The following is a 576,716-nucleotide window of genomic DNA, read 5'->3' as shown; positions in this document are numbered from 1 at the left end:
ATCAGGAGCTATTAGAGGGTAGGAAGATAACACAAACCAAATACCATATACAATTGAAAATGTTTGCAATTTTGTAATAACCACAAACGCAAGATGTTTTAAAAACCTTTATCTAATCATCATCTTCTTCATATGCCATTTGAATGAAATTCACACAGATCAAAACATCTATAACTAAAATCAAAAATATAGTGTAACTATGAATTAGAGTAAGAATCATTTATAAATCGAAGAACAAAGGAAAAGGGAAAATAAGGAACACGCTAATTTTGTCTAACAGACTTTTACAATGTTACTAAAGATGGGTAAGGAAAAAAGGAACATACTAATCAATGTTGACTTTTGAAATATACTAATGATTCAGAGGAAACAAAACTTATCAGGATGTGCTTATTTTCTATAGGAAGGGAGAAATTGGAACATGCTATATACGCAGACAGTTCAGTATTTGACTAAAGGTAGGGAGAAGATATGGAACATGCTAGTAAAAATACTTTACGTGAGAGTCAAATGACAGAGAGATTGACATGGGCAAGTTTGCTTTATTTAAGAAATGAGAGAGAGTTTTAGATAGACAAACACCCACACAGAATATATTTACCTAGAACAGGACGCAGACTAACCCTGGCCACGGGTCAGTTGGGAAACGCGGGAAAGGACCCTCAAGGACTTAGGATGCCAGTAGGCGAGCAGGTACAGCTCATGGACAGTCAAGACAGGATAACCCCAGGATTTGGATCAGGACTGGGCTCACCAAAGGGTACGGCCAACACCTGCAGCTTCGGATGCAACGCCTGCGCTATGCCCTCTCTGCAAGGAATCTGCCAATAACCCCGATTGGGTTCTTGAATCTCCCAGCAAAGTGCTTCGCCAGCACTTAAGGTTTTCTCCACCCCAGACTGAGTTTGTGGAAATTACGGACAGAGTGCTCCGCAGCTCTCTGTATAAATCACCTATAGAGTTCGTAGGGTCAGTGACAGGTCAGCTATTCGGACAAGTCGGACAAATTCTCTAGCTAAACCTAGGCCAGTTATACTGTTTTCGGGGCAGTGTACCACCCACCAATGTTGCCGTGTAAGGATCCCCAACTTTGGATTGGACAAGAGAGGTGGTTAGGTCATGACACCACCTATAATTTGCACTTTCCCAGACTAAATATTCAATTTTCGAACCCACCCCTTACATTCCAGTTCCCATGGCATAGAAATTCAGAATACAATAGAGCATACAGAAAAACATCGCAAATGTATCAAATGCAGGTACGAGTTGATTTCTTCTCGCTGGGCATGGGTCAGTTTCCCAGGAGCATCTTAGCTTCGGCAGCCAGCTGGCTGAGTTCCACTGCTGCAAGACTCTCTTTTCCCTCATCACGTGATTGGTACCGCACGGGCTTCCAAGATGGAGTGGCACCCCTTTCCCAGGCCCCCGGAGAGTGTATCATGAAAAGTAAGCGAAAACAATTAGAAACACAGAAAAAATGAATACACTGTAAACCATGATTGGCTATACTACATCCCTTACTTTATAATAACTAGCATTCGGAGTTAAGCAGAACAAAACGGCTGAGCAAAAGCAGCAGTGCAAGCGAAGAGCATGTGAGAAACAAAGCAGCCATCTTTAGCAGTACTGCGCATGAGCGCCAAGTTCCCTCCAGAACTGCAAGTGCGTCACATCACATGGGTATGACCGACGCATGCGCAGATTAGAATCCCCCAAAGCAGCGACCATTTTTATGCAAGCGTAGTTAGGATTAGTAAACACATAGGCAAGCATCACTGGGACACCCTGGTGTAGTGAAAAAGTGCAATAATATTAAGACAAACAGGTTGATTATGACGTTAACATTATTCGAGGTTCATGAATACAAGCAAGTCGCGTAATGTGCGAATCCTTGCTCCATCACAGGTTGCTCCCTTCTTTTCTGTCATCGAGTTCTGATGAAGACCTGCTGTTGAGGCTCTAACTGGCCACTCTCCCCTTTGTCTGGTCGAAACGTCAACATTTCACATTTTCCTGTACTGGATTACTTTTCCATAAAAGGGGCAACTATGATTGAAGCTATTACCCCTATACAATGAGATCACATTTATGATGTACAAATAAATGTAAAGAACATGCTTCTACATAATCACTATGTTATATGTATGACTTCCTCTTTTCATTCGTTAAGCAAATTTCCTACATGGGCACCCTTTTTGAGCACCTTCTCTCACTTATCAATTATATTATCATTCTATCTGGAACAACTGTATGTAAATAATGTAATTACACTGTCAAATTACATATAAAATACTCATGCATTTACTCCTTTGTATATGATAATTATTGGTATTATTGTATACTCTTTTTCTTATTGATGGTAGAAATTGTTAATAATAATAATAATAATAATAATAATAATAATAATAATAATAATAATAATAATAATAATAATAATCATATTAATAAAATAATAATAATAATAATCATAATCATGATAATAATAATAATAATAATAATAAAACGAATAAATAATAATAAATGACACATTTGTAACACGCAAAATTATCACCTCTAAGGGAATCCAGGTGCTGGGGGCAGTCAGGGAGATTAAGTGAGCTATTGCCCAGAGTCACATGATGTTGAGTTGAGGTGAGTTGCCGCACTCCGGAGTCAGCCGCTCTGGCTGCTGCATCACACCTCTCCCTCAAACTCTACCTTAAGACTGAGGAGGTGGAAATTAGGATAAACTAATTAATTGAGTCTTATCTTTTCTGTTGGTCTCTCTTATTGGACCACTGTTGTTGTGTTTTACACTTCACTCAGGTCCTTCGGGTAATTGTTGGGTTATCCCATTGATATGTAATGACAACTTAAACTTGAGACTTGACCTGTGAAAGTAACCCTTTTGACAGAGAAAAAAACCTTCCTTTTAAATAAATGTGGTACCCATGGCACCCTCCCGAGAACACTTTCCGGACCTGGAAAAGAAAATAAGGACTGCACATGTTTGAGACCTGTGAGGAGACCTGAACGGCTAGACCTGCTCCTACTTGTACCCAGAAAAAGAAGTGGACTACAAGGGTCAGTTGGCCGATTCCACTATGGCTACAGGGACACAACAAACCCCAAGAGGCTTATTTCCTGACTAGTTGCAACTGGACATGCACTGGACCCTGCTGGTGGTCTCTGCTAAATGAGACCTGACACCTAAGTACTAGCTGTTTTCCCATTATCTGATGGTGGTGTCACTACTTCAACATTGTATTCTGTTCACTTTTCTCAGTTAATTTTGAGAGGTAAATTCCTGGTTGTATTATGCCAAGGCATTTAAGGAATGTCATCGACCTTTTCCCATGTTTAATATGTCCTGTAGGAAAGGATAAGCCTTTCTAAACATGACAGTGCAGTGGGTATATGTACTGATGCCTGTTTTTTTGATACAGTGGGGCACATTGATGCACAGCTACTTTGGTCTGGTTGAGTGAACATGAGGAACAATTGTGGTAGTGGTCGAATCTGCAACATGGCACTGGTGAATAAATTGTAGGATCGTGTTATGTAGGTGTCGTCATTTATGTTCACAGATCTGCCCATTTGTTATGTACCCCAGAGGTCCTTTCATGCAGGAGAGGTTAGATCTAAGCAATTTTCACCCCCCCCCCCTTCATCAAACAAAATTATTTTGCAAACCACTGGCAGTTAACAAACTGTTGTGATTCTTTCTTCAATAGGTTTCTCCCTTTTTTCCAGAAGAAGACCGTTTTTGAGTTATTGGATAGGTCAAAACATCAACGAGCACCATTTTTGGATCACCTATTACTTTGTGTTTTTCTGATTTTGTTGTTATATTCATGCAATACTAAATATATCTGAGTGATTGCACAATAAATGAACAGTGGTTGTTTTGCCATAGAAGGTTAGGCTGAGAAACGCTTCTCCCAAGAGAGATGTATACCCAGGTTCCCAGCGATATTGAATTTGCCCCAAATTTGTAGTTTATGTCACCTAAGTACTGTTGCTTATGTCATGGAACCTTTGGCTACATCTAACTGGACTTCTCCTACAATCTCTGAAAAGCTTGGCCAATCTGGCCAAGACGCAATCTCACTGGGCTGAAGGAACAGGTTTCTCCCACTTGGAGCTTCTCTGCAGTATCAAATCTGTTTGCCCTCAGCAAAAATGTATCCAGCCTTGTGGAACTCATTGCTGGATACAGATTAAAGCCTTGCTCCGCCGAAGGTTTCTAAGCTCTGAAAAAGAAACTAAGGCGCCAACTTAACTTTCAGCGGGAGCCTGAAATCATGTCACGGTCTCAGTCACCTTTAAACACTGTCACCTTATTGGAGCTTTACTTTTTATTGGCGCTTTTTTACTTAAATCTTTTAAAATTCATATCTCCAGCTTCCCCTACTGGATCTTTGACATTTTGATGACATTTTGTTTATTGTCAGTCAGCCAGTCAAAATACTTTATTTTGATCTGACACATATCAACAAAGTAAAAAAAACAGACATAGTTTACAGAGTACGAAATAGATAAAAAAGGACAGTCCAGCTATTGTCGTAGAATGGATAAAATTATTAAAACATGATAAAAACAATTTGTGGACTTAACACTTATACAATTTACAAAACATTCCACTGTATTCGTCTCGGTTATAGCTGCTGAGAAAGTCCCTTACATATCCAATAGGCACTTGGAGTGCCTAATCCAGGTTGCCATAAGAAATTTTCCACCCCGAAGACATGCAGCCTGATTCATCAAGCCGAAATCGGCTCGCAAAGGGCCAGATTCTCAGAATCTGGCCCTTTGCGAGTGCGATTTTTGCATTTGGGATTCATCATCCCAAATGCAAAAATCGCTATTTAGAAACTCGCAAATTTGCGAGGAATAGCATTTAAGGAATCTCTTTTAGAGATTCCTTAAATGCTATTCTTGAAACATTTTAAAATTGCGAAATCGCAAATTTCGGCCGCTATTTACCGCGAGGTCAAACCTCGTGGTAAATAGCGAAAACTAAGAAAAATGCTTTTAAAAGCATTTTTCTAAGTTGCGTGTTACACACACACATGTCCTTAGGACATGTGTGTGCGCAACACCTGTTGAAATGTGCATTTAAGGGGTGCTACAGGGTGTCCTTTGGACACCCCTGGCACCCTTCAAATCGCTATCTTATTTGCGATTAGCAAATTGCTAATCGCAAATAAGGAATACTCCCCATTCATTCCTATGGGCCTTTTGGCCCATAGGAATGAATGGGGAGTTATTCCTTATTTGCGATTAGCAATTTGCTAATCGCAAATAAGGAATCTGTAGGAATCGCATTTAATTTTGCGATTCCTACATGAATCCCGTTTTGCGAGTCTGTAATAGCGATTCCTTATGAATCGCTATTTCAGACTCGCAAAACGGGTCTTTCATGAATCTGGCCGATAGTGCCTAACTGTGCTAGTACTTAAAATTCTAAAAGCAAACTGGTGTTTCTTGGTAACAAGATTCTTACACATGTGGAACTATCCATTTTGCACGCAACCTACTGTACTGGGGACAAAAAAACAATAGGTGTTCCAGTGTTCCCCCCCCCCACATGCAGGACTTTGTTCATCACTACCCTCATTCTCTACGGCCCAGTTAGAAATAAGAGATTTAACTGGAAGGATACGATATCTAAAGATATCGTTTGCGTGCAAAAGAGGGTTCAATTTCGTCAATGGATGTCCTAAAGCTTCTAAATGGTTTCAATTTAATAAAAGATAAAGTGAAACTACCTGTGCTACTCGTCACTATGTCCGTAGCAGCTGCTTCCCAATACAATTTTTTTATCTTTTCTCCAGATAACTGACACTATTGTTCGGGGAAAAGCCAATAATCATAAAGACTCAACCTCTGTAATACAGTTTTATCGCCTTCACCGCCGCTGCAATTCCGCCGAGGTGGGGGCGTTCTAATGGGTGGGCGGGGCTGCGACGGCCGTTGGCCGATCGCAGCACTGGGGAGGGAGTGCTCCCGACGAGAGCACGGAAGGGGTTAATAACATGGAACCAAGGGATTTTGATTATACCCGAGTAGGCCATCTAATCTCTGACACCTTCACGATAGGGTTCAAGAGTGGCTGAGGTCCATAAACGATACCAGAACGGTAACATTCGACATTAAATTGTGTGCAATATCTTCCTCTGGGCAAGATCTAAATACAGGGGGACAAAAGGTGTATTCACTGGGAGTAAAATAATAGACCTTGTTTTGTTTATTGAACTTTACTTTATTTTTCTAAATTGGAGTGTGTTTTTTATTATGTTTGTTTTTTACTTTTAACTGTTTTAGTGCTTCTAAATGCTTTGCTCATTTTCTCTCAGTTAAGCCTATCTGGTCTGTGCCAAAGCTACCAAGGGTTGAGCTCAGGTTTAAATCACTGAAGCTATATCCTGGACCTAGCATGTTAGTGACTGTTGTTACTTGTGGTGGACAACCCACCCCAGTTAATCATTTACTTTCTCACACTGCTCAATTGGTAGAATCCATCCAAAAGGTAGTTGGAAGGGTTATTATAAATCGAGTGGAGACTTGGTTAATGGATAATGATATTCTTACCCATTTTCAGGCTGGTTTTAGGTGGAATGTTGGTGCAATGGATCAAGTCTTCCGGTTTTGTGCGGTTTATTGGAAGTCAGTATCGATTATTAAGGGCTGTTTGTATCTGGCTTTCATTGATCTGAAAACGGAGTTTGATGTTATCCCATGTGCCAAGCTATGGGACATTCTACAAGCCATGGGGTTTCCTAGTCCCTTGCTACAACTGGTTATCAAATTGCATGAGGACAACTATGCAAGGATACGATTGGGGCGCCAGGGTCAAATGACAGAGAGGGTACCAGTCAGCAGGGGGGTACGGTTCTCCCTCTTTATAAATGGGGTGGTGGACCATTTGAGGGAGGACCCGGCAGATGCCCCCGTCCTTGACGGGGAGAAAACCCCGACACTCCTCTTCGCTGACGATACCCTCCTGATGTCCAAAACCCCTAAGGGTCTTCAAAAGCTGCTTGACCGCTTTTCCCTATTCTGTGATGATCGTGGGTTAACGGTCAACACTTTGAAGACAAAGCTAATGGTCCTAACTCCCAACAGAGAGGTCAGGAAGGTTCATCTTACTTTGTGTGGATCCCCTTTAGAGGTGGTGAATGAATTTGATTATCTTGGGGTGAGATTGTCCAACCGCATGAGCTGGGATTCCCACATTTCAAAAATGGTACTAAATCTAAAAAGGGTGTCCGGTGCAATAATAAAGAACCAGCATCTCTCTTCTAGTAGACCGGTCGCCCCTGCCTTGGTAGTCTATGAAGGGAAGGCTTTGTCCTCGGCAGTTTATGGCGCCGAATTATGGGGTGCAGAAAATACTAAGGCACTGGTAACCGCAGAAAATAAGTTCATCAGAGATTTAGTCTCACTTCCAGCTTCTACCCCTTTGTTACCCCTATTTTTCGATATAGGTAAAAAATCTATCTCGGATAAAGTTCAACTAAGGCCGCTGCCATTTTGGGTGCGCCTTAGAAGAACCGAGGAACTAGCCGGGTATGCTCGAGTGCTGGATGAGTTAATAACCCTAAATGGTTCTAACCAAATAAAATGGCTCAACAACTTTAAGAAATTAGTAGTATCAATAGGCCTGGGGGATTCCTGGGCGTCACAAGTCCCTCCTGCAAAGCAAATTGTAAAGAAATTATATTGGGACTGGGTTGAGGCCAAGATTAACAACAGTTCCAATCTGGGGATTTTAACGAACTTTCTTATTCACAAACCCTCTATGAAGTTGGAACCATTTTTTGATTTCATCCAAGTAGCTAGAGACAGAACCCTGTTCCTGAAATTAAGGTATGGCACCCTGCCCCTTAAAACATTTTTGGAAAGGTGGAAGACCAAGGGGGGAATTGATCTAAAATGTCCAGGTTGCCAATGTCCTGAGGAAACCCATGGCCATTTCTTATTTGCTTGTTCAGCATACAAATCTGTTAGGGCTAAATGGCTGAAACCGGTATGCAGGGAGTTGGGTGTAAGAGATCATAGGTCAGCCCTACGTATTATTACAACTAATACTGTTTCTATGCATATTATTTGTGGGGTGGCAAAATACCTGGGGGGTGCTTGGATAATACGCTCCAGACTGTTGGGTAATGCATAAAAACAAAAATCTTTTTAATAACCAAAACATTGTCTAAAACATTGTTTTTATCTTGTTGTTTTTTTAAACATTGCTATTCGCTGATTTGGATGTAATTGCAGTACTTTGGATTGATTGTCTTTTTTATATATTTGTATGTTTGTACTTTTATGATGAATTTCTATCGAATAAAGTATTACAACAACAGAATCCAGGCAGTTTATCTGAAAATCTATTTATCTCATGGTTTTACTCTCATCCACAATGATCCTACTGAGGAAGGGAGATTAGTTCAATAAATCACATCTGTAATTTCAGCAACCTAGGCCTCTTTCAGGATATATTTGATATAGTCCCCAGGTAAATCTTAAAATATAAATTATTCCAAGGGGTATCCATACGAGGATTTCTCCCAGGGTTACTTCCAATATATGTGACTCCTGGTCCCCACACTGTTTTTGCCTCAACTTGCAACTCTCTCCTCCACAGTCTCGTATTCCTAACTGCCTACCATTCTCCTCTTCTCAGCACCAACTTTCTACTCATGACATCACAGGTGCTTCAACTCGGGATAACTCAGAATTTTCTGCACAAAAGTACTCAGAGACATCAATCTTACAGCCGAATAACAAATACAACCTCTAATAATTCCCTGAGGCATGTAACTACTAATTTAAATAAAATCAATGTTGAAATAATGCTTGCATAGATTAAATGACACTAAAACCCTAGTTAGTGAACCAGCATTACACATGCTGTGAACAGTAACTCTTTTTCAGCCATTAGAATTGTCATCTGCATACATACCCTGTGCATTCATCTGCTTATCAGGGAGTTGGAACCCAACTTTACATATTCCAAAAACTAAATCATTGTAAATGACAAGGGCAGTTTCTGGAGCACAGCTCGCTCCCTGAACATAGTACCTATTTCACCACCGAGGTCAGTGGTCCTAACAATTGGTGATTCAGTACTCTTAATTCCTGGGTACACAGACAGCGGTGTGTTAGAAAACAATCATGTTACGTAGGTCCGTGTGAAAGTTCAGTATTCAATAAAGTTCGCAGGAGAGTTGTTCATTGTTCTTTTTCATTTAATTCACGTAGAAAGTAATCAGCACAAAAACAACCAGCCAACACGTGTTTCGTCTAGGAGAATACTCCCTTGACTTCTTCAGGGCTGAGATACTGGAAACAATAGCGGTGTGATCGAAATGCCGGTGAAAATTCCAACCCGGCAGCAACATACTGAAGGGTAAATGGAAATGTAAAGGTTCTATGACGTAGTCTGGTTTGAAGTGGTGTGCAAAATTTCAAAAGGCCACAGATGCATACACAGGTAAGTGTAAGGTCTTATGTGATTCAAATAGGCATCATAGAATAAATCCCCCAGTTTACGTAAATCCACGTGGCATGGGGATAGCAAGAGATGACACAAGTGTGTGTCTGCTATTGGTAATTCCTGAGTTGCGGGAAAAGACCTCCTTGGCTCGCGTCCAAAACGGTGTGTTGTGGCTCAGAATCTTCTACACAAAAGTACTCACAGACACCAATCTTACAGCTGAATAAAAAATACAACCTCTAATAATTCCCTGAGGCATGTAACTCCTATTTTATATAAAATCAATGTTAAAATGTTGATTGCATAGATTAAATGACACTAAAACCCTAATTAGTGAACCAGCATTACACATGCTGTGAACAGTTACTCTTTTTCAGCCATTAGAATTGTCATCTGCATGCATAACTTGTGCATTCATCTGCTTATCAGGGAGTTGGAACCCAACTTTACGTATTACAAAAACGAATCATTGTAAATGACAAGGGCAGTTTCTAGAACACAGCTCGCTCCCTGAACATAGTACCTATTTCACCACCGAGGTCAGTGGCCCTAACAATTGGTGATTCAGCATGCCTCCTCCTTTCTGTCTAATGTATCACTTGGCCTTGGTTTCAGGTCTAATCCCAAGTTCATCACCATGTATTCATGTGCCTTTGGGATGGTGTGAAGACCATATGGACTCGGGCATAGGCCTGTTTGTAGCAATACACTTGCGTATTGCTTGGTACAAACTCTAATGTTCATGCTACAGGAGAGGCCCATCCATGCTTGGAGACTTCCAAAGGAGATCTTTACCTGCAGTTCTTTCCCTGCCCCCACATGCTGTAGTGAAAAATGGACACAAATCCACAGGGCTGCAAATCTGGCAGCAGACCTGTAGTCTCTGATCTTAGCTTAGAAGACTAACTCAATCTATCAGAAATGTTCCAGTACATTCACATCTCTTTCACGAAGACTCTCTCTCCCCTGCAGACTCTCCCCCAATAGCGCACCTTCCAGCATTGTCTCTCTTTAAGATTTGGCTAATACAATACCTTTGAGCCCACCCTCATTTCTTGACAAATAGGATGTAACATGCCTCCCATCATCCACAGCAAACAAGCTGTGGCAGCCCTAGAAAGGGCTTGCAGGTGAACTACATTCCCTTGCAAACACCTTGCTTGAGCCCTTCTCTCCATGCTCACTCTGTGCATATCCTCACAAAAACAGCCTAGGGAAGAAGCCCTTCAGTGGAAAATGCGATGCACTCTCTGGTTAGATCTTCATGAATTGCTTGGATTGGACTAATGTGATTGTAATCCTACCGCCCATCAGAAGTAAATGAAAGTATCCTCCAATGATTCTTAAATCTCCAGCCACAGTATTTTTTTGGACAAAAGAAACTGGCTTGCTATTTGATACGCAAGTGCCTGAAAGCATTGTCTAAACCTCTGCTAGTGCTGCACCAAGCCCATCACTGTCTGGTGGGCGGTCCTTTGGCGTTACCACGGCGGTGCCTTTGAGAAAGGCACTGTAATGGAAATGCCAAAGCAAGTTCATGCATGGCATGGGTACCTGTTTTCTACTCATATTGGGCTGAGGAGGGGAGCAAGCGGACACACTTTCCCTCACTTGCTGCTGGGGCTCTGACGCTGCTCGTTCCCCCTGCCGCCGTTGTTTCCAGCTTCACGGCCGCAGTTTGGGGGAACTACAGCTCCCAGCAAGCCCTGGGACAACATTCTGCACCGCACACGCATCCCGAGGACTAGCGCGCCCGGAGGCGCTTAAATTGAGGAAGCTCCCACTAAAGAGCGGGGACCTGTTTTCTACTCATATCGGGCTGAGGAGGGGAGCAGGCGGACACACTTTCCCTCACTTGCTGCTGGGGCTCTGACGCTGCTCGTTCCCCCTGCCACCGTTGTTTCCAGCTTCACGGCCGCAGTTGGGGGTAACTACAGCTTCCAGCAAGCCCTGGGACAACATCCTGCACCGCCACGCATCCCGAGGACTAGCGCGTCCAGAGGCGCTTAAATTGAGGAGGCTCCCACTAAGGAGCGGGGACCTGTTTTCTACTCATATCAGGCTGAGGAGGGGAGCAGGCGGACACACTTTCCCTCACTTGCTGCTGGGGCTCTGACGCTGCTTGTTCCCCCTGCCGCCGTTGTTTCCAGCTTCACGGCCGCAGTTGGGGGGAACTACAGCTCCCAGCAAGCCCTGGGACAACATACTGCACCGCCAGCGCATTCCGAGGACTAGCGCGCCCGGAGGCGCTTAAATTGAGGAAGCTCTCACTAAGGAGCGGGGACCTGTTTTCTACTCATATCGGGCTGAGGAGGGGAGCAGGCGGACACACTTTCCCTCACTTGCTGCTGGGGCTCTGACGCTGCTCGTTCCCCCTGCCGCCGTTGTTTCCAGCTTCACGGCCGCAGTTGGGGGGGACTACAGCTCCCAGCAAGCCCTGGGACAACATCCTGCACTGCCCACGCATCCCGAGGACTAGCGCGCCCGGAGGCGCTTAAATTGAGGAAGCTCCCTCTGCGTCGCGGACGCGCGCTGACGCCGGGCGAAGGGCGGGCCGTCTGTGGCCGTCCGGGGACTACAGGGGACGGGACGGACCACCCCCCTTACCAGTGATATCCTAATTCATAAGGATTCGGTGTTTACTACAAAGGTACTGTCATCTGGACTTCTTTGCCTTCTAGCCATTGCTCACTGACTCAACGGGTTTCCATAGGATTGAGAGTGTTATATTTGTTTTGTGCGGGACTTGTGATTTTACCTAATTACGTATTCAATACTTAGCTGTCAATTAAGCTATCATCCCCTAGCAAAAATGAGCATTCAAGGCAAGAAATCTAAATTACCTGCATCTCGCCCAAACACTAGACTTCAGGCAGCATTGCCACAGCCCTTGCCAACATTGACGGCTATTGACAAAATGCTACAACAAACTATAGGGGTGGTGGCCAATGCAATTGAAAACACAGAAAGAAGATTATCCTTTCCACCCACAGCATGTTTTAAAGACCGTGGCGAGGATTGTTCAGTTATTGCGATCGACCCCACGATCTTGGACTCCTATTTAACATCTACATACGCTGAGTTGCCCTGTGCACAGATGCCGGCTGAGACCTCAGTAGATGTTGAATTAGCACAGGTTTTAGTAGAGTCCCCTACAAACAATGATGATCAACCCTGTACTCTGACTTCTCCCCCCCCTGTGGCAATTTCAAAACCTGGTAGGGTGGGCTCCAAGACGAAAAAGGATAGCTTCCCTAAAAATATGGGTAAAAAGAAGCAGGCCAACCATAATTTGGTGACCCCGTCTGATAACACCCTGCATTCATCTACAGGGATACCATGCTGGGTCACCAATATGGTGGCTGACCTTCAGACAAGTTTGGAGCAAACCATTGCCTCCCATATTAAACCTCTGGTGTCAAAACTGGACAGACTAACCTCCATCTTAAAAATTAGTATCGTAGGGACGACGAAGTCACCAAATCTCCAAGGTAATTTGGCACCGCCTACATCTGTTGGTGCTTCTACAAAGGCGCCCTCTCCTGAAGTAGCTACGTCCACTGTCCCAGTAGTATTGAATAAAAACCTAGGGCTAGCAACAACTACCGCCAAGCCCATAAACCCCGCACCTCCCCTCATATCAACGGCCAATACACCAGGTCACACCATTCTCCCCGTAGTGGACCCTACTGGTAAATCTAGACGACATCCTAAGGAGGGTAAAAATTCGGGAACAAATGGTACAGCACCATTATCGAGACCTCCTATGCCCAAGGCAGTTTCTAGCCAATTGCCGTCAATAAATCTGCCCCCAGAAGCACAACCATACGTGGTTGCCCTAGTGGGTGTCCCGGCCCTTAGTGAGGGGAAAAGAGAACATGAGGTAGATTTACATAATAAGTGTGTGCAGTGGCTGAGCTTAAATAGACCTTTACCTCCCAATATATCGGGTCAAATACTGGCAGTGAGAAGAATAGACTGGATTGGAAGGGGCCGTAAAACAGTGGCAGGGGATGTTGTTACAATTAATTTTAGGGACTCTTCTGCTGTGGACTACATCTGTAGAGCCCCTTCCCATAGAGATTCCCAAATATTTCCTTTGCACTTATCCTATTTCTATCCCACCCCTATTCACAAATTGACCTTCCATAGGAGGCCTCAGCATATTAGAAATCGCCTCACCCCTCCTAATAGGATTCACCACTGGCAGCCATTTGGGGAGGGTATCTTTCCACCTATTCCTACCTACCCGTTGCAAGCCCACTGGAACAGGTTTAGTGTCCTCAAGGAGGTTGATTGACTCACCCAGATAGGTACCTCTCCACTAGAACTTAACAACGGTAACCTAGAGGAGGGTTTTGTAACAAAGGAAAAGATTTTACCCTCGGTTAACGGAGAGGATTCCTGTCCTAATGAAATTACGAGGGTGGGGACTAGGGCAGAGCAGAGTTTGGACCAGGGACTCCCTAAAGAACAAGGGGATGTGCAAAGTATAGAAAAGATCATGGAAGGAAGTATAAAAATCCTTTCATGGAATGTAGCCGGGCTAAAGAGTAAGCTACTTGTACCGGAGTGGTCTTCTTTTATGGCCACACACGATATTTGTTTGATGCAATAAACTTGGTCCCTAGAGGAGAGTGCCAGTCCCGGTTTCACGACCTACGATATTCCTGCAGTCTCTGGGGGGAAGGGCCGCCCTTCGGGTGGTCTTTCCATATGGGTAGGCGTACACTTAGGTGTACAGGCTACCCATGTGGATACAAAATCCCCAGATATCCAATGTGTCTTACTAAAGCCCGTTGATAAATCTCGAGTGGCTATCATAAATATCTACTCTAGGCCCACTGCGAATGGAAAGGAATCGAGCACTATTAAAGCACTCAACCTTTTTTTTCAGACACTTGACCCCACAACTTTGATAATTCTCGGCGGCGATTTCAATTGCCAGTTCGAGCCCCTGGGTGGATCCGAGTTGTGTGACGAGGATGAGGTCAACTCGCTTTGGCATATCCCTGCCCCAAGGATTGCCCCGGCATGGACCTCGTTAGTATTACAAATCAAATCCTTGACCCTTGCAATGTCTCTGCGGGCATGCAACGGAAGGGCCAATAACGACAGTTCCGGCTTACACACATATAATAGGACAAATCGTACTTCCACCATTGACTACCTCATGTTGGAAGCCAAATATTGGGACAGGTTCAAAGACTTTAGGGTTGTTCCAAGGCACGACAGCGACCACAATGCGTTGGTCCTGACGCTTAAGTGTGGTGCATTTGGACTAACTAACCCTGACTCCAGCCCTAACTTGGTAGTGCCACCCTATATTATATCCATCAACAGGAGAAGGGTTAAATGACCTTCCTGTCTGGACTCCCCTACCCATCTTGCAGAAATCTACCTGATTGCTACCTCACTAATAAGTGATATGGGGAGCACCACCTCTCATGGGCAGATTATAGAGATTCACAGAAAGTTAGTTGTGGGTCTAGGGGATGTATTCTATCCAGTTAGTGAGACTAAGTTGCGTAGGATCAAAACACATCCCTGGCATGACCACGCCTGTAAAAAATCAAAGAAAGATCTTCTTACAGCAATTAAATCTAAGGACATCCTAAAAATTTGAGCATCAAGACTACTGTATAAGAAGGTACTCATCAGGGCCAAGAGTGAGTGGGAGGAATCCAGATGGGATGAGTTGAGACAGGAACTCCTCTTAAAAGATTCTAAGACCTTCTGGGCCATTGCTACCTCCTCGGCGGGAGGTGAGAGAGACACTGGGGTCTCGAATATCGCTCCCATAATGTGGGAGGCGCATTTTAAGTCACTTTACACAAGTCCTGAGATGGGGGGACCTGTGTGTCAAGGTCAGGACAAGTTGTCCAAAGTGGCTTTGGTCCCTCAGACCTGTATGGCCCAGGATCTCCGGCACGAGCATCGACTGCCGGGGGTCCTGGGTCCCGGGGCTTCCTCCTGTCAAAATCAGGACACCATGCGAGTTCCCGGGATTTCCACGGGCCAAGACCCCCCGCACAAGTATAGACTGCTGGAGGCCTTGGGCCCTGGATTCCAGATAGAGCAACTGGATGCCCACAAGAGGACCGCCACTAATAATTTAGACTCCATCTCCCTCAGGGAAGTTGAATCGGCAATTGAGAGACTGCTTCCGAATAAAGCCCCCGGTCTTGACAAGCTCCCGGGAGATCTTTTCCTTCCCAGCCAAAAATCTGGGCTCCATACCTGGTGGTCTTGTTTAATGCGGTCTTACAGGGTTCCGCATTACCTGAGACCTGGCTGGGAGCCGAGATTGTTCCGATTTTTGAAAAGGGCTGCCCGCTCGTCCCATCCATCTATAGACCAATCAGTTTACTTGACACCACCCAGAAGCTGCTGGGCCGAATCCTACTCAATAGATTATTGGGCTGGATGGAGGAGAATAAAACTTTGACCACACTCCAAGCCGGATTTAGATCAGGGGTCTCGACCATGGACCAGATCTTCCGGCTCCAGGTCCTATACTGGAAAACTGCAAGAGTAGAGGGTGGCAGCCTCTACCTTGTCTTTGTGGACCTGCGGGCCGCATTCGATCTGGTTCCTAGGGAGACGCTCTGGACGGTGTTGTGAGGAACTTGGTCTCCCTCCCTACTTATTAGATGCCCTAATCAGACTTCACACTGGGAATTATGCACAGGTGAGGTGTGGGAGGAACGGTGAATTATCAGCTCGCTTCCCCGTCACCCAGGGCGTACGCCAGGGTTGCGTACTGGCCCCCACTCTTTTCAGCCTGTATGTCAATGGTCTGATAGATGAACTTAATCGTGTTAGGGATAACGATGCTCCACGCCTGGCCACTGGTAGGGTGCCCGCTCTGATGTTCACGGACATCATCGGGCATCCAGCGGGTTCTGGACGGGTTTGTGTCCTTTTGTGCCTCGCGGGGATTGGAGGTCAACTTGGAGAAAACCAAGTTTATGATTTTCAATCCCCCGAGGCACACCCGCCCAAATCCCACACTGAATGGAACTCCACTAGAGCAAGTTAAGACTTTTATATACCTAGAGGTCACGTTAACTGAGCAATTTGCATGGGACCACCAAGTTTCTAAATCTTCCCTGAGACTTGTGCAGATTATGGTAGGCATGGGCAGATTTCACAGAGCCTCAACTTTTAAACCAGTTACCCCTGCCCTTGAGATATATAAAACACAGGTCAGGTCTGCAGCTTTGTACGCTGCAGAACTTTGGGGACACACAAGCGTATACAACTTACTGAAGGTTGAACAGGCCTTCATGCGACATCTGGTTGCCCTTCCCCAAAGCACGCCCCTCGTACCACTACGCTTGGATCTGTGCTTGGAACCCATTAACGAATTGGTAGCTGCACGACCTCTGCTCTACTGGAGAAGGCTCTGGTCTGTGCCGAAGCTCGTATCCTTTAGAGCAGAGTTCATTGCAATTTGGGGGCAGCTAAAGAATAAGAACATACCCTGGTTGGCACATGTAAAGGCTCTCCTCTACCAAATTGGTCTACCCCAACTATGGGACACATCAGAGGACAGCTGTACGAGGATGCAAAGGTCTGTATTAGTGGCGGCTGTAAGGTCATTCAACCTCAAAATACTATATTGCTCAACTTCCTTGGGCAGGCTGTCTACTGAGTTCCTACTGATGAAAGCCGAATCCAGGGCGGAGGTGTTGTTGTACTTAGTGCAGCCTCCAATTGCAAGAAAACTATACAGCCAACTGAGGCATGGCTCTATACAGATTGGGGCATTGACATCCAGATGGGCAAAATCGATGGAGGCCAACTGCCCTCCTTGTAATTACTGTAGAGAAGACATTGTACATATCTTCTTTTTCTGCCCGGCATATAGCGAAATTCGGAAATGCTGGATTATTCCATTGTGTAAAAACCTGGGCTTCAGACAATGTGTACAAGCTTGCAGAGTTTTAACCTACGATACCGCCCCTCCCATTGTTTTTGCTGTCTTCCGATTTTTACTCGGCATGGGGCGGAGAAGAACTGTTTTTATTAACAAGAAATAATGGTCCATTGCTTTTCATTTTTCTTATCTTTGATAACTAACGTTTAATAACTTTTTAAATGTCTCTGTACTTATGGTTTTATTTCTGTGCCTTTACATATTTTATTGCACTTTTATGGTCACTGACCGAAATAAAGTTATCAAATGAAATGAAAAACTTGGTTGTTCGCCCATTAAGAGTATCTCCTTTTCTTTTTCCTTCTGTCTTTCTGCTTAGAGGTGTCTACGCAAGCGCCATGAGACCTCCGGGTGAGATGTGAGCTCAATAAATATCCGTGACTTGACTTACCGCCATTTTTTCAAGGCTTTCCTTGGGTTAGTGAAACCTAACACCCCTCGGGAAGTATTTTGAGGCACTCTGTCAACAGTAATCCTGTGTTCACCTAAACATTAAAGCACTAAACTTCTTGTCACTCACAAAAGTTCAAAACACTTATGAGAGAGAACTGTATTTGACAATACAGTAGTGTTAGGCTGTTTGGCAAAATGGAAGTAGCAAGTTCCAGCAATAATAATATAGTTTAAACACACAGGATCTGATTCAGAAAGATTTTGATGTGAATTTTCTTGTTGAATCCAAAGGGTAAGCCAGAAGTATTGCTTTCTGAAACTTAAAATCATAAGCCAGAATTACTGCAAGGATGTCATACCTACTAAAGCCGACACATCAGTGAACTAGGCCCCGTATTTTAATTTCTGGTTTATAACTCCAGTTGCACAGTCTCATGACTCAGTACTTTTGCAATTTTTAAATTCCCTCTAGGAAGCCTTATCAGTTGCTTATTTGCCTAGGCAACTATCTTCCTTTGACAAAGGCAAAATCAGGGCTGGCGATGGGTCCAAAGGTTACTGGTTGTATAATTAGAGTGAAACTGGACAGTTTTTGTGGCAATTTAGGCGAGGAAAAGATTGCAGCTTTATGTGAACCCTTGCCAAGAGAGGCCCATCGCACAGGCCAGAATCACTGGGCCAGCGGGTGGCTTGACAACGTACGTTCTTCTTAGATACAAGCAGGTACTCTGGGCCAGAGTACCTGCAGTGCTAATTTAAAATCTTAGCACTGGGGATACCGGATAATACTAGTGGAGAATGGCCCAGGGCCATGGCATACCAGACTGTTCAGGTACTATTATACTACCCACATGTGCCTATGCTCCTCCTTTACCGTACTCCTGACGGTTAGGACAGTCAATTGTGGACCCGAAATGACATTATTGGTGGCATTTTGCCCACACCCAACCTAGCAGCTTCACACACGGACACAAGAGGGTCCTTACTTTGTGTTTGTTAATTTAAGGCCCAGGGCGAGGTGCACTGGTAATCTTCTGTTCCTTTCTACGGTATTTATTGAGTGGTTAACAGGTACTAAGGTGGGGGTACCTCTGGCAGTATTTTCATGCCTGAACGTAGATAGTGATGAAGTAATAGTGTCCCAAGTGGCGCAAACTTGATATACTTTTGTAGAGGGAGCTTGTTAAAAGCTTCATTTGGTCTAACAGTGCCAGGCTAAGGGGACGACTTGGACAAGAAACAAACTTGAGTGGTTACTCAACACTGGTGGTTAGAAGGGATGTTGTCAAGAGGAGAACTCAAACTAATTAACCTTAAACACATGATGGTGAGTAAATAGAACTTGCAGGTCCCGCTGAGTGCATGCCACCCGCAGGTAGTTGATGGTGGTCTCTAAGGGCTTAGTAGGGGTCATGGCAAAATAAACCTGGGCTGATACACTTCGGGGTGTGGTGGTCCCTACCTCATTTCACAGGATCACTCCCTGTTGGGTCTATCTAACGATCATCTCAAAGGGCTTTTAATTTTCAGCCTTTTTTGTCTCTGCCATACTGGGAGTAGGTTAGCCATGGACTTTAATTAGTGCTGCAATGGCCCTCAAATGCTATAGTACAGCAGCTGATTTACCGGTGCAATTTGGACCATCATTAGCACCAGCAGCAGCTCACAGGGGTAGCAGTAAAGCTTCCTTTTATTTTACCCGGGATTGGGGCTGGCAATGTCATTAAACTTTGCAGCCAGAAACTGAATAGGCAAAGACATACTTGGGATGGTGCAACGCGCACTCAGCAGTAGAGCTAGCTGAGTTTCAACATAATCCTGGTATGCCGTCAGTGAGAAACGTAGGTTCATGGGCTACACACTAATAGGCACTTTCTGTCATCTGGGGCATGAGAGTGCCATTCCCAAGAGAGTGCGGGTTGTCTTGATAGCACTGATATGGAGGGGATGGAGCACTAATACGGACAACTACGAGAGCACATTTTGCAGTCATAGTTAAGGTTAAATTGATTAAATTGATGGCATGTTACCAGTTGCTTCAGTTAAGCAAATTTTCCTTGGGAGTTGTCAGCGAAAATTCGGACTGCAATTTTGGTGGTTAGCCAGTTGGCAGGCCTTTAAGATGTGTGTTTCTAGCGCAGGCATGTCCAAGTATGGGTTAAGGTGCTTGTAGTCTGCCCTGGGATACATGTTCACAGGCATGTGGAGCGGCAGAACTGAAAGGGGTTTATGTTCGACCCCTGGTCACAGGTTCAGATCCTGGTAGGTCCACTTAGCATTTTATCCTTCTGAGGTCGATGAAACGGGTACCATTGAGTTGAGTGACAATAACATGTTAAAATTCTCTCGCCCTTTAGCCTTGGCTGGCAGCCATGCAGGTTGTGGAAGCTGTCATCCAACGAGTGTGCTATGGACTGAAATATTGGAGAAACCTCTGGGTTAGGCACACATGGGCTACAAAGTATTAAAGAACACTTGGCCTTCCCAGTATTCACACACAAAAAAGGGCAGGTATTTATAGGTATGGTTTCCCTCCGGTTCACACCATCCTGTCTGCTCCCTGGTATACTAGCAGAAGTTTGAGAGGGCAAGGCGTCACCTAGGGTGGTGACCGGCTGAATGCGATGGACATACTCCGACAAGTGCTATACACAGATAACTGGGTGAGAGGAAGCAAGGCGGGCTGGATAACTCTTACTTCCACCCGCATTGGCACATCTTGTCAGGAGCGGCTTGTCAAAGGTATTGCTCTTCAGGCAGGCAACGTTAACAGTGAACCAACACCAAACTAATTGTTTTAGGTCATCCTGGGCGCATATACAGGAAGGGCTGGGCGAGGCGGGTACCACGGATACTGGGTCCCCCTTTGAGTTGTAAACTCACTAGGACATGCTTACAGGTAGGGTGAAGGGAATCCCAAGGCATTTAAGGGACAGACGGCCGTAAGCCACCCTGGGAGGGGTGGTGTAAGTGTGCAGGCACTGGAACAGCTGCTGTGGAAGCAGTGGCCCCGGCAGGGGGGGTTGTCTCCCCTCTCATCACTGGGGTCTGATAGCGGGGAGGTAATGATTTGACTTTCCAGGGTAGGAGGGTCCTGTTGCCAGAATTGAATTCCCTCTAGTGTAAGTTATGTATCCACTGGTGGGCATGTGAGTTTGATGGTCAGAGATACCCAATGTAGTATGGGAGGGGCCCGGACCGGGGTTCCCGTGGTAACCTCCACCAGGAGAGTTAAGAGTGCCAGGTGTAGAGGCCCTGAACGAAAGGTTTTGGTTTTATCAGGCTAAGTCCACAGGGAGTTTAGAAAGGATGGGGGCACCTGTCCAGAAGGGGCATGCTAGCCTCCGGTACAGAATGGGCTTAGACTTGTTTTGAATGGATCTGGGAGAGGCCAGGGAATCAGCAGGATGTAGGTAAAGATGCCTACCTTGGTGGGGGGCCCTGGTTGTGACGGTGGCCATCCCCAGAGCTGTGGAGGAGTTACCGGGCGACCCACAGTCTGCAAGGTACAGAAGGGTACTATATGCAGCAGCACAACAAGGGTGCTAAGCCAAGGATACCCAGGGATGTCTTAGCGTTGTCCCCTGGAAGAGTGATGGTGCCCCGTCAGTCTTACGGGCGGTTGTGGGCCTGAGCAACCGGGGACAGCCTAGAACGCTCTGCCCCCTTTTGGGGGGCGTGAGTAAGTGCATGGGCTGGCGGTCCACTGATGGGAGGGGTGGCCCCTCCCGAAATTGGTAACCACCAATTGGAGACAGTCACAGTGTCATTTGGCTCATCAGGTGGGCGGGCGGCATAGGGGCTGGCAAGACCTTGGATCGCCCATAAAGGTAACCCACCATGTTGGCATATTTGTCATGCAAATAAACCTGCAGCAATTTTCTCCACTAACTAGGTGTCTTGTGGTTTATTTATGTATGTTGCTGTATGAGAACTGAGAAGTGTTGCCAATATTGGCACTATGTCAGGCTGCCCGGGGTACCCGTAGGGGACCCTCCTAACAGGGCGGCCGCCTTAGTGCCACAGGAAAACACACAAGATGATGGACGGAATGTTGCACAATGGCAAAACATTCACCCCCAGTCACAGATCTGGGTTTAATCCATCGCTATTTTGCTCACCAAGCCACCCCAGTTCAGACATGGCCATATGCAAATCAGCCTTGACCATGTACCTCATGGGAACAGTCCAGCCCGATCTGCCAAGCCATGTCTTCCCTGGACCGGAATCACGCATCTTAGGACCGGTTTCTGGCTATCAGCCGTCTTCAGCCAGGATAGCTTGACTCCAGTGGCGTGGTGAGCACGGGACCCACGCCTGGGCATACCCTTCCCACATAGGGTGAACAGCAGAACACACAAGATGATGGACGGAATGTTGCACAATGGCAAAACATTCACCCCCAGTCACAGATCTGGGTTTAATCAATCGTTATTTGGCTCACCACGCCACCCCAGTTAGTGCCACAGGAAGGCACATGAGTCAGTGTCTTGTGCCTCCAGTCTAGGGACCAGGGGGTCAGTCGGCCGCGTCACTTCCGGCTGTGGTGGGGGAAGACAAAGGGTACAAATACCTTCCCCCGCCCACGGTGCAGCCTCGTGTCTGATGCCCGTCTCGCTGTTTCCCACCCTACCGCTTACCCTGCAGGCAGACAGAGTGTGGTAAGGGGAGGGGAAGAATCTAACTTATTGTTTTGTGTTGCAGGAGAAGTTACATGGCGAATAAACCTGCAGCAATTTTCTCCACTAACAAGCTGTCTTGTGGTTTATTTATGTATGTTGCTGTATGAGAACTGAGAAGTGTTGCTGATATTGGCACTATGCAAGGATGTCATACCTACTGAAGCCCACCCATCAGTGAACTAGGCCCAGTATTTGAATTTCTGGTTTATAACTCCAGTGTGCTACGTAATTTAGGGGTATGATTGAACCACTTTATTTATAAGGATGCTCCAACGTCCTTTGTCGTGTGACCATGCAGTAGTAATTCATCAAGAGCTCTTCTGGTATGTGGACTTGGGAGAATTACATTGTGGGTCCATTGAAAACCACATTGAATTAGTGAGTTATTTGGATACCTCTACAATATAACCTTTTTGGAACATGAGGGAACATAAATTTGTCATATTTTTATTTAAAGTGACGTTTTGTGTTTTAAATGAGAATTATCATGTTTAATATTAAAAGCATTTCGTTGCTTTTTGGAAAGTCTCGAAACATCTAGTCAAATATACATGCACGAAGTACATAATTTCTCAGGAGTAGGCCTCAGCAGAAGGATGCCAGGCTTAAAAGTAATAAAAGAAGTATGCTTGGCGACACATAGCGCGCGTGACCTATTGGCTGAATTTCAAAGAGGTAATTGTGGTGACTCATAACCGGCGAACCATGGTGCGTGTGCCTTGGTGAACAGCAGAGGGCAGCTCCACCCCAAGAATGCTATTTATGACGTTCAGGCGGTTTGCATTGCTATTTGTGTACATCATGTTCTGTGTGAATTTCCAACGGTGCCCTGCTGCTCTTATTTCCTATGTTTGTTATATAAGCAATTAGGGAAAGAGTGTGCGTAAATACTCCCGGGGCTTCGATATTATGAGCAACCAGCATAATTATCAAGTGGCTTGAAACTGTTACCATAGTAACCTAGAACTTGACTGCAGATCAGCGCTTCCAGGCCCGTCCAAAATGCCCATATCCTGTTGTTTGTTGTTGTTCATTCTTTAAATGTAGAGCCTACATGAAGGAAACCTCAATGTATTCATCTATTCCTTGGGAAGACCTGCCAGACTGAGAACCATTTGCACCGTAGGACGAGAGGGGCGTGGCCTGATGGATAGGGGGCCGGGCTTTTGGAGAAACGGCACTGTCAGCCATATATTCAGTACACTTCACAACAAAGCCACTGGGGGCTGCCTTTCGTGCCCCAGAGAGGAGGCAAAATACGAAATGGACTTAGCGTAGAATACATTGGCAACTGGTGATCTTTGAAAGTGGTGAGGCGTATTAATTACCAGCTAACCCCATTTATTTTTCAAAATTTGCCTTACTCATACTGACTCCGTCTCACATTTACTCTCTCCCCCCTCACTCATTCTCCCTCAGACTCTCTCACTTACTCATTCTCACTCATATTCACTCCAACTCATTGTCATACACAAATATACTCATACCCACTGGTTCACATTCTCACTTACAAACACACACACTGCACCCACTGACTCTGGGCCTTGGTAAAACTGCAACTGCTGCACCAGTGATAGCTACACCCCTGACGCACTCACTTCCTCTCCCTTTCACAATCTCCAGTCACTCATTCCTTCTAGCACACTCATACACTCCCTCCCTCCTAATTACTTTAACTTATTCATGCACACTCTAAATCTCAGATTCTGACTCTCTGTCCCTCTCATTAACACTCACACATAAACTTTCATTCAATCCCTTTCGCTATCAATCACTTACAATCATACTCACAAACACATGCATACTAGCACAGAGAAACAACATGTTTTACTTACCTTCCTTCCTTTGCTGATACCTCGGGGGCTCTGGTAGCAGCAGAACAGGAATCTGTGCCTGGACATTTGTACCAGCAAGCCACGAGGAGGCGGCTGGAGCAGCAAGGGCTGGTATGAAAAGGAAAGACCCACCTCAAGCCCATACATGCCAAATGACCAGTGGCGTAGGAAGGGGGGCGCGGTGGGTGCGGGCCGCCCCGGGTGTCATTTTGTCAAGACGGGGTGACAAGGAATTGTTCGCACCGGGTACCACCTGACCGTGCTACGCCACTGCAAATGACCCAATTCAGACAGGAGACCCCAAATGTATTAAGCCAAAAAGGACTTTATTCTGGCTGTCACCTACCTGAAATTTCCTGTGCTTCAATAGAAGTCAACGGGGGAAATACATTCTTTCGATGATTTTTGTTTTAATCCCCCACTTTCCTCTTAAAAAAATGTTGGCATGTATGCAGTCCCTCTCCCAGTTTCTTGATAGGCCCGGCAGGCAGCCCTAAAAGAAGCTGGGACAGTCCCGGGGATTCTCCACCTGCTGCTGTGTGTGCCTTCTCTTAGGCACCAGGAATCCACTCGTGTGCACCCCGACAGCCACATTGTAGCAGATATACTGTGCTGCCTGAGGCATGAGCAATATGTCTGCTAAATAAAATGGATTGTGCATGTGTGATGGGATCATAGTTGATCTACGCCCCTCTGACATTCACAATCAAGACATCCACCTACAGTGTTGTGCAGTAACAGCAGTCTGTGACTGGATTATACCTCATCCCTCTCTGTCCCCTCATCCTCCTCCTGTCATCAAGAGCCTGAAACGAGGCCAAGAGATGGCAATTGGCTCTTCCAATAATTGCTGACCTGCAGTGCTGGAAGTGGAAAAACTGAACTCCGGGAACCCGTAAACCGGGGTTCAGGGTGTGGCAGTGGAAATGGGATGGAGTCACAACAAGCGAGTCAACTTATACCTGTCTGCTTTTAAAACTCTGTTGTAAAGAAAATGGTAACACGGACAAACATGACAGTAAATCTGCGGCTTATTAAATTGGTCACAAAAAAGTCTGCATTTAAATTTTTTTTACATGTTTAAGGCACCTGCTGCAGAGATCTTTGTGTGTCCAGAAATTTTGAGGGGTTAATTAAAGGGGTAACATAATGCTGGTCGTTAACGCACTTGCTGATGAGATCTATGTTTTGTCTAGTCGCAGTCTTGACTCATAAGTAGCATAGTGGGTTAAAGTGCCTGCTCCAAAGCACATTGTGTAACATAAAGATTACAGATTCCTCACGCTGCGGGTTGCAACCTAGCCTGTGTTTGTAAAAAAGTTGAAAACAACAGGGAACCTGGGTGCTTTTTCAGCTGAGTGTTCACATAACATCAGAAGGAATCCACGGGTTCTCAAGGGCCACCAATAAAAAATATTCCAATGCATTCCTGGTGTGCTTTCCTCTGATGGCAATCACCCGTAGCAAATAAAATGTCTGAAAAAAGGTTGCGTATCAGACAATTTTATAACGTAATATCCTATGAAAGTTGAATAAGTGCTGTATGCAACACAGGCAGTTCAGAAAATATAGTTATGAATGATAACATTGATGCATGGAGGGTGACTCATTTGTTGGCCATGACCACTGTAGTGCTGTTTTCCTATGGAGGTCAGAGTTATCAACCTGTTAATCTTCTTTGTTTGCACCTCTCTCATATTTGTGACTGTTTCTCTTGTCTCCTACTTATCTTCGTAAGTCCCCTGATGTAAAGCGCTCTAATACCCTCACAGGTCATGTCCGCGCTATAGAAAACGTAAAAAAAAAAATGCATACCACATCGTTTTTCAATTACAATCGATCCTGATTGCAAGCACTGCCCTGTAGATTATCAGTCATTTGGTATAGATGAGAATCTATATGGAAGGGACAATAAACAAATCAAAAGTACAACTCCTCTCACAATCTTAGGCTGAGATCACAAGTGAGTTACACCACCAACCTTATATGCCTAGAGACTTGTAGTGATAACATCGTAAAGGCATTTTCAGTATAGATGACAACATGACTACACCGAAGTCACGAAATATAATTGTACGTTTTCTCTTGTTCTAACTAACTAAAATCAGCAATACCTTTCCCAAATCAACATGGTTTATCATTGAATAATCAGCTTTAACTATATTTCATTTCAGTCATTTTGCACGAAACATTTGCTTACCACTTCACCTTGAAATATAGCAATTTCATTCGGGATAAATAAACTAAATTCTCCCAATTTGAAGACTGTCATTTAAAAAAATGATATTTGTCCTGAAAGGTCAGATTTTCATGTTTATTAAATGCATTTTTAGTCCATACATATACGTGTGTCATTTTGACCAAACACTAATAGACACTACTGCCACACATGCACATAATCTGCTTGTCATATCTACTTAACCTCAGCAAATACCAGAGATATCCATCACTCGGCATACACTCTCACAGCCATTATTCCAAGAACAACAGAATTATAATTATGTCAAGAATGGCAATCTATAGCATAATGATTGCTGGGTAGCTGAATGCAAGGGATAGCCATACCAGACATTTGCTAAGAATGATGATAAAAGAACATAAGTTGCTGTAATAGGGCCATGGACAGCTTGAATGTTGCCAAGAATGCCCAGTAGTATGTCACTGATGGTGAGCTATTTTTCAGGGGTAGCAAAAATGCCCTCACATATGATACATATGAGCCAAAATTATGCAGAGATAGCCAGAAGGTCAAAATGCCTTTTCGCCTGGCCCAAAGAAAGAGTGTAGTCAAAAATTAGCAGAACAATTAGCACCTTATGTACTATTTACACATATGTTTGTCCTGATTGGAGACTTTAACTATCACATCGACATAGCCACCGACCCCGACGTTCTTACGTTGGTGTCCGACCTTGAAATTCTAGAACTCCATCTTACTAAGACCAGTTCTACTTGTTCGGCAGGGCACACATTGGATCTCATTTTTTCCACCTTCAGGTCTTTTCAAGTTGACTTTCCACTTCCTTTATCTTGGACCGATCATTTTTTGATCAGTTTTCAGATCCCCACTATGACTACTTCTGCTAAATCTATAGTTCAGAAGCTCTTTAGATCAAGACCATAAAAACTGATTACTTTGGAATCCTTTCAATCCCTTTTCCTTGCCCAATCGTAGATAACTCACAGGACATGAAGTTAGTTCTAGCTCAGTTTCATGACACCTTCTCCCAAACCCCTTGACATTGTTGCCCCTCATAAGCAACTTCCCACCAAATTATGTAGACCTAATGCTCCATGGTACACTGCCGATATAAAAAACAACAAAGCAAGTTGCAAAAGATTAGCACGCAAATTAAAAGCATCTAAAACAAACACAGATAAACAAATATACAAAGCAGCACTACATGCCTACCACTGTAAAATAAGGTCAGCACGTAGACATTTAATTGTTAACAAGATAGAGCAAGCAGGCAATCCCTCAAAGGAATTTATTAAAATCCTAAATGACTTTGCCAAACCCCAAACCTGGTCCTCGCCCATTCCTGCTTCACAATTACTTTGTGACACTTTAGCTAACCACTTTCAAGCCAAAATAGACAATATCTACTGTAGTTTTCAATCAGTGGCAAATTCTTAAGCTTACCTCCAAACTATTGAATCACCTCAAAATACTGCTCTAGTACTACTGGAAAGATTTGAGCTTATTCTTTATCTCAGATGCTCAACCTGCTGGCTAAAGAAAAATCTGCATCTCCGTCGGAACTGTGTCCCCCACATATCATCGCCACTCTCTCCTCTCTTCTTGCACCAATTATCACATCTTTGTGCAACCAGTCTCTGACCCTAGCTTCTATCCCACTGCTTTGGAAAGCCGCACACGTCACACCGATCTTTGAAAAAAAACAAATGCAGACCCAGCTAACTATCACCCCTTATCTCTCTGCCCTCTGTTGGGCAAAGTTCTGGAGACCTATGTCAACCAACAGCTCCACTCTTATCTGGAGACCTACAGTTTGTTGGATGCCTCTTAATTGGGCTTCACAGTATGGAGACTGCCATTCTTGCAGTAGCTGATACTATCTTGATGCAGTAAATCCCGCCATGCTGGTTCTGCTCGACCTGTCAGCGGCATTTGATACTATATCTCATTCCATTTTGATACAAGGTTTCCATCAGATAGGTATCCAGGGTGTTGCCCTTGACTGGTTAAAGAACTTTTTACAGACAGGGGTGAGACTGTCTCCATCTGCACCTATCACTCCCAAACCATCCCTCTGGTCATGGGGGTCCCTCAGGGCTCATCCTTGAACCCCACGTTATTCAACATCTATGTGGCCTCCCTAGCCCAGTTGGTCAAGTCTTGTGGGTTTGAAATACTTTCCTATGCGGATGATGCCCAATTGGTTATCTTGTTTGGGTACAACATTGAGAACATCAAACAGCGATTTGTTGCATGCATGAGGAACATTGCCATCTGGATGTCCCACAGGTGTCTTCAATTGAAGTAAGGAAAACAAGCATTGGAAATGCAATAGGTCTCGCACCATTAGAGTTAGTGCTTTTAGAATTGTTTATGGTTTTTTTTGTAAATGTTTAGCATTTTTGTTTCCTGTAGCCAATGCTAAAGTATTACAAATAAAAAAGCCATAAACATTTCTAAAAGCTCTAACTGAAATGGTCTGAGAACTATTGCACTGTGTGAGGGTGAGGGTGAGTGAGGGTGAGGGTGAGTGAGGGTGAGGTGTTGAGGGTGAGTGAGGGTGAGGGGTTGAGGTTGAGGGTGAGGTGTTGAGGGTGAGGGAAGGTGAGTGAGGGTGAGGGTGAGTGAGGTGTTGAGGGTGAGTGAGGGTGAGGGTGAGTGAGGGTGAGGGGTTTTGGGTGAGTGAGGGGGAGTAGTTGAGGCTGAGTGAGGGTGAGTGAGAGTGAGGGTGAGTGAGGGGTTGATGGTGAGGGGTTGAGGGTGAGTGAGTGAGGGTGAGGGGTTGAGGGTGAGTGAGGGTGAGGGTGAGTGAGGGTGAGGGGTTGAGGGTGAGTGAGGGGTTGAGGGTGAGGGGTTGAGGGTGAGGGGTTGAGGGTGAGGGTGAGTGAGGGTGAGGGGTTGAGGGTGAGTGAGGGTGAGTGAGGGTGAGGGGTTGAGGGTGAGTGAGGATGAGTGAGAGTGAGGGTGAGTGAGGGGTTGAGGGTGAGTGAGGGGTTGAGGGTGAGTGATGGTCAGGGTGAGTGAGGGTGAGGGTGGGTGAGGGGTTGAGGGTGAGTGAGGGTGAGTGAGGGTGAGTTTGAGGGGTTGAGGGTGAGGGTGAGTGAGGGTGAGGGTGTGTGAGGGTGAGGGGGTGTGAGGGTGAGAGGGTTCAGAGCCTGCAGGCTTGACAATTTGAGCCTTTCCCATTCCCAAGTAGACAGCTCTTGCGCCTAAGCTACAAGTCATTTCAAAAGGAGGATGTGGCATAACAGTCAGAGCTACCCACTTTGGCCATAGGGAACCAAGTTCCAGTCTTGGTGTTAAGTGTTGGCTTAACAGCCTGTGATTCTGGGCAAATCATGTAATCTCCCCCTACCAAAAAATGTATGTACCCTTGTAACATGATGCCTCATTTCCAGTAGTTTAAGTAAGTGAATATATGACATTTGAAGGGTATGTGTGTATTTCAACCCCACGCAGGTACTACAAAGTTATCAGTCGGTTTTTCTTGCCGATTCTAGAGCATGGGCTCTAGACAAATTTCTCTATCAAGTGCACACATACGTACGATGAAAGCATTCAAATGCCGCAAATGAGCAGTCTGAAAACTTAGAAGGTATAGAAGGAACGTAGTATATATGGTGCCTTATCAGTAATGATGGCGGGACCAGAATGGTTATGACAGTCCCTAACGAAAAGAGATAAGGAGACCAGTTGGGGGAGGGCGGTAATGTGGTAAGTGCTCTCCAATCGAAAGAGATGGTATGGTAAACACCTGCCCGCTACTTACGCGGACTGCCGGTGACTCTAGTCTTGTGTCCATCGTCTGCAGTTGATCTTTTAACTGGTTTCATTTGTGCGTACTTGTAGTACTTCCGGGTCGCAAAATGTCTAATCGGACGGTTTAACATAGCCCGGGAGTGCGCGGTATAACATTTGAGTTGAAATGGGATTGGTTTATTGGAGATACTTTAACCAATCCTAGTGCGGCTTTCAAATTCGGAAGTGCTGATTGGCTTTGGAGAATTGCGTTTGTTCGTTTCAGCCTCTTACTGTCTCACAGAGTAACGCCCATCTGATAGGGAACGATGTTTAGTTAGTCGGTCGGAGTCTCGTCTCTAGCCTGAGGTGAGTTATCATCATGGGCCCGGGCGGCGACTACCTGTTTAGTGTCTGGCTGGTTAGAAAGATGCTGCTCGTCGTCCAGGATAAGAAATGGAGAGCGGGGAAGGGGAACTCAAGTTCGAGTCTCGGCTGAACACCCTGGTGCTGCGCAAATATCTTAAATTCCCCGGACCTATACATGAACGTGCCATTGTGTAATGTGGTCATTTACAGCCCTCCAATACTTTCGGGTTGAGTTTGCTTTATATAAAACTGTGGTGGTGGGGTGGGGGTGTTTGGAGATACCTAGTAACAAAGTCATGGACTCTGACTGGGATATAGTCCTAGTTCCACTATGCAAGTATGTAGTGACAGTCGAAAGTGAACTCCTTGAAGTGATGACCTGTTACTTGCGCTCCTCCTCATATGCTGAATAAACGTGTAGACGGAGGGAAGAGAGGGGAGGGGGGAGGAGAAATGCGACACGGCGGGAAGGGGAGGGGGCGGAGCGGGTAAAATAAACAAGACGGAGGGAAGAGAGGGGAGGGGGGAGGAGAAATGCGACACGGCGGGAAGGGGAGGGGGCGGAGCGGGTAAAATAAACAAGACGGAGGGAAGAGAGGGGAGGGGGGAGGAGAAATGCGACACGGCGGGAAGGGGAGGGGGCGGAGCGGGTAAAATAAACAAGACGGAGGGAAGAGAGGGGAGGGGGGAGGAGAAATGCGACACGGCGGGAAGGGGAGGGGGCGGAGCGGGTAAAACAAGACGGAGCTTAAAAGTCACGGGCACTGCAAGGAATCGCCACGATTCCTTGCAGTGGATAAAGAGTGGATAAGCCCCCATAGTCTCGCTTGCTCGATGCGCATGCGCATCGACAGGCGAGACCTAAACAGAGATTTGTCTGTTTGGTAAAGCCCTGCTTTATTGTCTGAATAACTGGTGGCTGGCTGAACGTGGCCCTGCCCCTGTTGTGCCCATCAGAACAGTAAGGCATCTGGATTTACATCTGGATGACACTATGTCCATGAAATACCAGATCACTTCCAGCTGCAGCACTTGCTTTGGCATACTTTGCCTTCTTAGGAAAATCTTTCAGTGGCTTCCTTTGAGTTCTCAGAAGACACCTTTCCAGGCATTAATCATGAGCCACTTGGATTACGGCAATGCCCTGTTCCTTGCTATAAATGTATCCCTTGTATCCAAAATGCAAGTAGTTCAAAATATGGTCATCAATTCAACTTCCCTCTACGGACACCATTAGCTCCCATGCTTAGAGCCCTCCACTGGTGCCATATTAACAAGAGAGCACTATTTAAACTCCTCTGCCTGACTTACAAATCTTTGTCAGGCCTAGGTCTAAAATATCTCCAGGACGGATCTACTCCGTACCTTCCTGATAAGAACCTAAGATCTGAAAATCGACTTCTGCTACATCCTCAGGCCATTCGTACATCAAACTATGGTGGCCTGGCATTTTCCAATCTCGCCTGCACCACTAGAATAAGCTCCCTCTGTTTATTTGTGCATGTCCCATTTATTTCTGTTTTTAGAAAGCATCTTAAAACATGGCTATTTTAACTAGTTGCCTGTCTCATCTCCTGCCTGTCAGAGCACTGATATGTCCCTTCGGGGTCGAGTTGTTGCACTAAATCAAGATTCAATTAACATAACATAGGTCCTAGAAATGCTGCCTCTCCTTGTCCGGACCCCCATACTTCGCACAAAAGACAAAGTCCTTCATATGGGGCACAATAAAGATCCAACCTCAACAACCTGTTTGCTAACAGAACCTTGCTTCTTTCTCATTTCTTGTTTCATCTTTTCTTTATATTCTTCAACCCGGCACCAGACCTTTTCATCCTTTTCATAATCAACATCAGTAAAGTCACTTCACTTACTTTGCTTCTTCTTCAACCACCATGGAACTAGCTTGGTACTGGGCTTGCGTCCCCTCAATAATTCAAAAGGATTGACTAAAGTCACTGAATTGGGAGAAGTTCTGTATGCTAATAGCATGGACTGTAAAGCATTTTTCTAATTTAAGCCACCCTTCACTGATAAATGAATAGCCTCCTTTATGATACGGTTAAACCTTTCAACTTGACTGTTTGCTTCTGGGTGGTAAACTGCAATTTTCTTATGCATAATTCCACATTTCTTTAAAAAAAAAACTCTATATTTTTGTCTAACAAACTGAGGACCATTGTCAGTGATGATTTCTTGTGGAATACCTTCCCTACAAAAAACGACATCTAAAAATGCTATTACTTTTTCGGAGGTGATATCCTTTACCATCTTGACCTCAGGCCACTTAAAAAAATAATCAATTAAAACAATCCTAAAAGCTTCTTGTCTAGGCAAAACAGAAAATAGTCTAATAATATCTAGACCCAACTTACGCCAAGGGGCATCCGGAAATTCCACAGGATGGGGCTCAGGACGTAGAGCAACAGCTGACTAGTCGCTAGAGGCACATTCGGAACAATTCCTTAAAAGATGTTCTACAGATAAATCAATGCCAGGCCACCAAAAAAATTCTCTGACACGTCTCCTCCTACATGATATTCCCAAATGTCCTTCATGGGCTAAAACTACAATATTCTTCCTCAAATTGTAAGGGGGGGGACAAATTTGTCACCTCTTAGAACAATGCCATTTTCAACGGCTAATTCCTCCTTAACTTTGAAATAACTCATCAATTCGACTGACAACTTCCTTTCTTCAGGCCAGCCCTGCGAAAAATGGTGGATAACCTTTTTCAATTCCTCATCTTTACTCATTTCACTTAACCACAAATCCTCTTGAACAATAGTTTGTTCACGACAAATTAAATTAACATCGTACAGAGTAGACGATACTTCACAATCTTCATTTTCATTTGCCTCCATGTCAGGTGTGAAGGGAGGAAACCTAGACATGCAATCAGCATGTACATTAGACTTACCTTGCACATATTCCAATTGGAACTGAAAACTCTGAAACCTAGATGTAATCCAGCCAATCTTGCAGACATAATGCAAGCAACACCATGAGCCATCATAAAAATGAGGGGCTTATGATCAGTTTTAATAATGAATTTAGTGCCCCATAAAAATGTTCTAAAGTGCTCAGTACCCCATACAGAAGCTAAGAGTTCCCTCTCTATTACAGAGTAATATTTCTCTGAATCATGTAGGGCTCTTGATGCATAGGCTACAATCCATTCCTTTGCCCCATCTCTTTGCATCAACACACCACCTAAACCAGAACTGCTGGCATCTACCATAATTATAAAAACATTTCCAAATCAAACGGTTTTAGACAATGTGCATTTACAACAAATCTCTTCAAAGTACTAAAAGCAGCAGACATTTCCTTTGTTCATTCAAACTTTGCATGTTTAGGTCTCGCCTACGCATCGCGCATGCGTTGTTTAGGAGAGAGACCTTTAGCCATCGGCACAGCTTTCCCTGCAAAGACGTGCACGCGTTGCATTGCTTGCAAAAGCAACGCGCGCACGTCTGGCGATTTCAATGCGGGAGCGTGAGGCGCCATCTGGTGGCGCCATATGGATGCACGCTCCCGCAAGGGAATCTCGCAGGCCCCTCCCGTGCTGCCGCGCTAGGCTCGTGCTTGTTATAGTGTTTGTACCACAGCTTTGTGTCCAGGCAAGTAAAATACCATGGGCATTTGAATTTGTATTTTCATATAAGGAAGGGAAGTGTCGTCTTAGTTCACTGCGTTGGCTAAAGTTATAAAAATACGAGATTCAAGGCGGGTCACCTTCCCCTTTTCTGTCCAAGCAACAAGGTGAACTATTCGAATTCTGTTTATTGTGGGTGTTGCAATCCACCACTCTTCGATCCCGATTTCACCATGCTTTTTGGAGGAGCCTCTTTTTTAAATGAAATAAATATTGAAGCGGTATATTTAAGACCTACAACACAAAAGACAGACAATTCAAATAGTAATATGATAAGTTTTGCTGTCTGCATGATGTTCATAGAATGTTGATATTGTTACCCTTGCATTCCCAATTAACCTTTTTGATTCGTTCAGTATTTGAATAGAGCACCACTCCATGATGGTGGCTTTTTTTTTGCTTTCTTTTATAGCGGGCTTCATGGGACTCTTTCAAGTGCTCGTGCTGAATGGCTAGTGGCATAAATACGATGCGTGTAGGTCTGCCAAGTTCCAAGTTACCTAACGTGTTAACGCTGAATCTGGGTGGGTTTGTGTCTGTTCTCTAAAAGCAGTTGTAGAGGACTATTTTTGTAATTAAATAAGTGGACAACTTATTGTTCACATGTTTTAATCACTTTGACGTATTTTACACAGGAGCTCTACTTTTAGGCGGAATTCTATGAGGAATAAAGCTGTTTGAGGCTAGGGATGGTGCCCCGCTTTCCTTCCTTAAGGTATTAAATTATTATGTAGCCAGTGGTCATAGTGGCACCTTTGTGCCCATATTTTTCGAATTTGAGAAAAGCAGTTCCTTTACTGCTTGTGGAAAGAGGACTGCGTACCGAGAGGATTTATTCAGAGAGTGAAATGCTTCAGTTGAAGAGTAAAGCTAAGAGTCTCCTGTGCTGTGAAACCGAGGCAGGAGCAGACAGCTAAACAAGTCTTCTTGCTAGGGGGCCTACTTGCGTGGAAAAAATTTGAATATGTACCACTGGTTATTCTCCAAATGTAAATGGTGACTCAGAAGCCGGGATTGGCTTTAATTGATGAAATCACTGTGTTACTTGTCTTTACTATTGTTGCAATCGCCGCACCGGCGCTTTAGTTTTAAACATCCTAAGCTAAAGCGCAAGTGCCGCAATGCTTCCAAAATAAAGCAATAGAAATAGAAAAACAAATTGTAGTGGAACAGGGTCTTGGCTCGGAAACTTGCTTTTATCTTAAAGAAGACATTAAAACTGCTTTTGTGTACAGCTTGAAAACCTGTTCTTTCATGTTCTTGACCTCTGATAAAATGCTCATTTTATCTGTCCCTTTCCCGATGGCTCCGTCTCGGCTCGGCTCTTTGCAGGGTCTCTGTACCGCTTCACACGCACTGCTGTAGCGCACAAAAACAATGGCTCTGCGTTTAGGAGCATTACAGGCAGTTGTCCGTCAGTGCAGCCAGAACTCCTTTCACAACAGAGGCGGGACTGAGCAGCGGGCACGGGGGTTATCAAACATTGCCTCCTCTAAAGGTAGGTAGAGCTAGTGCTGAGCCAGTTACGCTGTACAGGGCCTGAGGTGACTCATGTTTTTTCTCCAACCCTACTAGCCCATCTGATATAAACTGTCCCAAGGCCAGGCCTTCCCGAGCGAGCAAAGGCCGAGCACTGTGGTGTTTACCACCTGGTAAACAGGATCCCGCAACCCGCCTGAGGCCCATTACTTTCTTCTGTCGTAGTCCGGCCTGAATTGATGAAAGCTCAAGTGAAGCTTATTCCTTCAATGCTCACATTCAATCCTCTCCATCATTATTATGTAGCATCAGCATGAAGTGGCCAGGAATGACGGGGGCATCAGGTATGGCGGGGATGTCCTTGCACAGACATGCTGACTCACGAAAATCCAATCAACTTCTGTTGTGTCAGAGCACAGCTGAATAGCTGATGTGGAAATGCAAACAAGAGTGTCCCTGAAGCAATGCTGCGAGCGTACACTGCGCTCTCGCGGTTCTGTCCTAGTTGCATTTGGTCATTTGCAACAATGCCTGCATGTGCGCGAGTGAGTGGGCAGTGATGGGGTAAATAGGAGTAATATGAGGGCTTTTCCTGTCATAGACCCTGACCCTCTGCCATTGAACTGTTTTGATGCAAGGTGGATCTAGTATGACGATCTAAAAAGGGAATAGGTAAAATTATTGCAGTGGCATGTAAAGAGCGAGCGCATCTTTGGTGCTAGCCTACTCCCTAGAAGACAGATTTGAGATGTCAGCCCTCAGCTCCTCATTTCAATGTTGCCTGATGCAACATGGTGGCTCCCCATAATGGAACCTAAGAGTGCTGGGATCTCAAAGATAAGGGCGCAGCCATAGCCATTGAGGCCTGCCAATGTGCAGACCAGAATCTGTCCTAAATCATATGCTTTCCAAACTCCTGCCACCAGGTGACTGGAGGCGGAATGTTTTTAAAAAGACCAACAACCCAACCCCCCTTGGTGTCACCTCAGTGCTGTTCCTGTAATCACCCCCTTCAAGACATCAAACCAGGAACGTGAAGTGGGCTAACACCATATCTCTTTGGTTGTGTAACAAGCAGCTTTTTCTATTGGAAATCAGGCTTCTGTACTGGTGTTACAGGTAAGTAACGTTGCACCCACAAACACTTCAGACAGGGAGTGACATCTGTTCATGTAAGCGCTGTACCATGCGGGCCATGCTTCAGCAATCTGTTAAATTTGAAGATTGGAGCTGGTGACCTGGCACCGCCATTGATTGGAGGTACGTATTTCAGGGAAGTAAACCAGAATGACCTGATATTTACAGATTGCTTTAAAAAGAAAATTGTACACTCTGCCAAGTAGCAAAAAGCCAGTCCTCGCACATTATATACAATGTGTCTAAAGGCTTGTGTCCTCCCTGTTTTAGCAATCATATTCCTAAAACCGAAAAACACATAAGCTCCCCCTCACCTCGCATCCCTCCCCTAGCCCGATTGTTTATGGGTTTTCAAACGAGGAGTGAAATTAAATTACCTTTTCTTTGACAGGTTTTTTTAAGCTAACACACAGTCACATACATCTGCTCCATGGGCGGCACTGAACTATCCTGATAAAACAGGGGCTGTCATGCGTACACCCGTGATCAACTCCTGCAAATCCAGCGTAAAGGAAAGCCTGAAGTTAAAGGGCGTGAGACTGCCATATCTGTACCAAGTCAGAGAGAAATGTTGTGGTTCCACTGTGTTGCTGCGGCCAGGCATCGCAATACTATTTTTGTAAAGTATAACAACACAGGGTGAAGCCAGAATATAATCAGTAGCACTGACGGAGCAAAAAGGGGACTACGGGGGCTATTCCGCCCCTGGCGGCACGAGTTTTGGGGGCAGCAGTCCCGCCCCCTGCTCTTACATGAGTTTGCCGCCAGGGCAGCAAATGCAGGAAATTTCGCCAGCACCCACCCTCATGCCCCCGCTCTTCTGCCGGGCCACGGGTGCAGCAATGGCAGGGATCGGTGGACAAGTGCCTAGCTACGCCACTAATCAGTAGCTTTGGGAGCATCTTCACTCTGACAATGCTTTTTATAAGTGTCTCCTGCCGCCAGCATGTAACTACACCTTTCTCTAACTCTCACTCTCTATCTCATCCTCTCTCTGTCCACTCTACCTCTCACTTGAATACCCAAATAACTCTATCTCTATATACCATCTCGCTCTCCCATTCTATCACTTTCGCACTTGCACTCTTTCCCATAAGTGAAACACATTCCCATTACAACTCCAATAGCTGTAAAAAAATGCGAGACCTATTGCATTGCAAATGCTTGTTTTAAGTAAGCACCTAAATGGGTCAACTTTGGATGCATAGTTGGCAATTAATTTTGCATAGAATTCGGTGAGACAAAGAAAAGCTACATTTTGCTCTTTTGACGTGGGAGTTTCAGCATTAGTAATATTCTCAACGTGGTTACGTTTGGGTTTGATACCAAACCCACTGATAGTATGTCCTATATATTCCACCTGAGATGCTTTAAATCTGCACTGATCAGCACGAAGAGAGAGGCCTTTGCTTGACAATGCAGAGAGTACATTTAAATTTTAAACATGCTCTTCAGCGTTTTTACTGTACATAAGGATATCATCTTGAAAAGCTAGAGCTTCCTTCATTAATCTTTGGAAAACTGAAGCAGCACTGGCGAGGCCAAACGGCATGCAATAATACCTAAACAAACCCTCAGGAGTTATGAATGGTGTGAGATTTTCCAAAACCACCTGATGGTATGCACTGGCCAGGTCAATACAGGAAAAAACGTGCGCACCAGCTAACATAGAAATCATCTCATGTAGATTGGGAACGCGGTGAGCTTCTACCCAAATGGCACTGTTCAAGCTGCGTAAATCCACACATAATCTAAGTTCACCTGTGGGTTTAACCAATATAATAATCAGAGAAACCCATGGCGATGATTCAATGGGTTCAATTATCTTCTTAGTGCATAAATCTTTTAAAATATCTTTGAGCTTGGATCTGTAGGATAGGGGAACATCTCTTACTCTGTGACGAATTGGAATTCCATTGTCACTGAGCTTAATGCAATTTTTAAATCCTTGGTACTCTCCCAATGTGTTGCTAAAAACATTTGGAAATGTGTTTTTTAAATTTGAAATAAACTTAGAATTGTCATTATCTGGGGAATTTGGAAGCTTAATCACATAAACCGGTGGATTAGCTCTAGGGTCGAGTTTAATCCCCATTTGCTCTTAGTGTGGCCAACCCAAAAGTGATAATCCAGATTTTGCCACATGCATTTTTCCATATGTGTGGCATCCTGAAAATTCTAAGTTGGCCCAAAAATATCCCACCAAATTAATTTTATGTCCTGTATACCAACAGGGTGCAACATCAGGGGAAAGAATTTCTTGTTTGGCCATTTATCGTTAACAATATTTTGTGCAAAGATAGTATACCATGCACAAGAATCAACAAGAAGTTGTACTTCAACACCATCAACAGTAATAATACAAGAGGGAAACTTGCTGACTCCTTCGCTCCCATAAATATTAATGACAGTGTTGATATAATTTTAATGGTCATCACTAAAACTTTCACATTCATTGTAACCTTGGATCATATTTACTCTTTTGGCGATAGATCCACACACTTTATTGAAGTGTCCTTTCTTGCCACACCTAGAACAAATCTTGTCACTAGCGGGCATAATTTTGAATTACCTAAATGCCCAGGACTCCCCCATCTATAGCATGACAATACATACTTTCTGTAATCCACCCTTGTAATGTTATATCTCCTATCAGGTTTTTGAAAATTCTCATTTTTTTGCAAATTAGTTTTCTTGCTTTTGTCAGCATCTTTAGATATACTAAATACTTCACATTTTTTATTGCCTCTAATCTCCATGACACATTTTTCTGAATGCTCAATAGATTTGGCAATGTCAATAGCAGCATTTAAGGACATATCAGATGTGGTCCACAACCTTTCTTGACCTTTTTGTAATTTGTTCTCATAAGAATCTGATCTCTAATCACCTGTTCATACGAAATATGCTAAAAATCACAAGTTACTGCAAGAGACCTAAGCGTTGAAACAAAATCTTCCATAGTCTCCTCAGGTTGTTGTTTCCTAGAATAAAAAAATAATCCTTCCATGACCAAATTTTTGTTTTTTCCATATCTTAAATTGAGTTGCATAGATGCATACTGGTATACATTGACATTGCCAGGATTAATAAGAACAGATATGTTTTTTTAATTATTTTAAACCAATACTACCTAAACAATGTTTTAACAAGGCTAATTTTCTTTCTGGCTCACATTCTTCTCCTTCTACAAATTCAACATAAGCTACAAACACTGGTTCCCATATCGCCCAATTCATCGATGGTTCACCATGAGTGGACAGAAATGAAGGAGGAGGAAAAATACCAGCCATAATATCATGTAATAATGTTACAAGTAAAAAATAAATAAATAATAAGGTTATCTTGGAATGTAAATTGTGTGCATATCACAGATGTTTGCAGAAATCACCATGAGGTAAAGAATTATTGCATCAAAATGGCCGCAAAGAAATATTAGGGCAGACACCATAAGTGAGTGTGCCTTGTTTTCTTGCTTGTTTTCCCTGTTTACTTGCTTGGGAATCATGGATAGGTCAGGCAAATATAAATGGGACAAAATGGTCGCAGGAAGCAATCAGTCCGAATTTTAAGGGAGGTACACCTTGTTTTGTTGCCTGGTCGATAACAGGAAATGTCAGGCAAATCAGGCAAGCAGAGATTAAACATGCACACACATTATCTGTCACAAGCCTGCACACGTGAAAAGCTCTCCGTATACACTTACGGCTTGAAGATAAAAAAAACTGACGGTTTTAGTGTGACACACTATGATCCACAAATGTGGTTACCATGGAAACGTATCTCGAATGTGGAGAACCTAACGTTGATGTGCGCAGGTTATGGCGTTTCCTTGGGTACCGCAATGCCTGCACACGTGACAATGATTCCTTGAATACTCTTTAGAACGTCACCATATTCGGCGTAATGAAGAAGGCAAACACTGTATATCGGCAGTTGGAAGAGGCGCGCACAGAAGTGAAAGGTAAGGAAAATTACAGGCAGAAATCCTCAGGACAGCAATTTTTTTTTATTTTTTTTAAATCTTTTTATTTATATAAAAACAGAAAATTAGAAAGGCGTACCAAGTGCAATACAGTCAATTATGGACGTTAAATCAGACAATTGAAAAATCAGGATAGAAGCGGGACAACAAGCAGGACACTAAGACCCAACGCCTATAGTTAGTCAAAAATACAAGAACAAATGATATTCACGATATATCCTCAGCGTATAGCACTCAGGTCCCGCCCACCCATTAAAAAAAGTCAGGATATCAAAGCTTGCATAGCCCCCTCAATACTGAAGCTATAAACAGGATAAATCACGGACATCGACTTATATCGTAAACGAGTCAGAATAGTAGAACTTGTATTGCCACCCAATACTAGAATATAATCAGGCTAAATGATGGATATTCGTACTTGGGAAGGCCAAGAAAAGGAAAGGAAACAAAAAAGAAAAATAAACAGCGCAACAAGCGCAACTCCCCGCCCCCCACCCTGCACCCCTGCATATAGCTCACGCCCGACCCCAACTAGCAGTGTGCCTGTCGCCCCATCTAAACTACATTAACTAAAAATAGTAATTGGAGGAGGACCTTCGTTCAGGCTCCCGGCCTCTCCCCCCGCCATATTTAAGCCTCCCCTTTATTCACTGAATAACTAGCTAATAATCAAACAGACTGAGAGTAGGGGAATCGTCTTTCGCCTAGTTCACCCCTGTTACCAATGTCTTAAAAGTGAGTCCCACACATCCACCAAGCCGATAAATGTCTCCAAGAGGTCAGTTGTTCTCAGCCTTGGCCCGTTCGATCAGGCGCACGGATGTTTCCTAGCCGAACTGCCGCCATCTCAAGAGATTTGAGGGGCCAGAGATATTTGTCAAGCTGCACACGGAAGCAAGCCGGGAACAACTGGGCACATTCGATCACACTGTTCCTGAGTTCCGTCCGAACCGACAAGAACCCCCTGCTTTGTTTCCAGACCAGTCGTGTAGAATCCGGGAAGTAAGAAGGGGCCATGTAGTCAAACCACCTTTGAGTCTCAGTCCGATCAGTCAGAAGAATAGCGCCATGCAGATTTTCACCCACCAGAGCTGATATTGAATGCCAAGCTTCATCCGGGACCTCCGGTGCTCGGTAATTAGTAGATCTGTGGTCCAGAAACTCCTGCATTTCCCGTTTTCTGGGGTTTACGTCACTGGTTGGTTTGGCTGCTGTGGATATAATGGCTCTCGGTTTGTCAATCGGTGAGATGATAGTCGTTCTCATTAGCCCCAGTTCAGATGTTATAGCAACCAATTTGTTTTCCAAGGCTCGGGCTCGCTGGCCCAGGGAAGAATGTAAGTCACCGATAGCCGCCATGACAGCTCCAATCGACGGTCTAGCCCCGGCCAGTGCCAATTCTTCTCCCTCATTATCGACATCCTTACCATCTTTAGACAGGATATACTGACCCAATTGGTCCGTTCGATCTTTCCCGGTCACTTTGGAGGAGCGAGTCTGAATAGTGATTAGTTCGAAATCAGGCGCCATTTTGTTCTTCCCGATCGCGGTTTGAGCCCCGAGTCTATAAATATAGACCCCGCACTACTGTAAAGTCACAGTCCAGATATTAACCCATCGATTTGTTGGGACATTTCAGAGTTATTTCAGGATTATGCCTGTATCCAACGGGCCGAGTCCCAAATGATGCCCGAGTCGTTCATAGTCCGGGCTGCGTGAGTTGGGGCAGTCCAATTACTTCCGCCGTGCTATCATATCGCTCCACTTGTGCCACTAATCAGTTTGGATGTTTGCCGCTGGAATCGGGCAAAACTCCACCTCCATACCAGTTGACCGGTCCCTCCCAAACACTCATGGCCGATGTTGTTCAACTAATGGCCGGCTCCTCCATCCTCAAGGCCCCTGCTCCAAAGCTGATGTAGGCCGCAAACTTCAAGGCGACGTTTCTCCGTCATCAAAGCTGGTGGATCACTCGGGATCACTCGATCAGGCGCCGTTACGATTCATCTATACGGGGGTGTTGCATAGGCGCAGGATAAGTAACAGGATCTTGTGGCAGGATAAGAAAGTCTACGGAGCCAGGAGCCTAAGCGGCCATCTTGGTCGCCAGCTTGGCTCCTTCGAGGACAGCAATTCTTAAGTATACCTCGGTGTCCTCAATTTCCTAATCAGGAAAAACAGATCCACAAGCTTTGTAGAATCCACAAGCTGTATGCACTCCAGTAAAATGAGTAGCATCCAAGTTGCTTGAAATAATTTTTTTAAAGAAATACGTAAAACAGCACAGCTTTGTGCCCGCTCGTCGCCAGCGTAGGAAAATGTCCCAAAGACGAGATACCTCAGCATACAGCAAGAAATAATAGACACAGGATGCGTAGTAGAGGATCCACCTTTTATTGTGGCAGAAGTGTACTCTTCAAGTGCCAGTCCTAATGAATCTCACACTTGGTTTACCACCCTATATTCATCCCCCGACATTTCTAATCAAAACATTCTCCCCCACGAGAGCAGAACCATAACAAGAGCATTATAAAATGACCATGAGCGCAACACGCCATGTCACACTCGTGCTCACGAAGACACGCGAGATAAACAATGCTCGCGTGCACTCAGTGGCCTACATCATCTTCCAATCACCAGGAAATGGGAATGCTAGGTAGTAGGTTATTGGACACACACAGTGGGTCCACATCCCACTCATAGGTTCACCACACTCATTCTCCTCCAGCTCCCCCTCCTCGCCCTCCCATATAGGTCTGGTGTGTGCCTCATGCTTGGGGGCTGTCAAGCACATAGTTGATGCTGGTTACTGGTGAGCCCCTCCCCAGTTTCCTATAGGAGCTTGAACCCCCCTCTCCTGTCCACTATTGGGACCTTCCCCTCCATTGCTTGGTCATCTGGTTGGGGTGATGTCTCCTAGCCTGGTTGTACGATTCAGTGGCTCAATTCCCTTTTCTTAGCACCATCTCCAATTCTAGAGTCCCGCCCCTTCCTTCCACCCTTTTGCCTCTGCCCTGTTTGTCACAACCAAGCCTATTTACCAAAGGCTTACATTTTCAAACTATGTTTTCCAAGATATATTTGAATGTTTGTTCCGCTTGCTTTCTTAACAGGTCATGTATTTGGCTATTATTTATACCAATGTACACGGAGTGTGACCTCACAGCATGTTTATAATACAGAAAGCCTTCAACATGATGAAAAAGTCCTGCTTATATCCCTATTCTTGAAATATTTTATTGTAAAATCAGAAAATCAATAAACATGTGTCGAAAAAAACCGATGTATTTTAGTACAAAGCACCTTTACTCACGTAGCTCAATATCTTCCAATACATATTTGAAGTGTTGTGGTCTACTCTCATTTTCTTCTTAAAACTTCATATCACATATATGACAGTGACCAAGTATAATGTAACACACGTTACACTGTCGTTCATTTTACATTTTTATCATTTCCATTTCTGACAAATAAATTTCATGTGCAAGCCTTAAGGGCTAATGGACTTCTTTCATATTCTGTTCTCTTCCCAGTTTCTTAGCTGACGCCTGTAAATTTCATGTTGTGAGGATACTGTGTAAATGTAAGTTTCCTTCTGTGAATGTACATTCGTCTAAATGAACATTTTTTGGTGCAGATAGGTTCAAATGAAGGTACATTAGTAGATTGAATCTACATTAGTTTGCCTGAACGTACATTCATTCATTAAGGCAAATGTACATTTGATTAGACTCTGTTCCATGGATGGCAAATAGTCAACAAAGTGGACTTGGCACTAGCTTCTTGATGTATTGCCCATTTCATGTTCACTGGATAGTAGCTGAAGCCACCGAACTTGCTGTATACTTTTTCATGTCACACTCACACTACAGATAAGTCTTCAACATGTTTTTCTCAAATGACTGAGACAGTTTTTACCATGTTTAATGCACACTTGGGCTAAGTAGATTACGGATGCCTGTGCATGGAGAAAGACTGATGACAGGGGTGTTATGGGTTTGCCGGCAGCCACCGTGTCACAGGTCGCATTGCAGGGCGCAGTGGTTGTACTTGCTGCTCCTCCAGTTCTTTTCCCTGTGTGAAGTTCCAGTGTTTATTCTTGGTTCCTTGTCTTCAGGTAAATAAGGAACAAACCTGGCTCTTTTTGCTACCTCCATACTCTCAGGCCTTGTTGTTGTGACAATCTTGCTAGCATTGGGGATCGGTGGTATATCATGCCATGTGTACTTGGTGCTTCTACCTTTATCTAGGGAATCTAAGATGCATTATGGTGGCATGTATCTGCAACATCTACACCAGACCAGTTCAACTGCTTTTTGACTAGCTCCTGTGGCAACTACTTCCAAGCCACATACTTGGAAATTCCAGTGCTGCATCATAGCAAGTATTTTCTTTTGTGAGGTCTTAGTGCCACTCTGATTGCTGACAGCTTTTTTCATCACTCCATTTTCATTGCCTTCCTGTTCGAGCTTGTCTGCAGTACTTCCAGACTTATTGATGGGGCAGTCTTTGTGAAGTTTATCCAATAAAGAAAGAATGAGAAGGATAATGAAAATGAGAGAGAAAGTAAAGACAGGTAAAGAAATTAAAAGAAAAGAAAAGTCATTTGGAAAGAGGAATAAAAGGAATGGGGAGGAAAGGTTAATTAAGTAAGAGGCTTTCGAGGACCATTTAAGGATCTCTTTGGCACTACTATTCTGCCTTTCCCTGGAACAGGCTTCCTCTGGTCCGACGTAACACATTTGGCCTCTTCACCTTCAGGAAGATGCTCAGAACTTATACCTTCCCTCTTGGCTTCTGGGATCTAGTTTCAGCACACCATTAGTAACAATGAAATTTAAAAAATGTATCCCAACGTCATTATCAAGGGCTGATGGGAGAATGATGAATAGAGAGAAAAGACAGTTGGTGGAGAGTAAATAGGAGAAAGGTCTGAGGGGAGAAGTGAAAGGGTTGATGATGGAAGGATATGGACAATTAATGTATGAGCAGGGTTAAGTGGAGAAGTAAGAGGTAGGGTTGTGTGGCTGTGTATGGAGTAGTCAAAGTCAAAGATAGCTTTATTCGATTTCAAAAATTAAAAGCACATATCAATACATACATAAAATAATTAATCATGATAAAAAACTCTATTTCATTCATAATCTGGGGAAACTCTAAAAATACACTAAAGTGCAACGATGCCATGCTATAAATACAATCATTTCAAATTAAATCAGCTCAGTTAAGATATAGGACTAAAGCATAGTAGATCTACATCTAATAATGGACTTTAAAAACAGAGATACCACGCTTATCGACATTTCATCTTGTAGTTGTTGGATTTTGAACAAGGCTGGTCTACACTGTCTCAAGCCCCAAATTTTTAACAATGGTAACAAATACCTCTTCCTACTCCATGTTTAAAATTTACAAAATAAGATATAATGTATTAAAGATTGTGGAGAGGAGTCATCGCATGGACATTTAATTAAGGTTTTTGACCAATCATTCGTGGTTGGAAAGGTAATCAGCCTAAAAAAACTGCTGATTCTCAGTCGTGCTAATAACATCCTAGTGTAACAGGACTGATCGGGGGACAAATAAATGTGTATACCAGGACCCTGTATTAGAAAATGATGTTGAAAAACAGAAGCCTTCCTCCCCTCCACATTCCAACGTTGATCATCCAGAAAAGCTAAGCAGTTTTCCTTCAGGGTTTTTCCTGGAGATTGAAGACAATGTAGAAGGTATGCTAAAAAATTCTGGGTGGCCTAAGTTGGTTAAAAATCCTTAACATAACTAAGCCACTGGATGTTTTTTGACCCCACAAGTTTAATACAGGGCAGCACTGGGCTTATCCTGACTAGGTCTGAAATGTATACTAGTGCAAGTTCCCTATGACAAACATAGGTGGGGGTGGATTAGGGCACAGCTAGCAAATAACGCAGAAAGCCATTTTCACTTGTTTCTATAGCCTGGCAATCTGAGACCCCCCAAATACCGGCCCTGTAAACCGCAGTTGATACACATTTAGCTTTATAAATGTCTAGCAGAATACGGACTGGCCTTCCCCCCAGCTTATTAGCAAACTGTCTAACTGCGCCAATGGCGCGAGAAAAAGCTAGGTTCCTAGAAGTAATTGCCGTGGTCCAAGTGCCTCTTTTATTAAAAACAATCCCCAGGTATGAGAAAGTGCTAGTTAAACCTATCTTTGACCGTTCTAAAAAAGTGTTGCATGAGACCTTAGTTTTAGATGAGCAGCACATGGTAAAAGTTTTCCTAGTATTAATCTTAAGGCCCCTAGATCCCATGTAATCTGAGAAACTAGTTAATGCTTTCTGTAGGCCAACTTGGGTTCTCGCCATTATCACCGCATCATCTGCGTACAATAGAATTGGTACAGCAGCACTATCAATTTGGGGATAGTCCACCTCTAATTTTGCTAGGTGGTCGGCCACATTATTAATATACAAATTAAAAAGTAAGGGTGCCAGAATACAGCCCTGGCGGACACCTTTCTTTATTGGAAATTTAGTGGTGCATTCACCTCTCTTACCAAAACGCACCTTAGCCCCTGCCCCTCTATATAATTCTTTAAGAAAATTTAAAATATTGTGGTCAATACCAAAATCAGCTAAAATGCCCCACGAGACTTCATGACTTATACAGTCAAAGGCTGAGCTAAGATCTATGAACGTAATAAATAAATTCCCCTTTTTTGCCACCATATATTTACTTATTAACATGGCCAAATTTAAGCCTTGCTCAACCGTACCTATACCTGACTTAAACCCATACTGAAATTTGGAGAGAATGCCCTCATCATCCGCCCATGTTTGTAATCTATTTAGGATAATTCGACCCGCGACTTTCATCAGAGAGTCGAGTAAAGAGATTGGCCTGTAGCATTTGGGATCATTTCGATCACCCTTTTTAAATATTGGCACTACTACCGCCTCCTGCCAAGTCGATGGAAATCCTTTGATGTTACAGCTGTTAAGCACGTTCGTCAGGAGCGGGCCCATAGGGTAATATTATCCTTAAATATATCAATTGGAACACCGTCCGGACCAGGAGCCTTGCTGTATAAACTTTCACCAATTGCCTGTTCTACTTCTTTTAGGGAGAAGACTATCTCCAGGGGAAAGAGGTCCAAAGCGGCAGATTCCACAAGAGTCAAATGGCCAAGGCTCTCTGCTCTGACTAACTCGTCTTCCTTACATAACTCAGTAAAATAGTTAACCCACACAGACTCATCTATGGCTACCTCAACCCCGTCAAATTTCCTATCAACAAAGAACGGTGCATTAACCGCCTTCCAAAAGGCAGTGTTATCTTTCAGAGAGCACGCTTTAAATAATGCTTCCCAAGCGGCCTCCTTTAATTCCTTTTTACGATTTTTAAGGCAATTTTATAGAGTGCCCTGGCAGACCTAATGTCTGCCGTGTTTTTGGGTACTCTTTTTAAAGCTTGTATTAATGAAGTGAGCTTTGCTACACGCAGAATTAAACCAGCCCTCTGCCATATGTCTCTCCCCTTCCCGTATGGTGCCTATTAAGTTACTACTAATCTCTGCGCTGATCTTGTAAAACGCTGCTATGGCCAGGCTTGGGTCAAAATCTTCCGCAAGGCAAGTCATGAATTCTTCTAACTGACCCCTAACAAGATTTTGTAAAAAATTAGTCGGGTTCACCTTATTACATTTTATTGTATAACCATTAGTTCTGGACATGTTAATACCATGGTGGTATAAATTGTCTGCCACATTAGAGGTCTGTTTACGACTCAGCCCAATGTCAAAAGATGAGCTAATTGGAAAGTGGTCGCTTAGTGCGATGTCCTCTGTTTTGAACGATAAGACACTACTATGATAACTGACAGTGGCCAGAGTATAGTCTATGACATAGCATAGGCTCCGACCATTAAATGTTGGGTGAAAGCCAACCTGAGGATTGCAGAGCTCATTTACAAATCCTAGGTCCTACTCAGATAATATATTATTAAATAAATTTCCGAGCATAGAATGTTCAAAGTGGGTGCAGGGATCTCCCTTAAGATTAGCCATTCCACATATACGTAGACTGCTAAAGGGACAGAGGTGACAGTTAAAGTCGCCTGTTAATATTATGCACCTCGCCCTGAATTCTGGACCTGTTCCATTATGTAAAAAGTTATTTAAGTCTTCCACAACCTTTTTTAAGTCGCCCTTTGGAATATTGTTATAAAAATTATTAAGAATAAAAAACTGGTCACAACCCGCCTTAAGTGAGAGTGCCTTGTAAAAGCTATTTCCCCCAGTTGCTAAACGCTTAACAGTCAAATTAGCTGTGTTAGATATAAAAGTACACAGCCCTCCAGAGCGCCTTCCCCTGCTATTCTGCTGTGCAGCAGTAAAAAAAGTTCGGAACCCATTTATATGGGTCTTGACCATATCCCAGCATTCCTGAAGGCAGATGACATTAAAGTTATCTATAAATGTAAAAAAAGCAGGGTCCTTTATTTTGCTTGACAGACCCGCTATATTCCAAGATAACAGGGTTATTTTTCCCCTTGATTCAGCCTTTTGGTTCCCTCAGCCAGATTCCATAGGGTCGGCAATACCTATTGCCTGGGGTACAGGTTCTAATGTATCACCTACGCTCCTCTCTGCCACACTTAGGCTCCGTAACTGAACTAACGGGCTTTCTATAGTTCCTGCGTTACCTCTAGAATCTAAATTCATCAATCTATCACTCTCCTGTTCTATTTGATAGTTTAAAATGTGTGCAATAACATCATCATAGAGTAGTCAATTTGCAGGCAGAGGAATGAGGAGCTAAGGGGGAAGGGGAGATACAGAAGGGTAGTGAAAATGTTAAGCGGTTGTAGGATCCAGTTATATAGAGCAGATCGGCTGTCTGGACCACTCTCAGTCAGGGTTCAGACCTAGGTATAGTACCGAGACGGCTCTGCTTTCCGTCACGGATACCATACGTATGTCTCTGGACAAGGGTCTTTCTGTGGTGTTGGTGCTGTTGGACTTGTCCGCAGCATTCGACACCATATCCCATACCATTCTCCTAACAAGATTAAAGGAAATCGGCATAAAGAAATCTGCCCTGGCGTGGTTCACCAGCTTCCTTGCAGATCGCACCCAGCAGGTCAGCATGGGATCCTTCAGTTCCATCTCCACCAAAATCACCAGAGGAGTCCCGCAGGGCTCCTGTCTCAGCCCCACTTTATTTAACGTTTATGTCTCCTCCTTAGCAGATACTATGAGGTCTTTTGGGTTTTCACCCATTTCATACGCTGATGATACTCAGCTGTTGTTTACCTTTAAGACCTTTACCCCGGAGATAAGGCAAGCTTTCTCGAATGGCATGACTGCGGTCGCCGGTTGGATGGCCAGGAACTTTCTCCAGTGCAACGTGGGGAAGTCGGAAGTCATGCTGTTCGGGGAAGCAAAAATTCTGTGGACCCCTGACTGGTGGCCTACGAGTTTGGGAGTGGCACCTTCCCCCAAACAGGTGGTGAAAAATCTGGGGGTCCGTCTGGACCATGACCTCAATCTTGTACATCACGCCAACACCACGGTGGGGTCTTGTTTTCATATCATCAACCTCCTCCGGAAAGTGTTTCCTCTTCTCCCTGACAACACAAGGAAGACCTTGGTCCAGGCCCTCGTATTGAGTCGCCTCGACTATTGCAATGGTCTTCTTTTAGCGGCCAACGAAGGAGTGCTCAACAAACTTCAGGTGGTGCAGAACACCGCGGCACGCCTGGTGACAAATGCCCCCCCCAGAACACCATCTCTGCCCCTTCTCAAAAAGCTCCACTGGCTTCCTATCCGGAGACGGGTGGAATTTAAAACCTGCTGTGTGGTTCACAAAAGTCTCCATAACCTAGGGCCGCTCTATCTGGCCGAAAAATTTGTTCATCATCACCCCCCTCGTAATTTACGGTCCAGTAACCAGCTGTTACTACAGATTCCACGACATAATAAGACCAGAGAGGGAGGACGGGCTCTTTCTGTTATGGGTCCGCGCCTGTGGAACAACCTCCCCCTCTCCCTTAGACAGTGCTCTAGTCATCTAGCCTTCAGGAAAAGTCTTAAGACAACCCTATTTCAGTATTAGTGCCTGCTAGACCTGTTTCATCTCAGCACTGCGCGGAGATACACCTTCGGGTGTGATTCCGGCGCGTTATAAACCTACAAATAAATAAATAAATAAATAGGATGATGGAAAGACTGAGAGAAGGATGAGGAGTAAAAACCCAATGTGGTGGAGGATAATAGGATGATACACTTTGTTGGTGTAGGGTTGGGCACATTTGAACGACTTTCTTTCTATGCTGTTGTTCTGGACTGGCCAATACGTAGAGGAACTCCAAGAAGGAGCCCAGAAAGGAAATCATGTTATACTATTCAAGAGACACTAAGGGGCATGCATATCAGCAAGGAACGGCGATGAATAACACAAAGCGTGCTTAGCGTTTTGTTATTCATCGCCATCTATCTCTGGAATTTATCGCCCTGGTTGCGCGTTATCAACAACGCATTGCTCCAGGGCGATAAAAATTCCAGAGATAGTGGGGGAAATCGCCGTTTTGCAGGGAACATCGCTGGTTTTCCAGCGACATTCCCTGCAAAAGAGTGATAACCTTGCTGATACGACCCTGTGGTCGTAGCAGCATAATCCACCCCTTATGTTAGGGATGGGCAAGTCAGGATTTTAGCAGACATTAGTTTTTGGAGAAAGCAACGTGTGCTAAAATGCTGGGGAGGATCACTGACATAATATCGAATTCACAAATATAGAATTACCAAAATATCGAAAAAAAATATAGAATGTAAAAATATCGAATTCCTATCTACAAACAGGTAAGTACAAAAATATCGAATCAAAAATATAGTTTTAAAAAATATAGTTAGTCAAAATATCGAATTTTTTTAAATGTCTTAAAAGTAATTTAAAATTAATTAAATATTAAATATAACATTTACTATCACCACTCCAGTGAGTGCAACAGTAGGGAACGCGTTGGATGGCGTAGGGGTAAAAATTACTATTCCCACTCGAGAGAGTGCAACAGTAGGGGAAGCCTTGGATAGCGTAGGGGTAAAAATTACTATTCAATATTAAATTACTTACCTTCAATTCGATATTTTTCACCACTATATTCTGTCCATTCGATATTTTGTCCGTTCTATATTTTGCCTTCGATATTTTGGTAATTCTATATTTTGAATTTGATATTTTGTCTTGTTACCGCTAGGGCAGCCTTGTAAATATCGCGATGTGCACATCAGCGATATTTGCAAGGCTGTACTGCCCAGTGACGCCCACTTTGCATCTCATTAGAGATGCAGAGGGAGGCGTCGGGTAAAAGGGTGCTAACATGCGATTATGCATGTTAGCACCCTCTTGTAAATAGGGCGATAGTTTTATCACTTTTAAAGCCAAAAAAGCGTAGATAAAACCCTTGTTAATATGCGCCTAAATTGGGTCTGACAAATCCCCACAGATGTAGGAGACGGCCCAGCTACTCCACAGTGTCTAAAGCCAGGCCTCTTATGTGCCTCCCCCAAATAGTTACATTTCACAGCATGCCTAATGGAAAGTGTGAGGGAGACATGTTTTTCTCAGTGACAGAGGCCTTCAGGATTAGAGGTGTAATGCCTCTGGTTTAAGGACGAGGGGGAAAGGGGGCAGATTAGAAGGAGGGGCAATGTTTGCAATCAACAGTATTAAGTTCAGTTATTTTTTGACTCAGAATAGATGTTTCCTGCCAGGAAGAGGCAGTACTCTGCAACTTTGTTTTTTTTCTCACACATTCATTACTGTTGCGTATTATAAAGCTCTATTCTCATTTAGCCCCATTCACTTCTGTTTTTATTTCTCTGCTGGGAAGGGAGTAGAGATATTTCCTGCAGCCCACTGAAGGCCCCCTAACAAACACCCCCGCAGCCCCCCCCAGTGCGGGGGCCTCACTCTCTACAGTTAATGAAAAGGGCCCCAGGGGGCCCGGCCCCCTCAGCTCTTCTGAGGGTTGTGAGAGAGGCCTGCGCTGAAGCAAGCTTCTCTCCCTCTGTGTCTGAAGCAGGTGCAGCCTGCAGCCTGCTCCGTTCCCCTCGCCCCCTCCCTCTGACTAAAGAGAAACAAAGTATCAACATTGTTTCTCTTCAGTCAGAGCCGGAGGCAGGCCCGGGACAAGGACGGGGCCCAGAGACAGCAGTCCACTGCTCCTCTGAGGCAGCACAGAGCCAGGCCCCCACTCTCTCCTCTCAATAAACAAAGCCCACCCCACAAGAGAAGAGACAGGGACACGGAGGGGGTGGGGGGCCCACCCCACAGGTGAAGAGAAGAGACAAGGACAAGGATTGGGTGGGGGCCCGGCCCACCCCACAAGAAAAGAGACAGGGACAAGGATGGGGTGGGTGCCCCATCCCACAAGAGAAGAGACAGGGACAGGCCCCCACCGAGAAGAGACAGGGACAAGGATTGGGTGGGGGCCCCACCCCACAAGAGAAGAGACAGGGACAAGGATGGGGTGGGTGCCCCATCCCACAAGAGAAGAGACAGGGACAGGCCCCACCCGAGAAGAGACAGGGACCCCACAAGAGAAGAGAAGAGACAGGGACAAGGATGGGGTGGGGGCCCCATCCCACAAGAGAAGAGACAGGGACAGGCCCCACCCGAGAAGAGACAGGGACAAGGATGGGGTGGGAGCCCCATCCCACAAGAGAAGAGAAGAGACAGGGACAAGGATGGAGTGGGGGCCCCATCCCACAAGAGAAGAGACAGGGACAGGCCCCCACCGAGAAGAGACAGGGACAAGGATTGGGTGGGGGCCGCACCCCACAAGAGAAGAGAAGAGACAGGGACAAGGATGGGGTGGGTGCCCCATCCCACAAGAGAAGAGACAGGGACAGGCCCCACCCGAGAAGAGACAGGGACAAGGATGGGCTGGGGGCCCCATCCCACAAGAGAAGAGACAGGGACAGGCCCCCACCGAGAAGAGACAGGGACAAGGATTGGGTGGGGGCCCCACCCCACAAGAGAAGAGAAGAGACAGGGACAAGGATGGGGTGGGGGCCCCATCCCACAAGAGAAGAGACCGGGACAGGCCCCACCCGAGAAGAGACAGGGACAAGGATGGGGTGGGAGCCCCATCCCACAAGAGAAGAGAAGAGACAGGGACAAGGATGGGGTGGGGGCCCCATCCCACAAGAGAAGAGACAGGGACAGGACCCACCCGAGAAGAGACAGGGACAAGGATGGGCTGGGGGCCCCATCCCACAAGAGAAAAGAAGAGACAGGGACAAGGATGGGGTGGGGGCCCCATCCCACAAGAGAAGAGACAGGGACAGGACCCACCCGAGAAGAGACAGGGACAAGGATGGGCTGGGGGCCCCATCCCACAAGAGAAGAGAAGAGACAGGGACAAGGATGGGGTGGGGGCCCCATCCCACAAGAGAAGAGACAGGGACAGGACCCACCCGAGAAGAGACAGGGACAAGGATGGGGTGGGTGCCCCATCCCACAAGAGAAGAGACAGGGACAGGCCCCCACCGAGAAGAGACAGGGACAAGGATTGGGTGGGGGCCCCACCCCACAAGAGAAGAGAAGAGACAGGGACAAGGATGGGGTGGGGGCCCCATCCCACAAGAGAAGAGACAGGGACAGGCCCCCACCGAGAAGAGACAGGGACAAGGATTGGGTGGGGGCCCCACCCCACAAGAGAAGAGAAGAGACAGGGACAAGGATGGGGTGGGTGCCCCATCCCACAAGAGAAGAGACAGGGACAGGCCCCACCCGAGAAGAGACAGGGACAAGGATGGGGTGGGAGCCCCATCCCAGAAGAGAAGAGACAGGGACAAGGATGGGGTGGGGGCCCCATCCCACAAGAGAAGAGACAGGGACAGGACCCACCCGAGAAGAGACAGGGACAAGGATTGGGTGGGGGCCGCACCCCACAAGAGAAGAGAAGAGACAGGGACAAGGATGGGGTGGGTGCCCCATCCCACAAGAGAAGAGACAGGGACAGGCCCCACCCGAGAAGAGACAGGGACAAGGATGGGCTGGGGGCCCCATCCCACAAGAGAAGAGACAGGGACAGGCCCCCACCGAGAAGAGACAGGGACAAGGATTGGGTGGGGGCCCCACCCCACAAGAGAAGAAAAGAGACAGGGACAAGGATGGGGTGGGGGCCCCATCCCACAAGAGAAGAGACAGGGACAGGCCCCCACCGAGAAGAGACAGGGACAAGGATTGGGTGGGGGCCCCACCCCACAAGAGAAGAGAAGAGACAGGGACAAGGATTGGGTGGGGCCCCACCCCACAAGAGAAGAGAAGAGACAGGGACAAGGATGGGGTGGGTGCCCCATCCCACAAGAGAAGAGACAGGGACAGGCCCCACACGAGAAGAGACAGGGAAAAGGATGGGGTGGGAGCCCCATCCCAGAAGAGAAGAGACAGGGACAAGGATGGGGTGGGGGCCCCATCCCACAAGAGAAGAGACAGGGACAGGACCCACCCGAGAAGAGACAGGGACAGTGATGGGCTGGGGGCCCCATCCCACAAGAGAAGAGAAGAGACAGGGACAAGGATGGGGTGGGGGCCCCATCCCACAAGAGAAGAGACAGGGACAGGACCCACCCGAAAAGAGACAGGGACAAGGATGGGCTGGGGGCCCCATCCCACAAGAGAAGAGAAGAGACAGGGACAAGGATGGGGTGGGGGCCCCATCCCACAAGAGAAGAGAAGAGACAGGGACAAGGATGGGGTGGGGTGGGGGCCCCAGAGACAGCACTCTCCACTTCCCCTCTGAGGCAGCTCAGAGCCCGGCCCCAACGCTCTCCTCTCCATAAGCAAAGCCCACCCCACAAGAGAAGAGAAGAGACAGGGACAAGGATGGGGTGGGGGCCTCAGAGAGCAAGAGCAGGAGACAGCACAGAGCAGTGCTCGGGACCCTGACAAGGGTGGGAGGCAAAGCTCACATGAGAAGGGACGAGGCAGCAAAATGGTGCCCTCAGGTAAGCCCTCTTGTTAGAACACGCCATGGGCATCCGCAGGAGGGGAGGAGAGGGGCCGAGAAGGGTGCAAGGCAGAGGGGGAAAAGGGTGCAAGGCAGAGGGGGAGAGGGATGCAAGGTAGAGAAGGGTGCAAGGCGGAGGGGAGAAGGGTGTAAGGCATAGGGGAGAAGGGTGCAAGGCAGAGGGGAGAAGGGTGCAAGGTGGAGGGGAGAAGGGTGCAAGGCAGAGGGGTGAAGTGTGCAAGGCAGAGAAGAGAAGGGTGCAAGGCAAAGAGGAGAAGGGTGCAAGGAAGAGAGGAGAAGGGTGCAAGGTAGAGAAGGGTGCAAGGCGGAGGGGGAGAAGGGTGCAGGGTAGAGGGGAGAAGGGTGCAAGGCAGAGAAGAGAAGGGTGCAAGGCGGAGGGGAGAAGGGTGCAAGGCGGAGGGGAGAAGGGTGCAAGGCAGAGGGGAGAAGGGTGCAAGGCAGAGAGGAGAAGGGTGCAAAGAAGAGAGGAGAAGAGTGCAAGATAGAGAAGGGTGCAAGGTGGAGGGGGAGAAGGGTGCAAGGCAGAGGGGAGAAGGGTGCAAGGCAGAGGGGAGAAGGGTGCAAGGCAGAGAGGAGAAGGGTGCAAGGAAGAGAGGAGAAGGGTGCAAGGTAGAGAAGGGTGCAAGGCGGAGGGGGAGAAGAGTGCAAGGCAGAGGGGAGAAGGGTGCAAGGAAGAGAAGAGAAGGGTGCAAGGTAGAGAAGGGTGCAAGGCGGAGGGGGAGATGGGTGCAAGGCAGAGGGGAGACGGGTGCAAGGCAGAGGGGAGAAGGGTGCAAGGCAGAGGGGAGAAGGGTGCAAGGCAGAGAGGAGAAGGGTGCAATGAAGAGAGGAGAAGGGTGCAAGGTAGAGAAGGGTGCAAGGTAGAGGGGGAGAAGGGTGCAAGGCAAAGGGGAGAAAGGCAAAGGGGAGAAGGGTGCAAGGCAAAGGGGAGAAGGGTGCAAGGCGGAGGGGAGAAGGGTGCAAGGCGGAGGGGAGAAGGGTCCAAGGCGGAGGGGAGAAGGGTGCAAGGCAGAGGGGAGAAGGGTGCAAGGCAGAGGGGAGAAGGGTGCAAGGCAGAGAGGAGAAGGGTGCAATGAAGAGAGGAGAAGGGTGCAAGGTAGAGAAGGGTGCAAGGTAGAAGGGGAGAAGGGTGCATGGCAGAGGGGAGAAGGGTGCAAGGAAGAGAGGAGAAGGGTGCAAGGAAGAGAGGAGAAGGGTGCAAGGCGGAGGGGGAGAAGGGTGCAAGGCAGAGGGGAGAAGGGTGCAAGGCAGAGGGGAGAAGGGTGCAAGGCAGAGGGGAGAAGGGTGCAAGACAGAGGGGAGAAGGGTGCAAGGCAAAGGGGAGAAGGGTGCAAGACAAAGGGGAGAAGGGTGCAAGGCAGAGAGGAGAAGGGTGCAAGGCGGAGGGGGAGAAGGGTGCAAGGCAGAGAGGAAAAGGATGCAAGGTAGAGAAGGGTGCAAGGCGGAGGGGGAGAAGGGTGCAAGGCAAAGGGGAGAAGGGTGCAAGGCAAAGGGGAGAAGGGTGCAAGGCAAAGGGGAGAAGGGTGCAAGGCGGAGGGGAGAAGGGTGCAAGGCGGAGGGGAGAAGGGTGCAAGGCGGAGGGAAGAAGGGTGCAAGGCGGAGGGGAGAATGGTGCAAGGCAGAGGGGAGAAGGGTGCAAGGCAGAGGGGAGAAGGGTGCAAGGCAGAGAGGAGAAGGGTGCAAGGAAGAGAGGAGAAGGGTGCAAGGTAGAGAAGGGTGCAAGGTAGAGGGGGTGAAGGGTGCATGGCAGAGGGGAGAAGGGTGCAAGGAAGAGAGGAGAAGGGTGCAAGGCGGAGGGGGAGAGGGGTGCAAGGCAGAGGGGAGAAGGGTGCAAGGCAGAGGGGAGAAGGGTGTAAGGCAGAGGGGAGAAGGGTGCAAGACAGAGGGGAGAAGGGTGCAAGGCAAAGGGGAGAAGGGTGCAAGACAGAGGGGAGAAGGGTGCAAGGCAGAGAGGAGAAGGGTGCAAGGCGGAGGGGGAGAAGGGTGCAAGGCAGAGAGGAAAAGGATGCAAGGTAGAGAAGGGTGCAAGGCGGAGGGGGAGAAGGGTGCAAGGCAAAGGGGAGAAGGGTGCAAGGCAAAGGGGAGAAGGGTGCAAGGCGGAGGGGAGAAGGGTGCAAGGCGGAGGGGAGAAGGGTGCAAGGCAGAGGGGAGAAGGGTGAAAGGCGGAGGGGAGAATGGTGCAAGGCAGAGGGGAGAAGGGTGCAAGGCAGAGGGGAGAAGGGTGCAAGGCAGAGAGGAGAAGGGTGCAAGGAAGAGAGGAGAAGGGTGCAAGGTAGAGAAGGGTGCAAGGTAGAGGGGGTGAAGGGTGCATGGCAGAGGGGAGAAGGGTGCAAGGAAGAGAGGAGAAGGGTGCAAGGAAGAGAGGAGAAGGGTGCAAGGCGGAGGGGGAGAAGGGTGCAAGGCGGAGGGGAGAAGGGTGCAAGGCGGAGGGGAGAAGGGTGCAAGGCGGAGGGGAGAATGGTGCAAGGCAGAGAGGAGAAGGGTGCAAGGAAGAGAGGAGAAGGGTGCAAGGTAGAGAAGGGTCAAAGGTAGAGGGGGTGAAGGGTGCATGGCAGAGGGGAGAAGGGTGCAAGGAAGAGAGGAGAAGGGTGCAAGGAAGAGAGGAGAAGGGTGCAAGGCGGAGGGGGAGAAGGGTGCAAGGCAGAGGGGAGAAGGGTGCAAGGCAAAGGGGAGAAGGGTGCAAGGCAAAGGGGAGAAGGGTGCAAGGCAAAGGGGAGAAGGGTGCAAGACAGAGGGGAGAAGGGTGCAAGGCAGAGAGGAGAAGGGTGCAAGGCGGAGGGGGAGAAGGGTGCAAGGTGGAGGGGAGAAGGGTGCAAGGCAGAGGGGAGACGGGTGCAAGGCAGAGGGAGAATGGTGCAAGGTAGAAAAGGGTTCAAGGTGGAGGTGGACTAGGGTACATGGGGAGGGGGAGAAGGATACAAGGGGGAGGGGGGAAAGGTGCAAGAGGGAGGGCAAGAAGGGTGCAAGGCAGAGGAGAGAAGGGTGCAAGGGGGATGGTGATGAAGTTAAAAATGTGCCCCCCCCCCTGGAAACATTTCTGCGGACACCCATGGAACGCACACTACTTTGTGAGGGAGAGTGGGAGAGAGTGGAGAGAGAGAGAGTGGAGAGAAACAGTGGAGAGAGGGAGTGGCTAGAAAGAGAGAGAGAGAGTGGAGAGAGACAGTGGAGAGAGAGTAGACAGTGGAGAGAGAGTGGAGATAGACAGTGGAGAGAAAGAGAGTGGAGAGAGAGTGGAGAGAGCATGGAGAGACACTGGAGAGAGTGGAGAAAGAGAGAGTGGAGAGAGAGAGTGGAGAGAGAGAGAGAGTGGAGAGAGAGAGTGGAGAGAGAGAGAGTGGAGAGAAAGATAGAGTGGAGAGAAAGATAGAGTGGAGAGAGAGAGAGAGTGGAGAGAGAGACAGTGGAGAGAGACAGTGGAGAGAGCGAGTGGAGAGAGCGAGTGGAGAGAGCGAGTGGAGGGAGCGAGTGGAGAGAGCGAGTGGAGAGAGCGAGTGGAGAGAGCGAGTGGAGAGAGAGAGAGAGAGGGGCGAGAGAGAGTGGAGAGAGAGAGTGGAGAGAGATAGAGTGGAGAGTGGAGAGAGAGAGAGAGAGTGGAGAGAGACAGTGGGGAGAGAGAGACAGTGGAGAGAGACAGTGGAGAGAGAGAGACAGTGGAGGGAGACAGCAGAGAGAGAGTGGGTGGAGAGAGAGTGAGTGGAGAGAGAGTGAGTGGAGAGAGTGAGTGGAGAGAGTGAGTGGAGAGAGTGAGTGGAGAGAGTGGAGAGAGAGAGTGGAGAGAGAGTGGAGAGAAAGTAGAGAGAGAGAAGGGGGAGAGGGTGGAGAGAGAGGGAGTAGAGGGAGACAGTGGAAGGAGACAGTGGAGAGAGAGATAGTGAGAGAGTGGAGAGAGAAAGTGGAGAGAGAGACAGAGGAGAGACCGTGGAGAGAGAGACAGTAGAGATAGAGTGGACAGAGTTGAGAGAGAGAATGGAGAGAGAGTAGAGACTGACTGACTGAGAAACTGACTGAGAGAGAGAGTGACTGACTGACAGAGAGAGAGAGACTGATTGAGAGTGAGACTGACTGACTGACAGAGACTGACTAAGGTAGAGAGAAACTGACTGAGAAAGAGAGACTGAGAGAGAGAGGCAGAGACTGACTGACAGAGAGATAGACTGATTGACTGTGAGAGAGACTGACTGACAGAGAGACTGACAGAGAGAGACTGACTTGGAGAGAGACTGACTGAGAGAGAGACTGACTGAGAGAGAGACTGACTGAGTGAGAGAGTCTGACTGACAGAGACTGACTGACAGAGCGAGAGAGAGACTGACTGACTGGGGTAAAGAGAGAATGACTGACTGAGAGAGACTGACTGACTGGGAGAGAGAGAGACTGACTGGGAGAGAGAGAGACTGGCTGACTGAGAGAGAGATTGACTGACAGAGAGGGAGACTGACTGACAAAGACTGACAGAGAGAGAAAGAGACTGAGAGACTGACAGAGAAAGAGAGACTGACTAACAGAGAGAGAGACTGACTGACAGAGAGAGAGACTGACTGACAGAGAGAGAGACTGACTAAGAGAGAGAAACTGACAGACAGAGAGACTGATTGAGAGAGACTGACAGAGAGAGAGACTGACTGACAGAGAGAGAGACTGAGACTGACAGAGAGAGAGAGACTGACTGACAGAGAGAGAGACTGACTAGGAGAGACTGACTGAGAGAGACTGACTGAGAGAGACTGACAGAGAGACTGACTGAGAGAGACTGACAGAGAGAGACTGACAGAGAGACAGATAGAGAGCGAGAGACTGACTGACTGACTGAGAGAGACTGACTGAGAGAGACTGAATGACAGAGAGTGATAGACTGACTGACAGAGAGAGAGACTGACTGACAGAGAGGGACTGACTAACAGACTGACAGAGAGAGACAGAGAGAGAGAGAGAGAGAGAGACTGACTGACTGAGAGTGACTGACTAAGAGAGACTGAATGACAGAGAGAGATAGACTGACTGACTGAAAGAGAGATACTGACTGACAGAGAGAGAGAGACTGTGATGGAATTGGGGTCAAAGTGTGTATGAAGCTATGCAATGCCTCTTAAGATTGCTATTGTCTAATAAAAATAAAAATGTATTATCAAAATGTGCTCTTTGTAGTTATATCTGCTTTTGAAATACTGCATTGTCGCTTTGTCCAATGTTTTAAAACGGAAACGGGAAGGAGCAGTGAATGCACTTTTGTCAAAACTAAACGATGAGTGGGCCCAATGTTGTATATCATGACAGGAGTCTGCATCAGGAAACCCACCTAAAATTGGGCAAACTTCCCCGGCCTACTGATGGCAGGGACCCTGTAATGAATGGACCACCACCTATGACAGCCTGCTGGCAGACTAAGCCCAACCTTTAACTCCACCATTCAGTGTTACTATTAACGGCTGCATTGGTGACAGTGGCGTAACAATCGCCTGCATCCCCTGCAGTATGGCGGGTCGCTGGCCTGAGAGCTCTAGACAGGCATGGAGGATGGGAGGGGGGCCCCCTCCATGTAGTTTGCAGGGGGGCCCCCTCATGTTTCGTTACGCCACTGCGCAGAAGAAGTGGTGGAAGAATCATTGTTCATGTTGACAGGCGACATGCTCTGAGATGCTGTTCCCAGCGTGCTGCTGAACACCCCTGCTGCCAGGACCACCCTGGTGCCTCGGTGCTCATGGCCTCTATAGAGCACAGGCCGAAAATGGCAGCAGAGCTATAAAAAAAAGATGTCAATCCCAGACTTCTTGTTCACTTGGTAAGCAAATACATTGATTTCCAGAATGAAGTAGTGGTCAAGCATTACAGCTTGTCCTTTCAAAGAAGGTTGTCTACCCATCGGATGTTAGCTGAGGAGCTCAAGCCAAGATGAGTTTTTTTTTCTGTGATGTCAGTTCTTGTTAGAACCATACATGAGGATGCAATTTTAAATAAAGGATGCTTCACAATGCGTTTGCTCCGTTGTACTTTCATTGTGTCTTCGTCCCATTGCTCCCACTTTTCTCCCTGGATTTTGTTCCTAGCAGCTGGAAAATTCTACCCTGGTCTTCTTCTGGATTTGGCCTGATTCTTTTCTCTTTCCCATTTCCCAGGAGAAATTTGGTGCTTTCCTATTCTCTTCACTACTAATTGTCATCTTCAATCAAGAATCAAAAGATTTTTAGTCAGCCCTGTATGACGCTACCCAAGATTACCTCCACGATAATGTGGCTTGGTTACCTAGCACGGCTTTCTTTGGGGGCATGGAAGGAGACGATGAGAGGATTCATTAATAGTTACTGGGCAGCCACCCGTAGTCGCACTGATGATGAAGTGGGGGGTTCGAGGCCCATATCCTTTAGTTAGAACCATGGCTTCCTTGGACCCGGTGGTCCTCCGAGATTCACTACATATTGAAACCATTTTGCGTCAGACTCTGCTGGATGAGGCATTGGGGGCGAAGTCCAGTAAGAACCTCCACTGGCTGTACGCAGCCACACTCTCCAGTGATCCAATTTCCTGCGTTCCTAACTCTCAGGGTGTCAGGGTACCTAGCAACTGGCTGATTGCTGAAATGTTTGCAGATTATTATGGCTCGTTGTATGCTCACCAGGATGCTGAGTGTCACTCGGTGGTGGAAACCCTTGTCAGGGAATTCCCTGTTCGGTCCCTTCCATCACAAGATAGGGGGCCCTGGAGTTGGAGGTCCCGGCTGAAGAACTTGGGGCAGCATTGATGCAGTTGCATGCAGGTAGGTCCCTGAGCCCAGATGGCCTCTCTGTGGAATATTATAGGGCCACGTGGGCACTCACGGGCTTCCACCTCTTGGATGTTTTCCAAGAGGCACTGAAGGGGGATTGCTTGAGCTGATCCAGCGGGTTACCAACCTATGAAAACCTGACACCATATATTCATCCGGGCCCATACACACACTCTCTCAATATAGGCTAGTTAATACTGCTGGGGGTCAATTATTATAAAGTTTAAAATAAATCAGTTACCTATCATTTCTTTAATCTTTCACTGATCCTAAGCTTTGCCTTAGTCAATGGACCTATTTAGTTGTAATAGTAATTGATGATATGACATAGGTTCATTTACGTCTGATCTACCAAATAACCACAGACTCGCGAAGAGTTTAAATGTTTTATCTAAATATATCATATGAGCAGAACAAATGACAGTGTTAACTCCGTCTTAATCGAGGAAGTGAGATCATTATATTCAATTTAGTATTCTATTTAAATTAGATTTTCGCAACAACAAGTACCTCAGGACAAAGGAAAGAGAATAGCACATACACAGAGATATATTTACCTAGGATGTTGCAAAATCAGACCCCTCTGCCACAAGATTAATGGGTCCCCCGGAAAGAACAGGTGACAAGGACTTCAGGACAGGATTCAGTGCAGGATAGATCACCTCTTCTGGATTCGACGCCTGTGTCTCACCCCTCTCTGACAGTAACTTCCTCCTCAATTCTTCTGCGATCTTCTTCTAATTCTATAACCTCCTCGAATCTTCGGCAATCTTCTTCTAATTCTATTAGCTTTAAAACTTCTAAGTCTGCTTCTTCAGAAATTCGGACAGCATCTCGGTCTCTCAGCGTTTCTTGATGCAACTGCGGTAACTGTGCTAACTAACTACCTCAATTATACTTTTCTAATGGCATGTACCAAGCCTAAATGTTTCAACTTTATTAGGGTCAAATTTCTGATTGGACAGGCTGAGGGGATGATCATCACACCATGCTAAGTTTTAATCATTTTTCTTTAGTTCATTGTTTTAAGTTCCAGCCCATTAATTTGTTCTCCCAAGCTTTATTTCCCACCCATATTTTCAATTTTATCGACAACATTGTATACAATTTACAGTTGTCCATTGATTCTTCAGGATGTTCAGCTGGTTCCCAGGACATGTACTGAGTATGGCCTTGGACGAGTTTCAAGAATTGACATCACTGTTTCAGGTTTGTCATCTTTGCGCCTGTGTGAAGAACCACGTGTGGTGCAGACTTGAGAATCGTTCAGCGGCCCAAACACGAACTAATAGAGAGGTCAAAAGAAAAAGTATTAATTTCAAAATAAAATGATTTCTCTGTATACCACCTATCTCTACTCTAATCGCATATTTATAAAAACTCTTCAAGCGTTAGCATTTAGTATACAACTCATTTTAGTTTCAGTAAAGCAGATGCTTAGCATATGATTTTTTAACTGGCCATTTTAGATGCATTTGTGCAGAAGCAGAACATTTCCCTCCAAGTGTAAAGACGTCATTCTGCGTAGATGTAGGTTACGCATGAGCAATACATTTTCCGGTGTTAGCTGCCATTTTAAGTCACACTCAGGTTACTTGTTAGTAGAACACATAGGCAAGCTTCCCCTATTTATAAAATAAATGTAGGGGAGCCAGCCACAATGTGCACTAATAAGTTTGCCGTCCTGGAAGGAGAATCTGGGGAAGCCGCAGATGTAATCGCGCGGGCTATTAAAAGTGGTAGCAAAGCTACGGATGCTAGTACAGACCTAGAAGATGATTGTCTAAAATGTGGGTCTTTCCACAGGGCGATCCTAAAAAAATTAGAGAAACTAGAAAGGGACATAGTATTCATAAAGAAACTACTTAATCCACCAACTCAGAAGGGAAACATTGACATAACAAACACCACTCAGCAGCCTGAAACATCTGCAATACCTACGACAAAACCTAATTTAACCAAACGCACAACTCCTGGATTGCCCAACAAAAATGTTCCAACTAAAAAAGGGCGGCCGGTTAGTGGTGCGGGAGTGTTAAGTAGGACTGATGTGCAGCATAGCCGTAACACTAAATCATATGCGGAAATCACTATGTCAAAAGGCCCTGCACTAGATAACAAGACTGCGAATAATCAGGTATCTTTCCCAAACGGTATAAGGTTGGGAAGCCATGGGGACTCTAAGACAGGCCAAAACACAACACCCCAATCCAGTGTGATAAGGAACCCAGTTACAACAGTCTATATGACAGGTGTTCCCAAATTACACTTGAATTCTGAACAAGAAACAAGAGATTCAATTCATAACAAAGCTATCCATTGGATAAGACATGTGAGGGGCTGTAGATCTATCATAAGGGAGGATATAACTAGCATCAAAAGACTGTCCCTGTCGAGTTCGCACACCGACTGTATCGAAATCCAACTTTGTAACAAATTCCTGGCAGAGAATCTAGTGACGTTAGAGTTTCGAACTTGCCCCCCGAGACACTCTAATATACAGATTAGATCGTCCCCTTGGTGGTCAATCACTCAAGATGATAATTTTTCTGATCTAAATAGAGTAGATTGACTAAATAATGGTAATTATTATATCGATCCGGAAAGTACCCTCAATATGGGCATTACGGGAAATTTAACCACCCCAGTGAATGAACCTTCTGGCACTGATGTCACAATCCTCTCAAAGCAGAATAGAACTGGAAATAATATAGAAGTGGGGGACACCTCAGATACAATTCGTATCCTCTCCTGGAACATCGCTGGCCTCAAAAAACACCTGGTAATTCCAGAATGGAATGATTTTATTGAGAAACATGAGGTCTGCATGTTCCAGGAGACCTGGAGTACGACACCCCTGTACAAATCAGGTTACTCTACTTTCTTCGCTCCTGCTGTCAGCCAAGGTAGGGGCCGCCCATCAGGGGGCCTTATAATATGGGTCAAAGTAACAATGAATCTAGATATTACCTGCCATAATACAAATTCAGAAGATATCCTGCATCTATCTTTTAAGGGTCCGCTAAAGGGCAACAGAGTAGATCTGTTTAACGTCTATGCTAGAGGAGCGCCAGCTTGCAAAAAATCAGAAACTATATCCCTATTGGAAACGGCTCTAGAGGGTACCCCCCCAAGATCCAATATCATATTGGGAGGAGACCTCAATTGCACGTATGAACCTCTAACGGAGGATGACCTACTAGGGGTCACTGAGGAGGACATTAAACAGTCTATCCCCCCATTGAATCTAAAACCCATTAAGAGATGGTCGGTTAGAGCATTGCAGATGAATGCTCTGACACTGGAATATAATTTGCGTGCTTTAAATGGCAGAACAGCTTCAGACCCTAACGGGGCCATGACTTTCAGTAGCCCCAACGGCCAATCCCGTATTGACTACATTCTCCTGGATACAAGATTATGGGGGAATGTTGTCGACATGGATGTTAAGCAGATGCCAGACAGTGATCATAATCCTCTCTCCGCTGAAATTAGATGGGACTTAAAAAAGAAAACTCTTAATAATCACCTATACACCAAAGAAGTAGTTCCATTTAATTGCAATAGAAGGTTAAAATGGCACAAGGTGGCATCCGATGAGAAAACTCTGGATAGTATAGGCCTTTTAGTGGCATCTAAGGGACTGGAATTTAGTACGCTGAACACCTTGCAGGGTGGTGTCCTTAGTCCAGACCTGGGCAATATCTACAGTGATTTTATAGTAAGGCTGGGCTCCTATTTCAAAATTATAGGACCAAACAAGCGGACACACACTACTCCTAAAAATGGCAACCCTTGGTTTTCAACAGATTGTAGGAAAAAAAGGAAAGCCATTTCTCTAGCGATTCAAAAAAAAGACTCAGCAGCTTTAAGGGTAGCTAGGAAAGATTATAAAAAAACTGTAGAATTGTCAAAACGAACATGGGAGGAAGATCACTGGCAGGAACTCAGGAGTGCTGCTTCCATAAAAGACTCAACTCTTTTTTGGGATCTAATAAACAAATCATCAAGAAGGGGAGGGGATTCTGTTTTACACCATATAACCGAACAGCAATGGTACTCCCACTTCCTGAAACTCTACTCCTGCGAGGTTGACTCCGTACAACTGCAAGACCCACACCTTGAATCTGAACCAACAATCATGAATGTCAAACCAGTAGATCCCTTCACCTTTCTCGAGGTCCAAGCTGCTATTAAAAATATTGCTCCAGGGAAGGCTGCTGGCCCGGATGGCTTACCTGGAGATCTTTTATTACACGATTCGACCCTATGGGCCAATCTTATTTTTCCACTAATGAACCTTCTCACTCAGGGATACCCAGTCCCTGAGTCGTGGAAAGGGGCAGAAGTGGTTACGATATACAAAAAGGGCGCTAGAGAGGACCCTGCCAATTATAGACCAATCAGTCTAATTGATGTCATTCAGAAGGTGGTTGGCAGGGTCCTCATATCTAGAACTGTGAGTTGGCTAGAGGAGGGCGATATTTTAACACACCTACAAGCAGGTTTTAGGAAAAAGGTCGGTACGATAGACCAAGTCTTCCGATTCACTGCGATTTATTGGAAGACTGTTTCTGTCAGCAAAGGGTCATTATATCTAGCGTTCATAGACCTGAAAACCGCATTCGACCTTGTCCCACGCACCAAATTATGGCAGGTACTTCAGGCCATGGGTTACCCACGCTACCTCCTTGAGCTAGTTAAAAGACTGCATGAAGGCACGTATGCAAGGATTCGATGGGGGAGTGAGGGCCAACTAACTGATAAAATACCAGTGGACAGGGGGGTTCGCCAGGGTTGTGCGATGGCTCCCACTCTGTTCTCCCTCTTTATAAATGGGGTGGCAGACCATTTGAGGGAGGACCCTGCGGATGCTCCAACCCTGGCAGGTGAAAAAATACCGACCCTCCTTTTTGCGGACGACACCCTCCTCCTGTCCAAAACCCCCTCTGGTCTCCAAAAACTTTTGACCAAGTTTGACATCTTCTGTGAGGAACGTGGGTTAACAATTAATACCGCAAAAACCAAACTAATGGTTCTGTCCCAAACTAAGAGACCAAGGAAGATCAATGTTGCGCTTAACGGATGTACACTGGAGGAGGTTGATGCATTTGACTATTTGGGAGTAAGGGTGAACCGGAGAATGAAGTGGGACTCCCATCTAGCAAAAATGCACTTGAATTTGAAAAGGACTACGGGAGCCATTTCTAGAGAACACCGAGCCTCTGCAAGCAGGCCCATTGCCCCTGTCCTTGCCATCTATGAGGGGAAAGCATTGGCTGCAACAATATATGGGTCAGAACTATGGGGCTTTGATAACATCACAGAACTAACGAAAACTGAAAACAAATTCTTGAGAGACCTGGTGGGCCTCCCAGTTTCTACCCCCTTGAAACCACTGCTTCAAGACATGGGCCGCCGTGCAATCAAAGACATTGTAACCCTTCGACCGCTATTATATTGGGTACGACTAAGAAGGACACCGGAATTGGTACACTATGCTGCAGCTCTGGATGAACTTATTATGCTGAATAAGATGACTAAGATTGCATGGTTGGACAACCTAAGGGACATGCTCGCCAAATTGGGGCTAAGCGATACATGGTTGTCCCAATCACCACCCCCGAAAGAGACAATCAAAGAAATATACTGGGAATGGGTCCTAGCCAAGGAGCTTGAAAAATCAAACTGGGGGGTTTTAACTGACCAATTCCTAGAACACAAGCCGGTGAAGAAGTTTGAACCCTTCCTTGATGTCATTAAAGCACCTAGAGACAGAACCTTGTTTTTAAAGTTTAGATATGGAACACTTCCCTTGAACACTTTTACTAGGCGCTGGAACACATCTATGTCCAATCATTCTAGCTGCCCTGGATGCCCAAACCCTAATGAGTCTCTAGCTCACTTTCTATTTGCCTGTAGAGCATACAGCGGACCCAGGAGAAGGTGGTTAAAGCCAGTATGCAGAGAACTGGGAGTTAGGCACCATGCGATGGCACTCCGCATACTGGTAACTGACACAACATCCTTGACGATTTTTTGCGGAGTCGCCAAATTCCTGGGAAAGGCCTGGCAGATACGTTCTAGACTGATAAAATCGAGAATGGGGTAGGAAACTGTATATAACAATGCACCAGGTCATCCCCCGGTTGTTTGTCTCAGGACTTTTTTCTAATCTAGCCCCTAACCTCCTGCGCCTCCACTTGTTTCTGAAAAGATTTTACCTTTAACGTTTTTACTCTTTTTTTAAAAAAAATAATGAATTGCATGTACTTTTATGATAAAGTTTGTTTTTATCGAAATAAAGTATTATACATTTAAATTTAAAAAATAAAATATATGAAATGTGGTGCATATTAGTATAACAATACATTGTTAATACTATGTTAAGTGTGAGAGGATAGCATCCGAGCAAGTCACTTTCATACGAGTCCTTGCTCCATCACTGCTGCCTCTCCGGACAGCAGACCTTGTGGTGATTCTGAAACCACAACAACCTCCTGATTTATGCGGCTTGTACCACCTACTTACTCTGTTAAATATTGAGGTCAAGGTGGCGACTAAAGCTTGTGGACTAAAGCTTTGGCTAATCACATGGTTAAGGCCATCTCTACGTTGATTACCCAGACCAATTGGGTTTTCTGTTGCTCAGCACTGGCACTGCCATATGGAGGCGCAGTTTGTCTAAGTCACAGATGAGCACACACAGTTGTTTATTAAATAAATAAATATTTAAAAGGACTAATGCCTGATGCCTAAGCCATTCTCAAAGATTTGGGGGCCTGGAATAGTCTAAATTGTGTGATGGTTAGTAGTTGTGTGGTACTGTCATTGGCAGGGACAATGACTGGTGCACACTGCAGTGACCTCCTGAGGAGGACCCTGGCACTTCTTTTTTAACAAATTAATCACTGAGGGGGAGTTAGGAATTGCTAAACCATAGCCATACATTTGCCACGTCTAACAATTTGCTTCCTGTTTCTTCGAAGTGGGCAAATGAAAACGTGTTGCATCAAGACTGTTTTGAATCAGTGGCTCACAGTACAGGGTGACAAATGGCTTCACGCCATACTCCATGTTGGGGCATTAATATGACGTGAAGCAGATGTTCTTGTTAGCCATCAGCCAGCTCTTGGTTGACATTCAAAGCAGGGGCGGCCTTAGGCATGTGCAAGCTGTGCACCTGCACAGGGCAACCAAACCCCAGGGGCCACCACGCCAATATATATCCTTAATATAATAATCCTCTGAGGATGGATACATATTTGCGTGGTGGCCCCTGGCAGGGATTTGGCGTCCTCCGGCTCTGTTCCACTTTCAAACACCCTGACCCCCCACTACCTCTCTTCACTGGCCTCCACGCTCCACCCCGCCCGGACCCCCTCTTCTGGGGCCCCTTGCCTACGCTCCCTGCCCAGGGCCGCCATGAGCCAAGAGCCGCCCCTGTTCAAAGAGACAGTGAAACATTCACATCATCTGTTAATGTCAAATGCTCTGCTACAGATATCATTGGGTTTCGCTTTTCTTAAATTTAGACTAATGTTTACTTCAAATTCAGAACTACTAAACACCGGCGCACCAAGTTTTTCTCACATTTTGACAATACAAACAAAGAAGATTAATCGCAAATCAGTTCCACACAACTTTCAGCTTTGGACTATACAAAAAGAAATCGTCTTTGAATATAATATCTCAGGCCCTTGTTTTCAGTCAATGAATCAAACCATGTAACCACGATGTCGTAGACTTCGTTGTTTGTTTACTAGACAGACTGCCTGCATTTCTGCATCAGTCAGTCTGTGGCGGACCGGTTGACACATAGAACCTTTTCTGATGGAATGGTATTAGAGCTGTTTGCTGGTTTATTTTGAGATATGTGAACAGCCAATATATATATATATATATTTTTTTTTTTAGTATATTCGAAGATTTATTGAGCGACCTATAACTCAACGAGTTGATAGGCTCTCTACAAAAAAAGTAAAAGATTTGATTCCATCAATAAAGATAAAATAAATAATAAGAAAATAAAAATGTAAAATAAAATAAAATAACAAAGGAAAGAAAAGAGAAAACAGGAGCATTTAATTCTGCAACTACTGTGTTGATAAGAGTCTGTTGAGGAATTTTTTTTCTTCTTATTGTCTGATGAAAGACTTACCATTTTCGTTCTGGTATAATTAGAATAAAAACCAACAGACAGAGAACCACAATGTCATAACCTCCATAACATTATTTCCGCACATCCCTTCAAAGTATGATTTAATGTTTTTTTTATTACAAGATCTTGGCAGACAGCTAAGGAGCTCCGAAGATATTCTAGCAAGAATTATTACTATGCAAATCTTCTACTCTAGGGGTTTGTCAAAGGGGGTAACCTACACCTAAATCGTAATCTGTGAGATTGCATGTAACAAAACACCTGACTGCAGGCTTTAGAACGGTGCAAAAACAATCCACCCTTAAAAGCCTTTTGGTGTTAACATATGTGTTACAAAGTAAATAAATCAAATCTACTGTCTTTGTCCTAACGTTTCATAATAAACAGATCAGACTTACGGCATCTGAAATTGTAGGGTTTAGCGATGGACAGTGCTAAAGGAAGGGTTAGGAGTTAATGAAACAGTGGCCTCCCACCCCAAAACATTTATTTAATTAAATATTGCATTTAGGGTTTAAGGGGTGTTTAATGGTAAAGGGAGGTATGAGTAATTTTATAATTATGAGGTGTGTAGTGGTAAAGGAAAATTAGGAGTAAATTAAAAAAGGGGTTTAGAAAGGTTTCCCCAAAAAAGAGAAAAAATGAATATTAAAATAAAAAGATGGATAGACGGATATATAGATAGAGAGATAGAAAGATAAATAGATAGATAGATAGATAGATAGATAGATAGATAGATAGATAGATAGATAGATAGATAGATAGATAGATAGATAGATAGATATTTTACTTACTGTTTGGTAAAGATATTTGTGTGGTAAATGCATCTGTGTGGTAAAGGCAGTCTTGGTAAAGACATGCACTCTGTGTCATACATCCTTTTCAAGCTGTCGGTTAGGTACCAAAAACATACAACTGTGCTGCAGACACAGTAGAAAGGAATATAACCTGAGGCATTGCAGTGAAGCTGCTGAGCAGTAGGAGGCAGGGGATGTGCCTAAAATTAAGCACCCTGCAAACGCAATTAAAACTTGAATCACAAAAGTAGGAAAACCAAAAGGAACAATGAACAGGCATCCTTGTACCCTTGCAATTCTGCTCCATACATTGGAAACACAAAATGTTCATGCAGGTATGCCGTTCAAAAATATCATTAAGAACTCTGGCAGTTTGCCTAATGAACATGACACATTCTGGAGAAGAAAAAAACCTGCCCAATATTCACCCTATAAAGGCTTATTATCGTCTTCTCGCAAAATAGTTAAAAAAAAACTTGGAATAGGGATGCAGGATACCGCAAGATCAGTAATGGAGAAAGGACTCAGTTTTCCAGAAAGTGGAGTTCTTTTCAAGACCAAAGGATTTTTCCATTTGTATACATATAGGAGGCATATTAATCATGAGACAGACAGTGCAAGATGGTCAGAAGTGAAACTACATTTTTTCACAGGAAGAAACTTGATTGATCTTAAACTAGATAGAAGTAGTGGGTCATTTCATCTGGAATCTAGGAGTCCTAACTTTACTACTCCTAAACTGAGAAAAATCCTAACTTTAAGACTTTCAGTATTCACAGACGGCATTTAGGAGTCCTAAAGTTAGGAGTCCTAACTTTACTACTCCTAAAATGAGAAACATCCTAACTTTAAGACTTTCGGTATTCACAAAAGGCATTTAGGACTCCTAATTTCTGTGAATACCGAAATGAGTAAGTGCCTTCTGTGAATACCAAAATGAGTAAGTGCCTTTTTTGAATACCAAAATTGTAGTAAGTTTAGAAATGTTGTCTTAAGTAAGTTCTGTGAATCAGGCCCATTAATAGTAAATCTATTCTTCCCTCCGTGCCCAACCTTTTGATATTTTGTCCAAGATATTAGTGAGCCATGATATTCTTGTACAAAATATTCTATATTTAAGAGTGTAATCTAAAGGTATATCCTAGGAATACTCATTACTTAGAGCCACTGGAGAACATTTCTGTCTGTAATTTCTTCATTCAACAAATCAGTGTCCCACACTAGGATTGTCCCTGATTCAATCATGCGTAGGCCACCCCTAAATATACAATACATGGAGCTAGCTACAGTAAAGTAAGCCACTAGGATAACGGAACATGACCCTCAGCCACCAGATGATGAAGATTGCCCAATGACCTTTACATTTAGAGCAGAGTAGCTATACAACTACTATTGGAGTAGCCAAACAGGCAAATATTGCAAGTAGTGGTGTTGCATGAATATGAAATACCTTGAAAAAACAAGAGGCGTTTGGCAAAACAGGAACAGTTCATTTAATTAAACAGTGTAGCTGGGAGAACAGCCACAGACATATGGTCTGATGACTGTCTCAATTTAGAATCAGTCTCATATGGGTTTTTATACAGTTCATTGAATTAAATAAAATAGCTCAGGGATCCCTTTTTGGTAAGGAATGTGAACCTCTGTCTTTGGAGCCATAAATTAATGTATCGGATGAGTAAACCAGGTGGGTCTCTACCTCGCGTGGACACAGTGGATAACATGTCCAGATGTCTGGCTTGGGGAGCACTTGATCACTGCATCTGCTGTGTGTACTGTGTCCTGATGGCTATCTGTTCCTAACTTCATGTGACATTTGACTTTACAGTGTTTTGGGAGTATGCGCACCCATCCAGCCATGTGTGCTTTATTGGGGCCAATCTGCCTGGACCATTGTGGTGTCGCTGCGCCTATCTGTGGGGTTGATCTGGGATTTCCTGTTCACATGTTTGTCTGCCGGCTACATGCTACCTCACCTGTGACCTCAGGCCGGGGCTCAGAACCTGCCTGACTATGTATCTATGTATTTCGGAGTCGGGTTTGATGTGGAGTTCACTACGGGTACATTTGTCAATAAAGATGTAATTTCTTTTTTATAGATCAACATATTGCTATACATCGACTTTTCCAATATTAACAGAGGAATACACTGCATCCTCACGATTAGAGAATGTGGACTATTGAACACTCAATCACACACTAAATACATCCTATCACTTCATACGCTGAAAAAGAGTTATGTATTGGATAGCTACAACATATCCATCTAAAGGTCTTGCAGTACTTAAGGCCATAAAAATGAATGACAGTCCACCTAATGGTGTGGGTATAGCAGGCGGATTCAAAAGACATGTGAATTAGTTGTGCACTTCATTCAATAAGTAATGCTCCCATAGGAGTGGTGATCCCAAAGCTACCATGCCGAGGACATTTCAAGCACACATTGCAAAGAACCATAGATAAGATGACAACTAGGACGAATGGAGACAATTGTTCCCAATGACTTAAAAACTGAAAGACCATTTGTCATACAATGAGATGGAAGGAACTTCAAGTACCAGAATACAGCGAATCAGCAGAACTACAGTGGAAGGGGTACCACATACGAAACAATTACCATTATACTTTAGAAATAAGTGCAGATAAAATAACTGATCAAGGATTTCTGCTCTCGTAGATGTTCGTTGCCGTAGAGACACAGTGTGCGTGCAGACCATGAAAAGGGAAGAAAGGGCTTTGGAAAAGCGTTGCTGTCAATAGGTGACCAATTGCTATACTTAAAGGGCAAGGCCAGTGCGCTGACAGCCATCAGACTACTGCCACACCAGGTTTCTGGATTTGCTTCCAAATGGTGGGGGCATAGAATGCCAGACTGGGACTAAAGACTGGCACATAAGAGTGCGAGAAAGGAAACAGAAAACGAGAAGATAAAATACTTTATTATAAGGTAAACAATAACCAGAAAAGGAGGGAAAGTTCCAACGTAGATTCTTCTAAAAGTAAATTCTTAAGTGAATATATCTCAATAAGCGGCCAGTTGCAATCACAGTGTAAGATAAAACAAGCTTACCTTTACCACTGTACAGTGGGCATTAATGTATAGCACATAACGAAAGAATTAATCCACGGTTTATTGATTTCCCACCCACAAGCAATAACATCTATATTGGGAAATAACTTCAGTCACTGGTATACTACAGAATAATTTTTGTTAACAAACTTTATTGAGGAACCTTGGCATTGTGACAATGTAAAAATGATCACAAAAAGGTATTTTTCTTTTTGACCCTCATTTTGAGGCGTGCATAAACAGTACAGTGCATGAAACCATTATACAGTGTTAATGTTAATGTTAATGTTAATCTACACTTATAGAGCGCACTGACACCGTAGGTTATATAATGTACCTGGAGAGGAACTGTAATTACTTATAAATACAGATAACAGTTTCCGAGTACAACACTGCAGTAATATTCGAGCATCCATAACATAAAGCATAAATTTCCTCTTGAACTAAAATAAACAATCGTAAACTACACCCCCCGCCCTAACCCTCCCATCCCATGCTCCTGGTCTGTTGTATGGTAATGCCATTGGTATCTAAGGGGGGGCTGAACGGGGTTTACCTGGGGGGCCTATATGTCACAAAAATTACCGAGTGGGGGTCAGGGGTTCAGGGGCCTCTAAGCAGGTAGTCGAGAAGTAGTTCATGAAACTATGGTGTTGGGGTACCTTGTAGGGGCAGGGGGTCAAGTAGTTTGAATCATGTAGCATGACATGGGCCGCTTCCGGAGTCCTTTCTCTTCCTTCCTCCTAAGGGCTACACTCTCAGCTTTCCCCCACTGTATCATGTGTATACTACAGAATCATAAATGTAACTTGGCTTTTATTGATATTTTAATAAGATGTAATTAGTAAAGTTCCTAACTTGTGCTTTTAACTGATATATAATGAAAACGAGGATCCTGGTCCTGATGAAGGTCTCTAGCAATCTATGCCTCCCCATTATGTGTAGTCAAAACGCATTCACTGAAGAGTGAATGGACATTTAGTACATTGATGGCCAGATGTTACCCCACTAATACAGAATGGACTCTAGAAGTAGATAATTAGGTTCTGCTACCTCCCAATGAAGGCAAAATAACAGAGACTCTTTCACAAGTTGAGGGCACTGCTGTATAATACCCTCAGAAAGAATATAATAAATTCCTCCCACTCATGAGCAGAATTACCTATTGAATGGAAAATCGCAGCAGTGAAAGCCCTCCAGAAAAAACAACTTGCAGACTCTACTACTCTTTCTAATCTTCATCCTATCTCTCTGCTGCCATCCCTTAGTAAAATCACGGAAATGCTAGTCAATAGTCAACTTATGTCTTACCTAGAACAGGTGAATAGCTTACATCCCAATCAATCAGGTTTTAGGCCTCACCACTCAACAGAATCAGCTCTACTGTATGTTGTAGGAACCCATAAATCTGCTTTAGACCAGGGTAAAAATGCTGTGCTGATCTTAATAGATTTATCAGCCGCACTTGACACGGTCTCACATGACATCTTACTGGACCTTCTCAAATCATATGGCATTTCTCATCCAGCCTTGGCTTGGCTTAAATCATTTCTTCAAAACCATAGACAAGTTGTCACTCTTGGCCACTAGCAGTCAGCAGAAAAACACTGCATTCCGGGGTCCCACAGGGCTCCATTCTAAGCCCAGTGCTCTTCAATGCCTATATGGCCCCTCTCATTAGCCTGATATTGTCTTTCAACATTGAGACAATCTCATATGCTGATGATACATAGTTAATTTTGGTATTAGACAAACACTCCACCCATGCTGAAGTAAATCTACAACACTGTCTCACAGCAGTATTTCAATGGATGAAAGTAAATCACCTAAAGTGTAACTCGGAAAAACTGAGATTATGCCATTAGGGAAACCCAATGTCTTCTTAGTGTCAAGAAACCAATTGGTCTATGTGTGCCTTATAGGACATTTTAACATAACATAACATAACATTCTCACCCAGCCTATAGTGGCCCACAGACATCCCGCCCCCTTCAAACATAGTGAAGGTTGTAAAGAACCTGGGGGTGAAATTTGACTCATCACTTTCCTTTCACCAGCAGTCCCTAGGAGTGGCAGGGGCGTGTTTCCACTTAATAAAATCCCTCTAAAGGTTTTTCGTTCTTCTCCCCTGCATGGCTAGAAAGGCAGTGTCAGTGGCCCTAATCACCTCTAGACTCGATTACTGCAACAGCCTACATGGAAAGACAAATAAGTCTGTTTTGAACAAACTACAGATGGTACAACATGCAACCTCATGGTTAGTATTAAAACGGCCCAGTTGCTCCTCAGCCGCCCTAAAATTACTACACTGTCTGCCCATCCACAAAAGAGTCCTTTTTAAGATCCCGGTAATTACCCACAGAGCTTTAAAATCTTGAGGTCCCTACTATCTTCGAGTCTTCTAAAGCCCCCTGGTTTTAGGTGTTTCACAAAGTGTGAGAAATCAATTGCGGTGCTAGAGACCAAAGCCTGGAACCTGCTTCCTAATCATCTACAGTTCCTTCAAGCTGAGACTATCTTCAGGAAAGCCCTGAAAACCAGGATCTTTAATGCCCCCAACGCTCTCTGTAGATCACTCATCTGATTTCCTAGTTATGGCTGTGTGTGCATACTAGGGCTCCGCATAGTGCCATGATGCTCCCCGGAGTGAATTCTGCGCTTTACAAATAACTGTTTAACATAACATAATATTTAAATCTCAATAAATGTATTCTACAGTCATTCATTTTTATGCAATTGTGTGACAACAATATTCCAGAACTATTGTGGTAGAATTAAATCACCAGTGAAGAGTTTATCGTGAGATATGTAGGATCATGGAATCCAATTGTTTCCATATGAAGAAAATCAGTTACGTAGAACAATCTTTTTTTTTTTTGACAATCAATTTTATTGAGTTTTGAATTTGACAACAAACAGCACCATTTAGAGCAACCTCGCGCATTAGCTGGATAGGTGAAAACACATTGCAATGACATCAAGATCACATAAAGAACCAAGAAGAACATATCCACGTGCACCTGGGGAGCACACCATATCATCTCAATCATCGAGTACTCCAATCCATTTACCCCACATGCGATGAAATTTCTCGGGGCACCCCCTGGCTACGTATAGGGGCGCTCCTGCACAGCACACCAATCCACCCCCCAGCGACCAGCACCTTAAAGTGGGAGGGGCAGTGTCCAACCAGTGAGCGGCAATGTCCCTCTTGGCAACCACCAGTGCAGTATTGAGGAAGAGCTTCTCAGCCCTGGAGCCATCCAGTCCGTCGGTGATGCCCAGCAGAACACTTATGGGATCAAGGGGTACCTCCCAGCCCAGGACCCCTGTCGGGACTTGTGTTAACGATTCCCAATACCCCTGAATCGCAGTACGTAGCCACACCATATGATAAAAGTCAGTGTGGGGGTGGGAGCAGCGGGGCAGTTAGCATCGGGCCGAAGCCCAGCGTGGTGGAGACGCAGGGGTGTAAGATAGGCGGCGTGCAAAAAGTAAACTTGGACCAGGCGCAGTCTTGCCGATACCGCAATTGTCCTAGGGCGTCTCTCCAATCCTTGTCCTCCAGAGCCCCAAGCCAGCCCTCCCACTTCTCTCAGAGCAGGGAAAGTGAGTTATGGGTATTGTTGGTGAGTGAGCGGTAGATCCGAGAGACTTCACCCTTCCCCAGATCCCCAGTCAGGACTTGCGCCTCGGGTGGGCTATATTCGGGCAGGGAGTGCCATCAGGGCGTGGCTCAGCTGTAAGTAGCGAAATAATTAAGAGGGAGGGAGTGCCTAGCCTGTAAATCTTGGAAGGATCTAATATGTGTACCGCTCCAGACGTCACCCAACAATGTTATCTCGATGAGGTCCCATTGCCAGAACCCTGACAGGCGACTTCGTGAAGCATGGTGCCACACCACAGGGGAGTGTAGCGAGTCAGCCTGCCCACCCATTAAGTATGTTGTAATGATGAGAACAATCTTAAAGAGATCTGTTTAGATGTGGGTTTTTTTTAGCCCGAAAATGAACATGAAAAGACCGACCGCTGATGCCAGGACCTTGTCTTGATATGTTTTTTTATGTATATAAGTTAATTCGATATACAATATCATAAAAGTATAAAAGCAATTTAAAACAAGTTAAAAAGAGGATAGAGGAGAGAGACAGCCCTTTGTTATTACATTCGCACAATATGTAAATAAATATATAGCGTAATCAATCCTCAATATTTGATATATACAATTGATCACAATAAAAAATACTAGACATGAATTTAAAAAGTGGTTCATCATAAAAAACAGAGTACAGCCCGATGGAAGGTGACAATCTATGGATCCACGGCCTGGACCTGGGTCACCCTAGAAAGCTTCGCTCTTGTCAACCATGCGCAGCCCAGGTACTTAGCAGTCCCACAAATGACACTGGGGACCGAGGTCTCAGATGTTAGGATACACAGTCCCTATTGTTTTTACATCCCAAGTTGGAACAAACGGGTTTCAGCCATTTTCTCCTCGCATGACCATTCACTGGGCAGGCGAAGAGAAAATGAGCGACAGATTCCATAGGGGAGGCACAGCCCGGGCACCCCGTGTCACTCTCACTCGACTTCCTCCAGCCTGGGCAGGTGAAGAGAAAATGAGCGACAGATTCCATAGGGGAGGCACAGCCCGGGCACCCTGTGTCACTCTCCCTCGACTTCCTCCAGCCTGCTCTGAAATCATTCAGTGGGAGAGTACCAAACCTAAACTTCAGATAAAGTGCCCTATCTTTCGGGGACTCAATAAGATCCCGGAAGGATTCTAGTTTAGGTGCAGGATATTAAAAGAATAACACAAGTTTATGGCTAATTTGATGCTCTCTACTCTTTGGATTAAGTGATGAATGAAAGGGCCCTATCTGCCCATTCAAGGGGTGTCTACCCTAGTTTGGAGAAACCTCCCAATGCTTATTTCACTTGTACAAGTTCATCAAGTACGTCAGGGAGATCACTTTGGTTGTTTTTCACAAACGCCAGCTTTCTGAAAAATTAAAATAGGAATTAAAAAAATATATGATATTCATTCAATATTTTTTTCTGAGAAAAGCCCTTCTCGTCATATATAGAACTGGGAGTTTGGCGATTGGTCTCCCTCAGTGGACCGCCTGGCCTTGGTCTAAGCAGGCTCCTAAATCTATCACAAGTATTATTAATGACTTGTCATCTTGATTAACCCACGCAGCATTTTTGAGTTTTTAAGCTGGTGAAGTTTGGCGAGCCAGGCATTACAGTTAGTGCGTCGGATAAAGTCTTTCTGGCTACTTTGATATTGTTCATAAAAGAACAGTTTGTAACATAAGACAGATGAAAGATGCTCACCAACCTTTAAAAAATCATCTTCATGTGCTGTTTGTGTTCCTCTCTTGTCAATTCAATTATCGATCATGAATCCTTTCTGGCAGTGTGCTGATGGCGAGCCTTCATTCTATGCATATTTTTACATCATAAACATTGTTGCAAAAACACTTGCTTCTATTCTTTTAGACTTACTGTAAAGTCTTTTGTCTACAGATTTTTAATATTCTGTTATGGGTGTCACCCCAGGACCAGAATTCTCTTTTTCTGAGATATTCTTGCAAGTCTTTCTTTTCAGTTTCTGCCATTTTCTTTTATAAGAATGACCAGAAAACTTTGTAATTTTTGAACCAATAATTGTGATCAAGATACCGAGTTCTGACTCATGTGTAAGATGGGGACCTCATTTCTGGCCATTTATCAACAATTACAGACTGAGGGAAAGAAGCAAGTAAGTTATTGAGACTCTTGGGATCGTTATTACAACAACCCAGTGGCGCAGCTTATCATTCATTATTCAAGTGTCCTAATACCTTGGCCTATAATGCATTTTAATCAATGTAAAGAAACATTTTTTTCACAAAGATTCTAGAAAATGTCTAACATGTTCAAAAGTATCAGCAGTACTATTTGATATTTCAAGGTTGGAATCACCTCGACTTTAAACCCTCCAAATAATTTGAAGAAAGGTGATTAGTGCATAGACTGAATAACTGTTTTAGCAGTACTTTATAACATCTCTATATTTTATGTAACTCCCAATCAAAAGATTAAGCAAAAGATATGAGTTTAGGCATCACGTTCATAACAGTGGGGAAAGGAGATACTGAGGAATATCAGAGACAGGGAAGGGAGGGGAGGGGAGGGGAGAGGAGATGAGATGAGTGGCAGGGGGAGGGAGAGGAGGGACAGAGGGGTAGATAAAGGGTGAGGTAGAGGGAGGGGAGGGTGGACAGGAGGTGAAAGGGAGAAGAAGATAAGGGAAGAGGGGGAGGGGGAGGTGGAGGCTGAGGGGGAGGGGGCAGAGGAGGAGGGTGGGGGAGGTGAGTAGAGTAAAGTAGAGTGTCTGACAGGAAACAACCTTTACAACGCAGTCATTACATCGCACTACCTTTACATAGCAGTCATTACATCGTAACATCCTTTACATTGCATGTCATTACAACGCAGCCGTTACATTGCAAGTCACTACAATACATGTCATTACATCGCAAGTCATTACTACGCATACCAGTACAATGCATATTACCCCTACAGTATCTGACACTTACCCTACTGTTGCACTCACTGGAGTTAGAATAGTAATGTGTACCCGTACACTATCCAACACTTACCCTACTGTTGCACTCACTGGAGTTAAAATAGTAATTTTTACCCCTACACTATCCAACACTTACCCTACTGTTGCATTCACTGGAGTTAGAATAGTAATTATTACCCCTATACTATCCAACACTTACCTTACATGCAATGTAATGGTATGCATTGTAATGGAGTGCGTTGTAAAGGTATAATGAGATGTAATGGAATTGGTTGTAAAGGTAGTTTCTGAAAATGCATTGTAATGGCATGCTATATAAATGAATGCATTATAAAGGATGATGAGATGTAAACACTGCGTTGTAAAGGCATGCATTGTATATGTATGCATTATAACATGACAGAGGAGCCAGCTGCTGGAATTCAGGAGAATGTTCTGGTAACGTCTGTCATTACCAATATGGCTGCATCTGATCAAACAGTTATTTCAGCCCACCTCTAAAGTGTGTTGCTTAAGAATGTCCTGTAGGCCAATCAAATATTGGGTAGGAACTCTACACACTCCTCTCTGCATTCAGCTCAATTATTACATTGGCACTGAAAGGAGCCCTGATGATGATACCTAGTTTGGATTTGTTTCTGTGTTTGGAAGCATACCCATGTATATGTTTAAGTATGCAGTGGTGCACATTCTTTTGTAGAGAAAGTATGCACATGAGAGAAGTAAATACATGCTATTGTGTCTTTGGAAGGATACACATTCTAGGGTAGTGGAGGTAAAAACCCGGTAGTGCAGGAAGTGAGCACCTAGTTTTTTTAATGGGCTGAAATAGTATCCGTTTAAATCCTCTTAGGTATCCTTCACAATAATGATTATTGATCAAGTTTTCTGGATTGTTGTCCCTGCCTGTTGTGTGGCTGTGTTGAACAGTGTATATTTGGATTTTGTAGCGTTTTTGAATTGCATACTTGCCTAGCACTAATACTTAGCACTGAGCCGGGAGACAAATTCTTTGCATGAAGGAGACTGAAGACATGAAAGAGCAGGAAGAGCAAAGCTACAGCTGCACAAATCTTTCAAGAGGAAGGTCACACAGGCATGAGTTACATTGAGCCCCAAGGGCAAACGGTGCAAAATGTCACCAGAGTAATGCTGAGTTCTCTTTTTGAAATGTCTGCCTCGCCCCTGCTTTACAAAGCAAACACAAGAAGATGACACTTTTCAGACACTTACCCCCAGTGACAGATCTGGGTTGAATCCATCATCTTTAGCTCACTTTGCCACCTCAGTTCAGACACAGCTATATGCAAATCAGTCTTGGCCCTGTGCTCTCCATGCCACTGGAGTTAAGCTATCCTGGCTGACGAGGGCTGAAAGCCCGAAACCCGTCCTAGGATGCTTGTTTCCAGTCCAGGGAGGACCTGGCCTGGCAGTTCGGGCTGGACTGTTCCCATTGGACGCAGGGTCAAGACTGATTTGCATATGGCTGGGTCCAAACTGGAATGGCATGGTGAGCAGAAAAAGGATGGATTTAGGCCCAGATCTCTGTACTGGGGTGAATATATGACATTGCTCTGCATTCTGTCCATCAATTGTTCTTTTTCCATTTGTCCCCCGAGTGGGACGGGTATGCCTAGATGCTCTCCATTCTATTCTCGGTTAGACCATATCTTTGTGAGTCAATCCCTGCGCGGCGATCTTCAGGAGGGCAACATACTTCCCCTATCGGTATCGGACCACAGTCTTCTAGCGCTCTGTCTGACATGGTCCCCAGGAACGACGCTCCACCGCAGATGGTATTTCCCACCATCATTAACATAATGTAAAGAACTGCGTAAGGCAGTTTGTGAATTTTTTACCTCAATCGCGAGGGAGACACCTCTATCTTTACCTTATGGGACGCCTTCAAGGCCACCACACGTGGCAAGTGCATCGCCCTTAACTCCGCCCTTAACAAGTTACGACGAGCAAAAAGGGACGAACTAGAACGTGAACTCTCAACTCTCGAACAGGCGCATAAACAGAACCCCTCTAGGGTAACGTTGCGCCCCCTGACGGCTGTCAGGAGCAAACTTAGAGCCCACTACAATATTCGGGCAGAGTTTACCTTATTGAGGCTAAGGCGCCTTTCCTACTCCCAGGGGAACAAAGTCGGGAAGCATCTGGCCCGCCAACTCAGGGACAAGAGGGAGAAGGATTACATAGGAGGTATTCAGGACCCGACGGGCGTTATGACACACCAAGATGGGGCTAAAGCGGACCTCTTTGGGGACTTCTATGCCGCCCTCTACTCGGGCGAGACTCTGTCCTCCGAAGATCAGGAGGAGTACCTGCGGGCGCACCCGCTGCCCCAGGTCTCCGCAGAATGGAACGATCTTCTCGCGGCCCCCATAACGGATGAAGAGGGACGAGCGGCTATTAAGGCGCTGAAACCTCATAAGGCACCAGGGCCGGATGGGTTCACCGCGCTATTCTACCAAACCTTCGCCTCGGACATTAGTGGATCCTTGGTGCGGTTGTTCAATACCATGGGGGAGACAGGATTGACCTCAAGCTCCAGGGCAGAGGCTGTCATATCGGTCATCTCTAAGTTAGGGAAGGACCCTACCGTATGCTCCTCATATAGGCCCATTGCACTTCTTAATGTGGACGCCAAACTGTACTCTTCCATTCTAGCACATAGACTCCAGGACTTACGGCTGGCTCTTATACATCTTGATCAGTCCGGCTTCATTAAAGGCCGTCAAACACACGACAATACCAGGAGGGTGATCCACCTCATTGAGAAGGCCAACCGCTTTAAGATCCCAGCGGTCCTGCTAGGCCTCGATGCCGAGAAGGCCTTTGATCGAGTGGATTGGAACTTCATGTTCCGGACCCTGTCGGTGTTTGGCTTTTCAGCTAAGTTTCTCACGATGTTGAAGGCGAACTACAGTAGCCCCCGCTCTAGAGTCGCAGTGAACGGTCACTGCTCTGCCTTCTTTCCACACTCCCGCGGCACTCGGCAGGGCTGTCCCCTCTCACCCCTGCTCTTCGCCCTAAGCATTGAGCCACTTGCGGTGGAGGTGAGGGAGAATCCAGACATTCGGGGCCTGCCCTTCACGGGGGAACAACATAAGATCTCTCTCTTTGCAGATGATGTTCTGCTGTCCCTGGCGGACCCTACTCACTCCCTTCCCCATGTCCAGGACGTCCTATCGTGCTTTGAGAAAGTAGCGGGCTTTAAGGCCAACTACAATAAATCTTATATTCTTAACCTTACCCTCCCCTCGGCTGAAGTGGACCGCCTTCGCCCCCGTCACCCCTCCCATGGTCTCTCACCTCGATAGTGTATTTAGGGGTCCATCTGATCCCCACTATTGGGAAGCTGTTTGCTGCCAACTTTCCCCCGGTCCTGACGAGGATTCAGAGCGACCTGGCCCATTGGAAACCTATGTTTATCTCGTGGCTGGGACGGGTCCATGTGATTCAAATGACCCTCTTGCCTAAATTGCTGTACCTTTTCCAAACCTTACCCATTGTCCTTGAGAGCGATTTCTTTAGTCGTCTCAAGTCCATGATGCTCCGTTTCATTTGGCAGGGAGGTCGGGCTCGATTCTCCTTCGTCACCCTCCGGCACCCACAGAAGGAAGGGGGGTGGGCCTCCTGGATATGCTCTTATATTATAAGGCGGCACAGCTTCGGGTCCTAGTGGAGTGGTCCCAGCCCCTATCCGAGAAGCATTGGTTGCATATGGACCGATCAGTGGCCGGTAGGTCGATTTGGGACTTGGTGTGGAAGCCCAAAGGGGATAGACCCAAAAATGCGTACATCAGTACCCCCACAAGCACCACCTTGAAGGTTTGGGACTCGGTTTCCCATGATGAACGCTGGATGTCCTTCCCGTCCCCATATACACCATTCACTTCAACCCGGCCTTTCCTCCTGCAGAGCGGGAAGGTCCCTTTGACGCCTGGAGAGCCGGGGGCTGCTTCGCCCTTACACATCTGTTTCATGGATTTGCCCCACTCACATTTGCCAATTGTATGCGGGACTACTATGTCTCACAACTAGAGCAATTCTACCACACCCAGCTACTCCACTGGGCCCTGTCGCCAGCGGTTAGAGATGCAGCCACCAGGCCACCTCCTTTTGAGGCATTCCTTGCTAAAACTTCCACCATGCGAGGTACCATCTCCTTTCTGTATGGCCTCCTTCTCTCTACTGCTATTTCTCCTAGACCGCGTTACATGGGCCTCTGGGAGGAACTCCTTGGTCGTACCATACCAGACGTGGAATGGTCCCAACTGTGGCATGACATTGCGAAACACAACCACTCGCTAGACCTTAGGGAGGCCCATCTTAAGACCATGATGGATTGGTACTTGTACCCAGCTAAATTACGGAGAATTTTTCCGAATTCCTCAGACAGATGCTGGAGAGGCTGCGGACTGCTGGGTGATTTTCGCCATATTTGGTGGGATTGCCCGATCATCCGTCCCTACTGGGAGGAAATTTTGTCCCACATCAGGGAGATTTTGGGCTATCCTATCAAGGACACATTGGACCATGTTCTTCTAGGCCTTCGAGATCCCGACCTTGAGCATCAGACGCGAGCTGACAAAAAGATTCTTTGGCTATGTACGGGGCGGCCAAGCTGACATTAGCAGCGGCTTGGAAGAAAAAGGAGGCCCCAGCGCTCTCTCTGTGGCATGCGAGGTTGTGGAAGCTATTGAGTATAGAACGGATGGCAGACATTTTTAGGGGCGATTTTAAGAACTTTCCTTCCAGTGGGGCCCTCTGGTCCGCTTCCTCTCCAGTGGCTTGCCTTCTGCGGTTTATCCGCCCTCATTACGGGCCCTCCACCTATTCCAGACCTGATTGACTTTGCCTGATTGACTGTGTGTGTGCGTGTAGGTTACCACCACTGGGGTGCAGGGTGGGTACGGGGAGGGGAGCGGGGTGGGCAGGGGTGTTGTAGGGTTGGTTTTAGCGACACCCGCAGTGTAGTTTAGCGGGACGATGGAGGAGGCAGAATATGGATATCCTTGCAGACTAATTGGCGCCCTAGGAGGTACGCCGGCCCCGGACTGAAGTCCTTCGAAGGCCTTGCTTTCCTGCTACTAGCCTGGACTGCATTCCCCAACTTGTTGAATGGCATGAGGGCGTCCTCCGTCCAGGTACACATGTTCGCCGTGCTTGCTGCTATCTGTGTGCCTGATATCGTACCCCCCTGCGAGGGAAGTTGAGCGGGATTGTCGCTTTTCTTTTTGGTTTTTTCTCTATCAACTGTCAATAAAAACAACTTTTGCAAAAAAAAAGTAAGCAAATAGACAATCACTTAAGTACAAGTCAAAATACGTTTATATTACATTGAGACAATCGTGCACTTCACAGTTTTTTGGTATGCACCCAGCTTTGAGCAACTGTGCAGGTCTTTTTGTGGTATTTCATATGATAATAAACTATTTTTATGGTTACTGGACTGGGTTGTCCAGTCTGATATTTTGTTTACAACTCATGGTCCTGAGCAGGCATGTTTGGTGAGAGAAGTGGTCAGGAAGATCTGCTCGGATAGACTTTGTTACTAGCATCTCATATCCGAGTGCCATTGTGAAATGTAAAGCGGCAGGCATAGGTGAACTAAAGGGAGGATTTCTGTGATTAACCCTCTATAGGGAACACATTATGGGTGTTTCGGCAAGGGGAAATTAAAATATGGAATCTGACTTTGCTTATGGGGGATTCGCAGAGAGCTGCACTATCTGATGGAAGTCACAAAGGTCCTTTTCCCTGCAGCTTTCTAAAGAAGGCACTGTCGATACACTATCACACAGTTTATTTGTTATGCTTGCCTATTGCTACAAACACAATATACATCTCAAGCACAGCTCATGGCACTATGAGGCTCTCCCTAAAACCTTACACCTAAAACAAAACATGCAAACATTTACAATTACTAGTGTAACATTCAAGTAGCAGTTTGGTGTCTCTCAAAATGTCATATGCATGATGTATAGATCCCACGCATTAGCACACAGCAAATACAGAATAGTAACATGTAGGCAAGGGAGTAGTCAGAAAATGTAAATACTTCCCACTTTGAACAAAAGCTCTTTTGGCAACAAGAAAGCAAAGTAAGTCATCACAACGCTCCCGAGAAGAGCTCTCTTGTCCGAGGATCTAGCCATTCATCCTTCCATCAAACCCCTGATATCCACCATCTGAAATTTACATTCTGTCATTTATTAATTTTTTCGGCATCATTCAGTCTTTCACCATTCATTCTGTTCTTCCATCTGTGTGCCCATCCATATCCATACCTTTTCAACCATTTGCAAACCTATCCATCATCTATCCTTCCATCTATTGTTTTACTCATCCATCCCTTCATTCACCCTTTTACTCATCCACCCATCTTCAATCCACCCTTTCACCCAATCAATCCTTTCACGCATCCATCCACTCTTCCACCCATCCATCCATCCATTCACTCATCCATCCTACCATTTACCCTTTTACCCATCCAGCCATCCTCAATTACTCATCCTTCGACTCAGTCAACCTTTCAGTCATCCATCCACCCATCCTTTCTTCCAGCTCTCCACCTTCCCTTTCACTCATGTGTGCATTATTTCATTCATCCATCTTTACATTCTTCATTTGACTCATCCATGCACCCATTCGCCCATCCATTCTGCCCTTCATTTATCCATGCTTTCACTCATCTATCCATCCACCCATCATCCCTTTCTCTCTCCATTCCCCTTTCACGTAGCCACCCATCCTTCCATCCACCCTTCACCCATCCACCCACTCATCCATTTACTCATCCACTCATGAAACTATCCATTGACCCTATCACTCATCATCCCTTCACTCATCCATCCATCCTTTCTCTCATCCATCTACGCTGTCACTCATCTATCCATCCTTTGTCCATCTACCTTCCCTTTCACTCACTCGTTCATCCTTCATCCACCCTTTCATTCATCCATCTATTCATTCACCCTTTCACTTATCAATTCAGCAATCAATCCATCCTTCATTTCTCTCATCCATCCACCCATTCACTCGCCCTCATCCACCCTTTCACTCACCCATCCATCCTTTTAAATATCCATCCACCCTTTCACCCTTCCAGCTACCCTTCCACCCATACATCCATCTATTTATCCTCATCCATCTTTTCACTCACGCATCCATCCATCCTTTTTTTCATTATCCATCCATTCACCCTTTCACTTATCCATTCATCCTATCACTAATCCATACAGGCATTTACCCATTCCTTCACTTAATCACTAACCCACCTTTTCACATTAATTATGAGCTGAGCCTTTATCTTCAAAGTTGCAGACAGAAGAGGCCCATAAAGAACTTCACCCTCACTGTAGTTTCTAAAGCAACGGGTGGGGGGGGTGGGATGGGGAAGGCTTCTCGATGCCCCTGCACATAGGCAATCTGAAAACTTGGATGTCATGAGTCATGCAGAATGACAATGGGCAGGGTGAGGCTGCTCTTGTGCTCCAATGATGAGTGTGAGGCGGCCCCGGTGGCCCCATCAGAGAGCTCAAGGCCTTTCGCAGGGGAACAGCTCTGCTCCCTGCAAGGCCCAAAATTATGGACAAAAGGTGTCCGTAAAAGTGATCCTCACGGACAATGGACATGAGGTCCAAATTACAGATGGTCCGTGAAATTTACGGACGGTTGGTCACCCTACTATGGTGATGTATTGACTAGACTCTGAAATACAAAGCGAGGGAGTAGCAAAAACACATGTGCTGTGAAAGGCACGTTTTGCACCAGTATGCCTCTTTTGGCTTGAGTGTACCAGTTGCATAACGAAAAACGGCAACCCTCCCCTGCAGAGTGTGACGAGGAGCCCAGAATCTCCCATACCTCACAAATATTCATCAGTCATTGGCTAAATGGGGGCCCCCTCAAGAGTTGCCGACTCCACCGCACTCAGAGTATGTAGGTGCCTGCATTATGCCCCTATACCGCACTAAAAAAAAAACAAGCATTGGCATAGCAATAGGTCTCTGCTTTGGGACCTTATAAGTATTTAGTTATGCAGCACAATATCATTGGTACAACATCAACTGTTGCATGGCTAAACACTTACAAGGTCCCAAAGGCGAGACCTATAGGCTATGCCAATGCTTGTTCACTTTGTCACAAAACATTAGTATATTCATTTCTCTCTGTCCTTGTATAGTTGCACTCTAAAGAGTTCACTTAAAAAGCGGCTCCTCAGGCCAGTGGTCTCTCCCTCTATAAAGTCCCCAAGAGCAGCCGGAGAGAGGAGGGGTTGAGGCAGAGTTGCTCCATCTCTTCCAGGCCGCTGCGGCTGGGGGGCCTGTCTCCCTCTTGGACTGAGCACCTAAGGCATCTGCCTCCACAGGGGAGCGGGCAATACCGGCTGTAGGGCACCCACACTCTGCTGAGCCTGCCTCCCCAGGCACTCGCATGGCAGCCCTTCATGACTCCTCAGAGAGTGGGACTTGTGTCTGCCTGCGGGAAACCAGCCGAGAGACTGAACCCACCTGCCGGAGACAGGCTGGGAGCGTCTGCAAGATCTGAGCGTTCAGGAAGCCCAGTAGAAGTTGGAGGTCTAGTCGTTCTTTGCTGGCACTTATAAGCTGAATGTGTAGGATGCTAATTATTCAAATTCCCTAATAAAGGCGTGGAGGGGGCTGAGGATCAATTCCCAACAGCAGGGGTGGTTCAAGCCCCAGTAGCACCCGTAGTGTAGAAAATCTTACTTACCTGCCAAACGCATGTTTGCACTGGGTGTACAGTAGAGCACACAGAGCGGTGTTAGCGCTGCGTGTATCTGGAGAGCACAAAGAGACTGTTAGCGCTGAGTGTATCAGGAGAGCACGCAGAGGGGTATTAGTGCTCCGTGTTTTGGATAACACAGAGAGGATCAGCACTACGTGTATCTGGAGAGCACTGACAAGTACTGCTGTGTGTGTCGGGAGAGCCCACAGAGAGGCATTAGCTCTGCGTGTATCTGAAGAGAACAGACAAGTAGCGCTGTGTGTGTCGGGAGAGCACAGGCAGGTATTAACGTTGGCTGTATTGGGAAAGCACACAGAGATGCATCCGTGGGTATTTGGAAAGCACCAGGGCACAAGTCCTAAAAAAAGAAGTGGGGGGACGCTGTCACCGGAAGTGACGTCATGACAGGAAGTGACGTCACGAAAGATGCTGGAGGCCAGGGGTGATTGGCACATGTCCCCTGGGCTGGGATACAGTGAGGGGGCTTGTATAAGCGAGCAAAGGAGTGAGGGGGGACTGTGCAGGAGGTGACGAAGAGCTCCAATGAGGAGAGGGAGCTGTTCTGGGATACAGTGAGGGGGGCTTGTACAAGCGAGTGAAGGGATAGGGTGACGGGCACAGAGGGGGAGCATGAGGAAAAAGTGTTCTTCTGATCGGCATCATTTGTACCGAGACGCCATTGCTTTTTCATTGCCATCTCATGTCAAACACTTCCACACGACCCACCTGGTCGTTTCTGCTGATGCCTGAGGAAAATCTAACTAATACAACAACAGCCATCTTGCAGCCTGCATTTCTGCCCAGGAACTGTCGCACACCCAACTCCCCCTGTTCTTGCAGTTCAACAGAAAGCCATGAGACAGTCACACACTGTGTAAATGATTTGTTTTCCATCTCCTGCTCCCAGCTTGGTAAACATCCTTGACACCGTGATCAGGTTATCTGGACAATGGTCTGACTGCTGGGCCTTGATCAGGGTGATTAAACAATGACCTGAAAGACCGGGCTTTGATCAAGGTGATTAAATAATGACCTGAAAGACTGAGTCTTGATCAAGCTGAGTGAACAATGACTTGAGTACCAAGCCTTGACCAGGTCACCATCTACAAACGTAGATCTGTTTATCAACTGCAAACACTGCCCTGATTGAACAATGAACTAACAGCCAAAAAGACTGAGATGGAAAAGTATAAAAGGCTTGTAGACTACGAAGTAAAGCAGCAGCCTCCTCTATCTTGTCTCTGACGAGCTTGGGAATCTGTTCCATAGACCGGGCTATTTGAATAAATCTGGGTTCCTCCTGCAGACGAAGGCTCCTGTGTCTCTTTTTACTACGTATGAAGGGTATGGAAGGCTTTGGTGGTTCCCTCGCCGCCGAGACCCAGTAAGTGGGTAAATCCGGTTCTTCAAATGGCGCCTGAACTGGAACTCCACAAGCACAAAGGTCAGGCCTGGTAGATGTGAGGAGGTGCGCGGAGAGACTCCGACGGAGGTACCCTACCAAAGGGATTCTTGCAATCCGGTAAGCCGAATGACTCGCCCGCTGTTCCTCCCCACCCGGTCTGGGCCACATGACCGCGTTCTCGCTGGAGTCCCCTAGAAAATATATTTTGGAGCAGGACACAGCCCTACATCTGCAGAACAGAACTACCCCTGTAAGGTAAGGGTGGACTGATCACCCACCAAGTCTGTATAATTCTGTTATTGACTTTTGCAAAAGCCAAGCTGTTATTGACTTTTGCCAAAGCCAAGCAAGTGAGGTGGGTTTTTAAAACCCGCTGGTGTCTGTTCTGTATGATTCTGCTGTTATTGACTTTTGCAAAAGCCAAGCAAGCGAGGTGAGTTTTAAAACCCGCTGGTGTCTGTTATCTGTTTTCAAGCATGCCAGTCAGTAGTAAGTACAAGAGATTATGTTGTTGTATGTGTGCGCGGGACTCTCAGCTGGAGGCGGCTTGTCCGCTTCCTCCAGAAGGGACCCCTGGCCATACGATGTATGTTAAACATGGCCCTTTTGCCATAATGTTTTCCTCATTCTGGGTAAAATATACGAAACAAAGTAACGCGGAATTATAGTGGCCACTTTATGGCTCCTTTAATTCCCAAGTCCTCGCCAACCTAGAGGAACAATTAATGAAAAGAAAAACATGCCCGTCTATGTTTGAATCTGTCTGATTTTGGAGGCAAGAGATAGAGCAGAGAGCTAGAAAGCAGAAGGCTCAAGAAATAAAACAAGAACGTATGTCAATGCCTGACCACGCCAGAGAAAATTGACAAAATCAAATGACAAAATCAGTAGAAATAGCCGATAGGGAGCATGGGGCCCGGGTACAAAAATGTTATCCAGCTCGTGAAGAGAAAGGAAAGGGCCAGGGTCGTGGACCAGGGTCAGCGGACTCGATAATTCTCATCTCGGTGCCTACTCTAACCAGGGATCACACTCGGCAACTCGGGCATTAGCTTGCCTCATCTCCACAACGGCCCCCCACATACGCCGGGGATGCCTGTTTTCACCTTGGAGATACCAGTAGGGACCATCTCACAGGGAAAGCCAGGACGGGTTCCCCAGCGGTCTACTGCACAGAGATACTCCTTCGGGAGTCGATTCTAGCGCATTACAAACCCACAATTAATTAATTAATATGGAAGGGGGAGAAGAAGGTGATTCCTTGCTTGATACCATGCTAGAAAGCCCTCCTGCATATGCCTCAATGTACCCTGCCCTGACGCCTCACACCCCGCATGTCCCCCCGCCACCGCCCACTCCTGCCCCCACTGCCCCTCTTACTGTTCTCCCTGTCACACCATCCCTCCCGATTTTTCCTGTGACACCGACCACGCCCGCTAACCTGTCCTCGCTGCGGGAATGACAACAAGTCCCCATCCGCCCAACCCCTGCGGCTTTACCCCTACACGCCCTTTTCCTGCTTCCCCGTGGTCTACAGTTTAAGTAAGATTTAAATAAATTGTTGAATTCCCCCCCGACTGGCCTCCTTGCGCTCTGCAGTCAGCTTTTCGTCCCTTCGAGAAAATGACCTACAGAGGCAACAGTGTAAATGTTCGATAAATAACAGGAATATTTATGCCTTTAAAGAAATATGGTCCACCTTTTCCCAGTGGACGATTATGGAACAAACCACCTGGGTGGAATACATGTGTACCCTGGTCATGCAAAGATTTGCGAATGCGCTTATGCAGATACCCCCCTGATTAATGGACCTTAGGTCGCAAATAAAAAAAGGCGATGTTCAGGGAGAGGGGATGTTTGGCACTATGTCTGCTTTAATGGCTTACCGTGATATGATCGCTTTTCCCAACACCCCTCTAGAAACAGCTATGCCAATGAGAGAGGGGGCCCCTGTCTTGTTAACTTACCGATGTCCAAAATAATGGCTGAGGGGCTGTTGAGGCACACTGGCGCAGGCTTTGGGTTTATGTTCCTTGGAAAAGGTCAGAAGTAATGCAGTTTAAAGGACAATTACCAGATCCCCGGAAGAATCCGGCTGCCTCTTACAGAGAACTAGGTCAGATTATATCTGCAGGTACTCTCGTTCTTGAGGATATATATTTACTTTTTGGTACAGATGTCCCCACTAAAATTTAGGACACAATTCGACATACTGACCATGAAGTAGCGTTGGGAGGTAAATGGGCTGAACTAGAGGTTATGGAAGAAGCAAGGGTAGGAGGGACTAAACCAGAAGCTGCCATCCTGACTTTGCCCGGTAAAATAATAACGTTTATGAAAACACTTTTGCCGGAAACTGTCATTAACTGGGATAAAATAAACGCCTGTAGGCAGCGAAAAGATGAGAATGTGGCTGACTTCTTTACCCGTTTTGAGACAGAATACAAGGGACATAGTGGTTTGGATCCCCGGACCCCAGGTTCTGGCCCAGTATTTGTCAATAAGTTTGTCAGCAACTTGCTTCCTGAAATCTCCACCAGGCTTAAGAAAGTTGAAAGTACGTGGTCTGCCCAAACTATGACTGGTATCTTGGCTATGACACAATATCACGAGAATAGGGAGAATGAAGATAGAGACAAGGAAAGTAAGAAGGTTAGGGATCTTAAGACTAAGGCACTTATGCAGCAGGCTTACCCTCCCTGAGGTCCCGATGCCCGCGGGAATTTCAGACCTCAACCCCAACCCCCTCCGAGGGCTCGCAAGTCTACCCCCTCCAGCCCTCAACATACGGAAGAACTCCAAACAGATCATGCTCCCAGGGAGGGGAGGCCGACTAGGGACCATGGCCCGCCCCATCCACAGGATAAAGAACGCAGGCATCTGGCAGCGCCTGGCCAATAGGTTTGATGGGTACTTATTACAATAATGATTATGATGAAGTTGATGAGACAGGGTCCTACCAAGCATAGGACAGCCAGGAAATGGGTATTACCAGAGTGCAAATTCCAGTGGATCAAAGGGGCCCGTATGTTCAAATGTCAGTTGTGGGGAACGATCAGAATTTTCTTTTGGGTTTTGCAGGAACACCTGTGACCAGCCCTGTCTCTGAACCCCTTCCTCTCGATATTGGCCCTGCACATGTTGACGCTCCCTTGGTCCTTACTATAGGTTGCAGTGAAAACTTGTTAGGCATAGATTTACTGAAAGCTCTGTATGCGACCATATCATGTAGTCCCCAAGGTGTATACCCAACAATTTCCCCCACCGCAGCTTCATATATGTATCTATCAGGTCCCCTCCCACCAGAATTGCAGTCTTTACCTTCCTCCCTCTGGGCATCATCAGACACTGATGTAGGGTGGCTCAACATATCTCCTCATGTGGTACGCATCCAGCCAGGTGCATTTCTCCCCCGCCTCCGGCAGTATCGACTGCCCGCGGAAGGAGAAATGGCCCTTTTAACAATAATATCTGACTTAATGGACAAGGGCGTAGTGGAGGAGACACGTGGCAATTTCTGTAACAGTCCCATCATTCCCGTACTTAAAAAGTTCCAATGGAGATGCTCTCTCCCCTAAAATATACAGATTTGTGATTGACCTGAGAGCCCTTAACAAAAAAACAATCTTCCAATATCCTGTTGTCCCTGACATTACAGCCCTCTTAACTATGGTCCTTTCTGACGCCACACACTTTTCTGTCATAGACCTGAAGAATGCCTTTTTCAGCATTCCTATACATCCTGACAGCAGACATTTTTTGGTTTCTCCCTTGGTGGGCGGAGCTCTAGATTCTGCCACGCCCCTCAAGGTTTCACTGAGAGCCCCAGTATCTATAGCCAAGCCCTAAAAAGTCAACTAGATTCCTTGGAACTCCCTGATAATTCCACACCATTACAATATGTAGATGACCTCCTGATTGCTGCAAATTCTGCCCCAGCATGTAAAGAAGCTACTGTCTGTTTGTTACGCCACCCTGCCCTCCATAATCACGAAGTCTCTTTAAAAAAGCTTCTGTTTTGTCAAGAGAAGGTGACCTATTTAGGTCATCTCCTCTTGAAGGAGGGAAGGCAGCTCACCACTGATCGTGTAGCCATTATCAATGCTATGACGGCCCCACGAACACAAAAGCAGGTGCGAGCCTTCATAGTCCTAACCTCATACTGTAGACAGTGGATTTCCAATTTTTCGGCCATGGTCAAACCTCTTCTTGCCCTCACCACTAAAGATATATCAGACAGTTCCTTTCCGTGGACTAGAGAGCATGCGCAGGCCTTCCAAGATTTAAAGAGGGCTCTGTGTACTGCTCTAGTCCTCAGTAGTCCTGATTATAACAAACAATTTTTTCTTTTTGTACACGAGTCAGACGGCTGTGCATGCGCTGTCTTGACCCAGATGTTCGGAGGTCACCATCGGCCATGTGCCTATTTTTCAGCCACCTTAGATCCTGTGGCAGGGGCTCTTCCAGGATGCCTACAGGCGACCGCTGCGGCCGCCCTCATGGTCTGTCAGAGTGCGGGATCGTCATGAACTCCACCCTGACTCTGATGGTCCCCCATTCTGTAGTTACCCTCCTTAATAACACCAAGACACAGTACCTCACTAGCGCACCACTCACAGGATATTAACTGACACTCTTTGCCAGCCACATTATCATCAAAAGATGCACTGTACTAGACCCCACCACATTACTCCCACTGCATACTCAGGATGCCCGCTTAGACCCACATGACTGCATATTAAGGACAGAGGAGGAGACGAAGGGACGGGTTGACTTACAGGACACCCTGATAGCAGAACCAGAAGGTACACTTTATGTGGACGGATCATGTCTCAGAGGGCCAGATGGTAACACCTCAGCCACCTACGCCCTCACGACATTAGGGTGAGTAGCAGAAACAGCTCAGATTCCGCAGTGCTCTGCTCAAGCAGCAGAATAAGTAGCCCTCACTAGAGCTTGTGAGTTAAGCAAAGGGAAGACGGTAAAAATTTTACTGACAGCCAATATTCCTTTGGGGTGGCCCACAACTTCCGGAGGTTGTGGAAAGAAAGGAATTTCCTTACTTCCCATGGGACCAAGATTCAACATGGCCCCCTAATTCATCGACTGTTAGACTCCCTTACACACCCCAGAAAGGTAGCCATTATAAAATGTAAAGCCCATAAGAAAGTGACAGATGATATTGGGAAAGGCAATGCCCTGGCTGACCAGACGGTAAGACAAACAGCTCTTAAGAAAAGGGAAGGAATGTATGTAGGAGGTCCCGCTAGGTGGGTGGCAGACGAGGGCATGGTTGAAAACACAGTACAGAGTGTGATTGATATTCAGTCCCATACTACTCCTGAGGAACTAAGGGTGTGGAAGGAGCAATTAGCAAAGGAGGGAATTGATGGTTGTTGGGGCTGTACGACTATGGAAAGACAATGGATGTTACCTGCCAGTCACGTGCTACCAGTAGTTATGATGGCCCATGGTCCTGCTCACATCAGTGCAAAAGGGATATGTAAACGGTTGGAACCTACATGGTACAACTCTAAGATACCAGTATATGCTGACAAGCTGGTTAAAACATGCATGTTTTGCCTAATGTATAACCCAGGAAATGGCACAGTTACTCCTAAGGGAGGATTCTCTCCTCCTACCTTCCATTTTGAAGTTCTCCAAATGGATTACATCCTGATGGACCGATGTAACAATTTGAAATATAAAAACAACAGTTGATGGACAGAATGCAAAACAATGTCATACATTCACCCTAGTACAGAGATCTGGGCCTAAATCCATCGTTTTTTGCACTCCACACCACCCCAGTTCAGACATGGCCATATGCAAATCAGCCTTGACACTGTGCCTCATGGGAACAGTCCAGCCCGAACTCCCAAGCCATGTCTTCCCTAGACCGGAAGACGGCTGATAGCAAGAAACCGCTCCTAGAATGCTTGATTAGGGTGCAGGAAAGACATGGTTTGGCAGTTCGGGCTGGACTGTTCCCATGAGGCACAGGGTCAAGGCTGATTTGCATATGGCCATGTCTGAACTGGGGTGGTGTGGAGTGCAAAGAAACGATGGATTTAGGCCCATATCTCTGCATTGGGGTGAATGTATGACATTGTTCTGCATTCTGTCAATCAACTGTTGTTTTTGCATTGGTCACCCCGAGTGGGACTGGTATGCTCAGACGTGAGTCCCGTGCTCTCCACACCACTGGAGTTAAGCTATCCTGGCTGATGACGGCTGATAGCCAGAAACCGGTCCAAGGATGCTTGATTCCTGTCCAGGGAAGACATGGCTTGGCAGTTCAGGCTGGACTGTTCCCATGAGGCACAGGGCCAAGGCTGATTTGCATATCGCCATGTCGGAACTGGGGTGGTCTGGAGTGCAAAAAAACGATGGATTTAGGCTCATATCTCTGTACTGGGGTGAATGTATGACATTGTTCTGCATTCTGTCCATCAACTGTTGTTTTTGCATTTGTCTCCCCGAGTGGGACGGGTATGCTCAGACGTGAGTCCCATTCTCTCCACACCACTGGAGTTAAGCTATCCTGGCTGATGACGGCTGCTAGCCAGAAGCCGGTCCTAGGATGCTTGATTTCGGTCCAGGAAAGACATGGCTTGGCAGTTCGGGCTGGGCTGTTCCCATGAGGCACAGGGTCAAGGCTGATTTGCATATGGCCATGTCTAATCTGGGGTGGTGTGAAGTGCAAAAAAACGATGGATTTAGGCCCAGATCTCTGTACTGGGGTGAATATATGAAATTGTTCTGCATTCTGTCCATCAACTGTTGTTTTTGCATTTGTCACCCCGGGTGGGACGGGTATGCTCAGACATGAGTCCCTTGCTCTCCACACCACTGGAGTTAAGCTATCCTGGCTGATAACGGCTGATAGCCAGAAGCCGGTCCTAGGATGCGTGATTTCGGTCCAGGAAAGACATGGCTTGGCAGTTCGGGCTGGGCTGTTCCCATGAGGCACAGGGTCAAGGCTGATTTGCATATGGCCATGTCTGAACTGGGGTGGTATGGAGGGCAAAAAAACGATGGATTTAGGCTCAGATCTCTGTACTGTGGTGAATGTATGACATTGTTCTGCATTCTGTCCATCAACTGTTGTTTTTGCATTTGTCACCCCGGTGGAGGGGTATGCTCAGACGTGAGTCCCGTGCTCTCCACACCACTGGAGTTAAGCTATCCTGGCTGATGACAGCTGATAGCCAGAAACCGGTCCTAGGATGTTTGATTCCAGTCCAGGGATGACATGGCTTGGCAGTTCGGGCTGGACTGTTCCCATGAGGCACAGGGTCAAGGCTGATTTGCATATGGCCATGTCTGAACTGTGGTGGTGTGGAGTGCAAAAAAACGATGGATTTAGGCCCAGATCTCTGTACTGGGATGAATGTATGACATTGTTCTGCATTCTGTCCATCAACTGTTATTTTTGCATTTGTCCCTCCGAGTGGGACGGGTATGCTCAGACGTGAGTCCCGTGCTCTCTACACCACTGGAGTTAAGCTATCCTGGCTGATGACGGCTGATAGCCAGAAACCGGTCCTAGGATGCTTGATTCCGGTCCAGGGAAGACATGGCTTGGCAGTTCGGGATGGACTGTTCCCATGAGGCACAGGGTCAAGGCTGATTTGCATATGGCCATGTCTGAACTGGGGTGGTGTGGCGTGCAAAAAAACGATGGATTTAGGCCCAGATCTCTGTACTGGGGTGAATGTATGACATTGTTCTGCATTCTGTCCATCAACTGTTGTTTTTACAATTTGAAATATGTCCTAGTGGTGGTCTGCACCTTCAGCCGATGGGTGGAGGCCTACCCAGTCAAAGAGTGCACCTCTATCACTACCCCAAAGTGCTATTAAAAGAGCATCTCCCGCGATTCGGCTTGCCCCGCTTGGTCTGGAGTGACAACGGGACCCACTTTAGGGGTCAAATTATGGAATATGTCTGTACAGCAATTGGTATCCAACAAAACTTTCATGCAGCTAACCACCCCCAGTCAGCAGGTCTAGTGGAGGTGTTCAATGGCATCCTAAAAACTAAAATGGCCAAAATAGTAGCTGAGGCAGGTGTCACTTGGGTTGATGCTCTGCCCTTAACCCTACTGTCCACAAGAACAATGGCCCACACCAGAATAGGGCTATCCCCCCATGAAATTGTGTTCGGGAGGCCTGCCAATGTATGGGGTGTCCCACGGCCTAAGAAACTGTCTGATGTTGAATACCCTGTATTAACTGATTTTCTGTACAGTTTAACTAATACCTTTCGTACTCTTTATCACCAGGTGCATGAGGCCATATCTGACAAAAGCGAGGGCCCAGGACACGTCATCCAACCTGTTGAATATGTCTTGGTGAAAAATTTTCAATGGACTAAGAGCCTCGAGCCCCGCTGGACACAGCCCCGTCAGGTGTTGCTGGCCACCCACACCGCAGTGAAAGTAGAAGGTCAGAAGAATTGGGTACATTCGTCACACTGCAGGCGTGTACCTCTGCCCCTCCCCTATGATCAGTGGGTGAGGGAAGGACAAGGAGACTCAGAAACAGAAATAGTCCCGACGTTTGTCCCATTCAGCAATGCCAGACTACATTCTACATCTACGGAAGCAGAGAGTGACAGCATACTGAAAGGAAGAGTGGAACCCTCCCTTACTCTGCTCAACACCAAGAACAATTGTTTCTCGACCATACTGTCCCTACTTCTGACCGATATAACTTGCGCCCCCGAGGGAAGGCTTGCCCTTGACTTCGCCAAGTGCCTATAGGATGTACGGCTGTGATCTTCCCTGGCTGAGAGTAGTGCTGGTGTGTCCGACTAAGATACACCATAGCCTTGGCTCCTGCACCCAGTGAAGCAACAACCAATCACAGACAGCCACTAGATGTCCCTGGCTTAGCACAATGGCTGCCGTCCAAAACACCAGAATCCAGAAGCAATATGTTAGTCTCCAACATAGTAAATGCTTCATGGCCACCGTGGTAACACTGTTGTCTCCCTCATCCAGTCTATTCTTGGTTGGCTGTTACTGATTAACCACCCTGTTACCTCACCAACTCCTACCCCGACTCGTGCAGAACACCAGTATTTCACGCTACCAGCCCACGAATTACCTCGCCTTGCAGAATTCTTCAATAACATCTTCTTCCAAATGTTGCACCATCACCAGCTGATGATGAACACTTCCAACTGCTGGGTTTGTGGACTGATGCCGCATTCCATGATACACCCTGTCCCATTCTTTCCCTACCCCTTTTCCATCTCTGGGTCTTGTCTTGCATGGTGGATGTTGATGCAGGAGGTCTACACTGTCAATGGTACTGCCAATTCTGTCCTTGGAACATTTCGGGATGACTTCTGGCGGAACAGATCTGGCCATGTCAATGCTCCTTTTTGCCCGACAAGCTCATCCACATCGCTACTATAACCAGATGAACTCAGTGGGATGGTAGTATTCAACTCAACTAATCGACGAACATTTTCCAGATTCCGCACAAGAAGGATACTGCCTGATGAACGAGACACTGTGAATGTCATAAATGTGCAAGGCCGTGTCTGCATCCATGGCCTATGGACTAAGAAAGTTGGTACCAGTAAGTGTGATATTGTAGCAGGGTTTCCGTTCTCTCACAGAACTGTGCACAGAGATCTAGAACCTGGGTGAGTTAGGATGATCCAAAACTCACCTTTGTTTCAGAAATCCCCTTACCAAGCTAGCTACAGTGTCTCATCGGTAGTAATAACTTACCAATGACTTAGACAATCCAGAACATGAACTTAGGGTACCTCAGGTATCGTGGAACACATGAACACTCTTTCGTTATATAATCATTCCAAACCGAAACTGGGAGGCAAAGAATACACGTGCAAGTTTGAAATGTTTATTTTTCAATGCAGCATTCTCAAACGCAGTATCTTGTATAATATCAACATACATATTATAAAAATCAGAGTCAGCAGCATAGTCACTAATCCATAGTAAGCAAAAGGTGATAGCATGTTATGATGCAAAAATCTATAGAATTCTGTATCACCTATATTTCGCGCACCCTAATTAGCATATTATATTATATCTAAGAAGGTCTCATCTGGGTTCTAGCAGGGCGGACCCATACCTCTAATTCTCAGTAGGAGGAGATCACATCAACAGCTACCAGCTCTCTGCATGCGAAGCATCAAGTGTGTTGATTCATTCCCTGTAACTGTATCTTAAACCCGCGTAGAGCCCAATGTTGGCAGCAACATTATTTGTGTTATGTCTAACGTGGTGCGAGGATCAGGCCTTCAGCAACCTTGTGTTAGGTTATTCTTAGAGTGTGCAGTTCTCGGTGTACAGACAGTTGTACCAAGTGTACCAAGCACAACTGATACTAGAGCAATAACATATTATTCTCAAATAAATCACATCTTTCGTCTAGGTTGAAAGCTACAATAACAATTAGGTGTCGTGTGCAAACTCAAGCTGAAAGAAAATATTGCGTTTAAACATTTAATAAGCTCATGCTAACTTAACACAATATATAGAAACGTAGTAACCATATGACACCCCCCCAATGATCCGAGGACGGTTTAAAAAGGAGAAAACACAAGCTAATACCATATGAAAGGTAAAACATGAAAGCAGAGTTCAATGATATTGAGCCAAGCTAAATGTATGCAAATGTATATAAAATTTAAAAACAGAAATATGTATGAATGCCTATAGTGGCCACACAAAATATAAAAGTCGAACTTAAGGCCTACTCTCAGTTCATAGGCCCAGAACATATGAAAGTCGAATGTTCGTATTGTAAAAGGCACCATTCAGAATTACTAAAAAGTCACGTGCCATAATAATGAAAGTCTTCAAAGTCACTCATGGGTTGAATGAATATGCAAAATAGGTAGCTACAGCTTCCAACATGAAATCACTGTCATCATCCGAAAACAGTTCAGCCATCCAATTAAGCAATGGGAAAGAACATACGTGCTCCTCCAACACCGATTCCTCTAGCAACATCAGAGGACAACTCAGTGGGTTCTCGAGAACACTATGTGCCAGAAAGTCATGAGCCGCTGCGAATATGTCCCACTGACCCATTAGTCCATGCATCGCTGCCACAGCCATAACCCTATCGCCAGAACAGACCAACTCGTGAACCACTACGGGGTTCATCAGCTGATCAAAATCGACGTCAGGAGAAGTCGGTAAGCAGAGACACAAATCAATGGCCCAGTCGAAATCACAGCTCAGGCAATGAAACACGGGCTGAACACATGTGAAATAGGAAAATCGGAACGACAATCCAAAAGCCGTGCTTAAAGTCGCAAGCGGCAAGGAGCCATAGTAATCAAGCATCCGGTTGCGAAACTGCATCAGTAGGGGCTGAGCGTTTCCTTGCGCAGGATGGGCATCCATGTTTTATAAAGTAAAATATCACCAGAATGCCTGCAGCCAAAGCCAGCAAAACAGGAAATCCGCCAAACAGGCTTGCGAATATAGAATGAAAGAACGCAGGGATAATACCAAATACTTTTTCAAATGTAGTCACGAGACCACTGCTAACCAATTTAAAAAAATGAGACAGGCCTACTGTGGAGGAGGCATTGAAGATTTGATGAACCAGCTCGGAGAAATGAAACGGCAAATCAGTTTTTAAAAGTGCCTGCACCTCTGTGCATGTGTTAGCTATGTGAAGGACATAAGTTTCGCGGGCAGAGCTCAGGGCCACTTGCTTCTGAGACAATAGGGCTCTTATACGGCTTAAACCATTGAACTCGGCTTTCAAGGTTGGTATTCGTGGCCAAATTGAAACATCTGAATTCCCATGCGTGGGTGGATATAACACATTCTTGCAACAAACCACCCTCTCTGAAACGGTTACCACATAAGCGATACCGGCCTGTAACCCACAACACAGTTCGTTATTCAAAAGTAAATAACTACCGTTGGACAACAAAGTGAACGTGGGAACTATTGCAGGAACCGGTGTCCCTTTCAAAACACAGGCCAAATTAGGTTTGTCCTGATTACAAGAACCATGCAACTGGATGTGTCTGCATATTAGTGAGCGGTCAGGCGACTGTGTACATTCTTCACCATTCAGATTCACTTCATTTCCCTCTTTTAGGCATCTGTAAGTGTATGGTAAAGACCATGTCTCATGGAGGAAAGCACTGCCTAATGGTTCATATCGCCCTATAGCCATATATTTCATACAATTTGTAAATTTATACAGAGCAAAAGGTAAGGTAATAACACCATGGATAAGCCATGTAGCAGCAGTCACCTCTGCCACAGAAAAGGGCAAGGATTCTAATTTTTCAATGTGTAACATAGAAAATGATGCATCTCTCATTTATAGCATACGCTGTTTTTCAGTCAAATTAAATGGGGCAAATAGTTATGAGACGTTCATAAAATTCCAAGGCACTCGACCAGACTTCAGAGTCTGTAGTGTCCAAGCAAACTGCATCACAGAACGCAATTGATTTTGACCATGATATAACACGGACACTTCATCATGTACAATGTCAACAACAGAAGACACAATATTGTTCAACGTGTAAATTCGGGAAGAAAGCGTGTTAATACTGTTATCGACAACTGCAAGCACCTTTTCTAAATGTGCTTGATCAATAGCTCTCAGTCGTTTAGCAGCCTCAATTTGGGAAACTTTCCAAATTTCATTGTAAATCGCATACAGCCATCGTTTAGATCTACCTTTAGCTGGGCCTTTTATAAAATCGTTCAAATCCACATTATCATTTAATTGAGACAGATGTAGTTTAACTGCAGCTAGTGTGGAATGTTGTAACCAATTCTGACACAGCTTTCCCACAGAATAAGTCGTGACAGTATAATCAGTTTCAAAACGGGGATCAGGTCTGACATGTGTGAACCCTTCAGCCAAACCAAGAAAACGACGTTGGCAAGAATCAGCACTCCTATGCCACATCAGCCAACCCTTGGAATCCAAACTGGAAACGTTAAAGGATGAATTGTGCAAAAGAGCTTACAACTCATGAATGGACAAATCAGTAAAATTACCCCAACCTGAATATTCCTCTAAATCTGGGATGGTCGGTGTATTTAATTTTTTAGAAGTAGCCAATCCAAAGCATGTTGTTTGGAAAATGGATGAATTTAAAAACAACATGTGATTCGGGATGAGACATGCACGGTGCAAAGCCTCAGTGCCTTGTACCTGCCAATCTTTGGTACCCCAAACCGATTTAAGGTCAATTGTTCCTCTCCAAAACTCGTAGCCATCTACAGCCAACCTGTCTAGAAAGGACTTCGAATACAGCAATTTTGTATCGGTAAGTCTAACTTTGGACATGGACTTTTGTGTCATTTTAAAATAAAATGACTCGGGATTAGATTGATTAAAGTCTGTAAAATAAGTGTATTTTTTCAGAAACGTATTGGAGCTGCCAACTCATGGAGCAGGGCAATGTTCCCATTGTGTATAATTTACAGCAACCCTCCTGGAATTTGTCTTATGTAAAAAATTATCACCATAGTGTTGAAAACAAAACAAATCACCATAATTAGTAGAATCTGAATACAGATCCTCAGCATCGAAGGCAGCATAATACTTCAAATCAGAGAATAATGCTTCCACGGCCTGAATATCCCAATCATCAGAACGTATATTTTGTTTAATCACATCTCCCATGTTTACTCTAAGCACATTTGGAACATTAATCACTTCAGTGGGCCCATGTATCTGAAACCTAACCGCATCCCACACAATCCCATCAAGGACAGGCCAAGCAGTAATGTTGACTGTATTTAAGTTTCGTTTCAGTCTGTGCGCTGAATGTGAAGAGGAAAGAGGGGCCAATGTTCCATTTAGGTACCGAATTCCTGTTCTTTCTTTAACGTAGTGACCATCGATCAGGCGGAAAAAATAAAACACAAAACCAATTGACATAAAAAGGTAAAATGAAAATAGGATCAACCAAATGTATGTCCATGGGGGAATCAAAAAATGTTTTTTAAATAACTTGGCATATTTTGAAATATTTGAGGGTTTCTTTGAAAGTTCTGAAACAGAGTCAAAAGAGAATCTGGATTGGTCTGCCAAACGGGTCTGTAAATCAGGCATTGATAAATCAGCAGGATAAGTGTAGTTCAGCTCATCAATGTTAGTAACAGGAATAGTATTTAATAAAGGACTGAATATGGCAGGCATCTCGAGGGACACCTCCTGTTCTGCACCAGATCTTATTGCTAGCAGAGAGTGCCTCACCATGGAAGGACAGGATACAGCCGGTGTCATGCTATGAAGAATCGGCCACCCTGTGTGTCTTGACATTGTCAAAAGAAATAAATCTGTTTTCCTTACGACCAGGAAGTGGTGGTAAAATGACTGTTCTTGTGCCCTTCACTCCAAGAACTCGAACCGGTGCACGATATGATGGACCAAACTCTTTCTTGTTATCGATCTTCTCTCGAACCAGTTCTCCAACTTGGGGTAGCCAACCAACTACCGGGATCTGCAGCGCATCATCCGATGTGGAGGGCAAATGTTCCTTTGCAAGACTGTCTCTGGTCTTTTGTAGATTCTGTAAAACATTGCAATGTTCATCTACATCAAAGGCCGTGGCCTGGGCCTTGCAGTCCAGCCCATCGAGGTCAGGGACATACATCTTGATACCAAAGAGCATTTCGTATGGGGTCCGCCCACCCAGAGACCTTCTAGGGAGATTATTAAGCGCACGCTGCAAGCCCATGAGGTGGACAAACCAGTTTCTGCCAGTGCCGATAACTCGAGCTGTCAAAGATTGCTTTAAGTCGCGGTTCATTCGTTCAACTACACTGTTACCCTCAGGTCTGTAGGGACTCGAAAACTTGACTTGGACCCCCACCGAAACTATAGCATCCTTATACGCCTTAGAGGCGAAAGCCGGACCCTGATCCGAATGGAAGGTACCACAGGCAAAAATTCCCACAAAGACTCGCAAATCCTTAATGACAGTACGTGAATCAGCGCTCCGATGTGGCCATACCCACACAAAGCGTGTGCATGAATCAACTGCTACTAAGATGTACTTGTATGCAGTATCAGAAGAAAATGGACCGCAGTGATCCAAATAAACGCATCCAAGCGGTTTATTCGAGATGTACAACTGTGTCTGAGGCGGACGCGCAGCAGTTGAAGGCTTAATCTGCTGGCAAATGTCACATTGAAGAACATAATCGCGCGTCTGTTTGTACAGGCCCCACCACCAGAACCTTTGTTGTAGCTGAGTTACAGTGGCTGAGACGCCCGCATGCGCAGACGCCACACCTTCATGAGCCGCTGCAATCAAAGCAGCCCTGCGATCCGAGTTGGGAACTAGACGTTCGCCAACATCAGGGATTTTCACATAAGGAACCTTATCGGGACTTAAGTGGTATGTGTATTTAGAAGGGAACCCCGCAGGATATTTACTTCCCTTCTCCGTTGCAGCAACTGCTGACAAGATGTCATTATCTATTTTGCTTTTGGACCTCGTGACTGCTGCAACTAAGTATTTTGATACCGCTGACTTCGCTGCTTCATCAGCAAGCGAATTGCCAACAGCGTGGACCCCCACGCGCTGATGACCGAGAGTATGAATCACAAACACGAGTGGCAGCTTCTCTTTCAGTTCCGCCACTCGGACCCAGATCATTTTATGTTTTATTGTGCTACCTTTGGAGTCACGAAATTCATTTTGAATCCAAAAGAACAAGTTCTCATTGTAAGACTGGACACAGTAGTAAGAATCACTTACGATCAAAGTCGTCACACTAGGATCAGCGTACTCCAATGCAAGCATCAGTGCACGAAGCTCTGCTAATTGTGCGGTGCAGTCCCCAAGCGTCTGCGTGTGCACGACACTGGACTTGAACTCATCGTTCACCATGGTACCGACCACAATGGCGCAAGCGGAAACGTAGGCATGTTTAGAGCCATGCGCAACCTGCGCCGAACCATCAGTGTAAATGATGCAATGGAAATCCTCCAACGGCCGCATTGCTAATGGAGCAGGATGAACAAATTCATACTGTAAATACTCCTGCGACCGCAAAGTGGCATCAAAAATAAACGTGACATCCTGGGACGTCAAGGACGCAGCCCATTGAATCCACCGAGGGTGCAAAGCTTTGGAATTAGGTACACTGGCTTTCGTAACCGTCTCTAAGGCAGGACACGGGGTAACTACCAACATGCGTTTTCCTTGTGCCAGGGCACGTTCCTTAAGAATTGCCATCTGCACAGCCGTCAAAACTTTTTCCACAGTGGAAAATCGCAGTTCAGCCGAAGTGTACAAGTGTGACTTGTAAGCAATAGGTACTTTATCTCCTTCATTAAAAGTCAAGTACGTGAAACCCACCGCCCCAGGGATGATTCTTATCACCAGGTTGGTCTGGTTATCACGAGTCTGTAAGTATTCAGAAGCGAGCAAATCAGCCTGCAAAGACTGCAGAATGGCTGAATGCTCAGGCAGCCAGCATGATTTGGAAAAAGATGGTTGTATCAAAGCATACAAAGGCTTGATACGCTGGGCATATTCCGGAATGTATGTCCTTCCGAAATTCAAAAAGCCCAGTAGAGATTGTAATTTTTTCAGTGTTGTCGGAGAGCGCAACTGTGCACACTTCTCCAGGAAGTGGGGTGCTAAACCCTTCCCTTCGTTGTTAAGCTCGTAACCTAGAAACAACACTGTGTACTCTGCAATGTGCGACTTTGCAAAGTTAAACTTGTAACCTATGTCAGCAAAGTTACAAATTATGCTATTTACTCGACACAGATGCTCCCAAAGATCGTCGTCTGTGAGATAAATGTCATCCACATACGAACAAGCAACTGGGTCGATGCCCTCCAGAAGAGAGACAATGCGGGCGGAGAATACCCCAGGACTGTTCTTATAGCCCATTGGGAGACGCCGAAACATTTTTTGCACACCGCCGCATGTAAAACTGGTCCATTGGGAACTTAGACCGTCTAATCTATGGGCATAAATACCATTGGAAATGTCAAGCGTTGTTTTGAACCGTTTACGCTCAAGACTATTCACTAACGCAGAGCCATGAGTATTCTGTACTGCGCAGTTACGGCAATGCGAGTTCAAATGCCTATAATCCAAAACCAAACGATATGAGCCGTCCGGCTTGTTCACAGTAAAAAGGGGGTTATTCATCGGTGACACACACGTTTCAATTACACCTTGATATTCCAATTGTTCAAGGATAGCCGCGACTGAAGCTTTGGCTTCACGCCGTATGGGATATTGAGGTTGAGGCTGCGGCTGAGACCGTAAAGGAATCTCGTGGCTTGGTGACAATTTATCCCAGCCACACTGATTGTGGTACACAGCCGGCGCAAGCGCCAGAACCCACTCTTCTGCAAAATGCAGCGCTTTCTCTCTCGGCACTGTGTGCGCGAAACTGGGTAGGATTACCTCCTCTCCTCGCGGAGCTGCGAGAACAAAAGGTGAGGGCCAGTCAGCCTCCGAAAGCAAAATGTCATACGTAGACGAGAGATTTTCCCAAAATACCCCTTTTACAGTTTGCTGCATGTCACCTTCAATTAACAGGACAATTTCAAAAAGACGTTCAGGGGGAGCAACATGCGTATCAGCAGTTTCAATCACAACATAAGTATCAGTCGCTGTCACCTTCAACAGTGGACGGAGGGCCTCTCTCACTATGGTAATCTCTGCTGCGCTGTCAAGCAAGGTCAGAGCCCACGTCAGATTCCGAAGCCGCGTTCTCACTATCTGGGGCATAACGATGCGCTGTCAGGGCGGCGACTTTCTTCTTGGCAAACTGTGGTCTCTTGGGCGTAGAGCCTTCCTGCTGCTCTCCACTGTTTCGCGGGCGGGGCTGACCACGTCCTTGCTGGCCACCCCGGCCCCTGCCGCCCCCTCCACCACCGGTTGACGGAGCTGATGAGTCCTGAAAGGAACGAGGAGAGCGTTGGTCAGAAGCCTGAAACCTCTCAGGCGATTTCATATCAAATCATAAACTCGATCCGACTGCGCAGGCAACGGAGACGCAGGAGCAGAAACCTGTGTTTGTTGTTGTTGTTGCTTACCCTGATTCTGCTTTTTAGGCCAATTTTGTTTCTTGGACTTTTGTTGACCACTAGTTTCCGATGTCTGACTCTGGGGCTGCTTTTTCTCTTTATCAGGAAAAGCTTTAACCCCCATGGCATTGCGGCCAACCGTTTTATAAGCAGCCACAATTATCCTTGCCAACCGTCGGGGTCGTTCGGCCTCGGGAACCAACGCCAATGCGTTAGCAACCTGAAAGTTCACTGCATCCCCCTTGACATTCGCAAGGATCAGATCGCAAACTACATCAAAGGAGCCACACAGGCGCATACCCAATTCAACAGCCGACTCCGGTCCTTGTTCGTCTTGAACACGTTTAAGGACCCCACCTAGATTGGTCACAGATGGGGTGCCATAACACCTCGAATAGACCGCTGCAAAAGTCTTACCCCAGGTCTCACAGTCAACAAGTTCAGGTGCCAAATCCTTCGGTAAACTTAGTGTAAGAATCCGGTGTTTATCACCCGGACTCGTGTTGGGAAACACAGCTTCCAGCTGGCCGAATTTCTCAGCAAGCCAGAACGGAAAATCATCCTTGTCCTGGGGCTTTTTACCCATCACGGAATTCACCATGACTGGATTGATTTTCAGACCAGCATGTTCTGCACGAAGCTGTGCACCCCTAGGGGCCGCGTCCTGAACATTACGGCTTGTGTAATGAACAAGCGCTCTAATTACTGCCACCACGACTTCATGAAGCCGCCGCAGATCAGCCATGTTACAAGTGGCGCCTAGAGGGTGAGGAGTGAATCCAGCCAAATCGGGCCAAGGTGTGCCCGGAATGGACAAAGGACCTAGCCTCGAAGCAGATAAAAAGTGTGGTAGGGCGCCACCAAACCAAACTCCATGCTGCCAAGCATCAATAGGAACCTCCAGTGCTCTGTACGGAGCATACGCAGCCGGTACAGCTGAAGCAGTGTATGAATGGAACACTCCAGAATTAGCGTCCACTGGCGGAAATGCCACCCACGAATAAAACAGTTCGTACGGGTAAGCATGTTCCGCACTCACTACCAGAACGACAGCCAAGCCTTCCACAGGAACATCATAAGTCCGCAAATGGTCACGCACCGCAATGCGACTATGCTGCGGGATGTCCACGGGTTGTGCCATGTCAGCACAGGAAAGAGAAAACACAAAGATTACTTTGTAGCACAACTGGGTAGTAATTCAAAGAAACCGTTTACAGATAGATTCAAGCTTGAAAAAGACCTATTTCAAAAATAGGCAGGTTTTTCCGACACTGCCGTTTTCCGGAAACGGGAATGAAGGCGTTAAGGTTTGAATGATATACTACTCGAGTGTCATGATGTAAGGCCAATCAACGTATGGGCGCCATGTAGCAGGGTTTCCGTTCTCTCACGGAACTGTGCACAGAGATCTAGAACCTGGGTGAGTTAGGATGATCCAAAACTCACCTTTGTTTCAGAAATACCCTTACCAAGCTAGCTACAGTGTCTCATCGGTAGTAATAACTTACCAATGACTTAGACAATCCAGAACATGAACTTAGGGTACCTCAGGTATCGTGGAACACATGAACACTCTTTCGTTATATAATCATTCCAAACCGAAACTGGGAGGCAAAGAATACACGTGCAAGTTTGAAATGTTTATTTTTCAATGCAGCATTCTCAAACGCAGTATCTTGTATAATATCAACATACATATTATAAAAATCAGTCAGCAGCATAGTCACTAATCCATAGTAAGCAAAAGGTGATAGCATGTTATGATGCAAAAATCTATAGAATTCTGTATCACCTATATTTCGCGCACCCTAATTAGCATATTATATTATATCTAAGAAGGTCTCATCTGGGTTCTAGCAGGGCGGACCCATACCTCTAATTCTCAGTAGGAGGAGATCACATCAACAGCTACCAGCTCTCTGCATGCGAAGCATCAAGTGTGTTGATTCATTCCCTGTAACTGTATCTTAAACCCGCGTAGAGCCCAATGTTGGCAGCAACATTATTTGTGTTATGTCTAACGTGGTGCGAGGATCAGGCCTTCAGCAACCTTGTGTTAGGTTATTCTTAGAGTGTGCAGTTCTCGGTGTACAGACAGTTGTACCAAGTGTACCAAGCACGACTGATACTAGAGCAATAACATATTATTCTCAAATAAATCACATCTTTCGTCTAGGTTGAAAGCTACAATAACAATTAGGTGTCGTGTGCAAACTCAAGCTGAAAGAAAATATTGCGTTTAAACATTTAATAAGCTCATGCTAACTTAACACAATATATAGAAACGTAGTAACCATATGACAATATCACAAAAGCTTTAAACTCTACATCTCCTCTGAAGCTGGTGGCATCCCCCAACACCTATTTCATCTGTGGCACTGCCGCCTACACTTGGCTCCCCGTAACTGGTCTGGTACCTGCTATCTGGCCTTCCTCCTTCCACCAAAGTATTCTACCCATGGAGGTTATCACCTGTCAATGAAGGGCTCTCTGCGCCGCTCACGTAGGGGCGTCATATCAGCCAAGGATACTGCAGGCCAGGAAACCCGGTTTCCTTCCTTTCTGGGGCCCCATGGCCAACAGTCGGGCTGTACGATGACTGACCCGGGTCCTTGAAGCCACCATCACAGTAACAGCTGGTGCCCTCTCCAACATCACTGCAGAGCTACAGGTGGACCGCCTTATAATGCTTCAGAACCGCATGGTCCTAGACGTCATCCTTGCTGATCGTGGCGGTGTGTGTAAATTGATCGGCTCCAGCTGCTGCGTGTACATCCCAGACAACGCACCTACAGTGTACAATGCCATCCAACGTCTGCATCGCCTTTCTTCCGAAATTCATCTGGATGAAGGCAACTGGTCCCTCACAGGCTGGATCTGGGGCCTCCTTTCCCAGTGGGGGTGGAGGATCCTCATCTTCCTTGCCTTGGGAGTAACTGTCCTGGTCTCCTGCTGTTTGTGCTTATAGTGCCTGCCAGTGCTCTGTACAACGTGTGTCCAGACCATCAAGCCTCCACCCTCTAACATTCACAACACCAGTATGAAGATGATGCTCCAACAAGAAATGGATGGCCTTATGAACATTGACATTTCTTAAAGTATTTGCCACTCAATGGCAAAAGGAGGGTCTGAGGAAAAAGTGTTCTTCTGATCGGCATAATTTGTACCGAGACTCCATTGCTTTTTCATTGCCATCTCGTGTCAAACACTTCCACACGACCCACCTGGTCGTATCTGCTGATGCCTGAGGAAAATCTAACTGACACAACAACAGCCATCTTGCAGCCTGCATTTCTGCCCAGGAACTGTCGCACACCCAACCCCCCCTGTTGCTGCAGTTCAACAGAAAGCCATGAGACAGTCACACCCTGCGTAAAAGATTTGTTTTCCTTCTCCTGCTCCCAGCCTGGTAAACATCCTTGACACCGTGATCAGGTTATCTGGTCAATGGTCTGACTGCTGGGCCTTGATCAGGGTGATTAAACAATGACCTGAAAGACCGGGGTTTGATCAAGGTGGCTAAACAATGACCTGAAAGACTGAGCCTTGATCAAGCCGAGTGAACAATGATTTGTGTACCAAGCCTTGAACAGATCACCATCTACAAACGTTGTCTGGATCTGGTTATCAACTGCAAACACTGCCCTGATTGAACAATGAACGAACAGCCAAAAGACTGAGATGAAAAAGTATAAAAGGCTTGTAAGCTGTTTCTGACGAGCTTGGGACTCTGTTCCATAGCCCGGGCTATTTGAATAAATCTGGGTTCCTCCTGCAGACGAAGGCTCCTGTGTCTCCTTTTACTACATATGAAGGGTATGGAAGGCTTGGGCGTTTCCCCTGCCGCCAAGACCCAGTAAGTGGGTTAATCCGGATCTTCAAGCAGACGGGGGGTCGCAGGTTCCTTGCATGGGGGCATCTCGCAAAGACACAGTGCATCGTAAGACTGAGCTGCCCCTGTATCACACCTCCTCCCCACTCAAAAGCGAATGTGAGCAGCATGCTGTGAACTCCGATCTCGTCCCAGAGAGGCCAAAGAGTGAAGTCCAGCTGTTTAGCAGGGGGGGCGGCGTCCACCCGGTAAAATAAGTGGGGGGATGCCGTCCACCCACGTGGTACCCTGACTCGAGCCCTGGAAAGCACAGACAGGTAGCACTGTGTGCATCGGGAGAGCACACAAAGAGGCATTAGCGCCGCGTGCATCAGGAGAGCACATTGAGAGGCATTGGCGCTGCCTATATCCATAGAGCACAGCCCGGTATTAGCGATGCGTGTATCTGGAGAGCACGGAGCAGTGTTAGCGCTGCGTGTATCTGAGGAGATCGGAGCGGTGTTAGCGCTGCTTGTGTGTGGAGAGCACACAGAGAGGTATTCACCTGGCTCAGCACAGAATGACGAGAAATCTTGTGAGGGCACGAACCAGCCGGACTGCGAGCAGCACACCAGTGCTGTGCTGAATACCGAGAAGAGCGGGCACGGCGGTAGGAACCTGCAGAGCTACATGTGGCGCACAGTGCCCTGAGTGAGGGACTGGGAGAGAACACACCAAAGAGAGGGGTGCGGCAGGGGGACCTGGTGTAGGAGGGAACTGCTAACGTACCTGCCCACAGACTCAGCGCTGAGCGGAAACAAGTTGGCAGTCAGGACCATGGACTGCGGGGGCTGAAACTGCTCAGGCGAGATCTCCTAAGGAATTCCTCACAGCTGCAGCAGGATTGAAGCAGAAGATTCCCGCATCAGAGCGTGTAAAATCTGAACAAGCATTGTTGGGGCAGTGGAAAGATAGGGACTTTAAAAAAAAAACAATTACTACTTACAGACACCTTCGGCAAATCGTTGATCCCCCTTTCCATTAATAGTTAGCTCATAATGTGGCAGATCAAAAGTCCAACACAAGAAAGTCATCACAATCGCGATCACTGTCAAAGCAAAAGTGATCGCGATGACGCGCTGCTAAAGCACGCGAGGGATGCACACGCTTGTGCGCGCTTGTGCGCGTGAAAGTAAGCTGGTGGCCCCTTTAGTAGCACTTCTAAAAGCTGCTACTAAAGTTCTCTCCGAGCAGCGCATGCGCGCTGACTCAGAGACCTAAAAAACAGACATTGTATGATATGAGGTACAACACGAGAAGCGGAGCTGTGCACTGTCTGTCTTGCACCCTCACCCAGTGATTATTTGTGCTTCAATGTCCTTAATCACAAGGACTGATCATCCTTTCCCTGCAACAGTTCCAGCCTCCGCCGTAATAGATCATGCTAATATATTGTACTGTGACATGGGTTTTATTTCTTTGAAGCAGCAGTAGCCAGTGTAAATCATGAGCAATGTGTGGAGGCTGGAGAGTCACAGAACTGCAGACGATATTTTCCTACTCTGTTTCAGTGATTATAGCATGCATTTTGCTGGAAGACCGAGCATCCATCTCCTGAACAGCCTTTCCCTTTGTCTTAAGTGAAACAACTCCGTGTTTTTAAGCAGCAAGGAAGAATATGGGATATACTAATATTATGGGGGAGATCTCAAAGCATTTTTGACTGAGTGTAAGAAACTGGGCTATTGGTCAGGGGGGGCAAAAATCCTACTCTAGCAACAACCTCAATCTTTGTCAGGGTAAACCACAAAAGCCACTAAATTAACCTGTGCTTTACCCTCTAGTAGCTTGGCACAAAAACAGTCATGCTTACCTTAGAGGCACTGTGCTAAGGATTTATGAGGCACACAAGCAGTAATAAAGTGCATACACAACACTGGAAAAAATTCAAACCAAGTTAGAAAAATAGGATATATTTTAATAAGTTAATTAATACGAGAATGACAACAATCGAATCAGTAGAACCTGCGATTTGCAATTCCAAGGTTTTAGGTAGATTTAGTGCCTAAAAGCACAAAGCACCACTACTTGGGGTCATCTAGTCGTGCTTGACTGGGGAAAGTCACAAGTTCAGGCTGACTGTGATGGAGTGTGAGCAGGATACAGGAACCAGAGTAGTCCCGTTGAAAAAGTTACTTTTTCACAGTACGGCGCGAAGAGTCCAGTTCGCGGTGGGGGATTCCGTAAGGATCCCAGAATTCAGGATTGCACATTTCATTGTGGAGAAAAGCACTCCAATAACAGCCAAGGGGCCAAAACCTGGGGAAGCACATCTTGAGGACCATGGACTCACTTTAGTAGAGGCCAGCCTGGCTCAGGCAGGTCAAGTTGCAGGTGCAGGTGGGTCCAGTTGCAGCAGGTCAGCTGGGCAGTTGCAGGGAGGCCTATGGAGCTTTTTGTGTCCCTGTAGCTCAGAACATTAGGCCATTCAACTGACCCTTGCAGTCAGTCAAATTAGCCAGGGATAATTGGAGCTGGTCCAGTCCCCCTTCTCAGAGAGTAGGACAGGCCTCAAGCAGCAGGAAAGTCCTCTGGGAAACAGGGCAGACCTCAAGCAGCAGGGCAGTGTTCTGGTAGCAGCAGGGCGATCCTCTGGATAACAAGGCAGGCCACAAGCAGCAAGTCAGTCCTCTGGTGGCAGCAGGGCAGTCCTCTGGAAAACAAGGCAATCCTTCTTCTGTAATTATCCAAAAGTCTAAGAGTGTACTGAAGAGCTGTTCATGATGTCCAGTACACCTGGTGCCAGCCTTTATGTGGAGGGAATCTTCTAGGCTATCCCCCACATCTGCAACCTGGAAAGTGCCCTTCCTTCCTTGCCTGCCAGGCTCTAAGAAGTCTGGGGTGACAAAAGGCATGTGCCAGCTTCCTTTATGTGTGTGCTGGTGGCAGCCTTTTGAAATGTAAGTGGGACAGGGAATAGCTCCGCCTCCAACCATCTTGGCAGGATGGCACATCCTGCCAACATCTAGTCCCCCTTTGTCTCGCTTTGTGGGAGGAATACACAAAGCCCAACAGCTAATCTATTGACAGTCATGTGACCCAGGACACTGGCAGCAGGCAACAAATGGTTAGAGTAAGAAAATGCTAACTTTCTCAAAGTGGCATTTTCAAAATTGTGACTTAAAATACGGCATCACCATTAAAGAGGATTTTAAATGGACAATTCATTTGAGACCAAACATGATATGTGTACCTGTTACCAATCAAAATGTAGTACTTATTAAATGTGATAAGGTAACCCAATGTTATCCTATAGTAGAGGTAGGCCTTTACAGTAATGAAAAAATGAATTTAGGAGCATTTCCATAAGTACCATACACTAGGGACTTCTAAGTAAATTAAATGTACCAATCAGGTGTAGGCCACTTGTGCATTCTTTTTGGGAGAGAACACACACACTTTAGCACTGCTAAAGTGCACAGAGTCATAATGCCAACAAAAACATATTCAGAAAACAGGAGGGGTGAAGGCAAACAGTTTGGAGGTGACCTTATAGAGAGGGCTAAGTCCAACACTGAGGCTATTTAGTATCCTGGGTGTTAAATTAATGCAGGACTGACACAAAAACGTGTTATCCATTATTATGAAAGAAGGTTTATGGAGGTGGCAATTGTGACAAAAAGGTTTGTGCATATTTTCTGTGTGGCATTGTGTTTTTGTTGTGATATCCTCTGTTGTTTGTTTTGTACTGCTGTGTGTTTTGTGAGGCATTCTTGTAATATGATGCTGTTGTGTTGCACTGTGGTTGTTGTATTCTGTTCTCTTTGGAACATTGTGTTGTGTTGTGTCCTATTATGTTGCTTTGTGTATGCTTTTGTGTTATGTCCTGTATACTATTGATATGTCTACAAATGCTGATACATTTCCAGCCAAAAGAAGCACATGCCTTTATAGTTCTTGCTCCCCCAGCACTTAAACTTTTTAAGACTCCAGTCAGCCTAAAACCATGGCAGATAGTGTCTCTTAAATTCGAACATGCAGTGCTTAGTGTATGCGATAATGCACTGTATCACCAACTGTGTTACAAATCTCTTTTTTACATACCTGACTGGGCAGAGTCAACCTTACTTATGGAGTATTGGGTATCAAATAATATTGCAACCACTTTTATATCTTTAATTGTATGTATTGCATTTCATCAGGAGAAGTTGACACAATAATTAACTGCATTGTGAGGTATCTGCTTCCTGACAACTTTAAGAATATGTATAGAATTGAGATTTTCGTTATGAGGTTGCCTACATTTACTATAAGTATGTTGAAGAGCCTGTATCTCCCTTCCTCCAGTGTGTCAAACCCAGCTCACAGAATTGCAGCAATTCCCAAATCCATCTGGGGGAACTCCTCTACCTTGTCATGCTCCTCCAGTCAGCCTGGGGTCTCTCAAAATGGAACTAAGAATACTCCATGTATTATAACATTCACAGACACATGTACACCCAGCACATGCACATAACACACATGCACTGCACAGCACTACATACTAACCCAAAGTAGGGCAAGGGTGAGTTAAACTCACAGCAGTGGACCTTTACATGAGTGAGCTTGTAGGCCTCACTTCAGTGATGCAGCAAAAAAGGGCTGTTTACTTCTATTGATCACTACGCAGTATGCGCTCACCACTGCACTTGTGCTCCTTAACTTCTGGCAAAGGTAGTAGCCTTCCACTACCATGTAGGCAGTGCTTTGGGCTTTCATCCTACTCCAAAAAGGCTGCAATCCGTGAGATATGCCTATGTCACACGCATGATCCTTGTTCGCCCATGAAAACAAAAACCAGTTCCAGTGATCCATACATCATAGTAGTTGAAGGTATTCAAAGCAGGGGTATAAGACTGAATCCTGGTCATAACTGTGCAGATTCCATGTTTCAGTTTCATGCCCCCGCACTGGAAGCTTAAATGAACAGGACTCCAAATGGGACCTGCGGCAAGGTAAGTAAAAAATGCTTTAAAGCTTTTAAATGTTGTGTGCTATGCATATGGGCAAGAGTGTATGGATATGATGTGTCTATGAGGGAGAGTGTGTGTGTGTGTGGGAGAGTGTGTAGGAGTGTGTGTATGTGTGTGTGTGCGAGTGTGAGTGAAAATGAGAGAATCATTAACGGGAGTCATTCGGTGAGAAGGAGTGATTAGATGAGTGAGTATGAGGGAAAATGAATGATAGTGGGTGAGGTTGATGAGACAGTAACTGAGTGTTACTGTGTTTAAGACCAAGTGAGTCACAGACTGAGTGAATCAAAATGAGTGAGACAGAGTGAGTATCAGTGAGACTGATTTTGTCAGAATGAGTGAATGAGATGGACTGAGTAGGAATGAGTGAGAATGATTGAGACAGCGCGATTGAATGAATCAGAGCAAGATTGATTGGCTGAGAATGAGTGAAAATGAGTGGAGCTGAGTGAGACACAGACTGGATGGGTCAGAGAAAGAGTGAGGCTGATTGAGTCAGAGCATGGTTGAGGCAGAGTGAGTCAGAGAATAAGTGAGACAGAGTGAGCAACATCCCCATATCCACCAGCACTGTCCCAATGCAGCCCCGCTGTAGGAAAGAATTGAAGGCTCACCTATTTAAAGAACACTACAATACAATGCATTAGATGAACATAACCCAGCTTCCCCTTCTATTACTCGTTGACTTAAAGCTTTGATCATGTATAGTGCTACGCAGCCTTTTGGCTAGGTCCACACTATGGAAACACCATATACATACATATACATACATACATATATTTAGTTCACAGACTCTGTACCAACTTTTTATTGTTTTTAAACAACTTTGTGGAGGTCCTGTGGGGATCCTCCCGCATAGACCTGGGTGGTCAGAGTGTGTTCACCTTTTCCCTTCCGGCAGCCCCTCTCTGTAAGTTGCCAACACCCACAGCTCACAGCCTTTAGTGGAGACCCCAGCCCTGCTCTCACCCACTCCACGTATGTATCTACATGTGGCCATTGGACAAGCGCAGCAGTAGTGCTCTAATTTCGTTTTTTTCATTTATCTGTAGGATTAGCAAATCCTATACTGGATTTGCAAATCCTGAAGCTCCACTTTCTGAATCTATATTAAATTTGTGAATCCCACTATAAACTATATGTTTTTATCTTTATTGCATTACACAGGAATCTCTTTGGGCCTCACTACGTGGCCTGGAGGTCACAATATATTTACCCTCTTCCCTTATGCATGTTGCTTTTTCCCAGCATGATGCTCAGTGCACCATGTTGGGTAATGGCAACCAAAACAGTATTTTACTGTGACGGCCAGTCAATAGGAATGCAATGGATTTGCAAAATCCAGGCATCTGCCAAGAATGACGGGAGGAAAACTCTCTTCTCCAATGGGGTTCCATTATTATTTAGTTGGATTTGTGAATTCTCTGTGGATTTACAAATCTGCGGAGGATAAGGAAATTAACTGTTAAGATATCTTTAAAATGTAACCACTCCATGCCTAATTCAAGGAACATTTCAAAATTTCAAATACTAATTTCTAAAAAACTACTGAATGGATTTACACCAAATCAATATTTAATCCAAGATTAACTTAATATTGTAAAGTTACTACTTTCTTGACTTTATCAGCTGTCTTCCATGCCTGCTACCTCTGATGTAGGCGGCCTCGGACTGACTTTGTATTTAAACACCGCACCTTCCTTGAGGACGGCCCAGCGTTCACATGAATTGCAGTGTGGATTCCTTTTTTTACCCTATCAGCTGTCTTCAAAAGGCAGTCGGGCTACCTCTAGTGGACTGTTCTTTGATGCTTCATCTACGCCTCCACCAGTGTCCGAGTACTGATGTATAGGACCTGCTTACTTTATTCAGGAATGCCAGTTCTAGATTTGTCTTCCATCTGCGGTTCTATAAGGGGCTCACTTTGTCCCCACATTAGGGACCTTTCCATTTGTTGATTGCTCTCTCCATACACAGCCCAGGCACGTCCCACAGCCATTGCCGTTGATACATTTGCCCTGAGGAAGCAGAGACCCGTATTGGGGTCGACCACCGAAATGCACGTCGGCGCTGAAACTTCTTGGACCACAAATACCTAATACCAATTTTTCAGTCCTATTTGTTGATTTGGACTCTACTAATTATGTGATATATTGTTGTCCCTTGCATTGTTGTTTAATTCATTATTTTTTGTCAATTTAATGATTTATGTTTTTTATGTATTATTATTGATGTCAATGTCATATGGTAATGTTGGTCCATTTGTTAGTGTGTTTTGTATCGGTATTGTATGTATTGATGGACTCCTGAATATCAGAACGCAATAGAATGAGTGTGTATGAGTTTGGTTGTTTGTATGGTTGAGTGTGTGTGGGGTGGCATGTGCTTTTTTGTTATTTATTCTCCATTTAATTACCAATTATTATGAACTGTGTTAGAGCTTGGGGTCTCTAGTTGGCAATGGTCCAAATAGGGGCCCTTGCTTCTAGTCAGGGGAAGGGGGATGGATACACTACTAAAATAACCCCTGCTCACCCTCTTGGTAGCTTGGTATGAGCAGACAGGCTTATCTCAGAGGCAGTGTGTAAAGCATTTGTGAACCCATACAGTGATACAGTGACAACACTACAGATGGACACCACATAGGTTGTACTTATACAAATAGGTATTTTTATATAGACTTAACACAAGACTTAAACGACCAAAAATCCACAATACAGTGCTCACAATATGTTCAAAAATAGGTTATTCAGTTAAATTCAGTCTCTAGCAATAGAGTTAACACAATGTCGTGACAGGAGAAATCCCAAAGTACTGTGCCGACCTCAAGGTGCGCGGCGTCGGGCCCGGAGACACGCAGACCCCCAAAGAACAGTATCTTGAAAAAGTGATCAAAAACAAAGACCGCTCCTGACGTTGGGGATGTGCTGATTCGTTGGCGCTGGGCGTCGTCGGTTCCTTATGACCCAGGAGAGGTGTAGACTTGGTTCCTTACTGCAGCGCAGGGGAGGTGAGACTACGGTTCCTTACCGCGTCGGGGAGGTGACGTCACGATGGCGCCAAAACCACGGTTTCTTATGATGTCGGGTTGTTGATGGCTTCTTGGTCACTCACGTCGAGGATCGATTCTGCGTTGATGATGTCGGAGACGATGCGGCACAGCAGCAAGCGTCGCGCCCATGGCACAAGTTGGACAGTACAAAAGGGGGTGGTGATGGACGGAGCATCTGAATCAATCAAACACTCACACCCAGTCAAAAGATCTGGGTTTAATCCATCACCATTCTTTAGCCCACTCTGCCACCCCAGTTCAGGCATGGCTATATGCAAATCAGTCTGACCCTGTGCCTCATGGGAACAGTCCAGCCCGAACTGCCAAGCCATGTCTTCCCTGGACCGGAAACAAGCTTCCGAGGACCGGTTTCTGGCATTCCAGCCGTCTTCAGCCCGGCTTGCTTGAATCCAGTGGCAAAGTGAGCAAGGGACTCACGTCTGAGCATACCCTGCCACACCTATGGTGGCCAAAAGCAGTACAAAAGGGGGTGGTGATGGACGGAGCATCTGAATCAATGAAACACTCACACCCAGTCAAAAGATCTGGGTTTAATCCATCACATTCTTTAGCCCACTCTGCCACCCCAGTTCAGGCATGGCTATATGCAAATCAGTCTGACCATGTGCCTCATGGGAACAGTCCAGCCCGAACTGCCAAGCCATGTCTTCCCTGGACCGGAAACAAGCTTCCGAGGACCGGTTTCTGGCATTCCAGTCGTCTTCAGCCCGGCTTGCTTGAATCCAGTGGCAAAGTGAGCAAGGGACTCACGTCTGAGCATACCCTGCCACACTTATGGTGGCCAAAAGCAGTACAAAAGGGGGTGGTGATCAATGTTCCCTCTAATTTTTTTCCTCTGTGTGCGGCAGTGGAGGGTCTCTGTGCGCTGCAACCATGGCTATGTGCGCCAGGAACCAAACCGCGCGTGTCTGCGGCGCCAAATGTCACTCATTTCAGGTGCCCTTTTGCCCTCTGTCCCACTCGTTTTTGGTGCCCTTTTAATCTCTCTCCCACTAGTTTTTTTGCCATTCTGCCCTCTGTCCCACTCATTTTTGGTGCCCTTCTGCCCTCTGTCCCACTCGTTTTTGTGCCCTTCTGCCCTGTGTCCCACTCGTTTTGGTACCCTTCTGCCCTCTGTCCCACTCGTTTTTGGTGCCCTTTTGCCCTCTGTCCCACTAGTTTTTTTGCCTTTCTGCCCTCTGTCCCACTCGTTTTGGTGCCCTTCTGCCCTCTGTCCCACTTTGCTTTTCCATGTTTTCGTGCCCCTTTTGCCTCCTGGTCCGCTCGGTTCCCCAGCCACTCTAGCCTTTTGTTTAAGTATTGATGTTAATCAGAGCCCCTTCACAGGCTCCGATTAACAGTAATACTTAAGCAAAAGGCCAGAGTCTGCAAGTTGGGGTCATTTTGGGAACTGGGCCAGGAAATGTAGAAGAGATCAATGTATTGTTCTACTAAAGACCTCAGAAGTCATCTTACTGGATTTCCCAATTACGGATCAATTCCAGCTGTGTTCGGAAGCAAGTCCTGCAGCAGCTTCTGAAGGCCAAACAATGGTTGTATCCCACTGGGGAAAAGATAGACTGCAAACACAAGAGGCCTAACTACACAGAGAAGCCTTACCATAGCTAATCTCCTGTAACTCCTGTATTAATACCACCAACCATGTGCCTGAGCTCACCTCACCACTAAGGACAGCAACCATCCACTATTACTTTAGTACACCATAACAAACTGAAATGACTGCATGCAATGGTTTGCTTTGAGTGCACAAGACTAACCCTAATAACAAACAGTAACCAATAACACTGAACTAACCATTAACCACGGGTTCCGAGCAATGTGCTGCCCGGCATAAAGCGTTTCTCCGCCTCATCAGGGGTAGTAAGAAATATATAAAAGCAATAACAGTTAAGATTGAGAATTTGATCTGTTCTCTGGCAGAAGTGCAGGGGCGGGTGCTTAAACTCTCACCTTTATTCATCAAAATCAATTATTGTCCCAAAAGAAAAATGCGATCAGTGATGCAAGCCATGGGTTTACATACAGGAATGGTGTCAACTCCATCTAACAAGTTATTTATTGATGTTGCAATTGAGGAGGTGTGTTACCTTGTAACACAAGTGTATAATAAATGCACCTCAAGTTGTTTCACCACAAATAGTCTGTGGTTGTTCTTTTGCACCAGGTGAGTCATCGCTTATAACTTCTGCTCTGGGGAGGGGGTGGGCATATAATGCAACATCACCAACATCTACACTATGCATCGAATGAATCTCTCATAATGCAGTCTGCATACACAACTGTTAAGAACAGACCTATTTGCAGACTCTGCGATGCCCCCCTGTCCCCACATGCAGTGCACTTGTGCCTCAGATCCAAGACACTCCAAGTGCTCTCACAATGCATCTCTATCCTGACTAGTAACGTGCCCGGCACCTCAAGACTTAGAAAATCAATAAATACGTTTAGTAGATTATTTCAAATTCCATTTGAACTTCTTCTGTTATATGTATTACATTTATCCAAAGTATGGTAAAAAGACCTTTTTTTTTTACATAAATACTATTGCCAAATTGAAATTAATATTCATTTTACATACTTCAAAAGGATGTGAAGTCCTTGTGAGTATTTGAACCTGTGACCTATGGATCAATAACCATTCACTCGTCACGACAGCACACACTACCTGTTGAGCTTTCTTCACACATTGTGTATTTTTTCTACTCAGAACTCGCAGGCATGAACCTCCTAAAGAGAACTCCATAAGCAGCAGAGTCGTAGGGAAAAATACTGGCGGGAACAACTCGCCATTTCGTCCTTCTGAGGTTGATAAAATGAGTACCAATGAACTGGAGTATCACAGCCTCTTAATCACCTTAAGGTAAATTTGAATCAGCTGCACAAACTTGGTCCCTTTTATCTACGAACCCCACTGAGCTGGTTATGTGAATTATCTTATTGGCGCTAATTGGGAACGAGGAGTTATTTGCCAGCACCTGCGGATATAATGGTGTCCAATATATTATTCAAATGGTCAGTGCTTTTCTACAGCAGCTAAAATCAATATTCATATTTTTTTCAATATGGACTTTCTGGAAAACAGCACTGGCCCAAATGGAGTAAAATAGCACCCCTTAAATAATGAAATAATGTATTGCTGCAAAGTAGCGCCACGCGGACAGGTACTTACATAAAAAAACTATATAGCATTGGCCAAAAAGAAGCTATCAACCTTCAAGGGTCTGTGTGCGAGGCAAAAACGAACTGAACAAAAAGTTCAATGGGTTCAGCACATGCTGCACTGATTTCTCCATAACTTACAGGCCAAAGACTTTTGCAACAGAAACATGTGCGATGTGCAGCTCTTATGATTCACTCCAAGTGAGACAGCTCAGAGGGTTTGTGTCCCTACGGCAGAGATGGGGATGAAAAGTGCAGGTCTGATAGCCCGGACAGTTAATGCCACTGCTACCGAGATGTTCCAGAAGCCTTCATTCGCGTCACATTTCTATCTCAGCATGAAGGTTTGGCTGGCCTGCTGCAGGGACCTGTGCGCCTACGTCACACAAAGCAATCTGAAACCTTGGAAGCTATGAAACCATGTGGCCCTTTGTGAAAACATTTGCTAATTGCAGCCCCGTCATGCGCTGCAATTAACAAACATTTTCACAATGGTTCACAATCAGCCCCCAACCGCGATCCCTTAAGAGAAGACATTTAGCAAGTCCAAAAGCACGGACTTGCTAAATGTCTTCTCCCAAATCTACCGTGGAAAATCAGCTGTGATGCTGGATAGAGGCCTTTGCATCCTTGACTTTCACGAGCGCAATACCCGTGCTGTTCCTGTGACAAGGAGCTTCTTTCTCTTCATCTGCTGAACTGATCTTTCTCTGACCTTTTATACACACAGAGGAATGTGAACTCGCATGGAAGCCCTGCCCATTTGGCCCCGCCCACACACTCGCGGTTTGCACCGTCTTCCCGCCATTCATCCACTATGATGGACAGCTCACTCAAGGGACCCCTGCGCCCTTCGGGGCGATTGCATAGTAACACACACATGGTCGCTCGAACTAGATGATGCTCAAATTCAGTGACTCATTCATTAGCCCAAAAACAATCGTGAGCGTCGTCGAGGCTGGACAGGTGTGCCTTCTTCCCAAATCTACCGTGGAAAATCAGCTGTGATGCTGGATAGAGGCCTTTGCATCCTTGACTTTCACGAGCGCAATACCCGTGCTGTTCCTGTGACCAGGACCTTCTTTCTCTTCATCTGCTGAACTGATCTTTCTCTGACCTTTTATACACACAAGAGGCATGTGAACTCGCATGGAAGCCCCGCCCGTTTGGCCCCGCCCACACACTCGCGGTTTGCACCGTCTTCCCGCCATTCACCCACTATGATGGACAGCTCACTCAAGGGACCCATGCGCCCTTCGGGCGATTGCATAGTAACACACACATGGTCGCTCGAACTAGTTGATGCTCAAATTCAGTGACTTATTCATTAGCCCAAAAACAATCGTGAGCGTCGTCGAGGCTGGACAGGGGTGCCTTCTTCCCAAATCCACCGTGGAAAATCAGCTGTGATGCTGGATAGAGGCCTTTGCATCCTTGACTGAAACCATGTGGCCCTTTGTGAAAACATTTGTTAATTGCAGCCCCGTCATGCGCTGCAATTAAACATTTTCACAATGGTTCACAATCAGCCCCCAACCGCGCTCCCTTAAGAGAAGACATTTAGCAAGTCCAAAAGCACGGACTTGCTAAATGTCTTCTCTTAAGGGAGCGCGGTTGGGGGCTGATTGTAAACCATTGTGAAAATGTTTGTTAATTGCAGCGCATGACGGGGCTGCAATTAACAAATGTTTTCACAAAGGGCCACAAACAGCCCGCAGCCACAGCCGGAACTACCGTTTTCGCGCCACTCGCGTTTTAAAAGCGGCGGCGCGAAAGCACTCGCAGGATGTTTGCGCGCTTCCCTCTGGACTCTGCGCACTCGGGGTAATCAACGTGCGCGTGCGCGCGTTACAGGGAACACTGGTGGTGATGGACAGAGCATCTGAATCAATCAAACACTCACACCCCGTCAAAAGATCAGTGTTTAATCCATCACCGTTCTTTAGCCCACTCTGCCACCCCAGTTCAGGCATGGCTATATGCAAATCAGTCTTACCCTGTGCCTCATGGGAACAGTCCAGCCCGAACTGCCAAGCCATGTCTTCCCTGGACCGGAAACAAGCTTCCGAGGACCGGTTTCTGGCATTCCTGCCGTCTTCAGCCCGGCGTGCTTGAATCCAGTGGCAAAGTGAGCAAGGGACTCACGTCTGAGCATACCCTGCCACACTTATGGCGGCCAAAAGCAGAACAAAAGGGGTTGGTGATGGACAGAGCATCTGAATCAATCAAACACTCACACCCAGTCAAAAGATCTGGGTTTAATCCATCACCGTTCTTTAGCCCACTCTGCCACCCCAGTTCATGCATGACTATATGCAAATCAGTCTGACCCTGTGCCTCATGGGAACAGTCCTGCCCGAACTGCCAAGCCATGTCTTCCCTGGCCCGGAAACAAGCTTCCGAGGACCGGTTTCTGGCATTCCAGCCGTCTTCAGCCCGGCTTGCTTGAATCCAGTGGCAAAGTGAGCAAGGGACTCACGTCTGAGCATACCCTGCCACACTTATGGCGGCCAAAAGCAGTACAAAAGGGGGTGGTGATGGACGGAGCATCTGAATCAATCAAACACTCACACCCAGTCAAAAGATCTGTGTTTAATCCATCACCGTTCTTTAGCCCACTCTGCCACCCCAGTTCAGGCATGGCTATATGCAAATCAGTCTGACCCTGTGCCTCATGGGAACAGTCCAGCCCGAACTGCCAAGCCATGTCTTCCCTGGACCGGAAAGAAGCTTCCGAGGACCGGTTTCTGGCATTCCAGCCGTCTTCAGCCCAGCCATGGCACAAGTTGGAGCAGCGCTCACGGCTTCGGGCAGGTTAGGGTGTCACTCGCTGGTGGCGATGTCGCGCTTTCCTTCTGTAGCAATTAGAACTGCAGCTCTAGAGGAAGGCAGACAGAAAGGGTGAAATCTGATATCCCTTAGACTTCAGGAAGGAGGCAAGCTCAAGTTCAAAACCTTGGAGCTCTTTCTCAAGATGATGAAAAGCACACGCAGTCCTCTTCTCCTTTATTTGGCAATGAAGCAACCACCGCACGCCAACCCCAACAACACGCAGTATAGGGGTAGTTTCCTCCTTCAGTTCCACGGTTCTTGTCCTCAGCAAAGGGTCGTCTTGATTCCCAGAAGTGATCTAAAGTCCTGGGGTCTGGGCCCCAATATTTATACTACTATTCCCTTTGTTCTCTGAAAGCAGAGAGCATCTGTGCCTAGTCCAAACCAGTTCTGTGCAGTCCTGGAGCACTTTGTTTACAGGACTCCTTCTTTCCTTTGTCAGGGTGGGCAGGGTCCTCAGACGCACCACAGGAGGTGGAGCCAGCATTGTGGAAGGCAGGCACAGCCCTATTCAGACCAAGGTGCTACTCCTCCCACCTCTCTACCTGCAGATGGGTCTATTCAGCCCTGGGCTGACTCACCCTGTCTCCTGGAGTCCCCCATCCCCTGTCACTCACAAACCCAGACACACAATACACAAACTAGCTGAGGCAGGGTGGATGGTTAGGCAAGAAAATACCTACTTTGTAAAAGTGGTATTTTCAAACACAGAACGTTAAAACCAACTTCACTAAAATATGTAGTTTGTCACTCTGAGTTCAGGCATACTAAATTCGTTTTTTTACCATGTTTCCTGGGTCAGTTAGGATTATAAATTGTTATAATCAAACTGCCCATTCTGGCCTAAGGGTACCAGGAAGCCTTGCAGTAGTGAAAACACGGAAATGGCTGTAATTCCCTATCAGGACATGCCACACGCATCAGGGCATGTCCTACCTCTTACTTACAATGCACCCTGCCCGCAGGCCTGCTTTAGGGGTGACTAACATGTAGCAAAGGGAAGGTTGAGGACTGGTAAGTGGGTGCACTTAAGACGACATAGCAGTACATGACTGCACACAGGCTCTGCGATGGCAGGCCTGAGACACATTTTCTGCACTGCTTCTGTGGGTGGCACAAACAGTGCTGCAAGACCACCAGCAGCATTTGACTTACATGCCCTGGGTACACACGTCGTGTACTGTACTAGGACCTGACAGTAAATCAAATAAGCCAATCATGGAGTCACTAATCCATACATCAATTTATCCTAGGGAGCTCTTGCACTTTGGCACTGATTAGCAGTGGCAAAGTGCCCAAAGAGTCTAAACCAGCAAAAACATGTCAACAACAGAGGAGGCATAGCGAACAAATGGAAGGGAGACCTACACCAATGGTGCCAGGTCTAACAAACTGATTACAAATACATTTTGATATGTTTTGATATACCCCCTGTGGCATGTCACTGTCAGTTGGCCAGCTTCGTAGGTGTTTATGAAACTATGACGTACTGCAAATGATGATTCATACAGTTAGAGAACTTTTGTTTGAGTAGAGAAGGCAGTCATTAACCTAAATGAATTTTTAGGCTTGGTTTGATAGTGCAACTGCCACCTGACCTCTTAACTTACACCAATATTATTTTGCAGTTCTTTGCTTCCACACAAATACATATGCTATTTATTTGTAATCCTTCACATTACCATGCAATATTCCTTTAAAGCCAGATCTAATGACGTTGCTTGTTTTGATATAGAAGTGCTGCCACACTACCAAAATTAGTAGAGTTATTACCCCTGTGTGCTGCATGTTGTGTGTTGTACGTCAATACTGAGTAGAGTAGGACAAGAAACATGCACAATTGATGACATTCATGTAAGTTCCGGGATGCTTAGTATTATTGTTCTGAAGAAAGCCTTGGACCTCTATGGGGCATCAGCTGGGGCTGAAACATGTTGACAAGAAGTTACAGTGGAGCATCATTGTTTCTAATAGGCACGTGGACCTTTCTTTTGATCATACCACAGACACCCACTACCAAAAAAAGGGATACCCGGGTGGCCCAAGTTACTTTTCTATACATCCCCGGCAGGCAGAAAAATCTTAAAGTGCTCTCTGGAATACAGTCAAGCCCATTCTCATTTTTACGGACCAGGATGAGACCCGATGATTAAGTATACCACTAAGTTAGGGGATGAGGGTCTAACCATTGACATGGTACGTCAAGTGTGACCAATGACTCTATGTGATAGTACACACTGTGGTGTGATTTGATCCTGGATAGGGAGACAGTATCCGATAATCCAAATAATTCTCTATCCCCTCACTGCTCAGACACTTTTGAGTGTCTAATCAGGTTAGTGTGTATTGAATCTATTTTAAGTCCCCGTTTCCTTTTTTTCTATGGAGAAATCTTGCAGTACCAGTGATTTGCCATGTGTGGCGCTTTCTGTTCTTACTCCCTGTCTAAGCTGGAGTACATTTGCTATCTTTTTTTGGCTACAGTAACTTGAGAAGTGCAGCTTGTGATTAGTAATGGGTTTGTTCTTTTGTAGGTGTGTGCCTGTCCCTCTCATCAGAGATCCTTAGCGCAACCTAGACCACTCCTTACTCCTCCCTAAACCCCGTCCCATTTAGTAGTAAATATTCCCTTTTTTCTGTCACTTCTCCTGGCACGTTCCCCATTTGCTATTAGGAAGTAAACTTACGTGAGAGGATTTCCCTATAGAAAAGAAAGGAGTGGTGGAAGTGAAGATTTACACTCATAGCTATGTGAATTGCATTTTGAAGTAAGAAGTACTATTGTAGTACTTCGTTACATACTACGAAATGCACTTTGTGAATCAGGCCATAAGATTTTTATCCGATTTGTGGAAAATGATCCTATTTTTCTAATGACGAATCATAAAAAACACAACTTTATTAAGTTTGAAAGAAACTTCGGACATTGCTGAAGTGATGTTCTAGATAATCTCCAGTGCTGCACACAATATCTGCATTAACGTGCAGTGCTGTGAAACTCAAAGGATTAGATCAAATAGTAAATTAATAATAAAGTACACCCCTTATTAGTCACGGAACAACCACACAGCACCGAGCCCTCTTGCATGCACGTTGCTGCCTGACACTCATTGGACTTGGCAAGAGCGTGGCAGGACCACACCAGTGGCAGAGGGGCTTTAAAAATCATTTAACTAATTTTCACATGAAATCTGTCACCCCAAGGATCTTACCCCATTGAGCAGATAAAATATCGCCATTTAATCCAAAAAGGACTACTAAATACAGAGGTTGTTAACAATGCAGCTTCATTCCTGGAGGAGGGACTTCTTAATAGAAAAGGCAGCTGCTTGAGGCCAACACCTGGGTGTACGTGGGTTGGTTTAGAATCACAGAGCCGAATTTAAAAAGCAGACATATGAATCTTCATTAAGCCAGTGATCTATGAATCCATCCAATTTATGTCTCTCAAGGCAGAGACAGGTCAGTGGTGGAGCACCGAGAGCTGATGTAAGATTCAATAAGCAGCTCTCTCTCCCCAGCCTGCTCTCCGAGAGTCCTCCAGAAATTCCAAGCACATTTCAGATTCAGATCTAATTCACCATTTTTACCAATTAGCCTTCTCCACCCTGGCAAACCCGGAGCGATTTGTCTGGCCCTGCCTTGAAGTGTTGGCCACCTTTCGAAGAATCAGCATTTAACGAGCACTAACAAGGCAGAGTGTTATAAGGCTCTAGTATGGTAAGAAAGCGCACTAACTATAAATTAAACACAAGGGGCCACATTTACCACTTACCCATGCACCGCACCAGCTGCAAATGCTACGCCGCGGGAAAAGGATGGAGGAGGAGAGCACCACATTTACAGGAATATGTCTCTCTTTCCTCCCCTTTCCCTAGCGCCTGTGCTAAAATCAGCTGCTCCGTGCGCTATGGAGAGACCTTTGCGCCTTAGTGTAAGGGTGTCTTCGTAAGTCTAGCATAGGTTTTGTACCGTACAAAATACCATGTATAGATTGACTTCAGCCCTTTCCGTCTTTGTATGTGTGCTGTACACAGGGCCGGACTGTGAACCAAAACCGGCCCTGGCAAAGTGCTCGGCCGGCTCCCCCTCCCCACTCGGGGGGGTTGGAGGTGCCGCCGAGCGCTTTGCTAGGGCGATTTTGTTGCAAAAACGGCCCTGTAACAAAATCGGCCCCCAGGGGCTCATAACCGGCCCCCACCTTTGCGGCGCACCGGGGGATTGCCCAGTGCCCGCTATGGCCAGTCCGGGCCTGGCTGTACAGTGCAGCACACGTACAAAGTCAGAATAGAAAGGAGAAATTAAAGCATTTCTCCTTCCTTGCGCCTACTTCAAAAGGGCGCAGTTTACTGACGCTAAACTGTGTCCTCTTCATTTAGTAAATAGCATTTGGCGTCAGAAACCTTGGTTGGTTGCATGGTACGCCCCTTTGGTGCCAAGTAATGCAAAGTACCGCTGTATTACTTTCACGCTATTTCCAGTGCTAAGCAAGTTTAGCTCTGGAGTATAAATCGGAAAAAAGATTTTGCACCGATTTGTGTCCCTTTTGTGAAGCAAGCGCGTAAATCTTCCCCAACCTTGAGCATCTCAGACAGCTCTAGTAACATGAACAGTAAGAAAACAATAGGGAGGGGATTCGCAGCACCCTTTTCACATATTAATGTACGCAGAGTGATTTTATGAGGGGAAGATAGTCACAAAAGACGATACTGCACTCTTAAATGTATTTACTCGTGTGCATTATCACCCCCACCATTGTGTAGTGTTGCATTTGGGTAAATCCCCGCTCCAGCGGTAGGAAGAAGGTATTCCAGGGAGGTGATGAACAGGGTAGTCGAGAGTTGTTGGTATTCACAAACATTTATTTCTTGATCATTTCTACCCTGGAAAAAGTTGGAGTTGTTTTTTTTTTTGGTGTCAAGGGCTTGAGCGAGCAAATCCATTTCCAGTGTGGGAAGGAGTAGGGGACGCCCTCAAAATTGGGACTGGTGTTGAGGAAGGCATTTCTCAAAGGCACATATTTTCCACGTAGTGAAAATAAGTTAAAAAAAATGTCATTGCACAGAGGTTACGGCACAACTAATCAGCATTTCTTTTGCACCTGCTAGCCTGCCACCACAGCTTACATGTCAGAATATTATGGTCTTGCATAAACAGCGCCGTAAGTATCACACACAAAACATTGTCTTATTGGGAGTAGATTTTCCATCATTAACTCCAGTGGAGAATATTTTTGTAAACGATATTTATGATCCTGGCACCACACCACCACTCTATTGCCACAAATGCTAATTTCAATAGGCTTCATGCACAGCACCTGGAAACTTGATTTGGAAGTATACACAGGTTCATTGAGGTAATAGCGTGTATCAAGAGGGAGAGAGAGGACCAGATAGCTAGTCCAGATCCCCGGTTTATATGTTAAGTAATCAAAAGGAGACTAGCTATGAGTGGGGTTGGTATGATACTTATATTATAAAGATCATGGTGACTCAGTTAAGCTTTGTCAATGGGGGGTGGCACCTGTTGTGTGTATTTAGAAAGCCCTCACCCACCAACCTAGTTGGTGGCATGCTTCATCATCGGGCCCACCCAGTGACACCTAGCGTGTCCCGGGTGTGCTACGATGCCTGGTTACAGCGGAGCAGGTATGTCACTGTGTGTGCGGTGAAGGTGGTGAGATAGTGAGTTTAAAACGGCTTGGCGGGGGTCCCAGTCCTCGAGAAACTTTATTAATTGGGCCTCCGTCAGCGGTTAAAAATAAGGCTGTTGGACGTTGGGGGCAAGTTACGACCTCCCACGTCCTTTAAAGTGTCAACATGTTTCAGCCAGTGCCTTATCAATATGCTGGCTTTCTTCAGGACTAAAAATATGGTGTGAATTAAAAATTAAAACTAGTGGGTGTGTAGTGTGGACTATGTGTCTACACGCCCTAAAGTGTATCTAACTGTGAGAGGGAGGGGATTCCCTTCTCAAGATCACCTGTACAGTTAACATTAAGGACAAAGACAAAACATACAAAGGGAAAAAGAGTCACTAGGAGATATAGTCATATATATCTTTTATTCACACCATATTTTTAGTCCTGAAGAAAGCCAGCATATTGATAAGGCACTGGCTGAAACATGTTGACACTTTAAAGGACGTGGGAGGTCGTAACTTGCCCCCAACGTCCAACAGCCTTATTTTTAACCGCTGACGGAGGCCCAATTAATAAAGTTTCTCGAGGACTGGGACCCCCGCCAAGCCGTTTTAAACTCACTATCTCACCACCTTCACCGCACACACAGTGACATACCTGCTCCGCTGTAACCAGGCGTCGTAGCACACCCGGGACACGCTAGGTATCACTGGGTGGGCCCGATGATGAAGCATGCCACCAACTAGGTTGGTGGGTGAGGGCTTTCTAAAGACACCCAACAGGTGCCACCCCCTATTGACAAAGCTTAACTGAGTCACCATGATCTTTATAATATAAGTATCATACCAAACCCACTCATAGCTAGTCTCCTTTTGATTACTTATCATTGAGGTAATAAACAGGCATCCAAATGAATAATTAATCATGCAGGTGCATATTTCCAACTTTCGTTTGTTAATTGTGCCCCATGGTTCCAATTAGCAAATACATGTGCAAATTGTGTTATTTTTCGCTACACCTCGCTTTTTAGGTCTCACCTTTCAAACATTGGTGATAAATGTGCTTTTTTAAGTTAGCCTAATTTCCACCCTTTAGATTAAGCAAACGCTTACTTTATGCACCTGGTCAAAATTTACCTTAACTTGACTGAACGCTGTGCTTGTACCCAGCAGACGTTTGAAATCCCCTCAACTGTAGTGATAATTCCCTTTCCCTTATTATCATCCTCTTTCCACTCTTACTCATGCTAATCAGTGCACGTTCTGCCCACAGGATTGTAGCTTACATTGAGTACCTTGTCTTTTTTGTAAAGTCCTGTATTACTCCGGTTCCCTTGGACCTTTACCATTCTGGAACTCGTCCCATATAATTACATAAAAATGCACACAAGCATGCACACACACACGCACACACACGCGCACACACATACACAAACATACGTACACACACGTACGCACACACATGTACACACACGTTGCGGCCTCCCTGCTGAACATAGGTACACCACATGACTCAAAATAGTCCTCCTCTGCTAACTGTTTCGAAGGCTTCGCTACTTCTTTAGCCCTCACACCCACCCAGTACTTCACCCTCCTCCACTTGCTGTAGCATCCATGTGGTACCACCAACACTTCGCCACCACATTTTGTGGTCCCGCTTCAAAATTCCTGAAATAAACAGTCACAGACATCACGTTTTCAGTACAGTTCACTTCCTACAATGAACTGCCTACTGACCAGAAAATGTAATGGCCCTGATTATATCTGTGCTGCCCTCCCCGTTGGAGTCACGTGTTGATTACACCATGAATATTGACTGACTCTAGATGACCAACTAAAGAGTGCATTCCTCCTTGCTTCCTGTGCCTCAGTCGAGAGGGGGAAAGAGGAGTATTTAAAAGCTTGGTGTTACTTCCGAAAGTGACAATTGCCTGACTTTTGTGGTAACTTTTCCACAGTATGGGTACTGTGGTATTCTTGGTCACAAATCCTCATTTATTCTCTGGTTTAGTTGTCAGTCTGTTGTGGGACAGCAGAGGGGAAGATGCTGGTGTTTGGATTTTACTCACTCTCGCGGTGTATCATGTGTATGTGATTTTTGTGATTACAACTGTTTGGCATTTTTTACTGGAGTACTACTCTCCCTTTCATCCTTTTGTAAAGTGCTCTGATATCCCTCGGGGTCTGGTTAGCGCTATATAAAACTTTATAAAATGAAAAAAAAAACTTGTCTGAACTCCGTGCCCTCTTTGTGTTTTGTTGTGCCTTTGGTTCGCTGTGGTTTGTGCCCCATTACTCAGCTTTATCTGACTGACAGACTGAAGGTACTTATAGAGCGCACTTATGCCGAGGCGTCTTGGCGCTGGGTACAAGATCGAGGCACAGCTGACTCTAGTCTTGCAAGAAAAGCCTGGTCTTAATAGCTTTCCTAAAAATGGTCCGCGAAGGCTGGAGTCGAAGCGAGACGGGAAGAGCGTTCCACAACTTAGCTGCTAAGAAGGAGAACCGTTTCCCGCCCCATGTAACTCGCTTTATCAATGGAGGAAGAACCAGCCCATAATCCAGTGATCTTAGGTAGCGTGATGGAACATACCGGGGGAAGAGTCGTTGTATGTCTTCCGCCCCGCCTCCATAGAGTGCTTTGTGCACCAGGCATAATGCTTTAAAATCCACCCTGCATCTGACTGGCAGCCAATTCAGTTGTTTGACGCTGGCCAAGGTGGAGTGATGTTTGGGTAGACCATACAAGACCCTAGCAGCTGCATTTTGAAGTGACTGGAGCTTATTCATCTGTTTCACTCCAGCACCTAAATAGAGTGCATTGCAGTAATGTATCCTAGATAGAATGAGAGCGCCGACCACCGTTTTCCTAAGGGAAAATGGAATAAAAGGAAGGATTTTACGTAGTATGTTAAGCGTAAAAAAACTGGTGGAGACCACTTAGTTAATCTGGGAAGCACAGGTGAGACCTTTATCAATGAGAAAGCCGAGGTTTCTGGCTTTACCCACCGGTGATGGACAGGTGCCGGCTGCAGTGGGCCACCAAGATTGGCTCTAAAATGAGGGTTGCTTGCCAAATTCCAAGATCTCGGTTTTTTCAGTATTTAGTTTTAAGAAATTTGCCTTCATCCATGACATCACAGAGGAAAGAGCGTCACAGAACTTATCAGCAGACATAGGGTCATTTTGAGTAACCAACACCATCAATTGAGTGTCGTCAGTGTAGGTCACAAACCGCAGACCATGACTTTTCATTAATCTTGCCAGTGGTGTTACATAAATGTTGAATAAGGTGGGAGATAAGGCCGAGCCCTGAGGGATTCCATCGGGAAGGGTGAACTGCTCTGATATTAGGTCGTCCCAGTAAATTATTTGTTCTCTAGCGTCAAGGAAAGAGGAGAGAAGAGACAAAGCCTTACCGCTGACTCCCACGGTCTGCAGCCTATTAATTAACACTGTATGATTTTCAGTGTCAAACGCTGCCTTGAGGTCTAGCAGTGTTAGGTCCGTCCTACCACCCTCATCCAGTACCCTTCTAATCTCTTCAGTAGCCATGACTAGGGCCGACTCAGTGGAGTGGTGGGCTCTAAAACCATGCTGGGTGGAATCAAGTATGTCATTCTCTTCAAGATAGTCAGTTCCGAATTGATAGCTCTTTCAAGAACCTTAGAGGGCAAAGGTAAACAGGAAACGGTACAATAGTTTTTAGCCTCTAAAGGTTCAAGTGAGTTTTTTTTTAGAATGGGCCTAATGCAGGCCATTTTCCCACCTTCAGGAAAAGTTCCAGTGCTAAGGACTAGGTTGAGAAGAAGGGTCAACAGTGCCCCAAACTCATTAATAGATAGATGTAAAATGTGATGAGGACAGGGGTCAAGAGGAGATCCTGATTTAGTTAAGGAGAGTGTGTCTACCACTTAGTTCTCATCTAGACTAGTGAATTGAGATAAGCTGCCCTGAACATGCTGTATTTCCCATCTCTGGAATGGGTCTACGATGTTGGGCTCCACAGAGTTCAAAAGCTCTTCATATACTGTTGTTACCTTTGTTTGGAAGAAACCCGCAAGGTTGTCAGTAAAAGCTTGGTCAGGGGTAGAAACAGTGTCTCTTGGGCGACGGATCAGAGCTGTAACTGTTTTAAACAGCTCTTTGGGAGAGTTGGTGGCCTCTAAAATTTTAGAAGTAAAAGAAGGTGTTTTCGGTGAAAAAATCGCTTCCTTGTATTCTTTTAGTGCGAGGCCATCTTATGCACGAGTGGTCGAGGGATCCGTTCGTCTCGAGGAAGGCGGCAAGCTGTCTGTTGATGTCTTCTCGATCTCTAATAAAAGAGAGAGGGACCCCAAGACCAAAGGGATAGGGTTCCAAAGTTGACGCAAGTCAAAAAATAATTCCCTTTGGGCGAATTAGCATAAACACATAAGTACTTACAAACAAACGATAAACTCACCAATATAACAAGGTAACAAGGAAGCAATCAGAGTAGTGAAAAATTCAATACACGTGAAAACACTATGGTAAAATTAAGTCTTTGGACAATTTAATAACATACATTATATTTTGTTAAAAATTGGGAAACACATACAGGACGAAACAATAATAAATAAAATTAACATTCCAATAAAAAGGAGCTACAGGAAAAAGGACTAAACTCAAACAACACAATTATTTTGAATTTTCCTTGATTTCTTATTCCAAATTCACTCCTTAAGCATCGACGCGTTTCGGCGGTATAGTTAGCATAAACCCGCCTTCATCAGGACAATTGTACAAATGTTTCCCAATACTTCTGAAAATTTAAATAAAATCAGTCTTAGTTACACATAATAATCACAACAGATCATACTAAAGAAAGACATATTCAAATAGACATATTTAAGAAAAATATAATGTATACATCCTACTCCATTTCTAAACATACATAAACATTGCTTCCAGATTACAGGACAACATTCAGCAATTACATATAGTGGAAACCACATAAAGATCTGAATAGTAAGCCAACATTTCAATTCATTTAGTCATATGGATACATTGCTCATGTTGACTCTGTTTCTAATGACCTATATAATAGAACAACCGAGAAAGGCCAAAGTCATATAGCCCGGGTTTTAATCTCCCAAGGGGGAATTTTAAATGCCAGAAGCATCAATTTTATGATACAGAGGTGGCAATAAGGAGAGCCATGGTATATCACCTACCTTGGATAAAAATGTATTTCAAAGTATTATAAGGGGTGTATTTCCTCCTTATCCTTTGCAGGAGATACTCGTCCAGCGAATTATCTTCTTATCATGTACAATATTCCTATATATGATATAGATAGACATCTCATTTAACATTCACGGAGAACAACGTCTTCAGTTCAATAAAGGTTATTAACTTATATCTAACCCAAATAGCCTGTGTTTTACTTTTATACAGAGAGATTTGGATATAGTTGTATCAGGTATCACCTTAACCTGTATATTGATAAATCTATAGGAAAGCGTCAGAACTCCTAGATATCATAGCCTGGCTCTACCAATAACGAGTGTTCACCCTAATTATAAAATTACTCAACGATAACATATTATGCTCAGATAATTATATAAACAGATGCATGCAACACAAATGCGTTATCATGATTGGAAACAGGGCTCGTGTCTGTACCTTATGACTATTAAGGGCATTATCACATATTCGGTATTTGCCAAAAGCAATGCGTGATATGAAATTTGCCGAAAGCAATACGTGAATAAAGAGAGGGTTCGCAACTATTTCTTCTAACTATTTAGGGGCATATCACTAATACGATGTTTGCCAAGAAGCAATAAATGAAAAAACAGAGGACACTCTTCGCCTCCTACTTACTGAATAAAAAAGTAACAAGATCATATCACAGTTTCGAATTCGGCAAAATATCTAGCATGAGAGCTTTGATCTGTGGATAAATAAAATACTTTTAGGAACTGTCTAAAATAAAATATAAACAGTTAATCCTAAATTTAAGCTCTGAGTATACTTACAAAAAGTATATATAGAAAGTAAAATGGACCCAGCACGCGGTAGAGTAGTGAAGAAATACACGAAAGTGCGGTTTCCAAATGGATTCAGAAGTGGTAAACCGTTATGTGATCCCAGGATACGGGAGACACCGAAGACACGAGATTTAAGTCTCCGTGTCAAACCTGTAAGCCAAGCAAAGAGACATGGAGCGAGTCACGCGAGTACTTCAAAAGTTATGTTGCGCTTTCGAAAGAAACACCGCAAACCATTCCTTACCTTCTTATGATGACTTTGGCAGGAAAAGGGAGGAGCGAGATGCGGCGGAAGTTCTTGAGGTCGGTGGGGTCCGCTGTTGGTTTCTTCAGGGGGGGCGCTGAGCTTGGCGTGCTTCCAGCTTTCCGGGAAGGTGGCGGTGTTGAAGGAGGCGTTGATGATGTCCCGGAGATGGGGTGCGATGATGGAGTCGGCCTTGTTGAAGACGTGGTGGGGGCAGGGGTCGGTTGGAGATCCGGAGTGGATGGTGTTTATCGTGCGGGTGGTGTCTTCAGTGCTGACCGGGGTCCAGGCGCAGAGGGTGGTGGTGGGGGGCGTTGGTTCGGTGGTTGGGTGCGTGGTTGTTGCGCCGAAGCTGTTGTGTATTTCGGCGATCTTGCGGTGGAAGAACAAGGCGAGAGAGTCGCAGAGGTCTTGCGAGGGAGTGATGTCGTTGTTCCCGCCACTTATAGGGACTTTCAGCCAGCACTCTTCTTCTATTGTCCTGTTATTATGGTTTTCACACATTTCTGTTGCCCAGTACAGACTGGAGTAAGGGGTCATCCCACTTCAGCCATTTGCTGCCTTCAGTTTGAATGATGGAATTCTGGCCTTTCACAACTTTTCATAGGGACCACATCCACACAAATAAAAGTTCCCTTCTTCACCAGCGACTACTATGGCACTGTGTGCTATTTTTAACCAAAAATATTTTTGTTTTCAGCCAATAGTTTTTTGTATGCATAGACGCGGGCATCAGTGTTAATTCTACTAAGGCAATGGACAAAGAATTGGGTGGTATGGCAGACACATAGAGGATTGCTGTTGGTTGAGAGAAACTGGTCATTGTACAGCTAATAATGAAAGGAAATAATGAGTGGTGAAGACTAACGTAGTTAAGACACACATGAGCCTACAGAAAATGTATGAAAACATACATTGCCAGCCATTGTCAAGGAGTGTCACTGTTGGTGAAATGTTCTTTTGCTGTTGGTTAATGGAAAACATTAAACATAATTAAAATAAGTAATAAAAAACTGAATTTAAAAAAATGATATTTGTACCTGCAATATTCTGTCCCATGATATTCTTGTCATTGCAATGTTTTTTTCACAGTTTTGTTAGACAATATTTTGACACAGTATTAACGTTATGATCCAAAATAACACTCAATATACTTGCTACACTGCTGCAAAGTAAACTGGGACTATGTATATTTGCTCATGTATAGTATTGAATTTTGCATGTACTCTCTTTTATTACTGACCAGCTGTGAATTCCATATGCTATAAGAAATGAACAAACTCAATACAAATTATGTTTAAAAATAAAAATTAACCAAAATAACACCAGGGGGCCTTGATTTGCAGGAAGCCACTGTGAATTACATTCTTTTTGACATTTTGGTATATTTTAGGATCAACCTAACATAAATACCACTATTAAAAACACTGAGAGGCACATTGCTATAAATCTTGCCCTCATCTGACTTAACACAAAAATGTTTAGAGTTGTAAATGCATTAAGCATATGAAGCAGGTGAATACAAAAGCACATCACTTACGGAATTGTAACTGAATGATAACACAAAATAACTGAGCAGCGAGACAAGAAGGTATATGAAATTGTCAGGATCCCACAATACCCTGGACACTCACATTGAAACCCAAAAGGACAAATAAATGACTGGCACAAGGCCACAGACTGGCAAAGAGTCTTCCTAGGTGTTCATTATGAGAGAGGAGATACAGCACAAGGCATTATGTGCTGCTGTATGCACTCCAATCACCCATTGTGTCTAGCTTTGGACCTTGGTGGCTGCCACACATCATCCACCGGGCCACCTCCGCCATTGCATCAGAACTACGACGGACAATTAACTGCGCCCTCGAAACAGTCACGTTCCCCAATGACTGGAAACGCACCAAAGTCAAACGCCTCCTTAAGAAGCCCTCTGCAGCTGCCTGCAGCTCAACTCCAAGAAAACTGAAGTTCTCATCCTCTGATTTACCCACACCGTATAGGCTGATACCCCCACCGTCGGAGACCCTACCACCCCCGCGGTCCACGCCGACAACCTCGGTATCATACTCGACTCCTCACTCACCATGAACCACCAGATCAAAGCTGTCCCCTCCACATCCTTCAACACCCTCTGCATACTCCTCAAGACCTTTAAATGTATCCCCCCGACACCAGGAAGACCGCTACCCACGCACTCATCACCAGCAGGCTGGACTACGGAAATGCGCTCTGAGCCGGAATCAACAAAACTATCCTTCACAAGCTCCAGACCATCCAGAACGCAGCAGCCAGACTCGTCCTCAGCATCCCATGGCAAAATCACATCACCCAACACCTCCCTGACCTCCACTGGCTCCCTGTTGAAAAGAGAGTTACCTTCAAACTGCTCACACACGCCTACAAAGCACTCCACAACACTGGACCCCAATGCTTAAATGACAGCATCTTCTTCGACACTCCCAAGAGAATCCTCTGCTCCGTCTACCTAGCCCTTACCAAAGTCCCCCACATCACAGAGCCAGAATGGGGGCAGGTCCTTCTCCTACATCGGAGCCAAGACCTGTAACTCCTCCTCAGCATCAGACAAATCCCTACACAGCAAGTCTTCAGAAAGGACCCCAAGACCTGCGTTTTCAGATGACCTTGGAGCTGCTTAAACCCTCCCCTCAACCCCTTGAGACCCTTACGGGTGAGTGGTGCACTCTATAAATCCCTGAATGATTGATTGATTGATTACAACTACCAACATTGCACCTTCCTTCATGTTAGTCGCTTTTACTGTACCTGACATAAATTGTGCCATATTGTCTCCAAAAATGAACAAGGAGATCTCTACTGCACAAACCCAACAGTCTGGGCCCCAGTTGTAACTATGGTTTTAAATGCAATTGTATTCTTGAATGTCATGCCCAGTTCTTGGCGCAGGGCCACTACAGTACCCATGTAAAAAGGTAACCGAACTGTTCATTCAAACTTCAGCCAATCTCAATTTTTAACAGTGCTGACATCAAATTATCAGATCTATAAAACATGGCGAAACCTATTTGGATGATTTTCAACCAGATATCAGAAATACACTCTATATAAAGTTTTGTCTTGGCATCTGTCCTAGACGGGAATATTGGTCCAAATGTTATCCATCCAAATACCAGACTGGGACTTGTGACAGTGGCACTGGTTGCAAAGATACCATATTCAATTTTACGATTTTCTGGAGTACGTCTTTGTAAGTACATTATGTCTGCTGGTGCCTTTTATGTCTTTTAATATCTCTCAATGTAAACTTGGACTAGCCTTGTGCTACTGATTAGACATGCAAATGATCTATCAGGCAGTTGTCTTATATATATATCGGAAGCCTGAAGGCTAACCGCTTTTCAGCTATTATGTTTTATAATGTTTGTAGAATAAGTTAGCTGCTGTAGAATAAGTTAGCAGGGATAAAGTGCACAGAGTTCTACAGCCAGCAAAAAGACTCAAGGCAAAAGTCTTAGGGTACACCACGAAATTCCAACACCTTCCCTTCATGTACCCATCTGAAGAACCCAATCACAGCAAAACTAGTTTTGGGTTGCTTGTTTTACGTGTTCAGGGAGGACCTGGCAATCAGGTATGGGCAGTTCCTATTGGAGCAGGGTAAAGATTGAATTGCATATGGCTGGGTCTAAACTGAGGTGACATGGTGGGCAAAAGAACGCCAGAAAGTAATGCTACCCCTAGTACTGGCCAGTGGTTAGACTTATTACAAGTATTCCTCCAAACACCTTTTGTGTGCTTAATGTAATGTCCTAAGGGCCAAGGCTGTGTCCAGATGTGGGTCCTGTATTTACTCTGCCACTGGACCCAAGCTCCACCGAATGAACAGCCCCAAACAGGGCAAAAGCGGTCTTTGGTTGCTTGTGTTCCAGTTCAAAGAAGAATGGCCTGGCAGTTTGGGCTGAACTGTTCCCACTGGAGCAGGGTCTGGACTACTTTTCATATGGCGGGACCACAACAAGGTCTGGACTGATTATCATATGGCTGGACCACATCTGAGGCGACATGGTGGACAAAAGATTGATGGGGAGATTGATATCCCTAGTGATTGCCAGTGGTTAGATGTACTGCAAGCATCCTTCCCTTCACCATCGTTATGTTTAATGCATCACCCTAAGTAGCCAAGGGTATGCTGTGTTCACTGCGCCATTGGGACTGAGCTACAACAACTAGAGAGCCCCAATCAGGGCAAAACCGGGCTTTGAGTTGCTTGTGTGCCAGTTCATGGAGGATGTGGCCTGGCTGTTCGGGCTGGACTGTTTCTATTGGAGCAGGGTCAAGACTGATTTGCATATGGCTGGTTCAAAACTGAGGTGGCATGGCAGGCAAAAAAACAATGGGTTGGAGTGCTGCCTGAGCAATTGGCAGTGGTTAGATTTATTGCAAGCAACCTCCCATCACTTTTTGGCCGTTTGATAGCCCAGAGATCAGCGCAGAAGCCTGCGGCCTCTGCAACTGAATGTCCGGGCCGCTGAATACTGAGGATACTTCATATTTTTCTCTTTCTAGATCTGGGCCAGAATTTAGAAAATAAATGCTGGTCCCAAAAATGACTGTCTGTGGACCGCACCTGCAACTACCGGGTCAAATTAAGTACTGAGCATCACTAAAGGTCAATCTGGTTTTGAAGCTGTGTTGTGTATTCTACATTTTGTGCTTTCGCTCTTCCCTTACAGTTTGCAAGGGCCGCAGCACCACTCACACGGAGCACTGGTAGCCGACTGAGGCATCCTTTTCAACTCGTGACATTTCACATTATAAGAAAAAAATAGGCATTAATCACTTGCTTTGTTATTAGTGTGGCGCATGTTTCATGGATGGTCCTTTAAAAAAAAAGGGAGGTAGGCTACTAAACTTCCATAGGCACTTAAGGAACTTTGCAGCCTTTTATAGGCCGTCTAATGGTCATTACATCGCATAAATGAGGGTCATTTGTGTTATCTATCATATTATTTGGATATAGCTGTCTTGATCTATTTGCATTAAGGTTTCACGCTTAAGTGTCGAAAACAGAAATTGAAACATCACTCATAAATCCACTAAAAAGAAGGAAACGTCTCACGCAGGGTAATAGAAAATGAGGCACGTATTTATCACATTAGTATCACCTGCCTCTTCTAGCCTGGTGTTGTCGGGGGGAAATGTATATTGCGACCAGTACAACAAAGTAGGCAGTGTATCTGGAAGTATTTGCTTAAGTCCTGCGATGTACTCTTAAATAGAGAAAGAGGCTGCGAGTTCTTCGTGTAGAGATTAAACACTCCTTGGAACCCAGAACAATACACAATGCCTCCCTGCTGGCCTATCTGTCATTTGAAGTGGCAGATCGTACTGTTATTGGCTCGTTCTGTGCCATTTAATAAAAATAAGCTGTTGTTGCTTTGAGAAATGCACGAGGGATTTCCACTGGAAACATAATAAACAAGCCCGTGTTTGAGATGGAGCGCGAGACGGGTACTATGGTGCTTTGCTGCTTCCAAAGCGCGCTCCCGCTGGAGGAAAGTTCATTTTTCACAGTCGGTCTGTTTCGATAGCGCAGGCAATGATTTTCTTAGACATATGCGTGCTCCGCCTTGGTAAATAAATCTGGAGGTGCCACGTCTTGGAACAGGCCACAGTACCGCAGGCTTGTTTATCAAGTGCAGTTTGACAAGTGAAAACTGAAATATACCGTATTCTTTATCTACAGTTACTCCAGTCTTGTATGGTAACGCATGCAGTGGGTGCTAGATACCTTAATAATGAAAAATCTGTAGGTTTCTGGAGTAAACACTAAGGGCTCGCTTCACAAAGGCAATCTGAGACAAAAGTCTAACTTTACGACTTATGGTATTCACAGAGGTCGTTTACGAGTAGAATCTTTACATCCGCAGTCGGGTCGGAATCTCTGGCTTTGACTGTACTCTCCGCACCAAGGCTGTACTCTCCGGCTGGAGCCGTACTCTCTGGCTCAGGCCGTACTCTTCGGCTTGGGCCGGATAAAGTGTAATCAATGGGCCGAAATGCAAGTTTGACAAAAAGGAACATTAGGAACGTGTGATAATAGGAGAGAAGCTGGCGATTCCGGCCCAACAACTGATGTAAAGATACAACTTGTAAGTGGCCTCTGTGAATACCAAAAGCAGTAAAGTTAGACTTTTGTCTCAGATTGCCTTTGTGAATCAGGCCCTAAGGGTCTTATTATCAGTACGGCAGTCTTAATGTAGATTTTCGAGTCACTAAAGCTATAAAACTTATCATGTTAAGGGCAGCTCAGATGCTTTTACTGTGGCTATTTGAATTTTTTGTCTTCAATATCAGATACACCACACAGATCAATAAAAGATAATATTAAGGAGATAGCCAAGCGAATAGATAAATAGTTCTTACCAATAGCAGACTCATGGAAAGCACCAACTCAAAAAGGTAATAATTTAAAAAAAACTTCATATCACTATACGAGTTGCTAAACTTGAAGTTGGTGGTAATTTGAGGTTTCTTAAGGAGAAATCGCACAACTTCGGTGCTTTCAACATCGCATTTAAGGAATCGCAATTTGCGATTCCTTAAATGCATACGCAATATAGGGAATTGCAAATTTTGCGTTTCCCTATTTTGCAAGGGCCTTTTGGGATGATACACCCCAAAAGGCATTTTCCCGTTTGCAAATGGGACGATTCTGAGAATCCAGCCCGAACTGCCATGCCAGGTCTTCCCTGGACGGTGAAGAAGCTTCCGAGGACCGGTTTGTTTGAATCCAGTGGCAAAGTGAGCAAGGGACTCACGTCTGAGCATACCCTGCCACACTTATGGCGGCCAAAAGCGGTACACTGATTTGCATATAGCCATGTCTGAACTGGGGTGGCAGAGTGGGCTAAAGAACGGTGATGGATTAAACCCAGATCTTTTGACTGGGTGTGAGTGTTTGATTGGTTCAGATGCTCCATCCATTACCACCCCCTTTTGTACCGCTTTTGGCCGCCATAAGTGTGGCAGGGTATGCTCAGACGTGAGTCCCTTGCTCTCTTTGCCACTGGATTCAAACAAGCCGGGCTGAAGACGGCTGGAATGCCCGAAACCGGTCCTCGGAAGCTTGTTTCCGGTCCAGGGAAGGCATAGCTTGGCAGTTCGGGCTGGACTGTTCCCATGAGGCACAGGGTCAGACTGATTTGCATATAGCCAAGTCTGAACTGGGGTAGCAGAGTGGGCTAAAGAACGGTGATGGATTAAACCCAGATCTTTTGACTGGGTGTTAGTGTTTGATTGGTTCAGATGCTCCGTCCATTACCACCCCCTTTTGTACCGCAGTTGTGATCCACTATGCATTGACGGATCAATCAATCAATCAATCAATCAATCAGGGTACTTGTAGAGCGCGCTACTAACCAGTGAGGGTCCCAAGGCGCTGAGGGGGGGGGCGTGGGGGGGGGGTGCTGCTACAGCTCGAAGAGCCAGGTCTTGAGGAGTCTTCTTTAGGTGAGTAGGTCTTGGGTCTGCCGTATGTGAGTAGGGAGGGTGTTCCAGGTCTTGGCGGCAAGATAGGAGAAGGATCTGCCGCTGGAGGTCGTACGTTGGATGAGGGGGACAGAGGCGAGGGAGAGGTTGGCGGAGCAGAGCTGGCGAGTGGGGGTGTGGAAGCTGAGTCTGCTGTTCAGGTAGGCTGGTCCGGCGTTGTGGAGTGCTTTGTGTGCGTCGGTGAGGAGCTTGAAGGTGATCCTCTTGTTGACGGGGAGCCAGTGTAGGTCTCCCAGGTGGGGGTGATGGGGCTGCGGCGGGGGACGTTGACGATCAGTCGTGCGGAGGCGTTTTGGATGCGTTGTAGTCGTCGTAGGTATTTGGCTGCGATTCCTGCATAGAGTGCGTTGCCGTAGTCCAGTCTGCTGCTGACAAGGGCCTCTGTCACCGTTCTTCTTGTTTTGGTCGGGATCCACTTGTAGATCCTGCGGAGCATGCGGAGGGCGTTGTAGCAGGAGGTGGAGACGGCGTTGTACTGCTTAGACATGGAGAGGGAGGAGTCGAGGATGAATCCTAGATTGCGAGCATGGTCGGTGGCTGTTGGTGCTGTTCCCAGTATGGTCGGCCACCAGGAGTCGTCTCAGGCTGAGGGGGTGGATGAGGACCTCCGTCTTGTCCGAGTTCGGCTTCAGACGGCTGCTCCTCATCCAGTCGGCGACGGCCTTCATTCCCTCGTGGAGGTTGGTTTTGGCAGTGTGTGGGTCCTTGGTGAGGGAGAGGATGAGCTTGGTGTCGTCGGCGTAGGAGATGATGTTGAGGTTGTGATGGCGGGCCACTAGTGCTGGGGGCCATGTAGACTTTGAACAGCGTCGGGCTGAGGGATGAGCCGTGGGGGACACCGCAGATGGTGTCCATGGCTTTGGATCGGAAGGGTGGGAGGCAGACGCTCTGGGTTCGGCCAATGAGGAAGGACGTGGTCCAATCAAGGGCCTTCTCTTGGATTCTGGCTTCTAGGAGGCGTGTCTTTAGAGTGCGATGGCAGATCGTGTCGAAGGCGGCTGACAGGTTCAGGAGGATGAGGGCTGATGTTTCGCCGTTGTCTAGTTGACGTATGATGTCGTCTGTGGCGGCGATGAGGGCTGTTTCAGATCTGTGGTTTTGGTCTGAATCCGGACTGGGACGGGACCAAGATGTTGTTGTCTTACAGGTGGCGGGTCAGTTGCATGTTGACGATTTTCTCGATGACCTTTGCTGGGAACAGGAGCAGGGAGATGGGCCGGAAGTTCTTGAATTCCTTGGCGTCTGCTTTGGGTTTCTTGAGGAGGGCGTTGATTTCGGCGTGCTTCCAGCTTTCCGGGAATGTCGCTGTTTCAAAGGATATGTTGATGACCTTCCGTAGTTGGGGTGCGATGGCTGCGTCAGCTTTGTTGAATACGTGGTGTGGGCATGGGTCAGACGGAGATCCTGAGTGGATGAAGTTCATGACCTTGCGTGTCTTGTGTTCGTTGACATTGGACCAGGAGGCCAGGGGGTTGGCACTGGTGGTGTTCACAGGGGAGGTGGAGTCTGGCATAGTCGGGGCGGTCGTGGTGTTGAAGCTGTCGTGGATGTCAGCGATCTTGTGGTGGAAGAAGATGGCTAGTGAGTCGCACAGTTCTTGTGAGGGCGGGATATTGTTGGCGCTGGGGTTGGAGAGTTCCTTTACGATGCTGAAGAGCTCTTTGCTGTTGTGCGCGTTGTTGTCCAAGCAGTCTTTGAAGGAGGATCTCTTGGCTAGTCTGATGAGGTGGTGGTGTCTGCGGGTGGCGTCCTTGTGGGCTGCGTGGTTGTCCGGTGTGCGTTCGTGTAGCCATGTCTTCTCCAGTTTTCGGCATGCGCATTTGGAGGCCTGGAGCTCGTTGGTGTACCATGTGGCTCTCTTACTTGTGTGGCTGTTGGAGGGTTTCTTGACCGGGGCGAGGGTGTTGGTGCAGTCGTCAATCCACTGTCTGACGTTGCGGGCTGCGGCGTCAGAGTTGGTGGGGTTGGTGGGTGGGTTCTTGGCGAGGGAGGTGAGCAGCAGCGGCATGGCTGCTGTTGGGTGCCATGGTGCGTGGTTGGTTTCTTGAAGATGAAGTGGATGCAGCGGTGGTCGGTCCAGTGGAGTTCAGGGGTGTGATCGAAGGCTATGTTGGAGCCTGTGGAGAAGATGGGGTCAAGCGTGTGGCTGGCGGCATGGGTGGGTATGGTGACTAGTTGTCTGAGGTCGAGGTTGGCGAGGTTGTCGATCAGGGTGGCGGAGTAGGCGTCATTGTTGTTCTCGAGGTGGAAGTTCAGGTCCCCGAGGAGGATGTAGTCCGTGGAGGCGGATGCGTGGGTGCTGTGGAGGTCGGCGATGGAGTCGCTGAACTGAGCCCGGGGTCCAGGTGGTCTGTAGATGAGTGTTCCTTTGAGGGTGGTGTTGGGGTCGGTGTGTATCCGGAAGTGAAGGTGTTCGACGGTGTTGAGGGTGTCATCTGCGTGGGTGGCGACTTTGAGGGTTGACTTGTGGATGATGGCTATTCCTCCTCCGATTCCGTTGGCGTTATCCCTGCGGGTGATCTTGTAGCCGTCCGGGATGGCTATGGCGAAGTCGGGCGCTGAGGAGTCGTTCCACCAGGTCTCAGTCAGGAAGGCCACGTCTGGGGCGGAGGTGTCGAGCAGATCCCAGAGCTCGACGGCGTGTTTGCGTGCGAATCGGGTGTTGAGGAGTATGCAGCGGAGGTGGTTGGGTCCAGTCCTTGGAGGTTTGGTGTTTCTGTCGCAGGTGAAGAGTCCGTGATTGATTGATTGGGTCCGTTTTGGGTCGGCCTGGAAGCAGGTGTGGTTTTGGCCGGCGTTGAGTGCGTGGATGGTGCTGGTGTCATAGTGGATTCAGGTGTCTTGGCTTTCGCGGGGTCCAGGGTTTCTGGCGCTGTCCGCGTTCCAGTCGTGGATGGGCGCAGACAGGTTCGCCTTTGATGCGCCTTCGGCGCGCCAGGGGCACGCCCGCTGCGCGCAGCTGCTTCTCAGCCTGCATATGAGGAGGCTTGGGAGGGAGGAGCAGCGTGGAGGTGGGAGCGGGGACGTCAATTGGTGTGCTGGGGGTGGGGCCGCAGGGAGGCAGCGGCGGGAAGGCCGGGTCGGGAGCGGTGGGGGCGGGGGGAAACTGGCACGCAGGACGAGAGAAAGCCCAGGAACCAGGAGGCAGGCAGCAAGGGGCACAGGAACCAGGCAATCCGGCTATCAGGTGACGAGTGGCAGTGTGGGGGTGACCTGCCTGCAAGCAGGGTCAAAGGTCTGAGTTTTTCTGCCCTGGCATTCAGAGAAACTGCCAGATGTTGAACAACCATGATGGACCTGTTGTTCCATCCATGTCCAGAGACACAGGGCCTCTTGACAAAGGGTCCACGACCCCACCCCACTCTGTTGCAGTGCCAAATGGAGGTGGTGTTTCCCGTAACTAACTTTCCCTTGACAGAGAAAAGAAATGTTTTCAATGCCAACCCGATCGTCTGTAGCGGAGCCTGACTTCGCTGGAGACCAGTGTCCCCTGATCTCCACCTCACCCAGATGGCTGGCCTATCCCAGGAGTGAAGCATCTGTCACTACTGTTTGATCTGGTTGGGGAAAGGAGAGGGATCTGCCTCTGACTCAATCACGATTCCTTAGCCACCACTGCAGGTCTTTTGCGGTTCCCGCTGATATCTGGACCATCTTGGAGAGATTACCCTGATGCTGCATCCACTGGAATTTCAGGTCCTACTGCAGAGCCTGCATAATTCATGGTGTGTTTTGCCAACAGGATTGAGGAGGCCATGAGGCCCAGCAGCCTCAGAGTCAGTCTCACCAAAATCCAGGATAGAGGCTGAAACATCAGTATCATAACCTGCATATCTTTGACTCGCTGTTCGGGATAGTAAGCCCCAATATGCACTGTGTCCAGACCAGCTCCGATGAAATGGAGCGCCTGAGAAGGAGTCAGGTGTGACTTTGGCACATTTATAGAGAACCCCAGAAAATCCAGGAGGTCCCCTGTAGTCTGAAGGTGGGAGACTATGGCCCGGGTCGAGGACGCCTTTAACAGCCAGTCGTCAAGGTAGTTAAAAACTGAAATCCCTAACATGCACAAATGAGCTGCAACCACCATCTTGGTGAACACCTGAAGGGTGTTGGTGAGGCCAAAATGTAGCATGGTAAACTGAAAGTGCTAGTGGCCTACCTTGAACTGCAGGTAATGCGTGTGGCCCGACAGGATGGGGATGAGAAAATACGCATCCTGCAAGTTCAGTGCTACCAGTCATTCCTCTTGGTCTAGGGCAGACAAGACCTGAGCCAACGTTAGCATATTGAACTTCTCCTTTTTGAGGAAGGGATTGATGGTCCAAAGATCTAAAATGGGCCTTTACCATTTCTTTGTTCTTCTTCGGAATGAGAAAGTAGCAGGAATAGTAACCACTGCTTACTTCTGAAACCGGAACCCTCTCTGTAGCCCACTTGGTCAGGAGAACTGTAACTACCTCTTGGAGTAAAGTTAGATGATCCTCCGCCAGCCGTTCTTGAAGTGGCAGAATAGGAGAAGGAAAAGAAAGGAAAGGCAGAGAATGGACCTCTTGAATGATCTGCAAGACCCGCTTGTCCGATGTTATGGACCACCAGTGCAGGAGATGATGATGGATTCTGTCTCCAACTGGAGAAGCATGGTCTTTCAGAATCAGATTAGGATTGCTTAGAGGCTGCGGCTGCCAAGCGCTGGGTGGCAGACAACTTCTGGATTCCATTCCAAAGTCGGAATTAGCCACATCCTCGCACAACTTGAGAAGTCTGCGCAGGACGGTGGCAGGGATACGGTTCACGTGGCGGAAGACCCCTTCTGTTGCCATGAAAAGAGTGAAAGCTAGACTACCACCGTATGTTACTGAGAGGCCCAATGACCTGGCCGTAGCACAAGAATGATTGAAGCACTCCAAAGCCGAGTCGGCCTTCTCTCCAAAGAGACGAGATGCATCAAAGGGCATGTCCATCAAATTTGCCTGGACATCGCCCAAGAAGCCAGATGTTCTTAGCCAGGCGTGGCACCTTAAGACCACTGTTGATGAAACTGCTCTGCCCAGTGAGTCAGTCGTGCCAAGGCCACACCTAATGGTGAACTTTTCTGCACCTCTCCCGTCATTCGTCCAGGACCTATGGCAGCACTTGGACAACCGTCTCCCAGAGGGAGTGGGAAAAACAGCCCAATAAGCATGTGGTATTCACCGACCACAATGCCAGGCTGAAGAAAGAAAACATATTCTTACTAAATGAATCCAGCCTCTTGGATTCCCTATCCTGAGGAGCAGAAGTAAATGTACCCTGTGACGTAGAGGCCTGCACCACCAAACTTTACGGGGTTGGGTGCTAGATAAGGAACTTTGAGTCGCCTGAAGCCAGGCGATGGTGGAGTGCAATTGTCCTGTTCTCAGGAGCCCCTGTGCTAGGCTTGGACTGCATGCCTAGGAGGACATCAGTAAGTGCCTCATAAAAGTGGAATAGGCATTCGGAGGTGGGCACCCAGGCTGAAGCACTTTGGTCAGAAGATTAGTCCTGACCTGCACGTAGGGCAACGACAGTCCAAGGACCTCAACTGCCCTCCTTACCACCATGGCATAAGACACCCCCTCTTTCGTAGCCAGAGTTGGAGATGTGTCCAGTCCACTGGCCTCCCCTAATTTCTCATACCAGTCCATCCGTTCTGCAGATATATCCTGGTGTTCTAAAGGGTCTATAGACTCCTCCCAATCCTCTCACGTGCCTGAAACGTCCTGAAAATGATAAGGCCGAATACATAGAACCTCTGGGTTCTACCAACACTGGAGTCGGCATCGAGCAACGACGAGCCGACTCCAAGTCGAATAAGGAAGGGGCTGGCACTTCCAGTGGGCGCTGGTGGCACCGAAGAAACCGACTTCAGGTTCAATGCCACCAAAGGTCGTGCAGGCATGACTGGCATTTTTCTAGATTGGATTTATGAGGCCCAACCCGCACCGTGGCTGGGGCCGACAGCTTTGAATCCGATGGGGCTCATTCGGACCCCGCGGGCCCAAAGTCTCACAAGAGGGGTCGGCTTGCTCAAATATTTGGTGCATGACCCCATAAAATTATTTTATTTGACTGGGGGTCGCTCTGGCTCCCTGGAAATGGAGGGAGTCTACCCTGGCTCCGGCTCCATTGAACTGAGCCTAGAGCGTCAATGTTCCTTAACTCGTTCATCAATTGAAGTCTGCTTAGACTTATTACTTTTCTTGTACCTCTTCCCCCAGTGTCCCGAAGCAGCAAATGGGAGGAAGAGGACTTGGGGCTCCATGAGCGCTCCCTCGACCTCCTCTTCTTTGATCAAGACTGGGATCTCCATGGAGTTTTGCTGGCTGGTGTTGACTGCCGGGCTGCAAGGAGCTTCATAGCATGCTCCTGCAAGGCCTTCAGAGCCATGGACCGAGAGTCTGAGCACGACTTTTAGTCATGGTCGTGCTCAAGACACCAAAGACATATGAGGTGGGGGTCTGTTACTGTCATGACGCGGTGGCAGGCAACACACGGTTTAAACCCTGTCATCCTAGAAGACATCCATTGACACCGAAAAAAGTTTTGGTCGACAAAGTTGAAAAACCGTTCCAAAAAGCGACAGAGGGGTAGCTCTTCCTGGATCGGCACTTAACTGGCGCATAAAGAAAATAACTACTGTCCGAGTGCCTGGGTGGCGCCTACATAGGTGACCGCAATGTTATAACCAATGCTAACGATGCTGATGAGATCACACATAGCCAAATGGAGCTACCAGACTGCGCATACAAGGGGTACTGCTCACACAAAGGTTTCCGGATCCAGCCTGATGCCTGGGGAATTTGAAGGTAAGTCTGTCAGCGAAAAATAATATGATAATATACCAATATTATAATTTTTTTCTGTTGACTGACTCAGTGGGGTGAAACGCCTCCGCCATTATGGAGGGGCCGCTCCTGGCTGTCCTCCATTTCCACACGTGTGTCAGTAGTTTCTTCAGCCTCAATTGTTTCTCACACTTCCTGGGTGTGATCTGTTGTCTGCAGGATTGAAGGTGTCAATATCGGACTACCCCAACACACTTTCTGATTCCAGTATCCCCTTGATGAGTGTCTCCATGGAAGTGAGAGAGGAGTGTTTTGGGGGTACACGATCTGTGCCATGAACCTGCTGGACACCCTCTCCTTTGTGCGAGATATCAGGGCATACCAGCATTTGCGTATCTCTTTGATGGTCCTCTTCGTGACGCCTAGGGAGTTCACCGTCTCCAGATGATGTTCCATATCTAGTTTTTTATGCTCTCTAGAGTAGTGAAAAAGACCTTCCCAAATAGCTGGTCCATATGTGGCACACATTCCTCTATCAGGAGCTCCAGCTCCTTTTCAGAAACCTTAACCTTCCTCTTCCTGTTCAGGTATTCCCTTGCCAGTGGTGATACAGGTGCACTCCTCCCTTCCAGGACCTTGCTAGGCTTCTGGGTTTTGGCCATACCTTGTATTTTTTAACTTCCTGGTCTGACATCATTACTCTGGATCCAGAATGCACCTTTTCCTAATTTGAGATTTCCTGCTAGGAACGCAATTTCGGGATTTTCAAAATTGAAATTTTCCTAATTGCGATTGTAAATCCATAGGAATCACAATTAGTAGAATTGCAGTTACATACAACTTGTGTAATAGCGATTTCTACGGATTTGCTATTTAGAAATCGCAAATCCCAACTTTTGTACATATGGCCCCATTATTATTTCATATGGGCTTTGATTCCCAAGGGGGAGTGAGGTAAAGCAGATAAGCCTTTCTTTTGGAATGTGCTATATGTTCAGAAACATAGATACAGTTAAGGCTTGATTAATCATGCAAATACATTGAAATGCTCAGTAAGTGGAACAGGGAATTACTAAAGCTTTAGGAGTCAAGGTAGCACTGCAGGCAATGCTAGTTTAGGAACAGGGAATTACTAAAGCTTTAGGAGTCAAGGTAGCACTGCAGGCAGTACTAGTTCAAGGAAACCGGAAATATCGACAGCTCAGGAAACAAGGAGTCAAGAGAGCACTGCAAGCAGTGCAAATCAGGAACAAGAAATAGCTAAAGCCCGGGGACAGGAACAAAAAATAACTATGGCTCAGGTAATCAGGAAAAAAGGTAGCACTGCAGGCAGTGCTAATTCAGGTACAAGGAATAGCTATAGCTCAGGGACTCAGGACACAAGGTAGCACTGCAGGCAGTGCTAATTGAGACACAAGGAATAGCTATAGCTCAGGAATCAAGGAACAAGGATTAACTATAGCTCAGAAATCAAGGGACATCAAAAGTCAAGGAAACAAAGATCAGTCTCACCAGAAAACAGCTACATTGACCAACCTTGCCTGAACGGAGCTGGGGCTTAAAAGAGTTCACAGTAATCACATGCATCAGGTGTGAGCAGGCTAGCAGCAACCAGCCACAGGTGAGCTGAATTCCTCCACCCATCCTTGGCCTGCAAGGGAGGAGATGAAGCAGTGAGTAGGGGATTAATGGAGTTTCCAGCATGAGCAGACTGGCTTCCATGAAACCCAGCATGGATTGGGAATGGATGTCAATTCCTAAATGGTGTCCAAATGCCTGGAAGTCAGGATATGCATGCAGGGGAGTGTCTGGAAGCGTATTACAACTCTGGAAAGCCCTACAATTCGGCCTCCTGGTGGTGAGCACAGGGAATGAATTGTGACACTCACTGTCTTTTGGAAAAAAATCCACGTAGATCCAGTAGGAGCAGTGGTGTTACATTTGTCTTATTAGTATCACTAGGCAATCCTAGCTATAGGGCACTCATGGGCACCAACGTAAATCAGTTCCTAATCCCATGAAAACATACCACACAAAAACTACAGCAACCCATAGCAGATTATAAATGTAATTTAAGTACTGATGTACTTTTTATAGCATGGCTGACGAAAGGTGAAGCTGCCTTCTAGAAGCTGACACATATTTCTTAGATTTTTGTCTCGAAATCTACTCAATTCACATTTTAACTGATTCTTGACACACCATTGTACTGCAGTTTTGAAGTCTTTTTTTCTGGGTTGCAGTATTGTTCAGCAGTCTACCCTAATATGTATCAGAAGCTGCTTCACAAGCTTAAAGTAGTGCAGAACAGAGCTATTTACATTACTTTTGTCTTGCATGAGTTGATTGATTTCCAGATATCGTAATCATCTGAATAAATTGCAGGTGGCATTCCAGATTAAGATGGGGGTTACTCTTTCTGGGATGGAAAGCTTTGAAAGGGGTTCATTCCTCATAGAATGCCAAACTGACGATTTCTTTGTGCTGTTATACATGTTTTACAGACCTTGAATTTAGATGGCAATGCTGTGTTTTACAAATGAACACATGCATCATGCAACAATAGATCACTCAGGAAGTATTTCACAAGCATACTATTATTTCAAACATCACTTGTGTTAGATTCTCATTATAACTATACAATGAATGTCAAACCCGTAAAACAAAAGGTTATGCTGAAACTTTCTTGATAGTAATGGTTACACCGTTATTTTAGCTCAATTTCTTCTACATGTGTAAACACACACAGAAGCGTTTGGTGATCTTTAGATTACACAGAGAGAAACTAACAAAATTAAAAGAACATGTCTAGACAGATAAGGCAAAACACAAAAATGTGACAAAATGTTGTCATAGCAAAACAAACTGCTATACTTTTCTACAAGCCTATGGTGTCAAGGTTGTTTCAAACTGTGATGAAAAATGTACAGTAGCCGAGGTGTAAGTTATGGATGAATCTTCATTGATTTTTGTTGCAGGTACGAATATAGTGCAGTCCTTAAGGTAAACCCCACCAGGAGTAGCCTCCCTGCTGCTCAGCCCATACGCCAACTGACACTTCACATCTCAAAGGCACCCTAGTAATCCATTACATCACTATGCACTCCAACATTCCAAACAGCACATTCACACTGGCTGAGCAGCAAGGTCCAGAGCACCGGGGAAGATGCATAATACATTACACCAAATATAACACAAACATATGGCAAATATAAGGTCATCACCAGGAAAGAAATAGTCTTGAGCATGAGCAAGCCAAGTAATAAGTTGTACAATAATTTCTGATAAGGTTCAGGGTCATTAAAAAGGGCAACATTGATTTTTGGCTGGTTAGAGTCTAAGGAAAAAGAATAATGATGAAGCCATCAAAGCGTTGGAAAACAACTGAGTAACCATCAAAAGGCACAAAAGGTGATGGGAGGAATGCTTGCAATTTGTCTAAGCCCTTGCAAGCGCTCAGGATAGCAATTAAACCCATTGTTCTTTTGCCCACCATGCCACCTCAGTTTGGACTCAGGCATATGCAAATCAGTCTTGACTCTAGTCCAATAGAAACAGTCCAGCCTGAACTGCCAGGTCAGGTCCTCCCTCTCACTGTGCCACTGGAACCAAGATACAATCGGCTGATGAGCCCCCATTAGAACTAAAACAGTCTTGGGTTTCTTGTGTTGTATGTGGGATGTACATGCTAAAGAGACAGAAGAAATTAACTGGAAAATAAGGACTGTAAAAGAATGTGAATGATCATCATTTGTATCAAAGAATACTATGTGGTTTGTGCACGTACTAAGTGAAGTTTCAAGTGCTTGTATGGAACCACTACCTGCTCATGCATGTGCTGTTGTGCTGTCTGTTGCAGTCTCCATGAAGGCGGAGGGAGAACCTGCCCATCTTTGGCACTTGCACCCAGCCAGGACAGAAGGAGGGTGTCCTATCATGTAGGCCACTTCTGCTGCTTTGCCGCAATCAAATCACTGACATAATATCGAAACACACAATATTGACCTACAAAAATCACGATACAAAAATATTGTTAACATTAACATCGACATCCTATACTTATATCGATAACATACATATCGAAATACTAAAATATCGACCTCCATTAAAAAAGATACGCTCAGTAAAAAATATTGTAAACAAAATTATCGACAACATTAATATCGCACATTTAAAAATATCGACAATATACAATAAGTAAATAAAAATATAAAACTACAAAAATATTATTTTATTACTAAAACACCCCCAGAGTCCCTGGGGGCCCGAAATGGGCCCCAATGTCAAAGACTGCCTGCCTTCCCGTGGCAGCAACGGGCATGCCTAGTAATATGGATGGCGGTGTCTACCAGACACCGCCACCATATAAACTGCTTTTCCGCCCGGTCGGCAAACGGGCGGATTGCCTACCGGCGGAAAACTGGCGGACGGTCTTTCTGTCCACCAGGGTCCCCCCGCCATGGTAATGTGGCAGGTGGGAAATTAGTAGCGGGTGGAGGTTTTTGGCGGGCGAATTGCCACCGCCATACAGGCGGTGGCGATCCGCCCATTATCCTAATGTGTCCCTAACTACCCAGAAATATTTGAAAAAATACTAACTGAACATTAAAAATGCTGCAAGTTCGAATTAACCAATAATATACTAATTACAACTTCAAAAACACCAAATAAACTGTTAAACATCAAACACATTCCACACCCAAAAAAAGAAAACTACTGGAGAGAAAACGCTGAAGGACTTCAACAGTTAGAGGCGGCAGACCCGGAGGCAGAGGTCGGCCCGGGACCAGGGTTCAATTCCTGACGCGGCCGGGTGCAGGACCAATGTCAGCGGTTCCGATAAATCTCGCCTCGGTGCCACTCTAACCATGGGGTCCCACGCTGCAACTCTGGGCAATAGCTTACTTAATCTCCACTCCGGCCCCATCCCCGCAGGGATGCCTGGCTGCACCTTGGGGATGCCCAGTTAAAGGGACCATTTCACAGGGAAAGCCAGGACGGGTTCCCCAGTGGTACAGCGCTAGGACGCCCCAGGGTAACCACGTGCTCTATAAATCCAACATTCATTCATTCATTCATTCAACTACACATAGAAGAAAATCAACATATAACCAAGAATAAAGTAGATTAAAAGTAAGTAACTAAACTATACTAAATTATTCTAACAGCTAAAATGCTAAAAAATTACAAACATTATCTGAATAGTAATGAATATCTTCTTTTTATTTACTCTTCACACTACAGGAAAATCTACAGAAAACCAACAATCAACAGAAAACGCTAAAAAAGTATACAACTAACTTAGAGGCCACTGTCGGCTCGGCAGAGGCAATCCGTCCACCATCCTCACTGAAATGACCCCCCGCCACATTAGGATGGCCGGGGGTTCCGCGGCGGACGGGAAGACCATCCGCCTTTGCGACCAGCGGAAAAAGTGCTTACATATGGTGGCGGTGTCTGGGAGACACCCCCAACTATATTACGATGCCTGCGGTCCTATGCCTTTCCACGGCGGCATTGCCGGGGAAAGGCATACGGTCTTTGCTTTGGGGGCCTGTTGCGGGCCCCCAGGGTTAAGGGGGGTGGGGGGTGCACATGGGGGGTACCTATGGTACCCCCCTGCATTTCAAAGTACAACATGGCAGGCACCGCGCGGTTCCTGTCATGTTGTGCTTTGAAACGCACAACATGCATTTTTAGCATTGCGGCGGGCAGTGCTTTCAGCACCATTGCGGCGGGCAGTGCTTTTAGCACTGCCCGCCGCAATGTTAAAAATGCGGGATGCACCCGCCACTGTGGCGGGTGCATCCTAATTCGATGGACAGGACCTCCGCCCTTATGGCGGACGGCCCCTTCCCACACAAAGTCCGCCCGACATCCTAATCGGTCCCAAAGTAAGTAGTTACCAAACCATTACAAAAAATTGATTAAAGAACCCAAAGTTAAAACTAATAGCAAAAACCTTAATTGCCACCTATAAAAATATAGAAACAATTAATACAAACAAATGTACTTTTATTTTTCAGAGAAGGAAAATACAGAGGGAACTAACCACAACTGAAGAGTAAACACCATCAAACTCAAATACAGAATTATCAACAATGTAAATATATAATATAACAATGTTTTTATATTTAAATTAAAATGCATAGAACAAATTTTAAATAACTATAATATATATTTTTTATAGATTAACATACAGCAAAGTGACTGAAGGAGAAGGATTTATAACCAGCCTGAAAGGAAAAATGTTACTGTGCTATATGGGTTACACTTATACACAGGAAAAGCAATTTGGGTTAAAATTTAACTGGAAATGTTCTAAATACTACTCAAATAAATGTTACAGGAGGGCAACAACAAGGGAAACAATAGTACTTTATACTAGGGAACATAACCACCCACTGAACGTAACAGAAATTGAAGTAAGATCTGGATTAGAAAATATAAAAGAAGCTAGCACAAGTTCTCAAAAACCAACAAGTGTCATTTTAAAAGAACAGATTCCCAAATTCCCTAAAACGGCTACCACACAAATGCCAAGTGTAGCTTCACTAAAAAGAACTATTTCACGTAGCAAAAAAACTACTACCAATCCAATTCCCAGAACATATAGCGAAGTTATTCTAAGTCCTGAACAAAGTATAAGTTTAAACAAAGAACCATTTGTCATTTATGATAACCAAAACAATGACAAAAGACTAATCATATTTGGCGCTGCTAATAACCTCATAAAACTACAAGAAAGTCAATATTGGATGGTGGATGGGACTTTTACTATATGTCCCAAACCTTTTTTCCAACTATATACAATACATGGTCTATATCAGAATTGCAACATACCATTACTTTACGCACTACTACCAAATAAAAATAATTCCACATATATGGAATTATTAAGCACAATAAAACAAAAAACTAATGACTATTCCCCTGAAAAATGTTACTAGATTTTGAACAATCAATGCTTAGTACTATCTTAAAAATAGACCCCCATACCTGCATCCAAGGCTGTTATCATTTTAACCAATGCCTATGGAGAAATTTGCAAAAATCAGCACTAAGCATAGAATATGCAACAAATTCATCTTTTGCATATCAAATAAAAAAATTAACAGCACTTGCTTATGTCCTAGAGATAGACGTTGTAAAACACTACAACATCTTAATAGACCGTAACTTTTACAAACAAAATGAAACTAAACTAAGTCCACTATTGGACTATTTTGAGGACACATGGGTGGGCAGACTCCACAGATCCGGCTACAGGAGAAACCCTAAATTTTAATACCCTGGTGGATTGTATATAGAAGTACCTAAAACGTTGAATCCAAAATGAACAATGCAGTCGAAAGATGGCATAATGCCTTCCTTCAATCAACAGGCAGAACAAAACCAAGGGCCCCATTAGAATGGCGGGCGGATTGCCCCTGCCGGGCCGGCGGTGGTCACAGCCGGCCGGCGGGGGCAATCCACCCGCCATCCGTGTTGAAAAGACCCTCCCGCCATAATATTATGGCTGGGGGGTCTGCGGCGGACAGAAAGACCGGGGCGGAAAAGGCTGCAATATGGTGGCGGTGTCTTTCATACACCACCAGTCATATTACAATGTGCGCTTAGGAATGCCTTGCCACGACGGAAAGGCATGCAGAGTCTGCTAGGAGGGCCCGTTGCGGGACCCCAAGTACTCCGGGGGGTGGAGGGTGCACTGGGGGAACCTATGGCACCCCCCTGCAGTTCCATGCACAACAAGGCAGGCACCGCGCGGTGCCTGCCATGTTGTGCATGGAAGTGCACAACATGCCTCTCTAACATTGTGGCGGGTGGTGTTGAGTGCACTGCCTGCCACAATGTTAGGGATGCAGGATGCGCCCACCACTGTGGTGGGCGCATCCTAATGGCAGGCACGGGACAACCCACCCTTATGGCGGGCGGTCCCTGTGTACGACGGGATGGCGGGCGGACAAAGTCCGCCCACCATCCTAATGTGCCCCCAAGTCTTGAAAAATGTATGCAATGTATGCAATGCCTACAAAAGGAACAAAGCTATCAAGAGTTCCGAATGGAACAATCCATAACTCAATTAACTCCCAAAACATCTAAACAAACAAAACAAATGCATAAATATTTAGAACAAGTAAAATTGTACCCTAGTACAAAAGGCATGGAATACCTAAACTTAATAGCCAAAACTCTCCTTTAAATGACTATCACCAACAAATTACAAATAAAGAACTTTCAACAATAAAAAGCAAGTAAAAGTAATATATTTTATCACCAAAAAATTATTGTGTGCAATTTATTTTTACTGTTTTATAAAATATATATATATACACATTAATATTTATAAAAAAATAAAAATTAACAATAATAATAAAAACATTACCCACCCACAATGAATAAAAATAAATAAATTTACCATGCGTATTCCAAAGACTGTAAAATCCATTTTCTGCCAACATAATCCATAGATAAAAAAGGTGGCCCAAAATACAACTGTACCAAAAATGAATAAACCATGTAACGAGGGTCCTTGAGAAATCCATAAAAAACCTGAAAATTTATAAAAGAGTAAAAAAAAACGCTCCAGGAATACCGAATAATTTAAAGAAGTGTTAAAAATATATTAGTTAATAAAACAAACACTTCTTTAAAAAAAAAACTCCTTCCGATACAAAGAACTCCTGAAAGTACGAACACGCAAAACAAAATAACATACATTCCCACCCACATAAAACAACACATAAACACTTACTAACAATAATACTAACTTTAGATTTAATCAAAATAACCTTTAAGCACCGTAATCCTAACTCTCTAAACAGGCCTAGACAACGGTATCAATACGTAAAAACACCACACGTAATTACAACATAAAAACGCCAAATTCAACTAACTAACTTCTAACTACACTAAACAATATCAAACTAATATCAAAATTAACATTAAACCATATGAAACAAACCATACCTTTAGCGACGTGGTGTCTACCAAACGCCAGCTTCTCTTCAACCCAAATGACACAAAACGACCTAACCCAGTTACAAAATAGAAGACCCAAAACATAAAAAAAGCTAACATTAAAAATATGTCATTTAATGCATTTAAATATTACTTGACATGTAAAAAATGCAATACTATTTCAATAAAATCGTACCATTTTTTTTACTTTAATTAAAATATGTAACAATATATACCTATGTTGTAAAATTATAAAAATAAATATTATGAAAAAAATATTTATTATTATAATAAAAAACAAAGAAAATGTACAAGAAACTTTACTAATGTTTTTGCATAAATTATATAATTACATTTCTGTTAAAAATGTGTTTTCACTTAAAAATGTTAAAACAATTAATATTAATATTTTAAATATTAATATTAATTTCAAAACAATAATATGTACACAAAACACGCATTACAATGTTAAAAATGTACATTTTATGTCAAAAAAAGTGAACTTTCTTTTTATAACTGTATACATTACCTACCATATTCTACTGTATTACATATAATTTTTATAACTGTATACATTACCTACCATATTCTACTGTATTACATATTATTTGTTAAGAAATTATACAGTTTAGATTACAATAAAAACACTTTGTAAAAATGTTAAAACTGTTGTGAAATGTGCTTAACATATGCTCCAAAATATATGCATTAATATATTTCTATAAGATAAAAATATAATAAAAAAGTTTTCTGTTTCATTTTACTCTTATTATGAAAAAATAAAAAGTATAACAACTCTTAATACAAATTGTGTGAATTCTATTTATTTTACTTTCTTTACATTAGATACAATTTACATACATAAAAAGTACTTATTCTTACACACATTATAAGAAAAATGTATACTGAATATATTTACTCCTATTTAACAAATTCTAAATACAAAACTATCTTATTTTTTTTCTAACAATACATTTTAATATATTAAAAATAATATAAAATTGGCGTAGGTGCTGGACATTAATCAAAAATAATTTACTATTCCCACTCCAGTCTACATTAAATTGAGGTAGGTGCTGGACACTAATTAAAATGTATTTACTATTCCCACTCCAGTCTACATTAAATTGGGGTAAGTGCTGGACACTTACCACAATCCATTGCAAGGTGCTCCATTTCGAATCCGTGGATTGGGTTATTGGCGCGATTCGGAGTTGATATGCATTTCTTCCGGGTGCTGAGACGTGCTGTACGTGGCGACCCGTCCGGAACGTAGGAAGTACGCATCGTACTTGACCGGCTGGAAGTAGCAGTGTTTATGGTGCCGTGCACCACGAATTGTGTGTTTCCGGGTCAGGCTTGGACGGAAATTGTGGATGGAGTCGGAGCATGCATGTCGGTCGGGAATTAGGCACTTTTCCCCATTGTACTTACTCGCCCGGACGGTCTCGCTCCTGGTGCGGTTCGGCCATAAGGTAAGGCTACTGACATGTTTCGGAGGGCTGCCGACCGACATCGGAATCGATCCCTAAATTGGAGTATGTACTGGACACAAATTCAAAATAATTTACTATTCCCACTCCAGTCTGCATTAAATTGGGGTAGGTGCTGGACACTAATTAAACATTATTTAATATTCCCATTCCAGTCTACATTAAATTGGGGTAGGTGCTGGACACTGATTAAAATTAATTTACTATTCCCACTCCAGTCTACATTTAGGGGCCAATTCCGATCGGAAATCGTCCCGACCGACTCGTACCGGGACCGACACCTAGAGGCACGGTACGGCCCGTGCAGTTCAATGTAAAGCCTGTGATCTATAACCCAGCCGTACGGAAAACAAGCCATACGATCGAGCTGTACAAAATTCAGCTATCGGCCGGAAACTGGACACGAGCCGCACCGACACCGACACAAACCCGGAATGAACCATACCGATACGTACCCGCGACGTCCGAGACGCACAGTACAATGCAAAATGCATGAAACCCGACCGCTTCATACGGAGCCCAAGCCGCACGACCGACACTGCCCGAAAACGTACCTGAAGCGAGAGACCACTGCGATCAACTCGCATGCAGCACAGAACACAATCAGCACAGACACGGAGCAGCCCACACAAGCCAACATGAGCGTCCAATTTGCTCAGTAGAACGTCTCCTACATGCCCACAAAAAACAATAGTATAAAAGAGTAAAAAAAAACACTCCAGGAATACCGAAAATTTTAAACAAGTGTTAAAAATATATTAGTTAATAAAACAAACAAACACTTCTTTAAAAAAAAAAACTCCTTCCGATACGAAGAACTCCTGAAAGTACGAACACGCAAAACAAAATAACATACATTCCCACCCACATAAAACAACACATAAACACTTACTAACAATAATACTAACTTTAGATTTAATCAAAATATACTTTAAGCACCGTAATCCTAACTCTCTAAACAGGCCTAGACAACGGTATCAATACGTAAAAACACCACACGTAATTACAACATAAAAATGCCAAATTCAACTAACTAACTTCTAACTACACTAAACAGTATCAAACTAATATCAAAATTAACATAAAAGACACTTAAACCATATGAAACAAGCCATACCTTTAGCGACGTGGTGTCTCCCAAACGCCAGCTTCTCTTCAACCCAAATGACACAAACCGACCTAACCCAGTTACAAAATAGAAGACCCAAAACATAAAAAAAGGCTAACATTAAAAATATGTCATTTAATGCATTTAAATATTACTTGACATGTAAAAAATGCAATACTATTTCAATAAAATCGTACCATTTTTTTTACTTTTATTAAAATATGTAACAATATATACCTATGTTGTAAAATCATAAAAATAAATATTATGAAAAAAATATGTATTATTATAATAAAAAAACAAAGAAAATGTACAAGAAACTTTACTAATGTTTTTGCATAAATTATATAATTAAATTTCTGTTAAAAATGTGTTTTCACTTAAAAATGTTAAAAAAATTAATATTAATATTTTAAATATTAATATTAGTTTCAAAACAATAATATGTACACAAAACATGCATTACAATGTTAAAAATGTACATTTTATGTAATAGAAGTGAACTTTCTTTTTATAACTGTATACATTACCTACTACTGTATTACATATAATTTGTTAAGAAATTGTACAGTTTAGATTACAATAAAAACACTTTGTAAAAATGTTAAAATTGTTGTGAAATGTGCTTAACATATGCTCCAAAATATATGCATTAATATATTTCTATAAAATAAAAATATAATTAAAAAGTTTTCTGTTTCATTTTACTCTTATTATGAAAAAATAAAAAGTATAACAACTCTAATACAAATTGTGTGAATTCTATTTATTTTACTTTCTTTACATTAGATACAATTTACATACATAAAAAAGTACTTATTCTTACACACATTATAAGAAAAATGTATACTGAATATATTTACTCCTATTTAACAAATTCTAAATACAAAACTATCTTATTTTTTTTCTAACAATACATTTTAATATATTAAAAATAATATAAAATTGGCGTAGGTGCTGGACATTAATCAAAAATAATTTACTATTCCCACTCCAGTCTACATTAAATTGGGGTAGGTGCTGGACACTAATTAAAATGTATTTACTATTCCCACTCCAGTCTACATTAAATTGGGGTAAGTGCTGGACACTTACCACAATCCATTGCAAGGTGCTCCGTTTCGAATCCGTGGATTGGGTTATTGGCGCGATTCGGAGTTGATATGCATTTCTTCCGGGTGCTGTGACGTGCTATACGTGGCGACCCATCCGGACGTAGGAAGTACGCATCGTACTTGACCGGCTGGAGGTAGTAGTGTTTATGGTGCCGTGCACCACAAATTGTGTGTTTCCGGGTCAGGCTTGGACGGAAATTGTGGATGGAGTCGGAGCGTGCATGTCGGTCGGGAATTAGGCACTTTTCCGCATTGTACTTCCTCGCCCAGACGGATCCGCTCCTGGTGCGGTTCGGTCGTAAGGTAAGGCTACTGACATGTTTCGGAGGGCTGACCGACCGACATCGGTATCGACCTCTAAATTGGGGTATGTGCTGGACACAAATTCAAAATAATTTACTATTCCCACTCCAGTCTGCATTAAATTGGGGTAGGTGCTGGACACTAATCAAAAATAATTTACTATTCTCACTCCAGTCTACATTAAATTGGGGTAGGTGCTGGAAACTAATTAAAATGTATTTACTATTCCCACTCCAGTCTACATTAAATTGGGGTAAGTGCTGGACACTTACCACAATCCATTGCAAGGTGCTCCGTTTCGAATCTGTGGATTGGGTTATCGGCGCGATTCGGAGTTGATATGCATTTCTTCCGGGTGCTGTGACGTGCTGTACGTGGCGACCCGTCCGGAACGTAGGAAGTACACATCGTACTTGACCGGCTGGAAGCAGCAGTGTTTATGGTGCCGTGCACCACAAATTGTGTGTTTACGGGTCAGGCTTGGACGGAAATTGTGGATGGAGTCGTAGCGTGCATGTCGGTCGGGAATTAGACACTTTTCCGCATTGTACTTCCTCGCCCGGACGGATCCGCTCCTGGTGCGGTTCGGCCGTAAGGTAAGGCTACTGACATGTTTCGGAGGGCTGACCGACCGACATCGGAATCGACCCCTAAATTGGGGTATGTGCTGGACACAAATTCAAAATAATTTACTATTCCCACTCCAGTCTGCATTAAATTGGGGTAGGTGCTGGACACTAATTAAAAATAATTTAATATTCCCACTCCAGTCTACATTAAATTGGGGTAGGTGCTGGACACTGATTAAAATTAATTTACTATTCCCACTCCAGTCTACATTTAGGGGCCGATTCCGATCGGAAATCGTCCCGACCGACTCGTACCTGGACCGACACCTAGAGGCACCGTACGGCCCGTGCAGTTCGATGTAAAGCCTGTGATCTATAACCCAGCCGTACAGAAAACAAGCCATACGATCGAGCTGTACAAAATTCAGCTATCGGCCGGAAACTGGACACGAGCCGCACCGACACCGACACAAACCCGGAATGAACCATACCGATACGTACCCGCGACGTCCGAGACGCACAGTACAATGCAAAATGCATGAAACCCGACCGCTTCATACGGAGCCCAAGCGGCACAACCGACACTGCGATCAACTCGCATGCAGCACAGAACACAATCAGCGGGACAGAGACGGAGCAGCCCACACAAGCCAACATGAGCATCCAATTTGCTCAGAAGAACGTCTCCTACATGCCCACAAAAAACAATAGGAAAAGCTCAATAAATTAAAAAAACACACACACAGACACACTCACAATTCCACCTATAAAAAGGCAAAAAAACACTACCATGCTCCTTTGCAAATACAACAGAGCAGCCAGCACAGAACAACTTGAGACACCAACGACAGACATCTTTCAAACAACAGTGGTCCCATGCATTCAAAGATAAAGAGATAAGTAATGAATATAGAGAGAATCCGTTCTATATTTTGAGGGACATGTCCAGCCGGACAGAGGTCTATAATTACTGAGTATACACTTCAAATCCAACAAAATACCTTCTACTGATCACCTGTGTGGTACACAAGCCTGTGCCCAACACTAACAGGTCTTAATACAGAAGGTAGATATACAAACAAGGAAAAAGGCTTTTTAAGGCAAACAAACGTTTTCTGTATAATCAATGCAGTTGTACAGAGAAATCACAAGAACACCATTACATTACATAGTAATCACGTTTAGCATATGGTGTCACAGAGGTCGACGGCGTTTCGGTCCCCCCAGTTAGTTATGGGGACCATCATCAGGACTTAGAATAATGCCTTAACTTTGTTAGCCTCTAATTACCAGGGCAATGTAAAATGCCCGCGAGAGGAGGAGGCAACCGGATATAAATGCCGTAACCCGGGATGGGTGCTAGGCGAGTCGTGGTAAATACCAAATCCGACGACGCCAGGGATCTGCCGGTAGATTCGGAGAAATGGGTCTGCCTGGCAGCCATCCCGGGTTACGGCATTTCTATCCGGTTGCCTCCTCCTCTCGCGGGCATTTTACACTGCCCTGGTAATTAGAGGCTAACAAAGTTAAGGCATTATTCTAAGTCCTGATGATGGTCCCCATAACTAACTGGGGGGACCGAAACGCCGTCGACCTCTGTGACACCATATGCTAAACGTGATTACTATGTAATGTAATGGTGTTCTTGTGATTTCTCTGTACAACTGCATTGACTATACAGAAAACGTTTGTTTGCCTTAAAAAGCCTTTTTCCTTGTTTGTATATCTACCTTCTGTATTAAGACCGGTTAGTGTTGGGCACAGGCTTGTGTACCACACAGGTGATCAGTAGAAGGTATTTTGTTGGATTTGAAGTGTATACTCAGTAATTATAGACCTCTGTCCGGCTGGACATGTCCCTCAAAATATAGAACGGATTCTCTCTATATTCATTACTTGTCTCTTTATCTTTGAATGCATGGGACCACTGTTGTTTGAAAGATATAAGTTCCCCGAGGTCCCCTGTTGACTTAATTGGGGCCCCTTGTTGTTATAAATATAACCAACGACAGACACACACACAACTCACCCATCACACAACCTACACACCATCAGCACCCCTCCAAAAGCTCTCACACCTACACCTACCAAAACAGACGCCCACCCACCCTCATTTGCACCCACACATAATCACTCCTCACCACTATCCATCAACATGCCCCTAAGAAGAATCCACAGTTCACAGACACTGAGTTAGAAATATTGGTAGATGAGATCCTCAGAGTGGAGCCACATTTGTTTGGCACATTGGTACAAAGGACCCCCATGTCACAGAAAACCAAGATGTGGGAGAGGATTGTGGACAAGGTGAACGCACAAGCACCAGCGTATTGCTCGAAGACCGATATCCAGAACAGGTGGTATGACGTGCGCAGGAGGGTCAACAAGCTCCTCCAGAAGGAACCCGCCTTGAGCCAGCGCACTGGCAGTGGCCCTCCTGCCAAACCAGTCTACTTCAGGTCCTGGGCGGAGAAGGTGCGGGACCTCCTACTACCAGAGGGCGTCCATGGCCTACCAGACATACCAGAGCCTGGTGACTACACAACCAATATACTCAATATTTTGTCACAATACACACACATCACCATTAATGGGACAGTGAAACCATGCACTGATAGCAAAGGCATAGTAAACAAAAGTCAATCAGCCCAAGAAGAGTATGCTAGTCAGACAAACACAATACTGGCCACATCATAGTGATTTGTAACTGTGTCATGACATGTACAAACCTACCAACAAATAGAGTAAGGCAGTGTCAGCCATCTGGTCAGCACAGGCACACCCCTTCACAGGGAAGCAGAGTCCAAAGGAGGGAAGTGAGGGCATGCTGGCAAGGGGCGGTGTAGCCCAGAGCATGGTGGGACATGCAGTCACTCACAATCCTCAGCCACCTGCATGGCCCAGAAAGCTCACACTGTACCATGCTCACCTCACAGGGGTGGGAAATATACTGGCAAGAACTCTGGGACTGGGATCTCTTGTGTGGAGCACAAGGCCCTGCTGGGAACTGTGCACCAACAGACAAAAGGGCAACACTGTCAGCCATCTTGCCATTGCTGCCATACTCCCTCACAGGGAAGCAGAGTCCAAAGGAGGGAAGTGAGGGCATGCTGGGAAGGGTGTGTAGCCCAGAGCATGGTGGGACTTGCAGTCACTCACAATACTCAGCCACCAACATGGCCCAGCTAGCCCACACTAAACCATGCTCATCTCACAGGGGTGGGAAATTTATTGGCAACACCTCTGGGACTGGGCTCTGTTGTGGGGAGCACAAGGCCCTGCTGGGAATTGAACACCACCAAACACCAGAACCTCACAGTCAGCCATCTTATCAGCACAGGCACAACCCCTCACAGGGAAGCAGAGTCCAAAGGAGGGAAGTGAGGGCATGCTGGGAATGGGGGTGTAGCCCAGAGCATGGTGAGACTTACAGTCACTCACAATCCTCAGCCACCTACATGGCCCAGCAAGCCCACACTGAACCATGCTCACCTCACAGGGGTGGGAAATGTACTGGCAACAAATCTGGGACTGGGCTCTGTTGTGGGTAGCACAAGGCCCTGCTGGGAATTGAACACCACCAAACACCAGAACCCCACTGTCAGCCATCTTGTCAGCACGGGCACACCCCCTCACAGGGAAGCAGAGTAAAATGTTAACAGGGATTATACTCCTGTGTCAGCCACCTGATGGCCCTTGGGTACCAATGACCATGTACATCGAAATCCATACATGAGCTGGGTGTACGCACACATCTACATGCACATTGAAAGGCTTCATGTTGGCAGGACAATGTGCTACAACAATATCAATCTCCGCCTGGGACGACTGAAGACAATGCAGTGTTCAGGCATGCATCCTGACGTCCCGTTGCAAATGTCATGTATATCAAACATTTTTACAAAAATCAAGGAGGGGTGAATGGTCCACTCTTCCTGAGCAACCTGGTACATTACTTATTGTGTTGCCTCCATTGACAGCCTCACATATGTACATGTGCGTAGTGTGTGACATCACGCTTTTCCACATCAGTTTACTGTAGCAGCATCATCATTGGCTCCCCATTGTTGCAAATATGCTGTGCCTCACCCTGGAGGAAAAGTGGCTGGTTCCCTAGTAGTGCCCAGATATTAAAACTGAGTGTGTGTCTGTGCTCAAGTGCTGTGAGTGAAAAACACTCACAACACCCAAAGACAAATGAAAAATGGTGTACATTGTGATGTATTAAGTTACAAACAAAGGTGTTGCGTGTGTGGAACCAGCTACAGATCCACCGCACCAGGGTCGGTCACTGTTGGTCAACATGTTGCAACCCCATGTGATCCTAGAGCTATTTCATCCTCTGCACACTACTGGGAAAGCAGCCAGTCTACCTCCAGGTGGAGGCACATCATATTTGCTACAATGGTGACCCAAAGTAAATGCTGCTACAGTGCACTGAGGCAGCAATTCAAGAAGCACCACCCCATTCATGCATACGTATATGAGGGAATATACCAAGGAATTAAATCATGTAAATATAATGGCTGCACAGGATGAGTGATCGCTTGCCCCCTCCTTCGTTGTTAGTACTACCTATTGCAAGATGAATGTATCAGTACGTCTTCCTCCCTCCCTGTTGCAATATACATAGGTTAACCATTGATGTCTGTAGTAACACAACTGACAATGTCTGTCTCTTCCAAACACAGGTGCTACTGGGGAAACAGCAGCAAGTGAAGAGGAGTCCCTGGTCCAGACTCTGGTGGAGGATGTGCTCTCTGGTGTGGCTCTGGCTCTGTCCTCTTCAATGACATATTGACCTGTCTCCGCCAGATCAGCAGAAATATGTCCACACCTCCGTTTGCCCACAACATCTCTTGCAACTACATCAGCAAATGCCACAGGAGGGAGGATGAATCTGGTGGAAAGTCTGATGCACCGTCGATGCCTGCACCTGAGGATCCCCCCCCAAGAAGAAGAGGGGTCACCCGAAGAAGGACAAGTAAGCCAGAGTTGTCCATGCACATCCCCCAGGAACCCAGAACCTGGTTTGGATATTGGTCTTTGTGTGCAAAGCGTTCACCTTGTTGCACATGACACAACTCCCCCACATGACATGGAGGGTCCATGTTGTACTAATGTAGAAGATGAATGTGGACTTCACTCTGGATATTACATCTACCAATACTTCAAACTGTGGATTCTAAACCTCATATACAACACTATCTCCACACATGTGTGTAAATAAACTCACCATTACACTACACTTGCCTATGTTGTGATTAAAATGTTGTATGTTTCATGGAGATAATGAAATGCTGAAGTACAAAGTGCATGCAGACTACTACAGCAATGTCATTAACGTTATGTGACTCATGTTGATGTGACACACATGAGGGAGTCCCAACAATAGGGCAACACAACACATACTCACCATGGACATGTGACACATTGCCTACAAAGATGTTTGCCAAATATACGGTGGAATGCACAGACATGACACCTTTACACAGTCAATGCTAAAAAGCCCACCGATGAGGTAACCAAATGTCAGTCAGATGTGTGAAGAAAGACAACACACATAAGTCGGTGAAGCACAGGTTCATTACAAATCAGAAACAAGTTTATTACACAACAGTAGCAAGGTGAATCCACATGACAGTGGGCACACGGTCACCAAGTGTCAACAAATAGCGCTTCAGGGGTGTCTGGTACATCACATGATGGCATACTAGAAGTCCAACCCTGGCATTGGATTCTGGTTCTCGGTGGCAGACTTCACCAAGCAGCTGGCAAAGTACCTTGGGAAGGACAGAAATGAGGCACAGTCAGAAGCACACCAGAACAGGATGGAAGTGCAATAAACATGTCACAAGAAACAGTAACAAATTAGCATGTCAACACCATTGTGGACTACAGACCATCTGACAGGACACATCACAGCACGCATCCAGTCAAGTACCACACGGACAAACTCAAACAGCAAATGAGCTGCACAAACACATTACAGGCTAACACAGGACATTGACATGACAACCCTGTGAACTCACACTCAGCTAAAGAAGTTGTTGATGAGCTGTGTGCGGACTTCACCATCATCTATCACCACTGGCCTCGTGGCTCAGGCCAGGATCCTCCACAGGTGGTGGATGTTGGTCGTCATCGTCCTGTATGAGAGGCACCTTCTTCCGCACCGCCATGTTGTGGAGCATGCAGCAGACGATGATGATCTAGCACACCTTTGCAGGCTCATATGGGATAGCCCCTCCGGTCTTGTCCAGGCAGCGGAAGCGGCTTTTCAGGAGACCAAAAGGTACGCTCTATCATTCGCTTGGTTCTGCCATGATCTTCACTGTACTGCATCTCAGATGCTGTCACAGGGTTACTGAGGGGTGTCAGCAACCACAGCATGTTTGGGTATCCAGAGTCACCTACATACAACGAATAACACATTAGTTGAGTATTATAAGGGGTTGGGAGACAACATTGCCAAACACACACAATGGTAAACAGTACACACCAACAAGCCAGGCACGCTGGTTTGGCATCTATGACATCATCAACGGTATGCGACTCCTCCTCACGATGTAGGTATCGTGGGCAGAACCAGGGAAACGTACACACACATGTGATCACCATGTCCACCAAGCATACCACCAGAGCATTGATTGAGTGGAAATGTTTCCTGTTGAGGTATGTCTGTTCATGTGCCCGTGGTGGTATCAGGGCCACGTGTGCCATCGATTGATCCAATCACGTTTGGCATCCTCTCCATGCATCCTTAATGTCAGCGAGTTCACCCGGGCTAAGAAACTTGATGTAGGAGTCTAGGTAATTCAACATCCCCTCCAAGACTTCACGAAGCACATGGCTGAACATAGTTTGTGACATACCACCAGCACTAGCCACAGTGTGTTGGAAGGTACCGGTGGCAAAGAAGTGGAGGGATGCCATCACCTTCACCTTTGGTGTCAGTGCTGTCGGGTATGTCCGGCCAGGTAGCAGATGTGGTGCCAACTGCTCCGCCAACTCATCTATCAATCTCCTGGTGCAGCGGTACCGTCAGATGCTGTTGTGTTCCACCATGGCCTCAAAGTCAGGGAACGGTCTATGGACTGCTGGTGCCCTGCAGTACAGAGATGGATAAAGTAAGATTATACATCAGCTACCCATGTGGCACTAACCTTGAGAAATCATCACATGATACATCATAGCAATGCACAATTAACTGAGGTCTGTGCTATTGGTTATGACACATATGTCACCTTCATGCTCATCATCTCACATATGAATGATACATGTGTAGTTAGTTCCTTGGGGTGCAATGGCAAATCATTGGGCTGTGGCACAGTACCTATGGACTGCTGTCACATTCACAACACACAACACTATGAAAGTGAGGACTGATGTCTCACATGCATCAAAATTTCATGTCAGGGAGATAACCATGGTCCCCGTATTGCCACATGTGCACTGGACTGATATGTTATATCATGGACATCCCACAACCAACCATGAGTCCCATAGTTAGTGGCCCCTGTGGTCCCTGCAGGCCATACATGGATGTCCCTGAGACACACACAGCATAAATGTGGATGCACAAGGCACATGGTGGACACTGTCTCACATTGGGCACATGAAACCACAAACATCAGAGACACAACACAGACTGTGGGGGTACATCATGATTGTGGCCATGGGTCTTGCTGTGACGTACATGACATGCAACCCTGTACTCATGGTATATGTGACAGGTCATACACATCTTCAAACTGGTAGTGAGTCCATGACTCATGCCCATCAGTTGTACATTACCTTTGTGATGTGCACAACACAAAAACGAATCTGTCCCCATAAACCCGTGCCCAGCCTGGGAGTGGCTGCACCTAAATGCCACACAAGATTACAAATGTTTCCCCCCCTTACACACACAGGTGGTGCAGCCTTACATGTCATGTGATGCAGTGTGGGACATGTTGTGGTGTTGTACGTGTGGCCATGGCAATGAAATGTGTGTGTAAACTGTCTGCAAGTCACACTAATGTGAGCCGACGGGGGTGATTTGTATGCAGACGCGCCGTACCTGCATCGACTGAATGATGCGCACACCTTCTCCATTGACTGCATGATGAGTAGGCATAACAGTCACCCGCATCGGATCGCTTTGATGACAATGGGCAGGGCGGGCGTACGGCTTGGTTCCTGCATGAACGACGCATATGCAATGTGACCCGACGTGGGTGACTTCTACAGTGACGTGTCGTGCTGTTCTGGTCCAAGACATGCGCACGCATACCCCATAGAATTGTATTTAGACGGATGCGTTTGGTTTAAAAAATACGCGTCGTATAGTCAGTTTACTGAGCCGTGCGCACTCATTGGCAATGGGCTGTCATGGAGACGGACGCAATTTCAAAAATCGTTCAAGTCGTGCACTGGAAATTCAGTTGGTTGCGTACAACAATGTTGCAATCCTAGGGTGTCCTGAAGGTGAGAGTTTTTAACGATGCGGAAGACATGTAGGAGTCTTACATTTCCATGGATTGGCCAGATTCATAGAATGCAACCATGTCGGACCTATCAGTAAGGGGCAATGTCACAGAATCTGCCTCTGCAGCACTGATTTAAGGCTGGCAGGCCCCCAGGGAGATCACTTGCCTGCACTACATGCTACTGGACCACATTTCAGATTCACCTGCTGCTGTCTCTGCTTCCTCTGAATCCTGCAATGGCATGCACTCTGGAGAGGGTCCCAGCATTCACAGAGGAGGAGAACCAGGCCCTGCTGGATGGGGTCCTCCCAGAGTACAGCAAGCTGTATGGGAAACCAGAGGAGAAGGTGAGTGTGCAGTACACTGACTATCATTTTCAGCAAGTTGTCTGACTAAAAGTAATAGAACTTTGCACAGCAGTGGGAGGCATATGCACGGAGTACTATCTGCAAGCAGTTTTTGCGGGTACATGTGATGAACAGGTGTCCTGCTGCAGTACTGCAGCAGTGCTAGCCTTAAATTCCTAGCCAATATTACCATGTCAGACCTGCAGCACAAATGCATATTTCTATGGGTGCACTACCTGTGTACCTCTTGTAGCTTTGTGATGACTACATGTATTTTCAACTGTATGCAGCACAATTATGTGGCATGTGTGGTAATGTCATCTTCACTTTGTAAACCTCACAGGTTCATGCCCACCAGAAGCAAGAAATCTGGCTGACCATAGCCCGGGCTGTGAGATCATTGGGGGTCTACAAGCGCCGGATCCGCAATTGCCAGAAGAGGTGGCAGGAACTATGTGGCTGGACCGGGAGGATCGCAAGGGTCCAGCTGAAGCTGTGGCCTCCTCGCATTAGGGGCGGACACCGGACCCTGACCCCTCACATGCTCAGGATTCTGGCAGTGATCTTCCCGGACAACTGAAGGCCAGACAGCAGCAAGGAGGGGGTAAGTCCATGCCTGATCTGTGAACATGTATGACATGCTATTTGCAGACTTTTTGCCTGGTCATACTCCCACATTACCTTGGTGTTGGAGTCCAGGACTCATGTCCCTCAATTGTGTAATTCAAACCCCTCATCTGATACACAGTTGTGGCCCCTACAGTCTGTGACTTTTTTTCACTTGGGTACTGTGTTCCTTCAATCAGCTATGCTGAGGGTCATGCACAGCATTTGTTACTGGGACTCTGATGTGTGCATCGTGGGTGGATCTATTTTATGCACTATGACTGGTGTCTGACATGTGTTCTGTGTGTGCCTTCCATATGTGCTCAAATTGCTGGTCTGGCTCACAACATGTGTGTGGGGTTCTGAAAACATACCCATGCAGCAGGTGAGTCCATGTGGTGTCCTCAGGAGTATGTATAGGAAGTATGTCACACTAGCCCAGACACCTACCTACTGTCCAGGCCAATACACTGTTTCAGGTTTCAATACGGCCAGCGGTTTGCCGGTGGTGCCGACCCTCTTTCCTGCCCGCCTCACCCGCGGGAGGGGGGCAGAGTGAGTCATCCGGCCAGGGCACGGTCGGGTCTTGCTGGGATTTCAATACGGGGGCAGTCGGACAGTGTGCCGTTTCCAGCACGAGTGCTCAAAATGCGGGAGGCGTCACCCAGTGGTGCGCTGCTGGGGGTTCGGGGGCACGCCGGGGCAGCAGCACGCGTCAGGAGGAGCGCAGAACAGGGGGGCGCAGGGTGGCGGGTGGGGGGAAAGGTCGGGGGGCCGGAGCCTTGGGGAAAGGCTCATACGCCGGTTAGACTGGAGCGGATGGAGCCTTGGCTGGCAGCATATCCGCGGGCAGATAATGCTGCAGTGTTGCGTCGAGGTTTTCGGGAGGGATTTCGGCTGGGCTATGAGGGCCCGCGGATTGCGCACTGGGATGACAATCTGAAGTCAGTGAATGCTCATAAGGGAATTGTGCGAGAGAAGCTGTTCAAGGAGGTCAGGGAGGGTCGGATGGCGGGGCCCTTTGCAGAGCCACCACTGCCAGGTTGGATCTTCTCCCCGATCGGGGTGGTGCCCAAAAAGGAGCCGGAATATTTACAACAAGGGGTGGTGAGGGACAGAGTCTCTGAATTAAGCAGAAAGCTCTCACCCAGTCAAGAGATCAGGGCTAGATCCAACACCGTTTTTTAGCTCACTGCACCATCCCAGTTTCAGAACCTGGCTGTATGCAAATTAGTCTGTTCCTGTCCCAGTGCATGATGGGAACAGGGCAAACCAAACTACAAAAGCCAATTCTTACACTGGGAAGGAAACAAGCTCCCGGGGACCGGTTTCTGGCATTACAGCCGTCTTCGGCCCGGTTTGCTTGAATCCTGATGGTGCAATGAGCAAGGGACTCATGTCTGAGTATACCCTTCCACGCTTAGGGTGGACAAAAATATTTACAACAAGGGGTGGTGAGGGACAGAGTCTCTGAATTAAGCAGAAAGCTCTCACACAGTCAAGAGATCAGGGCTAGATCCAACACCGTTTTTTAGCTCACTGCACCATCCCAGTTTCAGAACCTGGCTGTATGCAAATTAGTCTGTTCCTGTCCCAGTGCATGATGGGAACAGGGCAAACCAAACTACAAAAGCCAATTCTTACACTGGGAAGGAAACAAGCTCCCGGGGACCGGTTTCTGGCATTACAGCCGTCTTCGGCCCGGTTTGCTTGAATCCTGATGGTGGAATGAGCAAGGGACTCATGTCTGAGTATACCCTTCCACGCTTAGGGTGGACAAAAATATTTACAACAAGGGGTGGTGAGGGACAGAGTCTCTGAATTAAGCAGAAAGCTCTCACCCAGTCAAGAGATCAGGGCTAGATCCAACACCGTTTTTTAGCTCACTGCACCATCCCAGTTTCAGAACCTGGCTGTATGCAAATTAGTCTGTTCCTGTCCCAGTGCATGATGGGAACAGGGCAAACCAAACTACAAAAGCCAATTTTTACACTGGGAAGGAAACAAGCTCCCGGGGACCGGTTTCTGGCATTACAGCCGTCTTCGGCCCGGTTTGCTTGAATCCTGATGGTGCAATGAGCAAGGGACTCATGTCTGAGTATACCCTTCCACGCTTAGGGTTGACAAAAATATTTACAACAAGGGGTGGTGAGGGACAGAGTCTCTGAATTAAGCAGAAAGCTCTCACCCAGTCAAGAGATCAGGGCTAGATCCAACACCGTTTTTTAGCTCACTGCACCATCCCAGTTTCAGAACCTGGCTGTATGCAAATTAGTCTGTTCCTGTCCCAGTGCATGATGGGAACAGGGCAAACCAAACTACAAAAGCCAATTCTTACACTGGGAAGGAAACAAGCTCCCGGGGACCGGTTTCTGGCATTACAGCCGTCTTCGGCCCGGTTTGCTTGAATCCTGATGGTGCAATGAGCAAGGGACTCATGTCTGAGTATACCCTTCCATGCTTTGGGTGGACAAAAATATTTACAACAAGGGGTGGTGAGGGACAGAGTCTCTGAATTAAGCAGAAAGCTCTCACCCAGTCAAGAGATCAGGGCTAGATCCAACACCGTTTTTTAGCTCACTGCACCATCCCAGTTTCAGAACCTGGCTGTATGCAAATTAGTCTGTTCCTGTCCCAGTGCATGATGGGAACAGGGCAAACCAAACTACAAAAGCCAATTCTTACACTAGGAAGGAAACAAGCTCCCGGGGACCGGTTTCTGGCATTACAGCCGTCTTCGGCCCGGTTTGCTTGAATCCTGATGGTGCAATGAGCAAGGGACTCATGTCTGAGTATACCCTTCCACGCTTAGGGTGGACAAAAATATTTACATCAAGGGGTGGTGAGGGACAGAGTCTCTGAATTAAGCAGAAAGCTCTCACCCAGTCAAGAGATCAGGGCTAGATCCAACACCGTTTTTTAGCTCACTGCACCATCCCAGTTTCAGAACCTGGCTGTATGCAAATTAGTCTGTTCCTGTCCCAGTGCATGATGGGAACAGGGCAAACCAAACTACAAAAGCCAATTCTTACACTGGGAAGGAAACAAGCTCCCGGGGACCGGTTTCTGGCATTACAGCCGTCTTCGGCCCGGTTTGCTTGAATCCTGATGGTGCAATGAGCAAGGGACTCATGTCTGAGTATACCCTTCCACGCTTAGGGTGGACAAAAATATTTACAACAAGGGGTGGTGAGGGACAGAGTCTCTGAATTAAGCAGAAAGCTCTCACCCAGTCGAGAGATCAGGGCTAGATCCAACACCGTTTTTTAGCTCACTGCACCATCCCAGTTTCAGAACCTGGCTGTATGCAAATTAGTCTGTTCCTGTCCCAGTGCATGATGGGAACAGGGCAAACCAAACTACAAAAGCCAATTCTTACACTGGGAAGGAAACAAGCTCCCGGCGACCGGTTTCTGGCATTACAGCCGTCTTCGGCCCGGTTTGCTTGAATCCTGATGGTGCAATGAGCAAGGGACTCATGTCTGAGTATACCCTTCCACGCTTAGGGTGGACAAAAATATTTACAACAAGGGGTGGTGAGGGACAGAGTCTCTGAATTAAGCAGAAAGCTCTCACCCAGTCGAGAGATCAGGGCTAGATCCAACACCGTTTTTTAGCTCACTGCACCATCCCAGTTTCAGAACCTGGCTGTATGCAAATTAGTCTGTTCCTGTCCCAGTGCATGATGGGAACAGGGCAAACCAAACTACAAAAGCCAATTCTTACACTGGGAAGGAAACAAGCTCCCGGGGACCGGTTTCTGGCATTACAGCCGTCTTCGGCCCGGTTTGCTTGAATCCTGATGGTGCAATGAGCAAGGGACTGATGTCTGAGTATACCCTTCCACGCTTAGGGTGGACAAAAATATTTACAACAAGGGGTGGTGAGGGACAGAGTCTCTGAATTAAGGAGAAAGCTCTCACCCAGTCAAGAGATCAGGGCTAGATCCATCACCGTTTTTTTAGCTCACTGCACCATCCCAGTTTCAGAACCTGGCTGTATGCAAATTAGTCTGTTCCTGTCCCAGTGCATGATGGGAACAGGGCAAACCAAACTACAAAAGCCAATTCTTACACTGGGAAGGAAACAAGCTCCCGGGGACTGGTTTCTGGCATTACAGCCGTCTTCGGCCCGGTTTGCTTGAATCCTGATGGTGCAATGAGCAAGGGACTCATGTCTGAGTATACCCTTCCACGCTTAGGGTGGACAAAAATATTTACAACAAGGGGTGGTGAGGGACAGAGTCTCTGAATTAAGCAGAAAGCTCTCACCCAGTCAAGAGATCAGGGCTAGATCCAACACCGTTTTTTAGCTCACTGCACCATCCCAGTTTCAGAACCTGGCTGTATGCAAATTAGTCTGTTCCTGTCCCAGTGCATGATGGGAACAGGGCAAACCAAACTACAAAAGCCAATTCTTACACTGGGAAGGAAACAAGCTCCCGGGGACCGGTTTCTGGCATTACAGCCGTCTTCGGCCCGGTTTGCTTGAATCCTGATGGTGCAATGAGCAAGGGGTCTCATGTCTGAGTATACCCTTCCACGCTTAGGGTGGACAAAAATATTTACAACAAGGGGTGGTGAGGGACAGAGTCTCTGAATTAAGCAGAAAGCTCTCACCCAGTCAAGAGATCAGGGCTAGATCCAACACCGTTTTTTAGCTCACTGCACCATCCCAGTTTCAGAACCTGGCTGTATGCAAATTAGTCTGTTCCTGTCCCAGTGCATGATGGGAACAGGGCAAACCAAACTACAAAAGCCAATTCTTACACTGGGAAGGAAACAAGCTCCCGGGGACCGGTTTCTGGCATTACAGCCGTCTTCGGCCCGGTTTGCTTGAATCCTGATGGTGCAATGAGCAAGGGACTCATGTCTGAGTATACCCTTCCACGCTTAGGGTGGACAAAAATATTTACAACAAGGGGTGGTGAGGGACAGAGTCTCTGAATTAAGCAGAAAGCTCTCACCCAGTCAAGAGATCAGGGCTAGATCCAACACCGTTTTTTAGCTCACTGCACCATCCCAGTTTCAGAACCTGGCTGTATGCAAATTAGTCTGTTCCTGTCCCAGTGCATGATGGGAACAGGGCAAACCAAACTACCACCCCCTTTTCTGAATCATTTTTGTCCACCATAAGTGTGGAAGGGTATACTCAGATGTGAGTCCCTAGCTCATTGCACCATCAGGATTCTAGCAAGCCGGGCCGAAGACGGCTGAAATGCCAGAAACCGGTCCCCGGTAGCTTGTTTCCTTCCCAGTATAAGAATTGGCTTGGTAGTTTGGTCTGCCCTGTTCCCATGATGCACTGGGCCAGGGTCAGACTAATTTGCATATAGCCAAGTTCTGAGCTGGGATGGTGCAGTGAGCTAAAAAACGGTGATGGATCAAGCCCTGATCTTTGGACTGGCAAAGAGTGGTCTGCTTAATTCAGACACTCTGTTCATCACCACCCCCTTTTCTGAATCAAAAAGGAGCCGGGCCAATTCAGGCTGATCCAGCACCTGTCATGGCCCGAGAGGGAGTCAGTGAACGATTACATCTCGGTGGACTTGGCGTCGGTGTCCTACTTGTCGGTGGATGTGGCGCGGAGGCTCGTGTCGGCGGTTGGGCAGGGCGCTCTGATGGCGAAGTGTGACATCAAGTCGGCATTCCGTTTACTCCCAGTCCACTCGGCGGATCACCAGTTGCTGGGGATTCAGTTTGACTGTAGCATTTTTGTGGACAAGGCGCTGCCTATGGGGTGCTCTATCTCGTGCGCGTTATTTGAGCGGTTCAGTTCCTTTCTGCAGTGGGTTTTTTCCAGGCGCACAGGCTCTGAGACAGTGATGCACTACCTGGATGACTTTTTCCTGGTGGGGCGGCCTGGTGCGACGGACTGCCAGCAGCAGCTGGACAGTTTGGCTGAGATGATGGGGGATTTTGGCGTTCCCCTGGTGCCAGAGAAGACGCACGGTCCCAGTACGGTGTTGTCCTTTCTCGGTATAGAGCTTGACTCAGCGGCCATGGAAGCACGCCAGCCGGAGGACAAGAGGTCAGCAATGTTGGCCTTGGTGGACGTAATGCTGGCAAAATGGAAGGTGTTGGTCGGGGAAGTTCGGGTCCTGTTGGGGCATCTTAACTTTGCGTGTCGCGTTGTGCGGGCGGGCCAGACTTTTTGTCGGAGGTTGGGTTTGGCATTGTCAGGTTTGACCCTGCCTCATCACCATGTGCGCCTATCAGTAGGGATGAAGGAGGATTTGTGCATGTGGCGGGCGTTCCTGGGACGCTTTCTTTGGGGAGCCCATGGCGCCGGCAGAAGACTGGGAGTGGGACGTCACGCTGTATTCTGATGCGGCGGGTGTTGGAGGCTTAGGTCTGTATTGTGCCGGGAAATGGTGCACGGAGCAGTGGCCACCGCAGTGGCAGGCGGGGGGGAGTAGTATTGCTTTCTTGGAATCATTCCCGTTGGTGGTGGCGGTCATGGTGTGGGCGGCCGAGCTGGCGCACAAGAAGGTCTTGTTCCGGGAAGACAACATGTCCGTCGTGCAGGTGGGGAACAGGCAGTCGGCTCGGGATCCGCAGGTGTTGAAGTTGATGAGGGTGTTTGTGCTGCGCTGCCTGGAGAATGACATTTTGTTTCATGCTCGCCACGTCCTGAGGGTGGACAATGACATCGCGGATGCTTTGTCTCGTTCACAGTGGTAGAGGTTCCATGGGGGAACCACGGAGGCGGAGAAGGTCAAGACGCCGGTCCCGATGGAGCTCTGGTCGGTGGGAGATGCCGGATCGTTCAGCTGGTAAGGGCATCAGAAGACGCGTCTACTTGGAATGCGTACGTGCAGGCCTGGGATGAGTTTCGACGGTCTGGTGCGGTGAAGCAGGGGGGATCGGTGGAAGCGCGAGGAGCAGGTGGTGAGGTTCATGTTGAAGTTGATGGAGAAAGGTTTGTCGTGGGTGACGATTGCGGGCAAGTTGTTGGCGGTGGCGTTCATGGGGAAGCTGTGGTGGGGGTACCCTCCGTCGGCGGGGGAGTTGGGAACTTGATTGCTGGAGGGGTGGGAGAAGGAGAGGGGTGCAAGGGTGCGTCAGAGTCGGCCGATTACGGTGGCATTACTTGGGGGGCTGATTGGTGCTTTGCCCTCGGTGTGCAGGGATGGCCGTGAGACGGTTTTGTTTTACACCCTAATGTCCTGGCTGTTCTTTGGCGCGTTTCGGGTATCGGAATTGGTGGATCCAAAAGGGGGGTGGGGGATCCTCTGGGAGAATGTGGAGATACGGGCCGGGAGGTGGGGTGCGCTTGCGACGCTCCAAGACGGATCAACGGGGAGTGGGGACATGGGTGGTGCTGGGCCCGGGAGGACGGGAGGGGGTGTCCCGAGGCGTGGAGAAGGCAGTTGGCGGCGGGTCGGTGTGCTTTAAATGAGGAGGTCTTTGGTCGACGACGCGGCGGCAGGGTGACGGTGGCTCAGGCTTTGTGGGTTCTGCGGTATGCCCTGCGGTATATGGGTGAGGACCCGAAGACTTTTGGGACGCATTCCTTTTGGATCGGGGCGGCGGCGGAAGCGGCGCGGAATGGGTGGGGGAAGGAAGAGATCAAACGGTTGGGGAGGTGGAAGTTGGATTGTTACTGGACATAAGTCAGGATGCGGGGGGTAGAAGGAGTGCTGTGAGTTTTTTTCTGTTTGCCCTCTTACATGTGTGTCTTTGGAGGTGCTGTGGCGGGGCCGGAGGCGGCAGTTTTGAATATTTACATTGTGGGCCACTCCTTTGTCAAGCGGGCAGAAAGGGCTGAGAGGGACAGGCACCGGAAACTCAACTTGGAATTGGATGACAGATTGTTTCGATGTCATTGGCGGGGAAAAGGGGGGATGCGTTGGCATGAGTTGATGCCTTTACTGAATAATGTGGTCAAGGGGGTGTGTGCCCGGATGTGGTGGTGATTCATTTGGGCGAAAATGACCTGGTACAGTGTAAGGGCTTAGCGCTGGTTAAACAGATGAAGAGGGACCTGTTAGAGATAAGGATGCAATGGGCAGGTTGTCACCTGATTTGGTCTGAGTTTATACCCAGGCGGTTTTGGAGGGGAGCTGAGCGCCCAGGGGCTATTGATAGGGCGTGGCGGAAGATTAACAGGGAGATGAAGGATTTCTGTGCCAGGGAGGGGATAGGTAGGATGGAGCATCCTGATCTTCGGTACGGGGCGGTGTACTTTTTTAGGGAGGATGGGGTTCACCTCTCTAGGTATGGGATGGAGTTATACATCGTTCAGTTGAAGGAGGCGCTGGATGTGGCTTTGGGGGTGCGCAGGTATCCAAGGGTGCTGGAGTCCTATGGGGGGGTCGAAAGTCGTTAAGTGGCTTTCGAGTGGCGCTTCTCCTAGCTAAGAAAGGGGGGTATTTTCAGGAGGCCTGGGCTGTTTCGGTAGGTGGTGGGGGACAATGAGGTCATTTACAGTTGGCCTGTGCCGAAGAAAACTATACCTCACTAAATAAACAAATGCCTGACAGCCCCCCGCCCCCACCCCTAAAATGGATATTTTAGGGGTGGGGGTGTGGGGCTGTCAGGCATTTGTTTATTTAGTGAGGTATAGTTTTCTTCGGCACAGGCCAAGGAGGGGAATCTGCAGGGTGCACCTGATTCCAATAAAGCGGCCTTTATCACACCATTCCTGTGTCTGTGGTCAGTGCTCCCCCCCCCACCCCCTACTGGTGGGCCCCAAAAAGTAACATAAACATAACATCCCACAAAAGAACCATTCTTTCCCCAAAAGAGTTTCTGTACTGCCCACACAAAGGAAGAATGTGATAGGAGGCGTTCTCAATGATAAGAAAGTACAGAGATGTAGTCTATAAATATAATGGGAACTGCAAAAATGTTAACGTGAAAAATAAACTTTATGAAAACAATAGTTCATTAGAGCGAGTACAATTTGAAGTGGCCTGTGTTAAGAGTCCTGATTCTGTAAGGAAATGTGCAGAAGTCAAAATGTAAAAAAGACCGCTGCCACTAAACATGCAAAAACAAATGCAACCATATAGTCCAATGTTTTACATAAATAAAAACATTGTAACTGCAACTTGCTCAAAGAAAAGTGTATTTAAACCTGTGAGAAGGATGGGCAGTGTAAAGCCCTACTTACAAATGTTAAGTGTAAAATGCACTTCAAATGAGTTATCAGCGTTGGTAGTAAGAGGTTTCAGTTCCTGACAGGAAAAACTTTTTACAACCCAAGTAGCCACTGCACCCTAGTGAATTTAGTCTCCAATATTTGCTTCCCAAACTTGGCTTCCGTTACAATCATTGCATCGTAAATATGTGTGCAGCAGAGCTATACATGCACTGGCTGGGGTGGGCGTGTTGACAGATAAAGGTGTCCACTCACCCCCTGAGTAGTTCAGCTGCATGTTGATGGACATGCTGAGAATTCAGCACCACAAGGCAGTGTGAGGGGCTGCCACTGGTGGGCAGTGAGGATATAATACAAGTGAATAATGCAGCGCGTGTACACAGTTTGGGAGAATTTGACACCAATAGCCAGTGTAAGAAGCAGGAGGTAAGTGGTCAGCGGTGCAAGGACAGTGCATTTGTGGGCAAAATTGCAGACGCTGACACTGGAGGGCATCAATTTGTGAAAGCCGGGCAAGGCATTTTGAGAAGCTCTCAGGGGGGGGTAATGTGAGTAGTGTGCATACCCTGGTTGTGTGATAAGTCTGCAGTGTGAGAAGTAAGCACTAGCCCTGCAGCATGATAACCTTTCACTGGTGGGCAGTGAGGAAAGCATGTAGTATAGGGTTCTGTGAGTAGTTCAAAAGTGTGTTAGTGTGGAAAGCTGACACAGGGGTGCTGTGATGAGCCGGCACTTACTGTAGCGTTAGAAACTTGTTCTAAAATGAAATTAAATGAAATTAGCATTTGTAAAGGACAAACAATCAGCTCAAGGGGCATCTCAGTGCTGAAATCAGTAAACGAGAAGCTTGTCAACCCTCACCCGAGGCTTGTTTCAGAGCAAAATGAAGCTCATTCCATGCCTTAGCCCCGAGAACAGATGTGGATCCGCCTCCCCCGGTTTGCATCTATTATTATTATTATTATTGCATTTTATTGAGCGCACAGCTACCCGGAGGTTTCCCGGCGCTTGCCTTGGGAACCCGTCCTGGCTTTTCCATGTGAGATAGCCCCTACAGGGCATCCCCAAGGTGAAAGCCAGGCATCCCGCTGCAGGGGGCCGTTGTGGAGATTAAGCAAGCTTAATGCACAGAGTTGCAGAGTGAGAACCCATGATTAGAGCAGGCACCGCAGCGAGAATTATCGAGTCCGTGGACATTTGAGCTCAAGACCCTGCCACGTCGGGAATTGAACCCTGGTCCCGGGTCTGACCTCAGCTTCCGGGTCTGCCTGCTCTACACCGTGAGCCACACTTCTCCACTAACTAATCTAACCATCTAAACTTGGGGATGAATAGTTTGTTGCTGGCAAAGCCTAACTCTGGGAGGAGAGCAAGGGACACATCGATCTGAGAGAAATTTGGGGCAACTTTAGTGAAAAGCCCCAAAATGGTTAATGTTGTAATTAAAATCTGTGTTTCAACGGGAGGCCAGTAGAGTTACTGTAAACTCTTGGGTTGTGGAACTTTTGCAAGGGAGTTTAATGGCCAATCTGACGGCCGCATTTTGAACCCCCTGCAGCATCTTGATCACATCTTCGGACAGGCCCAAGTAGAGAGTAATACAGCAGTCAAGCGTGGAGCTTATCAGGGCGTAGACAACCGTCTTTTTAGCTGATAAGGGAGGAAAGTCAAAGAACCTTTTGAGAACTTGATTATGGAAAAACAGACCCACAGAGATAGTGTTAACATGTTCACAGAAGGATAAGTCATTGCAGGGCCGGCTTTATGGTATGGTCAAGTCAAATAATGAGGTCTGCACACCATCAAAACACAACACTGGGTCTATCAATAAACCACCAAACAGATTGATGTGGGGTATCCTGATCAATCAGGGTTTATAGGGCAAATAGGGCTCATAGCAATACCAACAATGTCTTCCTTAATGGGACAACGACATCCACTTGTCCCCAGAGAATTGTGGTGCAGCTCCATACGAAACAACTGCAGCAGTCAGCGTTTCATTATATGAAGGAGCTTCCGATCCACCAATTATTCACTGTGTGTCTCTGGACAAAATCTGAACAAAGCTTTCAGGGTTTGTCCAGAGACCCCACAAAAAATACTATGAACAAGGAGGGGCAAGGGAAATATTTACCGACCTAGTATCCCAGCTAATTGGCCTACTTGACAAACCAATTAAGAACAGTATATAAAGCGGAAAGGGCAGTCCGTCGGTACCTCCACTTCCTCTTGGATGACTGCCAGAGGTACCGACGGACAGGTGAGTTATCCAGCCCCATTTCCCTGGTTTTATGCCTGATAAGAGTTTGTAAAGGGTGCAATACATGTTTGAGGATGTACAGATGTAGGGATTTTACCGAATGTACCTCAACTTTGGACTGGAACTCTGGAGATAGTTCTATTAGTCTTTAGCAGTGAGGCAACTTCAAATATGTAGGGTAACCTTCCATTTCTGAAAAATAAACCAACATAACCTTTACTCTGTACCTTTACACTAATTCATCACTGTTGATCTAATTAGGTGCATCATGACAGAGGTAACCCCTTGCTCTAAAGACAGGGTTTTAGATAGGTTTGCTACTGCCTATTCAGGTAGTATTTATACAACTAGTCAAACCTATGCTGTTTACCAGCATTTTTATGGTCCCTAACTTGGCTGGTCCTTTTTGTATGTGTGCTGTCCATTATTTTGAAATCTGTTAGTTATTTATGCATAGCCAGTGTGCTAGGCATATATATGATCAATAATATGCCCCCCCTTTTTTTCGCAAAATAGAGCGGGGCCTCCATTTCCCGAGAAGGTTGCCGGGCGAGGTGAGGTCTATCCCCACATAAAGCTGGGTGAGTACTTCAGCAGAGACCAATATCTCCTCTGGATACAACTCTGATTGTTGCCAGTTTGCTAAGTGAAATATCACTTATGCAAGTGTGTTTGTTTTTACAGTGTCTGTATGCAAAATGGCTGTATCTATATTTTCTTGTTATATGTTTTGTGTCACAACAGGAAAAGAAAAAGAAAGGAGTAACTCTCCAGGATACATTGGGGCTCCAAGATCCAAGGAGAATATTACTTTGTAAAGTATTTTAAAAAAAATTTCACTACACTTTAAATTTGCAGTAGCTTCAAAATCTATTGGTCCTGACGAAAGCCGGAAAGTAGTTCCATCCTGGCTGAAACATGTTGACCGACCTGCACAGCGCCACTTTATCGTTATAATTTTTCTATGTGGGCGTGGTTTTAATTTTGACACTTAGACAATTTTCATTAAACATATTTTTTGTGTAAGTAGTCAATTTTAGCTTCACTTTCACCTGAGCACTGCACATAACCATCTTTCCATCTCTTGAAGAGTATCTTGGCTAGAGAATTCACAGATCCATATCCGCACCATCTGGTGGATGGTTGGGGCGGTATCAGGATCATGTACCAACTCCCACATGACGATACTCCGCCAATAAGGGTGGTCGGATGGGAATTTCTCAGCCTGATATGATTCATTCTGTATAGCTGTTAGCCATCAGCCTTTGTATTTAACACACACTTTGGACCTGGTTTCCCTCTTTTGTAGTTTACGTTGTCCAGAGACCCGCCACAATTAATTTTGTAGGGGATGATTTTAATGTTGGTTACTGCCTCTGACAAACCTTCACTGAGAATATTTGCACTGTAATACTTCTTGGTAGAATCTTTTCTTAGCTGTCGGTCAGGATCTTTCCATCAATAAAAATTCTTAAATAATACATACATCCATATACATAAATAGATATACAGATAGATACAGAGAGGGCCTTTGGGTCAGCTATGTTCTGCCATTGGCCTGTCTGAGTGTCATTTACATCAGAACAGGCTGGGGCAATGGTTCAGTCCACATCAGTTAATGGCTCTTTTGTCTCTTGCCCTGTGAATGACAGCCTTTTCTGATTACATTTGCACATCTACGTAAAAAATTGCTTCATTGTAATGGCTGGCTGACCAGATCTTTAGTATTTAGTTTTCTCCTCTATTAGTTTGCCTTTCATTTCAGTGCTTCTTCTTTTTATTTTAATTCTTCTTAAGAGAATGCCTCCAGTTCTCCCAGCAGGGCGAATGGGTTGCTTGCTTGCCACTCATTGCACCTGCAGTATGCCACATCCCATGTGGGTACTTCCTCTAAATATATAGACCATTATAGAATGCTGTTGTCCATAGTGAATCATTGTTTTACCATTCCATTGGTTCAAAATGTGGCAGCTATGCTTAAACTTTAAAACAATGAACATTTACAATGAATTTGCAAGACGGACACTCGCTGCTATGTTTGGTTGGGTTATTGCAAGCATATGCCCACAGTGTTCAGAAGAGCATGTTTTCTTGTCTCTAATTGTATTCTTTTAATTGATCTTGCATATGTTTTTGAGTTTGTGTGTGTTTTATTGTGGTAGTGCCGATAGTTAATGCAAGAATGATTCACTGGATGATAAATGGATGCATGAGTGCAAAAATGAATGGCAGAGTGCATGCATGATGTCTTATTGAGTGCCTAAACCCATCAATGACATAAAGGGCACTTTCCATACGTACGACAGGCCTATTGGCATTGGCAATAACTGTTGGCTGTTTGTGGCCTGTTTAATGGTCTGGTGAGTCAATTATTACTGTTGATTTCCCTGATGTTAACATAATTATTGTGTGCAGCAGGTGCAAATACGTGCAGTCTCCCATACCGTGCAAATAACCTATACTACAAGTTAAAAGCTGGCCAGTTTGCAGAAAGTCAGACACGTTTTTAGCTATATGGTTTGCTAGTAGGCGCCATTTGTATTTTGCTGCTGGTCAATTTTATGTCTCAGTCCAATCCTACTATTCTCTTTCTATTTCATAGTTTCTAACCTGGTCTCTTAATAATTTATCTCCCTGAATCCATTTTCTCTCTCTATCTCTCTCTCTCTCTCTCTCTCTCTCTTTCATGACACTAGGTTTAACGTCCTCGGCTTCACCCTAATAATTCATTGTTATAAGGTTTGTTGGCTAGATAAGTGCAATGGGAAGAAATGGAGTATACAAACAAAAGGCAAAAGTAAAATTATGTGATTTTCCCTACATGAAAGGCGTGTAGTTGTGTGAAATTACACATTGTATGTAGTTTAACTGTGGGTGGTTATCTGTGTCATGAAACGTGTACGAACCTCTAGCAAGACACTGCCAGTGGCCTGGCTTAGTCACAGGGATGGGGCGGGGGACTCTCAAATTTCCCAACTAAAAAATCAGTGGGTCAAGGGGTGAGTGGGTGACCACACCTAGGTTCAGGATGGACTGTGCCCATAGGGAGGGGCCTTTGGGACTGATTTAGTGTAGGTGGACAGGTACCATGTTGCATGTACCTCAGGGCCACTCAAGGTTTGCCACACTATTTTGAGTTTTGCACACCTCTAGGTTTACGTAGACAGAGTAACATTTAATCCATCAAGATTAAAACTTCCTCTGATGGTCTAACAGAGTATGTAACATCAAAAGTAAGCCAGTCAGCTATCCATTCTTTATAGAGTGGACATTCAGATTGCTTTTTTTGTTGTGTTGCTCTCCATCAACACCAGGTATATCCTGGCAGTGAGGGACAGTAAAATAGAATAAAGCCTCCTACACCAATGGAGAAAACTCCCATGATGTGGGTTTACTTACTTCTAATTTTTCAGAAACAAACTCCTATTTTGAGAGTATGGTTTTGAACAAGTAAAAATCTTTGGAACAGTTTAACAGCCAGCCATCATGTTTGACCGAGCAGTCCAGCAAACCTTTCTTACATTGCTAGGAACCGCTATGACAGTGTTTTTTGCCAATGCATAGAGATGTCCGCAGGGCCAGCGAATGTCTCTAAATCAGGCTGGCTGAGTAAAGGCAGACTGGAAGATATAAAGTCCTTCACCACCCAGGCTGCCTTTACTCAAGCTGTCAAACCCTAAATCAGGCCTTCTGTTTGGAGTGACACCGTGAGTAACAAGCATTTACAATGCAATGGTTTTGCCTTTGTTAAAGTCAGAGCTATTGGCATTGCTCTTGACATTGTTTTTATTTGTTTTTTTTTAACATAAATAAATGGCATTGTCATTTACAATGCCACTAGCTTTATCTCTCGCAAATGACACACACAAACACACACAGAGCCCCCCACACACACAGCCACACAGAGCCCCCCACACACACAGCCACACAGAGCCCCCCACACACACAGCCACACAAAGCCCCCCACACACACAGCCACACAGAGCCCTCCACACACCCACACAGAGCCTTCCACACACACCCACACAGCACAAGCAGGCAACAGGGGCACACGGAGGCACAAGCAGGCAACAGGGGCACACGGAGGCACAAGCAGGCAACAGGGGCACATGGAGGCACAAGCAGGCAACAGTGGCACACGGAGGCACAAGCAGGCAACAGGGGCACACGGAGGCACAAGCAGGCAACAGGGGCACGAAAACGGAGGCACAAGCAGGCAACAGGGGCACACGGAGGCAAACTGCTGCTTTTTGCTAACAATTGCCAGACGTAATATTCTGATACATCGCCATGCCTTTACCCTCAATGTGCACCACACGTCTCAGTGGAGCAATTGCCTTTTGCCAACGTTTTCTGATATTATAGTTACAGCGCCCCTAAGTGTTCCATAAACTGGCTTAGATATCTGCATTTTCGTACACCCTCAGTTGTGTTGTTTTTGCATGTGTGTCGTTTCAAGAAGTGAATGTGAATCAGGTGCGTGCTATACAAAACACCGACTTGGGCAAGTAAACCTACCTAAGCATATATAAATGTACTAGATGCATACATAATACATTGATACAGTCTGAAGATTTAAGAAGATTTGCGTTTAAAATGTCTATTTATTCCTGTCATTTGATTGGGTACTTGAATTGTGACGCCATCCTACACGTGTACGTTTATTTATCCCCATCAATCTCCCCGCAAGAGCCGCTTTTTGACGACAAGGTACACGCAAGTAACACTGCGAGCTTCAATGACCCCAACACGATCACAAAGTGGGGTGTCCCATAACATGCCGAGCTCTTCAGCGTCCATGTATGAAACTTCCCGAGGGCCATCACGTGAAGCAAACGTAGGCGGTTACACGCATCTAGTATCCCAACTACCAAGTGCATTGTTACACTGTGCAAGCATTTGACAAATACATCACCGCAATGAGCAAAACAACACTTACTGTCCGAAAAAAAGGATGGCGTTCAACTGGGGCCGCGGCGGGACTTGCTCTTTCCCCGGGGCTCCTCCTTCGCTCGGGAGCCTCGGGACAGACGCAGGCTGCTTCCTGCTCTCCACTCCTCCTCCGGATGACGTGGCGGAGGCTCGGCCGGCTGGGCCAATCCCAGCGCGGCCCTGGCTGGAGGCACACGGCTGCTTCCCTATACAAAACACCGACTTGGGCAAGTAAACCTACCTAAGCATATATAAATGTACTAGATGCATATATAATACATTGATACAGTCTGAAGATTTAGTAAGATTTGCATTTAAAATGTCTATTTATCCCTGTCATTTGATTGGGTGCCAGAAAGCCTTACAACTACTTGAATTGTGACGCCATCCTACACGTGAACGTTTATTTATCCCCATCAATCTCCCCGCAAGAGCCGCTTTTTGACGACAAGGTACACGAAAGTAACACTGCGAGCTTCAATGACCCCAACACGATCACAAAGTGGGGTGTCCCATAACATGCCGAGCTCTTCAGCGTCCATGTATGAAACTTCCCGAGGGCCATCACGTGAAGCAAACGTAGGCGGTTACACGCATCTAGTATCCCAACTACCAAGTGCATTGTTACACTGTGCAAGCAGTTGACAAATACATCACCGCAATGAGCAAAACAACACTTTATTTTATTTATTTTGCGGGTTTGTAGAGCGCTTGAATAAACTCCGAAGGGAGTATTTCCGCGCTATCTGACTGCTGAACCTGCAGGAGATCGAATTCCCTGGCTCCAATCTAGTTCTTAAACTGTGTGGTTAGACCTGGAACAAGAACGTCTTCAGCTTTTTTCTGAAGGCCAGATGGTTATCAAGCTGCCTAAGCTGGAGAGGGAGACCATTCCATATCCTCGGTCCCCTCACAGACAGAGCCTTACCCCCTTGCCTTACCCGCTTGATCCTAGGAATCGTGAGAAGCATTTGGTCACTGGACCGTAGAGCACGAGAAGAAACATACGGCACAAACTTGTCTGCCAGATAGGAGGGACCCAAACCATGAAGTCCTTTGTGGACCGTACAACAGATCTTAAAAACAACTCTCTGACGGATAGAAAGCCAATGAAGCCTGGCAAGTAGAGGTTTTGAAGGTGTTCTCTGAGGGGCATTTAGAACCAACCTGGCTGCGGTGTTCTGCACAACCTGTAACCTATCCAGATCCTCCTCATTAGCTGACAGCAAGAGACCATTACAATAGTCGAGACGGCTGATAACCAACGCCTGGACCAGGGTCTTTCTGATGGTGTCTGGAAGCAATGGAAAAACTCTGCGCAGCAATCCAATGGTCCGAAAGCAAGATCCAACAATGTTGGTAACATGCTGCTTCAAGCTGAGTTCTTGTTCCAGACGTACCCCTAGGTTCTTGACTATCTGCTTAGGCTCGGGGACTGGGCCTAGATCTAAAGGCCACCAGTCAGGAGCCCAGCAGATATTAGCCTCACCGAAAAGCATAACCTCTGTCTTTGAAACATTGCACTGCAACATATTCAAAGACATCCACTGGGAAACTGCTCTCATCCCCTCAGAGAAAGAATGTAATACCTCTGGAGTAAGATGGTCAAAGGGAAAGAGCAGCTGGGTATCGTCAGCATATGACACTGGGCAAAAACCAAAGGCTCTCAGGATATTAGCCAGGGGGGCCACATAGATGTTGAATAATGTAGGGCTCAAACAGGAGCCCTGTGGCAGCCCCTTAGTAATCCTGGTCTCCTCGGATCGGAAATCGCCCATGGTGACACATTGGGTCCGATCCGAAAGAAAGCTCTTTAGCCAAGCCAGTGCCACGCCCCCTAGTCCACTCCCAGTCAGACGCTCGACCAAAATCTCATGTGAGATGGTGTCAAAAGCTGCCGATAAATCTAGCAGCACCAGAACAGCTGATGTTCCTTTGTCCTGGAGCATGCGTAGATCATCGGTAATCAACAGCAACGCTGTTTCCGTGCTGTATTTTGGTCTAAAGCCCGACTGAGATGGATCTAGGGCACCAGTATGTTCCAGGTGATTGGAAAAGTGCTTATTGACGTGCTTTTCTATGAGCTTTCCCATGAATGGTAACAGGGAAATGGGTCTCAGATTGGTCATGTCAGCCCATGCAGTGGCGGTGTTCTTGCGGATGGGTCGCACTTGGGCTCTCTTCCACTCCAGTGGGACACAGCCTGTGTCCAAGGAGAGGTTGACCAAACTTTGTATTTCTGGTGCTAATATACTCCTCACTGAAACCATCACTCTCGGTGGAAGCTGGTCCATAGGACTACCACTCTTTATAGTTGTAATGAGTCCCTCCACTTCAGCCAGGGTGATGTTAGAAAAGTTCGACAGAGTGGAAGCGATGATCTTTTTACTCGCTGGGACAACAGTGGGAAGAGTAACATGTCCAATGGAAGCAATGGAGGCATGAATCTTCTCATAGATGGTTTCAATCTTGTTCGTAAAGAAGCAGGAAATATCATTACAAAGTTGTTGAGATGAAGTGTCAACACTCTCACATGCTGCCGGCTTCAGGAAGGAGTTCAGTATTTGGTAAAGCATCCTCAGCGCATTTCCTACCGCCTCTAACTGTGAGGTAATATGATGTTTACGAGCTGTTCGAATGGCTTTGTGATATGATTTTAATGCCCTCTGATATTCCAATTTATCTGACTCCAGATGAGATCTACGTCAGGTTTTCTCTAATTTTCTTGTTCTACGCTTCATGGATCTCAGGTCCTCTGAAAACCACACCTCCTGATTTTTCGTCGGGCGGGTCTTAAAGGTTTTCATAGGAGCTATGTGCTCAATGGCAATAGTTACTGCCTTTTCATATCTCTCTAGCTCCGCATCAATGTTATTGGTTGTGGCATAATCTTGTATAGAGAAGGCATCCCTAAAGGATTCATTGGTTATGTAATGTAATGTAAAGCACATTTCTATAGCGCTCCTATCACTCCAGGGAGTATCTTGGCGCTTAACCAACCCAGATGGACGGGTAGGGGGCAAGATGATGAGTGACCTATTGCATCACACTACTAGATCAAGGCTCTGCAGGCGACATCGGTTAAAGAAAAGACCCAAGTTTTTAATGCTTTCCTGAAGTGGGTCTCCTGGGATAATGCTCTTAGGGAGGGTGGTAACTGATTCCAGGCCTTAGCGCCCAGAAAGAAGAGGGATCTGCCACCTCTTGTAGTCAGCTTAAAGCGAGGGATAGTAAGCAAGTTCTGGCTAGCAGATCTCAGACAGCGGGTGGGGTGATATTTCTTAAACCCGTTGCAGAGGTATTTAGGTCCTTGCTGTTGGAACGCCCTGAACGTGATGACAAGTATCTTAAATAAGATCCTTTTACTAATAGGCAGCCAATGTAGCGCCTTCAGGGCCGCTGAGGCTGAGGATCTACGTGGCCAGCGTAGTACTAGGCGCGCAGCGGCGTGTTGGACCATCTGCAATCGGTGCAGGACTGATTTGTTAGCTCCAGCATACAGGCCGTTGCAGTAGTCCAACCTGGAGTTAATTAAAGCCACAGCCACCGTTTTTCTGGCTGGCAGCGGGAGGAGATCGAAGAATTTCCTCAGTGCCTTTATAATCTGAAAGCAGGTCCCAGCTATAGTTACTGCTTGATTTTTAAAAGACAGTTGGTCGTCGAACTTGATACCCAAGTTCCGAGCTGATGTGATGTTATCTTGTGCCATTGTCTCCATTTCATAGGGATCTGAATAGATCTCTTGGGAGTTGGTCCTATCTCAGGGATATAAAATTCTATAGTAAAATGGTCCGTCCATAGATTTGCAATAGGGGCAGAACACTCAACTCCAAGGAGCCTGGACAAGATGAGGTCCAGAGTATGTCCGGCCCTATGGGTGGGTCCTTTATTACGTAGCAAAAATCCCAATGAAAAGAGATCATTTAGGAAATCCTGGGTCTCTTTTTCCTCCTTCAGCTCTGCGTGTATATTAAAATCACCCAATAATAAGAAGTCTTTCTCGACATTAACATGGGGGGCCAATAATTCCATGAAAGTGTTGGAAAAATTGTTCATAGGTCCAGGAGGCCGATAGACCAAAGCACCGTTCATAAAACATTTAGGCGAGGTACTGATTTTAAAAACCAACATCTCCATCTCTGCTGAGCAATATTGCTCGAGAGTGGAGACCATGATATTGTCTTTATGCACGATGGCAAGGCCACCTCCCTTTTTTATGGGTCTGTCCTGACAGATAATTTTGTATCCCACCGGTATTCCCAAGGTAATAGTAGGTGCAGTGTGGAGTTTTAACCAAGTTTCAGTAAAGAAACATAGGTCAGGTTCAGCCTCCGAGATAAGATCCCATATCTGCATGTGATGTTTAGGCAGTGATCTAATGTTACATAGAAGGCATTTATTACGGGAACCGGTGTTGATAGGGGCAGGGGAAGCGGGCGTAACTAATTGCTCCAGCCGGAGCGGTGCATTCATACTCTGAAAGCGGCAATTTTTACATGAGAAGGGGCCTTCTAGAAATTGAACTTGGTTGCACACACAGTCTCCACAAATGGATGTTTGTACATGGCGTAGCAGACTAGACCCAGGGCTCCCAGACACAACTACTAAGCCAGGAATGGATGTATTTCCTCTCCCTGCAGCCCACGAGCTATGCCCCTGGACTCCACTCACTTGCCTTTGCCCTGTGGCGCAATGCTTAGAGTAGTGTAAAACCTGTTGCTTTGAGCAAAATAACATTGTTCGTGAACAACTCTTTGTAAATACAACAGTCAACAATTTCTTTACCCTCGAGCAATGCAGCACAACCGATTTTTGTGCTGAATAATTTTAGCGAAGTCGAGGCCGAGGTGTTCTGTCTTAGTGTGACGTGTCATTCCCTACATACTATCTCATCCTTGCTTGTAACACCTGTACACATGTGTGCATCCCCCCTTACACACTGCATGCTGAGTGTGGAGAACTATGCTAAATTCTAGGTAACAGAGAGTACAAAAACCTGCTTGCTGGGTTTTGCAGCTTTTGAATGCACGTTTTTGGCACTAGCAGAGATGAGAATTAAGCCTCAATTAGCTACACATCCATAGTTTTGTAAAAAAAAAAACATTTTGTAATAACAAGTCTATTCGAATCCACGATAACATATCTGCAGTGTAATACGATCGTGCACCCTCCCTTTCATTGACTTTACAATGGAGAACAATATATTCTGAAGCACATCCGTGGGAGCGAGAAAGGCTCTGGCACCCAAGAAGTTAATTTCCTTATAATATGCTCACATGTTCTACTAACAAGGAGGTTCTGGAGCTCATCACCAGACAGGCTATTGCACATTACTGTCAGGAGAAGGAACGTGAGGCGCCAAGGAGGTATGAAATATGGCATCACGTAATCAATAGTCTAGAAAAATAGTTATCCTTAATAGAGGCTCATTCAAAACGCGCGTCAGCGCTCCCATAAACTAGGGCAGGCTCTAATTAGACTTCCCTCCTGCAAGAAACACTATTCACAGCCGCGCATTGTCATGACAACTGAGAAGAGAAAAGAGTGCTGAGCAAAACCCAAAACGTATGAAGGGAATTTGGAGCGGGAGGGAAACTGAGAGACAATCTTCACGTTTAAAATAGAAATGATAAAAGCGAAGTGATAAAAAGAGGAATATGCACCTATAGGTTGCCGTAGAAAGAGGGGAATGAGATGAGATCATTATCAAACGAGACTTAGGTGTGTGCATGGTTCGCGGGTTGGGAGTGTGGGCCTGAAGTTCACAGGTTTGAAGTCCTCAGGAACGCGGTCTCCTTTCAGAAACGAGCACCAAGGACCGTGTTACACAGACATCTGCGTTTCATTTTTGGACTCTGGAATTACAGCAGGCACCAGAGATGCTTGTGCAGTACCTTTAATAACACGGCTTGTGCAAGCACTAAATGTGTATGTGTGCACTCTCAAGGAGTGTGCCCTCGTTTGCACGAAGATGTGGCTTAACGAAAAAGTTACTTACCTTTGGTAACACATCATCTGGTAGAGACTCTTTTTAGCTGCAGATTCCTTACATTTGAATTTCCCAGGCGTCGGGCTGGATCGTAAAATTTTGCTGAGCAATACCCCTTCCGTGTGCCGTCTGGTGGCTCCAATCAGATCTGTGTGACGTCGGTGTCGTTAGCGTCAGTTATGACGTTGCGGTACCTATATAGGCGCCACCCAGATGCACGAATATCAGTACTTTTCGTTTTTTCCCTGCCAGAAGCGCAGAGCCAAGAAGTAACTGTTGTAGTCATGGATAAAACTAGGCCCCTGAAAAGGGGAGTAACCCTAGCCCTACAACATTAGTCAGCATAGCGTGGAGGCATGGGTGGGGCTGTAAGGAATCTGCAGCTAAATAGAGTCACTACTAGATAATGCGTTAGCAGGGGTAAGTAACTTGTTCATCTGATAGAGACTTCTAGCTGCAGATTCATTACCTTTGAATTAAATACCAAAGCCATACCATCCCGGCTGTGAGTTGCGGACCAATACCTCTAATTAGGAAGTCTGCAGGACCGAACTGGCAAAAATGCCCATCCATGTGGACCTGACTGTCCAGGTAGTAGTGTTTGGCAAAAGTGTGCAAAGATGCCCACGTTGCAGCCTGACTGATGTCCAGGACTGGGACACTGAGCCAAGGCTGTAGTCGCAGCCTTCCCCCTGGTGGAATGGGCCCTTGATCTCTCAGGGTGCTGCTTGTTTGCCAGGGCATAGCAGATCTTAATGCAGAGAACGACCCAACGCTTCTTATCTCCCATGTACTCTACAAAGAGTTGGTCCTCCACCCAGTACTCTTTTGTACGGTCATGGTAGAATGACAACGCTCTTTTTGGGTCTTGTCGGTGGAGACGCTCCTCCTCTTTAGTGGGAAGTGGGGGAGCAAAGAAGGTGGGCAACGTGATGGCTTGACCCAGATGGAATGCGATCACAACCTTTGGTAAAAAGGAAGCCCGGGTGCGAAAGCACCACTTTGTTTGGAGAAGACATCAGATAGGGAGGCATGCAATATAACGCCTGCAACTCACTCACCCTCCAGGCAGATGTAATCACCACTACAAATTATGTATTGATGGTCAACAGCCATAGGGGATAGTTATGTAAGAGCTCAAAGGGAGCATACATTAGGTAGGTGAGGTCCAAATGAAGGTCCCACTGTGGCATAACAAAGGGCGTGGGTGGAAAGAAGTGAGCCAGCCCTTTTAGAAACGTATGTATAATTGGAGACTTAAAGACAGAGGGCCGATCTGGCAGCTGCAAAAGAGCAGACAGAGCAGAAAGGTAACCCTTGAGAGTTCCCAAAGAAGAGTGGAAAGAGAAGCAGAAAGAGATTTCAATAGACCTTTCTGTACAATGTAATACAAATATCTGCCAGGCAGGCATATACCGTCTTAGTGGATGGCTGCCTGGCCACCAAAATAAGGTTACATACTTCGAGAGAAGGTCAAAAGCCATCAACTGCCACCGCTCAATGTCCACCCATGGAGGCGCAGAGTTGACAGGTTCGAGTGGAGAACCCGACCCTGCTGCTGTGACAGAAGATCTTCCCAAAGGGGTAGCCTGATTGGAGGATCGATGCTTATCTTCAGAAACTCTGGATACCAGACTATCCTCGCCCAGTCAAGAAGCACAAGAATGACTTGGGCACGGTATCTCCTGATCTTCTTCAGAACCCTGGACAGGAGTGGTATGGGCGGAAAGGCGTACATCAGGCCTGAGCTCCACTTGCGACGAGAAGCGTTGCTGAGCGATAGCTACCTTGGAAACTCCAGCACGCCGTATTGTTGACACCACAGGTTCTCTTCGGAAGCAAACAAATCTAACTAAGGTTCTCCCCGCTGCAGAAACAGACCTTGCGTCATCTACGACTGGAGACACCATTTGTGATCTGCTAGGCATCGACGGTTGAGCTAGTCTGCCCTTGTGTTCAGAGAACCTGCCAGGTGTTGAACCACCAGGGTTACGCCCTGCTGTTCCAGTCATGTTTAGAGATGCAGGGCCTCACGACAAATGGTACAAGATCCTACACAGCCCTGCTTCTTACAGTACCACATGGCGGTGCAGTTGTCCGTAAACACCTGCTCTAGCTTCCCCTTCACAGAGGGAAGAAATGCTTTCAATGCCAATCGAATAGCTCAGAGCTCCAACAAATTTATGTGGAGCCCCGACTCTGCCAGAGACCAGTGTCCCCTGATCTCCACCTCTACCAAATGGCCGCCCAATCCCAGAAGTGACACATCTGTCACAACTGTGAGATCTGGTTGGGGAAGGGAAAGAGGTCTGCTGTTGACCCAATCGCGGTTCATCGTCCACCACTGCAGATCTCTCGCAGTTCCTTCCGGGATCTGGACCATGTTGGTGAGATTTCCCTGATGCTCTGCCCACTGGAACTTCAAATCCCACTACAGAGCCCGCATACCCCACCTGGCATGTTTTACTAACATGATGCAGGAGGCCATGAGGCCCAACAGCCTCAGAGTCAGTCTCACCGAAATACAGGATAAAGGCCGAAACATCAGAATCATAACCTGAATATCCTGGACTCGCTGATGGGGAGGATAGACCCGAAACTGCACAGTGTCCAGACAGCTCAGATGAAAGGGAGCGTCTGAGAAGGAGTCAAGTGTGACTTTGGCATGTTTAAAGAGAACCCCAGCGAATGCAGGAAGTCTGTCATAGTCTGGAGGTGGGAGATGACAGCCTGGGTCGAGGACGCCTTCAACAGCCAGTCATTGTGGCAGGGGAAGACCGACACCCCCAACCTGCGCAGATGAGCTGCTGCCACCGCCATCACCTTGAGGGGCCCTGGTAAGGCCGAAGGGGAGCACAGTAAACTGAAAGTGATTGCGGCCTATCTTGAACTGCAGGTAATGACTGTGGCCCGGCAGAATGAGGATGGTCCAACGCTACCATCCAGTCTTCTTGGTCTAGGGTAGACAAGACCTGAGCTAGAGTGAGCATCTTGAATTTCCCCTTCTTGAGGAAGAGATTGACGGTCTGAAGACCTAAAATGGGCCACAACCCTTTGTTCTTTGGAATCAGAAAGTAGCAGGAATAATAGGCACTGCCTACTTCTGAGACCGAGACCCTTTCTATAGCTCCCATGGCCAAGACAGCTGTAACTTCCTCCTGGAACTATTTTAAATGATCCTCATCAGCCATTCCTGATTTGGCAGAATGGGAAGAGGAAAAGTAAGGAAAGGCAGGGAATAGCCCTCCTGAATAATCTGCAAGACCCACTTGTCTGATGTTATGGACCTCCAGTGGGGACGATGATGAATTCTCCTGCCAACTGGAGTGGTGTGGTCTTGCAGAGTAATACTAGGAGTGCTTGGAAGCTGCGATTGTCGAGGGCAGGGTGGCCAACGACTTTTGTGTTCCATTCCTAGGCCGGAATAAATCACGACCATGTCCCCATCCGGCTTGGGAACCCTGGGATAGGGCTGACGTGGCTGGAAACCCCGTCCATTGCCAAGAAAGGGCCAAAAGGTAGACTGGCCATGACGAGTAGAAGAGAGGCCCAAGGATCTGGCCGTAGCTCGAAAGTCCTTGAACCTCACTACGGCTGAATCTGCCTTTTCCCCAAAAAGGCGATTTCCATCAAAATGCATGTCCATCAGATTTGCCTGGACATAACCCGAGAAGCCAGTTGTCCTAAGCCAGACATGGCGTCTCAAGGCCACTGTCGTGGAAATCGATATGCCCAGTGAATCTGTCGAATCAAGGCCACACCTTATGGTGAATTTTTCTGCATCTCTACCATCCTTAACTATATGAAAGAGCATAGCCTGGGCCTCCTCCGGTACTTGTGGCTGCACTTGCACAACCGTCTCTCAAAGGGAGTGGGAGAAACGGCCCAATAAGCATGTGGTATTCACCGACCGCAATGCCAGGCGAAAGGTAGAAAACTCTTCTTCACAAATGAATCCAGCCTCTTGGATTTCCTTACCGGAGGAGCGGAAGGGAACATGCCCTGTGACATAGAGGCCAGCACCACCAAACTTTCTGGGGCGGGGTGTAGGCCGAGGAACTTTGGGTCGCCCGAAGATGGGCGATGGCGGCGTGCGATTGTTCCATTCACAGGAGCCCCTGTTCTAGGTTTGGACCACGTGCCTGTAGTTGTCTCAAGGTCTGTGAAGAGGACCAGTTTGTATAAGGGGAAAATGGGGTAAGGAGAGGGAGAAAAAGAGATGCTCCTGAAAGTTGGTTGATGGAAAACACAAACTGGCAGATTATGACACAAAGTCTTTAGAAATATTTAAAGGTTCATTATTTTTTACTTTGGGGAATTAGAGCAAAATCAGTGAAAGGAAGCGGATCAAAAGGATATAAATATAGATATGATGGAAAGAGGATCTGAACTTACCCTGTGCAGATTGCTGGCAGACTGTACTTAGGAAGGTGTTTGGAAGTGGAACAGAGCTGGAGGCCACTAAATCCCTGCCAGGGGCCGCCACGCAAATATGTATCCATCCTCAGAGGATTATTATATTAAGGATATATATTGGCGTGGTGTCCCCTGGGGTTTGGTGGCCCTGTGCAGGTGCCCAGCTTGCACATGCCTAAGGCCGCCCCTGTACCTGATTCCGGAAGTTGTTGCCCTTTCCATGCGCCCATTTATTTTATGTTGGCCAGTGCACCTTCTTCTCCATGTTTGAAGTTTTTGTAGTCTTTTCTGAATTCCCTTGTCTGATGACTTGGCACCTACGCAAGCACAACAATCGATCAACAGTTTTATTTCTTCAGCCACATATGTGGGGTTTTCCTTGATGTTTCAGAAGCTATTAACAACTGGAAAAATCATGCATTAGTTAGATACTTCTCAGATGCACCTTTTACCTTATTCTGTGAAAGGAACCACTTTATCGAGGGCCACAGTCACACAGTTTCCTAGCAGTATTAGAATATCATCTGAGGTGTGCCTACCAGTGCAAATACGGTGTGCTAAAGCTTGGATATGAGAATCAACTGTAATTCTCTTAACGTTTCTGTAGCATGCAGCAGCTGGATAGGTGTTGTTAAGAGCCTTCATGGAATTTAATTCAACAGTAATGAAGAATTTGATACCGAGATGATGGACAATCTGTAAAGCCAAGTAAGTGGCAAGGCAGTTGGTATTGTTTATTTTCTGGGTCCCACTTGCCGTTATGACTGTTTCAGACAATGGCATACATTTTATGGCTGAAGATCAATAAAGTATTGTTTTTTCAAATTGTGTTTATAATTGTATTGTATCTTAGTGGTCTTGATAGCTTAAGGTGGCTTGGATGTATTCCGACTCCAGCGAAACATCTGAAGGTTTTTCAATTAAATCCTAATGGCAATAAGTGGCCAATGTAAATTATTAAGTAGTGGTGTGATACATTTTCAGAAGCTGGTTTGAAAGGTGAAGCAATCAACCTAATGCTGGACGAGTTGCAAGTATACTTCTTGTGTGATGAGGTAGGCATTGTTTTGGTCTTTCTATTTTGAGACGCATAACAATTATTGACAGATATTTTTAGGCTGATTCACAAAAGCATTTATGAGTTCAGTAAGTCATATTATGAGTATCCTTTCATGCGCTGTTGGATGCCTTTGTGAATCAACCCTGTAATGCCCAAAACATAGAAGAGAAAGTAAACAGTCCTCTATGTACTAATTGCATATGAATATTCTATAAACATTCCCATGATATATATTTTGGGGTTGTTGGAAAGAAATGACAATAATTATTTTATGGTATTCCCCCAGATTTTTTACCTTCTGTTGCCTACCCGTTTTTGTTTGCTATGGGATTCTGCCCTTTATCCTTACTAACTAGCAGTAAAGTGCTTGCGCTCTTCTTTTCAAACATGGTTCAATGTGCATACATCTAACTAGCACATTTCTGGAGTTTATCATTGCGGATGGGTCTAGACTGGCAGCATGTCATATTAGTAACACTATGCATGAAACACAGCCATGCCCACCAAGTGTGAATAGGACATTTCTTGATGTTTCCATTCAGAGAGGATGGCCTTAGCCCATAAAATGAGTCATAGATCCAACAGCAGATCAAATTCATCCAACTGAGATAAAGCCACTCTTGATTGAATACCCATTGTTAGAAAATGGATTATTAGTTGAGGTGGGTAGTAGCCCAACACAAATAATAATTCCACTATTCTTGTTAGGGCTAGTCATTTAAACCTGAGCTCAAACCCTGGTACCTCCAGCACAGCGCAGGCAGGCTTAGCTTAAGAACATGTGTAACGCATTAAGAAGCAGCAAAACAGTTAAAACGTTGAAAACACAAAACAATTAAAATCCCACTACAATCTATAAAAATAGAGAACATTTTAATTAACAAACTTACCCTAAAGAACAAGGTATTTACCTTCGATAACAATATATCTGTAAGAAACATAGGTTAGTTATAGATTCCTTACCTTAGAATTACCCCCAGGCGTCAGACTGGATCCGGAAAGCTTTTCGTCAGCAGTACCCCTGCGCGTCGAAAGGTGGCATCGGTCGGCTCCACGTTCATTGGCGTTGTGGTTGCCAGGGTGATGTCGCGATAGTTACTTAGACATTGCCCTCACGCGCTGATGTCAGTTCTGTACACAACTTTCCACGCCAGAAGCGCAGAGCCATGCAAGATACTGATCACTGTTGCACAAAACTAGGGCCCTGAAAGGAAATCCTTAACTCTAGAAGTCAGTTCGCAGAACGGGGAGCATGGGTGGGGCGGTAAGGAATCTATAACTAACCTATGTTTCTTACAGATATATCGTTACCGAAGATAAGTAACTTGTTCATCTGAAAGAAACAGTTAGTTATAGATTCCTTACCTTAGAAAAGATACCCCCGCAATACCAACCCCGGAGGTGGGTCTGCCAACCAAGTTCACACAAGAAAATCCTGGAGAACAGAACGGCCAAAGAAACTGTCTCTCCACACTTGGCTGTCCAGGCAGTAGTGTTTTTTGAACATGTGCAGTGATACCCACGTAGCTGCCTGACCGATATCATTAAGGAGAACTCCACGTCCCAAAGCAGTGGTAGCTGCCGTCACCCTGGTGGAATGGGCACGCAACCCCACTGGTGGCTCCTTCTTTGCCAAGAAATAACAAACTTTGATGCACAAAACAACCCATCTAGAAATGGTCCGTTTGTGCACAGCCTGACCTATTTTGGTGCCCACCTAGCCAACTAAGAGCTGATCACCCATCTGGGATTGTTTTGTGCGATCCAAGTAAAAGGAAAGTGCACGCTTTGGATCTAGATGGTGAAGCCTCTCTTCTTCTTTGGAAGGATGTAGAGGTGGAAAGAAGGTGGGCAAAGTGATGGTCTGTCCAATATGGAAAGGAGTAACCACTTTAGGAAGAAAGGAAGGACAAGTTCTAAGGACAACCTTGTCTGGATGAACCGTCAGAAAAAGAGTTTTAGAAGAAAGAGCTTGGAGCTCACTCACCCTGTGAGCATAGGTGATGGCCACCAGAAAGGCAGTTTTCAAAGTCAAAAGCCTGAGAGGACAGTAATGTAACGGCTCAAAGGGAGCACCCATAAGATATGTAATAACCAAATTCAAGTCCCACTGGGGAATTATGCCAGGAACAGGAGGAAAAAGACGAGCAATGCCCTTAAGGAAGTGATTTACAATAGGAAGCCTAAGAAAGGCTGAGAAGGCCAAGAGGTAGCCTTTTAGAGTGCCCAGAGCAGAGCCCTGCTGGGCCAAAGAAAGAAGGAACAAGAGAACCTCAGAAAGAGGGGCAGAAAGGTGATCCACAGCCTTAGCTATGCACCATTCCACAGTAGCGGCCCGTGGAGGGAGTTCCGTGGGCGGTGAGGCGGGAAGGGGGAGGGGCAAGGTGGGGAGTAGTAAACACCTGAATATGGATAAATGGAGGTAAGTAAACAAATAAATTTAAAAAACAAATATTGTTCCACGCGCTACCTCGCTAAATGTGATGCAGCTCGTGCAACAAAATTTGTTTTATTTATTTAACTGTTTACTTTCCTCCGTTCATCCATATTCTGGTGTTTACTACCACCCACCTTGCCCCTCCCCCTTCCCACCTCACCGCCCCACGGAACTTCCTCCATTGGCCGCTACTGCCATGCCACAAATTTGTTCCATCTGCAGGCATGTACCGTCTTAGTGGAGGGATGCCTGGCTGCCAAGATAACATTAGAGACTTCGGGAGGAAGGTTGAAAGCGGTCAACTGTTACCACATAATCTCCACGTAAGGAGGTAGAGGCTGGACAGGTTCGGGTGGAGGACCGTCCCCTGCTGCTGCGACAGAAGATCCTCCCAAAGAGGCAGTCGGATCGGAGGATCGATGGCCATGTGCAATAGCTCAGGAAACCAGACTCCGGAACCACAAGAATTACTTGGGCCCGGTCGTGCCTGATCTTCTTCAGCACTCTGGGCAGAAGTGGTATAGGCAAAAAGGCGCATAGAAGACCACAACTCCACTCGCAACGAAAAGCGTCACCTAGCGAGTGCCACCTTGGAAATTCCAATGTGCAGAATTGCTGACATGGCGCGTTCTCTTTGGTGGTGAATAGATCTAACGAAGGCTCTCCCCACTGTTGAAAGAGACCTTGCACCACCTCCAAGTGAAGACGCCATTCGTGATCCATTGTGCACCTGCAGCTGAGTTCATCGGCCCTGGCGTTCAGCAAACCTGCCAGGTGTTGAACCACCAGCGATATGGCCTGATGTTCCAGCCATGTCCAGAGGCGGAGTGCCTTTTGACACCTGCACTATTCTTCCCCGGGCAGAGGAAAGGAATGCTTTGAGTGCAAGACGAATCGCCCGAAGCTCCAGAAGGTTGTTGAGAAGTCCAGACTCCGCCGGAGACCAGACGCCTCTGATCTCTGCCTCCCCCATGTGGCTGCCCCATCCCAAAAGTGATGCATCATCACCACTGTGAACTCTGGTTGGGGAAGGGAGAGGGATCTGCCGTCAATGCAATCCTGGTTTGTTAGCCACCCCTGCAATTAGTGTCTGCAGTGCCCTCCGAGATCTGTAAGCAATCGGACTGGTTCCTTTGAAGTGCCCACTAGAACTTAATGTCCCACTGCAGAGCCCGCATATGCTATCTGGCATGGTCCACCAGCAGGATGCAGGAGGCTACCAGGTCCAGTATCTGGAGGGTCATCCTGACCGAAAACCAGGGATAGAGGCTGAAAGATCAGTCTCATAGCCCGAATATCCTAGACTTGCTGTTCGGAAGGATAGACCCGAAACTGTGTCGTGTTCAGACCTGTCCCGATGAAGAAGAGCTTCTGAGAGGGAGTCAGGTACGACTTTGACACGTTGATGGAGAACCCCAGCAAATGCAGGAGGTCGGCCGTAGCCTGGAGGGGGGAGCCGACAGCCTGGGACAGCCAGTCGTCGAGATAGGGGAAGACTGGAACCCCTGACCTGTGTAGATGAGTTGCGACCACCGCTATCACTTTCGCGAACACCCGAGGGGCTCTGGTAAGGCCAAAGAGGAGCACAGTAAACTGAAAGTGCTTGTGGCCTACCATGAACCGTAGGTAACGCCGGTGAGCCAGCAGGACGGGGATGTGAAAATAGGCATACTGCAAGTCCAATGCTACCATCCAGTCTCCAGGGTCGAGGGCAGAGAGGACTTGGGCTAACGTCAACATTTTGAACTTCTCCTTCCGCAGGAAGCAGTTGACAATCCTGAGATCCATGATAGGACGCAGGCCTTTGTCCTTCTTGGACACTAGAAAGTAGTGGAAGTAGCAACACGACCTACTTCTGGGGCAGGAACTTGCTCGATGGCTCCCTTGGCCAAGAGAGTCATAACTTCCTGTTGCAGAAGGGCCAGATGATCCTCCGACATGCAATAGTACTGAGGTGGCATGGCGGGGGGTAGTCTCGAAGGGGAGGGAGTAGCCCCTTTGGACTATTTGCAAAACCCACCTGTCTGACGTGAAGGTGTGCCAGTGGGGGAGGTGATAGGACCTTCCAGGGCCACTGGCATTTGGTGGGCCTGGAAAGTCAGACAAGGAAGGTTTGGAGGCTGATGCAGAAGAGGCAGTGGTCAAGTCAAGTCAAGTCAGAGAATTTATATAGCGCACTACATACCCAGAGGGTCTCAAGGCGCTTGAGGAGGGGTGGGGAATTACTTGTCAAATATCCACGTTTTAAGTTGCTTTCTGAATGCTAGGTGGTTCTGTGTAAGGCGAAGGTAAGTGGGAAGGGAGTTCCAGGTTTTAGCTGCCAGGTAGGAGAAGGATCTACCTCCCATGGTGGTTTTGTTGATGCGAGGTACAGTGGCAAGGGCTTGGTTGGAAGATCGTAGCTGGCGGGAGGGGGTGTAGAAGGACAGTCGTGTGTTGAGGCATTCTGGTCCGATTTCATAGAGTGCTTTGTGTGCGTGGGTTAGGAGCCGGAAAGTGATCCTCTTATTGACGGGAAGCCAGTGGAGGCTTTTCAGGTGACCAGAGATATGGTCTTTACGCGGGATGTCTAATATGAGCCTGGCTGAGGCGTTTTGGATTTGTTGGAGTTTTTTCTGTAGTTTAGCGGTAGTACCGGCGTAGAGGGTGTTTCCATAGTCTAGTCGGCTCGTGACCAGAGCGTGGGTGACCGTTTTCCTAGTTTCGGTGGGGATCCAACGAAATGTTTTTTTGAGCATGCGAAGAATGTTGAAGCAGGATGAGGAGACGGCGTTGACTTGTCTGTTCATTGAAAGTGAGGAATCCAGGATGACACCCAGGTTCCGTGCGTGGTCTGTCGGGATGGGTGCTTTTCCGAGAGCTTCTGGCCACCAAGAGTCGTCCCATGCGGAGGGGGAGGTACCTAAGATGAGGACTTCTGTTTTATCTGAGTTCAGTTTCAGACGGCTGTGTTTCATCCATTCGGCTACTTCTTTCATTCCTTCGTGTAGGTTAGTTTTGGCGGTGCTAGGGTCATTGGTGAGTGATAGGATCAGTTGAGTGTCATCCGCGTAGGAGATGATGTTGAGGTTGTGTTGGCGGGCGATGGCCGCGAGGGGGCTCATGTATACGTTGAAAAGGGTGGGGCTGAGTGAAGATCCTTGTGGTACGCCGCAGATGACTTCAGTGGCCTCTGACTTGAATGGTGGAAGGCGGAGCTCGCTGGTCCCCAGAACCACGATGGTGGTTCTCACGTCCCCGGCCGTGCAGGGGATAAACAGCCTGCGCCGACCTGTGACCCTGGGTAGAACATGGTGGGGCACCCCTTCCATAGCCACGAAAGAGGCGAAAGGCAGACTGGGCAGGGCGAGTGGGGAAGAGGCACAAGGACTTGGCCGTAACCCGTGAGCCCTTGAAGTGCTTCAGTGCATTGTCTGCCTTGTCGCCGAACAGGCGACTGCCATCAAAGGGCATGTCCATAACGGTAGCTTGGACATCCCCAGAAAAGCCAGTCGATCTCCGGCAGGTGTAGCGTCGAAGGGCTACCGACGTGGAAATCGTCCTGCCTAGCGAGTCGGTGGTATCCAGTCCACAGCGAATGGTAAACTTTGCTACGTTTCTCCCCTCGGCAACCGCACGGGAGAGTACGGCCCAGGCCTCCTCTGGGCACTGGGTGTAAAGGCCCAACAGACATGCAGGGTTTACCGACCGCAGTCCCAAGCTGGAGGAAGAAAACATCTTCTTCCCAAGATGGTCCAGCTTTTTGTATTCCTGTCAGGTGGTGCATTAGGGAATGCGCCTTTGGATGTGGAAGCTTGAACCACCAAGCTATTAGGGGTGGGGTGTTCGGAGAGGAAAGTGGGGTCGCCCGGAGGCAGGCGGTGGCATCAGGCAGTCATTCTATCCACAGGAGCCCCTATGTTTGGCCTGGACCAGGTGCCCGAAGGGATATCAGTGAGGGCTTCATTAAACGGTAGCAGGGGCTCCAAATAGCTCACTGTCGGCTGAAGCACCTCTGTCAGGAGGTTTGTCCTGACTGCCACCATAGGAAGCTTGAGGTTGAGATCCTCGGCCGCCCTACGCAACACCATGGCGTAAGATGCTCCCTCCTCCGTAGCCAAGGTAGGAGGAGACAACATGCCAAGGTCTGGTGAGGTATCCAGACCACTGGCTTCCCTCAGTTCCTCTCTCCAGTCCGGTTCGCAACCTAGTTGTTCTTTTTTTACACTGGCGATCGTACACAACCGCGAGCTAAACCTAGAATGGAATCGAAGGCCGCGAACTACTGGCGTTTATAAAAAGTGAGTCCCCCGACCTGCCTAGCAGTGTTGCCACGCATGTTTCGGAGTACTTAAAAAGACGTACCTTTGATATACTCATTATTACGTTTCCTTTCCAGTTCATAGAACGGCATAGAAATCGACTCGATAAGACATGCGTGTATGCAACGCTTTCTTTTTTCTCTTTCACCAAAACACAAACCACTAACACGATTAGCATTATTTATTTGGGGACAGGCCCCAATGTTAGCTATAACCAAAGCATAAAAGTTTGAAATGCAATGCTGTTTGTTTGATATATGATTGAATACATAGAAGCTATATCCTTTATGTTCATGTTTTTGTAGATAAGCTCCCGGAAGAAGGGCATAGTAGCCCAAAATGCATCAGAGCTGGTTAAAATATGAATGTTTTGAATGTTAAGTATACAACTGAAAAGAAAAACATGGAATGAAACTAATTCCAAAGAAAAAACATTTCATGAAATAAAATAAGAATCTTTTTAAACAAAATTTGAGGAGTCATCTTTTGAGGAACCAAAGGAGTGCTCTAAATAGGGATGCTTTCAATTCATGGAAGCACAGCATAAACTGCTCCCGAATTCATGGTCCGGCAGTTGGAGCACAACTTGGGGTCGTGGTCGCACTCCAGGCAAAACAGGCACACGCGGTGCGGATCTGGTACCGACATCAGTCGGCTGCAGAAGCCGCAAGCCTTGAAACCGGGCATCACTACTTGCACCAGGAGTCAAAGACTCAAAATCGACGTTAACAAAAGTCTGCAAAAAGTGACTGGAGGTACCGCTCTCTCCGGATCTGCGCTGGCTGGTGCGAAAAAAGAAAGAACTGACATCAGCGTGTGAGGGCGGTATCTAAGTAGCTACCGCAACATCATCCCAGTGACCACGACTTCAATGACGAACTTTGAGCCGACCAATGCCACCTTTTGACGCGCAGGGGTACTGCTGATGAAAAACTTTCAGGATCCAGTCTGATGCCTGGAGGTAATTCTAAGGTAAGGAATCTATAACTAACTGTTTCTGTCATATATATTTTTTAAAGTAAATAACAGTAGTTCCTAAAAGCGAAAAGTGCCAACCCCTTGCCACTAGTCGTGCTAGACCAGGACAAAGGTCATTTTTAAAGGACATTTTTAAGGCTGACCTCGATGGAGCATGGGTTGGATACAAGAACCAGGTTGCTTGCGGTCAAAGATTTACCTTCGGAGTTAGAAATTATCTGAAAAAGTAGAGTCCTCATCGGGGGATGGCTGAAGGCTGAAACCGAAGAAGTGCTCAGCGACAGCAGGCTGGCAAAGGACGTGGCCTCGGTGGGGCCGTTGACGAGGGTGAGAAAAGCTCTCAGCAGCGAAAGTCCAGAGTTTGCGCCAAGGAATGAATCGATTTAGATCGGCTGCTGCTCAACGTTTGTTCTGGTGAAGATTTCTACCCTCAGAATTATACTCTTTTATAGATGGCAGATTTCCTCAGTGGGCAAGGCAGCAGGCTGCAGCCAAAGATGGTTCGACATCATCTGGTGCTGCTCAACATCGGGCCTGCAGAAACAGATTTGCTGCTGTGGAGAAGAATGTAGTAGGTGCTACAGCAAATTCTGGCCCACTGGTGATGCACCGTCTGCAGATTGGCTTGGCAGGTTGGTCCCAGTCTTCTGTCAGTTCTACAGGCAAAAAGGCTTGAAACTGTTTCTACCTCCCAGATTTTAGGTTTAGGGAGATGATGTGGTGCGTCAACCAGAGTTTTTAGAATGGGGGAATCAGGTTCAATCACCAGGGTTGGTTCAATATCCTGCGATTCTGGGTAAGTCGCATCATTTGCCAGTGCCTACAAAATGAATGTGTCCTTGTGTAAGGTAACAAGTGCTCATGCAAAGTCTTCCAATACCTTTCGGTCGAGGTCCCTCTATATAAAACTTTTTTTTGATAAAAGCTTACACCAGCCAAGTGTTTCAGAACCTCAGGAACAAGATTTGGTTGTCACTCTAGCGGAAGTCACCAGCAAGGATGGGCAGGTCCATTTGGAGTGCTCAAATGCACTCTTCCAGTAAAGTGGACTTCTTGCAGCTATTATGCCCCTATAGCTTAACAGGAGGTCAGCCAACTGCCACTTGGAGTTTTTCTTAGTCCTAGGTAAAAGTGGGAGTAGGTTCAGCCCTTAGGGTTCTCCTCACAGATCACAACATTAGGTGCTGTTCTTCCTCTGTCTTCCATAGGTCCAGTAGAGTTCTGAAGAGGGTGCCACATTTATGCCTGGCACTAGCCTGTGGTGGGAGTGATTCCTGGCCCCTCCCTAACCAATAGGGAAATATTGCTCAGGGGTAACACTACCCACCTGTGCAGCGGCTGCTGTGTGCCATACTGCAAACAATCCCACAATGCCCCTCTCTAACAAAAATCAATATGCCAGAACCTTTCTTCCGTTATGAGGAGCTCTTGTGCCCACCATAGAGGTGTGGCCAGAGAAGTGAGCAACCCCTACTTCGTGGTCACTCTAAACCGGTTCTGGGTGCAGCTCATCTCTCATTGGGACTGGTGCCTAGCCAACAATGAGGGCAAAGGAGAGGGCAGGTCCAGGTAGCTACATCTGCCTGTGACATGGCAGACCTCTTTGAAGTTTATTAAGTTCCAGGGCCTGATGGTCATTCTATCAGAAGGACAGAAGACCTCTCCACACCCAAGACCTCATGAAGGAGTTATTCAACTCCAGGGTGAGAGTTGGAAGCTCTTGCAAATGGGTTTCCAGAGGCTTAAGGCAGGTACAAGGTGACGTTTGAAAAAGTACCTTCTGTGAAATATTTAGTACAAATCCAACTTTACCTATAAACTGGACTTGTAATAAAAAAAATGTAAAGCCCAAGAATTATCATTTTTGCTAGTTTCGAGGTGGAGATAGCCTTATTTAATGCGCATATTATATCGAATGCTTTGTTATGGAACACCTAAACCCACTACAGTGAAAATAGCTTTGAGCCTTGTCACTGTAGGGACATGTTTTACAATAAACCTTTACGTGTTCGACTTTTAAATACCATACATCCTGCTTTATTGGACATTAAGTCCTACTAAGGGGAGACTTGATAATATTTAAGAGGAGGGTTTAGGCATGTCAAAAGGGGTTATTTTGAGAGGTTAAATTTAAAGTTTAATCCTGCACAGCCAGGTTACTAGCGGCAGGCCTGCAGTCATGTTTTGCTTTGTTTCTTTACTGGTGGCACAATATGTGTTGCAGTCCACTAGGGACATTTAACTTACCGGCCCTGGGTACACTTTATACCATTTACTAGGGCCCTACAGCTAATTTAAATATGCCAATTTGGAGTATAGCCACTTTTGACATGGTTTTAGAGGTCAGAGCACATGGACTGGGCATCATTGTCCCAGTGTGCAGAGCCCAACAAGAAATAGAATCTATCCACAAATATGGGTTACCACGCAAAAATTGTAATTTTTCTACACCCACATATGCAGGCATTGAGTCAGGGGCTACATTGATGTTGAACATTTTTGCTACTATATTTAGGAATTTTGGACCAGTCTACAATGGCACAGACTTTGAGAGCATATGTATGAGGTCACCTATAGTGGTCTGGCTGTTCCGTCATGTATTTGTAGAGAGAATACCTAAATTATAAAGTTTAGCTAAGATCCATTATGATCTTTGTAGGACTAGAAATCGTTTTTTGGCTTGCATGGGGTTATTTTGCACAGGAACGAATTCGGGATTTTCTGGCCAACTTTTTTGATCAGTGAACCATGAACTTATTTAATAGCATAATGTTCCCAATCCATTTGTATTTTCAAAGTCAATTTATGATAGGTATGGGAGAGCAGTTTAATTGAGATAATATGCCCTGTCTCCACGTTTTTCTCAACACTTCTGTGAATTTTGGATCAGAGAGTTATCCCAATTTCAATAAAGCCTCACTTAATTTCAAAAAGTTGTAAAATTTGACTTGAGCATCAAGTCGGGTTTAATACAAATATTCTCTGCCTTGAAGTATCATTTTTAGCATCCCATTCAGAAGTTAGCACTGCTAAGTTGTCACTGTACTTGACAATGGGGCTACCAGCCCTTCCACAGTAAAAATGACAATGCAGGGTTTTTACTGTCAGGACAAGTAAAGTTCAGTTCTACACGTCCAACTTGTCCACACCCAGATTGCGTCCACCGCCAGCCATGCTGGTGGTGTGATTAGCAATTCAGTTCTGCCCTATGCTTACTCCAAAAATGAATTACTAAGTATCAGCAAACAGTCTAACTCACCCTGCTGAAATACCAAATTTGATTTAGAAGCTCTGATGAGCTTGGCTCCTAATAAAGCCTGCCCCTCTTGTGGCTTCTTCTTGCATCTCGCAACAGGGCCGACAGTGCCTTTTTCTCATACTCACCAGGCAGAGCACCTTGGTTTCAGCAGCTCCTTTGAAGGAATCTCACTGTCAGCCGCTCTAATTAATTGCTGCTCCCTCCCTAAACATTTGTTGAAATTAGTGAGCTACTTACAGGAAATAGTTGTGATCTTCATTTCCTGACAGAAACATGGCTTTCTGACTCTTCCGCACCAGACTTATCTATCACGGCTAGCTTTCAAATTCAGCATATAGATAGAAGGGGGAAACATGGTGGAAGAGTGGCGATAATATATATAGAGTCCTATCAATGCTCTATATCACAACCTTCTAACATAGGGGCTATCTTTTGTAATCACCTCACCCCCTCCTTCACGGTGGCAGTGCTACTAGTCTATTAACCACCCATCGCGGCGTCGAAATAACTGAATTTGCTTACAGACCCAATTGGTCAACTTCCCAACACGTGTATCAATCTTGTTATGTTGGGCGACTTTAATTTACATATTGATGATCTGAATTGTTTGCTGGTGAAACAATTTCTGGAGGCGTTCAAGGGTTTTAACCTTATTCAGAACGTCACTGGGTCAACCCATAAGGTGGGTCACATGCTCGACCCTGTTTTCTCACACTCTTTGACTATGCAGATGGGCCCAAATCTCAAACTAATGTGGTCCGATCATTTTCGAATACCTTTTAAATTGGTTAGGATCTGCCCTAAGAAACAGCAACTCCACATGTAGAAAGGTTCTAGGCCATGGAAGTAAGTATTTGAACCTCTATTCTCAGATGCATTACATGCTATCCCACTTGAATGCTCAGGTACAATATGCTCAGATTTGACCAATGTCAATAATTAGTTAACTCTAGCCCTGGATAGCATAGCATATTTAAAAGCAGTATTGCAACAGAGATCATCTCCGTCAGATGCCTGGTCTACTGATGCATTACAAAAGTAGAGATCACATTGTAATCTTTTGGAATGCAGGTGAAGGAAATCTTAGGACACCGTTGCGAAACTAACTTACAGCAAAACGTTTAATACTTTACGAAGCGCAGTGCGTAAGGGACGTAGGGCCAGATGTACAACTGTATTTTGCGGTCGCTAAGGGGTTTTAGGCCTGTTTGCGACTACAAAAAACATGTGGCCAATGTGTCAACCCTATTTTGCGAGTCTCTAATCAATTAGCAGCTCGCAAAATAGGGTTAGCAACTCACTATTAGGAAGGGAAGTGCCAAGGACGTCCCTTCCTAATGGCGAGTCCAGAACCCATGTATGAATGTACTCATAGTTTACCACCCGTCTTAGAAGGGTGCTAAGGCACTCGCAAACAGGATAGGGGTGCCCAGTGGATCCCTTCCCCTTTGGGAATGCATGCACAAATATTTTTTAAGAACAGGCAGTGGTCCCAGGGACCACTGCCTGCACTCAAAAAAGGAAACTGAAAAGTTTAATTTTTATTTTTTAAATGCATCCCTTAAGCTTTAAGGAAAACGTGCTGCATGTAAAAAACAAAACTGCTTTATTGACAAAGCAGTGACAGACATGGTGGTCTGCTGACTCCAGCAGGCCATCATCTCTGGGAGTGCTAGCCATTCCCACTGGAGCCGCAAATTACGACAGCCTCATTAATATTCATGAGGCATGCAATTTGCGAACCCAGTGGGAATCGCAAATAGTGTCTCAGACACTGTTGTACATACCATTTTGCGATTCGCAATTTGCGAGTCGCCAAATGCTATGGTCGTACATCTGGTCCGTAAAGAGTTCATTTCATCCTCTATTAGCTCAGCCACACAATAAACCACGCAAACTTTTTAAAGTGGTGAACTCCTTTCTGTCCCCTAGCACTTCACAACACACTCTGATTCTATCGGTCATAATGTATAAACTCCATGTCATGTGAAAGAATCACTCAGCCTACTTTTTTCGCTCTTTATCATCCTTCCAAGGAGGAGGAGCTACTCCACCACCTACCTGTCTTAAACTCATTAGAAAACCTTAACAATATCTATTCGTTCCAGCCAGCATTTCCTTCTCACATAGCCCCCGCAAATGATCAAATCTACATCGATAATGTACCACAAATGAACTGGAGTGAATGCACGGAATGAACATGCAAAACTAACCCCAACAACTAATGGAATGACCACTAACTTTGCGTTCATGGGTAGTGTGCTACTCGCCGTAAAACGCTTCCACGCCTCGTCAGGGGTAGTAAGCTCTATATAAATGCAATTTAAACACTTAAATTTAAACTAAGACCTGAATGAGGATGGCTCGGCCCTCCTCTGGAAACATGGGAAGAAACTGTACAACCGAGTCCCAAAATGCATGGGAATATTGGCCCAAGAGGCATGCGGTGTTCGCCGACCGCAAGGGCAGGCTGGTGGAAGAGAAAATTAGTTTTCCAAAGGTGTCCAGCCTTTTCTGTTTCATGTCTGGTCGAGTGGAAGTTAACACATTTGGGTTGACCTTGGCCGTTGAGGCCTCTACAACCAGGCTCTCAAGGGAGGGATGCTGGGAGAGGAAAACTGGGTCTTCTGGGGTGGGATGATGGCAAAAAGCAGTGAAGCAGTGCACAGGGACCCCCCCCTGTGCAAGGTTTGGCCCAGGCCCCCAGGAGAACGTCAGTGAGGGCTTCATTAAAGGGGGGACAATGATTCAAACTAACCCGCTCCTGGTTGAAGCACCTCAGTCAAGAAGTTTGTCTTGACCTCAACTTTTGTCAGCTGTAGGTCAAAGACCGCCGCTGCTCATGGTGGTAAAGGATGTGCCGGTCTGGATCACCCAGGCTTATGCTTTACCTTTCATCAGGTGGAATTTACTTTGAGGTTACCAGATAATATGGAAACACACTGTGGGTGAGTATTCAGTCCCAGGACTCAGCAGAGAAACTTAGAGTCCAGCATGAATGAATCTTCGGGATTTAAGTGAAAAGGAAGCCAAACTGTGGAGAAATATCCAGTGTTACCAAATGTGCGTAATAGCCATCAAGCAGTGGAAAACATACTTATCAGTGTTTAAAAGTCTGTAATGCAAAGATGCGGATGTGCACACATGCACATCAGAAATTAATAGGCGAAAGGGAAGTGTTGCGTGAGCATGCATACTGTCCCCAGTGTCAGATTGATCTACAACTCCAAAATAGACAAAGAGCAACCTCACAAATAAAATAGGGATAATTATCTAGATGTGAGAAGAATTGTCTGTCATTTTTTGATATAAGGCAAAACGCCAAAAAATAATTAGAAGAACCACTACTCACTGGAAAAAATAAACAAAATGACGAACTCCATATGTAGTCCAAAAATTGGGCGAAGCAACTAAACAGGCTCCCAATGAAAAATGTAAAAAAGGAAAACCAGTCTCCTAAAATAAAATGGAGCAATCATAAGATATCAACAGATTCATCAGATATTTTCGATAAACCAAATAGAAAAATCTAAATTAAAGTAAATATTATACAATGAACATATGTACAAAAAATGTTTTGGAAAAGAAAACTCCCAATAAAAAGGCACTTTAAGGAGCCTAATCGAGAACTAAATAACGAGGAGCAGAAGAAAGTACAAGAAGGAAGGTCACAAAATCAAGGATTACATAAACCCTTTTGTCAGAAAATAAAAGGAGAAGGCTCATGGAGTGTGACAATTAATACATGAATTAACGTACTGTAAGGTGCACGATTAGTAAAATACACCAATATTGTCAGTTTAATCTTCTCCATTTCTCATTCCAATTAAGCCCTTGCAACGCTGATGTGATGGAATCCATAGATTTACATTCAGGCTTCTTCCTTTGGACATACCCATCCCCATGTGGGAAGCCTGGACGTCCCCCGAAGATCTAGTGGCATGCATTCAAGCTTGCATTGAATAACAAAACTGGTAGCAGTAGCTTGGGCAACATGCTCTGCAGTGTCCAGGCCGGACATCAAAATATGTTGGGTGCCTCCTGGCTACCCTAAAGAATTGGACGAAGGAAACTTCAATTAAAATTTCACTTGCCAAGATACTAAAGGCAGGAGTCAGGTGGGTCAGTGACCAACATCAGCTTGTGACACATGTGGTGTAGCTTAAAACCGGTCCTTTTAGGAGAGGACATCTCTTAACATCTAAAGAAAAGTTTGAAAAACGTTGAAAATAAAACAGAAACAGTAGGAGCAGAGCTTGAGATAATTGTTGAAGGGCACGAAAAAAATAGAAATTCAGAGGGCACGGTTGCAACGGAGGCTGAATGAAGCCACCTTCCAGTGTGCAGGAACTGTCACAAAGACTTTTATAGATCGATTCTGGGTCCCGGAGAGACCCAAAACGACAGAAGTCACGAGTTGTGGAATCTGTGCTTATAGTGTCCATAAAAAAGTTGTTCCTTGTTAGTAGCGCTTCTGGGTGGCAACTCTCTTTTCCAAGGAGGAGAATGGTGGTAAACACTTGGCATTCTGCTGTGCTTGGCTACCCCCTGCCCCCCCTCACCCCAACTCTCATGCCGGTCTCCTGTGCCGGATCTAAGACTGCTGGCCTTCCACGGTGGCCTCCTTCTGATGGAGGGGTTTTTCTTCTTCCTTTGTAGTTAGGGAGCAGACTGTTTAAATCACTCTAGGCTTGAACACTGTGCCTTGGGCTACAGCTTTGAGCATGCCCATTTGATGCCAGGCATGGGGGTCATCTTGTTCAAAATGTTGGACTTCCTTTCAAAAGCAGCTCTCCGGTAAATGAGTCCTATGTGAACAAGGATATGTCCACTGCAAGACAAGAGGAACCTGTGGTAATCAGTTCTTGAAAAGAAAATGCCCCATTTGAAAAAGGTTTCAAAAGCAATTACATTCATATTTAATGTCATGACTACGCTATATATATTAAAAATCAGCACAATATACCAACTTAAAATGATAACACATTGCTGGCAATGCAATATGCTTAATTTAGTGTTTATTCAGTTCATCATAAAAGTTAATGCGAAAAGTGAAAAAGCAGCACTTCGCCTTTCACACGATGTGACAGTGACTCAAGAAGTGTGGGAAATATGTATGGCCATACCAAGCTCTTGTTTGGAACAAAGGTTGGGAGATTGGGATTTCCTAGTTACATAGAGCGTTAGAATAAATTATTTATGGTCCATAAAATAAATTGTCGCCCCAGTTGATATTAATGAACGCCTATTTTTTTTTTATGTTAAAACAATGATGGCCACATAATTCTTCTACTATTTTTAAACTATTTAAAGTCATTTATTCTTCTTCATATATATGTGAGTTCAGAGAATCTAAATCTAAAACTAACGGATTTCTGGTATGTTTTACATGGCATACTACAGGAATTAATACGATATTTCAACAGTCAAACATATCTGGCAAACACTCGTCTCTATGCAAATAGTGACTTTCTGAACACAATTAAAGGCCTCGAAAAAATAAGGATGCACAAATCTTTATTATTTCAAAATAACAAAAAATATCTTTCTGCAAGTGCTTTTACTGCAAAAGCTGTACCTCACATATGGGAATGCGTCTGCAACGAAGTATGAATAACAGCAATATATTTAGTTCACATAAAAACTTAGACACAGACACAGATAATCTTAAAATCTTTACTGGAGCAGACTGAACCGATGTGAACAGGTCTGTTGACTGAATCGGAGCTCCTAAACAACAATTCTTTAAACCATATCTTTTCTTTAACTCCTCTGAACAGTTATGAAAGGTATGTACGCCCTTAGTACCTTTGAAGCATATCCGAGCCCTTAATTCTTAGAAGAGTAGATGCGTGAGGCTTTACGCTGACGTCGTACACACACTTTAGCGCCATGTCAACCATTTCGCACTATGTACCGCTTTAGCACGTGGCAACCCCATTTTTCAGATAGTGTCACCGACATTAAGCACATCCTTGTTTAAGACCATTTTACATTAAACTACGTAAACATCGCTCACTAAAAAAAGATTTTGAAAAGTTTGTTACTAGTCGTTGTTCTAGTGCCTTGACATCTCCAGGTTATGCATTTAATGAAACCTCTTGGCCAGTGAACTACAGAATTCAACAGTCGGAAGCCAGTGTTGGGAATTTAATGTGAGTGAAAAAACACACCAACTTTTTGCTTTCCTTTTTGTTAAAATTATATACCACAGGTTTGAAAATAGAAAAAACAGTAAACATGATGTTGTCTAAGAGGACCAGATTGCCATTCGACTCATTTCATATGAGTTGGTAAAAATACCAGACGTGTACAGATGTTACTTTTGAAATTTGCATTTTAGAAGCAGATTTCCAAACTGACTGGGGACGGAATAAGTGCTAGTAGAACGAGCAAACATGGCTGAATCATAAACTATGTACAAGCCAGGTTTAATTCTATAGAGGTGCAGAAAGTGTAGTGCAGAAAAGTGAGCTGTACAGAACAACTACTTCATCCTGTTCACATTTACCTCCTCTTAAGGGAAGTTGCCATACTGTACCTTCACAAGCCATGATCTACGTCCAAATAGGCATACAGAGGAATTAATGCATTACATATTTTAAAGTGAGAGCAGGACATGCAATCGCCCAGAGTACACATATAAAAAAACACAGAAATGGTACAATATTTTAACATTCAAAAGACATCTTCACTCACAGTCTTCCAGTATATAATAACTTAAATATTTGTGTCCTGCAAGTTTAAGAACGACACACCTAACTTATTTTATTCTGAGCTACTACAACAAGAAACTTCGCATCATAGTCTCAATGCCTCTTAATTCACATTGTCTAAAAACAGAAAGGAATACAAATGATATGTTTAATTAAATCAAGGGACCATTGCCGAAAACAGTGTCGTTCTGAATTTCGGATAGTAGGACCCTAGAAAGTGTGGGAAGCAGGTTCACGCAGAGGGAGATAAACATCTTTCCACAACAAAGGTCCATTACAAATGTCAGCAGAACCAGGAATTGTGTGTGGCTGTATTGACAACGCTGGAAGTAATCTGTGGTCAAAATATATTGACAAAAATAAATACATATGCCCTTTTAAACATACTCATGCCGAAAAGCAAAGCATCTTCAAACCGTTGAATAGTGAATTTTACTAAAGTTAATAATTTGCAGCAGACTTGGATTTCAGCTGATTTGCCCGCACAATATGAGCAAAGATTATTTTTTTTGTTTGAGGGTTCACGTTATACAGGTAAGGAAATATTCCTTCCATAAAACACTAGATGTAGATGCCCTACTTATCAACACGTACAGATCATATATGCCACTATGGAGTGAAACTGTATCTATTTTAGCAAAGAAAGACTAAGCAGTTGAGGTTATTGTCTCAATCTATAAGTAAGATGATAAAAACATCCTCACATCAGCCCGTCTCCACGTTTGTTGCACGGTTACGTCAAATTGCGTTTATGCTAAATAAGAGCACTATTGGTCAATACTTTATATTCTCTCTATTGACTTGTTAAGTAAACACATTAGCAACAATTTGCAGCCTTTCCTGCTTAGGAGGGTCCTCCTACTCCTCCAAAATGACCACCTGGTGGAGAGGACACGAGCTCTGGTGAGGGAAAGTGTAGATTACAGTAAACAATATAATTACTGGACTCCAAAAGAAACCCAGTGACACAATAGAAAGGCTTTCAACACAAGGAGAACAGTATCCGATTGAAACCGAGGGTGGACAACCACAAAAAAGTCAGCCTAGAAAGTGCACTATTGGCTACCACTGAACATGCAGGCTGACTACCAAGTCCTCTGCACTATACACAATGCCTACTGGAGTAGACGTGAGTGTATGTAAACATTGGCACATCACTAGTGCCCAGTCCATAACTCGGCATTATCAGATCTCAATAACTGACACATTTCATATGATTAACATTTGGAGGCATGAGTCTGAAAGAAATGTAAGGGGCAGTAATACATGCCAAGTCCACAGTCATTCAATAAATCCATCACATATTTAAATATATTTCAGTTGACTTTAGTTATCAATGTCCCTGTTAGTTATAAAAGAATTATACAGCTCCCATTGTTTTAGTGTACCATCTTGACTGACAGGACTGAAGCTAATTCGAGAAATAGCCTCTGTACGGGTCGGTAATGGTCAGTATTGTGTAAAAAAAACTACGAGTTAAATATTAATAATACCAAGTCAGGATGGGTAAAATATGCGTGAGAACAAACATTTGATGGAGGAGGAGTCCTTAATATATGCTTATTACTTTAACTATGTAGGAGTAGAGGTTATAGAGAAAAACACAAACGAAACAACGACACAGATAAGCTAAGACTAAAAAAGAAGCAAGAAGTGAGACATTATCTGTGGTTTGGTCATGAAATGATAAAGGCATACAGAGTACAAAAGTGTAACAGTAATAATAAGGTGTTCTGAGATGTAGGATATTCTCCTTGGTGTCCACTTAGTGTTCTGCTGAGTGACGGCGGCACCATCCATGCCTGAAATGAGATGGTTTGAACTGGCTTGAGAGGTTAAATGGTCATTAGACCACTGATACAATATGTTAAGGATTCATGACCAGCAATATTTTGGACTGAAACTCCCTTGCTGGAAAGGCGCAAGTCCTTTGTTCAACCATGCAAACGAGATAAAATAAGGGAAATTAGTTTGACTTGGCCATAAGTTCATCTTTCTTTCTGTTGCCTATACCATATGTCCATATATCTGTAGGCATATTTAATATACTCTCGGTGTTGAAAATCAACATCTACGATTAAATGTGATACATTCACTGTGGTCCCCTTCTGTGTTCCAAAACGCGTGACACATAATGAAATGTAGCCTGCACGTTTCAAAAAATACTATAACAAAATAAATCTTGCTAGACTCCCAGCACAAACTTTGAGGTAATATATTATGTTTTCTTTTGCTAAATATATTTCCCTTTACGAATCATGAAATCTGGTTATAACACTGAAAAGGCTAACTATTTCTTGTCCGTCCCTAACACTCTGTAATAGCCAGTTATGCTAATGCAAAGCAAACTTCATAGGAAACAATGGTAAAAAACATAAATAAGGAATATTCATAGAATTTGGTAACACACTTAATCAAGATGTTAGGACTTTGCATAAAAATACAAATACAAACTAGTTTTATTTAACCCCTTCCATGCGGCCGCGATTCCCCTGGTGTGCTGTAAACAGCACGAACAGGGGCGGGCCGTGACGAACCCCAGCCGTCATCAGCACACGAGCACCGTATTGCATGACGGCTGGGGTTCGTCATCAGCATGGAAGGGGTTAACATAAAGAATTACAGCATTATTTCATTAGAAAAGCTCTTTTTTGCAATACAATAAATAAAAATGATACATCTGAAAACTTACTTGGTTGTTAGTTTTGAGAATAAAATTGTAACCTGTGTGTTTCTGGTATGGTTTCATATATTCTTGTTTTTCTGTATCTATTCTCAGTGAATCATACAAGGACAATGGGCTTCCTTGTTAGTTACAAATAAGAAAGGGTTAAACATCAAGTATGTTATTCACAGAGGACGTGTGCATTATCAAAGAATATGAGATTTCAGCTGCAAAACCTCAAAACGAGAGTAGCCGGACAATAAAAAGTAAGACAGTTAGGCGGATCCAAACTCGGCCATCCATTTTTCATATTTCTCAAGGTCCAAGGCGGAAACAGATTTGGAGACTTTCTTCAGTGAAAGTTCAAAGTCCATCATAGTGACAGGCATCTGCAGTTCATCTTTCGATAGAGCACGAATCTCTTCTGGGGTCAAACCTTGAATTCGTCGTCGCATCGCCATCATGGAGGCATCCCTGGAAGCAAGAACAAATGGACCAAGTCATCTGTAGGTCAAGAGCACTGTTCGTTATGTAAGAATAATACTTAACAGACCAGCAATGGACCCCAAACTGTACGTGTAAACCTCAGTCCATGTAACCCATCATCAAAGGTATGATCTCACTAATTGTAATAGGTCTTTTAGTTACATGCATTTTAATGACATTTTCTCTACAGATCCTCATATGCATGCAAGACCTGTGGATTGAGAGTTATTACTTCAATGCTTTGTGCAAAGGCGAAGAGGGAATCAAAGCTGCGTTCATCATCATACTTATTGCAATCATGGATCCTTTTTTCTTACCCAGAGCTGGGATGATGGGTGGGTCGGTAAGGAATCTGTGGCTAGATAGAGTCTCTATAGATAAGGTGTCACAGACGGTAAGTCATTTGTTCATCTGATAGAGACTTCTAGCTGCAGATTCCCTATCTTAGAATGGATACCCAAGCAATACCTCCCCGGTGATGTGGCTGTGACATGGATTAAACTAGAAAGTCCTGTAGAACCAAACGGGAAAAATGCTGGATCACCGAACCGGACTGTCTAGGCAGTAGTGCTTCGTAACCGTGTGCAGGGAAGCCAACGATGCTGACTTGCAGATATCCAGAACAGGTTCTCCACGAGCTAACGCAGTGGTTGTAGCCTTGGCTCTTGTAGAATGAGATCGTAAACTTTCAGGACGTTGCTTTTTGGCCAATAACTTACAAACCTTAAGGAGGTTGCTTTTTGGCCAATAACTAACAGAATTTAATTCAGAGATCTATCCATCATGAGATGGTCCATTTCTGCACCAACTTTCCTTTTTTGGCTATGACGTAACCCACAAAGAGTTGATTACCCACCTGAAACTCTCTTGTGTGGTCAAGGTAGAATGACAACGCTTTTTTTGGGTCCAGCAAATAGAGCTTCTTCTCTTCATTAGAGGGGTGAGTTGGAATGTAAGAAGTAGGCAGGGTAATGGACTGGCCTACATGAGAGGGAGTTACCACTTTCGGTAGAATGGATGCTTTAGCATGAAGGACCAGTTTGTCTGGGTAAATGGTAAGGAACGGAGACTGAGATGACAGTGCCTGTCACTCACTTATCCTCCAGGCAGATGTTATCGCCACTAGAAAGGCCACTTTTATGGTGATGAGCCTGATAGGGCAGTTGTGTAACCGCTTGAATGGAGCATACATCAAAAATGTGAGGACTACATTGAGGTTCTACTATGGCATAATGAAAGAAGCTGGTGGAAATATATGTTAAAGACCTTTGAGAAACCTATTTACAATAAGGGATTTGAAAAGAGATGCCTGATCTGGCTCCCACACAAGTGATGATATGGCAGACAATTAACCTTTCAGTGTGCCTAACATAGAGCCCTGCTGGATAATAAATAAAGAACCTGGGAAAGGGGTGCAGATAGAGGGTCAACTTGCTTAACTGTACACAATGTCACAAACTTGTTCCAACGGCAGGCGTATACCATTTTGGTGGACGGACGCCTGGATTCAAAGATAATATTGCAGACTTCAGATGGAAAGTCTAAACCTGTCAACTGTCATCGCTCAATCTCCATGCATGAAGGAGACCCCTGCCCTTTTGCTGAATAGAAGATCCTCCCGCAGAGAGTACCCGATCAGAGTACCCGTGCTCATGCTCAACAGCTCGGGATAGCAGTCTCTCCGCGCCCAATGTGGAGATACCAGAAGGACTTGGGCCTGGTTGTTCCTGATCTGCTTTAAAACTCTGGGCAAGAGTGGTATTGGTGGAAAGACAATTCAGGAGGACAGGAGGCCTGAGCTCTACTCGATAAGAAAAGCATCTCTGTCAGAGCGGCCTTGGAACCTCCAGTGAGTAAAACTGCTAACATTGTGCATTCTCGACACAAGTGAACAGCTCCAACCAAGCCTCTCCTCATTCTTGAAAGAGAACTTGTGCCACCTCCAGATGGAGACGCCAATCGAAATCCACTCGGCATAGATGGCTGAGTGCATCCGCCCTGGAACTCAGAGAGCCTGCCAGGTGTGAAATCACAAGGGTTATGCCCTGTTGTTGCAGCCATGCAGTGGCAGAGTGCCTCTTGACAAAGGGTCCACCACCCCACCCGCTCCATTAGTTGCAATACAAAATAGCGGTGGGGTTGTCCATGAGCACCTGTACTAGCCTTCCCCTGATTGAAGGAAGACAGGCTTTCAATGACAGTTGGATCGCCTAGAGCTCCACAGGTTGTTGTGGAGTCTGGATTCCATCGGAGGCCAGAGTCCTTGGATCTACACCTCTCCCAGATGGCCGCCCCAGCCAGAAGTAACACACCTGTCACTATAGTAAGCTCTGGATGGGGTCTGCCACTGACTCAATCGTGGTTAATTAGCCACCACTGCAGGTCTTGGTTAATTCCCTCCAAGATCTGGACCAAGTCCGAGAGATTCACTTGAACCTGTGCACACTGGAACTTCACATACCATTGCAGAACCCTCAAATGTCAACAGGCATGTGTCACAAGAAGGATGCAGGAGGCCATGAGGCCCAACAGCCTCAGAATCAGGCTCACCGAAATCCAGGATAGAGGCCAAAACATAGGTATCATAGCCAGAAACTACACCATGACCAGAACAGCTCCAACAAAAGGGAGCATCTGACAAGGAGTCAGTTCGGATTTTGGTGAATTGATAGTGAACCCCAGCGAGTATAGATAGTGTGCTGTAGTCAGAAGGTGGGAGACGACTGACTGAGCCGAGCCCGCCTTCAACAACCAATCGAGGTACGGAAAGACTGGAATTTCTCTCCACAGATAAGCTGCACCCACCGCCATCACTTTCGTGAACACCCCAGGGGCGCTGCTAAGGCCGAAGAGAAGCACGGCAAACTGAAAGTGCTCTTGAAGGACTTTGAATGACAGGTAACGCCTGTGGGCAGGCAGGATGGGGATGTGAGACTAAGCGTCTTGTAAGTCCAGCGATACTATCCAGTCTCCTGGGTCCAGGGGAGGCAGGACTTGCATGAGCGTGAGCATTTTGAATTTGTCTTTCTTCAGGAAGAAATCGAGATGGCACAGATCTGAAATAGAAGGAAGGCCTCCCTCCTTCTTGTGCTCCAGAAAGTAGCAGGAATAGCAACCAGGGCCTACTTTTGATTCTGGCACCTTCTCTATAGCACCCTTTGCCAAGAGAGATCACACCTCCACAAGGAGTAAGAAGAGTTGGTCCTCCATCCCCTTATCATAAGCAGGTGGCTTGGGTAGGGGTTGTCACAAAGGGGAGGTGGTATCCCTTTTTGGGAGTTGCAAGCACAACGTCAGAAGTTACTGGCTCCAGCGGTGTAGATGAAGGCATATCCTGCACCCCAATTGATGCCTATGATGGTCGAATGGCATGCTAAAGTGGTTTGGAGACTGCGGCTGCCGGGGGTGGTGGACTGGCTCGACTTCTGGCTGCCTGTCCACCACAGAAACGGCGTCCTCAGATGCAAAAAGATTGTGTGGTTTGCTGGTCGGGGTGGCTGGGCATGTAAAGACGTAGTTGGAAGCTCCTCCCTGGGTCATGAAAGAGGCAAAGGGCAGACTGGTATTGAAGAAGGGCCATGGAAAGGCCCAAGGACTTGGCCATTGCTCTGCTGTCCTTGAAGTGCTCATGCGCTGAGCCCGCCTTCTCTTCGAAAAACTGAGAGCCATGTCCATTAGCAAGGCCTAGATATCGCCCGAAAAGTCATTGGTTTTCAGCCAGGCATGGTGGCTAAGGGCCACCGACTATGAAATTGCTCTGGCCAGCAAGTCAGTTGCATCCAACCCTTATCGTATGGTGAACTTGGCTTCGTTCCCACTCATCAGCAATTGCTTGAAAGAGTATGAGAGAGACCATAGGCAACACTTGCGCACCCGAGTCCCAGATGGTATGGGAGTATCAGCCCAAAAGGCACAAGAGAGCCTCCATCTTCCCGAAGGTACCCAGCCTTTTTTAGATTCCCTATGTGGTGGAATGGTAGGGAATGCTCCAGGATTAACTTTGGAGGTGGAGGCCTGGAACCACAAGCTCTCCAGGGTGGGGTGCTGGGTGAGGAAACTTAGGTCCACTGCGGTAGGGTGGTGGGGGCAGGCAATTGTCCTATGCACAGGAGCCTTTGTGCAGGGCTTGGACCAGAACAGAGTAGGGCATGAGTAAGGGCTTCATTGAATGGGAGTAACGGTTTGGTGGGGGCAACTCCCAGCTGAAGCACCTCATCAAGATGTTCGTTGGGACTGACAGCATCGTAAGGTCTAGGACCTCTGCACCACCATTATTTATTTATTTGTAGAGTTTTACATAACACAAACTTACACAAAGGTATCAAAACGCTTTACATAGTTGGGAACGTAGCAGTTGCACAAGTTTCATATGTGTAGATACAATTGCTTAGGATAGGAGAGAATACAAAACAACAACATTATTAATTTCATTCTGTATAGTTGTCCACTGCTCAGTCAGAAAAGTCTGTTCTGTTGAGAGGTATTAACAACACACCATATGGGTTTCTAGCAATATTGTACCTGTGTGTTTTGTTTTTAACCAAAATTGTTCTGAAAGGTTATAAAAGGCTGTGAAAACTTAAATGAAGAACCAACACATTTTATTTTATTTATTTTATTTTGAAAGTTTTATATAGCGCGAACAAGATCTTTGCAGATATCAGAGCGCTTTACAAAAACAAAAAAAGAGAGTGTTTAACATATTTTTGAGTATATGAAGGAGCATAGTCGATTAGACAAAACAAATAGTACAAGTAGCTGCAGAGTCTCAAATAGGTTTAAAGTACAAGTTCAGGTGAATTTAGCCATGAGGATAGCTTTCACTTATTTTTTGAAAAATGTAGTGGAGGAGATAAGTCTGGTTTCTGGAGGGAGGGCATTCCAGATCCTGGGTGCCATTCCTGAAAAGGAGCGTTTGTACGTTTTTTCCTTCCGGAATCTTCGAGGTTTCAGAAGAAGATTTTTTGTGCTTCTAGTGGCTCTTGAGCCACCTGATATTGTCAGCTTCTGAGTGAGGTAGCTGGGCGAGTTGTGATGTACAACCATGTGTGTCATGCAGGCGATTTTCAGATGGATTCTGGCTTCAAAAGGCAGCCAGTTCAGGGATTTTAAGTCAGGGGAAATATGTGAGCGTTTTTTTGAACCGGCGATAAGTCTCGCTGCAGCGTTCAAAGAGGCTCTTAGGGGTGCAGTTGTTGATAGGGGGAGTCCGCAGAGAGCGACGCTTCCGTAGTCTATGCGAGGAATGACTATGGCTTGTACTGCACTTTGGAAATCTTAAGCAGGGAGGAAGAGTTTAAGTTTACTCAAAGTATTGATTTGGAAATTAGCTCCCTTAGTTGCCATGCTGATATGCTGTTGCATATTGAGATTGGTGTCAAGGAATATGCCTAAGGATTTCGCGGAGTCCACGATGGTAGGTTGGACATTGATTGCAGTTAGGTGCTTAAGCCATGTTTGAGTGGTGGTGATTTTCGCGGGAGGTGAGATCAGCAGGAACTCAGTTTTCAGAGCATTGAGTTTGAGGTGATTTTCGGCCAGCCATGATTGGGTGTTTCTGAGTGTTGAGTTCAGATGTTTGATGTCTTCGGGGGATTGTGAATTTGAGATAGAGTTGGGTGTCGTCAGCGTATATGTGAAAGTGTACATTGGATGCTTGTAACAATGTGGCGAGTGGCTCCATGACCAGGTTGAACAATGTTGGGGATAGGGAAGTTCCTTCTGGGACGCCTAATGTTACAGGCACAGGTGGGGACATCAAGTTGTTGCTCTTGAATTTCTGAGACCGGTTATGCAGAAAGGAGTGAACCATTTGAGTACAGTCCCTGATAGGCCCATTCCGATATTTAACCACATCGCTGCTTGCAGGTTTCCCCTCCTGTGCTGGGCCATAATGTTAGTGGGTGTGGTCATGACGAGCTCAGCTCGTCATGAGCACACGAGCACTGTGCTGCATGACGAGCTGAGCTCGTCATGAGCATGGAAGGGGTTAACAGCTCGAGTAAGTTCTTGTGTTTGACGGTGTCAAATGCTGAGGAGAGGTCAAGTAGGATGAAGAGACAGGTATCGTTTTGATCTAGGATTTGGAGGGCGTCATCAATTATGTGTGTCATAGCTGTTTCCGTACTGTGTCCTGCTCAGAAGCCTGATTGAGGAGGGTTGAGGAGGTCAAACTGATCAATGTGATTTGTCAATTGGAGTTGTACGCATTTTTCCAACAGTTTGGCCAGGGTGGGGATATTGGTAATAGGACGATAATTGTTTAGGTCAGGAGGGTCAGCTGTTGGTTTCTTGAGAATAGGCGTGACTTGTCCCACTTTGAGGGAGTAGGGGATGAGTCCTTGTTGGAGTGAACTGTTAATAATTTTGGTCCAAAGTGGGAGGAGCAATCGGATGAAGTCCTTTACAGCGTTAGCAGGAAGGGGGTCTGTGAGGTGATTAGAGGGTTTCAGTGTGCCGAGCAGTTTGCCAATTGTTTCTTCTGAGTAGGTGTCAAAGGTCGGCCATGCAGCATTGTTTTTTGGTTCAGTGGGTGTTATGCTGTGGGGGCTGGAGTAAAGGTTTACGTCATTGACGAGGTCTCTCCTTATGTTATCAGTCTTTAGATTAAAGAAAGCAGAGAAGTCTTCACAGGATGGTATATTGCCCATTGTGTTATGTGATTTCTGGGGTTGTTCCTTGGATTGTGTTTTGATTAGTTCAAACAGTTTTCTTGGTCGGTTTTTTGCTTGGTCGAGCTGGAGGCTGAAGAAATCAGATTTTGAGCGCTTGATTTTTCTAAAGTAGGCGTTTCTCTTTTTCTTAAGAGCTTTAAGGTGTAATGCAGAAGGGGCTGATATCCAGGTGCGCTCTGCCATTCGCATGGCACGTCTATCTTCGTTGAGTCTACGATCGTACCATGGGTTAGAGTTCTTAGTGGAGACTCTTTTCAATTGCAAGGGGTCGGTCTCATTGATTATTGAGGTCATAGAGTTGAGGTAGTGGTCGGTCAGAGCTTGAACGTCTGAGGCGCGGGTAGGGGGAAGGAGGAGATTGCAGCTGTGGGAAGATAAAGAGTTGGGCTTGAGTTTCTTCAGGTCCCTTTTCCAGACCTTGGATTTAGTGGATTGAACCGGGTTACATTTAACTTTTTCGTTGATGAAGAATGTGATAATGTGGTGGTCTGACCAGTCACAGGGTTGGATTGACCCAAGTTGGGTAGAGCCCTCTTTGGAGATAAGGTCGAGGATAGAGCCTTTGTCATGGGTGGGGCTGTTGCAGATTTGGGTGAGGTCAAGAGCGATGAGGAAGCTTTTGAGACTATTAACCACCACGTCATTGTGATTGTTCCAATGGAGATTGAAATCACCAAGGAAAATTTGAGTGTTTTGCCGTCCGTAATTGGTTGTGATCGTGTCCATGAGTTGTTGGGTGAAGATGAGGTTGTCCCCAGGTGGGTGGTAGATGACGTGTAGAGAGAATACAGGTTTGCCCTCGCTTATGACATCGAGGCAGATGTATTCACAGGAGGTAAGAGAGGGGGAAGTGACTCTAGTAACTGAGAGGTTGTTCCTATAAATGCATGCAATTCCACCGCCTGTCTTGCCGGTCCTATCCAGTCTAATGATGTGGTAGTTGGGGGGAACTAGAATGTCCATGATTGGTGTAGAAGATTCAGTTAACCAGGTTTCAGTGAGAATGGTTAGGTCAAGGTCCAGTGTTTTGATGAGATCAGCAATGTCGGAAGAGTGTCTAGGGGCCGATCTGCAGTTGAGTAGTGTGCACTTGAGCAGAGGGGTGAAAAGGGTGGTAGAGGGTTCTAAAGTGAGGGGGACTGTTTTAAGGTTGTTAGGGACGGTGCCTCTGTTGCTTTGTGTGGAGGGCCTAAGGGGGTTTGTGTGAATCGTGGGGATGGAAAGGTGCGTGGTGGCTATGTGTTTTTGGGGAGCTAGGTCATATGAGCGGAGGAGGATGCGTATGTCGTGGTTTGAAAGTGGATTGACGGTACGTCGGGTGCGGTTGGTGGGATTGCGAGCGGGGATTGAGGTCCAGTGAGGGGAGTTTTTTGAGCGAGGGTGGGTGGGATGGGTGGATGACTTGTTAGGAGTGGAAGTAGTGGTGGGTAGGGGGTGTCTGGGGTGTATGAAGAGTAACTCTTTGAAGGTGTGAAGATCCTCTTTGATTTGGAGGAGGGTGGACATAATCTTGTCCAGCGTGGGATTAGGAAAGGTGTTGGGGATGGGCACTGAGGGTGAGTAAGTGTCCAGGGTAATGGAGTGGGGGGGGAGGGGTGTGGTGGTGTTAGTGCAGGGGTTGGTGGTATTAGTGAGTGGGTTGGTATTCGGAGGGGGAGGTAAATTGGGGGGAGGGGTGTGGTTGGATTAGGGAGGAGGTTGGTGGTATAAGTGAGGGGGTTGGTGGTAGGAGGGGTAGGAAAGTTGGGGGGAGGGGTGTCATTGGATTAATGCGGGGGTCGGTGTTATTGTGGCGGGCGTCAGTGGTAGGAGGGGAAGGGAAGTTGAGGGATGAGTGTAGTCTAGGAGTGGCTGGGGTGCAGGTGAGGTAGTGGGGTCTGAGAATGGGGGGGAGATGGGATGGAAGATGGTCCTGTTGTGGGGAGGGGGAGTGGAATTAAAGGAGGTCGGGTAATCTGAGAGTCCAGTTGGTAGTGGGAGGGGAGGGTTATGGTGGAGGGCGGGGGGAGTGAGGGTGGGAAGGGTGTAAGAAGAGGGGTGAACTACGCCTGGGATTGAGGGGTATGAGGTTACTGTAGCGGGTGGGTGATTGACTAGAATACTAGGGGGAGGGAGGAGGGGTGTGTCGTTCTGATGCTGTGCTAGGTTAGAAGGGGGGAGGATAGGCGATTAGTGGTAGGAGGCGCTGTGGAGTCAAGAGTGTTAGGATTGGAGGTCAGATGGGTTGGAGTCGGAGGGTTGGAGATACATTCTTTGAAAGTGGGGAACAAGTTGTCGAATAGGTCAAGGTTCCTGTCTGTGGATTGAGTTAAGATAATACCGTTGTTGTAGATAGTGATGATTCAGAAAAGGGGGTGGTGATGGACAGAGGATCTGAATTAAACAGAACACTCATACCCAGTCAACAGATCAGGGCTTGATCCATCACCGTTTTTTAGCTCACTGCACCATCCCAGCTCAGAACCTGGCTACATGCAAATTAGTCTGTCCCTGGCCGAGTGCATCATGGGAACAGGGCAGACCAAACTACCAAGCCAATTCTTATACTGGGAAGGAAACAAGCTTCCGGGGACCGGTTTCTGGCATTAGAGCCGTCTTCGGCCCGGCTTGCTTGAATCCTGATGGTGCAATGAGCAAGGGACTCACATCTGAGTATACCCTTCCACGCTTATGGTGGACAAAACGATTCAGAAAAGGGGGTGGTGATGGACAGAGTATCTGAATTAAACAGAACACTCATACCCAGTCAACAGATCAGGGCTTGATCCATCACCGTTTTTTAGCTCACTGCACCATCCCAGCTCAGAACCTGGCTACATGCAAATTAGTCTGTCCCTGGCCCAGTGCAATCTGGGAACAAGGCAGACCAAACTACCAAGCCAATTCTTATACTGGGAAGGAAACAAGCTTCCGGGGACCGGTTTCTGGCATTACAGTCGTCTTCGGCCCGGCTTGCTTCAATCCTGATGGTGCAATGAGCAAGGGACTCACATCTGAGTATACCCTTCCACGCTTATAGTGGACAAAACGATTCAGAAAAGGGGGTGGTGATGGACAGAGTATCTGAATTAAACAGAACACTCATACCCAGTCAACAGATCAGGGCTTGATCCATCACCGTTTTTTAGCTCACTGCACCATCCCAGCTCAGAACCTGGCTACATGCAAATTAGTCTGTCCCTGGCCCAGTGCATCATGGGAACAGGGCAGACCAAACTACCAAGCCAATTCTTATACTGGGAAGGAAACAGGCTTCCGGGGACCGGTTTCTGGCATTACAGCCGTCTTCGGCCCGGCTTGCTTGAATCCTGATGGTGCAATGAGCAAGGGACTCACATCTGAGTATACCCTTCCACGCTTATGGTGGACAAAACGATTCAGAAAAGGGGGTGGTGATGGACAGAGTATCTGAATTAAACAGAACACTCATACCCAGTCAACAGATCAGGGCTTGATCCATCACCGTTTTTTAGCTCACTGCACCATCCCAGCTCAGAACCTGGCTACATGCAAATTAGTCTGTCCCTGGCCCAGTGCATCATGGGAACAGGGCAGACCAAACTACCAAACCAATTCTTATACTGGGAAGGAAACAAGCTTCCGGGGACCGGTTTCTGGCATTACAGCCGTCTTCGGCCCGGCTTGCTTGAATCCTGATGGTGCAATGAGCAAGGGACTCACATCTGAGTATACCCTTCCACGCTTATGGTGGACAAAATGATTCAGAAAAGTGGGTGGTGATGGACAGTGTATCTGAATTAAACAGAACACTCATACCCAGTCAACAGATCAGGGCTTGATCCATCACCGTTTTTTAGCTCACTGCACCATCCCAGCTCAGAACCTGGCTACATGCAAATTAGTCTGTCCCTGGCCCAGTGCATCATGGGAACAGGGCAGACCAAACTACCAAGCCAATTCTTATACTGGGAAGGAAACAAGCTTCCGGGGACCGGTTTCTGGCATTACAGCCGTCTTCGGCCCGGCTTGCTTGAATCCTGATGGTGCAATGAGCAAGGGACTCACATCTGAGTATACCCTTCCACGCTTATGGTGGACAAAACGATTCAGAAAAGGGGGTGGTGATGGACAGAGTATCTGAATTAAACAGAACACTCATACCCAGTCAACAGATCAGGGCTTGGTCCATCACCGTTTTTTAGCTCACTGCACCATCCCAGCTCAGAACCTGGCTACATGCAAATTAGTCTGTCCCTGGCCCAGTGCATCATGGGAACAGGGCAGACCAAACTACCAAGCCAATTCTTATACTGGGAAGGAAACAAGCTTCCGGGGACCGGTTTCTGGCATTACAGCCATCTTCGGCCCGGCTTGCTTGAATCCTGATGGTGCAATGAGCAAGGGACTCACATCTGAGTATACCCTTCCACGCTTATGGTGGACAAAACGATTCAGAAAAGGGGGTGGTGATGGACAGAGTATCTGAATTAAACAGAACACTCATACCCAGTCAACAGATCAGGGCTTGATCCATCACCGTTTTTTAGCTCACTGCACCATCCCAGCTCAGAACCTGGCTACATGCAAATTAGTCTGTCCCTGGCCCAGTGCATCATGGGAACAGGGCAGACCAAACTACCAAGCCAATTCTTATACTGGGAAGGAAACAAGCTTCCGGGTACCGGTTTCTGGCATTACAGCCGTCTTCGGCCCGGCTTGCTTGAATCCTGATGGTGCAATGAGCAAGGGACTCACATCTGAGTATACCCTTCCACGCTTATGGTGGACAAAACGATTCAGAAAAGGGGGTGGTGATGGACAGAGTATCTGAATTAAACAGAACACTCATACCCAGTCAACAGATCAGGGCTTGATCCATCACCGTTTTTTAGCTCGCTGCACCATCCCAGCTCGGAACCTGGCTACATGCAAATTAGTCTGTCCCTGGCCCAGTGCATCATGGGAACAGGGCAGACCAAACTACCAAGCCAATTCTTATACTGGGAAGGAAACAGGCTTCCGGGGACCGGTTTCTGGCATTACAGCCGTCTTCGGCCCGGCTTGCTTGAATCCTGATGGTGCAATGAGCAAGGGACTCACATCTGAGTATACCCTTCCACGCTTATGGTGGACAAAACGATTCAGAAAAGGGGGTGGTGATGGACAGAGTATCTGAATTAAACCGAACACTCATACCCAGTCAACAGATCAGGGCTTGATCCATCACCGTTTTTTAGCTCACTGCACCATCCCAGCTCAGAACCTGGCTACATGCAAATTAGTCTGTCTCTGGCCCAGTGCATCATGGGAACAGGGCAGACCAAACTACCAAGCCAATTCTTATACTGGGAAGGAAACAGGCTTCCGGGGACCGGTTTCTGGCATTACAGCCGTCTTCGGCCCGGCTTACTTGAATCCTGATGGTGCAATGAGCAAGGGACTCACATCTGAGTATACCCTTCCACGCTTATGGTGGACAAAACGATTCAGAAAAGGGGGTGGTGATGGACAGAGTATCTGAATTAAACAGAACACTCATACCCAGTCAACAGATCAGGGCTTTATCCATCATGGTTTTTTAGCTCACTGCACCATCCCAGCTCAGAACCTGGCTACATGCAAATTAGTCTGTCCCTGGCCCAGTGCATCATGGGAACAGGGCAGACCAAACTACCAAACCAATTCTTATACTGGGAAGGAAACAAGCTTCCGGGGACCGGTTTCTGGCATTTCAGCCGTCTTCGGCCCGGCTTGCTTGAATCCTGATGGTGCAATGAGCAAGGGACTCTGAGTATACCCTTCCACGCTTATGGTGGACAAAACGATTCAGAAAAGGGGGTGGTGATGGACAGAGTATCTGAATTAAACAGAACACTCATACCCAGTCAACAGATCAGGGCTTTATCCATCACGGTTTTTTAGCTCACTGCACCATCCCAGCTCAGAACCTGGCTACATGCAAATTAGTCTGTCCCTGGCCCAGTGCATCATGGGAACAGGGCAGACCAAACTACCAAACCAATTCTTATACTGGGAAGGAAACAAGCTTCCGGGGACCGGTTTCTGGCATTTCAGCCGTCTTCGGCCCGGCTTGCTTGAATCCTGATGGTGCAATGAGCAAGGGACTCTGAGTATACCCTTCCACGCTTATGGTGGACAAAACGATTCAGAAAAGGGGGTGGTGATGGACAGAGTATCTGAATTAAACAGAACACTCATACCCAGTCAACAGATCAGGGCTTGATCCATCACTGTTTTTTAGCTCACTGCACCATCCCAGCTCAGAACCTGGCTACATGCAAATTAGTCTGTCCCTGGCCCAGTGCATCATGGGAACAGGGCAGACCAAACTACCAAGCCAATTCTTATACTGGGAAGGAAACAAGCTTCCGGGGACCGGTTTCTGGCATTACCACCGTCTTCGGCCCGGCTTGCTTGAATCCTGATGGTGCAATGAGCAAGGGACTCACATCTGAGTATACCCTTCCACGCTTATGGTGGACAAAACGATTTAGAAAAGGAGGTGGTGATGGACAGGGTATCTGAATTAAACAGAACACTCATACCCAGTCAACAGATCAGGGCTTGATCCATCACCGTTTTTTAGCTCACTGCACCATCCCAGCTCAGAACCTGGCTACATGCAAATTAGTCTGTCCCTGGCCCAGTGCATCATGGGAACAGGGCAGACCAAACTACCAAGCCAATTCTTATACTGGGAAGGAAACAAGCTTCCGGGGACCGGTTTCTGGCATTACAGCCGTCTTCGACCCGGCTTGCTTGAATCCTGATGGTGCAATGAGCAAGGTACTCACATCTGAGTATACCCTTCCACGCTTATGGTGGACAAAACGAATGTAGATAGTGATGGTTGCTCTAGCTGGGAAGAGTTGGGAGGGTGCGGTGGAAAGTGTTAGGCCATGAGCGGATTTCCTGGTGGCGGAGATAGTGAGTAAGATAAGGAACGCTTTTCTCAATTGTGCTGTACGTATAGTGTAGAAGATGATATCGGTGCTCTTGGCACCCTTGATATGTGAGAAGTAAGTGTCCACAAAGGGGGTTTCAGGGTGGGACTTCAAGAAGTTGTGTTTAAAATGTTTGGCGTTTTTTTTGGGGAGCTCCCGGGGGGGGGGGGGGGGGGGGGGGGCGGAATTAATTTTATATGTGTGCTTGCCCATGGGTTCCATGTTGGGAGTGAGGTGTAGGTAGGCGAAGGAGGTTGTGTGGGTAGGTGTAGATATAGAGCTATAGAAAGTGCGAGTAAGGTGTGAGTGGTTAAGCTACAAAGTGAGCAAGAGGGAGTAGAGATTATGACTAGTCTAAAATGTCCGACTCCTTGGACATGGTTAAGAAGTGAGGAATGACTAGTCTAAGATGGCCGAAAAGTTGGAGAGAAAAAGAAAAGTATTGTAGTCCTCTGTTTGTTATTATGTATATTATGCTTTGAGACCAGGGGTGTAGTCCAGTTTCGCTTTCTAATCCGGGGCAGAACGAGGTAGTCCAGTTTCTAGCTTACTGAGTGGGGAGGACAAGTCCTAGATCTATTTTGGTGATCACAGTGCCAGGCAGAGTTGTTGTTCAGCCTTGTGAGCGTCTGGTAGTAATGGAGGCGATTTATTGCTGCAATTTATGACCCTGGACAGTTTGGGCCATAGTTCTCAGAGGGGTAAATGGTCAGGAATCTAAATCAAGAACTGAGCAGAGACATTATCTTGTTGCATTCTTGCGTAACAAGTACGATGGTGTCATCGGCGAGACCCATTGTTGTTGCATTAAACAACTGTCTTTACATAATTGCGGGTGTGGTAGATTATGGAACAGAACAGGTAGCACCAGTAGTTTATGGAGACAACGAGTAGAGCAGCTCGTTAAAGCAGGGTCCCTTTGTTGCAGCGGGCCCTTGTTGCCATGGGGTTGGGGGCACTAAGTGAATAGTTCTTTTTAGAAGGAGATGCCGCACTCTTTGTTAAGTGCCGAACCGGAGGGGGCGGGGGCATGTAACGTTAGTTAAAGAACAGCATATGGTGGCTTACTTGTGTTCTCGTTGTGATCGGGGGTCTGCTGCAGCCAACGACCCAATTGTAATTCCGCCTTAGTCCTTCTTCAAAAACCGCCGGCTATCCGCCTCGGCCTCGTCTTAGCTGGGGTATGCAGCTGCGGCGCGCCGGTTAACAAGACCTCCCTGTGTACTTCCCGGTTTGCGGGCTCCGCTGCCCCTCTCCTGTGTCCGACTCCGCATTCAGTCCTGCATCCATGGATCCAGTGGGAGCCCGCCGCTAATTCGCTCGGCGGGGAGAGCCTCAGCGCCTCTTCCTGCCGTTCTCCGGGATTCAATGACACAGACCATAGGGGATCAGCCACAGCGAGTGGGGGCAACCCAGGGCCTTCCTTAGGACCTGCCCGGATCTCGTCCTGGGGGTTGTGGGGGCCCCCTGTCACGGTGAGTGGTGCGATCTGTCTGCAGGATGCCAGTGGAACCCGGGGAAAGCTACTCCATCCTCTGCTCCCGGAGGCTCCGCACCCCTGTTCAATGGGTCCAAGGAAAAGTGACCGGGACAATGATGAGCACTGCCCTCATTCGGGCAGGGTCGCTAGGCTTCACGACTTGACCATCATGCTGGTGGCGAGCAGCGGCAGCAAGTCAGTCCCAGTCCGCACAAAGAGCGGTGAAATCCGAATGATGCCAAAATCGGCTCCAACTAAGGCATACCAGCCTGTCCTCTCGCTCCAGTCGTCGCTGCGCTCCGAAGATCCGTGTGGAGGTAAGTGATGAGGTGGATAGGGTTAATCCAGTTGCTTCAGTTACTCCTGTTACTCCTGTTACTCTTAGGCGATCGGTTCCTGGTGGTGACTGTCGCTAAACAGGGATATAGGCCCGAAGGTGATCCCCAGCGCTTGGAGCTCTTCTTCTGAGCTCCTATCAGTCAGCCATCATCTCACCAGCAATCTTTCAGCAACATAATTCAGCTGATGTATATGATTTTCCTACTTTACCATATTAGTTCAAATGACGTATCCAACACCTGAGCAGACACATGAAAAGCCTACGATTGACCTGGGGGTTAAAAGCTAAATTATGTAATCTTACATTTTTTGGGAAACACTCCAAATGAGGTACCCTCCTCCGTAGCCACGGTTGGGGTAGAGATCAGTCAAGTGTTTGGGGAGGTGTCCAGTCATCTGGCATCTGCCAGATCCTCATACCAGTTGTCTTCAGGATCTTCTAACTGGTATCCATAAGGGTCCACGGACCCCTCCCATTCATCTTTCATTCCAGACCTATCATATTAAGAATGCTTGGGCTTCGTTACGCTGGGGTCTGCCCCGTCGGCCCCAGATGTTTTGCTCCATGTCGGAGATGATGATGGGGATGGTGCTGCCCTTGGGTGTTGGTGACGCCGGGGCATCGGTAGTGGCACTAGAGCAGACGCCAGGGAAGGTTGAGGTGGCTCAGACCAACTGGATCCAAGTGGCCCCTCTCGAGCCGCGGGGCCCGAAGGCACTCCAACGGGGACAGTCTGTCCAAATATGTGGTGCATGACCTCTTAAAGCTTGTGTCACTGGGTGGAGGTTGCTCCGGCTCCCAGAAACTCAGCGAGTGCCTGGAGAAGGGCCAGGTGTAGGCTCCACCTCAGAGCTAGGCCTCGAATCCCAACGCTCCATTGTCTCATCAAATGACTTCTTGCTCTTCTTGTGCCTGTGGGGCTTACCCAATTTTCCAGGAGGACCTCGACGGCAATGATGAGCACTTGGAGTGGTTCCACGATCATTCTCGAGACCTTCCTCTCCACTGAGATCTTGAAGGTCGCGGCTTCGAGCACCGAGGAGCTTAAAAGACTGCTCCTTAACATCTGCTGATGACAGGTGCCACAAGTTTGGAAACCAACTGTCCTAGCTGACATCCTGACACACCAGGAGACAAAGTCTCGAAAAAATCTTGACAAAGTGTTGAAAAAGGGTCAGTCAAAAAAGAGTGGGTATAGATCATTCTGCGTCTGCGCTGACCAGCACGGAAAGAAAAGAACTGATGTCAGCGCACCTACATAGGCACCGCGTATATCACTTCCAGCAGGGACGTTGGCACACAGAACTGAACAATGCAACCAGTACAGCTCACGAAAAGTTTCTGGATCCCTTCTTACACCTTCTTACACCTGGGGATTATTCTAAGGTACAGAATCTGTGGCTAGAAGTCTCTATCAGATAGACAGCCCCTCTGGAATGGCGTGTTTTTCAACCATCCCCTAAACAACAAAGATATTTTATGTGTTTCATTATGATTGGTAAGTGAAAGTATGCACCTGATAATAAATTGCACACATCCAGTCTCGAGGAAAAATCTAATTTAATGCTACCAAACAGAAGTTTTCCTGTTTGATGGATATTCTAGCTAGTCGTAGGCTTATGATGGTTTATAGTCTTTCTATGGGCCTCTCATTTTGGTAAGAAAGTATATTGATTTGATGCCTTTCCCCTTTGGAGACAAAGGACTGGATGTAATGTTTTCATGCTTAGCAATACAGCAGTCTCTTTGTGCAGGTCGGCCAGTTGGTGTGTTGGTGTAGACGCAAGACTACAGGCAGAGGTGGTGCTCTACAGTGAAGGGAGTATTCTTAATGCACAGTTATCAATATTCACTTGTTATACTTTGCCATTCTTTTAGATGATGTAAAAAACAATCCCCACTGGAATGGTGTACATAATGGGAGAGGATGAACAAGTCACTGTCTGGAGTAAGATGAGGGGTGTCCAAATGAGCTGGCCAACTATGGTTGGTTGGAATATCTTAACTTGTCACCTTGTTTGTGTTGGTAGGAATACCTCCCCTGATGTTGACATTGCTACTGATAGGGTTGGGGATTGAACCACCTGCCTATAGTACCAGCAGTCTTGGTTGCAACTTTGAGTCTTGTAATACCTTTTCCTTTCTTCTGACCTCACAATATTTAAGATCTCTGCTTCGTTCTTCATGTGGATTATCTCTTTTCATTCTTCTTGTGGACTGTCTTCCCTTCTGTGAGTTGACTAAATAGTGAGGTACCAGAGAATGGTAGGGTAAATATTTTGAATTAGGGCTCTAGTTTCATCCAAGACCATCTCATTAAAGTAATTCCAAGACAGTGTTGTCATATTCCCAGGTCAGCGGAGTCTACTGTGGTATTAATAATCTGATTGCAAATCCATAGGACATTCTGTGTAAACATTAATGAGACTGTATTTATCATTTTATATCTCTAGGATTACAGTCAATGGTGCAACAGCGCTCATTGTTTCAGTATCCATGACATCATCAGTTAAGTCACTCCAGATAATCATTGGTATAGTGCATGATAATGCGTTCATTTGTCACAGCATGCAGCACACATTACATTGCCTGATTCCGGCGTTCATTGAGACCACGCCCCCCTTCGTGAGGCCACACCCCTCTAGTGAGGCCATGCCCACCGCCGAGCATACATAAGGCGCTGAATACAAGCGCCGTTTGATGCAAGTTAGCTCTTCTGAGGCGGAAGCCGGGAGTATGTGTTTTTGTGTAACTTTTAAAACTTTGAGAGTCACTTATTTCTTTCTTGTGGTACTATCCCCCCCCCCCTTCCCCCCCCCCCCCCTGGCACTTTGATTCTGGGCATTAGTCTCACCTGGTCAGGCTGTGCAGCGGAGTTCAGCGCTGCCGCCATTCCGGCGTTCATTGAGGCCACGCCCCCTTCGTGAGGCCACGCTCCTCTAGTGAGGCCACGCCCACCACCGAGCATACATAAGGCGCTGAATACAAGCGCCGGTTGATGCAAGTTAGTTCTCCTGAGGCCGAAGCCGGGAGTGTGTGTTTTTGTGTAACTTTTAAAACTTTGAGAGTCACTTATTTCTTGTGGTACTATCCTCAGGCACTTTGATTCTGGGCATTAGTCTCTCCTGGTCAGGCTGTGCAGCGGAGTTCAGCGCTGCCGCCATTCTGGCGTTCATTGAGGCCACGCCCCCCTTCGTGAGGCCACGCCTCCCTACCCTTGTCATCCGCAACTATAAATCATGTGCTTATTTCGGATGCGCAGCAGACTAGCGCAGCGGGCGCGTCGTTGGCGCGCCGGAGGTGCGCCAGAGCTAAGACCGTCTGCGCCCGTCCGCGCCAGGAGCCAGGCACTAGTGAACAGTCAAGGCTTTCATACTCCAGAGAATCCTTACACCATCTCAATCAGCCTCTCCCACATCTTTGCTCTCACTCACTTAGACCCGAGTCCCATCGCATTAATTGTCCCCATTGTCCATTCAAACTCACCCCCTCTATAATCGAGCACAACCCTCAGACGATCATAAACATGGCCCTGATTAACTGCAGGTCTCTCCCCAAACACGCCCACGAAATACACTTACTCATTGAGGAGCACCATCTAGAGATCCTGTTTCTTACAGAAACATGGCTCGCCCCAGACTCAGACGCCGACATCGTGCAGGCATTGCCCCAAGGCTTCCTTATACAACATTTGAACCGTCCGAAAGGTAGGGGAGGAGGAATAGCCGTCCTCTTTAAAGAATCCTTCTCATGTAGATTTCTCGACAGCCCTATGACGGACTGTGAAAATACGCATTTCACTATTCAAATTTCCCCCCTGTAACTCCCTTTCAGGAGTTCTCATCTACCGTCCACCAGGAGCCATGGGGCAGTTCCATAATTCACTCTTGGAATGCTCCGTGGCCATGGCTAGCAACCGGCCCAATTTCCTAATTTGAGGAGATCTCAACATCCATTTCGACAATAGCAAAGATGATACTGCCACTGATCTGATCCTAGATCTGGCAGCTCACCAACTTCACTTACAAAACAATCTTCCCACGCACAATCTTGGGCACTTGCTCGACCCTATATTTTGCAACTTCCCCGACCTCGTGGTGGGATCGCCAATCCCAATGCCCTGGTCCGACCACCTGCTTATCCCTTTCAGCTGGCGGATCCAGACCACCTCTCCTTCCATCCAAGCACCGGGCAGACTCTCCCGCTCTTGGCCCAAACTCGACCTTGATAAATGGAAACATGCATTGGAGCATACCAGGCCACAGCTTGAAAGTAACCCTCATTCTGCGGACGCGCAGTTCACGTTCTGGATTGAAAACTCTCTTGACACCGTTCTTTCCAAAAAAACGTATCTGAAACCTAGGAAAAAAGCCACCCCCCCTTGGTTTACACACGAGGTCCGCCTCCTAAAGAAAAACTGCAAGAGAGCGGAAAGAGTATGGAGGAAAGATTTCGACCCCAACAGCAAAAGTGACTATAAACGGGCTATTCTCATCTACAAAAAAGCCCTAAAAAATGCTCAAACAGCCTTCTTCAATGAAAAAATTCGTAAGGCATCCTGCTCGTCCAGAGAAACGTTCCAAATTGTGAAAAAACTTTTAAAAACCCCAGAACCATCATGCTCGCATAATCTCTCGGACAACCACTGTAACGAGTTAGCCACGTTTTTTGACCAAAAAATACAAAACATCCTCCAACATCTCCCCCCTCTTCCTCCTGCGGACCCCCCACTTATCCACTCATGGCAGGCCCAGAACCCGAACACAGATCTTGATAAATTCTCTCCCATCTGTGAGGAAACCCTAAGGCCCATTCTTCAATCCCTCAAAAGCGGGTCCATGCATGATCCAGCACCAGTCAGACACCTTAAACTAGTCGCTCCTACCATTCTTGCACCAATGGTGAAGCTGATAAACTCCTCAATAGAAAGAGGATCGGTTCCGCCAAGCTGGAAGAAGGCGGTAGTCAAAGCCTTAATTAAAAAATCCAACCTCGACCCCAGTAATTTGGCCAACTTTAGGCCAATTTCCCTCCTCCCTTGCGTTAGCAAGATGGCTGAAAAGTTCATCAACAGCCAACTATCAAACTACCTGGAAATCAACCAATTGCTAAAACTGTCACAGACAGGATTCTGTCCGGGCCAAGGTACGGAAACAGCGATGGTAGCGGTTGTCGAAGAGGCCAGGAAGATCATTGACGCAGGAGGATCAGTGGCAGTGATCCTTCTGGACCTCAGCGCGGCATTCGACACCGTTAACCACAGCATCTTGGCTCAGCGGCTCAGAGACCTTGGTATCTCAGGGCCGGCCCTGTCGTGGCTAAAATCCTATCTCCACAACCGCTCTTTCCAGGTGGCGGAGGGTGACTTCATCTCCAGGGAGACCCCTATACGTTGCGGAGTGCCTCAGGGCTCGTCACTGAGACCGACGCTCTTTAACATGTATATGTCGCCCCTGGAAAGGATTGTCATCCTGTATGGTATCAAACTCCTGACCTACGCGGATGACACCCAGCTGGTTGTCTCCCTCAGTCGGCAGGACAATCCCACCATCGATCTGTAATCCTGCCTGGGGGGCATAGTCAGCTGGATGAACTCATCCCAACTAAAACTCAACGGCGATAAAACGGAGATAATGGTGATGGGCAACCAGTCCCATTTCCGCCCGGAGTCTCTGTGGCCCCCATGCATGAGCCCACCCCCAACCCCCAAAGCCGAAATCAAAAGTTTGGGGATTTGGCTCGATCATAACCTCACCCTAAACACCCAGGCAAGAAAAACTGCTGGAACCTGCCTTGGTCTACTACGCACCACCCACAAGATCCTCCCTCTGCTCCCTTTTCAGTCAAGAAAGCTTCTTTTACAGGGTCTTATCTTGTCCAGATTGGACTACGGAAATGCCCTATACCTCGGTGCTCTAAAGAAAGTTACAGCCAGGCTACAGGTTTTGAAAAAGGCTGCTGCTCGGATTCTTACTGATACCAAGATCCGCTGTTCAGCTAAACCAGCGTTGAGAGCATTACATTGGTTGCCCGTGGAGCAAAGGGTGCATTTCAAGGCCTTGTGCCCAACCCACAAAATCCTTCATGGACAAGCCCCGTCAATCCTTAAGGACCTTGTTGTCCCGCATACCACGTCTAGAACTCTCCGATCCTCGAACGCTCATCTAACCGAAATACCCAGGATCAAGAAAGCTCGCTCCGGAGGCCGGCGTTTCTCCTATCACGCGTCCAAGCTGTGGAACGCCCTCCCACTCGACCTTCGTGCCCAACACAATCTGCTGCCTTTCCGAAAGTTACTAAAGACTTGGCTGTTCCCGTAACCATCTGCTCCACACTCGTCTGATCCATCTGGTGCATCAGCTAGCGCTGGGACGCTCACGGGCAGCCATGCGCTCTAGAAATCACATTACAATTACAATTACATCTGTTGGCTCCAGTCAGGGGCCTGTGCTACCTGACATTCACCCTGCCCCATCTCCATTCCCACCTTCCCGTGCAAATAGCCCAATCCAATTCTATCATTGTTGTACATTTTGCTCACTGGCTGCTATCTACGTTAGCCCTATTTCTCAAATAGTCTCTCAGAGGCAGCCAAATATCTTTGGGCCTGGACGTGGGGGTTGTAATGCGGCATATAATTTGCTATTAGTGTCGCAATACATTAGACTTTAAAGCCACTGTTCGAGTGTTGGTGTGCTCCTGCGGCCTCAGTGGATGGCCAACTCCCTCTTTGCAATAAGTAGTGCTATGCCAACATACCTGCGCAGCGCTTTGGGGATGTCTGCGACGTAGTCCAGCAGAGCCATTAACGGAGAAGGCCTAAGCTGCAGGCTGATTTATTGCATTGCCCTAAAAATGCTCCTAGTATACTGCCACTTTGCTACATATCTATGTCACGTGGATATAGTCCACCACTGGGGCATGACACTTAGGACAGTTCGCCGTGCGGGATGGGTCTATTCGTGCCATTCTCACCGGTGTCATATACACCCTGTGTAAGAATTTGTAATGCAGCAGTTTGTGGCTGTAGTTGCCTAATACCATGTGGGTGACCATGCAGCACCCCTTCCATATTTTGTCTGTGATGGGGTGTCCCAGTTCTGCTTCCCATGCGCTTCTGACCTTACCATTACACGCTGGCATTCGTTCATGGTATAGTTTAGATAGGAGTCTGACCCCCCCACCCCCTGTAGCCAATATAAGTAACTGTTATGGTGTAAAAGTGTGAGGCTCTAGGGGGTAGGTGGTGCATATTGGAGCCTGGTTAATACAAACTGGTCCATAAGTGTAGCGCTTGAAAAGCGATCATCCTCCGTACGTGAGTATATGTGGCCCCTGGGGAACACCACCCCCCAAATATACATAGCTCATACTGCTGCAGCGTGCGTTTTACTAGCGGCTCTGACATGATGGGTACCCAAGGATTGTCTACCAGTGGAATATGGGGAGCATACAGCTCAGCGCCCCCGTTACATGCAGTATTATCCTCCAGGCCCAGCAGGTATTTGACACCGTCTGGACATCCTCTTTTTCTAGTGGCAGCCCCGCTGGTAGGAGCCCTTGTAGCGGCACTAGGTCAGTCAGACCTGCCTCAAGTTTCGCATATGGTAGTCTGGACTATGGATGATACCAATGCCATGCGTAGCTGCACTGTGCCGCTATATAATAGAACTGCATATTCGGAACTCCAAACCCTCCCCTTTCATATGGTAATACTAGGGTATCCCACTCAATACTTGGCTGCCTTCCTCCCCATATAAAGGGCATCAAGAGTGCATGTAGCTCAGCAAAAAATTGGTGAGTGGTATGGGAATATTATGGAAGAGATACAGCAGTTTTGGTAAAATTACCATTTTAATTATGGCCTCCATGCCAACCAGTGAGAGCGGCAGTCCAGTCCATCGGTCTATATTAACTTTCAATTGTTCCATCACTGGGCCATAGTTTAGCCACAATATTTGCTCCTTATCCTTATTCAACACACTTCCTAGGTACAGAGTTTCTATGTCGCACCATGTCAGCGGGAACCATTCACATGCACAGTTTTGTACGTCTGTTAATGAGAATGCTACCGTTTTTGTCCAGTTAATATGCAGTCCGAGAGATCCCCGAAACTCGTGACCTCGCGAAGCAATGGGGTTAGATTCTCTACAGGGTGCCTGACATACAATAATATATCATCCGCATACAGCGTCACCAGGATTGGGCCAGTTTTAAATTGTAGTCCCCTGTACAAATGATTCTCTTGGAGACCCCTCACCAGGAAGTGCACTTCAATGATGAACAAGAGCGGCGATAGCGGGCATCCCTGCCTAGGGCCCCATGTTATCTGAAGAGAATGTGTTATTGTGCCATTTATTCTTATCCACACTGTAAGTCGTGTGTACAGCAGGGTGACAAGCGATACGTAGACTGCAGGGAATCCCATCTTGCACAGCGTGGCCTGGAGGAATGGCCACTCAAGCGAGTCAAAGGCCTTCTCTGCGTCAAACAGCTCATGCAATCGCCGCCAACGTTGGTGTTATTTTATACAGGATGGAAAAGAACGTGCTAAGATTTAATAATTCAGTAGACCTGTGTGGGATGAGCCCAGATTGCGCTGGTGATATTATTTGCCCCAGCAGTAACGTCAACCTGTTCATCACCATTTTAGTCAGTATTTTCATATTAAATTTTAATAGTGACAATAGCCTGTAGGTACCCAGCATGATGGGTCTTTCCCATGTTTGAGGATTAACACTAGAACAGCCTCTTATAACGAATTCCCTCCTGAAGTGCCTCAGCGTACACTTTCAGCAACTGCGATGCCAGCGACTCTTTATAAGCCTTATAGAAGGTGCCCGTAAACCCTTCCGCCCCAGGGGCTTTGTTCTCATCCATGGCTTCTATTGCTTGCTGGAGCTCTTCTACAGTGAAGGGCTCACTTAAGAACTGTTGTTAAAATGACGTTAGCCACACAAAAGATATGCTGTCCAGGTAGCCGGCTATGTCACTATCCTACTCAGTGCGCCTGGTAATATATAGATCTGTTTAGTACCTCATCAATTCTCATTTAACTCCAGGTGTAGCTGTTATATATTAATCATGCGGCCCATGCAGACTGGCTATGTACGATTGACCACATGGCAGTTGCAGCAGGCGTGCCAGAGTTTGCCCGGGCCTCTCCCCTTCCCTATATCTCCTTGCTGTGGCATATTTATCCATATTATGGGCTTCCCTCTCAGCTGCTTCCTGATATTGTGCTAATAGTGCCACTCTCCTGGACAGGTATTCATGAGGTGCCCCATCGGCCTGCTCCTGGTCTAAACGCACAAGTTCGACTTCTAGTTTAGAGAGTGTATTACGGAGGACCCTCAATACCCCTGCACCCTTGGAGATGCATACCACCCTCATATATGCTTTAAAAGGCTCCCATACTGTGGCGTGTTGCGGGACTGATCCTGCGTTGATTTTAAAATATTCAATTATTGCCTCCCTGAGTTCGATCCTGAAGGCTGTATCCATCAATGCCCGCTCTGAGAACCGCCATTGCCTATCTACACCCTGCCCCCAGAATGCACATTTTCAGGACCCAGGAGAATGATCGGACAGTGTGCGGGGCAGGTGCTTTACGCCCTGCACCCAAGGGGCTATAGTACGGGACAGTGACAAGTAATCCAACCTCATCCGTGTATTATATTTAGGGCTCCCGGTTTTATGGTATTTATTTTTTTATCATTTCCGTCTGTATTTATCCATATATATTTTATGGCCATTTTATCTGTATTCATCCATATTTATTTTTTGGTTTGTGTAAAAATTAAGTTGTAAAACTGTATATTTCCATATTTACTTAACTGTTCGATGCACACTCATACTTTGATGTCTGTCATGTAATCGCTATTTAAGCTACCAAATATTACATACCAATACATCCACTAGTAAATATTAGCATTATACTACAAATGCATGTTGACATATGCCATCAGTTAAAGGAATTTCATCTTGTTTTTTAACTTTCCATGCTGTCCATCTGTTCAGCTGTTGGGCTATAAATCATGAAAGACAGCATAGAGGTTCGCTGAAAGAAGCACAATTTTCTGTATTTATCAGCCTTTAAAAATAAATGCAGACAGAAAACACATTGTTTTCTGTCTGTATTTATCTGTAAAAATCCGTAAAAACGGAAAGCAGGGAGTCTTAATTATATTGTGCTGCATAATGTGTGTACACAAGGCCATCGGGGCACTGCAGACGCCACCGAGCGGGCTCTCGTTTAGCCGGAGATGCTCTGGTCGTATGGTCAAGTGTGGGATCTAATACTATATTTAAGTCGCCCCCCAATAAAATGTGTTCCGCTGCTATCAGGGAAATTTACTGCTGTAAGTTGTGAAAGAAACCTGGGTCATCAATGTTCTGTGACCAGTAGTATACTGTGCCCCAGCAGCACCCCCAGTACCTGTAAGTGATGCCCTGCCAGGTCTACAACTGTGTGTGTCTGAACAGTAAGTTCCAGTGTATCAATATGGCCACCCCCGTGCGTATGAAATATAGCTGGCAAAAAATCTATCTTTCCCCCACATGGAGCCACACTAGGTGCCTGAGTGCGCACCAGGTGTGTTTCCTGCAAGAACATCACATCTACTGTGTGCCTACGCATGTACTGAACCACCTGCCTGCATTTCCGGCAAATTATTGAGCCCCAATGTTCCATGACATGAACGCTTCATCTGCAAACGCCCTAATGTTATCGGGTTTTTCGCCCATTGATATCATCCTGACATTTAATACTTCTGGATACTGTTGCTTTCCTGTCTGCAAGAATTCCCATCTCCTATAGGTAACATATTGCCGCAACTCCAGCGCCCCCCCCCCCACACCCAGGCCAAGCATCTAACCACCCAGCACATACCCAAAACATCAAACATAACAATTGCTTCACTTACCAATGGCATCCTTGGCTAAACATTTCTCTATAATGTGAACTTCACTGGGGGTATGGCAAAACTACGTCAGCCCCGCTTCCTGAAACATGAACTTTTACTGGTTCTCCAGTCTGTGTGTGGCTGCTGCACCACCATAGCCAGAATGCACAATCGTACTAGAAAGGAAACATGTACACAAGTGCATAAAGTCATGCCAAACTTATCTGTAGATTTGTGAATCAGGCATGACAGCTAGTGCAGTCACCCAGTCGGAAATAAATCCATGCTAGCACTAGAGTGGATCTCAGGCTGCGACCCTCCCGGTGACCCATGGTGGTTGTTTTGCTGAGTTTCTGAAATGGACTTGCAAAATTCCTGAACAGCTGTGGGGTTGTCGAAGACATGCACTCTCCCCATTCACATCAATCCGCAGCCGTACCGGGTAGAGCATTCCATACTGTAGTCCAAGATTGGGCATCGCTGCCTTAACTCTCCTGCATGTTTGCTTCGGGCCTCCTACACCATGATAGTAACGTCTGGAAACAAGGACAGAGCAGATCCCAGCCATGTTAGTGGCCCTTTTTCTCTCGCCAACCTGAGTGCGGTGTCACGGTCCCTAAAGTTTAGTAGCCTCGCAATTATGGGTCGAAGCAGGAGGCCTGGTTTCGGACGTGGCCCCAGTGATCTGTGAGCGTGCTCTACAACAAACGTAGTAGTGAAAGATTCGGCACCAAACAATTCCGTCAGCAGTCTTTCAACAAACTGGTCCAGACACCCACTGTTCGTCGATTCCGACACCCCCAATATATATATGCACAGGTTGTTCCTCCTCCCCCTTGCCGCCAAATCCTCAGTCTTCACGGCTAGCGTCTTGACCTACCACTCCAGTTTTTCAACCCTTTTGGGCATTTGCCCTGCTCCATCCTCTATATCCGACACTCTTCCTTCTGCTGCATCCAGTCATCGCTCATGACTCTGCAGCCTTTCATACATTGTATCTAGGTTTTTATCGAGTGCGTCGGACCTCCCCTCTAGTGCCTTGAAGCTGGTGCACAGCTCCTACAGGAGCGCTTCTGCGCTCGATCATACCATATTTTCCCTTAGCACCGAGGTGCGGTCCTCAGTCTCTTCTGCACAGGTGTCCGCTTTGTCTTTTGCAGCATCAAACAGCATGGCTTAGGGTCCCTCTTAGCCATGCTTGCCCAGGCAGGGGGGTAGCACCAAAGTAGGACCACTGCCACTCTGAATGAAAGGTCCCCCAACAAACCTGCCAGGCAGCCCCAGGGTGCGGTGCCGCCGTCCCAACAGCAATCATCCGCACACAGTGCTGGAACACCGGTGACTGCGCCGGTATCCAAATTATTTAGCTCCCGTTCCTCGCAAATCTACCCCGCTGTAACAGCTCACTATGGAGCCGCTTGCCAGCAGTGTAGGCCACAATCCTCCCGTACCCATATATATTCATCCCGTATGGCCACTTTAGATTACATATGGATATCTCTTAATGCCTTCCACCTGGCGCGTCAGCTCTCGATAATACCATCCTTAGACAGCGATCATGCTATTCTAGTATGCAAGATTGCCCTTAGGCAGCAACACCGCCCGATAACTCCCCTGATTGGAAGGGAATCAAACCTTCAGAAGGTAAGAAAATGAAGATGGTCTGAATGGAATCGTGAAGCAATAGAAGCGGAAGTTTACAATCTTCTCTCCGAACAGCGTCTGGATGGCACTGATTACTTGACAGGATTCTCCTGGGAGACAAGACTGAGCGAATTCAGAGACCAATTATCATTAAAACTAACAAATAGCCCTCTGAAGGACCTTCCGGTCCCAACTACTTTGATAGAGCAAAAACAACTTCTAATTTCCACAAAGAGTAAATTAAATAAGTTGCAACGAGTCCATGCGAACAACGAAAGTGAATATAAATCCCTGAAGAGTGACATATCAGCTGCCAGAAAAGACTACAGGAAGGCCAGATTCACCGTAAAAAGACAGGAAGAAGAGCTCCGTTGGGCGACAGTCTTTGAGATAATCAAAACTAAGGACCAAAGGAAATTTTGGAATTGGGTAAATGATGCAACCAAAACCACTAAACCATCCACTGCAGCTAATATCACCCCCGTTAATTGGGAGAACTACGTTAAAATATTGTACACAGCACCGTAAACATCAAATAGCAGCAGCAGTACCCAACCTACGCTTGAGCAGCTCATCACTGAGGATGGCACAACCTCCACCATCAAGATAACAACAGAAGAAATAGTAGGAGTCATAAAGAAAATGCGCTCCAGTGGTGCCCCAGGACCCAACGGGATCCCTACGCAAGTACTCAAAGCCTCCGCACAAAAATGGGCCGCGATACTGATCCCTCTTTTCGAGGGTTTGCAATACTGGGACACATCATCCCGCCCTCCTGGCAAGGATCATTCCTTGTACCTTTCCATAAAAAAGGCTCGCGCTCCAACCTCGATAACTATCGGATGATAGCCCTACTTGGTGTGGATGGGAAAGCCTACGCAAGTGTACTTTTAAAAGAACTTACAAAATGGGTGGAAAAGAAAAACGTAATCCCTTTTAGCCAAACTGGCTTCCGAAAAGGTTGCCACATCGAAGACAACTTGATTTCCATAGCCCACCTGATGGAAACAACCCTAGCTACAAAAGGCAAATCAATGTACATGGGATTCATCGATTTCCGTAAAGCCTTTGACAGCGTTAGTCGGCCCAAATTGTGGGAAAAACTGGCAAGATAGGGCATCCCACGGGCGCTACTAAACGCACTAATAGCCCTACACACGGACACCTGGGTTAAAGTCAGAGTAACATCGAAATGGTCTACCTCCAATAAAATTTTTACAAATAGAGGCCTAATAAAAGGATGCACTCTTGCACCATTACTTTTGAATCTGTACCTCGCCGACCTACCTGAATGGTTGTCCCGATCAAGAGCCTTCCCCCAAGGAATCGGTCAAAGTAAATTCCAAATTCTGCAATATGCGGACGATACCATTCTCCTAGATCAAACCCAGGTGGGCCTCCAAAGATTGTTCAATTCCCTTGCCCAGTATCGTAACAACAATATGCTAGAGATAAACGTTAGTAACACCAAAACGATGGCAATTTCACCTGTGAATGGAAAAAAGATCATGTGGTTTATAGAAGGGAAACCACTGGAGACTGTCACTGCATATAAATATCTGGGCGTCTGGATTGATCATAAAGGGAGATGCTCGGTGCATACAACCAAGATGCAGGCAGTGGCTCGTAGTCTAGAGGGGGCCTTCATAAGAACGAAGAGCGCTCTGCATTCCCAGGACTTTTTCCCTTTGATAAAACTGATCAACGCAAAATTCCTTCCTACAATCTCCTTTGGTGCAATAATTTTCAAAGACAAAATGAACAACTGGCTAGATAGAGCACAATCATCATGCTTTCGCCGGGTCTTTCGATTGCCAAACTCGACTTCCCATGCCCAAATCCAGAAAGAATTTTCCTTATCATCTATGCGCTGGATTATGGGTGCAAGATACGTCTCATACTGTTTGAAAGCGAAACATGCTAACCCCCATACACTGAAGAGCTGCATATGGCTCCTGCTTAGCAACCCAACTACATCATGGAATAAATATTTGACATTCTGCCTCAATTCCCTCGAAGCGGGGGACATATGGTCCTCGTCCTTGCCCGATGAAACGAAATCGAAGCTTTTAACCAAGCAAGCTAAAATCCTATCAAATCAATCGGATATGCAACAGGTTCTCCAGCTTTTTCATGGCACTTGGGCTGCCAAACTATATGCCCCGAAAACACTACCATCTTATCTCGCATCAGCAATGAAGCCGTATATCAAACATCAATTAATGAGATTTCGTTTCGCCTTAATTCCGTTGAAGGCATACAAGTTTGGCCAAGGATACAAGAAAGAAGCCTCCTCTCAGTGCCGTTTCTGCAACCAGGGAGAGGAAAGCCTAATCCACATTCTGTGCATTTGCCATTGCCTTCGGGCACAAAGAATAATCTGGCTGAGACCAATTTGGCTTCTTCTAGGCATCAGGACATGTCAAGAAGCGCTCGAGGCATGTATGAGGGGGGACTCGCCACAGTTGGCAACTCGCTTTGTAAAATTCATCACAGAAATTAACTCCTCGACTCTACCATCCGAGCAAGCTTGAATTTTAACCCCCCTAAGTGACATTCTCTTGGCTTTTCTGCTTTCCCTTCTCTTTACCCTACCCATCAATTTTATTGTCTCTTTTAACAGACTTGAATACATCTTTTCTACTTAAAAGGTCATTTTTTGTATGTGCATATTGCAATGATTTTAAATAATTGTGCAATACATTTTTTTACTTACTCCCGTAGCTGATTTCCAGTGTTCAGGGGGTGGGTGTGGGGGCTCCGCAGCGCATGCAATGCCTCAAGTGTGCCATCTCCCAGGGGCACACAGTGCTGAACAGAGCCCGGTGTCACTCTTTCCCCGCTTGTGAGTCAAGCTGCAAGGCGCCCTTTCCTTTGGCCGATGTGCCCGGCAACAGTCGGCACGACCGCACCCCAGGTTGGCAGGCCCCGTGGCGCAATAGCACGGCTCTAAAGTCACACGGCTCTAAAGTCACACAGCTCACCTCGGTTCTTGGCAGCCCGCCGGTTCTCATTGGTGGCTCGGCACTCCAGACAGCTGGGACTCCACCGTGGCTCCGCAGCCTCCGCTGACAAGTTTCCCACAATTACTTCGCCGTCATCGCAGCACTTGGGTCTCTTGAGTCTCAGATAGCGGGTACTATTCTCTTGCCGCATCCGTTCCACACTACGACGTTGATATTTTCTTTCCTTTCTTTTTTGAACTTCTTTTCCTGGATCTCCCGCTTCTCTGGAGGCCTTTGGGGATGAGGGCTGAGTCATAGTAGAGGAAACACCCTCTCCGGAAGTGTTTTCAGACTGGTGCTTCTTCTTGGTCCCCAGGTCTTCAAGCCCCCCAGTCTTATACCTTCACAATCTGTAAGGGTTCTTTTGGCCGTTTTTACACAAATTCACATTCAGTTGCAGAACATGAACTAGGAAGGCACACTATACAAACCTTGCAGGGACCCAAACCTGCTTTTTCCTGCCACGTGAAGGGCACCTCACCAACAGGGAAATGATTGTGACAGATAAAATAGATTGGAAAACCAAAGAAAGCTCGGAAATGTTTTTCAATGTTGGAAAGCACTGAATGATGTAAAATGATGCCAGTACAGTGCATTCGAGGACTGGAAGCAGATAGCCTTCTTAAAGGCAGCCTTTTCCTAAACAATACTAATGTAATGTTTATCAGTCCTCCCTTTACCCTCATTCAGCACTCATTTTGGCAATTGTAAAGTAGTTTAACAAAGGCATTTTCCTGTGATGAATATGAATTAGGTGAAGGTCCTATGATGTAGAACTAGCAGCAATGAGTTCACAGCTTGTTTTCTGCCTTTCCGTGCAGCCTTTGACTGATTATATAATTCCTGTTATATAGTGTGTTAATAGGGCATCGCACTACATCAGTGGAATGAGATAATTTAACTTATCTCGAGGATAATCTAAGTAAGGAACATAGTGGTAAATATTAATATAGTAACTAACCAAAAACAAAGAAAGTTGTAAATCTTATAGGCAAAGTTAGTTCCATCTAAGAACTGACACGTTTCATATCCGTATGTATCGTGACGCATAATATCCCAACACTTTAATGAAAAGAGACCGCTCTTACCAACAGAAGCTTCGTCTAACACTTCTCTTAGCTAATCATTAGGTTAGTAGATAAGGTACTGCAGTCAGCTGCCTGCCACCCACAGGTCCACTCACTTCTCCTCTACGAACATTTCAGAGTTGTTTCCAAACTATTCTACAACCACAGAGTTTCACATATTCAACAGTTATTCATAGTCGCACATTAAGTTAGCTTCTGAAATACTTCTATTGATAATAAAAAATGTCATAATGCCAGATGGAAAGTCTTCAAAATATATGGTCCTCAGAGAAAAGTTCCCCGTATAAATAGATAATGATAGACCTGTGGACAATGAAAAAAGCCTATTGACGTACAGACAATGGGACCCAGGTCTGTGCTGGAGTGGAACAGATACTGTAAAAGATGTGCTTTTTGCAAGCATTCGTGGTAAAGCTTAAATGATGCCAATCAATTACATCACTTCAAAGATAAAGACAGGGTGTTGTCGGCTGTGTAAAATCACTGAAAATAGACGTGTTTATGAATATGTAATATATACATCAATGATGTAATCTAAAGTTGCACCTGCAAATTCTTTACTGGTTCTCGTGGCAGATACAAGGCACATCACGCAGTTAGCAAGAGAACATACATCAAATGAATATAAAGCAGGACTAACAGAGGTAAGAAAAAAAAGTATAAGAAAAAAAAGTATAAGGTAATGTGAAGCAAATTGAAATATTTTGTGCTTTAGAGCAAGAAGACACAGATTATTGGTCTTTCGCCAGCGAAAGCTTAACTGTGCTTCCAGATCATGTAGAGTAAGCGGAACTAGTCTTGTACCTGCCGCACCTCAAAGATATATATCACATGCAATTGCACGAGATTTATATAATAAATCTACGTACATGTAGTGCTCCTTCTTTTTACAGCTCTGATATTTGTAATTATGTTGCCCCTGCAGCACTGAGATGAAAAGATATCCTATACATGGAAGGATCTAAAACTAGCATCAGGGTCAGATGATCTGGAACCGGAACCAAAGCCGCTAGAACCACTGTGTGGCCTTCTACACAGGTATGAAGGCATGGCCTGGGCTCGGCTTGGAGCTGACATGATCAGTCAGCGCCAGAGCAGGCCTTGCTGGCAGGAGTCCACCGGGGGCCCTGACAGATCCAGGGGGCACAAAGACGCCACAGAGGAATCTAGAATCATTAAAAAACGGTAGCAAAGACTATTTGAAGGCTTTGACCTGCTGCATAGTTAATAATGGTGTGTTTAATTTGGGGTGCATCCACTCCATCAGAGGTATTGGGTTCGAGAGGGGTGACTGGCGCATGGAGTGGAGGAGAGGGGTGGAGAAGTCCTGCCTGGACATTTTGTGCTTGCATCAAAACTTGTCTTTTGACTTCACCTTTGAATTACCTGAGGATGGCAACCACGATCAAGAGTGTTTTTAACATCAATATAAAATACAATATTATGCAATACACTGGTAAAGGAGGGGGGCATGGTGCACACATCGAAAAATAGCTCACACTGGTTAGCACAGAGGCTGCAGGGGTCTGCTCATGCCTACCTTTCTGTAAGGCTTTTTTATAATGTACACTGTCACCCAAGTCTGCTTGACACAGCAGGGCATGACTGCTAGCACCAAGAGGCACATGTGTATCAGTCCACAGGATAAGAATGGGCAGTGGTTCATCTGAGATTGATCTACCAGTTCTGTAACGAAAAATGATGAGGCCCCCTCCACCCATGGAGAATGTGATTAGGGCCCCATGAGTCTTTCATAATTCACAAATATTAATTTTGAGTTGAATGGAGGCCCCCTGAAGGATGGAGGGTTGACGCCGTCCTACACTCCAGGGGCTGCAGAGAAGCATGTGACGCCTCTGTCCTCTACTACTGTCACAATGTACCTAACAAAAAAACAATTATTAATCAAGGGGGAGAGCTGAAGGATATTTGGAGTGTGAAGATTTGGAGGTTGTTAAAGATGTGAAAGGGGATGTTATAACACATGTAGCCTGTAGTCTAAAGGCTCTAATGAGATATCTCACAAGTTCAATGTGTACTGCACTGATCTACTTTAAACATGCAGGCCACAAGGTATATTGGCAGCATAACAGGTATGTAGAGTCTGGGGGTACAAGAGAGAGGGTGAGTGCAAAAGAGAGAGAGACAAAAGCGAGAAAGTTTTACAGTATATCTATACCAGCACCTTCAGTAACATTGCGTAGTTGAATTGAAAAATTGAATACCTGCACACATTTGTTATGTCAGCACCAGAGTAGCCATCAATCTTTTCAGCAATCACATCAAGGTTGATATCAGGATCCAGTTCAACTTCACGGAGATTAATCTTTAGTAGCTCTGCTCTTCCGTTTGCTGCAACATTAAATAAATGTATTACAATATTGCGGTAGTAGAGCCCAAAGGCCACTACTGGGAAAAACACATCATTCATGAGCTCACCGTTTTTGAAAGCTAATAACTTAGGCATAATATTACAAATCAGCATAAAAATAGCAGTGCTCCCTTAAATTATTTTGTCATGTTTCATGGAGATTGGCCGAGAAGGGTAATAGTTATAGAGAAGGGGACAGGGGTATGAACTTCTGATACCCATCCAAAACTCCCATAATAGTTTTGCTCAACGGCTCTACAGGACCAATTTACACCGAACTTGGCAGGCAAGGAGAACTTTATCCAACTTTAAAACCGTTGCCAGTTTTGTTGGGTTTCAAAACAAATTTAAGGAGCAAAGGTTTGCTGAAAATCAAATCTGGCCAAGACACAAAAAATTTAATGACCATCATATCTGCAATCCGCAATATCAGCTCCTATGGGATTTACTGCACATCAATGATTACAAAATTAGTGACCTGGCTGTACTTGTCCTTAAAATTCGAAGACCATGTGGGGCCGGATATGCTCACCATGTCCTTGGAAGATCAAAGAAAAACCCAGAGGTATGGAAATAGTCGTATTCATTAAGAATACAAAAAAAATATGTACAGGTATTTTTTTTTAAATCAAAGAGGTCCAGACTTATTAGAGGCCCGGGGAACCAGTAACCCATGTGGCCCAAGGCCCTATTTACCAATCCTCACAGGTCACAAAATAGAAAACAGGAAGAAAAAAAAGTACTACTTCTTCCTATATGTTGGCCTGCTGAGGACCAGTGGGGATTCAATAATGTGAACCCATGCCCGGCACAGAGACTGGGAGTAGAACCTTGAGGGTATTGTCTCTTCACTTCATGATGCAGGCGAGTGAATTACTGATGTAAGGAAGCAAAGGAAGAAGGCGGTGCAGCTCATAGATGTCCAGAGGGTGGTATTACCAAAATACTGTGACCAAAACATCAACCTACAAAACGTATTGTGTCCACAATATTATCACTATATAATCTACATACTTTTCAAATTCCTTAATCCTGGATATTGTAAACAGATAAAAACTGTAGAAACCTTCTGTTTTCGGATATGGGGACTGCTGGATTCCTGAACTCCCTGGAGTAATCTTTCGCTCCTTGCAATAGTTAAAGAAAGTCAATGTAAGGGGAGGCAGTCGTCTGCCACTACTTGCTTGAACCACTTGTTGGAGGATATGACTGTAAAGTACATTTTCACCCCAAAGCACTGAATACAGAGTCCCCAGGGAAATCGTATCTGTGTCAACAAGGATCATTCAGAAGTGGCAAGCTTTCTCCCATCAATGTTTCACTTTTATGAAATTTCCACCTCTGACTGGAAATCTATTTCAAGCCCTGACATCCACATGAAGGAATACACATTTTTTGGGTGAAACCTCAGATCCAGTTTCCTTCATCCGTCCTTTAAATGGCTACCCTCCCTGGCAAAGGTTTTCAAAAAATCAGCCTATTTTAAAATCCATCAATATTTCAGGGTTCACATTATTCTGGACAAATAGCAGTCACGTTTCACCCAAAACATGGTACAGAAAGTACATTAATAGATATTGGAGATCAGTTTCGCTGACCCGCCATCACTCAGAAAGCTATAATGCAATAGAACAAGGATAACTAAAAGGAAATTGCATTGTGTTCATATTATTGATGGTTGCTTATATGTTTTATAATTCAGTTTAAATATATTTGACAAGTAAGGTTTAAGATGTAATTAAAATGAAATATGAAAAGGTGCTCCAGGTGATTTGTAACTGAAAATAAGGGTACGGTGGGGTTATTAGGAAATAAGAAAAGGCTGGATTCCCTTTAGAAGTAATGTGCACAAAAAAAGTTAATTAATTCTAACAACCGGGCAACAATGTGAATTTTGTTAGAATACAATATTACAAAAACGGAAATTACCAACCTTTACATGTGAGGAGGAGGGAAGTTTGACCCCAAGGGACAACATGAGGCGACTGTGAAGGAGGCCTTTGGCCGCATGGAAGGAGGCTACCACTGTGCCCCTACTACAGGCAGTACATTTGGTGGGTTGCAACTGGTGCCCAGCGAGAGAAGAACTGATAGTCTGCTGCTCTTCCATGGCAGCAGGGCCCTGAAGGTTGGAGACCCCAATCCCCCGTTGCTAGCGAAACAGCAACGGAGGAGTGAGAAGGGTGCCCCGTGGGTACGTGAACCAGCCAACTGCCAAGATAGGAGCAGTTCAGATGGTAAAGTACATCCAGTTACTTAATAATGAGTACAAGCTGTTCACACTTAAAACGCTGGTGTAAACATCAAGGTTGGTGAAATAGTCATGGGATGTTGAAACGGTATGTCGACTGTGGGCCACATTAATTATACCAAAGGACATTTCGCCTCCTGCATTGCAGCACTTAATTAAACAGCACTGCTGTTGCAGGTGGCAAACTGATTGTGGGCAGCGTGGGGAGGGCAGTGGGAGGGGCAGGCAGCATCCCCCGATCCAAACAAGGATTTGCAATGCAATAGGTCTCGCATTTGCGAGAGTTTAAGTATTGGTATTGTAAATGACAATGCCTTTTATTTATCTGTTTCGATAATTAACACACACATAAAAGGCATTGTCATTTGCAATCTCAATAGCTCAAACTCTTGTTAATGCGAGACATATTTCATTTCAAAGAAGCGGCAGCCATTGCCCCAGGCTACTTGGAAAGTGAAAGCATGCATGACGCGCTGAATGTTGCAGGAAAGCATGTCCTGTCGGCAGTAGGAGAAATTCATTAAAGAAAATAGTGCTTACACACAAAATAAGACACCAATGTGTAACACATAAGTAAAAGGGCCAGTCTTCATGGAAAGTTACAAATGAAGACAAGGCGGTACCGAGGAGGGACAAACAAGCCTAGTAGGAATCAGAAGGCAGCAGTTACAAAGGACAATGACACAAGCCAATAAAAATATGGGTGGAGCTTCAAGTCCATACACGAATACAGCTCATCTGCACTGCCCAGGCTCGACATAAAAACCCCGGACTCTTGTTGGGCAATAATCACCACTTTTCTGGTTGTTACACACATTTCCACCCCCATCTCCAGACTTACCCACAGCAGGGCCTGCCAGTGACCCTACCTGTCAGGTATGTGGCCTAGTCCCTTGTAAACCACTTTATTAGCATTCGCTGTGAACATATTTTCTTTTCCACTGACTGACCACCGATACAGAAAAGTATGGGTCCACAGCTGGGTCAAATGTTGTTTGTGTGCAGGAACTGTTCGATATCGGCCGGCTAAAGAAGTGGAACTTGCATTCACAGAGCCTGCGGCCCAGGCGGACAGAGAGCTGGAACTCACACTTCCCTCTAGCCAGTGTACAGCTTTACTACTGAACTACAGAAACAGTTCCAGTGCCTGCCTGCCTGTTTGCTAAAAAACTTAATAACGTAGGATTCAAAAGTAATGATACTCTTCTCATGCTCAAGAAGGAGCATTTTGTTTATAAAACCGAAGAGTGAGCACCAGTGAATACAACTGTCTCCTGATGCATGCAAGTTATTCACAACTAGGAACAGACAGTCTGGAAATAGCTGGGATGATTTTATTTAGACAGAATTACCCAAATCTGTTTTTAATAGACGTAATACACATAATACATTTTTACAATATGACAAGAAAAACAAACTTAATAATAACTTCTGTTACCCAAGTGCAGCCTATCCTTGACATGTTTATAATTTTTCCACCATGATATCACAGCTATGCAAGTAACAAAGCAAGGCAGCACAAAACAGTTACCAGATATGACATCACCTCACAGCTCCCACAATCAGTGCTGTGCACGGTAATTGCAAGCAGGGTGTTTTCCAAACCAATTCGAGGGGTGGGCTTTTACCTCGCGCAACTTCCTAGAATCTCTTACCTGCTGCCATTACAGATTTGATGCGCACATATTATTCTTTATACTCTGGGCCTACCCGGGATGCTCTGCGGCAATCTTCCCTCTCTCACTATCTTGGCTGGCTTTCAGGCCTCAGCATCGTGCCAGGCGGACCGGACGGCCCCTCATTGTCACTTCTGATCGATGGCGCTGGCTACCAACTGCTGTTACTCTAAGCTGCAGGAACGTATCTAACTACCGTCTGGGCTACATACAGTGAGTCGCACTAATGAGTTTCAGATTGGAGTACTTTGGTGAGCATGTGTCAGAACGGTGCCATGGTTTGCAGCACCAAAGGGGGAAAACACAGTAGTTCCGAAAAGCTTTGCAGACTCAAAATTGACAGAAAAGCGGCCTCTGCTCTTCATCAGAAATTCCTACAGACTTGCAAAATAAAAGAGTCTTCTTTTATCACCCACAGCGAGCCTCCAATGGAAAACACTACATCGATTGACCCCGGGATGACCTGGCAACCACGGATAATTATTGGTTTTAAAGTGCTCTAAATCAACCGAAGTGGGTGCCATGGCGATTTAAAGAAAAAAAAAAAAGTAGTCCCAAAAGGAAATGGACAAAGCCTTACGGCACAATATAACTGTAGTTGGTCGGTGCTGCTTCCGATAAAAACGGAAGTGATGCATCAGACCAGCAACCAATAGGGAGGCCGGAAATTACAGCAATGTGTGAATAAGCCAATTGCAAGAAGCAGGCAAGCAGCAGGCGGGATTACCCTTGCTATACAGATAACTAGATGTCTCGGAGAGACAGCGCATGCGCTCTGCCTACGCAAGACCTAAAAAACGGCCATCAATGCGGGGAAAACATCGGCATCCAGAGTGTGTTGTGTTTATCCCGAGTTACAATGTCTGCAAATGGTAATCCACTGAGGCAAATATTTGTACATTTGTTTGCGCAATCCAGAGTTTTCATTTTAATATGTGCCTTATTCTTGAGATATGATCTCCCCAGTGTTAGCGCAGACAAAATTCTGGTTATTGCACCAAGCATATTGGACCCCAGCACGCTTAGCTTCGATAGGACTTAGAGAAAGCGACACCTGTTGGAACTGTGACTCAGAAAGGGGAGACCTGGCGCACCTTATCTTCCACTGTATCAAGGTTAGAAAATTCAGGATAAAAGTCTTCGCATTCATAACTAAAGCCTTAGGTTGTACTCAAAAGGAAGAATTCGCCACGCACACCACTGCACTCATAACGGCGGACATAACCACACAACAAGACAGGAACCTCCTGGACTTCCTACTAACGACAGCAGTCAAAACAGTGCTCGCCAAATGGAAGGACACAACCAAAGCCACGTTCAGGGGTGGCTGAATTGGGTGACATACATTAGGGGAGCCGACAATACAGCACTAAGAAACGCACCATGGAAGAACCCTTACAGAAGGATGTGGGCATCCCTAGACAAATTCCTAGACCCATACGAACCCCTGTGAACAGCGTATAGCAAGCTGCACTGGCAGCAGGATATACCAACTAGGGTGCGGCAGATGCAGAGCAGTTTGGTGTCGAGACAGGGAGACTGGATAGTCAGTGACCCCAAACTTCCCCACCAGGCTGACGGTCAGCCATAAAACAAGTGCCAGTACCTACATGTTTTGTGTTATGAGTTGAACCTACTAGAACCTAGAACAATCGCAAATACCTACATGTTTTATGTTAAATGTTTACAAGTCAGAAGGGTAAGAAAGCGCAGGCAGCTACCCTCAAATTGTATGCCCCACAAAAAGACCCGCAACCAAAGCACAATGACGAGGGCCCCTGCGAGTACAACCGCAAAGTGATGATACAGGTTATTTGTCATATATTTGTAATGTGAAAATACCAATAAAAAAATAAAAATATAAAAAATAATTCTCTAGTCAATACTAAATAAACCAAGAATATTCTGTCCCATATACTTGATATGAGCATTGAGGTTGTTGTTTTATTGTCCTTTGGCACCAGTATCTCGCCTCCAATCCTCACTGGATTACTCATCAGTGATGTCACTGACCAGGTCATGGATGATGTAATATGTGACGTCATGAGCAGTGTATTGCGGGTGCGCGAGTAATAGTTAGCTGAACTAACTATAACAGCCAAATTTCTATGTTTTTGTAAGAGTGAAATGTCCAGCTCACTATAACGTCACTGAAACCTATGGTTTTTTTCAGTGAATTTCTAACTATAACATACCTGAAACATATGTTTTTTTCAGTGAATTTCAATGGTTTTTTAAATGTTAATTTCTAACTATGATATCCCTATTAAGTCCCCTGGAATCCTGAAGGTCCCTGGTGGCCAAGTAGCCCACCAGGTAAATCCAGTAAGCGCCACAGACCTGCGTTTCAGAGAGGTGTTCTGAGGCCACGCCCCTTTTTACACCACACTGCAAACGTGGCTTCTGGCGCACTGCTGCTCAGAGGATGAAGTCCACTTGTGTTTTGAGGTCCTCAGGAGACAAGAGGACCTCATCACTCCAGCAGCAGTGCACCAGAAACTGTGTTTGCCGAGTGGTGTACCTCTCTGCAACACACCGCTGTGGCATTTACAAGAGGTACCTAGTGGACTAGTTGGCTCCCAGGGACCCTCAGGATTGAAGGGGAATTAATCCCCAAACATAAAACGTGCCACAGGGCACGTTTGCACTGTTGTGCAGGAAGGGGGGCGGTGGCTGATGTGACAAGTAAGCAAACGCACCCTGTGGCGCTTTTTAAGTTTGGTGATTAAGTCTCATTAAATCCTGAGGGCCCCTGGGGGGCCAACTAGCACACCAGCTACCTCCAGTAAGCGCCACAGAGCTGCGTTGCAGAGTGGTATAAAAAGGGGGCATGGCCTTGGACCACCACTCTGCAACGCAGCTCCCTGGTCCCTACTGGAGGTACCTGGTGGGCCAGTTAGCCGCCAAGGACCCTTAGGATTGAAGGGGACTTAATCCTTCAACTTAAAACGCGCCATAGTGCGCATGTGCACACTTGTCAAATCAGGCCATGACCCCTCCCTGCACCACTGTGCAAACGCGCCCCCTGGTGCATTGTAAATTGGTGTTTTAAAACACCTTGAGTCCCGAGGGTCCCTGGGGTCAAACTAGCCCATCAGGTACCTCCACTAAGCACCACAGAGCTGCGTTGCAGAGAGGTGTAAAAAGGGATGTGGCCTTGGACCACCTCTCTGCAAGGCATCCCAGTGGTGCATACTGGAGGTACCTGGTGGGCTAGTTTGCCCCCAGGGACCCCCAGTATTTAAGGGGAACTAATTCCCCAACTTAAAAGGCGCCAGAGCGCGCATTTGCAGAGTGTTTCTGGGAGGGGGCGGGACCTCCGGCACGATGCCTGTCTTTTAAAAAAAATTTTTTTTTTTTTTTAGAACAGTGGCTGTGTGGCCCCCCTTTTCCCTTTTGAGCCCTAGGGACCCCATCCCCCAGGGCCTGACCCCTCTTAAAAAAAAATAATAATAAATAAATATATATATATATATATATATATATATATATATATATATATATATATATATATATATATATATATATATATATATATATATATATATATATATATATACACACGGGAAGTGGGCCGCATGGGTCCCCCACTCGTGGCCAATTCAGGCCCCGGGGACTCTATCCCCAGGGTATGGCCACATATATTTAATTTTTTTATGAGGGAGGGCTACGTGGCCCCCTCCTGGAGCCCTTGATGACCCTCAGGACCGCCACCCCCCATGCCGGCTCCTGCAGTGTCCCGGGGTGCCTGGCCGAAGGGTGGCCTATCAGACAGGATGGGTTGCTAGCAGGTGCAGAGTATTTCTTTTCTATGCGCGGAAGCACTGCTGGAATAGACGTAGTCTATTATAGATACCACTCTCGTGATCTTCCTGGATTCTTCCTTGAAATCATGAAGGAAATATTCTGTCTGTTCAACTGTAACTGGCAGTTGAAATCTAGCTGCTGCCCGCTGCATTAAATTATTTACATGATGCTGTCATAGATGAGGCCATCGTAGAGGATCTCATCATAGACTTTGCTGTCGTAGATATGGTTATGTAGGCGAGGGTTTTGCAGACGAGAACGTCGTCGTAGATAACCGTCATGAACAACAATCATAGATGAGGCTGTGGTAGCCGACAGTCATAGACAATGCCATCATAGATGAGGCAATCATAGGTGAGGCCATTCTTAGATGAGGCAATCATAGATGAGGCAGTCCTATGATGGCCATCTGTGGATGAGGCCATTCATGGATGAGGCCATTGGTGGATGAGGCCATTGGTGGATGAGGCCATTGGTGGATGAGGCCATTGGTGGATGATGCCATTGGTGGATGAGGCCATTGGTGGATGAGGCCATTGGTAGATGATGAGGCGGTCATAGACGAAAGTCATAGACAATACCATCATAGATGAGGCAATCATAGGTGATGCCATCAGTAGATGAGGCAATCATAGATGAGGCAATCGTATGATGGCCATCCGTGGATGAGGCGATTCATAGATGGGGCCATTTGTAGCTGAGGCCATTCGAATATGAGGCCATACATAGATGAGGCCATACATAGATGAGGCTTCATTGATAAGCTGTCATAGACGACCGTCGTAGATGACCATAGTAGATGAGGTTGTCTTCGAGCTGGGGCTGTCAAAAGCAATGCCATTGTAGATGAGACCATCATAGACGAGGCTGTCATCGACGATCATCGTAGATGAGACCGTCGTCGACGATCCTCGTAGAAGAGGCCATCATCGACGACTGTCGTAGATGAGGCCGTCGTCAACGACTGTCGTAGATGAGGCCGTTGTCGACGACCGTCGTAGATGAGGCTATCGTAGATGAGGGCGCCGTTGACAACCATCGTAGATGAGGCCATTGACGTGGACCGTCGTAGAGGAGGCCGTCATCGACGACCGTCGTAGATGAGGCCGTCGTAGATGAGGCCATCATCGACGACCGTCATAAATGAGGCAGTCGTCGACGACCGTCATAGACGAGGCAGCCGTCGACGACCGTCATAGATGAGGCAGTCGTTGACGACCGCCATAGAGGAGGCCATCGTAGACGACCGTTATAGGAGGCCATCATAGACGAGACCATCGTAGATGAGGTCCATATTGGTGAGGCAGTAATAGTAGACATGGAGTTTTGATACAGACTCCTAATGTCAGGTTAAGAGGATTTCCCTGATGTAGTGTCAGGGATGAAAAGGGAGTTGTAGGATCAGCCTCTGAGGAAGTTTTTTTCCAATTGCCTCTCTCTGTGAGAAGTGCCTTATAAAGACTCAAGGTGAGTATTTATGGCTTTTATTTGCGCCCTCTGGAGGCTCCTGGCATGACTTCTCCCTTTGACCTCGCCTATGAGGTGAAGGAATCCTCGTTGTCCTCATCAGAAGTGGCAGATTAAAGTCTCTGTAGTCCCGATAATAGCCTCATCTCTCAGAACGTGAGAGTTTTTGAGGAAAAGGTTAGACATATTTCGTAGTCTATTACCTTTTTTTTCTGCAGATCTGCCATATTACTGCCTTAATAGGGTCAGAGAAATGAAGTAAAAGCTGAAGAAACTGAGCAGAGCTCAGGGAGACTCCCTTCACACACAACTTGCGGTGAAAATCTGAGGAGAACTGTCTCTGCTGGGAAGGTTCTTGAGGGTGCTAGCAGCTGATTGGCTGGGACCAATCTTTGGTTCTTTTTAGTATAATGATGTAGATAGGCTGCTAAGACTTAGGCCTTAGGCTTTTTCTTTTAGCCTACTACTATTATTTACTCTTGGCACTACTTTTGTATTTACCGTGGGACTCCCGCCTCCGCGACAGGGAATGATTCAGGCATGTGAATCTATGAAAGATTCCCCAGTACTGGACAACATACACATGTGGTGTAGAGCCAACGCTGGTGGAAAACCTTTCTCTTTCTTAGCACACACTAGCTGGAATTCCTTATCACTATATCTGCGTACTATCTCTACTGAAAGTCTGTTTAAGCCTCAACTGAAGAATTTCCTGTTCCACAAACCATAGACTTTGTGTTACTTCCGTGATCATTTTAGCACAAGGATGTTTCTCATGAAGCAGCAGCTACGCTGTAAATTTAAATTAATTAATTCCGAGGGAGAACTATCAGTCAAAGGTGAGACAGGCAGGGTGTAGCTTCACGGGGAAGTGTATGTGGTGTGATACTCCCCAAATGCATTCTTTGCATGGTATTTGGGTCTGGGGACCGGAGTCAGATCTGCTATTTCTGTGTCGGTTTTTCTTGTCATTCTCATTTCATAAAGGGATTTTAACATATTCATATTTTGGACATGAAACATAAATACATATATAGTAACTGGTTTACCAAAAAAGTAGTAAATCTGTATCCATAGATGTACTCCGTGAACAGGTGAAAAATCACTGGTTTTTGGAATTTATAGGCAGATAATAGTTGGCTTGGAAAACTGCCCCAGTCTTAGGTTTCCAGGCATACCACTGCCAATCAAAAAACACAGAAAGGTGATGGGATGAGTGCTTGCAAATAGTCTAACCAGTGGCAATCACATTACAACCCAATGTTTTCCACCCTCTGTGTGCACTGTAGACAGAGGCCCAATTAATGCAAATCAGTACTGAAATGCTCCTCATGGGAATAGTCCATCCTGAACCTTGGTCATCCCACCCCTCCACCATGCGGACCACCACTTTTTAGTTCGGCAATTCGAGATTCACACCCCCAAATATCACTGACTAAGCTATATGGAAAGAATTAGGATTAGAAAAAATAAGTGATATTTATATTAAGGACAATATAATTCCATTCACAGAGCTAGAACACAGATTTGATTTGCGAGCTAATCAATTTAGATACATAAAAAAACCATTAATAATATTTCAGAAACAATGGGTAAAGGGTACGGCTGACTCAGCATTTTATAAAGTATTCCAAACAATGCTGGAAATGGGTAGTAGTAAAAAAAAAACTCAGTAGATTATAAAGAAAGGGACGAGATGGCACAAAGGGAAACCTTGAGGATCCCAGAGAGTATTGTCAAATTACATAGGCAAGGATGTAGAAGAAAAAGAATGAGAGATGATAGTAGCTTATACACACTCTGGATGTCTCAAAATCCAAGATTTAAGTCCTTACAGTATAACATACTTCATGGGGCATATGTAACCCCCCAAGAAAATAAATCTTGTAAACACAGGAGCTGACGAAATTTGTAACAGGTGTAGTGTAGCACATAAGAGGCAATGCTTTTATTTTACCACAATATAGAAGTTCCGCAATTAAATGAATATTGGGAATATGCAACAGAGACAGTGAAAGACATTACAGGGAAACAGTGAGATTACACATCCCAGAGATGCTTATTGTATCAGAAGGAATCCTATATATTTTTTTTAACATCAGACTGCTCTGGAAGAGCTAAAGAGCAGCCTGATTGTACTTTTCCCTTTACTGTAATTACGATTAGCGCGCCCTTGCGCGATGACATAATTGCAGTAAAAGTGAAAGTAAAACGAGCTGGTGGGCTTATTGGCACTTGTGGAGTGATGCTGGGTTGTAGGAATGTTGTGTACTCCGGATGTTTCCTTCACATAAATGTAAAGAAAATTTGTGATTTCAGGCAAAGTTTGAGGTTTGCAGAGCCTTGAAGGTAAGAATAACTGGTGGGATCCATGTGAGGCACACCACCCTGGAATCCCTTGGCTGTCTAGTTTAGGGCATTTAGTGTCATGGTTTCTTGGCCCACCCACACAAGTGGAGCATCATTCTTATTAGGAGACATGTGGGGACTCAAGGTGGTAAGACATTTGTGGTTTCCCACAGATTCCAGATCTTTTGGTCACAGAAATGTGAGACAAATGTGTGTTTTGTACCAAAGTTTGATGTTTGCCAGGGCTTCTGGGTAAAATTACCTAGCGGGCGTCATGCAAATCTTACACCCCTATACTCCCTGGTTGTCTAGTTTAAAAAAAAAGCAGGTTTGCTAGGTTTCCCTAGGTGCCAGCTAAGGCCCAAAATTGCACAAAAAAAGTCACGTTTTGAGTTAAAAAATGTGATGCATCCATATTGCGTTTTGGGCGATTTCCTGTCATGGGCACTAGGTGTGGTGACACAAGTGAGGTACCATATTTATTGGGAGACTTAGAGAAATTCTGGGTGGAAGGAAAATTGTGGCTCCTTGCAGATTCCAGAAATTTCCATCACAGAAATGCGGGAAAAATGTGTTTTATAAGTCGAGCTTTGGGGTTTGCACTGCATTCTAGGTACAAAAACCTGGAGAGAGTCACAAGGGCCATCCCACCCTTGATTCCCCCAAGGGTCTAGTTTTCAAACATGTGCAGGTTTCCTAGGTTTCCGTAAGTACCTGTTGAGCTAGGGCCCAAAATCCACAGCAACTCATTTTGCAAAAAAGGGGTCAGTTTTGGGTGGAAAAATGTGATGTACCAAAGTTGGGTTTTGGGCCATTTCCTGTCGCAGGCACTAGGCCTTCTTACACACCTGAAGTACCATTTTTATCAGAATACTTGGAAAATGCTATGTGAAAATTAGTTTGTGGCTCCCCACAGATTTTTAAAAAATCCATCACAGAAATGGAAGGAAAATACATTTTTAAGTGAAAATTTGAGGTTTGCAATGGATTCTGGGTAAAAAAACTTTCAAGCCCAACCTGTCAGTGGATCTCTGCCATGTCAAAGCTCGTAACAAAAGTAATTTTGACTGAACCTTTTTCAGCCACCTTAGTCCTTGATTGACCCTATAGTAAACTTTTTTATTACGCAGTAATCGGTATGTCCTACTAGGTGGTGACGTTTATTTTATTCAATTTTGTTTTTAAAAGCCTAATGGGCTCTATTTTAAGAAAGTGTACATATTTTACAGAGTTTCATATCTGAACATTACACAGTGTTCCTCAATGGATTCTTACACCCTTGCACCTGATGCAGTGTTAAGCCTAAGGATAGCTTCTAGGAAGCTTGGCTCGTCTCTGAAAAGCTCCGATTAGGTGCTATAGGATCTCAAGTCTATTTCATTTAGCCTTTATCTTCACTTCCACCTCAATGAGGGCAATGGCTCCACATAAACTTTGAAGCAGTATCAAACTCACTAAGTGACATGGGCTGATATTGTACACTTGATTTAACATTTGCACTCAGGGGCTATTTTCACAGTTCGAATGTAGATTTCAATTTACAACCCCCTTTAATCAGTATGTGAGTAGTTTTACTCAATAAATGAAAGGCCAACCAAATGTATGCATATTTATCTTCCTTGCACTATGCTACCTTGATTGGGTGATCGAAACCGCTCATAGCATTAATACATTAGAAGAAGTTACGATAAATGAAAATGTATCCGCAGACATTCGAAATCACATGCGGGTCTGTTACTTTTGCTTCCCTAATACAAAAAACTCCAGAAATGTTGCATAGCATGACATGTCATAAATCTAGGTGAACAACAAGGAGAAGACTGAAAAAAAGCAAACTGACAGCGAGCAAACCACCATGAAATTGATTTAATTATGAACATCGATAATGGAAATTAAGTAGTTACTATTTGTGGACTTTTTGGAGGAATAGTACTGAAACGACGAGGCCTCTTCCCCCACAGAATGAACTACTGACATAAAAGTGCTTCTTAGTTCTATATACATTCATATGAATTAAAGAAAAGAAAAACAATTATAACACGGGAAAGAAAAACAAAATAATCTATGAAATCTATTAGAACGTAGAGGGTAAAAATTGATTAATCTGATTACCTCGATAGCGAGCTCTCCTACACCTTTAGAAATGAAATACATTGAGAGGGAATAGGTGTATGCATTTGAGTCCTCTGCTGGGCCTTCACCGCCCCCTACTGGCTGACACTATGAAGGCATACAGAATTTCAAAGCATTAAAGCAGTGCACTCATAATGGTAATTTGTCTCTGCTGAATGTCTGAGATTTTTGATTAGGTTCAGCCAGGCCACTCTACAGTGCCCCTGGTAGCTTAGGCCAGTTTAAATATTCAGTTAATGATAGCAAAAGAGTTAATTTTTTTTATTCATCATCCAACTTAAAAAGTCACAATACAATGAGCTTTTCAGTGGAGAGCTGGAACCGCTCCCTGTGTCTATTTGAAATGCTCTACTTCTTGATTGAGAGAAAAGGTGATTAAGGAGAAAAGGGCATTTGTATTGTGTACTTTACGAACATAACTGTTTCTGTATGTGATAAGTGGAGAAGTGTGGCTCAATGATTAGAGCGGCAGACCCTGATGCAGAGGTCTAGCCCGGGACCAGGGTTCAATTCCCCACCTCGGCGGGTCTTGAGCTCAAAATTCCACGGACCTGATCATTCTCACCTCGGTGCCTACTCCATTCATGGAGTCCCACTCTGCAACTCTGGGCAATAGCTTGCTTAATCTCCACAACGGCCCCCACAACGCTAAGGATGCCTGGCCTCCACCTTGGGGGTGCCCAGGAGTGGACGCCTCACAGGGAAAGCCAGGATGGGTTCTACAGCGGTATTCGTACAAGCGCCTTGAGACCCTTGCGGGTGAGTAGTGCGCTATACAAGTATCAATTTACATATGCTAATGTACTATGCAGAGTTTGCCACTAATTCAGTTTTTTTTGTCAAATGTTTTTTATTAAATATATGAAATGCAATCAAAAAACATACATGCAATAGAACATAGGCAGAAATATTATTGCATGTGATTAAAATGAAACTTAAGAACAATGGTTATTATTTTATATAAAATGGAAAATGAGAAAAAAGATAGAGAGAATGAGAGAGCAAACAGCAAAGAATGGGGGTAGAGAAGAGGTGGGGGAAAGAGGAGGAAGTAAATAATTAATTACGGTAATGGGGAATGTGAGGAGAGATAAGTAGTAAAAGGTAACCAATATAAATCCAATTTGATCTTCTGATTTAACGTTAATGAAGAGATAGTGTGTATTCTATGTTCATCACATATAAAGTTCAACTATGTTAATACAGATAATTTAGAAGCATCTTTTCAACAATTAAGTACAACTTTGAAAGCAAGTGCAATGAAAAGATCACAAAGCAGAGGTTTGGGAGATAGGAGTTCAAAGCTCGGTGATAAAGTGCTCAAAAAACATTTTGAAAAGTTAATGGTATATTACATTTGAAGATCATTAACATTTGGACCAAATAGATTTCCAAAAGATGAGAACATGTGAACAATAAAATGATACGCCAGTCAAGGAACCGCATTACATGTAGAGCATTACCAACATAGTGAAGAAGCAGAAGGGCCAAATTTAGAAATACATTCCGGTAGAATAACATCTTTATTTTAAACAAATAATACAGAGTGTGAAATACGAGCAGCTTTCGCGCTATTAAATATTTTAAGCCAGAGTTTGTCCAAGAATTGTGGAGAGAATGAGATGGAAAGCTCAGCTTTCCATAATATTTCAAAGGAGTTTTTAGTTTGAAGAGAAGGTGGTGATAATAATATTTAACATATACATGCAGCTTGAGGAAAGAGACATTAGAAATTACATCCAAAGGTGTCAAAGGTAGAGGTGCAGTCGGGTGAGGGCGGTATTAATGTGTGAGTAAAAAGGAATGGAGGGCAGAGGAGATTTAATCATACTCTTTAAAAAAAATAAGAAGGTAAGTGATATTGTATTTGCAATTGGGGAAAAAGTATAACAGAATTATCCTTCACCAATTTGTAAAGAAACATAATGCCCTTCTCATTCAATGTTTAAAATAAAAAGATTTATGACGAAATCTGAGAAATGTATACAAAAAAACATTGTTGAAGATCAAGATCAGTCGAAAATATTGTTCGTAACAAATTATATGAGTATTTTCAAATAGGATTTTGGGATATAAAAGTACAATTAGACATAAATAACATCTTTGAATCAGAAAGCATTCAGTAAGGATCGTTCAAATGTAAATCCATCGTGGAATGGGTGAGTCTTGAAAGTCATTAATTCAGGCATGAAATTGTTAATGAAAAAAGTAGAGCGATAAAGCTTTAAACTCAAACTCCTCATTCATTTTTGGGATGTTTAAGTGTGGAATGGGCATGCAGATGTTTATTGTTCTATGGGAAATTTGCACAAATAGAGCTAATTTGTGAAAAGTAATAATTAGTGATTTCGAAGGGTAACATGGAGATGAAGATCATGTGGTACAATCATGAAATCTACCCCCACCATGATAAATGTAAAGGAGACCAAGAGGAGAGCAATGTTTCATCACGTGGTTTGGGGATAGCTGACATAACATGTTATAATTGGGTAGCCCAGTTGCTCCCTATTAGGGAGGGAGAGGTGTGGCGCCGCGGCCAGGGCTACTGATGCTGGAATCTGGGGATCACGGTTCGATCCAGGCGGCAGATTAGACCATCACCATGTGACTCTGGGCAACAGCTTGCTTAATCTTCCCGACGGCACCCAGCGCCTGGAGACCCTTACGGGTGATTGTTCGCGCTTTACAAATGTGGATTATTATTATTATTATTATTATTATTAATGGCGGGCGAGGATAGAGTGGATCCCACCCCAAGATTAGAAATCATCACTCTTGAGGAATAGGGATTGAAACCTCATTTATACGGAAAAAGGCTATCCCAAACACTGCCCTCATTCAATAAAATACCACTAGATTGTTGGCACTAGGTTTTGAAATGGATCGGTTTGGAAGAAGAGGTGCCTATTCCCGAGTTGGGCCTCTGGATATTGTTTCTGCTGCTGGGAGCTGAGAAAAGAGAAGCAACTAGAGAAGTGTGACGCATCCGCACCAGTTTCTGAAGCAAAACCGCCATGCGGGAAGAATTTCCACATATCGTCATCGGGCAGTTGAAGAAACTGACACAGCGCCTGCCTACGGCTAGAGAAATCGCTGTACACCGAATCTCTTGAACCGATCTCCAAAGTCCGAGATTACGGCACCGATTTTGATGCAAGCCCTGCTGTGCGACTGCAAGAATCGACGCATTTTGGGGCCGTGGCTGGAGAGATCAACGCAGCGCTGTTGCCACCGGATCGATAACTGACCGATCCCTGAATCTCCATGCATTGCAACAGGACGGCAAGTCTACAACAATACTAGGACCACAGTAAGAAACCGATGCATCACATACCTGCACAGTATGAAACCAACGCATCATCTCCTTTCGGTAAGAAATCAACGCATCACCTCCCCTGCGTGGCAGTAAGGAACTGACGCATCGCCTCCCCTGGAGCTATGAACCGACGCATCACCTTCCCTGTGCGTAAGAAACAGACGCATCACCTTCCCTGTGGCTGTTTTTGCTTCTGATTGTGATGCATCCAAGGTACTTTGTGTTGCAAGTGTCGCATCTATAGTTTGCTATTAACAGAACTGTTTTTACATTTTAAAAGTCATACATTGATAACTGTATGTTGGATTTTTGTCATTTTGGTCTTGCTTGGTTTAGATAAAGATTACTTATTTTTCTAAACTGGTGTGGTGTCCGTTTATAGGTTTTCACTGTATTACTGTTATGTGTGCATAAATGCTTCACACACTGCCTCTCAGATAAGCCTGTCTGCTCGTGCCAAGCTACCAAGCGGGTGAGCAAGGGTTGTCTAAGGGTGTATTCCCTTACCCTGACTACAAGCAAGGGTCCCTAGTTGGACAAAGGTGCAAACCATTGCCAACTAGAGACCCCCTTTCTAACAACGGACATGCAAATACACATTTTGGAGAGAACTTTTTCAGACAAGAGATCATGACTACACCCAATATGTAGAACTTTCATCTGTGCATGCCAAGGTAAGGGGCCTGCTGCAAAAACTCAGAGATCTTCTGATATAAAATCACTTTGCTTCTGTGGAAGAAGAGGGAGGTTAGTCTATCCTGTCTAATATCTTCACAGCTCAGTTTATGATTAATGGATTGCTTACTATGCTGACCATAATTGTGTTATGCATCTTCTTATTTGTTGTGGCACGTATACTGCATACTAAAGCACGATAGTTAAAATAAATGTTTTACTCTTTTCTGGTGTCTCTGTCAGATCTTACTGTGGGAAAGTGGGAATGTGAAAGCAAAACGGTGGTCCTGTCACTGTGATTCCGGAGAGAGTCTGGAGTGTTGTGTTCTGGCATGTCTAATTGATTGTTCCTCTGTGAGTCAGAACGAGGGCAAGTGAGATACTACTAGTCTGTCCCGGGCTCAAGGGTACTAAGGTGGTAGGATAACTCAGTCATAGCATACTAAGGTTCTATGGTTCCAAGCGTAGTTCTGTGACTCCGCAGAATCCCTGCAACACCAGAATTGCCCCTTTAAAGGTTATTTTCTGAGATGGAAGAGGATGGGCTCGTTAATGGTAAATCTCACTGTAGACAGCACGGACACTGTTGTCTGTAGATGGTCTGAAACTAGCAGAGGCCGCCTCAACTACAACAGCCAGTCATCAAGGTACAGGAATACATGCATCCCCAGCCTACGCAGATGGGTTGCAGCCACCAACATGACCTTCATCAAGATCAGAGTGGCTTCATACAGGCTAGAGGGCAGGATGATTAAGTGACTGTGGTTCGATTCCACTGTAAAGCGGAGCTATTTTCTTAGACCTGCAGGATTGGCATACAATAGTATGCCAGCTGAAGGTCCAGGGATTTCATCCTTGGGGTCCAAGGTTAGCAGAACTTAAGCAGTTGTCATAATTTTTAACTTTGCCTTTTTAAGAACTGAGTTCAGTGCCCTGAGGCCCAAAATCGGTCTGAGGCCCCTGTCCTTGGTTACCAGGAGGCATCATGAGTAGCAACCCACTCTCCTTTCCACAGCAGGTACATTTTTGATCATTCCAATGACAAGCACACCCTCACTTCTTTGGAGAAAGGGTAGCATGAAATACTGATGTTGGAGCAAAAACTAGAAGAATTTGAAGAGGGGGAAGGTACTGAACAACTTAAGAACCATTGGTCTGACGTAATGTAGTGCCACTGAGGTATGGAACACTGGATTTAGCCCTCTATTGACCTTACATGGTTGGTGGAGAGAAAGCTAAATCGATTTGGCAGTGGTGCTGAGAGACAACAAGGAGGATAGCATCTAATTGTGCTTACATCAACCCCTGCTATCGCCCCTGTCCATATTGCTGTGAAAAGGTTGAATTAGCTGATGAATGAGTTGACAGGACTGCCTCTGGTGAAAGGTATTGCCTGGAGATAATCCTCAAAACATTCATTAAACTGACTGAATTGGCAAAAGTAACCATGGAGAATGTGGCATGGTTTTGTTGCCTTTAAAGTGCTGAAAAGCCGCACCTGCTTTTTCTACAAATAGTCCAGCCAAATTACAGGTTTATACGAATCATGTGGATATCCCTAGAAACCTGGTGGAGCACATTCAAGCGTGGTGTCTCAGGGAAACATAAAGCAAGAGCAAAAGAATTTGTGGTATCTAGCCCAGACTCTAACATTTCTATTGTAGCATCCTGGCCATCCTGAACTATAGGGGCAAAAATATTTCTTAAGTCTTCAGGGAAGGTGGGTAAAACCTCACTTGGATGTCGCACAGGTTGTGAGTGTAGGAACAAGGGAGAGCCATGATAAAAACTGCATTTACAGAGCACTGCCCTAGGCTGATCACTGAATAGTATTTCATTCTATAGTCGATGCAGCAGCAGGAAATCAATATGGGTCAACTTCACTCATGGCAGCCTGGACTATAAGGCTCTCAGGAGCTAAATGCTCAGTCCGAAATGTTGGGTCATGTGACACAGGCCTGTGTTGCCTCAATATAAGGTGCATGACTGACACAGTTGATCATGACTTAGACCAGATCCCCAAGACTGACTCAATCAGGGCTTTGTTAAATGGCATCAACAGATTTGAAGTTGATGGCCCGATCTACAAAAATTTGGCTAGAAGATTAGCTTTAGTCTACCACAAATGTAGTTATATCTTTGGGCAGGTATCCAAGGCACTGGTATTTTGAAGATCGAGGTGTAAGCCTACATCAAAGTAATGAGGAGGGAGCAAGAAATCTGCCTCTTCATCACTGTCTTCATTATGCGAAACATGATCAATTCACTCAAAAGCATTAGAATCGGAGCCCAAAATAGCCTCCATTGTTAAAATAAATGAAGCCTAGGGAAGTGAATTGAAGGAGAGTCTGCCTGAGCCTGATGTTGGGTTTCGCTGATGATGAACTTGAAGTAAGATGAGCTACTGCCAAAGCCTAAGGTTAGGCTTTGCTGAATATGAAACTTGAAGTAGGATGAGCTATTATCGAAGCCAGCTCCAAATCTGAAACCAGTATCAGATCCAGCAGCATTATTTGGCCCTCAGCAGCAGCGTCAATGAAGGAAGAACTAGCAGAGCCAGCATGGCTGAAGTGGAGTTGCTTCCTAGCGCGAAAGGCGGAATTAGCTGGTTGCATCTGGTGTCAGTCAGGGCTAAGAAAGAGCATAACAGCGGAAGGCTGCCTTGACTCCCCGATAGATCCATGGGCTAGAAAGCATGCCAGAAAAATACAGAACCATTTTTAAAACTGCAGGATAGTCTCTCTAAAGTCTGCGATTTGCTGCAAAGTTGATGATGGCCTTCTAAACTCGAGGCATATCATCTCCAGATTTGATATCAGATCACAGTCAGAGTTCGAAGCCAGAGCTGGTTTGCTTGAATGTCAACTACCTCTTCCTGCAGCGGGAGCGTCATGGCATTGAAAAGCTTCTCTTGCTTCTTTTCTTGAGTTTTTTCTTCTTCTCGTCCCTGGACTTAGACTTGGACCAACCTGAAAAATGGTTCTTGTATAGTAAATGCTTGTATTTCACTTACTCTTCTAAGAGAGGTGATAGCAATAAGGAAAGCTGTTTTCCACGTGAGGAATTGCAGTTCACATTTATGTAAAGGCTCAAAAGGGGGCCCCATGAGCCTTGTAAGAACAACATTTAGGTTCCATACCGGAAAAGGTGGCAACCTAGGTGGGATAATTCTTCTTAATCCTTCCATAAATGCTTTAATTGCAAGTACTCTGAAAAGAGACAGATGTTGTCTATTTTGTAAGTATGCTGCAATTGCTGCAAGGTGCAGGCATATGGATGAATATGCCAAGTTACACCTTTGTAAATGTAAAAGGTAACAAATGATATTCTGGATGGAAGCATCCAGGGGATCAACTTGGTTATTGTTGCAATAAATGGCAAATCTCTTCCATTTAGCAGCATAACAAGCTCTGGTAGTAGGTCTCCTGGCCTCCCTAATAATGTTCCTACAGTCTGGTGGTAGGTTAAGATAACCAGACTTTAAGACCTCAGGAGCAAGATCGCCAGATTCAGTTGATTTGGGTCTGGATGTCGGATGTCTCCATGGTTCTGCGTGAGCAGGGATGGAGTCAGTCGTAGCTTTTGGTGTGGAACTAATTCTAGCAGAGTGGTGAACCACGGCTGGCGTGCCCATGTGGGAGCTACTAGGATTAGTTTGAGAGACTGTTGTCTGAGCTTGCGTACTACTAGTGGTAATAGTGGTAGTGGCGGAAAAGCGTACGCAAATCTGCCTGACCAGTTCATCCATATCGCATTGCCCTTTGACAGCGGGTGTGGAAAGCTGGCGGCGAAGGTTGGGCGTTTTGCGTTTTCGTGTCGGCTTACAGGAGGCCACTCAAGTAAATATGAAGGACACCAGTATTGTAATACTCGGGATTGATCTTCTCAAACACCTTTCACAGGTTCATGTGTGAACTAAATATTACACAATAATTACAGTGTAAAGACACTCTTAAATGGATGGTAAGGAATAGACGTGTTCAGCTAAAGTTGCACATCTCACATCTTTACTTAACATTATTATGGTTCACAGCATAATACAATTCAATAGCAAAGGATGCACAAAAATGTGTGTGGCTGGTAAAGAAGTATTTTGAGTTTAAAAGTAATGACTTGGCAAGACTTCTCTAAACTCCATTAATCTTAATAAGCCCTGCATTCTATTTCTCGCCTTGAATTTTAATGTCAAGGAAACGTACACAGTGAAACATTTAACAATGAAAAGAAACATCTGTTATTTAGGTCAACCAGAAGCTATTAAATGACGCTTTATCTCTCTTTGCTACTAACAGAACTCAGAAAAGGAAGAAAGTGAGAATTTAGCAAGTGACATCTCTTAACACTGCATACAGGAACTACTGACGCAAAGGTTGTATTTAGCAAGTATCTGATCAGAAATACATCCTCAGCTGCTCCCCATTGAGGTTCCTCATGAGCAGTCCAACTTCACTTTCTTCAAGAGTCTGTCATGACTGCGCTGAACTGAACATTTAACTTTATGAACAGAATCTTGCGCAAGCCACTCACTCACCTATCCATGCGTCATAATCTCTAGACAATCAAGCAGGCTATAGTTAAGAAGAGTACAACCCCACTAACAATCATCATGTGTATAAGCAGTCTACCAGACCACTCGAAAGGCTGCATGTAGCACATTCATCTTTTCTGCATGAACACAACAGATTAGTCAATTTGTTATGGTCCCTTTTCTGCTGGTAAAAACACTGGGTACTGTGACACTGCCATTCAGAGAGACAGTGCATGTGCTGCGGCTCTAAATGGTAATGGTAAAATTGATTTCAGACAACTAGTCTATTTACTTTCTTGTAAGCCCACAGTAGAAGGCACACAAAATGCACTAATAATATGGGAGTTAAATGCCATTTGTGGGCTTCAGTATATATTTACACCACCCACATATATGGCAACAATATATGGCTGCCAGGAGCACCACTGTGTTCTACCAGGCTGTAGTTTAAATGCGCTGCAATAACACACGACAAGGAAAAGAAGACTTTGCCATATAGAAAAGTCCACTTCTATATATTAAAAAGTCACCCCTAAAAAGAGCCCTGTAGCCCACAAGGTTGTGTGCCTAACATGCAAACAAGTGGCACACTATATATTTCAAGAACGTGCTCTCACATGGACTGAAGGCCTAAAGCTATTTTACTTTGGTAGAAGATCCAGCTAAATGTTCCACAAGACAGTTATGGGTCTGATTAAAATATTTAATTTTATATCACCACCTAAGAAAATAACAGGAAAGTCAGTGAAATGTATTTTTTACTTACTTTATTTTCAAAATTTGATTAAATGGTGAAATTAGATTTTTGATAACTTGAGTGGAAAAGTACTTTGCAGCTCCTGTGGCTGGGGGATCTAGAGACTCAAGATCTAGATGTGGACTTCACTTTGGAAGAGATCTGTTTGGTTTCAGGGCAACTATATTGGGGCAAGATGCTGGTATACAATGATTTTCCTGCCGAGTTCTACCAGGCCTTCCCATCAGTGTTGATACAGCACTTATTGGAGGTGTACTCAGAAGCACAGATAAAGGGCTTACTTCCAGAATCTAAGAGAGGGCTGCAACACCATGCAGCTGAAACCTGGAGGAGATCCGTCAGATTCCTCGGCATATAGACCACCCACGATAATTAACACAGATACCAAGATACCTTGCTAATGAGGCTGCACCCGATCATTAATCGTCTGATACATACAGACCAATGCGTCATTATGCTGGGTTGCAGCACCACTATGAACCTGAGGCGCCTAATGTATGAGCTGCACAGGGTAGAGGGCCATCATGATGAACTAGATATGGTGTCCATAGACTTAGCTAAGGCTTTCGATACAATTAAGTGGCTATATCTCATGCAGGTTTCGTAGGCTATGGGGTTTAGCCCCAGATTCTGTTGCCTGTTGTATACAAAACCCATTGACTGAGTTTGTAGGTGACAAAGGTTCTCAGCACTATGGGGGGAGGAGGGAGGCATGCGGAAAGGACGTCAGTTGTCTCCCATTCTCTTTGTCATTGCACTGGAGCCCATTGCGGTTCAGATCCGACAGCAAATTACACATTGGGGGATTGCGGTGGGGGCATTACGCACTTGGTGTCCTTATATGCGGACACTACTCTATGTTACCTCTCCTCCACTCCAGTCTTTACCCCTCCTGTTGTCGTACCTTACAGCCTTCGGGGAAATGTTGGGTCTCCATATAGACCTCAGCAAGATCTTCGTCTTCCAATTGGGATTACCGGCTACTTGCGGAGCAAGGGAATTAAGGGAGGTGTCCCTCCGCAGAGAACTGGACTCCTTCCATTATTTGGGGATGAAATTGCTCATACCCCACAAAAGTGCAAGCAATGCAAAATAGAGAGGGTGATAGAGTGACTGAGTTCCTCTATGTGATTATGGACTTTCCTTCCACTGTCTCTTATGGGTCTAGTAGCTGTTGCAAAGATGGTGTTTCTGCACAGTGCCTGTATGTTATTCAGAAATCCTTTTATGTGCTTCTCCGGGCTGCCTCTCGTAGACTAAACTCCCTACTGACGCATCTGATTTGGGGGCGGGCGTAGTAGAGAAGCTAGGGCCCACTTCACGCTACCATTAGAGGAGGGAGGTCTGGCGATACCTGATTTAGAGCAATACAACTTGGCTGCCCAAATACAACAACAAAAAAAAACATGCAACGCACTGTTTGGTTGAAGAGGAAACCTGAGAGAAGCTATAGCTGGGAGAATACAGGGGATGATCTACTCTGCCCCAACTCTTAAAGGCAGGGGCAAGGGAAGTGGAGTGTGTCCCATAGCTAAGTAAACACACTGCTTGCAGTGTAAAAAAACTGTTAGAAGAGTCCTCGGTAGAGCCCTGTTTAATCATGACTTGATCTTCTGGAATCTCCCTGCTTTTAGGTTGTTGGGTGCTTCAGTGGACTTGACTGCATGGAGGACAGGTGATTTCGAGGTATTGGGTGATTTGTTCCCTAATGAGGAGTTTATAGGCTTTGAAACCACACAGGAATGCTTTAATGTAGGCCAGAACAATGTTATGTTATGTTATGTTATGTTATTTTTATTTGTCCCACGCACAGCTGCCCCAGCAAAGGGGTGTCCTGGCGCTTTGAGAAAGTAAACACAACACAGCATTAAAAGCGGGCAGAAAGAAGAAGAGACACAACAGATGAGCTAAACAAATAAAAAGGTCTTGATAGCCCGTCTAAACTGAAGGAGCTCATCGATGGCCCGGATTTGTGGAGGAAGAGAATTCCACAAGCTCGCTGTCAGGACTCGAAAGGAGCGGCCACCAATTCTGCTCAACTTAAAACGCGGGACCACTGCTAAGTTCTGGCCTAGCGATCTAAGAGTGCGAGAGGGGACATAGGGGATCAGCAGTTTCTCCAAGATTTGTGGGGAAGTGCCCTTGAGGATTTTAAATGCAAGGCAGATAACCTTGAATCTAATCCTCTGCTGCACAGGGAGCCAGTGGAGAGAGCGCAGGGCATTGGACACCGAGCACCGCCCAGGCAGACCTGTCACCAGTCGGGCCGCCGCGTTTTGAACCCGCTGGAGCTGCAGAAATTCTGACTGGTTAACCCCCGCCAGTAGGGAGCTGGCATAGTCCAGCCTGGACAGCACTGATGCTTGGACCACCAGCGGTCTTGTGGGTGCATCAAAGAATTTGAGGATGGGTCGAAGTCCTCTGATGATGCCATAGCAAGAAGCCGCCACCTTCTTGGTATGACAGATGAATCTTAGAGAAGGATCAAGCCACACCCCCAGGTTTTTTATCTCTGCCGCTGGGAGGGGAGTCACATCCAACTCCGAAGGCCACCATTTGTCACCCCACAAAGCCACCTGTTTACCAACCACCATAATCTCCGTCTTCTTGGTGTTTAACTGGAGACAGTTGGAATTCATCCAGTTAGCCACTTCCCGCAGACCATCACAGAACCTGGGAGCCTCCAGGTCTGAGTCCCCACTCAGTGTGACCGCCAGCAGCGTGTCATCTGCGTAAGAGACCATGGTCAGGCCCCACCGCTTGACGACCGCAGCCAATGGTCTCACATACAGATTGAAAAGGGTGGAACTCAGTGATGACCCCTGTGGGACTCCCTGGTCTAACGGGTAGGGTGACGACTTACCGGGCGGGATCGCCACCTGGAATGACTATCCGTAAGGAAGGATCGAAACCAGTGCAAGGCGGAGCCAGAAATGCCCACCTCCTCAAGACGCCGAATCAGAATCCCGTGCGAGACCATGTCGAAGGCGGCACTGAGATCTAATAACAATAGTGCCGCCGTCCGACCGGAATCCAGCACGGAACGCAGATGCTCGACCATCGAGAGAAGGGCCGTCTCTGTGCTGTGACCCGCACGGAACCCGTTCTGGGTAGGGTCGAGAATGTTAAGCCTACCAAGATGGTCTGTAAGAGTGGCATTCACATGGGCCTCCGCTATTTTCGTGGCCCAAGGGAGAAGGGAGATAGGGCGGTAGCTTTCAGGTTTAAGGGGGTCAAGGGTCGCCTTCTTCAGAATTGGCGTGACTACTGCCTGCTTCCATCTGACGGGAACCACTCCAGAAGAGAGGGACAGGTTGATCAAGGACAGCACCGGCAAACCGGCGCCAGGGTCTTGAGTTGGGCCGGTTTCAGCGGGTCTGCCGGAGATCCAGACTTGATTTTGGCGCTGAGAGAGTCAAACACCTCCAAAGATAAGGGGGTAAGATAGAAAGACATTCCCCCTCACCTAAGGTGCGACCAACCTGCTCTAGCATCAGGGAATCCGTTGGAAAAGTGCGATAGATGGCTTGCACTTTTTCATGGAAGAAAGAGGCCAAACCCTCACAATGTGAGTCCGAGCATATTTCCACTGCAGTTGCTCTCTTCGCCATCAGGTCCTTTAATACTTTAAAAATAAGTTTTGAGGGATTGGCAGAATTCTGAAACTGTTGAGCATAAAAGGAAGCGCGAGTTTGACACACTGCCCTGTGGTAGATCTTGACCTTGGCCAGATAACATATCTTCACATCTGGGTCGTACAACTTCCTCCATAATCTTTCGGCCTGTCTACAGGCCCTCTTAAGAGATGCCAAGGAAGTGTCATACCAAGGACTCGGCTCCTTCCGATGACACTTGGACCAACACATAGGAATCAGAGAATCGAGGGCACCAGATATCCACTCACAGAAGGAGTCGTATCCACAATCGACCTCGGTGAGCGGACCTAATGGAACCTCCTTGAGCAGATGGTAAAAATCCTCCAGTCTTAATTTGTTCCAGTGTCGTTTAAGAACAAGTCTGTCCTGAGATAGAAAAGGAGAGTCAGACAAAGAGCATGCCGTTTTCACCAGCATGTGGTCTGTCCAGACCAACTGGGAGGAACCAAGAACTCTGAATCCTTCTAGATTTGTGAAGAATGGGTCAAGAGTATGACCACCTCTATGTGTAAAGTAATCATCTGCGAGAGCTGTAGAGCCTTAAGATCCGCCAGAAAGCTCCTAATAGAGGGTAAAGAAGGGCAGTCCAAATGGAGATTAAGATCTCCCACAACATTAAAATTTGCGCAACCTAGTGCCTCTGTATGAATGAATGAATGAATGAATGAAACTGTTCTTATATTGCGCAAACTTAGCCCAGTGGGCGTCAAGGCGCCTAAGTCAAATGCAGAAGCTAGCAGCCGCCCCCAGTCCTATTCTCTCATAGATAGGCCCTCTTAAAGAAGCAGGTTTTGAGAGCCTTTTTAAACGACTCGATTGAAGGGAGAGTTTTTATTTCAATGGGGATGGAATTCCAAAGCTGCGGGGCAACCACGGAGAAAGCTCTGGCTCCCCATCTAACAAGTTTGACACGGGGAACAACCAGTTGACAGAGTCCCGCAGAGCGAAGGCTTCTTGTAGGGATATAACGCATAAGAAGAGAACCGATAGCACTGGAGGGACCTTCTTTCAATGCTCTGTAGACCAGACACAGAATTTTGAAGGAGATTCTGTGATGCACGGGAAGCCAATGAAGGTCCTTCCTGGCTGAGGTGGCGGAAGAGGCTTTCGGAAGATCCAAGACAAAGCGTGCTGCAGCGTTCTGCACAATCTGCAGTCGGTGTATCAGGCTTTTATTGGCTTCCATGTACAGGGAGTTGCAGTAATCTAGCCTCGAGCCCACCAGGGCGACTGCAACCTGTTTGCGCGCCTGGGGGGAGAGATACCCGCGGATTTTATTAAGTATCCTGATCACACCCCAGCAGGTGGCCACGGTCCTGTTAACTTGTAGGGACATAGAAAGCGAGGTGTCAAATATTACACCAAGATTTCTGGCAGATTGGGAGGGAGTGGGGCAGACGCCAAGAGAGGAGGGCCACCACTCATTTGACCACACATCTTGGTCCTTCCCAAAGATCAACACCTCAGTTTTTTCGCCGTTCAGTTTGAGGGAATTTATAGTCATCCAGTCTGCCACATACTGCATGCATACCCTGAAACTGGCGGCAGATGTGCTAACAGAGGTGTGAGCTAGTGACACCATGATCTGGGTGTCATCTGCGTAGGATACCACCTCCATCCCCTGAGATCTAACTAGTCTTGCCAGGGGAGCCACGTAAATGTTAAACAGGGTCGGACTTAAGGCCGACCCTTGTGGCACCCCACACTGCAATGACTTGGCAGGGGAGAGGTGGTTCCCAAGCATCACTCTCTGCTCCCTTTCAGTCAAGAAGGAATTTAGGAGGCTCAGGGCCGGTCCCATGACACCAGCTTCCCTCAGCCGAGATGTAAGAATGGCGGGGGACAGGGTGTCGAACGTGGCAGTGAGGTCCAACAGAACCAAAACCGTAGTTTGGCCAGAGTCCACTTTGCGTCGGATGTTATCGACCACACAAGTGAGAGCGGACTCTGTGCTGTGGTGTTTTCTGAAGCCATGTTGGGTGTTATTGAGGTATTCAGAAGAGTCGAGGAAGGAGGACAGATGAAAGTTCAGATGTGCCTCGAGCATCTTAGCGGGAGCTGGGAGAAGGGAGATCGGCCTAAAGTTTTTCAACATGGCCGGATCAAGGGACGGTTTCTTAAGAAGAGGTTTCACAATTGCCTTCTTCCATACCAGGGGGAAAGATCCCTGTACTAATGTACTCAGGAAGAGCGTCCCTAAAAACAGAGTCACAGCCAGGAGGCCGGTAAATTAATAAACCAGAGAAGGTAAACTGGTGACTAAACGCTATTTTAAATAGGGCACCCTCACACCTCAAAAGTTCAGCGGCTTTCCACTCGCAGGGATAACACTGTTTGGTGGCCATCGCAATGCCTCCACCTCTAGTCGTCAGATTTAAAGTAAAAATAGTATACTCTGGGGGAAAGGCTAGGTTAATTATCGAGGAGTAAGAGTCCTGGAGCCACGTTTTCATCAGAAAAAGCACATTCGGCGAACCATCAATGAGAAGGTCGTAAACCTCCTGATGGTGCTTTACCACAGATCTGATGTTTAAGCTCCAGATACACAGGTCCAGTTGTCCTACCCTCTTTATAACAGGCCCCAAGGAGCGTATAAGAGAGGGGGGTTCCAAAGACCAAGCACCACACCTACAATGATATGGGCCACAAAGCGGGACTACAGGCGAAAACTCGCAGTGTGTACATCGGTCCCGAAGGGCCAGTAGATCGGCCCTAATATAAGTTCTCAAATCCTTGCAGCATGCAAGTATAGCGGCTTTTGTGCAGGATTTATGGATCTCCTTCACCCAGGCCCCATCTACCTCGTTCACCCTTAGATGTCTGTTGGAGTTGGACGGGATTCGTCACTTGATATCACACTTTTACACAGCATTGACAGCAGACCATAGATGGGTACCATTTACAGCCTCGGAGGACCTGGGGGTCCCGATAGATGATGCCTGTTAGTAACGAATGCGTAACCTAGGGAAAACTTTGTATGTGATGAAACTAATAAAAATATTCTTTAAAAAAAAAAAACCTTGAGTGGAAAAGTAACTTTAGAAAAATATACTTAAGGCTGCCTAAGTTAGAACTGCCTGTAAATCAGTTCTGCCCCTCATCACACCTCCAGAACCGGTAATACACATATTTGGCTGGTAGAGTTTATAACCCTGACTCAGAAGACAATGGCTTGCTGTAAGTCCAGGAGAGGCAAGGTGTCGTAAACTGCTGATGACTTAACCGGGATTAGTTATCTGGGGAGCGGACAGTAACAGCTGACAGCACAAAGGACATCCTTAGCACTATTGGGTGACAGAATTTCTCCAATGAATGACTAGTGACAAGGATAAATATGACACCTCATGGAGTAGGAGCCTCCCTCAGGTGGCACCAGCTTGATCACCATTCGTAATGCAAGGCCCCAGGACGACAGGTGGAGGAGCCCAAAAATACCCAAGACATGTGAGCCCAAAGCCAGAAGAAGTTTGGGGGCAAGAAACAAGATGGTGACCTCCACTATGTAGCGAGCTCCGAGAAGAATCCGGACCGGAAACCAGGACCAGAAACTGAGTTTTGTTTTAAAAAACTTTATTTGTCATGTTTTTCGATTTACATCTCCAGCACATTAAATCAAGTAAGGTACAAACATACATCATATTCGCCTTATTCATGAAAATCCTCAAATCAATTCTAGCAATCGGCCGGCTGCATAACAGTAGCGAGGAAGGTGAAGGGCACTTTGTCTGCCTCTTGTGTAGTTACATTGTCCTTTAAAACCTTACTGAACTATATAGGAACTCACCTCTCCCCACTCCCCCAACCCCTATCCATTCCCCAAGCGCCCCCCTCCTTCCCCCTCCCTCCCCTTCCCCCGCTGCCGAGTCCAGAAAAAAAGAAGAATAGGGTCTGTGCCATCTGCTCTCTACGGTGGGTCACCGTGTGTCCCGTCGTCCTAAGTCTGGGCCTCCCCCTGTCCTGTGTCTACCGATTCCGAACTGTTTTGTTTCAATGAGGCATCTTGTCCCACCAATTCCTGAAACATTACCCCCCAAGCCTGTAGGACCTCAGGTAGCTTCCCATCCCTCCTTGTATGCCTCATGTGCTCTTCTTCTGCCAGTGCCCATTCCCTAAGATCTGCCATCCATTTCTGCAGCATCGGGCCCTGTGGGAACAGCCAGTAGATTGCAATACGACGTCGAGCTGTAACAACCAGGCCTAGTATTAGGGACCGTCTGCTCCCCCTCCGTTTAGGGTCTCGGGGGATTAAGCCCAGGAGGCAAGGGCGCAGGTCCACATCTATTACCCACCCGACACCCTCGCCAAAACCTCCAGAACCGACACCCAGTATGATTGGAGGATGGGACACGTCCACATCATATGCACAAAGTCTGCCAGGGGACTGCGGCATCTCGGGCAATGGGAATCCCTAGTATTGTCAATGGCCTGGAGACGTTTAGGGGAGAGGTAGGTCATGTGTATAATATTATATTGAATTTGTTTAAAGCGGTTGCTCACTGACACCTTACGCACACTTTCATGCATCTTTTCCCATTCCCGGGGAGGGATCTCCTGTGGTCACGCCTGGTGCCATTTATCCTCTATTGCCAAGGGCCGTAACCTTTTATCCTCCCGCAAAGCCCTGCAGAAGTGATTCATGAACTTCCGGCCCCCCGCCATTTCCAACATAGTGACTAAAGTATGGGGCCTCCGGAAACGAGGGCCACAGCTGCTGCGCAGTCGCCGCTATTTTAGCGTATTGAAGGAATTGCCCTGGACCAAGCTCGAAGGCGATGACCGCCTCTTGATAAGTGATAAATTTATCATTTGGATACAGATCAGCCAGCATCAAGCAACCTCCCTCCATCCATTTGTCTGTGCACATGACCCGTGCAATCCGGGCAAAGGGTGGCATCAGCCATAGATCCAAGTCAGGGGCAAACGGCTTGCTGCAGATGTGGCGTTGCACCACTCGATCCCAGATCGCGGCCACCAACCGTACCAGCGGGGGGATGTGATCTCGCCGCCCCCCCCCCCCCCACCTGCCATAGCAGCACTCCCAGTTGCTCGCTCCCATAAGTCCCTGCCAGCAAGGACCGCTCCCAGGAGGGGTCCGTATCCAACCATGCAATAGCATGTTGCAGTTGTGATGCGAAGTAATACAGCTCCAGATCAGAGACTTCTAATCCTCCTGCGCCCCACCTACGCTTCAGGACCTCCAGACTCACCCGGCATCTATTCCCGTTCCATAATAGGAGGACTAGGAGGGAATCTATTTCCCGAAAAACCTGGTGCAGCAGCTCATAAAAGGACCCCTGCATCGTGTACAGACAGCGTGGGGGGACCACAAGCTTGATTAGAGCAATCTTCCCCATCAAGGAGAGCTTAAGGGTGTTCCAGAAGGCGATACTTCCCCATAGACCCCGGGTTATCCATCCCATGTTGTGTTGGAAAAAATCGGACGAATTTCGACGAATCCAGATCCCTAAATAGCAAAGTGTGTCGTCTACCCATGGGAGTCCCATCTCCGGACGCGGGACCCCCTCCCATTCAGACTGCTCTCCAATCGCATAGAGCTGGGATTTTGCCATATTCACTGTAAGGTCAGAAGCAGCTGTAAATTGCGATAACTCGGCCATCAAGAACGGCAACGACTGCGTCGGCTGGCTCAGATAGATCAAGGAGTCGTCCGCATATAAGTTAATATATACACTGCCCCTACCCGAATGCCCCGGACCTTAAGCACCGTATGGAGATGGCATGCCAACGGCTCCATCGCCAGGGCAAAGAGCAGGGGAGAGAGAGGGAACCCCTGACGTTTTACCCTTCGATACGGGTATCTCATCCGAGACACATCGACCCGTGCGGACTCTGGCCACAGGTCTGGTGTACAGTAGCTGAACCCACTTTACAAATCCTTCCCCCAGTCCCAGTTTTAAAAGCACCTTCCAGAGGTAGGCCCAGCAAATCGAGTCGAATGCTTGTTCGATACCAGAAACTGAGGTTACGAGGAAACTGCTCCCTATCGCTGGCGGGGGGGCTCTCTTCACAGACCTCCTGAAAAGCGCTGAGATCCCGACAGCAGCAACTAACAGTGAGGCAGAGAGCACTTGCAGCACCTGGTGCCCATACTGCGGAAGCTGGACTGCGGTAGGCGAGAAGACTGACTCTCCCAAACGAGAGCTGGGACTGCACGAGGACAGCGGAGAAGAGATCGTGAGAGATAGACTGGGAGGCAGGCGGAGCTCCTAACCAGGGGGCCAAACATTCGACTCCTTACCTGAGGCTCCAGAAGCGGAGACGCCACACTAGAGCATAGCTTCAAGGCTGGGAGCTGTGGCGAGAGCAAGACTGAGACCCCTCGTAATACAGGGCCCCAGGATCAAGGGTGAAAGAGCCCAAAAATACACAAGAACTACGATCCTGCGACCAGAAGAGGTTCGCTATCAAGAAACAAGATGGAGGTCTCCACCGCGCAGCGAGCTCCAAGAAGAACAAGGACCAGACACAGAGGTTGCGAGGAGGCTGCTCTCTATGGCTGGGGAGGACCTGTCTTCCCAGACCTCCTGAAAAGCTGCAAGATCCCAACAGCAGTACCTAACGGTGAGGCAGGGAGCGCCTGGTGCCCGTACTGCGGAAGATGAGTGGCAGGAGGCAAGAAGACTGAGTCATGGCCGGCAGATCCCCAAACGAGATCTGGGACTGCTGGACGAAAACAGAGCAGAGATCGTGAGAGATAGACCAGGAAGTAGGCAGAGCTTCTACCCAGGTGGCCAAACATCAGACTCCTGACGCTGGGTCACCGGAAGCGGAGAAGGCGCACCGGGGAATAGCTTCAAGACTGGGAGCTGTGGCAAGAGCGTGACCCGGCGTGACCCGGCAGGAGGAGGGCGTGCGAGAAGCCCCCCTGCTGCCCCAGACTGGTCACCAGGATGAAAGAACACGGGGCCAGATATACCAGACCTGATCTGGAGCTCAGACATGGCCACCCATCCCCCACCGGTGAAATAGCCTGCCCTATCTTACTAGGGATAACCATATGGTAACTCATGTGTATCTGGTGGGCGGACGAATTAAAAGCATCACTGCCCTCCCTTAGCACTACTAAAAGGCCTACTACATTAACACTGGCAGCTCAAGACGTTTGGGCAGCATCTCCAACACCCTAAAAAAAAAGTGGTGCTCTCTACTGAAGTAGGACAATTATCCTGAAACAGGTGTCTAGAGATACACATCACTGGCTGCACCAACAAAGTTGAAAAACTAAAGCCTGACACTGAACAAAGTGTTATCATGCACTACATTTATTATGATGCATCGGGGCAAACTGAGTGCTGGAGTGTGAGGCAGTGTGCGCCCACCTCCCTCCTATTTGAAAAGGCTCCCTTGAGCTAACAAGGTGACGAGCTCTCGTTGATGCACCTGTGCCCAGCAAATGGTACTGAGACCTGAGAAGACTTTGGGCAGCATCTCCAGCAGCCCCAAAAGAAGTGTTGCTCTCTACTGAAGGACAATTATTCTGAAACACGTGTCTAGAGATACACAGCACTGGCTTCACCAACAAGGGTGAAAACTAAAGTCCGACACCGAAGAATGTGTTATCATGCACTGCATTTATTATGATGCATCGGGGCAAACTGAGTGCTGGAGTGTGAAGCAGTGTCCGCCCACTCCCCTCCTATTTGAAAAGGATCCCTTGAGCTAAGGAGCTGACGAGCTCTGGTTGATGCACCTACGCCCAGCGAGTAGTACTGAGACCGGAGAAGACTTTGGACAGCATCTCCCCCACCCCCAAAAAAGTGTTGCTCTCTACTTAAGAAGGGCAATTATCCTGAAACACGTGTCTAGAGATACACAGCACTGGCTGCACCAACAAGGGTGCAGGCCATAGCGGCTTCGAAACAGGCAGTTGAAACCAAGATTGACATGGTAAGAGAGGAAATAGGACTCTTGAGGGCCGATCACTGCCAGCTGGTGGAACGAGTTACTACGACGGAGATGGAGGCGCTGAAACCGACCCTAACCACAACTACTGACAGACTCACGGCATTGGAAGCCCAAGTGAGGGTTCTTGAGATGAGAGCCGAAGATGCCGAAAACAGATCTTGCCCCAACAATGTGCAAATTACAGGGCTTCCAGAGAGGGTCGAAGTAAGGACATTCTGGAGCAATGGCTCAAAGAGGAAGTGGCGTTGGGAGGTCTATCCTCATAGTTCACCCTGGAGAGAGCCCTTTGGAGTGCCTGCGAGACCCCCTCGCCATAGAGGACCGGCGAGACCTGTGGTTAAATGCCCCCTGTTTTATTAGGTCTCGGATCACATACTCAGATAGGCCCAGCAGAAAGACCGCCTGGTGGTAGATAATAGCAATGTGAGAATCTTTTCTGATTTATCTAGGGAGGCCCAACGGCAAAGATCATCTTACCTCAACTACAGTGGTTGGCCCGATGGGTGGCAGTTCAGCAATCGCAGGCACGTGAGGCTGACCCGCTTCCACCAGACTTGAATGTACTATGGAGACTATTTAGGAGAGTAGACAGAGCCTCGCCAGATGGTGCAGACAATGTACAAGTGATCCGGTGCTGTTGGAGGTGCTGTCTGCAAAAGACGCAAAGGTGGGTCCCCTACTCACCTGACCTCCCCATAACAATATTACGAAAACTACCACGTTAAGGCCAATGGAAGGGCCTTTGAGACTGGGTACAAATGGGGGCATCGCGCCCGGCAGACTTGTAAAGAGACGGGCTACTCCTCGCAAGGGATTTGAACTCCCCCATGGGCACTGCTTATTACACGCGGGCGGTCATGGCAGCAATCCGTGCTCACTGGGGAGCAAGAATGACTGAACCACCGCACCACACGTCCTGTGGTTACATTGGCACAGCGGGGTAGAAACAAAGCAGTCACATGTGTAAGGACACCATTCAGCCGTTGACCGTTTTCCGCGATAGACCTAAACATCCCCCGGGAAGACTGAGCCTGGGAAAATATACTGACTGGGACACCTAAGATCTCGAGGAACGACTGTTTCCGGTTAATTCATTTCTTCATACCACACAGGGAATACCTCACCCCGTGACAAATTAACAACTTTTTCCACAGGGAGGACGTGGGATGCCCAAGGTGAGTAGAAGTAAGGCCGGAACTCTATATGCTCTGGTCATGCCCTGAGTTAAAGACCTACTGGGATGAAATCACTAGCACCATAGGGGAGATAATAGAGCGCCCAGTTCCATGCGCCCCAGAGCACTGCCTCATGAGACTATTCCCCCACAACTCCAAGACATGGGTCACTAGCAGGTTCCAAGACCTCGCCCTGACACACGCTATAAGAGAAATAACACAGCATTGGCAGTCCCCTGCAGGCCCTAGAACTGCAATATGGAAAAGGTCATTGGAAAAATTGGTGGAATGCGAGATAAGGATTCTCCTTAGAAATGCCTGTCTAGGGATTGGATCATTAGAGAGAGCAAGAGCTTGGGAAGCATTGATGTATAATGCAAGGGACCCGGAGTCTACATCGGGAGAGTCCTCCCCACAGTGATGTCTCCTCTGAGGGGCCCGGCACAACATAATTTAGTTGGGGAGGGACCCCAGGCTAACTCTAACTTGCACAAACACAATTAAAGGTGTAAGCAGCAGGGTGGGAGATAGCACAGACAGGATAACATTATGACTTGACACAAGAACACCACCATATTCATCCTTAGGCTATAGTAGGGATCTGCAACGGGGGAGGGAAGTGGGCTTTGGGGAAAATGGTAAATGTTTTATTCGCATGACATACTATTAAAAGATAACACAAGTAAGAGGCAATATAATGGGGGCACAGAGGGAGAGCAATACAGAATGTTTATGTTTATGGAATTGTAAAGCACATAGGCTTCCCAGCGTTAAGAGAAACATAACAACGGTGGACTAGGACAGGTTGTCTGAGATCAGGAGTTTTTTTATGGAAAGAGCAGTGTCTTGACTTGTTTCCTGAATGTTAGTTCGTTGGTTATCATACGCATGTCCCTGGGTAATGTGTTCCACATTTTGGGAACCAAATGCTTAAAGGATCTTCCTCCCCATCTTGCTCTTTTTATTCTGCCCTGTTGCATAAGAAAATCCTGTGACGACCTTTGGGTCCTACTCGGTGTGTAGTGTGTCACCAATTTCTTAATTAATGCTGGGCATCTGTCATTCATGGCTCTGTGGGCGATAAACAGTGCCTTGAACTTAATCCTCATCTGGAGTGAATGAATCACTGAAATGTAATGTGCACTTTATGATAGCTGGAAAACTCAGTAAAGTAGGTTTAAAGTTACAGTTTTGGCCGGTCTGTTTTTACAGATGTAAAGGGTGTCTGTGAGGCTGAGCAAAGATCAGTCTGACAGACACTCTTTATGTTCAGGTCAGGTAGCCAGGCGCTATACATGCGCTAAATGTGCAGCCACCTGAGCTGAACTTTGCAGGGCTGAAGATTTCCCAGCCCTGTGGGCATGACCTTCTCAGTCCAGTAGATTATCTCAACGCCCTCCCCATCATGACAAGAGGGCACGTCGCTGACAGAATCATAACTGTGCACTTCAGTTTTACGCCATGAAGTGCCCAGGGCTGAGTGTCAATTAGTGACACCTCGTCGTAGAGTGGGGTCTGCAACTCTCACTGACCCAATCCCACTCTGCGACAAGCAAGGAACGGCTGCCTCATTTCATTGGCTGACCTGAGGTCATTTGAGAGGAGGAGGCAGTTGAAAATCTCCAGGAACCTGAAATGCTTCCCTTTCGTCACCAGCGAAGAAGAAAAGTGGAGGGCATCCTATGCATGTTACAGACCAAAGCAGTTAGTGGTGCCTATTTGGGCAATGATACTGGCCTCCAATGGGGCTGCTCCACTGCACTTGTTCACTCCCTGTGCAGGATCTCTGAGGTGTGGCCTTAACAGGGATTCGTGCCCACTCCCCACATCCTGGGTCACCAACCGGGCCCAGAATTTCATCCCTGCCTTCCCCCTCCCCATCAGTGTGTTTCTTCTCAGGCAAGAAGGCCCAGCAGACCAATCTGTGGACCCTTTCAGGTACCCAGCATTCCCAGGAAACAGCTGCAAACCAGACCCTTCAAATCTCACCTCCCAAACCATGATGGCCTCCTTCGGCCTTCTCCTTCAAGCGGCTGTGTCACACCTCCAGGCCGGCTGGTGCGTCAGAGTCCAACAGACTATTCCTCAGTGGGCTCCTGCATCAGATGCCTTGGATAACTGGTAGATTTTCAGGGCTCTGGAGCGGAGTTCATAAAGAAGCAGCCACAATCTTTGGCTAGGTCGTCCTCTCCCCTTCTTCTTTTGGCTTTACAAAATCTCATTAATTGTTAGAAATTAGATTTTTGGTAGGCTAGGGCATGTGCCAAAGCCAGGCAGAAACCACCACTCTAGTCAGGATAAGCGAGTTACACTCCTAAAATAACCCCTGCTCACCCGCTTGGTAGCTTGGCACGAGCAGTCAGGCTTAACTTAGAAGTAGTGTGTAAAGCATTTACACATAACCAACAGTAATACAGTGTTAGCACTACAAAAGGACACCACACCAGTTTAGAAAAAAATATTCAATATTTTTATATACAAGACCAAAAACGATAGAAATCCACAATACAGTACTTAAAAATCTACAGTTATCAAAATTTGCTTTAAAAACAGTTCCTTGATGTCGATAGCTCAGTCCGGGGATATCATGGCATCGTGAGCAAATAAATCCAAACAGTTCTGGCTGACTGCAGCGTTGCGGGCCATCTACGGTGTTGAGTAGACTCGCAAAAGGGAACATTAAGAAATGCAGGGTGTTGGTGGTCCCTCGATGAGTTCCCAAAAACCGAACGTCCGCAGGCGTCTGTTCCAGAGGTCGGTGCAGGAGTCGTCGGGCCCTCGAAGTCACATGCGTTGCAGGTCGATCTCCTCTCTCTTGGAGTCAGTACCGCTGGCGTCGGCAGGCGTTGTGTGCTGCGGTCCGAAGTGCAGCGGTGTGGCGGGCAGTGCCCTCAGGTCGCGGTGCAAGCAGCGACTCGGTGGCGGCATCAGATGGGGTTGTTGGTGAGACCAGGAGCGCGGTGTGAGATGAAGGCAGTGCTTGTCACTGTGCTGGCAGATCACGGTGCAAGAAGTGGCGTTGTCGTTGCTGAAGCGCTGACGTGTGCTTGCGAACTGGAGTCAATGGCGCCGGCATAGGTTGGCCAAAGCTGCAGCAGTCAAGACAGCCCAGCAGACCAATTTGTGGACCCTTTCAGGTACCCAGCATCCCCAGGAAATAGATTTCTAGAGCAGGGGCATATCTTGCCCTACCAGATAGCAGGCCGCAGGAGCAGCGAAAAGGATAGCGCTGCAAGCCCGAGCCTTCAAATCTCACCTCCCAAGCCATGATGGCCTCCCACTGCCTTCCCCCTCACCCGGCTGTGTCACACCTCCAGGCAGGCCGGTGCCTCAGAGTCCAAGAGGCATATTCCTCAGTAGGCTCCTGCGTCAGATGCCTTGGATAACTGGCAGATTTTCAGGGCTCTGGAGCGGAGTTCATAAAGAAGCAGCCCCAATCTTTGGCTAGATCACCCTCTCCCCTTCTTCTTTTGGCTTTACAAAATCTCATTATGAACAACCAAATCTTAACAAAAAGGTAATCCCAAATGTCATTAACCAAAGGCAGGGCCACTTTAAGTGGGACCTCATTAGCTAAAGACAGACAGCCATTTCTCAAAGAAGTTGAGCCATCAGAGTCACATTTAGCCTTTTTTTGTTTTGTAACAATGTGATGCAGTTGATGTACTTTTGATAGTGATGGGGCCCTGGGGTTGGCAGATACCAAATCACCTTCATAATGTAACAGGTAAAGAGGACAACTCAAATTAAATGTAGGGTGAGGTTGGTTGGCTAGGGTCATGATTCAGTTTAATATTCTTCTATTAGTTTGGTGCAGCGAGGCACAGCAAGTAGAACAGTAACAGTTAGGAGCTTTGGCTAAATTACACTCCAATAGATGAGTCTTCCGTTGCCATCTGTGTCTGTCATAGCTGTATAATTTGTACAGCACATGTGGAAGGTGGACACTATTATGTCCCTTACAATGCTTGTAACTCTCCATTAGAGGCCTTTTTTGGTAATCTGAGAGGATCTTAACTCGCATAGTTGGTGATAATGTATTGCAAAAAGACAAGGCCTTGATTTCAATACGTAACCTGATGAAGCACACAATATGATCCCTCTCCAAAATAGGAAACCAATCAAGGGCTTCAAGTGGCAGCTGCACATAGTCCCTTGGGTTTTAGTTCAAAGCTTGATCACCAATATAGGTTGTGCTGACATTAACCAGTCTCAGCCACAGATTTCCCTGGAAAGCAAAGTTAATGGTCTGCAACAAGGTATAGTATTTAGGCTCAATATTATGGTCAGTTGGTAGTGGCACTAGCTTAACCTGTGGTTTGAAGGTGAGATTGTGATCGGTCATGAGCCATTCCCATTACCTCCAATCATGGCATTAAAACCTATATTTCCCAATTGAAGAGGAGATCCCCGAAGTAGGGCTTTGAAGAATGATAAATAATTGCTGGAAGCATGACTGTGAATGTCCACAGTCATAGCCAATTGTGGGAATCCAAAGAACAATTGTGACACTTTAGGCACTCCCTGGAGCACTTTATTGCTCTTTATTGGCTTTAATAGCAGGCTACTGTGGAAAAGGGATGTTTGGCAAACAATAAGTATTTAATCTTTCATCAGAAGTGTCCTGTCCCTTTGGATAAGAAAAGGTCCATTATAACATTTGCTGTTGAAGCCCTCCTTGGACTCTCTGGATCTGATCATATTCAGGTCCAGCTTATTTCATCAACGGCATTCAATGTACTAAAGAGTGGGCATTCAATGTACTAAAGGGTGCTGTACAATTTAGAGCCGTTTTCAAGTTGGGCCAAACGTGCTACCTACAGTGAAAGTTGCCTTCTGAACTCATGCGGGCACTAAATCTTTTTTGCTACCAGTTATTAATGATGTTCTCTTGGTGGCTGACAGCAACAGAATCTCAGAATATCTTAATAAGATGCTTTCAAAAGATCGCAGTCACCATCAATGCTATGTATTCATTCTATCTCCTGGAACACAGGTAGTCTATACTAGTTTAAATTGTCAAGAATTCTGTTTGGTGATATGTGATGTTTCTCTGAGGACTGCCTTAACTACTGCAGCAGATCTGATTCTCAAGATTCTAGTGGTAAAGCTCCATCAACTAGTCAATTAATGGCCATCTAGACCATTATCCCATTCTCTGTGTCAATTATCCTGACAGTGAGGTGTATAACAACTCTGGATTTAATCGCCACAATGTATCTTTTACCACCCATTCTTATGAAGAACATAGATGAGTGTGGGGAAGTGCTTATTTGGGCCCAAAGGAAAAGTCGTAGTTGTGTCTTAGATTTCTCAAACAGGAATTCCCTCAGTGAGGTTTAAATGGTACTCAGCGTCAACCTTTACAAACTCCTAGTGTCAACTCTAACTTTTAGTGTGGTGCAAAAGTCTGCCTATGCAGGGAGCTTGACGCATATTACCATATTGCTATCCAACATTTACACAGAAACTAGGTATCTTTGCTTTACAAGCACATGACACTATTGAAAATGTACATAACAAATTGTAGATATACAAAATACTCTCTCTGGACCTTAGTCTTGATTAAAGTCATATGAAGTTAAAATATAAACTGAAATACACTCTTTTTCAGAGGCATTTAACAATGTTTTCACTCCCCATTAACTGAGCAGTCAACAAAGGTTTAATTTGTATATTTGTTGTCACTGCATATGTACTCAGCTATCTATGTTAATATGTGCTATACACCAAAAGCAGATTCCAGAGCAGTATCCAAAAGAAACAAAAATAATACATTAATTGCATGGTTTGCGGTTTTAAGGTGAAATTATTTTAATTTTGAGAGTCTAAGATCCACTCCTTCTCCTTGTTCCCTTATGTTGTTCATCTGTAATCTCACTTACTTGCTTTCTGCTGTCAATGCTGAGCAAAAGCATTTGTTTAATTTTTTATTTTTACTTGTTAATTCCTTCTGCAGATTCCCCCTCTTTTGAAATATCCCCAGTTTCGAACTGAACACCTTTAATATCACCAATCAGTGCTAAGTGGCACCAACATGGCACAAGTTACAGAGCCGCCTTGGTGTCACAGAATTTGCCGTATCAACGCCTTAGAGGCGACACCAGGTCCTCAATGTTGTCATTCCCTTTTTATCTTGCACACCAGAGGTTCTAGGCTCTTGATCTTCCTGTTTTCTGGACTTTTCCTTGATATATTTTGCCTTATTATTTTCTTAAACCTTTTGCAGAGCCATGTTACTACAGAAGTAAAGCTTCAGATCCTAAGTGAAATGAAGAAATTGAACTTCAATGGCAGATTCCTGCGCAAAATGTATGTGGTGCTTGGGGTAAGCCTAGGTCTGTGGGCAGTTTTTATGTGGTCAAATGCACCCACATGCTTTGAAAGAACATGAGACCAAACTTAAGGATTGGAAAACAAATAGAGAGAGCAAGGGATAATGTCACTTGGGAAGTGACAAGAGATATCTCCTATTCCCCTGGTAGGAATATTTATGCAAACAAAAAGAAGGAGTATCCCCAGCGTCAGGTTTTTTGAAGGAAAAAACTTTCGGAGGGTGAGTTGTTTGGCACAAGAAAAGGAAAAAGTCAACCTTTTTGATAGGAAACCCCTCACTCACCACCTAGTGGTGACTTGCTTCATCATCGGGGTCCACCCTGGTGACCTAGCGTCACCAGGATGTGCTTCGACACCTGGATTACAGTGGAGCAGGTGTGACTGTTTGTGCAAAAAGAGGTGTTAAAAATTGTCCTGGTAATCTTAAAAACAATCTTTATTACAAAGTAATCAGAACAATGTTTAAAAATTATTGGCGAGATGTACCTTGGTGAGTTACGGCCAAGGTATCTCTATATGTGTGTGGATGGCTTGGTCAACATGTTTCTACCTTTAGGGCAGTAGCCCGGTATTCTTCAGGACCAAAAACAGGTGGATGGGGGGTGTGTGCCCCCTAAAAGGCACACCCTCACCTATCCCCTGTGTACCAACTGGAAAAATTACCAGCGGTTGATGAGCTCTTTAGAATTAAGAGCAATATCTGGTTACAAAAGCCGAGCAGAGGAGGAGAGGAGTAGGTGAATGGCCGCTTTATTTCCCGCCAACTAACTAGGTGCGGTGATTATAAAACCCTACCCCCTGCCCGTTGAAGTAATCAAAGGACTTAAAACAAGTCTTTTTTGTAACCAGATATTGCTCTTAATTCTAAAGAGCTCATCAACCGCTGGTAATTTTTCCAGTTGGTACACAGGGGATAGGTGAGGGTGTGCCTTTTAGGGGGCACACACCCCCCATCCACCTGTTTTTGGTCCTGAAGAATACCGGGCTACTGCCCTAAAGGTAGAAACATGTTGACCAAGCCATCCACACACATATAGAGATACCTTGGCCGTAACTCACCAAGGTACATCTCGCCAATAATTTTTAAACATTGTTCTGATTACTTTGTAATAAAGATTGTTTTTAAGATTACCAGGACAATTTTTAACACCTCTTTTTGCACAAACAGTCACACCTGCTCCACTGTAATCCAGGTGTCGAAGCACATCCTGGTGACGCTAGGTCACCAGGGTGGACCCCGATGATGAAGCAAGTCACCACTAGGTGGTGAGTGAGGGGTTTCCTATCAAAAAGGTTGACTTTTTCCTTTTCTTGTGCCAAACAACTCACCCTCCGAAAGTTTTTTCCTTCAAAAAACCTGACGCTGGGGATACTCCTTCTTTTTGTTTGCATAACCAAACTTAAGGATCACAGTTCATTTCAACTTCCCCACCAGACCCTTTATTCTGAAACCAAAAACCACCAATAATAGTCCATACTGTCCCTGGCTGAAAAACATTGAGAGATCTGGAGTCTCAGTGGTGCCACCAAGAACCCTCACTCCTTCTCCTTTGTCACATTCGGAGGAAGATCCAAGACTTCATGAGGTATGGGACTTAACTCTGAAGAGAAGAAGGGATATTGCAACCTTAAAAGCAATGACTAAGACTTTGACTTCTGATTTGGTTACCTCTGCTAGGGTGCAGTTTCAACTAAAGCACCCAAATGCAGGCATGATGATGGTACCTCCAAGCAGGTTTGGACCAGGCAAAGGTTGGAGCGGATTTAGACAATCCTTTACATTAAATCAAAAAAGGTAAGGAATCTAAGGGATTAGGTTGTCTCTGCTTGTCAACAAATTTGCACCTGAAGGAAGCTACAAATTCAGAAAACTTGTAAGTAGAGAATAAAAAGCTTTAGCTTCACTCCACGAACAAAAACACAGATTTAGAGTGCAATCGCCTCCATTCTCCGAACTCTAGTTTGGCCCTGCCTGCAGATCTAGTTTGGCCCTGCCTACAACTAGACAGCTCTCTGAAGAAACATTTACTGTTGCCCTGTGTAATACCTTTGGAAGAATATTCTTCCTTTGACGATCTAGATGCCAAGACCACTGATGCACTGGAGATTCCCAGGTTAACTGTCAAGGCAAAGACTAATGTCCCAACAAAGATTTAGGAATCTGCAGCCAAAGATGGAGACCTTTTCGACATGTAACAGACTCCTTCTCAAACTCATTTTAGCAGCAGAGAAGTAACTGTTCTCAGATTCAGAGGGGCATGGTACAGTTCTTGGCAGTACCACAAACCCCAATGGACCCAGAGTTTGAGGGCAAATACCATCCCAGAAAATGTGGGAACTACAGCTTTTCTGGACCAGGCAAGGCATCCTCCTTCTCTTTTTTCCAATGGTGAAATCATGAAATATTGTCAAAAAGCCTTCTTTCAAATTGTAGAGTACGGCCTGCTTCCCTGCTGCTCTACAAACTGTCCTACAATAGCATCTCAAGATCCTTTACCAATTGCACCTTTAGTCTTTTGCCAATCTATGCACATCTAGAAAGGTAGCTAGCATTTTACCTTCATTCATCAAATCATCCATCCTGCTAGTATTAGTAGAATTTTGGATCACAGTGTGAGATGGATAGTTATATATTACTAGTGGACCTCAGGGGACTGAGGTATAATCAAACACCAGGATGTGGGTAGATCTTCTTCACCAAAGATGTTCAGGGACTCTGTTGCTGCTGATGCATGCTACTGTGCATCCAGCGTTGTACCCTTATGTATTGAAGGGTCTTCTTGGATTGGTAGGTGGGGTACAACAGACAAGAGGAGGCGTTTTGGTCAGGGGACAGGCACAGATTGCACACCTCATGAGTCTGTTCAGGGTTATTTCGTGTGTCAGTGGTTCTGAGAAGGTGTCCGTTTGTTCCTTCATCCTTATAGCATTCTCTGGAAATGAAGGACTGGAGGCATTCTTGGCCCCAAAGGGTGTGAGGTGCTCAACGCCCCCGGCATCGAAGAAGGTCTTTGGGGCTGCCAAAGGTATTTACTCATTGCGGGAATGAAGGTACAGGAAAATGTTCAAAACAGACAAAATGAGAATGGAAAGTAGTCAAATGGGGCTGACAAAAAAACACATGATCAGGAAACAACAATCTCAGAGCCCACTCTGTGCAAGTCCGAACCTTTGGCAGACAAAAACAATCTAAAATGGTGTCGGTACTCATGCACAATGTACATTGAAATGAGGAGTCATACCACAACTCATGACTTGAGAGGTTTCATACAAAAATAACTTGCAAACACCTGAGCCCAACACTAGATAGTAGAAATATGTTAAGCATGTGTAGCTACAGCCACATATGCTATAAGAATACATTTCTAATAAACAATAGGCATCCGAAGAGCCACCGCCGGAGGCAGATCCTTCTCCTATCTGGCGGCCAAGACATGGAACTCCGTCCCCATCCACCTTCGACTGACCCAGGACCATCTCGCCTTCAGGAGACAACTCAAGACCTGGCTGTTCGAGCAGTAGCGGACCCCCTCCCCCAAGCGCCTTGAGACCCTCCCGGGTGAGTAGCGCGCTATACAAGTGTTATGATTGATTGATAGGTTAGTTTTTGTTTTGACCTCCTCTATATTTAATGATCCTTTTGAATGCAGGTCTATGTGAGGCGATATAGGAGAACAGTGTAGTGGCCATTGTCTACTAGGTATGACTCTGGATATATACTATATAGCTCTATAAATTATGCAACAAGCTAGCCAACATCCCCAAACCAATTGTCTAAATACTTATTTTCTTCCTTATTCTCCATTTCCGCTGGCTCTTTACAAGGATTTGGGTACACTAAAATGGCACTTACTGCTGTCCCTAATACGCAAATAGGAGATGCATAACACTTTACCTGTTGGCAGAGGTATGTAAATCCTTTTTTCTAATCTTCTTCGTAATGCCTCATCGATGTCCCATGGAAAGTTTGTGGCAGCCAACACCATCACCATCTTTGAGGGGTCATCATTCTCTAGAGCACCTCCAACACCTGGGTGTTAAAGAACATACAGATAAGTGACACTACAAATGTTTTCAAAACAAGTTAACTATTTTACCTCTATCAGGACTGGAGCCTGATCACAAACTTGATATTGCACTGAGATGTACTTGGTGGGAGGCTGGGTTGGGCATGGGACGGCACAGAGCAGAAAGAGATAGGCTACTGACTAATTATTATGACATATTCCTTCAGAAACCTGCCAGGAAGCGATAAGGAGAGAACTACAACCTAATTATTATGACATATTCCTTCAGAAACCTGCCAGGAAGAGATAAGTAGAGAGAAGAGAACACAGAATCACCCTATGTATTATTGGATCACTGTTGAGGATAAAGTACATCCTATACCGTCATTTTTGTGTTCAAAAAGGGAAAGAATATACACTGTAAATGCTTCCTTCTACCGGTATAATGTCTGAGCTTGGATTGAAGGATGGGTGATATCCATCATAGTGGTAAGATCTGCTTTGCAAAGGAGGTCCTAACTCATGAACACCAAAAAATGGCATTACAAGAGCCTTACCATGGAAAGATAATAACACTTGGCCCCTGAGAAAGACGAAGAAAGTGCAGAAAGTATTTACCTGCAACACTGGCTTTGTGTCTGGTTATCAGTGATATATTCACATACGTTGCATGTAGCCTTACAGTATTCAGAAACACGTGACTGTCTTTAATCAGACCAGCTTAAAGTTAGGAGAAATCACATAATCCTCAGAAATTTAATGCCACCTTCAGATAGCTTTGTCAAGCAGTTATCTGTACAGCGGCTCACCATTCGTAAACGAGCACAATTCAAACTCCTCACCCACACTTTCAAGGCACTACATAATACTGGTCCAGCATACCTCAACAATCGCATCTGCTTTCACAAACATTCCAGACACCACCACTCGACTGGGCTTTTACTTGCACAAATCCCACGCATAAGGTAAACCAGTTCCGGTGGTCAAGCCTTTTCCTACATAGCTCCTTAAGTGTGGAATGACCTGCCGCTACACATAACACCTCTTCCTCATATCTTGAATTCTCCATAAACCTGAAAACCTGGCTTTTCAGGTAGTCATGGTCATGTTCTATGCTCAACGGTGCCACTAGCCACAAAGGTTCTGTTCTCCTTGAATTACCTATCAAGGCTGCAGTTGTGGCCCCCAAATGCACTGCACCTCCTCCACATGAGAACTGTGAGTTCTGGAGCTAGGTAGTCATCCCCTTCCTGAATACATCTGTGTGCACATTCTGAATGTGTAAGACTACTGACCTGGTCTGAACTTCCAGCACCAACCAGACACATTACCTAAGCTTTTCTTGTCCCATTACCAGGAGCAGCTAGCATTTATGAGCGTCGGGACTCAGTTCTCCTTGTTTCCTGCCCTGTTTTTATTTCACAAATAGTGACTAATACATTATTATTTGTATTATTTACTATGGACCTCCCTTTTGCGACACCAAAAATGGGTAATGGCATGTACAAATACTATTTTGCGAGTCACTGACTTGCAAAATAGGGTTTGCGAATCTCGCTATTAGGAAGGGGCATCCCTTCTGTTAGATTTGGGGGGTCTCTATTTGGCATAGGTAGGTACCTGTGACAAATAGAGACCCTTGCATCTAGTCAGGGTAGGGGAGTACACTCCTAAAATAAACCCTGCTCACCCCCTGCTCACTTTGGTAGCTTGGCACGAGCAGACAGGCATATCTCAGAGGCAGTGTGCAAAGCATTTGTGAACACATACAGTAACCAAGTGACAACACTACAGATTGACACTACACAAGTTGTATATTAAAAATAAGTATCTTTTATATAGATTTAACACAAGACCACAAACGACAAAAATCCACCACATTGTACTTAGAATGGTAGAATTAGCTTAGTTCTCTCTTGGATGTAAAATGTGACACTTTGAGTCAATGTACCTTAAAATACGTAACCCAATACAGTGAAAGTGTTGCAGGGAAGGTGATGCATCGGTTCCTTACACGCAAGAACGGTGATACGTCGGTTCCCTACTGCTGCGTTGGGGATGGTGATGCGTCGCTTCTTCTTTGCGAGGGCAGGTGATGCCTTGGTTTCTTACTGCACTTCCAGGGCAATGCGGCAAGCAATGCCGTGATGCGATGAAGATTTGGTGCAAAGAAATAAAGATGTTGTCTTCTTCTTGGTGCGATACAATGCGGACCGCGAAAGGCCCTGCGACATGCTTCCCAGTGATTTGGCGGCGTCTGCTGCGACGTCGATCCTCTTCTCCGGTGATGCGCGGTGTTTTGACAACGATGCGAGCCGCGACAGGCTCTGCGACACGCTTCCGGGTGATGCGATGGCGTCTGCTGTGACGTCGATCCTCTTCTCCGGCGATGCGAGGTGCTTCGGTTGCCCTGCGATGACTCAGCGGTTCTTGTGGGCTGCGACAGGCCCTGCAACATGCTTCCCGGTGATGGGGTGGCGTATGCTGCAACATCGTTCCTCTTCTCCAGCGATGCAAGGTGCTCTCGTGTTGTGAAGCGACAGCAGCAGTTCAGCATCACGCTTCTTGCTCGCGAGTCGTGCTTCCAGCTCCTTGCGACACGCAGTTCCTCAGAAAGCCCAGCACAACTGCAGGCACTTCCAAAGAACTCTTGGGGAGCTGGTGGGTGAAGTTTGTTGTCCCTGAGACTTCAGTAGGAGGCAAGCTCTTTTCTCAAGGCCTTGGAGATCCTTACAAGTTGATGAAAGTACACAAAGTTCCTCTCTACTTTCTTTGGCAGTCAGGCAACCACTGCAGGCCAATCCCCCAAGCAGCACTTCAGCTTAGGGATAGTCTCTCCTCAGTCTCTCTGGTTCCACTCCTCAGCAAAGGTTTCTTCTTGTCCCTAAGTGATCTAAAGTTCTGGGGTCTGGCTCCCCTCTTTTATACACAGTTTCCCTTTGTTCTCTGAAGGCAGAGAGGCCTTTGCCTAGTCCAAACCTGTTCTGGTCAGTCCTGAGCACTCAGTTTACATGACTCCTTCTTTCCTTTCCTAGTGCAGGGCAGGGACATCAGACGCACCACAGGAGGTGGAGCCACCATTGTGGAGGGAAGGCACAGGCCTATTCAGGTCCCAGGTGCAACTCCTCCCTCCCATCTGCATGCATATCTCTCTATTCAGCCCTGTGCTGACTCACCCTGTCTCCTGGAATCCCCCAGCCCCTGTCGCTCAAACTAGGCAAGGAATACACAACCTAGCAGAGGCAGGCTTGGATAGTTAGACAAGAAAATACCTACTTTCTAAAAATGGTATTTTCAAACACAGAATGTTAAAAAAAAAACTTCACTAAAAGATGCATTTTATAATTCGGAGCCCAGGCATACTAAACTCGAATTTCTACCTAGTTCCCCGAGTCAGGTCCGATTATTCTGGCCTTTGGGGAATAGGTAGCCTTGCAATAGTGATAAACGAAAATAGCTGCAATTCATTATTAGGACATACCACACACATCAGGGTTTGTCCTAACTTATACTTACAATGCACCTTGCCCTTGGGCTACCATAGGAGTGTCTGATATGAAGAAAAGGGAAGGTTTAGGGACTGGCAAGTGGGTGCACTTGCGCAGTCAACATGGCAGTACTAGACTGCACACAGGCTCTGCAATGGCAGAACTGAGACACACTTTACAAGATGATTTTGTTGGTGGCACAACCAGTGCTGCAAGCCCACCAGCAGCATTTGGTTTACAAGCCCTCAGTGCACTGTACTAGGGTCTGACAAGTAAACCAAACCAGTCACTCAGTGAATCACTAATCCATACATCAATTTACAATAGAGAGAGCATATGCACTTTAGCACTGATCAGCAGTGGTAAAGTGCCCAGAGTCATAAAACCACCAAAAACAGGTAAGACAGAATACAGGAGGAAGGCAGAAAGTTCAGGGATGACACTGCAAAAAGGGCCACATCCAACACCTTCCTAATTGCGAGTCACTATAACATGTACTACACTCACAGTTTACCACCTACTTCAATAGGTGGTAAAACTGTTGCAAATGGGAAGGGGACACCTTCCCCTATGTGACTACGTGAGTAAATTGTATTGTATTTGTAGAGTTCTCTCTATTAGAATGTGCATGAGTTGCTAGGCAAGCTAAAATGTTATGTTTGAAGCACTAGAGAGAGCTGAAAACTGGTAGGAAATGAAGCTGGAGGTGCCTGCTCTTAACTTGGAATAAAAGACTTTTCTTGAACACCTTGCCTGGACATCATCTTTACATTGGCGTCGAGGATGGGATCCGAACCCACGCGTGCAAAGCACAATGGATTGCGCAAGAGGCAGATCATCAGTGTACCTTCACCCTTGGATTTGGATGACATTTTAATATGGAAATCATCTTACAATGTGAGTAATCTCCAAATTAAATCTGATTAAATTCAATTGCCCATCAAGATGAACAGTGGAAGCTGTGAGCTAAAAGAAGTGAGCTTATATGTTTTTAACAAATCTAAAAGAAGGAAGTGCTAAATCTTTGACAAATCTCTCAAGGGTGCCTATTGTCGTCAATGAGTTTAATATCTACAAATTGCTTGATTGATTTATCGACATCCAGAAGGTTGCAACTGCAGCCTATATACATTTCTATATCTAATGCAATGTGAAGAACAAACTGCCAACTGCCACGTTGTTTTGCCTTGCCATTCATTAAGAGACTGTGCTCGAGTTGCTTTGTGAGACTCAAATATCAATTTGAGACTTTACTTCAGTTTGCCAAAGAACTCAAATTTCGTGTTTCCAGAAGTACTTATATTTACTGCCTGAGTACTTGTATTTACAGCCTGATAAACAACAAAATCGTAAAAAAAAAAGTGCAGCGCTTCTATCTTTAAAGTGTATGCACATCGATGGTGCCACTTTAAAAGCCCCTGCTGAGAGAATTCTTTATTGCTGATGTAATGTAATGTATATTGTGTGTCATACACCGCGTGATGTTTCACACGGTGTAGGACCGTGCTGTTACACGTGCATGTGCTGTTGCTCATGGATAAACATGTTGTGTTTTAAATGTAATGTTACTCGCGCATGGATGCCTGATCCGCGGTTGGCCATTGTCACAGTTGGCTTGCCGCTGGTCAGACGCTCCGCGATCGGGTGGAGTTTCTATCTTGAATAAACTTCATCTTGAATATCATCGAAAGTCTGCTGATTGGTTCATCACATTTTGGCGACGATTGGTGAATTAAACTCCACCCCATACCCACGCAGGAATTTATATTCAACTTACTTCGGAAATTCTGGATTTGACTCTGCCTCTCATTCCGGTATTGTCGTCCTTGGAAAATATTTCCTGTTTATCACGAAGCAAGACCTTTTTGGTAAGACACAAGTTTCAATTGGCTATCCGAGATTTTAGAGGCGTGTCTACTTGTTTACTGGATGATTCTTCGTACTTCGTTAAAGAGCCTTGCCAATTGGTTGGTGTCAATCAGCTGAGTGAAAGACTTAATATCATTGGTTTTGTCTATTTCACCACACGCATTTCAACGATGTATTCGGCGTGAAGGTTGAGAACTTTGATTGAATAGACGTGTCACCAGTGAAGATTAAGGTATTGTTATTTGAAGTGTGTTTACAATTTGGAAGACGTATCTTAAACGATGCGCACGTGTGTCTGACTGCCTTATTTAAAGGAATTACCAAAGCGCATCATCTCAAGGATACGCACGTTTGAAAGTGTAATTATAATTGCGTATTACTACAGCGATACGCACGCTTGTTCAGAACAGTATAATTTTAATCGCGTATTACTTCAGCGATACGCACGCTTGTTCAGATCAGAGTAATTATATTTGCGTATTATTCCAGCGATACGCACGCTTGTTCAGAACAATATAATCTTAAAATCGTATTAGTTCAGCGATACGCACGCTTGTTCAAAGCACAGTCTGACTTCCTAATTGAAAATTGTTATTAAAGCGTATTGCTTCAGCAATACGCACGCTTCTTCTGAACACAGTATATTCATATTACTTTAAATAATTTCAAAACCTATTGATATTACGATACACTTGCTTGCTTTAAAAAAAAAGTGATTCCTTTGTTTATGCATGTTTATTATAACATTTTATAAAAAAAACTATTTTACTGCAATTCATATTATAATGTTTAACATTATGTTGTTGTGCACATTTTAATGATCTTTTATCCAACTGGTGTTATTTCTAAAACTTAATTTATTATTTTCTTGTTTTATTTTATTTTTGAATATGTCTAACAATCAATGGCATCAAATTACGCAACCACCACCATTTTTGAGTAAACCAGGTGCTCCTGACATTATATGGACTGAATGTTTGGTTTATTCGAAAATCATTTGATTGCTATTGATGCTTCTGAGTATTCCTCTCAACGTAAATTCGCATTCTTTTTGGATGTTTAGGTCAAGCAGGTCAGTGGATTTTTAAAAGTATTACCCCTATAGCTCCTCCTATTTCTCAAGATGAAAGTGGAGATAATCCTTGGAATATTTATATTGAAGCCATTGTTAGACTTAAAAAACAGTTCTGTGATGAACCTAATATTATGCTCGAGCGCCACAATTTTTATTCCAGGAAACAAAAAGAAGAAGAGAAAGTAGAAGAATACATTTCTGCGCTTAAGAGTCCTCGCTATCACATGTAACTTTGAACCTTCACCAGATAATTTTATAAGAGATCAATTTGTGTTCAATTGCGCTTCTAGGAAAATTAAACAAAGGATCCTTGGATGTAAAAACTCATTGTTAAGTGAGGTCATTGACCATGCTTTAAGTATTGAACGGTCTACTTTGACTAGTAAGGTGGTTATGGAGCCAGCCAAGCAAGTAGTTAATGCATTGGACTATTCTGATTCTGATCAGGAAGGAGCTGTTTGTGCAATCAATTCTAAAAGCAAAACTCAAATTAACTATAGACCTTTTCAAAAGAAAAAGACTATTTTCTGTTATAGATGTGGTTCGAAAGACCACATAGGTAATGCTCCAAACTGTCCTGCACTTAAGAAACGTTGCTCTATTTGCAAGAAAATTGGCAATTTTCAAGGAGTTTGTAGGTTTAACAAGAAACCTCCAAATGTAAATTTCATTGATGTGGATTCTTGTTCTAATTCTTTAAAGAATATTGTTGTAACTTTAGATTATAATGGCGATGTGGATTCTATCAAAGGTCCTTTATGTTCCGCTATTATAGATAACGTTCCGTTACAGGTTATGGCGGATTCGGGTTCGCCATTTACAATCCTCAGAGACTCACTTTTTTATGAAAAATGGGATAGAAGAGTTGAGCTAATCGAATCTGATGTAAATCCCAAGGCATTTGGTGAGAAGGATATCAACATGATGGGTTATTTTGAAGGGTTGGTCCATTGTCTTGGGAGGGAAACAGTAACTAAGATTTATGTTGCCGAAAAAGGTAAGAACATTGTAGGGTGGAAAGATCTTGCTAGGATGGGACTATATCTAGTCCCGGGAGATGATAACCCTATCAAGGTGGGGGAGTTACCTAAACCTAAACCTGTTTCCAGTGATTTTCCTGTTTCCTGTTTCCATTGTGGACGCCCACCCGCCCACCCGTCAACTCCGCTCATTAGGAGCAGGCCTTCTGGCTGTCCCCAGACACAAAAAAGCCAGAATGGGAGGCAGATCCTTTCGTACTCTGGTGGCACACAGATGGAACTCTCTCCCCCTGAGCTTAAGAGTGGAAACATCGGAGCTCATCTTTCGCAGGAAACTGAAAACATTCCTCTTTCCTAAAGATTAGCCCGTCCTGCTATGACTGTCGGAGCAACTGACTCTTCTGACAGCGCGGGGACACACTGACAGTGTAACCAGGCGCTATACAAAATCAGAAATAAATAAATAATAGAAATAAATAAATATGTTCTGATACAAATGTTCAAGATATTATTTCTGAATTCAAACCCGTTTTTAAGGAAGTGGTTGGGAGCGTGAAAGGATTCGAACACAAGATCAGGTTGATACCTGGGGCTCAGCCTGTTGCACATAAGCTTAGAGCGGTTCCATTAAGTGCAAGATCAGAATTGAAGAAAATGTTGAATGATTTATGTGATCAAGGCATTATTACACCTATTAATTATTCGCAATGGGTGGCTCCAATTGTAGTTGCCCGCAAAAAGACAGGAGAAATCCGGCCATGTGCGGATTTGCGCTCCTTGAATAAGAATATTATCGTAGACTGTCATCCACTTCCTAGGATTCATGAGCTTCTGGCGAACATTGGGGAGGCCATATGGTTTTCGCTGATCGATCTCAGATCAGCGTACCATCAAGTTTCATTGTCTAAGGAGTCTCAAGAACTTACATCGTTTATCACACCCTTTGGAGCTTTTAAATTTCTACGTCTCCCTTTTGGATTAGCATCAGCCGGTAGTGTTTTTCAGAAGCTCATGGATTTGTTATTTCACGGAGTAGCAGGTGTTAAGGCATACCTTGATGATATTTTGATTTTCGCTAAAACTTTAGATGAGCATAATAAGATTATAAGACATGTACTTTCAATTTTAATGTCCAGAAACATGACAGTCCGCAGCGATAAATGTAAGTTTGCTGTGAACAAAATTGATTATTTAGGTCATACTGTCTCTGACCAAGGCATTACTCCTAAATTCTCAGTTATCAGGGCCATTGAAGATGCAAAACCTCTTTCAGATAAATATGCTTTACGATCTTTCCTCGGCTTAGCTGAGTATTATGCTAGGTTTGTGCAATCTTATTCTCAGTTGGTTGAGCCTTTAAGACATCTTCTACGGAAAGGTTCCAGTTTTATATGGACTGATGAGTTGAACAGAATTTTCAGTGAACTTAAGAAGATGATTGTTTCAGCTAAGGCCATACACGCTTTTAGGGAGGATGCTGTTTCTGTTGTTACAGTAGACAGAAGTATTTCTGGCCTGGGTGCGGTCCTCACTCAGAAAGTTAACAGTCAGGTGCAGACTGTCGCATTTGCTTCTAGAGCTCTTAAGGATTTTGAACAAAGATACAGTACAATAGAGAGAGAAGCTCTAGCTTGTGCCTGGGCGGTCCACAAATTTAAGATTTATATTTGGGGGAGGAAATTCGAGTTGGTTACTGACCACAAACCTCTAATTTATATTTTCAATAAGTCTAACTCTGCTTCCATGTCAGCGAGACTTATGAGATTAGTTTCGAAGTTACAAGAGTTTAATTTCACAGTTAAACATATGTGGGGGGGGCAAGAATTTTCGTGCTGATTGTTTATCCAGGATGGCAATGGTCAAGGATGATGAAGAAGACTTTCTGGTGGAAGATGTAGAGTGTGTTACTCTAGTGGGCGCTGTAGATGAAATGAGTGATGTTATTTCTGAGAGTGATTGGAAGGAGGCTGCCGCAGTTGACAATGTTTTGTTAAAAGTTATGGACTTTGCTACCCATTGTTGGCCTGAGCCTAGGGGTTTGAGCGGTGATCTGCGTAGATTTGCTCAAGTTGCGGAGGAACTCTCAGTGGAGAATGGTATAATTCGGAGAGGGGAGAAATTTGTCCCTCCTTTCAGACTTCGTGAATCCATCATAAATAAGGCACACCAAGGTCATTTAGGGGTGACTAAAACGTCTATGCGTATTAAACAACATTATTGGTGGCCTTCAATGGATATTCAAGTCAGGAATTTGATTGACTCTTGTCCTGAATGTTTGTTGTCTGACAAACATTGGCGCACTTTAAAGGTACCTTTGCATCCTACTGAGTTTCCTGACTCACCCTGGGAAAAAATTGGTATTGACTTTTCAGGGCCGTATTCCATCTTGCAACAAGAGAATAAGTATGTGATTTTATTAGTCGATTATTTTTCAAAATGGATGTATTTTGATTTTGTAAAATCTCCAGATTTGGATTCTACCATAGATTTTCTCAAAAAGATTTTTGATTTGGAAGGGTCCCCTAAGTCAATTGTCACGGGCAATGGGACACATTTTGTTTCAGATAAAATGTGTAAATTTTTGAAGGAGATGGATATCAAGCAATTGAAGGTGGCATTATATTCTCCAACCTACAACAGTTTAGTTGAGAGGGGGAACAAGGTAATTAAAGAGGGTATCCAGACCGCAGTGTCATGTGGCTATAAGGTTGGGGAGTTTGTCAAACAAAAAGTCTGGCACTATAATACATCTCCTCATTGTGTTACTGGAGTGTCTCCTTTTTCTCTTCTTAGAGGGAGAGAGAATCGTTCTATTTTGTTTCCTTCGTGGTTGTGTCAAAATGCTGTTGGGAAAACAACTGATTTAGATTCGGTTAGGAAGACAGTACGAGATAAACAAAAACAAATGAAGTTGCATTTTGATGGTGGTTCGGATGGTAAACTTGTGGATATTCTGGCAGGTGACTGGGTGTTGATTAAGAATCCTGGGAGAGTAATCAAAGGCCATTCAAAGTTTTTTTCACCAGTTCAGGTTTTGAAAGTTAGCAAGGGAGCTGCATTCCTTGGTAAAAAGGGTTGGTGGAATAAGCGTCAGTTAGTGAAAGTGACAGATCAACAAGCTGAGATCTTTAAAGATTAACTTAGAGAAAATAGTTCAGATAATTTGGATTGGAGTTTTTGGCTGAGTGTACCTAATGTTTCAAATGAATTCACTGATATTTCTCCTAGCCAAGCTGGTAACCAACTTACTGTCAGGAATTTGTAAATTCACGAATTGTTGCTGATAATCAAACTTTTTCTTCATTTGGCAGACGTATCAGAGTACCGGAGAGATATAATGAATTTATTAGATTCTGAATGTTTATTTAGTTATTTATTGTTGGCTGTTGTAAGGGGGAAGGTGATGTAATGTAATGTATATTGTGTGTCATACACCGCATGATGTTTCACGCGGTGTAGGACCGTGCTGTTACACGTGCTGTTGCTCGTGGATAAACATGTTGTGTTTTAAATGTAATGTTACTCGCGCATGGATACCTGATCCGCGGTTGGCCATTGTCACCGTTGGCTTGCCGCTGGTCAGACGCTCCGTGATCGGGTGGAGTTTCTATCTTGAATAAACTTCATCTTGAATATCATCGAAAGTCTGCTGATTCGTTCATCACAGCTGAAAAAGTAACATTTTACTTCGAGGATTTCTCATCTGTCAGGAGGTATTTTAAAATTGGAAAATAAGCACGGAATATTACCGGCTTTGAATGTCATGCTAAGACACAGAATCTTACTGACTTTTAATGCTGCGCTGAGACGGTCGCGTGTTCCAGCTTTACTTCATCGCGTCATTACTTGCCGGTGTATTGTGCCCAATCTCCTGTAGAAAGCGGACTATGCGACGCTGCTTGTCGGCCATTTTAGGAAATTGGGAAGGTTTCCATTCATATTTACTCAATACGAGGCCATCATAATTCAGAAGACTTCGTTTTTGAACGAAGGTGTAGCACAGGAAGACAAGGATTACTAGATTGGCACTGACTGAAGTAAAGATCATTCTAAAACAGATTTTAATTTATAATCTTAGTCTATTTTTTTATAACTAACATAATATTTTATTTACAGGTGGACTCATACAAAGAAAAAGCTGAAAAGATTGTTAATGCTATTTATAATTCAAGTTTATTTAACAATTTAACAATCAATAACTTGGTTTACTATGTAAGATCAAGGCTTATCTGCACCCCCTTCTTTTCTGCCAACCCCTGGAGAGCCTGTTATTCCGTGGAAAGAATGGAAAAAAATAATTTTAACATACATTCTAGCCACAAGTGTAGATAAATAGGGGCCGCCAGCATGAAAAAAAAGCTATATTACTACACAATTTAGGAGTAGAGGGGAGGCGTTTGTATGAAAACCTCCCTGAAGTTTCCCTTGGGGTAGGGGATGGTCAACCTAGTAATATATACGATATGAGCATGCAGATGTTAGATTCAAGGTTTATTACTAAGATAAATGTAGTTCTTGAAAGACAAGTTTTTCTGTAGGGTTCAGAAAATGGATGAAGATATAGCAACTTATGTAGCTGCTTTAAGAGGTCTATCACTAACATGTCAGTTTGAAAAATTAGCAGATTCACTCATACGTGATCAAATAGTAAGATGTACCAATAATAAAAGAGTACGTGAGAAATTACTTATAAGAGATTCCACTTCAGAGGAAGCCATACAAATAGCTAAAGGGCTGAAACACACAGATATGTGGATTAAAGAAATGGATAAATGTACTAATTCATTAGTAGTTAAAGATTCTGAATCAAAATATATATCCTCCAAAAGTTCTGAAATTCATGCATCTATTGATAAGACTAAAATAATCAAGCCAATTGTCAAATCTCAGCCTAAACCTTTGAACAAAACGGCTGATAAGGGAAATGATTATTTTCAAGTCAATAAGTCTTCTCCTAATGTGGGTACCCGTCCTATCAAGTGTTATCGTTGTGGTGCACCAGGTCACATTGCCCCCAACACCAAATGCATGGGTAGGAATGCCATTTGTAGAATATGCGGGAAGAGAGGTCATCTTGCTAAAGCATGCAGGATGAAAATGCCCTTTGTACAAGAGGTTGATGATTCATGTGAAGATGTTCATGAATTAATACCGTGTATTGATAACATTGCTATTTCTCAAGTTTGCCATATATCTGAAGAGCTTGTGAACACAAGTATTGACAATATCAATGTGGAAAGCACTGACAAGTTAGAGAAGCCGCATAGCATCATCAATTTGGACTCAAAAGGTGTAAGGATGTGGATTGATTCAGGTAGTCTGTATATACTGTTATCTAAAGAAATGTATTTCAAAACATGGGGTGCATTGAGCGATGAGAAGTCTTGGGAAACTCCAGATATTAAAGCAGTAGGGTATGGTGGTAAAACCATTGATATAATAGCTCTTAAATGGATGGTGATTGAGTTTGAAGGCAAAAAGGTTTATGGACGTGTGTATTTAACAAAGCGAGGTTCAAACTTATTAGGATGGCATCACCAAAAAGATCTGGGGATTACACTAAATTCTAACTCTTGTGAGCCTGTAAAATCTATTGTTGTGCATGATGTTAACAATTATGATTCATCAATTATGGAGAGATATTCTGATGCTTTTTCAGATGAATTGGGAAAACTTAAGAACTTTTCTCACAAGATTATACTTAAAAAGAATGCGATACCTGTTGTACATAAGGTGAGGTCTGTGCCTCATCTTATGAGGGGACCTTTGCAGGAAGTGCTTGATAAGTTGTTGAAGATGAATATAATTGAACCAATTGAGGCTTCTGAGTGGTTGGCGCCCATTGTCGTCGCGCCAAAAGATGGTGGGAAGAAGATTTGTTTATGCATCGATTTACGCGACTTGAATAGGAACATTTGGGTTGATCGCCAACCACTGCCAAACATTTCAGAAATGTTAACTGCCATGGGTGGGGGTAGTGTGTTTAGCGTAATCGACATGTCTGCAGCCTACCACCAAATTGATCTCAGTGAGGAATTGAGGTATCTCACATCATTTGTAACACCGCTGGGGGCATTTCGCTACCTCACAATGCTGTTTGGGCTAGCATCTGCCTCAGCGGTGTTTCAAAGGGTAATGCAAAAGGTTCTCCAGGGGATAAAGGACGTTTTGTGTTTTCAAGATGATGTGCTGATTGTAGGTAGACACGATGAACATCATGACAAAGTAATGGATGAAGTTTTATGTCGCATGCTGGAAAACGGATTGACTATAAAGAGGAAAAAATGTAAATTAGGGAAATGTTGTGTGAATTATCTAGGGCATGAGATTTCTAAGGGTGGGATCAAGCCTAAGAAGAGTATTGTATCTGCAATTAGAGATGCTCCCACTCCCATGAATAAGTACCAACTTAAAAGTTTCTTGGGACTGGTGGAGTATTGCTCCAAATGCGTGAGGGGATTTACCGAAATTCTGGAGCCATTACGTGCATTAATGAAGTCAGGTGTGTCTTTTGTGTGGTGTGATGCATGTGACAGGGCATTCAAGAAAGTCAAAGATGGTAATCTGTGTGCACCTAGTCTTGGACATTTTGATGTCAGAGATAAAACTTTTATCACCACTGATGCCAGTGCAGTCGGGATTGGGGCTGTTTTGACACAGGTAAATAATGGTGAAGAAAAAATTATTGGATTTGCATCCAGGAGGTTGCAAGGAGCTTAGACATCGTATTCCGTAATAGAGAAAGAAGCTCTAGCGTGCTGCTGGGGAATTAAACATTTTGGTATTTTGTTTGGGGCCTGCCATTTAAGCTTCGTACTGATCACAAACCACTTAAACATTTGTTTATTTTATTTGTGTATTTTATATAGTGCGCAGCTACCCCAACGGGGTGTCCCGGCGCTTCTGAGTGAAAGCAGAGTGATAGTCCTGGGGGGATTAACAAAAGAGAAAAGTTTTTAGTGCCTTACGGAAGGGTAATTCTTCCTGGATCATCCTAATTGCGATCGGGAGTTTGTTCCAGAGAGTTGTGGCACAGACCTGGAAGGTTTTACCTCCAGAACGTGCTTTCCTGAATCTTGGTATGGAAAGCAGATGTTGGGAGTTGGAATGGAGGTTCAGAGAGTTACAGTAAGGACGGATACTAACAGAGAGGTAGGCCGATCCCCTACCCCTAGTTGCTCGATGGGCTAAGGTCATGGCTTTGAATGCAGCTCTTTGATGGATTGGTAGCCAATGTAATGCTCTGCGATGTGGCAAAATATGGGTGCGTAGGGAAACCCCGCAGACCCGCCGAACAGCCGCATTCTGGACTGTCTGGAGCCGATGTAGGAGGCCCGCGGGCAACCCTAAATACAGGCCGTTCGCATAGTCCAGGTGAGATGTAATCAATGCCTGGACTATGGTTTTCCTGGTGTCACTAGGGAGATAGGTGATGAATTTCCTAATCATCCTGATCTTGGAAAAACAAGCGGCGGAAACGGTCTGTATTTGGTTGCTAAAAGAAATATTTGAGTCCCACTTGACCCCTAGATTGTTTACAGACTCCTTAGGGACAGGGGGAAGGCTGAGTTCCTGTGGCCACCAGAGAGTTGCATCAAGAGGGGAGGGTTGATGGAAAAAGAGAACCGCCGTTTTCGCCGCATTCATGCGGAGGCAGTTATGGTCCATCCATTTTGAAATGTCCCGCAGACAATCCTTCAGAGGATCAAAAGTAGTCTGCTTGGCACTCTCATAGGAGAAAAGCAGCTGAATATCATCTGCATAGCAAGTAGCTATGATGCCCGACCTAGCAATGAGTTCAGCCAGAGGAGAAAAATAGACATTGAACAATAGTGGGCTCAAAGCCGAGCCTTGAGGGACACCCCATTTCAGGGTACGACTAACAGAGGTAAAAGGGTGAGTATAGACTGCCTGGGTGCGATTAGACAAAAAAGAGGTCAGCCACTCCAGGGCCTTCCCCTGAATGCCCTTCGACCGAAGACGGTCAATCAGGATGGGGTGAGAGACGGTGTTGAATGCTGCCGACAAGTTTAAAGGAGGTAGAGGACTTGAAGGAAGTGTAACTTCAAGGATTTCAAGATGGATTCTGTTAGTATTGGAATATAATTTTGAGGTTGAATATATGAAAGGCCTCAAGATTATTTTAGCAAACTGTCTAGGATGCCTATTACGGTGAGTGAGGAAGAATGTGAAGTTGAAGTTGACGTAATAAGGTATAGTGAGGAACAAGCTTTTGTTAAGGAGGAATGGGATTCAGCAATGCTGAATGACGATGTGTTACAAAAGGTCATGCAAGGTGTATCTGATGGTTGGGGTGGCGATCTTGTTCATGCCTATTGCTTCAAAGGTTGTAATAATGTGGAGTCAGAATTGAGTGTTAGAGAAGGTAAGTTATGGAGAAGGAACAAATTGGTACCACCGTCAGAACCTAGATCTAAAATTGTCAACATTGCTCACGAAGGACACCTGGGCAGGAACATGACTAAAAGGCGTGTACGTCAATCGTTTTGGTGGTCTGGATTAGATAAAGATGTTGAAGAAGCCATTAAGTATTGCTATGCTTGTGCCACTCGCGATAAAACTAAAATTGTACGCCAACCGCCTCTTGCATGCGTAAAGTTTCTGCTACGTCCTTGGGAAAGAGTAGCATTAGATTTCCTTGGTCCAATTTCCAGATAAGGTTCAAATTGTAAGTTTCTACTGGTTTTGATAGATTATCATTCCAAATGGTTTGTTGTAGAAACTACTGACAGCATTGTAACAGAAAAAGTCATCACGTTTCTGGATAGAGTTTTTATGAATGAGGGAATTCTAAAAACACTTGTATCAGACAATGGGCCTCAGTTAGTGTCAAGAGGAATGCAAGAATATCTTTGTAAAATGGGTGTGAAGCATGAGAGAGTTGCCTTGTTCAGGACTCAAGCCAATGGTTTCGTGGAAAGGACTAACCGTTTGATTATAGAGAAAGCTGCTGGCTCGCAATATCCATTCATTTCACAGTCAGTTACTGTATCAGGAGAAGTGGCCCTTGACCTCTGTCCCCCTTTTTTTTTCTTTGTTGAGAGTTTTATATAGCGCAAACTCGGCCCGCCAGGGGCCACTGCCTGTCCTTAAAGAAATTAAACTGAAGTTTCATTTTTCTTTTTTAAATGCATCCCATTTGCCATTAAGGAAAACGGGTTCAATAAAAATAATTATTTCTTAAAAAGCAGTCACAGACATGGTAGTTTGCTGACCCCAGCAGGCCACCATCCCTGTGAGTGCTAGCCATAGCAATGACTTTTGCAAAAAACACAGTTGATGGACAGAATGCAGAACAATGTCTTACATTCACCCAAGTACAAATATCTGGGCCTAAATCCATTGTTTTTTTGCACTCCACACCTCCCTAGGTCAGACAATGGCTTTATGCAAATCAGCCTTGATCCTGTGCCTCATGGGAACAATCCAGCCCGAACTACCAAGCCATGTCTTTCCTAGACCGGAATCAAGCATCCAAGGACCGGTTTCTGGCTATCAGTTTTCTTCAGCCTGGATAGCTAGACTCCGGTGATGTGGGGAGCCTGGGACTCATGTCTGAGCATAGCTATCCAGGCTGAAGAAGGCTGATAGCCAGAAACCGGTCCTTGGATGCTTGATTCTGGTCTAGGAAAGACATGGCTTGGTAGTTCGGGCTGGACTGTTCCCATGGGGCACAGGGTCAAGGCTGATTTGCATATAGCCAGTGTCTGACCTAGGGTGGTGTGGAGTGCAAAAAAACAATGGATTTAGGCCCAGATCTTTGTACTGGGGTGAATGTAAGACATTGTTATGCATTCTGTCCATCAACTGTGTTTTTTGTAATTTTCACCCCGAGTGGGCTGGGTATGCTCAGACGTGAGTCCCAGGCTCTCGCCATCACTGGAGTCAAGCTATCCAGGCTGAAGAAGGCTGATAGCCAGAAACCGGTCCTTGGATGCTTAATTCCGGTCTAGAAAGACATGGCTTGGTAGTTCGGGCTGGACTGTTCCCATGGGGCAGAGGGTCAAGGCTGATTTGCATATAGCCAGTGTCTGACCTAGGGTGGTGTGGAGTGCAAAAAAAGATGGATTTAGGCCCGGATCTTTGTACTGGGGTGAATGTAAGACATTGTTCTGTATTCTGTCCATCAACTGTGTTTTTTGCAATTTTCACCCCGAGTGGGCTGGGTATACTCAGACGTGAGTCCCAGGCTCTCCACATCACTGGAGTCAAGCTATCCAGGCTGAAGAAGGCTGATAGCCAGAAACCGGTCCTTGGATGCTTGATTCCGGTCTAGGAAAGACATGGCGTGGTAGTTCGGGCTTGACTGTTCCCATGGGGCACAGGGTCAAGGCTGATTTGCATATAGCCAGTGTCTGACCTAGGGTGGTGTGGAGTGCAAAAAAACTATGGATTTAGGCCCGATCTTTGTACTGGGGTGAATGTAAGACATTGTTCTGCATTCTGTCCATCAACTGTGTTTTTTGCAATTTTCACCCCGAGTGGGCTGGGTATGCTCAGACGTGAGTCCCAGGCACTCCACATCACTGGAGTCAAGCTATCCAGGCTGAAGAAGGCTGATAGCCAGAAACCGGTCCTTGGATGCTTGATTCCGGTCTAGGAAAGACATGGCTTGGTAGTTCGGGCTGGACTGTTCCCATGGGGCACAGGGTCAAGGCTGATTTGCATATAGCCAGTGTCTGACCTAGGGTGGTGTGGAGTGCAAAAAAACTATGGATTTAGGCCCGATCTTTGTACTGGGGTGAATGTAAGACATTGTTCTGCATTCTGTCCATCAACTGTGTTTTTTGCAATTTTCACCCCGAGTGGGCTGGGTATGCTCAGACCCGTGTCCCAGGCTCTCCACATCACTGGAGTCAAGCTATCCAGGCTGAAGAAGGCTGATAGCCAGAAACCGGTCCTTGGATGCTTGATTCCGGTCTAGGAAGGACATGGCTTGGTAGTTCAGGCTGGACTGTTCCCATGGGGCATAGGGTCAAGGCTGATTTGCATATAGCCAGTGTCTGGTCTGACCTAGGGTGGTGTGGAGTGCAAAAAAAAACGATGGATTTAGGCCCAGATCTTTGTACTGGGGTGAATGTAAGACATTGTTCTGCATTCTGTCCATCAACTGTGTTTTTTGCAATTATTAATATTAATGAGGCATGCAATTTGCGACCCCATTAGGAATTACAAAGAGTGTTGTGCATCCCAATTTGCGAGTCGCAAATGCAACACAATTTACGAATCGCAAATTGGTGGGTCGTACATTTGACCATAAAAGTGTAAAACAAATAATACATTATTGTTAAGCATTTTAGCTAATGTATTTTTACCCTCTCTCTCTGCCAGCTGCTTAATTCATTTCTGGAAAAATTAAGTACGAGAGGCAATACACCTAATGCAAAGTACTAAATCTTTTGGGGAAGATAGTTTTGCCTCTAAATTCTATAAACCTTTCATCAATCACATAACTCATCAGAACAGATTTTTTGCAACCAATGAATGCTTCTTGGCGTAAAAATCTGATCATTTTTAAACAAAGACAGTTCCTTCCACAGTGATCCAACTCATAGCAGATTAAGTATTCCACCTCGAGAGCCAGGAATTTTTGTTTTTGATGTGGAAGTTCTATAACTTTCTTTCCTGGCTTACATGGTTGATTCCGGTTTATTCTTCGGTTTATTCTTCTGTTGGGCAATCACCTTATTTGATAGGCATTTACTGCCCTCAGTTAATAGCAGCATGCTCACCTGTGTATAATGTCACAATAATCTTCCAAACAATAATTTGAGGGCACAGTATCCAAAGTTCAACCCAAAAAAGTTTATTTTAACATCAAATCAACGCATGCTGTGGGAATTGATTTCTTCATCAGGGCCACATATAGTCACAAAACTTTCTTTGTGATTCTAAAGATCACCCATGGCATAAGGGTGGCTCCCATAACAAAATGCTGCCACTGGGACAACAGAAGTAATTTTTTTGGGATATAAGGAGCCACACATGGCCCTACCTGTTTCACCAGCCATTACTGCCCATTATGCATCTAAACAAACCTGCCACAGAAAGGTTTCCTTGGTATCTGAACATGTTGAGATTAAGCTGAAACTTTAGGTTGTGCTAAATAAACAACTTTTGCTAAGTCTTATTTTTTATACAGAGATAAAGCATTGGCTGGACAATAGATTTATTGTGTCTTATCTGTGTGCTAACGATATTTAATATTTTCCCCCATGCCAATCTTCAAGAGTATGCGTTGACTGTTTGACCACATTACCACCTGACATTTAAATTCTGTAGGGTTCCTGTGATGTAGGGAAAATGTAAAATACTTGAAAAAAGGATTGCTCAGTTGACCCCAAGCTCCACATAACCCCATTTAACTAGCCCAACGGTAAGAAATGCATTCTTAAATTCTATGTCAGAACAGAGGGAAGTCTCAAACAAACGGTAGTTCTTTCATAGTGTCCGGTAATGCCACATAGTCCTTCTCCAATGTCAATTCCTCCTCTTTCTTCTCTGCTTCGCAGCCAGTTACATTTGCTGTCCTGTTTCTCCTCGGGGAATTTACTGTGTGTGACCTTGTAGCAATTTTTTTTAAGTGTTAATTGCTGTCTTTACCGGAGGCACGTCTTACACCCTCCAGGATGTTTGCAGAATTGTGTCTGTTTTTTCTCTACAGATTCCTGGCCGCGGGAATGCTTCACCGCTCCTCACGCGGCCACGCCAGGCAAGTTGCGGTGCTTAGAACAGCCCGCTAGGTGGACTCTCTCGTCTCGCTGCTCCCGCGGCGCGTCTCTTCAATTTGGGAAGCTGCGGAAGACGCGCTGACGGAGCCTTGGCCCACCGCTGTCTCTGTTACGCCCGTCTTTCGGGTCTGTATTTCCCGCATTGACTCACTGATTGTATGCCCCGGCAGGGGTCCATATTACGGCAGAGTCTGTGAGAACGCCTTAGGGCATAATGATTGTGCACAGAGAGATATATTCTCCGGCGCGAAGAGAGCGCATTGGTTGAGGCTTTAACCATGTGGGTGGTGCGCAGCAGAGCCTGGTCAGGTTTACCTGTGTGTAATTTGTATATTTCTGAATATACTCTGTGCGCAGGGTAGTGCAAGCCTGATTGCAGGCCTTGGCTCTGCCCTAATCATTGTTCTGGGTCCCCCAGCAACCAGTTACCACATCCTTGGCGTCCATACATTATAACCCTCTACAATCCTTTTGTGGGCAGTGATATACCTTGTGTGCGTGCATATATTGATATTTTGGCTGATTTGTGCGCAGTCAGAATCATGGAAGCACAAGACTGGGTGTATCAGGAGGAAGAGTCCCAGTCTTTCATGCAATGGGACAATGGTTTTTTGAGGCAGTCGACTCCTCTATCTATAGGGTAGTCAATGAGGTAGTGGGTCCCATGGAGCTGTGCATGTCGGAAAGAATTGTCCATGAGTGCGCAAGGTTGGCTCATGTCCATTCAGACACCACGACCTCCCCTTCCTCTTCCCCCTGCGAGCGAAGAGGCTCCGCCGCCTAAGAAAAAATGCGCCAATGGGGTTGACAAGGATGCGGTTACATGTCTTAAGAGTGCATTTTTGGCGCAAGGGACACCCCCCCTCCCCCCCCCCCACTCCCTTGGTGCCTCCTGAACCCCGAGACTCCTGACCCAGCGTCCCCCGATCCTGATGAACAGTCCCTGGGGATTCGTAAGACGATGCAGGTCCTTCACGCCCTTGATGTCCTGTGGTCACCTCTCCCGCTGCTTAAGGGGAGGATTACGGCATGCTGGACACTACCTGGGCCCCTGGGGAGAAGGTGGCAAAGTTTGTGGCGGGCCGTCTCTAGAAGCCTCTTGAAAAGGAGGCCCGGGCTGTCTCAAGGCAGAGTGCCCGAGGCCAACCTTGGAAGGTAAAGTGGCTTTTACCCCAGAGACGGATTCCAAGATGGCCATATTTTTGGCTTAATATATGAAGAACCCGCACAAAGGCATCAATCGATCTAGGCGCTCATATCGAGATAAGATTCTGGAAGTCATTGGTCCTATGACCAAAATTTTAGATATGGCTGAGGAAGCCAAGGTATCTGGAGCCCATATCTCTCCTGAAGTACTCTATAATCGGGCCCAGCGGGCCATCCCTTTCATGGGCAACGCTAACTGAACCCTGTCAACGAAGCGTCGCCGCTCGTTGTTAATTAAACTTGATCCTAAATCGGAAGAGGGCGCAGTCGCATAAGGTGGTCTGTTTGGGGACCCTTTCGTTAAGGAGCTCGGAAAATTAGTAGCGACCTTTACCTCATTGGATAAGGCACAATCAAATATTAAACGAGTGTTCAACAAGCAGGTTTTCCAAGGGGACGGTTGAGGGTGTGGCCGCTCGCCCAGCCGTGGTTTCCAGCAGAATCTTCAAAAAGGACAAGTTTCCGAGTGCGGTCAGTACAACATCAGCGCCAACTATACCAGCGCTTCAGGGGCCGAGGGGGCTTCAAGAAGAATGCTGGAGGCGGAAATTCAACCGTTAAGTGTTATACCTTCCTCTAAAATCCGCATTGGGGGCGGTTGGCAGACTTTCTGGAAGCATGGCTGGCTAGAACTTCAGACACCTGGGTCCTTAAAACTCTGCAAGGGTTCCATATAGAATTCTGCGACCATCCACAGCAGGAGACCCACCCACGGCCTATTTGCTTCACCGTCCGTGACGCAGAACTGATCGACGAGGAAGTCTCTGCGCTACTGAACAAAGGAGCTATCCGCCTGCATCTCGACGGTTTCCTGAGCAACTTATTTCTAGTGGACAAACCCGACGGGGCAGCAGGCCGGTCATCAATCTTCAAGACTTCAATGGTTTGGGTGGTTTATCCCCACTTCACTCACGTCCTGGAGGGGATTCACCTCCTCCAGGACGTCCTTCTTCCATCTGACAGGATGGTGCATCTGGACTTGAAGGATGCCTATCTGGTGGTCGCAAAACACCCTCCTCATCGGCGTTTTCTTCAGTTCCGTTGGAGGGATTCAATATTCGAATTCACCTCCCTTCCGTTTGGTCTTTCCTCAGCACCATGGTGCTTTACCAAGGTGCTCCACCCGGCAGTGGAGTTCCTCAGGGAACAGCGTATTCGACTGATCGTGTATTTAGACGACATTCTCCTCATGGCACTATGTCCCAAGAACTTGACCTCCCAGCTTCATCAGGCGGTGAACCTCTTGCAGGGGCTGGGTTTTCGTCATCAACGAGGTAAAGTCGTTCCTCATTCCTTCACAAAAAGTGATTTTTCTGGGTTTCGTGGTGGATTCGGTCCAACCCTCGTTGAGCTTTCAGTCCCAGAAAATGGCCAAAATACGCCACGAGCTACGACAGACTATGTCCAGACCGCGTGTGTCCCTCCGACAGATTGCCAGGCTGGTGAGGCTCCTGTCTTTGTCCATCCAGGCAATCTTCCCAGGTCCTTTGCACTATCAGTCCCGCTCACTGCGGAGGTGAGAGAAGAAATAGTGGGGTGTTTGTTTCACATGGACGCATGGAACTGTAGGGTGATTTTCGGTTCCGTACCATCATAGAGTCAGACGCCATCAGGTCTGGTTGGGGCGCTCGTTGTGGGGTATTCTCCATCGACTGAGTTTGGTCGTTAGACTAGCTAGCACTTCATATCCACTGCCTGGAACTTCTGGTCTTTCGCAGTTCGTTACAGGACCAAGAACAAGGTTAAATCTTGTGTTCTTCTCAAGATGGATAACATATCCGTGGTCCGGTCCGTCAATCATCTGGGGGCCCTCGATCCAGGGGCCTAGCGAATCTGGCGAAGGATTTGGGGGATTTTTGCCTGGCTAAACAGGTCTCTGTGACAGCGGAGTATCTCCCGGGCCAGGGCAACCAGATGGCAGATTGGCACTCACGGCACCTGCACGATGCCAGCCTGTGGAAGTTGGACCCTCAAGTCTATCAATGGCTAGCAGATCTTTGGGGCCCTTTTATGACGGACCTCTTTGCATCGCGTTTCGATCATCAAGTGAAGTAGTTCTTCAGTTGGAGGCCGGACCCGCAGGCCGCGGCCACGAACGCCTTCCTCCAAGATTGGAGTCTGGAGATCGGGTATGCTTTCCCACCATTCTCCATGATCACAAGAGCGGCGGCCCAGATCCGCCGGCAGGAGGCGGAAGAGGTGATGGTGACGCCCTTTTGGAGATCTCAAGTCTGGTTTCCGGTTCTACTGGAACTGTCTTGAATTTCTCCAATCTGACTCCCCCGGCTTCCTCATCTTCTTCTGAGCCCGGATCGAATGCCGCATCATCTCACGGCTCAGGGTTCCCTAGAGTTGATGGCCTGGCGACTTCCAGGCAACGCTGGTCACTCCCAGGCCTATCGCAACCGGCTGAACACCTCTTGTCTAAGGTCCGGGTAGACAGTACCAGTAAACGTTACCGTTCCTCTTGGACAAGATGTGTTAGTTGGTGTCTTCGAAGGCACTTGGATCCCGTGGCAGCAGACGTTGTTCAGATTCTGAATTACTTGGCTGACCTGGCTTCAGAGGGCTTAGTGTATCGTTCGATCAATGCCATTAGGTCGGCAATTTCCGCTGGTCATGCCCCGGTGGATAGAGCTCCCGTGGGGGAACATCCTTTTGTTTGCAGCCTTCTGCGAGGTATCCGCCTCTCATTGCCCCCGGAGCCGCAGCACTCTTCTTTATGGGACGTCAATCTATTCTTGAATTTGTTCATTCCTGGCAACCAAATAGGTATCTCTCTTTTTTTTTTTTTTAAACATATTTTTGTATTCAATCAATATTTATTCAATCAATAAGTTTGTGCCCTGAATTTTGTGTATCCTAGAGCATCTCACTGCGCCTAGACACCCTAGGGTATTAGTTGCGCATTAAAAATCCCATAAATAAAATAAATAAATAAATATTCATTTTCCAACTATTAACATACCAAAATATGGATCTTCCCATGTATCCCATACACGTCCGTTGAATTCTACTATTGACAATATCATCAATCAAGTCATGGTACGTCCCCCTCCCGTGTCCCTCCCCCTCCACCACCGGTGTGACTCCATAGGATAATCTTTCAGCTATTACTGGACGTTAGAATCTCTTGTACTAATGATCGTGAAACAGTTGTGTTACAGTACAGGTCGAACATAGTTACTCAGAAATCATCATTGAGTCCATCAACCAAGTCCTGGTTCCTTCACCTTGAATCAACGTTTCCTCTGGGTTTTGCTCCTCTTCCGGTTCCGACCCCTCCCCTGATTCTGACTCTGGGGTCAACAATAGTCCCACTAAGGCCTCCCACGCCCTCGCCGCCTCCAGCGTCCTCTCATTCTTAGTTCTCAAGGCCTGTTGCAGCCTAAGCGCACTTTCACTCTGCGCCCATTTTGGCATCTCCGCCCGCCACCTTTCCAACCCTGGCCCCTTGCGATTTCCAGCGCATTGCGATTTCTCTTTTAGCCAATACGAGGCCAAGGTCTATAAATTTACTTGTCACTTTCGTTCTGGTGGCATGTGGGAACCAATGTAACAAACAAACTCCCTCATCTAGTTCTAATGTCCTATCTGTTACATGGCACAGTAGATCCAATACTCCTTTCCAATACGCTCCTAGGCTTGTACATCCCCACAACATGTGCTGTAAGTCGTCTCCCTCCAAACTACACCTCGGGCACTGAGCGGCCACCGCCCCAAAGTACTGATTGAGCTTGGCTGGTGTCAAATACGCCCTGTGCAGGATGTAGAACTGAACTAGTTGGAATCTAGCATTCTTTGTACATTTCCAGGCCCTCCTAACGAGCTGGTCTCACGTTGTCTCCGGAATTTCTCTACCCAGGTCTCGCTCCCACTTCCCCTGCAACGTACGCAGTGGCTCCTGAGTTTCAGTTAACATGCGCATGTAAAGGCATGTAATGGCCTTAACGGTTCCCGCCCCATCACCACATATTGGCACACCATGGAAGTAGGTGGTTCGGATAGACCCATCCCCCAATAACGCTGTATAGCGGAAACAAGCGCTGAATGCAGCAAGTAATCCCCCCACAATAGATCATATTTCTGTTGAAGGGTTTGAAACGGCAACAGAGTTTCATTTTCATAGAGGTCTCCCAGCACTTGAAGCCCTAGATCCTCCCAGGCAGCCAGCGCCGCCCAGTCCCCGCCATGCGGTAAGGCCGTACACATTCCCAGTGGTATCTCCGGAGTCTCTCCTTGAAAGAACTTTTCAGACAAGTTGGCTATGCTTTTGTGTCTGATCTCATATAGGAGTGTCAGATGTCAGGGCCTTGGATGTTTCAGCAAGAGATTTTTCCCCGGATGGGGTTACTTTCACGGTAGGACGTCGTACCAAAGTCGCATTCACGTACGGTGTCCTACCCGGCGTTTTCAGACGTTCCCAAGTTGTGTGTTGTGGGTTGCCTCAAGGCATATGAAGACTTGACACAAGAATTTCGGCCTCCAGGCGAATGCCATTTGCTTATTTCACTAAATAAATCTCTTCCCCTACTTTAGCCAGGTGTGTGCGCTGGGTCATGCAGGAGGCGGGTATTGACACAAGGCAGTTTGGAGCCCTCTCTGTATGGGGGGCCATTGCCTCGAAAGCTTTTGCGTTGGCAGCTCATCTGGAGGACTTGATGCAGGCGGCGGATTGGTCCTCCGACTCGACCTACAAGAGGTTTTACTTTAAGCCTGTGATAGGGGTCGCTCAATTGGTGGCAAGTAAGCTTTAAACTAGAATAATCCGAAACCTCTGGTCCTGACATAGAATAGAAATTTGCCTAGTCCTATAATGGTAAGTTTCAATTCTATTAAGGTCGCGGAGGCGAAAATTATCCCACCCAATGCACTTTCGGTGCAAACCCTCTCCATTCTGGGGTAAGTAATTTGTTCATGAGGTTCACTAGTCTCGTAATGAATGTATTGTTTATATTGGTGCACAGAATTTTGCTTCGGTGCCTTACGTTATTTTTTTTTTTGCTAGGAAATGAGCGTTTGAAACAGGACCAGTGATGGTAATCTTGGCGTACTCTGCGCGAAGAAAGAGGAGGGGTTGACATAGGAGAAGGACTATGTGGCATTACTGGACACTATGTAAGGACTAGCGTTTGAGACCTCCCTCTGTTCATAGGAGTGGATGTTTTTGATGGAAGTTTTCTCTTTGGATGCTATGGATTTGTTATTGTGAATAAAGCAAAGAGAGAATAGCATAATCATTGCCTTCGCCGCTTCCTTAATCGAATTGAAACTTACAGTTACAGGGCTAGGCACATTTCTGTTCATCTGTCAAAGATAAGAACCTCAGCACATGTCATTAGATTCCTAAACTCCATGTAATGAACACCAACTTTCTGGGTAGGGCATAGATGATGCGATCTACCCCTAATTGGAGGATGTGTATACTAAAGCTCAGTATCCAAACTGGAATAATCCAGTGTGGTATGTACAATACATTTACCACCAGGTCTGATAGAGTCCACACTACTTGCATCTAACAGATTATGCAGATTATAAACAATGCGATCACATTGATCAGTTTAGATAGAGGAGATAAACTCAACAAAGTAAACCCTTTACGTCATCAATATCATAGTCGTCCCCAAAATTGGAATACTCATCTTCAATTCTCTTGACAAAAATGAGAATCAGTGCCCGCTTTCAGCCTGAGCAAAGGAAATTACCCTGCTCTCCAACAACCTTGATCCTTTCTGTGAAGCAGACAATGTTGTTGCCAAAGAGACAACAAATTCCCCCAGTTTGGTCATTAAGGTAAGAATCTCAATCTACGCCATGGAAGGAACTGGTGGCAGCAGAGCAAGCACTTGCTTCTCAGCACTCCCAATACATTCCAGTAAATGACTTGAGATTAGCTCTGGTTCATCTTTACCATCTAAAGAGATACAATCAGTACAACTAGATCACCTTATGAGGTATCAACATAGAATGCCCTTCCAGGAAGCATAAAGTTGTAATTACTCAGCATCAAATTAAAAACTAACCACACCTACAAAACCTGGCTGAATACTGCAAAAACAAACCCACACCTGGGCCACCTACACCACTGAACCTAAAGAAACAGCAACATTTGAATGCAAGGAAAGATAAAGAACGAAGATAGGATTTTTATCTATGCCTCTTCATCTGAACATTGGCAACTACATTTCTCTGTGCCTTTACCTCTCCCCATCAGCAAACCTCCACTTGGTGCCCAACCCCTGGATGTCTGACGTACGTATTCAAAAGTAATTATTTTTCTGTTACTTGTCAGGGTTTTGCACATGAACATACCACTGGAAATGGCAGGGGAAAGAACGCACTCTCTCATTCGGAAGATGGGTCCGTAAATGCTGTGGAGTGTGTTGGCAAACTGGTTATCAATTTCAGTAACTGGTGTCAACTTTGACATTGCATCAATCCCAGTTATCTTTGATGACGCAGAAGGCGGTAGAATTCTCCAAGGATCAAGCTGAATGAAAAGCTCATATTTCAGAAACTGGAGAACAGGAGATATTGTCTTATCCTACAAACTGAACCTTGTATGGCTTCACAAGGTCAGATTCGATGATGGAACGTCTAATGAACCAGAACAATTTTAAGTCAGGCCTTCCAAGTGTGATCAGGAAACACAGCTATAATACATAGATTCAGAACAGAGTGTGGAAAAATCAGACACTTAACTAAGGAATACCACAGACTAAGCATTATATCCTATGCTGACAACATCCAGATCATCTTCTCACTCTCAGAAGATCCTGCCAACAAAAGAACCAACTACCACAGGTGCATGACGAGCATCACCAACTGGTTGAAGGACAACTGCGTGAGGCTCAACACAGACACAACAGAAGTACTGATCTTTGGCAACACACCACCCCTTGGAACGACTCCTGGTGGCCCTCGGAACTAGGAGCATCAGCCAAACCGACCGGCCACGCCTAAAATCTCAGGATAATCATGGACAGCAAACTGGCCATGCAGTTTCAGATCAACGCAGTCACCTGTGCCTGCTTTCGCACACTTCCCATGTTACAATAACTCCAAATGGCTGATCTGAGCACCCGGCGTATCGTCTCTCATGCCCTGATCACAGGCCCATTATACTACAGCAATGCACCCTATGCTGGGATCACCACACACCTTCTGCAGAAACTCCACACCATACAGAACTCTGCTGCCAAACTCATTCTCGACCTGTCTGGACAGATCCACATCACCCCAATCTCAGAAAACTCCACTGGTTCCTATTCAGGAGAGATGCCAATTCAAGCTGATGATTCACGCCTACAAAGCCCTGCACAACCATGGACCAGCCTAGATCAACCATCGCCTGAAATTCCACCACCCTACCAGACAACTACGCTCTGTCTCCCTCTCACTCGCACACACTCCCTGCATCTCCTGAAGCAACAACGGAGGACGCTCCTTCTCCTACCTCGCAGCTAAACATGGAACGGACTACCTCTGCAGCTACCAATCTCCGCCTCTCTACTGGAATTCGGAGAGCACTTGACTTGGCTGTTTGACTGAGTAACCTGAACCATTATGACCCTCAAACACCTGGATGCCCTCTCAGGTGATTAGCCTCACTATATACATCTACTTGATTGATTGAATACCGAATAAACAACTCTCTGGCTTATTTAAAACCTTCCAAAGATTTGCTTATGAAGTGGTTCAGAGTCAAGAGAGAACATGGTACATGGGAGAAAGGTGCATTCTTAGTAGTCTGCTTGTAGCTTTGGCTCAATGGTTCCATTCACAGAAAAGGGTGCAACCAATACAGAATATGAATGCAATAATGTATGCAAATAATGCCATTAGATCTTGATAATCAGTTGATAATCAAAGATAAGGGTGTTAATACCCGTACAAAGAGGTCTTTATAGGTAAGGGACTTTATTATCACTGAAGCATTCATATGGTCTAATCTTAACCTTTAAACACCCTCTTCAAATCTTCATAGCCTGGACAGTCTGTTGGATAGATGCTTCCTTCCAGGACAGTGCTTTAAGGTATCTTTAGCAACCAAGGTTATGAGTGGACCCTGTGGTGGTTTGGGAAAATGGATTTCATATGATTCCAGATGGATACTTGATTTCAGCACTATAGGCAAACATGCATAATACATTTTCATAGGTGTAGAAATAGTTCCAATGCTATACGCATATCAATGTTTCTGCTAGCATATTAGACTGCTTGCTTCTTAGCCATTAAAAAATGATTCATAAAATGTAAACAGAAAGTGGATTTGAATGTAGACGTTACAACTATGTGAAACTGAAATTGTTTTAGTAACAAAGAAAAACCAAAGGGGGTAATGAACGGAGCGTTGACAATACAAACACTCACTCCCAGTCAACTGATCTTGGTTTAATCCATCAGCGTTCTTTAGCTCACTCCGACACGACAGTTCAGACATGGCCATATGCAAATCAGTCTGACCCTGTGCCTCATGGGAACAGTCCAGCTCGAAATGCCAACTGTCAACGCTCCGTCCATCATCCCCTTTGGTTTTTCATTGTTTTAGTAACACCAATAATTTTAAGCAAAAAGAGTTGAAGAGCAAAGGAACTCCTGCTGAAATACAGCTTACCATCCATCTGGACCAGCAGCTCCGACTTGACTCTCCGACTAGCCTCATGTTCATCTGAAGTGCCTCTACGACTGCAGATAGAATCAATTTCATCAATAAAGATAGTTGTTGGTGCATAAAATCTAGCCTTGAAGAATGTAAAATAAAGACACAAATTAAACCGAGAAAAGAAAAGAAAGAAAACACAATGTACCACAAATTTGCCATTATATAAATTCGCAAATATCAGCTTCATTAAAACATTTTAATTGTGATCACCTTTCGCTGACACCTTCACTAATTTGCTATAATCTATGATGATTACTTAACACGACAGGCTGTTATTTCACTGCTTCTTTTACCTTTACCTCCTATTCTCGGGACCTTACCAGACAAACTCAGTTGTGAAATCATATTTCTGTCTTAATAGATTTAATCACAAACATTTTTAAGAAGCAAAAGTTTGCACAGGGATTGGAAATACAAGTTGTGAGATATAAAAAGTTACTTATCTGGTAGAGACTGTATTGAGTCATACATGCCTTATATTAGAATACTAGCAGCCCCTCCAGACATTGTCCGGGTCTTATTATTTGTTTAGGACCCACACCGACGGTCTCCGTCCCCCAGTGTGTTTCAGACGCACCCAGGCTAGGCACACACTGCATTCGGACCCAGTATGTGTGAGACAACGGGCAGTCCCCCAAGGGAGTAGAGCGAAGGGTTACTTACCACGCCTCCATGTGAACACAGAAGCCCATTGATCGCATACACCCAGGTGCTTGATTGGTATCCTAATTTTAGAATGTGGCGTGATTTGCAGTAATTGTCCCAGCAGACACGCTCATTCGCGTGTGGCCCCGGCGCCTTATTATTTTGTATGTACGACCCACTTGGCATGAAGGCGACCTACATGGCATGACGTGCGGAACGTAACGGCAATTGTGCGCGCCTCGCGCTTAACGCATACGCCCATTGAAGGCTTTTGCTCCATGTCACACCCCCATCGCACACCCCCAGCGTTTGCCACGCCCGCAGCACACGCCCACAGCACAACGCAGAAGTTTACAGAACGCTTTGGTTTTTGTCGTCAGGCCGCGCCCCGCCCACGCCCACAAGGGACTACTTTGCTGGCACGGTTATTTTACCTTTTAAATGTATATGGTGGGCATCTGCATAGCCTATGTCCTTCTGCTGCAACTGCCCTTTACAATGCTGTATTGAGTGTTGTGATTGGTGCTGTGGTTACTGAGATTACCCGCCTCAAAGGTTTGGGCTCTCTCTTTATAATATTAGTATAGATTCTGCAGTAGTCAGACTGGATCCAGACATTTTTAAGTAATTCCCTTCCTCGTCGGTAGGTGACATTGTTCAGCTTTGGCATTGTCCGCACCAGAGGTGACGTGAGCAGTGCTATATAGGCACCCTCCCAGCGAGCTGACATCAGTTCTTGACTGTTTATTCTGATCAGAAGAACGGAGCCAAGCTGAGAAGCGAGGGACTACTGTGCTAAAAGTGGGGTCCTAGGGTGTGGCCTAGCTGAAAATGGAGTAGGACGTGCCTTGCCGACTTTCCGGGCCCTTGTGAGCTACCCGGTTTCATCCACAGCATCGGGTTGTATTTGAACATTGTTTACAGCAGGGGGCACCTGGGCACCTCAATGCAAATCGGGGCTGGGGAGCTATTTCACTCTATCACTGTGGCCAGATGACAGAATAGCGAGCTCCTGCCTCGGCCTAATTTCCTTCACTCTGTCATCCTTGAAGATTTGTGCCGTGCACTACAGCAATAATGGCGGGGACCAGTGGCTGCCTTGCTGTGATACCTGTGCAGTGTGAGTGCGGCTGGGATGCTCCCTGGGGAGGGAGCGCCTGCATGACCTGGTATCCATAGTCCTTGGTATTAGTCCCCGACAACTTCAGAGTGTCTGGAAGAGGATTAGAGACTCAATGCTGTGACTCCTCCTTCCGCTTGCCTTCTGGAATTGGGAGCCACTGTGGTCGCAGAGTCTGAACAGCAGCCTCTCTATTGAAAAAGTTTTGGGCTGGTGACATGATTGGGCTGACTGTGGGAGCTTGAGTGTTTCAGCCCGGGCCCCTGAGAGCTGTTTAACCACGAGCAGCTGCATGGACTGCACAGCTCGGAGCCCGAAGTATGATGGGGAGCGGTGGCGAACCTTACTTTCCCTTTTGCCAGCTACTGCTATCTACAGACGGCATGCACCAGCCCTCCCTGAGGCAGTGACACATACCGGCCTCCCCTACACCTGCTGAACATTGGCGCTGGCTCCTCCCTTTCATCTCCTGCTCGCCATGGCCTTCACGTCGGATCAATAACGTGCCTGGTACTTGCAGGGGCCAAGAACAGCCCCTCGTCCATGACCATCACTAACTGTGAGTTGCTGCAGCCTGGTGGGAGGGGGGTGGAGCTGTGATGCATGGATGACACTTTTTTACTTAGCACGGAGTGTGGGGTGTGTACCCCAGCGATCACGCACCTAAAGGCTTATGAACTTGCCTGCACAGGGATGGAAAGTGACGCCCGCATCCCAGCCTGACCTCCCCGGTTTGTTTGGACCCTTGCAGAGCCTATGCTTTTACTGTGAATTACTCATGACACACATGGAGTAATATCCCCCCCGGGCACACACGCCTGCTCCCTGCCTGTTGATCATTCTGGGACCGCCTAAGTAATTGGTACTTAGCTAGGCTAGCCACGTGACATCTACCATGCAGCGTGGTGGGGTGAATAACATAGCAGCTCTGAACTTTCCGCACTTGATCCTGTGCCCTAGACCACCATGCCATGCTCTAAATCCACTAAGGATAATCCGGTGACCTCCTAGTGGAACAAACTCCCCCATCTGACTGTAAGATGACAGACCCTCCTCCCACTCCCATCCGAGGGAGCTTGACTACAGTAACTATCTCACAAGACTACATGGCCCACTTTTTACAGGATATCCACTCAGAAATGGGGTCGCTCAAGGTGGACTTCAAAACTTGCCTCAAGACATTTGGAGCTAGGGAGGCATGTGGATGATTTGAAGCAAACTGTAGATGCCCGATCTGAGGTTCCGGAAATGTTGCAGCGACGCATAGTAGCACTTGAAGAGCAACAGATTGAATTACAAACTAAGAAGGGGATCTAGAAAATTGGAGCCACTGACAACATACGCAAGGGCCCCTCCCCAACTTGCATGCCCACCAGGGATGAGCTACACCCTATCTGGAACACAGTGAAATTTCGTCAACCAGACAAACGTCAAACAGATGCATCATCACAAGAGACCAAGTGTGACGTTGTACAGCACCGTTGGAACATGGGGATGGACCCCTCGCCAGCTCCCTCCACCTCTGGCTCCCTAGAAATGTAATGGTGCACTCACATCAATGTACAGACCTCTCCCAATGCTCGAGCCACTTCGACTACTACACTCTTTTAAAGACTAAGGAAGTGCTGGGTCACGGGGACGCGGGCTATCTTCTCATGCCTGAAATTTGACTTTATCTGATGGTCAGCTTCCCATGATTCGCACCCCAGGAGGGTGACTCCTCAAGCGGGATCTGTGCAAGTAGATGCCAGTCTACGCAGGATGGGGGCCCTATAGGTCCGATACCTTTGGGTTGTGATGTTTATTTTTCTTTCCTAGGTCAACCAATGCCTGAGCTTGTTGCAACCGAACTCTTCAGGTAATACAATGCCTACTTTCAACACCAGTTGGGAGGCACAAGCTTTGCCTTCCTACTATATTGGCGCAAGGAACTATTTTGTTGCCCTGTCACCTTCTATGCTGCAAAGAGAGGGTGGGGGGATGGCACTGGATCTCTTCCTCTTCCCCAATTTTCGCCCCAATTTTATTTTTGCATTACACTGCCACCACAAACTCCTCTGAACTATGACGCGAGCAGTGGGTACTAGATTGCTCTCCCTCAATGCCCGCGGTCTCTGTTCACCGAACAAACACAAACATATCTGCAGGTACATACCGAGACATGACCCGGATGCTGTCTTCCTCCAGGAGACCCACCTTATGGGGGCGGAAAGACATAGGATGGTTTACCCGAAATACCTGCTGCACTATTGGGTATACGCTGACACTTAAACACTGAGGTGGGCATTTTATGCAAAGCAGGCTTCAGCTCCTCTGTCTCGAAGATGGCAAAGGATAAGGAAGATCCCTTTCTCACACTGCATATGCTTTGGGATAAACAGCCGCTCACACTTCTCAGCATCTATGCTCCAAACTCTGAACAGGACTCCTATATTTGATGCATTCTGCATTATCAACTAGCAGGGGGAGGGTGACATTATCGTTGGCAGTGACTTTAATTTGGTGTGGGATGCTGAACTGGACAGAAGCATGGTCATCTTTCAGGCCACTTGGGCTATATCTGCCAGCTTAAGAGGGACATCACAGACTTGGGGCTTAAGGAAGCTTGGCATTAAAAACACCCCGATGTGTGGGATAACTCCTTTTATTCCTATGTTCATACATCGTACTCCTGCATTGATCAGGTCTTTGTAATCCATTCCCTCCTTCGCAACCTCGACACAGTGGAGATCTGATATCTCTATTTCTGACCACGCTCACATTGAACTGTTTTGGTCTGACAGCATCTCCTCTTGACGGGGTCCACTGTGCTGGCACTTACCCCTGCAGCTCCTCCGCTTTCCGGTGGACGTGGCCGTGATCCGGAAAGGGGATAGTGTGAGTATTAAGAGTTCAATGCTCAGCCTGATACCTCACTCCATACACTTTCCAATGGGTTCCAAGCTTCCCTCTGGGGGGGGGGGGTTGTTGAGCTCCTCCATATCCATAGCCAGGGGCGGCGAGAGGCCCGTTGCGCAGAATCCAATCTGACAGCATAGGTTAAGGCCATAGAGCGACAGGATCAGGTAGCCCCCTGCGCCGAAGTAAATGGCAATTTCCTGTTTTGCGTGGCCAACTGAGGCTTCACAGAACCAGTAGAGCTGAACACTCCCTTTTGGCACTGTGGCAGACATACTACGAGGGAGGCAACAAGGTAGGCATGCTTTTGACTCACAGATTCCGCCAAGCACAGAGTAGGGCGCATATTGCGGGACTCTAGACTGGATACAACGGACGGGCCATCACTGAGTGAGTCAAACAACAGGTATTACATAACTATTATCAATCCCTCTACAAGTATAGCAATGTCTCCCCACACTGATAGAGGAATATCGGAGCACCTGCGAGTGGGATCCCCTCCATCCCCCACATGCGGAGTTCCTTAATGCTCAGATTACCCTTGAGGAGTTGCATAGTTCAGGCCCTCCTGCTCGGCAAGACCCCACGGCCCAATGGGCTTTCTATCATCTTTTATCAGCTGTTTATGTGTCACCTAGGCAGCACTTGCGTTATCTCTTTGAGACATTCCGTATTCAGAATACAGGCATTGAGCCACACCTATCCACACCTATCTTTCTAATTTGCTAGCTTTACTGTACTTTATAAATGGCTACTTTTCATTGGTTAATTTGGTCACTAGTCCCTCCTTTTTCTTTTGTAACTTCCCAGGAGGACTGCCCCTCATACATGTGGTGTTACTGCCGGAGCACTCTTTCGTTTGGGCTCAGGAACTCACTCAAGCTCATACTTGCTCCCTCTCCTCATAATTATGAACAGCTGCTCTTTATATCTGCTACCGCTTGCTCCACCTCCTTGGCTACAGCTTCACCCCTCACTGCTAACCAACCTCAAACACCTCCTAGAGTTCTGCTTGTTTTTCCTTTTAATATAAAATACTGCTTCACACTTAACCTCCCAGTGCTGTCTCTCCCCACCCCTTCCGCAACACTGCTTGACTGCCCCTCAGAGATTGCAGTTTTTTTTGTATAATCTAAATTAGTGGAGACCAAGCAGAAGACAAAGTGATTTGCAATGAATCTTCGAATGTTGAGCTGACGGCTGGGCTTGAACACTGGTCCCCAGCTCACGAATCAGCAGCTCGGACTGCTGAGCCAGATCCTTTCCTTCTGGGGATAGTATGTAACAGAATAACAGCTCTGAGCCTGAATTAATATGTAATTCAGAAAGATCAAAGGCTGGTTATTCAGCAAATATCATGCCACACTCACAGCAGTCAAGGCTGAGTGGACAGTGAACTGAAAAGGTATGCCCGGCACTGAATGTAAGGCACTTTTTATCTTACGAGGGGGCCCAAGACAAAGCTGTCGACTGTGGTACTAAAAAAACAGGTTTGCATCTGGCATTGGCTCAACATTCTGTGATTCTGGGGCGTGGCCAGCAGCATGGCTGGTTAGGAAGTGCCTCTCCGGAGCTCCCGGAGTGCTGCCGCAGAATCCAACGATAATACGATCCCAGGGCACCCAAAATACAAAAAACAGGAGCAGTAATACCCCCGGGGGTAGAGGAGCGGACTTGCCTGCAACAAAACAACCTCCCTCTTCCAGAAATCCCCCAGAGACGAGTGCCAGCGTGCACACCCCTCCGGGCAAGATGGCAGACCCGATTTCGGAGCTCCGTCACTGAGCCGGAGACGGGTAGAAGAGCCGGTGTACTCCAGTGTAGGCAGACCTCGGTCCGGGGCAACACCGCAGGGGGCCCAGTGGTGAGAGCGGAGGCCTAGCTGAGGGGCTCGTCCCGCTCCGGAGCCCTGCTGCCCAGCATCCGATCGACGGCCTGAGAGGACTTGACCAGCTGGGCCGTCCAGCGGGGGCGCCGCTCGCGATGCTGTGCGGACCCATGAAGACAGACTGCGGACTGGAGAGGCAGTGAAGCGGGCCTAGCGGTGAGAGTGGGAGCCCGGCTGGAAGGCTCGAGACGCTCCGGACTCCGGCTGCCCCGCACCAAGATGGCGGCCAGAGGAGAGAAGGCCCGATAAACAATCCGGTGGGCACTCAATCAAAGTCCCGGTAGCCGGTGAGGAGAGAGCGAGAGAGCTCTGGACCGAGGCCTGTGCGGGGGCTTGAGCCGGGGAAAGCAACACTTCTGAAATACTGAGGCCCCCCCCCCCCCTCGTGTGCCGATCTCCGCCTGACCCCTTCCGGCTTGGCGGCTGTGGCGGGGAGTTGCTGGTGAGCCGCTGAGGGGACCGCGGGCTGTGGATCCGACGTCTCTCGAGGAGAAAAGCGGGAACACGCCGATCGACGGACTGAAAGGAGGTGAGGAGTGGGGGGGTCGGACGCCGTAGGTACACCGGGGTGGCCCCCCCCTCCATGCCCTCATAGCTACAGCCCGCCTGCCCTATAACGCCGTGGCGGACGGAGCAGCGAGGGAGTGACTGGCCGACCCGGAGGCCCCTGGCCTGTGAGCTAATGTCCCTTGAGGAAGAAGCGGGAAGGCTCCTTGGACTGCGGCCTGCGCAGGGGTGGGGGCCAGGGAGGCTAACCCTGCTGGGAATCTGGGGCGCCCCCCCCTCACTCTCGCCGCTGCTTCTCTGCGCCACCGGGGCGGCCGGAGCCGCGCAGCGCAGTCTGGAAGGCCCCTGACTCGGCGGGTATCCCCCTCCGGGGCCTACGTATCCGCAGACGGGGTACCCGGTCCAGCACCCCCCCCTTTCACGGCGAGGAGTCTGGCCCCCCCCCCCTCCCTGGCCTCTCACATCTGCGGGCTGGGACGGAGCCCCCCCACACTGGGGGCAAGACTGCAAGTACCACACGGGAGGGCCACCCGGAGACACTGTGTAGGTGGCCTTGGGGCAGCGGCGAGGAGGAGCAGCCGTACCTGGACAGATGAACGGGTCGGTGGACTACCACGCGGCCAGCTGAACGAAGGCCGGTCGCCCGTCGGCCCGCGTGGGAGCGGAGGTGGGAGCATAGCCAGGCGGACGCCGGTTCCGCAGTTCTCAGAGTGAGAAACGCCACGCCACGCCACGCAGAGTCATTGACCCCGGGCAGGTGAGCCGAAGAGGTCTGGGCCAGCAGGTTGCGACGGGTGAGCGACCCTGAGACACGGCCAGCTATGGGGAAGAAGGACCCGCCTCCCAAGCCACCGAAGCAGGGTCCCATGGACAACTTTGCGGCACCCAAACAACAGCTAGAGGCCCTTCATGCGCCTTCCGGGGTGCGGACCGACACTAACCTACTACTGGAAGCCATCCAGGCGTCCAGGGCGGACATCCAGGAGTCACGGGCGGCGTTGGAGGTGAAAATCAGGGAAGTTGGGTCTGAAGTGACGCTGCTCCGACAGGACTTCCGCAAACTGTCGGATAGGGTGACGGCGACCGAAACTAGGATCGGCGAGAATGACGACGCGATAACCACCCTGAAGAAAGACATGGCAGAGTTGCAGGCATCCCACCGACAACTGCTGTGGAAGGTGGACGATGACGAAAACAGGGCGAGACGCAATAACCTGCGCTTCGTAGGTTTTAGAGAAGGAATCAAATGAGGGAGCATGACCCTGTTTCTACGCACCTGGCTGAAGGAGACCTTCCCCACTGCGCAGTTCTCTCCTTGCTTCATCATCGAGAGGGCGCATAGGGCCCTCCTGGCAAAACCACCTGAAGGAGCAAGACCGAGACCGGTCATTGCGCGTTTTCTTAATTTCGCAGACAGAGACTTGATCCTGAGGGAGGCCAGAAAAAAGAGAGAGATCCGCCTGGAAAACACGACGATAATGATATTCCCGGACTACAGTCAGGAGGTACAGAGACAACGTCGCTCTTTCGACGCTGTGAAGGCGAAGCTGAGGACACTAAATCTCCCTTACATGCTCCTGTTCCCTGCGAAGCTTAAAGGGCTTTATAAGGACAAGTCTATCTTTTTCACACATCCGGAGGACGCCTGGCAGTGGCTCGAAGAACGCCCTATCCTTAACAGCAGGGAGGCCGCTGGGCGAGAGGAGCTGGACAGAGCAATACGGCAAAGTTCTCAGTGGGAATTGCCGAAACCACAAAGGCGGAGGTCGCGTAGGGTGAAGAAGCAAACTCCGGCGACGCCATACAGAGGTCATGACCCAGGTCGTGCGCGGAGAGGACGCTCGGAGTCGCCAGGGACACACCCAGGAGCAGGATCTAGGTTCAGCTGCCTCTGGAATAACATTCGGTCGGAAGGCGACGACGCGGAGGAGCTGGGGAGCCGCACATCGGGGGGAGAGGAGGAGGGGAGAACGCAGGAATTCGTCCATCCGCTGGCAGAGGCGATCCGCCATTTGGAGCAGGACGATTCGGGGCTGAACTGCGCTCCAGTGACACAAAACACAAGACTCACATTCATGACTGGGGGTGCACCTGGTTCTTAATGGTGGCAGCCCGGCATGGAGAAGCACGCATGTTGACACGCCCTCTTGTTTAACACGTTTTACTGTGTGTTTTCTCTGTTGGTTTTCTGAAGGGAGGGATGGGTGGGTGGGCGACAGGCCTACTCCTGCGGACAGGTCTGTCCTGTGTTAGGATGCAACTGGATGGGGAGGGATGGTGGGGAGGGGGCGGGAGTGGGGGTGCCAAGTTGATTCAAGTTGGGGAATGGGGAGGGAGAATTGGGGGGGGGGGGGGGACAATAGTTGGGGAGAGGCAGCGAAACACTTTGAACCTCCACACCACATATACATGCCCGAGATTAACTCCAGATAGTTACCGCTTTTTCGAATGGCGAGTGCCGTAGGCAATCCACAGGGGGAGATAGGGGAACAAGCGTCCTGACCTGGAACGCCAATGGTCTGGGCTCTAAGGTCAAGAGAGGTTTGGTGAATGCCTACATTAAAAGGGTAGACCCGGATGTTACCTTCCTGCAGGAAACCCATCTCAAGGGTACTCAGTGTGCCTTCATTGCTAGGGGTAGACATATAGTCCTGGCTCATGCGGGTTATACCTCCGACTCCAGAGGGGTGGCGGTCATCATCAAAAAAACCTCCCCATTCTGCATCACACGCACCTGGATAGATACACAGGGGACGTACGCTGGGGTGCAGGGGACCCGGAATAGGCGCACATACACGCTAATCTCGGTATACACACCGCCCAAATTGCAGGCACGAACGCTCACAGCGTTGGCGAATATCCTACTAGACACTGCGGACACGGTACAAGTGGTGGGAGGCGATTTCAATGATGTAATGAGTACAGCACAGGACCATCCCGGGGAGCCGGGTAGAGAGGGGCACCAGACCGCACTATCACGACAGGTGGCTAATTTAGGACTCACGGATGTCTGGAGATGGCTACATCCGACACAACAGGTCTTCTCATATTACTCAGGGGCCCACAGGGTGTTCTCGCGCCTGACATTAAGGTTTATATCGCGGAAAATGAGGGGTCGGTGGAGTCGAGTGTCACCTTCTGGGAAGCCCTGAAGCCGGTCCTGCGAGATAGGATACAGGGCAGACTGGGAGACGAAAGGCGTAAACTACAGGCTGAGGTCTCGGCCTTGGAACAGACTGTCTTAGGGTGGGAGAGGGAGTATCCGACCTCCAAACAGGTCGAGACTCTCAGAAAACTCCTTGACGCCCAGAGGCAATACAGAGAGTTGGTGACCAACGAGGCGAAGACCCAAGCCCTTGCCACCCTACATCGTCTCTATGACGTGGGAGACAAGTCTGGCAAAATTTTAGCGTGGCTCAGTAAAAAGGAGCGTGCGGCTCAGTGGGTGGATAGTGTTCACGGAGCGGACGGGACACTTGTTAGTACTGACGCGGGGATAGCTGAAGCGTTGGCGGTTCATTATGAACAGTTCTACGCAGCAGACCTGGCGACCTGCGAGGAAGCGCTACAGTACATGGAACAGATAGACCTGCCGGCGCTGTCCTCGGAGGCCAGGGCAGGATTGGAGGCGGACATAACGACCGACGATATCGGGGAGGCCATCGCCAAGCTGAGGCCGGGCAAAACCCCGGGCCTGAATGGTTTCCCGGCTGAATTTTTCAAGCGCTCAGCGGACCTCTTTTTTTTTTTTTTTTTTTAAACCTTTATTGTGCAGATAGAAGCATACAAATACGGGCCTAAAACCAATCAGGCCGGCCACGACACATTATGATAAGCACATAAATCAATAAGGAGGTTTCCCGGCAGTCGCCCAGCGTTGTGCAAGCGAGTAGTCCAATCTTAGAAAAGCTGAATACGACCGCTGGACGCAGGATTAAAGAAGATTAATTTTATAATAGGAAGTATAGCAGGATCAGTTGCAGTTTTTAGTCATCTAAGTTCCCATAGCGGGCCACGAATCGAACATCGAGACATAAGGGCATCGATAAAAACGGGTATCAGCAGCAGTTCACAGCAATCAACTTATAGACGCCATTGTTCAAATCAGTGCCCACCGTGGCCCATCACGTGCCCATCGATCATCTAATTATTGTGCCAGTACAAAACGGAGGAACCAGAACAGCAACGTAGTTACAATCATCCTCTATACTAACCCAAGTAATAGGAAAAAGGGGGGGGGGAGGAAATATTATAAAGAGAAAAAGAAAGAACGCCGCGCTGCTGCGCGCGCCCCACAGCGATAAAGGCGCGCGAGAGACTGAGAGACCCGCTATCGGGGGGAGGGAGTGCAAGTCATGATATATGTGCAATCGATACCGTGGAATGAAAGCAGTTCACCCCTATCCCCACCAGCTATCACACCATGTGAGACACGCACAGACACAGCGTCCCGATGAAGGGATACAAAAGAGCCATAGAACTAAAGGAAAAACGAACAGGAAAGAGACCCCGACCCACCCACCCCACCCTGCACCCCTGCAGAAGGCTACGGCCTACCCCCCCAGCAGCGTGCCTGTCGCCCTAAATAGAAACCCAAAATATAGGAAAAGTTAGAGAGAGGGAAAGGAAACAAAAGAGAAAAAAGAGGAAAAGAACCAGGGGGAGAGGAGACCATCAATCGAGTCGTTCGGCCCCTGCCCCCCGCCTTCACACAAATTTATACCACATCAAAACGAAATCGACACAGTCTCAGGTATCAAAAGCCTTGGAAGGAATCGGCCATTTTGTCGTGGTTGGGGGCATTCCTCATCTCCATCCGTTAACCAGTAGTCCTCCGGGTTCAGACCGGCTCACCCCTGTCCCTTCCTAGTCATCGCTACTATGCGTAATAGAGTAGTGGGCAGCAAACATTTCGAGGTGGAGAGGCCACATGATCGGAACAAAACGGGCCAAGGGTGTAAACCAGGGGACCCCAGCAACAAATGGCAAAGCAAGAACTTTTTGCGGCAGTCCAGACCTTCCAATAGCGACAACAGGAGCAGCAAACAATACGGTTGCAGTCTCGCCGCCCAGGAAAGTGAGGTCTCCCCCGCAAGGTAACAGCGGGACCTCACCGAGGCAGTTAGAATCGAAAGTCCACATCGCTCCCCAATCATTCGAGCAGGAACGGGCCCCAGCGTGGAGCCCGCACCCGTGCCCGCCACAATCAAAGCTACCTGGAGATTCGGGCCGCAGGCGTACAGTCTTGTCGATGCACGGCGGCAGCACTCCTGGTAGCAGCCGAGGGGGGCGAATCAGCACACACTCGAAGTCAAGCCGCGTCCATGAGGGACGGCCCAGCAGAAATGGCGGCAGACCTATCTTGCACAGAGGTGTCGAGGGCCATGGCTGCACGTAAAGACTGTAGGGCGTCAAGAACATCGTCAAGCGTGGGCTCGCGCTCACAGGACCAGGCCCCCGTGCACTTCAGCGACCCAAGTACGCCGCCCAGAGTAAATCCGTGACCCAGGGCGCCGGTCGCCATCTTGCAGGTCCAGCCGCGTCTCCACGCGCCTCATCTTCTGGAGCCGGCTCTCAAGCAAGGCCACCGCTGGAGTCCCTTCGAGCCCCAGAAATTGCAACCTGGGTGCAGAAAGGAGAGCCACCAAAAGTGGGGACCGCCAGCGCCACCGTCCCACGGACGCCACCCGCCGAGTCTGGGCGCAGGGCTTCAAGATGGCCGGACAGGGCAACAAAGGGGGTATGCCTCCTGCGCGGTCTTACCCCATCCACGGCGGGCCGCGCCCTACCACAGGGCCCCCAGGCCGCCAGACCGGGCCCGGTCAGTCGCCACCGGCAGAACCGCACAACGGCCTCTCCCAGCCGACCCCTCTCCTCCACCAGGGGCCGCCGCCGACACCTTCACTCTGGCCGACCTTCACAGGCAAGTCCCCGGTCTCCACGCTGCGGAGGCCCCGGACCAGGCAGGGGCACAGCTTCGGATCCGCATCTCGCAGGAGCCCCCGAGACAGACGGTGAGTACGAGCGTTGCTTCACCTTTCCATTTCTTCCCGAGTGTGTCGTCTCGGGGCAGGATGCTTATCAGGATATGCGTGTTGGGCAGGAAGGTTGGCGGAGCCGCGCTACAATGCGGCCATCGCGGTCGCGAGCTTGGCTCCTCCCCTCAGCGGACCTCTTGACACAACATCTTAAAGCCCTCTTTACTGGTGCATACCAAGAGGGGGGGAGCTCCCCCCGGACCTCGTCATGGCGACGATTGTCCCGATCTATAAGGAGGGCAAGCCGCGGGAAGACTGTGCTTCCTACCGCCCTATCTCCCTCCTCAACACGGAGGTGAAATTATTAGCAACCATCTTAGCAGCCCACCTCAGGGCGGTTATCCCAGACCTCATACACTTCGATTAATCGGGTTTCTTGCCGGACAGGGCGACTAAAAGGAATCTCAGACGCACTCATAACTGGCTACAGGAAGTGCGGGCGAGATGAACCTCACTAGTTCTTTTCCTTGGACGCCGCAAAAGCTTTCGACGCGGTGCATTGGCCATTTCTTACTGCAGTCCTCCACAGGTTTGGCTTTGGGCCAAACTTCGTGAAATGGGTCCAACTCCTATACTCTACCCCGAAAGCGAAGGCACGGGTGAACCAGACGCTCTCACGCGAGTTTCAGATCCAGAGAGGCACCCGCCAGGGTTGCCCCCTGTCCCCCCTCCTCTTTACGCTCACCATAGAAATACTAGCAACACGGATCTGGCAAAATGAGGACATCTCTGGTTTTACAGGCACTGATACGAATCCGACACAAGAAGAGATCTCACTCTACGCAGATGATGTCTTGCTATATATAACGAAACCAGAGACCACCATCCCGCCGCTATTCCGGGAACTAGAGCACTACGGGAGACAGGCGGGTCATAGAATTAATTGGCATAAATCAATTCTATACGACCCGGGGGGACGGGACCGGTGGGGTAGGCTACCAGAGAGACTGTTGACGATGGCTGACGGCTTCCAATACCTTGGGATATACATAACCCTGGATAGGACCATATTGTTCCAAAGGAACTTGGGACGGATCATGCTGAATGCAGTGGCGGGTATGGACCGCTGGAGACAGCTCCCACTCACACTCCTGGGCCGAGCGACCATGTATAAAATGATAACCCTACCAAAATTTCTCTACGCATTACAGGACGAATACTACCCACTCCCGACTAGAGTCTTCGCTAAGATCCATGCCGACTTACGATCTTTTCTTTGGCTAGGCAAACATCCCAGGGTGGCCCTGCCTACACTCCAGAGACACCAGTACAGTGGGGGGATCTCGCTACCTAACCTGGAGGCCTACTATTGGGCTGAACATTTGATACCCATTAACGACTGGCTGCACGCCCCGGCGGACCACCCGACGTATGCCCTAGAGCGAGTCAAAATGTCGTCGCACAACATAATGTATTACCTTTATGGTGGCTAGAAGGGCCCCGCGCCTCCCGGCGACGTCTCTCACACTCGCCGCATGGACTAAGGCCACTAAACGTATGGGGTGGAAAAAGAAGCCCACGCGACAGACCCCGTTGTGGCACTGCCGCTGGCTAGCTGAACTGAACAAACTACGCGGCTTTCAAAGGTGGGACGACATCGGCATCTCCACCATAGGAGACGTGATAGCCAAGGGAGAGCTGAATCCCTCCAGGCTCTTAAAACTGAGTTTGGCCTCCATAACACACAGCATTTCAAATACATTCAACTAAGACACGCATGGCGAGCCCAAAACATCACGCTTGCCGACATCCCAGAATACGCACTGTTGCAGGGACGGCTTCTCTAGGAGCAGATACCGGGGCAGGCGGTCTCCCTAACCTACAAAACCTTGACGAACAATATGCTGGGTGACCTGGCAAAACTTAGAGAGAGGTGGGAGGCAGAGGTGGGTGAGATGGAGGACCTGGATTGGGCAATAGCGCTGATGCATCTCCGGGAGGTGGCGATCAAGTCGAGACTGCATCTTATTCAGTTTAATGTGCTCCATAGGACCTATTATGACAGACTGCAACTTAGTAAAATGGGGAAAGTGGACGACCCGGGTGTCTAAGATGCCACCAATGTGATGGGGATTTGTACCACACGATCTGGGCATGTGACATAATCCAAACCTATTGGGCACAGGTCTTCAGGGAGCTGGAGGAAGTTTTGGGGGCTCCGATTCCCCGGGACCCCAAGTTGGCATTGCTAGGTATGACCACCGAGGTGGATCTGACACACCCACTCACCATTTTCCTCGTCCTGGCCCAAGTGGTAGCGAAAAAGGACATTGATAAGTATTGGGGGGCACCGGAACCTCCGGGACTGGAGGAATGGCGAAGGGGACTGGACCTGTATATGGCAGCCGAGAGAGTGACTTACAAAGCGAGGGGATGCCCCAAGAAATTTCAAAAAGTTTGGTCCAAGTGGCGACACCATCACGGGTTGGAGGGAGGGATGTAGGGGAGGGGGGTCTAGGTAAGGGCCACGGTGAGAATTTTGATGCTGATGGTATGGATGAGGAGCAACAAGATGACCAAGATGGGTGTCACAGGGCACTGGGTATTCAAATCTCCGAACTGTGAAGAAATCTTTGGACTTTATGGGGGTGTGGGGGGGGGGAAAGAAGTGAAATTGCTGCTGTCTTCTTGCCTGTATGTTGAGTTTGAAAAATGCAAATAAAAATAAATTAAAAAAAACACAACATTCTGTGATTCTGGACTAATCACTTAATATGACAAGAGGAAAGGAACGAGGCAGAAGCGCTGTTACTAGAAAAAGAAGGACATATCCAGTTCCTGAGGAAGCAATGTATGCCTCGCTCAAGTAGAATTTTATCATTTGTAAGATTGATGGAAGAGACTTCTATGGTGTTCCAGTTACCGAATTAGAATACCCACAAAAGGAATAAGGACCTTAATAAAAGGATAACTCAAGATTTAAAGAAGAGAGACATGTAAGGGCCGGAACATACCCAGACGGATATTCTAAGAACCCGTGTTGGTGGATGTACCATACCCTACCTTGCATATAAAGAGCAAGGGTGTCCTAAATAATTTGTGAAGCCGGTGACCCCAGAGAGTTGGAAATTCCTGAAGAAGGTGTTCAAGTATCCAGAGTTATGACACCGAAACGCGTCAACGCAGTTCTGTAATTAGAATCCAAGTTTAGCCCAGGGAATAACAGATATCCATACATCTATGATACTGTTAGTAGCCCAGAAAAAGAACGTAAGGAGGCCTTTGGATATTTGAAAAGGAGTGGCGAGATAACGTGTTGGCCACTATTAGTTGGGGGTTTCTATTGTCTAGATATTATGTAAATCATGAATGTAATCTTCTGAGTCTTCTCTTTCATGTATTGAATATGATTTTTTGATGTATTGTAGTATCTTTCTCTCCTTCTTTTAGAAATTGTGAATTGCATTGTATTGAATTACATTGTATTTTATGTAACATTTTTCAGGAAATCTTTTCTTAAATTTTATTGATTTGTGCATAAATTTGTGTTCTTATTGTATTAATTTTTTAACAATAAAAAGTCTGTGAACGTTCATTCTAGTGTGGAAATCGATACTGTGTACGTCCCATATTCTTCTGGTGTGTATGAGTGTGAAGGTATATACTTATACAATAGAATTGAGTGTTTCCAGGGATTCTCCCTTGACTTGCACTAATCACTTAATATCTCATGTCTAAAACCACACACATTAACAAATAATATTCTAACCTACTGCAACATAATCTTCTGCTCATGTAAAATCCAATAAAGTCTTTGCACCTATTTCGCTCTAGATACATTGTAGCAAAAAAGGTAAACATTTAAAGTACTTCTCCTTATAAATGGCTATATCAGCTCACATACAAATGGGTTTTAAATCAAAATAATAGTGGATTCTCCAAATAACACTATTGGAATAAAGCAATGTGTATTTTCGTTTTATGCACATACGATTGAAGTGCAGATTTTTACTGAAATTATGAAAATTCCATTCCATCATAGCGGCTTCTTTTTTAGCAGGTTTGGATCAGCTGTCCCTGGGGTATTCCACTTCTGGTAAGGGGCAATCATTTTGGATTGGTCGCGCTCCCTTTCATTGTGAAAGGACTTCAGCACCACATCAGCTATGTTGACCATGTTTAAGTTACACTATGCAGTTAACTGCTACAGAAAAAAAACTGTAAACGTGGCAGACAAGTTAGAATGGTGCATCTTCAGATCGCTTGCAACCAGCATGTAAGTAAATTATTTACAGAGTTACGCTGCTGCAAATTTCCTGATTATTGAATCATGTTAATCACGCCGCAGGTTCCTATGCTTGGCAATTAGACTGTAGATAAAATCAACTAATATTATGAAGAAATTAATATTGGGTTCAATTCCTCTTTTGTGTTTTTTATATTTTTAATTATGGCTTACTGAAGGATTTTGCGTCAAACAGTACAATTGCCTTTTAAAATGTTTAGCCTCTTTAATATGTATATATTTATATATATCACGTACCATTTTTTTTAATTAGTGTTGGATAGCTTTAGCCGACTTACATTGAGTGGTTGGTGTCACGTGGATGGGTTAAGCCCGGGAAGAAACACTGCCATTTTACATGCACACGTTTCTTAAGTTGCCTTCTTTTTTACACAAAGACTTTTGGCACACATTTGCTTGTGTGACAGTGCAGGATTTTTTTCTCTGAAGCCACATTGCTTACATTTCCACTTCGTAGGCACACTATCATGACACCTTAAACATTTAGTACAAGGCCTAAATATACATTGTGCAAATGTTGTTGCTCGTCCATAAGGCGACACAGCTATCACAAGAGGATGAACAATGTCAGCCTGGCTGAGGCCTCGGCATAGAAGCATGGATGCTGGTATTATATACAGACACGCACTTCTGTGTTCAAATCAGAGGAGCACTCTGGTGTCACTGTGAGGTAGCTGCTTGTCAGTGTCTCAGCCCAGCTTTTTCCAGTTTTCTCCTCTGAAAGTAGGAATTTCCAACTTGTGAACAAGACGGGGTTTCTTGAAGGTCAAGGTTTCTTGAATCAGCTAGGCAGACCTATAGAATTTGAGCCCTTTGTTGAAATTGGAGGATGAGAACTAGAACATCTGATTTTGTACCTATTCCACACAGTATCTATCGCCCATATGTCTTTTGTAATCTCCTGTCATGCCAAGAGATGACTGGAAATACTCCCACCCACCGGGGTACTCATCAGTGGTGTCAGGGTGATAGAGTCACTATTTTGTTGGGTCCTTCTTGAGGCATCTGAAGGCAGCTGACTGCTACCTCTTCCACAAAAGACTTTAGTTCCTGAAAGCATCGCCCTTTCTGCTTCATCAGAAAAAGATGCATGTGAGTGTTGTTTACCCTTTGCAAATAATTCAAACAGAAATTTCTTTAGCTTTTACAGGCCAAAGACATCAAAATATGTTTTCACGGAGCTCCTCATTCAACCCAAAAGAACCATTGGATGATAACTTAAATATCTTTTGCTAAGCTTGTGGGTGTTAGCGATGTTAGTCTAAGCCACGAATAATGCCTCATGAACACTCCATGGCAAAATTCTGCATGACCTAGGTCTGCAGTGTCCTTTGCTACACCAATTATGCCATGAGGTGTTACAGTTCCTTCCTTGGCCACCTCCATGAAGTCGCCCCATTCCAGTCCGGTAATTGACTCACTGAATCCAAAAGAAAAAGGTCATAGTGGCTTAACAAAGCAGAATAACTGGCAGCTTTAGCAATGCTTACAGATGGCAAATCTTCTTGCTGAAGGCATACCAGCTTCTGTTTTCCTTCTCCCGCAGATGTAGAGATGTCAAGCCAGCTGTCTTAAATTTCTTTTTCAGCTGCTGGTACTACTAAGGAATCAGCTTGTATGAAATCTTTCAGAACCCTAGCAGTTCTGATTTTCTTTTCCAGATGACTCTCTGCTTCCCAAACTGAAAAAGCGTTTGTGAAGGTTTCCATCATGAATTACAATCAATCAGGGACCAACAGAACAATTTGTCTAGATGCTTGAAAAAAATATTTTAGTGCTGACTTCTGGAGTGGAGAACCTGAAGATTAAACTTATTTGAAGAACACGACTAAGGAAAGGAAGACCTGTGCTGTCCTCTTCTCCTTTCACTGTACGGCTCAGAATGGTGAGAATCATTATTGCTGCATCAAGACGTATGTTCTGGATCATCTTCGCTGCATTTCTTGCAAGATGGGCAAGATTGTAATCTTTCCCTGGTTTCTCGACTATGCTCCTCTCTAGGCATGACATCCTCCTGACGCAGAAGAGGCCCAGAAACTTACGAAGAAGGCTGCGGAGGTGGTTTGGTTTACTGTGGAGAGATTGGTGCTGCAGGAGGAACAATTCTTATCCTGGTATCAGAATATATGATTATACAGTTCTGGCAGAAGAGGGAGAGACTCAGAGATGAGGAACTTGCAACATCGAATTATCCCACAGAATTCAAAGGTTGTCAACCTAAAAATCTCTGACCCTCTCAATGTCAACACATGTGTATGCCCGGACATAGATCTTCTGCTCCTCAATGCTACACATCTCATTGCAGATTGTCACAACATAGGGTGAGATAGGGAGAGACGTTGATGGAGTCAGAATCAAGAAGACACCCCAAGCAAACATCACAGCCATAGTTCCTTGATATTTTTTCACCATATGTTGGCAATTTATAACAAAAACTGACTTTATGAGTAAAAAAAGAACAGGGAGGTGAAACAATGTTTGGCTGATATAAAAACAGTGGATGTTGCTATTTTGAGCATTTGTACTTTTATTGATTGGATAGGGAACCTTTCAAGTAAATTTCAAAGTACATAAGGTGAAAAATAGACTTAAATAGGATTTGGAGAGTACAGCTCTGCACTGGACTCAAGCATGATATGCTGTAAAAATATGAGTCATTGTGGCCTTTGAGTGAGTGGAGTGCTCAGAAGATTCAACTCATTTGGGCAGTTTTCAATATGCTAATACATAAATACTACTGTTTGCCTGTAGGATTATTAATACTGTTTAATTCAAAAAGCTAAAAACAGTCGTGAAATTTTCTCCATAGTTAAAAGCTTTACTGCTCCGGTAGCAGAGAAGACTTCAGTTCCGTCCTCCACAGACTGGTGCGAGCAACTATCCACTTTTTTCATCGAGAAAATTCAAAAAATTCAAGACAGTCTGAATAACCCTGACCAGCCACTTGCCCCGCAATCTGATCTAGCCTTAATTTACCAACCACCTCCTCCTTCACTTTCCCAAGTAACTAAGGCTAAAGCAGAGAAGACCAAATTTACTCAGGTTGAAAATATAGATGATATGACCATATTAAAAACTCTGAAGTCAGGGTCACCTATAGATCCTTGCCCTGCGAGGGTCCTAAATGGAGTAGCCGAATTAATTACCCCTATGGTCACTGCCCTGTTCAATGAATCCCTAACTTTAGGAATTGTGCCCTCTAAGTGGAAACAAGCCAAACTTCTCCCTCTGATAAAAAAAACCTCCGCAGATCCATCGATCACCTCCAACTACAGGCCTATATCCCTCCTGCCAGCCCTTGCTAAAGTTTGCGAGAAGGCTGCATTCCGGCAACTTGAGAGATTCGTGGAATCCTCTGAGGCTCTTCATCCGGCCCAATCAGGCTTCTGCACCTCTTTCAGTACTGAAACTGCATTGGTGGAGATGGCAGAGGCCATCAGGGAATGCCTTGACGGAGGAGGCAGAGCGGCCCTTATTCTTTTGGACCTCTCTGCCGCGTTCGACACGGTGCCCCACCTCCAGCTACTATCTAGGCTGGAGGACATTGGCATCTCGGGCACGGCATTGGAATGGATCAGGTCTTTCCTATCTGACCGGACCCAACAGATTTGGTTACCTCCCTATCACTCCTCTAATCGAAGGGTAGAAACTGGAGTACCCCAAGGGTCGACCTTAAGTCCCCTTTTATTTAACATTTATTTAACTCCTCTGATCCGGCTGGCAGAGAACTGGGGTGCTAAGATTATGGCCTACGCCGACGACACCCAGCCTCTCTTCACCTGGAAAAAGGAGAACTTGTGCACCTCTGGAGTACGCCAATGCCTATCCTCTGTATTTGCCTGGCTAGCTAGAGTTTGCCTCAAATGCAACGAGGATAAAACAGAAATTGTGCTCTACGGCCAATTTCCCACTGACTTTAAGGAGTCTATTTGGCCCAGTGAATCAACATGCCCAACGGGAGAGAGTGGGATAGCCAAGAACCTGGGTATGTGGTTTGGAGCCGACTTATGTTTTCGCGACCAGATCTCGCGACTGGCGGGGACGTGTTTTGGAACCCTGACCACTCTTCGCAAATTCTTTCCCCTTCTTCCTCAAACGGCCAAAGAAACGGTAGCCAGAGCTCTGGTGCTCTCCCGTCTGGACTACTCAAACGCCCTTTATATAGGGGCACCTGACTACCTGATCAGAAAGCTACAGGTAGTCCAGAATGCAACGGTGAGACTCGTTTTTAACATCTCAAGGAGACTCAGCGTTCGCAAACAGTTGAAGGAGCTTCACTGGCTTCCTGTGGCCCAAAGAGTGCGCTTAAAACTTTGGTCCTCGTTTATAAAGCCCTCAATGGACCGTGCCCTTCCTATCTAGCCAAAAGATTCACTCTCTACCTCCCGACCCGTCAGTTGCGATCTACCTCCAGAAAGCAGGTGCTCGTCCCCAGATTTAAAAGAGTTCGCCTGGGTGGACAATCTCTGACGGTAAAGGGAGCTCAAATGTGGAACGCCCTGCCAGACGCTCTCAGACACGCTCCCAATCTGATCAATTTTAAAAAACTGCTTAAAACTCACCTCTTTCAAATCCATGAATTGCTGACTCCTTTTCCACTCTGATTCAGTTTCGTCCCCGCGCCGGGACAGTCTTGACTATCGGAGCGCGTTATAAATCCACATATAACATATAACATAACTCTTGAGTAATAGTATTAACATACAAGGGACATGTATACATTATCAGGACACGAGGTCTGATGGCAGGAAATCCTGCAAATATATTAGCTACATATTAGCCTCTTAACAACCATCTGGGCTAAGAACTAGTAACACAGACAATACAAAAAGCAATATATGGGTTAGTCTTAATGTGCACATTTACATACTAACATTTAACGTACACAATTGAGTGTGATTTTAAAAGTACTGTACCTAAACTATACTGTGCAAACAAATGATGGACGGAATGCTGATTTGAATATGGCTGGGTTCAAACTGGAACAGTATGGCGAGCAAAAAAATGATGAATTTAACCAATATCTGTGACTGGGCGTGAATGTTTGTTGTGTTCAGCATTCCGTCCATCATCTGTTCTTTTTTCATTTGTAGCTAAAATATAGGCACTGAGTATTACACATATGATCAGAATGCAATGAATCCGATTACCATTAGATTTATTCTAGCCTTACCATCTCCGTATTGCCACCTTTTTCCCTTAAGAAATACATTTAAAATATTCTTTACAGGATTATTTACCATTTCAAACAACAGACGCACTAATTTTTCAGACTCTCCCCTGTATTTAGATGTCAGTGTAGAAGAAGAAACGTTGAAAAAGGTTGTTCCACATTCTGTGGCAACAGCTTTTGCCAGCATGGTTTTACCAGTCCCCGGAGGTCCAACCATCAGCACACCCTAAAATAATATAAAACACAGGAAAGAAATCAAAGAATAGCAACATACCACAATGTATGAAAAATGTAAAAACAAAGAATGTGGTTGTAATTGCAACCTTAACAGCATAAACAATTTCAAATTTAGGAACGGACATACACAGAAAAGTAAACTATAAAAATGATATAATTCCTTTTTGATCTGTCAAAGTGCATACTTGGATCTGCCAATTTATTTACAACTTTCCTTTTTTCTTAGGAATATTAAGAGCATATAAACCAGTAGGAAACAGAACATGCAATGTTTATGGAGGAAAGAGAGATCATCAATAAAATAATATTTTTTATTTAGATGACAAAGGATATTGCTATTTAGTGTATAGCAAGTATTTAAGTATGTATGTATGTGCTATTTGTATAGTGTGAACCAAGCCAAAAAAGGCAGCGGAGCACTGTGTAGGGTCAAAGGCAAGCAGTCAGTGAGTAATAGAAAAGGAGGCTGATTTCTGGATTGTTACTGCATTGTGATCTAGTGCTTTTTAGAGCAGCACTGGGGCAGTGTTTTTTTTAAACAATTTTTATTGAACATTTCGTATGATGTTTCAATGACAGTGCAGTTTATATGGCACACAGACATAAATCCAGTATTGTGCATACATTCATTCTTACGTTTCTCAAAGTACAAACCCACCAGTACCATCCCTTGCGCCCACATGTTTCCAAAAGATAGTTATTGTAAGGAACCATTCAACATAGTTTGTTCATGCACTAGTATCAGACTCTGATTCTTCCAGTGGGGGTGGGGGGGAGAGGGGGGGGGGGGAGATTAATGAATATGCTACTTACCAGTATGCATCTGTTCTTGGCATGTAGGGCTGCTAACATTCATATCTTAGCATTAGATCGCCGCCTAGTGTTGGGTCCGGATGATCGCACATTGTTGTCCTGGAAGAGTCTTCGAAGTGTCCTGAGATAGGTGGCTCCTCCCCTGGACTACAGTGCGCATGGGCATCGGCTCCATCCCCAGATTGTTTTTCGCCATTGTGGCAGAAGATGGAGTGTAAAGTGTAAATGATGTCCATGCTAATGACTGAATACAATAGTATATCTGCAGCTGCGACAGGCACCGGGGAGGAGGGTGGGCGATATGAATGTTAGCAGCCCTACATGCCAAGAACAGATGCATACTGGTAAGTAGCATATTCAGTTCGAGGCATGTGGGCTGCTAAATTCATATCTTAGCATAGAATATATAGCAGTCCCTCCATCAGCGGCGGTTGCCCGTGCCAGCTGCAGAAACCTGAAAGAGTGTTTTGAGAACAGCCTGTCCTACAGCAGCTTGCTGCTTGGAATGCACGTCAACACAGTAGTGTTTTGTAAAGGTATGTGGTGTAATCCACGTGGCTGCTCTGCAAATGTCCTCTAAAGGAATGTTCCCTAGGAAAGCCATGGATGCCCCCAATTTGCGTGTGGAGTGCGCCCTTGGGGGTATTGTTAAAGTGCGCTTGGCCTTGTGATAACAGATTTGGATGCACTTAACAATCCATCTGGCTATTCCTGCTTTGGAAATCGGGTTGCCTTTGTGTTGTGGTGAGAAGGCAACAAAAAGCTGTTTTGTTTTCCTAAAGTGTTGTGTCCTATCTATGTAGTACATCAACGCCCTCCGTACGTCTAACGTATGAAGCATTCTTTCCGCTACCGTTTGCGGGTTTTGGAAGAATGCCGGCAAGTCTATAGTTTGGTTGAGATGAAACTGTGACACCACCTTTGGAAGGAATTTGGGGTTAGTACGTAGCACTACCCTATTCGGATGAATTTGAATAAATGGCTCTTGTATTGTGAGCGCTTGTAGCTCACTGACACGCCTCAGTGACGTAATAGCAATCAGGAAAGCTACTTTCCACGTTAGGAATTGTAGTTCACACGAGTGTAGTGGCTCAAATGGTGGTCCCATCAGTCTGGTGAGGACTACATTGAGGTTCCACACCGGAGCTGGCGGTGTTCTTGGGGGGATGACTCGTTTCAGACCTTCAAGGAAAGCTTTAATGGCAGGCACTCTGAAGAGAGAGAGAGATGCTGCCTATTTTGAAGGTAAGCTGCGATGGCGGATAGATGTATCCGAATCGAAGTGAACGCTAGCTTGCACTTGTAAAGGTGCAGCAGGTAGCAAATGATGTTAGGGATAGATGCATCTAGCGGGTTGATGTCATTGGTGGTGCAGTAAATGACAAAACGCTTCCATTTTGCCGCATAGCATGCTCTGGTTGTTGGTTTCCTTGCCTCCTTGATGATGTCCATGCATTCAGGAGGTAGGTTGAGGTACCCAAACTCTAAGACTTCAGGAGCCAGATCGCCAGGTTGAGCTGTTGCGGATCTGGATGCTGAATTTCTCCATGGTTCTGCGTCAAAAGCCTGGGCGTGAGGCGCAGTCTTTGATGCGGAACCACTGAGAGTTCGAGGAACGTGGTGTACCAGGCCTGGCGCGCCCACGTTGGAGCAACTAGGATGAGTGTCATCGAGTGCTGCCTTCGTTTTTTCGCCACCAGTGGTATCAGAGGTGTCGGCGGAAAAGCGTACGCAAATTTGCCTGACCAGTTCATCCATATCGCATTGCCCTGCGATTGCGGGTGTGGGAACCTGGCGGCGAAGCTTTGGCATTTTGCGTTCTCCCTTGTGGCGAACAGGTCTATCTCTGGATGACCCCACCTTTGGAAGTACGGCTGGAGTACTGATGGATGTATCTCCCACTCGTGCATTTGATGGCTGTATCTGCTGAGCAGATCCGCCATCTGATTGTCCTTCCCTGGGAGGTGCTCCGCCATGAGGAAGATGTTCCTCTGAATGGCCCACTTCCACATGCTCTGAGCCAGATGAGACAGCTGCGGTGAGTGGGTGCCCCCCTGCTTTTGGATGTAGTACATCGCGGTCATGTTGTCCGTCCGGACTAACACCACTTTGTTGCACAGATGTACAATGAAGGACTTGAGCGCCATGAAGATCGCCATCAGTTCTAGATAGTTGATGTGCATCTTCTGTTGCTGCGTTGTCCATAGTCCCTGCACTGTGAAATTGAGCAGATGAGCTCCCCATCCCTGGAGAGATGCGTCCGTTGTTAGGACAATCTGTGGCACTGGCTCCTGGAACAGTCGGCCCTTGCAAAGGTTGTGTGGAGTCCACCAATGCAGAGAGTCGTATGCCCGACTGGTAACCAACACTAGGTCTGTTAATTGTCCCTGAGCCTGTGTCCACTGATTCGCTAAGCACTCCTGGAGCGGGCGCATATGCAACCGTGCGTGAGGGACTATGAAGATGCAGGAGGCCATCATGCCTATCAACTGCATGAACACTCTCGCTGGAAGTGAGTGTTGTGGTCTGAACTTTCGGATTAGAGATTGCATGCCCTCTATCCTGACTTGGTTTGGTTGAGCTGTGGCCGTCAGGGTATCGATTGTCGCACCTAGAAACTGCCGGACATGTGCCGGTTGAAGATGCGACTTTGGGTAATTCAACGAGAAACCCAAGTCGTGAAGGAGGTGAATGGTGGTTGACATGTCTGCGGCGCACTGCTGTTCCGACTTGGCTTGAACGAGCCAGTCGTCCAGGTAGGGGTAGACATGGATGTTCTGCCTCCTGAGGTGCGCTGCCACTGTCGCCAGACACTTGGTAAACACCCTTGGGGCCGTGGTGACTCCGAAGGGTAGGACCTTGAACTGATAATGCCTGCCTTGGATTGTGAATCTGAGGTATTTTCTGTGGGACGGGTGAAGTGGAATGTGGAAATAAGCATCCTTGAGGTCTAAGGTTGCTAAGAAGTCCCCTTGGTTTAACAAGGGAAGAATCTGTTGCAGTGTAAGCATGTGGAAATGTTCTGACAGTATATACAGATTGAGGGGACGGAGATCCAGAATTGGTCTGAGAGAACCATCCTTCTTTGGAATAAGGAAGTACAGGGAATATACCCCTGTGCCTTCCTCCCCCACTGGTACGAGCTCGATTGCTCCTTTTTGCAGCATCACCACCACTTCCTGCTGCAATAAGTGCAAGTGCTCTGCGGACATAGGCCTTTGCCTTGGTGGAATGTTGGGTGGAGTGGATTTTAACTCTAGACAATAACCGTACTGAACAAGTTGTCGCACCCACCTGTCTGTGGTGATGTTGAACCAGACGGGCAGGAACTGTTGTAGTCTCCCCCCGACAGGTGTTAAGTGGTCGGGGGGCAGTGACAGAGAGTCACTGTTTGCTTGGGGTAGAGGCGCGTGAGTTGTTGTTCCCTTTGCCGCGTCCTCTGGTGCTGTTACCTCTGTAGCCCCCCTTGTTCTGTTTGGGGTACGAGGATTGTGCTCCACCTCTAGAGAATTGTGACTGCTGACCCATTTGTCCTCTGGTGACTCCACGTGCACCTGAGCGACGAAAAGTATTGCCACAAAACTGTTGTGATTGAAGGGCCCCCATAGATTTGGCAGTTTCGGTGTCTTTTTTAATTTTTTCCAGGGTGGCGTCAACATCTGGACCAAACAGTCTATCAGGATTGACTGGTTGATTAAGTATGGTTGTTTGAATGTCAGGTTTAAACCCCGATATGCGGAGCCACGCCTGTCGTCTCAGCATGACGCTAGTGTTAATGGTCCTAGCGGCTGTGTCCGCGGCATCCAGTGCACACTTTATGGCTGCGTTGGAGATCAGTTGTCCCTCCTGTATAATCATTTTGGTGCCCTCTTGAAACTGTGGAGGCAGGTGTTGCACAATTTGCTCTAGGGTGTCGTAATGCGACCTATCATAACGTGCCAATAGTGCCTGTGTATTTGCAATACGCCAGAAATTGGCAGCCTGCGCAGCTACCCTTTTGCCTCCTGCCTCTAGCACCTTGGACTCTTTATCCGGGGGAGGAGCTTCACCCGTTGTTTGGGAGTTGGCCCTCTTTCGGGCATTTGCGACCACCAGGGAGTCAAGAGGCAACTGTCCCCGAATGTATGCAGGGTCTGCAGGTGCTGGTCTGTACTTTTTTTCAATACGTGGATTGACCACCCTCGCCCTGGTTGGTTCTTTAAAGATGTCCGCCGCATGCTTGAGGACCCCCTTGAGCATAGGCAGTGTCTTTACATTTCTTTCTGAAACTGCAAAAGTGTCAAATAGAAAGTCCTCTTCAACAGGGTCAGCATGCATGTCCACATCATGATTAGCAGCTGCCCTTTCGATGAGTGCATGGAAACCTGCAGAATCCTCAGTTGGGGATGCACGTGCAGTGAAAGGCTGTGGGTCTTGTCCCACATTATGGGTGTCTTGGTCCCCAAAGTCATCAAATGAATCCGGCTGTGCATCTGGTTCATTAGCTGGGAAAGTGTACTGGTCATCTTCACCATATCCCTCACCGTCAGAGGGGTCTGGAGACTGAGTTGGGCTCCCTCTTGGAGGGGACTGGATAGGTTCCATGAGGCCTGAGGCGTCCTGTGGATACTTTTTCTTCTTCAGGGGGATGACATAGGAGTCCACCGGCTGCGAAGTTATCTTCCTTTTGTAAAGGGTCAATTTGCCTGTATTCGCGTCGATAAAACACTCCGAATCCTCTTCTGAGTCGAGTCCTCGACCCGAAAGTGTCCCTGCCGTTGAAGAATCCGACTTCTTCGGTGCCGATTTTGTTGCGAAGGCTTTCGGCGCCTCTTTTGGCGGCAGAAGGTAGAGGAGTTTAGTGGCAGATTTGACCGGAACGTCTATCGCCTTCTGTGGCGATGGCGTCGGCGCCGACGAAGCAGCGGCTTTCTCCCTAATTCTCTGTAGTGAAGCAGCGACGAGGGACGTTTCATTCGCAGTTGCCTTTGGCCCCGACGAGGAATCCTTGATCTTGCCTTCGGATCCGACGTTCTGTTGGCCCTTTTGAGTCTTGGACGATGATGCAGCGTCCGCCACCCCGGAGGCCCTGGATCGATGCGCAGATGTGGCAGTTTTCGATCCGTGCGATGTCGTCGGCTCCGATTCTACCACGCGTCCGACCAACTTCCCAGTTGGCGTCGGAGCCGTGCCGCTGTCCTTGGCGGGCTTTGCCGGCGTTGTAGCGGTTGACCTGTGCGTTCCACCCTTTCTAGAGGATCCCTCCTCTGGCACCGATTTTGACACCGGTGGAATCGACAGACTTCTTCGATCTCTGTGGACCGGAGGTCGAGGGAGTCGATGAAGCAGCGTTTTTATTTGACTTAGGTGGTACGGCCGCCATCTTAGGGACGGTGGAGTCCTTAAGTTTCAGTTTCGGTCTCGGTTCGGCCATCTTAGGTGTAGTCGATACCGTATGTTTCTGTTTCGGTTTCGATACCGTCTGTGCAGCAAGTAAGTCCGTGGCCGGGCCTAAAGGCGGGGCCGTGGCTTGCGCGACGGGGTCTTGGGTAAGGCCGACAGGCGAACCCGTGACCCGTTCCATATGTCCGTAAACTTCGGGGCATAGCTCATCCCCTGAGCTATCTTCCACGGCCCCATAAACTTGTTCGACGTCCCCTACCTCGTCGACGTTTTCAAGGCCTTGATCCACGACTCCGTCGTCGTCCTCCGGATCCGCCTCGACCTCCGTCTCGGGCGGGGAGATTTGAAGATGACGGCTCAGGTCCTCTTCTTCTTGGTCGTCGAAGATGTCGTCCGGTTCCGGGGCTGTTTGGTGGGCCTCCAGGCGCACCGCGCGCCGAATCTTGAGTGTCTTCTTGGACCTGAAACTTGCACAGGCTCTGCAGTTTCCTTCGTTATGGTCTGGTGAAAGGCATTTGTTACAGACCGGGTGCGCGTCTATATGTGGGTATTTGGCCCCACAGAGCGGACAGAGTTTAAAAGGGCTCCGCTCCATGCCGGAAAAGTTGCTGTCGAGTCGCGATGAGAAGGCCTCGAAGTCCGAAGAGCAAAAACTCCGCTGATTCCGGCTCCGAGAGACGGAAGAACTCGAGACCGCACGCAAACAATACCGACGTAAGAAATACAAGGCCTTTTGGCCGAATAAAGTTATGTTTTCTCGGTTCCGACAGAGAGACGTCGAGACCGCATCCGAACCCAATGGCGGAAAAAAACAATCTGGGGATGGAGCCGATGCCCATGCGCACTGTAGTCCAGGGGAGGAGCCACCTATCTCAGGACACTTCGAAGACTCTTCCAGGACAACAATGTGCGATCATCCGGACCCAACACTAGGCGGCGATCTAATGCTAAGATATGAATTTAGCAGCCCACATGCCTCGAACCTTATATTACCCTGACAGATGTTCCAGCCTCCTCATACTGTCTCTCAATTTTTGGGACACCCTCGGTGAACATATACTGACTTTTCCGCCGTCATCGCCATGTCCATATCTTTGCACCATTGACTGAGAGCAGGGCCAACCCTGGATCCCCAGCGTTGTGCAATGTTTTGTTGTGCTACCATCATGCCTAAAGTTACCCAGTCCTGAGCAACCGCACTTAAATCTGTAGGTTCCCAGATGTTGAGTAGACAGCATCTCGGGTCTGGCAGTATGGTGACATGTGTAACCTGGGAGAGTGTTCGCATCACCGCCATCCAGTAGTATACTATCTTTGGACATAGCCAAATAGTATTGTAGAATGTGCCTGTTTCTCCGCATTGCCTGAGGCAGAGCGGTGTGTCTGAGCGATGTATCTTATGTAGGAGTGTCCTAGTGTAGTACCTGCGGTGTATAATTTTTAATTGCACTAATCTAAGCCTTCATGGAATTACAGCCTCTCTGGGGGACGCAAGTGCCTACTGGGGCAGTATCAATCAATCATCGTATTTATATAGCGCACTACTTACCCAGAGGGTCTCAAGGCGCTGGGGGGGGGGGATCCGCTACTGCTCGAACAGCCAGGTCTCGAGTTGCCTCCTGAAGGCGAGGTGGTCCTGGGTCAGGCGGAGGTGGGTGGGGAGGGAGTTCCAATGTTTGGCGGCGAGGTAGGAGAAGGACTGTCCCCCTGTGGTGGCTCTGCGGATGCGGGGGACGGCGGCGAGGGCGTGGCTGGTCGAACGGAGCTGGTGTTTGGGAGCGTAGAAGTTGAGGCGGCCGTTGAGGTATCCTGGGCCTTGGCTGTGTAGGGCTTTGTGTGCGTGGGTGAGGAGACGGAAGGTGATTCTCTTGTTGACCGGGAGCGAATGCAGATCTCTCAGGTGTCCGGAGATGTGGCTGCGACGGGGGATGTCCAGGATGAGTCGCGCTGAGGCGTTCTGGATCCGCTGGAGTCTCTTCTGGAGTTTGGCGGTGGTTCCGGCGTAGAGGGTGTTGCCGTAGTCCAGACGGCTGGTGACGAGGGCCTGGGTGACCGTCTTCCTGGTCTCGGTGGGGATCCACCGGAAGATCTTACGTACCATGCGCAGGATATTGAAGCACGACGAGGAGACGACGTTGACTTGTCTGGTCATGGAGAGGGAGGAGTCCAGGATGAAGCCCAGGTTGCGTGCGTGGTCTGTTGGTTTGGGTGCGCTGCCTAGGGCGGGGGGCCACCAGGTGTCGTCCCAGGCGGAGGGTGAGGATCCCAGGATGAGGACTTCCGTCTTGTCCGAGTTCAGTTTCAGGCGGCTGTTCTTCATCCATTCGGCGACGTCTTTCATCCCTTCGTGTAGGTTGGCTCTGGCGGTGGTGGGGTCGTTGGTAAGGGAGAGGATCAGCTGGGTGTCGTCGGCGTAGGAGATGATGTTGCGGTTGTGCTGGCGTGCGATGTCTGCGAGGGGGCTCATGTAGATGTTGAAGAGGGTTGGACTGAGCAAGGAGCCTTGAGGGACGCCGCAGATGACTTCTGTGGCTTCGGATCTGAACGGGGGGAGGCGGACTCTGTGTCCTTCCAGCGAGGAAGGAGATGATCCACTCCAGTGCCTTCTCCTGGACTCCGACGTTGCGGAGGCGTTGTACTAGGGTGCGGTGGCAGACAGTGTCGAAGGCCGCGGAGAGGTCGAGGAGGATGAGGGCCGCTGTTTCTCCGTTGTCGAGCAGCGCTCAGATGTCATCGGTGACTGCGATCAGGGCGGTCTCGGTGCTGTGGTTGGCCCGGAAGCCAGACTGCGAGGGGTCGAGGGAGCCGTTCGTCTCGAGGAAGGCGGCCAACTGCTTGTTGACGGTCTTCTCGATGACTTTTGCAGGAAACGGGAGCAGCGAGATGGGGCGGTAGTTCTTGAGGTCGGTGGGGTCAGCCGATTGCTTCTTGAGTAGAGCGCTGAGTTCGGCTGTTTCCAGCTCTCCGGGAAGGTAGCGGTGTCGAAGGAGGAGCTGATGATGTCCCGCAGGTGGGGTGCGATGATAGCGTTGGCCTTGTTGAAGACGTGGTGAGGTCAGGGGTCGGTTGGAGATCCGGAGTGGATGGAGTTCATCGCGCGGACGGTGTCTTCGGTGCTGATCGGAGTCCAGGAGCGGAGGGTGGTGGGGGGGGGGGGGGGGGGGGGGGGGGGGGGGGGCGGTGGTTCGGTCGTGGTGCTCGTCGGTTGAGTGCTGAAGCTGTTGTGTATGTCTGCGATCTTGTTGTGGAAGTAGGAGGCGAGGGAGTTGCAGAGGTCTTTCGAAGGGGTGATGTCGTTGTTTCCGGCGTTGGGGTTGGAGAGCTCTTTGACGAATTATGGGCAAAGGGATGCTGTTCCTTATCCTGGGTGTCTGCAGGTGGGTGTGCCGAGATCAAACTGGGATGGTGAGCTTCTTTACAAGATAAGCAGGGGTGTTGTTCAGGATGGCTTTGTAAATGATGCAGCTGATTTAGAAGATGGTGTGGGCTGGTAATGGAAGCCATTGGATAGAGGTCATATTGCTTCCAACACAGGATGATGCGTGTATCAGCGTGTAAGATTTTCTTAGAGTGCTGGTGTGAAGTCTGGGAGGGCATGGAGCAGGGCATTACCTTGAACAGCAGTTCTGAAACCACTTTCTTGAAGCTATGTTTCCACTTTCTTTAGAAGATGGAACTGGTACTAGGCCTTTCTTATTTTTTTCGTAATCTGTTACTAGAGAGTGAGGCTGGTGCCCAAGGTGAATCCAAGTGACTAGGCATTGGGAGAAAGTTGGGGCTTGTCACTGTGTCAAGTTTGTAATATTGCTTGCTCGTTTCTCTTGGCAAATAACAGCAATTCCTTCTTGGTTGGGTTGAGCTTCAGTTAGGGGCTGGACATCCACATCTGGAATAGATGCAGGTAGTGTTTAAGGCGTTAGCTTTCTTTCAGGTAGAGCTGTGTATTGTTGGCATATTGGTGAATCTATTATGTTATCATCTATGTGTACAGCTTCAAGTTGCTCCATGTAGATCCATATGGACTCTGGGATACTCTGCAGGAAATTGGGATCTTTAAGGCCAGGGGGGTGTCCATGTGAACACATTGGTGTTGATTTAACAGGTAGGAGCAGAACCACAGAAGAAAGGACACTGACGGTGAATCCCATTTAAGACTACAGGGTGTGGGGTTGGGTGGTCAGCGGTATCAAAGGCAGCTGAGAGGTCCAACAATATCCAGACATAGGGGTGATCTTCATCTACGACCAGAAAGGGTTTATCTATGCTGTTTAAAGTAACGTCTCTCTGCTGCAGCATGATTTAAAGACAGATTGGTAGTCAAGCGAAGGATGGTTAGCTCTGATTTGATATAGGAGTTGAAAGCAGACAGCTTTTTAATGATCTTGCCAATGAAGGATAGGTAAGTGTCAGAACCCCTTTCAGAGGGCCATAGGGAAAGTAGGGGTTATAGGGTCCAACCATGAGGGTTGGGGCCGTTTATTCCTGATATCCCAGGCCCGACTTACTATGTATTCTGATTAACTGGACCAAGTGCCACTTCTCACTTGACTCTCAGGGATAGCATAGCACAAGCAATCCAAGGGTCCCTCGCGATGTGGGGGGACTAGGGAAGGTGCGAAGGTGTTGATACAGTATACTGAACATGGGGTCAAAACTCAAAATAAAACATGCAGCAGCAGCAATAAGCCACAGTCCAGCCAAATACTCACTGCAAAAAAGAGAAGTACTTTATTTCTACAGCTACCCACACAGAGGAAAAATCAGACATTCACATACACCTACACAATCCACCTTGGGGTCAGGGCTCTAGTGTTTCTATGGCAATTCCCTGTTCCAATCCCTCCTCACATTAGCAATAGCGGCTATCCCTCATTTACTACTGGTAACATCCAGGGTATCCCCTACTAGCCATCTAAGTCTCAAGAGTCCACCTTGACTCTCAGCTAAAGTCAGCAGTGTACAGGAAAACACATGACTGGATTTCCCATCATACATCGGTACAGGAAGTGAATCACTGGAACACTCATCATCCATCGGCACAGGAACTGACATCCCTGGTTTCCCAGCAAACCTGTATTCACTTAATGGCGTTTGCAGCACCAACGTGAGCAGCAGGCGCACCGCTGGCGCACCATAGCCATGCTCGTCTGAGTCTAACCGGGTCCTGCCCATGCACTGCGCCAGGACCGCTGTCCCTTCTCCCAACCATCTGTCCCACACCGTCGCTACTCCACCACGACCCTCCACACCCTGAATCCAGATTGCATCTCCCAGTGCTGCTACTGCGTCTTGCCACCCACGATGAAGGTGCATTCTCCTGCGCCACCTACCATTTCACATGCACCCACCGCACTCTCCCAATGCACCTCACACATCCAACACACTCAACCACACATACCTGACCCCACTTCACCACACTACTCGTTGTCCTGCATACTCCTAAACTCTCGCTCCCTCACTAAACATGCCACCAAAATGTTTGATCTGCTACACAACCGCTCATCGGACCTGCTCTTCTTGACCGAAACTTGACTCATGTCAAAGCAACTGCAATCCCTCCTAGATGCAAGATCAAAAGACAGAACAAGACAAACAGAATCGGAGGTGGAATCTCTAACATCTTAAAGAATCCATCCAATGCTCCATTACCTTGGAAAGCACCACCAGCAATACAGAACACTTGACCTTCAAACCCCTCATCACCGACAACTACGGGAAACTTCGTTTACCACACAGCCATTACAATGACTTGCTTCAGGAGGTGCCTTGTTGGACTAGTGTTGAATTTTAAGTCCAACACCTTCTCTACTTCTGCGTAGACTGGAGTTGGAAAAATGAGTGGCATCCTCATCAACCTTTCTCCCAGATAACATGCCAACTCCAGCAGCACAATTATGGACTTTGTTTCCCCCTCAACCCGACTCCAGTGCCTTCATCCTCTTCAGCGACCACCTGGAGGACAGCACCGATTCTAACACACCTACTGGACCCCATTTTAGCCAGCATCAGCAACATCATAGTAGACAAACCCACGCCGAGCACCTGGTGATACCACACCCTCATCAACTTCAGCATACCTATTCCACATCACCACAGACGCACCATCACCAAATCTTCCCAAAGAGACTACAACAAGATCTCAGAAACATCCTGGTGTTCTGAACTGACACCACTGACCTCGACACAACAAACTCCCCGAAACCATCTCCAACTTTAATGCCTGGATCACTACCTTCACAGATACATTGGCTCCTCTCAAAGCCAACAAAGCCACGAGAACCAGCCTGCAAGCAAGCTGGTGCACGGAAGAGCTCAGGCTCACACTACACCACTGCAAGCAACTTGAACGCAGATGGAGACATAGTCAGATCAACAAACACAAGAACACCTACAAATCTGCCCTCAGATGCTACCATTAGCAAATTAAAGCCGTCAAATGCTCCAAGCTCAATGACTGCATCAAAAGCAGCACCAACAGTGCCAAGGAAATCTTTGCAATAGTGAAAGACTTCACCTCTCAGGCAGCAAGCTCCACCAGTATAACCCCCTCTCAGAAGCTCTGCATCCAGCAGTCCCTATCTTCAGCAACAAGATCACCAGCCCTCCTGCCAATGTCTACCAACACTCCGAGTGTCATGTGTCCTGGTTAGGCCTCGAAGGAAATATTGTCATTTTACATGAACTTTTGACACACATTGGCATTTGTGACACTGAGTTACTTTCTTGGAAACACCAACCTTGCTTACACAAGTCAACTACGCAGGAAGACTATTGTATTGCCCTAACACCATGTACAAGGCCTAAATGTACGATAAGCAAATGTGTTTGTTATTTTTGTCCATATGGTGACACAGCTATCTGTAGCAAACAATGCCTCCCTGATCACAATCTCAGCCAAAGGCATGGAAGCCTTTTTCTATAAATAAGCATCTGTTTTTGGTTTAAGTCAGAGGTCAGACGAGGAGCTTCTGCTAACAATGAGAGGTCTCTACAGGTAGACGCTTTTGCCCAGCTTCTGACTAACATCTCAGTGAGGGTTGTTCAACTATTAACCAAGAAGGAGTCCTACATTTTTACCCATCAGGTAATGGAGGTTTGGTTCATCCAGTAAGGGGATTCTTGGCAGAACATACACATGCACCCTAGATACTCAGGTTAGGGTACGCATATTAGGAGTACGCCGGATTGTTATATTATTTTATATGCTTGCATATATACGTTATTTCAGTAGGATATTGGAACTTTTTGTATTGTTCACTGTCCTGATACTTGTTATAACTTTTATCTAATGCGGTCTATTGATCCTTGTAGCACATTTATACTATAGAAGAATCACACTGGTTCAATAAACATTGAAACCGTCCTTTTGTGTATTCTTTGTACATTTCTCTGAGCAAAAGAGTGTATGAGGGAAAGGTTCTAGGACTGTCACCATGGTTCCTGAGGCAAAAGGGTTCTCATGCTCAGTGGTTGCCCGAGTTGCTAGCTCCCTGGACAGGTTAAGGGGGGGGGGGGCCTATACTGGGACTGTGAGCTAGCAGGTCTATGGGACAACATATACTGCGGAGGTGCATAGAATCAGTCTGGCGCTATCCCAATGTTTATTTCATCCACAAACACGCAGTTCCTACTGAATAGTTGAAACTACACGACAAGAGGACCACCCTGACCACGATCACCACTCAAGAAACCACAACTATGCATTCCATATACATTGAAGCACCCTCAGACCCCTGCTCTCACCATGTCTTCATCAAAGGACTGGATATTTTCCATCCAATTCTTGTCCCTTCCAAATTTACTAATAAAACATAGGCAAATAGGTGCAGAGATCTCCAAGGTTTGGGAGGGAGATCTCTATGCAGAAGAGACAGGAGATACAGAGACGTCCGAGTATAGGTATGTGAATAGCATTTTGTAGCATGTGAGAAGTGCTATTGAAGTACTAGTATATGGAGTTTCTTAATAGGCCTCAATATGTCCCGGGCAATAGAAGAAAGTAATTCCACATTCCTGAGTGACAAATTATGCTGATGAAACAGGGCAGCCACCACTGCATCAGGAATTGGAGGGCTTCTGGGGATTCACATCACCTGGACGAAAACAAGCCATCTTCTGTGTGGCGGTGTGCAAGAATGAACTGTGAACTGCAGTTGAAACAGGGTGTTAGGTGGGAAATGAATAGATTTCAATACCTGGGCATACAAGTTTTACATCAAAGAAGCAACACAAGCACAAAGTGGTCAGGCTGCTAATGGGAATTGAGTAGTTCTGTAGGATTCTGGAACACTGCCACTTTCTATTATGGAACGAGTGTTCCCACCCACCTACCTACATGTTTAGACATAATGCAAACTCAATGAGTGCATCTTCTTAAAAGCTGTTTGAAAAATTGGACAGTTTGTTGGATTTTCCTGGTCTGGTAGAGCAAACGATGTAGGGTTAAGTTGGAAACCGTGAAAATGAAAGGGTGACCTGGGGCTGCTGGACTTAGTGGTTTGTATTATCTGGCCTCACAACTTCAGCACGCCATAGAATGGATAGATGACGAGGAGTACTAGGAAAACAAACTGCTGCAGCATACACATGACAGAGTCCCTCTAAAATAGATCCTCTGCAGGACCAGTGGCTTTACACAAATTGTAGATCTCCACCTTCCCCAGTAGCAAGGCCCCCCTGAGGGAATGAGGTCCTTTGTAAAGGCCAAGATGAAATGGGTTCATAGAAGAGACACAGACTAATGTTATAAGCATAAAGATATGTGCTCTGAAAAGCACAGCCGGCCTGCATGGTTAGCGAAAGATGCAGAGAGTCAAGGAAATGTGCGACAGGCACAACTCAGCTAAGAATAAGAGAGACACAAGATAAGCTCTAAGCAGCATTGGGTAGCTGCGGATATGTACTGCTCTGTGCAAATTGCAAATTGTCACATCTTTGCTTTGTATGTTAATTGCCACTGAGGCTGAGGAATGATTTTAACTAAATCCCCATAAGCCTAGAGCTCAGGGAGCGGGGTTTGGACAAACCTGTGGGCTGCATCCTTTTGGTTATCGCAGGCGCTCCTGTGGAACACGTCTGCCAAGAAGCTTCCCTTCTTGCGAAAATGGGGGCTTCCCTGCTGGAAGCACTCACATGATAACGTACTTTCAGCATCCATCAAGAGTGGTGGGGTCCTCGGAAGTGTGCATGATTGTCTGAGCATCAGGAAGGATTTTGCAAAACAAAATGATTTCGCCATGATGGGGCGTGACTTCCTACTCATCCACCCAATCCATCATGGATGCCATACTATAGGCTATGATGAAGCCTTCCCTAACCAATATGGAAGAAGTACTTCCTTTGTTCCTAGTTCCATTTCCTGGTCATATTTTACTATAAAAGCCAGCAGACATTACAGTGCTGTATGTCAAAATGCTCCCAGGCTCTGGTCTGGTTCTTGTCCCTTAGATCACTGTTCTTTACTCTTGTTAAGTTGCTGTGCTATTGCTATTGGCAAGTTTCTGGAGTTTTTTTTATGATACTGCCATTTTTTCCTCCTGGCAGTTTCCTTAAAGGGCACATTCCAGCTTCGTGTTTTCTCCAACATCTGACAAGCTGGCTTCCGGAGACGATCATCCTGTCTTCAAGCCAAGAACCTTCATGCCCAAATGACTATTTAGGTGCCCGGCCCCTGAAAGACAGAAGAGATTGTGACATAAAATAAGAAAATCTCACCTTCCACGGTCTCCGGATACCTTTGAAGAAATCTGGCATCCACATTGGAAGGACAACAGCTTCTCTCAGTAACTTCTTGGCTTCTTCTAGGTCTGCTATGTCTTCCCTGAGAAAAACACATGAATAACCAAAATAATCTTATCAACTGTTTTTTGTTAGCAGTTTATAACACAATTGATAAATATGAGGGTTGTTAAAACATTTTTCATTAATGCATGCTTTGTTTGCAGAACTACATATTAATGCCATATTGGGTAACCATCATTCAAGTCAGACTGAGGTGGCATGGCAATTATTAGGGCATGAAGTGTTGTTTTGTACTAAGGAAGAAGTGCTTTGTAATAATAACTCAAAGAGGAGACAGTCAGCCTTCAGTGAAGATCAACAGGTATGTTTTTTAGTTGTGAAGATACATTCATTTACCAGGAGACTTCAACCACCATTACCCAAGCTCAACAGCACACTCTAACCCTCTAAGATAACCCACAAGACCACTCAACCTAACATTCCACAGGGTCATCAGACTTCAAGATGATTGCCCAATAAAGGACGGGGTTGTGGGCCAATAGGTTAGAGGCAGCCTGCATTCAGTAGGACATGCAGATTAGGATAGCAGAAGAAGAACAAGAGGACACACATTACCGGTGAGTAGGAACTATTGAAGAGCAGTGGTTGCTAATCTCATTGCCTCCTCCCAGCTTGTGACGTCATCAGCCACAAATTGTGAAAGTAGGTTTGTCCCATGACACTGGATAATCTCATGAACATCCAGCTTGGAGGTATTCTTAGAGGAGCTTTCGTGCCAAATTGAGAAGCTGCCGCGCACCATGGGAAGACACGCTTTGTGGATCATGGAGGAAGTCCAATGTGCTAGTTCGCACAAAGGAGGAGATACCATGCACTTGTGATGGTCTGCTGTGCCCCACAAATGGGCTTATGGACAATGCCAAGTAACTACAAATGACAAGGGAGGTATTGGCGTGTGCAAAATAATTATGGCTCACACCAGTGAAGAGTTGGTGTACTCCAGGAAGGAAGTTCTCTGAGCATGTGCTCTAGCAAAACAAATTGGTATTTGGAGACAGTACGTACGCATGAACAGCTAGTACACACAACTAGTTCCCTCTGACATAATTTAAGAGGGAGAGTGTCTATCTGCACCTTTTATTAAGAGACTTGTAAAACAAATATTCAGCAAGAAGGGGAAAAACGTATGATATGGTCATATCGCTCGTAGGAGTGACTCCATGGAAATGCATGATGACATTTGTTGACCATTTCTATCTCTCTAAGGTCTGTGCCAGTGGTAGATGTTTGATGTTACAGGAATGAGAAGTGATTCAGGAGATTTGTATACATACTGTTACAGACAAGAGTTAGGTCTTATAGCCCCTTTAAACCAAAGTTGTGTGATAGAGGTTTCTTATGTAACTCTTTGGTCTGTAGTAAATGGCTAATATTTTGGCCATGTCATAACTTTTGCCCTTCTGATATATGCTTGTTGCTATATATTTGTTTTACAAGTCTCTAAATAAAAGGAGCAGATAAACACTGTCCCTCTTAAATTGTGGCTGACAAAATTTTCAAACAGCTGTTGCCGCCACATCCACAGAAGCCAGCCAGGCGAACCTCTAGCGGAGATAGAAGTCTGACCACAAGGCTGCAGCATTCTCTGTCCTTCCCACAATTTGCTTTGAACCTCGCACCTAATGGGCGATAATGGGTTTCTTCTGTTAACCCTGCCACATACGCTTACCCAAAGGTCCTGATGCTCAATCAGGCTAGCTTCAGGTAACTTCAATAAAACGTTTCCATTTCCTTGAACTGTACCTGTTGCACCTTGAAAGAAGGTTGTAACGCTAAAAGCGACAACAGAATCCATTGATTTGTATCTTTGTGTTAAAACAGTAACTAAACAGGGACAAGATCGGTATGAATAATGAATATACGCCACAATAGATAATATTGTAACACCTCCTCTCCCTAGCAAATTCCTAAACATTCTTTCTCTATTATAGCAGAATTTATGAAGTAGAAACTTATAACTGATATAATGAAGTGGATGTGCACCAATCTCAAAATCTTTGACAAAACAGCTCTCAGAACAAAACCAGAGGTCTATAATAAAAACAATTCCGAAAAATCAAGACATCTGAAGACCGGTTCCTCAAACAAGGCCTGTTTTATTTCAAGGAAGACCTATATCTGATCTGGCCCCATGGTACCTTACTGGGACATACTTTTTTTTAAATAAGTTAGCCAATGAAGCTGGCAGATCTGCAAAAAATAAGGGATAAACATTGGTATTATCCTTTCACCCCCAAAAAAGACCAGCCATCTTTGTTGGATGTTGGATAAGAAATGTATTGTAAAGTCTCCACTTTGTCTACCTGAGGTTTGATTAATCCAGTTCTCAAGGAGTACCCAGATACCTCACTTGTCTAGCTAGCTTGGAGTGTACATTTAACAGTGTTCGCTATTAACATCACAGGCTGTAAAATGCTAAGGAAGGTTTTCAGAATATGTAGGTGTTCCTCCAAGTTTGAACTGTAAATTATGATATTGTCTATATATGAAGCCACTTATCTTGAGTAAGGTCATGATAATATGTCCATCATTCTCTAAAACTTGGCTAGTCCCCATGCAGCCCAAATGGAAGAACCATAAACTGAAACAATCCCAAGGGGTGGAAAAAACAGTGTTCCATTGATCTTCTTGTAGTAATGGAACCTGCCAGTACCCCTTGGTAAGGATAACTGTAATGACGATCCTAGATTCTCTCTGTTGCTCTATCAGTTCATTCACCCCAAAGCATTGGGTAGGCATCAAGCATTAAGATTGTGTTCACTTGTTGACAGCCAATGCAGAATCTGATGGATTTATCTGACTTTGGAACAATGAGATATGACCAGGCACTTTAACATGCTACTGATTTCTCTCTCAGCCTGCTCCCCATCTAGCGTCTGGTATTCTGGAAGGGTAAAGTCTAGCATTTTTTGTTAGGTAGCGTTTCAATTTTATGTTTCATCACTTGTGTTTTTCCTGGTACAGTGGAAAATATGGGCCCTGCTATTGTTACAATAGCTACTGTAAGCCTCTCTTCTCTTCTAAAGAAGCAGGTGTTTTGTTCAAGACTTCGTGCCATGATCTGGGGGACATGAGCGGAACAATTCTTCTGTACCGGTATTTGTCTGTGGAAGAATGCCTGTTAGCTCAGTGCATTTTGTGTCTTTCCTTTTTTAAGAAGGTAAATATGACAACTGTTCACTGAGATTCCAGTCTTGTTGTTCAACTTTGTACGTCACTGGTCCTACACTTTATTACTTTGTACAGGCCTTGCCACTGAGCCAAGAGACTATTGGAAGCAGCTGGTAACAATGACAACACCTTGTCCCCAGGTTGCAAGTTGTATACTCAAGTTCCCAAAATATATTGATTGGTCTTCTTGCCTGGTGAGGGGTTTGCCTAGATGGTCTGCAGCTGCTTGGTGAACTGCTTAGTATCTAGCTTTTTAATGCCAGCACACATTTGACTAGGAAAGTAATATCCTCCTGAGTTCATTCTTCCACCACCATATCCAAAATGTTCTTAGGCTGTCGACTAAAAAGAAGTTCCAAGAGGCTGTACCTATGGAGACTTGTGTATCACCACACAAAGTTGATAATAGTAGGTTCCTATGTTTGGCATTTGGTGCTACAGCTTTCCTTATAAATTGATTCAGGTTCTGGTTTGAGCACTCCATCAAGCTGTTTGAGGATGAAAGATGGCCAGGGCCAGGTGTTTAATCTGTGATATGGGAAAAACCTTTCTCATTAGGAAAGAAATAACATTATTGTTCAATATTTCCAGAGCATCCCAGTCCAAGCAATGAAGGATACAAGTATAACACACAGATGGGTTGCAAAAGTGTCCCTTAAAAGGATTTATTTTGGTAATATGTGGCATAATCGACTATGACCATTATGTTGACATGCCCACCTTGAAACATTTACAGGCCCTACCAAATCCATACCAATACCAGGGAAGGCGACCTGTAAATTAAGAAAAAGGTGTAATGTTGCCCTTGGTACTTTTGTATTATTATACAGTTGGCACATGGGGCATTTTCTTGTAAAACCCAAAACAGTCTCTGTAGGAAGATTTTTTAAATCTTTTACTCTTCTTGAAGGGCCAACGTTCAATGACTGCAAGCTAAGCTTACTTCAATGGAGAGGACAAACAGGGGAACACCTTGCCTGTCCTCTCGTGAGGGATATTTCTGCTGGTCTTCCTCTCCTCCATGGGTGAGCTTCTTTCTAAGGATGTTTAGCAAATGTACAGATACAATAATTTGACTTTGTCTTTTTCCTGCTGAGACCTTTTCAGAGTCTTGATAGTATTACACTCAAGAATTTTGGGGCGAACGCCAGTGCTTGAGGTGGGGGATTAGAAAGTTGCACCCTCTGTATATGAATACTAATGAACAACCCAGAGACGATAACTGAAATTGGGAAATGGTGTCCCTAATGAAAACAAAACAGGCTCAGTCACCCTGTATCTAGTCCCACTAAAAGGGTAGGGGGTTGGAATTGTTCTGAACTTGCAAACTTTGATCCTGCTATGAACCTGGGCCATCTTAAAAAAGCATAAATAAAAACTCAACAAGAAAGGTGGTTGGCTGAACGCTTCATTATCCTGACTATACTACACTATGGCTGTAAGATCATCAAAAGGGTATGCTAAAGGTAGCCTACCACTTCTCCTCTTAGGCTATAAGTTTGGGACTACAGAGTGATATCACCTAACTAAAAGAAACTACTAGCTATTTCTTTCTCCACACATGCATGCTAAAAGTAATCGTCACTACCAAGTACCTCCTGTCAGGTGGTTAGTGTTTGGAAATGTCAAATGTACTTAAGGCCTAGATAGCCTGTCTCAATACTGCAGATTAGCATGGTGTAACTTGCACTTGCAGAATGTATGCAATATAGCTTACTTTTTGTTTGTCAATATTTGTTTTCCATTTGTCACCACTCAAGCATAATTTGAATTGTTAACCTAATTATTAAAGGATGTAAGAGGAGATAAAATTCTAATGGCACACCTGCTTTCTTAATAGATGTTTTTGACATTTTAACTTTATTAATGCTATCTAGGCCTCATTTTTTCATTCTAATGTGTTATCGCTTGAACTCTATCATGGTCTTCTTTATGTAGACAGTTGACTATGATGAAAAAAATGTATTGTTTTAATTTTATGTTCTCTCTAATTGAACTTTTCAAGGTTTTAGGGTCAGAGCTTTCAAAATTGAAAAATGTTGCTTTGCTTTTGAAAGGTGTTGAGGTGCATGCAGGTTTTTTTAATGATCCTCGACATCCAAAATTGTGCTTTGTTCAAACATGCATGCATGATAATTGTGGAGTTGATGACAAAGACATTCTTCTAAGCAGATGCTAGTGCCAAATTTGGATTTTTTTGCTGCCAATCTTGTGATTCTGAGATTTTTTTTTTTTTAGTCCTGCATGTTAGTAAAGTCTGGGGGGGATGAAATATTATCAAATACTATTGTGTTCTTTGCCTCAATATGTGCAGTAATGAGCTATGCTTCTACAGGATTTGAAGTTCAATGGGACTGTGTTTTTTATAAAGTCTCATCGTCAGTACCACAGCCCTCTTCATCAGCAGTGTTTAGCCTCAGTCACATTTGAGGACAATTTCCAAAGTCAACCTCTTTTCTGTTAATATGGCATACATGGCCCAACAATTCTGTTCTAATTTTGAGGATCGAGGATCTTAAAAATTTATTGTTAGATGCCTTGTAACAATTCTCTGCATGGTTGCTTGACAAACTTTGGTTAAAAGTCGGATGGTTGCTAATCAAATGAAAGTTCTTAGTGCAAACTGGGTTTGAATTACTTTTTTTTCAATAACTTTTGAACTGCTGAAAGAATAGAAACCCAAAATAATTAAAAATTGAAAAATCGTACACTTTCTTGTATGATTTGCTCTCGGGTTCATACCACAAAAAATAGTTATCTTTTTTGTTAAGTTATGTCTCTCATATTCTTCCACGCCTCTACGTGCAACTTGACACAATGGCAGATACGGCATTTACAGGGGTTGTCAGTTTTACAGTATTTTGAGCCACAGGTTGATGTCTTAGAATAGCCTGATTTCAGATACATCCACATCTCACACCCCAAATAAAAAGAATCTTTGAAAAAAAACAAGTAAACTTTTCTGACCCAAATGGTAGAGGGAATGCTAAGCTGAACACATGAGTCTATGAGAGATTCAGGCTGGCAAACATGTGGAAATATGCTGGTAAGTGGGGCCCAAGGTGTGGCTAAGGTAAAAGTAGAACACGTTATAGTGAAGTTAAGAGGAAGCCTAAAAGAGGAACAAAGTTTACATACTTAGATGGGTCAAATGTGAGTGGTAATTTATGAACAGGTCACTCTTAGGAAATGTATCCAAGGAGGGGGATGCTGCTGCAGCATTTCCATATTAATACCTAAAAGCTTAAAACCCTCAGGGAAGTCAAATAGAAATCACTGATGCCAGGAAGAAGAAAAATGCCTGTTGAGAAAGAATCCCAGGAAGAAGGATAGGAAACATAGTTGTAGCGAATAATAGGAAATACAAGTGAGGTTTTCATATATCACAGGGAAGCAAAATATGCCTTTGATATAAGTAAAAAGATCCAATAGAACCTTCTAAAATTAATAACCATTCACAAGGATACCGCTTGAGAAAGAGGCAAAAATGCTAAACAGTTGAAGGGGGACATGCATAAAGAGATGATTTGTTATTGGTTAGGATCCATGTGGATGTATGGGTTGAGATGATCAAGATTTAATTTCATGTATTAAAACTGCAGCAATAAAAGAGTGTTACTGTTTTTCAAAAGTCTGTTAAGCGCACATTTATAGGCTTATAGAATGTATAATTTGTATTCTCTCTGCATAAATAGTTTAACAGGGAATCAGAGGGAAAGTAAGCTAAGAGGGCTGTTTTAATCATTTAAAAGTGTTAAGATCAAAAAATGTAAGATGCTACCACAGAATGTTCAAGGAAATGTTTCAAGCATTTTAATTCAGGGAGGAACGTCACTATTTTAGCTTTTGTTTTAAGACTGCTTATTTACTGTCACTCAACCAAATATTTCACAAATGTTATCTTTCTTTTGGAATAATCATGTAACATAACTATTGTCATGTAGGGGATGCCTCAAGAAGTATCATGTTAAGTCTATTTGATTGATGAATTTTCCTTGGAACCATGCCACTCCGGTGGCCGATTACATCTCTGTAAAGGGTCACTCTAATATTCTCACTGTAGATGCATCAATCGTGTCATGGGTACAAAGTCATTCGGAGACAAAAGTGTGTCTGAAATATCATGGAGCAGCGAGTTTAAATGGAAAAAAGCACATGGGATCATCAAGCTGTATGAGAAAAATATGTGGTCGAGAATTTATCATACCAGTGAACATTAGGATTCCTCGACACAATGTCCCTTTCCAGAGCTTCCACTAGATCCTTGTCGTACCCAGCACCATCAAACCTTTTCAAATCTACATCTCCAGCAGCATCCTGTACATTTCTCTTCCCCTGTAAAAACAGTAAAATGTCATTATTGAAGACAAAACCTGAGCAACACAAATATTTCAACGATCTACCATGTGTACCTCATTAACTATACTACTCAACTCGCTATTAAGTATAACATTATGAAATCGATTAATCTGAAAAAGAAAAACAGAACATCTCATTGTGGCTACTGCACAAAGGAAAAGATTGTATAATTACAATTTGTAGAAACAATTTAACTGCTCAGAACCATAGGAGGATTCCCATAACTAGAGTTTCATATTATGTGGTTTTTTTTACTGGTATAATAGAAATCATTCAGAAATTGGTGTGGTGGATACAGGACAGACTCAATTACATTTTCTACTTTACAGTCTCTATAGTTAAAAATGAACTAAGAGTGCTGCAGCTTTTTCTTTGTAGAAGCAGACAATTTAGGAAAGACTAATTTGAGATGAAAGATGCCGGAGGGGCCTATTATGCAGACATTCATGTGCCTAGGATGTGGCTCTGGGAGGCCAGGTTGCACTTGACTCGGCATGAGAGCCAAAAGATATGGTAAAGCTATTTCCACATGATATAAACATATGACAATTCTAGCTCTGTATCACAGTGCTCAAAAAGTACATTAGGCAAAAATATGCATTTTTTTGTTTACAAATGTTTTTTTGATTTATAATCGCATACAAGGAAGATAAAACAGTACAAATGCTGTAATGCTGCCCAGTCTAAGACTCAAGTCTTAGACTGGGCAGTAAATTAAAATGGACATTGAAAAGGGGACCTATACTCGTGTTCCTAACTTTGCCTGCAAAAATATTGATCCAGTGTATGCACAATGAATGAAAGTTCTGAAAAGCAGGTGATGAGACAGCCCGCTCTCCATTTTTGCCCTCACCCTCAGAGTGAAAAAACAAAGCTTAACTATGCCGCAGTGCCACCCTTCGCTACCTTTAATGCAACTTCAGTGAGACTCCTTATAGTTCTTTCTCAGTCTCATCATGTCAGAACTGAAGCATTTTCAATATTATGTACAAGGAAGCTGTAGATGTTGCTTATTCATCTTATGCAACTAATAACCACTGACAAAGCCAATAGTACTGGCTTGTTCTAGGTGTAATTTTACTTGTTGTAATATTTATCTGGAGGCAATCTAGAGGTTTTTTCATCACACTTAAAGCCCTGCTCTCAGGTCAGTATGTAGGCCGTTTTTAGGTCGAGAGACCTGTCGCTTCTCACTGCGGAGCAGTGAGGGGCGGAGTCCCGAAGAATTCATGTTTTGGAGTTAGGGGCTTTGAACCCGCCTCTATCCTCAATTCTCCTCCATTGGCTGGCTTCCTAAACGGAGGCCAGCCATTGGAGGAGAATGGAGTCACTCCAATAAAGCCCCGTCTCTTTCGGATTCGGGGGCGTTTAATTTTAGGTTCTTTCTACCTGGGACGTCATCCGTCACTCAAACCTAAAAACACATGCCCCCGAATGCGAAAATTACCATGCTTTCTCCGAGGCATTTATGCTTTGCCTCGGAGAAAGACGGTGGTGGTGGTTTCCAGAACTGCTCTGCTCGTCCCCCCTTCCCTCCGCCCTCAGCTCTCCTTCGTCCTGCTCTGCCCCCCCTTCCCTCCGCCCGCAGCTCTCCTGCGTCCCGCTCCCCCCTCCCTCTGCCCGCAGCTCTCCTTCATCCCGCTACCCCCCTCCCTCTGCCCGCAGCTCTCCTTCGTCCCGCCCCCCCCCCCTCCGCCCGCAGCTCTCCTCCGTCCCGCTCCCCCCACTCCCTCTGCTCTCCTTCGTCCCGCTCCCCCCTACCTCCGCCCGCAGCTCTCCTTCGTCCCACTCCCCCCTCTCCCTCTGCCCGCAGCTCTCCTTCGTCCTGCTCCCCCCGCCCGCAGCTCTCCTTCGTCCCGCTCCCCCCCTCCCTCCGCCTACAGCTCTCCTTCGTCCCGCTCTCGCAGCAGGCCCAGCTGTCCACGTACAAGGGGTGTGGGGTGGTGCATTACGGCAGAAGTATAGCCAGCGGTGCGTGCAGTAGCTGGCCTCGGCAGTGGCGAATATGCACATCTGTAGCAGCAGGCCCAGCTTCCAGCATAGGTCTGTGGCGGTTCAGATCTACAAGGCAAAGCCAGTAGACGCAGAGGGTGTGTGGGGTGTTGCGAATCTGCGGTAGTACAGCAGTGCGTGCGGTAGCTGGCGTATGTAGTAGTGTCTGCACATCTGTACCAGCAGGCTATGCTGTGCACTTAGAGGATGCCTGTGGTTTGTATCTGCAGAGCATAGCTAGCAGAGCGTGCGGTTGCTGGCCTAGGCTGTGGTATAGCTGCAGGCTCAGCTGTGCACGTAGAGAATGAATGTGTGGTCCATGTCTGCGGTAGTGCAAGCTGGCCTAGGCAGTGGAGAGACTGCACATCTGTGGCCGCGGGCCCAGCTGTGCACGTAGAGGATATGGGACGGCGATATCCTAGTACACACAGTGCGTGCGGTTGCTGGCCTGGGTTGTAGTGTGTACGCACATCTGTGGCCGCAGGCTCAGCTGAGCACGTACAGAATGTCTGTTGTGGTTCGTCTGCGGTAGTGCAAGCAGTGCGTGCGGTAGCTGATCTCGATAGTAGTGTGTATGCACATCTGTAGCCGCAGGCTGAGCAGTGCACTTAGAGGATTCCTGTGGAGGTTCGTATCTGCAGAGCATAGCTAGCGGTGCGTGCGGTGGCCGGCCCAGGCAGTGGAGAGAGTGCACATCTGTGGCCGCTCTGCAGCAGGCTCAGCGATGCTTGCAGGAGTCAGTGCTGGTTGGGACCGAGGGCGTCTGCGACAGCAGGCCCGGCAGCACACGCTACAGCTGGATGAGGGGGGAGGTGTCAGTGCACATTTACAGCCTGCACACTCGAGAACTCAATATGACACAGGGCAGTGCCCATCCGTAGAATCTGCCCGGGTGCATATCTTGTCAGACCCATCATTTCATGTTCTCGTATCAGCTGAGGGGGGGGGGGTGCATAGCGCCTGCACAAGGCCGAGTCTTCCAGGTTAGAGCGTTGGGCGTATCTGCAGCTGCTCTGAGCATTACACATTGAGAGCGGCAGCACAATACCGAGCATTACATGTTGTGTGTGTGGGGTGGGGGGGGGTTGCATATCTGCAGCAGTAAGGCCGAACGTTGTGGATACATCTTCAGAAGCCGGTCCAGCACAACATGTTTGGATGTGGGGGTGGTTTAGGGTGCATAACTGCATGACCATTCTGAGCACTACATGTGCAGGAGCATGACGAGCATTACATGTTTGGATGTCAGTGTGGGGGGTGCATAACTGCAGGAGTGTTCCAAACATTGTATGTTTTACTGCAGAAGATAGATATTAGCCCGGGGGAGGGGGGGCTATGTAACCCCGGCCCTCAACATCTGTCTTGGCATGAGATAAGACGGGGGCGGCCCGGGCCTCAACATCTGTCTTGGCGGGAGATGAGGCGGTGGGGATGTCTGCTTGTGTACTGACCGTCCAACTAAATACGGGGGTGGGTCGCACCAGGAGAGCTGTGAGACCTGTGCACATCCGTCGTAGCAGGCCGACTGGACACCCAGGGTCAGAGAGTGGCCGTGCCCTTAGCAGAGCGCCCAGCACAGTGCGTCGATGACGAGAGCGGATGTGCGTGCATGTCCTCAGCGGTACCCCCAGGAGCAGGTCCGGCCAGCATTGGAGGGGGGATACCGGAAGCTGCTCGCGGAGCTGAACTTGGGTGGGGCTTACGTCAGCGGCAGGCCCTGCATGCATAGGCAAGCTGAGGTGTGAGGGTGGGGAAGGGGGCACTTCTGCCTATCTGCCGATGCACAATGTTGCAGAATGCGTGCTGGACTGCTGACGTAGGCTCAGCCAAGTACTTCCAGGTAGGGGCGTGCACTTCTGAAAATACTGGCCTAACTATATGTAAGAGTAGCGCATTATTGCAACCAGGGACAACTTAGGGATTTCGGGGACCCTGGGCCAAAGTCATTTTATGGGTCCTGTTCGGGACAATTTTGAATTTCAGCTATTTCATGTCCACAGCATTTAAAATAATCTGTTTGAGAATTATTCAGTGTCATCAGGGCAAGACTCCCCGCAGAACAAAGCTAGCTTTATCTGGGGTCCCCCTGAATGACTGGGGCCCTAGGTCAGAGTCCACTTTGCCCATGCCTCAAACGACTATGATTGCAGCAGACCTAGCAGTGCACGCAGAGAGCAGCGAGGTGGATGCGAGTTGCTATGGGCATTTGAAACGGTCTGTGTAGCTTTGCCTGGAGGAGCTATGGGAGGGAAGTGCTGCAGTGACAGCATACGTGCAGCCCGGATGTGAGAAGATAGGTCACTAGCGCCTATGTCCAGTAGTAGGCCATGCTGTGTATGGGAGTAAGAGGGGGGGGCTGCACATCTGCTTGCTTGCTCATATATACACACATAGTGGCAGTTGCCACTGTGCAATTAGTCAGGTTAGTTTCTATAGGAAGAGTTTTTTCTGTTTTGCTAATAACTTAGCCACCCTTTCACAAATGTGCACAAAAAAGGTTCACCCACCTCTGGCTCTTTAATGGAAAGTTTCATGCTAAACCGTCAAGTGGGAGCCGGGGTGAGGGGGGATTAAAAAAGTGCTATTTCCCATGCTGATTTAAATAGGAAACTTCACTCTCTGGTACAGAAAAAATGGCTGATCCCGATTTGACACAATGTTAGACCTTTACTTAGTGTGCTTTTTGAGATTTTGTGAAAATCTTTTCTGCAGTTTTTGAGAATTCTTTTTGTCCAGATATGCTCGGAATTGTCTAATTTAAAGGGGAAAAGTCAGCCTGATTGGCCGACCACAACAGGAACATTTTGTTGTGGCAGGATTTGGACATTCCTGCGTCATAAAAAAAAAATAAGGGGCCAGATTGAACACAGCATTAACCCCCAAGGGCTTAATTTGCCGATCATAACCAAAAACTTTGTTTCTTACTCACAGATTTAAAGTTACTATAAAAAAAGAAAAGTGCCACACATGATGCTGCCAGTGGCATGCCACATAATTTAGTTCATCCTGCCACACAAGGTGGTCGGTCCTCTGTTGCCGCACATTTCTTGTGGCCTAAATTTCTGCTATGATTCATCCATTTTTTCTCGAACTGTTTCCCTCACATTCCTCTCACCCTCATTATTCGAACAGCAATCATATGAAAAAAACAGCCACACACTTACACACCAAAAATCAGAGAGAGAGCTAAAGAGAGAGTCTCTCTCTCTCTCTCTCTCTCTCTCTCTCTCTCTCTCTCTCTCTCTCTCTCTCTCTCTCTCTCTCTCTCTCTCTCTCTCTCTCTCTCTCTCTCTCTCTCTCCATAAATCTTGATTTGTTTGATAATGTGCACCTTCCCTGACAAGCCAATAACAAGTTTGGCTAGCAGAAGTGTCAATCAGGAGCACAATTATAAAACGTATTCTTCTGTTTGAGTAATATTGTCTACTACGGGACATATGCTTCTGTCCTAATAGCTTGGCAACTCCAGTTTACATTAATTACGGAAAGTGTTGTGCACAAGGTTTTGTGATTTTCCATGTATGCTGTTTCAAGGCTTGTGGTTTTGGCATGAAGATGGGGATAGTTTATTGTTGAACACAGTGACCAGGTTCTTGGCAGCTGGCGCTTGTGTGTCAAAGTGATCATTCTGACATAGATAGTGTGTCATTTGTGGTTTATCCACTTGTGTGCTCGGATTGATGATCTAAAGCAAGAACATGTTGGACCGCTTTTATGAAACTTGAGGTTCTGGGCGGATGAGGTAGCCTTAGTTGTAGTACTTAGCATGGGTGCAGTTGGATGTCTGGGTAGGTTCGCTGTCGGGAAGGCAGACTTGTTGAGTTCCATGAGATCAAGAAGTAGATCTTCTGCCAGATATTAGGCCTTTCACAGAGCCAGAGCGGGAGATCTCTGGCCAAACGAACCTCTGCTGGCAGCTGCCCCCTGGCTGTGCTTGCTCCCCTGCCCCCTGGCTGTGCTTGCTTCCCTGACCCTGGCTGTGCTTGCTCCCCTGCCCCCTGGCTGTGCTTGCTCCCCTGCCCCCTGGCTGTGCTTGCTCCACTGCCCCCTGGCTGTGCTTGCTCCCCTGCCCCCTGGCTGTGCTTGCTTCCCTGCCCCCTGGCTGTGCATGCTTCCCTGCCCCCTGGCTGTGCTTGCTTCCCTGCCCTCTGGCTGTGCTTGCTTCCTTGCCCCCTCGCTGTGCTTGCTTCCCTGCCCCCTTGCTGTGCTTGCTCTCTCGTGTGTGTGTGTATGTGACTCTGGGTGTGTGTGGCTCTGGGTGTGTGTGGCTCTGGGTGTGTGAGTGTGGCTCTGGGTGTGTGTGTGTGTGTGTGTAGCTCTGGGTGTGTGTGCGTGGCTCTAGGTGTGTGTGTGTGGCTTCGGGTGTGTGTATGTGTGTGGCTCTGGGTGTGTGTGTGTGGCTCTGGGTGTGTGTGGCTCTGTGTGTGTGGCTCTGTGTGTGTGTGGCTCTGTGTGTGTGTGGCTCTATGTGTGTGTGTGTGGCTCTGTGTGGGAGTGTGCGGCTCTGTGTGTGTGTCTGTGGCTCTGTGTGCCTGGCTCTGTATGTGTGGCTCTGTGTGGGTGTAAATGCAATAGGTCATGCATTTGCGAGCTATTAAGCTATTGGCATTGTAAATGACAATGCCATGTATTTATGATTTAAAAAAAAATAATGTCATGAGCAATGCCAATAGCTCTACCTTTAATAATGCCGAGACCATTGCATTGTAAATGCTTGTTTTGCTAGTTGTTGACCTGCTTTATGGTAAGGTGAGCCGGTTTTCACTGTTGACTTTTACAATATTTAAGCAAACATTGCCTGCAGCAAACTCAAATCAGTGCTGTCCTTAAATACCTTACAAAAAACTTATATAGCATGTGTTTACAAGTTGAAAACTGCACTAGTTTGCACATGGGACACCTTTCTAGCTAGCTAACGAACTAACTCCCTAATGGGGGTCCCTTTTATTTTGGTACAGAGGCCTATTTTCTGTTCTGCATATTAGGCAGGGCCACAGGAATTATGCGATTGTGCTGAGGCGGCGATTTCTGCATAATTATGCATTTGACGCATTTGCCACATAATCCATCAGCTGCTGCATAATCTACAGATTTTAACAACACAATTGCTTTCTATCTCAAACAGTTCAAAAGTTACTAAAAATGCAGCGACACGTCTTGCTGCATGTGGCTGCCCTTTGAAAAGCTGGAATAGTCAACTTTCTGTTTTCCACTGCTAAATTTGGGTGTTAAATTTGTACTAATGGGGTGCAACCAGTGCCCAAACAGTATTACCAAGTTTAAAAATGGCAAAAAAATTAAGTAATACTATTTCAAAATGTGGCGGATTATGTCGCATAATTTGCCTTTTCTTGACACATAATTTACTCACCCTGCCACAAAATGTAACCCTCTCCTGCCACATAATTCCTGTGGTCCTGCGATTAGGGTAATCCATGGCTTTAATTTTGTTCCTGTTTATATTTCCCATGCTTTACTGAATCTTTCATTCCCCAAGAGTGACAGCTACTTCCAGCATGTGTGTTTATGTATTTTATTTCACAGCATATTACTCTTGGATGATGCACCCTTTGTACTGAGTCGCCTCCAGGTGTTTATGGCTACAGTCGAGCACTTTGGAGTTAAGGCTGTAGGCTGTACAACTTTCACACTGTGCCTGTCTGTGGGTCAAAAAGGTGTTCAGTTTACATGACCATTCAAAATATGGGCTCTCTGCACAGCACAAAGAGCAATGGTCAAGCATTGCAGTTTTGATTCTATGCAAGTGTGTGTGAAGGAGCTACTTATTGGTCAAAATGTGATGAAAGTAAAATTATTTATTTTAGTTACTCATTTAGCTTAAACTACTCACAACCATTGACAAAACCCAGTCGTGGCCAGCATAAATCGGCCGCAGCTGCGTTTTGTCAATGGTTGTCACCTGTTAACTGTGGGGGGCGGGGTAATATTAATTTAAAGGAAAAAAAATAACTTTTCTTAGGGCCCGATCCGATCCCGCGTCATATCTGCTTAGAGTCCTCACATGTTCCTATTCTGCCCAGGGACCCACATGTCATAGAACCGGCCTGGCTGCATGTCTCCGATGGTGCTAGCATTTCTTCTGTCTCCCCAATCAGCCCTCCTCTTCTAGACTTTAGGGGTTCCAGACGGGCCTCCTAATAACCCATCCCACCCACCCTGAAATACTTCATCACATCAAGAGTTTGCGCAGCCACAGAATGTTTACATTAAAACAAGTAATACCTATGAATTGGATTTACCTTCCTGCAGTTGTTTGAGGGTTCTCACCTTTTCAATCCCTTTCGGCTTGGAGTCCTTATCTTTGCTGCCCGAGGGTCTTTCGTTCTTTGCTATCACATGCGCTCGGCCCACGGGCCCACGTGGCTGCATGGCGGGGGATTCTTTCCTTAGCGGCTTCACTTCTCGGTTGGGACGTTTTATCTGCGGCGGGGCCCTGAAAAAGTGCAAACAATGTCATTTAAACAAGCCAACAGTGTCTGAAAGAATACAATGATGCATGATGCGCTGCTTCCGCCTGCAGTTTGGCGAGTTTCTCTGGTTTATTGGACTTCTGCTGCAGGCTCGTGTGCAGGGTGCCTGGCTCCTGTGTCGTGGGCTTGCTAACTCCTAGACAAGACTGAATTTAGGTTGGATGCAGTAAAAAGGCCACCACTGCCTAGCAGGTTTATAGATAGCTCTCCGGATAACGAAGTAAATAATGTGCCGATTGCACAGACAGAATCCATTACCTCCAACTTCTAGGAAGTGAACTAAGAGAGCCGAGCAAGCAATGCACCATTAGGAAACACACTTTTACTCCTCAAGATATCAAGTTTCAATAAGCCCTTCATTGTCTCTCAACGTCAAGCTATATATACATAGGCAGAGACAACCAAAGCACTTGGTAATATGAAAGGCCTATAAAAACGGACATGGTTTGAGCTAATCCTTAGGCATCTATATGCCTCAGTGAGAAAAGCACTCGCTGCTGACATCTGTGAGTGGCACATGAGCCTTTCATCTTTCAGAGCATGATAACCCTTGAAAGAGAGTCATAGTAACACTTGGTATTTTATAGGGGGAGATCCGATTAATAATGTCACAATTAATTCAAAGCGCCAGCTGACGTCATCAAACAAATGAACTTTCTAGAATGCCTGCTATTAATTGTTAAAGATGCAGGAATAGGTCAAGAGAACAATTGTTTTCTCTAAGCCGTATGGCTCCTTTCAAACGGCAAACACGTCTGTGTGACTGTGTTTATTCTCTAACCCGTAAGGCTCCTTTAAAACGGCAAATACTTCTGTGTTCATCGTTTCTTCAGAAGGAGAGCAGTCGAGAGTGAGTAGACTCTACTCTCAATCTAGACTAATTCCTAAAGGTTAACAGCACACTTACTTTTCTAATTAACAAATGAAATAAAAAGCCTGCCTAAAATGCAGCTGGTGCAGAGACGAAATTTGCCCCATTTCTGGTTATTTTTCATCAATCCTTCTGGATATCTGGCTATCTTTCACCATTCCTGGCTTTCCTTCACCAATCCTTCCTTATGCCACTGACTGCCTGATCCACAATGAAGGACGGTAAACATTCTGAAAGTCAGAGCTGTGCTGCTACCCAAAGAGGAGGACAATTGTGTGGGGATCACAAAGAGATTACACAATATACCACTAGAGTCATAAACAATTCCTCACCTAAGAGGACCCAAACAACATGGAAGATAAGGCACCGTGCCAGCAGCGCACAAGTACATGAAAAGCTGAAGAGCCCTGGACACTAAAAAAATAATTATAGCCGCTTAAATGCAATCCTTGACGTGATCACCTTGTATTTTTATGCAATCATGTGATGAGTCTAGTGATCCAGTTTGCCCAGAGAGGGTCTCTGCAGGCAGATTAACCTACTTATTGTTCAGAGTCTTTGTGTTTTAGCCAAACTCAATGATCTTGCCTAGTCTTGGCCTGACAGGCAAAAGTCAAATTGGACTGAAGACAACTAAAGAATCAACAAACACTGTGCCCATCACAATACATTAAACAAGCATTGGGAAATCTAACAGGCCTGGAGTTGGCCACCTTCCTTCTGACTATCTCAATGCTTGTTTCGTCATAGTTTTTGTAAAATGTCATTGTCAGGGGCGCTGCATAGCCCTCATCAATCTAAACAAAAAACATAGACTAAAAGAAAATAGATTTTTCGGTCTCAAAGTGCACACATTGCTATAATAGTCTATGGCACCTAAGGGACCAACTAAGTGTGTGTGAACTTGCTCCTTTTGAAATGGCAGAATGCAGTCACTAACAGTGAAGTTACCCACTGGCTGATATGGGTTGATCGACTGCACCGTGATGTATGTATTAAGAAATATTTACTTCCAACGACATATCTTATAGAAATACAAAAAGTTAAAATATTTTTTAAAAGTTCCAAAAAACATACATAATACACATGCAGCTAAAAATGCCCCAAAATTACGGTCAATATCCAAATAATTAAATTAATTTCACAGAATGCATAACATTTTTCAACATTCCAAAAGTAAGAGTCCACAGTTAAATTTTTCATCATACACATTCGAAGGAATAATTTGTCATGTTAAAAAAACACTGACATTCCCAGGTGAACTCCACATTGCAAAACAACATACTAACTAAACAACTACAACCCAAAAAGTTAAAAAACTTCCCAGGATCTTCCTAAATATTCACAGAATCCCATTAAAAATTATGTAATCTGGGTCAATATAATGTCCTTTGCAATTGCAATAATATCTAAAAAATGTATTGAACATAAAGTGAATTGTGCTTTTCTCCTAGTTCTCAAACCATGCTCCCTTAGCAGAGAATGACGAATGTTTTTCCTCTCACTAAAAAAGATGGAGAAGTCTAACACAAAATGGATTAAAGAGTATTTTTAGATCACAAATAAAATATCCATTATTCTCAGCTCCGAGACCACCAATTCTCCGCCATGGGTCTATCTCTATTTGGAACTGAAGGATAATACTTTCATATGTTTATCAGGATTTGAAACAAATAAGGAAAGATCTCAATATCCCCCAGGCATCTTAGTGAATGATCTAAAGATAGCTTCCCCGCAAGAAAATGTCCATTGCCTGCTATTGTAACTTCCCTTAACTCATCGCTGAGAATGCTCTTCACCGTAGTTAGTGTCAGTGTAGCTTCACTCCTAAAGTAAATTCCTAAATCAACATTCTTTTTTTGCAATGATTCGTGAAAAAACTCATTTGACCATTGCATAATATCAATAAGCATTAAAAAGGAAAACATTTTCATTGAATATTTTTAATTCTAAAGAGAAACCTTAGTACAAGAGAACAAGCTAAAAGTCCAAGAATAGAGTGATATCCAACTCCAATCTTACTGCCTGAATCATAAAGCTTTGCGGGATGCTCAAAAGGAGCCTTAATCACAGGCCTTCTAGGGGCTCCCATGTAACTTGTGGGTCAGTGGTAAGTAAATTGGCTCCATACAATGCTTGCAGTATCAATTAACCTATTATTGCTCTATTTACGTGCTCCACCAACAAGCTCTCAAAACGGGAATCAAACCTTTCATGGCATTGACGGCTCCAAGAAGTGAAGTTCTCAGATTTACTAAATGGTTATCCCATTTTAAATGACTTTCAAATGTAAGAATCAGGTAATCACTAACCTGCTCGAGAGAAACACTATTTAGGTTCCAAATACATTTCTTTAGTCACTTGGAGAAAATCGAAGTCTTGTTTTTTTTTATTTTGACAAGAAGTCTACTGGATTCACAAAAGGAATGAAGTGCATGAAGTTTACGCTGCGGACATATCGGAGTGGAGTGCATTTTAATTAAATTGTCTGTCTACATAAGACAGTGGACAGGTACAACCCCTCTTTTTGGATAGAAAGACTTTGTGTTCCCTAGATCAGCAATGAAAAGGCTGAATAAGAGAGGTGCTAAAACACACCCATGTCAAAGGCATTTTACGCCAAGACGTCTTCCGGCAGAGTTCTTAAACAATTTAAATCATCCTGGAACTAATTTCTAGAATGTATTTCTTGCAGGATAAACAGCAGATCTAGTTGGATTTTTCATCTGCCTAATTTTTCCCAGAGGGTACTACGATCAACTTAGTGAAAAGCAGCCCAGAATTCAACAAAACAACAGCAAAGTGTGCCTACGTTTGCTAATGACCTCCCTGATGCTGCCTGGAGAAACATACAGGGTTCGATCTTAGAGTGATTTTGCCTAAGCCCCGCTCTTTTGGAATAATGCTAGACAGAAATGTCCAAGCTTCAAGAGATTTCAATAGAGTTAGGGCATACATCTTAGACTGCTTATCCAAAAGGGAAATTAATCCATTATTTGCTGTGTCAACTCGGGAACACTTCTTGTTGATTGGCTTCATAACTTCATCCTGCAATAAATCTGGTATTTTCCCCGAGGATGAAGCCATTTAAACAAAGAATTCAAGATGTTCACCCTCCAAAGCAGAACTACTTCGGACAATACTGCTAGCAAAATATCCGGGCTGTGTGCTTAAGATGATTTTATATCACTAATTATTTCATTCGTTATCCCTATTTCCTGATTCTTCGAATATTTAACAATACATCCTTTAATCGATTTTTTTAGGTCTTGCGCCTAGCATTGCAGTGCGCAGCACTCCTCGCGCAGCGAAAGAGTTCTTGTTCGGGGTTCTGAACGCTGACCACACGCTTGTGCGTGTGGTTTTGCTTTCGCCGGCTGCCATTGGCTTTAGCGTGTTTTTTTTAAACAAAAATAAGGCATGCAATTGGGCAAAGGCTGGCGCATATCCAGACTTTGCTCCGCCTAGTCCCATCGGTGTCTATAACGCGCATCAGAGTGGCACAGACAACAGGCTCCCTCGCCCCAGCTCCTCTGTGGTACGCGCGCAAACTGGTTTGGATTCCCACGTCCGCTCCTCTGTGGTGCGCACGCACCACTGGTTGCTGTCTGGAGCTTTACAACGAGTATTCCCAGAGACCCAAACTGCCAGTACTGCAGGCAGCCATGCACCGGTACTCCAATCGCCCTTACTAATAGTCCTCTCGGTCATTTGCACAATCTCCATTCTCCCCTACTGCCCGCTGTCCAAACACACAGTACAACCCGAGGCAAGCACTGAGCGGAAAATGTGCTTCCAACCAAAAGCGTCGGCTTAGAGTTGCACACCTTTTATGTCTAATGTGACATCTTACGGCCACATTTCACTCCATAGTAAGAGATCTTCCACATACAAGTGATACCACCCTACTTCTGACTTTTTCCTTTAGAGTCTGAAGGAAGCCTTCTTCCTTTTGTCCAATTGCTGACATTCCCTCCTTTCCTTCTCGGCCTCATTCACTTTCTCTCCTCTGCCTTTTGCTTCTTCTTCCGGTCTGACCTCCACCCTTCCTCCCTTACTGTCCACTGCTTCATCCCTTCTCCCCCACTCAGCCCTTCATTCCTTCCCCTGAGCTCTCGTCTATGCCGACGCCCACAAGGCTGACTTTCCTCTTCATTTTTAAGCTCCATCTTCTTACCTCACCCTACACCAGGGCTAGTCACCCCATTTCTTGTCTTCTCGACAATGTAATCAACAGACACAAGCATGGATACACGCGAATGTAGAAACGTTTGTGCGCGACGTGAGATATATATATATATAAATATATATATATATATGCGCAATGTAAATGGCTTTTCTATTAAATATATACCATTTACATAGCTCTTATTATCCTTGAAGAGGCTGAGAAGACCTTTGCGGATGGAAACCACTTTACTTCGTCGTAAGTTTATGACATTAGATATTGCATCACGTGCAGGCAATTAGCGGTCCTGCCATCCCTGGCAAACACAGAGGGACAGCCATGGAGTTTATAACGCAACTATTGGGTATGCAATGACAGTGGACACGTGTCTGTGACAGTCCTGTGTGTGTCTGTGAGCGTGCGTGTCTTTGCGCGTGGACGCACGTCTCTGCAGCACCCCACGGTGACAGCAGCGCTTATAGGAGGGGCGTGCAGCACGCAGCGCTGCCCAGGCTGCTTCTGATTGGGCGCCCGCAAGTGTTGATTGCAACCGCAGGAGCGCGCAGTGATTTAGGAGCCTGAGCATATATTCAGTTTAAGGACAGGCGCGGAGCGGAGCAAACACTGGGACAGGCTATCGGCGTTTTAGGCAGTAATTTTCACGAGAGAATGTTCTATTCCTGTATTTATTCATAAATCAGAGGGCAGATGGAGTTGAGGTAGAATATGATTTATTTGTGCACAGCTGCCACTGGCGCCATTGCTGCAGTGTATAATTCTAAAAGGAGACAGAATTACCACCCAGCACCTACAATCTCTTGGGCTCAGAGGCAGAGCAGACCTGACACCAGTGGGCAGGGTGATGTGTACACCGAGTGACCGCTCGGCAGAGGGAGGGGTTGCAAGGTTCACGGGGTAATATTATGTGGTAACATGCGGCATACCTCAGTGGTGGGAGGAGAATCATCAGCGGGTAAGGTCTGCTCGCTCACCCCATAAGTAATTTCATATCTAACCATCCTCTTTGCTCACCACATAATAAATATTCACATAGGTAGTGTGCATGTTGAGAGCATAGCCGCATAGTGTGTGTGCCTCAGAATGGGCCGAGCTCTGGTATGCAGGACACACACCATGACACTGTCAGGGCAGTGTTGTTCCGCTGGGGGAGAGGGGCGCTGTCGCCAAATGTGAAACTCAATCTGGGTGTAATCTGCACACTGCCCACTATACCACATTTAAAACTGAAATATTAATTCACAACATCCTAGAAAGGAATTGAGACCGCAGCCTTCCTAAAGGCTGCCTGCTGACACTGACATTCGGAAGGGAAAGCTTCTCTGAATGTGAAGGTGCTCACGTCTCAAAGCTGCAGGAAGAGCATCCCTCAATAGTGCAAGCAATGTGAGCATCCAACAAAAGCAGGGTCTCTCTGCTCCCTAGTGCAAGGGCTGTGAGCGTCCAGCAAAAGCACAGTCTCTCTACTTACTAGTGCAAGGGCTGTGAGCGTCCAACCACGCAAGGTCTCTCTCTTCACTATTGCAGGAGCTGTATGAATATAACATAAGAAAGGTCTCTCTATTCACCAGTGCAAGGCCTGTGAGAATACAACAAAGCAAGGTCTCTCTCTTCACTACTGCACGAGCAGTATGAAAATAAGATAAGCACGGTCTCTCTATTCACTAGTGCAAGGCCTGTGAGAATCCAACAATGCAAGGTCTCTCTGCTCACTACTGGAGGAGCTAATCGAATATCAGACGCAATGCCTCTCTACTCACCAGTGCAAGGGCTTTGAGCGTCCAAAAAAGCACAGTCTCTCCCCTCACTATTGGAGGAGCTGTACGAATAAAACAGACGCAAGGTTGCTCTACTCACTAGTTCAAGTACTATGGGAATTCAACAAAAGCATGGTCTCTCTGTTCACTACTGGAGGAGCTGTATGAATATCAGACGCAATGTTCTCTACTCACTAGCAAAAGACACACAATTGATGGACGGAATGCAGAACAAATAAACATTCACCCTCAGTCAAGTGATCTGTGTTAAATCCATCATTCTTTTGCTCACCATGCCACCCCAGTTTAGACCTAGCCATATGCAATATGTATTGCATTTGTGAGAGTTTAAGCTATTGGCATTGTAAATAACAATGCTTTTTATTTATGTTGTAAAAATCAACAAGTAAATAAAAGGCATTGTCATTTACAATGCCATTAGCTCAAACCCTAGTAAATGCGAGACCTATTGCATTGCAAATCCTTGTTGGGCTGGCTCTTATATAGGTTTGTGAGAAAGTCAGCTCAAAGTACTTTAGATACTTATGCCACCAAATTTGAACGTGATACTATATGCTTACTATTATCCATATGCGAAAAAGATTTTGAGTTACTCTGTGAAATCTATTCCTGAATTTTACTCTAGTTTAACTCATAAAACTTCTCTTTTTTTTGTAAGCAAAGTATAATAAGTATTTTTCAAATTTCTGTACCCTTGTCTGTCATTGTTGTCCACATATTGAACACTTTACATTGAATTCTGTTTAGGGACCTCCGTAAATTGTATCACTCTATATCAAACTACCCCTTTGTGGTACTACTTTTTGGGGTATCAGAAACATGATTTGAGTTGTAATTCGCTTTCAGGAGTGTCAAAGTATTTTTACTAACTGATTATCCTACATAATACCATTACCACGGGTCTCTATGAAGCTCTTATTGACAGAGATCTTCAAAAGCTCTTGGACAGTCTTTTCAGTTATTAAAACCCTTATTCTGCTCCACATGGACATCCACATGCTTCAAGAAACGCACCTGCTGGGTAACGGCTTCCCCTTCTCGGCTCATTACGTCTAAGACAGGGTATGGCACTCTGGCTTTTCCAGGGGCTCACGAGGAGTTACAATCCTCCTAAGGTGTACATTGCCCTTTGTCCTCTCTCAAGTGGTGCCTGACCCCTAAGGCTCATTTGTGACAGTTTGTTGTGTCGTTGGCTGGTACACCCCTCACTCTCATGTCGATATATGCCCCTCCTTTCTTGCTTGCGCCCACTCTGGCACACACAGCTTCTTTGCTACAAGACATGCCCGCAGGCAACATGGTCGTTGCAGGAGACTTCAATGCAGTCTTAGCCCCTGCCCTCGATACATCGGGAACCCCTTCTGCTGCTCGGGCAGCGAGTGTGAAACAACTGCGAAAATGGTCTGAGTCTCTGGGGCTTTGTGATGCGCTCTTGGCACCCGCGCAGCATCCAATTTACGCACACATCCGCGGCCCACCACACCCAAGTGCACATAGATGCGATCTTTGTCCCCATGCCCGATTGATCACGGATTGTCGACGTTCGTATCCTCCCTGGAGGCATTTCCGACCTCTCCCCGATACTCCTTAGTTCAGGGCCCCCCTCCTGCGGCCCACCAAACATGGAGGATGAATGCTTGGTTTCTCCAAGATAAAGATTTCAGGAAAGAGCTTACACAATACTTTTATACCAATAAGGGTTCGGTGGCATCCCTGGGTACTATGTGGGAGGCGGGGGAAGGTGACCATCAGAGCTTTCGCGAAGCGGCAGCTTAAAATCCGGAGGCAGTCACAGCTGCAGGAGATCTCTTCCAAGGAAGCGCAGGCGCTTTGCTTGGAAACAGCTACAATCCACGTCAGAGGATGCCACTCAGACTCAGCACTTGGCCCTTTTTCGGGAAGATTTTAAGCAATTATCCCTGGATGCGGCCAAGCTCCTCAGGAGGTCATCGGTGGTAAGAGTTTACCGCTGGGGAGACAAGAGCGGTACGATCTTACACCGGTTAGCCACATATCCCAAAGCGAACTGTATCATTCCGGTGGTGGTCGACACAGCCAGAGTGGTGCACCGTGCTCCAATGGCAATGGCAAATACCTTTGCCGCGTACTATCGGAAGCTATATACCGCACAAGCCCCCGGGCTGACCGTTGCTGCTCTCCTTGACCGGGATGGGGTGCGCCTTCCTAAGCTGGAGCCAGCGGCCCAGAGAGATCTAGAGCGCCCCATCTCCTTGAAGGAAATTGAGGAGGAGATCACTCTGGTCTCAACGGGTAAGACCACGGGTCCAGATGGCCTGCCGCAGGAATATTATGCGGCCTACCGAGGCACTCTAGTGCCCCACCTAGCAAACTTATTTAAGGAAGCCGTGGACAGAGGTTCGTTTCTGCCGGAAACAGATATCGCCACCATTGTGATTCTCCTGAAATCCCAGCCTCTATCCCGATTGTGTGCAGAGTACCGCCCCATATCCCTCCTTAACACCGAAATTAAACTATATGCCACCATTATGGCTCAACGGCTGAAACCCTATTTGGCTTCATTAGTGCACCCGGATAAGTGTGGGTTTATGCCTCAGTGGGGGACCCGCCACTGCCTACGAAGACTGCAGTTGGCTCTGGCATATCGGCACCTGCTTACCCCTTACTAGGCACTCCTGTCCATAGACTTTGAAAAAGCTTTCGATTCAGTGGACTGGACATATCTACAGGGCGTGCTGGATGAGTTTGGGTTCGGGCCCCACTTCCGTTCTCTGGTAACCCAGTGCACTCCCCTATGGCAGCGGGCTTGGCTTTGGGAGGTTAGTGGGTTGCGCCAATTTAAAACTTGGGACCTTATTGGTATCTCCCAGCTAGGGGACGTGTGGGCCAGGGGTCAGATGTTGTCCTTCCAGGAGCTCCAAACTCGCTACTCCCTACACTCATCCCAGCTCTATAAATATCTGCAGTTGAGACATTGCCTCCTCAAACACATTGCGGGCGACACAAGGCTTCCCGAATACAGCCCCACTGACGCTGCTGGAAGACATGGGTAAAGGGGGGGGTCTCCCGCATTTACCGCACCCTAATTAATAACACTCCCACATCCCTAGACAAGTTGAGGGCCCCCTTGATGAAGTAGACTGGTGTGATGCCCTTACGGCCCCCAGAATAGTCACTGTCTCCGCCAAACTCAAGCTGGTTCAGTTATATTATTTACACGCTGCGTACCTCACTCCCTTGTGCCTGCAGCGAGCGGGTTTTCGCCCAGACGCGCCATGTGCAAAATTTAAACATGCCCTGGCCGATTTCCTCCATATGGTTTGGTCATGCCCCCGCTTGGGGCAGTTCTTGGGATCCATTGAAGTGGATCTAACTGAGGTATTGGGCTGTGAGGTTCCACACGACCCACGTCACTCCTTGCTGGAGATCATGGACGGGCTGGATGGGTCCAGGAATGATAAGCTGTCCTAACATAGCTATGATGGTGGCCAAGCGGGACATTGCGGCAGCCTAGATAAGCTCTGATCCTCCTACCTTGGAGAGGTGGCGAAGAGGGGTGGACTGGTGTGCGACCCAAGAAAAAGCCATGTACAAAGCTAAGGGGCCTGTTGTGGGCCCCCTCTATGTTGGGGGGTGCACTGGGGGGGTTCCATGGATTCAGGGGCACGTTGCAGGCCCCCTCTGTGTTGGGGGGTGCACTGGGGTTGTACCCATGGTACCCCCCCAACATTTCCCAGCCCTAAGTGGCAGGCACCGCAGGGTGCAGGGAAATACACTACAAGGCAGATTGACATTGCGAATGGTGCTGCAACCAGCAGCACTGTCTGCAATGGCGGGCGCATCGTGATTCCAGTGGTGGGACCACCCCATAACTGGCGGGTAGTCCCAACCACCGCAACGATGGAGGGCGGACTCAAGTCCGTCCGCCATCGTAATGAGCCCCTTAATTACAACTATGTCTGAATGTTGCTGCAGCAGGACTATTGTTTATGAATTGCCCTTTAAGATGAATCCAATTATATTGCATCAAAGTTGATAATACCTGGTTTGCTCTAACAGAGCTAGTAGCTACTTGTGACTCCGCACTAGGAATGTTGAAGCAATGCATTTGATCTTCCAACAGTTTAACAAACATACAAAACATCATTTTTAAGTTAAAATCACCTGCTAAAATAAACAATGAAGAAGGAACATAAGAGCATAAATGAGACAGATCATAGTCTAATGTTTCCAGTTCCTCATTAGAAAGAGCATAATTAGGTGGAATATAAATACTCAAACAGATTAACAAACTGTTGACACCTTGCTCACTGAATAATGAAATAGGAGAGGCTAGCAGCCGATTGCATAAGGTCTCCAATAGCGTAACATTTTTCCTATAAAGAACTGACAGTAAAACCAACTAACTTCACCTGGGACTACCTCAATTTGAAGGAGAAGCACTCTACATACAAATCTGTCAATGGAAGGGAACTACTGCAGCCAAGTCTCCAGTAGAATTAAAATAGAATACTAATCTAAAACTGATTTGTAAAAAATTAACCAATACTTTAAACCCATGAAAATTTCAGACAGGGATCTTCCTTTTCGGGATGCCCATTCAGCTAAGCGTGATTATCTTCTCAACATCATTTGGCTTACAAGATATGGCTGCCTCATAGTGACCACTATCAAATATGTCAATATGAAAATAAATTATTATATTTCAATTGGGTACATCCCTATGTTCTTGGGATTCTTATTTCCTTCCATGAATAGTTTGTGGGTATGTGGAGAAGTTCAATTTGTGTTGCTCTCCAATTTCCATGCAGAAAGGGACGAGAATTGGAATAAGCATTTATATTCCTACGACCTAAAGGTTCGCGTTCCCACAAAGCTCTATGCCAGGATAGATTAAATCCAATCTTTTCTTCTAAATAGCAGTTACAACTAATTTCAACTGACACTGAACTTTAGATATTTTGTCCCCCTTAATCAGACTAAATCCCACCAAGTACAAGATCTTAGGATGTTATTTTTTTCAATACTGGGATAAGCTTGAGAGCTGCTAAACGTTTTGAGTGGTTAAGGGGGAGAAGTTTTCCTTCTTCCACAACTTCTGAGGTTTAAAACAAACAACCATGGGTATATCACCTTCCAATAGATATCTAGGACCAGCTTCATTACTTAATACTTCATCTCACTTCTGAGGATCGTGATTTTTCTTAGGCTTAGGACAAAAGACAGGTTGTACAAGAACTACAGCCCTCGATAGAACCCCCCTTTTTCTTGCTAGATACATCACATACCTTGCACCCCTAAGAGCAGAATCAGTTAAAATGAAGGGAGAAGCAAGCTTTTTTGATGGTTTACAATACTTTTTACTAATACTTGTAAACACCAATCAAAAGCATATTGACTACCTTGACTGATTTTCTTTCCCCCACCCCAGCTTTATTATTCAATGGTTATGGGCTCCTTTGACTGAAATATCCAAGGAAGGGGATGAGGATAAGGATAAATCACAAGTACTCTTTATCAAAACTATTATAAGAAGCAAGGGACTAAAATTTAAAAAAAACTTTCTTAAAAGATAGTATAGTGAGCCACATGGCCGAATCTACTTGAATATCTCAGCAAGTGCTTGTATTCCTACTTTTAAATTGCATTTAAATGACCTATAGAGGTCATGCTCTAAGACAAAGCATCCATAAAATCAGATGATTAGGAAAGCTTTGTGTTTTCATACAGAGGTCTATGGCAGCAATTACTAACGAGGACATTCAAGGAGGGCCTCTTCGCCTCCCTACAGATGGACATCCAATCAGTAAAGACCGAATTCTCGCAAGCCCTAAAAGATGTCAAGTACAACCTTGAGGACAACAAGAGAGAACAAGATGAAGAGGTTGAACATGTGCAGCATGAAGTACTGCACTTATAGGAAAAAGCAACACTACAGCCCACACCGAGGACCTGGAAAGTCACTCCTGCAAGAACATACGCATCTCAAGAGTGCCATAAGGGGGGGGAGGTGACACCGATGTAAAGGACTATGTGCAGGCCCTCTTCTTTCATTTCCTGGACTGGCCAGGGAAGACTAGCATACAATTGGGCAGGGTACATAGAGCTGGGCACCCAAATGCCATAAGGGGCACTCACCCAGACATCCTAGCATGTTTCCACGACTTCCTACTCAAAGAAAGCATCCTGCGCAAAGCAAGGGCCACCCACCCAGTGCAGTACCGCTGCCATGAAATAGCACTGTACCACTCAGTCCTGACATTACAGAAACTCACAATTTTTTGGTCTGTCACCAAGTTCCTCAGCAAAAAGCAGGTCTCGTACAGTTGGGGGTCACCCATTACATCTAATCTTTCACCTGGAAAATGCCAAGCACCAAATCAAAACCCTACCGAAGGCCCACCTACTCCTAACATCCCGGTGGATGATGGCAGGGATACTCCCCCTGTGGGCTCATCAGTCTCAGGAGAGGTGCTCACACTACAGGCGCCGGGTTGGGAGGATACCTGTTGGCCTGCGTTTGGACCTCAAAACTATGGCTATGGAGAAACAAACAATGCTCTACAGCCTGGCTTGTGATATGGAGCACCCTGATACCGGCTAAACGTGGACCCTGCTGAACCCATGGCGGGGGCAAGGGAGCTGGAGCTATGGCTCCAGGACATCGGATGCAGAGCACCATGACCCCTTTCTCAGGTCCCATGAAACCACCCGGAAGGCTGACAATATTTACTGGACTACTGTGTTGTCATGTTTACATTGTTATTGGGAGTTCACAAACAGGTAATATTCACTCATGAAAGGAATTGCATCCGTACAATCAGGCCATGCCACCCCACACTCACTACAACAAGAGACCCTCTGATCTCCAGTTACATACTGCAACCCATGCCAGGCATCCGACACCCGCGCACACTCTCTCAAATGCACACATACTACCAAGAAGATTCTTTCCCTTAATGTTAGAGGGCTCACCAACCCCTTTAAACCGTGAGCGGTGCTATCCTCTAGAGCAAAAAGGAGGCTTCTGACATATCACATACAAGTAAGGGAGCACTCCTTTACCGTTGCTGCTACCTATGCCCCGAAAGACAACAAATTCCTGAAACGCGCAGTACTGGAGACATTAGACCCTCCCCCCCCCAGCCAATCGGTCTTGCTCAGAGGGGACCATAACTTGGTGTTAAACAACAAGTGGAATAGATCAAGCCAAATCTATGGGAAGACAGGGGCTCTCTCCAAGGAAGGTGTGCAGTGGTTGTAAAAGGTGTGGTTGAGGGACCTGTGGAGATTATACCACCCCCACACTCTGGACTACACTTACCACACCCTGGTCCACGAAACCTATATCAGGATAGACTACTTCCTGGGAACACTGACACTACAGACGGAGCTCAGTGGGATTGATATTGAACCTAGAGCCCTGGAGATCATACCGCCCTTACTCTCATCATGCAGGTCAATGCACCCCAACATTGGGCCTGCCCTTTGAGAATGTGGGATAATATACTCCACCAGCAGGACATGGTCCAGAAACGTACATGTCATCATTGACTTCTAAGAGATCAACGACACCCCAAGCACAACCATTGTCACGCTATGGGAGACACTGAAGGTTGTGGTAAGAAGGGAGCTCAAGGCCACCTCTGCTGCAGGCAACAGGCTGTTTAAGGATAAAAGGAGGGACCTGGAGGGAAAGGTGCTGGAACTGGAGGCCATTTATTAGAGGACGGGAGCCCTGACGGTCTGGCGGAAACTGGAGACCACTCAATCCCCGTTGCGCAGCTTAGACGTAGACAGAGCAGAATATATGCTGCTCCGCCTTAAGCATACCTTCTACATGGGGCTGGAGGGACAAGTACAGCAGATATTGCTTGCTCACAAGCTCTGATTTATGTGCCAGGCAGAGAGTGTGGGTGCGATTTTGACCCCTGGCGGCACTGAACCACTGACGTTGAGGGTGTAGCGTTTTGAGGGATAACTACTACACGCTTTATGAAGCCTGGGACCTCCAGGTGGCCGATGCCTATGCGTATCTTCAGGACTCTAGTAACCCCTGTCTGACCTCACAACAGGCGGAGTCACTGGAATCGCCCATTCGGATAGAAGAGGCGATCTTCGCTTTAGCCCAGCTGAACTGCTCACATGGTTTCACTGCCCTGTTCTGTAAAACCTTCTGCCAGGCCATTGCACTGATTCTCACCAAGCTCTTCAATTCCTTTGCATATACGCTGGAAGCCTTGATTTCTGTAATCCCCAAACCTGGGAATGACAAGCACAGCTGAGGCTCTTATCTATCTCAAAATATAGATGCCAAACTCTTAATCGGCATCCTAGCAGTGCGATTAAACCCTTTCATGTCAGACCTCATGGTTTATCCCCCTCTGACAGTGTGAGGGGGGGGCTACAAAAGGATCATACCTAGTAGATAAGGTGAGGCGCTTGTAGTGAGAGGTGATGCTCCAGGCTATAGATGTTGGCTGCAATAGTGATCATACAGTGGTTGATTGGGCCAATGGCCTACTCCTAGCTCTCTTTCAAATATGCAGAGGGACCTGCCATGGCTTCCCATTGTACCCCATCTTATTTGCCCCATACATGGAGCCCATAGCACAAAGAACCAGAGATGATTCCCGGATCACAGGGGTGCAAGTTGGAGGGAACGTACACCATCAGCCTCTATGTGGATTAAGTTCTTGTTGGCACGAGGGCCACTTGCACTCACTGACAGCATTCCTTGAGTACTTGGATTGTTGCATGATGGGGTCTGGTTTCTGCATTAACCTCCAGAAGACACAGGCCTTCAAACTGGTCTCTCATGCCAGCATTTTAGGAGCAGCTGGCTGCCCAGAACCTTTTAACATGGACTGTTTCCTCAATAACGCAACTTGCAGAGCAGATCGCTACTACAATCCAAGACACAGTTCTTCACAACTACAAAGCTACAAAGCTGTGTACTATACAAAAATATATTGAGAAAATAACATAAAAGTCTAGTGTGCAGGTAAATGAAGCATGAACAGAGCAGAAACTAAATAATTGTGCTTAATCTGCATTATTTGCTTCCAATTTTCAAAACCTTCTTTTGGTGAAAGGAAAGTGAAATATCTAGTAAAAGATTTTTTTTAAGGCTAGTTAGGTTGACACAACAGGCCCAGAATGTGTGGAGTATATGACTTGCCCGAGACTGTGGTGTAAAATAGAATATAGTGTTTCACATTGCACCAGGTTTACTGATCTAATGTGTATTAAAATAGAACATTTGTCATTCACTGTGCTAAAATTCCTTCAGATCCCCAAAATCATGTTATACCGAGAATAGTCAAGTCAAGTCAAAATCACTTTATTTGATTAATTAAAATCATAAAAGTACACAGTAAAAACATGATGATAAAAACATTAAAAATACTAATAAATTAGCCCAGCAATTTTACATATTGAAAATTATTTACAGAATTCAAATCTTTTAAATTTACTTTACAAAAGGGGAGAAAATTCATAAACCATTTATATCGTGCTCTCTAAGTTTCTTGGATCTTACAGCTGCGACAAGATAACTTGCGATGTTAAATATAGTCCAGGTATTATTCAACAGTTGAAGATACATTAGAGCTGGTTTAACCTGATGGAACCCCAACCCTCTTAAGAGTGGGATGATGAATTTTTTCCTCAATGTTGAGTAATGCTTACAAAAGAACCGAGAATAATGTTACGTCCCCTGTGTGATTTAAAATGCACTATTTGCCACATGTAGTCTCAAAGAATGAATCAGTGTTTTACACACACTACATCGGAAAAGCGAAGGGAGCCACCCCACCCAACCCAACCACAACTTCCACAAGTAATTTTGATTCGGCTCTTATGGTGTCTCTGTCTCCACTAATCCATGTGTAAACACCCCCCTAAAGTTGGAGTAGAATTACGCCCCTGCCTCGCCATCTGGTCCTATTTTTCTCCGTATCCCGATAAAAGAGCGTCTTCGCCTTCCCCCACACCACTCTTTTTTCCACCTTATCCTGATTTCTACCGTTCACAGGAGGTGTTCGCCCCTGCCTCACTCAGTAAGTCACAGCTCTGTGGAGTTTTGTGTCATTAGACAGGACGCAACTTCCTTGTTGTCACGAACTGGCAAGTGACAAGTTTCTACATTTTCAAAGAATCACCAGAGCAAGACCTTATGCCGCCTACGGCGGTCCCTGATTTGGCTGCCCGGCGACGGCTGCAGGTAGGAGCTCGGGGGTGGGAGGGGCCTGTCTGGCGATCCCTGCGTTACCGCCCCGCGACGACCGGTAAGTGGGTGTGCTGGCGTTCCCTGATCTGCGGCCCCCAAAACTCGTTTATTGCCCCCCCCCCCTTCCTATGCCACTGAATCACCAGGATTCGCAAAGTGTGCCTTGTTTGCAAGCGCAGGTGTGACCTGAAAAGGACTTTGGTCAAGCAGGTCTGTGGATATTTAAGCTGATTTCTTATAGAGGGTGGGTTGTGTTTTTGTTACAGCAATGTTCCTCTGGTTAATAATAAATTCTCTGTTGAGAAGATCGGCCATGCGTGAAGGTTCCTGTGAGCAGTGGTTAATGGGGTCAGGTGAGCTGCTACGTCATCTCACGGTCTGAGGGTCTATGTGTGCACAGGCACTACCTTTAGGTTTCACATCAGTACTATCTAGAAGGAAAACCCACGTTGTTAACTAAATATTTTTTCCTGTAGTAAAACAGACTGACCTAGCCAAACAGGTCTCTCACAGACAGGGTTTACTGGATATTATTAAATCAGAGTGACGGCGCTCAGAATAAACAAGCATTGGAAATGCAATAGGTCTCGCATTAGGAAAGTTTGAGCTATTGGTATTGTAAATGACACTTTTTTTATTTATGTGTTGGTTTTGAAAGTAGCAAAATTAATAGCTTTGTCAGTTACAATGTCAATAGTTTTAACTTTTGCAAATGTGACACCTATAGCATTTGTAATGCAATGTGTGTTGTATTTACGTGACTTAGATGTCTTGATATTACAAATAACAATGGCTTTTAATTTTGTAAATAATTAATACTTAAATAAAAGTTATTGTAATTTATAATGGCAATAGCTTAAACGTTTGTAAATAACGTTTGTGAAGATTATGTTCAGTGTATTTTATTGTGACGAAAATCCAAGAACATTGCATTTGCACCTACACACACACAGAGCCACACGCATATAGATGTGGTGGTGGTGGATCTGGGGGATGTGGTGGTAATGGTGGATGTGGTGGTGATGGTGGTGGATGTGGTGGTGGATGTGGTGTTGGTGGTGGATGTGGTGGAGGTGGTGGATGTGGTGGTGATGTGGTGGATGTGGTGGTGGTGGATGTGGTGGTGATGTGGTGGATGTGGTGGTGGTGGATGTGGTGGTTGTGGATGTGGTGAAAGTGGATGTGGTGAAAGTGGATGTGGTGATGGGTGTGGTGGATGTGGTGGTGGTGGATGCGGTGGTGGATGAGGTGGCGGATGAGGTGGCGGATGAGGTGGTGGATGTGGTGGTGGATGTGGTGGTGGTGGATGCGGTGGAAGTGGTGGTGGATGTGGTGGTGAATGTGGTGGTGGATGTGGTGGTGGATGTGGTGGTGGATGTGGTGGTGATGGTGGATGTGGTGGTGGATGTGGTGGTGGATGTGGTGGTGGATGTGGTGGTGGATGCGGTGGTGGTGGTGGTGGATGCGGTGGTGGTGGTTGTAGTGGATGTGGTGGTGGATGTAGTGGTGGTGGGTGTGGTGGTGGTGGTGCATGCGGTGGTGGTAGATGCAGTGGTGGTGGATGTGGTGGATGTGGTGGTGGATGTGGTGGTGGATGTGGCGGTGGATGTCATGGTGGATGGGTAGGTCAAAGTTTAAAAAATGCGAGACTTATTGCATTGCAAAAGACTAAAAGAAAGCAGATCACCATGCATCGCCACCAAAAGTGTATACACAAATTACATAACTTATTAAAACAAAACCTGTAAAATGTAAGGACTGGAATCCGCAGTTGCACAAAAACAAGTAGGTTAAACACATCATAAGGAGTATTAAGACCTTAAGGTGTAGTAAACCTTTTTAAAGTGGAATTCCCAAAATCCCCAATGTGAACATGTTAAATAAAACACATGAGATAGTAAAAACGTCTGTTAATTATTTTTTTTTAAAAAACTAATCAGAGCGTAGTGAAACCCTTGTAAAGCATAACCCAAACATTTGGGTCCCCAGTATGAACATGTGAAAAAACATCACAGGGTGAAGTGAAAACAACTGTAAAGTGAAACAGAGACACTGAAGGCTCTCTCTGTAACACCAACATGTGTGATAAGCAAAGTCCCAGAGAGAAGACCTAATAGTAATCGCCTCAACATGAGATTTGCTGTTAAGTGAGAGATTTTATAGGGATTATTGGGCATGTCTGAGATGTCAGAGAAGGGGATATTAGTACAAAAACCGCTCTTGGCAAAGTCAATATATCTCGCCCTTGCCCCAATTGACGTTGCTAAGATTGTAAGCCCAGTCGTACAGCATCCCGATTTTGTACAGCGCTGCTTTTTTTTTATAACAGGAAAAAGGGTACAAGCAGTCGGCTTTGTAATTTGTAGGCGCAAGCACCAAGCATGCATGCACCTACACACAGGCAGTTTTAAATAAATAAGATTTTGCTTGCTGGTTTGAGTTTGACTGGTATAGAAAAACAAAACTGTGGAGCGGGAGGAGAGAGCAATAACAATGTGGGGGTTGTAAGGAATCAGAGACGGCATTTTGTAAAACCATATGGGGGCACGTGAGGGGGAAGGAACTTAGGTGATGGGTGAAGAACATGTAGAAAGAGTAACATGAGGGTGAGATCATGTACTGGATAATGGGAGGGTGAGATGCTGCAACTGACGTATTGAGCAGTTGTAGGAAGGGCTACAGCTGCCGTTTTTGGAATTGTGGAACCAGGCTTTAGTCCTTGCGTCTGTTCAAAACACTGAGATTCTGGGCAAGTCACTTAATTTCCCCGTGCCTAAAGCAAAATGAACGTGCCCTTCTATTATATAAGTGTTGCTTTTGTAAAATCCTTCAATAGCTTCCACTCGAGCTCAGGTACATAGAAAAAGAAGTAAACATCATGTGATAACCGACTAAAAACACAGAATAGTTTAAACATACAGATATCACCTGCCACAAAAAGCCGACTCTCTAGTCAGCTGAGCATACCTGTGACTTAAAAGCTGCCCTTAAGAAGAGTGCTGAACAACTCACTCCAAATCAACGATAACAATAAAATACAACACACCAACCCCTCAACTCTGACTCACGCGCTGCACTGCTGGTAATGATTATTGGGCGGCTGGCGAGGCGCTCTACACAGTGTGTTTGCGTGCAGCACATGCTTCCTCCGGTCAGGCTGGAGTATATGTGTTCCTGGCTCTATGTGCGCCCTTTTTTGCAGTGCATTGTTGTAACTTTAAGGCAGCTGCTTATACCATGCCTACCTTCATTGGAGCTGCAGGAAGGGCGCTCTGGAGAAGCCCAAAGCCAGTCAAACAATCGGAGGGAGAACTAGCTTCGGTGGGAGGGGACTCTGAATGCTGGAGCCAGGACTTCTCCAGGAAGTGGTGGTCTGCTTTCCGGGCCGGTGTTTTGGCTCTGGAGCAAATGAATCCGAGGGAGGAGGAGCGCAAAAGGGGAGGCTGAAGCTAGCGGTGACAATGGAAAGCTGCATCTAGTCTCTAATACCTTCCTGTTCAGTATTAACAGAGTGTGGACGGGTTCTCGGTATCAGCTCTCCCCATTGAAAATTAAAATGAAAAGTGAATGCGTTTGTGTTTTAAAAAAATGCCTTCAGTGGACCACGTTTGTTTTAGAGCCTAGACACACCAATAACCATGTGTTTCTCCCCAAAAAAATAAACGTAAATGCCGAGTGTGATGAAAAAAACTGCTGGAGCTGGATTGATTTCTAGCCAAGCCAATTAAAGTAAACAGTGTAAACAAAAAATGTTCTTGCGGATTAGCTCAACAAACTCACCCTAGGGATGTATGGAAATACAATTTTAAAAAGTGGACGGAGACACGTATTTGCTCAGTGAGAGTCACAAGAAAACATGCAACAAATTACCTCAGCACAGAAAGACACAGACACAACAACCTGGACAATGTTTGATAGAATTAAAGTTGGCTATTGTGCGCCGGGGTTTACACTACTTCAGTTAGGGCCGCACACTGCATGTCAGAGAAGAGAGAGAAGGGGAGGGGGGAGGAGAAATGCGACGCGGCGGGCAGGGGAGGGGGCGGAGCGGGGAGAGGGAACAGACGGAGGGAAGGCAGATAAGGGGAGGGGGGAGGAGAAATGCGACACGGCGGGCAGGGGAGGGGGCGGAGCGGGGAGAGGGAAAAGACGGAGGGAAGGCAGATAAGGGGAGGGGGGAGGAGAAATGCGACACGGCGGGCAGGGGAGGGGGCGGAGCGGGGGCCTGGAGTGCGGCTGAGGGAACTGATGTGCACGCGCTTTTAAGCTCAATGCGCATGCGCATTGAGCTTAAAAGTCACGGGCACTGCAAGGAATCGCCACGATTCCTTGCAAGTCAGTTAAAGAGTGGTTAAGCCCCCAGAGTCTCGCAAGCTCGATGCGCATGCGCATCGACAGGCGAGACCTAAAAAATGGCAAAAGTGCCTGAGTCTCATAATACATAAGCCATTAGCAGAAAAAATTAACAAAAAATCGCGACAGCGGTCAAGGTTTCTCTTTGTTGGTTTTCTTTCACTGTCAGGCTAATAATCCTTCGTTCTGTGGCAGAATTCATCTTCATTCACTTGGCCCTGTCGATCTTCTTCATGATCCTCTGAGGAGGACAGCAAGGCATCAGCAGGCTTGTAAAGCTTGTTCGTTCAGATAGGCTATCAGTTTTACATGGGTGCCAATTCAATAAGCAGGATAACATAAAATAATGTTAGCTACTTCCAGGACGTTGTTTCTGCACTTTTTCATGTAGCACATGAGCATTACTTTTTCCATGCATACTTTGACCTGAGTGGCACCACTTGTTTGCACGATTGCGAGCTCTAGAGCTGTGGTTGAAGGCACTACAAGTTTTTCACGGGTCTGACAGTGGGTCAAGGAGGTGTTCAGAATACATGGCCATCCAGTCATTGGCCTCTCTGCAGAGCGCAAAGGACAGTTGTCACGTATTTCAATTGTAATTGAGATTCCATGCAAATTGGTGCGATGGTGGTACCCCATTTTCAAGGTGAAAATAAACGAAAATGTTGTGGTTGCTCGCAACTTAGAATTCATCCCTAACTTTTACACGCCCCCCCCCCCCCCCCACACTTTCAAATGTGAACAGCAACCACTGCTTGTGTATTTATGTGCTAAGTACCTTGTCCATGCCCCAGTGGGAGAGTGTTGTCTGGAGCTCTGCGCCAAGCACCAGACTGATGTGTCAACCTCATCTGGATTTCAGAAGAAAGGCTAAAGGAGCGGGAAGCCCCAAAATAATATACGGTGGGTAGCGTTGGAGTTGCGTGCCAAAATATGTGTCTATCTCCAACAGGAATATGTCCCAGTATTGCACCAGTTTCTGACAAGTCCACAGTAGGTCGAGAAGTGTTCCAGGTTCACCACAACCCCTCCAGCAGTCCTCGTTGTGAGTGGGATTGCCCCTGTGGAGCCTGACGGGAGGTGAGATGCCAGTACGTCACTATCTTGGTGGCGGTTTTCAAGCTCGCTGTGTTACAAGCAGCGTTACGCACCCTGTGGTAAATGTCTTTCCATTGTTTGCATATCAATGGTCGTCCCAGCTCCTATTAACCCCTTATCTGGCCCAGGGTCTTTTCCTCAGTGTGGGATTGGAACAACAGGTGGTACAATTCAGTGATGATAAGCTTATCTCCATTCTTTAGGAGGAGCCATTTCTCAAAGGGGGTGAGTATCCTCTGTGCTCCCGTGAGCACGTCAGGGTGTGTAAACCAGTGCAGTATATGTAAATAATGGAGGCATTCCTTTTCAGAAACTTCCTTAGTCCGTTTTCAATTGTTTGAAAGGGATCGGTCCATCCATGTTAAAGAAGTGTCCAATGGACCTGCAACCTGCTTGTTGCCACCCCAAAAAGGCTGTGGGATGGAGGCCTGGAGCAAAGTTAGAGTTTCCCAATATGAGTGTAAGGGGCGAGGAGACTGGGGCCAGTCCATTCCAAATGGCCACTCTATCTCAGACCGCCAGCGTGGCTCTAGATCGAGGAGGAGTATAGGCCCCAGGCTCTATGTTTCTGCTACATCCAGGGAATTTTCCAGAGATGCTCGCCAGCTACAGCAAGATCCATAAAGCACCAGTGTTTTTTGTTATGTGGTAGGCTCCCTCCACCAAGAAATGGAGCTGGGCTGCTTAGTAGTAATACAAGAGGCTAGGGACTCACAGGCCGCCCACCGCCAGGGGGTGGAAAATGTGATTGTGGTACATGCAAGGGCATTTGCCCTCCCATACAAAGTGGTTGAGATACGCTTTGATTGATTTAAGCATGCCCACTGGTGGGGTCACTGGAAGGACCTGAAATAAGAATAGTGCCCAGGGTAGAATTGTCATTTTTAATGCTACTATTCTTCCTAACCAGGAGAGGCAGTGTTGCCTCCACTGGGGTAGACCAGTTTTGACTTGGCATTGTAAACTATACTTTTATGTTATTTTTTGAATATGAGGTTAGTTTAGTTTATTTATTAAGGAGTTTTATATAGCGCTAGCCTGACCCGGGGGTATTGGAGGCACTTCACAACAGTTTTTGAGCAGGATTCATACAATAAACAGTATTCTACATATAGGTTCGTCAGTCCAAGTGTGCTGAGCAGCATTTAGGTAGTGTGTGAGTCCTGAGAAAACCTCTGGAGTGCACATTGTCTTGAGTTTGATAAAATAAGGGAGGATTCTAAATATAGGTTCAGAAAAGTGTGCTGAGCAGCATTGAGGTAGTCTGGGAGTCATGGCATAACCTCACAGAGTGCACGTTGTCTTGGGGTTGAACAAATTAAGGGGGAGAGGGGAGTTGGGGGACGAAAAGCAGGGAGCTATTTGGGGGAAGCTGCCACATATTCTAGCTCTATAGCAGAAAGAATGTTGAATATATATTATTTGGTACTTTGTGACAACTCCCACCAAATATTTTTGAATTTGAAATACTTTGGTAGTCATTTAGCAAGAAACACAACCCATGTTTGATAAGATTTTCTCTAAAAGCATACATAGTAACTAAGCACATAAGCTTGATTATAGATGATACCCCCATATGACAGATGCGTGTTAATCTGGGATTAGCAAGGGTAAGAGATGTTGACCTAGTTTTCCATTTGGCACTCATCACACTACACTCAGTACCCCTTGTCTAAGTGAAAGGATCAGAAATTAAACAGTTTTAAAATTAAATCATGTATTTTTTTACATTCCAGTCCCTCTACCTAGCCACTGGTCAGCAAACAAGTAGCTGTTGTGGATCTACACATTGGGTAAAGGGAGCAACCTTTGATGCCACCACAGCTATTGCTTCCATTTTAGTGAATACATGCCATGGCAGCTCAGGGTTGACATTCAAACCTGCAACATACCCCTGAACACAAACCGGGGAAGATTATTAAATAGCAATAACATTCATGAAAATAATTTGCAACAGTGCTCGAACAATGAGACTGTATTTACTGATAACAATGTTTTCTATTGAATTCTTGTGTGAAGCAAATGACATATGAAATAAGACTCCTTGGGGTGGAAGCTTAGTAGCAGTATGCCAAAGTAATCCCATAAAGAACTTTGGGGCATATTCTCAAGGATTTATCGCCGAGTTATCAGCACTTTACCACAGCCAAAGTGGTGATAAATTTATCTCCCCATTCACAAGCTGGTGATAACAGCCCACATCACCAGTTTACCAGCAATAGCAGCCGCAAAAAACATCGCCACATAAGACCCCCTCAACTATCGCTAATGAGATGCAGAGTATGCGTTCCCGTGCAAAAAGCCACAATAACACCACTCCGCAACATTCACAACGACCAGCCAGATCTGCGAAAAGATCACAAAACAGGCGATAAGGCGCATTAGCAGTAGCAAATTAACACCTGCTCCGACCTGGTGTAAAGTTGGACGACAGCCTGCACCAGAAAAGGGAGCCCAGCTCACAGCCACACATGAAGGGCAACAGTTGCCATGGAGCCACTGATCATGCAGGTCGGACACCCAAAAGGGCCACAACACCCACCGCCAACACCCCCAGGACCCCGCCCACCCCCCCGGATCCCCACTGAAGCAATGCAGACAAAGACAGCAACCTTCAGAAAATGCACCAACCTCACAGACCCAACACCAGGGAATGTCATTGCCTACTACAGACTCAAAGAGACAACCATACTCCGCATCCTGAACATCATTGCCCACAGGCTGATGATGCTAACACAGCGGACAACCAACATCCCACCTCAGACAAAGCTGCTGGCCATGCTGCACTTGTGGGCCGCTGGTACCCTCCAACCGCCAGAGTCGGAGGAGTCTCACAGCCAGCCCAATACAAGTTCCACACAACGGTCGTGGATGACATCATCAGCTTGGTACCCCACTATCTATACTTTCTCCACATTGCGCAGGAACAGCTGGAAACCGAGCAAGGCGTCTAGGCCATAGCTGGCTTCCCGCACGTGAGGGGGGAATTGACTGCACACTTGTGCCCCCTGGCAACACTGCACACAATAACCGCAACAGAAAGCGCACTCATTCCATCAATGTGCAGGCAATAGTGGACCACCGGGGACTCTTCACCAATGTTGTTGCCAACTACCCAGTCAGTGTGGATGATTCCTACATTTTCAGACAGTCCATAATCAACCAGCGCTTCCAGGATGGCACCTACGGAACAGCACTGCTCGTTGGCAAGTACCAAATGAACACACCTCAACTACACAATCATGCAACTCCCACCACCGGGAATGCACGTTACAAACTTACATACAGCATGCCAAACAACACGCCCACCCACCAGACACAACAGCACAACTGACTATGGTAACCTGAGCCAGCCATGCACATAAGAAAGTTTAAGTCTTTGTGTCTCAGCAACTGTGGCCTCGGGACCACGGTTCCTGAGAACTCATTTCACATGGTATGTCCCCGCAAGAAGTTTAAGATCCACTCACGCAAAACTTCTTCAAGTACACAAGTTTAAGCAGAATAGGTGGGGAGGAAGAAGGTTCCTGCGGAGGACAACCAAGTTATGGAACCTTCTACCTATCAATATAAAAAGTAGCCCGTCGCTTCTGACTTTCAGAAAGGTAGTAAAAACATGGTTGTACCCCTGTTAATCTAGAACAGCATCTGTGCAGTAACCTGAAGTGCATCTAACAGTAGCGGCAAGACGCCCTCGGGCATTCACACGTTTTACAAGCTTACAAATCAAATTAAATCAAATCATAAGCCATCAACGACATGGCACCTCAGCCACACAATAGCAGATTGTGGGAAGAGGGGGCAACCAGGCAGGGCGAAGGAGGCAAGTGACCCATGAATGAGAATGTACACAATGCCAAGTGTGGCTTGGATGTGATGGCCACACTGCAGTATGCAGACCACACATATATCCAGGTCGACATACACCACTGTTGTATGGAGTGTAATGGACAGTGGACGCAATCATGTCACCCAGCCAGTGGGGAAGATTGCAAAAATGTAGCTTGTTACGTCCCCCCTACTCCACGTGAGTGGAGTGGGCTGGCCCTGCATACACCAGGCCAGCGTAGGGGTGTGAAAAAAAAGCACGTAACTCTGGGCAAGGTCCTCTTCCGGAATGCCCAACATGTATCTGCCAGGGCGGCGCCTCTCTAGGCTGATGCCCTTGCCGTGAGTGGTGTTGCCTGCGATCCTGTGTGCCTGCAGCACCCCGGGCTGCTGGTCCCTGAACCCGCCTTGGCAGCCCCTGCGCACTCAGACCTCACTGCTCACCTGCTGACACCGCGAAGAGGGCCCACCACGTGCCAGTGCAAGCTCCAAGCCCGAGGTCCGCAACCCTGGCAGCCTCCTCAGACCATCACGCCCTCAGCGACACAGGCCAGCGGTACGCCTTTCTCGTTGACGTACTCTACCGGCATACACAGTGGACTTGTAGGGCACACATTTGGCACAGAGTCTTGATTACACTATGGCAGAGGACGATGTTTATGGCTGACTTGAAGTCACTATACTCCCTTCGATGTGGTGCCACCAAGTCGGTGAATAGCATTCCAACCACACGTGTCTGTGGGCCCACGTGGACTACTGCCCTAAGGCCACAGTGCGCTTGAGTAGGTAACACATTTGGAACTGAGTCTTGGTTTTTCAATGGCAGAGTACATATCATTGCACGCAAGGAGAGGTGTAAGAGGATGACGCATTTCAGTCAGGAGATAAAAAGGATAATTGTTATGGAGATGATCGAACACTACAGACAACTGCCCTTTTGTCACTAACTCTGTGCATCGCAAGCCAACGACACGTGGCTGTGGGTCACTATGACCGCTGCCTCCGGCCACACTGCGGTCGAGTAGGCACACATTTGGGACTGAGTCTTGATTTAGCAATGGCCGAGTTCATATCATCGGCATCATCGCAGACTGCATCCCCTCTCAGCCCCGGTGCCACTAAGTCTGTTCCCGGACACTCTCTGGTTGAACTTTGGTGGCGTCTGAGTCTATGGACTGTGGGTTGTCTTCATCCTCATGTAGCGGATACCGAATTGGTGGTAAAAATTAGGCTGTAGCATTCCACTCCTCCATTTGCTGCTTCCGGACGGCTTCTGCCCTCTGCATCATGCCCTGGAGGACACATTCCCCTGCCCCCTACAACCCTCCGCCACACCCTTCTTGGACATCGACGAGGACAAGCTCAGTCAATGTGGCCATGCCTCAGTGCATGCACCGCAAGTCACCGTCCCGTGGCGGTGTGCCTGTGCCGGCCGCTGTGCATCCGGGGCCATTAACTCTGTGCAGCTCAAGTCAGGGACCCGGTCTTCTGAGATATTGGATGGCCTCTGAGACGATGGCTTTGGGTCATCAACGCCATGTGTCTGTGGCCCTGCGCTGTCCACTGCCTCCGGCCTCAACTGTGGTACACCAGGGCTCACACATCTAATCGAGTCCTGAGCGGCCTGGACGTCGCATCACCGCAGTAGGCACACGCCACCACCGCCAGGACCACCTCCAACCGCAAACTACCAGTGTCGAAACGGTCATAATGGCAGACTAACGGAGTTGCTCACACCTGTCGTTGATGCCATCATCGGTCTTATATCCTGCTCAGCACTCTAGGTGCCCCAAACTCCGTGCACTGCAACTCACGGACACTTCTGTTTGCATATTGGGTGACCTCTGTGCTTGCTCTGGCTACCTCCATGATGCTCTGCAGTGGTTTCTGTGATGCTGGTGTTTTCTGTTTTAATAGTGTTCACTGTTCAAGTTGCTGCCAGCACCGCCAATGGTATGTTACTATTACATCGCAACTTTTACATCGGAATGCTGTTACAACGCAGCTTTTACAACGCTGGTTCTATTACATCGGATGCCATTACAACGCAGGACATTACATAGCAGATGCTATTACAACGCATACCATTACATCGTAAGTATGTTATTTTTTTATTTTATTTAATATTATTTTTTTAATATAATTAATAATAATTATAAATAAATATATTTATGTTTTTTAATATTATAAATTAAATATATTAATTTAAGTAATTTTTTTAATAAGTATGAGTATAGGAGTATATGTTTTGGGGTACTGAGGTATATGTTTTGGGGTGTTTGGGTATTTTTAGGTTTTAGGGCTGGGTTTAGGTTTTGGGGTGCAGGGGTATTTTTAGGTTTTAGGGCTGGGTTTGGGTTTTGGGGTACAGGGGTATTTTTAGGTTTTAGGGCTGGGTTTGGGTTTTGGGGTGCAGGGGTATTTTTAGGTTTTAGGGCTGGGTTTGGGTTTTGGGGTACAGGGGTATTTTTAGGTTTTAGGGCTGGGTTTGGGTTTTGGGGTACAGGGGTATTTTTAGGTTTTAGGGCTGGGTTTGGGGTACAGGGTTGTTTTTAGGGTTTATTATTTTTAAAGTACGACTTTAATTAAATTAATTAAATTAATTGAATTTAATTTAATTTATTAAATTATATCAATTACAATTTTAAGTTTTATTCAATTATATTAATTAAATTTAATACATTAAATTAAAATAATTACAATTATAAATTTAATTAAATTAATTAAATTATATTAAAATAATTAAATTACATTAATTTCATTTTTAAATTTAATTAAACTAAATTAAATAAATTAAATTAATTACAATTTTAAAATTAATTTCATTATATTAGTTAAATTAACTTAATTACATTTTTTTAAAAAAGATATACTTACCTATACTTACGATGTAATGGTATGCGTAGTAATAGCATCTGCTATGTAATGTCCTGTGTTGTAATGTCCTGCGTTGTAATGGCATCCGATGTAATGGAACCTGCGTTGTAAAAGTTGCGATGTTACAGCATGCGTTGTAAAATAACGCGTTGTAACATCATAGATCCCCGCCAATCTGTGAGGGCTGGCTTACACTCACCCCACACACATCCAGCACAGGCGTCACTGTACATGTGACCCTGCCAAAAAAGGGGCCGGGCGCACGTGCCCATAGCCATTTCCACAAACTATCTGCGTATGTCCGTGTGTTCATGATGTGTGCATGAGGGCCCCAGGCCCTACAACATTACAGTGTGCTGTGTACAGCGGACGCAAATATGTCACGGCAGGCAGCGGGTTAGAGCTTGTACATGTAGCTTTGTCGTCACCCACTCAATACGTAGGAGTAGTGGACTGGGCGTGGGTGTGTGAATGCTGATGGCGTGGTTCTGTACTGGAAATGTGCAAATGCATGCGTCTCTGTCGCAGTGTGGGTCTCTTTTGTGGGGTGTAGGTGGCCCCTAAAGGGAATTAGACACCAACGTATGTGATCTAGTTCGTCTTCCATGGGTTCGGACCACACCCGCACCTTTTAGGCCACCCCCTCTAGGCATTCTGACACCTGGCATTGGAATGCCATGTGTGGCTCGGTGAAGTGTTGGGGGCCAGCTGTGGTGGCGGGTGCTTCCTGTTGTGTGTTCTGTGCAGGGGCTAGGTTCTCCTCTATATAGCTTGGCTGCCTTGGTCCTGGTGGTGGGTTGCCTGGGATGTCCATGTGCTGCTGTAGGGCGTCAGTGACGAGGGTGTAGTGGTCCTCTCCAACATCACTGATGAGTTGTCTGGTCTACTCCTCTGGAGGTGTTGTTTGTCCCTCTGCAATGTGAAGGGGAGATGCATGTTGACATTGTGTTGTCATGAATGTTGGTGCATTGTTCTTGTTTACATGCAGACTGTATAACAATGTACATTGTGACTGTTTGGGAGGTGCTGGATTTTGATGCGGAACAGTGGACATTTGGACTACATGACGGAGGTGAGGTTGTACGCTTCCATTTCCATCTCACAGTTTCCTGCTCTGTTAGATGTAGTTGGCCTGTTTCTGCTCATGTGTGGAGCCAGTTGTGTCCTCGGTTCTGCAGTGTCGGGGTTGCACATTGTACCGCATTGTCGTCAATGTGGATGTGCTATTATTGCTATGTGTGTGTGTGCTGCAGTTTGCCACGGGGATCAAGGACATGATCCAGGGTCATTGTGGGTGTGCAGTATGCTACACATGTGTGCCATTGTGCTCATCTCCCCCGTACCCTCAGTCCCTGGTCGTTACTCACCCTGTTGGTGTTGTGTCAGGTCCTCTAGACCTTTGTCCATACTCCCAACTCCTTGCACCATCTTCACACTGATGACTGTGGCCTCGATTTCCTGACGCTCCTCCTGTGGCGCTGGACTCCAACCTTCTGTCGCCGTTGCTGCCTTCCTGTTGGCAGAGGGTTTGTGCTTGGTTTTGCTTTTCACATCACGCCAGCGCCTCTTGGCCTCCCCCATTGACCTCCTCGACACTCCGACTGCATTCATGTTACTCTAATTGTGGGTCAGTTGATGGTAGTGTTCTGTCACCTCCTTGACGCTGATCTGGTTTTACTGCGGACTGCACCCAGTCTTCCTCAACTCCTTGCTCTTCCCCGACCCCGGGGTTCCTTGCTGGTGGTCTGTGGGGCTTGTGGGTTTCGCGTTGGACTCTGCACTCGGTCCGGGTGCTACGCACTTCAAATTGTTATTGGTGTGTTCTTTTTGTTGCTTTTATAGTGCATTTTCCTGCATGAAGCGTGGGATTTGCAGGCCTGTCGCTGGTTTTCACTGCTTTTTGTATCGAAATAGGCCTCAACGCATCTTTTTTGGCGTTCGTGTTTCGCATTCTTGCGGCGGCGTGTTGTATTTTCGCGGACATTTGACGCGTTGTTGTGGGCCTATCGCAAAAGGTTCCTCCGTGTTGTGAGTACTTAGTTAACACGGCAATATTTTCCAGCGATAGACTGCGATGTGAAGAGTTGTGATAAGCTCAATTTGCTGTAATTATCACACGTTCTTGAGAATATTCCCCTTTGTCTATCGTCTAATAATAATGAATGGGGTGAATTAGAACAAGTGCATAACATTTTGGAGTAATCATAGTGTGAAAAATAGACCGGACTGCATGCAAACTAGTCTATGCTTTGTTGTGGGAGGCAGGAAATTAGGCAAAATCGCTAGGCCCTGCAAACTTAATCCCAACCTCATTTGAGTTAGCATATTGGCTCATCTGAGCAGGAAGTAATTACTGCAGAGACAGAAAATACCTTCACAAAGTATTATCCACTTTAAGCACTACCCCTCCTGCTAACATAGCCTTCTGCCCTCCAAACTATTGCAGAAGACAAGACAGCCATGCTGGCCTCTGTCCTCAAAGAAGTCATTTCTCCCTTCCACACTCCCTCCTGCTGTCTCCTCAGCTAAATGTAACTATTATTGCGTGGATCATGAGAGCTCGGCCTTGAGGCCCTATGTAGAAGGAGGGCAGCTCCTTCTTCAAAAGGGTTCTTCTTAGTCTACCCTAGTATCTCCTGCTCTCAAACTACTTGGTCAGATGTTTCTCTTTCAAATCATTTTTCATTGCTAACAGGGGACTCTAAACAAAGCTTCACTGATGCACATAAACTAGAACTCTGGCCTCGAAACTGGGATCCCAGCCCTCATTCATTTCCTTCAGGAAGCTACACACTGATGGAACTTACTTCTCTGTTCACAAAGCAACATTTTAAAACTCACCCCCTGAAAAATAAGAACCATCCAAAACCACCTCAGATTCAGGGATACAGTAAAGACCTGTCTATTCCGTAAAAGGTGACACGCCTATAGCAAAGCAGTCCCAAATCCTAACAACCCCACAAAGTTGAGTCAGTCACCTATGTATTGGTGGTGGGTATTTGCATCTCTCACTACTCTTGGCTCCATTCCAAGCTTAAGTGTATCCAACAATATTGCATGCATATATATTTTCCCCAAAACACATTGAAAATTATCCTCATTAGGACTGAACAATTTTGTACTGTGAAGTACGTAATTCTACTTAGTCCCTGATTACAAATGCCTTGGAGGAGAGTGTGATATCTCTTGCACATGTTAAATTAGATACTAAGAGGGGTCTCAATTTATCCGGTGTGATAAATAGCATCAATTGTAAGTTTTGTCTGAAAAAGGGACATAATATACATATTTTACTGTTCTCTGCACCAAAACCTGCATGCGCTGTTATTTGCAAGGCATGTATTACCAAGCAAAGTTTTTCCTAGGTACATTTTGGCAAGGGAAACATGTTGAAATTTACCTGGGAAAAATGTTGTTGGTTGTGGGGCTTGCGATGTGGATATGTACTGTACCAGGAGGAACCATACATTTTGTAATTAACTAGGCCAAACATAATCGGTGGGTTCACATAACACAAAGTCTTAAGCATGGTAAAAAGTTGTACACTTCAAACTACAACATTTAAAAAATATATCTCAATCGTTTTTGAAAAGCATCATTGATGGTGCTTTCAAAGCTGGACCTAATTCTGAATGACTACCCATTACTACACTTAAAGTAAAACATTGGCTCCTGTGGAAAAATAGGAGTTATTTCTGATAAAGGTAACTCACAATGGCAATAAGGGTGACTAATTTAGATGTAAAAAAAGGAAGCTGTCTATACACAAAGCAAATGTTATAGTCATTTATGAAAATCTATACATCAACAGTTTACATACAAATTCTGTAGCATTATAAACACATATGTAATCCAAGAAGTGATGTTGTGTCCTGTTAGAACTGGCTATTTCTGGTAGGCTATGGCTGACGCCAAAGCCAGGCAGAAACCACCATTCTAGTCAGGGCAAGGAAGTCACACGCCAAGATAACCCCTGCTCACCCCCTTGGTAGCTTGGCACAAGCAGTAAGGCTAAACTCGGAGGCAATGTGTAAAGCATTTGCGCCAGCGCACAACAGCAACAACATACTAGGCACACCACAAAAGAGACTCCACACAAGGTTATTATAAAAATAACTTTTGTATTGTAACAACACATATCAGATAAAAATCACACATGTACATTGTGCCAACTGGCACGGCAACACTCATAAGGGATTATTTACAAGACAGGGCCACATGGGCCACTGTCAGATTCAGATATAGCACTTCTAGAATAAAGAATAATAAACATAAAATGATAATCAAAAAGATCACAACCAGTAACCACTGGTAACAGGAACCAGGACCTTACTAGGACCACCTGTACTAAAAAGGACAAGCACCTAAGAATAAACACATTTAGGGGAATAAACCAGAACACCTTACCCATGATGCATAAAACACATTCAGAGGAGTAATAAAGAGAAACACATGATGCCATAAACATTCAGAGGTGTTAAGAATAAAGCACATGATGCAATAAAATACATTCAGGGGTGCAGCGCAAGAAGACACATGATGCCTAAAACATTCAGAGGTGCAGCGCATGGAAAGGAAGACACATGATGCATAAACCTACACATTCAGAGGTGCCAGAACATAAGTCAATAGCGCAAAAACACACAGTAGGCAATTACTATTAAAAACATAGGAATCACATTGCGCATAACTTACATAAGCCACCACCTGTGGCAGTCCCTAGGCCAACTGGCCTTGTTGGGGCTCAGATGCCCTGTGTCCAATGTCAGGGCGCGCTGCCAAGCAGCGCCAGTCACAAAGTACAAAAGCCTAAACGTGGCAGCTGCCCACAAAGTGCTGGGCAGCTGAAAACTCACAGAGAAGGCCTAAACGGTGCAGCTGCCCACTAATTGCTGGGCAGCTGGAGAAATCATCAACACTGCGGCTGGGGGCTCTCACTAGCCCCAGGATCAAACTGCGCCAGGGTTGGAGCCACACAGGCTCTGCATAACACATGCCCCCAGCGTTGGAGCTCTCAGGCTCTGGCCACAACAATGCCCCTTGAGCCTAACAGGCTCTTCAAAGAAATATGACGGCGGGGTCGTTGGAGCCACCCTCTGCGGCTCGACATCACACAAATGGCCCCTGGGCCTCTCTGGGCTTTCTAAACAAAATGCTCCGCCGTTGGAGTCCCACACGGGGGACTCTGAACTCAGAAATGCCCAAGGGGAGCCTCTGCGGCTCTTAAATGACATGCGGGCAAAAGGGAGAGTGGCCCGCTCCCACGGGGCCGCTCTAATGCTGCGTCCTCCCCCCTGGCCACCACTTGGAACCAGCCGCCCCCTCACAGAGCTTCACTCACCGGGGCTCTCGTTGCTGCCGGTCTCTCTCTCTTCCTGCAGCGGCGGGCGAGGCTCTCGGACTCAGGAGAGCCTCGCCGACGTCTTGTGTGGTGGCGGGGGCGGGCACCGACAATGTGCCCCGCGCCCCCTCCGCTCCATACCTCGGCGGTGCTTCTCTTCTAGATGCAACAGGGCTCCCTTGCATCACGGGAGCCCTGCAAGCTGGCCGTCACGCGTCTTCTCCGCCGCCACTCCAGTCTCTCCCCTCGCGCTGCAATGCCGAGGGCCGGACTTCCGGTTCCTTCTCCCGGGGCCGCGCTACGATTGGTTGGCCGGCCCCACTACATCCGGGTCGTCGCGGGCAGCGTGGCGGCCCGTTTCCAGGCAGGCGGGCAGAGATTTTCCCGAGGAGTGGGCTCCCTCGCGGAACGTAATTTTTAAAAGATAAAGGTGGCGGCAACGCCGCGGTGCCAATGCCGGGTGGCATCGGCCAATTAAAATCACAATAAGCGAGGTGGGCTCTCTCAATAGAGCAGCAGCACTCGAGCACACCAAGGACAGGAGCGCTTCCCCACGAGGGAAAACCACAGCGCTCTGCCCAGCAGTCAGAAGAAAATGCCCAAAAGGTCCTAGGGGAAAATCACAGCGCCTCCAGGCGCTATAAGGACAAATCCAGCGCTCCCAGCGCTAGCAAAGAAAAAGCACTTCAAGGTGCTTAGGGGGGCAGAAAGTCCAGCAAAGTCCCCCCCTCAGCCCAGGCAAGGCAGAGGGGTCCCCCCAGGAGTCCTCCAGGCATCCAGGGGCTGGGCAGCGCCCGCCCCTGGTAGATTCAAGTCAGAAACAAGAACATTTTGGAAGGGGACACAGACCCTTTTTATACAGTGAAAAGTCTTTGAAGTCCTTTGAAGCAGGCAGTGTGAGAACCAGCTAGAACTGGTTATAGGGAAGTCCCTTCAGTATCAGGGACAGAGGTGACAGTCGCCCAGCGGGAGGTGGAGCCAGCTTTGTAGTTAGGCAGGCACAGCCCTTCACTATCAGGTGCCATCTCCTCCCACTTCCCTGGCAGCAGATGCTGCCTTTCATCCATGGGCTGACTTCAGACAACCTCCTGGGCTCTCCAGCCCCTGTCATCCTCAAACCAGACAGTCAATCCACAAGCAGGCCCAGGCACTCTGGGCCAGGCTCACCAGCCAATCAAACGCCAGCACCAACTTACACAAATATGTTAACTTCCAAAAGTAGTACTTCTAGACTAGACACAGTCATGCCGCATATATCATTTTGCAGCATTCATTCTCACGAGTTCATACATACCAAACTCGCCCCTGCACTCCCCACACATCAGGAACTACCATGGGCATACATATTCCCCATTCATTCCTATGGGAGGGCAGGTCACTCCCCACACATACAGAGAGCTCAAGCACTTTACACTGTACCACAGTGAAAAAGTGCGCAGAGGCCTAAAATCACCAACACCAGGTTCCATAAACAGGCTAGGAACAAGCAAAAAGTCTAGGGGTGAACCTGCCCAACGGGCCGGGTCCAACATGTCCCAAGTGAATTTTATCAAGAAAGAACCTAAGCTGCTAAAGTGAAACATAATAACATGTAGATAACATAAGGTTTCAAGTACGTATTTCAGTTGAAAGAAGACAACCTAGTTATAGGATTAAACAATTGAAGTGCAACAGTTGGAGTGTATAGACAACTGTTGGACAAGGTCTGTCTCTTTATCTTTGTCGACAGCGTTTCGACCTAAATAGGGTGTCAGGTCTCTTCAGGACTGTTCAACGAGGGGCACCTATAAGATGCGATAAGAGTGTGTTAGCAACGTGGGCCATTAGAAGCGCAATAACATAGACTAGTCCGGCAATGTCAGTGAGGGAAAGACTACCTGGTGTATGGAATTGGAGCTTCCCCAGGTTTACATGACTTTATAAATCTGGGGCAGCGTCAAATTCCTTTGGGGCGCATAGTAAGGCGATGTAGCGATGTGCCCTGCATCGCCTTAGTCATGATTTATGAGGCCACTTAAAGCCATATGTTAGACGGAGACCCGGAGGTCGGCCGAGTACAGGGGGAGAGGCCTCCGGTGAGGGCCCTCTCCGGTAATCGTACAGACAGGTAACTTCCCCCCCACAGACGAACACCACACAGAGATGAGTTCTACACACTTTTATATATATCTTGAGGCAAGGTGATAAGCGATACAGCTGGACCAGGATACGAGGATCCCGTCAATTCTAGTCTCTTTGGGGGAAGAGGGGTAGCGGGACAGTCTGAGTACCGGTCCGGTACAGAAGCAGCAAGAGATGTAGCTCACAATCCTCGAGCTGGAGGGTTCGCCAGGATGGGCCGCGGCAGCGCCAGCAGGCTTCGAAGATGATTCACGATGAGGAGTGCCGCGGCAGCGTCAGCAGGCTTCGAGGATGGTTCACGATGAGGAGGGCCGCGGCAGCGCCAGCAGGCTTCGAAGATGGTTCACGATGAGGAGGGCCGCGGCAGCGCCAGCAGGCTTCGAAGATGGTTCACGAGAAGGGGCCGCGGCAGCGCCAGCAGGCTTCGAAGATGGTTCACAAAGAGGGGCAGCGGCACGCCAGCAGGCCTCCAAGGATGAGTTTGTCTCGGCGTCTCTCGACTCCAGGATACAACTGCCTTCCTGTTCTGGAGCTGCCCCAGTTATAGGTCTGGTGCCCTTTGATGTCCGGACCCTCGCACTTGGAGGTCGGGAGGTCCGGGATGAGGGAGTCCAGACACCCAGCAGGGGGGTGGAGCCAGCGCCCGGGGAGGCTGGGGGCGATCGACACCTGGCGGAGGGGAGCCATTGACACTCCTTCTCCCATTGACCTGCCAAGTGGTCTCTTCACCCCCTGGGCGGATGGTGGTGCCTCGATGTCGGGGCCTGGTCAGGCCCGAGGTTGAGGTCGATCCGAGGCCACGCGGCCTGGTCGTGTAGTGTCCAAGATGGCGGCTGGGCCGGGGGCAGTGGTTCTGGAAGAGGTCCGGGCCAGCCGATACCGGGGTGTTCAGGAGCTGGGGTTCCGTCGGGGATGGGCCGTGGGTTGCCCCGGGGGGTTGCCGGGATAGTTCTTGTCTAGGAAACAGGAGGAGCAGAGGTCCGTGCCCCGCCATGCGGGGAGGGATCGGGCCTTCCGCAAGGCCTGTCCAACACCATATAAGGTGGCTTTGCGTGGCATCTAAATCAAAATGAGAGCTACTCATCCGAAGTATGTACGGCAGGATGTCAGAGTGTGTTAAATCACACACATATTATATAGAGAAAATGACTCATAAATTGGAAAGTCAATGTATAGGAAATGTTACTTAAGACATTGAGGGCTACAAGGTGTAAGAGTCAGATGCCATCCATACTGGTAGGCGGTGGCTTAGCATGGGCGGGACCACAGGGGTGGTAGCCCCGGGTACAACAAATCTTAGGGGTGCAAAATTTTAAAAGAAAAAACATTTGTGGTGGAAGGGACTCGAGTCATGTCAGTGCTGTTGTCTGCAAGTGCAGGTTATGTTGTCTTGCCCACCTTTCCCCGCTGAAGGGCTGCACAGAGCTGTGCCCTCCTCCATGTCTCATGGCCGCAGAGCAGGTGAGAGCTGTTCACGCTGTGTCCCGGTGGCATGAGAGGGTTGTATGACGTTTCAACGCATGCTTTTACCACCCATGCCTTTACAACGCAGGTATTACAACGCAAGTCATTACAACGACTTGCGTTGGGGGGGCGCTGGATAGTGGAATAGTTTAATTTTCTATTCCAACTCCAGTCCCCGTGGATAGTAGGGAAGGTGTTGGATAGAAAATTAAACTATTCCCTATCCAACAGCGCCCTCCAGCGAAAGTCGTTGTAACGACTTTCATTGTAATTCCTGCGTTGTAATGGTAGTGCGTGGTAAAAGTTTAGTTGTAAACGATGTTCCCTCATGAGAGTAGCGCCGCCTAATGGCTCAACCGTGGAACGTCTCTTGTGGTACCACAGCGCCATACAAGGAATTCGTTTCTGATTTTTGGTAGGCAGAAGGAGCCTTTCAAGCCTGAGTTCCGCACTTGCTGCCTGACGTCAAGTGTCGGTGTGGGATGGCGGGTTGAGTCACCCGGGAGTATTGTATCCATTCATTCTTTCATCCATCATTCAGTCTTTCACCATTTATTCTGTCCTCCCATCTGTGTGCCCATCCATATCCAAACCTATTCAACCATTTCCAAACCAACCGATCATTTATCCTACCATCAATCATTTCACTCATCTGTCCCTCCATCCACCGTTTCACTCATCCATCCATCCATCCATCCATTCATTCACTCATCAATCCAACCATTTACCCCCCTCACCCATCCAGCCATCCTTTCACTTACTCCTCCAGCCATCCATCCATTCATCCAGTCACTCATCCGTCCATGCGTCCATCCATTCACCATTTTACTCATCCATCCATCCTTTCCTCCAGCTCTTCACCTACCCTTTCACTCATCTATGCATTCTTTCACTCATCCATCCTTACAGCCATCTTTTCACTCATCCATAGACCCATTCGCCCATCCAGGCTGTCAGTCATCCATCCAAACTTTCACTTATTCATCCATCCTGCCTTTCTCTCTCCATTCCCATTTTACTTATCCATCCATCCATCCTCTCATCCATCCACCCTATCACTCATCCATCCACCCTATCACTCATCCATCCATCCTTTTGCCCATCTACGCTCCCTTTCACTCACTCATCAATCCTGGCATACATCCTCTAACTGATCCATCCATCCATTCACCCTTTCACTTATCAATTCATCAATCCATCATTTCACTCATCCATTCGCCCATTCACTCGCCCATCATCCACCCTTTCACTCATCTATCCATCCTTTCACTCATCAATCCACCCTTTGACCCATCCATCCTCCCTTTGACCCATCCATCCACCCTTTGACCCATCCATCTTTTTACCCATACATCCACCATTCCACCCATACATCTATTTATTTACCCTTTCTCTCATGCATCCTTCCACCCACTCATCCACCCATCCCTTCTCTCATTATCCATCCATTAACCCTTTCACTTATCCATTCACACCTTCGCTAATCTATCCATCCATTCACTCTTTTATTTATCAATTCATCCTTTCACTCATCCATCCACCCTTAGGCCCATCCAACCACCCTTTTACCCATCCGTTTACCCTTGTGCCTGTCCATCCACTCTTTTACCCATACATCCACCCTTTTACCCATACATCCACTATTCCACCCATACATCCACTATTCCACCCATACATCCACCATTCCACCTATACATCTATTTATTTACCCTTTCTCTCGTGCATCCTTCCACCCACTCATCCATCCTTTCTCTCATTATCCACCCATTAACCCTTTTACTCATCCATTTATTCACCCCCTCACTAATCCATCCAGCAATTCCTCCATTCCTTCACTTACTTACTCACCCACCTTTTCACATTAATTATGAGCAGACCCTTTGTCTGCAGAGTTGCAGACAGAAGAGGACCATCAAGAACTTCACCCTTGCTGTTGTTCCCAAAGCAAGACTTGGGAGGTGGAGGGTTCACTATGCCCCTGAACGTAGGCAATCTGAAACCTTGGAAGTCATGAGTCAAGCATGATGCACAGTGCCAGGATGTGAGGCGACTGTGACATGGTGTTGTTTCCAAGGCTTTAAGTGGGTTGAAAAAACTTGGGGATCTCTCCAAATGGTGTGTCAGATTTAATTAAGGGTGTGGCTTAAAACACAATAGTTAAAAATCTGTGCTTAGCATAGTGTGCTGCCCGACTGGCATTCTGCTACTTCTGTTATTGGAAATGCAAAAAGAACAATTGATGGAGAGAATGCAGAACAATGTCCTAAATGCACTCCAGTACAGAGATCTGGGCCTAAATTCTTTGTTTTTTTTGCTCACCATGCCATTCCAGTTTGAACCCAGCCATATACAAATCAGTCTTGATCCTGTACCTCATGGGAACAGTCCAACCCGCACTGCCAGGCCAGGTCCTCCCTGTACTGGAAACAAGCATCCTAGGACAGGTTTCGGGGTTTCACCCCTCATCACCCAGGTTAGCTTCACTCCAGTGGCTTGGAGAGCACGGGACCCATGACAGATGCAAAAAGAACAATTGATGGACAGAATGCAGAACAATGTCATACATTCACCCCAGTACAGAGATCGGGGGCTAAACCCATTGTTTTTTTGTTCACCATGCCATTCCAGTTTTAACCCAGCCATATGCAAATCAGTCTTGACCCTGTGCCTCATGGGAACAGTCCAGCCGGAACTGCCAGGCCAGTTCCTCCCTGGTCTGGAAACAAGCATCCTAGGACAGGTTTCGGGGTTTCACCCCTCATCAGCCAGGTTAGCTTGACTCCAGTGGCATTAAGAGCACGGGACCCACGTCTGAGTGTACCTGTCCCACTCGGGGTGACAAATGCAAAAATAACAATTGATGGACAGAATGCAGAACCATGTCTGTTATTGCATCCAGACATGTAATACATCACACCTACAACAAGCCAGGACCATTGGCTTTATTAATGGTTTTTAGTCGCATAACATAAATAAAAAAGCCGCAACTATGCCTTAGTTGTATATAATACTGAAAATGCAAAAGATAAATGTGAAGTGCACCGCTCAATCGAGATTCCACATAGAATTAGTCCATTCTTTGCATAGGATATCCAAAGTAATCTTTATTTTTATTTTTTCATACGAAATGGTACAGAACAGACTGGCTGTTCTGTACCATTTCCTATGAAAAAAAGAAAAATTCACTTCACATTTATCTTTGAACTTCCTTGATCCTTCGAAATCGCACCTTGGAAACAGCAGGTGCAGTGGATGTGCATGCAACGCTGCCTTCTACAATACTTATTTGAACCTAATTATTTTGGTGGAGATAAAAGGAGAGAGGTGCTGAGGACTGCTTTTTAAGGCACTATGGTTTTGCCTTGTGAAGAGCAAAGTTATACCTAACGTAACTTAGCTACACTGGTTATTAGCATACAACACTGACCTCTCTGGTTCGGTGCAGGCACTCACTGGCCCAGAGTTAAAACAGGTTAGCAGGGGACTTGTGTGGCAGAATGCAATGCATTGTAGAGAAAAGTGGTACAAATGGCAGCGCCTGTTAACTTTCATGCATGAAATTACTTTGCGATGAAAGGTGACACAAGTGGTGTAGTAAAATAATTTTAGGCTGAGAAGCGCCAGCCCACTATTATCTGTGCAAAAGGCGCATTGCAAAGTGGGAACAGCACAAACACCCTCAGATTTTCAAACACACCTAGATCTTCTAAAATACAGTGTCCTGACTTTTCATGGAAACATAAGATCAAACTAAAATGAGATGCGAACAAGGGATGACTAGAATTTCACCTACACATCAACTAACACAGACAAGGCTCACAAACAGACACTGACGTACAGAGACACACAGACTTCCACGCACAGGTTCACGCATTGAGAACATAAAAATTAATGTTACATATATACTGTTGGGTTCATTCTTGAAATTCTTTTTATGTGTGTGTCCTCCCGCACTACCAGCTTGCAGTATGATGCCTCGGTGCCTATAAATGCAGCACTCGCATTAAAAGTATTGCTAGCAATCACTGTTATTTTATGACAAAACTGCTTCCTGTGGGAAAATCTCCTACATTCCCTGCGCACCAGTCCAGCACTGCAGTGCTACCACACTTATTTGACATCACAAACTTATCCGGAATGAGAGTCAACGCACTAGTCATTTATAATCCAACCCTCTTTAGAGGCTTTCTGTTCTCGTGAGACCTAGCAGGGCAAAATAATCTTCATAATGAGAATTCATTGGCCAGGACATTTCCTGGACACTGCTAAGTTCAAAGCACTATGCTCTCAGTGTAGTGAGAACACCACCAGCCTGTTTAAACACATCCTTAAACCCGTGTAATGAAAAATGCACTACGGTGAAGGTACTTAAAATGTTTTACATTGAAATTTGAAAAATGAAAAAAGTTTACGATGGAAAAGTTTGTTATCAGTAAAACGGTTTCTTTGGAAGGCGCCATCTCCTAGCTAATCCACTACTTTCACTTTCCACAAGCCATTTTAGGATTTTTGCATCTGTAACAGACCAGGTGGCAATCAGCGCTGGACCTCACTGAAAGTGGCCCGAGGCTGGAGATACAGAGTCACTCCGAACGTGTGGTGGCAGGTGGGACCGGTCACCCGTTTCTAAAAATAAAAAAAGTAGTCCAGAAAATGGCAGCTGTATATGTTTATAGTAGTTAGCCAGTGCGCTCGGGGAGGACTAAATACTGGAAGTGGCATGACACGTGCATGCCCTTGACAAATGGGGAGAACGCAAAATTGAGCGATGATGGTGCCAGCAAATGGGAAGCCATGGGCTGGCTGAAGCCCACAACAGTACATACAGCATCATCTTGGTTCGAGACAGCACATGCGGGCCGTCTAGAGCAGAGACCCAAAAAACAAGTTAATAACCTACAACAATGGTTTTGCAGCTTGAAACTCCTTGAGAGTCACATTTTATGCGCCACTCAACCATGTCTGTGGAAGACTCAACAAAAATAACTATTAATGGGAATCAACCACAGACAGAACCAGCACACCTCGCTGTGACATTGACAACAAGCCCATGATGCCCCAGCAAATTACTACCACCTCTAGATATCTCAATCTGTGTATACTAGATTTATCTTCCCTGTATTTTTTATTCTTTAATACTGCACCCTAACATCCCTCCTTCACCATCTCATATGAATCGTGAAGAATTTCAAGCTCAAAATTATTGTTGCAGTAAGTAGTTTTTGCAGCCTGACCCCTTTCTAGATTTACATGCTATACAGATTACACCGTGATCTTTCCTCCTGTGAAGGAGGGACTTAATGAAGGTATACCACATCGTAAGCATAAACAGAAATAGGAATGCTTCTAAAACACGCAAAAAGAACTGTTCGCTACACTTATAAGAAAACATGTAGATTAGAACATTATGACACAAACTCTTCTGACAACAGAAGATATGAGTGGCTACAGATCTTCAGGGAGGACATAGAACAATTAAACAGAGGATGAGAATACTTCAAAGTACGCATACACAATAAAGTTTGATAAGGTCAGAAGACTCAAGGAACTTGGTCAACAGCAACAAATTTCATGACAGGCAGATTAACTAATGCCTATTTAATGTTTTTTTTGTTGTTTGTTCTCTCTGTACTTGCTTTTTCCACTGTGCGCACATTCACTGGAAGGGCCTTGAGTATCATCAACATTTTTCTTTATTTTTTCTTCATCTAATAGGTATTGACTGTGAAGCCTTTTTAGAACATCAATTCTGCACTTCAAATGTTGTTTGCAGGACTGACAATTGAAAATACGAATTTGGTATCAAGGGAGTCTTTGAAGCATCTGAAGGTCACCGATTGTTTCATAACAAAATAATGACCCAGGTACTAGTTTACTTATTTTGGCAAAATGTCATTTATATTAAATGAAAACAGAAGTGAAAATTTAGATCAAATACGTTTTACATGTTGGATGTTGAATAATGGTGGGAATTCGAGCAGTCAGCGTTCTAGCTGCTCACTTCTGAGGGCTATTTAGCCCCTCGTCGGTACTGGCGCGCAGCGATTGTGCGCAGCGGGGCGCCATTGACGGCGCCGAAGACAAGCCAAAGACCTGCCCGTCTGCGCCCGTCCGCGCCAGAACGGTGCCAGGTGCCAGAGGCTATGCCCAACAAAAATAACCGCCAGAGAACCATCAGGTATTCTGCCCTAGAATTGCTAGCTCTGAAACCTGTTCATTCCCCAGCCTGCACTACCGAGAACTGGCCCCTCCCTGAAGGCCCATTCTCTTGCAGAAAATGTCGTTTTCAAGCCACTACCCTCCCCCGCCAAGACCTCAAGACATCTGAGGCAAGTAGACATGTGACCAGTTTACAATGCATTCTGCTTAATGTACGATCAATGCCCAAACACCAGCTTCAGATATGGGACCTACTACATACCAATCAGCCAGATCTGTGCTTTCTCACAGAAACTTGGCTGAAGCCCCATACTACGCCCGCTATTGCTATAGCAATTCCCCCAGGATATAAGTTTCTACATATGGACAGACCTATTAAAATAGGAGGCGGACTAGCTATTATTTATAAAGAACATCTGAAAATAACCATTCTTGAGGAAAAATGTAGCCCTACCCTGGAAATCATTACTTTCCGCATAAATCTATCTACCATAATAGCCATGAAAGGTGCACTCATTTATCGCCCACCTGGATCATGTACAGGATTCTCCCTCTCTCTAATGGAATTAATAGCCCCTTATCTCAGAGCCAAAGAAAACTTTGTTCTCCTAGGCGATTTCAATATCCACGCAGACAATCTGGAACTTACAGAAACCAAAGCTTTGCTTGCAGATATGTCTACAATAGGGCTCCAACTTCATAACTCCGACCCCACCCATGAAGGGGGACACCTTCTAGACCTACTTTTCTCAAACAGTCCCACCTTGTCCTGCAAAACCACCTCTCAGTTGAATTGGACCGACCACTACCTGCTAGAATTTAATCTCCCCATATCACATAAAAAGACATCAAACAAAAATCTTCCTCCAATTTGGCGACGCCAATGGCATAAAATAACCATAGAAGGACTACAGGAAACCTGGAAAATACCCTCAATCCCAGACACAGATAAAGTAGATGACATGCTCGCTAAATTTAATGCCTCTCTATTGGAAGCAATAGACAAACTAGTCCCGCTAAAACTCCACAAACAATTCCCCACCCATAAAAAGGAGAAATGGTACACAGAGATACTAAGAGCTGAGAAGCAAGGGTGCAGAAGATTGGAAAAGAAATGGAGAAAATCTCACTCAGCAGAGGATAAAAAAGCCCACTCAGAAGCCCAATCGAAATACTACAAAAACATTAGAAAGGCTCGGAAAAACTGTCTGGCCCAGCAACTGTCAGAGGCAGGCAATTCCTCGAAGGAACTCTACAAAATATTGGAATCCTTCGTAAAACCCACAGCCTGTATTAGCGCAGATGATTTCTCACTACCACTGTGTAACGAGATCTCCCTGTTCTTTGAAAGCAAAATCAATACGATTTACGATAAAATCCTGAAAACAACCAGCACCAACTGTGGAAACTATGTCCCCATGACCCCGCAACCAAAAAAATCACCATCCTTACTTTCCTTTCCCCCAGTGTCCAATACAGACCTTTCTCCCCTAATTAACCACATACAATCTGGTTCTCCTAATGATCTCTTACCAGCAAAAATGATGGCCCCTCTAAACTTAATCCTAGGTCCATAAATCAATCCCTGAGCAAAGGACAGGTACCCACAGATTGGAAGCAAGCTGTAGTCAATCCAATTCGGAAAAACACCACACTACCCTGGTCGGACCTTTCAAACCTCAGACCCATTTCCCTCCTACCCTACCTCAGTAAACTCACAGAGAAGCATGTTAACACACACCTGTCGAAATACATCGAAGCAGCGGAAGGCCTGGACCCATCCCAATCTGGTTTCAGGCCCAATCACAGCACTGAATCAGCCCTCCTCTCCGTGACCGACAACATCAGGATGTCACTGGACAGGGGGGAATCCGTGATTCTAGTGCTGTTAGATTTATCCGCTGCTTTCGACACGGTATCACATGAACTCCTCCTTGAAAGACTGAGTGATGTGGGTATAGGAGGCACGGCTCTCTCATGGCTAAAAAGTTTCCTTTCCGATCGCACCCAAGGAGTCAGACTTGGCTCTCACTCCTCTCCATCTAGAGTGCTTACTAAGGGTGTGCCACAGGGCTCATGCCTTAGCCCCACGCTCTTTAACATTTATGTGGCCCCCCTTAGCAAATATGATAAGATCTTTTGGATTCACTCCGGTGTCATATGCTGACGACACCAAACTTCTGTTTCCCTTCTCAACTCTCACACCGGCAATTCTTGCATCATTTGCTAATGGGATGAGAACGATAGCACACTGGATGGCAAAAAACTTTCTTCAATGCAACGTGACCAAAACAGAGGTCATGCTGTTTGGAGGGGCGACTCTCCTCTGGTCACCAGATTGGTGGCCTCTGGAGCTAGGCCCGGTCCCCAACCCCAAGCCCATAGCAAAAAACCTTGGTGTTAAGCTGGACCAAGCACTCCTGCTCAAGGAACACACCACTCAGGTGGCAGGTGCCTGCATTCACGTGGTGGGGCTTCTAAGACGAGTCTTTCCTTTTCTGCCAGACAACCACAGAAAGACCCTCAACCAAACTTTAATCATAAGCAGAATGGACTACTGCAACGGTCTATACCTATCAGCGAATGAAGAACAAATAGACAAACTTCAGGTTGTCCAAAATACGGCAGCAAGACTGGCCCTCAACGCCCCCCCCAGAACGCCCTCCCGCCCCCTACTGCATCAACTCCATTGGCTTCCTGTGAAGCAGCGCATCAATTTTAAAATCTGCAACATTATACACAGATGCCTGTATGGTACCAGTCCCAAATACCTACGAGAAAAATTCATACCATACTTCCCTAGACGCGCACTCCGCTCTAGTAACCATCTGCTGCTACAAGTTCCAAAGATAAGAAGAGCTAGACAGGGAGGCCGAGCCCTGTCTTACAAAGGACCCATACTTTGGAACTCCCTGCCAACCGAACTGAAACAGATTAGCAATTTAGTATTGTTCAGAAAAAAACTGAAAACTTACCTTTTCACCAGGCCATAGTATTCATTCCCCCTTCAGCTCTCACCCTTGGAGTAATCTGCCCTAAACTGCTAGCAACAGCGCAGAGATATCCCTTCGGGAATTGACTCAGGCGCTTTACAAGCAAATAAATAAATAAATAAATTCTGCAATGAAATAATTTGACCAATAGTTCAATGGGCAAAAAAAAGTTGGCATTAATTCAATATTGATATTTATGAACACATGACAAAGGTGCAGAGACTGTGCTGGTATATGTCATGTTTTTAAACAATTAGAGATTTTATTCAAACTTGAAGGAGAGGTGAAAGCGGGTGAATCCCCAAATGGTGTTTACAAATATTTATTTTTAAATGGGAGACCGGCAATTATGCCTTTTCACCTCTTCAGCTGATCATACAGCAGTTACTTTAACTTCTCATTGTGTAGGTTGTATCAGAGTTTTGGCATCAGCTTGTTAGATAGGCTGCTAGATATTCCAAAACAAACACATCTAAATTCAGTAAGCCTTTTTTCTTCATTTTATTTTTTATGTAGTTGAAAGGTCGGTGGAGTGATAAAAGCAGAGGGTGCCAGCCATGCACCTCTTCCTTAAAAACAGGAAAAAGAGTTTCACTTGCAAGCTAGAAGTCTCAATGAAACACAATGGCCTTTTCAAGACAGAAGAAAAATAATCTGACACCAAGACATGGTGTCAGATGTTACAGAGAGGCTGGCAACATGTGTGACTAATAGTAAAATCATTAAAATTATTAGTGAATTATCAGTGATGTGTGGCTATGTAATCTCACAAGAAACCAGGAGGTAAATATGGTAATCATAAATGAAAATACTGTCAGAGTAATTACAAGATAAGATCTAGATTAAAACCAACTTCAATGTAGAAGATCATTATCCAGGGTTAATTTATGTATTTATTTTGAAAGTTGTATAGAGCGCGAACAAGATCCTCACGGATATCAGAGCGCTTTACACACATAGGGGTTATACAGATAACAAGAATCATTAAACATAATATTTTGTGCAAAGATGAGCAAAACGGTATAAGCCAATGAGAACCCGTAGAGTCAAGGCAAAGGCAACAGAAGTGCCTAGGTGGTTTGGCTGACCATTGTCATAAAAGGAATAATAATGAATCTCGAGATTTCCTTAGCCTATATTCATGTGAATTTTGCCAAGAGAAATCGATTTTACTTCTTTTTTGAAAGATGCCGTGGATGAGATAATTCTGGTTTCTGGAGGGATAGCATTCCGGATCCTGGGCGCCATCCCTGAGAAGGACCGTTTATATGTTATTTTTCTTGTTGAATCTTTGTGGTTTCAGTAGTAGATTTTCTGCGCTTCTTGTGGCTCTAGAGCCACCCAAGATTGTCAATTTCTGAGCGAGGTAACTGGGCGAGTTGTGATGTATGGCCTTATGCGTCATGCACGCAATTTTCAGGTGTATTCCAGCTTCGTATGGCAGCCAGTTCAAGGATTTCAAGTCTGGAGAGATGTTTGAGCGTCTTTTAGAGCCAGTGATGAGTCTCGCTGCAGCATTATTAGAGGCTCTTAGGGGTGCGGTTGTCGATTTGGGGAGGCCACAGAGGGCGACACTTCTATAATCTACTCGAGGGATAACTAGAGCTTGGACTGCAGTCCTAAAGTCATTGGCTGGCAGGAAGGGTTTCAGCTTCCTCAATGTATGGATCTGGAAATTTGCTCCCTTGATTGCATTACTTCACATGGCAGAAGTATCCCATGTCTACAGGCAAGCTGTGACCACAGTGTGAAATGTGTTTGTACAGTTTGGGATCACCCCTCAGTGTGATTAATAGGTGTTTATTGTTCCCGACTCATTTTATCTTCCTCAGGGGGATGAACATTTGGCGGGTACAGTCCTTTATTAAAACAAAAGTCTGGCCTGGCAGAAAGCAGAGGCAACACAGTAAAGGGACGGCAGATAAACTTTTATTTTTAAGTAGATTAACAACCCCAATTGCTCTAACTTTTAACAATGCAAGACCTATTGCATTTCTGGAAATGCAATAGGTCTCGCATCCGCAAGAGCTTGAGCCATTGGCATTACAAACAACATTGCCCCCACCTATGTGTCTTAAAAACCAGCAAGCGGTGAACAAGCATGCACTCTTACTTGTAGTCTGTATTCTCATCTGAAACAATTTAAACAAAATAAACAAATGGGCACAAGAACATTAAGGCACATAAAGGTGTATAAGAAGGTTTTATGACAATCAAAGCAAAACAGTGCAGTTAATCAAATACTTACCTGTGTTCAGCTGGCACAGGAGGGGGCCACACAGCTGGATCTCGAAAAGGTTCATCTTGATAGGATACAGGGAAATCTGCTGGTTTGTCGATCTTAAAACTCTCCAAAGTGTTGACAATGCTCTTCACTTGTTCATATTCTTCTACTAGCTGTTGTCGTACCTTTAAAGTAAACACGCAATTAGGGCACATGCAAAGGTGAAAAAAACAACAATGGTTCTCCTACCATGACACACTATACAATTCTTCTAAACTAAGTAAAACATTTAAACATTATAATCAATACTAATAAAATAGTATGAGATGTCACAATAATTGAAAGCACATAAAGACATAATAGCATAATAGCTGCACTTGACACCCTAAACCAGTTGATTTATATTATATATCAGTTAGAAGTCACTGCTCTCGAAAAAAACTCAGACTCCGATTAAGTGGATTCTCGTTACAGAATAAAGGATCACAATATGGGCTTGACTTTAACTAAAGTCTCTCCCACCTAAGGCCTCCCCAGTCACCGTCAGTGATCTCTCCCACACACCCCACTGTCTTTGTATCACTCTCCCTCTGTGTCCCTCCTACCCCTTTCCCAGCCAAACGTGAGCACTGCATTACTTATAAAATTGCATTGACCAAGCCAACAGTGGCAGCAGCCATCAGGAATGTTATTTTGTGTAGCTACAAGAAGGCTGCCATGTTATATTTAAATGTAAAGTGGCGATCAATCTTGGAACTCTATACTATTTTGTAAACTAATTGTTATACCATTTCAAAGTGACCATCTACAAGCAACATAGTCGACATTTTTGAAGTATACAATATAACAATACTAGATGGGTACCTACCAGCATTGGCTTTGCAATGCTTGCACCACTTTTCTACAAACACTGGGTAACCCAATAGTGGCCGCGAACAAGCTCTGGCAAAGTGACAGCAACTGGTTCTGCCAACGTTTGTACGACAAGACCATAACATCACCAAGATTAGAGCAAGAAGAGCCATCTGCATTTAATATAAACACATTAAATATGAAAACCTTCAATAAACATCACCAACAAAAAAGTGAAGATAATATCCAAGCTGGAAGGAGAAGTCCTGTAACATGTTTAATTTAATTCATACTGGGATATGAAAGTTTCCCTCATCCTTTTCTCAATTTTTAGATCTAACCTACACAGAGCATGCGCTGTACTGTGAGACTTATTATTTAGAATTCAGGCTTACAACGTGACCCACAGAATACCATTGGCTGTTTTTGTTGTCACACTCATTTGCAATTATCGATTGCTTAGCTTCTGTATGCTTCCCTTTCTTTCTTTTGTTAGCTCCTCCCTGGAGCATGGACTAAGTACATGAGTTCTTCGGCGTCTTAGTTCTTCCTCATCTTTTTGCAACACAGTATTTATTTATTTTATAAGCATTTTAGAATTACTCCTGGACCTGCAATGTGATTTCCTACTTTTAACCTCTTGGGTGCTGTGGACATGTTGGAGCTGGCCATGGCACCAGAGCTCAAGAGCTGAGGACAGCTCCAGCACGTCCAGGCAACCACCCATGGAGAGAGCGCTAGCACCCCCCACCACCAGCGAGCTCCCCCGCTACATGCCCCTCCAGAGGTGGAGGCTGAAATGTTTCCGCTATCACCCTCTCCCCTAGAGAGGCGATAAAGTCAGCGAGCGAGCAGCACGCCAATTTCATCATAAGGAGTCGAGACGCGTGGGAAACCATTTGTTTCCAGTGGGTTGTAGTATCAGGACTTCTTTCAGGTACGTCTGCTTGCTGGGGAAGGGATCAGGGTGGAAGTGTCTCTGCAGAGGGGTGCAGTTCATCCTCAGTCTAGCTGTCCGCGGCAAGTGAGAGTTATCTTTTTATAGTATAAAGTTCATTGTGTGGTTTGTTTTTTCCAGATCATTATATGCCAATAGTTATATTTACTGTTGCCCCTAACATGGTGCAGCCCATTTTGCCTGTCTTTGGAGGTGTTGCAGGGTATAGCTTCAATGCAGAGAACTTTCTGCCTAAAGATTTCTTACAGCTGTTTATTGATGATGTGTGTTTGGATGTTATTGTTAAGCAGACTGATTTGTATGCTGAACAATGTTTGAGAGACAACAGTCCCACACTTAAGACCCACTCTAGAGCTACCCGGTGAACTCCCACAACTTTCTGGGGTTTAACCTTGTTGACGGGATTGGTAAGAAAGCTATCACTGCCTTTATATTGATCTACTAATCCCTTGATGGCAACTGCTATATTTCCAGCAACAATGAGTCAAGATTGGTATTTGCTTCTGCAAGGGATGATGCATTTTTTGGATAATGCTACAGTATTGTCACAAGATCAACCTGATTATGACCCTCTCTTCAAGATTCAGCCTGTCTTGGACCATTTAGTAAAATGTTTCTCAGCGATATCTGTGGATGAGTTTCTGGTCATATTCAAGGGACGTTTGGTTATCAAACAATACATTCCCAGGAAGAGAGCACATTATTGTATTAAGCTATATATGCTGTGTGAAACTGCCACTGCATAGGAATATAATTTCAGGGTGTACACTGGTAGGGATTCTTTAATTTACCACCTGGTTGCCCTTTCACTTTTGGATTCAGTGAAAAGGTGGAGTGGGAACCTGCTAGAGGACTTTTTAATAACATCTTCTTCATATTTTTGTGAGTCAAAGTACTGGACTCTGTGGATCACACAAGGGGTTCTTACCCAGAAGAATCTACAAACCTCAAACATAGGCTAAAAACAGACATTTTCTTCATACTTCTAAGTCAAAGCACTGGAATCTACAGGGAAATACACATTTCCTACCACCCAGCTTTCACACATGTCGCAAAGGGACTCTCATGGACCTTGGTTTGATCTGTTCCTGTCACAGGCACTTAACCCAGCCACACAAGTGGGGCAGCATTTTTATTGGGACAAGTGGAGGAATGCTGGGTCGTAGGAATTTTATGGATTTGTTGTATAAATGCTTGAAAATAATCAATTTTAGGCAATATTTGAGCTTTGCAGGACACTGTGTGCCAAAGCTTTGTGGGACACTGTGTGCCAAAGCTTTGTGGGATCAACGCGTGGCACACATTTCTAGACAGGTGAGGCACAATCTATTCTAACCTTATTGGTTACCCTGAAGAGCTTGTTTGTAAAAAACTTGAAAGAGGACAGAGCAGTGCTTTTAATTCCTTGCTTTGAAATTTTAGACAGAAGAGATGTCCACGTGCTCACAAAAATATTCACAAATATTCACAATGAAAGCACTACACCTGTGATTGTTTGGGTTCAGGTAGAATAGGAGTGCAAACCTGTGGGCATTTTAGACTACAACAAGCACAAAGGTGGTTTAGATAGATTGGAGCCTTACAATACTGCTGGAAAGTCATACATCTGGTACAAGAAGTTGGATGTTCATTTGGTATCCTTCAATGCTTATGTTGTTTTCAAAGATTGTTTTCCAGATTACAAAATGTTTTTTGGTACAGCTTCAGAAAATATGCTGTTGCAGGCGAGCAGGCAAGTGCTCATAGAAATGGCGGATGTAGCTTGACTGAATGATCACCACTTTGCTCAATACATTTCTCCAACTTCCAAAAAGACTGTCCTTGTCGGAGATGTAGAGTCTGTGTCTGCAGCGGAGTATGAAAGGAGAGTCGTACGAATGGCTCTTTTTATCCTGGCCTATGTGTGCCCACATATTTGAAATTGTACCATACGCAACTGAACTATTTGAAGAAACCATGACGTTAAAAGGAAACCAACTGTGGTCTGTATTGCTATGTAAATATGTGGATGGCAGTAGTTTGATGTGTCTAGTTACACCTGTTGTGTACGCGGTCATAGTTGATATTTCATCTTCTACCAATATTTTTCTATTTGAACATTTTCTGATGTTTTAGTTGGATATTTTATTTTTTTCTGTCTGTACTTTGTGTGTATGTGTGTGTGTGTAATCTGTTCATTGTGGGAGTTTTTAGAAATGAAAGTGCTGTGAATCCTCATGGTTATTTCTAAGTGGCATTTGACTGATGTTGTGGGTGGAATGGCCTTTGACTTGCAGTGTGTGCTGAATGGTATTCGGTTGGCAGTGTGAGTGGCTGGTGCCTGGCAAGTGGTTTGTGTGGATTGGCATTGGACGGCGAAGTTTTTGGACTGGCTTTTGGCTGGCAGAGCTTGTTGTTGAAATCTGGCTGGCAGAGTGTGTGAACTAGCATTTGACTAGCAGTGCTTGTGAACTGGCATTTGACTAGCAGTGCGTGTGGACTGGTATCTGACTGGTGGTGTATAGGCTGGTGTTCTGCTAGTGGTGTGTGTGGACTGGCTGCTGGCTAGCAGTGTATGCATGTGTAGTGACTAGCTCCTGGTCACTATGCACAGACTGGTAGCTAAAAGCCAGTCTACACACACCACCAGCCAAACGCCAATCTACACACTCCACCACCGGCTAGGTGGTGTGATTGGTGTTTCAGTCCTGCGGATGTGTGAAAGTGATGGGCACTTGATTGATGTGAGTGTTGTATTGTGTTGGGCCTGCGACTGGCAACGTGAATAGTTTTGTGTGTGTGAAGCATGGAAGGTGTGTGAATGCCATGTAAAGCAGTTGTCTTGTCGTGGCTTTACAGATCACGAGCTGTGAGTCACTGGGTCAGTATTCTGAAATTTCAATTATCTTATTAACAGTGATTTCTAAGTTTTCATTTTCGTGAAATATTTTGTTAATAAAATTTACATTTTGGGCTTTTTACTCACCCTTGTGCCAAATCCAACCAGTATGTGGGAGTACTTCAATAGTAGATGTTTGTGCAGTAATAATTGTCTTTTGTGTCAAACTGCTAGGATGTACATTGTCTCTAGGGAAAACCTACCAACCCCAGATATATTTGTAAAGTAGACAATGGGGGACTCCAGAGTGGTGTGTCTCGCGTGGATCACACAAAGGGTTCTTACCCAGAAGCCATTGCAAAACTCAAACACCTCAAACATAGGCTACAAACAAACAGACATTTTGCTTCATATTGCTGAGTCCAAGTACTGGAATCTATGGGGAGGAACATTTTCCTACCACCCAGCACTGCCACGTGCTGCAAAGGGACTCTCATTGACCATGCTTTGATCTGTTCCTGTTGCAGGCACAAGGCCCAGCCACTCAAGTGAGGCTACATTTTTATTGGGACAAGTGGGAGAACACTCAGTGGTAGGAATTTTGTGGATTCCTACTGATTTTGGGAGTTTACATCAAAGAAGTGCACGGGAAATAAGCAATTGTAGGCAAAGTTTGGATTTGAATGGCATTGTGAGGAAGAAACATTTGTGGGATCCATGCGAGGCACACCACCCTGTACTCCACTGGTTGATTAGTTTTCAGAACTAACTGGTGTTGGTAGGTTTCCTTGGGTGGCTGTCGAGTCCTGACCCAAAAAACGCATTGCCAAATTAGGTAATATTTGTGACAGGAAATGTTGTTGTCTCCACACTGCGTTATCGACCGTTCCTGTCACAGGCACTAAGCCTACCCACACAAGTGAGGCACCATTCTGTTCGGGAGTCTTGGAGGAATGCTAGGTGACAGGGTATTTATGGCTCTCCTCAGATCCCAGAACTTCTGTCACAGAAATGTGAGGAGAACGTGTTTTTTAGGGCTCGTCCCTTTTCTATTTTGCAGAAATAGAACAGGGGGAGCCCTTATGTTGCTGATCAGCTTCTTTCCCCAAAGGCTCTCTTCAGGCAGCTGATTGGCTGTCCTCAAGGAGGATTCCCAACAGTTCACGAGCTCGTGGACGAGCTTGCCCGATCCTTCCCCCTGCCAGCAGCATTTGGCACATCAAAGGCTTCGCTGCCCCGCCCCCCGCCATCACTTATTCACGGCCGCTGGCCGTGCCTCCCTGTGTGTTCGTGTGCGGGAAAAACTGGCTTAGGCGGGCGCCCACAATCACACACACACACTCTCAAAGCGCATTGCGCTTCGCACACAGTCACTAACTCACATGAGCAGAAGGCAGCCATAAAGCAAGGTCTGGCATCCATCAATGGCCTGGCTCGAAGAGACACGGGCCCGCATTTCAAAAGGTAGGCAAACTGAGGCCGACACCAGCCTCTGCCTCAGGCCATGCCAGGCCCAGCCGGCCCATGCGTATTTATTATATTGTATTTTATTTATGCCTGTTTATATAAATTCACACAGTTCACGCTCCCTCGTATTTTTCTTTATTTATGCGATGTTATATAGCGCTGACTTTACCCGAAGGTGTCAGAGAAAAGTAACATCAAGAGAAAGCCTCAAGTCTCCGCTGCCAGAGATTTAATAGGTTGAGAAATGTGCTTTTTCTCTGCTTTGACTCCAGTTAAACAAAGCACCAGCAGGAAACCGCTAGCAGCACCGCCCGCCATAGCGGAGAGAATGACACTCCTTCTAATCATACAACCGGTTCTTTACATCAGGCTTTTACCACGGCGCGCTCAAAAGAGCATTTCTGTAGCCGTTTGTTGTCGCCCATTTGAACCTGTGCTCATTTCATGGACTTTTTAGGATGAAAGGCTCACCTAGATATTCAGCAGTACAATGTGTAGGCAACAAGCGCTCAACCCACTGAGTTTTAATAGCACATTTATGAAGGGTTTCAATGCTCAGATCTCGCAAACAAGAGACCTGAATAAAAAGGTATTTGAGTTGTATAAACACATTCATCTACGTGGTCAGACTTGCATAAACATAAAACTAGACGTTCTCAGCGTGAAAAATAGTCCCGCTCGCTTTACTTCCTGTGGCGCTCGTGGGCACTCTACAGCCGTTTGTATGTCTTTAGGACGGGCGCCCTGCTGCAGAGTGTCTTTCCCGGCACAGGTCTGTCTCAGCAGCGGCGTTCCACACTCACTGACTGGGCTGAGCAAAGGCAGTGTGTACACTGGGGGTCAAGGGTCACAGTTTCATTATTCTGAGATTAGTGCTATGCAGACTAATCATTTGGGAAATTAGAAAACCTGATATTAAGCATTAGGAAACCACTTAGCTTAAAGTGTGCAGGATGTAAATGGTAAACACTGAAGCATTATTCACAGTGGAGCCCGTCATAAAAAGATAATTGCCCTTCTCTCGATTTATGAGTCGAAAATGCACAGTAGGCCAGTGATGGAAATGAAACTATTGACTGACTCAATGGTCAGTAATACTGCCAGATTATGACTGTGGCAGTGTTGTCGCCCGCTTTTTTTCTCCGTCCCTCTCCTCAGTTGGACTTTGTGTCAGGAGAGCTTCTGCTGAGGGCGTGTCCCAATTGTTGTACACCACAGGGGGATCACCTTGATGGCTGACACGCTCCCAACATTACATTAAATGCATTGATTAGGCGTAGTTGCTTTCTGCTGCAGGCTCATCATTTACGACTATTGAGTGTCAACGCTTAATTAGGGGCCTTAACTAACGATTAGAGCATGCAGTGAGGAAAGTGGAATGAGCAGGTATTCGAGCGCTTCACATGAGCACCAGTTATGTTACACAAGGACACTTTCGTTGTGTGGTAGGCGCAGGGAGATAAAGTGATTTGATGAGAATCGCAGGATGCTGAGCCCACGCCGAGGCTCCAACTCGGTTCCCCAGCAGCATTTGGCACATCAAAGGCTTCGCTGACCCGCCCCCCGCCGTCACTTATTCACGGCCGCAGGTCTGCCCTCCTCTTGCTGTCTGTAGTTCCTTTCACCCGCGCCGTCGTCCTGCTGTCCGTGGTAACTCTCACTCATTGCTTCTGTTGCATATGTTTAAACTTGCTGTTATATCGGCCCTTGTGTAGCACAAGAACGGATTACAAATGCTATAGGTGTCACATTTCCTCAAGTTAACACTATTAGCATTGTAAATGACAAAGTTATTAATTTCCAAAATTTCAAAACAAAAACATAAATAATACATTTGTCATTTACAATACTAATCTCTCAAACTTTACTAATGCGAGCCCTATTGCATTGCAAATGCTTGTTTAGTTAAAGTTTGAGGTGTGCATGGGCTGCTGGGTTAGAAAACCTGGTGACAGCCACATAAGTCACCCCCACCCTGGATTAGACCTGGTGTCTATTTTTGAAAAATGTGCAGGTCTGCTAGGTTTCCTTAGAGCTAGGGCAAAAAATCCACAGGTCCACCCACTGAAAAAAGGGTCAGTTGTCAGTGGAAAGATGTGAAGTGTCCATGTTGCGTTTTGGGACATTTCCACAAGTGAGGTACCATTTTAAGCAGGAGACTTAGGGAAACACAGAACAGTAGAAAAAGTTTTATTTTCTCTGCATTTGTGCCTTCCAAATGTAAGCCAATGTGTATGAAAGAAGTGATTTCCAAGAATGCCCACTAAATGTGAGGCTAGTATAGGTACCCTCAAATTCAATTATGACCAAATAAGCACTGCTCCTAAACTCAGTATCTGAAATATAGGGTTCCTTCATACATAGTTTTTCTATCTTTATATTTTACCATATAAATTGCTCTATAGTCGGTACACAATGGAAAACCATTATAAAAGGTGCATCTTAATTGGTGGCTCTGGGAACCTCGGTTTCTTGGAGAACTAAGAAACCTTATGTATCCCTTATGTATCTAGATTTTTCACTCAGTAGGTGCTGAATTTGCTAATGTTCTTAATTCAAAGCACACCATTCAGTAGTCACTAATGCTTAAGCGTCCAAAGATTTCTGTAAAAGTCTTTCAATGTAAATGGGGTGCATTACTACCTCCTGATGCACATCCCAGTGAAAGTAGTCTAGAATATTCAGGCACCTAGAAGCAGAAGCTTTTGGAATGTTCCAATCCGTATCTTCAAGCTAATGGTCCCTAATCAACATTATAACTAATAAAATGTTGAACTAAATCTTTAGACAGTCATTTGTGCTCTAATGCTGACCTATATATTGCACCAACACAAATAATATTCTTGATCCCTCTCACTAAGGGTTCAATGCACCTTTGCTTCTTACACTATTGTTGAGGCTTCAGAACTTTGAATGAATTCATTCAAATAAAGAAAGAGTAAGTGTATACCCTCGCTTTTCAGAGAAGGGCACTTCCAGAAATAGCATGTACTAATCATATAAATATTATCCAGGTCTCCTCTGCATTCAAGACATTTCGGGCAACAATTTTTAATCCCTGAAAACGAATTGGCAGAGTGCTGTCTTCCCTGTACATTTAGTAGACGCAAGTGTAAAGTATAATTTAAACGATCAATAAATCAGGGGGTTATTTAGTGCAGCTACTCACCCGTAAGGGTCTCAAGGAGCTGAGGGGAGCGGCTGATCCATCTGGGCGCAGGGGTTCAGTCGAAGAGCCAGGTCTTGAGATCCTTCCTGAATTGGGTTAGCGAAGGGTATTGCCAGAGGTGTAGTGGCAGGGTGTTCCAGGTCGTAGTGGCGAGGTAGGAGAAGGATCTTCCTCCGGCTCTGGTCTTCTTAACATTTGGGATGGTGGCTGGGGCCAGGTGAGCAGAGCGAAGGTGTGAGGGGGGTACGTGGAATGAGATGCAGTGGTTCAGATATGCTTGTCATGCATCGTTAAGGGCTTTGTAAGCATGTGTGAGGAGCTGGATGGCGATTCTTTTGTGAACTGGGAGCCAGTGTAGTTCTCAAAGGTGTTTGGGGATGTGGCTGCGGAGCGGAAAGTTGAGGACCAGTCTGGCTGTGGTGTTTTGAATGTTCTTTCGGTTCCTGAGGAGTTTCTGGATGATGCTGGCGTACAGTGCATTGCTGTAGTCGAGACTACTGGTGATGACTGCGTGGATGACCGTCTTTCTGGATTTGGTGGGGATCCATCTCAATGTCTTTCGAAGTAGGCAGAGGTTGTGGAAGCATGATGAGGATACAGCATTGATTTGGTGGTTCTTTGTGAGCAAGGAGTCCAGAAGATGCCGAGGTTATGTGCGTGGTCCGTGGGGTTGGGGGTTCAGAATGCGGCAGCCCACCAGGAGTCTTCCCACACTGAGGGTGTGGGTCCCAAAATGAGTACTTCTGTTTCGTCTGAGTTGAGTTTGAGACAACTATCTTTAATCCAGGTGGCAATGGCCTTCATCTCGCTGTGGAAGTTGATTCTGGCAGCTGTGGGTTCATTGGTGTGGGAGAGGATCAGCTGGGTGTCATCGGCGTAGGAGACGATGTTGAGTCCGTGGTTCCTGATGATGGCAGCGAGGGCGACCATGTAGACGTTGAAGATGGTGGGGCTCAGGATCTGATCTCTGTGGGTTCTGAGAGGATTGGAGGTAGTCTGAGTCGCTGTGGTCGGCCCGTGACGAAGGAGTGGATCCAGTACAGGGCCTTGCCGCAGATGCCGGCGTTGTAGAATCTCGTAATGAGAGTGCGATGGGAGACTGTATCGAAGGCAGACGAGAAGTCCAGCAGGATGAGAGCTGCGGTTTCGCCCCAGTCAAGGAGGGAGCGGATGTTGTCGGTTGCAGTGATCTCGTGCAGAGTCTCGCAGATGCCGGCGTTGTGGAGTCTCGTAATGAGAGTGCGATGGGAGACTGTATCGAAGGCAGACGAGAAGTCCAGCAGGATGAGAGCTGCGGTTTCGCCCCAGTCAAGGAGGGAGCGGATGTTGTCGGTTGCAGTGATCTCGTGCAGAGTCTCGTGCTGTAATTGCTTTGGAAGCCGGATTGGAAGAGGTCCAGGACGTGGTTCACTTTGATGAACCGGGAGAGTTGGGCGTTGATGGCCTTCTCGATGACCTGGACTAGGATGGGGAGCAGGGAGATGGGTCTGAAGTTTTTCAGGTCTGTCGGGTTGGCTCTGGAGTGGATGCTCTTCATGGTCTGGAGTGTATTGTCTGTGGTGAACAGAGTCCAGTTGAGCAGGATCTTTTGGGGTGGGTCGTGATTGGGTGCAGTGGTATCGGGCGTGGTGGGGGGGTCCTGGGTGTTGAAACGGTCATAGATCTGCCTGATCTTGTGGTAGAAGAAGGAGCCCAGTTTGCTGCAGAGGTATTGGGAGGGTGGGAAGTCTGCTGTCTCGCTGTTTGACCTGGCAAACTCCTTGACAATGGTGAAGAGTTCTTTACTGTTGTGTGCTTTGGTGTTGATTTGGTCTTCGATGGATATTTTCTTTGTGGTTTTGAGGAGGAGGTTGTGTGCAGTGATGGCGGTTTTGATGGTTGCGTAGGTTTCCGGGGTTTTGTTGTTCCTCCATCTCTGCTCGAGTCATCTACAGATGCAACTGGAATCTCGAAAGGCGGGAGTGAGCCAGCTGGTTTTCTTGAAGGGTTGCTTGCCAGGTGCCTTGTTGTGGATGCCAGAGAGTCGGCGCAGTTGGAGAGCCATCGGTGGAGGTTGCGTGCTGAGGTGTTAGTGGTGTGGTAGTGCTTAGAGAGGCGGTGATATGTTCCAGCTACGACGGAGGGTGGTGGTGTATGGTGGATGTGGTGAAGGAGAAGTGCACACAGTGGTGGTCGGTCCAGAGGAGTTTGGCCGTTTAGTTGTAGGTGATGTTTCTGCTGGCAGAAAAGACGGAGTCGCGCTGCATGAGTCAGAGTGGTGACACGCTGCTTGAGTCCAATGTCTGCAAGGTTCTCCAGAAGGGATGCCGTGTTCTGGTCACTGGGTTGTCTAGATGAAAGTTAAGGTCGCTGAGTAGGATGTAATTGGTGGATACGAGAGCCTGGGGTGCGTTGTTGAAGGAAGGGGGGGGGGCAGGAGTCCTGTAGACGATGGTGCCGCGGAGGGTGGTGTTGGGGTTGGTCTGAATCTGTAAGTGGAGGTGTTCCATGATTGTCGTTGGGTCATTCGAGTGGATGATCAGGCGGAGGGTGTGCTTCTTGGCGTTGGCGATGCCTCCTCCTGGTCAGTCCGCGTGGTCCTTGAGGGTGATATTGTAGCATCAGGGATGGTGGTGATGTACGGGCCAAAGCTGGGGTAAGTCCAGGTTTCTGTGAGGAAGACAATATCGGGAGAGATGGAGTGAAGGAGGTCCCAGATTTTGATGGCGTGTTTGTGGAGGGAGCACGTGTTGAGGAGAATGCCGCTGAGCCGGTCATGTGTGCTGTTGGTCAGCTGGGTGGCGAGACGAGCTGGAGTGTGGAGGTGGGGGAGGGTGTAGCTGCAGTTTCGGCAGGAGAAGGGTCCTTGGGTGTCCTTTGGTGATGCAAGGTGGCAGGCGGTGAGGCATCCTGTGTTGAGGGCGAGGAGGGTGCTGGCTTCGTATTGGTGGAGGGTCCGAGAACCAGGAGCTCGGTGAGGTCCATGCACGGATGGGCGCAGACAGGCTTGCCTTTGTGCACAAGCGGCGCAGTCGATCAGCAGCCCCCATTAAGTAGTGTGCAGGGGAGGCTGAACAGCTGGGAAGTGGGAAACGCAGGGAGCGGGAATGAGTCACTGGAGGGAGGTGGGCCCGTGTAGGATCAGAGCGGCAGGAGTAAGAGCGGCGAAGCAAAGGAGAAAAGACAAGTGCAAGAGGGACAGAAAAAGGATCAGAAAAGGCAAAATTCCAGTATCAAAATAGGGAGCAAAAGGCAGAAAAAGAGAGACAGAGGGAAGCCCAGAAGCAGAGCATTAATGCACTACCACTAGACCACCAGGGATGAGGCGCAGGCGGGAGCCAGCGGTTGGAGGGAGGCCTCGAACTCCTGACCAGAGGGTCAGCAGCAGCAATGGGGGCAGCAGCTGCCAGGCGGAGCTATGCAGGGAAGGGAGCAGTCCACTATTAGGGGCAGTGGACTGCCCCCTCACTTTGCAGTAGCTGCCATTAATTAGTATACAGGGGCTGGACAGCTGGGAGGCGGGAAACACAGGGAGTGGAAAAGAGTCACTGGAGGTGGCGAGCCTGCGGGGGATCGCAGGGGCAAGATCGGCGAAGAAAAGGAGAAAAGAAAAGTGTACAAGAAGGACAGAAAAAGGATCAGAAAAGGCAGTAAAAGCAGACAAAGCGAGACAGAGGGCAGCCCAACAGCAGAGCAGCGACACTCTACCACTAGATCACCAGGGATGAGGCGCAGTCGGTAGCCTGTGGGTGGAGGAGGGCCTCGAACTCCTGACCAGAGGGTCAGCAGCAGCAACGTGGGCAGCAGCAGCAGCCACCTGGCGGAGCAGTACATGGAAGGGAGCAATCCACTTATAAGGTCAGTGGACAATAAACTTTCAGTAACTAACATTCTAACGCGATTCTGGAGACACAAACTAAAGAAAAGTTTTGCGTGCTCGAATATGATGGCCCAGTTGGATAAGGGCAACTCAGCCAATGTCAGCTGTAGTACTGGATTAAATAATAGTAGTACATGAAAACATCATTGTTAGAAGGCGACCTCAGGGGAGGGCAGGAAGTGTACCCGACCACCCTGGGACCCACCTCCCTAGGTACGAAGACTAGCACTGGAGGGAGACTTCTCAGGGGGAGAGTCTCGAGTCTAGGATCGTACACACTACACAAGCACCACACGACAAAGAGACACCACACCGTAGCTTCTTAAGAACGTTTCTTTATCTCGTGATTCAAGGGATCCTTATGATCAGAGAAAGCTGGTAGTTACAAGTAGAGCAAGAGCTCAAAGAGTCCCGGTCAGGGTAGGGGTAGCGGGACAGTCTTATAGGATCAGTGTCAATGTTGTTGCGTATCCCGCGCACAGCTCTCAATCCTCGAGCCGGGGGATACGGGGCGATCTTTCAGGGTCCAGCCGGACCAGGAGAGTCAGGGAGCCGCGAGTCACTCAGCAGGGCTCAAGCACGATGTCGGAGGTCTTACGATCTTCAGGGGAGCCACGAGTCACTTAGCAGGGCTCAGATGTTCCAGAATCGAATCTGTTGATAGTCCCGGAGCAACCCCAGTTATAGGACTGCTCCTCTTTGATCTCCGGAGTCTGGTCGGCAGGGGACTTAGCACCTGGGGGCCGCTTGTTGGGGTTTCCTGCCAACCTGGAGAGGCAGTCAGCATTGGCGTGGTTGGTACTAGGGCGATGCTCTAGAGTGAAATCCATTCCCTGGAGGGAGATCGACCATCGCAGCAGTTTGGGGTTCTCGCCCCGCATCTGCATCAGCCACCGCAATGGTCGATGATCTGTCTGTCTGAAATGGGTTCCGAACAGGTAGGGCCGTAATTTCTTGAGGGCCCAGACTACAGCGAACGCTTCTCGTTCGATGGTGCTCCACCTCTGCTCTCTGGGGAGTAGCCTCCGGCTAATGAAAGCTACGGGCTGGTCTAGACCTTCCTCATTCAGTTGGGATAGTACGGCCCCAATGCCGTGCTCCGAGGCATCAGTTTGTACCACAAATTCCTTGGAGTAGTCAGGGGCTTGTAGCACAGGGGCAGTACACATGGCTCTCTTGAGGGCGTCGAACGCCTCTTGGCAGGCGGGGGTCCACTGAACTTTCTGGGGTTGCTTTTGTGAGGGGACCTACGAGGCTGCCGTAACCTCGGATGAACCTCCGGTAGTAACCGGTGAGGCCCAGGAAGGCCCGAACCTCTGTTTGGGTGGTGGGGGGTTCCCAGGCTTGGATGGCGTTGATTTTAGGCTGCAGAGGGGCGACCTGCCCACTTCCGACCTGGTGCCCCAGGTAGACCACCGATCCTTTCCCGATTTGGCATTTGCTGGCTTTTACGAGGAGGCCTGCCTGGCGCAGGGCCATCAACACTTTCCGGAAGTGCCGGAGGTGCTCGGTCCATTCTGAACTGAAAACCGCGATATCGTCCAGATATGCGGCACTGAACTCTTCCAGCCCAGCCAGGACCTTGTTTACTAGTCTCTGAAAAGTGGCCGGGGCGTTTTTCATCCCGAAAGGCATCACGCTAAAGCGATAATGCCCGTCCGGGGTGGAGAAGGCGGACCTCTCCTTGGCTCCCTCTGTGAGCGCAATTTGCCAGTATCCGCAGGTCAGGTCAAAGGTGCTGAGGAAATGAGCAGACCCGAGATGGTCAAAGAGCTCGTCTGCATGGGGAATGGGGTGGGCGTCGGCTCGGGTGACTGCATTGAGCCCCCGGTAATCCACGCAGAACCTCAGTTCAGAGGTGACACCAGGGGCAGCGGCTTTCGGGACCAGCACCACTGGGCTGGCCCAGGGGCTGTCTGAGGGTTCAACCACCCCCAAGTACAACATCTTCGAGACCTCGGCCTGAATGCAGGACCGGACTCGATCGGGGACTCGGTAGGCACTGTGTCGCACCGGCGGGCTGTCTCCGGTGTCCACGTTGTGGACACACCAGTCGGTGACCTTGGGGACGAGAGAGAACAGGTCTGAGAACTGCCTCAGGAGCTGGCGGCAGTCCTCGCGTTGCTAGGGAGTGAGGGAGGGAGAGAGGTTCACTCCTTCCATGGAGCCATCTTTCTCTTTGGCGCACAGGAGGTCAGGGAGAGGCTCCGTCTCCTCTTCCGCCCCGTCATCTGTGGCCAGCAGCAGGCTCAACTCGGTACGCACGAAGTGAGGCTTGAGGCGATTCACGTGCAGGACCCGGAGGGGATTCCTGGGGGACTGGACGTCCACCAAGTATGTGACTTGGCTTTCCGCTCGATCACCTTGAAGGGCCCTGTCCACTGATCTTGAAAGGCGACACTGTTTTACTGGGGCCATGACCCATACCTGCTGACCCGGCTGGAACTCGACCAGAGTGGCATTCTGTTCGTACCAGCGCTTCGTTTCTTCCTGGCTCGCCTCCAGGTTGGCTTCGGCCAGTTCTCGGAACTTCCTAGTCTGATTTCTGAGGGTCAGAATGTACCGGAACACCTCCTGAGGGGGGTTGCGGGGGGCCGTCTCCCAACCCTCTCGGACCAGGCTGAGGGGCCCCCGGACAGGGTGTCCGTACAGTAACTCGAATGGGCTGAACGCCAAGGATTTCTGGGGAACCTCCCGGTAGGCGAACAAGAGGCAGGGGAGCAGGACGTCTCACTTACGCCGGAGGGGCTCCTCTAGGCCCATGATCATCCCCTTTAGAGTCCGGTTGAACCGCTCTACTAGGTCATTTCCTTGGGGGTGGTACGGAGTGGTGAACCGATAGGACACTCCACATTGCTGCCAAAGGGACGTCATGTACCGGGAGATAAAGTTTGTCCCGCGGTCGCTCACGACTTAGCGGGGAAATCCTACACGGGAAAAGATTCCCCATCAGCCCCCGGCCCACCATGGGGGCCGTGACGGTGCGTAGGGGTATGGCTTCCGGGTATCGAGTGGCATGATCCACTAGGACGAGGATGAAGCGGTGACCTTGAGAGGTCTTGGGGTCCAGCGGCCCCACAATGTCAATTCCGACCCGTTCAAAGGGGGTACTGACGACGGGAAATGGTTGGAGGGGAGCCTTGCGCTTTCCTCCGCTTTTTCCACTAGCCTGGCACGTGGGACAGGACTTGCAGTGGGCTTCTACGTCCATTTTCATCTTGGGCCAATAGAAGTGCGTAACCAGGCGGCTATATGTCTTGTCTTGGCCCAAGTGGCCTGCTAGGGGTACATCGTGGGCCAAGTTCAGGAGGAAGTAGCGGAAGCGTAGGGGTACCACCAGCACTCGGGCTGACCCTAGCTCGGCTGACTTCTGTTCGCTGTAAAGGAGGTCATTCTCCCAGTACAGCCAGTGTGTACCCGATTGGTCGCCCGCCGCCTGGGCTTCGGCCTGTCGCCGGGGCCCGACCAAGGAAGGACAGTGTGAGGAGGGGGGTTGGGGGAATGAGAAACGCCACGAATAGAAGTCTGTGAACAACCGTTTTATTCAGTATGACAGTACTTAGTAGGTCTCAGGGGTGTACACAGCATAATGTCCAGCAAGGCACACAACACGAGAATCCCGGGCTCCCTCCTCTGACGACCTTCCGGGGTCTTCAATTTCCGTCTTGGATTTACCAGGGCTGGTCGCTGGTCCAGACCTAGGCTCGAGAGAAGGAAAAGAGACAGCCGCGTTAGTGGATGGGGCCGATATGTAACGAGTGGGAGGGGGGCAGGGGAGTGAGGGATCACCAGGGTGCTACCACCATTTACAGCAACCGTTAAATGTAGGCGGAAAAACAGTGCACGGCGCGAGTGACCTCCCTCAGGCTACCCCGTCCCACCCCGTGCTTTAAACAACCCCTGAAAACGCCCTTGTACCTTGAGGAGCCACACTTCTCCCCTGGAAGTGTGGCAGGGCGGCTCGTAGTATCGTTGGCCTCCTGGCTTGTCGAGTCTCGGCTCCGGGGGTCCCAGTAGTGGTTCTTCGGCACTTCCTCCTTCTTCGTCCTTGGCGTTCTCCTCCTGCGTCGGTTGGTTTCCGAGAGGTTCTGCGCCGATAACCAGGGATGGGGCTTCCTTAAACGCCCCTGGCTCGTCTGATTGGACTGCTTGAGATGACGTTCGTTCACCTGATTGGCCGACTGTTGGGAACGCCGGGGAACACACCCCCAGCGTCACGGAAGGCAGTTGCAGTGACGGGGTCACCGAAGGCAGAGTCGGGGAAACCCAGGAGACGTCCAAAGGATCCTGCGGACGGGGTGGAAAGGAAGAAATGTTAGCAGGTACACCCCGTCCGTCCGAGTCAGGGAGCTCGTCCGAGTCAGGGAGCTCGACCTCGGGACACATCCCACCCCCACGATTGACCCGATCGGGGGAAATTGGGAAACGGGAGAGAGAGTCAACATTCCCCTGCAGAAAACCCTTCCGGTGACGGACCTCAATCTGGAAAGGCTGCAGAGCCAAGAACCAACGCAGAATTCGGTCATTGTTCCCTCTGTTACGCTGGAGCCAGGTCAAAGGAGCATGGTCCGTATACAACACAAACGGCCTCCCCTCGAGATAGTACCTCCACTCCCCAACGGACAGCCAGGCATTCCTTTTCAATCGTAGAATACACCTGCTCCCTAGGAAACAGCTTTCGGCTGATAAAGAGCACAGGCCTCTCAGCCCCTTGGTCATCCTCCTGAGAAAGAACTGCTCCGATACCAACCCCTGAAGCGTCCGTTTGCAGAATGAACGGTTTAAGGAAATCAGGGGAAATGAGAACAGGGGAAGAAGTCAGAGCATCCTTTAAAGCCTGGAAAGCAGAGGCGTGAATGACAGCGGGGGCCGGAAGTGAAGAGGACTTCACATTTTTACCGAGGAGGTCAGTGAGAGGACCGGCCAGACTAGCAAACTGAGCAATGAATCGGCGGTAATAACCCACTAACCCCAAGAAGGCCCTGAGCTCTTTTTTTGTAGAAGGGTAGGGTAACGCCTTGATGGCTTCGAGTTTCTCTGTCTGGGGTTTAATCTGACCGTCCCCTAGAAGGTAACCTAGATACTTGACCTGTTGAAAAGCAAATCGAGATTTTTTTGCATTGATGTGCAGATTGGCATCCTTCAAACTAGACAGTATGTTCCCAAGGTGTATCAAGTGGTCGTCCCATGTCTTGCTAAATACTACAATGTCGTCTAAGTAAGCCGACGCATATTGCAAATGAGGTGCCAGTAGTGTATCCATGACTCTCTGAAACGTTGCTGGCGCCCCATGCAACCCAAAGGGAAGTACCGTAAAGTGGTAATGACCAGAAGGGGTGGAGAAGGCCGTCTTTTCCCTATCTTTAGGTGCAAGGAGTATCTGCCAATATCCCTTGGTGAGGTCTATGGTGGTGATGTAACGGGCCTCACCAAGACGTTCCAGGAGTTCATATACCCTAGGTAAAGGGTAGGCATCTTGTTTAGACACCCTGTTAACGGCCCTGAAGTCTATACAAAAGCGGATGCTACCGTTAGGTTTCGGTACCAATACCACTGGTGAGCACCAGTTACTGTGGGAAGGGACTATGATCCCGGATTTTAACATGCTTTGTACCTCGGCCTGGAATGCCAGGCGTCTTGCCTCTGGGATCCGGTAGGGTTTTTGCTTTACAACTGTGTTTGGAAGAGTAGGTATAAAGTGTTCCTCTAAGTGTGTACGGCCCGGTTGGTCCGAGAACACTTCCGAATGAGATAAAAGCAAAAACATAACTTCTTTTTGTTGTGTAGCAGACAGATCAGGATCAATAGGGGCATCACTGACTGTATGGTTCGTATCGGATACAGAAGACACCACATTGACTGTCTGTGGGGGTTTCCCTAACCATTTCTTTAGAATGTTGATATGGTACATTTGAGTTTTGCCCCTTCCTAACTGTACCAAGTATGTAGTGCGTCCCATTTTCCTCAAAATTTTGAAGGGTCCTTGCCACTCCTTCTTCATTTTATGTGTAGAGGAGGGTAATAAAATCAGAACCCAATCATCGACATCCAATACCCTCCATTTCGTGCCTCGATCATACAGGGTTTTCTGTTTGGTTTGGGCTATGGCTAAATGGTCGTGGGCAAGCGTTCTGAGTTTATGTAACCTGGTCTGCAGCTGCCGGGTATAATCCAATAGGGCCTCAGCTTCCTGTGCTCCCTCAGCTTCCCAACTGTCTTTAGTGATTTTAAGAAGTGTTCTAGGGGGTCTTCCGAACAGTAGCTCAAATGGAGAGGTTCCTAGACTAGACTGTTTCTGACTACGGAGTACAAAGAGGGCAAGAGGTAGTAACTGATCCCAGTTCTTTCCATCACCAGACAGGAGTTTTTTTAACGTTAGCTTGAGGGAGCCGTTGTATCGCTCAACCAACCTGTCTGTCTGGGGGTGATACACAGATGTTTTGATGTGTTTGATGTTCAATTGCACACACAGCTGTTGCATCAAACGGGAAACAAATGGGGTGCCCTGATCAGTAACAATCTCCCTTGGAAAACCCATACGAGAGAACACCTCCAGTAACCTCTGGGCTATCGCTGCTGAGGTAGCTGCCTTAAGAGGAAAAGCCTCAGGATATCGCGTGGCATAATCAACCAAAACAAGAGCGTACTGATGTCCTCGTGATGACTTCGGCAAAGGGCCGATTAAGTCCATACCTATACGATCAAATGGGTCTCCTATAATCGGCATGGGGACCAAAAGGTACAGGAGGAGGAGTGTAGGGGTTCCGTTTTTGGCATATTCTACACTCCTGACAGTATTTCTGGACTTGGGCGTAAATTCCCGGCCAAAAGAAATGTCGTAATATGGACTGTCCCATTTTTTCCACCCCAGAGTGACCGGCTAACAGATGGGCATGTCCAAAAAAACAATATCTGGTCACGAAAGTCGTTCGGGACCAACAGTTGGGGCTCGGCGTCAGCTTTAGCGAGCCGATAAAGTAGGCCGTTTTTCTCAACGAATGTAGGATAACTTTTGGTGGATGGATCTTGTCCATTTCGTGCGATCTGCCATGCATTGGTGAGACTTGCATCATTCAATTGGGCAGTCCGGAAATGGGTGTCTTTGGCCCAGGGTTCTGCTGCTAACAAGGTATCACGGGAAAGGGACAAGTGTTGGAGAGTATCTAACAACAGAGTATTAAAGGAAGGATTATCTGTCCCTACGATTATGGGTTCTGGTAGTCCAGACATAACCCCTACGGTGACTTCCATGCCTTTCCCTGAGGGTGTGTACAACGTGACTCTGGCTACGGGATACTCCTTAACGTCCCCATGGACACAACGAATATTGACCTGTTTCCCCGGAATGAGAGTGCTTTGATCTACTAGCTCCTCTCTTATAACTGAGTGTTTACAGCCGGAATCCAACAATGCCCTTATACTAGTACCGTTCAGAGAGACTCGTACATAGAAAGTGGTTCCCGTTTCTTGGGCATACAGGATGGACCTGGGGCATAGCTCACGTCCATGGGTTCGTCTTCTTTTTCTTTTTTTTTTCCTATAGAATCGGGCGATATGACCCCACTCTCCGCAGTCATAACATTGGGGTCCAGAGTTTGGCAGTTCAGGTCGTTGGAACCGCACCCGTGGTGGTTCTGGTACTGGTTTTTGGAATTTTTTTTCGGGTTTGAGGGGTGGTAAAGTCTTGGTAGGTTTATCAGGTTCCCTCATATAGGGCTTACTCTGAGCCCGGGCGTAACAAGTCGCCATCTCTATGGCATGCTCCAATGTTAAGCCCGCATGTTGTTTAAGCCACCTCTGAGTGCTATAGGGGAGGGCTTCGATGAACTGTTAAAGATACACTTTGTTCATAATGGCATCGATGTTACCTTCATGGGGTTTTAGCCATAAGTCAGCAGATTCCTTCAACTTGAAAAACAAAGTCTTGGGTAGATCCCCGGGAGACCCCTTTTCCTGACGGAACCGTAGTCGATGGGTTTCCTCATCTACCCCCAACCTATCAAGGATATACTGTTTCACCACTGCATAAGCGGTGGTTCCATCTCGGTTTACTGTCTGATACGCTGCCTGGGCTTCACCAATCAATAAGGGCGCCAAATAAGGCCACCTACCCCCAGGCCAGGAACTGGCTCTCGCGGCCCTCTCAAAATTCAAGAAGAAAGCAAGGGGGTCCTCTCCTGGACTGAATTTCTGTAGAGCAACCACAGTGTCTGGGGGTGGGGCTGTAGCCCTTCCTTGACCTAACACGGTCATCAATTGCGTTTGTCCTTCTGCCAGTTTTAGCATATTATCCGAGTCATGGCACCACTTGTGAGGAGGGGGGTTGGGGGAATGAGAAACGCCACGAATAGAAGTCTGTGAACAACTGTTTTATTCGGTATGACAGTACTTAGTAGGTCTCAGGGGTGTACACAGCGTAATGTCCAGCAAGGCACACAACACGAGAATCCCGGGCTCCCTCCTCTGACGACCTTCCGGGGTCTTCAATTTCCGTCTTGGATTTACCAGGGCTGGTCGCTGGTCCAGACCTAGGCTCGAGAGAAGGAAAAGAGACAGCCGCGTTAGTGGATGGGGCCGATATGTAACGAGTGGGAGGGGGGCAGGGGAGTGAGGGATCACCAGGGTGCTACCACCATTTACAGCAACCGTTAAATGTAGGCGGAAAAACAGTGCACAGCGCGAGTGACCTCCCTCAGGCTACCCCGTCCCACCCCGTGCTTTAAACAACCCCTGAAAATGCCCTCGTACCTTGTGGAGCCACACTTCTCCCCTGGAAGTGTGGCAGGGCGGCTTGTAGTATCGTTGGCCTCCTGGCTTGTCGAGTCTCGGCTCCGGGGGTCCCAGTAGTGGTTCTTCTGCACTTCCTCCTTCTTCGTCCTTGGCGTTCTCCTCCTGCATCGGTTGGTTTCCGAGAGGTTCCGCGCCGATAACCAGGGATGGGGCTTCCTTAAACGCCCCCGGCTCGTCTGATTGGACTGCTGGAGATGACGTTCGTTCACCTGATTGGCCGACTGTTGGGAACTCCGGGGAACACACCCCCAGCGTCACGGAAGGCAGATGCAGTGATGGGGTCACCGAAGGCAGAGTCGGGGAAACCCAGGAGACGTCCAAAGGATCCTGCGGACGGGGTGGAAAGGAAGAAATGTTAGTAGGTACACCCCGTCCGTCCGAGTCAGGGAGCTCGTCCGAGTCAGGGAGCTTGACCTCGGGACAGACAGGCAGCTTGTTCTCAGCAGAACTCCTCTTGGGAGGGGCCCCCCTCGTGGCGCCACTGCGCCAATTCGGGCAGATCACCCAGCTCGGTGATCTGTGCAGGATCTGGGTGTATGGCTTCGTCGTACATGTCCTCTTCTCCTCGTGGAACGAGGTCGGAGGCCTCAGCTGGATCAGCCCGGTCATCATCCACAGGGGAAAGGCCGGCCAGGTCTTCCTCGATTTCTCTGTCGGGGGGCAGTCGGGCTGCCATGGATCGGGTGGTGGCGCACACCCACTCGGGAAGACCCATCATCCAGAGGTGGGTGCGGCGCTCGACCTGCTTCCACGGAGAACTTTCTAGGTCGTTCCCCAGGAGGCAGTCAACAGGTTGGGAGGTCCGTACTGCTACTTTTAATTTTTCTGCTACTCCTTCCCACTCAAATGGTATCAGGGCTACCTTACACAAGCTCTCCATGTTATCTGCTGAAATTACAGGGCACAGGACATTGGGGAGGATCTGGTCTTCTTTTACTAGATGGCTAAGGACACCTGTGATGCTGGCGCCGGTGTCACGGAGGGCCTCCACTCGGTGGCCATTCACGATGACGGACTGGCGGTACTTCTCGGTGTTGGGGGGTAGGATGTTCCTGGGGACCATCTCCCTATCTCCCAGGGATACTAGGGCCATGGCAGCAGGTTCCCATTCCTCTGTGTCCTCAAACTCTTCCCCTAAAGCTACATTCGCTATCTGCCTAGCTGGGGGAGTGGTAGTAGGGATACGTGGGGCCATGGGACACAGGGGATAACTGGCGTAGTGACCGGGCTTCTGACATCTAAAGCAGGTGATGGTCACCTTGTGCGGCCTACCCGGGGGACCGGCCGTGGCAGGTGGAGGTGCGGGGAAATTCGGTGGTGTGGTTCTCGGAGGGCTACGCTGGGGACCAGACTGGGCATCCCTGGGTCCTCCTTGGTTTCCCCCCCCCCCTCTCTGGCGGGGTGGTCCTTGATTGGTGCTGGGAGAATCCCCTATGGGGCCTCTGGAGACCAGAGTGTTCACCCAGCGATCCGCCTCGACGGCCAGCTTCCTCGAATCTGCGAGCTTGCTGTCGAGCAGATACTGGCGGAGTTCTACAAAACAGTTTGTGGACGAATGTTCCCATAGCATGAGGTCAGTTAGCTCTTCCATCGTGGTCACTTTGCTGCCCTTGACCCATCCGTCGAATGCTCGGCTAAAATAGTTTACGTACTCGACCCAGGTGTTGCCAGGAATCTTCTTGCAGTCCCGGAACCGCTGGCGGTACATTTCTGGGGTGAGGCCGTACCTCGTCAGGAGGGCCTCCTTCATGTGGCTGTAGGAAGTCTGCTCGGAGGATGGTAGATCGAGCAGGGTGTCTCTCCCCTCGCTCAGGAATCGACCCCAAAATCCGGTCCCCCAATCATTCTGTGGGACTCAGTGGGAGGTCATGGCGACTTCGTAGGCCTTAAACCATTGCTGGATGTCGTCATTTTTGTAATACTCTTTGACCACATCTTTGGGGGTGTGGACCTTCGGCTCGGCCGGGGTGACGATCTCTCGGTTCCCCAGGGGCTGGTTCTCCTCGTTCCTTGCCTTGATCTCGAGCTCCTTCAAGCTTGCTCGTGTTCCAGCTAAAGTCTCCTTCCTTCATGCTCCCGCTGGAGTTTCTTCTCCTCTAGTTCTCCTTGTACCTTCATTTGCTTGACCGCCAATTTCTTTTTGGCTAGTTTTATTTCTCCTTCGATCTTTAGTTTCGCCATCTCGAGCTCATGGTGACGACTTCTTTCTCGGTCTGCGAGCGCTTCCGGGGAGAGGCCCCCGTCTGGTACAGTGCTTCGTACCGGGCTGCTGCCGTTTTCTGTCTGGGGGAGTCCCGGCGCCGCCGCTCCTTCTGTGAGGGGGGTTCCGGACTCCACCCAAGCTTTCAATGCTTTCTGCATGTCTTCTTTTGTGTTGAAGCCAGTGGTAGCGATTCCTAGTTCTTTGCAGAATTCTTTTAGTTCTTTGTGTGTGTAGTCTTCCAGTTGTTCTACACGGAATGCCAAACTTGCGTCAGTTTCGATGATACTCATGGTGGTTTCTTCCGTTGTCTTTGCTTGGTAGTGCGTTAGTCGTGTACTGTACGATCTCTATATTGCGGCTCGTATCCTGTCGCTTGCCACCAATGTTAGAAGGCGACCTCAGGGGAGGGCAGGAAATGTACCCGACCACCCTGGGACCCACCTCCCTAGGTACGAAGACGAGCACTGGAGGGAGACTTCTCAGGGGGAGAGTCTTGAGTCTAGGAACGTACACACTACACAAGCACCACACGACAAAGAGACACCACACCGTAGCTTCTTAGGAACGTTTCTTTATCTCGTGATTCAAGGGATCTTTATGATAAGAAAGCTGGTAGTTACAAGTAGAGCAAGAGCTCAAAGAGTCTCGGTCAGGGTAGGGGTAACGGGACAGTCTTAAAGGATCAGTGTCAATGTCGTTGCGGATCCGGCGCACAGCTCTCAATCCTCGAGACGGGGGATACGGGGCGATCTTTCAGGGTCCAGCCAGACCAGGAGAGTCAAGGAGCCGCGAGTCACTCAGCAGGGCTCAAGCACGATGTCGGAGGTCTTACGATCTTCAGGGGATCCGCGAGTCACTCAGCAGGGCTCAGATGTTCCAAGGTTGCAGGGGAGCCGCGAGTCACTCAGCAGGGCTCAGGTGGTTCCAGCAGATGTCCTTCTCTGCCAAACGAGCCGCGACCACGTCAGTAGGGCTCTCATTGTTCCAGAATCTAATCTGTCGATAGTCCCGGAGCAACCCCAGTTATAGGACTGCTCATCTTTGATATCCGGAGTCTGGTCGGCAGGGGACTTGGCACCTGGGGGCCGCTTGTTTGGGTTTCCTGCCACGCGGCCCTTTGATCCATTCAGGTTGGTTTCTGGAGGAGTCCCAGACACACAGCAGGCGTGGAGCCAGCCCTCCGGGCGGCCGGAGGGGCGATCGAAACTCACTTCTCAAGGAGAGGTCGGAGGTGTGAAGGATACTGCTCCTCCCTCTCTCACTCGCTGGGAGCGCTCTGTCCTCCCGCCAGGGTGGCAACTCTCGGACTAGGCCGCGCTGGCTCGGACGCCGATCTTAGATGCCGAAAGTGGGCACACAGGGTCTACGGGCCGGGAAGATGGAGGCACGGGCTGGGAAGTCCGGTAAGGGTGAGGACGTAACGTGGAGGCAAGGGTTGGTTAGGCCGGGGGACGCAGGGGTCTGCTGTGGTGAAAGCTCGGAAGGGAGTTGCTACGGGTCAGGGAGGACCACGCCACGAGGCCGGGTCTAACAATCATGAATAAATTGGTATCAGGCGTGAACATAAATATATAGTGCAAATATAATACTACTCAAAGGAATGCAGCAAAGGGAGCAATGGTAAATGGAGAGGCATGCAAATGGGTGGCATGGATTAATTAACACAGGGATCAGTAGCAGGGCTAATATTTTCTGAAATGTTTTTAAAATTCTCTATGGTGATGAATTTACAATCTACTTATAAAATGGGCTTATGGATACAAATTAGGAAAGGGAGGCCAACACCACAGAAGAATAAATATATCAAAATGATATCGAAAGTTGGTGCAGTGCAAATGTTTCTCAGATTGCTGGGTTGTAGTAAGAGTGCAAAGGATATGGGTGTGAGAGCACAATAAATTAGGTAAGGCCAACTAATGTTATTCAGAACCTTACTATCAGTAACCATGTTCAAAGAACCTTGCTAAGTTTATTTTCACCACAATACAAGCAATATGAGATAATTCATAAAAAGAGCAACATTAGAGGATTTAACATAGGTTGGAAAAGAAAAACACTTTTAGATTACCTTAGTTTTTACAAAATGTAGATTTGAGTATTTAAATAAATAATTAAGTGGAAATAATAAATGAAAAGCAGGGCAACAGTCTATTTACCTAACAAATAAATAAAGGAGGCAATAGTTTAAAATTAGAAAAACTGCAACGCTTGGAGCACAATATAGTTATATTTATGAGTGAATTAGTGCAACACCATTTTTTGCACAACATCGGTAAACAAATTGATCCGTGGGACACTGGTCCAGCTTCGCAGTTGTAACAGTTTGGATTCCAAAGGCATTGGCAATCTAAAGCCCTTACGAACACAGACATGAAACTTAACACCATTCAATATGTGTAGCTAATGCCTAAAAAAAACAAATTACCATGATGAGTAAAATGTGCCAGTCCCATTATTCAAGAACTATGTGACAGACTTTTTGGATGATTTACTTACTAGTTGTTTCCCTGAATTAAAAGTAGACCTAAACCTCGCTATGCCAAGCAGGTTATAAGAGCAATCCCTCGCCTTTTGCCATGAACATTATGGGGTCGATTACGATGTCGTCCGGAAAGGGTCCGAATTGGACTCGGGTCTGCCGAATCCGATTCGGAACCAGTCTTTAAAACTGAATCCGAAAGCTTTCCGAATGACTGATTACGATGACCATAAAGCATTCGGACTGTCCGAGTCGGTTCTGGATAGCATTCGGAGGAACAGAGTCGTTCGGAGCCGACTAGTACAGGTCACCGGTCCGCATTTCAGACCGAGCGATTACGATGTAAGATTCGGACAGCCTTTCCGAATCAGTTGTTCAGGCACAGATCGGCTGTCAGAATCTGATTTTGGGGGCCCATAGCAGACCCACCTTCACCAGGAGCCTTCCAAATGGGGCCCGTGGAGCTACCAAACGGACCCCGCTTTCAGGCCATGCACATTGTGGCAGCACCAAGGGGTGCCTGCCACAGGGTGCACCATTTTCCCCACCCACGCCTTTCTTCAATGGGAGCCTGTGTATTCGGTCGGAACACAGGCACCCATTGAAGTCAATGGGAGTCGGACCGAATGGTATCCGGAACCATCGGAATCGGTCGCTCTGTCTCCTCGAATCCGAATCGGGCGGAAACCATTCCGAGACAGATTCGGTCGGAATGCTTTCCGGATGATATTGTAATCGACCCCTATATGAATTTTATAAAAACAACTGACTATGGGAATATTGAGCATATTCTACAAGGGGGTGGTTAGGTCAATTACCTGATGACCTTTTCAATGAAAAGATTGAAACAAGAGAAGAAAATAGCACCACCTCAAAACAGTTAAAGGACAAGTCCGAAGCTAAATTCGCCCAAGAACTGCACCTTCAATACGCTGTGTCTAGACAATATTGTTGAACCCAGCAGAACAGGATGTGATTTCAGGGTACCACCTTCAAACCAATGACTCCCCATTTCAGACACCATTATAAGATTAAAGAGTTACCTGTGACATTCACCATGAAATTTAAAGCAGCAATATTTATGCATAACACACACATTTAAATGCAGCGCTGTTATGTAATACAATTCAGTAAGCAAACTATGATACCTCCCTTCAGTGGGTCAAACTGGGAATATTTAGCAAGATAATATTCAAGTAGATTGATTTTGCACCTAAAATGTATGCTTTCAAATCTGGAATCTCTTTGTACTCAGGGCATGGATCAGCTTGCAGTCTTCCTGGGTTCTACAGGCGCTCAGGCAGAATGCTATCCATTGGTCCAATCTGACAATAGTTTTACCATGTTTGGTAATATGACATGCCTGTTCCCCAAGTGAGTAACCTTGTATGGTTCTGTGTCCCTTCGCAAAGGTGCACAAAAGAATAGGCACACATAATTTATAGCCCATGCAGTGTATAAGGAGGAAACATAGAAGCAAAAGCACAGTGAAGGGGAGTGAGAAGAATCCTGCTTAATAGATGGAAGTTAGAAAGGGCGCTGCACTCAGGGAAATTAAGTAGCCCCACACAAAGAAAAGGGAAAGAGTGCAATGCAGGGGGTGGGGACGTGTCCGGAAATCCTGTTCAATAAATGCAAAAAAAGAACAGTGCTTAAAAGTGGGGTTCTGGTTGAGGTTACCATTCTTGGACATGGTATCTTCTACATAGGACACACTGAGTTACAGAGACCATTGAAAGGGCTCTTTCTAACAAATCGTTGAGAGCTAAACATTAGAAACACTCTTACAAAAACTGCTCACACTGATTCAATCTATGAGCTGCAGGCTTAGGAACTAAGGCAAAGTTTGAACAAGCATTCTAATATTGACAAATGTGCTGAATTGGCAACGCGTGAATCACAGTTTTTAGCAATTTCTTTAAAACATTATCAGCCATTGTCAGACAGCATGTGCTGCCCATTAAAAGATCCTACCTGGTGCCACTTGCTCTTTACTGCTGGATCTCGGATTGACTGACAATGCCTCTGAATCTGCTGTAATACACCCTGATAATACACCATAGAAGAGTCGTAGTTCCCAAGAAGAGCATATTCTCGTCCCTTCTTGGCGTTGTCACAAATCTCAACCAAGCTCATCTTTCACAGACCTAAAACAAAATAGGTATTCAGATGAAACAGGAATAGGATTATTTTTACTAGTTCAGCAACAAAAAATTGCTGAAACCATGGGTTTTTCTTCTCCTTTATATTTACCTGTATAAAACAACATTGACATATCACATATTAGCTCACAAATGTCCTGGGCATGCAACAAGCATCAATAATATATATGTTACCTTATGGCACAATGCACAAGCAAAGATAACTGTAGGTCAAACGGAGAGGCATGAAACCCCAGACAGCACTGATCTTTCCTCTGGATAATCTTGGTGACACCTACTTTCTATTAAAAAAGATAAGATTGTGTCCCCATAACCACGAGAACACTGTGAATCTTACCCAGTGGCACCAGAGCATTATTATCATTACTAGACATTCTGCCTCATTTATGCACAGAAATACCATTGGTGCCTAACTTGAAACAAAAGAAAAGTACACCAATCATAAATAGATATCTGCTTATAAAAAACAGCGCACACTAAAGTATTACATAATTTTTAAAAAGGGCAATTTTAGATTTAAATACTAGAACGTCATGAGGCTAAGACAATGTTGAAGGCCAATCACTGGCATCACAAAGGAGGAGCTAGTAAAGTGAAAGGTGAAATCAAGAAATGTGATTCAAATAATTAAATGAAACAAAGGGTTTGGGTGTAGAAATAGAAAGTGTGAGGGTGAGTGGGTGTGAGGGTGAAGGGGTGTGAGGGTGTCTGAGCGTAAGGGGGTGTGAGGGTGAGAGGGGGAGAGGGTGAGAGGGTGAGGGGGTGTGAGGGTGAGGTGATGAGGGGGTGTGAGGGTGAGGGGTGTGTGAGGGTGAGGGGTGTGTGAGGGTGAGGGGTGTGTGAGGGTGAGGGGTGTGTGAGGGTGAGGGGGGTGTGAGGGTGAGGGGGGTGTGAGGCTGAGGGGGTGTGAGGGTGAGGGGATGAGGGTGTGTGAGGGTGAGAGGGGGGAGGGGTGTGAGGGTGAGGGAGTGTGAGGGGGTGAGGGAGTGTGAGGGTGAGAGGGGGAGGGTGAGGAGATGTGAGGGTGAGGGGGTGTGAGTGGGGTGTGAGGGGGTGAGGGTGAGAGGGTGTGTGAGGGTGTGTGAGGGTGTGTGAGGGTGTGTGAGGGTGAGTCAGGGTGAGTCAGGGTGAGAGAGGGTGAGAGAGTCAGGGTGAGAGAGTCAGGGTGAGAGAGTCAGGGTGAGAGAGTCAGGGTGAGAGAGTCAGGGTGAGAGAGTCAGGGTGAGAGAGTCAGGGTGAGAGAGTCAGGGTGAGAGAGTCAGGGTGAGTGAGTCAGGGTGAGTGAGTCAGGGTGAGTGAGTGAGGGCGGGCAAGTGAGGGCGAGTGAGGGTGAGTGAGGGTGAGTGAGGGAGGGCGAGTGAGGGTGAGTGAGGGTGAGTGAAGGTGAGTGAGGGTGTTGGAGGGTGAGGGTGTGTGAGGGTGAGGGTGTGTGAGGGTTAGGGTGTGTGAGGGTTAGGGTGTGTGAGGGTGAGGGTGTGTGAAGGTGAGGGGTGTGAGGGGGTGAGTGTGAGTGAGTGTTAGGGGGTGTGAGAGTGAGGGGGTGTGAGGGTGAGGGTGGGTGAGGGGGTGTGAGGGTGAGGGGGTGCGAGGGTGAGGGGTGTGAGGGTGATGGGGTGTGAGGATGAGGGGGTGTGAGGATGAGGGGGTGTGAGGGTGAGGGTGAGGGGGTGAAGATGTGTGAGGGGGAGGGGATGTGAAGGGCGGGGAAAGGGGTTTGTGAGGGGTGGTGTGAGGGGGTGGGGGTGTGAGCGTGAGGGGGTGTGAGCATGAGGGGGTGTGAGCATGAGGGGGTGTGAGCATGAGGGGGTGTGAGGGTGAGAGGGTGAGGGGGTGAGACGGTGAGGGGGTGTGAGGGTGAGGGGGTGTGAGGGGGTGAGGGGTGTGGGGGTGAGGGGTGTGAGGGGGAGCAGGTGTGAGGGTGAGGGGGTGAAAGGGTGATGGGGTATGAGGGTGAGGGGGTGTGAGGGTGAGAGGGTGTGAGGGTGAGAGGGTGAGAGGGTATGAGGGTGAGGGGGTGTGAGGGTGAGGTGGTGAGGGGGTGAGAGGGTGAGGGGGTGTGAGGGTGAGGGGTGTGAAGGTGTGGGGGTGAGGGGTAGGAGGGTGAGGGGGTGAGAGGGTGAGAGGGTGAGGGGGGGAGAGGGTGAGAGGGTGAGGGGGTGAGAGAGTGAGCGAGGGTGAGGGGTGTGAGGGGAGTGAGGGTGAGGGGAGTGAGGGTGAGGGGGTGTGAGGGTGAGGGGGTGTGAGGGTGAGGGGGTGTGAGGGTTAAAGGGTGTGAGGGTGTGAGGGTGAGGGGGTGTCAGGGGGTGTCAGGATGAGGTGGTGTGAGGGTGAGGGGGTGAGGGGGGTGAGGGTGAGGGGGTGATGGGGTGTGAGGGTGTGTGAAGGGGTGTGAGGGTGAAGGGGTGTGAGGGTGAAGGGGTGTGAGGGTGAGGGGGTGTGAGGGTGAGGGGGTGTGAGGGTGAGGGGGTGTGAGGGTGAGGATGGGGGTGGGTGAGGTTGAGGGCGAGGGGGTGTGAGGTTGAGGGTGTGTGGGTGAGAGGGTGTCTGAGGGTGAGGGGGTGTGAGGGTGAGGGGGTGAGAGAGGGTGTGCGAGGGTGAGAGGGTGTGTGAGGGTGAGAGGGTGTGTGAGGGTGAGAGGGTGTGTGAGGGTGAGAGGGTGTGTGAGGGTGAGAGGGTGTGTGAGGGTGAGAGGGTGTGTGAGGGTGAGAGGGTGTGTGAGGGTGAGGGTGTGTGAGGGTGAGGGTGTGTGAGGGTGAGGGTGTGTGAGGGTGAGGGGGTCTGGGGGTGAGGGGGTCTGGGGGTGAGGGGGTCTGGGGGTGAGGGGGTCTGGGGGTGAGGGGTTCTGAGGGTGAGGGGGTCTGAGGGTGAGGGGGTACGAGGGTGAGGGGGTACGAGGGTGAAGTTGAGGGTGTGAGGTTGAGGGTGTGTGGGTGAGAGGGTGTGTGAGGGTGGGTGGGTGAGTGAGGGTGAGTGGGGGTGTGTGAGGGTGAGAGGGTGTGTGAGGGTGAGAGGGCGTGTGAAGGTGAGAGGGTGTGTGAGGGTGAGGGGGTGTGTGAGGGTGAGGGGGTGTGTGAGGGTGAGGGGTGTGTGAGGGTGAGAGGGTGTGTGAGGGTGAGAGGGTGTGAGGGTGAGAGGGTGTGAGGGTGAGAGGGTGTGAGGGTGAGTGAGGGTGGGTGAGAGGGTGTGAGGGAGAGGGGGTGTGAGGGTGGGTGAGGGGGTGTGATGGTGAGGGGGTGTAAGGGTGAGGGGTGTGAGGGTGAAGGGTGTGAGGGTGAGGGGTGAGAGGGTGAGTAAGGGTGTGGGTAAGGGGATGAGGGGGTGTGAGGGTGTGGGAGGGTGTGAGGGTGAGGGGATGAGTGGGGGTGAGGGTGTGAGGGGGTGTGAGGGTGAGGGGATGTGAGGGTGAGGGGGTGTGGGGGTGAGGGGGTTTGAGGGTGTTGGGGTGTGAGGGTTTGGGGATGTGAGGGTGAGGGTGAGGGGGTTTGGGGGTGTGAGGGTGAGGGGGTGTGAGGGTGAGGGGGTGTGAGGGTGTGAGGGTGAGAGGGTGAGGGGGTGTGAGGGTGAGGGGGTGGGTGAAGGGGTGTGAGGGTGAGGGGGTGTGAGGGTGAGGGGGTGTGAAAGTGAGGGGGTGTGTGGGTCCCCTGGGGGAGGCCTCGTGTTTCTTTCCGCAGTTTACAGTGAAGTCCGCACTGGGGGAATCCAGTTGTTTGAAATTAATTGTTAATTCCGAATTTTCAAAGGTAAAGGAGCGTAAGGGTTGGAGGGCTCGGGTGCGCTGAGCTCCCGTCGGCGTCCCGTGATGTTCACATGCTTCACGGTTCCCTTGCGGAGGCCCCGGGTGTTTCGTCAGTTACATACTCAGTTTGAAACACTGCATTAACATTTTTGTGTTTCGATTTTCCAAAATAAAATAAGCATATGGTAACGGGGTTCAGGTGGTAAATGCGCCTGCCCTGCACCGGGTGATGGATCACAGTTTTGGAATGAATGAGGCTTGCCTTGTCCCAGGGGAGGCCTCGGGCGCTTCTCTTAACATTTGACAGTGAAATCGACCCGGTTCGGAACACAGTGCTTCAAACACACTGTGTACCTATGTAAAACAGCGCGGAAACGGGCCCAAAGGAAACACACCAGGTGTGTTTGATGCGAAGGGGCAGAGATAAGAACACGTCTAGGTGCAGAAAGACAAGAGAGACAGCGCTGTGTGTGAGTAGAGCCAGCACCCACAGGAAAGGGGAAACTGGACTGCAAAACCTGTGCACCTAGGGAAGGGGGGGGGCAGGCGAGAAGACAGAAGGGGGAGAGGGAAGATGACGGCGGAGAGAGAAAAAGCGCTGACTTTAATCTTTTAGCCCCGTCCCTTTCAAACTGGACGCTCAGACTTCCTGCTGGCATCAAAGGTCTGTATATTCTTTATGGGGCCATCTGGACCCATAAAGAGGATAAGAAATCTTTTACTTCAGCAGTAAGTCAAGGAACCCAATCTGAAAAGGACGTGGCTAAAAGAGAAAGGAGAACGTTACTAGGACCTCTTCTCCAATGGCTGGACACCGTTTAGGAGGCTTGTCAATAGAGAAGGGGGGCGGGGGTTAACCCTCGCCAGTAAAGTTTTCCTTAAAACATAAAATCGTGCGAGCTTGACTGCGCATTTGCGCAGTAAGCCACGCGATACCTAGAAAATCTGTTTCCCTCTACTTAGATTTTATCTCTTACTGACTTTATAAAAATAATTCTACTATAGATTATGAGCTGAGGAGTGCAAGAGAAAGGTTTCAACTGGATCAGTATGAGCAAAGGAGGTGACCCTTTTCCAAGTAAGCAAAGTCCAACTGTGTAAGAAAGACTTTTATCTTTAAAAGGAAATCCTTATAGGCAACTACAATTGACAATCGAAAAGAAAATAGAGGACGGTGGGGAGAAAAGGTGCAAAATAAATATCTGACAGGGTATTCAGATAATATTGTTAAATAATATCGCCATGGCAAAATACTGTGTGCAAAATATTGTGATATGGAAATATCGTCAGCAAGAATATCATTGTCCAGAATATTGATTTTAGGGTAAGTAATATTGATCTTTAAAATATCAAAGTCATTAATATCATTTGAAAAACTATAGGGGTCTGTTGAGAGTCTGGTGGTCTTTGGCCACCAGACTCGCAGTGGAGCAGTGGTAGCGGTCATGCGGCAGCCCTATTTCGATGCGGCCATTCAAGACCCCCACCACTGGGCATGCTGCGCCAGGGAACCACTGTTCCCTGGCAGTGGCGCAGCAGACAGGGCTATCCAATATACAAGGTGGAACCGCCACAGTCTGCCGAGCATATTATGAGCACTGCCAGCTTTTTCATGGCAGTAAGCCCGCCATGAAAAGGCTTGCAGTGGGAAAACAAAGGGAGCCCTACAGGGCCCCCTTTGCCATGGGGATGCATCTTGTGCCCCCCTGTTTGCATGCACCCGAAGTTCCAGAACAGCATGGACTTCACAGTCCAAGTCGTTCTGGAACTTCTTTTGCGTACCCAATGCGGTGCCTGTTTTCAGGGTACCACTGTGGGAACAGCAAAAGAAAAGCCTACCAGACTTGAGTTGTACTCGTAATCTGGCGGGCGGGCCATGCACGCCTTTATTGGGGCTGTGTTGAATCAATGCCGGTGAGGCACTGCCAAACTCGCAATCAGCCCCATAGTTGTTCCAAATATCATTTTTTAAATATTATGTATTTTAGTATATATATATTTTAAATGTATGTGATGTCAATTTTTTGTATAATTATTGTTTATGCTTTTTAATATATTTGTTAAATTTTTAAGTAGTTACCAATTTTAATGTAATTAATTTTGGGGATTTTTAGTACTGTAGCAGGTTGTGGGATGATAGGGGTATAGGGTGGGAAATACTTTAATTATAATACATTAGTGATTATTTTTTATTTAATATTATTTATTTAATTGATGTTTAAAATTGTTGTTAATTTTATTTGCAGGTTGTGGGGTTTATAGGGATGAAGGGTGGGAAGTAATTTATTTTTAATGAATTAATAATTAGTTGTTAATATTAACTAATTGATAATAAATTATATTTTTTTAGGTGCGGGGTGTGGACTTTTTTAGGGGTAAAGGATGGGAAGTAATTTATTTTTTAATGAATTAATTAGTTGTTAATTAATATTCATTAATTGATCATTAATTATGTTAACTGTATGATTCATTTATTTTTAGGACTGGGTTGTGGGGTTTATAGGGGTAAAGGGTGAGGAGTAAATTAATTTAAATTATTTATTAGTTGTTAAATACTATTAATTATTTATTTTAATTGTGTGATCATTTTTTAAAGTTTAATTTTAGGTGTGAGTTGTGGGGTGTATAGGAGAAAAGGATAGAAAGCTAATTAATTTTAATGAATTAATATTTAGTTTTTAGTTAATATTATTAGTTTAATTGATAATTATGTTAATTGTCCACAAAATATTTTTTAAAGACTGTAGATGTGGGTTGTGGGTTTTGCAGGGGCATGGGGGGGGGGGGATAAATTAGTGTTAAGTAATTATTAATAATTTTTTTAATCAATATTAATTATTACATTGATAATTAATTGAATAAATAATTTATTACATTTTTATTAGTGGGTTTTTTGGGGGTATATTGTGGGAAGTAAATTAATTATAATTTATAATCCATATTTAATTATGATAATTCGTTTGTTGATAAATGTTTATATTAATAGTGTAAATATTTTGCTTTTTAAGGTTAGGTTTTAGGTGCAGGTTGGGCGTTTTGTGGGGTTATAGGTTGGGAAGTAACTAAATTAAATTTATGTAATAAATATTTCTTCATAAATATTTTCTAATAAAAAATATTTGTATTTATCATAATATTTGTACTTGTTTGTGATATGTATCTAACATTGCAATATGCTTTTATTTTTTACTATTAAATATACTTGTAGTTTTTTATTTACTTTGTTTTTTTAAATAATTTTATTTTGTTCAAGATATTTTGTTTGCTTTTAATATTGCTCGGACTAGAGTGGGAATAGTAAATGTTACCCCTCCGCTATCCAACACTTTCCCTACTATTGTACTGACTGGAGTTGGAATAGTAGATTTTAACCCTCCGAAATACAAATAACACATTATGGGCAAATGGGTATGGAAAAAATGAAAACTTCACTGTCCATAGAGGCAATTCAAGGAAATGGCACCTAGCGTGTTGGATTGCCTGAAATGCACATTAAGGCCAAATGTAAATTGCATATGATATCGATAATGCAGTGTTGATAAAAACCTTCAAAATACAAACAATGCATTATAGGCAAAATGGTACCAAAAAGTGAAAAACTTTATTGTCCGCTAAACTCCGCGAACGGGTATTGCCACAGACGATCACTTTATCCCAGTTGATTTATACATGATCAACAATTGGTAATTTTGGAATGAGGAATTGCATTGTGATTTATCATGTAAAAGGGATGAATTATGAATAATTTGATTCTTAATTATACGAGCATAGAACTATCCATTGAGTCAATGAAACCCTTGAAGTATGTTTACTATGTCCTTGAACTTCCAAGTGTATTTCTAAGGGAATTTCCTGTACAGGAACTAACTTGACAAAGGCGAAACGCCAAAACGCCTCGTCCTTGATTTTGGTGCACAATAAAATCATTTGTGCTGTCTCCTGGTGTGCCGCACAAACGGCTGCTGTCGCCGTTGGCAGTCACCGACGATGTTAGAGGGGGAACTGCTAAGGACAGCGACCTTTGGGGATATATATATGTGTCCACCAACAGATACAGAACACCAAGCGCACAGCTATTGCTATTGTGGTAGAGTGAAGGATCCTGTGAGAATTTACTACGGCTGCTGACGCTTTTGGAGGGGAACCGCTAAGTACAGCGACCTTTGGATAGATATATATATATATATATATATATGTTCAAAACATCTCCCCCTGCGGAGAGAAAATGAGCCGCACACGTTACTTCACTTTAAAGCCGATTTTATTTAAAGGGGACAGCAGGATTGGGACTGTTCTGACGCGTTTCGCCGTGGAAACTTTTTCAAAGAGTTGTCCTTCACCAATAGAGCATGCCATAAGTTCCACAGCCCGATATATATATATATATATATATTTGTTATATTTAATATTAGTGAAAACTTTTGAAATTCTAATATAAATTAAATGATCAGTTGAATTGTTTTTTTACATAGATATATATGTAAATGTATGTATTAATTATATGTGAGTTTCATTTGTTCTATTACATCGTTTAATATTTATTATTTTAAATTATAAATAATTTTATAAACAATATTTAATACGATATTTATTACAACTATATATTTTTTGATATTTTTGTACAAACCATGATAAGTATAGAATGACAATATTTTTACATCAATTTTTTTGTCAAGATATTTTGGTATGGGGATCTTTTGAGGGTCGATATTTTGTCAGTCAACCAGCTGACAGTATAACTTTTCTTGCTAAAGAAAGAAAATGGTAGCTCCAAGGCAACTAACTACAAATGTAACTTAAATATCTTAGTAAAGAAGGAACTAAGAAGGAACTGGTGCACACAGTGCCTGCCACCTTGTGCATGGGAATGTAGGGGTTACCATGGGTATCCCTCAATGCAAATACACCCTCCCCCCACACAGAGGGGGCCTGCAACGGGCACTCGAACCCAGCCTCCGCCAGCCTTTCCATGGGGGTTCCACCGACATGGAATGGCTGGCTGACGCCAGCATTGTAATCTGTAACCTGCTTGGATCACACTTCTCATTGTGTGAATTATTAACAAAATTATGTGAAAATGAACAGTGATAAACTAAAAACGGGGAGATGGAATTGCGCAAATGCGTGCCGGAAACAAATCAGTATTTCCCATGCTTTTCTAGTAGGCTGCAAATGTGAATGCAGAAATATTAGCCCAAAAAATAATGATAGAAGCCACAAGTTTAAAAGAGACATGCCATTAACTGTTTGACAATAATGTACATAACGTGAAAAGAAATGCAAAACATTAATAATGAAGTTTTATAGTGACAATGATAATCACATGTGTATTTGTTTTTCCTAGAGAAAAAAAAAACATTTTACTGTTCTGCTGAGAAGGCTTCAGGTTTAATTTGCTTTCTAAAACATAGGCTGCTAAGAAATATATTTTGTCTTTCGTACGTTCCTGACGGCCAAGGCTGTGTGGAGGAAGTAATGAAGGATTATTAATGGAATTTCCTAGCCGACCGGAGTGTGTGGACACTTATGCTGTGAGTTTTATACATTAGCGAGTTGGATAAATGTGCAAGCCACGGAAGAGATTATCGGAATTTCCCCTGCTGAAGGATGATGATGATAGTTCTCTAAAGACAAAGGAACTTTTGAAAGTCGGTGCATTGGAAGTGGAGTGATCAGACACCCCCTGGCCTAGTCCAATTGACCCCCCAGAATATTGCGGCATAGATTTGGAAATTTAGCGGCATAAAAATTGAAATTTAGCGGCATTATTTCTGCACTTTATTTTACTCGTAATCATTATTTTTCAGCCTTAAATCAATGGAGACTATTATAGCAGAGTATTCCACTTTGAAATAGGTTTGTTCAAAGTGGCTGTAACTCTACAGAAGCACCGCTCTAATCTTAACCTTGCAAGAGTGGGCCCGATTTCTCCCTGGAATGTTTTAGCACCCAGGTGTGCACCCCTGCCGGGGACCCAAAACCCAAGCCCTTCCTCTTGTGGTACAAAAGTTGATCATATATGTAATGTTGAATATAAACAGTGTATACAGTGTAGAGCATTTTATCTCTTTGATAGCAGATACTACTGTTATGCTAGTCTGTGAAAGATTAAAGGATGAATCTGACCTGCCGGGATAGTAACCTGTGGCTAGCTGGCCACAGGTCACTGCTGCAGGCCCTCAAATCAATACACTAGCCTAACTGTACTTAGCTATCACCTCACCTGGGCAATTATAGGGAACTTCAAAGGCCAATCATTTCATTGCCCCCTCCCATGAGGGAAAGTAATGAACTCTGCTGGGCCTTCTTCAGCATGTCCGGGCCCCAGTTTCTATTGATTTGTGACCTCAAAGAAAATGATCCCATTTATTAACGCCAGTGGAATAATTAGAGATGTGCTCTTTTGTCACCACAGCCCCGTCTGCTTGTGGTATCAAATCACCTCAGCCACAGGGGCCAGGCCTTTCCCCTTTGTACTCATGAGGCTTCACCCCTTGTGCATAATGGAAATAAATAGCATAGGCAGGAGACAGGCGTAGGGTGGCACATTGTGCTAGCACACAATATTTAGCTTGGTGGTTTGGGGAGCTGGAAATCAGCCAAATTCACATTACATTTGGTAGCAGACAAGTGCAGCAGCCAGACCTTGAAATTCTTCTGCACGATTAGACCTTTACGGGCTTCTGCTTGTTTGAAGGTACACATGCCCGGGGGCATGTCAGCAATATCTGGTTTGGAGAAATCTGGTACTAGTTTGTCCAGGCTGAGTAAGACACCACAGGCCTTGTGCAGAATTTATTTAATGTATTTTTGGCATATAGAAACTGCTCGACAGAAGCTGAAATACCATCATCTTCATCAATTAAAACTCACTCAGTTAAGATAAAAATCATCTAAAAAATAACTACGTTTAAAACATACATGGGCAGTCTCTGCATACTGTACAACATCCAAAATGATTTGGCCACAAAAAAACGTATCTCAATACCAAAAGATGACATGACAATCACATTCCAGTTTCTCTATATGAAAGACATACTCAGTTCAGTTTCTGGATCAAAGCAAATCAGTAGGCCGCAAGCCCTCTGCTCTTTTAGAATATTCTGTGTATTCAGATGCTCACGTCTTCCTGTAAAGTGTCTCCAATTTAAAATGTAATGTAGAGGAAGTGTGAAAGCCGGCTGCCCACCCGCCTACCCCTCATCTGCCAGCACCCAGACGCCAGTGACCTCTCTGCCCACACCTCACAATGCCACTTTTGTTTAGTGCTTTATAAATTTAATTTATGTCAAAATCCGTAGAGATGCGTTGGCATCTCTCAAATGGGGAAAAAAGGCAAATTCTGAAAATAGGTTTGGTAAAGGAGCGTGTAGCCAGAACAGCAGCCGTGGGTCAGAGATTAAGAACAGAGTTACATGACCCCAATCACAGAAAGGAAGGCATAAGGGGAAGGAAACACATTCCCAGCTATTACTTCCATATAGCGCTATTTATGGCACCACTGCTGTTTCTAAGCGCTGTAAATAGGAGGAGGAATTATGCATTACAAAAACTGTTCATGCATGGAACTGCCTCTATAAGCAGGGGTTGCCGGGCCCAAACTCGTAATATAATCTGAAAAGCCCCGGGGAAAACACAGGCTAATAACCCCAGGGTGTGAACAAAGCCTGCGCTGGAGATGAGTCTGCAGTTTTACAGCTTTGGGAGAAATTGGAACGAGAAAGTGACGGAGTGCCTTGAAGTACGGAATACAGACAAAATACAGAGATGCCTAAACCAAGTTACTTTATGGCTGCACATGCATCCAATTAGAAGCCATATGTTTTTCCTTTCTTCTGGGAGACCTTTTTTAGCGGCTCAAAGAGCAAATATCACGGCCGTCGCGCTAATCAGCCGATTTCGCGATTTTTTTGTGAATCACAAAATCGCGAAATGCTGGAGGGTCTGATTAAGAACAAAAATACTTCTTTTTGACAATGCTCAAAACTGACCCAAAGAGCTCTTCAATATCATCAGGAAACAAACCTCTAAACCAGTGGTCTCCGCAACTCAGGCATCCAAAGAGCGATGTGACAACTTCACCACATTTTTCAACGACAAAATCGCAAAGATCGATCTCTCACTTGGCTCCAATCTCACTCCCTCAACCGAGATCCAGGCTGCCAGAATCATCGATAGCGCTTCCCCCTAAACACTGGTCTTCCTTCACTCCCGATCAAGATGAAGAGATAGTTAAACTAATCTCCAACGCTAAATCCTCATTCCACGACCTTGATCACTTACCCAAAGACTTGAAGCTCGCCCTAGCTCTAGTTTGGTGCAAGATCATTAACAGCTCACTGAGATCAGGAGTCGTACCAGATTGCCTCAAAGTCGGTCAAGTCACACCTCTGCTGAAAAAACCAGGACTAGATATGGAGGATTTGAATAACTTTAGACCCGTCTTGAACTTACCTCTTCTGTCCAAAATCATGGAACGATGTGCACTTCCTCAATTGACCAAACACTTGGACAACATCAACCTTCTAGATCCCCATCAATCAGGCTTCAGAAAAGGCTGCAGCACTGAAACTGCAATCCTCAATGTTATAGATGACCTACACAAGTCACTTGACTCGGACCAATGCTGCCTTCTCATCCTCCTGGACCTATTGGCTGCATTCGATTCAGTCGATCACAAACTTCTCCTCAAGGTTCTACAAGAAAGGGCTGGTCTTGAAGAGATGGTCCTTCTCTAGTTTTCCTTCTTCCTCCACAACCGATCACAAAGAATACAAATTAAAAATTTTGAATCTGACCTCCACCCCATTTTTAGGGGTGTTCCACAATGGTCAGTGCTCTCCCCTCAGCTTTTCAACATCTACATCAAACCCCTCACCTCTCTACTCAGGAAATCCAACATCCCTTTCCACCTGCTGATGCTGATGACACACAGTTATATCTAGAAACCACCTCCATCGAGGACCTGCAGAGACTCAACGCCACGATCAGAGAGGTGCAACAGTGGCTCTCAAGTAACCACCTGAAACGTAATCAAGAGAAAACTGAAATACTCCTCATCTCCAACAAAGACGAAACCCCCCAAATTGCATAATGGCTCAAAGCTATCGACACCCTCAATGGGCAACATCACACTGGCGGACTGGGTACAATCTCTAGGTATCACCCTAGACCCGAAACTGGACATGAAAAATCACATTACAAGATCCGCTAAAAGCGCCTTTCTCAACTTGAGACTACTCTAAAAAATAAAACTCTTCCTCCCACCCAAGGGCCTTCAACAAGCCATCCAAGCACCGTTGCTCTCCAGAATCGACTACGGGATCGCAGCCCTGACTGGCACTGCAAAATCCCACCTCGCCCCCCTGAAATCAACCTTCAATGCAGCAGCCAGAATGGTCACCGGAACTAAAAAATTCAACCACATCTCCCCTGCACTCAGAGAACTTAAATGGCTCCCAATTAAGTTACGAGCCAGCTTCAGAATTGCCTGCCTCAGGCAAAAAGCCCTCCACACAGGCAAACCAGAATACCTAGCCGCCAAACGCATAAGAGCCAGCCAGTCCAGGAACCTCAGAAGCTCCAATTCTATGTCAGGACCGGAGGCTTCGGATTATGCCATTCTTTCATCGCTTTATTCTCTACAGCAGCAAGAAAAAATATATCACAAACTACTTTTCCCATGAACATTCGGGGGAAAAAACAAAGTCAAACATGAGTCCTATCACAGTGTCCATGCACCGGTGGCTCCCATCATGCTCCGCTGTTCTTGTCTCCTCCTCTTTCTTCGCTGCTCGCAGCAAGTTAAGTTGTTTTTTCCTTCTCTCCTGGGTTTTGGGTTCTGTGTAGTGCGCTTTGGCCTTTGGCCAGGTGTCGGTTTCTGTTGTTTCTTCACAGATTCCCCTCTTCGGTCGCGGGACGCCTAGTGCGCTCCTTACGCGATTCTATTGCCCAGTAGTGTGCGGTGCGGCGGCTTTGCCGCCAGGGGCCGGTGTCTCGTCTGCTGAAGGGCCGTTCCCAGGTGCTTCTAGAGTGTTCTGGTGCGGTCCGGTCGCCAGCGGGTCCCGTGCCTAGCCTCCCGGCTCTGACACCCTGCGGGGTCGCAATTAGGGTTCCCTTGTTTTTCTGGACGCCCTTTGGGTTGTATTCTATTTTCGAACACCCTTCGGGGTCGTAATTGTGCCGTTTCGGCGTGGAAACGCTTTGCCGGGGGGCGCCCCAGGACTCTGAGGGACGTAGCGTTTCCAGGGCCAAGCCCGTTAATTGTGTGCCTTGGGACACCCATATCGCTGGGACACCCCAGACTGTAGAGTGCCCTGTGGAGGGTCATTTGGTTTTCCCTTACGCTCCCGCAGCTTGAGCCTAATTTACCTCGCTATGCAGGGGAACGCGGACCAATACCCGGAGGAAGACCCTCTGAATTACGTCCCCTTGGACGACGATTTCTACCAGGCGGTCGATGACTCGATCTACCGCGCGGTGGACCAGGCCATGGTCCCCCTTGAGCAGCGTCTCTCGGCGCGCCTGGACGAGGCTTACGCTAAGCTTGCCGCCCTTATTCCGGCGCCTGCTCCGGCCTCCAGACCGGACGCATCCCCTCCCCCCCCCTCCTCCCAAGAAGCCTTGCACTGAGGGGGTTGATTTGGCGGCTTTTGCACGGGTGAAGAGCGCCTTCAAGGCCTTAGAGGACTCGCAACCTCCTCAACCTCTTCCTTCGGAAGTTCCTCCTCCTTCGCCCATTGCTATGTCTCCGGACCCTCAGCAAGACGACGACTCTCCGGACTCGGAAGGGGAGGCCTGTTCCTCCCGGTCGTGGCTACCTTCACAGCCCTCCTCCTCCGCAGGTCCATTCGACATGCTGGACCCGGACGACATCGTCCACCCCAGGTCCTCCGAGTGGGTCCCGTGTGACAAGGTGGCCCAATACGTCCCAAATCGCCTGAGGAAACCGGTGGAAAAGGATGCCAGGAGCCGCCTGCGTGTGGAGTGTCCCCGGCCCTCGTTGGAGGGTAAGGTGGCCATGACCCCGGACATGGACCCGAAGATGGCGACCTTCCTCCAGAAGTTCAAGGACCCCCGGAAAGGGATCGACAGGTCATGGCGCACTTGCCAGGACAAGCTTTTGGACGCTATTGGACCCATGACCAAGATCTTAGATATGGCGGAGGAGGCCAAGGTGTCAGGCGACGCGATCTCCCCGGAAGTGCTATCCAATTGGGCGCAGAGGGCCATCATTTTTCTAGGCAACGCCAACTGCGCCCTCTCTACAGAGAGGAGGCGTTCTCTCCTTATCAAGGTGGACCCCAAGCTGGGCGATCTCGCCTCGTCGGAGGCAGGTGCAGTGGCCCAGGGGGGCTTGTTCGGTGACCCATTCATTAAGGAACTAGGGAAATTCGTAGCTACCTTTACTTCCCTAGATCGCGCTCAGTCAAACATCAAGAAGGTCTTCGCGCCTCGTGTTTTTGACAAGGCCGGACGAGGCAGGGGCCGCTCGTTCGGCCGGGGCGCCAGCTCGGATAGAGGTCAACACTCCGGACGCGGCCAGTATCAAGACAAGGCCAGGTTCAACAATTTCTACCCCACTAGAGGGCAGAAGTTCGGAGGGCGTGGAGGTCAGCGAAGCCAACAGCAAGGTGGTGGTCGAGGTGAGTGTACTGCCTTCCGCGAGCCTGCGAGTGGGGGGGCGGCTGGCGCAGTTCTTTCCAGCATGGGCCTCCCTTACCAGCGATGCTTGGGTGCTGCAGACGGTGCAGGGCTTCCAACTGGAGTTCCATGGCCGTCCATGTCAGCTACAACGTCCTCGCCCCATTACCTTTCCCCAGCGCGATGCAGCTTTGGTGAGCGAAGAGGTCGCAGCCCTCCTCCAAAAAGGGGCGATTTGTTGCGCTTTCGAACACCCCTCAGGTTTCATCAGCAATCTCTTCTTGGTAGACAAGGTCGATGGGGGCAGTCGCCCTGTGATAAATTTAAAAGAGTTTAACGAGTGGCTGGTGTATCGCCATTTCAAAATGGAGGGGATACAGCTCTTGCGGGATGTTTTACGTCCGTCCGATTGGATGGTCAGGCTCGACTTGGCGGTTCCGATCTTCCCTCCACACCGACGTTTCCTCCAGTTCAGGTGGGACGGTCAGGTCTACGAGTTCACCACGCTACCTTTCAGGCTCTCCTCGGCGCCATGGTGCTTCACAAAAGTGTTGCGTCCGGCGGTGGAGGCCTTGAGGGCCCAAGGTGTCAGGATGATAGTGTACCTGGATGACATGCTGCTCATGGACCACTGCCTCGAACGGCTACGGTCTCAGTTGCAGTCGGCGGTCAAACTTTTGCAAGGCCTGGGGTTCGTGATCAACGAGAAAAAGTCTCTTCTGGTTCCCGCGCAGTGCGCAACGTTTCTCGGCTTCAACATAGACTCGGTGGGTTCCACCTTGAGTCTACCGGCCAGGAAGATGTCGAGGATCAGACACGAGTTGCGCCAAACTTTGGCGAAGCAGTTGATTTCCTTGCGTCACCTGGCGAGGTTAGTGGGCCTGTTGTCGTATTCGTTTCAGGCTAATTTCCCAGGCCCCCTCCATTATCGCGCCATGCAACGCTTGAAGGCGTACCATCTCCGGAGGGGACTGACGTACTCTCAGTTGATTCCTTTATCGGACGATGTGAGGGACGAGATGAGGTGGTGGCTCACGCACAGCCTGGAATGGCCGTGCGATCTTCGGCTCAGCTCCCGACATTGTGATAGAGTCGGACGCCAGCCGTTCCGGCTGGGGTGCCAGATGCGGAGATTTCTCCACGGGCGGCGCCTGGTCCGCTCTCGAGCAGTCCTTGCATATCAACTGCTTGGAGTTGCTAGCGGGCTCCTTCGCAGTGCAATGTTGGACCAAGGACAGGGTGCAATCTTGCGTCCTTCTCAGGATGGACAACGTGTCGGCGGTCCGTTACATCAACCATCTGGGTGGTACCAGGTCCAAAATGTTGGCGGACCTCGCCAGGGACTTTTGGCACTTTTGTCTGCAACACCAGGTTTCGGTTACGGCGGAATATTTGCCGGGACGCCAGAACGAGGTAGCCGATTGGCACTCGAGGAATATCATGGATGCCAGCGTCTGGAAGCTGGATCCTATTCTGTTTGCCGGGCTCTCGGACCGTTGGGGTCCATTCTCGGTGGATCTCTTCGCGTCCCGCCTGGACCACCAACTTCCGAGGTATTTCAGCTGGCGCCCCGACCCTCTGGCAGAGGCGACCGATGCGTTCCTTCAGGACTGGTCGGGCGTGCAGGGCTATGCTTTCCCGCCGTTCTCGATGATAACGCGCGCGTCGGCGTTGCTGCGTCGTCAGTTAGCGCAGGTGGTGAGGATCACTCCGTATTGGAGGTCGCAAGTTTGGTTTCCGGTTCTACTGGAACTTTCCTGGGATTTTCCAATCCTACTCCCCCAGTCTCCCCACATTCTGCTGAATCCAGAAGGAGCGCCCCACAGGTTAGTCCAGGAGGGCTCGTTGCGCCTGATGGCGTGGAGGCTCTCCGGCGTCGCTGGACGCTGCCTGGCCTTTCGAGAACAGCAGAGGACTTGCTTTCCAAGGCTTGGGCTGACAGCACGACCAAACGCTACCGATCAGCATGGCACAGATGGAGCCGTTGGTGTGTGCGACGGGGTTTTGATCCCGTGGGGTTGCCTGTAGTACATGTCTTGAATTTTTTGGCCGAATTGTCTCACCAAGGCCTGGCTTATCGATCAATCAATACTTTCAGGTCGGCGATCTCGGCGGGGCATGACCTGGTTCAGGGATCCCCGGTTGGTGAACACCCTTTTGTTTGCAGGCTCTTGAGCGGTGTACAGCTTTCCTTACCGCCGGAGCCTCGGTATTCCGCCCTGTGGGATGTGAACAGGGTGCTGAATTTGTTCCTTTCTTGGCAGCCGAACAGGTTCTCATCTCGTAAAGAGTTGACGGCTAAGTTGGCCATGTTGTTGTGCCTTGTGTCCTGCAGGCGAGTCTCGGACGTGCAAGCGCTGGATGTCACGGCCAGGGTTTTTTCTCCAGAGGGAGTTTCTTTTACCGTCAGCAGGCGGACCAAAACCCTTACTAGGGTCATTTCTTACCCAGCCTTTCAGGATTCCCCTAAACTGTGTGTGGTGCAGTGCCTCCGTGCTTATGAAGCCATGACTGAAGATACTCGCCCTCCGGGTGAGCGGAAGCTACTTATTGCCTTATGAAAACCGTATAAGGCGGTTACTTCGCCAACGATCGCCCGGTGGGTGCGTTGGGTGATGCAGGAGGCGGGGATCGATACCAAGCAATTTGGGGCTCACTCAGCACGAGGAGCCATGGCCTCTAAAGCTTTTGCCCTTGGGGCTCGATTGGAGGACCTGATGAGAGCGGCTGATTGGTCCTCGGACTCCACGTTCAAGAGGTTCTATTTCAAGCCAGTTATTGATGTAGCTCGGTTGGTGGTCGATAAGCTTTGAACTGGCATAATCCGAAGCCTCCGGTCCTGACATAGAATGAGAATTTGCCTAGCCTTGGTGCTGGTAAGTTCCAATTCTATTAAGGACTCGGAGGCGAGGATTATCCCCCCCAGTGACTTCATGGAAGTGGACCCTCCCCGTATGCATAGTAAGTAAAGCGTTTATGTTCCTTTTAAGGATGTACGCCTATTGCTCTGCGATGTAATGCTCTTCCTTTTTACTGCTGACGTTCTATTGGAACGGGATGGATCTGATGGTGTATTCTATTGCAGGTGCGGATAATTCAAAACAGGATGCGTGATTGGACTAATGTTGAGGCTTTGCGCGAAGAAAGAGGAGGAGACAAGAACAGCGGAGCATGATGGGAGCCACCGGTGCATGGACACTGTGATAGGACTCATGTTTGACTTTGTTTTTTTCCCCGAATGTTCATGGGAAAAGTAGTTTGTGATATATTTTTTCTTGCTGCTGTAGAGAATAAAGCGATGAAAGAATGGCATAATCCTCGCCTCCGAGTCCTTAATAGAATTGGAACTTACCAGCACCAAGGCTAGGCAAATTCTCATACTCTTCTACTCATCCCGCTAAAAACTCGCAAACAAAAAACGGCGGCCAGATCATTTGCTGGAAACGCTCCCAAAATCTGGAACTCCATCCCCCCCACACATCAGAACAATCCCCTTGTTTCCAAAATTCAAAAACCTGCTCAAAATCCTCTTTCTGGATCGTTCTCAAGCGAGCAGATAGGAGCTAAGGAAGTACTTTAACTGGCACCCCCTCTAACTTTAACTAGGTGACCAATGTCACTGATTCGGATCTAGAAAACTTCCCAGAGACTTGTATTGTTGGGACAAGAAACCCAAAGACTGTGGATTACCATGTTACACTACTAAATCACCTCCGTTGAAACTCTGCTTTTATCTTCCTGTGCAATATGACAGTGGTACGGTGACAATTGCTCTACGTCTCTGTAAAGGAACGTATAATGTATTAATTGTCTGCATGCTCAGGTACCTTTTACTACTTATATGTCTGTTTCAATATGTTCCCCTATTTTCTCTGTACTGCCCACTTGCACATAAGTTACTTTGTGTGAAGACCTCTGATACCCTCGGGTCCAGCTAGCGCTATACAAAACTCCTACAATAAAATATAACAAAAATGTATATGGCACAAAAGGAACAAGTGGATTTTGTTACAAGACAAGTAGATATATGAAGCGACCTGCCCCATGGACAAGTAGATATTTTATTAACTTCCACAGCCCTTAAGGAGATATATGGCCTAAAAGGAGTGAAAAGACTAAAATACACTGAAGAATAAAGTTCCAAACTCAATAATCGAAGTATCGAGCCAATGAGAACAAAGTGACACAGAAGAAGATACAGTTTGGAGATCTAAGAGAGCAAGAGTTCCAAACAAGAAGTCATACATAGTGGTTGAAGAAGCAGTTGATCCTACAGATCATTGAAAGGAAAAGACTGTTCCAGAATCAAGTCACAAGAACTGTTATAAGCCACCCTAAATAAACGGTGTCAAAAATTGGGGTGCAGAAGATTGAAAACCTGTTCTGAAAAGAGCAGGAAGTTAAGCTGGAACTCAGTTAAAGGCTGTAGAAATATATTTAAAATAAAAAAAATTTAAAGAGAGGGGAGAGGAAGAAGGTTTAAGAAGTGCTTGGATACACAAAACACTATACACATTAATCCTAGTTTTTTTTAGCTTTACATTTTAGTCTAGTTTTTGGATTTTTTTAGAAAATGGCAATGGCAAAATTTCAAGAGACTGGATATCAAAATCAAAGTTTAAATGTGGATGTATTAATGCTTGCTTTATAAGTGTCCTAATAATGATGTTTGTTTTGTTAATATAAAGGGGCCCATTCCGATGTCGGACGGACTCAGGTCCGTCCAACATTGGTCAGGAGCCGTAACCGACCGACCTGCTGTGGTTGGTTACGGCCCTGCTAGAACGATGCGACCAAACCCAGTTTGGTCGTATTCGTATGGTTCACAATGCAAGCATGCCTTCCGAGCGGAAAGCATGCTTGCAATGTGAAAAGCAGGGGTGCAGTTCATCCCTGCACCCTGTGGCCGGCACCCCAAGGTACCTGCCACCGGGTGCAGGGATCGACAGAGGGGCACCAAAGGTGTCCCCAGGCCACCATTCGGCGGCCTCGCACCCATGGCGGCACTACTGGGGGCCCCCAGAGACAGTTTCCGACTGCCTTTTCATGCCGGAAACACCGGCACGAAAAAGCAGTGAAAAACTGCCATCGTACTCCCTCGGTCGTATAGAGGCAACCGGGGGAGCACTGAAGGATTTCCAGATGGCAGAGGGCTCTCCAAGCCCATCGTAAGCCATCCAGAAATCCGAGTCGGATTCCATTCCGACCGAGGCCATCAGAATGGCTCGGTCGGAATGGAATCCGGCCGGCACATACCGATGCGGTCGGAAGGGCTCCGAACATGGTTCGGAGCCCTTCCGACCGAAATCGTCCCCTAATTGTTGTTGTGCCTTATTTTATGTACCCTACTAAGAATAATATAACTAATAGTCTGGTGAGTGAGAAAGTAGACGTGGAAGATCTTAAAGAAGATCCACAAACTAATATTAAGAACTTAAATGGTAATAATTTGCACCAAGATAATTCTATTAATGATTTCTCATTAAATGTCTTTACTAAGTTGTTATAAGAGTATGTGGATACTATGGAAGCAAGCGATTGTTACATGTGCATGTAATTAAGGTCGTCTGAGGGGGTGGCCTATCATCATCTACCTTTAACTTATGGAGTCTCGTGCTGTGTCCTAACAAGTCTGTTCTAGGAAAAAGGTTGCCTGCAGTATTTCTATTCAAATTATGATTTTGTCTTTTCTGACGTACCTATTAGAAAGAATATGAATATGGTGAATAGTGCAAGAAAAGCTGAACATTTTGGAGAATTTTTCCATACCACTGAAACAATAGATATTGTGTGTGCACATCGTAATCATTTAACATGTAGTTTGCGTCAGAAGGAGACTAAATTTATCAATTTAGTGGAAGATAGGAGACAGAATTTTAAGAAAAAGGCTACTGAACAAAAGTCCAATATACTTCCTTGGGATTTAGAGAAGGTAATTACAAAAAGGGTGGGACATATGGTGCAGTTACTCTGGATTGGCATCATAGGGGAAAGATTTGCTTACTTCAGGGCTCGAAAAATCCAAAAAATGGTACTAGTCCTGGAGGGCTAGTACCTTAAAAAATGTCCTCGACCTAACTGCAACCTACTTGACCTCCGTCTCTGAAAGCCGAGCAAATGTAAGAAGATTTAAAGGCATCTTTATTGCTCATTAACTTTGTGAGCAATAAAAATGCCTTTAAATCTTGTTATCTTGTCACTTTTGCTCCGTTTTCACAGACAGAGGACAAAAGTGGTTTTGTTTTCCTACTCATCAGAAAGGGCGAGTAGGACCTAAAAACAGCTCGACCTTGTTAAATTTAGCTCGACTATGCGAGCGGTCGAGTGGAATTTTCGAGCCCTGTACTTAGACCGAAAACTGATTATAATAATTATTTCATTGGTTCTAGTGAATGTGACCGTACTTTTCTGATTACAGGGGGCTGAGGAATAAAAGGTGGAACAGATCCATTTTTCCCCGGTATATATTATGTGTGCAGTAAGAATGCCTATTATAGGTTGTCTGCATGTTGGTATGGGTATTGTTATATGGGAATTGTTTTCCTAAAGGTATATCATATGGATAAAAGTCATTGAACCAATTAAAAGAAAAGTGGACTAACTCGACATAAAAGGGGAATTAGTGCTGCAGAAATTGTGGGTGATATTTTTGGAGCATTGATACCTTCAGTTAGAGTAATCTTGAATTCACATAAAATTAGAAAATTGTCCACAGTGGTTCATCGTTTATCAACAGACATTGCTGGTGGGTTCTTAATGATTGATACTGAAATGGTAGATATGAAATCTATAGTTTTACAAAATCTGCTCGCTCTTGACGTATTATTGGCAAAAGAGGGCAGAGTCTGTTACATTTTGAAAATCCCAACAGTGTTGCACATATATCCCTGACAAAAGTAAGAAACTAGAGGGATATATTACTAATATTACGCATTTACGGGAAAATTTAACTGAACTTAAGGTTGACGGTGCTTGGGACCAACTTGGTAAGGGTTTCTCTTCAGTGGGTAACTGGTTTTCACATTTTGGAAATAGCTTGCTGGGAAGAATATTAATGCCAATAATCACTGTTGCTACAGGTACATCAATGCTGGTATTAATATAGAAGTGTTGTAAGTGCAAGAAGCCAACACTAGAGACCAAACGAAGAGTGAGAAAGAGAAAGAAATAGAGTTGGAAGAAGGAAGAGGAAATTACTATGAAATATTAAAAGACATAGATGGGGTTAGGTTGAAACAGAAGAAAACAACTGATTTCTAGGTAGTATTACCTGATGACAATCAGATTTTGGGTTTTTTATGATGGCTTAAGTCGCCATCAAGAGGGGGGGATTGAGGGAGCAGGGTTTTGAACAATAAAACCTGCTTCTCATTGTGTGAATTATTAACAAAATTGTGTGAAAATTAACAGTGTCAAACTAAAAACGGGGAGATGAAATTGCGCAAATACGTGCCGGAAAGAAATCCGTATTTCCAGTGCTTTTCTAATAGGTCGCAAATGTGAATGCAGAAATAACAGCCAAAGAAAATAATGATAGAAGCCACAAGTTTAAAAAAGACATGCCATTAACTGAAAATAATGTACATAATGTGAAGAGAAATGCAAAGCATTAATGGAACATTAATAATGAAGTTTTGGGGGCATGGCTAGCAGCCGAGCGTGATGGCCCCAAGCGCTGAGAAATCCCCATAAAATCCCCTGCTTCAGTCGCGGCTGCAGGCCGCTCTGCGTTCTCATCTCATAGTGTCCTCAGAAGCTGTGTTACGGGTCCCGAGTAGGGTCAAATGGTCCCCAGAGTGTTTCGTGCGTGAAGTTTGCCTTTGGGGTCCAATTTTGTTCGGATTATTGGGCGGAGCTCAGCGGACGTTCGTTCCTCCGCGCAGACTTTTAAAAAATGGCTTCGGGAGTGACTGATGTAAAAAATATAACTGCGACCCTCACGAAAGACACCGCCACCCTGCAACGAAAGGTCCACCAATTGGAAGCGGAAAACATATTAATGGCGACGAAGCTCGACAACCAAGAAGACAGGTCCAGACGCAACAATGTAAGAATCACAGGCGTTCCGGGGTCCAAATGAGGGCCTGCAATGGATTTATACATATTAGAGCTCATCAAGACCCACCTCTAACCGAGGGTACTCTCCAGTTTTTTCTCGGTAGACAGAGCTCACAGAGTGCCAGGAGGTAGACCCAAGCCTTGGGCCCCCCAGTCCAATTTTGGCTTGTATTTTTAACTTTTTCGATTGAGACGCCATCCTACAGACAGCAAGGGTGGCTCCGTCATTGAGCATAGAGAACTCAGTGGTCTCATTTTTTCCAGACTACATGGCGGCGGTCACCAAGCAAAGAAGAAGCTTCCTTGAAGTCAAAAGGAACTCAGACGCAGGGAACTCACCTACTCCATGCCATTCCCGGCAACGCTACGAGTGATGGCAGATGAAAAGACTTGGTTTTTTGACACACCTGGGGCGGTCCTTGACTGGCTGGAGGGCTGGCACCATGTCGGTGGGTTGAGACTGGGATGGTAGACAACAACAGCGTCGTCCGCTCGGGGCGACATCGCAAGACATGGGACACGCAAGTAGTGAAGAAGACCAACCACAGACGGAGACAGAAATGAAAACTGATGGCGTACAACGGCTAAATCTTAAGATCAAAAAGGGGAGCCTTCTTGAAGCCTACAACTAAGAATTAGCATTATAGCAGGGACTCCACCAAATTGTTCTGCCAAACTACGACAGCCCCATATGGGTCATGAGTGGGGACACTACTTTTGATACCTGATGCCATTCTTACTGTAACAAACTAAACTTTACAAAAAGTCTTTGAGCAAGGGGATGTTCAAAGTGCTCTCCGGATGTCTTCCCCTTCCGCACGCAAGTACTCTTTATGGGACTAAATCACTCTGCACAGTTGGGGCAGCGAGTAGTTGGAAATCAGTTTAGCAGGGGAGCAGGGAGGGGGAGGGGCTCAGTTTATGTTTAAATTTGTAACTTTCGTTTATGTTAGAGCACCAAATGCTGATACAGTACACTTCAAGGTTAGCACATGTGGGCAATGATATACCGCAAGAACAGTTCTGATGTCCAACAATCACTTCTGTGCCCCAGGGGATGTAGTTCCTGACCTGGCACACTCACAGACAGAATGCACACACACGCTGAGTCCCCCTCTTACTATAATATCCTGGAATGTAAATGGCCTTTGTGACAAGATAAAGAGGGGACTGGTACTGCAACATCTCAAGAGACACGCTCCATTAGTGGCTTTTCTACAAGAAACACATCTGGTGGGGACAGCCAATAAAGCTTTGGATAGATATGGCGTAAAGATGGCGGCACACTCTGAATTTACATTGGGATCCAGGGGAGTAGGGATATTGATCCAAAAAAGTTGCCCACAGGTGATACATGGAACTCAGACAGACGATCAAGGGCGCTATGCAGCGCTCTCCAGTCAGTGGGAAGGGCGAGCGTACAACCTAGTCTCTGTATATATTCCTCCTGCACTTCACAATCTGGCCTTCTCGGCCCTTGGTAAATTCCTGCTTTCACTCCCTCAAGGGGAATTGATCATGGGGGCGACTTTAATGCCCCGCTAGATGCCATATGGGACAGACAACCACTGAGAGACCAGGGGACATCTTCTCCACACCTACGAGAATTCCTGGACGGGCTAGGGCTGGTGGACGTTTGGCGCATACGCTACCACACAGCTGCACACAACAGCATGTCTAGGATAGACTACATCCTCACCTCCCCAACGAGCCTTGGGAGAGTACTATAGATCACACACCTCCCCAGAGGCATATCAGACCATTCCATTGTGTCAGTGACAGACACATCACACCACACTGTGAGGAGATGCACATACCCCATATATCCTGGATACCTTAATGATCCAATCATATAGAAAGGCCTGCACAAAACCTCAGGGCACTATTTTCAAGAAAATGTACACTCAGTGACCTCTCCCGTCACCCTATGACAAGCATATAAGAGAGTCCTGCGCGTACAGGCTATTTAATTAATCATGTCACATAAGCGAGACAAGGCACAGCAGGTACAAGAGCTTGAACAGGCAGGGAGTCGGGCAGAGAGCGCGCACGCAGGAGACCCAAATGACGAAACGTCCCACATATTAGACCTTGCAAAACAAGCATACAGGGACCACGTGTGGGAAGAAGCTAAGGCCATAGTTACGAAAACACTACACACTAGCTAAGAAGTGGGAGACAAGGCCGGAAAACTCCTTGCCTGGCTAGACAACAAGCATTTACAATGCATTGGTCTCGGCATTAATAAGGTTAGAGCTATTGGCATTGCTCATGACATTATTTTTATTTATGTTTTGGTTTTTAAAACATAAATAAATGGCATTGTCATTTACAATGTCAATAGCTTAATCGCTCGCAAATGCGAGACCTATTGCATTTGCACCCACAGAGCCACCCACACAAAGCCACCCACACACACATACATAGCCACCCACACAGAACCACCCACACAGAGTCATTCACATAGAGCCACCCACACACACACACAGAGCCACCCACACAGAGCCACCTACACACACACACACAGAGAGCCACCCGCACACGAACAGAGCCACCCATACATAGAGCCACCTACAAAAAAAGCTACCCACACAGAGCCACACACACAGACAGAGCCACACACACACAGAGAGCCCAACACACACAGAGCCACACACACACACAGCCACACACACACACACACAGCCCCTCACACACACACACAGCCCCCCACACACTCAAACAGCCCCCCCCACACACTCAAACAGCCCCCCCCCCACACACACAGCCCCCACCCACACACAGCCCCCCCACACACACACACACAAAGCCCCACACACACACAGCCCCACACACACACACACAGCCCCCCCACACACACACACACCCACACACACACAGCCCCACACACACACACACACACACACACAGAGCCACACACACACAGGGAACAGAGGTCAGAACAAACGCTCACAACGAGGGAACAGAGGCCAGAAACAACGCTCACTACGAGAGCTTGAATTCACACTTTCTTTCTCTTAACCTCCCCCCACACACACATATGTAACCCACACACTTGCATGTAAACTCAGCGCTTTCTTCTCTTTTGGCACTGTCAGTGGTTCTACAACTGGATACCTCCTTCACAGTTTTTCATACAAACACGATTACAACTGGTACATCGGTGACCATCGCTCTGCTTCCTGCAGAGAGGCCAAGGATTGGATGTGCAAGTAGCCAGCACATTGACAGACAGTGAGTGAACTCGCATTTATTTGAGCTTCAACGCCAGAGCTCTCATGCGTGGCGGTCACCAACACCCACTCACAATAAAAAGTCAATCAGACTCCTAGAAGACAGTCAGTTCACAGTATGCGCTATACCCATATACGTTGCATAAAAAACCAGAAGTACAACATCTGGAAAAGCAACATTTTTGGGGATGAAAGATGAAGTAAGAGATGTGAAGTGCAAAGGGAGACGCCTTCCTTAGCATGAGAACCGTAAGGGTGATTATATAGCGCCCTGACGAGGGGCGAGGCGCTTTTGATTGACGAGTAAGTAGCAAGCTGCTATGCGGGTTGCATTAGTAGGAAGGAGGGCAGTTTGTAAAGTGAACAATGTGGGAAACGCAAGCGACATGTACACAGGCTAACAACACAATTTTTACCGAGAAATAAAAGTGTCAACGCTTCAACTTACGGAAGTTACATGAAGGTTTATTTGAGAGTGTTCGTCTGTGTTGTTCACCGCCAGTCCCAGGCACTTTCTTGCCTCCTGACGTTTTTCCCCAGAAGCTGCTCTCTTAGACGACGGACTGCACGGTGTAGCAGAGATGAAAGGCGTGGCCACTTCTTTCAACAGCACCCCGTTGTCTGCACAGATAGTCCAGAGTCTGCCGTCAGGCGTACAGGTGTCATTAGAAGCGGAGATGGGCGGAGGGATGGGGAGACAGACAGCCACTCCCTCCTAGGGGAGGGGGTAGTCACTCCATCCTGGGGAGGAGGGCAGTCACTCCCTCCTTGGGAAGGGGGGGCAGTCACTCCCTGCGAGGGAGGGGCACCCTCTACCAGACAGCAGCTGAGGCCTGCGCAGCCCTTTGATGTGGTTAAGGCTGCACTAATGAAGGATTGAAGCGGCTATATTCGAATGGGCTTCTATACTGCTCCAGGGGTGTCGCTCAAACACTGAGCTATTCTGGCCCTGGTGGCTTTGAACTTTACCCTGGGCCACTTCTGGGCTGGCAGAGCAGGTTGTAGGAACGCACCAAAGCCACACAGAGCCCTTTCTTCTCGAGTCAGCCTTTTGTTGTTCCAGAGATGATGAAATGAGTGCCACTACAATGATTAATGGAAACAGATACTATTTAAAGCACCATGAAGCATCAACACTGACAGGAAGCGCTATATAACAAGAATAGCTAACAGAAAGCAATTATGAAGTTTAGATAGCTATGACTGTAAGTATCCAAGACGTTTTACTCAATTATCATTGCAATAACATACAAATCACAAGTATGGCTAAAAGACACGGCCTTTTGTCTCTAAGCCCCGTCCGTTTCGGATTGGGAGGCGTGTTTTTTGTTGAGTGACGGATGATGTCACGGATAAAAAGGACAGCAAAAACACGCCCCTCAATCAGAAACTGACGGGGATTAGAGTGACAGGCAGAGCTCTTCTCCAATGGCCGCCTGCTGTTTATGAAGCCAGCCAATGGAGAAGAGCTTGCTCGTTTACCTCCCTACTCTAAGGCATAATTTCTCGCCGAGCGAGACTGCGCAAGCGCAGCCTACGCAGGCCGAGACCTAAAAAGGAGCGGGCAGTCGCTGGGAAGAACAAATGCAATTGGCTAATGGAGAGATAATAACAGACCCACATGACATAGTCACAACATTCGCGCAACATTATGAGACAATTTATACCCCCAATGCAACATCAACAGTAGAGGAGGATTTTGCCGTTCTTAGAGATATACGTCTGCCCAAGCTACAAACACTAGAGACAGCTCTCACAGTTGATTAAATAACTGGTGCCACACCTGTTGAGGATGTATGAGACCAGCCTAGAAGAGGGAACACTCCCCAGATCTCAGAAGGTAGCAACGCTTGTAGCGATCCCAAAACCAGATAAACCTACACAGGAATGCACCTCCTACCGCCCAATTTCGCTTCTCAATGCAAAAGCGAAAATACTAGCGAAAGCACTGGCGACCAGGGTTCAGTCATATCTTGCGACCCTTATACACCCGACCAATCCAGTTTTAATGCCGGGCTGGAATACGGCGATGAACCTGAGAAGGCTTCACGGTGTGGTGACTCGCATACCAACTATCCAAGAAGAGGCAGTCATCCTCTCATTAGACGCCAGTATGGCCTTTGATCGGGTGGAATGGCGCTTCTATTTGCGGTGCTACAACATTTTGATTTTGGCCCCAAATTCTGCACCTGGGTTAAGCTCCTGTATACGCAGCCAATGGAACATGTAGTGGTCAACGGGCGAGTATCTGACGACTTTCCCCTGGGGTGCGGGACCAGGCAGGGCTGTCCCTTATCCCCCCTCTTGTTTGCTCTGGTGCTCGAGCCATTGGCGGCATGGATAAGGGGGGATCCTGTAATACGTGGACTGCGGTGGACGGAGGGGTGGGAGGACCGCATTTCCCTGTATGACTACGACATTTTGTTATATATGGTATCCCCCAGATGGTCGATCACTTGCTTGTTAGACATCTGCGAGTCATACGGCAGAGTTTCAGGATACACGATTAACTGGGCGAAGTTGGTGCTATACATTCTTAAACGTCCCCCTCATGCCTGCCCAGAGGTGTCACAATACAGATCGCAGAAGATGGGTTCAAATATTTGGGCATACATATCACGCCGGAACCCACACAATTTTACGAGCGTAACCTACCACCACCCCTGAGGAGACTCCGTAGTGACATTGGCACTCCCTACCTCAGACGCTCCTGGGCCGAGCAGCCCTGTTCAAAATGATGGCTCTTCCCAGGTTTTTATAAGCTCTACAAAACACGCCAATCCCGGTTTCCCACTCCTATTTCCAGTCAATGGAGGCAGAGGTGGGCCATATCCTCTGGGAGGGGAAGCCCCCCGTCTAGCAATGTGCAAGCTTGTAAGGGGCTGGTACGAAGGCAAAATTGCATTGCCCAACATTGAACTATATAACAGGGCCTCCCAGCTAATAGTGGTTAACCACTGGCTTCACGCCCCACAGGAGGAACCTGCATGATGCCTTTATAGGCACACCCTTGACACAGACGGAATCCTGGGCGCACTATATAATAAAGCTCGGAAACATGCACTGATTGGCCCCACAGCACACACAGTACACATCTGGTTCACAGCACTTCGAGCGCTCGGCTGGGCGAGAGTGCTTACACAACACACACTACTTTGGGACACCCCAAGATTGGGCACGCTTCGCAACAGTAAAGGATTCACCCGATGAGATCTTATAGGTATATCTAGGGTGGGGGACCTGTGGAAGAAGGGGGGGATGGTTACATTTGCCCAGTTACAAGGGATATACCAGATGGCCGAGACGGAGCAATACCGATACCTACAAATCAAACACGCACTTACGAGAGCCATACCTCAGGTAACTGATCTCCCTGAGTACTCGCCGCTCGAAGACCGATTACTGACAGACTGCCTGACCAAAAAAAGCGATCTCTCTTGCATACCGTAAACTGATAAATAATCAGAAAGATACCACACACCACCTTAGAGAAAAGTGGCAGGCTGAGCTTGGGGAAATGGACGAACAAGACTGGCAGGAGGCACCAGCATCCTCACGCGAGGTGGCAATCCCCTCCAGACTCTAACTGGTGCAACTGAAAATACTGCACAGAACATACTACACCAGAACAACACTTCACAAAATAGGGAGGACTGAAACACCTATGTCTGTGGGTTAGCAGGCACTTTTTACCACACACTGTGGGGCTGCCCCAAAAACACACAATATTGGGGGGCAGTCAAGGCCACAATCACTCGGGTATGTGGCTTCGAAGTCCCTCCTTAACCAAGGAGGTGCCTTCTCAATGTATGGGAGCTGACCGACCTTAATGCAGCACAGGCTTGGGCGACTCTGGGTATCACAATGGTTAAACGGAACATCGCTAAAAATTGGGGAGCGCCAACTGTCCCCTCACACCAGCAGTGGTGTCGTGATCTAGACAGGGCGATGGTAGCGGAAAAAGCGGTATTTATTCATCGAGGGTGTCCCTGAAAATGGGTGCGGGTGTAAGGGAAATGGAACTCACTTCGAGAAAACTTATGTGCCCCTTCGCCTGAGGAATCCGACCCAGACTTGAGTGACTAATACACACACACTGTCGTGGAGCCACATGGACATATTATTATCAGCTGTAGAGAAGTGCACGTTGAGAAAGTTGATGAAACTAAAACACCTACATACTGTTCCCCCAATGCACTAACTTGTACAATGTATGATCTGAAAACTACATGTGTAGTTTGTAATCAGAAAAGTTATAAGCAAATAACAATAAAAAATAGAGTTTTATAGTGACAATGATAATCACATGTGTATTTGTTTTTCCTAGAGAAATAAGAACATTTTACTGTTCTGCAGAGAAGGCCTCAAGAGTCTTTTTAGGTGTAATTTGCTTTCTAAAACATAGGCTGCAAAGAAATGTATTTTGTCTTTTGTGAGTTCCTGACGGCCAAGGCTGTGTGGAGGAAGTAATGAACGATTATTAATGGAATTTCCTTGCCGACCGGAGTATGTGGACACTTGTGCTGTGAGTTTAATACAATAGCAAGTTGGAGAAATGTGCAAGCCGCGGAAGAGATTATCTGAGTTTCCTCTGCTGAAGGACGATGACGAAAGCTCTTTAAAGGCAAAAGAACTGTTAAATGTCAGGTGCATTGGAAGTGATCAGACGCCCCCTGGCCTAGTCGAATTTGATTTGAGGATTTTGGGGCTTTGATACATGCGTGGTTAGATCGTTAGTGATTTAGGGTATAATTACTAGTGTTAGAATTTTTAGGTTGGGTTCGTGAGAGAGAGAATTTGACTTTGCGAGAGGAAAGAGCTGTGTTGCCGTTTTTCTACATTTAACTGGCTGGTTGTTGTTCTGCTGTTCCTGATCCTTTAACTTTGCTCCTCAAACCTTTTTAAGGGTGCCCTAGCTTACTCATCCACCTGGAGGGTAGCTTTTCAAACAATTAGCATTCTGTGCTGTAGGTTCGTATGATATTCTGAATTTGCATTAATCTTATTTTAAAATGTTCTTTACTCTTGCCTCTTCTCCTATCCACTCCCTCATGACACCGTTTTCAGATGTTATTATGAATTACTGTATTACTGTTTCTCTTGTGTGGTGATCTATAATTCAAGCTGTATTGTACCTAATGAACGTTCACATTAACTTAAATAAGAGCATATTGATAAGTAATCAGTCAGTCATTTTTAATGTCATTTTGGTTATATTGAATAAATTATTTCTTTGTTTAGGTCCTCATAGTTAGGATTCTGTTAATCTTTTGCCAATCCCTGACATCTATCAAAGGTGCATCGGAAAGAAAGGACTACATAGATAAAATACGGATTGGTAACTTGTTTTAAACTCATGCAGCGTGAAAGCGACTGTTAGGTGTTAAAATTGTTCCTTCGTCAAAGCCGCTTTCCACTGCATCACCACCCCGAAAAAGACTTTCTATTCCCCATCCAGAACTGGTTCATCTGATCTGGCCTTTTGACTTTGCTTCCTCTATGCCTGCACTGTTGATTTCATGGTCGATCAGCATCTTTTTCTTAGGAACCGCGCAGTCAAGCGGACAAAATTCATCCTTCTATAATCTAAACAACTCTTGCCTTAAATGAAGGCATTAATCGCACCCCTGCCATTGTTTTAGCAATTCCAACCTCGGCGCTACCTTACATCGATGTTGCTAATGCTCTATGCATTGGATTACCCAATGCACACTGCGATTGTTTGAAAGCTTACAGGAGACAGAGAGAGATCCCTTTTAAATGTCAAGGGAAATCAGATACTCTTAACAAGTAAAAAGGTGATCCCCTTGACAGAACAATATATATTAAATGATCAATTGCTACCATGTACCTATTGCTTACATTTAACGAATGCACCCAAGTGCAAGCTTGATACGGATAATGGTATAACTCCATGCAAAAGGTATCAGCGCAGCGCGGCTCCTGGTAACATAACAGGCTGGAGTCGAGGGATAGGTAATGTGAACAGATTTAATTACTCTGAGGATGTGGCATACGTCCGTATAATTTATCAGGTAGCTTTCGAACAATTAAAAAGGTGATCCCCTTGACAGAACAATATATATTAAATGATCAATTGCTACCATGAAGCTATTGCATATTTTAAAAACAACAACAATCCATCATATCACTGATTGTAAAATCCCACATTCAATTCGTACAGTCATAAAAATATTTTATTAAAAATGAATTATTCAGAGGTTAAAAACATCCATAATTGTGATCACAAGCAAATAATTAAAAAACAGTTAATACAGTACAAAGGAAAAAATTGTTCAACCCCAATTTACAAATATCGTTATGAAACAGCATAACAGAGAAAAGAACATAAATATGACAGCACACTTTGTCATTCACTATTGCATATCATATGGAACAATAACTTCAAAACATAGGTTGGGATACATTCATCAATCTTGCATCTACAAGTCTATGACGATCCTTAGATTCGGCCTGCAGATGCGTTGACGCGTTTCGATGGAGTAACTTATAGTTCCATCTTTATCAAGACAAATGGTTAGGTTCTCTCGAATGTCATTTCTGGTTTCCCTCTCCTGCGCAAGGTAAATATATACAATCAATATGTACGTTTGCATATCCTGCACATTGTTTTCATTATATATATATATATATATATATATATATATAGCTGCACGTTTCTGTAGTCCCATGAAGGTATCAGAAAAAGATTGGCTGGCACACTGCTATCCGGTTCACAGATTTTATTACACCAAAAGACCCCCTTCACCCCTTACAGACGCGTTTCGCCTTTGCAGGCTTCGTCAGCGTCAAAAAAAAAAATATATATATATATATAGATATATAGATATATATATATATCCCTGGAAAAAACGGCGTTCCTCACGAGCACTCAGGCGCCAGACGGACAGACCACAATCCACTTATAAGTCCAGAAAAGTTGATTTATTTAATTCATAAATCCACGTGACGCGTTTCGCACTCCATAGAGTGCTTGATCACACTTGAACGCGTCTGTTTGGCAGTGTGTTGCACCTCCTGCACGTTATATGAAATAAAGGAAAAAAAGAATACCTTCAAAAAGTCTGGCTGTGGATTTATCCATTTGTGTCTGCGTCCTGGATGTGTTGTGGAAGCGCCGCATCAACCTCCGGCTGGAATCTATATATATATATATATATATATATATATATATATATCCCCATCCCCAATTGTGTCCCACACGAAGGGCACACTTTCCACAGCTGGTGCGCGTGACTGGGCTGGACAGGCCTCGCATCCAATATTTCACCAATTTCAGTAAACATGCAGCACTCTCCCAGTTTGATAGTATAAACGGTTTATTTAAACTTTTAGCAGAGCCATTCCTCCTCCTTCACCTACGTGTTTCACCCTGCTGGGCTTGATCAGGGTGCAAAAAACATTAGTCCCTCCACAGTTTCTGTGTTTTATACCAAATACCCATTGTGCACATTATGATGCATTCTGGGTTAGGTAGTTCTAACATTGTGTTCACCCATATTGTGCATTAAAACTTTATTTGTTCAAGGTGTTGTTATTTCGCCACACATCATTTGAATTTACCATCTTGGTAAAGAGGTCTTTTGTGGGGGATTTCTTAAGGACACCACAATATAGTTTCTGATTTCTTGTCTCGCCTTGTGCACATTCAAAGTCTTAGTGACTATATTTGAACCTTTACATTTTTGTATCATATGATATTTTTATTTGCATTTCAGCGACTAGTGCGTCTTTTTTGACAAAATCTCTGTTCTTTCTTCCTCATATTCACTCTTCCAGCTTTTTTGGCTCAGTGCCCGCGCGGCCAATCGTGTTTTGAGGCTCAGTGCCTCAGTCCTGTCCCCAATTAATATGTACCTAATGCCTTTTCCTTAGTGTGCAGATCTTCCTTCTAGATTTTACAGTTTCTTTCACCATCAACATTCATTATTTTGAGGCTTTCACAGGTGTATATGCATCTCTTCTTCCACCTTCAATCCTGTTGGGAACTTGGTTCTGAATCTAATGATTAGTTTTGATTTGTGGCGTGCTTATCTAGGATCCTGATCGATACTGTGACCTTATGCCCCTATTCGGCTATAAATCCATTTATTCCCTATATTGGCATAACCGTTCAAGTGCGATATTCAGAAACTCATCTCTGGCCTCACACGAATAGAGCCACATTCCAGAATAGCTTTCTCTGCCACTTCCTTTGCAACCAATTAGTGCAATGACAGAGCAGAAGTCACTATCTGAGATTCCTAGATTAACACTCGGAGTTCTTCAACAAGATAAAAACTCAGCAAACCTGGAAATCCCCGCTTGCTGTGTTTTGATTAGTAATAGAACTCTAATGAGCAAACATGGCACCTTTCAGGTATAAATACTACCAACGTGGTCTTAAGCAAGTCCCCTGTTGCCCGTCGCCTGAAGCTGCTGTTATGCTGAAGATATCATAGCTGCTATCGCTACTGCTATCGCTGCTAACAAGCGAACGATGGTGTGGTGAACTTAGGAGCTGAACAGCCGTCCCCCTGCAAGAGCCCAGCAGATGCAAGCTGCCCGCGGACGCGGTCCCCCCTCCTTCTCCTCCTTGACGCGCTGAAGAAGAGACGCTGCCTTTCTCCTGCCGAGAAATCCAGCTCCAGCGTTTCTGGTCTACCCTTGCGGGTGACTGGGATATCGAGCCCTGAGGGAGATACCAGACCTCCATCATTCTATTCCAGAGGTATAGTGTTGACTAAACCATTGAGAGAGAATTCGTGAAGCAAACCTTGGCAAAACCAACTTAAACTAAAGCTGCTTACTTACTCCCCTCCCAAGTATTAGGCTTAGGTCAGGTACACTGGGGTAGGCGTAGTTAGAAGCACCAGTTGAGTATGTTAGCCTAATGTATATATGAATGTATATATGTTTTATTACTTTTAAACTATTGTATGGCTAAGAAACCATATCAATGCTTTTACAGTATTATTTCGCAATACTTATCTTACTGTACGTACTTTTTTATCATAACAAGTCTTGCAATTGTGGCAATACATTTCTCTTGTACGAGAAGAAAGACTGTTCAATAAATGTTAACCCTTTATTGACAAACGCCCGTCTCTCTATTCTCTACATATTGTGAAAGTAAACTGCACCAACCTGACTGAGTAAAATAACTGTCTATTGTTTCACACGACCCTAGAGATTGACTCTTAATCTGAGGAGCAAAGTTGTCATGTTGCACGGTTGTTGGAAAACTGAATCCCTTGTTGTCTGTGCCAGGGAAGCTGATCACTTCCTATTTCAGTCAAGAAAGTTTCCAGTGACCTCTGAGCTAGTTGGTAACAAACCCAATTAAGTTTAGCATAGTCAGTAGAGGCCTGGAAGATCCGCACTTCTACGTCGATACTACTGTTTATGTTATTCCAATGCGCAGGGCCTATTGGGAAAATAGGAACTACGCTACATGGCGCCCAACGTTTGGTAAGGCAATAAACTAACGCAAGACGTTAGAGTAACTCAGTCGTGCATATTTCACACAGACCCCTTTCTCCCGTAAATACTCCAATAGACGTCTGGAGTGGGTGAAAGGTTAAAATCCGCCCGAACTCAGTAGGAAGAGATTCCCATGTAAAGCTCTGGTTTATTCAACGTTGAAGGATACAGTGTTCCAAAATATTGTGCACCTAATCTTTGTCTCCTTGGAGACCTACTCTGCAAACCTTGCATTTATACAATGCCAGGAGAAAACTGAACCACTGGGGCCGCAGCAGATGTGACTCAGCAGGGTCCCGATGACACGGTACCGGATGCTATCGACATCCCGGTACATTTAAGAAAGTCTATAACGTTAAAACTTATAGAAAACAGACTGACACCACAAGGTGGTACAGTAATCTTCGTGATAGAGGCACACGAATATCGGCAGACAGAGGTATTCTATTCATGGATAAACTTTCCAGCGGCAAACGCTAGAACAAAAGGAGTTTCACTATTACAAAATAGAGGAACCTCTGGAAGAGTACGCTCCTTTCGAGGAGACTGAAATCCCACTAAAATTCCAAGAGCACCTGCTCTGGTTTAATGGCGCCCTAAAACAGAATGATCATATTACTAGGCTCGGTCCACTAGGTAGACCAGGAGCAACGTGGCCGGTTCTAGCCAGCTACACACCACATCCGGAGATTGAAAAAATGTCTAGAGAAGAGCTGTTAGTACAGCTAAAAACATTAATAAAAATACATAGGCAATTAGTGCAATATGTAATGCGGACTGCAACAATCCAGCCAGCTGTTAATGTACCACAGCTGACCCCTCATCAGGGGAACACTAATAAAATTACACCACAGAGCATACAGTCATGTCTTGGCAAAACACCCGTAAAACGGGAACAAATTCCTTTCTGGTTAGCACAGAAAATCACTCAAATAGAGGCAGTATTTCCTGATACTACCCCTATTGAGAAACACAGAATCTTGACCATCTGCCTTCCTAAGGGAATCGCACCACACGTGGAGGACTGCGACACTTGGGGTACAGTCTTTGCTTCCATTTACACAAAAACACACGGTGTTCCGTCTATGGCGGTAATACCAGAAGTGCTAAAACAGATTCAAAAGGAATACGGTCCAGAGCCCGCTTTAAATCTTGGTATGAAATTACTGAAAGACTTCAAGCAGGTCTCGGCTATATTATTAGCCAACATAAAAGGAGAAGCAGCATCTGTGGCGATCCGCCAGAAGTTGAAGGAAACCGATATAACAGATCAGCCAGTTGAGCTTGCCAGAATCATAGAGAAATGCTATGAAGAATTAGGTAGAGACAGCTTGGGTGGAAAACCAGTAAAGCCCCAACTGCTCGAAAATCATGAAAAATTATTTATTAAAAATAATTTAAATACTCCTAAAAAGAGCTGGGATGGAAATAAACAATCCACTCCCACGGAAAAAGTTTTCCAGTCCAGAGGAAGGTCTCCTCGACGGAGGGAAAGAACTCTGACTCGAGAACACCAGTCTCCCCAGAGGGAGCCCTCTGAGAAAAGATATAACCTTAGAAATAGGGATAATCTGAAAAAACCTGATAGATATCAAAGTATTGATACACGTCCCTCTCGATCTTTTCCACAGAAATCGGAAAGAAGAGGACGGTCAGACCCAGGAGAGCACACCAAGTCCAAAGACAAGGAACCTGCTCAGAGTAAAAAATCTCAATTTCCAAAAAAGAAGGTAGCCAGTATTAGAGTTATCAACCATGCCGAGAATACTGAGGACACAGTTGAAAAACGGGGAGTGGGCATTGACAATGTTGGACAGTGCAGCAGAAATCAGTATAGCCCGCAAGATCTTGATGAGTCATCTGGAGACAGTGGACACAAATGAATTCATTCAGGTTGAAACTGCCGACACCAGACTTAGCGAGCCCCATAAAATATACGAAATAACATTGCGTATAGAGGGTGATAAGACTAGGAAAATAAAGGGTCTATTTTGGGATAAGCCCTCAAAAGGCTATGATATTCTGTTAGCTGAAAAAGATTGGCCCCCAGAGTTGCCCTCGTGGCGAAGAAGTGATTATGCCTGCCTTCTCGAATCACATTCCGATTCACAAAAAATATACTTATGCTAGGAAATGGGCGGTAGCCCAGGCACCGGCATTATATAAAAATCATGTAGGATGGGATGAGGACTCTCCTCCTCACAAAATCCAGTTAAAAAGTGAACCAACTGCCCAACAGCAGTATCCCATTAAGCAAGAAGCTAAAAAGCAAGTCAGGGAGATCTTAGATCAACTTGAATACCAGGGGGTGATTGAAACATGCACCTCTCAAATGAACAATCCTTTGTCTCCTGTCTCCAAGCCAGACAATTCATATCGTCTAGTTTTGGACTACAGACACCTTAATGCATGTTGCAAAACATTTGCAGTACCAAACTCGCATAGTGCAGCCCTAATGAATAACATAGTTAGGAAAAAATATAAAACGACACTAGACATATCTAATGGTTTCTTTTGTCAAAACATTGCACCAGAAAGCAGATATTTGACCGCTTTCTCTGCATTTGGGTCGCAGAAAAAATTCTGTCGACTCCCACAGGGGTTCAAGAACAGCCCAGGACAATTCTCAGCTAGGGTAGCAGAGTTACTACAAATATATGATGATGAGGCATTATCTTACGTAGATGATATTTATGTCACAGACGATGACTTGGATACTCACTTGAAAAGAGTGAACACCATTATACTTGGGTTCGCAGCAGAGGGTTACAAATTCAACTTTAAAAAGTCTCGAATTGCCCATCTGACAGTACTATTCTTAGGGTATGAATTATCAAGTGAAGGAAAAAGCCTAGCGGACAATTTCTTAGAGAAGTGCGCTGTACTCCAAGCTCCAAGAACGCTGAAGAATTTACAATCCATACTAGGTTTTCTGAATTTCGGAAGAACATACATTCTAAATTACGCAGAGAGGGTGAAACCTCTCTACGAACTAATTAAACCCGATTTTAAACAGATCATTTGGACTCAAAAACACACAGAAATTTTGAGATCACTGCAAACTAAATTAGATACACGTGACAACACACGCGGTCTTGTAATCCGAGTCATCCCAGGAAGATGCGGATTCACGTACCTAACCTCTAATGAGGGAGAAAAGGTACCAATTTCAATCAAATCTCACTTGTACACACAAGCAGAAAAAGCATTCAGTCTCACAGAAAGAACTGTGAAAGCAGTGCAGATTGCATTAGCAAATGAACGAGAACTTGCACACGGCAAAAGGATTAATATCCTCACAGCGGAATCCGCCTTCGAGGCGCTATTCAGCCCAGTAAACCTGCCTACAGTGTCACTGGATCCGAAATGGATACAGTGTGTAGATTCTCTAGGAGCGGAAGATGTGAAATACTATTTCGCCCCGCAATTCGAAGAACTGAATGATTTAGAATATGAAGAAGAATATCCTCTGCCAATCGAACTTCTGCCTTTCCCACAATATGCCTGTATAATCTATACAGATAGATTTGTACAGCATTTCAACGTAGAGAGCAAATCCTACGATGCAGCCTGTGCGATTGTTAAAGGTCGTTGGCTGTGCGGTAAATTCAGACCGAAAGTAACAAAAACTGAATCATTGAGAAACTGTTCGGCTCCGAGAGCTGAAATCAGATGTTTAAAGATGGCGCTCGAAAATGCAGAACGTGAATTCCCGACACTTATCGTGTGCGATGCTCATTTTTGCGTCAACTCTTACAATAATAAACTGCAGAGGTGGATTGAAAACGACTACAAAGATGACACAGGTGCCACAATAAAGCATAAATTGCTCTGGAAACAGGTAGCTCTTTTACATAAAGAACTACAAAAGACTCACGTGATTCACGCACAGAGTCTTCAACGTGATGGCGTTCACGTTGCAGGGAATTCATTGGCTAATACAGCCACAGCGGAAGAAACTAAACCGGCTTCCGTAGCCACAAAAAAGCGTAGAGAAAAATACATAGACGGGGAAACCATGCTGGCAGTAAAAACGACCGTAAAAGGCGACTGTGCAGCACTGCCCGTGAACTATCCACTCAATTATGCATACGTAATCGATGCAAACTCCGTTCCTTTTGCTCGAATCCCTGGAGTGGGGGATAGGGTAATTCCAAACATGAACAGGAGAATATTTTTAATAGCAGACGCACACATGGGATTGGGTCTGAGACACCAAACAATCAGGGACTCTCTGAGAGAGTTAGAATCAGTATACTGGTGGCCGGAAATGAGTGAAGGCATTCATGTGTTTGCAAACAACTGTGAAAACTGCAACAGGGATCGCAGTGGTGAACCATGCTACCGGCTACCAATCAGAAACAGCGTAACGCTGCCTACACCCCATCCTGCCTCCTATTAATCAGTTAAGGCTAAACACACTTAAAAAATTAGGCCTCCAGCGCTCGGCTGACGCTAGAACTGTTATAAGGGAGATCTGCGAGTCTTTATCGGCACATACGCAATTACCACGTTCCATTCTGACCAGGGTCCTGCTTTTAGCTCTCGAGCTTATAAGGAGGCCATGGCCAGCATGGGAATTGGGTTGCGGTATTCTTGTCTGTCGCACCCCGAAGGGAATAGTGTGGTAGAAAGAAAAAACCGAGACATAAAGCGATCTATAACAGCAAAGGTATTAGGTTCAGGCGCTGGGTGGGTCAAACATTTAATAAGTGTCCAGACCAGTCTTAACAATTTGCCAAGAAAATCTCTAAAAGGTTTCAGCCCATACGAACTATTGTTCGGAATTAGAATGAGAATTCAGGACTTAGATAGTCAGGTGTCAGTGGTACAAGAAAAGAAAACAGACTTTGACATCAAAGATAGTTTGGCTGTTTTACAGGAACTGAATGAAACAAGAACATCCTTAAGCAACATAAAGTTAAAGCAACAGCCAGATACCACTGACGAGGCACCACAAGCAACAGCCCCAGCAAGGCCTGTCTGGATTCCAAAGATTGGGGATCTAGTCAGAGAAAAGATCGCGGTGAAGAAGGAATTTGGGCCTTCTTACAGAAAAGCAGTACCTGTCTTGGCAGTCACCGGAACAAGATCAGTTGTACTACCGCCCCTTGCTGGTAAAAAGGAGAACAGAGTCGTGTCTATCGACCTGGTAAAACCACAACCATGTGGCCTATAATCAACAGTAGGCCCAGTGGACTCCCAAGAAACAACAGAATACCCAAACTTGCAACAATCCAAGAGGTTCAAACTGAAAGACTAATCACATTCGATCAGCCTGCAGTGCACAGAGAAGGACTATGCAATAATGCCATGGAACTCGTGCCTCTTGAGACACAGATTGAAACAGTTCGTCAGGAAACACCGGTCTACAATAATGTGGCATCAGAAAGTGCTACCGAAAGACAGATTGAAAGAACAATCCCAACAATTGACAGAACTGCCTCTAGTTATTTCATCAACTTCGACAACTTCTCTGAAGATCAAAACGACCCCGAAGTGATGCCAGAAACAAAAAAGACTTTTAAAGAAAAAGCAACGGAACTCTTTCATCAACTGAAGGAAATCTACCTTATTTCACCTTGGTTAGAGTTCTGGTTCGGTCTAGGTATATTTTTCTTCCTGCTTTGGCTCATCATGGTACTTTGTTTGGGAAAATTCATTGAGGGAAAATATAGTACAATGGACACAGCAAGTCAGAACATCAACTTAGTCCTCAAACCACACAGATCATCACACGTGAAGAAAAGAGAACTGTCAACAGTAAATGTCACAGCAATTCCAATACCTGGTGGGGTAGTATGGGAGAAAACTGACTATGAGATCTATGGTCCGGTCGAAATCCTGAAGTATCCTCATCAACTGAAGGTTTCCTTAAGTGACTTTGTAAAACATAGTACATTCTCTGATGATTGGGACTTTAACAGTATTAATGACATGATGTCTGATTTAGTAATGTCAGCTAGATTCACAGAACATGATTATTTACAAGGTTCATCTAGTTATGAACAGTTATTCTGCTACACACATTATGGCGCTCATTATTTGCATAAATCTGCACAGCCTATATGGCCGGGATGCCCGTCACCCCCTCCCAACACAATCCCCAATGATGGGAAGTCGGACGCAGTTTGAACTTTTGGAAGGCGGGAGGGAGTCACCCTCCCGGCCGTATTTATTAAAATATGAAACAAAATTTAAAACATTAAATAAAAGTTTCATAATCATGTACAATTTTCATTTATTAAATTTCGATGAAGACATGTTCTTTGGCTAACCTTAACAAATCTCTAATACAAAGGTTTCCTAGCCGAGTCTAACATCCTGCAAATGCATACATTCTAAATTAAAATTGTACATCCTAGCATTAAGGGCCAACGGCAAGGTCTTAACCGGTGTCAGATCCCTACTACCAAAAACTCTCGCCCTCACGGTGTGAGTGGCGGCCGCGCAGAGGACTGTACCCTCCTTGACAACTATAATTTCCCTTGTCTTGTTGGGGGCCATCCTTTCCGCTCGACGCCATCTTAAAGGTCGTCCGAGCTCCCGTGTGAGGTATCTGTAGGAAGGACAGCGTGGACTCCCCCCCCATCCCCACACTCTCTATCCGCCGTCGCGGATATCCGGGCCCCGGGAAATTCGTAGGAGGGGCATATAGCCGCCTCCTCCCCTGGAAGGGGCCTATGGCCGTCTCCCCTTAGGCGACCCATCCTTAGTGGGTGCCGCCTCCCAGTGGGAGGGGCCGATGGCCGCCTCCCCCCGGGCGCTCCCATCCATAGTGGGTGGCGCCCCCCTCTAGGGACCTTGAAATTACTGCTCACCGATCATGACCTTACCGCCACAGGCCGGATAGTTGACCGGCTATCCGGCCCCCCCAAATTCCACCTAAAGGTCATGATTCCTCAAACCCCTTAGCCATGCTATGAAGTCTCCTATGAGTAAAACATTCCCCTCCCGGGACAGGTGAACCCCATCATTCAGATACATGTGATCACCCCGAATACACCCATGAGGAATACTATGCAACTGCGCAGAGCGAAACAGTCTACCAATTTTGTTGTTAACCTTCTTCACCGAATGGTTCAGTGCTGCCACCGTAAGGCCCCCCCGCCATACCTTCCTGGGAATCATGTGGGACCAGGCAATCGTGCACCCCGGGATTCTTTTTGCCAACCAGCTAACGGAAGACAAAACTTGCTCGAGCAATACTCGTCTACCCAGTGTCACCAAGTCATTGCCCCCCAGGTGTACTATGACTACAGATGGCGGTGACCTCTGCCGCCCTAAGAGACCCTCAACAAAAGATTCGAATTGGTCAATACAGAGCCCGCCCCTTCCGTGGAAGGCCACTCTGTACCCGTATTCCCCAGCTGCGCGAGTCCCGTCACCTGCTTTGAATACGTCCCCGGCCCGCCTCACGTATGAGTGGCCCACGACCCATACCACTCTCTCCTCAGACGGTGATCCATGACCGCTGGTCCCCTGGTACTGGGTCGACTGCAAATTCTGCCCCGCATGACATGCTCGCGAAACTGTAAATCAAACAAATGACAAGAAGCGTGAGTGCATGTCACTTGACTTCACAACATGTGCAATCGCACATACCTTTTGAAGCAATTCGGGGACCATCGTCCCAATTGTTTCACTTCCTCTGCACTCTGACCCCTGGCTGTAGCCTCAGTAGCAGCCCCTATCCTAAAGGAGTGGGTCCCAAAATCGCACGGGTCCATGCCCGCCGCAGCGATTGTCAGTGCTAGCACCCTCTGGAACTGAAACCTCGTCAGTGGGGTGCCATCGATGTGCCTCAGCAAACTCCCCCCCCATGTATCCGCCCTCAGTGCCAAGTATTCCTCTATACACATTATCGGGCACGTGGGGGACCCTCGCACGCGCTGGACAACAACACTGTTTCCCATAGCTCCCTGGTCAGTCTTGGACCTAGCTATCGTGACTACCATCGAATCACCCCTAATTAGGATGTGATCCCTGCACAAGTCTCCCTCCACATCTTTCTTATTCCTTGCGACCAGTTCGCTCACCCGCATAGCCCCATGGAACGCTAATGCGAAAGCTGCCCGGAACAGAACTGCTTCGAATTGGGAGGAGCATGTCGTGACTAGTTTCGCCATGAGTAGGGACAACCTCTCTAAGCCAATCGGGCGCCTCTCGTCTTGCTTGCGACCCTCGAGGCGCTGCCAGCCGCGAAGGGCTTTTTTCGCCAAAAAGGAGCCTGTTGGGTCTTTGATGCCATGCACCTGCGCCATGAATGAGATGGCCGCCCTGTGTCTATTGGCCGTTGCCGCTGATCGGCATTCACTGTGCAGTGCTACCAGGAACCCTAGGAAGGAATCCTCCTGACCCCAGTTCTGATTCCCTGTCGGACCCAAAAATGCACAATAGGAACGAAACGCTCCTTCGTATGCCTTCCTCGTCCTGGGGGCTAAGCTTGCTGCCACGAGGTCTTGTAATCCGGGGCACCGATTAGCCAGAGTGCTTCGGGGAATGGTGCCGCCGCTAGGTCCGCTGTAGGTAGATAACCCCTGAACGCCTGCATATGTGAACGAGAGAGTGCATCAGCCGCATGATTCAGTACACCCGGCACATGTTTCGCCCTGCACTGTACATTCAGTCTCATGCAAAGCAGCACAACTTCCTTCAACAATCTCAAGATCCATTTGCAGCGTGCTGCCTGATTGTTAATGCAATCGACAACAGTCATATTATCAGACCAAAATACCACAGAGCGGTCTCTGAACTCGTCCGGCCATGCCATCAGAGCAACAAAAATAGGGAATAGCTCCAGGAACCCAATGTTACTTGTGAGACCGCAGGAGTGCCACCACGCCGGCCATGTTTGCGCCAACCATCGGTTACTAAAGATGGCGCCAAATCCCACGCTCCCCGCCGAGTCAGTCCACAAACCCAGCTCGTCCGAAGACGCTGGCGGCTTGTTCCACACTACTCGACCGTTGAAGTCCGCCAGAAATGCCAACAAAATGCGCATATCCTGGCGAACCTCTGCAGACAGTCTCGTGCGGTGGTGTCCTTCTTTGAGACCAACCATAGCTTGTGCAATAGAGCGTGAAAAGGGGCGGGCCATTGGTATCACCCTTAAGGCAAAGTTAAGCTGACCCACTGTTTGCTGTAACTGGTGCAGGGTCACTTTCTCCTTACTAAGGCAAAGTTGCAGGGAAGCCCTAAATTTAGCTACCTTTCCCACTGGCAAACGGAAACATCCCTCCACAGAATCGAGCTCAATTCCCAGAAACTCCAGTGAAGTAGATGGTCCAACCAACTTACCTGGTGCCAATGGCACTCCAAAATCCCTCATGAGGATGCAAAAGTCCTGTATCGCCTGTGCACATTTCGTGTCGCCGGCTGCTCCCAAGAACAGAAAGTCATCTAGATAATGCATAACATGCCTATGCCCTGTGGCCTCTGTGAATGCCCACTCTAAAAAACAGCTGAATTTTTCAAAATAGGCAAGGGGAGAGGAGCAACCCATCGGCATGCATTTATCCATGTAATAACTCCCTTGGAATGCAAAACCTAGCAAACGCTGATCTTTTGGATGTACCGGGAGCAACCAGAACGCTGATTCGATATCTGATTTTGCCATCAGCGCCCCGGGGCCCAGGCGATTTAACATGGTGACGGCATCATCGAATGATGCGTACCGCACAGAACAAACTTCTGGGTCAATAGCATCGTTCACCGAGAGGCCCCTTGGAGCAGACAGATTATGGATCAGCCTAAACTCCCCCGGGTCCTTCTTCGGGACCACCCCTAATGGGGAACAGATGAAACCCGCCACTGGCGGGCGCTGAAAAGGCCTTGCCACTCGGCCTAGGCTCACTTCTTTAGCAATTTTTCTAGCCACCACACCTGGATTATGCTGTGCTGATAGCTGGTTTTTACAAAAAGGTTCCCCACGAAAATCCCCCGCCGGGATGTGGAAGCCATATAAGAATCCCTTCCTCAACACCCCGGCAGAGACATGATCAGGGTATTTATTTAACCAAGGAGTCATAGCCATGAGATCAACGGGAGTAGGCAATTGTTCACAATGATCCACCTCAGTCTTGCTTGGATCCTCCTCTACCTCCCGACCCGCCATTTTTCGATCTACATGAACTCTCCGGGTGGGAGGAATTCCCACAGCCCGCACACACAGGCTTGAACTTACATGTACCCTGCGGTCTGATACAGTTGCCTCGATTGAAGCCCCAACAGACCCCCCGCTTTCCACCATTCCCGCCTGTTTTCGGCTGGTGATCACCACCGGCGCCTGCTCGAAAGGGCACCGCGGGCTTTTGGCGGGAAACCCCCGACCCACTCACACCTGGCGAGGATGTCCCCGCCGTCCCAGGCAGGAGCTGCTTATGCCAAGAAATTGAGTCGAGGCAATCCCATGTCAGAGAGGAATCATACTCTTTCGCTTTACGGAATTTCATGTCGTAACCTTTCCATTCGTCCCCCTCATACATTTCATAAAAATCCATTATACGGGCTTGATAACAAGACAGTTTGGTCAATACCTCAGGCTTACGTTCACCAATAATCGCAGTAAACATTGCAAAGGCCTTCGCCCAATTCATTATTGTCTCCTGAACTCCGCCATCTTGGCGTGCCAGACGCTCGGGTGCCACAAATCTTTCTGTGTTTTAGCATATTCCATCTCGCGATGGTCAGTTAACAGCGAAAACATATTGACATACTTGTCTGCCCATATCAATTCTTTCGTGGCCATCGGGATATGTTGTACCACCCTCTCCCGCCTTGAGGGTAATGAGCCCTCCCCCGCCACTGGCAAAGCGAGCTTACCCGGTTAGGTCGTTGTTCCCGCCGTTTTCTCGAGACCAGCTGCCGGTCCTTCCCATGTCACCTGTGGGGAAACAAGAGGGAGATTCGCCTTCGCGGCATCTCGCGACTGCCGCAACTGCTGGATTAGTAATTTGGCCTCTTCGGCCGTGTCTCCGGGCGCCGTAGCACCCCCTGCCTTCTTATTGAGCCATGCGGCCAACTGGGTGGCCAATTCAGGAGGCATATCCTCATCGTTAGCGGGCGTCATCACAACCGGAATCGGTTGACCCGCGTCTGGGGTTGGTACTGGGTCATCAGCTGGTATGGCAGGGATGACCGGGGCACCTCAGGGACCGGAACCTCCCCTGCCCTCCTCTTGACCCGTTTCCCTCTACCCTCGGGGACGACTCCCGGCAATGCCGGGCCTATTACTTTCTTCGGGCTACCAGGCTTGTTCATTGCGGCCAGTTGCTTCTTGACGACCGCCAAATCACGACCAAGCGCTGGGACTTGTCCGATGTTTTGTTCCATGCTCGCCATTCTGTTCATCAACATGAGTAGCACCTTGTCTGTCTCGGAACCCTTTCCTGCCTTCTTGCCAGACATGGTTTCGATTATCCACTCCGAGTCGATCAACACGGTCCTGGATCCTTCACTTTAAAGTCACTGAAAGAGAAACACAAGAATTACAAGTTCTCAAAATTGCTCCTTGTTCCGTCGAGGGCTCACGAGCAACGAGTGGGTGCAGCCTTCCGAGCACAGGAACAAGAGGACGCTTCTTCGGATTCCCGCTCTATTTATTCTTCTTCGGGAGGGCGTGTACCCTCCTCCGGTACGCCTACTGGGCGTGGCCATCGGTGTAGGGGTCTAGGACAACCCCTCTTGGGCGGGAAAAGGCGCGCCCCGGCTACACCGCTTCGGGCATACCAGCCGAGACACGCCCCCCGCCAAAAATGGTTTCCCGGGAGGATCGGGGCACCCAACCATACGTTCGGGGGGACCGAGTGGTCACTCCTTTCCAGAAATGTTTTTATGTATAATCAATGGGAACATTGTTCTACACCACCTAAAAGCAGTTCTAAAGCATTTTTTGAGAAATTCAAATACTTCTCAGGGTTTAACACCAGTGATCCAGAAACGTTTTATTATAAACTGTTAGATAAAACAGGAATGAAAACAATGCTGACAAACACTAAATTAATATATTCAGAAGCATTTTATGACAAAATGATGACATTTGGTTTTGATTATTGGAAAAATAACATTGAAACAAAAACCATTTGGGGTACAAAAGATTGGCAGATACAAGGCCTTGAAGCACTATTCAGAACCTGCATGATACCAGAACAAATGATGTTTTTAAATGACACAATACACCAAACATCCTGTCTTGGCCTAGCTAAGATCAAAGACCTTAACCCCTTGGACGCTCATGACGAGCTCAGCTCGTCATGATGTACACCTCCATACACTCATGACGAGCTGAGCTCGTCATGAACAATGGGATTTTAGAAAAGTCAGCAATGACGATGAATCGCCTAAGCATTGATGTGGTTAACAAACCGTCTATTCCAAAGCCAATACCTGAAAATACAACTACAGATATTGAGTTAGACGTTTCACATATTTTACATTTTAACAGAACACATCCTGATTGGAAAAAGTGGTTAATCTGGCCTACTGACACAAACAACTGTCAAGATAGATTCCTGAACAAAACACAGGGGTTGAAAATGACCAGACAAGACCCTAGATACTCCCAGAGACAACATCCAGGGATAGTAACAACATACAGTGTAGGGAAACTCTGCCTCGAATGGCTAGGAACACTTGTCTTTACTAAAAGATGGTGCTGATTTGCGCAATTTCATTCTTGGACCACGCAAACAGCGTCAAAAAAGCTTCATAGCGACCAGTATCTATGCTGCATACAACGAGGCTTGGAAAGTCACACAAATTGAAACAGCAGAAAAAATACGAGAAATTGATCGTATTAATTTGGAAAAATCACTTTCTGTAGTGGACAATGGGTTAATGACTCTGTCCTCCAGAATATATTCGTTGGACAATATTGTATCTTCTGCCTTTGACAGAGACTTGCTAATGTTACAGCATGGCCAATCTCAATTACGTTCTATTGTACAATTAGGCTGGACGCTGCAAAATCTTCGTTCAGGCTATGTGCCTTGGCGTTTAATCAACACAACGTCATTATTTTCAATTTTTAACCTTACTGATAAACAAATCAGTTTGGCACAGAAAGGAGCAGACTATACAATCCTGAGCATCGAAAAACTTGAGAGATTACCATTGACAATGTCAGAAAGTCCTGTCATTGAATGGATAATACACAGAATTATCACTATTCCGATAACAACTTTCCAATTTAAAAAGTGCCTTGAATACATACCTACTGGCCAGTATGAACGATTGGGTAAAGGATATGTAAAATCACAATGGAAATTACCATACACACATTCTTGCTATAGTGACAGCGACAAAAATGTATTTCTTAGTGGTGAAAATTGTAAACATTCACTAAGCGGTATACTTTTGTGCCAGGGTATTAATTTACACGGAGCTTGTGATGGAAATTCTAACAACCTTTCATGCCACCAGCTAGTCACACCTGCAACTCAGATAGAGCCCTTCTTTATGCAACTTGCTAACGGGAGTTACATTCTTAGAACGGATCACAGATGTTGTGACCTTGTGCCAGGGAAAAGTTATCTAGTAAGTGTAACATCCATGGTCAAATGCTGTATGCAAGCGTTGTTTCCGAGCGGGCTTGCAGACACAGAGACTCCCATCTGGCCTCGTCTGAATCTCTATTCTATACGAATTGATACTTTAAGCAAAATGAAGTCTGTGCTTTTACAGACAACAGTGCCCATAACGTCATCAAAAGAGACGTATGATCTTCTAGTTGCAAGGACAGCTACGGAGGTTCATGACCTTTTATCAACAAATTGCCCCGTTTATTTCGTAGAAATGCTTAGCCAACTCCTTAACATATCTAGTGCCACAGGCATCCCAGGCATATTTAAGACGATTTTTACGGGACTGCTAACACCTTTTCAAGCAATTTTGGGAATCGTTCCTAATTTTGTCCACTCTGTTTTTGGCGGCATACCCCTATTCTTGGGACTTGTAGCAGGGATTTTATTTTTGACCCTCCTGCTTCGTTATGGCAAGCCACAGCTCAGACATAGCTCCCATGGGAATGGAAGAGACAATCCTAGCAATTCGCTACCGGGACAGAATAACTAGAGTCCTTGGATTGGCCAGGCTGAGAGATCTAAACATGACCTGGTTCCTTTATATGGCAGAACTGTATCTTACCGGTACTTCGATGTATGCTATGCGGAGATGAGTGCGTGTTGGACATCTGTCTTTCACTTTCATCAGCAGTGCCAATGGACGTCGATACTTTGCTCAGTCCGATAACGGGTCACGCATTGTGTTGTCCCCAGCGGCTACCAATCCTGATGACGGCATTCGTTGAGACTCCTGTGCTACGACTAGGTGGTAACAGTGGAGCGAGTGACAAAAGCAGCATCACCCAGGTACGACCTTCTGTGAGCATTGCTGATCCCGACTATGATGACAGCAATCATTCTCACACCTGCCAAGTTACAGCACTATCGAATTTGGTTGAATTATCACCTGATTTTGTAGACCCATTCTTTGAGAGCTTGTCTGATATGATGTTCTCACCCGAACAGAAACAATAACTTTGGAGAAGCTTTCCGACACACAGCGTTCCCATGAACTCTGAATTCGGCCTTCGGTTTTGAACAACAAAAACTGCTAAAAGCGTTGGAACTCTAATTTCCCAGTTCAAGCAATAATTCTTTTGAATTGAACACTTTTTAATATTCATCCTTTTTTTTGGCACGAAAAATTCTTTGCTTAAGGTAAAAACTATTCTTAGAGAACAGAAGCTTCAAACTTCTATTTCTAAACACATCTAGAGACATAATAACTTACACCAGCCTCTAGCACATTTATTGCAATGCATTTATATGTGATGATTTATATCGCCCTTCTTCTGTTTCAGAGATATTTCATGTGTAATTCTTTTTTGTATAATCGTTCATTGATTTCATATGCTATAATTTTTCAATGATTTCCATGCTTCAAAAACGTACAGTACCTAAAAATTTCACGTATTACAATATACGCCTATTTCAAATGCATTTATGTATTTTGGGGTGGGCAATGTTACACATGCATCTTATTGCTCTAGTTTTAGTAATTTGATGGACATGAATTTGTGGAGTGGGTGTGGCGTGCTTATCTAGGATCCTGATCGATACTGTGACCTTATGCCCCTATTCGGCTATAAATCCATTTATTCCCTATATTGGCATCACCGTTCAAGTGCGATATTCAGAAACTCATCTCTGGCCTCACACGAACAGAGCCACATTCCAGAATAGCTTTCTCTGCCACTTCCTTTGCAACCAATTAGTGCAATGACAGAGCAGAAGTCACTATCTGAGATTCCTAGATTAACACTCTGAGTTCTTCAACAAGATAAAAACTCAGCAAACCTGGAAATCCCCGCTTGCTGTGTTTTGATTAGTAATAGAACTCTAATAAGCACTGATGGACGATCACTTCCTAGTGACATCTATATTGACGTCTTATGTCCAGCAAACTTACATCAAACATGGCGCCTTTCAGGTATAAATACTACCAACGTGGTCTTAAGCAAGTCCCCTGTTGCCCGTCGCCTGAAGCTGCTGTTATGCTGAAGATATCATAGCTGCTATCGCTACTGCTATCGCTGCTAACTAGCGAACGATGGTGTGGTGAACTTCGGAGCTGAACAGCCGTCCCCCTGCAAGAGCCCAGCAGATGCAAGCTGCCCGCGGACGCTGTCCCCCCTCCTTCTCCTCCTCGACGCGCTGAAGAAGAGACGCTGCCTTTCTCCTGCTGAGAAATCCAGCTCCAGCGTTTCTGGTCTACCCTTGCGGGTGACTGGGATATCGAGCCCTGAGGGAGATACCAGACCTCCATCATTCTATTCCAGAGGTATGGTGTTGACTAAACCATTGAGAGAGAATTCTTGAAGCAAACCTTGGCAAAACCAACTTAAACTAAAGCTGCTTACTTACTCCCCTCCCAAGTATTAGGCTTAGGTCAGGTACACTGGGGTAGGCGTAGTTAGAAGCACCAGTTGAGTATGTTAGCCTAATGTATATATGAATGTATATATGTTTTATTACTGTTAAACCATTGTATGGCTAAGAAACCATATCAATGCTTTTACAGTATTATTTCGCAATACTTATCTTACTGTACGTACTTTTTATCATACCAAGTCTTGCAATTGTGGCAATACATTTCTCTTGTACGAGAAGAAAGACTGTCCAATAAATGTTAACCCTTTATTGACAAACGCCCGTCTCTCTATTCTCTACATATTGTGAAAGTAAACTGCACCAACCTGACTGAGTAAAATAACTGTCTATTGTTTCACACGACCCTAGAGATTGACTCTTAATCTGAGGAGCAAAGTTGTCATGTTGCACGGTTGTTGGAAAACTGAATCCCTTGTTGTCTGTGCCAGGGAAGCTGATCACTTCCTATTTCAGTCAAGAAAGTTTCCAGTGACCTCTGAGCTAGTTGGTAACAAACCCAATTAAGTTTAGCATAGTCAGTAGAGGCCTGGAAGATCTGCACTTCTACGTCGATACTACTGTTTATGTTATTCCAATGCGCAGGGCCTATTGGGAAAATAGGAACTACGCTACAGATTCTAATCTACGAAGTTTGAGGGTTCGATTTCCACCGCTCTCATTGATAGGTACCGCTGCTCGTCCAAAATTATTCATGTCTTTCCATGTTTTTCCTTCATGGATTAGCATGTGTTTTGACATGGCGTATGTTAAGTCTTTATTCTGGATTGCCATCGTGTGTTCAAGGATCTTCTTTTTTAGGGGGCAAATCGTGCTTCCAATATAACGTTTGCCACATTGGCATTCCAATTAGTACACCACATACGTGGTATTGTATGTGATGGCATCGTCAATATTAAAAACCATCCCGCGTGGGTCTAGGATGGTCTTCGTATTTCTGCCAATTTTGCAAGCCTTACACTGGCTGTATTTAGAGAATCCCTTCTGTAGTCCTTGAAGCCATTTTTCAGGGTGTTTATTTACAAAATGACTGTTGACCAGTTTATCTGACAAGGACAGAGCTTTCCTGAATGAAACTTGCGGCCAGTTACCTAGCTGTTTGCCAATATCCGGGTCTCTCACTAAAATGTTCCAATATTTCTTTAAAGAATTGTGAATTTTGGGGCTTTCTTTACAATAAGTCATCACCATTCTTCTTGGCTCCTTAAAATATATATATATATATATATATACCAAATCCTGGATTGAATAAAGCAAACTCACCAGGAACGGACCACCACAAAAGGTTTTCAGTTCAGTGGAATTTATTGAAGCCTTCTCACAACATGAAGAGTTTCAGCTGGGTTGCCCCGGCCTTGATCTATTCACTGAAAAAACCATAGGTTTCACACCAGTTATAGTTAGCTGGAAATTTTACTGACATAAAACCATTGAAATTCCCACGTTATAGTTAGTTGGACTCACTATAACTTGCGCGCCTGCAATGCACTGCTGATGACGTCACATATTACATCACTCATGACATGGTCAGTGACATCACTCATGACATCACTGATGACACCATCCAGTGAATGTGTGTCTTTCTGAATATGTTTTATATATGTATTTGTAAAGGTCGATGGAAGAATAAATATTTAAATAAGTGTGTAAATGGATGTTTTTTTAAAAAAATATTGATTGGTGAACTTCGTGAATACATATATTAGCGCGTAATTTTTAAATATTTAAATATATGTATCAGTGTTTCACTTTGTGTATAAGTGGCTGCATGGGTTGGTGACTGACTCACTGTTTGTATGTGTTTTGAAGGCAGCATATGTGCAGGACTGCATGGGTGGATGAGTGTGTATATGTGTGTGTTAGTGAGTAAATGCCTGCCTCACTAGTGTCTTTATGAGTAACTACATATGTTTTAATGTAGTATTTGGGAGTATTGATGTATATAAGTAAGTATATGTGAGAGTGAGAGATTGAAATAGTTCCTGTTTAAATAAGTATGTGTTTCTATAAGTGATTGTTTTAAGAGAGTAAGTAAGTGTAAGTTTCCTTAGAAGTAATGTGCTAGTGTGTGTATAGCTGTAAATGCAAATCAATGGATGTTAAATAGTTTATTTGCATGTGTGAGTATGTGTGTGAGTAACTTTTGGAAGACTGTCGGTGTGTAACAGAATGTATACGTATATCACTACATATGATGAGTGAGTATATGTATGAGTGACTATATAGAACTGTCGGTGAATGAGTGGATGTGTATATAGATGGTGGAATTACTGAATTGGTTGTTGTAACTGGTATGGGAATCTCTATTTTTTGGAAAATGTTAGTTTCTATTTTTGAATATGTGTTTCAAGGGTTACATTACACTGGAAGGAGGTATGTCACTCTGTCACAAGTAGGGTGTCATGAGTGATGTCATGAGTGATGTAATATGTGACGTCATCAGCAGTGCATTGCAGGCGCGCAAGTTATAGTGAGTCCAACTATAACGTGGGGATTTCAATGGTTTTATGTCAGTAAAATTTCCAGCTAACTATAACTGGTGTGAAACCTATGGTTTTTTCAGTGAATTTCATAGGTTTTTTAAATGCTAATTCCGAACTATAACTAGTGTGAAACCTTTGGTTTTTTCAGTGAATTTCAAAAGGTTATTTTAACAGCAAATTTGTATAGGTATGAAATGTAATATTTTTTATAATGAATCCTATATTGTATATTTATGTAATACTATTTTTGTATGTATATTGTTCGTTTTTTTTTTTGATTTTTTTTTTCCCTGGAGCGCTCCTGGTGCGCGTCCCAGTGAGCGCACCGGTAAGCGCAGTCTTGCGGCGCGCCCCAGGGCGCGTACCGGTGAGCGTCCCGTTAGCGCTATTGCCGCGAACGAAAACATTATCGTGACGTATCGTGTAGCCGCGTCAGCATGATACGCACGGCATAAGCGCATCCGGAAGCACTCTAGCGCATACGATCACGCTACGTACCTATCTGACGCGCTTTCGCGCCGCGCCCCTGGGAGCGCCCTGGGGCGCGCCCCGGGGCGCGCCCCGGGGCGCGTAGTATAAGCGCGTCGGGTCATGTGACCTAAAAATAACACTTTTTATTGGTTCAGGACAGTTTTCATTTCCTAATGATGAAAGCCCCCACCTTTTTTCCTCATTCTCACTTTGTTCTTTGAGTGAGGAAGACCTTTTTTCACTCATTGAGAAATGGCTACAGTAGCAGCAGCAGCAGGAGCATCTGCACCACCACCACAAGGACCACCACAACACCACATTGGTGGTCAAGAAGAGGAGGAGGAGGAGGAAGAGGAGGAGGAGAGGACGTTTCTTCATGAAGACAATCCCTCTTACAAACCAAGAGAGCACATTGTGTGGGAGTTTTTTAAATACCCAAAAGGCCAGAAGAAAGTTAATGCAGCAAAAGTGACTTGTCCGATCTGTGGCTGTAAACTTTCTAGGGGGAACCCTACAAAAAAATATTATTTTGGTAATCACACCATGATTCGCCATATGCAACGCAAGCACCATAACAACTATGCTGCGGCAGAAGTGAGAAAACTGGCCAGTAACCCTCTCCAATCTTCACCCAGCACCTCAAAAAGAAAGCAACCACCTCCATCGGGACCAGAGACAAGGGAGATGGTCCCAAACATTCAACCCCAGTTTGGGAAATACAAGATCACTTGTATTTTTTGTGGGCAAACCATCCCCTATGGTGAGCAAAGCATAAAGCTCATCAACCGTGCTGGCGACAACCACAATTGCCCCAAAAATCAATAATTTTTTCCTGATTTTTTTTACTCCAGTTGAGCCATTTTCAATTCCTTGTTTTTTGTTTTTCCCCATGAAAATAACAAAAAAATAAAAAATAGTTCATAAAAGCCATAAAAAGTACAAAATGTTCAAAAAAAACATTAAAAAAATATAAAACAACAAAAAGAAAAAAAACTGTTCTTTTTAGAACAACCTCCAATTTATAAAAAAAGACTACTTTTTTTAAAACTCGGTCATTCTTTTTCCTCCATGGTACGCTCCCCGGTTCGCTCCCCGGTGCGAGTACCGGGCGCTCCCCCCGCGCAAATCGGAAAAAAAAATGTTTTGCCCCGCGGGGCCCTTTTATGGCCCCTACGTCAAACCTAGGGGGTCGGGGGGGTCTACTCTGCCCCCTTTTGGTCATTTCCCCCTTTGTTTTTGCCACCTCTTGTGTCTCGATCCTACCGAGACACAAGATGGCGGCCGCTCCGGACTGTTTGGAATGTTGACAGACACCCGAGAGCCAATCAGGTGCACGTACCCCGAGCGCGCTTATAGATATATATATTTTTTTTTAACTAAATTACTCAAAATCCACTGGAGCACATATCTTGAGACATAGCAAAGGCACATCGGGCTACCAGTCCTTACAATTTTGCCAAGTTTGGTGGAAATCCATTCAGCCGTTCGGGCTAAAAGTGAGGTTGACCGCCCTATGGAAATTAACATGGGGAAAACACGTTTTGGGAGCCCCCTTTTTACTCGGCCCCCGCTTGACGAATCCCCCCCGAACTTTCAGGGAAGGACCGGAGCGCCGCCAGGCAAATTTGAGGTAATTTTTAGGCAGATTCCTCAACCGGCGCCAAAGTTATTCACAATAGAATGTTGCGATTTCCCTATTCAAAATAATCCTAACTATAACTACCTACTGGCGACCACCAGTAGGTAACATATACATACATATATATATATATATATATATATTTTCAGTTGCAAACAGAACTACATTTGAAAGAATTTCTATTTTTTGTGCAATATGTATCATGCTGCTATACTCATATTTATATGGGCAAAGTTGTAATTCCGTGTGCACATCTAAGACACTTTAACACGCTGAAAAAGTCTGTTTTCTATGTTGACTTATCACTAGAACACGTGGTGTGATTACTGAAAGAAAAAAATGAGTGTGTGCGCTATTTAAGGTGATACAATCTGCATTTCCGTTATGTGATCAAGGGCAGTCCTTGCCCGAAACGCGTCATGCCTACCTGAACTGCTGTCAGAATGGATAATAAAAGTTCGCTGTGACACTCTGCTGAATCGTGTGGTGGTCCGTCACTTCTGTGGTCAGAACTGGGAACAGAATCTTGCTCCATTTCAAATGCGGAAGTTTCTGGTTGCTTTCGCTTTTTTTTTTGGACCCCGCCTCGAGAGCTGGAAGCCGCCTTCAACCCGACTACTCTTGCTGCTCCGGAAGGAAATCCTCAGGCTGGCTGAACCCCTTGTGAGCTACAACGAGAACGAAAACCGGTATTCGAGGACGCCGACGCTTGAGTCGGAGGACCCGCGTAGGCTTGACCTTGTCGCCGGTGAGTAATCTAAAGAAAGCAAACACAAGACGGGGCTACGATTAGGCAGTACACAGCGTGTTTTTCCATTCTTTTTGTAAAGAAAGCCAAGTTGCACGTACACGTGCAGGCTAGAATTACTGCAGTCAACAATAACCAAAGGTTACTGGCATCATGTTAAGCAACGCAGTACGGGAGAGAGAGCAGGAAGCTGATGCGCTCTTCGACAATGTGGTCAAAAACAAAGATAAAAATGTATCGAAAAAAACGCAAAACGAACTTGCCGAAAACGCAAACAAAGATGCAAATTTGTTATTAAAAAATTTGGAGAAAAAAATGCGTAGTGAGCTAACGAAATGGTGGGAGAGTAAATCCCTGACTAAATATGTGGAGGTCAATCGGGTTCCGCGGGGCTTGCGTATACTTTTAGCTCCTAGTTTTGAGCACCCCAACCCCGCAATGTTGTTAGAGTGGGGGGAGAGTAACCTGCAACAATCAATGAACCTAATCAGGATTTTAATTAAATACGCTGATATTGACCGGTTAGCCCTCGCAAAAGAGATTGAGGAGATGGAACATGACTTAAGCAAAATGGAAAACCAGGACTGGATTTCTAAAAAAATGAATGAGATTAAGGAGCGTTTAAAAAAGTATGAAGAAAAAATAAAAAATAGAAAAGTGCACAAATTCGCCAGAGACTTGGAGGATTATGAAAGAGGCCAAATCTACACCTTTGCAAAAAAGTATGAGAACATCCGGAAAATGAAAGGAAAAGTCTCTACTAAACCTAACATCTTGGAAACTAAGCAGACTGCAGCAACTGGGAATCTGGAAGAAATAGACACAATATCAGTCACAAGCGAATCCAGTCTGAGCTCAGTTAGTTCAGGCAGCATGGATCCCACTGATGCTATCCCAGGCTTAGGCGAAGAGGTGGATTTTTTAGTGCAGGACCGTCTGAAAACTTTGAGACCAAGAAAAGAAAGGAAGCAAGCCGACGAAGGCGGAACACCATTAGAAAAACCGCCCGGAGAAAACGCAAAAGAGAAGCCAAAAAAGAGGCAAAACTACTGGCGGAAGAAGAAGGAGTAAATGACAACACCGTAGTTAATCTTAGCACTACAACTTTGACAAAAGCTGAAGAACAGCTGCTTTCCTTAGGTCTTAATTTTTGTCCAAACACTAATTTTGATTATGCATCTACACGGGTGGATTTATTTCTGTTCATCAGGAAGTTAAAACTTAAAAAGTTTCATGCCCTTAAAGATCTAGGGGAAAACAAACAACACAAGCAGGAAGCCTCTAACCCTTCTGGCCTATCAGTAGGAGAAATACCAGCGTTATGGGCTTTACATGGCTTGAATCACGAAGATGAATTGAATTCCCAGGCACCCACACAAGCAAAAGTAAAAGAATTAAATTTACTACAGAAGGGCGCAGGGGAAAGCCCTTTCAAACCCAAGTCTGCATTCATTCCTCTAATGCCAAAGGATGCAATCGACGTTTTTCATGATCGCGTCATAGAGGAAATTAAGGAATTGAACTGTTCCATCAACCGTAACAAAAAGGTCATCCTCAATCAACGACAAATTGCTCTAAATAAATTAACAGATAAACTAGCCAAAGATGCTTCTGTTATTATTAAAAAATCTGATAAAGGGGGCAATGTGGTCCTATGGCCAAAACAACAGTATGATTTGGAAGCCAAGAGACAACTTAACAATAATGAGTGTTATGAATTGACATCATGGAGTAAATACAATAAAGCAAAGGAAAATTTAAAGAAAGAACTATCAAAGTGGAAATCAGATGGACTAATATCAAATGATGAGCATAAGTTTTTGTTCAACGCCCATCCAAGGTTGCCCTATTTATATTTACTCCCAAAAATTCATAAAAACACTGTTCCGGTGCCTGGTCGCCCAATTATTTCGGCGATAGGAAGCATGACGGAAAATGTGGGCTCATACATTGACTTCTATTTACAGGACCTAGTAAAAACGATGCCCTCATATCTTAAAGACACTGGCGATTTTTTACAGCACCTTAATGGCATAACCTGGTCAAAGGAATGGATTCTGTTAACTCTTGATATAGAGTCTCTCTATACAAGTATAAGGCACGATTGTGGTTTACGTGGTGTGGAACATTTTTTGAATACACGGTCTGCTGAATATGCTATGCATAACAAAATGTTGATTTCACTCATTTCATGGTGCTTGAACAACAATTACTTTTCATTTGAAAAGGAACTGTATAGACAAAAACAGGGGGTGGCCATGGGGGCCTGCTTTTCTCCGAGCTATGCATGCTTGCATGTAGGGTTTTGGGAAAAGCAGGTCCTCATGAAGGAACACAAAATGACATTTGAAAATAATGTGATTTCATGGCTTCGTTATATAGACGATGTTTTTGTTATTTGGAAAGGTGACAAGCAGAGTGCTTTACAGTTTGTGGAACTTTTGAATGATAATGAGTTCAATTTACACTTCACATCTAACATAAGTGATGTTATGCTTGAATTCTTAGATGTTCAAATAGTAATAACTGATGAGACACTTACCACTACAGCGTATAGAAAACCAACGGCTGGAAATACAATATTACACGCATCTAGTGCTCATCCACGCCACCTAATTGCCAGCATACCCTATGGTGAATTGCTGCGCCTTAAACGCATTTGCAGCACGCCGGAACAATTTAACATCTGTAGCCGTACATGCTTAGATCGCATGCGAGCAAGAGGGTATAGCGAGGACATCCTCGACAGAGCCATGAATAAAACTAATGAGAGACCCAGATCCACCCTGCTGCCCAGCACCACAGAGTTAGATCTCAGCGCAGCCGATGATAACAGTTCCCCAAGACTAATCACCACATATAGCAAACAGGAGCGCAAAATACGGAACATCATGAAAAAGAATTGGCCCATTGTCCTTACAGACCCTATTCTGAAAGCCACGCTAGTTGAACATCCCAGCGTGACGTTTAGGAAGTCTAGAAACTTAGGGAATCTCCTATCCAAAGAGATTTCCACTGGGTCTACCAGCATAAAAACATGGATGCCCTCCAGTAATGAATTTCGTAAATGTGCCACATGTAGGGCATGTAACTTTGGAGCCAACACTGCCACTTATAACACCCCTTTTAAGAATAAAGCACAAAGCATCAGAGTGTGAAATCTGACAAAATCTATGTACATAGACAGCATTCATTTCACTTCTTCTCCCACTCCTCTCCCTGTGGGCACCATGGATACTGTAAATTATTGACCGTATCACCCTGCCAGTAAGAACCCGTACCCCTGTGCATATGTACGGCCATTCTAGGCACCATGGCCCTTTTTACCCATTAGAATCCCCAGCTTCCCTCCTGCGCGTATCTTGCACCCCCTCTCTCATGTATAGGCCATGAAACCCGCTCCCTCTACGCGATCCTGATGTGAAAGGTAACCCTCCTGCTTGACCCAGGCCTTCCCCATTTCCCTCTCGAAGAAGCATCCTTCGCCTCAGCTGACATAGCCCCCCCCCCCCAGTTGTATCTGGCTGCCCCTGTTCTCCCATGTACAGGTCATAAGATCTCTCTCTCTCTCTCTCACTGCGCGACTCTAGCCCTGCACGCACCCTGACCCCCTCCTTCTCCTCACATGAACAAGTCATAAACCCTCTTCTTCCGCAAAGCCCTGTCCTTGAGAGTCACGGCCGCGCCTGACCAGCACCTCCTTCCCTTCCATGAATGTCCCTCTGTTGACGAGCCTTCCCTCCGCGCTCGATTGTCCACGCAGATATGAATACCACTCCTTTGATGACCCCTACCCCCGAGTCCGGCTGACCACACATGTCCGAGGCCATCGCCTAAGCCAGGGGATACCATTTACTGCCCTTATTGTATGCCTAGCCACCCCACCCCCCTGGGCCATGATCAGGCGTACATCCTACCAAAACACCCAGCTGCGTGATTGCCCTCCCCTCTTATCAGCAGGTCAAAGGTCCCCATTGTGAACGTATGTGGAGTAGGATCGTCACGAGGATTATAGGAATGTTTTCCTTTTGCGACACACTGACCTGATTGTATCATCAAATGTTCTGCAAATGTATAAAAACCAGAGTCTCACGCTCACTTGTTAGAGCACCTCCCGAAAGACACTGTGTTTCGTGTCCGAAATGACTGGCTCTCCTCATGAGAAATAAACTCTGTTCTTGATTCCTGCTCCCAGCGCCCGTCTCTTTATTTGGTAATTATTCAGAATGGGAATTAAGAGGCGGTTTGCGCCAGCAGCCTGGGCATCGATAGAATTATGGGCTCACTTTCCACAATTGGCGTCCCAACGCGGGGTCCATCAGTGACATAGGGTTCGGTAAGAGAGATCCAGACGAAAAAGTGAACGTCTAAAATGATCGGGGTATGCCTGCCTTGAGAGGGCCCTAGCCCGGCTGCCGATCGACAGAACTTCACCAATTCTGAACGGACCTCTCTTGAGTGACCTATTGTCCTGACTGGAATCCCACAGGAATGCTACATGGAGTAAGAGAACGATCGGGCGCTGGAGGAGGGAGTCGAAGAGCTGTCCGTATGGTCCGGTCCGGGTAAGATTAAGTAGGGTGTTTTTACATCTGATTAGTAAGGTGGCTCTATCCACCTGATTGATTGATTGTTTGTATTGAAAGTCGGTATTTGTATACTGGCATTGTTTGTATTGAAAGTCGGTATTTGTATACTGGCATTGTTTGTATTGAAAGTCGGTATTTGTATACTGGCATTTTTGTTGAAAGTCGGTATTTGTATACTGGCATTATTGGTATCGGTTCATTTAGCCTTGAAGGCTACTTGACATATTGGTTCTCTTGTTGAGAACGAGACATTCTCTGTTTGCAAACAGCGGCGAATAGGAACGTCGTCCCTCTTTGCAGATAGAGAAGGGTAGGTAATGCAGACTTTTTTGTCCCCATTGTAATTCGTCATGCCTACTTTTCTCCCCACTGAATTGTTTGAAGTCGATTAATAATCGATTGTTGTTCTTTGAGATCTTCCCTGTCTACAAACTGAGACGAGTAGAAATATTCTGTCTTCCTTTTTGGATAGCGAAGGGCAGGTAATGCAGACATTTGTCCCCGTTGTAATCCGTCATGCCTGTTTTTCTCCCCACTGATTGATTGAAAACCTGGACATTGTTGTTCCAGGCATTGTTTCGTTTGAGGTATTTTCTGTTTGCAAACAACGTGAAATGGAAATATTCTGTTTAGTCTTTGCAAGTAGAAAAGGGTAGGTTATGCCCCTTTGTGAATTCGTCAGTCCTACCCACTCCCCACTGGTTGGTGATTGTGGGGTAGCTCGCATGGTCCGCCCAGGAGACTACTCTTATGGAGGACATATGCTCTCTACTCATGGGCCATTTAGTAGAAATAGACCGACTGGTCCGTCCAGGAGGCTACCCTAGTAAGTGGAAGTACATCGCTCGGTCCGTCCAGGATGATACCCTAATGAAGGAATATATGTTCCCCTTTTGATCGATAATCTCGTTCCACCCCGGACCATTTATTGGAGGGGACTCGTCTGGTCCGTCCAGACGTACCCCCCCCAGTGAAAAGGACACATAAAAATATGAAGTGATCACCGTTCCCCACTAACAAAAAGCTTTAGCTCGAAACACGCTAAGGAAGAGAAAGAAAAATAAAAGGAAATCAGGCTAAGTCAGTAACCCCCTGATGAGCTTTTGACTTCACCAAAAATAGGAAACATTAGAAGTAGTTCGTAACAAGAAATGTAAAATGGCAAAAAGATTCGATATCAGAACATAGCCACGAGGTAGCTAGGCTTCACTGCCTGTTCCTGTTCCCAACATGTCTGCCTCATTGCCCGCCCCGCCCAAATAACGGTCACATGGAATGGAAACAACTCAATAGGTACCTACCCCCATTCCGGAAGCTCCCGAAGTGCAACAGGTCCGCGGTTACGCCCATCCGGAAGGCGAGGCCTGGAGGCACGAGGGACTCGCCTGCCCATGGTCAGAAGGAGACGATGTTGGGCAGGCGGTCCAAAAAGGATGACAAGGACCTCTCCGTCTTCTCCCTTCTGCCGCCCTGCAGGCCGCGGGGGGAGAGGGGGCTGTCTTGCCTCGGCCACCGACCACCCCTCTCTCTCACCCGATCCGGCTTTTGCCAAAGGCCGACGCCAAGGCGACAACGGCGGCGAATCAAGTAGTCCCGCCACATTTCAAATTCGCCGCATGCCATCGCCTGCTGGTCCAGAGCCGAAGCCAAGGCAAGAACGGCGGCAAATCAGATAGTCCCGCCACATGCCAAATTCACCGCCGGCCTTCATAGGTATAGGCAGTCCTGCCACATTCCACGCTCCCTGGAGAGTTGAAGGTAGTCCCGCCACATGTCGCCGAGGGAAGGGGGGGGGCTGTCTTGCCTCAGCCGCCGACCACCCCCCCCCATCATCAATGGCTGGCACGGCCGATGTCGAAAAACGATGGAGCCGGGGAACGGCGCGGGGTCGCTGGAAGGGGGAGGTGCCGCGAACGACCCTCCCCCACCTCCCTCCAGGTGGAGGCTTCCAGCGACACCCCAACCCTCTTCGCTTAAGGGTCAACATCAAAAAGAGGTCCTCTGCCCAGGACGGGCACACGCTCCATATCACCTCTCCTCGACCTTGAAGATTCTATAAGAGCCGGGGGGGGCCCCCGACCCTCTGCATGGGTGCCCCTGCCCCCTTCACTGGGAACCACGACATCGGTGCTACTCCTGCCGGCACCAGACTCGGATCGGAAATGGCTAAGATGCCGCCACGGCACAGGCTTGTTCAGTTCCGGAGGAACACCAGAATGACCCGGTAGGAAAATTGTTGCCGCCCTTCCCACTCTTTGACTCATGGTCCATATTGTTAGACTGTTAACCACACTGCACGAGACTTTCTGAACTGCCAATGGAAAGTTCTGGGCCAACCTTGCGAGACCAGAGACACTCTGACTGTGCTAGAACTTGCCTGACCCCACCCAAAATGGCGCCGACGCAAAATGTGACGTTTTTAATGAACTTTGTTGCACCCTGATCGCGCAAGCTTTTGCCCCGAGATATATATAACGTTTGGATAATGAAAGTAAATATGAAGGATATTGAGTATGTGCTTGAACAATGAATTGACTTAAGGGTGGGTACTGTTTATGAGTTGGGAAATGAATTGGTATAAATGAATGATCATTGGACGATGTATTTATGAACGTATTTAAGATGAATTACTGACATGCATCATGCTTGCTCTGTAGGAGAGTTTAATATGATTTTATTGCACTGCCGCACTTTATACAATGAACTGCCACTAGCTTCGTTCTTCCCATGCACAGTTCCAATCTGCTCCGTGGCTAGCCCACCGGGTTGTAGGCCTGTATTTATGTGTCAACCCTCTTTATTAAAGGTATTTTGGAAACGAAAGCATCGTTGTAGCGGATTGCATTAATGAGTTTTAAATGTATTGCTACTATGAGCAACGAGAAAGTATGATGAAGGCTAAAGGTTAAAAAGGACCCGATATTTAGCAGCCACACTATGTGTGACAGGCAGCCGGAAAGGTGCTTTAGAAGCCCTGAAACGACACCACAGAAATGCCACCTGACCGCCACCCTTGTACCCGATCAAAAGAGGTTACGACCAAGTAGCTCATGTCGCACAGATCGTCAACGATTATCTGTCTGACCTCTCTGGTCCATCTGGGCTTAAACGCCGTGATGGTAGGGAAATGCACTGCGTGAAAATAGGTCGAGTATGTGGTAGGTAAAACGTTTCCGGATTACTGCACGTTGATGAGGTTTTGAATGTTGCCCCCCACCCCTTCTTTTTCCTCCCTTCTGCAGGTCACGTCGGAACACTGGCTGATGTATGGATGGACGACGACCGAACCGCCGACGAGAGGGGGAGAAGGGGAATGTGAGCATGGTCCTTAGGACAAATAAAAGTTTTTTTTTTTTATAAAAGGACGTAGACTTAAACATGACTGTTCCTCCTTAGAGCATAGCAATAGGAGGATGGACTGACATAGAGACTGGACAGGTACTGAGTGACAAAAATAAAATCGACTAGAAAAGACGCGTTAGATGAAATGACTGAACGTTTTGACTAGGTAGGGAAAGGACAAAAAGAAAAATTGTACGGGTAAGGGTTGCCACGGCACCATCCGCCTAGGAAGTTAGAAATGTCGCCGATGTTCAAAATGCACTACTCCCTTTCTCACACTCTTACAGATATAGCCAAGCTGTCCGACTGTTTTCCCGATCAATACTTGCCGTTGCCTCAGCCTGGAGAACTTCCCACCAAAGGAGGGAACAGAAAAAATGGTTTAAGATCCAACCATGGGTAACTAGCATGACCAGGTTAATTTCCGATCAGCCAACGGAGGTGTGAGTATTGGTAATTGGGAACGCTCACAGGCGTGACAAACGAGAAGGAAAAGGGGGGAAAGGCAGAAAGAGCTAAGCACGTAGATAAATAGGATAGTAAAGATACGTAGGATATATATATAGAAATAGATGTTGTAGACTAACAATTGTTTTCTGTCTTGTTGTGAATGTTTTGTATATGTGTAGTACATGTGCTGTCTTCCCTGTCTGGGTTTGTGTGTATGTAACGTACGAATTTATGTCTCCCCTCTGTCTGTATCTATAGGTCACCTGACCTTTGCCATTCTGTGTTGTGAGCGCACTAAATGACCTATTTTCGTACACGTCTCTCTCTCTCTCTCTCTCTCTCTCTCTCTCTCTCTCTCTCCTTACATGTCATACGTGTACCGAATGGCTCGTTTAGACTGCGGACGACTCTCACTCTCTTTGAGAGCCTCCCTATTTTCTGTCCATCTTTCTGGTAAAATTGTGCCCCACCGGCACCAGTCCGATTTGATACGTATTTGAACACGAAGGTGTTCAGCGAAATTGACCGAAACTAAAATGACTGTATCTTGCCATGTTACTGCCTCTCCTTTCTGCAAAATGAATGAACTTGAATTGGCTAAGAAGGAAAGGACAGGTAAGACGACTAAAGTCCCCCAAATCAGGCCATTTCTAGGGGAACTGTATGTCAATGGCATCCTATGTCTGTTCTTCAGAGACGAACGCCAACGTCTAGATTGACACCCAATACCCAGATTGCCCCACCCCTTTGCACCCAAGCGCAAGCGCCCGAAGCATCCCCGCCCCATTTTTGATAGAACCGCTTCCGTTGTCCCAGGTATAAACATAATGACCATGGGTAGCTGCTGACCCTTGAGGAAATGTTGTTTTGCCCGATTCTCGACGATAGCACCCCCACCCTGTCTGAAAATGTTGGCCAGTCCTGAAGGGAAATGCTCCGTAATGTCGAATATGATGTAACGCACAGTTGATGGGAATGTCATTTGTCCTCACCTGAGTTATAAACAGGACAACGAATAAACATGCCATAAATTCAGTAGGAATGCTGACACATGCACTGCTTGGTAATAGGACCTCTGACTGTGACCAGTGAGCGTATCTCCCAACTGCGTAGAATTGAGGGAGGAATTCACATGCGTAGATATCTTCTTCTGCCATTTCTCTAAAACATTGTCTTGTACCCATTCAAAGATTCACGATCACCGGAGGAGATGGGTCGGATGTGACATACAGCCTGGCTACAGATCTTGGGACACGTGTGACCTCGACCGAAGGTGGAGCTGCAGAGCAACAAGATACGGACGAGACAGCACTTTCAACGTGGAAAATGAAAAATGACGGGCTGCCCTGAAGCCCTCCGTCTGCTAACCCACGTGTGCCTGGAGTCTCCGTCCCCCTTCTTTGGGCCCGATTGATGGGCCTGCCTGCTTGTTATCCTTTGCTCCCTTGGTCCCTTTTGTGTGTCCCAGGAACGCTGACCCAACTCCGCTCACTCTCTCTCTCTATCGGCTATTTGAACAACATTCACCCACCTTCCCACGTGACTTTTTGCCAAAGGAAAGAACTGCAATTTTATGGGAAGAGGGTGTTGCCATAGAACTCTAGGTGCCGAGCATAAGGCGCCGCCAAACGGACTGTTTAGGGAACAGGACTGTGGTCTAACAGCAGAGGACTGACCGCACCCTGCAACGCGCAAGGATAGAACCGAGCTGGACCCATAGCTCCATCGCCGGTGCTCAACAGCGCCAACGACAAGCACTGGGATTAGAGCCTACCAGTGATGGCTCGCTGATAAAAAGACACTGTGACGAAGAAATACTGTGTATTGAACCGAATTCCACTCTCAACTACCTGGTCAAAACTGTTCATTGGTCACATTTTTAAGTTAGAAAGATTTATGCTATGTAATGCGTTTAATTGTCAGGAGCACACCGAAAATGTAATTCCCTATGTACTGCAATCCGCCCACCACCTTCACTGCCTATGATTATACGCCACATGTTAGTATTACCAAAATGCTAATTCATCAACAATGCCTGCCTACCTGTAAACCCGTCAATTGCAGAAATGATTGCTGCTATGTAAAAAGGGGCGACTGTGAAATCTGACAAAATCTATGTACATAGACAGCATTCATTTCACTTCTTCTCCCACTCCTCTCCCTGTGGGCACCATGGATACTGTAAATTATTGACCGTATCACCCTGCCAGTAAGAACCCGTACCCCTGTGCATATGTACGGCCATTCTAGGCACCATGGCCCTTTTTACCCATTAGAATCCCCAGCTTCCCTCCTGCGCGTATCTTGCACCCCCTCTCTCATGTATAGGCCATGAAACCCGCTCCCTCTACGCGATCCTGATGTGAAAGGTAACCCTCCTGCTTGACCCAGGCCTTCCCCATTTCCCTCTCGAAGAAGCATCCTTCGCCTCAGCTGACATAGCCCCCCCCCCCCCAGTTGTATCTGGCTGCCCCTGTTCTCCCATGTACAGGTCATAAGATCTCTCTCTCTCTCTCTCACTGCGCGACTCTAGCCCTGCACGCACCCTGACCCCCTCCTTCTCCTCACATGAACAAGTCATAAACCCTCTTCTTCCGCAAAGCCCTGTCCTTGAGAGTCACGGCCGCGCCTGACCAGCACCTCCTTCCCTTCCATGAATGTCCCTCTGTTGACGAGCCTTCCCTCCGCGCTCGATTGTCCACGCAGATATGAATACCACTCCTTTGATGACCCCTACCCCCGAGTCCGGCTGACCACACATGTCCGAGGCCATCGCCTAAGCCAGGGGATACCATTTACTGCCCTTATTGTATGCCTAGCCACCCCACCCCCCTGGGCCATGATCAGGCGTACATCCTACCAAAACACCCAGCTGCGTGATTGCCCTCCCCTCTTATCAGCAGGTCAAAGGTCCCCATTGTGAACGTATGTGGAGTAGGATCGTCACGAGGATTATAGGAATGTTTTCCTTTTGCGACACACTGACCTGATTGTATCATCAAATGTTCTGCAAATGTATAAAAACCAGAGTCTCACGCTCACTTGTTAGAGCACCTCCCGAAAGACACTGTGTTTCGTGTCCGAAATGACTGGCTCTCCTCATGAGAAATAAACTCTGTTCTTGATTCCTGCTCCCAGCGCCCGTCTCTTTATTTGGTAATTATTCAGAATGGGAATTAAGAGGCGGTTTGCGCCAGCAGCCTGGGCATCGATAGAATTATGGGCTCACTTTCCACAAGAGGAAAATACGACTGCCGCACTGAGTACGCTATTTATGTTCTCACATGTACCTGCGGCTTGCGTTATGTTGGCAGCACAAAAAATCCTGTACATATGCGCATCCTACAGCACATACGTGCCATCATCCATAGTGACCCGGCATATCCGGTAGCCCGGCATTTCAAAGTGAGTCATAACAAAGACGTCAACTGTCTCACTTACTTTGTAATTGATCAGGCACCGGCACCCAAGCGTGGTGGGGACAGAGATAACGCTTTAAGGCAGTTGGAGACGAGATATATTCTTAATCTCGATTCCAAGCATCCCAATGGCCTTAATGACAGGGAGGATATGCATACCTTCCTGCTATAATAATTATTTTTCCTGCACCCGATCCACCAATTCATTTGGTCTTGTCACTTCTGGTCTCATTAAATCTCCAGGTGTCTATATTACTATAACACAAGATGTAACTAAATTTACTATGTTCTTTGAGCTACGTTTACTGAACCTATGATTGTATATCTCTCCCGAGTATCACTTTGTTTTTAAACCTTTTATACTATCTAGGTTGCACTTACCTCACTCAGCACTTTATATAATGGAAAGTCAACTTTGCACATATTTGGTTATCTATGGTTTTAGAAAACCAGTGGTTTGAGGGTAGAGATGCCACCCTAACCATAATAGGTCAGCACTATGCACTTTATATATAGTACTCTTTCTTTATCAGCAACGGGACCCTTAGGCGTGCTACTCTTAGGAGCCAATGTATGTACTTGACCACACAACAGCTACGTTATATCCAGTTATTAGATTAATTGCCATTTTTTGCAATATCATTTTAACATAATATTCATTTATGTAAATTACCTTTTGACTATTTTTTATCGGAGGTATATTTTTCTACTATTTTAACATATTTATATGTTATTTATTGATTGCAATTGGCATCATTAATTGGATTACTATTTACAGATACGACAGTTGTATTTTGCGGTTTCAAGGATGATGTCAAAGGCTTGATATGGGCACACGCCAATACGCATTTAAGCGGTCATATTTTCAGTTGCAAACAGAACTACATTTGAAAGAATTTCTATTTTTTGTGCAATATGTATCATGCTGCTATACTCATATTTATATGGGCAAAGTTGTAATTCCGTGTGCACATCTAAGACACTTTAACACGCTGAAAAAGTCTGTTTTCTATGTTGACTTATCACTAGAACACGTGGTGTGATTACTGAAAGAAAAAAATGAGTGTGTGCGCTATTTAAGGTGATACAATCTGCATTTCCGTTATGTGATCAAGGGCAGTCCTTGCCCGAAACGCGTCATGCCTACCTGAACTGCTGTCAGAATGGATAATAAAAGTTCGCTGTGACACTCTGCTGAATCGTGTGGTGGTCCGTCACTTCTGTGGTCAGAACTGGGAACAGAATCTTGCTCCATATATATATATATATATATATATATAAATAACCTACTGGTGGTTGCCAGTAGGTAGTTATAGTTAGGACCTAGTTTCCATAGGAAATCCGCAACTTTCTATTGGGAATAACTTTGGCGCCGGTTGTTGAATCTTCGCGAATTTCTCAAAGAAGATGGCCCGCTCCGCTCCTTCCCTGAAAGTCTCGGGAAGATTCGTTAAGCGGGGGCCGAGAAAAAAGGGGGGTCCCAAAACGTGTTTTCCTCATGTTAATTTCCATAGGATGATTAGATTCGGCTACTGCTGAACGGAATTACACAAATTTGGCAAAATGGTGTCCGATTCGCAGATCACGCTTTTGGTTAAATGGTGTAAATCCTTCCAGTAGTTTCTGAGAAAATTACAAGAAAAAAAAAAAAATAGAGATATATATATATATATATATAAAAATAGAGAGAGATATATATATATATATATATATATATATCTATAAGCGTGCACGGTGCACGAATCGGGTGTGCGCGAGCTGAATTCTGATTTGTTGTTAGACGTCTGTCAACATTCTAATCGGTGGAAACCAGAAAGTGTTGGCCGCCATTTTGTGTCCGAGGCAGAAGAGAGCCAAAAACAAAAGTGGAAAACGTGAAAAGGAGGCAGGGAGGAGACTTCCTGACCCCCTAGGCCTTCTCAGGGGGTCCCTGAAGGACCCCGAAGGGCAAAAATATTTTTATTTTTTTTAAACCGCGAGGTGCACGCACCCCCTAGGCAGAGGTTAGTCAAAAACAATAGTGGAGAACGTGAAAAGAGGGCAGGGTAGAGACTCTCTGACCCCATAGGGCTTCTCGGGGGTCCCTGAAGGAACCAGAAAAGCAAAAAAAAACTTTTTTTTTTTTTTAAATATAGCGAGGTGCGGGCACGTTGCGCGCATGTTAGAAAAAAAAGATTAAATAACAAATTTCAGTGTTTATATGTTGATTGAAGATGTAGACTATACTGTTCAACTTCATCCAAATCATAAAAACTAGCTGTGCCGTTGCATATTACAGGATACAGTCAATGTATTACAATATACAAAGTCAGTTTGTGGAAAAATAAATATATAAAATATATAAAAATTGATACAGAAATTAGCATTTTAAAAATCTTTGAATTTTACCTAAAAACCATAGGTTTAACACTCATTATAGTTAGGAATTAGTATTTTAAAAACTTTGTAATATCACTGAAAAAAAACATACATTTCACAGACGTTATAGTTAGGAATTAGTATTGAAAAAACCTTAGAAATTCACTGAAAAAACCATAGGTTTCACACACGTCATAGTTAGGCATTAGCATTAAAAAAAACTTGCAAATTCACTGAAAAAAACATAGGTTTCACACATGTTATAGTTAGCTGGACATTTCACTCATACAAAACCTTTGAAATTCCCCCGTTATAGTTAGTTCAGCTAACTATAACTCGCGCAACCGCAAAGCACTGCTGATGATGTCACATATTACATCACTCATGACATGGTCAGTGACATCACTCATGGCATCACTGATGACATGTCAAATGACATCACTGATGACATCACTGATGACATCATCCTTGTGACAAAGTGGCAGACCTCCTCTCAGCGTAAAATAACCTTTGACACACACATTCAAAAATAGAAACTAAAATTTTCTTAAAAATGGAGATACCAATACGAATTACAACAACCTATTAGGTAATTCCAATATCTACATACACATCCACTCATTCACCAACAATTCTATATACTCACTCATACATGTACTTACTCATCATATGTACTCAAACACCTATACATCCTGTTAAACATTAATACTCATTCATATAGTTACTCACACATGCAAAAAAAATCTAAACTCCATTTACTTGATTATACTGCTATATACACACACCACTACACGTACTTCTACAGAAACGTACACATATTTACTCTCTTAAACAATCAATTATAAAAACACACTTATTTATATAGGTACTCTTCCAAACTGTAACTCTCACATATACTCAGTTATATACATCAATACTCACATACACTAGTTTAAAACATATGTAGTTACTCATGAATACACTATTGAGACGGTCATTCACTCACTAACCCACCCATACACACAATCATCCACCCATACAGTCTTGCACACATGCTGTCTTCAAAATACATACAAATAATGAGTCACTCATTCAAACATCTGTGCGCTAAGTAATATACCCCACTGAACCATACAGACACTCATACTGATACTCAAAATAAAAAAATACCCCCCATACACACTCATGTAGCTACTCACTAACCCATGCAGCCACTTATACACAAAGTGAGACACTGATACATATATTTAAATATTGAAACATTACTCGCTAATACATGTATTCATTAAGATACACTTAATAAGTCAGTTAACCAATCATTTTTACATTAAAAACATCCATTTAGACACTTATTTACCCATTTATTCTTCCATCGACCTTTAGATATACACATAAAAAATATTTATTTTTCAGAAAGACACACATTCATTTGATGATGTCATGAGTGATGTCATCAGTGATGTCAGACATGTCATCAGTGATGTCATGAGTGATGTCACTGACCATGTCATGAGTGATGTAATATGTGATGTCATCAGCAGTGCATTGCGATCGCGCGAGTAATAGTTAGCTGAACTAACTATAACAGGGAAATTTCAAAGGTTTTGTATGAGTGAAATGTCCAGCTAACTATAACGTGTGAAACCATTGGTTTTTTCAGTGAATTTGCAAGGTTTTTTTAAATGCTAATTCCTAACTATAACGTGTGTGAATATATATATATTACCTACTGGCGGTCGCCAGTAGGTAGTTATAGTTAGGATTATTTTGAATAGGGAAATCGCTACATTCTATTGTGAATAACTTTGGCGCCGGTTGAGGAATCTGCCTGAAAATTACCTCAAATTTGCCTGGCGGCGCTCCGGTCCTTCCCTGAAAGTTTGTGGGGGGATTCGTCAAGCGGGGGCCGAGAAAAAAGGGGGGTCCCAAAACGTGTTTTCCCCATGTTAATTTCCATAGGGCGGTCGACCTCACTTTTAGCCCGAATGGATTTCCACCAAACTTGGCAAAATTGTAGGGACTGGTAGCCCGATGTGCCTTTGCTATGTCTCAAGATATGTGCTGCAGTGGATTTTGAGTAATTTAGGTTAAAAAAAAATACATCTATAAGCGCCCTCCGTTATGCGCATCGGGGCGCGAACCAGCACGCTACGCGAGTTGGTGCGCGGAAACCTGATTGGCTCTCGAGTGTCTGTCAACATTCCAAACAGTCCGGAGCGGCCGCCAGGTGGCAAAAACAAAGAGGGAAATGACCAAAAGGGGGTAGAGTAGACCCCCCCTGACCCCTTAGGTTTGATGTGGGGGGGCCATAAAAGGGCCCAGGGGGGCAAAAACACATTTTTTTTCCGATTTGCGCGGGGGGAGCACCCGGTACACGCACCGTGGAGCGTACCATGGGGAAAAAAGAATGACAGATTTTTTTAAAAAATGTAGCATTTTTTTAAAAATTGGAGGTAGTTCTGAAAAGAACTGTTTTTTTTAATTCTTTTTGTTGTTTTATATTTTTTTTGTTTTTTGGAACATTTTATACTTTTTTTGGCTTTTAGGAACAGTTTTATATTTTTTGTATTTTTTATGGGGACAAACAAAAAACAGGGAATTGTAAACAGCTCAACTGGAGCAAAAAAAAAACAGGAAAAAATTAAGGCTTCTTTCGGCACCGGTGGTTGTCTCCAGCACGGTTTATGAGTTTGATGCTCTGCTCCCCATAAGAAATGGTAGTCCCACAAAATATACAAGTAATCTTGTATTCTCCAAACTGGCGTTGGATGCATGGGACCATCTCTCTAGTTTCAGGACCCGATGGAGAGGGTTGTTTAGAGGTGCTCGGAGAAGATTGGGGATGGTTTCTGGTCAGTTCTCTGACCTCTGCTGCAGAATAGTTATTGGGGTGCCTTCGTTGCATGTGGCGATGCATTGTGTGAAATGCCAAATGAATATTTTTTTGCAGCGTTCCCCCTGGAAAGTTCAGCACCACAGATGAGACAGGTTACCTTTGCAGCATTAACTTTTTTTGCACCCCTTGGGATTTTAAAAAACTCCCATATAAAGTGCTCCTTAGGTTTATATGGGGGATTGTCTTCAGACAGGAACTGCCTTCTCTCCTCCTCCTCCTCCTCCTCTTCTTCTTCACCACCAATGTGATTTTGTGGTGGTCCTTGTGATGGTGGTGGTGGTGGTGGTGGTGCAGATGCTCCAGCTGCTGCTGCTACTGTAGTTTAGAAACAACAATGGTCCCCAAGAGTATATAAATCCAAAGTCTGATAAATAATAGTCCACAATGGGAACTACATTGACCACTGTCCAGCCGGACAGGGTAATTTATTTTTTCAATGAGAAAGATACTAGGGTATGGAAGGGCACAGTCCTGTACCGTTTCCAGGAACAAACAGGGGGAGTTTTTAGGCAAGAAGGAGCATAGTTGGCCACTTATACTTCAGTAGACATTGAAAGTAGTGCCAAAAACAGTGCTAGACACAGCATGAATTAAACATAATAGTAGGTCTGTGAAAACACTTAAAACAAGTCGACGTTTCGATCCCATATGCTCAGTGTTGCGGGACCATCATCAGGACTAACAATACATACATTTGCTTGCCTGGTAAAAGTTAAACACACAACCGCCCATTCAGGCCGATCCCCTCCGAGAGCCCCTTTAAACTTTTATTTTCATAGATAATTTTGCCCTAACGAAAAGTGAGGTGGATATAACCGTACGACCTGTACCATACAGGCGAATATCGATATCAAAAACGAGGACCCATTTATTAAAATCCCTGTAAACCCCACCGACCCATATGGGCGTGTGAAACCTATGTTTTTTTCTGTGAATATATATATACACATATATACATACAAAAAAGGAGAGAACTCTGGGTAGTTCCCAAGCTTAGGTGGAAGGTAGCTCCTGTATAGAGCACCCTCAACACCAGCAACACTCTAAATTTGCTCACCAAAAAAAGGTCTGCTTTTCTAACAAAGTTGTTAAGCATAGGATTAGCACAGTGCTATCCACGCCGAGATAGAAATGGACAAAGTCTTTTACCATTTGTATAGCAAAGTCTTTAATCATAGGTTTAGCACAGTGCTATCCACGCCGAGCTGTAAAATGACAAAAGCCATTTATCACTCCAGGTACAATATTACAGCTTTGGATTGGTATAATACCATCCAAGCCAACCTGAAATTAATAAAAGCAACCCCTGACACGTGTTTAACTGTCATTACAGCTCTTCAGAGAGGTTTAGCTTTGTCCAGACACAAGGGAGCACCCAGTATAAGTCAAAACAATGACCTTGCCGGCATAGAGTGACACATAAATTATGCAAAAAGGAAGGAGAGAACTCTGCGTAGTCCCAAAGTTTAGGTGGAAGACAGATCCTGTATAGAGCACCCTCAACACAAGCGACACTCTAAATTTGCTAACCTCAAATGTCCGCTTTTCTATCAAAGATTTTAAGCAAAGGATTAGCAAAGTGCTATCCACGCCGTGATAGAAATGGACAAAGTCTTTTGCCATTTGTACAGCAAAGTCTTTAAGAATAGGATTAGAACAGTGCTATCCACGCCGAGCTGCAAAATGACAAAAGCCATTTATCACTCCAGGCACAATATTACAGCTTTGGATTGGTAAAATACCATCCAAGCCAACCTGAAATGAATAAAAGCAACCCCTGACACATGTTTCGCTGTCATTACAGCTCTTCAGAGAGGTTTAGCGTTGTCCAGACACAAGGGAGCACACAGTATAATATATATATATATTAGAATATCAAATCATCATGCATTGTCTACAAGTTTCAGTTCCTCTGTAGATCTTCTTTAGATTATCTTGGAATTGATCTACACATCCTTCTATTTCTGAATTGAACATAATGAGCACGAATCTCCCCTTAAGTTGGTTGATTTAAAAACAAGTGCTCTATTCGCCTCATATTATCCTACTGTTTTGCCTTATTCATAGTCATTCCAAAATATACTGGGCTATGGTATTTGCCCCTCCCGCCCGGGATCGCATTAACTCATCTATTATCAGCCACCCAATTTGTAAAGTGAAAAGTTCTGCAAAATAGGGACATACAAGATTGTGGTATGTCTAAGAGGTTTATTGGTAAACACCCCATCCATCAGCTACCAGGGAGTAACTGATATTCAGGGAACACCCGCAAGCATAACATTCTAGGTTCCAAAGAACCTTAAACCATCAGGACGAAGTAGACACTACATAAAGCACATTTTTTAATTTATTACCTCTGCCGTGGAGTGTATATCAGTGCTATTGATCCACTTTATGTTCTTCTATTCATATGCATATGGACTCCTATTTTAGAGACAATAGAGTACTTGTCAGGAAAACTAGTATCGAATAAGGAGGGGAGCGAGCGAACCTGAGCGGGGAATTCCACATCTGATGGCACTCTGAGGAGTTATAGAGGCTTGTCAGAGCAGAGGGTACTGCTACATTAGTTATCTTTATTTAGACCGCGCCCCTACTTAGATAGGCCACACCCCTCTGATGTTTTCTCCGCCCGTTTTATAGCACCCCACCAGTATTTTCCCGACTTAAAGCCCTGATTAAAAGTAAATGTCTACATCTTTGACATTTCAAGAAAACAAAAATAGAACATTGTAAATTAAATCTTGAATGCAGACTACATTTTCTCTGTATAATTTCCGGACTAGCTATGCTATGATTTGCACTACCGTCCCGTTAACTTAAATTATGCTTGTCCATGCGTTTACGGTTCAACTGTTGCCAAACGCGCCACGCGTTCCGCTACCACGGTATCTAGTCACCTCTGTCTACGAAAAACAACATTAAATACACTATAAAATGGAAAGCGTGCATCGCTACTTTCGACTCGAAATGACCACAATGGATTGTCGTAGGGGGATTATGGGTGTAGGGTTAAAGGGTTGAAATGTATTTAATACATGCCAACCATGCAAAATCAAGAGAGAGTCCCCGGTATTGGTGCCTTACCTTCTGTCTCCCGACAGATGATTTTTTAAAATCCAGATGACTGTACTTTGCTTCAGGCTTCAACCGATTTTAACACACGAAGGGTTCTAAACAATGTTGCCATGCAGCGTTGCCAGGTCGGAGAACCAAAAAAAACCCATCGCCCTTAAAAAGAAGGCTATAACAAGACCAGGCCCTTCCAAAGGAAATCCATGCACAGGACCCGCCCAGCCAACCAGTGAAAGCCGGGCGGGGCAATCGGAAAGCTACTTCACATTGATTGATAGACTCAGGGCATTTCTTTAGGATGTCTGTCCAGCTCTCTTAAATAATCCCATTGGTTCGAAAATGACCCGGAAGTACTCTATGTATAATTGTTATCATCGAAATGAGGTAACTGGCACTGGGCATGTAGCTAATCTTCCCGTTCAAAACTCCTCACATCACCGGCACGTTCTTCGTAAGGCTTCTGCCGCCGACGTTGGCGAAGGATGTATTTAAAAAGTCATATTGCAGGGTCATCCGCTGTTTGGCATCAGTGACAGCAGATGATTTTAGAGATATTCAGTTCTTCTCCGCGAATTCCGGTGCTTTTGTGTTTGGCGCATTTGGAATAGTTCCGTGACACGTACGCGGAGTGTAGTAAAAGCTATTGGGTATGGGAATACAGAAGGTGCTTTTCTGAAGGACAAACCAAAAACGTATGTTTTTCATACCGTTCAGACCTTTCAACTGCCATGTGTGCTTATTGGTAGTTCGACTGGAGCCACGTTTGTGCCTGATAGTTAAAGAACAATATGGAAATTGGCTAAATGTAACGAGTCCACTGTCAAAATGTTAAGCATAGGGCAGGGCCGGTTCTAGGATTTGCGAGGCCCTGGGCTAAAAGGGAATGTGCAAGGCCCCTCTAATGTAGATAAGTGGCCCCTTTCAAGGAGACCATTAACAGACACTGTGGGAGGCCTATTGTCCAGCATTCACATGTCCAGCATTGTCCATTCACAGTGTCTGTGAATGGGTATCAATTGAAGGGAGTGTCTCCCTCCCTTATGTATCCAGATACCATCCCTGAGAGGCCAAGGGAGGGGGGCCCCTCCATTTCAAAGAAAGTTGGCACCTTTCTTTGAAATGGATCGCCAGGACACATCACCAGTGCGTGGCCCCATGCTGGTGGGCGGAGTGCGAGGCCCTGGGCAGCTGCCCACGCTGCCCATGCCTAGCGCCGGCACTGGCTTAGGGCTTAAGTTGTCCTTCTGGGTCAGATCTAGAAGTAATTTAAATCCTACATCGAAACGGCCCCTATCAGGCCCTACATTCATGTCCTTAATTTATTTTTATTTATTGATAAAGTTTTATATAGCGCTAGCTAGACCCGTGGATATCAGAGTGCTTTACATACACATAGGAAAAGAAAAATTGCGTAGCATCGTAGGACATGAGGATGCATAAAGATATAAGCAAATACATAATACTTCTGTATCGACTGAGGGGAGAAAGACGCAGGTGGTTGAAGCAGTCTGATAACCCCGTCCTTGAAAGTCAAAGCGAGGGGGGAGTCCATTAGGTTATTAATGCCTTTGTTGGTTGACATGGTCGGTAAAGTATTGGTTGAGGAGAAGGAGTTTTAGGTCCTTTTTGAAGCAAGAGAAGGAGGGGTTGCATTTGAGGTCAGTATGGAGTGCGTTCCACATCCTGGGTACGTTACCAGAGAATGATCGGCACTGGGTCATTTTTCTTTTCAGTTTCGGAGGGATGAGAAGCGAGTTGGTGCTTCTCAGAGTTCTGGATTTTCCTGTTTTTACTAGTTTGCTGTTTAGGTAGTTGGGGGATTGGGCGTGAAGGGCCATGTGTTTGATGCAGGTCAGTTTGCAAATACATCTACCTTCCATGGAAAGCCAGTTGAGTGCGTCGAGGGTTGGTGTGACGTGTTCAAATTTTTTTACACCAGTTATGAGTCAAGCTGCCATGTTAAGGACTGACCTTAGTGGGGCTAGGTGAGCTTTTGGTGACCCTGCTAGGATGGTGTTCCCATAGTCCATTTTAGAAAGGACTTGGAATTGTACTATTGTCTTGAGATCGTCTTGGGGAATGAAAGGTTTAATTTTCTTGAGGTGTTTAGGAGAGTAAAGCGCACCTTTTGCAGAGTTCTTGATGTGGTCCTTCATTGACAAGTCTTTTCCAGGGTAATGCCTAGTGACTTTACTGAGTCGAATAGAATGGAGGAGCAGTTTAGAGCATCAAGGTCCTTGAGCCAGTCTTGAATTGGTCGGTGGTTACTTTTCGGAGAGAACAATATTAATTCTTTTTTGTCCGGGTTCAGTTTTAAGTGGTTTGCATTAAACCAGGTACGGATCTTGGTTAGCGTGACATTGAGGTGTCAGACGTCACTGGGTGATTTGATTTTGTATTATATTTGTGTGTCCTCTGCATATAGGTGGTATTTAACCCCTTCTTGTTTCAGAATAATTGCCAGGGGTTCCATGAAGAGATTGAAGAGGGATGGTGAGAGGATCAATCCTTGCAAGATTCCAAGTTTTACTCGTGTTGATACAGAGAGGCAGGAGTTGATTTTAATCTGTTGTGAACTGTGCTGAAGGAAGGAAGTGAACCATTTTAGTACTGTGCCATTAATGCCAAAGCGCCTCTTCAGAGTCTCAAGTAACGCTAGATGGTTTATTGTGTCGAATGCCGCTGATAAGTCAGTAAGGATGAGGAGACAGGATTCACCTTCATCTAAGGCTCTGTGGATATCTTCTGCAATATTGAGCATCGCTGTTTCGGTGCTACAACCTTTCCTGAAACCCAATTGAAAGGTGTCGAGGAGGTTGAAGTCAGCGATATGTTTGTGGAGTTGTTGAATGCACATCTCCAGTGTTTTAGCTAGGAACGGAAGGTTGGAGATAGTTCTGAGGTTGATGAGCTTGTTGGGGTCGACCCCTGGTTTCTTGATTTAGGTGTGATTTGTCCTAGCTGATGTGAGAGAGGAGTTGATGATTTTTGTCCAGAAAGGGGCAATGATGTGGTTGAGTTTTTTTACTATTGTGGATGCGAACTAGGTCCATAGTGTGGGAAGTAGGCTTTAAGTTTGCAATTTTATTGAAGTCTTCGATTTCCAACTTTAGTTCGAAGTTCGATCAATTAGCGTCATTTTTCAGTTGAGAGGTAGCCTCGTTGTCAGTGGTAAGATTTCGATCTGTTCGGTCAGGTGTGGTTAAAGGGGGACAGGTTGCGAGGGTGGGAGAATTTGAGGTTTGGATGAAGGATTGCTCAATTTTTTTGCCTTAATATGTGAAGAAGATGGCGATTTCTTCGCATCGATCCTTTGGGGCCTTTTATTACTGTGGGGGTGTGCCGTTTGTTTAAATTTTAACAATGTTGAAGAGTTCTCTAGGTCTATTTTTCGCCTGGTCTAGTTGGCTGCGGAAAAAAGTGGCATTTTCTCTAAAAATGTGTTTTTTATATGCCAACCGAGTTGATCTGTGTTGCGCTAGGTGAAGGGTCGAAGGGTTTAGTCTTCAATCCTTTCTGATTGTCTGAGTTGTCGTTTTTTTTTATTAAGATCAACTTTGAACCAATATTTAGATTTGACAGATCTCAAATGTTTGAGTTTGAGTGGTGCTACTTGATCTAACACCTCTGTCATTGTGGAATTAAAGTGGGCTGTGAGGTCATTGCCTGTCATAGTGGAAGGCTGGGGTTGAAGATGGGCTTGAATCCTGGATTCCAGTTTGGTTATGGGAACTCCTTTGATATTCTTTGTCCAGTGCTTAGGTTTGTCATGTTTTATTGGTTTGCTTCTGATATGTGAGTCAATATTAAACAGTATGAGGTGGTGGTCGTATCCAGTGTTGCTCCTTTGATGTGTGTTGGTTCATTGCAGAGTTGTTTGAGGTTGGTAATTTCAAGTTGGTTGGAGTGGTTCTGGGTTGTAGTGTCTTCTGGGTTGTTGCAGTGGATATTGAAGTCTCCCAGGAACACGCCTTCCATTTCTGGGAGAAGCAAGTTATTAGGTCGGTTAGTTCTTCAGCGAAGAGGTTACGCTCAACAGGAGGGTGGTAGATGGTGTGAAATTTAATAGGTGTGGTGCCTTTGACTGTAAGTTCAACACCTAGGTACTCAAGAGTCAGGTATTCTGTGGATTTTAATCTGGTAAGCTGTATTCCTTCTTTATGAATGATAGCTAGGCCGCCACCTGTTTTGATCGGTCTGTCGTGTCTTCTGATGTTGTAGCCTGGAGGGGTGAGAAGTTCTAGGATGGGGGTAGAATGGTCATTGAGCCAGGATTCTGTGAGGAATGCGATGTCTATTTCTTCCTCGAGTATAACTTCAGCAATATCTGTGGTGTGTTGTACGCTAATCTACAGGGGCTTGCACAATAGAGGACAGGGATCCTCAGTGTTGGTGTGTGCTTTATGTATAGAAATGTATTGAGCAGGAGGTCTGGGCGAGAGGACATGTCTAGGGCTTCTATAAGTGCTCACTAAAACTGGGATTGCAAAAGGGGCTGTGTTCTGGCTTATTGTGAGGTAAGAGTCGTTGATATCATCTGCTTCTCTTTCTGAAATGGGGTGCATAGCTCGGCTAGGTCGATGTGCCTGATTCCTCATAGGATTGGTGCGCCATGGAAGAGGCTGTATAGGGGAAAGGTCTGTAGCTACCCGGAGTGTGTTAGCAAGGTGGCTTAATCCGGTTGGGAAGGTCTTGTGTAGGTGTAGGATATCTGCCACTAGGGAGTCTATTTTCTGTTCCATTCGGGTCAGTAGCTGGGTAAGTGTGCTGAAAGGGCATATTGCCTTCGTCAGGAGCAGTGTATGACTAGGGTCTGTGTAAGGAGAGGGTACTAGGTAGTGGGATTGAGTGGCATCATTGGGATTAGAAATAGGGATAGATTGGAGTGAGGAGTTGGGTCGTTGTTGCTTCTGGTCAAGAGGTTAGGAGGAGGTGTTGTGGGTCTTGGATCGATGGAAGGGGAGTGAGTAATGGTTAGGAGGAAGTCTGTGTCTAGGGTATTGGCAGTCTGATTAGAAGTAGGGGTGGTTGGGCATGTGGCGGTGAGTTGGGGGGTGGAGTGTGCATTGGTTTGAGTGAGGTCAGTGTCTGAGAGATTATCGTGATGTTGGATATGGAGATGGTTAGGGCAGGAGGAGTAGGGACAGTAGTGGACAGTGGCGGCTGGTGTCATTTGAAAGTGGTAAAGCATAATCGTTTGGTATAACTGTTACGTTGCAACTTTGACCATGACACACTACTAAACTATTCCCTGGGGCACTATTAACTAATTGCATGATACTCTAAAACAGTTCCGTAGGACATTATTCGCATTTTCCTTGAGACACGATTAACAAGTATTCTCAGTCAATATTACAGAGTTTCTTGAGACACTTCTAACTAGTTCTATTTCAATATATTGTCTCAGTTCCTTGAGACAATATTAACCCATTTCTTAAGGCACTATTAACCAACTCCATGGAGCACTTTTATTCTGATGGATACATCTGCCTGTGGATTCCTCACCTTATGAATATCCCCTGCGCCAGCATTCTGCAGACATTTTTCCTAGCTATCCGCGCCGACGAGGTCTTCATAGCGTCATGGCACTGCACGCGACTCCTCATGACGTCACTGGAGCCATGAGAAGACCATGTCAGCGTGATGACGTCAGTTCCCTTTTTTCCGCGCTGTCCACGCTAACGGATTTTCTGGGACTCTCCTATCTGTCTACCTGATACTTTGTTTCGAGATTGTCTTTGTTTCTGATATTGTCATGTCTTTGTTTCTGATATTGTCATGTCTGTTCAGAGGAAGTCAGGTTTCAAGCCCTGTAAGAAATGCGGAGGTCATATGTCGATCACTGACCCGAATGATGACTGCCTCTGGTGTCTTTCATCAGATCACAACGTCAAAGGTTGTTCTTCCTGCAGGAAAATGAACCCGAAGGCATTGAAAGAAAGAGAAGCTAAACTTTATATGTCCATGGTGAGAAAGGAGAACAGGGGTCGTAAGCGGTCGAAGTAGAGGTCGTAGACCGCATGGATCGAAGAGAAGGCACAAGAAGAAGAGGCATGGGTCTCGACATAGTTCGTCGAAACCTCAAGCTTCGAAGTCACCTTCTCCGGCTCCTCAGTGTTGTGTCAAGGACTTTGTATCTCCTTCACCTTCTGAGTCTCCACAGGTGTCTCCGGACCAGTCTCCTTATGTGGGCACTCCGGCACAGTCTCCGGCGTCGGTGGATTCTCCAGCTCCGGATGGTGCATCGAATCTGGTGGATAATGAGACTCCTGCTGCTCCTGTGGCTCCACCTGTGACTCTAGTGGTTCCGACTCCGAAGGTTCCTCATACGGAGGTCGAACTGGCACCACAGTATCCTTCTTTCCCGCCGCCGGGTCTAGATCTTGTAGGAAATGTGTACGCTCTTCCCTTCAGGGAATTTCCCCCTCCTTTCCCTCCTTGTCGGGTTTCCAGGGAGGATCATTTGCTTCTCCTTCAGAAGGAGGCTCTTACCCTGTTACAGAAAGGTGTGATAGAGGTGGTTCCAGAGCAGGAAAGGGGTCAGGGGTGCTACTCCCGGTATTTCCTGATTCCCAAAAAGGATGGCAGGCTACACCCAATCCTGGACCTCAGGATCTTGAATCTGTTTCTCAAGCAGGAGAGATTCAAGATGCTCACCATAGCGCAGGTTCTTCAGGCGCTGCAACAAGAGGACTGGATGGTGACTGCTCAAGCTTTTTCGAATCTCTGTCAGCCGGTGCTTGAGGAAAGGATCCCACAGACTGCTTTGAGCATGAAGCCTTAACTACCAAACTCTGAGGTGAAGGGTGAGAAGAAACATTACCAGTTTGAGGTTCTTCCGTTTGGTCTTACTACCGCACCTTGAGTCTTCACCAAGGTGATGGCAGTGGTGGCTGCCCATCTCAGGAGATCTGGGATCCCGGTTTTCCCTTACCTGGACGACTGACTCTTGAAGGCAGAGTCTCCAGAGATGGTGCATCATCATCTGCAGGTTACAACTCCGCTATTGTACAAATCTGTTTTTTTCGATAAATGTACCCAAGACTCACCTGGTTCCCTCTCAGCGCAACCTGTTCATAGGGGCGGTACTGGATACAACTGTGTGGCGAGCTTTCCCACCTCCACAAAGGATTCTCGACATACAGGAAATGATTCCCTTGTTTTACAATGGAGCGGTTGTTCCAGTTCTGAAGGTCCTTCGCCTGCTCGGTCTGTTCACTTCCTGCATCCTGTTGGTCAACCATGCACGCTGGCACATGAGGGCGCTCCAGTGGTGTCTGCGCAGGCAGTGGTATCAGCACAACGGAGATCTCAGGGAGTCAGTCAGGATCTCCAGAGATGCTGCAGCGGATCTGTCTTGGTGGAGCATGGAGGGCAAACTGTCTCTAAGGAAAGCCATTCCACCTTCCTCCAACGGTGGCCACAGTGATAACGAAGTGATCAACCTTTTGGAATTGTGGGCGATACGTTTGCCGCTCAAGGCCTTTCTTCCTTCCCTTCGCAGTCATTCGGTTCAAGTCCTGACGGACAACACTGCCGCGATGTGGTATGTCAACAAACAGGGAGGAGTCGGGTTGTACCGTCTCCTCAGAGAGGCGTTGTGGTTGTGGCTCTGGTCCTGGGCTCAGGATCATCGGATTTGCTTGATGGCAAATCATCTGGCCGGGGATGCTGAACGTGTGTGCAGACAGTCTCAGTTGACAGTTTTCCACCGACCACAAGTGGAGGCTTCATCCAGAAGTAGTTCTGCCATCTTCCAAACGGGGGAAGTCCTCGGGTGGACCTGTTTGCCACTCTCGAATGCGCACTGCCCATCATTCTGCAGTCTCCAGGTTCCGAGGCAGGGAGCGTTGGGGGAAGCGTTTCAGTGGAGTTGGAGCTCACAACTCCTTTACGCGTTTCTTCCCATACCCTTGATTCCTCGGGTTCTGAGGAAGATTTGCCAAGACCGGATTTTCATTGCCCCGGATTGACCAAAAAGGGTGTGGTACACAGATCTTGTTCACCTCTCGTCGCACCTCCGCTCCATCTCCCTCTCTGGGTAGACCTCCTCTATCAGATGGAGGGGCAAGTTCTACACCCCCCTCTCCAAAGCCTGCACCTTCAGGCCTGGAGATTGAACGGGGCAACTTGAATTATTTTTCTCTCCCGCCTGACATGGTGGAGTTATACTATCGGCCAGGCGACACTCCACCAAGTCTGTCTATTCTTACAGTTGGTCTAAATTTGTTAAGTGGTGTGGAGAGAAATCTATTGATCCCTTAAAAGCTCATCTTTCTGATGTTCTTTGTTTTTCTCTTATTTGGCCAGTAGGATATTTGTCGGCATTGTCTGCATTTTTGTGTTTACCTGGTCAGCCTTCTTTATTTAAGTCTCCTATAGTCTTAAGATTCATTAAGGGGCTGACAAACATTTTTCCTCCCACTCCTTTTATTATGCCTCATTGGGATTTGAATCTGATGTTAACTTTTTTAATGAGTTCTACGTTCGAACCTATGCATAGTTGTCCTTTGAGACTTTTGACATTTAAAACAGTCTTCCTAGTAGCTATCACTGCGGCCAGGAGGTTGAGTTCGAAGCCTCATTTTCTGACCATACATGCTAAAAGGATGATACTCAGGACCAGGGCTGCTTTTCTGCCTAAGGAGGTGACTCCCTTCCTCCTAGGTCAGTCCATTACCCTTGTTTACTTGCTATTCTACCCCTCACCCATCCAAAGAGGAGGAGAGACTTTATCATTTGGATCCAAAGAGGGCGATTAGCTTCCATTTGGACAAAACAATGGACTTCTGTCAAGATGATCAGCTCTTTGTTGGATATGCTGGTCGTATGAAGGGCAAGGCGGTGCACAAGCGCACTTTATCCAGGTGGATCATCTTGTGCATCTAGATATGCTACTCCCTAGCTGGTAAGGAGCCTCCTGTAGGCATTGGAGCTTATTCCACCAGGGCTAAATTGTCTACTTCTGCATTGTCTAGAGATGTTCCTGTTTTGGACATATGTAAAGCTGCAACTTGGGCCACCCTCCACACTTTCGCGAAGCATTGCTACTTAGAATCCGAGGTGAGGAGGGATGGCCATTTTGCGCGCTCTGTTTTGCAGGATTTTTTGGTATAGAAGGGTGGACACCATCCTCCTGGTGAGGTACTGCTGTGGGATTCTATTAATAAGGTGAGGAATCCACAGACAGATGTATCCATCAGAAGAACAAGTTACTTACCTTCGGTAACACTTTTTCTGGTGAATACAGTATCTGCCTGTGGATTCCTCACTGACCTCACCTCCCTGTTGTCTACCCTTTGATACCTTAAAAGATGAGGTATTCGTTATTTGATGTATTTTTATGTACTCAATACTTTATTACCTCTATTTGTTTATAGTTAGCTTGTTTAATATGTAAGCTTTCTTATCTCATTATACACTGTTTGTATTCGTATGAATTCTGTTTACTATGTATACTTGGTCTCTATGGTTTATCCGCCCGTTTGTCTCGGTGGCACAGAAAAAATTGATGGAACTGACGTCATCACGCCGACGTGGTCTCCTTATGGCTACGGTGACGTCATGCAGAGTCGCGTGCGCAGCCATGATGCTATGATGACCCTGTCGGCGTGGAGAGCTATGAAAAATTTCTGAGGAATCCACAGGCAGATACTGTATCCACCAGAAAAAGCATTACCGAAGGTAAGTAACTTGTTCGCTAGTTCCATAGGACACTATTGACCAGTGCTTTGAGAATCACTATTAAGCAGTAGTGTATTTTAACCAGTTCCCTGAGACACTATTACGTTGAATCCAGAGGTACTATTAATCAAATAAGTAACACTCCACTAACCAATTCTTTTTTAGATTCTGTTAACTAGTTCTATTATACATACTTCACCAGTTTCTGTTTCTAATAGCTGCCAACACTGGGAGTTCTCTGATGCAGGCCAGAATTCAAAACCATGCAAATAACCTGGAAATGGCTTTTATAGGGTTCAAGCATACGAGGTGAAAAAATTGGAAAGCATTATAATCAGCACGAAAGAATGTGAGAACATAGTTTATGTGAAATACACATAACACGTATGTGAGCATATTTTTCACAGCAATGTAGCCCAAATACAACTGGTAAAACCTTTTTTGACAATGCTATCAGTCAAATGGCTCGCACTGTGCCCAAAATAGCGTCCTTCAGTTCTTGTGGGATGAAGCAGCATCAACGCCTCACCGCCGGCTCCATGCTTTGAGAGCACGAGGGAGGGATTACCCGTTTAACACCAAACACAGTCCTCTTACCTGCGCACCCTGCCCTACATCGAGAAATCTAGACTACCCGTGTCCTTCGCACTGGACAAATCCCCAGCAGTCCTTGTGCCCGCTTAAAGGAGACCCCGTGTATACAAACATTCCTAGCTACCACACTGCCATTGTGAGGGCAAAGAGCGGGAAGACAGTACGTAAAAACTTGAGGGACTTCATACGAGCAATATAGGCTAAAAGGGATACAGCTTCTCTTTTTGGGAAGTCCCAATGTACCCCTCCCTAAACTTAAGTCATGTCTGATTGGGTAATTTTTTTTTTTGTACATTTGCTACAGGACACGGACAACCATGCCTTAGATTGACCCTGGACTCCCCAGCAAGCACAAACCCCATTGAGGCATTTGCCCCGGGGCTTAAACCTTTGACCTGCTGTCCACAAACCGATTTCTAAAGCAGATGAGTCAACTCAATGAGCAGCTTTTCAGGCTGGGCACGTTGAGTCCAGCAGCAGCCTTGCGCTGTCCACTGCCGTATTGGCCTCGTGCCATAGGCCCGGGTGCACGCAGGTATGCGGTTTCCGGGTGGACCTGATGGGATTCGCTGCGAGTCTGACCTATCCGCACCAGACACCGCCACTTCCCACGGTATGAGATAACTGGACACTAATGGGATTGTAGAAACGCAGGCAATGGAACATGCCCCCGGGTCCCTCCACAGCCGCTGACGCAGAGGCCTGCAAGTGCCAGAGAGCCACCTTGGCAGTAGTTGAGACTGCACTAAACACTCTGGATTGGACCTCACCTACACCTGTGACATTTATCATGGACTGTGCGACCCTGGCTTTGATGGAAAACTTCTTTGAATACAAGAGGCATCTAAACCACCAAAGCCAGGGTACTTCGATGGGCAGCACTTTTGCCCCGAGTCTAACCTGCTTGTACATGGCAGATTTTGAAAGAGACGTCATCCACAACACCAACAACCCTTACCGCAACAATTTCAAATTATGGAAACGCTTTATCAATGACCTTTTAATCTTTTGGAAAGGGGACCGTTCGACCTGTAAAGAGTTCATCACATGGATCAATGATCAATACGAGTTCCTGAGATTTACTCATACTATCTTGGAGACTAGTATCCCCTTCCTAGATCTGAAAATCATGCTGACGGGTGGGTCTCTCAGCACCACTTTGTATCGGAAACCCACTGACCGTAACAGCCTTTTACTATAAAACAGTCACCACCAGCAAGCACTGAGGGACAACCTCCCTTTTGGGCAATTTTTACGCATCAGACGCAACTGTACGACGACTTCTGAACAGAAGCAAGTACGTTGGCTGTCAACCACAGGGCAAGACGCTACCCTCAACATAAAATCAGGGACTCCAAGAAAAGAGCAAAGAACAACCCTGAAGAGCCTCTCCTTGAGATACACCCTAAACCCATGACCGATACCATAACGTGCGTTACGTCATTTACCCTAGACTCAACCCGTATTAGGAAAATCATCTTGAAACACTGGACCCTTCTAGGGACAGGAGAGTTAAACCCTTCCATGCTGATGACGGCCCCCAGCCGTCATGCATCACGGTGCTCGTGTGCTGATGGCGGCTGGGGGCCGTCATGAACCCGACCACTTTTAAAAACGGCCGCACAGGTGCAGAATCGCAGCCGCGATCTTTTTATTGTTTTATAAAGCTAAGCATACCAATCATATATCAATGAAGAACATTATATCTTACATCGCACCATCAATATCTGTGTTCTCATAAGTTCAGAATGAATCACGTCTCCTTTGAAGGGTGCTATTATATAAGGCAATCCTCAATAATCTTCTGATCCCACATATGCTTATTTCAGCATGAGCACAGTGTCTGTCTTGTCACGTCTATTTTCAAACAATGCAAGAATACACACAAACAATAAATCAACCACTCAAACTCCCATTCCCTCCCTCTGGGCGGTATCCGTCCGGTACTATCAATTGATTCTGGCTGGGGTTAAATAAGCCCTATGCAATATAAAGAAATGTAGTAATTGAAACCGAGCGTTCCGTGTGCTTTTCCAGGCCCTTCTGACCAATTGAGCCCACGTTGTTTCCGGTATTTCCTTCCCAAAATCCTCTTCCTATTTTCCTTGCAATTCCGTCAGTGGGTGCAGGCTTTCCGTGCTCAAGAGCTTATGAAGACACGTAATCGCCTTAAATGTCCCGGCTGCCATCACCAACTACTGACACGTCATAGAAGTTTGGGGCTCTGAGATGTATGGCCGCAACCAGGGAAGCATGCAGCAAATAGTCCCCTCGCAGCAAATCATACCTTTCCTGTAGCGTCTAAAAATGGCAGTAACACCTCATCTTCATACAAATCCCCCATGACCTCGAGCCCCATTGTTTCTCAGTCTGCTAGTGCCGACCAATCCCCTCCCGTGCGGAAGGGCAGTGCACATGCCCAAGGCAATCTCCGGCGCATATGGACGGCGAATGTTGACTCTGCGATAGCTCCGAGTCCAGCATTGTCGTAGTGTCCGCTCTTCAGCAGTGAGCGACCCAAGGTTCAAGGATTGTTGTAACACTATAAATGAAAGTACATGCCTGTTGCGGGATCGAATAAGGGACACGAACACCAGCTCTCAAAAGTGAGGGTTTTATTTTGCCCAAAACACGTTTTCTACATGAAGCAAGGGTTTTAACCATCAATGTATCTTTTAAAAGGTATACAACGTCGTCAGCAGAGTACTGGAGGGGGTGGGGGAATCCTTTGTTCTCCTCCCAATGATCACCGTGGGATAAAGAAGGAGGGGACCAGGTTATGGTGCCGTCTTCTTATGTTCACCTCGAGCTCTGGGGAATTAGGCTCCAACTCCACTTCCGGAAAAGAAATAGAAAAAACACCTGTCAGTGTTGTATAACAACTGATGTATTTAAGGGGAAAGGAGTGAAGGAGAACACTTGTGCACCACCCTTATTACCGTGATGGGACGGCAGTTAGGGACATGTAGTGCGAGTGTGCAGGGAGGGGTATTTACAGTGAAAGGAGGTGGTTGGGGGAAGTCCGAGTCACTTGATGGTGCTCTGTTTCCGCCCGACCCAGCCCGTGAAACGTTCACGTACCTGGGTAAGCCACGCTCCTCCTGGAGCGTGGCTGACTGAAGAGCGTTGCTGCTGGCCTCTGGGCTCTCCCAGAGCGCTTGGTACTCCCTCGGCACAATTCTTCTTGCTTCTCTCTGAGGTCGTTCTTCCACTCTTGGCGTTTTCTCCAACTTCCGCGCACTCCTTCCTGGTGACTCAGACACCTCTAAAGGGAAATCCCACTCTTTTATTGGTCCAGGCGAGGTCGCGTCCTGGAGAGTGAGCATGTCGTAACTCTCTCGGCTTTCCCAGTTAAAGGGACCGGCGTAACCATCTGGATGCTGTAGACAGGATGGCATGCCCATTCTTTTGGCTATGTGGAGACAAGAGGAGGAGACAGGGATATCGGACTCCACCAGTCTACTTCGGTTCCCTCCTCCCCCTGCTCTGACCTCCCCTCGTTACACACACTTCCACCAGGATTCTCCTGATTGGGGAGAGGGAAGACCTGGGACAGGTAATCAGCATTTCTGTTGTTTTTCCCTTTTCTGTGTACCACCGTAAAAGAAAAGGGTTGGAGAGACAAAAACCAGCAGAGGTCCCTGGGGTTATGAGCTCTGTTACTGCAGGGGAGCATGGCCAGTGTACAAGGTGAATGACCTACCTTCGAGATAATAGCGAAGTTTATCTATTGCCCACTTTATAGCTAGGCATTCCCGCTCAATAGTTGAATACCTAGCCTCTCTCGGGAGCAGTTTAGGACTAATATATAACACTGGATGTTCAACTCCATCATCGGCTATTTGAGGTAGTACAGCCCCTAGACCATAATTGGATGCATCCGTTTGAAGGACAAAAGGTTTACTGAATTCGGGAGTGGCTAGTATTGGGTTAGATGGAATAGCCCACTTCAATGTTTGGAAAGCGTCTAACATTTGCGAATTCGGTTTTTGAAGGCAGCGCGGACTCACTTCCTTTTTCAGGGTATCTGTGAAGGGAGCTGCAATAGCTGAGAACTGGGGAATAAAGCGGTGGTAGTACCCTATTAGACCTAAGAAAGCCCTCATGTCACGTTTAGTGGTGGGAAATGTTGTATCTGCTATGGCTCTTATCTTTTCTTTTTGTGGCACTATAACCCCATTGCCTAACAGACAGCCCAAATATCGAACCTTCTGGAATGCTATTCTGGACTTTTTAGAGTTGATGTACAATCCTGCCAGTTCGAGGGCTCCTATGGCAGCTTTGAGGGGTTTCAAGTGTGTCTGCCATGTAGGACTGAAGACAACTATGTCATCTAAGTAAGCTGAACAGAAACACTGTAGGTCTTGTAATACAGTGTTCATTAATCTCTGAAATTTAGCGGATGCTCCATGCAGTCCAAACGGGAGAACATTAAATTCATACAAACCGTCTGGGGTTGAAAAGGCGTTTTTTTCAACGGTCTTCTTCTCTCAGAGGGACTTGCCAATAACCTTTTGTTAGGTCAATGGTAGAAATGAATTTGGCATCCCCGAATATCTCTAGTAACTTGTTCACCCTTGGGATTGGGTATGCGTCGAAAGAAGAGATGTCATTTAGGGCGCGAAAATCCATACAAAAACCTGTAGAGCCATCAGGTTTTGGCATCATCACTATCGGAGAGGACAAGTTGCTTTTGGATGGTCTAATGACGCCCAAGCGTAGCATGTCCTGAACTTCTCTTCGGATCATGTCTCTCTCGGCGGCGGGTATTCGGTATGGGCGTTGCTTGATTATTTTTCCAGGAACCGTTTCTATGCAATGTTCTGCTAGGTTTGTCTTAACAGGTATGTATGAAAACAAATGGTGATAGGGTTTCAAAGCTGTGAATAGTTCTTCCCTTTCTGTGCCTGATAGTTCTTTGTTAATAACCAGCTGGTCTGTGGTGTTCCTGAGGGTTCATAATTTGGTAGAGTCTGGTGAGCGCTCTTGGTTACTGGGCCCAACCATTTTTTTTAACAAGTATATATGATATGTTTGTCTTTTCGTACAAATGACAAACGTATATGATACGTTTGTCATTGGTAGTTGATACATTGTCTTCCCTATCGTCTTTACAACCTTATATGGACCCTGCCACTCGGCTTGGAATTTCTTGCTGGATGAGGTTAAGAGGATTAGGGCCAATCTCCTACTGAGACTTCTTGATTTTTTTCCTTTGTCATAAAAGGTCTTCTGTTGTTTCCACTAAAAAGGAATTTCCTTTCTATGTATTCAAGTTCTAAATGCACAATACCATTTGTAATAGTCAATTATATCAACAGCCCTCCTACTCTGCTCTAGATGAGAATATGCTATCTCTCGTAGTTTTCCTATTTTGTTTTTCAGTTATTGAGTGTACTCCAAGACCGTTCGGGTTCCTTTTGCTTCTTCTTGTTCCTATGCGTCCTTGGTCATGTCTAACAATGATCAGGGTTGTCTTCCGTATAGAAGTTTGAATAACGAACACCCTAAGCTACTCTGGACCTGGGCCCTGATGACATATAGGGCCAACATTAATAGGCGATCCCAATCTCTACCCTCTACTGAGAGCATCTTTTTTAACATAGTTTTTAATGTTCGATTGTATCGCTCAACAAGACCATCTGTCTGAGGGTGCTATACAGTATTCTAATCTGGTGAAGATCTAAGGAGCGACATACTTCATCAGCCGCAATACAAAAGGGGTGCCTTGATCCGTGAGGATCTCTTTTGGGAATCCCACTATAGAGAAGAACTCTACCATCTTGTCGGCGATATTTCTAGTTGTGGCTACTTTTAAAGGAAAGGCCTCAGGAAAAGGTTTTGCATAATCCACCAGAACCAGAACATATATGTTCCCCTTTTGAGACTTTGGCAAAGGCCCAATAAGATCCATTCTAATTCTTTCAAACGGAGTTCCTATAATCGGTAATAGTTGTAAGGGAACGGCTGGTGGTCGTTGTAAATTCTTCTTTTGACAGACCCCACTCTCTTGGCAAAATATGTGTATGTCTTTATATATACCTGGCCAAAAAAATTCCTCAGTATGTTTTGTGTTGTCTTTTCGGTCCCTGTATGCCCTGCTGTAAGGTGTGAATGCGCAAAGAAAAGTATCTGATCCCTAAATGGCTTAGGTACTAGTAGGTGGAGAGGGTCATTGGGGTTTCCCTGTCGATATAGTAGCCCTTCTTGTATGGTGAATCTGGGATAGGTTGGGTAAGGGTTATCCTGATTTACATGGGCGTTTTCCCAAGCGTTAAACAAGGTGGAGTCATTGGCTTGCACAAACTTAAAACTCTGATCCATAACCCAAGGTTCGGGAGTAAGAAAGGCCAGTTGAGGCTTAGGGGGCTGTGTCTGGAAGGTGGATAAAGAACGTTTGAATAGGGTCAAGAAATCCGGGTTGTCGGTCCCTATTATAAGATCTTCTGGTAGTGTTTCTAATACCCCTACCTTCACTCTACAGGGAGGGGTTTGTTTGGGGTATAAGACTACAGATGCCAAGGGGTAGGGTCTAACGTCCCCATGAACACATTTGATCTGTACTAAGGCATCAGGAATGATTTGACTAGGTTCGACAAGAGCCTGTTGTGTAACAGATTGCTTACAACCAGAGTCCAGTAGTGCCTTTACCTCCCTTTCATTCACCTGTACACTTACATGGAATGCGCCTCCATCTCTGCTGAGTATAGAATGGCTTTGGGAATGTACCCCACCTCCATGGGTTCCTCAGTAGGTTTTCTTCAGGGACAGAGACGGGCTATATGGCTCCACTCCCCACAATCAAAACATTGGGGTCCCCGAAGCGTGGGACATCATTCCTGGGAGGTTTGGGTTTTCTTTCCGCTTTCGCGGGGTAAGGGCGTGGATGTCTTTCATTTTACCAAACGAGATTGCGAGGCTGGGCCCTCGAGTACGTAGCTGCCATCTCAATGGCTTGGGTAGGATATAAATGGGGATGTTGTCTTAGCCATCTTGAAGTATTGTAAGGCAAAGCTTCAAATATATGCGATTAATGATCTCTTCCTTGGTGCTAGTGGAAGGTCGTAACCATTTATCCGCAGCCATTTTCAGGCAAAAGTACAGGGTTTTAGGATTTTCTCCTGCCAGCCCTTTTTCTTTTCTGAAGCGTACTCTATATGCTTCGGCATCAAGACTAAGGTGGTCCAATATAACGTCTTTAATTTCTGCTTAAGAGGAATCCCCTGTGGCGTTTGCCACCTGATAGGCGGCTTGTGCTTCTCCGGTAAGTAAAGGGGCTAGAAAAAAGGGCCATTTCTCTTCCAGCCAACCGCACGCACGGGCCGCGCGATCAAAATTGAGAAGGAAGCAGTCAGGGTCCTTCCTGGGTATAAACTTCTGTAATGACATTCCTGATGGGTCGTGAGGGATTCCTGGATACTCTCTGGGTCTAGGTGTTGGTGCTTCGGATACCCCTCTTTGTATCCCTTCCATCTCTGCAGTCAGGGTGTTCTTGAGGATGTCGCGATCGGCCTGTGCCGATGTCATCTGTCTTTCGACTGCCCATTCTAGTTTTTCTTGTCCCTTAACAAGATGCTGAATAAGGGTGTCCATTGTGGTATTACTGATGGGTGAAGTTACATTGCCTGCATTCTCCACCAGTTGTTGCAGGATCGAATAAGGGACACGAACACCAGCTCTCGAAAGTGAGGGTTTTATTTTGCCAAAAACATGTTTTCTATATGAAGCCAGGGTTTTAACCATCAATGTATCTTTTAAAAGGTATACAACATCGTCAGCAGAGTACTGAAGGGGGTGGGGAATCCTTTGTTCTCCTCCCAATGATCACCTTGGGATAAAGAAGGAGGGGACCGGGTTATGATGCCGTTTTCTTATGTTCACCTCGAGCTCTGGGGAATTAGGCTCCAACTCCGCTTCCGGAAAGGAAATAGAAAAAACGTGCGTCAGTGTTGTATAACAACTGATGTATTTAAGGGGAAATGAGTGAAGGAGAACACTCGTGCACCACCCTTATTACCACCATGACGGGACGACTGTTGAGGACGTGTAGTGCGAGTGTGCAGGGAGGGGTATTTACAGTGAAAGGAGGTGGTTGAGGGAAGACCGAGTCACTTGATGGTGCTTTGTTTCCTCCCGACCCAGCCCGTGAAACGTTCATGTACCTGGGTAAGCCACGCTCCTCCTGGAGCATGGCTGGCTGAAGAGCGTTGCTGCTGGCCTCCTGGCTCTCCCAGAGCGCTTGGTACTCCCTCGGCACGATTCTTCTTGCTTCTCTCTCCGGTCGTTCTTCCACTCTCTGGGTTTTCTCCCAACTTCTACGCGCTCCTTCCTGGTGATGTCACACACCTCTAAAGGGAAATCCCACAGTTTTATTGGTCCGGGCGAGGTCACGTCCTGGAGTGGGGTGGTGTCGTACCTCTCTTGGCTTTCCCAGTTAAAGGGACCAGGCGTAATCCTCTGGATGCTGTAGACAGGACGGCGTGCTCTATTCTTCTGGCTGTGTGGAGACAAGAGGGGGAGACAGGAATATCGGCCTCCACTAGTTTACTTCGGTTCCCCCCTCCCTCTGTTCCGACCTCCCCTCGTTACAATGCAGTAGGATCCACCAATCCTCTTGGCCCCGAAACTCTCGAGCCACTGCTTGTGTCAGCCACTGCAGCTGAGCCGCCAGGTAATAAAGTTCAAAATCCAGTACCGCCAGTCCCCATCCTCTCTAGGTCTCATCATGGTAGATAATGCCACACGTTTCATGCCATTTCCCCATAAGAAGCCGCTAACCATTGACCTGAGCTGCCTAAAAATTGCCCCGTATCCAAATCGGCAATGTCCCAAAGTAATATAGCAGGCGGGGGAGTGCCACCATCTTCAGGAGTGCCACCCTCCCAGCTACCGAGAGCGGCAGAGCACTCCAAAAAGTCATGCTGCCCCGCAGCCCATGCATGGCTCTTCCCACGTTCCCTTCCAGCAGGTCCGCCGGAGTATGATAAATCTTGGTCCCAAGATAGGGCAGACATGTCGATTCCCATCGAATTCCTGCTACTCGATCAGGGCCTCCCGCCATCGGAACCACCGGGAAGAGACAAGTCGTCTCCCAATTAACCCCCAGTCCTGACATTTCTCCGAACACCCGCTTTAGTTGTGTTGCCCCTTCCAGTGCTGCCTCCATATTAGCCAAAAAAAGTAGTAGATCATCGGCATACAGGGATATATATATTGTTCCGTAGTTCGTAGGGTCAGGCCCTCATAGTGGCACCCTAGCCTAGCCCGTACTGCCAATGGTTCAATAGCCAACGCAAACAACAGTGGCGACAGCGGGCAGCCCTGTCGCGTTCCTCGACCTACTGCACAGGGAGAGGATACTGTCAATCCCGTCCGCACCCTTGCTGTTGCGTCCCGATACAATAGTCCCATCCACCCCACAAATGCCTCCCCAAGGCCAAATGTGCGCATAGCGCCATACAGATACCGCCACTCCAGGCTACCAAGGGCTTTTCCACATCCACTGAGAGTGCTGCTGCACTAGGAGTATCACCATGATCCTCATCCAATATGCGGAGGAGGCGCTGTATATAAACAGCTGTGTTCCGGGTTGGAATAAAACCGGCCTAATCCCTATGAACCAAGCAAACTATATGGGGCAAGAGCCCAGTTGCCAGAATTCTGCTTAATATCTTATAGTCGGACGTCAGCATGGACAATGGGCGGAACACCGACCTATCCATCGCGTCCCTACTCGGTTTTGGAAGTGGGACAACAACAGCCTCCCTCATAGAAGTTGGGAGCCTACCTACCGTCCGGGCCTCTTTATAAATCCCCACCAATTTTGGAGCTAGTATCTCAATATAAGTTAAGTAGAATTCAATTGGAAGGCCATCCGACCCCCGGTGTCTTATTTCGCGCTATGGGCTTAATGGCACTACGTACTTCTCCCAGCGTGATACAACACATTTCCTTTCAAGTAAGTGGTAAATATCATGCTAAAATTGATAAAATCAAATAGTTCATACATGTGCATCCAATACTTCCGATATATCAAGTACAGTACTGTTATCCTTTAAAAGCACAACTCGTATTATCCTCAGGGACAACTTACGATATTTACTCTGTACACTTGAGGAACACTTTGACTTTACTCATAAATTTCCCTATAGCACAGGCTATATCTAAGTTAATCATTCCCACTAAAAGGTTAACAGCTTGCGTCCTATTCATAATCCTATATTTTTTTTAAATATTGGACATAAAATCTCCTTGCGTATATCTAAAATCTTCACGCATTCTAGTAAAACATGTAAAATATCACAGGGGGTACCCAAAGTACAAGTGCATTTCCCATTATTATCTATCATAACATTTTTAACCCCATTATTTGCATAACAGGGGTTTATCCCAATTCGCACTTTTAACACCTCCCGTCTTAAACGGTAGCTAGGTAGCCTATCTACATAAGGATACTGTTGGTCATTTTCCCAAGCCCGGATCATATGGGACACTGAAGTTTTTCGCGAAAGATACTCCCGGTCATGTATACAAGACGTATCAAATCCCAATGACCTAAGTTCTTTCCTGTCTATTATTAGATGTCCTAGCTGCGGGCATAGCCTTAATCCTAGCGCTCCATACGCTTCACTTAATGAGGCTCTTGTCTCTTTCGCCCAGGACAGCTCACTGATGGCAATTTCACCTTTACACCACTGGGACATTTTATGGGACTCCCCTGACTTAGGAGCGGCCAGAAATGTATTAGGGCCATGCAGGCTGTTATAGCCCAAGAGGTAATTCCCAAATCTAATTTTGCTGCTTGTACCATAGATGATTTTTGCAGCGAGAACAAGCTTTTTAGAATATTTCCCTCCTCTTTATCCCAGCAGGTTTTGCCGCTTATGTAAAGTACCTCTACCCCATACAGGAATTGTGGAGGGACCATTACCAGGTAGGCCTTTATATCCGGCCTATCCGATATTTCTCCATATACACTGTTAAATCTTTTTAGGCCCTTCACAGAAGCCGATGCCCTCATTTTGAGGTCTCGGCAAGGCAGCGCGCATGCTCTGTTTCTCTGAGACATCTGGTAATCCATATGGGTGTTGAATCTCTGACCATTGTTTGTTAGTTTCTCAAGACTTGTGATTCGTTAACTTGTGCATTCTTTTTGTTATCAGCCTAATTATTGGTTATTTATGCCATAGGTAACTTCAGTTCATCCCGGAAGCAGCACGGCCTAACTTCATTATCCTTAAGCTTACACATCGTAAGTGTTTTAAAAAAAAATAGTGCGCATTAACATGCGCGCGCATCCCGGCCGCCGAACGCAGTCCCAGACTCACCCCTCCCCGCCCCCACTGCTCCCTTGTTTACCGAGAGCCCTGTTTATTTTAAAAATAGTGCACACAGCACATCTGCAGTTGTTACGGCAGACTGTTATCGCTGAGTTTGGGAGGTCTTGTTCCCGCCAGCCTATTAGTTCATTGTGTGACCTTCGAGATTTGTGAGCAAACACAGGTGATGCTCCCAGGCTCGGTTTGGAATGGAGAGCAATTTGCGTTATTAGTTGTGGCTTTCCCTCTGCCCCCTTTAATGTTCTCATTGGCTGAAGCTGGAAAGCCCAGCTGTTGTGCTCCGATAGTAGCTGCTGCGACCTGGGTGCTCTGCTGCTCCGTAAGTCTTTCATTTTTAACAGATCCTTTATATGTGCAAGAACGCTTTTAAGAGATAAAAGTGTTTCAATATGAAACCCCTTTTAGCGTTCACTCGCATCTCTTCTAGCAGTTCTTTCGCAGTCATCTTCCCTCTCCTTGTCCCCATTTGCACTGCCCCTGCTGCCTCCGAGGCCAGGAACGGGTCAGCCATGTATTGAATTCCCAGCTTTTCACATTCCTTCCTTGTCTTAGATAAATAATTACACCTCGATCAGCGGACGCGAACAGCAGGTGCGCGCCTAAGTCCAGCCCGTCTGCGCCCGTCCGCGCTCTGGACGCGCTGGGGGCTGCAGAAGAGGCTGCTATTTCTGTAGGCCCGCGAGTAAGTTTCATCTACTCCTGTCAGGACTTAGCTGCACTTAAACCCCCTAAATTTTCTTGCCATCATAAGCTTACCCCTGAGGCATTCCGGGGGCCCTTCCATTGTTGTTGTTATATTGGACTTACTGAGCCAATAATTTCGGACACTTTAGTTAAGCGGTCTTCCGCTGTTACGTCGACCCTTAACACCATTTCTGAAAGGGGCTTTCTTATCAATGCTAGATCTTTAGTAAAGAACAACTTGGCTTTTAATGACTTTGTCGCTGCCAGTAAGCCCACATGGGTCTTCATTACAGAAACATGGGCCTCTGCCTCCTCCGGCCCCGAACTGGTTAACACTATCCCAGAGGGCTATGCGCTGGCCAGAATGGATAGAGTTGGCCGCAGGGGAGGAGGACTGGACATCATTTACAAGATCTCTACCACCTGCCGCATTAAGGGTCCTTCCCGGGTATAAACTTCTGTGATGACATTAATGATGGGCCGTGAGGGATTCTTGGATACTCTCTGGGTCTAGGTGCTGGTGCTTCGGATACCCCTCTTTGTATCCCTTCCATCGCTGCAGTCAGGGTGTTCTTGAGGATGTCGCGATCGGCCTGTGCCGATGTCATCTGTTTTTCGACTGCCCATTCTAGTTTTTCTTGTCCCTTAACAAGATGCTGAATAAGGGTGTCCATTGTGGTATTACTGATGGGCGGAGTTACATGGCCTGCATTCTCCACCAGTTGTTGCGTGATCGAATAAGGGACACGAACACCAGCTCTCGAAAGTGAGGGTTTTATTTTGCCAAAAACACGTTTCCTATATGAAGCCAGGGTTTTAACCATCAATGTATCTTTTAAAAGGTATACAACGTCGTCAGCAGAGTACTGAAGGGGGTGGGGAATCCTTTGTTCTCCTCCCAATGATCACCTTGGGATAAAGAAGGAGGGGACCGGGTTATGATGCCGTCTTCTTATGTTCACCTCGAGCTCTGGGGAATTAGGCTCCAGCTCCGCTTCCGGAAGGGAAATAGAAAAAACGTGCGTCAGTGTTGTATAACAACTGATGTATTTAAGGGGAAATGAGTGAAGGAGAACACTCGTGCACCACCCTTATTACCATGACGGGACAACTGTTAAGGACGTGTAGTGCGAGTGTGCAGGGAGGGGTATTTACAGTGAAAGGAGGTGGTCGGGGGAAGACCGAGTCACTTGATGGTGCTTTGTTTCCTCCCGACCCAGCCCTTGAAACGTTCATGTACCTGGGTAAACCACGCTCCTCCTGGAGCATGGCTGGCTGAAGAGCGTTGCTGCTGGCCTCCTGGCTCTCCCAGAGCGCTTGGTACTCCCTCGGCACGATTCTTCTTGCTTCTCAATCCGGTCGTTCTTCCACTCTCTGCGTTTTCTCCAACTTCTACGAGCTCCTTCCTGGTGATGTCACACACCTCTAAAGGGAAATCCCACAGTTTTATTGGTCCGGGCGAGGTCGTGTCCTGGAGAGGGGTGGTGTTGTACCTCTCTCGGCTTTCCCAGTTAAAGGGACCGGCGTAATCCTCTGGATGCTGTAGACAGGACGGCGTGCTCCATTCTTCTGGCTGTGTGGAGACAAGAGGGGGAGACAGGAATTTCGGCCTCCACTAGTTTATTTCGGTTCCCCCCTCCCCCTGTTCCGACCTCCCCTCGTTACAATGGAGTAGGATCCACCAATCCTCTTGGCCCCGAAACTTTCGAGCCACTGCTTGTGTCAGCCATTGCAGCTGAGTCGCCAGGTAATAAACTTCAAAATCCAGTACCGCCAGTCCCCCATCCTCTCTAAGGGCCCGATGTAGGTAATTCTAATTTACCACTTCTAAAATACCGAATCATACCGATTCGGTATTTAAGAAGTGGTAAATTAGAGGGGGGGGGGAAATGTAGGTAATTCAGAATCGGTAAATACCGAATCTGTAAGATTCGGTATTTACCAATTCTGTAAATACCGAATCGGTATCCCCCATTGATTCCTATGGGCCTTGAAGCCCATAGGAATCAATGTGGAATACCGAATCGGTATTTACCGATTCGGTAAATTCCGATTGTTGCAAGGGTGCAGGGGGTGTCACTTTGACACCCTCTAGCACCCCAATTCCGGACTTGTGTGCCATGTGGCACACAGACATGCCCTAAGGGCATGTCTGTGTGTCACATTGCACAGGTGTGCATGCACAGATGTGCATGCACACCTGTATTCGGTATTTTACCACCCAATAGGATTGGATGGTAAAATACAGATTCTTAAAGCCCTGTGGCACTCTGACATGTGCCAGCTACATCTGCATTTACAGAATCTGTATTTTACTGAGTCTGTATTTACCGATTCAGTAATTTTATCGAATCGGTAAATACAGACACTAAATGCATGCCCTACATCTGAAAACCGTAATACCGGTCGGAAACGGCGGAATTCGGCCGTTTCCGACCGGTATTAGGGCACCTACATCGGGCCCGTAATCTTTTATCTTCTGCATAATCATGCACATTTTAACAAAACAAACAGTTTCTAGGTCAAATGGATCAAACATTACTTAAAACGCTACTACATGTGTTGCCACATAATGACAGGCCGTTTGCCATACCGAGGCAAATTGTTGTATTTAGGTGTTAAACCAGTTTGAATTATGTGAAATCTTTGCCCATACAGGGTTCACAGGAGTAAAAAGCATTTGCAATGCAATTGGTCTTGCATTTGAGAGAGTGCGAGCTATTGGCGTTGTAAATGATAATGTCTTTAACCTATGTGTTTAGGTTTGGAGTGTAGTGGATGCATTTGGTGTGGAATTATATAGGTTGTAGTGGAATCGTTAGTTGTGGAATTGTGTGAGATTGAATTTTGTGGTGTGGAGTATATTTGTGTAGTGGAATTATGAGGCATGGTGAATTAGATGGGGGTAAGAGCCGCACAGAATAGATAGAAGGGAAGATAGAGAGGGATACGTAGTTTGTGCAGGAAGTGATGAATGAGTTCGAGACAGAGGAGTAGTAAGTGTGTGTGAGAAAGTAGGCGAGAGCAGGCCACAGACGCATAAAGAGGGAAGACCTATGTACGCAGAAGACACCCTAAGAAGACGAGGAGAGCGTGGGTTTGAGGAACGGAAACCTTGAAATATTTTGCAACATGATGTGGCACATTTTCTGGTGTTATTATTTCTTTATTTGTTTTTTTAACTCAAATGAATACTGTCTGGGTAAAGGTTTTTACCTCATCAGGGCCAAGCAATTTTAACTCCAAGGGGGTTTGAGGCAATCCCCGGGGCTGAACTTATCTATTTGTAGGGACAGTTAGGATTTGTTTTTGGTGCACGGAAACCACAAAACAGACGAATGGATAGGCAACAGGAGCAATTATTAAATATGAAATATCAAATTTGATAAATTGAGACACATATCCTTCGTAAATGTGAAAAATGTCCAAATTTTAATAGGTTTCTCTTGACACGATGATAACAGCCAAGAAACTCAAAGCATGATGATCAAATGAAACAGCACGAGACAGCCAGTAAGATGATCAATGAAACAGCACGAAACAGCCAACGCATTTCGCCCGATAAGGGCTTCATCAGGGCAGAATAAATTCAGGTAGAATACGATCTCGTTGAAAAGAGCGGCGCACAGCTGATATGGTAAGTCAACTGCGAAGCTCATTGAAGCACATAAAGTGTGCAGCATTCATAATAGAAAAGGACGAAAGACGACTCAAAACGGAGTGCCAGTTCAAAGATGAGAGTGGAGTAACTGCTAAAATATCTGTAGCAAGCTTTATTTTCAGTCACCCATTAAAGTATGGAAAGTGGGTACTCTGATATGCACCGCACTTAGATGGATCCTGAATTACCAAGTCGTCTTCATTCTGTCGAAGAAGAATTCCAACCGTAGAAACCTTCTGCAAACAAATTACGCGCCAAAGTTTGGTGCACGGAACTGGAAGTTCAACTCCCCTAAACTTCCTAGGTTTAAATAAACCTTAACTACCAATCCACTGTAATTGTTCAGCACCCATCAATGTAACATACAAGTGATTTTTCTTTTTATTAGAGTTCAGCAAAAAACACTTTAAATGGTGTAACACAAATTCTCTGTTTCCTTTTAACAAAACACCATGTTTAGTTCATGATCCTTTATTCTTCATCTTCGCAGTCAGTAAAAACACGTAGCCAACGCGTTTCATCCCCTCGGACTTCTTCAGGGCTTCCAATGTAATTATTCCATTTTGACTACACGGTATGTGTTAAGGATTCACCCAGCCATGTGCAAAATAACCTTGCCCCTGCCCCCCATGGGAACAATGCATCCCGAACCACCAGGCCAGGTCATCCCTGGACCAGAAACAAGCATCCTGGAATCAGTGTCGGGTAACACCTCTCATCGGCCAGGTTTGCTTGAACGTGGTGGCATAGTGATGGCATAGTGATGATGGTACCCACGTCTGGGCATACCCTTCCCATTTAAGGCGACAAATGCAAAAAGAACAGATGGTGGATGGAATGCTGAATTAATAAAAATTCACCCCCAGTCACTGATCTTGGTTAAATCCATCATATTTTTTGCAAGCCGTTCCAGTTTAGACCTAGTCATATGCAAATCAGCCTTGACCCTGTTCCTCATGGGAAAAGTCCAGCCCGTACCGCCAGGCCAGGTCTTCCCTGGGCCAGAAACAAGCATCCTGGGACCGGTTTCGGGGTAACACCCCTCTTTAGCCAGGCTAGCTTGAATCTGGTGGCGTAGGGAGCATGGGACCCATGTCTGGACATACCCTTCCCACTTAGGGTGACAAATGGAAAAAGAACAGATGTTGGATGGAATCCGGAATTAATCAAACATTCGCCCCGGTCACAGATCTGGGTCAAATCTATCGTTTTTTTGCTTGCCACGCCATTCCAGTTTAGACCCAGTCATGCAAATCAGATTTGGACCTGCTCCCCATGGAAACAGTCAAGCCCGAACTGCCAGGCCATGTCTTCCCTGCACCAGAAACAAGCATCCTGGGACTGGTTTTAGGGGTAACGCCTCTCATCAGCCAGGCTAGCTTGAATCTGGTGGCGTAGCGAGCATGGGATCCACGTCGGGGCATACCCTTCCCATTTAGGGTGACTAATGCAAAAAGAACAGACAATGGATGGAATGCTGAATTAATCAAACAGTCACACCAGTCACAGATCTTGGTTAAATCCATCGAATGTTTGCACGCCGCGCCATTCCAGTTTAGACCAAGCCATATGCAAATCAGCCATGACCCTGTTCCCCAGCGCTCTGTCCATTGTGTCCTTGTGTTTGCAGAAGAAGTATGAGACATATGGTTAATATGATATTTATTACAAACCAGTGTGCACTCCTGAATGGCGTTTGATCTCGGTCAGGCTAACAATAACAAGCATCGATGGTGTAAAACAGCAATTCCAAAAAAAAGAGTTCTCCAAAAACAGATAAAAAATGAAACCAAAAGGAGCCTATACTTGGCCGGTGCTCCTCAGACTTGAACGGAAGTGAGTATCGGCTCCCAGAACACATTAGGAGGCAGTAAATGAGAACAACACTGGAGTAAACCTATGGCAAGCAGCAAGTGGGAATAACATGACCTAAACAGTCAATGAAGTGGGGTTTCTGGATGACTCATGAGCATCTGATCCCATCAGGGCTGTGAAGTGTTTGTTGGGGATGTAGGAGGAGGAGTAAGGTGACATAGCTTGTTCATTTCCACCCATCCTACCATACCTTAAGTGCTCATAGGGTAGTTTATTTTACCACTGCCATGGTTACTGGGACAAACACTGCAGCCTCGTCAGCTCATCGGCAGCATATGATCAGCGCCAGGAGCTTGGCCAGCCCAAATTGTGGACAGAGCCCAGTGTCGTTCTCTGTGCAAGGAGAGCTGCACATCAAATGTTTCACACCAGCATGCATAGACTCATTCACACCTCTCAGAGTTCGTGGCACTATACAAGACTACCGCTTTAAGACAAGTCCTAAGGGGAGGCACTTAGCTATGAGCATCAGGGCCAGCCACTGAAAATGAGAGGTGGCTTGTTTTACCCTGCAAACATCATAGTGTCAATTTGAGGGTAACTTACAGGAGGGCGGTAAATGCCAGAACGAAGCCATCAAGAGCAGCAGAAAAATCCCAAAAAGCAAATAGTGGTTTCACAGGTAAAGCTGTAGATCATGTAGATGTGAGTCAAAAGCAAATTACAAAAAACAATTTGATGGACAGAATGTAGATCAATGTCTTACATTCACCCCAGTACAAGGATCTGGGCCTAAAACCATCGTTTTTTGCACTCCACACCACCCTGGGTCAGATAATGGCTTTATGCAAATCAGCTCTGACCCTGTGCCCCATGGGAACAGTCCAGTCCGAACTACAACAGCCATATCTTTCCCAGACCGGAATCAAGCATCCGAGGACCGGACCGGTTTCGAGGTAACACCTCTCATCAGCCCGGCTAGCTTGACTCCAGTGGTGTGGAGGCTCTGGGACCCACGTCTGAGCTACCCCAGTACACTCAGGGAGAAAATTACAAAAAACAATTTGATGGACAGAATGTAGATCAATGTCTTACATTCACCCCAGTACAAGGATCTGGGCCTAAATCCATCGTTTTTTGCACTCCACACCACCCTGGGTCAGATAATGGCTTTATGCAAATCAGCTCTGACCCTGTGCCCCATGGGAACAGGCCAGTCCGAACTACAACAGCCATATCTTTCCCAGACCGGAATCAAGCATCCGAGGACCGGACCGGTTTCGAGGTAACACCTCTCATCAGCCCGGCTAGCTTGACTCCAGTGGTGTGGAGGCTCTGGGACCCACGTCTGAGCTACCCCAGTACACTCAGGGACAAAATTACAAAAAACAATTTGATGGACAGAATGTAGATCAATGTCTTACATTCACCCCAGTACAAGGATCTGGGCCTAAATCCATCGATTTTTGCACTCCACACCACCCTGGGTCAGATAATGGCTTTATGCAAATCAGCTCTGACCCTGTGCCCCATGGGAACAGTCCAGTCCGAACTACAACAGCCATATCTTTCCCAGACCGGAATCAAGCATCCGAGGACCGGACCGGTTTCGAGGTAACACCTCTCATCAGCCCGGCTAGCTTGACTCCAGTGGTGTGGAGGCTCTGGGACCCACGTCTGAGCTACCCCAGTACACTCAGGGAGAAAATTACAAAAAACAATTTGATGGACAGAATGTAGATCAATGTCTTACATTCACCCCAGTTCAAGGATCTGGGCCTAAATCCATCGCTTTTTGCACTCCACACCACCCTGGGTCAGATAATGGCTTTATGCAAATCAGCTCTGACCCTGTGCCCCATGGGAACAGTCCAGTCCAAACTACATCAGCCATATCTTTCCCAGACCGGAATCAAGCATCCTTGGACCGGACCGGTTTCGAGGTAACACCTCTCATCAGCCCGGCTAGCTTGACTCCAGTGGTGTGGAGGCTCTGGGACCCACGTCTGAGCTACCCAGTACACTCAGGGAGAAAATTACAAAAAACTATTTGATGGACAGAATGTAGATCAATGTCTTACATTCACCCCAGTACAAGGATCTGGGCCTAAATCCATCGTTTTTTGCACTCCACACCACCCTGGGTCAGATAATGGCTTTATGCAAATCAGCTCTGACCCTGTGCCCCATGGGAACAGTCCAGTCCGAAATACAACAGCCATATCTTTCCCAGACCGGAATCAAGCATCCGAGGACCGGACCAGTTTCGAGGTAACACCTCTCATCAGCCCGGCTAGCTTGACTCCAGTGGTGTGGAGGCTCTGGGACCCACGTCTGAGCTACCCCAGTACACTCAGGGAGAAAATTACAAAAAACAATTTGATGGACAGAATGTAGATCAATGTCTTACATTCACCCCAGTACAAGGATCTGGGCCTAAATCCATCGTTTTTTGCACTCCACACCACCCTGGGTCAGATAATGGCTCCACCACTTGGAGTCAAGGTAGCCGGGCTGATGAGAGGTGTTACCTCGAAACCGGTCCGGTCCTCGGATGCTTGATTCCTTTCTGGGAAGGACATGGCTTTTGTAGTTCGGACTGGACTGTTCCCATGGGGCAACAGGGTCAGAGCTGATTTGCA

At 46.1% G+C, this 576,716-nt stretch overlaps 1 protein-coding gene across 1 annotated transcript; it reads right to left on the bottom strand.

Annotated features, from left to right (window-relative positions):
- Positions 1–224,649: 224,649 nt before the first annotated feature.
- KATNAL1 (katanin catalytic subunit A1 like 1) lies at positions 224,650–546,445 on the bottom strand. Its single transcript, XM_086935151.1, has 11 exons — positions 546,310–546,445; positions 468,558–468,730; positions 440,013–440,173; positions 390,283–390,448; positions 381,851–381,978; positions 374,386–374,491; positions 358,307–358,465; positions 335,677–335,803; positions 305,578–305,712; positions 259,485–259,611; positions 224,650–225,186 (listed from the first exon to the last, which is right to left on the bottom strand). Exons 2-11 carry the CDS (start codon positions 468,717–468,719, stop codon positions 224,988–224,990), a joined length of 1,470 nt encoding a protein of 489 aa, XP_086791277.1. The 5' UTR covers positions 468,720–468,730; positions 546,310–546,445; the 3' UTR covers positions 224,650–224,987.
- Positions 546,446–576,716: the final 30,271 nt, after the last annotated feature.

The sequence above is a fragment of the Lissotriton vulgaris genome, chromosome 8 (genome assembly GCF_964263255.1).
Source record: "Lissotriton vulgaris chromosome 8, aLisVul1.2, whole genome shotgun sequence".
NCBI lineage: Eukaryota > Metazoa > Chordata > Amphibia > Caudata > Salamandridae > Lissotriton > Lissotriton vulgaris.
The sequence above is the reverse complement of the archived record's forward strand: the minus strand, read 5'-3'. Positions and strand labels throughout refer to the sequence as shown.

What these genes read in the sequence shown, in the direction of transcription:
- KATNAL1 (XM_086935151.1), bottom strand. Translation starts at nt 468,719, where the DNA reads ATGAGCTTGGTTGAGATTTGTGACAACGCCAAGAAGGGACGAGAATAT. An exon ending in CCTGTGCCAGCTGAACACAG is followed by an intron (nt 390,449 to 440,012) that starts GTAAGTATTTGA and finishes GCACTTTTTCAG; the next exon opens with GGCCCCGCCGCAGATAAAAC. An exon ending in AGGAATCCTAATGTTCACTG is followed by an intron (nt 374,492 to 381,850) that starts GTATGATAAATT and finishes TGTTTTTCTCAG; the next exon opens with GGAAGACATAGCAGACCTAG.